At 43.2% G+C, this 576716-nt stretch overlaps 3 protein-coding genes across 4 annotated transcripts in view; 2 read left to right on the forward strand and 1 right to left on the reverse strand.

Annotated features, from left to right (window-relative positions):
- Positions 1 to 2357: 2357 nt before the first annotated feature.
- Positions 2358 to 297373, reverse strand: GLO1 (glyoxalase I). 2 transcript variants are annotated; one of them, XM_060244953.1, is made up of 7 exons: positions 297362 to 297373; positions 16726 to 16835; positions 14824 to 14906; positions 11729 to 11869; positions 6972 to 7039; positions 5134 to 5223; positions 2358 to 3930 (listed from the first exon to the last, which is right to left on the reverse strand). In XM_060244953.1, the coding sequence occupies exons 2-7, from the start codon at positions 16804 to 16806 to the stop codon at positions 3842 to 3844; spliced, it is 552 nt and encodes a 183-aa protein (XP_060100936.1). In that variant the 5' UTR covers positions 16807 to 16835; positions 297362 to 297373; the 3' UTR covers positions 2358 to 3841. The 2 variants fall into 2 exon arrangements, with proteins under 2 accessions (XP_060100936.1, XP_060100945.1); XM_060244962.1 differs by lacking the exon at positions 297362 to 297373 and adding an exon at positions 233861 to 233873 and having other exon boundaries at positions 16726 to 16830.
- Positions 33081 to 362837, forward strand: DNAH8 (dynein axonemal heavy chain 8). The gene is made up of 91 exons (XM_060243601.1): positions 33081 to 33215; positions 40788 to 40872; positions 42316 to 42464; positions 45153 to 45342; positions 47019 to 47182; positions 57275 to 57451; positions 66928 to 67041; positions 67878 to 67985; positions 69886 to 69987; positions 70728 to 70874; positions 78497 to 78694; positions 83129 to 83205; positions 87741 to 87840; positions 88768 to 88887; positions 89978 to 90113; positions 90277 to 90464; positions 91747 to 91827; positions 94624 to 94740; positions 95437 to 95553; positions 100931 to 101075; positions 110417 to 110529; positions 124459 to 124565; positions 125695 to 125800; positions 129391 to 129577; positions 130302 to 130498; positions 137756 to 137882; positions 144887 to 145122; positions 145226 to 145330; positions 146374 to 146487; positions 149591 to 149653; positions 150934 to 151034; positions 151918 to 152055; positions 152470 to 152710; positions 159449 to 159648; positions 164534 to 164687; positions 164808 to 164971; positions 172896 to 172998; positions 174711 to 174815; positions 182719 to 182880; positions 185744 to 185968; positions 186673 to 186845; positions 187054 to 187232; positions 195618 to 195805; positions 197100 to 197186; positions 197317 to 197424; positions 200288 to 200422; positions 201278 to 201439; positions 202142 to 202388; positions 219953 to 220194; positions 220282 to 220422; positions 220636 to 220873; positions 222663 to 222805; positions 223337 to 223471; positions 238267 to 238389; positions 239363 to 239576; positions 240940 to 241049; positions 241907 to 242070; positions 245883 to 246075; positions 253308 to 253430; positions 256513 to 256643; positions 258560 to 258713; positions 260779 to 260943; positions 264883 to 265109; positions 267224 to 267342; positions 270954 to 271057; positions 271700 to 271876; positions 272319 to 272486; positions 273243 to 273455; positions 274971 to 275108; positions 284169 to 284296; positions 291332 to 291503; positions 295610 to 295765; positions 309748 to 309903; positions 312792 to 312974; positions 316979 to 317084; positions 319864 to 320116; positions 320230 to 320420; positions 324978 to 325099; positions 331724 to 331842; positions 333342 to 333544; positions 336614 to 336687; positions 337977 to 338129; positions 339565 to 339720; positions 344342 to 344458; positions 346402 to 346503; positions 347390 to 347550; positions 353646 to 353802; positions 356868 to 357020; positions 359497 to 359686; positions 360968 to 361089; positions 362379 to 362837. Exons 1-91 carry the CDS (start codon positions 33114 to 33116, stop codon positions 362664 to 362666), a joined length of 13728 nt encoding a protein of 4575 aa, XP_060099584.1. The 5' UTR covers positions 33081 to 33113; the 3' UTR covers positions 362667 to 362837.
- Positions 362838 to 394065: 31228 nt separating this feature from the next.
- Positions 394066 to 576716, forward strand: part of GLP1R (glucagon like peptide 1 receptor) — a 194378-nt gene continuing 11727 nt past the window's right edge. Inside the window, exons 1-14 of the mRNA XM_060243726.1 lie at positions 394066 to 394143; positions 433021 to 433086; positions 441422 to 441481; positions 460677 to 460773; positions 466595 to 466705; positions 492150 to 492250; positions 500242 to 500348; positions 501821 to 501974; positions 506879 to 507038; positions 544168 to 544228; positions 562418 to 562487; positions 565039 to 565127; positions 573609 to 573747; positions 575070 to 575111. Of these exons, the coding sequence (XP_060099709.1) occupies positions 394066 to 394143; positions 433021 to 433086; positions 441422 to 441481; positions 460677 to 460773; positions 466595 to 466705; positions 492150 to 492250; positions 500242 to 500348; positions 501821 to 501974; positions 506879 to 507038; positions 544168 to 544228; positions 562418 to 562487; positions 565039 to 565127; positions 573609 to 573747; positions 575070 to 575111 (1335 nt within the window). The remainder of the gene's footprint in view (positions 394144 to 433020; positions 433087 to 441421; positions 441482 to 460676; positions 460774 to 466594; positions 466706 to 492149; positions 492251 to 500241; positions 500349 to 501820; positions 501975 to 506878; positions 507039 to 544167; positions 544229 to 562417; positions 562488 to 565038; positions 565128 to 573608; positions 573748 to 575069; positions 575112 to 576716) is intronic.

Below are 576716 nucleotides of genomic sequence, written 5' to 3' on the forward strand. Positions count from 1 at the left end.
TGTCACTGGGAAAGGTAACTAGTTACAGCACTGAGTGCTGGAAATGATGCACAATTACTGGAGTTTCCATAGGTATTGCTGTGTTTCCATTGTATAGTTTCACTATTGAGTAGGTTCAGGACTGAGAGCAAACATGGGATACCATCTGCCACACACTAAAGAAAAACATTTCACTGTATTCATAGGCTTGGCTGCCCAACTCCCCAAAATACTTCAGATTGTGCCATGGTTATAAAGGGTATGTTGACCATGAGGGGTGTTGAGTAAAGATTGGTAGACATTACTTAAGGGTGTAAAATAAAACAAAGGTCTTAGAAGTGCTTATCTTCCAAGTGCTAGCAGATGGAAACCTAAGTGGCGTTTGTGGCTCAGTGCCTTTTATCAACCTGGGTTGGTGAGCTAGTTACAGCCCTCCTTTGAGATATTATGCAAACCGTGGTAACATTCCAATTGGAGAACTGCAATGTGTGTTTTGGGCTGGCTATGAGAAGTGTTCAGAATTGCATAGTGACTTACAGGGGTGTGCAATTTTTTTTCTTGGGTGTTCTTCTGCTTGGGTCTATTAACCCCCCCCCCCCCCCCAAAGGAGAGAATTGGGATTACTGGAAAAATCCCAAATATTCAAATCCAGGATTTTTCAGGAATCTTTTTTAGGTTAAGTAGGCCTGAATAAAAAAAATGAGGAAAAAACAGCCTAAAAGCTGCAAAAACCCAGCTCAAACTGCAGCTCAGCTCACAAATCAGCTGATCCTGTGGTGAGAGTGCCCCCCAGCTGTTTTGTGGGCTGTCTTCTGTCTTTAAGGAAAGGAAAAGTCCCCTGTGCAAGCACCAGTCGTTTCCGACTCTGGGATGATGTTGCTTTCACGTTTTCACGGCAGACTTTTTACGGGGTGGTTTGCCATTGCCTTCCCCAGTCTTTTACACTTTTCCCCCAGCAAACTGGGTACTCATTCTACCGACCTCGGAAGGATGGAAGGCAGAGTCCACCTTGGGCCAGCTACCTGAGAATCCAGCTTCCACCAGAATCGAACTCAGGTCATGAGCAGAGAGTTCAGACCACAGTACTGCTGCTTTACCACTAAAGACCCCATTTAAAGAGACTGCAGAAGAAAGCACAAAAACTGAATAGCTGTTGTTCTAGGTTTGCTGGTAAGTCCTATATCCGGGAAGTAAGGGGGGGAATTCAGTTCTCCTGAAAAATCTGATACATTTTGGAATGCTGAAATGTTTTTTTAAAACTAACCTCACACCTGTTTGGGGTATATTTTTAGAGACTTCATTATTACTGGAACCAGCAAGCTGTGATCATATGTGGCCAATACTTTGTCAGTTACGCCTTGTTCGCCTAAACCAGGGGTTTCCAGCTTTTTTGAGCTTTTATGTTTCTGACAGAAGGTGGTGGGCAGAGAACAAGGTTATGCATAACTGATAACAGACATATTGTTTTTCATATACATATTAAGGTAGTATGTCTTTATTTTGCAGGCATCTAGCGCACTTCAGGAAAAGGAAAAAGCTTCTCCTGTCTTGCCATCTACTTTAGATAAGCCCTCCTCTCACAAGTCCAGCCATTTTTGACCTGCACTATTTCTTGTAACAATGACAGTTGGTGCTGAAGGGCTGGCGAGAGTTCATTGCATATGTGATGTGTATGCAAAGAGATTCTGGCCAGATTTTGATAGAAATAGATGATTTCTGAAAAGTTATTAACTTCTACCTGTATTCTAAACATACATTAAAATTAGAATTTGATGACCTCAGAAGTTTCTTTTATCTACTCCTCTGATCTACAAGTCTTTAGTATCAATCACTCCCCACTTGGAATAAAAGGGAGAAAGGAAGAATTCAAGCCAGAGAGGACTGGCTATACCATATTAGAGAAGATGTTCAGAAGTTCCAGTTAGGAATGCTGCCCTTTAGTGTTTAGTCAGAAGCAAGTCACATTGTGTTCTTAGAATATCACTCTATTTACACAGCTAAAGTCTTTTACATAAAGCTACAGAGAGCATTATACATCAAACACCAGAAACTCGAAATGTCCCACCCAGCTGGCCCTGTGCACTTTCTAAAAACCACTTGGTGGGCTCCACTGCACCCATAGGTATTATGCTGGAGACCTTTGACCTAAGCACATGGGAAGTAGCTCAACTGACTTGGCCCAAACCAGCCATTCCTGCTTATTAGAGCACAGCTGAAGCACTTATTCACTGCGTCTATAAGAACAGCATCTGGTCATTTGGAGAAACAGGAGGGTGGCAATTTCAACTTTTAGAGTGGGATCGCTGGCTCCCTACCCAACTCTTTGTTCTTCATTTGCACTTTTAGGTATGTTCTGGCAAAAGAATGTGATGTAGAACTTTGCTTGGAAATAAATACTTTATTTGATGCCATTGTGCATTCCAAAACAAGATCTAAAGTGTTGCTAACAGAGTATTAGCTAAGATAATTTGGTTAGGGCTTCTTGGCAAAATGTATTGCACAATCTAATAGGTCAATATAAATTGATCACCAAACATTATTAACTGGCTTACAAATCAGGTTTCCAAACCTCAGATATAACAATCCAGAAGTCAACTATCACTTTAAAGATACAGTAAGAGTTATGCCACAGTAGGTAGTCTAATATTTGAAATGATTTTATCTAGACTACATTAGATTCCTGTTTTTAATTTTATCAACATAGAACATTATATCATGTGCACATTTTTATCCAATCCTTATTACATAAGGGTTGATGTAGTGGTTAAGTATGTGGACTCTTATCTGGGAGAACCAGGTTTGATTACCCACTCCTCACTTGTAGCTGCTGGGATAGCCTTGGGTCAGCCATAGCTTTCATAGGAGTTGTCCTTGAAAGGGCAGCTGCTGTAAGAGCTCTCTCAGTCTCACCTTCCTCACAGGGTGTCTGTGGGGGGGAGGGGTGGTAAAGGAGATTGTGGCCACTCGGAGACTCAGAGATTCAGAGTATAGGGCGGGATATAAATCCAATATCTTCTACATAGTTCATAAAAGGAAAGACTGGTTGCACTTAATAAAATTTATACCACACATGTAGAAAGGGGTCATGACAATCCTTGTTCATTTTTAACTGCAGATTCTGCCACAGTACTTTCCTTATATTTTGGGTTCTTGGATGAAAGGTTCTTCACAGTCTAGATAATGGATTCTTACATTGCTAAAAATTGGGCTCAGAAGCAATACGGGCAACACTTTTTTTACTCAAACTTATCACTTCATAAGAAACAAATACTAGGAAAGTGTTGCAAGAGTACCATATCATCAAGTACTGAGATCTGAGCAAATTCCAATAAGTTCAAATTAAGCTCTGTCCCCATCAGAGCAAAAGGAACAAGACAGAGCAAAAGGAACAAGCAAAAGGAACGTTATATCCTGTCTTCACACATTTAAGTTTGCAATGTTGTCTTTTGCATATCCAACCTGTGGGCACATTTGGAATTCTGACATGGCACGGTGGGTGCAACAACAAAATGACTGCTGGAGGAGGTACATTTTTAGACTTTGAAAGACAGTATAATTTAAAATCCTCCAAATTCAGCAAATCCTGCAAAGGGAATTACGAACAAGATATTTGTAGAAGTATATAATGGCACTCCAGGATGTATTTACACTTTCCAGTTACTAACTATGCTAAACATCTTCAGGATAAGCCAAACAGAAGAGCAGGCAAAAAAAAAAAAAGGACTAGAAGACTGTACCATATGGGCTTCAATGACTATATAAACTTTCTTTTCTTAAATCCAGTGCATGCCTCACAACAGGAGCACATTTTTGTATATTTTCAGTCTTTCTTGATGAAAGATCACTGTGAAATATTTCCAACTTAGATAAGAGTCACCATGTGATTAGGATTCAGGATTTCTATCCAGTAGCCATCAGGATCCTGGATAAAAGCCAGCCCTTTCATTTTACCTATAAAAGATGGAGATATTGTTACAATTCAAGACTTAACACATTTCAAGCCTCTCAAACTACACTGAGGAGCATCTTTCACAGACATCTGTAGAAATTACAGGCAATTTTCAGTATGCATTCCTACATTTATTTACTGTTCAACTGGAAGATTCAAGATAGCTATCAATTCTAAGAAAACCAAACCCATGCAAGTGGCCTTGCAAACCTCATTGTTAAATGAGCACAATTGTATTGCCTTACTTGTCACAAGCATCAGAAACAGGAATAATTTAATTCTAAGGATCATGACACATTTAAACCATCAGTGGCCAGGCACCTTCATGTATATATTTTTTTCTACATAATAAATAGATGGGGGAAGGATTATACAAACATCTTAGGTTTTCTGATAAAGATCCCATTTCTCAATTGAATCTATAATCTTTGTTCCATGGTGTGAACACACAGCAATCCTCACATATAGTTATGTATATACAACCTGTTGCCAAGGTCCTATGGCAGGGATCCACAAGCTTTTCAAGCCTGTGGGCACATTTGGAATTCTGACATGGCATGGTGGGTGAAGCAACAAAATATTGCCGCAGGAGGTGAAGCCAGCCACAAAGTGATTGCCACACCTTAACTTCAGAAACACAGTTCAGATCCTTGCACTGTGCTGGCAGCTGCTGCCAAATCAACATTTTTTAAAAAAATCTGCACAACCAATCAAATCTCCAAAAATCAATCAGAAGCCTTGCTGGGCAAAAGCCCTACCTGGCTCAGTCCACTTCCTAAAAACACTTGACAGGTTCCAGAAAAGGTGTCAGCGAGTGCCAAGGTACCCACGGGCACCACATTGGGACCCTCTCACCTATGAGATGGGATATTTATTAAATGTGGGTTTTAGACAAACGCTACATGACCTCTCCGGCTTCTTTTAAGAAGTCACAGTTAGAACAAAGGAACAGCTCTCTAGAAATCAAGCTGCTGATAGGGCAAGAGGGGAAGCAGTTGCTCCCAGAAATCCAATTATTGTGAATACTGTGCTAGGGTAAATTAAGGCCATTATTTCTAGGTGGGTGCTAGAAAAAGGCTCTCCCTATCAGGATTTTTTTTTCCTTCAAAATTTTACACACTCTCAAGATTCCTTCAAAATTTTACACTCTCTCTCACACACACCCCTTGAGGGTTCAGAACCACTGATTTATGGCAAAGACTTACCATCATCTGGTTTTTTGACAAATTTTATTCCCAGCTCCTCAAATCTTTTACAAGCTGCATTTACATCAGGAACAGCAATTCCAATATGACCTGAGCAGCAACAAAGCAATCAAGAGCAATAGTGTTAACACTGAATACGAGACTCTAGTAATTTCTTTCATAAATCAAATATGTTTGTAGCACTGAAAAGCACATTCAACATATCCCAGAACAAACAGAAGAAAATGGTATCCAGAAAATTTAAAAGTTGCATTTTCTGTGGGATCTCAAGGTGAGAAATTAACTTTCTCACAGAGAAAAAATTTATATAGTACACAAACCTAATGAATAAATGAGCAAGCAGTATATATTCTCTTTTAAAGCAGGATCAGCCAACTTGAGCAGCTGGTTTTTCTCAACTACAACATGAAATAGAAAGTTTGCTCCAAGTTTTATTCATAAAGGCAAGAAAAGAAATTTGTCTTTTTAAACTATTTTTGTTGTTGTTCAGTCACACAGTCGAGTCCGACTCTTTGCGACCCCATGGACAAAGTCACGCCAGGCCCTCCTGTCTTCCACCATCCTCTGAAGTCTGCTCAAATTTGTGTTTGTTACATCAGTAACGCTGTCCAGCCATCTCATCTTTTGCCATCCCCTTCTTTTGCCTTCTGTCTTTCCCAGCATCAGAGTCTTCTCCAGTGAGTGCTCCCTTCTCATTTGGTGGCCATAGTATTTGAGCTTCAGCTTCAGCATCTGTCCTTTCAGGGAACAGTCTGGGTTGATTTCCCTTAGGACTGACTGATTTGATCTTCTTGCAGTCCAAGGGACTCTCGTCTTCTATTTTATCTATTACCTCAGTTGATAATGGATGGAGCTTTTGCTGGGAGATGACACAGTTTTAAATAGAACAGGACTACTTTTTTGGGGGAGTGGGTGTCACATAGCTTCCAAGCTATCTGGAAGTTGGTCATCCCTGTTTTAAAAAATCAGCTAACAGTGTGGGAACACAGTCATATCTTTGTATTCTGTAGTACTGTACTATAGCATACAATATCATAGTTCCATGCTCAGAAGAAATAAAGAGGAAAAAAGTGAGTGGAAGAAAAAATATTGTGAGTTCAATTTTTCCAATTATAATTGGAAAAAAGCAGAAAGTCATAGCTACACTAGTGAACTGTACCACTTCTGCACATCCATCTAGCCTCTGCTTAAAAACCTCCAAAGGAGAGCCCATCACCTCCTGAGAAAGCCTGTTTCACTTAGAACCACTTTAACTGTCAGGAAGCTCTTCCTAATGTTTACTCAAACATTCTTTTGATTTAATTTCAATCCATTCATTCTGGTCCAACTCTCTGGGGCAAAAGAAAACAATTTTACTCCATCCTCTAGATGACAGCCCTTCAAATACTTGAAGACAGCTTTCCTATCACCTCTCAGTCATCTCCTCTCCAGGGTAAACATACCCAGCTCCTTCCAACCTTTCCTCATAGGACTTGACCTGCAGACCCTTCACTGTCTTGGTTGCCTTCCTCTAGACACATAAAGTGATACCATCATTTCTTGTGATCTTCACACTACACTCTTGTTGATACAGCCCAAAATTGCATTTGCCATTTTAGCTACTGCATCATGCTACTGACTCATGTTTAGTGAATGGTCCACTAAGACCCCTAGATCCTTTTTGCATGTGCTACAGCCAAAATAAGTCTCCCATCTTACAACTGACTTAATTTTTTTTAGTCTATATTTTGGTAATACTGAAAATTGATTGATATTCAATTCGAAGTTTACTTGGGAGATTTACAGACAACTCTTAAAAAGAAAAATTGTGATTGACACTCTTACTTTCTTCAACATACCAAATCCTCGTGGGTCTGAATTGCCATTGTGGTAAGTCTGGTTTTCATCATTTTCTGTGCCCCAGTTGCTGAGAGAAGAAAAGGAGAGAAATGGAAGTAAAAGAAAGGGAATGTTGATTAACATAACTTAAAAACAAATCAAAGACTCTTTAGCTTCAAAAAGCACAAATCTTTTATATATATAATTCCCCTTTCATCTTGGCAAATCCAAGCTCCCTCTTTGGTTGGGACTGTGGTGCATCAATCTTTGTCCAATCAAAACATCAATCAACTGCTCTTGTGTTGCACTAGCTGACTCTGTTCTCTCCCACCCACTCCTGTCCCCAGGCCAGACAAGGATTGACCCTCTGGGGAAACCACTAGGCAGTGGCTGCTGCTAGGCAACTAATTTTGCTTCTTCCAGTAAAAAACAACCAAGCTTGGTTCTCTCAGTAGTAGCTGGTGAGGGAAGCCCTTTCAAGTTCTATTTTGGCCTTTGAGGGAGAACTCATTGGTTGAATCCGCTCCTCCCTCCCACCTGAGTGGCTGTTGCTAGCCAGCCAAACTGATTATGTCAATAAAAGGCAACCAACCTTGGTTCTAGCATTGCTGCCTCTACCTACTCTCCCATTGGCTAAGTTGCCTGTCAAACTGCTTTGCAGAGCAGAGAAAGAAAGCCTTCCTTTGATTGGCTGAGGGACAGAGGAGGAGGGAAAGAGCCAAAGAGAAAGCCTTCCCACGACTGGCTGAGGGAGAGATGAGCAGATATAAGGAAGGAGATAGGATTGCCAACTCCAGGTTGAGAAATTCCAGGTGATTTAAAGGGTGGAGCCTGGAGAGGGTGGGGTTTGAGGAGGGGTGGGACCTCAGACAGGTACAATGCCATACACTGCATTTTTCAAACCAGCCATTTCCTCTTCAGGAACTACTGTTTCCAATCTCTAGGTGAGGGCTGGAGATCACTCAGAATTACAACTGCTCTCCAGATGGAGAGATCAGCACCCCTTGAAGTGTGTGTGGGGTGGGGAAGTGAATGCCTTCACTTGGGTGTATGGGAAGACAGTAAGTCTGGGAAGGCACTCACCCAGAGCCTCGTTCTAAAGCCCATTGTATTTTTCTTCACAACTGGCCTTATCCCTACTATTAATAAGAAAAAAGAGGAAAAATAATGAGGAAAAGTAGATTGAACCCTAGAGTTCATTTCTACCAGAGCAAGCACACTTCTGCTGTGGAGGTACTCCCCCACATACTACATACCCACCGTATTACACCTAGTGCTCTTCTCACCTCACATTCACACAAACAAGACAGCATTGTCTCTGGAATATGATGGGGAATGTCTATTCCACTCTGATGACAAATCATAGGTTACAAACCACAAATACACAACCAGTTACAGGAGGACAAGAACAGGTAAACAGTTGTAGGCAATGTTATTTCTCAAAGATTTCAGGTTTTCACGGCTGGTAACATCATTAGGGTTCCACATGTTCCACCAGCAAATTCCACAAAACAATCAGCACAGTCAACAACCATCTTCCTTATCTTCAAACCCCTTCCAACCCTCCCAGCAATTAACACAGAACAATGGTCACATTCAACAGCCAGTTTCCTTATCACTACTCTTCCAGGAAGCCCCACCAAACAATGGGCACATCCACAAACCAATTGCCCTTTTATCACACCCCCTCCAGCCTAGAAATAGCAGCTCTCCAGCAGCCCTGGCCCCACTCAATGCACAGCAGCCAAGAAGGTCTGAGTGCCTGCTCCGGCTGCAACGCCACTGAGGATGTTCTCCGCAGCTGAGAACGAAACGTCTGGAAGGAAAACTTTCTCCAGTACAACACGGCACTTGATCCCGAAAGACTCTACAAACCCTAATAATGTTATTTCTCTAATTTACATGATGGACATTAATACCTTTATTTACAATAAGCATTTTAAATCAGGATGTGTTTCAAGGATAATTATAGAAAGGTAACCGTTCCCTATGGATGGTGGACACTAGCATCCTCTGGTTAATCAATGAAATCTATAACCAAACAACGTTTACATTTTATTATTCCCTTTTACATTTCCTCCTTTTATGAAAGGTACAAGATTTTTAAAAACTAAAACAAAAAGCTACCGACTAGCTGTAATGGTTTTCTGGAAGATTAAAATACCCACTTGTTCTTCATGTTTTGGTAGGCAAGGCTACAAACATCTACTCTTTCAGAACTAGAAAATATGTAGATTGGAAATAAAGTAAAAGCAGTGTGAGTTGCCATACACAGAGAACAGGAGTTGCCCGCTAACTACATATGCTGGTTAACCAAGCTTTTACCTAGTGATAAGAGGGCAGCAGTACTGCACAGGTGATACCCAGCCTAGGGATCTGCAGCCCACTCCACTGCAACATGATCAGCACTGCTGCCTCTCGCTGTCACCCCAACTGGAAAAAGAAGCTGCAGTACCAAATGGGGGCGGGTGTGACTGACTCAGGATGGACTCTTGGTATGCCAGTCAGTTGAGCTTTTATGTACTGTTTTCTGTTTGTAAACTGGAGCTCCTTTACTGAATCTACACAAAGGGAAAGCCTTTAAGACCCCTGTTATTCTGATGCCACAATAACTTTCCTCTCAGCTGATTGGGGGTAAAGCTCCTGAGGCTGGCAGCTCCTATGCCAGTTCTCTGGCATGATTGCTGTCAGTGTAGGGCGAGGGGGCAGCAGTGGGAAGGATGAGCCCCTGAAAGAGCAACTGCCGCCATCTCTTCCCCCCCTCCCTTCCCACGCGATCAAGGGAGGGAGGGGTTCATTCTTCCCACTGCTAATGCTGCCCCCTCACCTCGCACTGACAGTGATCACACCAGAGAGCCAGCATAGGAGCTGCCAGTCTCAGGAGCTAGTTTACTCCCGATCAGTTGGTCGGGGAGGGGGGGCCCTTTGCATACCCTGGGAAGCACCGGCGGCTCCACAGCCCCTTTCCCGGCATTGACATGGAGGGAACGGGAGGGAGGTGGGGACTGGGGAGCCAGAGAAGGACCCCCACAGCCCTCAAGCCACCGGGGGCCCAATTCAGCCTGAAAGGGGGGGTGTGCACTCTTTTTTTCCCTAGATAAGTTGAGCACTCGTGCACTCCAGCGCTCTGGGCAGTTTTTTTGCAAAAAAAAAAAGGCGGAAGCAGCTTGGGGCGGCTTGGCGGTTTCACACAACTGAGTTGCCTTGTGTGCACCCTTCTCCATCCAGATGGCAGGGAGGCAAATGGTAGCTGGCTCAAAAGATTTGCTACCAATTTGTAAGTGGCAGCTTTTTGAGCTGGTCTCAGGAGCCTGGAGGACAGGATGAGAACGGGAGGACGGGCAGATGTTGCCGACTGGAAAGATTTTGGGTCGATTTCAGAGGGGTCTCTAAGTCAACCCAAAGTGCCGGTCTGTAATCACCCGATGTGTACAAATCTATAGCACTGGCATAGAATCTTTCACCCTTGGGAGCTTTATTTCTTTAGCTTTACCTGCAGTCTGGTATAGCCTACTCAGAATTCTTCCACCTTATTCTGCTGAATGAGTAGACTAGACCTGCATGTTACTAGGATGGATACATGGCCTGAAACCTTACTCATTCTGTCCCTGCTGGCACTACACAGCTTGTGCACTGAAACCAAAGTTCTTATTCATCATCTCCTCCCACCCCCCCATGGTTTAAGTTTGGGGTCAGGAGGATTACTAGGGAAGGCAGAATATATAGGTTTCATTTCTATATTCCCCTGACCCCCAAAGTCAGGAAACTAAAAAACAAGTGCTAATCACTGTCCTGTATCAATCATTCACTTTAAAAACTTTCTTTTATAAAAACACATGAAGCGAGCCTCAAGTCCTGTTTCAGTGACAAAAGGTACAAAGTATTTAAGGCAAGAGCTTACGAGATAAGAGCAGATACAGGTAGAGCCTTGTTCATTCATAGTGCAGCTTTTTGCCATAACCCACAGTCATGGTTTCTCATATTCACACTATACTACACATCACTTATTTTCTTTTATAAGTATTAGATGACACTGGCAAGAATGTTTTAGATTTATTCTGAACAGTTATCAAAGACTATCACTGCAGTCAAAACATTCTGGTTAGACTTTAGCTCTCACACTAGTAACATATGGCGACACACTGATAAGAACCAAAAGGCACTTTTGTTATGATTTGAAACATATGCTGGAATCAACATTTTCTTTTTAATAGCAAGTGACAAGCATATGTGAAATTCGAAAGCATGGCCCATATAATGAGTATTATCTTTAGTGATATTCATTACTTCTTTCACATTTCTTCTTTAGTCTAATATTCTTTTGGGAAGATTTCATACCTGGGATGTACTTCTACATTTCAAGTAACAGTTTCCCACACCCCCTTCAATGTCTAACTTATGGTATCCTCCAAATGCAGAAAATTACCTGATTGGTAACAGACAACCACCACCCCAGCCCAATGAAATGGGATATTTACTGCTTCTTGTGGGAATTTTTTTAAAATAAAAATTAACAGGGCTTATGACTCATCAAAAATTGCCTTTTCCTTAAAAGTTACTGATCCATGGTGTTTCAGCAAATTGCTGTGGTTACTTAAGGTATGAGAAAGGTACTCCACTGTCAAGAGACTTGTACAATAAGGTAGCTTAAACTAACCAGAGTTATAATTAAGTCCTGGAAGGGGTGGGGAGGGGAAGGATCAAGACAGTTAACAATACACAGGTAGAATTCATTTGTTAAAGAGAAAATATGTAGATAAAGCAATTTAACACTCACTGTGTGAGTTCCAGTGTGGCCTTTCGAGAAAAAGTCCAAGCTGTTTTCTCTTTGGCATCTTTTGGAATATCATTTTTATCTTCATAAGCCAGGAAGTACAGGGAGAATTTCATAACAGGGAAGTCACACTTCTGGAGTAATCTAGAAGACAACAGATTGATTTTTTTTTTAAAAAAAAAAGTCCATGGGAAGAGGCAACATGGCACCACTGCATACATTCAAAGGTGTGAAATTTCATTCTTATGTCAAAACGCTCATAGCTGTTCTGCTGTTACTGAAAGCAAAGCTAGAAAAGCAATACTTGTACCACTTGCTTTTCAGCGAAGGGAAAATATTGTACATATTTAAAAAGTGTACAGGTATTGAAATGCTTATAAAATGTCAAAAAAGCCAAAAAGATTTATTAGGGGGCACACAGAACATTAGGAGTTCATGGATCCCAAACCCAAATCAGAACTTAGCTAAGTAAAAGGGCTGTAAAGAGTCTTGTGTATCAAAAAGGTGATTTGCTAAAGTTGCCATTAAGAATGGAACATGTTAGTTACTGAAGGATCCTCTGGTAAGCTGCTTAACACAATATGCAAAGGAAGTCTGGAGGAAGATTGAACAGGTATGGTTAGGAATTGCTAAAATCACATATAAGCCTTTGCTTCACATGTGCACATGAAAGTATATTAGTCTTGGATAAGATGCAGTCAGAACATGAATGGAAAAGATAGTTGCAAGGAGAGAGTGTAACTGAACTTTTCACCTGCTCATTTAAACTAACTGAAGCATTTTTCTTTAAAAGTGGACCATCTAACAAACATGAACCCAAAGCAATCCAGAGAGGGAGAAGCCCAGACACAAAGATAGCATCCCAAGAAATCAAGCTTTACAACCACTGCAGAAGCAAAGTTAGGCACAACCATGCATGTTAACCTCCTCCTTGCCATCCCTGAGAAGACCAGACATGCTCTGAAGTAACTAACTTGCCACCATGTAGCTTCCATTAATACTTTTAATTCCCAAGAGTGAGATGACATGACATGTCTTGCATGTTTTTACTTGACTATTTGATGTCACTAATGTAATACACTATTATACTTAGCAAACTGGTTTGATTTGTAAATCTAACTTGCTCTTACCAGAATTCTGAGAAGAACCTGCAGCACTGCAGCCTATTCAGCTGAGCTGAACAAAAACATGCTACACAAAAATATAACCTAATATTGGTTACATCCTCTGTCACTAACTGCAGCACAAAAAATATGCAACAGAGGTCTATAAAATCTACACAACTCATTTTGACAGACCAGGTATAAAGCATTTGGGGGGGTTGGGGGGTCTCAGCTGTGACATTTTGCTTTCCTAAGGGGGAAAAATATTTAATTTTCTAAATACTGAATGCATACAAAAAGTTTATCCAAAAGTGCAGCATCTTTTTCAGTTTCAACCTCACAACAAACTGAATGCCACATGTTTAATTAACAAGCTTAATTAATCTGAACCCAAGCCAGCGAGACCCAGTGTTACCTAGTGGTCAGAGTAGGATCCAGTAGTCACAGATCTGAATCCTCAATTTGCCCTGAAAGCTTGTGTCATGATCTTGGACGTACTCACGGGGTTGTTATAAGGATAACTCTCAACTCTCTGCCTTACACACATTCAGCCTTACTCACAGGTTGTTATTAGGACAAGATGAAGGAAGAACAATGCAAGTTGCTTTAGGTTCCCATTGGGGAGAGTGTATAAGTGAAGAAAACATAAATGAAGATCTTCCCAGTCTGATTCTCTGCTTACTGTACTGCACTGACTATTGTGTTTGTACACACTTAATAAAGAAACTGGGAATTTCTGAACAAGCATACACAGTCCAATTTGTTTGCTCTATACTGTACTTTTTAAAAGGACACAACTAAAGGCCAAGGCTGTTAGCCCAGTTTGAAACACAGGAAGATACATGTGCTACAGCTAGGTCATTCAGCTTGCTCCAAAAGTGATGCAATGATAAAAATAAAAAATGTAACTAAATTGGTATTCCTTTCTGCATGGATGCTCACTCAACCATTCTAGAGCACCAGCAATTCATTTTCCTCTTCCTTTTTCCAGCTTCTTTAAATTACTACTCCTGTTAAATATCATCTTTGTCTTGCACTCAAACAGCAGAATTAATCTACCAGAGGGCAAGGAAAGAACACAATAGTGTTCATAACACAGTTGCATCAAATCCATACACACCCTATTAGTCAGCCTATGACTGGGCATTTTGTTAATGTCAGGTGTGTTATGCAGAACTAGCGTTCTCAATTTACACCTATTTGTAAAGACATGATTGCTAGAGGTACTTAAGGCAATATAGCTTCCTACAGACTAATGAATAATACCTAAGATCATGAGATCATTCTCTATCAGCAGGACTTTTTTTTTGTAGCAGGAACTCCTGTGCATAGTAGGCCACACACCCCTGATGTAGCCATCCTCCAAGAGTTTACAGGGCTCTTAGCACAGGGCCTATTGTAAGCTCCAGGAGGATTGACTACATCAGGGGTGTGTGGCCTAATATTTATTTATTTAATCAAATTTATCCCTCCCCCAATGGGCTCAGGGGGACCCTCCCTCCCCCAACGGGCTCAGGGCGGCTCAGGAGTTCCTGCTACAAAAAAAGCAAAGACATTCCTGCTACAAAAAAAGCCCTGTGTCCCACACCAGGATACTGCCTTAGGTCAAAAAGCTTAGAGGCACAATAAATTTCAAGATTAGGTAGCACATCTCTTATTCACTTCTCATTATTTGAATTTTTGGAGCCCCTATGAATTGGAGAGAGTTAATTTTAATGACTCTTAACTCTCCTCTGCCATTATCTGTAGTAAGAAGAATGTAGGGTGTGATTTATTAAATCTAATACCAAAAACCTGCTAGAAATTATTCAAGTTATTCCAGGATTTCAGTGAATTTAAACTGAAGTAACTCTGTATGGGATTGCAATGTAATTCCTGCAGAAAAGTGAGTTCTGTAATTAAGTGCCTAATCTTGCACTTTTAGCGAACAAGTAGGTAGGATTTTTGGAAGAATGTGCCATTAAAAAAACCTAATCCAAAACCATTAATACTTACGTCATGCCAAGAACTCGAGTATAAAAATCCAGCGACTTCTTAGGATCTTTTATTCTTAGCATTGTCTGTTGTAACAGAAAATCCTGCCGAAAGATAACTAGTTATATTCTGGTGCATTATGAAAAAGCTAACATTAGAATATGGGGTGGGGTGAAATTTCACTGAATAACTGAAATAAAGGCCCAAATAATGTCAAGGCCATATGATATTAATGTGATCTTAACATTAAAAATTTCCATAGAAGACTTGGACTAGTTAGATATGGAACGATTATTATTTGTGTAAATCTACAGATACATATTGTTATATAATGGCAACAAGCAGGGCTTTTTTGTAGCAGGAACTCCTTTGCATATTAGGCCACACACCCCCTGATGCAGCCAATCCTCCTGGTGCTTACAGTAGGCCCTGTACTAAAAGCCCTGTAAGCTCTTGGAGGATTGGCTGCATCGGGGTGTGTGGCCTAATATGCAAAGGAGTTCCTGCTACAAAAAAAGCCCTGGCAACAAGTATATGCCATCATGTAGATGATGGTTGGAATTATAATGTTACTGTTAAGGGAGACAGAATTCCCACAATCATTTTTCCCTTGTTTACCACTTTGTCTATTCATTCAGAGTTATTAGAAAAAGACGCAAGAAAGAACAGGGAATGACAAAACGACAAATATTATACACCCCAAAAACTATTTTGCAAATCCACTCAAAAGGAAAAGTTAATAAACACGATTCTGCCCCAGCAGCAAAATGTTTTCCTTCAAATTGGGATAAGTAACAGAATGGCTTAGAACAGGGGTGGCCAAATTGCAGCTCAGGAACCACATGTGGCTCTTTCACACATACTGTGTGGCTCTCGAAGCATCCAACCCTGTTGATTGGCTTGGAGAAGGCATTTCTCTCTTTGAATCACTTCTCCAAGTCAAGCCAGCAACTTGGAGAAGGCATGTAAAGACAAAGTTACTTTCTTTCCACTTCCCTCTCCCTCATTTATTCGTTTTCCTTCCTTCCTGTTTTTCAGCTCTCAGACATCTGATGTTCATGTCTTGTAGCTCTCAAACATCTAATATTTATTGTGCGGCTCTTACATTGAGCGTGGCCACCCTTGGCTTAGAAAAAACATCGAAGGTTGTTCCATGAAAAGCTATATGGTATACAAAACTGTTTACTGAAAGATGAGTTGTGTTCCTTATTTTTTGGAATGGCAAATAAAAAGGTAAAGGTAGTCCCCTGTGCAAGCACTAGTCATTTTCGACTCTGGGGTGACGTTTCACGGCAGACTTTTTACGGGGTGGTTTGCCATTGCCTTCCCCGGTCATCTACACTTCCCTTCCCCAGCAAGCTGGGTACTCATTTTACCGACCTCGGAAGGATGAAAGGCTGAGTCAGCCTTGAGCCAATACTGGGTAGTTAAACCAGAAAACCACTACCACCGAAGGTGCTTTGGCCTGAAATGCAATGAAGTACCTTGGCATTAACATGAAAGGCTTTTATTTCGAATTAACGCTCCCGCTCTGTGCAAAGTAATGAATACATAAACTCACTCCGAAAAACCCCACCTTTGGTTAAACAGATACCCAGAGTTATTTTACATAACAGCATACGCTGTAACCTACTGAAGCATTCTGGGAGGGATCTGAACTTCCATGTGATCGGGTTAAATTCTGGCAAAGGCAAACACGCAAGTGAAAGGTGATACCCGAGGAAATCCCTCTGGTTGGTCCGGGCGGAACAGCGTTCCCACGTACTCCACACGATGACCACGGAACCCTCGACGAGACCATGCACACTCCATACAAATAAGGAGGCCGTGCCCTCAATAAACCTCGGCAATTCCTTCTGACTTCGTTTCCACCACTGCTTTTCAATTTTACCCACCGCTCGTTTTAAGGTTCCTTCGCTTTACCTTCGTGCTGGGATCGGGATCCGAGCAGGCACTAAAGGCTGTTTCATCAGTAAGGCCGTTAACCTCGGGTTGTTCAGACATATTTACGCGTTGCTACCGAACCACTTTCTCTCCCAACAGGTGTTCCTTATCCTAACACGGCATTTTATTGCGACTCCAGAAAGATTATACACGCAAAGAAATCTTCAACCAATAGCCGTAAAGAATGCAAATTTGGGTGGGCCCCTTTACTGATCTTCACCAATAGCAACATAGTCTCTTGGGTGATACCGTTCGTCTACAATTCCCATCATACACTGCTGAACGGCGGCTTTATTCCCAGACTGCACCGCTGTTTTGGGGTGGTTTTTTTTTTTTTAAGAAAAAGGAATAGTGGCAAATGTAGCAAAAAAACCCTAAGTATTTCAGCAATCAAGGTGCAATGTACTTTTAAAATACAGTGTGGGTGGTAGCATTTGATTGGCAACAGAGTACCAGCATTTTGAGAGAAGTACACGTGGAGTTTATTACGCGTGAATTAAACATAACATTCGGAGCAATGACAACTTGCAACAAAATAGTAATAAAAATATTATGCAAGTGGTTAAAGTGTACCAAACAATAGTTTTAGACACTTTTTGGCACTCATCAAACTGTATAATAAATGTGTTTGTCTTTAAGGTGCTACAGACCTATCTTTGATTTTTTTTTATGTATACAAAGTTTTATCAGCCATTGATTTTTTTAAAAAACACAAACGTGTAGGAAGCCCTACTATATAGCCTTCTCAGCTACCTCTCCCCCGTGATGGGTATCTGTTAGTTCTTCAGGAAAATAATTGCCTTAACATGGGTATAACTTAATGGGGCCACCCATCAAGATTTCCTGGCAGAGGTGCACTGCATGGGTGGCAGGGCAGCATCACCTTGTGAGTCCATTATAGTGTAGTCCTAAAGAGTGATACCCTTCTAATATCACAGAAGTCAGTAGAGTTAGAAGGAAGCAACTCTGTTTCTGATTGCACTTCCAGTATTTTAATCTGTATCTGCTTACTCCTGGTGTAATCACTAATCATTGGCTGTCTGTTTTTAACTGTTTTAATTTATTGAACTATACTTAATCTATTGTATATTATTTGATTTGCCCTGAGCCGGTTTGTGGGGAGGGCAGAATAAAATTGAAATAAATAAATAAATAAATAAATAAATAAATAAATAAATAAATAATCAGCACAACCTAGATGTGTAGGAAAGAGCTACTTCCCATAGACATAACAAAATTTCAGTACAGTGGCACCTTTAAGACAACAAAGTTTATTCAAGGTATAAGCTTTCATGTGTGAGCACACTTTTTCGGATACAGTGAGAGCCAGTTTGGTGTTGTGGTTAAGTGCATGGACTCTAATCTGGGAGAACCAGGTTTGATTCCCCATTCCTGCTGAGTGACCTTGGGTCAGTCACAGTTCTTGAAAGAGCTGTTTTCTCAAGAGCAGTTCTCAAAAGAGGTCTCTCAGCCCCACCTCACATGGTGTCTGTTGTGGGAAGAGGAAGAGGAGATTGTAAGCTGCTCTGAGACTCCAAGTGAAGGGCAGGGTATAAATCCAGTCTCTTCTTCTTGAACCAGAACTTCCTCAACAATTACATATTGAGGCGGGGGGGGGGGGGGCGGTAGTTGCCAGAAAGATGCATAAGTAATGGTAATTATAGCTGAGGCAGTTGGTAAAATCTGTGAATAGTAGATAAAAATGATAATATACTATGAGAAAATGTTAAAATAAGTTGAGTAGGTTGTTTTAGTGGTATCTTAAGCTACCATGTTATATATTTTTCACAAAAATACACAAGTTTTAATTAAGGATTGTCCTTTATGTTCACAAAATTCCCCTCTGAATTGGGTTTTGGCGATTTTACTTTTTATTTATTTTCTCCTACCCATCATCTTTATTCTGTATTCCTTCAAAAAGTTTAAAATAAAATTTATATTAACAAACAGAATAAAGTTTGAGCTTAGCTAAGCAGGGTGAGCTGTGACTCAGTGGTATAACATCTGCTTGGCATGCAGGCTTAATCCCTAGCATCTCCAGTTAAAAGGACAAGGCAGTCAGTAATGTGAAAGCTCAGCCTGAGAGCTTGGAGACCTGCTATCAGTCTGACTGTACAATACTGACCTTGAGGGACCAATGGTCTGATTCAGTATAAGGGAGCTTCCTGAGTCCAGTGGCACCTCCAAGCAGGGCTGTAGCTAGGTGGGTGTGGTGAGGGCAGCACCTCCTCCTGAATCTGCCATGCCCCCACCCTGGAAGGAAGGAGCAGTAGTGGGGCTAAGAGAGCTCTTTCAAGAACTGATTTTGAGAGAGCAGCTCTTTCAAGAACTGTGACTGACCTTAGGTCACTGAGCAGGTACAAGTGGAGGAATGGCTGGGGGTGGTGGAAGGAGAGCCAGTTTGGTGTAGTGGTTAAGTATGCTGATTAATCTGGGAGAACCAGGTTTGATTCCCCGCTCTTTCACATACACTGCTGAGTGATCTTGGGTCAGTCACAGTTCTTGAAAGAGCTGTTCTCTCAAGAGCAATTCTCAAAGGAGCTCTCTCAGGGTGTCTGTTGTAGGGAGAAGGAGGGAAGGAGATTGTAAGCCACTCTGAGACTCCAAGTGAAGGGCGGGGTATAAATCCAATCTCTTCTTCTTTCTGCAGGTGCTGCAGGCAGCAGCTGAAGTAGGCTGCCTGTTGTTTGCTGCTTCCCCAACAAGTCTCCCAGAGTCCTTTCATGCTTTCTGAGCTCCTCCAAGATTTCCTAATTCAGCAGTAGCTGTGCCACTGCCATGCCAGCCCAAAGCATGAGTGACTCACCCAGGGCTGCAACCTTGATTCACTGCAATTCACCCAGAGCTGGGAGGGGGAGGAAGCCTGGGGTGAGTGGCATGCTGCTCTCCTCCCCTGCCCTCCTCCCAGATGTCTCTGAGGGGCTACACTGGCCGGGGGTTGACTTTGCTTGGGTGTGAAGTCTATGGAGAAAAAAGTCAAGCAGCTTGGGAACTGTCCTCAGGCAGCTCCCACTCTCCATTTTGTCCAGTGGCTTTGAAGCTGCTTAACCCCCTTCCTCACACTTTTTCTTGCTTTGCCATACTGGCTCCTCAGGAGTTAAATGGAGAGACGCTTGAGTATATCTTGTTGAGGGCAGATGAGGGGGGGTTAATCCATCTCCCTCCCCTGCTTTGTTATTTAAATTTAATTTGCACCCATCTCAGTGCCCCCTCCTGAAAAAATTCCTGACTACAGGTCTGTCTCCAAAACCAACAAAGTTCAATTCTGAATATAAACAAGAACTGAGAAAGTTAGCATGTGTAGGTGCACACTCCTTCAGATACATTGAAAGAGATTTCCTCAAGCGTTACATATAGGTACGGGAGGATTAGTTGCCAGGAAGGGCTAATTGGAGACAAGATGCAGAAGAAAATACGGCTAAGATCGGAGTAACAAATTTGGTAAAATCGGTGAATAGCAGTGTGGGAGAATTTTTCTCTTTCTCTAGTTCATAAGCCCTTCCTATAACCACAATTTCCCAAACAATATGACGTTCCCATAGAAAACCAGTACCTGAGACCCAATGGCAAATTTCATAAACAAGAGATGAACTTTATTGTACTGCAGGTCTTCTCACAGAACAGCAGACTTATGCTATTAATAGGAAGGCAAGAACAGTTAGCAAACAAATTCACATTATACTTCCAGTTAAACTCTAGTGCATCTTATACAGTTAGGTATAAGTAACAGTTAGGTAAATTCTTGTACAATTAAATCCAGTTAATACAATTAAAATACTTCTCCAGTTACAATAATTAGAAATTTCAATAGTTAGACTTTCTTTAAATTTCTAAAGTTAATATACCTCTTATATTATACCTGCTATAGGCTGTTTGCTAAAAACTAAGTTCTCTTCTCTCGCAAAATCCTATCAGCTCAATTTTTGTTAAAAGTTCCTTTTGTTAAAGATCTTTAACAATGCTTGTGGCTGAACCTGCCCAGAGGAGTTTCTTAGCCCTCTGATTCATGCCAGCAAGATGGTGGTGAATTTATGAGGCTTTTATATTGAGAATTATCTCAATATTCATCTATTTCTCAGGTCATTTTAGCCTTTTCCACAAGCTGAAATCTGCAGATGGTCTGGCTGATGTCCACCATCTCTTAATCTGGATATCTCAGACCAAACTCCATATAAGTTCCTATGAGAACTTAGCCTTCCATTTGCATTTCTCAGCTTTTCTAACAAATATATGCTCAGAAGAATATTGTTCTAAAGTAGCTTCCCTTTTACTGACCTAATTCTCAGCTAAAACCTAAAAGCTTCTAAGCATTAGTACTTCTCTAAATGTTTAAACAGTATAAAAACATAAATTGTGAAATAAGTGAACCAATTTTTATTTTTTTCTGCAACAAGCAGTAAATTTCTATACAGATAATAAAGGAGTTGAAATCATGGTAAAAAGGTAAAGGTAGTCCCCTGTACAAGCACCATTCGTTTCCAACTCTGGGGTAGCATCGCATCATGACATTTTCATGGCAGACTTTTTACAGGATGGTTTGCCATTGCCTTCCCCAGTCATCTACACTTTACCCCCAGCAAGCACCAAATTTCCAGCATAGCATCTGATGACTCTCCTCAAAATGCTCTCCACGTTTCAAAAAGATTGGACCAGGGGGTTCAATTTTATGAGCCCTGAAAGAAGGTGCCCCTATCCTTCATTATTTCTAATGTAGGGAAGGCATTTAAAAGGTGTGCAGTTCCTTTAAATGTGATGGCCAGAACTCCCTTTGGAGTTCAGTTGTGCTTGTCACAACTTTGCTTATGCCTCCACCTCCAATGTTTTCTGGTTCCACCCCCAATGTCTCCTGGCTCCACCCCCAAAGTCCCCAGATATTTCTTGAATTGGACTTGGCGACCCTACATAAATTTCACTTTGTTGGGCCAGGCCATATGTGCTATAAAACATAATATCAGGTACCAGAGATATGAACTTTATAAAGCTGATTTAAGATGCCAAATGGCAATTGCAGGTGAATGACAATAGTAGGTTTATAGAATCATAGAGTTGGAAAGGACCTCCAGGATCATCTAGTCCAACCCCCTGCACAATGCAGGAAACTCACAAATACTCCCCCTAAATTCACAGGATCTTCATTCCTGTCAGATGGCCATCTAGCCTCTGTTTAAAAACCTCCAAGGAAGGAGAGCCCACCACCTCCTGAGGAATCCTGTTCCACTGAGGAACCGCTCTCATGGTCAGAAAGTTCTTCCTAATGTTGAGCCGGAAACTTTTGATTTAATTTCAACCCATTGGTTTTGGTCCTACAGAAAACAATTCCACACCATCCTCTATATGACCATCCTCTATATGATTGGATTAGGTGTGATATGCAGAGGGGTAATAGGTGTGGAGATTTGGTAATGAGATTGGTAATGAGACAGGAAACCTAAGTCTCAAGTCAGTCCAAGAGGATTCAGTTCAGGAGGATGGACAAAACGATGGACATAAGTCTGACATAAGAAACTACAACATTTTAAAAAAAAGTGGGAGAACATTTAACCTCCCAGTACGTTCAATTGCTGACCTTAGAGTAAGATTAGAGAGACTGATTAATTGCAACTGATGATGAAGCTCATCCTCCAGAACTGAATTGAGACCTAGTTTCCTGACTCATTACCAATGTCCACTATTGTCATTTCTCTCACACAAGGATAAAACATACAGAGACAGGTCACTCTAGATTGCAAATGTATGTGTGTGTTGTATTTCACCTATAAATTTGGAAGTATAGTGCATGAAATATTAGTAATTGTGGTCACTATAACCCTGTGGCTTATAGTCTTACTTTGAAATTCCTTTGTAAGAGAACTGCTACTCTAAGGTCAGCAACTGAACGTACTGGGAGGTTAAACGTTCTCCCACTTTTTTTTTAAATGTTGTAGTTTTTTATGTCAGACTTATGTTACACTATTGTCATTTGGCATCTGAAATCACTCAACTGTCCAAGTTATAAGAACCAATGGACTCACATTTTAGCAGTATCTGAAGATGTGAGCAGTGACTCATGAAAGCTCATGCCCTGCCACAAATTTTATTAGGCACTACTACTATTGGGCTACAATTTCTTTTCCCAGATTTGCCCCAGCCCCTGCTCCTTCTGGGACACTGAAAAGTCTATATCTCCTGATTGGCAATTAGTTCAGGGCAAGAAGTTGCTGGTGTGTGTGTTTCCATCCCATTATTGGGTCATCAGATTCTGTGTCCAACAGTCAGTTTTAATCTTGCATCCTTTAGAATTCCATGTATCCTTCCACACATAGTTCCACATATATACTCTGCATGTGCTTGTTATGAATCCTTCCACCAACTGCAACTAGATAGCAACCGGTTTTAGTTTTCTTCCAAGCAGAACAGGGAAACTGCTCAGTGCTTCTTTCTAGTGACTCTCCCTAGTGACTCATCTAACTTTTTGAAGAAGGTAAGTTGAGGGACCATATTGACATGGGGAGGGGGGTGGAATTGATCTTTCAAGTCCTGCTTTAAAGTAGGAAAAACGTTTGTCTTTTATATGTCTTTTATATGATGCTGATTCATTGCTCTTGGTAAAGAAGACAAAATGTAATATGTTGCTCATGTTCTAGGAGAAAAAGTGGGGGTTTGTATTCTTAAGGAATATAGTTCTAAGGAATTTGTGGGAGACAGTAAAATATCTAAGAGAAGTTGGTAGGTAATGGATTTCAAGAGCTTGGTAACAAGAAGTTTGAACAGAGATAGAGTTGCCATGTATTCAAGGTCCCCAAATCTGGGTAACATAATTTGCATATTATGCAACTAGCTAAATATACAAACAAATCACATTAATTCTAGCTAAATATACAAACAAATCACATTAATTCTTGGCTTATTTACCACTTTTTTCCTCTCCTATTAATTGCCTCAGTAAATAGAGGAGGATAATAGAAGACATATCTTTTGCTGACCTTTGCTCACACCAAGATTTGCTCAGGCTCTCTTCTGAAATACCAGCAAATAGCTTACTTGGGAAGGGGAAAAGGAGCAAGACTGTGTGTCTTATGGTCTCCAATAATGTTGTTCCATCAGTACATGGCTCTGCAGTTAATGTGCAAGTAAAAGTTACCATGTTCCTGTTTTTGTCCAAGTATTGAGCCCCTGACATAAACACTAAACATACTTACACATGCCTTAGCTTTTAAGGTTTGGTAGATTTGGGAAGCCCTCATAGTCAGTTTAAAGAAGATTTGGGTTCCTGTTCAGTACACAGCTACCTCTTATGATTTCTTTATTGGTGCTTTATTGTACTAACGTGATTTTGTAAACTGTAGGATTCAAAATGGAGGAAGTACCAGACAATAAAGAACCAGATGCAGCTGAGTCTGCTGCCCTTCAAGACAATGCCCCTGAACCTGGTGAGCCCCCAGACACAGCCCCTGCACCAGAGGATGCTCAGCAAGGCCAGGGTGCGCCAGCAGAAGCTGAACAGAGTGCTATTCCACCAGAGGTTATAGTTCCACCACATGAAGAAACTGCAGGAAGTCCTGAACGTTCTCGAGTTAGGCCCTCTCCTCGTACAGCCGTAGAAAGCGGCGGCCGCAGATCATCTAAATTCCGTCGAAGTACCAGTGGAGTTCAATCATTGCAGGAAACTCTGAAAGAAAAACAGGTTTGTAATCAAGAATTGTGGCAGTTTTTGTAGAGGTAAATCCTTAAATTTCATTGAAGTTCGAACACATTTTTATGAAAAAACTTTGTAGTATATTCCATGCTCAGTTTATTCCCCCGTCCCCCCACCTAACAATGGACAAATGATTGTGGGTACTCTCATTATGACTTTTATGGTGGTTGTAAAGAAAGCACAAAATATTAGCTGAGTACAGCTTTCAAGAGAGAAAGAAAAATTTGGGAAACCAGGAGGCCTATATATTGATGTTGTTCTGTACTGTGCTTGGAGCTGCATGTTGTGCTGTTCTAATCCAGATTCTTTATGCAGAGCATGGGATTAGCATCAACCCAGTCCTAATGGGTGGAGTGCAAAAGTGGGAAACTGGTTCTCTCCACTTGCCACTGAAGTTCCATTTTTTGTATTAAGTGCTGTCAACGATTTCTGACTTAGAATCTTAGAATTCATAAACACCTCCCCCCACACTCACAGTTACCATGCTCAGAAGATGGCAAAATCCCCACCCAATTTTGCACTGATACAACCCTTCTTGCCCTTTCCTTTCATAATCCACCTAAATTCACATAATCAGCAGAATAAAGTTGTGTAATTCCCTAGGAGTTATTACTTTTGACTTCTTGATGTTTAGCTATAATTAGATGGCCATCTAGTGTCTGTTTGAAAACCTCCAAAGAAGGAGAGCCCACACTTCCTGAGGAAGCCTGTTCCACTGAGGAACTGCTCTAACTGTCAGGAAGTTCTTCCTAATGTTTAGCCAAAAGCTCTTTTGATTTAATTTCAATCCTTTAGTTCTGGTCCTACCTTTCAGGGCAACAGAAAACAACTCTGCACCATCCTCTATATGAGACCCCTTCAAGTACTTTAAGATGGTTATAATATCACCATTCAGTTCTCCTCTCCAGGCTTATGACAATGGTATGAATTAACATTCTTCAAAATGTCCTTATTAACAGCCTTGCTCAGGTCTTGCAGACTGAAGGCCATGGCTTTCTTTATTGAGTCAATCCATCTCATGTTGAGTCCTTCTTTCATGCTGCCTTCCACTTTTCCTAACATTTTTTTTTCAGTGACTCGTCTTCTCATAATGGGAATAAAGTATGATAGCCTCAGTCACGTCATTTTAGCTTCTAGGGAGAGTTCAGAACTCTTAGTTGCCTTTTTGGTGGTCCGTGTTATCTGTCAAACTCTCCTGCGGCACCACATTTCAAATTAATAAATTTTCTTCCTGTCCATTATCCTCATTGTCCAACTTTCACACCCATACATAGTAGCGGGGAATATTATAGTCTGAATTATCTGGAGCTTCAGTCACCAATGACACATCTTTACACTTAGTAATCTTTTCTAGTTATTTCATGGCTGCCCTTCCCAGCCTCAGTGTCCTGATTTCTTGGTTGCAGCCTCCATTTTGAAAGATGATTGCACCAAGAAATAGAATTTAACAGTTTCCATTTCTTCATCATTGACCTTAATGATGTGTAATTCCCTAGGATTACTTTTGTTTTCTTGATGTTCAGCTGTAATCCTGCTTTGGCACTTTCTGTTTTAACCTTCATCAGTAGTCATTTCAGATCTTCACTATTCCATTGTGCTTGCCCAAACATCAAACAAAATGTCCCGAACTGCTTCATACTATCCTTAAGTGCCATCTTGTTTTGACACCATGGATCAATAAATAAATAAATTATACTGGCACGGTCCTCCCAGACACTTTACTATTAAAGGTCTTCGCCCAGCCTAGCATCACTCCCACAGCCTCTGCTGTGTACCTTAACCATCAACTGGCATTTATCTCCTCACATGTAAAGCAGACTTAGGGCTTTGCAGTTTGTGTAAACTTCAGACATAACATGAAATCACAGTTTAGCAGAACTAACCATAATTAATGAATCTACACCGCCACACTAACTATGGTTAGTTTGGACACCTCAGAGGAAGTTCTGAAGCCAGAATATGAAGCTAGTTTATTACCCAGTTAGTCTTAACTGTGTTACATAGGAACACAATATCCTGGTTTAAGCCTGGTTTGTTTCTCACCAACACTCCATTCCTATACTTCTTACAAAGTTGCCTAGCAAGAATAGCACAAAAACAAAACTGCTCTTGCTATCACAGTGACCAGATCCTACATTCACCTGTAAGTCTGCCTGGCAACAAACTCTTCTCTCTACCTCTGCTTCTGCTCTCTTAAAGACACAGCAAGGTGGCAAGTTTGTTCCATGCATCCCTGTGGTGGGGGGAAAGCAACAACAGTGGAGTGCTGGATATCTTAATTGGCTTGAATACAGTGGTTTACATTAGCATTCACAGCCACAATTCTTCCTGCTGGGTACTTGCTTTCTGTTATGTATGTGGACTCAAATGAGAACTGAATTGGGTGTTCCCACAGGGCTCATTGGAGCCAGACGATCAGAGCTTGGGGACTTGGGAACAATAGGCAGCAGGATCCAAATCCGTGCTGCCCTGATCCAATCATGAGCCCCCTGCTGGTTTGAATGGACCAATAGGATGCTAACGTGGGAACCCTGACATGTATATAAGGTTGGTTCCCCCAGCCTTACTATGCTGAAATCAATAAAGAGCTTATGATTCACTACCACCTCGCCTCTTCTATGTATGGAACCCACTATATTATAGTGGCGACGAAGGTGGGATCCTGGTGAGCGGCCCAGACTGGCACCGCAACACACATCGCTGCCTCAGTTCCAGCACCGCACTCCACACCGCCATGGAAGAGATTGCTGCTACACCAGGACCAATTCCGGCCTTCGACTTGGCCAGGCCTGAGAGATGGGGAACGTGGTTAGAGCAGCTGGAGAGCCACATCGAATACAATGAGGTCACGAGTGCAGGAAGAAGGCGCTGCTCCTCAGCTCCTGTGGAATGAACGTCCTGGAGCTGGCGCAAGGCCTCATGGTGTCCGTGACCCTTAAGGCGGCCACCTTCAACAAGATCACTACGGCCCTCACAACTCACTTCGCTCCGCAGCCTAAAGCCCTGGCACACCGCTTCAAATTCTCAGAGCGCAGACAGCGACCCAATGAGTCCATGGCCAAATTCAGTGCCACCCTCCACTGGTTGTCCATCCGCTGCAAGTTCCCAGACCTGGACAAAGCGGTGAGTGACCAGTTCATCTTTGGTCTGCGGGATGAGAAGCTGCAGAGGAAACTAGTCAGTAAGGATGACATCAACCTGATCAAGGCCCTCAAGGAAGCCATGGCCTATGAGAAGACAAGGAAGGAGAAAGCTTCGACTTCAGTGCATCGAGCTGCTGCTTCATCGTCTGAATCTGAGGACTCGGGGGAGAACGACACACTCAAGCTCCGGCACGCAGCTTTGAAGCAACCGCCAAAATGGCCTATGGGACATGCACCAGCCCGTGAGTGTTGCAGCTACAGGGAGGACCACAAGCATCGTTCCTGTCAATTTCGAGACGCCATCTGCCACCAGTGTGGAAAAACAGGCCACCTCGCAAGGGTCTGCCACTCTGGGACAAGGCGATCCACCCTGAGAAGCACCAGCCGGCAAAATGCAGGCAGACACCAAGACACCGCAATGGCGGAAGACCTCCACTCCATCGACTCCTCGGATGAGCAGGTATGCCAACTTCCCCTACCTTCCCTGGGGAAGTTGCAAGTGACTGTATTCTTAGAGGGTAAACCATGTTAAATGGAAGTGGACTTGGGGGCTGGACAGACTGTAATTTCGCTCCAGACCTTCCGGAAGTTATGTCCAGGGGGGGGAGCCTATTTGCAGCCATCCCCGTTCATGGTCCGGGACTACCAAAAGTGGGAGATTGCAGTAAAGGAAGTCGGGTTTCCGAGGGTGAAATACGGTGGCTTCTCAGGGAGACTGCCCCTAATAGTTGTGGAAGGGGACTTGAGCAGTTTGCTGGGCAGAACATGGTTTGGACCCCTCGGAATCCAAGTGACCGGATTAAAACAGGTTCCCAACCGGCCCAGGGACTTCCAGAGCATCTGTGGGGAGTTTACGGCAGTTTTTGACGGGACCCTGGAGATGTACCCAGGCCCCCCTGTGTCTCTGCAACTATACCCAAACGTCCAGCCCATAAGGCTGAAGGCCCAGCTAGTTCCCTTTGCTTTGAAACACAAGATAGAGGAGGAGCTGGACCTCCTGGTAGCCCAGGGAGTGCTGGAACTGATCACTAACGCCCGCTGGGAGACCCCCATCATCACCCCAGTCAAACCCGACAGCCGAGTCTGCCTCTGCATGGACTATAAGTGTACGATAAATAAGGCATTACAGAACCATGCCTGCCCAGTGCCAGTTGTGAGCCACATGTTAGCCTCCCTAGTGGGGGCCAAGATTTTTAGAAAATTGGACTTGGCCTAGGCATACCAACAGCTGCTGGTGGATGCCACCACGGCCGAGGCACAAACCATAGCGACGCAATGAGGCGTCTTCAAGGTCAAGTGCCTCGTTCGGAGTCAGTGTGGCCCCGGATATCTTCCAGAACCTAATGGAGTCTCTTTTAAAAGGTATCCCGGGGGTCCAGCCATTTTTCGACTATGTGTTAATTGCCGCCGCCATGAAGGATGAGTTCGCCTCTGGCCTCCGTGCAGTGCTCCAAAGATTCGACGCAGCGGGCCTAAAAGTGAAGAGGGAGAAATGTCTCTTGGGGGTTCCTAAGATCAACTTCCTGGGATACTCCGTGGATGTGGACGGCATCCACCCCTCGAAGGAAAAGGTGGAAGCCATCTGTGATGCCCCCGCCCCCACCAATAAAGCGGAACTACAGGCTTTCTTGGGACTCCTCAACTTCTACCACGCCTTCCTTCCCCACAAGGCAGCGGTAGCGGAACCCCTCCACCGCTTACTGGACAAATGGGCCCTGTGGGTATGGGCCCGCTGGCAGGCCACTGCTTTCAAGGCAGTGAAGGACCTCCTCACGTCCAACAGCCTGCTGGTGCATTTTGACAAGCAGCTGGTTGTGGTCTTGGCGTGTGATGCGTCTCCTTACGGGGTGGGGGCAGTATTAGCGCACGTGCTGCCGGATGGGCGGGAGGTTTCGATGGCTTATTATTTGAGAACTTTGCAAAAACCCGAGTGCAGTTACGCACAAATAGGTAAAGAAGGGTTCACCATTGCTGCTGGTGTTAAGAAATTTCATGATTATTTGTATGGCCGACCGTTCACCATTCTCACAGACCATAAACCCCTCCTTGGCTTGTTTGCCCCCAACTGCCAGACACCACAGATGCTGTCACCCTGGGTTTTAAGGTGGACCATTTTCTTAGCAGGGTACTAATATGACCTCCAATACCAGCCTGGAAAGGCTATGGGCCATGCGGATGTGTTAAGTTGGCTGCCGCTTCCCGGATCCGGTGCCGGCACACCAGATAATGTTGGAGTCGCTTCTGAACTGCCCTGTTCATGCTAAGGACATTGCTAAATTTTCTGCCAGGGATAAAATCCTCTCCCTGGTTCTCAACTGGGTGTGGAGGTGATGGCCCACGGGCCGGGTGGGCTCGGGGTTTACAGCTTTCGCATCCCACCAGGACGAGCTATCAATTCACAAGGGCTGTTTACTATGGGGAGGACGGGTGGTGGTGCCCCCTACTCTGCGGCAGAGAGTCCTAACCGCACTGCATGACTCACATCCAGGGATTGTGCAGATGAAGGCTCTTGCCCGCAGCTACATCTGGTGGCTGGGAATAGACAACACCATTGAATCCTGGATGACGAAGTGCAAGTCATGCCAGGAGACCCGGCCAGAACCACCCTGAGTACCAACCCAACAGTGGGAGTCCACATGCAATCCGTGGTCCGCCTGCATCTGGACTTTGCGGGGCCCTTCCAAGGGCAGCTATTTTTCCTCATCATGGACTCCCACTCCAAGTGGTTAGAGGTAGTCCCCGTCGCTTCCACTTCCTCCCGAGCCGCAATCACAGCACTCCACAGGCGCTTCCAGACACTCTCGTCTCAGACAATGGGACAGCCTTCATCTCAGGGGAGTTCCAGGACTTCTGCAGCCATAACCTAATCTGGCATGTTAGGTCAGCCCCTTTCCACCCGGCCAAGTGAAGAGGATGATGCAGTCCACAAAAGAGTCACTCCGCCGCATCATCCAAGGGGACTGGGAGGCCTGCCTCGCAGAGTTCCTGCTAGCCCAACACGCTATCCCCTGCACAGCCTCCGGCTGCTGCCCGGCTGAGCTCCTCATGGGCCGGCAGCTGTCGACGCTCCTAGACTGCATGTACCCCAATCAGGCCATGGACATGCAAGTGATACTCAATGCAGTCCAAGCACCTAGGGACTTTGTTACAGGGGACTTAGTGTATGCCAAGAGCTTCGGGGGGGGGGGGTGGCGGCTGGCTTGGCTTCTGGCCCGAGTCGCAGGGCCTGCAAAACTTTCCTCTTTCGACTGGCTTTCGCTGATGAAGGAAGTGATTGCTGATGAAGGAAGTGACTGCTAAGGATTACCGCCATCATATAAAGAACAAACAGCACTAGCACTTTTATTACTAATTAATTAATCAATTTTAAACTTATTAGAATTTTAACGTTAAATGTAACTTTGTTGTTTGTTGTTTTTGTATAATTGAATGATGTTGTCAGCCGCCCTGAGCCTGCTTCGGCGGGGAGGGCGGGATATAAATAAAATTACCTACCTACCTACCTACCTACCTCAAGGGTACTGGGGTCTGTAATGTACGAGGTCACCACTGGGGGGGGGCGGTCACCATGCGGCGACATATTGACCAGTTGAGGTCACATGAGGCACCTGGGGATGAGATCGAGGAAGTCGGAGGGTCACGGGACTTGCCAGCTGACCCGGTTTGGACAGCCCTCAAGCTGGCAGCCACAGCGATTCCGACCCCTGCCGTTCACCCCGAACCGTCGACAGATGTTCCAGCATTACCAACCCCTCCACTCACTGTGCCGGAAGCCACCACTGCACTGGTGCTCTCTCCCGCACCCAGGCGATCAGTACAGGAACACTGCAAGCCTGCATACTTAAGGGACTGTGTGTCAGGGCTTGTGAACTAGGAGGGGAGGGATGTTATGTATGTGGACTCAAGTGAGAACTGAATTGGATGTTCCCCCAGGGCTCATTGGAGCCAGATGACCAGAGCTTGGGGACTTGGGAACAATAGGCAGCAGGATCCAAATCCCTGCTGCCCTGATCCAATCACGAGCCCCCTGCTGGTTTGAATGGACCAAAAGAACACTAGCACAGGAACCCTGACATGTATATAAGGTTGGCCTGTTGGCCCTTTCCCCCAGTCTTATACTTAGGCCTTACTATGCTGAAATCAATAAAGAGCTTATGATTCACTACCATCTCGCCTCTTCCATGTTTGGAACCCACTATATTATACTTTCTGTGTTCAGTAAAGTAAAATACATATTCAGGATGGACAAAAGGAGATACTTCTTTACTCCGTAAGTACTTAAATTTTGAAACTTATTGCCAGTGGATATGGTGAGGACCATGTCCATATATCCCTTCAAAGGGGATTGGATAGATCCATCAATGGCTACTAAGTCATGGTGATGAAAGGAAACCTCCATATTTAGAGCCAACAAAACTCTGAAACCCAATACTAGTAGGCAACATCAGGGAAAAGTCTTTATCTGTATTCTCTTAGAAACAACGTCTATTTCAGGTAAAATGATGGAAAGCATTATTAAGTATAAAACTGTCAAGCATATAACAGAGTAAGCCCTGCTGAATAAAATCCAGCATGGCTTCTGCAAAGGTAAGTCCTGTCTCACTAACCTTTTAGACTTCTTTGAAAGTCTCAATAAGCATGTGGACAAGAATAAGCCAATAAACATTTGGATTTTCAGAAGGTTTTTGATGAAGTCCCTCACAAAAGACTCTTGAGCAAACAAAGAGTATCAGAGAGTAGGAATAAATGGTCAGTTCTCACAGTGGAGAGATGTGAACAGTGGGGTCCCTCAGGGATCCGTATTGGGTTGGGACCAGTGCTTTTCAGTGTGTTCATAAATGACATGGAATTAGCGGTGAGTAGTGAGATGGCCAAGTTTGCAGATGATACCAAATTGTTTATGGTGGTTAAGACAAAAACAGGTTGTGAAGAGCTCCAAGGAGGAACTGGAGGAAAGGCGTTAAAATGGCAAATGAGATTCAATTTGAGCAAGTGTAAAGTGATACATACTGTGGCAAATAATCCCAACTTCACATATAACTGATGTGATATGAGCTGGCATTAATAGACCAAGATAGTGTCCTTGGGATGGTAATGTGGAAAAGAGCAAATTCTGTGCTGGCCATAATTATAGAACAAAAATGTTCTATTAGTATCCATGTGAAACCACACTTGGAATATTGGGTTCTGGTCACCTCACCAAAAACAGGATACTGTAGAGCTTGAAAAGGTGCAGCAATCAAAATGATCAGGGGGCTAGCGAAGCTGGCCTATGAGGGCTGATTCAAATGCTTAGGACTGTTTAGGCTAGAAAAAAAAAGTGAGTAGGGGGAGACATTGCAGAGGTTTCTAAACTTGTTCTTCATAACAGTATGGGGCTTGGGGACAGTTCAGAGAAGGAGAATAATCAAAAGATTTCCTGATATGCAATAAAGGATGTATAGTATTGGTTTCAAGTTATGTATTTAAATGTAATTGTAGCAACTCTCTTTTAAATACAATTTTCTGCTTCACAGGCACGATATAAAGAAGCAAGGGAAGGCCGTAAAATGAGAATTAATTCTGCATATAAATATATATTTGAAATTCTGTCAGACCAACTTTCTTTAGACATTACAACTGTGGAAGAATTAATTTTAGATGGCCCGACGGTGAGTCTGTTTTATTATAATTACTTTAAAGTTAGTTGTAATAGACTTCCATGGGCAGCAGAGCAAGAGAGCCAGGGACAGGAAATGCAAGTTTAGTATCAGGTGTGGTACTGTAGTGAGAAGTTAAAAAGGAACCCTCTCCACCACTAGCGACATCACCTTACCATCCTATTGCTCCTCTTAACATACATGTAAAAAGGGGAAGAATGTGTGGCACACGTACTGTCTGTACATACTACACTAGCAGCAAGTCTTTCTAAAAACCAATAAAGACAAGATGGCTGTTCTGTGGGATTCATGATGGAGCAGGTGGGGCTCTGCATACTGCCTAACATGGTCCATGGGGTGAAGTCCTCATGCCAGGTGAGTATTCCCTTTTGGGCACAAATCATTTGGGTGGTATTGGTGAGAAGAACTGAGTACAGCCATATATCTAGATTTATGGTCAACAACAGTGTGAAGCATATCAAGAATTTAAGGAGTTACCATATGAGGGCAGGACTGCTGAAAGGGGGAAAGACTTACAGGAACAAGATTTCAGGTGGCCTAGGTCATGAAGTGACCCAATACAGCCAGGCAAGTTCTTTTATTTCTTTCATATATTTGGGTTGGATCTAAATAGTATGGCATAAGAAAAGGCCTGCATGGTTAACAAACAAAGTAATGGAAGCTGTAAAAGGTAAGAAGGACTCCTTTAAGTGGTGGAAAGCTAGTCCAAGTGAGGTTAGTAAAAGGGAACACAGGCTGTGGCAAATCAAATGCAAGACTGTGATCAGGCAGGCAAAAAGGGACTATGAGGAGCATATTGCAAAAAACATAAAGACCAACAATAAAAATTTCTTCAAATATATTAGAAGTAGGAAACCAGCCAGGGAGGTAGTGGGGCCCTTGGATGACCATGGGGTAAAAGGATTATTGAAGGAGGATAGGGAAATGGCTGAGAAGCTGAATGAATTTTTTGCCTCCGTCTTCACTGTGGAAGATGAGAACTTTTTGCCCGCCCCAGAACCACTAATTTTGGAAGGGGTGTTGAAAGACCTGAGTCAGATTGAAGTGACAAAAGAGGAGGTCCTACAACTGATGGACGAATTAAAAACTAATAAGTCACCTGGTCTGGATGGCATACATCCGAGAGTTCTGAAAGAACTCAAAGTTGAACTTGTGGATCTTCTAACAAAAATCTGTAATCTTTCATTGAAATCTGCCTCCGTTCCTGAGGACTGGAAGGTAGCAAATGTCACCCCCATCTTTAAAAAGGGTTCCAGAGGAGATCCGGGAAATTACAGGCCAGTCAGTCTGACTTCAATACCGGGAAAGTTGGTAGAAAGCATTATCAAGGACGGAATGAGTAGGCACATTGATGAACACGGGTTATTGAGGAAGACTCAGCATGGGTTCTGTAAGGGAAGATCTTGCCTCACTAACCTGTTACATTTCTTTGAGGGGGTAAACAAACATGTGGACAAAGAAGACCCAATAGATGTTGTTTACCTTGACTTCCAGAAAGCTTTTGATAAAGTTCCTCATCAAAGGCTCCTTAAAAAGCTTGAGAGTCATGGAGTAAAAGGACAGGTCATCTTGTGGATCAAAAACTGGCTGAGTAATAGGAAGCAGAGAGTGAGTATAAATGGGCAGTCTTCGCAGTGGAGGATGGTAAGCAGTGGGGTGCCGCAGGGCTCGGTACTGGGTCCCATGCTCTTTAACTTGTTCATAAATGATTTAGAGTTGGGAGTGAGCAGTGAAGTGACCAGGTTTGCGGATGACACTAAATTGTTCAGGGTGGTGAGAACCAGAGAGGATTGTGAGGAACTTTAAAGGGATCTGTTGAGGCTGGGTGAGTGGGCGTCAATGTGGCAGATGCGGTTCGATGTGGCCAAGTGCAAAGTAATGCACATTGTGGCCAAAAATCCCAGCTGCAAATACAAGTTGATGGGGTGTGAACTGGCAGAGACTGACCAAGAGAGAGATCTTGGGGTCGTGGTAGATAACTCACTGAAAATGTCAAGACAGTGTGCGTTTGCAATTAAAAAGGCCAACGCCATGCTGGGAATTATTAGGAAGGGACATGATAGAGGTTTACAAGATAATGCATGGGATGGAGAAAGTAGAGAAAGAAGTACTTTTCTCCCTTTCTCTCAATACAAGAACTCGTGGGCATTCGATGAAATTGCTGAGCAGACAGGTTAAAATGGATAAAAGGAAGTACTTCTTCACCCAAAAGGTGATTAACATGTGGAATTCACTGCCACAGGAGGTGGTGGCGGCCACAAGCATAGCTACCTTCAACAGGGGTTTAGATAAAAATATGGTGCAGAGGTCCATCAGTGGCTATTAGCCGCAGTGTGTGTATGTGTGTGTGTGTGTGTATATATATATATATATATATATATATATAAATTTTGCCACTGTGTGACACAGAGTGTTGGACTGGATGGGCCATTGGCCTGATCTAACATGGCTTCTCTTATGTTCTTCTTATGGAGATCTTAGAGAATCTTTGGTCTATGAACTCATGTTTGTAGCACTGTATAAAGTAGACTCAAGTAATGTTCTCCTTGTTACGGTATATTGTGACACAGCCATGACTATGCCCTGGAGAAGCACAGGGATAGGATTGAGAAACATCACCCCTATAGGAAAAATGTTCTTCCTCCAGACTATCAAGATATGTAGATGGGATGCATCCAGAATAGCTAACAAAACAACAGAGCTCACAATAACCAATTGGCCAAATTCCTTGGTGTGAGAGCCAGCCAGCTGTGTAGTGGTTAAGTGCAGCAAACTCTAGTATGGAGAACTGGGTTTGTTTCCCTCTCCTCCACATGCAGCCAGCTGGGTGACCTTGGATCAGTCACAGCTCTCAAACTCTCTCAGCCTCACCTACCTCACAGGGTGTCTGCTGTGGGGAGAGGGAGGGAAGGTAAACCACGCTGAGACTCCTTCAGGTAGTGAAGAGCTGGGTATAAAACCAACTCCTCCTCCTCCACTCACAACTCATTTAGACCTCCTTCACATTCAGAAGAACAGAACAAGAAATATTGCTAGGAAATTAGAGCTTAAGGGTGGAAAGGTGGCATAATATAGCCTGATCTCATTGGATCCCAGAAGTGAAACAGGGTCAGTTCTCGGAAGGGAGACCATTAAGAAGACTCTGCAGAGGAAGGCATGGCAAATCACCTCTGCTTCTCATTTGCCTTGAAAGTCTCTTGCTTTGGGGGTATCACAGCACCTCTGGGTGAACTGATCATATTTATGATTGGACATGGTTCTACATCAGCCTCTCTTTGTAACATGCACCTTCCCCCTACACACACACACTTCAGCTGCATATTTAATCAGGCCTAATACATTCTGTACATTTAAGGAGGTGAGCTTATGAGTCACTTGGAGAAAAAAGCACCCCCCCCCCCGGAAGTATTTTTGTTTCAATTTTTCCAACAACAAAAAATTGGAGCATTTGGGAGAATCACTGAAAACCAAAACTTCTATGAAATATTTTCTCTTTTAGAATGAATGACATCCTTCTTAAGGCAAAGTTATTTACAAATAAAATAGATAGAATGGGGAAAAGTTTACGTACTTGATCAATTTTTTCAATAGAAAAACTGTTTTAAGGGAGTATTGGAAAAAACTTCCTATGAAATATTTTCCCGACTGTGATGAGACACCCCTTTTCTTAAAAAGCCTTTCACTCATTCCAAATGTATAGCATGAAAAAGTCTGAGTACTTTTCTCAGTTTCCCCTAAAGTAAACCCCGCAAAATTTAGTATTGTGCTGCAAGTCAGCACAAGCAGAGGCCAGTTTTATGAGGATTTTAATGAGTTTCCAAGAAGTGGAAGCAGGAGAGGCATAATCACAGGGAGGAAATGGGTAGAGCAGGAAGAAATAAGCTTGCGCTCAGCCTGGACCCAAGGTCTCTCCAAATCTTGACACATTGTGCAGACTTGAAAAGGCAGTCACTCTGCAAGGCAGGGCCTGAAATATCCCAGTTAGTCCCAGGTGTTATGCTCTCTGGCCCCAGTCTCATAATGCCTACAATGGAGATTGCGGCCCATATAGAGCTCTGAGAGAGAGTGGGAAAGGTGTGCTGCTGAAAGGGTGAGTATTTGCCTTTTCTTAACTGCTGGGGGGAATTAGCTGGGTGCTATTCTGTGAGAGGAGAGAGCCTGAGTATGTGGTTGCTAGGGAACTGCTGTTTGTTTTGAGTGGGCTATAAGTGATTGCAGCAGGTGATTGCTGTTGTTTGGGAGTGTCTGTGTTGCTTGGGGCTGACTGCTGGCCCCACCCTCTTTGCATTTATAAGGCTGCACTTTGTCAGAGGCATGAGGCTTGCACCAAAGGTCAAGAGCTAAAGGGCTCTTGGCCTGTGGTTCTTAGCCTGGGGGCTCTGTAAGTAGCCAGAAGGACCAGGAAGCAGGGTCCCTAGTCTTCCTGTGTTCCCAATAAGGTAAGTAGACTTTCCACAAGGAGAGTCACATAAACACAAAAGGACTTAAAAGGGAGGATTGTATATTAAAAAAAGCTATTATGAAGGTAGAATGCCAGCAGTGGGGATGGGGGCTTTCCAGTGTTTTGCACTGAGTGTCACATATATAACTATCTGCCCACTGGACAGAAGTTTTGGGTGTATGCCTGGTGCAAGGAGCTTCTAGTTCTCAAGGAACAAGTTCGCATCCTTGAGGCCAAGGTGACTGATCTGGAGAAGCAGAGACAGTTAGGCACTTGGAGAAGATTCTAGGGGACATGTTAGATGTGTCTCACTCTGAACATGATAGCCTCGCTGCTGCCAGGAAGCATGAAGGTTGAGAGGGAACAGGGCACTATGCTGAGGATAAGGGGAATGCACCCTCAGAAGAGATCTCTTCTTCAGTTGGTGAACGGGTATCCTTTCATGCCAGGGAACCATCCCTGGGCAGGGAGGGAGGGGGGTCTTGGTAGTTGGTGATTCAATCCATAGACAAGTAGACAGCTGGGTGGCAAAACCACATACTGACTGTATGGTGACTTGCCTGCCTGTTGTGAAGGTAGTGGACATTACACATGTTGTAGATAGGCTGATAGAAAGTGCTGAGGAAGTGCCAGTGGTCATGGAACATGTTGGCACCAATGATGAGGGGAAACACAGTCATGAGGTCCTGGAGGAAAAATTTAGGCTGCTAGGCAGGAGACTTAAGTCCAGGACCTCCAAGGTAGCCTTCTCAGAAGTGCTACCTGTTCCATGCACAGGGACGGTGAGACAGGCACAAATATGGAGTTTCAATGCATGGATGAGACGATGGTGTAGGGAGGAAGGGTTCAAGTTTGTTAGGCACTGGGATGCTTTTTGGAACAAGCGGGAGCTGTACAAAAGAGATGGTCTCCACTTGTCCCAAGAAAGAACCAGGCTGCTGGTGCTTAAAATCAAAAAGGTGGCAGAGCAGTTTTTAAACTGAATCTTGGGGGAAAGCTGACTGGAGATGAAATGTCTCTGGTTTGGGATGACTCATCTCAAAGAGATGAAGGGTTAGCTGTTACTTTTCTACAGGGCAATAGATTAGAAGTCCACTGAGATGGTTACAAACAGTATGGACTGCCTGGCAAAGGCCTGAGGCAGCAGGAGGAAGGATGCAGACCTAACGCCTGGGAAACTATAGATGTTTATATACAAATGCTGGAAGTGTCCAAGGTAAAATTGGGGAGTTGGAATGCTTAGTGTCGGGGGAAGATATAGATATTGTGGGTATTTCTGAAACTTGGTGGAATGAGGAAAACCAGTCGGACACGGAGATTCCTGCATATAAATTACATCGGAAGGAAAGGGAGGGAAGGTTTGGAGGTGGGGTGGCTCTGTATGTCAGAGTATCCAGTAAGACTGAGAAGGTAAGAGAATTAGATTCCCTTCTAGAAATGCTTTCAGTCAAAATAGCGGGCCCAAAAGGAGGTTTAACTCTGGAAGTTTGTTATCGCCCACTGGATCAAGAGGAGAAATGGTGAAAGAATTAAAGGTAGCAGCTAGGCATAAAAACTGTGTCATAATAGGTGATTTTAACTAACTGCACATTTATTGGGTCAATATGTGTTCTGGTCGGGAGAAAGAGATTGAGTTCTAGATGCTCTCAATGACTATGCTATGGAGCAGATGGTCACAGAACCTACTACTGTGATCCCAGGTTGTTTGACTGCTGTAAAACTAGAGATGCTTTGAACACAGTGTTATCCTGTATCTAAAAGAAATTATTTAACAAACATTGGAACAAGGTATTATTATAATTTTATTTGAGCTTCTGCTCATGTATTCCTTACAGTTTAAAGGCTGTGGAGGGGCCACATCAGAAGGAAGAGAAATCTCTTCTACACATGTAGTAAAATTAGTCAGTAGATGGTAGAATGAATTGTACAATTTATTGCTGTGGGAGCCATTTTTTATAATCCCAATCAAAAAAAGAAAAAGAAAAACACCTTCCTATAGAAAGGGAGGGGTGGAAACTTGCTGACTGAAACTATTCCTGGTTCTAGTTTTTCAGGTTGCAGAGTTTTTATGTATGTACAGAAACATTTAAAACTGCAAATAATTGCATGGTCCAAAGTTCTACAGTTAATTCTGCCACCTTAGCTCTTTATTTCCTTTCTACCTTATTCTTTTGCCTGCATAGAACAGGCCAAAGAGTTGTTTGCTTACTGCCAATAGAGAGGGAACTAGAGACTCCTTCTGCTTAGACTTCTTGTCTTCCTTTCTGTAAAATCTTCTAAATTTGAGAAGCAAGTTGGGAAATGGTAATCTGCCAAGAGACTCCTCACAAATGCTTCCCATCAGGGACTTTAGTATAAGTGCATAGGCATATATACTCTCTAGCTATACTGTGTGATTTTACTGTGAACTGGGAAATAAGAGTGAAACATTTCAATATCACACAAGGTAAATATTCTCTAAAAGACTGAGTTCTTTTAAATCCTACATATGACAAAATAGTTACCACGTTTTAAAGTTCATACTTTAAAAGAAGAAGAAATGCATCTGCCTTGCAAAGGTAGTAGAAACAGGCCTTGAATTCAGCAGGAGCTCACAGGAACACAGCTCCTGAACCTTTCTGATGGCCCCCTCCCCCTACCTTGTCCATTGAATAGTAGGTGCCGCTGCGTAACAATCCCTGAATTAGGAGAGCAGCCAGCCAGCCACCAGGAGCTTTGCCACATCCCCTATCAGCCATCATTTACCCCTGGAGAAGCCCACACCACTCTTTCTCCACTTATGTGATTTTGGGTGGCAGGTGTCTTGCTGGCCTTTTGACTGGGGGGGAATGGCCAAAGAAAGTCCCCAGAGAGTGAGACCTGCTTGGGCTGGTTGGATCAAATTGCCTGGGGCTCTCCTTTCTTGCATCATGTTGCTTTTGGCTGGTGGGTGGGGGCAGCATATGCAAATGAGTTATGCTAATAAGCTCCACCACCTATTTTTCTACAAAATAACCCCTGAGTAGAAACATTTAGTAGCTATCACTAAATAATCACCAGTTAAACAAGATAGTTGTTTTACAAATAATAATGCAGTGTTTCAGAACTTTTTGACGTTGAATAATCTATTTTTATTTTATCAGTTAGAAGCATGTGAAAGTTTTTTTGCAAAAGGAGGAAGCAGAACTCTGAAGTTCTTATATCAAGAAGGTGAAGCACCTGGTATAGGTAAGTGTTAATTTTCTGTGCACTGATGTATTTCAACTTCAAAAGGGATTTAGAATATTTTATCCACTACAGAATCACTATTATAGTGGATAGTCTAATTAATATGCCTGTATTAATCATGAAAGTCAGTATGTGAGTTTAAATTCCCCCTAAAATTTAAAAAAAAAAATCCTACTGTGATTTCAGCAGCAGCAGTGAACATTGGGATTTGCTCCAGGCCTGGCCACAGGCTGAGGCAGCAGCCAATGAGAGCCACTCTGAGATGCCAAGCTGCTCTAGGCCTCGCCACAGCAGCAGTGGCAGATGCTGGAAGCCATTCTGGGTTCAGAGCAGCTCCCTGCTGCTGTAGCCAGCCTCATAAGTGGGTGGTGCGGAGAGTGGGGTCAGCAGACTTGAGGGCTGCAGATTTCAAATTGCAGAGAATTTCTCCTCTGCATATCTCATGCTCCTCCTACCTGTAATAATTATAGCTGAAGATGGGGCAGATGAAAATTTGTTTTCTGGGTGGGTGGGAAGGAGCAAGGGAAGCATGGAAAGGTGAAGATATAGGGATTGCCAGGAGAAGGAAAATTATAAATAGTGTGGGGAAGGGAATACAGGGGAAAATGAAGCCCCTTCCCACAAGTCTTTGCAGGTTCCCCACTATCCTGTTGGGTCTGACACAGCATTTTCTCAGGAAGAGGCTGCCAGAAGAAAGGAAACAGGGAAAGCTGAAGATGGGGGCAGATAAAGGTAGAAAGACAAAAGAATGCTTCCTTGGCTGGTGGGTGGGAGAGAGAAAAGGAAGCAGGATAAGAAGAAGTTATTGGATTTATATCCTGCCCTTCACTCTGAATCTCAGGGTGCATTCACACTACACTAACTAAAATGTTTAGCATTCGGATTTTTACTGTGTAAGAATAACAAAAATCCAGATGTGAAATGCATTAGTTAGTGTAGCGTGAATGCATCCTCAGAGTCTCAGAGTGGCTCACAATCTCCTTTATCTTCCTCCCCCACAACAAATACCATGAGGTAGGTGGGGCTGAGAGAGCTCTCACAGAAGCTGCCCTTTCAAGGACAAGCTCTGCGAGAGTCATGGCTGACCCGAGGCCATTCCAGAAGCTGCAAATGGAGGAGTGGGGAATCAAACCCAGTTCTCCCAGATAAGAGTCCACGCACTTAATCACCACACCAAACTGGCTCTCAGGAGAGAGGCTCTAGGGACTTTCAGGGAAGCAAAAGAGAAAATAGTGGGAGAGAGGTAGATGAAATGCTCTTTAAAAGTCCTTGTGGGTCCATTATGGACGTAATTACTATAGGAAAGATCTATGCACCCATTACTCAATGGTAATTTCTTAAAAGAACTGTAGCAGAACTGGCTTTAGCAGGTACTTAATTAACCAATGCCACCATGCATATGTTTAAGATAACAATGCTGTTTTTAAATGTGTTTATTTCCAGAATGTGGTAGAGCAATTCCAGGAATGTTAAAAGGAACTAAAATGATGAAGCTGTATATTGATGAATCACAAGACAAGTTCAAAGGATTGTGCTTATTTTTTGTACGCGCTCGGAATGATATTGCTGTGAATGTAAAAACTATGCATGAGGTATCCTCCTTCCCAACTTATTATTATGATTACACCCATCATTACAACATGAATGGGGAAGAGAGGGACCATGTATTACTTAGATTTCTGGGTGGGTGCATTGCCCTGTGGGATCCCTCTCATTGGAGGCTAGAACACATAGTATAAGGCAGTGGTCACCAGTCTTTTTGGCACCAGGGACCAGTTTTGTGGAGGACAATTTTTCCACAGACTGCAGGGGGGAGCATGGTTTTGGGATGATACAATTGTGCACTTTATTTCCATTAGGTTGCTGTAGTGGTTAAGCGTGTGGATTCTTATCTGGGAGAACCAGGTTTGATTCCCCACTCCTCCACTTGCAGCTGCTGGAATGGCCTTGAATCAGGCATAGCTCTCACAGCTGTCCTTGAAAGACAACTTCTGTGAGAGCTCTCTCAGCCCCACCTACCTCACAGAGTGTCTGTTGTGGGGGAGGAAGATAAAGGAGATTGTGAGCAGCTTTGAGACTCTGAAATTCAGAGTGGAGGGCGGGATATAAATCCAGTGTCATCATCTTATTATTATTATTACAGTGTAATATATAATGAAATAATTATACAACTCACGGCCCAGTTGCTAGCAGGCCATGGACCGGTACTGGTCCATGGCCCAGGGATTGGGGACCCCTGGTATAAGGGATAGGCTTTTTAAAGAACATAATCATTCTGCCTGGAATAAGGACTAGCCCATGGCCAGGGAGGGAGAGAAGGATGGCATAGACACACTCTGCTGGGATAATTAGGCAACAACTTTATTGATTACAGGTTCCTCATGTCTTGGTGTGGCATAGGTTGGGGGCAGTGGCATAGGCTGGGGACAGCCAGTGCAGTAACCCTCCCCAACCTGCCTGTTGGGGCAACCAAGGAAAGAGGGCTGGTATTAGGGCTGGAAGTGGCGGAAGCTGCTATTCCTACTTCTCACCAGGCTTCTGGGGGCATAGTCAATGCATCTGCCCAAGGTTGGTCATTGTCTATTCTCCAAAGCCTTTTAAGGGGTCTCTTGTTTGGGGTCATACAAAGAGCCCACCCCATGCAACCTGTGCTATGTTCCCCAGCCAATGCAACAGTAGGGTGTCAGTTTAACTTGCCTGGCTCTGTCACCAAACCACAGGAAGCTGTAATATGCCCATCAATCCAGTTCTGAAATCACTGTTAGCTGTCATTGCTCCCTGTGGATAGATGTTCTCCATCAAAAGTGCAAACCCTCTGTTTCTGAAAATACGACAAGGCAGCTGTTTTGCCATTGTCTGCACCCAGGACATATCCTTCATCCTTTTGTGATCCTCAAATGATAGTGGAGAGAGAGAATTCCAGCTGTGGACCTTTATCAAACAAAGCAGCACAAAGTTCCTCCCAAGTCACATGACTCTGTCTGATTTTGATGTTTGACTGTTAACCACCCACATAACAGCTTGATTGTCATACCAGAAGCAATCTCATTTGTTTTCAAATTCAACATTACACCAATATATTGCCACCGTGATAGGGAAAAACTCTAGAAGCTCTAGAAATGTGAGAGCCAAAGTTAACTCCTGACCAGCCCAGTGAGAAGGCCACTGCTTGTATCACTAGCTGTTGCAAAAACACACACCAAAGAGGCCATGGTTAATGTTTGTGCTTGCACTGAAGAGGTGTGGCCTCTCTGCTTGGTAGATGGAGTAGGGTATTAAGGTGTGGGGGAATCTAGTGCTGTTGTGCAGTTGTAGGCATCCTGCCTTGAAGGCCAAGCAGCTCCAGAAGTAGGGTTGCCAGGTCAGTGTTGGAAAATACCTGGAGACTTTGGGGGTGGATCCAGGAGAAGGTGGGATTTGGGGATGGGAGGGGCCTCAGGATAGTACAATTCCATAGAGTCCACCCTTCAAAGCAACCATTTTCTTATGGGAAATGATCTCTGCCAGCTGGAAATCAGTTGTAAAAGCGGCAATCTCCAGGCCCCACCTGGAGGCTGGCAATGAAGTAGGGATTAATTTTGTGATATGAGACATTCTCTGTTGAAAAGGTGGAGCATCAGATGAACGGTTAGTGGCTCTGTGATCTTCACAGGAGGCTTCCATCTGGAAGAGGCCTTTCTCTGGCAGAGGGCTCCAAATGCCTAGTACAGCTGCTACCTTTTCCTTTTAAACATGAACTGTGGACCAAATTAAAACCTGCAGCCCTCAGATCTACTGACTGCATTCTCCCCAAAGGATGTGGCTAGCCAATGGAAGTGAGGCTGCAGAAAGCTGCTTGAGAACCACCTGTCTGAGAGCCAATACTGGGTCCAATTGCCCAGATGTCATCTTGTTTCCCCCCCCTCCAAACTCTCTCTCTCTCACCCCCCTTCCCCTCTCCAGGCACAAATAGTGCTGTTTATGTTTATTTGATTTCTATCTTGCTCCATTTCCTGCAAGCAAGACATTGGGCAGTGTACAACATATAATATACATTAAATCATAATAATAACTTCATGATAATAAAATACCTACAAGACAGTTAAATAACTTAAATTAGATGGCATCATATGTCTGTCCTACAAGGTAGGTGGGATGGTTGGAGTACGGTTTAAAGCTGAGAGCTGGACTTAGATTTGTTTTTTGTTGGGTTTTTTTTGGGGGGGGGGTGTTAAGTCCAAAAGGCGTAAGCCATTTTGTGCTTTGGATTTCTAATCTGTATCCTAATATTTGGTTTTCAGGAGATCTATTTTTCAGTACTTGATGGGAGTGAAGGTCTCCTCCTTGGAATCAAGAAGATTATTGCAACTGTATTTATACCAGCTATCCTAGCAACAAGTAATTGGGGTGCTTTAAATCAAACTAAGCAAGGAGAATGTGAAAAACAGAGCTTTATGGAAACTCTTAACAGATACCTTTCATTTTTGGATGGTAAGGATCTTGGTAAATTAAGAAGAGCTCAAGCACAATATTTGATTTGGAAATGCTCCACTTTTGTATGCTTGTTACAGAGATGTGTCCTAATACAAACATCATTATGTGCCTAAGTATTTCTGCATATGTCTTCATCAAAACAAAGAGGGTGTTTCTGAAATACATGCTTGCCTCTGTGTTGCCATGGGTCTGTTTTCCCCCGCGCAGATTTTTTATTTCCTCACTACAGCCTCCTCCCCCCCCCAGGACACCCACAGAATTGTTTTCTACATTAATGTTGTCCTGGAGTAGTCCCGGTTGCTCTTCCTCCCACCCACAGTGTTCCGTCACTGAAATCTCCACCTCCTTTTTTTGTGCACATATGTCATTGCGATACACGGCAACCAATTGGCAGCAACCTTACAGGTAGTAGGCTTTTACATGCTTGCTTTAAACCAGCACACTGATAGTGACCTCTCCGACTGCTTATGAAATGTTTCCCATCTCATAGGATCCCATTTCTAAACCATATTTGTCCCTCGAACTTGCTGGCATGAATTAATTTGATGCCATTACAAAAGTGTTCTAAGATTGTCTATACATGTCTTGCTACATGCACATGTGCATGACCTGCAGGGATTGGAATGGATCACCCAATTTTTACTGCAGCAGTGCTCAAAATTGCATTCCAACGCAAATCACCCACAGTAAAAAAAAAAAAAAAAGTGTGTTTTTGTGTGTGTGCGTGGTCGTGTGTGGGTTATCACCACAGCAAAACCTTTTTTCAGTTGCATAGAATAAAATTACATTGTTACACAAATGATCAACAGTTTTTTTTTAAAGTGTGTTTGTGTCTGGGGCTCTTGCCACGTCGCAACAGTCCCTACAGAAGAGGAAGGATAGGGGGCACAATCGCCAGAACAGGGGTGGGAAAAGTAACCCCAAATGCAAGAATTCCGCTCATGCAGCCATGGTTTGAGAGCCGAATCAAAACAGGGAAACCTAAAAAAAAGAGGAGTTCAAAAAAACCATGTTCCAGATTACAAAACTGGGATTTAATCCTAGACCTGGATCGGCGTGTCGGGAATTCTTTCCAAACTCTGAATTACTTTGTCAGCCTTCTCCGGGGTAAATGACTGTGCAGAAACGCCCTGAGTGAGCACTGACAAACGTGCTGAGATAATAAAATTGGAATGAGATATTTTGTGAGACCACTTTCATCAGACAAATTTTGAGACTGTCAGAATTATTCCAGTCAGTTCTGCGCATAGCCTAGAAACTAGATGTGAAAGTTTTAGTTTGGCAGTGATCTTTTGTTCCTGTGGACCACTGTTCCAGCTAGCTGGGGCATGTGTAGGAAGCGGATACCAAGTAGACTGGAGCCATTGTGGATTTTTGTCTGCCTCTGCATTCTGAATGCAGAGGGAAGAGAATAGGTGAGATCTGAAACTCAAGAATAAGAGAAGATTATCATAATTAATATGCATAGTTCATGATTTTTTATTCCTAGGGGGCATAAAATCATCATGTGTCTGTGAGGAATAGTGGCATCAAATCTAGTTTCTGGGAGACAAGGCAGCAGATAGCACATTATTTTAAGTATGAGGGGAAAGGCTGATGAATGGTCTTGCTAAATGAAACATGTTGTAAGGATTAAATGGCAAATTCTGAATGTGTTCTCTTACTTATTTCAGGTGCTAGAGTGAGTATTGAGGGAACTGTTGAGCTGAAAAAAATAGATTACATTGACTTTTCTAAAATGCAGTCTTTTGAGGAAGTAACAGCTGCAGCTGCCAATCCTGACACTATTCATCAGTTAGAGGATGTGCTTATGATATGGTATAAGCAAATTGAACAAGTAAGTTTCTTGTCCATCTGCTGTGAGAAATCAGGAATTCACATTACATGGGGTATATTGTGCATGCAGGTTTTGTAAACATAATATGTTAGCCAGGCAGGAGTGGTGAGAAGAGGAGGAGAGAGGAAGTGGCATGGCTGGTGCTGGGAGCAAAGCAAAGCAAAGCAAAGCAAGCAAAGCAAAGCAAATTTTATTTTTATATCCCGCCCTCCCCCACCAGAAGGCGGGCTCAGGGCGGCTCACAGACATGACAAGCATGATTCGGTTAAAATAGACAGCAATGGTTTAAATAATACAATTACATGAATTAATAAAGTTTAAAAATATAAAAATAAGAGAATAGGAGATTAAAAGATATAAAAATATAAAGTAGGTAGAAATAGGTGCTATATTTCTGTCGGTCATAGTTTACATATTGTCATACATCAGTTCCAATTTCAACATAAAGTGGCTAAAATTACGATAGTTAGTCAGTTTGGTCAGGTCCTGTTCCAAATGAGAGCTGAAAAAGATGGGTTTTGCAAGCCCTGCGGAACTGATTCAGATCCCGCAGGGCTCGCACCATCTCTGGGAGTTGGTTCCACCAACGAGGGGCCATTAGTGAAAAGGCTTGCTCCCGGGTTATCTTAAGTCTGGCCTCTTTTGGCCCAGGGATTTGTAGAAGGTTTTGGGAGCTGGATCTTAGTGCTCTCTGGGGAATATATGGGGAGAGGCGGTCCCGTAGGTAGGCAGGTCCTCGGCCATATAGGGCTTTAAAGGTGATAACCAGCACCTTATAGCGAACACGGTAGACAACCGGCAGCCAATGCAGATCCCGCAGCACAGGCTGCACGTGTTCCCATCTAGGTAGTCCCGCTAGCAGCCTGGCCGCCGCATTCTGCACTACCTGGAGTCTCCGCGTTCGACACAAGGGCAGCCCCATGTAGAGGGCATTGCAGTAGTCTAATCTTGAGGTGACCGTTGCGTGGATCACAGTTGCTAGGTCGTCGCGTTCCAAGAAGGGAGCCAACTGCCTCGCCCTTTTAAGATGAAAGAAGGCGGATCTTGCGGTGGCGGCTATCTGGGCCTCCATTGATAGCGAGGATTCCAGTAGCACCCCCAAGCTCTTGACCCTGCGCACTGGTATCAGTGGCGCACCGTCAAAAGCCGGCAGAATGATCTCCCCTTCCGGTCCGTCCCGGCCCACGCAAAGGACCTCAGTCTTCGTTGGATTCAGCTTCAGCCCACTCAGCCTGAGCCAGTCAGCCACGGCCTGTAACGCCCGGTCCAAATTTATAGGGACATCGCCAGTCCGGCCTTCCATCAATAGATAGAGCTGGGTGTCATCAGCGTACTGATGACAACCGAGCCCATACCTCCGCGCAATCTGGGCAAGGGGGCGCATAAAGATGTTAAACAATATCGGGGAGAGAACTGCTCCCTGAGGCACCCCACAGTGCAGAGGGTGTCTCTGAGACAGCTTCCCTCCAACTGCCACCCTTTGTCCCCGATTTTCGAGGAAGGAGGAGAGCCACTGTAAGGCTAGCCCCCGAATTCCTGCGTCGGCGAGGCGGCAGGCCAGCAGCCGGTGGTCGACGATGTCGAACGCCGCCGACAGGTCGAGCAGCAGCAATACTGCCGAGCCACCCCGATCCAGTTGCCGCCGGAGGTCATCTATGAGGGCGACCAAGACTGTTTCCGTCCCATGGCCCGGGCGAAAGCCGGACTGGCATGGGTCCAAGGTGGAAGCGTCCTCCAGAAAGCTCTGCAGCTGCAACGCCACAGCCCTCTCAATAATTTTGCCCAGGAAGGGCAAATTTGAGACCGGCCGATAATGTGCCAATACGGACGGGTCTGATGTAACTTTTTTCAAAAGAGGGCGGACCACTGCCTCTTTCAGGGATGTTGGGAAAACACCCTCCGAAAGGGATCGATTTATGATGTCCCGTATAGGACATTTCAATTCCTCCTGGCAGGCCTTAATTAACCAGGAGGGGCAAGGGTCCAGGTCACAAGTTGTGGGTCGTGCAGTGCCAAGAATTCTGTCGACTTCCTCCAAGCTGAGTGGGTCGAAGCAGTCCAAGGTTAAATCTGAAGACACGCATTGGGCCTCAAGTTCACTTACTGCATCTAAGTTGGCGGGGCAGTCGTGGCGGAGCGATTGGACCTTCTCTGCAAAAAATTTCGCAAAAGCCTCACAGCCTATCTCCAATTCCTTAGCTTTTGGATTGCCCTGTGGCAATGAAGTAAGATATGAGGAGAGAAAGATAAGGAGGTAGGTATTTAGGGATCTGGGAGAGGCACATAGGTATGGAGGGAAAAGAGGAAGGAAGTAGGGTTGCCAAGTCCAATTCAAGAAATATCTGAGGACTTTGGGGGTGGAGCCAGGAGACTTTGGGGTGTGGAGCCAGGAGCAAGGATGTGACAAGCATCATTGAACTCCAAAGGGAGTTCTGGCCATCACATTTAAAGGGACTGCATACCTTTTAAATGCCTTCCCTCCCTTGGAAATAATGAAGGCTAGAGGCACCTTTTTTAGGATTCATAGAATTGAACTCCCTGGTCCAATCTTTTTGAATTTGAAGGATATTTTGGGAAGAGGCACTGGATACTATGCTGTAAATTTGGTGCCTCTACCTCAAAAAAACAGCCTCCTCGGAGCCCCAGATACCCACGGATCAATTCTCCATTATACCCTATGGGAATCAACCTTCATAGGGAATAATGATGTGCCCAGCAGACATTTCCCTTCCCCTCCCCCCTGCTTTCTGATGACCCTGAAGTGGGGGGAGGGCATCAAAACCGGGGGATCTCCTGCCCCCACCTGGGGATTATACAACACACAGAGAGTAACACGGCAAAAGGACAAAAAAATCAAAGGTACATAACCCACCGTGAAAACCAGCTTCTATTATTAAATTATACAAGGTCAACAAAAATAAACACAAATTCCACCATCATAAATTACAAAACAACCATAACTTTTAGTCCTTAATAGAAAAGAAAGCAATAGCACCAAGAGTCTTTCTTTTCATCCTATGGTAAAACTTCCCATCTCATTCCATGAAATCCTGGTGTAGTACTCCAGATGTTTAATGTCTGTCCAAAGATGCAGATAACTTATTGGCTGCATCTTTGGACAGACATTAAACATCTGGAGTACTACACCAGGATTTCATGGAATGAGATGGGAAGTTTTACCATAGGATGAAAAGAAAGACTCTTGGTGCTATTGCTTCCTTTTCTATTATGGACTAAAAGTTATGGTTGTTTTGTCATTTATGATGGTGGAATTTGTATTTATTTTTGTTGACCTTGTATAATTTAATAATAGAAGCTGGTTTTCACGGTGGGTTATGTACCTTTGATTTTTTTGTCCTTTTGCCATGTTACTCTCTGTGTGGCATTTTGTTGCGCTTAATTTGTATCATGATTTCCTGGTCGGATCCAAGATCCAGCCTACACCTTTGATTTCATAGGCCACAGGATTGTGGGCATGGGTGTCAAACATCCAGCCAGCCCAGGGCTTTGATCAGGCCCATGGGGCTCTTTTCTCCCCCTTCCCCCACTTGTTCTTACCCTTTGAAGCTCCCAGGCTGAGTCTCTTACAGTTCTTTCAGTTTCAGCCTCAGAGCTTCAAAGGCTCTTTGAAGCACCCTTTGAAGCACCCAGGCTGAGTCTCAGTTCCCTGGCTTTTCCTGTCTTTCTTTGTTAGCTGATGCAAGGAAAACATTGGGTGGAGTTTAAGATCCATTCCACGTTTTTCTTGCAGTTTTGTCTGTGCTCTGCAATGGTTTCAAATGGAGTGGAGATGGTTACATTTTCAACATTCCTATAGCCAGCTGAAATTTATGCTTCCTGGAGTTGTGTCCTTGCAGATAAGGGGTTCATGCTTTCAGACAGCTTATCTCTGCTGAATGGGGAATAATCTGAGTAGACTGGAGGGTGGTGGCGGGGGGAGATGTTTACAATGCCATTTCATTGTTTCCGCAGAGTCAGAGCCTTGTGCTTTTTCTTGATGTTTTATTTTTAAAATCGCACTGTCAAATTCCACTATTCCCCCACCTTTCCAACTTAAAGCAACTGTTGGAAGAATTTTAAGCATGTTTGTATTTTAAGTTAAAATAATATGTTTAATTGTGCTTTGTGTCCATTATTACATTTATATCTCCACTACCGGGCATTATATTTGACACTCATGGCCTGGCCCCACAAAGCCCAATTTATGTTAGATCTGGCCCTCCTAACAAATGAGTTTGACACTCCTCTTGTAGGGGTCCTGTGAGTAGTATTAAACATAACTTTTTCCCGGTGATCATATCTGCAAACTTGAAGTTTCTTTAATTTTTGTTGCTGCTCTTGGAGCAGCTCCCACTTCCAGAGAAACAAGCTGCTGTTCAGTTTTAAAACATTAATTTGCCTCTTTGGCTTTTGGAACAACTGTGGGGCAAACTTCAAATAAACTGCCTCCTATGAGCATGGTTCCTCTCTGCATGCCTAAGCATTTCTTTGGAAAGCAGCCTATACCTTTTGTAATTGAAACAAGTTATATCAATGACCCCATCAAACAATAGAATAGAGGGATCAGAAATCAATTATTTGTAGATTAAACTGGTATGGTTGGATTTTAGACAGTTTACTGCACTTCTTTCGCCCCTTTCTTGTCGAGAATCAGATCTTGCCATTAATGTTTTCATGCCAAGATTAGTATATTGATGCTGTAACTCTTGCTCTGTTTTGACTGTGTAACGCAGTGTCCCCAACCTTTTTGGTTCCAGGGACTGGTTTTTGGAAAACAATTTTTACATGGACTGGGGGGGGGGGGATGGTTTCGGGATGATACAATTGTGCACTATTTTGGTGTAGTGGTTAAGTGGTGTAGTGGGCCGAAGGAGGCCAAACTGAAGAGTACGCGAGAAAGGGCCTTTTTGATCGCAGCTCCACACTGGTGGAACCAACTACCGGATGAAGTGCAGGCCCTGCGGAGTCTTGATCAATTCCGTAGGGCCTGCAAGACTACCCTTTTCCAACTGGCCTTCGCTTAATGTGGATTTTAGTCTACTATATACGGCCATCATAAACTACCGAGAACAACTAGAACATAGCACTGTAAATGTTAGTTTTAATTTTAATTTTGATGGTTTTAATTATAATGGTTTTAATTAGCAAATTATATATATTGTACTGAGATAATGTTTTATATTGTAATTTGTATTTGTTATATGTTGTGAGCCGCCCTGAGCCTGCTTTGGTGGGGAGGGTGGGATATCTGTTATCTGTTGTACCAGCATCTCCCAAGTTTCATTTTTAGAATGCCTGGGGGAGGAGGCTTTGTTCTTCTCCTGGGAAAATACTTTGAACCTTGATTCCTGCTTTGCAAACCCACCAAAACTTGCTTACATAATAATGGTTAAGATGATAGTATAATTGTATGGGCTGAGCCTCCAGGGTTAGTTCTTCCAGTAAGTATCTTGGCTGTAACATGCCTCAATAAAGGACATTATGGCTGGTAACAGACGCTCCAAACAAAGCCAGTCTGAAGAAGAGCGTCTTGGAGCTTCCAGACGGCACTGCAGGAAGTGGTGGGCCTTGGGTGGCCGGGGAGCATCTGGAGTGCTCCCACATCCTGCTCACAGCTCCCTGGGTGCTCTCCAGGCGCCTCCCGGCTTTCCAGATGCCTGGGAGGCGCCTCAGAGGCGCTGCAGCCTTTGAAAGTGGTACCTTTTTGAGCCGGCTCCCAGCCAGCTTGGGACGGGACCGGGGCTGTCGGTGTAGAAGTTAGCAGATTTGTGACTGCCTGTGTCTGCCTCTGCCAGTTCACTCAATGAGGAATAGTTTAACACAGCCAATACCACACTGTGCTCTTAAAGTATATACAAGATTTATTATATACATATATACAGCTCTCCATCATAATGCTTTGCCGGACAATCAAATAATAGGTGGTACAGCATAGTTCTAGTTTTATACATTTGCTGTTAATTGCTGCACCAATGAGGAAACAGTGCTGAATCATTCTGAGTCATTCTGCACTCCTCACCTGGTTACATCATCTATCTGGTCAGAACCAGTTCATCTGCCAGATCATCTTTAGTCCATCTATTTGACAGCAGCTGTCAGATGTTGCATTGCCTCATGCCTTACTAGGCATTATTTCCTATGCCAATACTCCCCCTAAGACATTAGGCAAGATTCCCAAATTACATTTCAATCTGTTATACTGTTCCACAGTTATGGTCTTAGTAAACATATCTGCAATATTTGTTTTAGATGTGCACTCCTGCAACGTTATCAAACCTCTGTTTATAGCATCCTTTACATTTTGGTATCTGATATTGATATGTCTACTTTTTGGCCTTATCTCCTGTGCATCAGTCAATTGCATAGCCACAGTGTTATCACATTATATACACACGGGTAGTCATTTCAAGATCCAATAACAGTTGATATAACCATTCAACTTGTATTGTACAATCCTTTCTCTCAGTTAATGAGTCACATTCTTTCTGCATGGCTTGCTGCCAAGCAACTCTTTCAGTCTTAGGTAGAGATAAGATTGCCTCATAGCTCTGTGGCTCTTTAATGAAAACATGATTTACACAGTTATTTTGATACCCATATCTCTCTGGTGGTATCCCTTTAGTACTCTGAGCTGACCGCCTCGGTTCAGCACTCTGCACATTCTAAGACACACTTTCAGACACACTTGGAGATCTCATCTCCTGTTTTATGGTAGTGCTTTCACCTCCCTCTGTCATAGGTAAAGCTTTCCATTCAGGCACATCATTAGCGTGTATCTGGTTCCAACCCACATTCTCACAAAAATTGGCAGATCTACTGAAGTTTATTTTCTGGTTCTCATTTGCAAATCTGTAGGCTTTCATGCCTGCCTGATAACCAAGAAACACAAGCTTCTTTGATCTATTGTCCCCCTTCCTTCTCTGATTCAAGGGAATATTCACCCATGCCTTTGTACCAAAAACTCTCAGGTGGGCCAGAGAAGGGGTTTTGTTATACAACATTCTATACGGAATATTGTCTATAGGCTTTGTCCAAAGTCTATTCTTAATGTAACAGGCAGCCTTCAAGGCTTCTGCCCAGTAACTCATTGGTAAATCAGCATCTTTAAGCATTGCATGCATCATGTTTTGCAGTACTCCTCCCCTGCGTTCAGCAAGACCATTTTCTTGGGGTGTTGCTGTATTGGCTACCCTATGTTTAATGCCTTGACTCTGTAGCCAGTATTTGAATGTTGTAGACATGAACTCACCACCCATGTCAGTCTGTATAGCATACAGACTTCCCAGCTGATTTTTCACTCTCCTGTGCCAATACTTGATAGTGTTGCATACCTCAGATTTATGTTTCAATACAAAAACCCATGAAAATCTGGAATAGTCATCTGTCAGCAACAATGCAAATCTATTATTTGAGTGACTATTAGCAAATGGCCCTATTATATCCGCATGGACTAATTCCAGGGGTTTATTTGTTACTCTGTCACTCCTCTGTGCAACTGGGAATGCATTTGATTTGGCATGCTTACACACATCGCAGTCTAAATACTGTTTGCATTCCTTCACACAATTCCTCCCCACAATTTGCAGTATTTTATCAATTGCATGAAAGTTAGCATGCCCTAACTGTCTATTCAATAGGTGCACACAGTTATCATGTGGTGGTACATTAAATACAGTTTTAGCTGTCATAGCATTTGTGTCTCACACATACACATTATTCAGCCATTTAGCCATTCCAAGCTCTGCACCCCCTCTGCTTATTTTACAAGCCTTATCAGTGAAGGTCACCGTAAATCCTGCTTTGTCCAGCACAGATACACTCAACAAGTTGTTCTCCAGTGCTGGCACACATAAAACATCAGTGAATGTGTGATGCAAAGTGGGAAAAGTCACACACCCCTGCCAGAGTACCTCTGAACTGCTGCCATCAGCCAAGCTGACAGTTTGCTGTCGGGGAGATTGTTTATTTTGCAGCAACTGTTCATCCTTACAAAAAATCTGCGATGCCCCAGAGGCAATAATCCACACACCAGATGACTCAGCATTGTCAGTCACCACAAGTGATGCATTGGAATAGCCCTCAGCTCCTGCAGACCGGCCTCCACACTTCCGTCTGACTCTCCCCTCAGGACACTCATGTCTCAGATGTTTTGCAGAGCCACAACAAAAACATTTCTTTACATTTAGGGCAACCTCCAACTCTGCTCCAAGTCGCTTCCCGGCTGACGCATCCCTGCTAGCCTCCTGCTTCGCCGACTCCCCCAGTCTGGTATGCTGCCAAGTTGATAAACCAGACAGTTGCAAATGATGCTCCTCATCCAGTAAACATCCGGTAACATATTCCAAAGTTAGTTTGCTGGCCTCCACTGTCTCTAAAACAGTTACCAGCATATTGAACTCTGCTGACAGCGAGCTCAGGATAAGATAAACCTTATCTTCCTCCGACACAGTTTGTCCTCTCTCAGCCAATTCATTGCTGCACAGAGCTAGAGTATTCAGATGTGCTCTTACGGACTCCCCCGGCTTCATCACAGTTCTATAAAGCCTCCTGGTAATAGCAATAAGTGAACTGGCTGTGGCACATAAACTGCTCGTCTCCACTCCCGCACACCAACCACGGTAGCAGACATCCGCTCCGGCTCGGCACTCCACAGCAGGCCATCTCACCGAACACTGCAGACGGTTCCAAACTGGTCAGACTGGGCAAACTGGACAGACTGGGCCCATAACCCTATCGGTGTAGAAGTTAGCAGATTTGTGACTGCCTATGTCTGCTTCTGCCAGTTCACTCGATGAGGAATAGTTTAACACAGCCAACACCACACTGTGCTCTTAAACTATATACTGAGTTTATTATATACATATATACAGCTCTTCATCATAATGCTCTGCCAGACAATCAAATAATAGTGAGAGGATAGGTGGTATAGCATAGTTCTAGTTTTATACATTTGCTGTTAATTGCTGCACCAATGAGGAAACAGTGCTGAGTCATTCTGAGTCATTCTGCACTCCTCACCTGGTTACATCATGCATCTGGTCAGAACCAGTACATCTGCCAGATCATCTTTAGTCCATCTACTTGACAGCTATATGACAGCAGCTGTCAGATTAGTTGCATTGCCTCATGCCTTACTAGGCATTATTTCCTATGCCAACAGGGGCAGGACGGGGACGGCAGGCAGATGTGTGCGTGTGGACGCACTTTTTTGGTCTGCCTGCCTCCTGTCCCACAGGTGGCTTTAAATGCCCATCTGTTCTCACCCTATTTGATTTATTTATTTTATTCAATTTTTAGCCCATCCTTCTTGTAGGACAGGCTCAGGATGGGTTACATCATAAAAACAATCAACAGTAAAAACAATAGAAGATCAATTTAAAATATATAAAATCTAAAACTACAGAGTGACAATAGAGACTAAAGTGGCAGGTTCTGCCTCACAGACATGGCCTATTGTCCAAGTCCAGCAGATCTTATAGCACTGGGATGGAATGAAGGGGGGAGGTCGGTAACATCCACTGCCTCAGCTGAAAGCCTGGTGAAAGAACTCTGTTTTACAGGCCCTGAGGAATTGGAGCAGATTCCGCAGGGCCCAGATCTCCAAGGGAAGCTCATTCCACCAGGCAGGGACCAGGGCTGAAAGCTGAGGCCAGATAGACATCTCTGGGGCCAGGTATTACCAAAAGTTGTTGGGTCGCTGATCGTAAAGACCTATGGGGCTCATACAGGGAGAGGCGGTCCCGAAGGTATGCTGGCCGTATAGGGCTTAAAGGTAAGTACCAACACCTTGAACAGGATCCAGTACTCAGTAGGTAGCCAGTGCATAGGATGGATTGGTGTCCATACAGGTGACGATGTCAACATCCGTGCAGCAGCATTCTGTACCATCTGGAGTTTCCAAAGGAGGGTCAATCATAAAGGTGTGCTTACTGAGAACTGTGCAGAACTTAGCAATTAACATCTATGATCAGTACTTACATTCCTCCCACAGGAAAGAAGAAATTGATAGAACTAGTAAAGACTGTATATAGCATTATCTAGCTATCACCAAGTGAAAAGCTGTAATAACACACAACTTCTGTTGATTATAAGGTTTTGATCGAAAGTGAGCAAATAAGAAAAGAAGCTGATGATTCAGGTCCTCTGACTGAACTAGAGCACTGGAAGCGTATGTCTGCTAAATTTAATTTTATAATTGAACAGATCAAAGGACCAAATTGCAAGAGTGTCATAAATACTCTAAATGTTTCACATTCCAAAATGATAAAGGTAAGACCAATAAAGTCTATAAAAACATTTAATTGATTTCAAATGTATCTATGATTTGCATAGCCCAGGCTACCCCAGTCTCATTAAATCTTGGAAGCTAAGCTGGGTCAGCCCGAGTCAGTATTCAGACGGGATACCACCAAGGAATACCAGGGTCCCCACACAGGGGCAGACAATGCCAAACCGCCTCTGAACGTCTCTTGTCTTGAAAACCCTGTGAGGTTGACATAAGTTGGCTGTGACTTAACAGCAAAAGAAATTAATTTAATTTGTTAGTTTAAAATATATACCTGCCTTTCTTCTGAGCATCTCAGGACCTAAGGTGGATATTCAGTATTGTGAAAATAATATTGTGATAATAGACAGGCAGTTTGGGGCAGATGGCTCAAAAAGAGCCACCCTGAATCCTCCACATGCTCCCTGGTGAGGCAGCCCCATCCCGTCTGCAAGGCAACTTGGCACGTTCAGACAGGGAGGTGCCTCGGATTGTTCTTTTTCTCCCCCAAAGAGTCACGCTCTGGTGCACTCAAGCGCTCTGGCAACATTCTTTTTGTTTTTTGGGTTTTTTTAAAGCTGGAAACAGCTTGGGGCAGCTTGGTGGTTTCACACCATTAAGATGCCTCACTTGTGCCCTTTCGTTTCCAGACGCCGAGCAAGTGACTGGCATACAGCTCAAATATTTGCTACCGCTTTAACAGTGGTAGCTTTTTGAGCCACTGTGAGGCCATGGGAGGATGGGGTGAGTACGGGATGGGGATGGGTGGCAGATGTTTGTGCGTGGAAGGATTTTTTGGATTGATTTCAGAGCAGTCTCTGAGTCAGCCCAAAGTGCTGGTCTGTAATCATCCTATGGTACCGTTCTCTTTCAGGCCTGTAAAGTAAAATAATATATCTGTTAATTCTGTTTATTTAATCTAGAATAGGTATGGTCAAACTTTCTTAACGTAAGAGAGACACAGAATAAATGTCAGATGTTTGAGAGCCTCAAGTCATGGACAAATATTATACATGTCTTTTAAAAAAACTCTTAATACTTTCTTTGCACAGAAAAATAAAACACATATGCAGGTCTTTTTTTTTGAGCAGAAACGCAGTTCTGGCTGGCTTGACACCAGGGGGTGTGGCCTAATATGCAAATGAGTTCCTGCCGGGCTCTTTCTACCAAAAAAGCCCTGTACACATGTATGCACTGTACAACATGACCATGCTAGAAGGAAACTTTACAAAAAAAAGCTGGGAATAGTAGTCCCCATAAGACCAGCATTGGGAACAGCTAGGGATTTTTTTTTTGCACATGTGGAAGAAGGAAACACACATGTACCATATAAATCACTGACCACCACTTGCATTATTATGCATCTCTCTTTACCTTGACACCAAGGTTAGTAAATACAACTCCTACAAGAGCTATGAAACTAAGGGGAAACTCTGCACAGCCCTCTTTAATTCTGTCCCTCCTCCCAGTGGCTACCTCAGCTCTTGCACTCTCTTTTCCCATTCTAAGTCTCTTTGTGACCTCTGTGGTAGAGGAGAAGAGTTTACAAACCTGCCTATTTTCCCCTCCTTCTCTGCTTCACACACAGCAGAAACAGCTGCTTACCAATGGGTCAGTGCCCAGAGGCTGACTGAGGTCCTGATGCTAGGCACACTTACTTCAGAGTAAGCCTGCATTAAGTTCCTCTTCAGCTTCTGGGAGCTACACATTGTGTGAAAGAGCTGTATGTGGCTCCCAAACCAAAGTTTTTCCACCCCTGATCTAGAATAACTATTATTACTCAGCAATCACTAAAAGATTAAAATTCTGACTCTTTTCATAACAATGCATAGAAAAACTTGAAAATATCCCTTTGTCACTAATTACTCACTCTCTTAATAAAATAGAGAGTAAGAATTAACTTGTACAGTGGAGTTATTCCTGCTGGAATAAGAAGTTACTATTGATTTACAAACCCCACGTGGCCCTTAAATACTTATACTTTATTCAGGTTTAATAGCCACAGGCCGTATACCTAAATAACATTTAGGAATTGGCAATAACAACAAAACTGAAATTATTATTGTTGTTAAATTTATAAACTGTCCTTCCCTGAAGGGCTCATCTTTGTTAAACACATACAATAGAATTTGTTGCGTCATTGTTAAATACATACAATAGAATAAATAATCAATTAAAGGATAAAACCAATAAAATAAATTTAGCTACGTCAATTGCACAAGTTTTGCTGTAAGTACTTAAAAATCTTAATTTATGAACATCTGAAGTAGCTGAAAACCACTTTACAAGGCATTTCTCCCTAGCTGCAGCATATTTTGGTTAAACACAATTTTATTGATAACATATGGTAACCATATCCATTAATACCTTCTTTTTATCTATCCCATATGCTATTTTCTAATCCCCCTCCCCCCGTTACCTGACTCCCGCCAAATTATATACTTAAAATACTAACATTTAAAGGTACCCTTAAACCATAAGAACCTATATTCATAGTCTACTTTTTTCTAGTACTTGATCATTATTAAAAAATTGTCCAATATCCTTTTATATTCCATTCTTCTACATAACATCTAAACTTTTCCCACTCCTTTTCATACACTTCCAAATCATAGTCTCTTAAGATTCTTGTTAGTTTGTCCATCTCCATGTTATAACTTTTACAATCCAATCCCATTTTTCTGGTATTTTTTCTTGCTTCCATAACTGCGCATACAATATCCTAGCCGCTGAAAGCAAGTACCAGATCAAAGTTCTATCTTCTTTTGGAAATTTTTCCATTTGTAATCCCAATAAAAAAGTCTCTGCTACTTTCTTGAATTCATATCCCCAGATCCTTGAAATTTCTTGTTGAATCATCTGCCAATACTTTTTCGCTCTTTCACAAGTCCACCACATATGGTAAAAAGAACCTTCATGTCTTCTACATTTCCAACATCTGTCTGGCATCTTTTTATTCATATTTGCCAATTTTTTAGGAGTCATATACCACCTATACATCATCTTAAAACAATTTTCTTTTATACTCTGACATGTTGATAATTTTATAGAGTTCTTCCAAAGATACTCCCATGTATCCATCTGTATTTCTTTATTTACATTGATTGCCCACTTAATCATTTGAGATTTTACTATCTCATCTTCCGTAGACCATTTTAACAGTAACTTATATATTTTTGAAATTAATTTTTCATTATCTTCAAGCAGAACTTTTTCCATTTCTGTTTGCTCACGTCTTATTCCTTCAGTTTTGATATCATTCTCCACCAGGCTTTTTATTTGTTGCATTTGAAACCAATCATATTTTTTATTCAACTCCTCAGCAGTTTTCAATTCTATTTTGCCACTTTGTATTTTTAGCAATTGATTGTATGACAACCCTCTCTCTTCACTGGTTTCAGCTGTTATTTTTATTACTTCTGCTGGCACTATCCATAATGGCTTTCTCTCATCACCATATTTCTTGTACTTCAACCACGTATTTATCAAATTATTTCTGATATAATGGTGAGAAAAAAAAACCATCCATCTTTTTCTTCCCATAGTACATATAAGCATGCCAGCTGAATTTATTTCCATGAGCTTCCAACATTAAAAGTTTTTTATTCAACGGCGTCATCCAGTCTTTTATCCATACTAAGCAAACTGCATCATGATACAGTCTTAAATCTAGTAGCTGGAATCCTCCTCTCTCTTTAGCATCTGTTAAAATTTTAATTTTAATCCTTGGTTTCTTCCCAGCCCATTCAAATTCTGAAATCTTCCTTTGCCATTTATTAAATTGTTTGCGATCTTTCACAATCGGAATGGTTTGAAACAAATACATTATTCTCGGCAGAATATTCATTTTAATTGCAGCTATTCTGCCCAGCAATGACAGATTAAGTTTATTCCATTTCACCATATCTTCATCCATCTTATGCCAAAGCTTTTCATAGTTATTTTTGAACAAATCAATATTCCTCATTGTTATCTCCAAGCCCAAATACTTTACTTTAGAAGTAACTTCACATCCCGTCAGTCTCTGCAATTCCTTTTATTTACTTGCATGTTTTTACATAAAAATTTCGATTTTTCTTTATTAACATAAAGTCCCACCAGCTCTCCATATTCTTGTATCTTGGCTAACAGCAAAGGTATTACTTGTATAGGATTTTCAGCTATAAACATTATATCATCAGCAAACGCTCTATATTTATAAGTAAATCCTCTAATTTTCAGCCCTTCTATTTTTTTATCATTTAATATTTGCATCAGCAAAATTTCAAGAGTCATTATAAACAACAATGGTGAAAGCCGACAACCTTGTCTTGTACCTTTACTGATCATTATATCCTCTGTGAGGTCTGCATTTATACACAACTTTACTCGCTGTTCCATATATATTGCTTTTATCATTCTTATGAAGTGTTCTCCAAGTTCTATCTTTTCCATTACTGCAAACATAAAGTCCCAGTTCAAATTATCAAAGGCTTTCTCTGCATCCGCAAAAAATAATGCGACTTCCTTTTCTGGATGTTTTTCATAGTATTCTACAATATTTACAACTGTTCTTATATTGTCTCTTATTTGCCTTTTAGGGAGAAATCCTGCTTGATCTTCCTTTATGAAGTTAATCAAATATTGTTTAAGTCGTTCTGCCAAGATTCTTGTGTATATCTTATAATCATTATTTAATAATGAAATTAATCTGTAGTTCTGTAAATTCGTAACATCTCTATCTTCCTTGGGGATCAATGAAATTACAGCTTCTTTCCAAGTGTTTGGTATTTTTCCTTTTATTCTTATCATATTCATCAATTTTTGCAGTTTTGTCTAGCTGCAGCATATTTTGGATGGTAGAAAAAGACATGTGATAATGACTCAACTTCTGTTGTAAAAGCACTCTTCTGGAGGTGTCCTAAGGAAATTACCCTTCATCTGAGCTGTGGACAATGCATTGCCAACTATCATATAGCTACGTCAGTTTGGAAACTGTCAGAGTGTGGAGATATTGCAGGATTTCAAATTGAACTGGGTATTTGATTCCCACATAATTTGGAGAACATTTCCTTCCATCATCTTTAAATAAAAGTTTCCAGTCCAGTTTAAGAAGTTTCTCAGAAAGCTCTTAACAGAGAGAGAAGTGTAGGGAGGAAGGGTTTAAGTTTGTTAGGCACTGGGATGCTTTCTGGAACAAGCGGGAGCTATACAAAAGAGACGGTATCCACTTGTCCCCAGATGGAACCAGGCTGCTGGTGCTTAAAATCAAAAAGGTGGCAGAGCAGTTTTTAAACTAAATCTTGGGGGAAAGTCCACAGGAGATGAAATGTCTCTGGTTCGGGTGGACTCATCTCAAAGAGATGAAGGGTTAGCTGTTAATTTTCTACCAGGTAATGGATCAGAGTTGTCCACTGAGATGGTGACAAACGGTATGGAGTGTCTGCCAAAGTCTCGAGGCAGCAGGAGGAAGGTTGCGGGCCTAGCTTGCCTGGGAAATTATAGATGTATACAAATGCTAGAAGTGTTTGAAGTAAAATTGGTGAGTTGGAATGTTTAGTGTTGGGAGAAAACACAGACATTGTGGGAATTTCAGAAACTTGGTGGAATGAGGGGAATCAGTGGGACGCGGTGATTCCTGGATATAAGTTATATCGGAAGGATAGGGAGGGAAGGGTTGGAGGTGGGGTGGCTCTGTATGTCAGAGAGGGTATACAGTCCAGTAAGACTGAGGTCAGAGAATTAGATTCCCTTCTAGAAATGCTTTGGGTCGAAATAGAGGGCCCAAAAGAAAATTTAACGATGGGAGCCTGTTATCGCCCACCAAATCAAAAGATAGAGGACGATTATAATATGATGGAAGGATTAAAGATAGTGGCTAAATGTAAAAAAAATGTGTCATAATAGGTGATTTTAACTACCCGCAGATTGATTGGGTCAATATGTGTTCAGGTCGAGAGAAAGAGATTGAGTTTCTAGATGCTCTCAACATCTGTGCTATGGAGCAGATGGTCTCAGAACCTACCAGGGGCGAGGCATTTGGTCCTAAGTAATGCCCAAGACTTGGTGAGAGATGTAAAAGTGATCGCACCGCTTGGGAGCAGTGACCATAACGTTATTGATTTCACCATTTGTATAAATAGAGAGTTGCCTCAAAAGACCAGCACAACCACGTTTAACTTTAAAAGGGGTAAATTCTCTGAGATGAGGAGGCATGTGAAGAGGGAACTGAAAGGAAAGGTAAATTCTGTCAAAACCCTTGGGGAAGCTTGGAGGGTATTTAAAGCTACAATCCTAGAAGCTCAGATAAAATATATACCACAAATTAGGAAAGGCACAAACAGGTATAAGAAAAGGCCTGCATGGTTAACAAACAAAGTAATGGAAGCTGTAAAAGGTAAGAAGGACTCCTTTAAGCGGTGGAAAGCTAGTCCAAGTGAGATTAAAAGGGAACACAGGCAGTTGCAAATCAAATGCAAGACTGTGATCAGGCAGACAAAAAGGGACTATAAGGATCATATTGCAAAAAACATAAAGACCAACAATAAAAATTTCTTCACGTATATTAGAAGCAGGAAACCAGCCAGGGAGGCAGTGGGGCCCTTGGATGACAAAGGGGTAAAAGGATTACTGAAGGAGGATAGGGAAATGGCTGAGAAGCTGAATGCATTTTTTGCCTCCGTCTTCATTGTGGAAGATGAGAATTATTTTGCCTGCTCCAGAACCACTTATTTTGGAAGGGGTGTTGAAAGACCTGAGTCAGATTGAGGTGACAAGAGAGGAGGTCCTACAACTGATAGATGAATTAAAAACTAATAAGTCACCAGGTCTGGATGGCATACATCCAAGAGTTCTGAAACAACTCAAAGTTGAACTTGTGGATCTCCTGACAAAAATATGTAATCTTACATTGAAATCTGCCTCCATTCCTGAAGACTGGAAGGTAGCAAATGTCACCCGATCTTTAAAAAGTGTTCCAGAGGAGATCCAGGAAATTACAGGCCAGTCAGTCTGACTTCAATACCGGGAAAGTTGGTAGAAACCATTATCAAGAACAGAATGAGTAGGCACATTGATGAACACAAGTTACTGAGGAAGACTCACCATGGGTTCTGTAAGGGAAGATCTTGCCTCACTAACCTGTTACATTTCTTTGAGGGGGTGTACAAACATGTAGACAAAGGAGATCCAATAGATGTTGTTTACCTCGACTTCCAGGAAGCTTTTGATAAAGTTCCTCATCAAAGGCTCCTCAGTAAGCTCGAGAGTCATGGAGTAAAAGGACAGGTCCTCTTGTGGATCAAAAACTGGCTAATTAATAGGAAGCAGAGAGTGAGTATAAATGGGCAGTCTTAGCAGTGGAGGACGGTAAGCAGTTGAGTGCCGCAGGGCTCAGTACTGGGTCCCATGCTCTTTAAGTTGTTCATAAATGATTTGGAGTTGGGAGTAAGCAATGAAGTGGCCAAGTTTGCAGATGATACTAAATTGTTCAGGGTGGTGAGAACCAGAGAGGATCATGAGGCAGTCCAAAGGGATCTGTTGAGGCTGGGTGAGTTGACGTCAATGTGGCAGATGAGGTTCAATGTGGCCAAGTGCAAAGTAATGCACATTGGGGCCAAAAATCCCAGCTGCAAATACAAGTTGATGGGGTGTGAACTGGCAGAGACTGACCAAGAGAGAGATCTTAAGTCGTGGTAGATAACTCACTGAAAATGTCAAGACAGTGTGCGTTTGCAATAAAAAAGGCCAACGCCATGCTGGGAATTATTAGGAAGGGAACTGAAAACAAATCAGCCAGTATCATAATGCCCCTGTATAAATCGATGGTGTGGTCTCATTTGGAATACCGTGTACAATTCTGGTCACCGCACCTCAAAAAGGATATTATAGCATTGGAAAAAGTGCAGAAAAGGGCAACTAGAATGATTAAAGGGTTGGAACACTTTCCCTATTAAGAAAGGTTAAAACGTTTGGGGCTCTTTAGCTTGGAGAAACGTCGACTGCGGGGTGACATGATAGAGGTTTACAAGATTATGCATGGGATGGAGGAATCAGAGAAAGAAGTACTTTTCTCCCTTTCTCACAATACAAGAACTCGTGGGCATTCAATGAAATTGCTGAGTAGTCAGGTTAAAACTGATAGAAGAAAGTACTTCTTCACCCAAAGGGTGATTAACATGTGGAATTCACTGCTACAGGAGGTGGTGGCGGCTGCAAGCATAGCCAGCTTCAAGAGGGGGTTAGATAAAAATATGGAGCAGAGGTCCATCAGTGGCTATTAGCCACAGTGTGTGTGTGTGTTTGTATGTGTATATATTTGGCCACTGTGTGACACAGAGTGTTGAACTGAATGGGCCATTGGCGTGATCCAACATGGCTTCTCTTATGTTCTTAAGAGGTTAACAGGCCTCCATGGGCTCAACTGAGTGATTTTGTAATCCACAGTTGTTTTCCAGCAGCACATATGGGCTGCTAAATGACTGAAAAACTTGGACCCTATATGCAGTTGTTGCTGGTATGGAATGGGGTTCAGACTATGCAGAAGCTTCATGCTTCAGTACATATGAATTTGACCTAAATCATGTCATCATAAGTGATCTTGAGAAGATGCCCCACTAAATAATTTTTAAAGCATGCAATTAAGTTTCAGGCAGACATTTTGACAATGTCCATGACCAGGGCTTTTTTGTAGAAAAAGCCCAGCAGGAACTCATTTGCATATTACGCCACACCCCCTGACATCACCATGGTCTCAGGGCTCTTTTTTAAAAAGCCCGGCTAGAAGTCATTTGCATATTAGGCCACACCCCCTGACAGTAAGCCAGCAGAAACTGTGTTCCTATGCATTCCTGCTCAAAAAAACCCCTGCCTGTGACTAATAAAGACATCACTTTGGCTCTAATACCCTTCTTTTGGTCTTTTCACTAGTAATTCAAGATACTGATGGATAATGCATGTGGGAAAGAAGGCAGAACACCTTAATACTTGGTTATTCAATATGCATGGATTTTTGTTGCTCATTGACAGAATAAGATAGAAACTCAGTATCCTAGTATTTATATACCACTGTTTCTATGTCCTTAGAGTGATACACCCTGCAGGCTTGGCTGGGGCTTTGCTGGGCAGCCCGGTTTTGCTGATAATTCTAAACTATATTCAGGATTCTTTTGGTTCTTCCCAAAAACCTGTATATATTTGGGAAGACCCAAATGCACACTCCTAGTAAACAGCATAAAATAACTCTTCTCCACTGTTATTCAAAAACCACTGAAAGTGGGGAGAAGAAACTTCCTAAAATCCCAAGTGTCTTCCACTTTTCCCACAAGTTTTGAACGCCCCAAAGATTTACACATTGAATTATGAATTAGTTCTTTACAGAAAATATTTATAAGAGAAGGTGGAATGACTGTGTGGTTTTAATAGAATTTTATTCCTGTTCTGTGTATATTCTGCAAATTTCAGTTATGTTGTCACCAGTATGATCTCTATTTTTTTACGTTAGCTGTGGCGAGAATTGGATGCAAGGATAACAGATACAGCAAATGAATCAAAAGATAATGTGAGATATTTATACACACTTGAAAAAGTTTGCCAGCCACTCTATAACTATGATTTAGTAAGTACAGTTTTTCAAAATTCTTAAAACATTTATATTTATGTCATACTACAAAACACAAACCTCTGCAGAATGTAAAATAAATAGATCCTAAAATGGAGAATATATTTTTACATGTTTTCTTTGTAAAACCAAAAGGTGTCTACCATGTCAAAAGCCTTTTGAAAGACCACATATATACTGGTCACTGTTTACATGCTTGTTCACTTTCTCAGAGAACTCCAAAAAGTTGGCGAGGCAGGACTTCCCTTTGTAGAAGCCATGCTGATTTTCCCTCAGCTGGCTTTGTCCCTCTATGTGCCTGACAATTCTGTCTTTGATTACAGTTTCTACTAATTTGCCAAGCAGTTTTATTATCTCTCCTTGGCCACCCCCAAGGATCAAAGAAGCTTTTTCCAGGAAGTTACTTTCTAGTACCAAATTTGCATTCTCTGCTAGATGTCACCTTCTAGTCAAAGGTGTGATTGGCCATCTCATTATATCCAGTCAGAGAGCAATTAGAATTTCCAGGGCTTTTTTTGGGGGGGGGGGTCCAGCAGGAACTCATTTGCATATTAAGCCATACCCCCTGGCACTAAGCCAGGTGGAACTGCGTTCCTGTACATTCCTGCTAAAAAAAAAAGCCTTGAGCATTTCTAGAGCATGGCTGGCCAAAAAAACAGGGGAATTGACTTCCCCTCCTATCCTGTTTTCTGCTGAGAGAAAAACCTTTTAAAACTCAAGGTGAAGGTTTCATACTGTCTAAACCTCAAAGTAAAACATATTTCTCCACAAATACACTGCCCCCTCATTTATTAGTCATCAATTCATCTAATCTTACAAAATGTTTATTTTAGGTTTCCATGGCCCATGGAATACAAAACTTGATTAATGCTATACGAATGATACACAGTGTCTCAAGATACTACAATACATCTGAGAGAATGACATCACTGTTTGTAAAGGTAGGCCCCTTGATAATAAGAATTTGTTTATGGAATATGGGTGACAGAAAAATCATGTGGGTGGGGTCAGATTAACCCTCTGTCCACTGTTAGGAAAGTGTGTGCACAGTAAAACTGCCACTACAAGTATTTATTTATTTATTTACTTACTTTGAGTGTTATCCAAATGGTTTGCTTCCATGTATACATGGGATTTTTCAAGTTTCCTCTTCCTACTGCCATCCCTCATGCTCTACCCCTCCTTTTAAAGATCAGGAAGCTCTGCAAAATAAGATCCAATTTCACTCAAGGGAATTCAGTTAGAAATGGCTAACTTTTTCAATATGATTTAATTATTGGTAAAATTCCCTAAGTACTCACTGGTGGGAGCAGTATGTTAGATTTTGTGATTTGCATAAACATCCCAGCAGTCCACTCTGACATCACTCCAAATGCATACAGTATTTGTGAAATAAAGGACTTCTGCTTGCATTTGTGCAGGTTTTATATTAACCTGGTGAATGGGAGAAAGCACATGCTTACTCTTACAATTTTAGCAGCTGCATGCCAGGGCATGGCAATGGCAAATATGTTTTCTTCCTTAAGCATTAAATTAGATTTGCAGAAAGTAAGAAGCACTTTGCACAGACAAAATAACAAATTTCTGGGTAGTCTGAATTAATGCTGACAACCCTCGTGTCATGACTTTTCTTTTAATGTGTGTATAATGCTGCCACCAGGAATTTAATTCCAAACACTATTTAATGTTCCCTACTGTGCTGATGATATGAACATATGAAGCTGCCTTATACTGAATCAGACCCTCAGTCCACCAAAGTCAGTATTGTCTACTCAGACTGGCAGCGGCTCTCCAGAGTCTCAAGCTGAGGTTTTTCACACCTATTTGCCTGGACCCTTTTTTGTTGGACCTGGTACCTTCTGCTTACCACGCAGATGCTCTACCACTGAGCCATTGTCCCTCCCTAGTTTGTTCCCAAGCTCTAAGACTTCATCATTGGGCTATGTAGCCCTGAGGATGAGACTCTTACGTTATTAAAATCATAGGACTCCAGATTAATATAAAACAAAATAAAACTTTATTTGTACAATAAATGCATTAGTTTCAAGATGTTTATAGCTTAATTCTTCAGTGAATAATAATATCTTCTGACTGAAATGTTGCTCTTTCACTTTACACACTCCTCCCTTCTCAAATCTTCCTTTCTTTTCTTAACTCAACTTTTCGACAGCTTCTGTCTCTTGCACTTCTATAATATTGTGACAATATTAGGTTTTGTCTCTCTCTCTCTCAAGCCCTAATATGCCCTCTAATTATTTTTACTTTTCTTCTGTAGAATCTTAATGCTTTTCACAGCAGTAGTAAGGGATTCTAATCAGAAGACTGCTTCTCATACTCTGCTGACTGATCACAACTGACTGTTGACTGCTGCCACTCTACTGAGAGCTCTCGCTCTCTCCCCACACATCCTTCTTAGTTTCACCCACACTCTCAGTCACCAACTAATCACCTCACTCACTCATTTCCCCTCTTTCACTCCCGTTTCTCTACTGCAAGTTACCAACAATTAAAGGAACATACACATATAAATTCAAATCATTACACCATGGTTTGGCATGGGGATTAGCTCTGCATGAATTAGCAGCATGGCTTGTGGAAATATGCTGACTTTTAGCAAAAATCATTGCAAAAGTGTTTTTTGCTAAAATCATAATATTTAAGGATCTAGAGATGAAGCAGTGATGTTCCCATATACATTTGCAGGAAGCTGCAATTTGGCCCTGAAATCACTGTTCAGCTAAAATGATTTTACATAATAGACTCATTTCATGTGCATGTTTCTCTTGATTTTAACAGTGTTTTAACAGATTTGGGTTCTTTGTCTTTATTTACATGCATTAGGTTACAAATCAGATGGTAACAGCATGTAAAGCATATATTACTGATGGAGGCTTTAGTCGTGTATGGGAACAGGATACCCCAACAGTAATTAAGAAAATCCAGGTTTGTATGCTGTACTGATGTTATATCTTGTGATACAGGGGCTTCCTCAAAGAGCAAAATGCATTACTGTCATAAAATAAGACTTTAGTTTTCATGCTAAATACATCATTATTGTGAATTCTCATTATATCTATTAGCAAAATATGTATACTGCCATAATTTACATGCCCAGTTACATATTTGAAAATGTCTGGTTCTTCGTAGTAGGATTTGCTGCCTAATTAGGCCTCAAGGGGTTTGCACAGGCACAGTTCATTGTGGATTGATTTTTTTACAATGCAAAATTAAAATAGATAAATTTTCAATGGTTACAAAATAAGCAAGCATTTTGTCAGCATTTCCCCTTAATTAATAAGAAATATTCAGCGTAATCAGGAAGGAGAAGGTGCTTGTCATACAGGCTACAAAAGTTTTCTCTTCAGGATTTCTACTGCTTGCTTATGGAAATAATAATAGTAATGCAATAAATTTGTTTGAACTTTTTTACATTTTACCAGATTACAGCCATTAAAGTAGGTGAAATAATAATTCTGAACACAAAAATTCAAGGTACTAATTGCAGAAGCTACAGGGCAGTAAACGAAATTGTAAATGGTTAGACTCTTCTACAATAATTGTAGTATCATTTGGATTTATATCTTTCTTACACAAAAGGCATGAAGCACAACTTGGAACTCCATACTAGCTCTTTCCTACCTCACCCAACTCGTTTGAGCTTACATTTATTATTTACATTTTAGGACTGCATTTTTCTGTTTAAAGAATATCAGAAAAGTTTTCACAAAACAAGGAAACAAATTTTGGAGACTTTAGGGGAGAAGACATTTGAAGTATCTGAGATGTATATTTTTGGCAAATTTGAAGCTTTTTGTAAAAGGCTGGAGAAAGTAAGTGTGGATCTATACCTCTTTAAGAATTATTTAAGAACGAAAACAATGCATGTTCTGTTTCAGCCTATTCACTTATGTTCACTTGATATAGGGCAAAATGGTTATTGTCAAACTTTTTATTTCCATGAGCAGCTAATAGAATTTTTTCTTTTAGGGTGTTATGAACTGCCTGCACCAAATACTATGATCTCAAGATAAAACCTTCTAAGCATTTTGTGCTATGATTCCCACTATTGCGATGTGGGCTTAGTTCCCACTGATGTAGTAAATCTGTTTGCGCTGTACCACTTCAAGCTGCTTTACATGATTGAGGTCCCCCCCCCCTTACAATAAAACCCCCAGCAATATAAAATCTTGATGTCAAAGGAAAGGGTTGAAGCACAGACTTATTTGACATGCTAATTTGCTCTGTGCAGGGAAGTAGCTGTAAACATAGGTGTAAACTATGGGGGCGGGGCTCAGGGGCTCGAGTGCCCCCAGATTTCCTAAGGGGGCTGAGCCCCCTTTGGGCAATGAACACAGGACTTGGGGGCTCAGGAGCTCAGACCTCCTCCAGGCAACCAGTGCCAGGCATAGTGACAAACTCCTTTGAGTGTATGAAATTTGTTTCCAATTTAAATTTTCAAGAAGGAGAGATAATGATCTTCAAAGGCATGAATGAGGTGGTGGATCCTGAAAGAAATGCATTTTTCTCCTGGAACAATGTGAGGCAGGAAAACTTCCCACTGTGTGTGTTTGTTCCCTTTGAGCAGGAAAGAAGGAAGTCAGTGGTGTAATGATCTTACAACCTCAGCTTCTTAGAAATGTTAATTGAGCTAGCACAGACACACAATGGATAGATAGATGGATGGAGAAACTTCTCCTTTCTTCTTGTGGGTTTTGGCAACTTCACTTCCTGAAGTCATGAGATAATTGTTTGTTTATGCATGCTGTTGTTTTAGCTTAGCTAGTTAGAGCCAATGGGCTACTCTACACATATTTCTCGCCAGAGGCTAGGTGTCAATATGCATATTAACCAGAGTTGGTAAGCTCTAATTAGGTAATCAATGTACTGGCAGACCTGGGTCAAGGGAAAAGAGATTTGGTAACCTTCCTGGCAATAGGAGCACATATATCAGGAGATACAGACCTCTCAACTGAGATCTAGGAAAGGTGACTATTTTTTTCATCCATCCAGCCGATCTAGAGTGTTGCAGGATGTTTGATATTGTAAGGTAATGGTGATCTGCAAAAGTTTTCAGTTGTATCTTTGGACTCACTAGATTAATGACTAAAGTTTTGATATCCAGCACATATCAATCCTTATATGTTTGGTGTCTGTTGGAAAAGAAAGTATAGCCCTCAACCCTGGCTGGCTACACCTGCTTTTCAGACTGCAGGCTCTTTGGTGGATTCAACATACTTGTTTGGTTCCAATTTACATTTGGGGGGGAAGTGAGATTGAGTGTGTGGGGACATGAAGATCAGAGGCCTAATGGATTCATGTTGGTCTGAAACAGCAGAACAAAATTTGAGAGCAGTGGCACCTTTAAGAACCAACCAAGTTGTCAAATCCCGCCCTGGTCTCCCATCAATAAAAAGTCTTTTATTCTTTACAAAGTTCCCTTTATTGTAAGATCCAGGGTTATAGGTACAGACATCCTGTCTGAGTCAGATCCGAGGTGTTCCCAGATCTGACCCAGTAATATAGGGTAAACTACTCCAGTAATATAGGGTAAACTACTAAGCAATGCCCCCCCCCCTTTCCCAGCATAGTAAGATACATAAGTTCATTTTCCCAAGCATTCTTTGAGTAGAGTACAAACCACTCAAGGCTACCACGTTAGATATATAGTTTGTTACTTTTGAGATAGAAGACTAAACAACAGGTGTGTTATCATGGAAGCTAAAGGTTAGGGAGTGGAGGGAAAGGAGTCATAGGAAAAGAGAAAGAGAGATAAGAAAGTCTGAGACCAACTTTATGAGTTTTCAGAACAATGAGATCTTTTAACCCTTCATGGCAACTTTATTTGACATAAGTTTTATTCTAGGCATCAGCTTTTGTGTGCATGTATAGTGTTTCATTTAGATTACACACACACTTACTTTATCTGACATGAACCATTTTTATGCTATTAATCATTGATCCTGTTTATTGTTTTGTGGTTGTTGGTTTTATAATGTAAGCCACCCTGAGCCCATTTTGTAGGTAGGGCAGGGTATAAGTTGAATAAATGAAATGAAAGTTTGATTTCTGAGTATAAGTGAAAACTGAATGATTTAGGTATCAAAAGATTCCCTGAAATCCTGTTAAACTGTAGCATATGCTGAACCCAAGATGTTGTAGCTCAGATATGCTATTGCCTTCTCATCTCAATTTATACCCCATCCCACCCCGCAAATGGGCTCAAGATGGCTTACATCATGAAACCAACAAGATAAAAGTAAAACAATAAATAGGATCAATGATTAATAGCAAAAAAACCCCTCATGCCTCATGTTAGATAAATATTTGTGTGTATGTGTATGTGTAACCCCAGAAACTCTAGTGTCTGAAAAATATCAAAATGTAGGAAGGCACTGGGAACGGACTATAGACATCACTTTGTTGGTGTTAAAGGAGCCGCTGGACTCAAGCTCAGTTCTCACATCTGTTAACTGCTTTATTATATCTGTATACCAATTTAATGTGATTTACACATCTTACCCAATGTGTTATTCCAATCTTAGCTGGATTTATTGCTCAGTTACTTACTCCTCCCTCCTAACCTATATATAATACTTGAGGAAATTTGTTTCAGTGAGTCTTAAGGAGTGGCCATACTAATCTTCTCAGTTCTCACTTGTACCCATAATGGAATGGTATTTGACTTGTAGGTGCCACTGAACTCAAACCTCATTCCCATATAGGGTGGCCAGATCATCCCGGGAGCCCGGGAATGTCCCGGTTCTGGCCCCCTATTCCCGCCTCCCGGGCTGGCTATACCGGGACCATTTAGAGGTCCTGGTTTAGCCAGCCCCGGAGGCGGTGGGCCGCGGGCGCCGGCGGGGAAGGCGGCGAGTGAGGGAGGGAGCGTCCCTGCGCCTGCGCAGGGCCCCTGCGCACGCGCAGGGACGCTCCCTCCCTTACTCGCCGCCTTCCCCGCCCGCGCGCGGGGCCGGCAGCGGTGGCGGAGGCCTCTCCCCGGCCTCAGCTGGTCACTGGAAGCCCTCCAGAGTCTCTGGAGGGCCTCCAGGGACCAGCGGAGGCCACAGAGAGGCCGCGGAGCAGCCGGCGCTGGTCCCGGAAGGCCTTCCAGAGCCTCTGGAAGGCCTTCCGGGACCACCGCCGACCAGCGAAGGCCTCTCCGTGGCCTCCGCTGGTCCCTGGAGGCCCTCCAGAGACTCTGGAGGGCCTCCAGCGACCAGCGGAGGCCGCGGAGAGGCCGCGGAGCAGCCGGCGCTGGTCCCGGAAGGCCTTCCAGAGCCTCTGGAAGGCCTTCCGGGACCACCGCCGACCAGCGAAGGCCTCTCCGCGGCCTCCGCTGGTCCCGGAAGGCCTTCCAGAGACTCTGGAGGGCCTTCCGGGACCAGCGCCGACCAGCGAAGGCCTCTCCGCGGCCTCCGCTGGTCCCTGGGGGCCCTCCAGAGACCAGCGGAGGCCGCGGAGCAGCCGGCGCTGGTCCCGGAAGGCCTTCCAGAGCCTCTGGAAGGCCTTCTGGGACCACCGCCGACCAGCGAAGGCCTTCTGGGACCACCGCCGACCAGCGAAGGCCTCTCCGCGGCCTCCGCTGGTCCCTGGAGGCCCTCCAGAGTCTCTGGAGGGCCTCCAGGGACCAGCGGAGGCCGCGGAGAGGCCGCGGAGCAGCCGGCGCTGGTCCCGGAAGGCCTTCCAGAGACTCTGGAGGGCCTTCCGGGACCAGCGCCGACCAGCGAAGGCCTCTCCGCGGCCTCCGCTGGTCCCTGGAGGCCCTCCAGAGACTCTGGAGGGCCTCCAGCGACCAGCGGATGCCGCGGAGAGGCCGCGGAGCAGCCGGCGCTGGTCCCGGAAGGCCTTCCAGAGACTCTGGAGGGCCTTCCGGGACCAGCGCCGACCAGCGAAGGCCTCGGCGCAGCGGCACGCTGAAGCAGCCTGTCGGTCACTTCCGGGTTCCTGTCCTGCATCTCGACCTGTGTTATTAGTGACAGGCTGCTTCGGCGTGCCGCTGCACCGGCCCCCTGGGTCCCACAATGATGGGACCGATGCCACAGGGACGGGCTCGAAACACTCTATAACCCCTCAAAAGAACAGCAGTCTAGCTCGCTTCCCCCGAGCCCTGTCGCCATAAGCCTCAAGGGGGCTCATTTTGCGGCATCTCCCGGCGGGAGGGTGGCACCCGCACGGGACACATATCAAATGAAAGAGGGGGCGCAGGGCTATCAGAAACAGCCGGCGGAGGGAGTCGGGAGCCCACCCCACTGGGGGATCCACACCCCGAAAGTGATGAAGGTGGCGCAGATAGAGCCAACAGAGCAAACAGGACAAAATAAATAGGCTGCATTATGCAGCACAGTTGAGAAAGTGCCTTATCCCATATACTGATGAAGTATATACAGGATTTCAGAACAAAATTGTTTCCGGCGGTGATATTTGGGGGATTTTTGGGGATGTCACAGGAAGTGCTGTGAAGTCACTTCCTGTTTCCGTCAGTGGCATATGGGGGAAATGATGTCATTTGGGGGAAATGATGTCACAGGAAGTGATGTCACTTCCCATTTCCGGCAGGTGACGCGGGGGAAATGATGTCACAGAAAGTGATGTCACTTCCTGTTTCCTGTGGTGGCATGACATCACCGGAAGTGACGCCACTTCCTGTTTCCGGCAGCGCGCGCGCACCCCTACCTTCCCCCCCTCCCAACGTGTCCCTGGCTGGCCTTCAGACATTATGGTCACCCTATTCCCATATCTGTTTGTTAACACTTGTTTTTGCATGCTAATTTTATGCCATTCATTGATCTTTCTCACATCCAGTCTCAGCTATAATCACCCAGTATTATGCATCTTGGCTTTCCTGTCAACCACCCAACCCCTGTAAGTAGGGGTTGAGGAAATTGTTTTCAAAGTATCTGACGAAATATGCTTGCACAGGATAGCTTATACCCAGAATAAAATTGTGTGTCTGTTAGCAACTCTTGGGGCGGGGAGGTGGAATATGGCAGGAGAGGATGCTTCTGGAGCAGAAGGGGTAACGGGATTGGGAGAATATTTGATTGTACTGTAATTTCTAAAGAAACAGTTTGCATTGTTAATTAAAAGTTAAAGTTGTATTTCAGTTGTCTGAAGATCATTTGTTGAAGACAAATGTGTTGTGCAAGCTGAACCTAAGGAGCAGAAATTTGCCATGCGCAGGAATGCAGTCATTTCCCATAAATTGAATCATGTGATTTTCATTAATTATTTGTTCTGAATGTCTGTATTTTTAAGGTGGAATTTCTAAGCAGTGTTCTAAGAGGGCAAGGTATCTAAAATCCTAGGTGGTATAAGTTCAGGCCCGTAGCTACGAGGGGGCCTGTGGGGGAACAGCCCCCTGACTGCTAGGCAGGGCCCCCTGACTTGGGGCCCCTAACCAGCCTCCAGTGCCTCAGCTGCATCCTTCTCCATTCTGCCGTGGTCATACACTGTTGCTTCTGCTTGCTTAGGGACGTGATCATACACAGTTGCTTCTGCTTGCTTAGGGGCCGGAAGAATTCTCTGACCCCTCAGCAAGCAGAAGCAACAAGGCACTTTCAGCCCCAGGACTGAAAGTTAAGCTCCACCTTGCTTCTGCTTGCTTAGGGGCTGGAAGAATTCTCTGACCGCTCAGCAAGCAGAAACAACAGGAGCCCAGGACTGAAACTTAAGCTCCACCTTGCTTCTGCTTGCTTAGGGGCTGGAAGAAATCTCCCCCAGCAAGCAGAAACATCGAGGCACTTTCAGTGCTCAGGACTGAAAGTTAAGCTCCACATTGGGCTGACGTTGGGCTAGAGGGCGCCTGCAAGAAGAGGCCATTCTGGCCCTCAAGTGGGGTGGCGGGGGTAGGGGGCAGATGTCTCCATTGCAGACAGGGCAGGATAGGGTAGGCTGGCACACACAAGTGGAAGTCCCGGCTGCAATCCTGCGCTGGGGATCAGTGGAGAGGTGATGTTTGCCTGCAGGGATTTTCTGGCCTGGTCTTGCTGGCCACCCGAGCAAGGGTGAGAGCTGCACTTGGGCAGCCTCGGCTCACCCTCCGACAGGAAGAAATCCAAATTGGAGGTCTTGTAGCCCCAGAAGTTAGTTGCGACTTGATGGCGCCTTCCACCGCCCCCCCCCCCTTTATCTTGCCGGGCTTGCCTAGCTGGATCATGCTACAGGTAAGGGCAGGAGACCGTGCGGCACGTATCTAAACCTCTGAGTGGCTCCCCACCAGTGCTGCTGGAAGAGGGATGGAAAGGGATCGCCTTGGGGCAGCTGTGGGGAGGGGGGAGGCTGTATGGCAGCGAGCTGGCAGCTTTCCTCCTCAGGGGTGGTAGGAGAGAAGGCCATGGAGGTTGGGGCCACTATGTGCCTCCTGAAAAAAATCTGGGCCCCCAATTCTTCAAATCCTGGCTACGGGGCTGTATAAGTGCGAGTTTTCTTTGGGGTCATTGCTATGGGCACTGTTCTGAATTGCCTCAAAATGTACTTGTACTCACTTGTAGGATATGAGTTTGAAGTGAGAAGAACATTGCTACTACTCTGAACTTTGTACATTGCTCAGAAATTGAGGGCCCAGAAACTGTTTTGTATTCTGCCCTGGGTCAGAGACCCATGAATTTATCAAACAAAGGTATCTGCGATGCCATAGTTTTGTAAATTTCAGTACAGTGTTACCCTTATTAATGAGGCAGAAAGAAGACATCTGTAAGTGAATGTCCAGGGAAACTTATAAAATGTTCTCCTAAAGTTTTTTTGTATTGCCTTTTACTGTCAAATTTGTGACCATTGGTTTGTCCTATGCATATTATATGTATATTTGCAGATCTTAAAGTGACTATTCTAAAAGTGAATTTCAAAACAGGACATAGCAGGACCTCTGAGATACCACTATAACCACTGGCCAGCTCCCACCTTTTTCTGGGTTTGGCCCTGTCCATGGGCATTGTTGGGAGAGAGGTGCTCCCTAAATTTATGAATCCATAAATCCATATGTAGTGATAATGGAGGTCCCTCCCTGTGATGTCACTGGATCCTTCCTATAATATCACTGGATCCCAATGCCTCTGACCAAGCCCCAGCCTCCCCCCCCCCCCCCAGAAATTGATAAGTCTGCGCCCCTAGCTGTAAAGATACACAACTGTTCTACTGCAGAGTCACCAGTTTACCATTTTATGAAAAATATGTCTTAGGCTCCTAAAGGTAGGTTTCTGTTTTTGGGAAAGATAAACTAGGTTTCCAAGGTAAGCCAGCTATTATTGTTATAGAATTTTGCAAAAAGTGCCCTCAGGGTAACTGCCAATCAGATCAGCTGTCTGTATTGTCAAATGAGGCTAGCCACAATCCTAGCTAATATTAGCAGAAGAACCACAATTTTATTAAAGACACTGCCGGCCGCGGCGTGTCTGCTGCCTCCTCCAAGCCCGCCATTATGACTTTTACAGTGGATTTTTTTTTTAAATTTCAGATTACAGAAATGATAACCATAGTTCAAACTTTTTCTGCACTGAGTATGTCTACCATTGAAGGAATTGATATTATGGCAATTAAGTTCAGAAATATTTACCAAAGTGTTCAAAAGAAAAAATATGATATTCTAGATCCAAGGAAAACTGAGTTTGATGTAGATTTTGCTGATTTCATGTCAAAAATAGAAGGTTTAGAGGTAAGTAATGTAACTGTTCTAATTTGGAATCAAGTCTTGGAAATTTGCTACTGTAGTTAAGATCATAAAAGAAGCCAGGTAATTAGGTGAATGGCTCATCCAGTCCAACACTCTGTGTCACACACTGGCCAAAAATTCAGGTGCCATGAGGAGGTCCACCCTGTTACCTAAATAGTCTGGATTCCTAATTAATTTGGGAAATTAGCTTTAAGGAGATGAAGGAGTAACTGGGATTCTTCACCTATGTATACAGGAATTGTTTTCCTTAAGAGAACACTTGAAATAAACCAGGCAGATGTTCAGTCAGAAAGGTTTTTAAAATTTATTTATTGATTTATTACTTCAGTCTTATATCCCACCCTCTCCGCAAGTGGACTCAGGGCAGCTGACAGTCAATTAAAAAAAACATTTACAATTGTAATTTAAAACGATAAAATAACAATTTAAAATATGTTTTAAAATATGTTTTATTCACAGCCTATACTGTTCAACCTCAGTATAGGCTGAGAATAAAAGAACAAAAATGTACACAATAAATGCACATGCAAGAGCTAGCTAAGAGAGACACAGGGGTGATAATTACCAGTCTCAAAGAAAGAGATCAGTGAAAGCAGCAAAATGACCATCACAGGGATGTCAAACATGTGGCCTAAGGGCCAAATCAGGCCCTCAGCGGACTTCTATCAGGCCCATGTACAAATCACTGTTGTCTTTTTCCTTCTCCCTCTTGCTTCCTTCTACATCACAACTTGCTTTGCCTGGCTTGCTCAATTGCACAGAAACTACACAGCAAAGCTCCTCCCTTGGGGAGGATGTGGGGGAAGGAGAGCCAGGTTCTCTCAATTGCACAGCAGAGCTACTGAGCCAAGTCTCTTTTCCTTATGTTGGCTGAGGCTCAACAAGCCAGTGAGGTGGATTAGGCGGAGTGTGTGTGTTTGTCTGTGTTCTGTATAAAGTTTATATCTTCCCTACCTGGCATTGCATTCTATGACACACATGGCCTGGTTCAACAAGGTGAAGATCCGTCCTCATAGCAAATGAGTTTGATGCCCCCAGACCAGTGTTTCATGAAGAGACCCAACAAAGTGGGGGGATATGTGGAGGATCCAAGGCACACACACTTCTGGGAAGCAGAGTGCGTTTTGATACAGGGCAACATGTGTCCTCTGACAGGTATGATGTGTTTGTGAGAGAGAAAAAAAAATAACTTAATAGGCTTTCTGGAGGTGGACAAAAAAAAAAGACAGGAGAAGCTTGATTGGTTTTTCTGAGGTGGGTTATAGATGTGAAAGGGGCTTGATGACCCTGCAAGTACTGGATGGGAAAAGCTAATGGGTTTGGTGAATAGAATTAAGAGTTGAGTAAGTGGTGCTTTAATTATGGTACATGGGTGCAGAGGAAGTAAGGTTGGACTTGGTGAGTTTAGCCCAGAGGTGAGTCAATAGGTTTTGGGAGACCCATTGTCCTACAGTTATGTATCTCTCTGGGGCATGGAATCAGCCTCTCTTACTCATCTTCTAAAACGGGTCCCCAACCCCTGGGCCGGGGACTGGTACTGGGCCGCAGCCTGTTTTCAGTGGGCTGCACAGCCTTGCTGGCCCCCCCAACAGTGCCTCTTCCTCCCACCATTTCCTCCTCCCTTCTTTGCCCCCATGCAGCCTCCCCACCTCCTCCCCCCCCCACCAATCAGCTGATCGACCGGGAAAACCACTGCAGCAGCGTTGCTCGCTGCTGCTGCCGCCTGCCCTTCCTTTCCCTTCCCGTCCCTTCGTCTCCCACCCCCCTCGCCTGGACTCTGCAGTCCTCCACTTCCTTCTCTTCCCTTCCTGTCACCTCCCCCCCGGGCCCTGCTGGCTGCGGTGTGTCTGCTTCCTCAATCAAGCCCGCTGCCACCACCCGCCCCCTCCTTCCCTTTCTGTCCTGTCACCTCCCTTCCGGGCCCTGGCAGCGCCGCACTGTGATTGTGCGTGGGGGGAGAGGCAACAGAATGGGACAGAAAGGGAAGGGAAGGAGGGGTGAGCACTGTGGGCCTGGGGGGATTGAAGTGCTTTGGGGGGCACCTGCTTGGGGCGCCATGTGCCCTCAGCTGCTGCTGGCTGCAGTGGTTTTTCTTCCTGCAGCTGTTTGGTGGGGGGGGGCGGCCTGGGAGTTCTTCACCACCCCTTCCCCGGCCTTAAAATGGTGAAAACGGGATGAGGGGGTGACGAGGCTGCACGGGGGGGGGGGGCGGGCAAAGGAAGAAAATGGGGGGGGGAGGAAGATAGATCCAGGAGAGCAGCCGTGTTGGTCTGAAGCAGTAGAACAAAGTATGAGTCAAGTTGCACCTTTAAGAGGTGGCAAGGCTGCATGGTGGGAAAGGAGAGAAAAGGAAAATGGGGGAGGAGGAAGCAGCGAGGCTGCACGGGGGGGGGGGCGAAGGAGGGAGGAGGAAAATGGGGGAGGAAAACAGGAGGGAAGAGGCGCCATGGGGGAGCAGGCTGAATTGGGTCCCCGCACCCTTTTGGTTCTGGAGCTGTGGTCAGTGGGCTAGTCCTGGAGCCAGTCCCTGGGGCCAAAAACGTTGGGGACCACTGTTCTAAAATACTTTCCCAGGCTTGTTTCTGACTGGCATTCATTTTTTTTTTCATTTTGGGCCAGGCAGTGTCTTGTACTTACGAATTTTGAGATAAGTCTGCCTTGATGGGATGGGTGGTATATAAATCCCATCAGTAAGTCCCATCAATAAAATAAATAAATTTTACAAAGGGTGTTTCTCCCTCTCTAAGCTATAAACTGCCCCTCTGAGAGAGGAGGGTTCTGACTGCTAACAACCGTTGGGGCCATAACTCCAGAAGCCCTCCCACTGTTGCCTCCCAAGCACCAAGAATACAGAGCATCACTGCCCCAGACATAGTGTTCCATCTATATTTGTCGCTAATGATCACTGATGGACTTCTGCTCCATATGTTTATCCAATCCCTTCTTGAAGCTACCTCTGCTTGTAGCCTCTGCCACTTACTGCGTCAGTTTATTCCACATGTTAATTACTAGTTCAAGGATGGTTGACATTTTCAGACGTAATAAAGCTTCCATTTTGCAGATTTAATTTTGAATCTGCTATTTATCTGACATTGATTGGTTTAAAAATGTAAGACCAAATTCTGAGTATTTTTGGAATGGCTTTCCTGATGAAGTTAGGAAGGGTCCCACTCTCCTGGCTGTCTCTAAACTATACAAAATGGAATTATTCAAGAGGGCTTTTCTGTACATGTAATTAGAACTGTACTGTAATAATTAGGACTGTACTGTAAGTCATTGCTTCTAGGTTTGCCAACTCTGAGTGGGAAATTCCTGAAGATTTGGGGTGAAACCTGGAGAGGGCAGGGTTTGGGAAGGAGGGAATTTAACAGGGAATAATGCCATAGAGCAGGGGTGTCAAACTCATTTGTTATGAGGGCTGGATCTGACATAAGTGAGAACTTGTTGGGCCGGGCCATGTTGGGCCAGGCCACATGTGTACCTATTTAAGATTAGATAGCAGAGATATAAACTTTATAAAGCACAATTCAAACATGCTTAAAACATTAGCACTCATTGGTCTTAAAGGTGCTTTCTTTGTATTTCTGCCATGGGATCCAGGGAACTAGGCAAAGGAAACTCTGACTTTTTCTTGCCTTCCCCAGGGACCAGGATGACAAGGAGCCTCAGCCAATAGAAGACTTGGCTCAGTAGCTCTGCTGTGCAATTGTGATAGCCTGGCAAAGCAAGCTCTTCCTTCGCCCCCTTCCTCACCAAAAGAGGAGCCTCAGCCAATGAAGAAAATAGGGGTTTTGCTCTGAAGCTCCTGTGTGATTGAGGAAGCCTTGCAAAACAAGCTGTTACACAGAAGGAAGCAAGAAAGAGGGAGAAGGAAGCAGATGACAGCCAGTTGCTTGGGGCCCTGATAGGAGCCCTCTGGGGGCCTGATTCGGCCCCTGGGCCAGATGTTTGACACCTCTGCCATAGAGTGCCTTCCAGGGGACTGATTTCTGTTGTCTAGATATCAGTTGTAATACTGGCAGATCTCCAGGCTCCCCCTGGAGGCTGGCATCCCTATAATCACTTCCCTTTAGCCAAGTCCTCTTTCCCTGACCTGCTGAGGGTCATACTGCTCTTGTTGCTAGTGCTTCCAGACAGCATGGCCACATGCATCTGAGAACCAACAAAGAAGGCAGATATTTTGGTAAGGCAGTTTTTCCTTCAATGCATATTTAGTGGCTTTCCTTGGGTATACAAATCTTGTATCCCCCTTCCCCTCCTATTTGCATCCTATTGCCATGTGAAGCAACCATTTCGCTAATATAGGGAGTGATAAAATCTTAATTATAAAATGCTTCCAGTACTCTGATAAATTAGTTCACAATTAATTATCAAATATACAAGTTATCACTATAAAATGTATACTTTTTGTTTTAGGTTCAGATACAATCATTTATGAGATCTTGTTTTGGAAGAATTTTATCTTCACAACATGCTGTTCAACTTCTTCAAAGGTAGGTAAAACAGGCTTAAAATGATTGGTTTAAACTGGACAGTGTTTTAAATTTAAACACACTTTGAAACGCTGCAAGAAGGTGATCCCTTTCTTGTACATGTTATGTGTCATCAGGTTACTTCCAATTTATGGTGACCCTATGAATTAATGTCCTCCAAAACATCCTATTGTTAACAGTCTTGCTCAGGTCTTGCAAACTGAAAACTGTGGCTTCCTTTATTGAAAGTATTCACCTTGTGTTAGGTCTTCCTCTTGTCATACAGCCCTTAACTGTATCATTATTATTATGTATTGTATGTATTATTGTCTTTTCCAGTGAATTTCATGATGTGATCAAAATGCATCAATAGCCTCAGTTTAGACATTTAGCTTCTAGGAAGATTTCAGACTTGATTTGGTTTCTTTCTTACAAACAATTGATTTCCTTTTTCCCTCTATAATATAATTGGCAGAGAAGCTATTAATTCCAGACTGTTTCTTATTTTCTTAATTAACATTTCAAAAGCTGAAACAAATTAAATTATGCTATTACAAATTCTGTTTCTTAGAAGAGACATGGAGACAATTATAAAAACAGGCTTTCTATATAATAATAAAATTGCAGTGGGAACATCTTTTAACATGAAGAAAGGCTATCTACTGAATGAGCATCTATTTGAGAGAACTTGGTAGAAAGGTCTGCTTCAAACTGAGAGTCATGCTGTTACACTTGTGTTTGCTTCAAATGCCTGAGGCCATGTATAGGAGAATCACAACCAGCTACAGGTCCTGACTCCTCAGCAGCTTTATGAAGAACATAGGATGCTAATTTATACAAGTTGGGTCAGGGTTCCCAAAGCAGTCATTATTAATGTCTGTGAGGGTCCAGTTCAGCTCAGGATCATAGCATGGGGGGGAGGAGAGGCTCCTGCCTTCCCTTGCACCATTTTTCTTGAACTGAAACAGCCCCAGGGGGAGTTGTTTGCTCCATTTTGGAGCTGCTCATTCATAGAATATTCCACATACAGCCCCAAAGTTATGGAAATAACTCTATCTGGCCCATTTTGGCATGGGGATGGGAGGAAAGATCCCTGTTCCTCTCACACCATAGCCTTGAGCTGAAATGGGGCCCCACTCCCTTCAGCTGCTATATGGCTACGGTGAAAGCAAATTGGGTCCAGCAGTTTGGACCTGAGTCATACCCTGGAGCTTTCAAAGTCAGTATTGTCTAATCTGACTGGCAGTAGCTCTACAGCAGGGGTGTCAGAGATGTGGCCCATGGGGCGGATCAGGCCCCCGGAGGGCTCCTATTAGGCCCGCGAGCGACTCACTGTTGTTTCCTTCCTTCTCTCTCTTGCTTCCTTCTGCATCACAGCTTGCTTTGCCAGGCTTGCTCAATCAAGTAACAGAACAAAGCCACTATTTCCTCCATTGGCTGACCAGCACATGAAGCAACTTATGTACAAAAGCTTGCTATGCCCGACTATTTTGTATTTTCCTCTGGATCTTAGACTGAAAGCATTGACCATGAGATTTCTGTAATGAATGTCAGTAAATCAAAAGTAGGTTTGCAACTTACAGACACACACCTGAACAGCATACTCAAGATTGCTACAGCGCAGACACTGTCTCCAGATTTTGATGCAATCATTCAGAGCAAGAGGTGTCAAGTTATCAAAATATTGCAAGAGTGCTGATCTTTTAAGCATGTTTTACGTTTTTTAAAAAATCTTTAATTGTGTTTGTGTCCTTTATAAAGTTTATATCTGCTACCAGGCATTACATTTTATGACACACATGGCCCAGCCCAACAAGGTCTCATTTATGTCAGATCCAGCCCTAATGAGTTTGACACCCCTGTTCTACAGGGTCTTGAGTAGAGGTCTTTCATATCACTGGAGCCTTTGAATTAGATATATCAGGCGCTTAACCTGGGACCTTATGAATGCAAATCAGATACTCTGGCACTTCGTCACTTGTGTGTCCCCTAAATTCATCCTTTCTAAATGTTGAGAGGAACATCTTCTTTCATACTTTATGCATTTAGTGCAGCAAATATTAATTTACCTATAGCAGACAAAATTGATCAATAGGCAAAAATATTCAATTACACATTAATATGCCTGTTATTACATATATAATATCTAGCAGTTTAATACTCATATTTTGAAGGACAAAATATATGCTTTTGAAGGATGTGTCTTGTTTATTGCTGATCACAAGATTATTTAGTTATTTAATGTAAATCATGCTTTTACCCAATTAGGGGCCCTTATGATGGCAATTTTTAAAAATTACTGTGAAGTAAATCCATAACTTATAATATCTAAATCATATAGTGATAACAAAACAAAAGACAGAATTCAAAAAGGTCTACTTCCATGCAAAAAATTGCTGAGGGCCAAAAAATTCATAGAATATAACCAAAGTCTATAAAGTGTGATTTCAAGGTATCCAAATCCAGAATGAAGTTTAAAGAGTCGAATATTGAAGCCTGCGTTCAGAACATGGTGTCTAAATTCACTCAGGATCATTTCAAATAATATTGCTCTTCCTTAGCTGCAGCCACTAAAGAAACAGCTTCAGAAGCCTGGTAATACCCTGTTATGAACTATCTATAGGGGTATATATGCCAATCATAAGAACATAAGAGAAGCCATGTTGGATCAGGCCAGTGGCCCATCCAGTCCAACACTCTGTATCATACAGTGGCCAAAAATTTATATATATATATATATATATATATATACACACACATACACACACACACACACACTGTGGCTAATAGCCACTGATGGACCTCTGCTCGATATTTTTATCTAACCCCCTCTTGAAGCTGGCTATGCTTGTGGCCGCCACCACCTCCTGTGGCAGTGAATTCCACATGTTAATCACCCTTTGGGTGAAGAAGTACCTCCTTTTATCCGTTCTAACCCGACTGCTCAGCAATTTCATTGAATGCCCACGAGTTCTTATATTGTGAGAAGGGAGAAAAGTACTTCTTTCTCTACCTTCTCCATCCCATGCATAATCTTGTAAACCTCTATCATGTCACCCCTCAGTCAACGTTTCTCCAAGCTAAAGAGCCCCAAGTGTTTTAACCTTTCTTCATAGGGAAAGTGTTCCAAACTTGTAATCATTCTAGTTGCCCTTTTTTGCACTTTTTCCAATGCTATAATATCCTTTTTGAGGTGCGGTGACCAGAATTGCACACAGTATTCCAAATGAGACCGCACCATCGATTTCTCTCTTGGTCAGTCTTTGCCAGTTCACACCCCATCAACTTGTATTTGTAGCTAGGATTTTTGGCCCCAATGTGCATTATTTTGCACTTGGCCACATTGAACCTCATCTGCCACGTTGACGCCCACTCACCCAGCCTCAACAGATCCCTTTGGAGTGCCTCACAATCCTCTCTGGTTCTCACCACCCTGAACAATTTAGTGTCATCCGCAAACTTGGCCACTTCACTACTTACTCTCAACTCCAAATCATTTATGAACAAGTTAAAGAGCATGGAACCCAGTACTGAGCCCTGCGGCACTCCACTTCTTATCATCCTCCACTGCGAAGACTCCCCATTTATGCTCACTCTCTGCTTCCTATTAATTAGCCAGTTTTTGATCCACAAGAGGACCTGTCCTTTTACTCCATGACTCTCGAGCTTAATCATAACACAACCATCCCTGCCTACATTAAAAAATCGAGATTACAAAAAAGCATGAAATAATACCAAAAATATTTCAATAACATTTCTTAATATCCAAGGGTAATTTTTCTGAGAACTTCAATTGAACAGTAAATGTGGTAATGTTTTCTGTAGTCATTCTGTAGTCAAAATGTGAAAGTATAATACACATAGTTACAAATTGAGTTCAGCTGGTCTAGTGCAATTCCTTCTATGGGCTGGCCCCTCCTGGAAGTGGGCTCCAAAGGCCTATAAAAGGCTTCAGAGCCTCACTCTGGGAGCTTAGTTGGACCAGCTTGACCCAGAGGTGGGTTCTGAAGGCATTTAAATGCCTTTGGAGCTCACTTCTAGTTGGGCAGCCTGACCCAGAAGTAAGCTCTGACACAGCTCCAATAGTATTTAAATGCCTTTGGAGCTCATTTCTGGTTGGGTTGCCTATATAGGCCTTCAGAGCTCAGTCTCAGAGCTCAATTGGGCCAACCCAATCCATAGATGGGCTGGCCCCACAAACTTCCCTGGAGCATGAAGTGGTTTGTTCAGTGGTGAAGTTCATGGAAGTTTGCAGTTTGGAGGTTCATGAAACCTCAATGAACCTTCAGTTTTTTGGTTCATGCCCACCTCTGCTTCTTATGATTTATTCTGAATGTGCATTGAACAGAAAGGGAGATAAAATACATCCTAGTTTCACACATTTACCAGGTGGAAACCATTCTGTTTCTCCACGTTCTAGCCTCTTGTCCACAGTATAAGTTACACGTCAAAACAATCAGATGTTGTGCCACCCAGTTCTTTTAAAACCAATCATAGCTTTTTGTGATCCTGGTTGACAGGACACATTCGGAGTCTAAATATGATCTTCTGTTTAGGTTTCAGAAGCTGAACATGCCATGTCTTCAACATGAAATAGAGCGTACTATTGGATGTATTCTTCAGCATTATGTTGCAGAACTTGAAGCCACTAAAAAGGTATTTGATGTATTTAAAATAAGGAGAGGCAGCCTGCTTTAATTGCTTTAGACTACTCAATGGAAGCCTTAGATGATTTATTAGGACAGTCTAATTTTAGTCAGCAAGGGTAAATTTAATAGATGAGACCAGACTTAAAAATATATTTATTTTAAAAAAAATCAGCCAATTTTAATTTTGGTATTTTCCTGTAGTGGTGGAGGGTCTTTATGGTGGAAGAGTGTCATATAGCTTTGAATGTATTAAAAAGAAAATATCAGTGGTAGCCTTTTGTTCTAAGAATGTGGTCATTTTTGTTGAAATTATAATTTATTTTACACTCTTTTGACTGTTTCAAAAATCATCTATATTTTTGTTTGGGAATATGCACATTTATCTGTTATTAATTCATTTACTGACAAATTGGTTAAAAGACAAACAGTTGATCAAGAAAAAATTATTTGATTGGTTGACAACCTAATAATGAGTGATTTAAAATAGTTAATACAATTGGAAAGTCAGAGACATTTTATGTTTATATTGATAGTCTGCGTTGTAAACCGTAATTTTACTGTTTCTGACAATACTGGATTGATAAGCATAGAAAAGATAGTAAAACAAGAACAACAGACCCAGGGGAGAGGGGAACAAATTGATTCTATGCATTTCTAATCTATCTCCAATTTGGAAACAGAAAGTTGCAAAGGTGTGGTAACTGATATTGCACATAATTATTAGTATTTCAGCTAGCTCTAATTCAGTGCTTCATATTTCCCTTTCTCTTAATTATGTTATGGAAAATTGTGTACCTTACAAAATTGCAATTAATAAGTTTGTTGTCAGAACATCATCTGCAGTTTAATTCCATACATCCTTGTTCAGTTCCAAAGTACAATATTTAGCTACAGTGTTACTAGAATGTATGTTTTAAACTTGTGTTTGCCATAGCTTTATCAGGCTCAAAAAGATGATCCTCCTCTGGCTCGAAATATGCCTCCAGTAGCTGGGAAGATACTATGGGTGAGGCAACTCTTCAGGCGCATAAATGAGCCAATCGACTATTTTTATGTAAGTTTGTCATCACCTACCTGCAGGAGACAAATTTGGTAAAACATTAAAATACTATGCTTCTAAAAACTGTGGTCAAGTGACAAGAATACTGATGTTTATCATGTGTTCCCAATTATCCTAAAGATTACAGTGGGAGTAAAGCAATATGAGACAGTCTGTAGGTGGTGCTGTTTGACTGTCATGTAAGCTAAAATCCAACTTTAGTACTGTCAAGTGTATATTGAGATGTAGAAGATTTTGATAATTTAGCAGTAGCCCTTATTAGGTGTATATCAGACTTACTTGGTCCCCTGAAAATCCTAAGAAGCTAGAAACTGTCTTTCCTGAAGAAACCCTTTTTTAACTGAATGATCTCTAAGGGTTTTACTGCACTTTGATCAAGTGATATGAATGAACACTTTAAGCCACCCACAATTTTAAGTAAAACGTGATAAAGGGCTTTTTGGAAATTGCTGGAAAGTGATGCATTGTGCATTAATATTCCAGCTGAAGATATTTCCTTTTCTAAATAGCGGATTCTTTGGATTTTTGAAAGTTTGAGAAAGAGGCAAACTTATTGGTAGGGAAAGATATGTCTTGCTTCTGTGATTATAGCACATTGCCCTTTTTTGTTGGTCAATCATTAAATTTATCATATGGTAGCTTCTTTCAAGCCTTTGGCCAGGATCCAAAGAAATATGATGTGAGTACAAGGTTGAACCACATATGCTGTTACAATTTTGTTAGGTTCCATGTAACATTTCAACATTCAAACAACTCTTCCCTTTGAAAATGTCTTGCCTGTTCAGCTGTGGGATTGCTGGAGAGTAAACAACAAACAAAGCTGGGGCTGTTTATGTGTTTTCCCACTATATCATAGAACTTTTGAGTATGGACTCCGCCTAGAAAAACTGAAATATGGTACTGTCTGTAATTAAAGAAGCAATGATGTGCATTATCAAAAACTGTGAAATATTGATAGGCTTGTAAAAATAAATCACGTTGTGTAATCTCCTAGACTAGTGAGAGGAAGAGAGAAACAAGAAGCAGTATTCTAGTCATTTATATATTTTAATATGTATATCATTGATTCCAAATATTTTAACAGAAAAATTCTGATATCTTGGCAAGTCCAGAAGGTAAATCAGTTGTTCGATTGTACAATAGAATTTCCTATGTGCTGGTGGAATTTGAGGTACTCTATCACACAGCTTGGATGAAGGAAATTTCACAACTACAATATGGTGAGTCTTTTGATCCACCACAGGTATTGCAGAATAGTATCTTTGTCTTACCACTTTGACTTTGGACAAGTTAGCAGATTTGTACAACAGGAAAAAATTATCTTTTACACTTAGATTGGATTTTATACTTGGATTCTATAATATTTTTGCATTTGAATTGTAGCATTACAAGTAACACTTTTGGTACGGCATCCTGAAACTGGAAAGCTGCTGGTTAATTTTGATCCCAAAATCTTAGAGATTGTCCGAGAAACAAAATGTATGATAAAGATGGGGCTTGATGTACCAGAGCAGGCAAAGAGGATAGTTAAAATTGAGAGTGAAGTTAAGACAAACAAATTACGTTTGGAGGTACGTAAAGAATTGCCATTATTGATTCTTTAAAAATATATAATGAATTATCATATTAACATATTTCTTTGTATGACAATTTAAACTTTTTCCCACTAGTCTTGCTAAGAGATTGTTCAATGACTGTTACTTGTTATCCTGAACAGACAAAAAGTTTATTTACATGAATAGATATTTCCAGATGTTTAGCTATACGTGTCTGCTTTCACAACTTCCATCTAATGAAGTAACTTCATTGGCTTTTTTATTGTATAGAGCTTATTGTGTACTTGTTGGGAACTTCAGCAGTTCTGGCATTTATTATGTGCTCAGGCAGCTTATAATGAAATAGGTGTGAAGTATCCTAATTTAACCAGGGATCTTCATTCTTATTTCTTTCTTTGGTCAGCTTCCATTTGAAATACATGAAGTGATAGAACCATTTTATTGTGCCATGACACTCGTAGTCTTTTTTCTGCAACAGACTGTGGCTGCTTTGCAGAAATTATTTCTTAATCTGTTTCTTTATGACTGCTACTAGTAAACATAGTTTGCATTCTGCAAGCATAGATCTATTCCTTGATGCAGCCACAAATCCCTTTCTCCCAAGTAAATCCAGACTTTTGCACCAGTGCAACACTGAATCACATGTGCGAAAGGGTGACAGAATTCATATAGCTGAACATTTCCCCTTATGTGTCACTTGCTACGAAGAGTGTTCGTCTCAGTTATGAGAATTTTAGTTTCATGTCACAAATTTTAAGTGACAAAAAGGTTTTAAAAATTCAGACTGTTTAGTAAGCATGGTGTCTTGAACTGTGCAAGTTCCAAATTTCAGTCTTCTGTTGGAAAATATCTTCAATTTTGATACTCTGAAAATGAAAATAAACGGTCATAGTTTGTGTGTGAGTCTTACGTGTATGCATGCACACATGCAGGTTAGCATGTTGGACTAGGATTGGGAAAATCCAGGTTCAGATTCACATTGTGCCATAGAAGCTTGCTGGGTGAACTTGAGCCAGTCACACACTTTCAGTCTAACCTATTTCACAGTGTTGTTGTAAGGATAAAATGGAGAAGGAGAGAATGCTGTAGTCAATTTTGGTTCCCATTGGAAAGAAGAGTGAGATATCATATTAATGAAGTAAATAAATAAAAGTTGAATTACATTTTATATTAAAATTTCACTGAGTAATTTATGTGTAGCCCAATGCTCCATTTTCTCCAAATGACATTTTGCACAAGCATATTTTAGTGTCTTTTAACATTCTTTAACACATGGAACATTAATTTTAATTCACAGAGTATTCTTACATGTTATGAAAATTTGTGCCAGGAAGTGCCAACTGTGTTTGTAAATTTGATGGCGCCAAAAATGAAGAAGGTGAGTCACAGTAATTTAATTCAGCAGAACACAGTCGCTGTGTGTATAAGTACATATGTGCTTATAGACATATGTGGAGGGGTGCGTATATATTTATCTAATATGATGTAGCTCAGGATGGCATGGTCTCCATATCAGCTGTATGACAGTTATCTTAGTTCTCACACACATAGTAGGATATATGCTTGATTTGATTTTTGTTTGTAGTTAAGCTGGACTTTGGTATAAATAGACATGGGCCCCTGTCCATTAGCTCAGGAGAGTCCCTCAAAAGTGTGCTGTAGATTTGAATTTGAAGTATACATTACTATCTCAAGAAGACTGACTAAAGCCACCTCACTGTACTACTGTACGTTGTACTACTGGTCCAGTTCAAAGTGGCTTGGGTGTGGAGGATATCTCAGAGATTCTTTTACTGTGGATGAACCATCACATAATAAAGTTTAAATTCACAAAGACTTGGAATCCCTGCAAGAGTGGGCAATTTATTTTGTGTGTGATAGTGGTGAAGCTGCTCCACAAAATGCCTGTAAAAAGCTGTTCCAAGTGAGGGAGCTTTTGAGGTTGGCCTCTGATAATATCAGCATGCCCTGCACAAAACAGTACTGTGACTTACATACTGAACTCCTCTTACATTCATGATGATCTGTGTCATGGGTGCTGGGGGCCCTGCAGAAGAAGCCGAGCCTGCAGAAGAAACTGTGTCCCTGCCACCTGCACCAGTGCCCCTGCCTCCTGCTGGAGAAGATCCAAGCCCCCCTGCCTTGCCCTCTCGGGTGGCTCGTGTGTGTGACCGTCAGGACCTCAGGGATCGGAGGAGGGCAGCACACTCACGAGCAAGACGCTCCCTGAGCCCTGAGTTTTGAAAGGATTCTGGCCCTTCTAGGAGTGAGGGTGCTTGAGTCTCAGCAGGATCCTGGCTGTCTTCTGAGTCAGCAATTAGCCCAAATGGGCCACAGACAGCAGAGGGCTATATAGCTGTGGGCTTTGAGAGAAGGCTTTGTGGAAGCAACTAGTCACTTACCTGACGTTCTAGCATCCACTTCGGCTTCTGACCCCCCTGACTCTGGCATTGACTTCTGGACCCCCTGACTTCAGCTTCTGAACCTCTGACCTACGATACCTGGACTGTGATTTGGTTTTGGCGCTTTGGACCCTCCTTGCTACCCAGCTACAAACCTTGGACTGCCCCTGGACTTCGCCTGGCCTGGCCCCAGCCCGTGACAATCTGAGTGCCATTGCTGTAGCAGATCAGAGCAGTCTCAGAATGTACACTCATGCATTTCCCAAGTGGGACAAATAGCATTTCCCCCCTCAACTGTTTGAGGTGAAGGAAATGGTGTCAATGTGTGCTTGAAGGTTGGCTGAAGGTTCTTCTTCACATGTTGCAGTCTTGTGATCCAAACAGGAGCTGAGGAGGACTCATAACTCACATCTAAGAATTACATGGAACAAAGGGTAGAGATACAGCACACAATGTATTTAATCTGTAATTTATAAATCGTAGCCACTGAGAGAAGCTTAATTGGTAGTTTGGACTAAGTGGTCATCAACATGCTTACAATTCCCAGCTCAGTTTATTTAGTTGAGTCAGATGAGATGGTGGATGCTGTTGACTTACTAATGTTTGCAATCTAGGGTTCCCAATCCCCAGTTGGGGGCAGGGGATCCCCTGGTTTGGATGCCCTTCCCCCACTTCAGGGTCATCAGAAAGCAGACAAGGGGAGGGAAATGTCTGCTGGGCACTCCATTATGCCCTATGGAGACCGATTCCCATAGGGTATAATGGAGAATTGATCTGTGGGTATCTGGGGCTCTGGAGGGGCTGTTTTCGAGATAGAGGTACCAAATATGCAGCATAGCATCTGGATGTCTCTCCTCAAAACACCCTCCAAGTTTCAAAAAGATTGGACCAGGGGGTCCAATTCTATGAGTCCCAAAACAAGGTGCCCCTATCCTTCATTATTTCCAGCGGAGGGAAGGCATTTAAAAAGTGTGGGATCCCTTTAAATGTGATGGCCAGAACTCCCTTTGAAGTTCAATTATGCTTGTTGCAGCCTTGCTTTTGGCTCCACTCCCAATGTCTCCTGGCTCCACCCCCAAAGTCTCCTGGGTCCACCCTCAAAGTCCCTAGATATTTCTTGAATTGGACCTGGCAACCATATTGCAATCAAAGTGTGCAAAATCAATCTTTTTTAAATGGGATTGCCTTTTCTCTTAAGGAGCATGTGAGCAGTTTGGTAGTGATTTTGATTCAGGGTTGCAGGTGGTGGTTCGGATCTCCTCTGTGATATGTAGGGTATTTCACCAATGTTGGTTGTTGCAGCTTGTGTCCTATCTTGATAAACAGGATTATCCAAGCTCTGGTTATATCCAAACTGGACTACTCCAGAACATTCTACATGGGCCTACCTTTGAAGACAGTTTGCAAACCTCAACTTGTTGAAAATGTGGTTGTTAGGCTGCTAGCAGGTGTCATGCTTGGGAAACACATCTTGCCATTTTAAAAATCTTTACATTGATTGCTGTTTGCTTATAAGTACAATTCAGAATGCTGCTGTTGACCTCTAATGCCCTATATGGTGTGGACCTGTTTCCCCAGTCAAGCTCATGACATTCTGAATGCATCAATTTTAAAAACCTTGTCTGATACATAATTTAATGCTACAGAGAGATTCTAAGATAATATTAAACTTAAATTAAAAGGGGTATGTTAGTTATTTGATATTCATGATTGCTTATGTACTACAGTCCCACTAAATGTTTATTGTTCTTGGATCCGTCTGTTTTCTTTAGGTGGAATCTGTGTTAAGACAAGGACTTACGATTTTAACATGGTCATCTTTGACTTTAGACAGCTTCTTTCAAGAAGTTGATGAAGTCATGAAAATGTTTAATCAGCTTTTGAAAAAGGTAAACATATTTTCCCATGTCAAATACATTAGTTTAAATATGCTTTTCATTTTATTTCATTTAGAGAGTAGTTTATAATTAACCTTCGGTAACTATAATTTCTGTAATTCCCAATGCTTACAGGATATGTGGAACTGTAAAATAATCAAGTCACTTGTATTTGAAATTTTTAAGATTGATAATATGCCTTTTTTTAAGTGGAATAATACTGTTGCCACATATCAGATGTGTACCTCAGCACTCGTTTGAATAGATCTAGTTTGGTGTAGTGGTTAAGTCCGAGGACTCTTACCTGGGACAACCAGTTTGATTCTCCACTTCTCCATGTGCATCTGCTGATGTGACCTTGAGTCAGTCACAAGGTCTCACAGAGCTGTTCTGCTCAAGAGCAGTTTCTGATAGAGCTCTCTCAGCTCTACCTAACTCACAGGGTGCCTGTTGTGAGGAGGGGAAGGGAAAGAAGATCAGATAGTAAGGGGTGGGATATAAATCCAATCTCTTCTTCTTTTTCTTCTTAATGTAAGATCATATCTCAGCTCTGCAACTGAGCTATAGCCCCTCTTCTAATTGACAAAGTACAATTTCATTTTTTTGTTAGTTCTCTTTTCTAAGATCAAAATCTTATCAGACTGCTTAACTAATGCAGCTATACAAAAATAAATGGTATGCCATTAATTATTATTTTATTTATTGTAGATTAATGACTTGTGTGAAATGCAAATTGATTTATCAATGAAAGACATATCAAATACTCTTTTGCTTGTACTACCAGACATTGCTACAAAAGTGGAGGATTTATTGGCACGCAATGAGGTGACCAACTTACTTTGTCTAGTTTCTTTAACATAAATGTTTTAACACATATTTTATTTGAAATTTTTGTTAAGATTGATAATATGATATTTTTAAGTGGAATAATACTGTTAATTGATAAATGTAAATCCACACCAACTTTCTTTCTCTAGTTTCTTTAACATAAATGTTTTAACACATATATTATTTACTGCATTGCCCCAAATGTATATGTTTTGTTATCACAAATACTAATTTGAGTGTAGCAAAATGTTTGTAAAAGAAACAATGTATATTGTATAAAGAATTCTGAATATATTTTAATTGTTTGCCACTAGGTGGCATCTTTAAACTTCAGGTTTTAGTATTTTTGTTTTGTCACTGAGGTATCCTTGTTACAAAGTGGACTGTTATAGTCCTGGTGAACTCCAAAGTCATCACAGAAACCCTGGGTTCTCAAAGTTTCCGAGTCTCAGGATTCTGATTTCGACTTTGAATGAATAAAGAGGCTAGGCAACTGAAATAATTTGATTGAAGAACTCATCACTAGACATTTCTTTGGGGCTTTTTTTTTGTATTTGTGCCTGTGCATGTGTGTGCGTGTGTACCTATGCCTGGAAGTCATGGTAACCTCTAGCAACTCTTACTGTGGCATGGAGAACATTCAGAGAAGTGGCTTGATAGCCTGCCTCTGCCTCCTGATCTTGGTATTTTTGGAGGTCTCCCATCCAAATACTTACCAGGGTCAGCGCTGCTTAGCTTCTGAGATCTGATGAGATTGGGCTACTAGACATTTTTTGGCAAAGAACATTAACTTGTGTCATTTTGGGATATCTGTTGTAAGTGAGGTTCCCAGGAGAAGCAACATAGAACATTTCTAATAAATAATAGCCACAGCAACATCCCCCTTCACTCTTCAGTTGAGCTAGTCACTAGCTTTGAAGCATGACCCTATAATTTGGGAAATGCAGGACTGAGAAAGGAAATGTTGCACAGACTTGGATGAGATTTTGGTGGATCCTGCTTCAGATCTCTTTCATGAAGTGGTGTTTTTCACACCACTTCATATAATATGAAATGTGTGCTCCTTCTTGTTCCAGTAGTCCAGATTAACACAAGAGTTAGTTCAACATTAAAGTCCCTTATTGAACAGTCTGTCTGAGGCTATTAGGAAAGGCCCCACACTTGTTGTATGAGAAAACTGCTGGGAGGGGAAGGCAAGAGCGTTTCTTCTCCCTGTGGCACTATTCCAAGCCCATTTGGAATTTTTAAATGAAGACGTTCCTGTAGCCAGCCTGCCCTTGTCCCACTCCCAGTTGGCCAGGCACCATTTCCCTCATCTTGGGTGGGCTTAGCACTTTGTTTCACATGGGACTTGGGTGGGCCAAATTCCTTGCCTCTTGCAGGGCTTGGGCGCTACCTCATCCACCCTGTGGGGAGCTCAGGTGAGACAAAGAGCTCTTCTGCCGGACTGCTGGCCCAGCCTGGAAGGAGGGAGGCCACTGGTGCACCAGAAGGTGCCCTGATGCCCATAATTGTTAGTCCACCCTGGGAGAAGGAATTATGGCCAGGCCTGGCAGCAGCTACCATAATAATAATAATAATAATAAATTTTATTTATATCCCGCCCTCCCCGCCTAGGCAGGCTCAGGGCGGCTAACAGCAGTTCAATAAAATTATACAATACAAGATATACAATATAAGATGATTAAAACAACATTTAAATTATACATTAATTTAAAACAACAACCTAAAACCAGTTCCAAATGTCTGGGTCAATCCATAGTTTAAACGGCGGTGATCTTCCTGATGTTATTCTGTACACTTATGTTCTGGCAGGGATCACTAGGTAAATCGTTGGTGAATTAAACAGCCATCCAGGCAACTTGCTGCCACATGACTGCTGGCTGTTTGCTACTGCTCAACAGCAGCCACCCCATGAAAGCTAGTGCAATGCAGTGATTAGAGTTTTGGAGTAGAATCCCAGATATGAATCCTCACTCTGCCATAGAAGCTTACTGGGTGACCTTGGGCCAGTCACTGTCTCCCAGCTTAATCTGTCTCACAGGGTTGTGAGATAAAATGGAACAGAAGACAATGGTGTAAGTTGGTCATCTTGCTAGTAGGTGGATTCTTGAGCGCTCCCGCTTGCGACTCCCCCTGATCGGGCAGGAGGAGGGGTGTCACTGATGTGACACCCCCATAGAGACCCTGGAGGGGTCTCTTAGGCATGGGGCTTTCACAGGGGAAAGGGGGTGCAACGGCTGTTGCTCCTGTTTCTTTTGTGTGCTCTGAAGCTCTTCCCGTCTTGATCGCTAATACAGCAACAAAAGACGAACACTCGACTGTTTGTTTTTCTTTTCTCTAACAAGCTTATCATCTATCACCCCTCTATCTCAAGCATGACAAATCTGCAATGCAAGTAGGTTTTGTTTTCAGCTGCCAAGAGTAATGGGTCTTTTTCAGATTCTAATGATTTAACCATTCAAAAGAAGGGGATGAGATCATTATCTCTAATTTCCCTGTGAATGAGGCCGTGAAAAGTCAAAGAACATCTTTAAACACTGGAAGCAATTTGAATCAATCGGAATATGGACAGTTAAATCAACCCTGATCACAACTGGATATTTGTCAAAGAGACTATTATTTGGCTTCAATACGGTCTGAACAAAATGAGATATCTTTTAGAAGGATTTTTTCTTTGTTGTCTGATTTAAACTCATATGTTAACATTTAGAACTACAGTTGGAGGAGACTAAGAAGGATGGGCTGTCTGGGACTTTGAGTTCCTTTGTAAGCAGGATTAATGGACTGAGTTTGCTGACAGAGAAAAATGTCTTTGCTAAGTGAAATTTCTTATAAAAAGACATTTTAAGCAATTTGAAATCTCTGAGGCAAGATCTTGGTTTATTGGTTGATTTGATCCAGAAGCAAGTGGCAGCTTTTTGTTGAAAGCTTGCGAAACCTCAAATCTACATGAGCAAAGTGCTAATGAGAACCTGGTGATGTCTGTGGAATCGAAATGGGAGATTCAGCTGTTGGGAAATCAACAAAAGAAAATTAAAATGGAACCTTATGGTATATTTAAAAAAGAGGACTGGAAATGGAGGCTGATTCAAGCTAGGATGAGAGGAACAAAGGCTGTGGAATTCTTATCTTATTCGAGAAGGATGACTGCATTAGGAAGTGAGAAGATGCATTCCAACCAGAAAATCATGATGTGGAAATCTTTCAGAAAGAAGACTCTCCTGAAGTTGACTTTCCTCAGTGGGTAGCTGGACATGGACTTTGTAAGAAAGTTGGATATGTGAAATCAGAAGGCTAAGTGAAATGTCCCTTTTATTTTTTTTCTTTGTTTTTGTTTGTTTCTGGACTATAATAAGCTGCCTTGCTTAAAATAATATGGATTTAAAAGTTAAAGGGCTAAAAAGTTTTTGAAAATAATTTAATGTAAAATGATTTGTTTTAGATTAATTTTTAAGAAGGCAGATTATGTAATTTCCTGACAAATTGCTGAACTTGTTTTTAATAGATAACGATGTTAGTTTCTATGTTTGTTAATCTTATAAATTAAACTATAACTCAGGAGGAAAAAAAAATTCTCAGTAAGAAGGATTTCCTGAAATGTTTTTATTTTGGAAAGTTGGGTAGGTAAAGCTCAATAAGAACCGGTTTGAGATTTTTATCTTTGGGTCTTAAAAGGTGTTTTTCCTAGTCTAATAGGGAAGCAAGAGATGGATTAATTGTTAAAAAGGTAGACAATACAGATGTTATGTAAACTGCTAGACTTGTTTCTTTAATAATAATGCTCCTCAGGAGAAACTGTTGATATTAAAATAGATGTAATACCAGGTTGTATTTTTTTCCTTTTAGGTTTTTTTTTTAAGGATAAAGATATACATTTTTCATGTCTCTGTTAATGAGGATAGTGATAACCTGTTAAATTACTTTGGGTTTTTTTTTTAACAAGATTAAACCAAAGTAGTAAGTTTTGTGTTGAGATTGCTCTGACTTGTGCAGATTTATATGTGTGGAAGAAGAAATGTTTAGACTTGTATTGCAAATAATAGTTCGGTAAAAATATTTTATAATGGAAGATAAAGATGGCAAAACATATGGAGAATTTTATACTTGCAGGTAGAATGAATTGGATATCTTATTTGGAGATAGACTTAAAATTGATATGTTTGTATTTTTCTTCCCCCCACCCCCATCTTTCCCATTCTGTGTATGCTCTCCCCCCTTCTTTTTTATTCTTTTTTTCTCTAGTTAAAACTAATACAATTATATAAATTAGACAATGGTGTAAGCTGCTACAGGTCTCCATGGGGGAGAAAGGTGGGGTATAAATTAAATAAATAATAAATAAAGCTGAAGATTTTCCAAAAGAAAGATGAAAAGAAAGGTGCATGGGAAGAAGAGAAGGAAGCAGGGAAAGGGAGGGGAGGATATGAAGCTGTCAAGATGAGAGACAAAAATAGTGTGGGGAAGGAGATAAAGAGTAAAATGAAGAGATGTCTGCAGATTCCTTCCTAGTAATAATAATGGCAGCAATAACATCTGAAAAGGTCACTGTGGCTGGATCCAGACTGGCATTTTGAGCCATCACACAGACGGAGCAAAAAAGCATGACTAAATGTGTGCGCCTCAAGTTCTGCTCCTGCTCCCAACTTGTCCGAAGGCCATCCCAGTTGTGCTGCAAAAAGCTGCCACTTCCGAAGTGGTAGCTTTTTGTGGCCTGACTGGGATGCCTTTGGACAGGTTGAGGGCGGAAACAGGAGACAGCTGCGCACATTTGGTGGTCACACTTTTTTGCTCTGCTCGCATCCCGTCTGTGTGCTGGCTCAAAATGCCGTTCTGGACCCAGCCTGTAAGGTGCTTGACCTCCAGAATTACTATACGAACTGATCTTGCAAGTATCTTTTTTGAGGCATATCACTAATATTTAAAGGATGGTTTTCCACAGAAGAGCTAGAATGCCTCAAATCAGTGAGCCTACTGGTTTGCTAGTAAATGTTTCAACTTTTAAACAACACTGGCACTAGTAATATGACTATTTGTGTTGCTGCTAGAACACAAAGGCACCGTAAAGAATAAATCTGCTGTTCTAAGGTAAATTTTTGTGCATTAGACCCCAGTGCTGCTCCAAAGCCCAAGGAGATGTAGATAAATCACAATTCAGTACTTCCATCTCCAAAGCCACTGATCTAGATACTTATAAATATCAAATACATTTTAAAACAAGTTTTTAATTATAATAAAATACATTCTAAAACAAGTTTTTATTGGTAATATTTAATAGCAATAAAATGCACAATTTTGCTCAAATGCTTCTATTTTCCCCTTATACATGTGTATACTAAACATCCTAAAGTGCCTTATTGTATATCACTGACAGACATATACCAAAGAGTGGGCTGAAATATTAAACAACAGAAGCAGACACATAGAAGGTGCTGTACATGAACTGATATCTATATTTGAACAAATTTATGAAGTCAAGCGTGTTAAAAAGCCACCTCTCAAAAGATTTCCAACACAAGGTATATGTGTGTAAGCAAAATGATCTTACTATATTTATAGAAATGTTTTATCGTCTCTATTACTTTTCTGTTCTGCTGATGTAATTAGTCTGTAGGTCTACAAGAACTCAAATGGATCAAATTAATGATCCATTTATTTAAATCTGTATGTAGTTAATGCAAAATTAGAGAACTGTTCAAAGTCCATGCAAAAATTAATACCAGGACGTGGGTGTTTTGTTTTTCACTTCACCAAAATCAAAAATATAACAATTCTGTTTCTCACTCCATAGAAGAATTTCTTTTGATTTACCTTGTTTTATCTACAATGCCACTCCCCACATTTCATTTCTAATTTTTTCTTTTTGTTTACAATGATTTTAATATTTAGGATGAGAGGAAGATATTATAACAAGCATTATTATACATAGATTTTTTTCTTTCAGTGACTTACTCAAACTTGACAATTCTATAAAAATTAAAAGCCTATATTTTCTTCAGCAACTGAACTGCTGCTGCTTCTTCCAACAGTCACGTCCCAATTTCTTATTGACCACACAATTCAAACTGTTCTGTTGCCAATTGTAGCTTGAAGTTCTGTTGGACTGGTCTCAAGATATAGCTTATCCAAAACCACTACAGCATTAGCTAACATTGTTTTGTATTACATTTCAAAAATTTATCTCCTTCAGCTATTGTTTTATTTTCCATTTTTCCTTTAGATTATCCCATGTAGTTAAAAAGATGTTTTTGACTCCTACCAACATACAGTGATTCAATAAATGCATCACTCTGGGTCTTGTTGATGAATCCTGAGGGACTGATATTGTGGGGCAAAGTGAAGCAGACTATTCCAGCTGCCTTCCTTTTCCTGGGGTGCGGTCACATGTCACATTAAAAGTGGGTGTGTAGTGCTCAGATCTGAACCGCTGAATATTGATTGGATGCAGGGCTGTTCAGATGAGCATCCAAGAATGCTCATCTGAATGCTGTAGCAGTCCTCAGATTCAATGGGAGCTCACAGGAGCACAGCTCCTGAACCTTTCTGAGAGTTCCACCTCCTCCTTCTGAGAGTTCCACCTTCTTGTCCATTGAATAGTATGTACAGCTGCATAACAATCCGTGGATGAGCTTTGCCACCTATTTTTCTACAAAATGACCTCTGTGCTATAGTATTACTACATTTAGGGACAATCTTCTGGTTCTGTGGCCTTCTTGCTGTAGCCTCTTCTCTCTGTTCTTCCCTCTCTGTACTTTTCCCATGATCCACCTCTTTTGCTGAGCAATGTCAGAATGTTAGTTATTCCTGCTGTTATTGCTACTGATCTGACATAATTGACAGGGGCATGATTATTTTTCACTACACAGTATCATACAATCATAGAGTTGGAAGGGACCTCTAGGGTCATGTAGTCTAACCCCCTGCACAATACAGGATATTCACAAATACCTCTCCCCCATGCCCAGTGACCCCCACTCAAAGCCCAGAAGATGGCAAAAAAGAAGTAGAAGAAGAAACTTTCCAGGATCCCTGGCCAAACTGGCATGCAGAAAAATTGCTTCCTGACAAACAGCATTTCCCAGAGTGTGTAAGAAAGAACCACAAGAATTAAGCACAGATCCAACCCTTCCTGCCCTCCCTCTCATGATCTGCCTAAGTTCAAATAAACAGCATTGCTGTCAGATGCCATCTAGCCTCTGTTTTAAAACCTCCAGAGAAGGGGAGCTCACCACCTCCTGAGGAAGTCTGTTCCACTGAGAAACCACTCTGTCAGGAAGTTCTTCCTAACGTTTAGCCAAAAGCTCTTTTGATTTAATTTCAACCTATTGGCATGACCGGCCCTGCCACTAGGCAAACTAAGCAACTCTCAAGGGCCCTGGCTTTCTGGGGATGCACCTCCCATGTGACTCAGTGATGTTATCAGTGCAGGGAGGGAGGTTCCAGAACTTAGTCTTGCCTAGGGTGCCATGCAGTCTAGGACCGGCCCTTCCTGTTGGCTATGGTCTGGCCTTCTTGGATAACAGAAAACAACTCCACACCATCCTCTGTATGACAGCCCTTCAACTACTTGAAGATGGTGATCATAACACCTCTCAGTCATCTCCTCTCCAGGCTAAACTTACCCAGCTCCTTCAACCTTTCCTCATAGGACTTGCAGACCCCTCACCAAATTTGTTGCCCTCCTCTGCCTATATCCTTAATTTTGGTATAACCAGGAGCTGTTTAGTTTTTTTTTTCTGAACAGCTCTCACACACACCCTGCCTGCCACATCACACACTGCTTTTTAAATTCTCACTGTCATAAGCAGTGTGTCATGTGGTGAGGGTTAATACTTGATTAAAAGCAAACAAACATAAGATATATACTTAAACTCCCTGCCAAACTGTTCTCTAACTGTTGTGGGCAGGAAGTTGGTAAACCTGGAACCCTTGGAGCTGGCTATACTGGAATACCAACAAACTCAGAAATAGAACTGATATGGCACAATCTTTAATTGTCTTAAACATCTTAAATTGCCATCTGCATTGGGTTTTTTTTGTTTAGATTGGATGTTTTTAATGTTTTAATAGAACTACTGTTATAATTTTTATGCTGTAACCTGCCCAGTTAGCAAGGAGGGTGGGATAGAAATTAAATTAATAAAATAAAATAATACTTACATTGGGTTTGAAGAACCAAAGCTGATGAATGGAAGGACTAGAGGCTCTGGTCACTTTGCTGGGGGAAGAACAGACTAATTCTAATCAAGTAGGTATAGAATCATATATTCATAGAGTTGAAAGGGGCCATACAGACCATCTAGTCCAACCCCCTGCTCCATGCAGGATCAGCCTAAAGCATCTCTGACAAATAATCATCCAGCTGCATTTTGACGACTGCCGATGAAGGGGAGCTCACCACCTTCCTAGGCAGCTGGTTCCACCTCTGAACTACTCTGACTGTAAAAATTTTTTTCCTAATATCCAGTCAGTACCTTTCTGCTTGTAATTTGAGCCAATTGCTTTGGGTCCTATTTATTTATTATATACTTCTGAAAACAAGTAGAATCCAAATATAGTATGGGAGTACTTGGGGGAGTCTCTGTCTAGGGCTCCATAGTGGGTTTTGGCAGTCTTTTGCAGAATGAATCAGAGGCGGCCCATCCACTAGGCAGTCCTAGGTGGCTGCTTAGGGCACAACCTGGGGACCCTTCCACCCACTGTCACCTCTGTGGCAAGGGAACTAGCTGGTCACAGCCATGGCACAGGCGGATGCCTGTGTTTCAGAGCATGCCACCAGGCTGCCATCACTCTGCTTCATGTAGGGTGGCCAGATCGTACCAGTCACCCGGGAAAGTCCCGATTCTGGCCCCCAATTCCCACCTCCCGGGTTGGCTATACCGGGACCATTAGAGATCCCTGTTTAGCCAGCGAGGAGCCGGCGGGCCGCGCGCGCGGTCGGGGAAGGCGGCGAGTGAGGGACCGAGCGTCCCTGCGCGTGCGCACGGCGGTGTGGCGGGCTCTGCTAGGGTGGTCATAATGTCTGAAGGTCAGCCAGGGACACCTTTTGGGGGGGGAAGGTAGGGGTGCGCGCGCCGCCGGAAACAGGAAGTGACGTCACTTCCGGTGACGTCACTTCCGGTGACGTCGTGCCGCCGGCGGAAACGAAGTGATATCACTTCCTGTGACATCATCCCCCCCCCACGCCACCTGCCAGAAACAGGAAGTGATGTCCCCCCGCGCCACCTGCTGGAAGCAGGAAGTGACATCACTTCCTGTGACATCACTTCCTGTGACATCACTTCCTGTGACATCACTTTCTGTGACATCACTTCCTGTGACATCCTGTGACATTAGTGACAGCAGCCTGTCACTAATAACACATGTCGAGATGCAGGACAGGAACCCGGAAGTGACCGACAGGCTGCTTCAGCGTGCCGCTGCGCCGGCCCCCTGGGCCCCACAACGATGGGACCGATGCCACAGGGACGGGCTCGAAACACTCTATAACCCCTCAGAAGAACAGTAGTCTAGCTCGCTTCCCCCGAGCCCTGCCGCCATAAGCCTCAAGGGGGCTCATTTTGCGGCATCTCCCGGCGGGAGGGTGGCACCCGCATGGGACACATATCAAATGAAAGAGGGGGGGCAGGGCTATCAGAAACAGCAGGTGGAGGGAGTCGGGAGACCACCCCACTGGGGGATCCACACCCCGAAAGTGATGAAGGTGGCGCAGATAGAGCCAACAGAGCAAACAGGACAAAATAAATAGGCTGCATTATGCAGCACAGTTGAGAAAGTGCCTTATCCCATATACTGATGAAGTAAATACAGGATCTGAGAACAAAACTGCACCAGAAGACACAAACACAAAGCTCCCTTACACTGAATCAGTGCTTGGGTCCACGAAAGTCAGTATTGTCTAGTCCAGTCACAAACACAAAGCTCCCTTACACTGAATCAGTGCTTGGGTCCACGAAAGTCAGTATTGTCTAGTCCAGTCACAAACACAAAGCTCCCTTACACTGAATCAGTGCTTGGGTCCACCAAAGTCAGTATTGTCTACTCCAGGGGTGGCCAGAGGGAGGGAGGGAGGAAGGAGGGAGGGAAGGAAGGAAGGGAGGAGGGAGGGAAGGAAGGAAGGAAGAAAGGAGGGAGGGAGGGAAGGAAGAAAGGGAGGAGGGAGGGAAGGAAGGAAGAAAGGAAGGGAGGGAGGAGGGAAGGAAGAAAGGAGGGAGGGAAGGAAGGAAGGGAGGAGGGAGGGAAGGAAGAAAGGAAGGAGGGAGGGAGGAAGGAGGGAGGAGGGAGGGAAGGAAGGAGGGAGGGAGGTTAGGAAGGAGGGAAGGAAGGGAGGGAAGGAAGGAGGGAAGGAAGGAGGGAAGGAGGGAGGGAAGGAAGGAGGGAAGGGAGGAGGGAGGGAAGGAAGAAAGGAAGGAAGGGAAGAGGGAAGAAAGGAAGGAGGGAAGGAAGGAAGGAAGGCCTGCCGCCCCCTCCCGCCAGCCGCCCCCCCCGCTTTCGGCCCCCCCTGCTTACCTTGTACCAGGGCGGGTGGCGGCCTCTCCTCCGGGCAGCTGGTGCTGCTGGCGGGGCTGGCGGTGGCTGCAGAGGCCGGGGAAGCGGCGGAGAGGCTGCCGCTGGTCTCTGGAGGGCCTCCAGGGACCAGCGCCGGCCTCTCCACGGCCTCCGCTGGTCTCTGGAGGCCCTCCAGGGACTAGCGCCGGCCTCTCCGCGGCCTCCGCTGGCCTCTGGAGGGCCTCCAGGGACCAGCAGCGGCCTCTCCGCGGCCTTCGCGAGCCTCTGGAGGCCCTCCAGGGACCAGCGCCGGCCTCTCCGCGGCCTCCGCGGGCCTCTGGAGGGCCTCCAGGGACCAGCGACGGCCTCTCCGCCATCTCCGCGGGCCTCTGGAGGGCCTCCAGGGACCAGCGGCGGCGGCATCTCCGCCGCCTCCGCGGGCCTCTGGAAGGCCTCCAGGGACCAGCGGCGGCCTCTCCGCGGCCTCCGCGGGCCTCTGGAGGCCCTCCAGGGACCAGCGGCGGCCTTTCCGTGGCCTCCGCGGGCCTCTGGAGGGCCTCCAGGGACCAGCGGTGGCCTCTCCGCGGCCTCCGCGGGCCTCTGGAGGCCCTCCAGGGACCAGCGGCGGCCTCCCCGGCCTCCACCACCGCTGCCGGGCCCCGCACGCGGGCGGGGAAGGCGGCGAGTGAGGGAGCCAGCGTCCCTGCGCGTGCGCAAAGCGGTGTGCGCATGCACAGGGACGCTGGCTCCCTCACTCGCCACCTTCCCCGCCCGCACGTGCGGCCCGCCAGCTCCCCGCTGGCTATACCGGGACTTCTAATGGTCCCGGTATAGCCTGCCTGGGAGCCGGGAATTGGGGGCCGGAACCGGGAAAGTCCCGGGAGACCAGGACGGTCTGGCAACCCTAGGCTCTGTGCATGCGCGGGGCCAGGAGAGTGGGCGGTGTAGGGCCCGCCACACCGCCGTGCGCACGCGCAGGGACGCTCGGTCCCTCACTCGCCGCCTTCCCCGACCGCGCGCGCGGCCCGCCGGCTCCTCTCGCTGGCGTAGGGCCCCGGCGGCGGCAGAGGGGGAGGCGGAGGCCGTGGCCGGAGCGGGAGGCGGGCCGGCGGCGCCTGCGGCGGTGGCGTGGTAGCGGGAGGCCCCGGGTCGGTGGGCTCGGCCGCCTCCTCCTCAGCCGCCGCCAGCCCCCCCAGAGTGGGGCTGAGGAGGAGTGTTTCGAGCCCGTCCCTGTGGCATCGGTCCCATTGTTGTGGGACCCAGGGGGCCGGCGCAGCGGCCCGCTGAAGCAGTCTGTCAGTCACTTCCGGGTTCCTGTCCTGCATCTCGACCTGTGTTATTAGTGACAGGCTGCTTCGGCGGGCCGCTGCGCCGGCCCCCTGGGTCCCACAACGATGGGACCGATGCCACAGGGACGGGCTCGGAACACTCTATAACCCCTCAAAAGAACAGCAGTCTAGCTCGCTTCCCCCGAGCCCTGCTGCCATAAGCCTCAAGGGGGCTCATTTTGCGGCATCTCCCGGCGGGAGGGTGGCACCCGCATGGGACACATATCAAATGAAAGAGGGGGCGCAGGGCTATCAGAAACAGCCGGCGGAGGGAGTCGGGAGCCCACCCCACTGGGGGATTCCCCCCCCCCTAAGTGATGAAGGTGGCGCAGATAGAGCCAACAGAGCAAACAGGACAAAATAAATAGGCTGCATTATGCAGCACAGTCTCACTGGAATCTCACTGGAATCTGACTGGCTTCTCAGCGTGGAACCCATTCTCTCTAGTCTTCTCACTTTGAAAAAAGTAAAAAAAGAGTTTTATTTAACTTTATTTCCCCCTTTCCCTCTCTATAAATAATCTTGGTGTTTCCGGCGGTGATATTTGGGGGATTTTTGGGGACGTCACAGGAAGTGCTGTGAAGTCACTTCCTGTTTCCAACAGTGGCATTTTGGGGAAATGATGTCATTTGGGGGAAATGATGTCACAGGAAGTGATGTCACTTCCTGCTTCCGGCAGGTGGGGCGGGGGAAATGATGTCACAGGAAGTGATGTCACTTCCTGTTTCTGGCAGGTGGCGCGGGAAATGATGTCACTTCCTGTTTCCACCGGTGGCATGACGTCACCGGAAGTGACGTCACTTCCTGTTTCCGGCGGCGCGCGCACACATTCCTTCCCCCCTCAAGGTGTCCCTGGCTGGCCTGCAGATATTATGGCCACCCTAGCATGTGTCAGGTGTGGGAGGTGGAGCGAAAGCAGCCTGCTGGTGCGCACTCTAAAGTTCAGTCATTGTGCGGCACAGCTGCTGCACTCACCCTCGCCCTCTAGTGGCAGTGGGAGGGGTGTGGCATGGACAGGGCGCCTTGCCTAGGGCACTGCCATACATCAGAACTCTGGAGCCACTCTAGAAAGAATTATTTAGTTATTTGATGATATGTTATATAAGAATGTGAAATTATAAATAATATAATTAGAAATGACAGAATATAGTATTGGTTATATGACAATGTTGTCTTTAACTGCTCCAGTGGTAAGCATCAGACAAACATGTGTCTGATAATTAGCTCGATGTTGTATTTGCATTGATTAGTTAACAAATTGAGCTGGACAGCTTTTCATCTGCAGAAACTGCAGATCATTAAATATTATTTAGGAAAAGGAAAACATTTGTTCATATCATTGGAGGCTACAGTCCAGTGCAGGTTTAGGCACACAATCCCGTATGTTCTCAAAGTTTCAGCACACTACCTCTATAATGGATTGTAGCCATCCAGTCTTGTTCCTCCATACTAGGCTCATCAATTCCTATTCTGGAAATGTTTTGCCCAATCTATTAATTGTGCTGTTCTCAGTAAGCCAGTTGACTTAATATATGTATTACAATTCAAATCAGGGGTTCGGTTCAGTTCCTTTCAATGAATTCAGAGAAGAAGATTGATTTAGGCATTGTTAGCATTCAGAAATGTAAGATGACTAGAGCTAAAAGGGCATGTTTTATTAAAGAACTAATAAAATTCCAGTGCAAATGTTGTGTTTATACACAGAGAACCTGCCTCTTGTGGTGTTCCCATTTGGTTCCTGCCTATTTGTGTTTGATGCAACATTGCATAGGAGCTTACATAGGATTACCATATTTTGAAAGCAAAAAAGAGGACATATTTCCTGACTGACTACTTCAAACAAGTGATCACTAATAAATCTAATTTAAAACCCCCCTACTATTTAAGCTGTGATAATTGCTACTAACTAGCAATATTCCTAACCTTCCAATCCCAAAAGAGGAAATTTTCATCAGTTTTTTTCAAAGAACTCAAAAGAGGATGGACAACCAGAAAAAGAGGACACATCCTCTAAAAAAGAGAATATCTAGTAACCCTAGCTTAAATGCATGCTGTCTTAATTCACATGATTTCCACACTTCATTTGGGTGGTGTAGGGTTGCCAGGTCCAACTCAGGAAATGCCTGCAGACTTTCCCATTCCCTAAAATAAATAAAAATACAGCAGTGCAGTTCCCCTGAATACAGTCTTCATTTCCTTATCCTCTTTTTTTTGCCTTCAGAGGGCTCCCCAGTAGATACACTTCCACTCAATGAAAGTGTAATTTGTCATACCGCCACAAGTCCCTTGTCAGGCTTTGGTAACATTTCCAAGCATAGCTTTATCAAGGGACACACACACAGAGAGCAGCCAAAACAAACACAAACAGTTTGCAAGCCCCCACTTTCGTGATCTCACTGGGACAATGGTATAAATCACTCTACTCACTGTAGTTTCTGAGTGTAACAATCTACTTTATTTCAACCAACTTCTTAAGATTAATACAGGAAAATGAAAGTAAGGAAGAGAGCAGCCTAAGGGGTGGAGTTTTTCTTCATCCTATTATCAGGTTCTAGTTAACTCTTTACTATCCATTCTACGATACACACAACTTCTGAAACAAATGCAAACCAAATAGAGGAACTGTGCTCTCGCCCTTTCTCACACTCACCAGGAAGAGCCCCATGGCTCTCCCTGCTCTCTCCCACATGCAGTTTTTGTCCTGCTGAGATTTAAGGGCACACACACATTCCCAAACACAAGCAGTTACTTTGCAGGTTTCTTCTAAAATGTCCTGATGAGATTTAAAGGCATGTTAGGGCTGTTGGGGTGAGGCAGCAAGGAGGATGCTGCAAAAATGGGGATCCCCCATCCAGACCTGGGGGCTGGCAGGCCTAGAGTGTTATTTGGCCTCTACTGGAGCAGGATCCAGCTTTAAATCAAGTGTGTGAATGGCAAGCAGAGGCAAGGGAGCAGCAGTCCCTGTGCCCCATATTTGTAGGTTCAGCTTTTGCCTTCTTCAAAATACTATAAATGAAATCAGTTAAATTTTTATTTTACTTCAGAAGGGAAGCATGTAGCATTTGGAGGTGGAGGAATAGAGAAGAGTTCTTCTGGAATTTCCATTGTTTCTAGTGAGGAAGCCGAAGACAGTGAGAAGGAAGATGAGTTTAAAAAGGTACTTCATTGCAAAACAGTTAAAAAAAACCCATACATTTTAAAAGAGATTACTGAAAGTGAACAAAATATACTTTTTAAATATACAGTAAAAACTGTCTTATCTGGCATGCTGGGGTGCAGCCCATTCCATTGCTTCCTGCTCTCAAGCTACAGCAGACAGTGGAGAAATAGGGTTGCCAACCTCCTGATGACAGAGATCACTTTCTCTAGAGAAAATGGCTGCTTTGGAGGATGAATATGGCATTATACCCTGCTGAGATCCCTCTCCTCCCCAAATTCTGCCTTCCCCGGCTCCTCCCCCCCACAACTCCTGGCACTTCCCAACCCAGAGCTGACAATCCTATGAAGTAGCAAGCTCAAGGTCCTGTCCATGGTACCAGGGCTTGCATGGTTGCTGAGAGAAGGTGAAGGAGGAACAGGAAATAATTCTACACTATGGGCATCCCCCACCCCTTGGCAGCAGGAGGAGCAGGAAGCACCTGTGGTTGAGAGCTGACCAAGAAGTACTTCTAGCTGCTCTGCTGCTTGCTACTGCACATAAGCAGGCTAAGGAAGAGCAGGGAGTGCACTCAGCCATGGGAGCTGCCTGCTGGGGCTGCTGCCAAGTAAGCAGTGATCATGGCTGAGAACCAGCTGAGGAGCACTCCCTGCTCCTCTGCCACCCACTTCCACATGAGAGCAGAAAGAGGTGTAGCAGGCAGCTACTGGACAAGTACTGAACAGCTGCATGTTTCAGCTGGGTTTCATCATGGCTGCTGAACACTAAGCATTACTGGGTAGCTAAAGCTTTGGTAACCACCATATTGGGTCAATCTGCAACTCCACTTTTCCCTGGTTACTGGTTAACAAAGCTTCTACTGTAACTTGATGCCAATGATCAGGAGAAAAATATCCTATTTCTTTAATAAAGCTTAATGCAGGGATGTCAAATGTCCAGCCTGCAGGCCAGAACCAGCCTACCCAGGGCTTTAATCAGGCCCCCAGGGCTCTTTTCTCCCCGCTCCTACCATTCCTGTCCTCACCGTTTGAAGTTCTGAGGCTGACAAAGTTTCCTGATCTTTCAGTTCCCTTTGTCTGTGCTCCAATGTATTTAGATCATTTCACTTTCAGTGTTCCTATACAGACAGCTGAAGCTCAGGTTTCCTGGAGTTATGTCCTTGCAAATAAAGGTTTGATGCTTTGAACAAGCTTGTCTCTGCTCAATGAACCTGTCCTAGTGAGTACTCTAACCTAGGAACCCGTACCCAATAGGGGATATTACACTGCATTGCCAATCTGAGTAGACCTGGGGGTGGGGGATGGAGAAGCTTGCAATATCATTTCATTGTTTTCCCAGGCTCAGAGCATTTTATATTTTTAGTTTCTGCTGTGAACCTTGTGCTTTTTCTTGATGTTTTTCCATTGTAAACAAAATATTGCAGAAGTTTTAAGCATGTTTGTATTTTAAGTTAAAACATAATATATTTAATTGTGTTTGTCTGTATCCTTTAGAAAGTTTATATCTCTGCTACATCACATTACATTTTATGACACACATGGCTTGGCCCCACAAAATCTGATTTGTGTCAGATCCAGCCCTTCTAATAAGAAGAAGACCGCAGATTTATACCCTGCCCTTCTCTCTGAATCAGAGTCTCAGAGCGGCTTACAATCTCCTTTATCTCCTTCCTCACAACAGACACCCAGTGAGGTGAGTGGGGCTGAGAGAGCTCTCACAGCAGCTGCCCTTTCAAGTGTTAGGGAAATGTGTTTGAAATTCTATTTCTTTATCTCAAACTGTGCGATGGATCACTGGATCAAATAATCATTGAGAGGCATTTAACATGAAAAAGCAGAAACATATTTATTTCTACAGGGAAAGGGTTCTGGGAGATAAAATAACAAACACTATAGAACTACATCCTCACACTAGAAGATCATGTGCTTAATGGAAGACCACTTCCTCCTCCTTCTTGAACTCTCTGCCTGAACAAAGGAAGTCACCTGATTAACTGACCAAACAGACAAAACAGGTTTTCCCACTCCTAGACCTTGATTTACAGCAGCCAGTATCTTCTTCCCAGGTCATGCAGACAATAAGGAATCAGGCACAGTGTTAACCCTATAATGACTGAAACTTTAGAACATTGCAAAGGACATACAAAACATACATATTTCCAACACCCCTTCTCAATGCCTACATTCAATAGTCATTACTCATTATTCACTGTAACATTCGCATCAACTAGATTCATCATTTCATGTAAACGTTCAAATCTAGCACAAGGTAATGGCTTAGTAAGTATATCAGCTACCATAGCTTCTGTACAACAATATCCTATCTTAATCAGCCCCTTCTGGTGCAGATCTTTCACTAGCTCACATTTAATACCAATAGATCTACTTCTGGCTGTTCTACTTTCTCTTTTACATATAGCAATACAAGCTTGATTATCTTCAAACAGTACAATAGGTACAGGTTCTTTTATCTTGAAGTCTTTCAGCAGATGAAAAATCCATTCAAGTTCACTGCAGGCACTGGCTGCTGACACACTCAGCTTCTGCTGTAGATTGTGCCACTATAGTCTGTTTTCTGCTAGTCCATTCTACAAGTCCATTTCCATAGAAGAACAAGTATCCACTGGTTGATCTGTAATTGTACAATTCTTCTGCATAGTTGGCATCCATGTATCCAACTAGTCTGGGATTCTCAGAAGGTTCAATGATCAGCCTTAAGTCCATATTCCTTTTAAGTATCTGGCAAGTTTCTTTACTGCATTCCAATCATGGTGATTTGGCGAACTTACTTTTCTGCTCAGTATTCCGACAGCAGCTGTGATGTCAGGTCTGGTAGTTTTACTCAGGTACAGGAGTTTTCCTATAGCTTCTCTGTATTCTCCAATGTCTTTGAGTGGTTGACCACCCTGAGCTCTCAGATATGCAGGTTCAAGAGGTATCTTAGATTCTTTACAGTCTCTCATGCCAAGAGATTCTATAAAGTCCATAATCTTTCGTCTTTGGCACAGTTGAAAGGTTCCCTCCTCGAGTCTCTCAGTCTGTATTCAACAATGTCTTTAATGTCCTCTTTGTTCTTGCAGCTCACAACCAAATTGTCAACATAAACCAGAATGTATTGATATTCTCCATCTTTAAGTCTAGTGAACATGCAGGGTTCAACTTTCCCTTGCTCAAATCCTTGTTGCTGTAATAGTCCAATTATTTTGTCATACCAACCTTTTGCAGCTTGTTTCAAACCATGCAGTCCTTTGTTGAGTTTGAAAACACAGTTCTCTTTGCCAGGGTCTTTAAAACCTTCAGGTATTTCCATATAGATTTCCTCTGATAACTCACCATTAAGAAATGCTGTCTTAATGTCTAGGTGCTCTATGAGCATATCTCTAGATGATGCCACACGCAGTAGTGTTTTAAGTGTAGCACTATTGATAACTGGTGCAAAAGTCTCTGAATAATCAGTTCCAAATTCTTGTGCATAGCCTTTGGCTACTAGCCTTGCTTTGTACAAGTCTATAGTTCCATCATCTTTGTACTTTATTTTGTAGACCCACTTGCATCCAACAGGCTTTCTTCCTGCAGGTAGCTTTGTAAGAGTCAATACATCTTTTTCATAAATGGATAGTATCTCTTGTTCCATTGCTTGAATCCATTTCTCCTTTTCTTCATTAGGTAGATCACACACTTGTTTCCAGCTCTTGGTTTCTCTTTAGGTTTCACAGTCTCTATAGAACTCACAGTGTCACAGTATCCATATTTCTGTGGTGGTTGCCCTTTTGTGCTCCTTTCTGATAATCTTAAAATGAGTGGAGGTTCTGTTGCTCCCTGCGGTGCGGTCCCCATTTTCCCTTCTGGTTCAGTAGTCTTCAGAAGGTAGACCTGCCGGTTCAGCAGTGGTCACTACAGGTAACCAACTATACCAATCTTTAAAAGCATCATCAGTAACCTCAGGATCAGATTCAAGTACACAGGGTGCTCTAGACAAATCACTGTCATCCACCATCACAACATTACAATGTTTGGTCTTATTCAGCTTTGGATCATAGACTCTGTAGCCTTTTCCCACTGAGGGATATCCTACTATGAATCCAGTCTCAGTCCTTGCATCAAGCTTCCCTCTATTTTCTCTAGGAACATATGCATAGGCTTTTGCTCCAAAAGTTTTGATATGCTTAAGTCCTGGCTTCTTCCCAAACCAAGCCTGCAATGGAGTAATTCCTGTTACTTTTGAAGGTATTCTATTGTCGATATGCACTGCTATATTTACAGCTTCAGCCCACAGGCCTTTAGGTAATCCAGAATGCATGAGCATTGCTCTGGTTATTTCTTGTAACACACAATTAAGTCTTTCTGCACTCCCATTCTGCTGTGGAGTGTATGGGACAGTCACTTTGTGTTTAATCCTTTCTGCTTTCAGAAATTTCTTATGTTTAAAACAATTTATTATACTGTAATATATTGTAATAGCACATTATCATTTGTTATTAAAAGTTAATACATATACATTACATTTTCTCCATCCCTCCCCCCTTTTGGTGAACCCCGGCAGTGTATTTTATTTAAATTGTTAAAAAGGTAAAACTTTATCTATTAAAGAATCTTACTTCATAGAAAAACAATCAGAAAGAAAAGAAAAAACCATAGGTTATAATTATAATCCATCTTCATAGTAGTCCTTCAGTCATTAACAAAAAAACCACAAAAAAGATATATTCCAATCTCGCTTTTTTACTATAATCCATATAAAGTTTCTTTAGAGATTAACCATTGTCAAAAATTGCCAAATATCCTTTAACATTCCATTGTTTTTCAACATACTTTTTGAACTTTGCCCATTCATTTTTAAACTTCTCTAAGTCTTGTTCTTTTAAGATTATTGTAAGCTTATCCATTTCACTCCAATGCATAACTTTCAATATCCACTCCCACATTTCTAGTATTTTGTCTTGTTTCCACATCTGCACATATAATGTCCGTGCAGCTGAAAGCATATACCAAATTATTGTTCTATCTTGTTTTAAAAATGTTTCCATTTGTAATCCCAACAAAAAAATGTCTGGTGCCTTCTTAATATTATATCCCAAAATTTTCGAAATCTCTTGCTGAATCATTTGCCAAAATTGTTTTGCCTTTTCGCAAGTCCACCACATATGGTAGAAAGATCCTTCTTGTTTTTTACATTTCCAACATCTATCCGACACCTGATTGTTCATTCTTGCCAATTTCTTAGGTGTTATATACCACCTATATAATATTTTAAAGCAATTTTCCTTAATTTTATAACATGTAGATATTTTCATAGAGTTCTTCCATAAATGTTCCCATGACTCCATCTGTATTTCTTTATTTATATTTATCGCCCATTATATCATTTGTGATTTAACTACTTCATCTTCCGTAGACCATTTCACTAATAGTTTATATGTCTTTGAAATCAACTTTTCATTCTCCCCAAACAACATTCTCTCCAGTTCTGTTTGTTCTTGTCTTATTCCATATTTCTTAATGTCCTGTTCAAGCAAACTCTTTATTTGTTGTAATTGAAACCAATTATATATATATACTGTATTTCCTCGGCCGATTTTAATTCCACCTTTCCTCCTTGAATTTTTAAAAGCTGTTTATATGATAATCACTTTTCTTTAATATCTGAATACAATTTTATTACTTCTGTTGGCACAATCCAAAGCGGTCTCCTCTCCTCTCCATATCTTTTATATTTTGACCAAGTATTTAACAAATTATTTCTTATATAATGATGTGAGAAGAAGCCGTCCATCTTATTTTTCTGATAGTACATGTAAGCATGCCATCCAAAAACGTTTCCATGACCTTCTAATGCTAGTAATTTTCTATTTAATAATGTCATCCATTCCTTAATCCTCAGCAGGCATACTGCATCATGATACAGCTTTAAATTAGGTAGTTGAAATCCGCCTCTTTCTTTCGCAACTGTCAGGATTTTCATTTTGATTCTTGTTTTTTTTGCAGCCCATACAATTTCTGAAAGTTTTCTTTGCTGTTTATTAAATTGTTTGTTCTGTTTCACTATTGGAATTGTTTGAAACAGGAACATAATTCTTGGTAAGACATTCATCTTAATTGCAGAAATTCTGCCCAGCATAGACAAATTTAATTTATTCCATTTTATCAAATCTCCATCAATCTTACGCCAGAGTTTCTCATAATTATTTTTGTACAAGTCAATATTTTTGTTATTTCCACACCTAAATATTTTACTTTAGATGTAACTTCACACTTTGTTAACCTCTGTAGTTCTTCCTGTTTACTCTAACATATTTTTGCACAACATTTTCAATTTTTCTTTGTTTATATAAAAGCCTGCCAATTCTCCATATTCTTGTATCTTACGAAGCAATAATGGTGTTACATGAGTGGGATTTTTATTAATAAACATTACATCATCTGAAAATGCTCCGTACTTATAACAAAAACCTTTCACTTTCAGTCCCTGTATCTCTTTATCTTCTTGAATTTGCATTAGCAAAACCTCTAAAGTCATTATAAATATCAGTGAAGATAGAGGGCAACTTTCAGAGCAAAGACATGAGGCACGCCGATGCTTCAGATCTCTCAGCCCTGAGTTCTTGCAGAGTCACTGCCTCGCAGGGAGCAGATTGATTGAGACTCCCATATAGCTCCCATCCAGGACCTGGTAAGCTTGTGGAGGCAACAAGTCTATTCTCTGGCTTGCATCCACGCCCCTTCCTAATTCCTGATCCTGACCTGCTTGATTTCCTTGGCAACCTGACCTTTTGGCGTTTGGACATTGACTTCTGATTCGGGTTTGTGATTCTGCATTGGTGACTTGGCTCCTGCTTGACTTCCTGGACTTTGTCCTTGGACTGGCTTTGGACTCCTGCCTGCCTGCACCCTGATAACGTGACATCAGGTCTCTGACTTTCATCCAACCCTTTTATCGACAAATATGCATAGAAGAACCACTATCAATCAAAAATCTTCCTCTTTCACCAATAAAATTCACATTATTAACATGCATGATACTTTCTCAGTTCCTTTCTTTGTTCCCACCTGGGCCATGTGGCTTGGAAAATTTCTGCTTTAAAATTTTTTGGCTGCTATTATTTCTATGGCCACAAGATGGTGCCCGTGTTCCCTCATTTGGAACATGTGCTTTAAAATTTGTATTCCTTTGTTCAGTCGCAGCATCACAATTATTACAGTATCTCGCAATATGGCCTTTCAAGCCACATCTATGGCAAATTACATCTCTTCTTGACTTACTCCTATACTGTGGTTTCAGGCTTAAAGCAGACATAATATCAGACAGTTCAGTGTCCTTGTCCCCAGATCTGGAGGCTGCTTCCTCCTTGATAACATTTAACAGGCCTTCCAGACTCAAATCTGTTTGCAATCTTAAAATCATCTTAATTGGCTTGTAAGTACTGGGTAGAGCTTTCATTATAGTTGAGATTAAGTCTCGTTCTGCAATAGCCTCACCAAGCTCCTGTAGTTTGGATTGCATGCACATAAGTTCCTTCAGACATTTAGTCACATTCTCCCCTTCTTGCACTTGAAGAGCAAATATTTTGTCCTTTAAATCATGAATATGGGAGTTTTGTTACATTTATCTTTAAGGCATTCAAGCATTTCTTTTACAGTTTTTAGGTGGTGCAGTCCACCAATTTCATATGCCTCAATAGATTCTAAAATGAGAGTTTTTGCAAAAACCATCTAGCCATTTAAAATTTGATTTTTCTTTCTCATTATCAGGGGGATTTTCAAACAAAACTCTTTCAGCTCCATAAATCTCAAGTCTTTGCTTTAGGAGTGAGAGCCAGAATGAGAAATTATTCTTAGTTAACTTCAGGGTACTAAATTCTATCACTGGTAGGTTACTCACAGTACCAAAACCAAGATTTGCAGTGGCTGTTCCTGAAGACATAGAAACAGAAGATCCAGTGGTTCCTCTCTCTGGGTTCGACATTTTTCACAGCAATCAGGCAGATCAGGGTTCAAGATTCTTTCTTCCTCACTGGAGAGAAAAGGCGGCTGAATGTGCGCACATGGTTGCAGCAGGGCTCTTCCAAGGTCTCCAATGTAATCCACAGAAAAAGGGTTAAAAACCTCCAAAAATTCTCTTTCTAGCACATCTGAGACTTTTAGACAAAAGTAGCAGCGTTTCCAGATCGAGACAATGTGAATTCAAAGCTCATTTAAATCAGAATGCTCTCAGTAATGGCAAGAGAAAAAAAAAGACGTCGTTTTAAAATTGAGGCTTGTCTGCACAGCATAGCAGCTTTTTGCCTATTGCTTTCTAAATGCTCTCAAAGGCGATCCAGATTAAAAAAATAATAATAATTTAGAGTACAAAAAAAAATCCATGCTATAAACTACCAGCTTGATGGCAAAAACCAAGAACCATCTGTTCTGCTATCAATTTTGTTAGGGAAGTCTGTTTGAAATTCTATTTCCTTATCTCAAACAGTGTGATGGATCACTGGATCATATAATCATTGAGAGGCATTTAACATAAAAAAGCAAAAACATATTTATTTCTACAGGGAAAGGGTACTGGGAGATAAAATAAACACTATAGAACTACGTCCTCACACTAGAAGATCATGTACTTAATGGAAGACAACTTCCTCCTCCTTCTTGAACTCTCTGCCTGAACAAACAAAGTCACCTGACTAACTGACCAAACAGACAAAACAGGTTTTCCCGCATCTAGACCTTGATTAACAGCAGTCAGTATCTTCTTCCCAGGTCATGCAGACAATAGGGAATCAGGCACAGTGTTAACCCTATAATAACTGGAAATTTAGAACATTGCAAAGGACATACAAAACAGATACATATTTCCAACATCAAGGACAACTTCTATGAGAGCTATGGCTAACCCAAGGCCATTCCAGCAGCTGCAACTGGAGGAGTGGGGAATTAAACCCAGTTCTCCCAGATAAGAGACTGCGCACTTAACATAAGAGAAGCCATGTTGGATCAGGCCAATGGCCCATCCAGTCCAACACTCTGTGTCACACAGTGGCCAATATATGTATGTGTGTGTGTGTGTGTGTGTGTGTATATATATAACACTTTTCCTATGAAGAAAGGTTAAAACGCTTGGGGCTCTTTAGCTTGGAGAAACGCTGACTGCGGGGTGACAATAGAGGTTTACAAGATGATGCATGGGATGGAGAAAGCAGAGAAAGAAGTACTTTTCTCCCTTTCTAACAATACAAGAACTCATGGGCATTCAATGAAATTGCTGAGCAGCCAGGTTAAAACGGATTTTAAAAAGTACTTCTTCACTTAAAGGGTGATTAACATGTGGAATTCACTGCCACAGGAGGTGGTGGCGGCTACAAGCATAGCCAGCTTCAAGAGGGGATTGGATAAAAATATGGAGCAGAGGTCCATCAGTGGCTATTAGCCATGGTATGTGTATATATATATATATATATATGTGTGTGTGTGTGTGTGTGTGTGTGCGTGTGTATGTATGTAAGTGTGTATGTATATAAGAGGACCTGTCCTTTTACTCCATTACTCTCAAGCTTACTAAGGAGCCTGTGATGAGGAATTTTGTCCAAAGCTTTCTGGAAGTCGAGGTAAACAACATCTATTGGGTCCCCTTTGTCCACATGTTTGTACACCCCCTCAAAGAACTGTAACAGGATAGTGAGGCAAGATCTTCCCTTACAGAACCCATGCTGAGTATTCCTCAATAACTTGTGTTCATCAATGTTCCTACTCGTTCTGTCCTCGATAATGGTTTCTACCAACTTTCCCGGTATTGAAGTCAGACTAACTGGCTTGTAATTTCCCGGATCTCCTCTGGAACCCTTTTTAAAGATGGGGGTGACATTTGCTACCTTCCAGTCCTCAGGAACGGAGGCAGATTTCAATGAAAGATTACATATTTTTGTCAGGAGATCCACAAGTTCAACTTTGAGTTTTTTCAGAACTCTTGGATGTATGCCATGCAGACCTGGTGACTTATTAGTTTTATCAGTTGTAGGACTTCCTCTCTTGTCACCTCAATTTGACCCAGGTCTGTCAACACCCCTTCCAATATAAGTGGTTCTGGAGTGGGCAAACACTTATCATCTTCCACAGTGAAGTCTGAGGCAAAAAAATGCATTCAGCTTCTCAGCCATTTACCTATCCTCCTTCAGTGATCCTTTTACGCTTTGGTCATCCAAGGGCCCCACTGCCTCCCTGGCTGGTTTCCTGCTTCTAATATACTTGAAGACATTTTTATTGTTGGTCTTTATGTTTTTTGCAATATGCTCCTCATAGTCCCTTTTTGCCTGCCTGATCACAGTCTTGCATTTGATTTGCCACTGCCTGTGTTCCCTTTTATTAATCTCACTTGGACTAGCTTTTCACCACTTAAAGGAATCCTTCTTACTTTTTACAGCTTTCATTACTTTGTTTGTTAACCATGCAGGCCTTTTCTTATACCTGTTTGTGCCTTTCCTAACTTGTGGTATATATTTTATCTGAGCTTCTAGGACTGTAGTTTTAAATAGCCTCCAAGCTTCCCCAAGGGTTTTGACTGCATTTACCATTCCTTTCACCTTCCTCTTCACATGCCTCCTCATCTCAGAGAATTTACCCCTTTTAAAGTTAAACGTGGTTGTGCTGGTCTTTTGGGGCAACTCTATTTATACAAATGGTGAAATCAATAACGTTATGGTCACTGCTCCCAAGTGATGCGATCACTTTTACATCTCTAACCAAATCTTGGGCATTACTTAGGACCAAATCCAGGATCGCCCCACCCCTGGTTGGATCTGTGACCATCTGCTCCATAGCACAGTCATTGAGAACGTCTAGAAACTCATTCTCTTTCTCTCGACCTGAACACATATTGACCCAATCAATCTGCAGATAGTTAAAATCACCTATTACTACACAGTTTTTAAGTTTTGCTGCTATCTTTAATCCTTCCATCATATTATAACCATCTTCTATCTTTTGATTTGGTGGGCGATAACAAACTTCCATCGTTAAATTTCCTTTTGGGCCCTCTATTTCGACCCAAAGCATTTCTAGAAGGGAATCTAATTCTTTGACCTCGGTCTTACTGGACTGTATACCTTCCCTGACATACAGAGCCACCCCACCTCCAACCCTTCCCTCCCTATCCTTCCGATATAACTTATATCCAGGAATCACCATGTCCCACTGATTCTCCTCATTCCACCAAGTTTCTGAAATTCCCACAATGTCTATGTTTTCTCCCAACACTAAACATTTGAACTCACCAATTTTACTTCGAACACTTTTAGCATTTGTATACATCTATAAAGTTAAATTATGTCCTATCCCTATCCCTACACTAAACTTTCCTGACACCCCTGCCTATACTTTATGTCCTTCCTTCCCTACCTGAGCATAAATGGGGTTTTTGGTCTAAAAGAGAAGCCATTTTGAAGCTCTGCAGCCCCTATCTGTGTTCCTCCCTCCAGCTGCTTTGTAGGGGTAAATGTGTTAGATTCACTGATATGGTATAGTCAGGAATCTCTATTAGGTCACAGTGCATGAGGCTTACAGGCAGCACCATCTCAGTTCTCTGTGTGTATTAGCAAAGAAACAGTTATACTGAGTTACACTGAGCCAACTGTCAGTTTCACACAGAGTTCTTTATTAGGGAATTCCAGTCTAGATAATATAGATGAGAGATAGGGATAGGACATCATCTAACTAGCTAGATGGATGCAGAGGCAGATTGCATGTCCTGTGACCTGCACCCATGGTGCCAAAGATGAAGAACGTTCTCATTCTTTGTGTGTGGGAGAGAGAGAGATGAAACCAGAAGGAAGTCTCATCTGTAAGAATACCATTCTACTTCAAAGGGATAGTAACTGATAGCAGGAAGGAAAGGATGCTGAGTGTGTCCTGACCTCTCTGTCTATAAATCTATGGTGTTTTCCTCTGAAGTCTGAGGAATGAGACAGTGTACAGTTCTCCACTTTCAATAAAAGGACGCTATGGCCAGTTCAAGTCGTGTGTGTGCCCCATGCAATGAACACCCTTCCCTTGGCTTATGAAAAAACAAAGCCTCCTTGGCATTGCAAGCAAACAAAAAAGAAGCATACAACAAAATTCCACTGGCCTCTTCTTTTTTTCTTCTTAGGGACCATCTATTCTGTTATGCTCTACGCTCCATGAATAACAGTCTTCTGGTGGTCCCTGGCCACAAAAGTGTTCATCTTGCTTCTGGGCTAGAGCCTTCTTGGCTGTGGCCCCAGCCTGGTGGAACACTGCCGGATGAGATCCAGGCTCTTCGGAGAGCCAGCTTGATATAGTAGTTAAGTGTGCAGACTCTTATCTGGGAGAACCGGGTTGATTCACCACTTCTCCATATGCACCTGCTGATGTGACCTTGAGTCAGTCACAAGTTCTCACAGAGCTGTTCTCTCAAGAGCAGTTTCTGTCAGAATTCTCTCAGCTCCATCTACCTCACAGGGTGTCTGTTGTGGGGAGGAGAAGGGAAAGAAGACTGTAAGCCACTCTCTTTTGGGTAGTGAAGGGCGAGGGAAGAAAGAAGAAGAAGAAGATGATGATTGGATTTATACCCCACCCTACACTCCGAATCTCAGAGCTGTTTACAATCTCCTTTACCTCCCCCCTCCCACAACAGACACCCTGTGAGGTGGGTGGGGCTGACAGAGCTGCCCTTTCAAGTACAGCTCTGCAATAAGCTGTGACTGACCCAAGGCAATTCCAGCAGCTGCAAGTAGAGGACTGGGGAATCAAACCTGGTTCTCCCAGATAAGAGTCTGCACACTTAACCACTACACTGAACACTTCGTCTTCTCTTTGGGATCTGATCTAGTTCCACAGGGCCTGCAAAACAGAGATGTTTTGCCAGGCATACAGTTGAGGCAGTGAAGTCTCCACCCACAGTACAGCCTCCTCCCAGCTCCCTTTCCATCATCTATTATGTCATTGTACCAGCTTCCACTAACACACATGGCACAACCTCACCTGGTCAAATTATGCTATTTATGCCTTTACTGCCATCTGATTTAATTTTATTGTGATAGAAATCTGTTTGAATAATTAATTTATGATATTGATTTTAATCTGTTGTTAACTGCTCTGAGCCTTGGCTGTGCAGGGGAGTGCAAGCTAAAAGTCTAACAAAATAATTTAAATAAAAATTGCCTTATCAAGGTCAGTCTGGCAGTGGCTGTCCAGGGTCTCAGACAGAGTCTTTCATTACTTCCTACCTGAATCTTTTCCACTAGAGATGCCAGGGATTGGTTCTTCCGCAGATACCACAGGCCCGCAGATACCACAGGCCCTGGATGCAGCTGGCAGTGATGCAGGCCCAAGAGGGAATGCTAGCTTTCTTCTGGACAGCACATACCTTTGGTGAAGTAGAAGTGAACCCTCCTCACTGTGTAGGATTGCCAACCCCCAGGTGGAGCCCAGACCTCTTCTGGTATTACAGTTGATCTCTGAAAAAAATGGCTGTTTCTAATGGATGGTCAACTGACATCCTACCTTTCTGAGGTCCCTTCCCAAACCCCACATTCCCCAGGCTCCACCCCGCAAATCTCCAAGTATTTCCCAATGCAGAACTAGCAGCTGTTACTTGACAGCAAAAGTAAAATAGAGGAGGGGGTGTTAAAAAATTATCTGCCCTGGGCACCAAATTGGCTAGGTATGCCACCGAGTACCTCTAATTTAGAAGGTGAATGGGATTGCAGTCTTAACTCCTAGTCTGAAAGCTGAGATTCCTCCCTGTGACTTGATTAGTTTTAAGTAGAAAACCAGCTCTTTGGTTTGAAGAATTGAAGGAAATTCAGAGGCACTATTGGTTTGGCTTATGTGTTGTATTAGATATTTGAGCTGTGACATTCACTTCACTAGTTTGTTATACTGAATGGCTTGGGACAACTATATATCTGATTGGTCTTTTTGTTAATTGCAGGAATGCAAAGAAGTTGTTGCATATTTTAGTCATCAGCTGTTGGATAGCTTGCAGAAAACCACTCGATTGTCTTTGGATGCTCTTAAAAGAAGAATATTTGTTGCAAGGTATATTTGTTTGCTAGTTTTATACCCACCCTTCATGAAACACAAGGCAAGTTTTACAGGACCTTTCAGACCCAGACCAGCTCAGCTTTGACAGAATTCGTGTATCTTTTAGACATGTTCTCCATTAGCCAACATGCTGTTTCCCTTCACTGGTGGTGGAAAGTGCCATCAAGTCACAGCTGACGTATAGCAACTCCATAGGGTTTCCAAGACAAGAGACATTCAGAGGTGGTTTGCCATTGCATGCCTCCATGGCAACACCCTGGTATTCATTGGAGGTCTCCCATCCAGGGCTTTTTTTTAACAGGAACACACAGGAATGCAGTTCTGGCTGGCTTGGCATCAGGGGATGTGGCCTGATACGCAAATGAATTCCTGCTGGGCCTTTTCTACAAAAAAAGCCCTACTCCCATCTGAATAGAAGCCAGGACTGGCCCTGCTTAGGTTCTGAGATCTGATGAGATCAGACTTGCCTGGGCTATCCAGGTCAGGGCATTCCCCTTCACTAGAAGACATACGTGGTCTCTTTTCCCCAGTTCCTTGTGACAGTGACCATGAATGGAATGAAAACCTTCATTTCCCTTCACTAGAAGACTTTTATTCAATTCATGGTCATTTTCACAAGGTGCTGGGGAAAAGAGACCAAGTATGTCTTTCAGACAGCGCTTGTTCTGGCCTGGCTGAACCCCAAAAAAGACTTCTTTGCAACAAAGGCTCTGGGCCCTACTCCTATTATTCTCTGAATCTGGATGATGAAGAAGAGATTGGATTTATACCCTGCCCTTTGCTAGCCAAAGGAGTCTCAGAGTGTCTTACAAATCTCCTTTCCCTTCCCCTCCCCACACCCTGTGAGGTAAGTGGGACTGAGAGAGTTCTCCCAGAATTGCTCTTGAGCAGAGCAGCCTTGAGAGAACTTGTGGCTGACCCAAGGTCATATCAGCAGGTGTATGTGGATGAGTGGGAAATCAAACCCAGTTCTCCCAGATAAGAATCTGCACACTTAACTACTACACCAAACTGGCTCTGGATGCACAAAGGAATTAAAATGCCAAATCAAGTCACATTTTAATTTTAGCTTAATACATTTTGCAGTGGCATATTGTTATTGTAATTTCTATTTACATTGCAGCTCTAGTACATTTGGGCGGCCATCTTATTTGCCTCAGGCAGCTATTAAACAGGAAGATGTTGTTTCATTTCTAAAAGCTGAAGTGCATTTAGCTATTCCAAATGTGGTAAGTAATTTAAGCAATTAAGAAGGTAAAAGCCATTATTTGATAATTTCTTCTGAAGTCTTCAGAATAGAGAACTAAATGCAAGAATATAAAATGAAAATATCCATAAGGACATAAGAAGAGCCCTGCTGGATCAGACCAGTAGTCCATCTCGTCCAGCATGTGGCCAACCAGTTCCTCTGGACAGCCAACAACAAGGCATAGAGGCTGAGGCCTTCCCCTTATGTTGGCTCTGGAATTCAGAGGCTTAGTGCCTCTGAATGTGGAGGTTCTCCTCCGTTAACATGGCTGGTAGCCATTGATAGACATATCCTACATGAATCTATCTAATCCCCCTTTTAATCTGTTTATTCCTGTGGCCATAATGACAGCTTCTGGCAATGTATTCCACATTTTAATCACTCTCTGTGTAAGTATTTCCTTTTGTCCGTCCTGAACCTACAGCCCATGAGCTTCATTCAGTGCCCTCAAGTTTTAGGAGGGGGAAATTTTTCTCTTTGTCAGCTCTGTCTACCCCATCCCTAATTTTATAAACTTCTGTCATGTCCTCCTTAGTTGTCTCTTTTCTAAACTGAAAAGCCCCAGGCTCTTCATCCTTTCCTCACAAGGAAGGTACCCCAACCACCTAACCATCTTCATTGTCCTCCTCTGTACATTTTCCAGCTCTTCAATGTCCTTTTGGAGATATGATGACCAGAACTGTACACAGTATTCCAAATGAGACTGTACCATCGATCTATACAGGGACATTACAATATTGACCATTTTATTCTCAATTGCTTTACTAATAATCCCTCACATAGTTTGCCTTCTCACTGCCACAACACACGGGACTGACACTTTCATTGAGCTATCTACTATGACCCCTGGGGCTTGATCCCAAGATCTTTTTCCCTCTCAGTCTTACCACAATTATCACAATAAATTCTTGCCTTTGACTGCTGTTCATGCTGCAATGACTTGGCTTGTCTCTAAGGTGCTTCAGGTCTCTTTGTCATTTCTGCCACAGTAAGTTTACTGAAACATAGACCTGACAAAAACTAAAACTAAGAAGATTGATCTGTTAGCCATATGATGTAGCAGTTAGAATAACAGACTAAAATCTGTGAAACCAGAAGCAAAGCTCCATTCTATCATGAAGCTTGCTGTGCAGGGCTTTTTTTTCTGGAAAAGGAAGTACCAGAACTCTCAAAAAGGGAAAAGAAGAAGAAACACATAGGTGCCCCTCATGAACTTTTAAATATATATATTGAAGTCCTCAAGAGGGCGGAGGTTACAAGCATCGAGGCACTGCTGTTGAAGACGCAGCTGCGCTGGGCAGGGCATATTCTAGGATGGAAAACCACCGCCTTCCCAAGATTGCCCTGTATGGCGAACTCTCCACCGGCCATCGAAATAGAGGGGCACCAAAGAAGAGGTACAAGGACTCCTTGAAGAAATCCCTTGGCACCTGTCGCATCAACCATCACCAGTGGTCTGACCTAGCCTCAGATCGCAAAGCATGGAGGCACACCATCCACCAGGCTGTCTCTTCCTTTGAGAACGCACGCATAGCTGGTCTTGAGGACAAAAGGAGACTGAGGAAGAATCGCACTGCTACAGCACCAACCCTAAATCAGACTTTTCCCTGCAGCCACTGTGGCCGGACCTGCCTGTCCCGCATTGGTCTTGTCAGCCACCAGCGAGCCTGCAGCAGACGTGGACTACTGCACCCTTCTTAAATCTTCGTTCGCTAAGTCAAGCCGAGATACATACATATATATATATATATATATATATATATATATATATATATATATATATATATATATATATATATATATATGTTCCCTCCCCCACCCCCGTTCTACTATCTTCCCCCAGAAAAAAACACCCTGTTGCTAAGCAATCTTGGGCCAGTCATACTCTCTCAGACTAGCCTATTTAACAGGCTGGTGAAGAGAAATAGATTTACCCAGTTAAACACCCAACTGTGCCATGGGACAAGCTGTGCTGCCCTTGAAGATGGTCTTTCAGAGTATTGTAAGATTTTGTACTGATTTTGTGCCTGTCTGACATGCATTCTACAAAGTGTTCAAAGAACAAGCACACCTTCTTTGTTTGCTGAAATTGACTTGAATTTGTAAAAATTGGTATGTAATTGGCAGAACTATCCTGGCTCCCATGGATCATAACTTTAGCAATCAAAATGGCTGGAAATGTCATGTATATTCTTAAAGTAGGGCATATTTTATGTAAATGAACAAAACCAAATTTGGATCCCAGGGGTTTTGGCAATGACGTGATAAAGTACAAGGCAATTGGAAAGATAGTGAGTCTTGGATGGCGGCTTGCATGATATGCTTACTCCCCCACTGCTGCATGACAGTTTCTAACCAGCAATGCAAGGACAACAAAAACAGACAGATTGATTTCACACTCAGCTTACCCTGCTGTCACATTCCTTTTCTCTGTGCAGCGTCCTTCGAATGTCCCACTATCTGCTCCGGAACTGCAGCAAACATTGCAGTTTTTCGTGGCAAATGGAAACCGCTAAAAATCATTTTCCATTTGCCACGTGAAAACCGTGATGTTTACTGCAGCTCCGGAGCAGATAGTGGGACATTCGAAGGACACTGCTTGGAGAAGAGGAATGTGACAGCGGGGTAAGCTGCGTGCGAAATCAGTCATAGTTTAGCATTCATGATAAAAAGTGAGTTTCTTATCAAATGTTTATAAATGCCATATGCAATTGGATGGATTATTCTGCTGTGTGATTACTTTTGGTGGGTGGTTTGAGTATAATATTTTGATGAATTTTGTTTGAGACCATTGTCATCTTAAGTGGTATTAGCTGGTATTTGGACCTGTTGGCTGAGGGGTTAATGGAATTTCTTGTAACATCTACCTTCAGAGTTCACCTAAAGTGACCCCTGGTTGCATAGATCACATCCAGACTTCTGGTAGATATTTATTTCTGTAAAAATTAAAAAGTGGGTCCATGAATAGACTATATACTTCCTTCAGTAATGGGGCAATCCCACAGATACCCTTCCATGAATTAAACAGAATTGTTGTCACTGTGAAGTGAAACATCTTTCTCATGGGATGAAATTGTAAGCCTCCTCCTAATGCTATCTTTGTAATGTAGGAGCCACTTGGCAACTTTAGAAGTCTAGGACATCATGAGAGGATCCCAAGTAGCACTTCCTCCATCCCAGTATTGTCCTTGAAATATAGTGCTGGTGTGGGGAGAAGCAGCAGCAGAGATTCTCTCATGTTGTCACATAAGGAAGAGATAGAATATCAGTTGCTTTAACAGTTAGCAGCCAGCCTACATGCAAAACCTATCTAATGTGAGCAGTGTAATGGAAATGTATAGGAAATTGTTTCTCATCTTTCACAGATTAGAAAACTGCAAGTTTATGTTCCAGTACTTAAATGGAGAATCCAGTCTTCTGTGTCGGATATTATTCTGTTCTCAGAAATAGGCCACTCATGTGTAATATTTTGAGCAAATTAGCTGGTAGCTAAATGTCTGAATAAGTTCCAGTTCAGGTTTAAGAAACTTTTATTGCATTGCCTGAAACACAGCTTTGTGTTTTGTATAGATAATGGTGCCAAGTTTAGATGATATCCAGCAGACCATCAATCGTATGATACAATTGACCCTGGACGTAAGCCGTGGTGTGGCACACTGGGGACAGCAACACCTGCAGAAATCTAGTACAACACTGGAGGGCAACGCACAATTATCACCTAGCCAGATAGGAGGAAAAGCAGCTAAAAAAGATGAAAGTGAGCTTGCTTTACCTTTTTTAACTTTATGAAATGTAATTGCTTCTAAATTTTAGCCCTTTGCTTTAAAACTATACATAACCTGAAATAATGCTTTCTTGGGATAAGCCCTGTTGAATAGTCTTGAGTAGGACTGAGAAGACCTGATTGCTCTCTAGGTTATGAGAGACTGTAATTTTTAAAGTTGTATGTCATGTTAATAAAATTTAATATTACTATTTTAATGTATTTCAATCCATTTAGACTAGCAAAAACATTGCTAATACTGAGGAATTTTTGGTAAGGTGAAATGCCATTTTATCTTATTGTCATTGTTGAATGTTTTCTATTACTCTGTGCTATTCAGTCAGCAATCTCTAAAGAGGAAATCTAGACCCACAGTCATCAGCTAACTGCTCATAATACATCTGGGGTTGTAGTTTCTGGTTCTGAAACCATATAATTATGTGAAATAGAGACATTCTGGGGACATAATTCTAAAAATTTAAATTGTAATTCACTCCCATTAAAATCCGGTTCTCTAGATTGCGGCCTAGGAAAACAAAGATTCAGGTTTGTTTGTAGTGCAGATTTTTGTAGATGCGTTTGCTCTTCCCTCATATATTGCAGATTGGGATGTGGGGAGAGACTGAAGCATTTATGGAAGACAATACTGACTTTGATGGACCAAGGGTCTGATTCAGTATAAGGCAGCTTCATATGGTGAAAATTCTTTCTTTTTCAGAAACAGCGGAAGAGACTTTTCCAGTAAGAAAGCTGAGAAATTTTTATCCAGGTGTTGCAGAACATAAAGATATTTCCAAATTAGTTGTGCTTCTCTCCTCATCAGTAAACTCTGTACGGAAAGCAGCTAGTGAAGCCCTATTTGACTTCCAGAAATATAAAGCTTTGTGGACAGAAGACAGAGATGCTAAAGTTCAGGTTAGTTGAACTATGAGGTTTTGTAACCATTTTTACAAGGTGTCTGTTATCCAAGGTAGTTCATGTTTTAAAAGTTAGCACGCAAGATCTTTGAGGAACAAACTCAGTGCTGAGATTTGTGTGTTTCAGCCTCCCAAACTTTTTTTGTTGTAAATAGCAGTTACGCAGAGTCTCAATAGCATAGGAGGGATTAACATTTTCTCCTTGCACTGTTTTGTTTTTTAAACCTGAAAGAGCCCTTTGGATCTAGACAAAGCAGGAGTCAAGCAGCACCTTTAGGACCAACAAAGTTTTATTCAGAATGTAAGCTTTCGTGTGCTAAAAGCACACTTCTTCAGACTAGGGGATAAAGATCTGTAATTTGCCCCATTGGTATAGTTATACCAGTACTCTGTGTCCTCTGGGTAAAAGAAAACTTTATTATACATAACTTGTTAGCAGCAAAATTGTATTGTGCTGCTTTTCTGGAATACATTTGGGTGAATTTATATGCCAAAGTACTGGGAAACATAAAACTAGGTGTTTTCTATATCAGAGATTTTAGTACACTCATAATGTTGCTATAATTGGACCAGATATCACACAACTGTCCCTGTTCAGCCCTGTTTGTGCCCTTTTACCTGTTTAGAGAAAGGGACATTGTTAAATACTGGGTTTGGTGGAAAGAACACAGATTCCCAGAGTCATGATCAGCATCTTTTACTTTATGATTTCAGAACTATATACAGCATGCAAACCCCAGACCATGGCCTGGTTAAATACAGTAAGACTCCACCCTGCTGCAGACCCTTAGGTGTATTCAAACTGGCCGTCTGGCCCTCTATAGGTAGTCTCTTGCAGCCCATCCAACCAAACTGCGGCTGCTACAATCCTACTACGCTATTGTCTACAGGGTTGAAGCTTACAGTGTTCCAATGTAACTCAGCCTGGACATAACAGACGTGGTTCAGTGGTGGAATATCTGTTTCTGATACAAATGGTCTCAGGTCCTTAGCAAACCCCACAGTTACTGATATGCCGGTCTGGCATCCAGTAACTCTAGAGGAAATCAGTGATTTATTGAAGGATTTAAAAGCGGGTAAAGCACCAGGCCTTGATGGCCTTCCCGCTGAGGTATTCACAAAGTTTGCCGATTGGTGGCTCTTGCCCCTTGCAAAATTGTTCTCTTTCATTGATCTGCATGGCTCCATCCCAGACTCTTCGCTTGATTCTATAATTATCCCAATATACAAAAGGGGGGGGGGGCTTGGAGTTACTAGAAAATTTCCGCCACATTAGTTTATTATCTATAGTGGGCAAATTGTATGCCAAACATTTAGAACTCCGATTAACTGACTGGATGCGCCTAGGCAACATCATAGGTCCTGAACAGACTGGCTTCTCCAAAGGCAAATCTGCTATGGACCATTGCTGCACTCTGGTCTTCTTTGCTGAAAAATATATGCATACCGGGACAAAAAAATTATATGCCGCCTTCATCGATTTGAAGGACGCTTTTGATTCAATAGATAGAGCCCAACTACAGATTAAGCTAAATTACCTGGGAATGGACCCTCGTCTGCTGTTTCTCTTGAGGAAACCTCATTCTAATACTTTTTGCCAAGTGAATTTTCTTCTAGGGGTGACTTGACTAGCAAAATCCCAGTGTTAAAGGGGGTTAAACAAGGTTGCATGCTGGCCTCGCATCTTTTAAATTTATTTTTAACTGACCTGGCACAATTTTTGAACCCTATTAATGGTCATCTGCCTAAACTAGCAGGCTGAGCAGTCCCCTTATTACTTTATGCCGATGATACTACCATCCTCTCTTGCACAATTGTGGGCCTGCAAAGGTATTTTAATGCCTTCTATGACTACTGTAATTGTAATTCACCCTCTATCAATTATGCCAAATCTAAAGTAGTTGTCTTTTCAAATTGCTGGCGCCCACAGAGATGGTTTATTGGCAACTCAACAATTGAGCAAACAAAAATGTTTAAATACTTGGGGGTCACTTTTAATCACAAGTAAGAACATAAGAACATAAGAGAAGCCATGTTGGATCAGGCCAACGGCCCATCAAGTCCAACACTCTGTGTCACACAGTGGCAAAAAATTTTATATACACACATACACTGTGACTAATAGCCACTGATGGACCTCTGCTCCATATTTTTATCTAAACCCCTCTTGAAGGTGGCTATACTTGTGGCCGCCACCACCTCCTGTGGCAGTGAATTCCACATGTTAATCACCCTTTGGGTGAAGAAGTACTTCCTTTTATCCGTTTTAACCTGTCTGCTCAGCAATTTCATCGAATGCCCACGAGTTCTTGTATTGTGAGAAAGGGAGAAAAGTACTTCTTTCTCTACTTTCTCCATCCCATGCATTATCTTGTAAACCTCTATCATGTCACCCTGCAGTCGACGTTTCTCCAAGCTAAAGAGCCCCAAGCATTTCAACCTTTCTTCATAGGGAAAGTGCTCCAGCCCTTTAATCATTCTAGTTGCCCTTCTCTGGACTTTCTCCAATGCTATAATATCCTTTTTGAGGTGCGGCGACCAGAACTGCACACAGTACTCCAAATGAGACCGCACCATCGATTTATACAGGGGCATTATGATACTGGCTGATTTATTTTCAATTCCCTTCCTAATAATTCCCAGCATGGCGTTGGCCTTTTTTATTGCAGACGCACACTGTCTTGACATTTTCAGTGAGTTATCTACCACGACCCCAAGATCTCTCTCTTGGTCAGTCTCTGCCAGTTCACACCCCATCAACTTGTATTTGTAGCTGGGATTCTTGGCCCCAATGTGCATTACTTTGCACTTGGCCACATTGAACATCTGCCACGTTGACGCCCACTCACCCAGCCTCAACAGATCCCTTTGGAGTTCCTCACAATCCTCTCTGGTTCTCACCACCCTGAACAATTTAGTGTCATCCGCAAACTTGGCCACTTCACTGCTCACTCCCAACTCTAAATCATTTATGAACAAGTTAAAGAGCATGGGACCCAGTACCGAGCCCTGCGGCACCCCACTGCTTACCGTCCTCCAAGTTAAGCTGGGTTTCACATCGTAACAACACCGTCAACTTGGCTAAATGTTCGGCTGCTCAAATTAAACAGTTTTTCTTTGCAAGGGGCAACCAATTAGTTCCAGCAGCAATTAAGGCGTTCAAAGCCAAAACACTAGCCCAAATTCTCTATGGTATCCCTATATGGATCTCAGCATTTACCAGGAAAGTGGAGGGCATTCAAGCCTCATTCTTTAGACAAATTCTTGGCATGCCAAAATGTGTGTCCTACTTTGCTCTCTGCTCTGAAGTGGGTCAGTCTTTGGTGGAGGCAAAAGCCTGGATTGCAGTGTTTAAATTCTGGCTCAAAATTCACTTTAGAACAGATCCTAACAGCCTTCTTGATTGTATGAAAAGAGACCCATATATTTCATCCTGGACAGCAGTGCTTATGTCCAAACAACCAGTTGGGGATAGAGGTTGATGATTTTTTTACTTCTGATGAGTCATATATCTTCAGATGTATTAAACTGAGACTGTGGGAGTTGGAGGAAACGAAACTACGGTCAACAGACCCTTATATTTGCTCCCCAGCTTCCTTAGGTCTTTATGCTTTCTGCGGCAAAATACCCCATTATCTATCAGACTTAACCATTCCAAGTCCTTGCAGGGCATTTATATTGGCTAGACTAAACGCGTTTCCCTCCAAAGTTTTACAAGGGAGATATCATCGAGTCCCTTTAGACGACAGACTCTGTTCCTGTGGAGCGAATATTCCCGACTCAATTCAGCATATATTGCTTGATTGTTCCTTTTATCATAATCTCCGTAAAGATTTATTTTGTAAGCTTTCTTTCTCTCCAGATTTGTCTATTCTGCCACCCTGTTATTATTTATTGAATGATACTGAGGGGGAGGTTAGCGAGGCTGTGGTAAAAATTTTGTCTGACATCCTTAAATTTAAATCTGACCATGTATGAATGTATCTGTAAGCTTGGTTTCATTTTGATTTTATCTCCAATGTTTAAATTTTTATATTCTGTGTGTTTTTATTTGCAACTGTTATGCCATTAAAGGTTTGGTATGGTATGGTATGGTCTTAGGTTCAATCCCTGGCATCTCCAGCTTGTCAAATAAATGTTAAGAGTTAAATCATTGCTTGCACTGAATACTTAAAAGCGTTGCTTACCCTGAAAGCTTAGGATGGTAGTTTCTTATCTTCTCCTTTTTTCCTGTATCCTCCTTTTCTCCTCAATTCCCACCCTTTCACCTCTATGACAATGCACCTATTGTTTAGTCTATTGCCATGGAAGTAACTATGTATCTAATATGCTAGCCTTGAGTGGTTTTATTCTCTTCTCAAAGAATTCTTGGGAAAATATGCTCATGTATCTTTCTTTGCTGGAGAAAGGGGGGCAGTTGTTTAGAATGTCATTCTATATACTGGAGGAAGATTTGGGACACCCCAAAAATGACTTGGACAAAATGTCTGTACCTATTACTCTGGATCTTTCAATAAAAGGAACGTTATAAAGAACAAAAGACTTTTTATTCTGAAGAGCCGGGGGGGGGTGGAATTTGACACAGCTAAAAGGATCAGGTAGTAGGTGTTGTGAAAAACCTCATTCTGAGATCCTGGAGACCCTACCAAACAGAGTAGACAGTATTTACTTTGTTAGACCAATGCTCTGACTTAGTATAAGACAACTTCATGTGTTTATTTGCACTCAAGTTCCTATACTTGCCTTAAGCTTGAAGGAAATACACAGGCACAGCTGTATTTGAAGACTGGAAATGATTAAAGAATGATTAAAGGGCTGGAGCACTTTCCCTATGAAGAAAGGTTGAAACGCTTGCGACTCTTTAGCTTGGAGAAACGTCGACTGCGGGGTGACATGATAGAGGTTTACAAGATAATGCATGGGATGGAGAAAGTAGAGAAAGAAGTACTTTTCTCCCTTTCTCACAATACAAGAACTCGTGGGCATTCGATGAAATTGCTGAGCAGACAGGTTAAAACGGATAAAAGGAAGTACTTCTTCACCCAAAGGGTGATTAACATGTGGAATTCACTGCCACAGGAGGTGGTGGCGGCCACAAGTATAGCCACCTTCAAGAGGGGTTTAGATAAAAATATGGAGCACAGGTCCATCAGTGGCTATTAGCCACAGTGTATGTGTGTATATAAAATTTTTTGGCACTGTGTGACACAGAGTGTTGGACTTGATGGGCCGTTGGCCTGATCCAACATGGCTTCTCTTATGTTCTTATTAAATGGATATGCAGAGCTATTCACAATGTGAGTCTTGGCATTCAACAACTATTTTTTTTTTTTACCATTTGGAATGCTTTATTGAGTTAAGAAGTGCGATACAGATATAACAAACGAAAACCATGAGTATGCATCAAATATCAAAACATGACACCATGAAACATTACAGAGTGCAGTTACGAAAGTAATTGACAGGACATCAATATAGTGTGGTATGAGGCATTGGGGATTCTATTATCAGCATAAACTTTATCAATGAAGGGTCGCCATTTTTCTATAAAATTCGAGGAAGCAGTTTGTTGGGAACGATGAAGGCCTAAGTCATAAGTGAGCTTATCCAGTGCAAAATAATCCCACAATTTTAACCACCAAGTTTGTCGTGAGGGGGGAGAGTGTTGTTTCCAAACTAGAGCTATTGCAAATTTAGCAGCCACAAACATGAGCGAGATCAATTCCTCTGCAGATTCGGGGATATTTGAGTTATCTAGAAGATTTAAAAGGGCAAATTCGGGCGTAAATGGAGGAGAGTATGATGTGAGTTCTTGTACTTGATAGATTTATCTCCAAAAGCTATTTATGATTGGGCAATGCCACCAGGAGTGGAGAAAAGTACCCCTCTGTCCACAGTTCTTGAAACAGAGGGGTGAGATGGAAGACGAGTGCGCTAGCTGCACTGGGGTCCGGTACCATCGTGTGAGGACTTTAAGAGCTTGAAGTTGGACATTCATTGCTTTCGTTTTATATATGGAAGAACCCCAGATGGCTCGCCATTGCTCCTCAGTTAGTTCTATCTGCAAATCTCGAGCCCAGGCACCTTGATAGGAGTGCGGCTTTGCATTAAGGGGGCTGAGTAGCAATTGATATATTTTTGATATCAGTCCTTTGATCGGGATTGAATCACCGAATAGGATCTTTTCAAAGCCAGCAAGGTGGACGTGCAGAGGGGGACTGAAGGAATGTGTATCTAATAAATGTTTAAGTTGAAGGTATTTGAACCAGGGTAGTCGGAGGTCAGAGTCAGCCTCCAGAGTCACTTTATCTTTCAGTACCCCCTTAAGAAGAACATCAGCAAATCGGGTCAGTCCTAGACGTTTCCATTGCATAAACGAGTCTTTACTCAGCGCCGGAGCGAACCAGGGCTGTCTAACAAAAGTGGTTAAAGAGGAGGTCTGGGGAGCTAACTTATTACGGTGTTTACGCCAAACCTGCAGCATGGAGGCCAAAAAAGGGTTCGGAGAAGAAGAAGTTTTGACGCGCTTAGACACACACCAGAGTTCCTCCTGGAAAGAGGGGGCCCTGAGATTTTTTATTTATTTATTTATTCAGGATTTATATCCCGCCCTTCCCACGAATGGCTCAGGGCGGCTTCCAACAGTTAATCAAACATAAAATTTAAACAATTTCAAGTATAAAACAATTAAATATTTAAACAGTTAAAACCTTAAAAACAGAGTAATAAAAATCCTCGATCGACTTCCAGTCCGCCACGTAGGAGGACCTATAATATTTCACCAAATTAGTGAGGATAATAGCATCATGGTAGTTTGAAATATCTGGGACAGCTAATCCACCCAGTGAAATAGGCCGTCTACTTGAGGCAAAAATTCAACAACTATGACAGGTTCCTGGGATAGCAAAGTTGTGGGTAGATGGGACCAGTCAAGGAGAAGGTGCTTGTGGAGCAAACAGTAAGAAGGCTTCTGGAGTTCTGGCCCTGCTGGTGGACTTCCTTGATGTCTCCTGGGTTTTGGCCACTGTGCATTGGCCTGATCCAGGATGGCTTCCCTTATGTTCTTAAGACTACAGGGGAGGACCTGCATGGGCTAATGGAGTAGGGGAAGAGTGTGTTATTTTCAGGCCTCCTATATCTATTATATGCATGGGACAAAATCCATGCGTATTGTTTTAAGTAATAATATTAAATTGAAGATCATTTTAACACAGCAAAATAATATCTATTAATGGTTTCTTTTATCTATGCATAGCAATTTCTGGCCAGTAATCCCTCTCTGACTGAGATCAGAGCAGAAATTCTTCATTATGCTACCTTTGAACAAGAGATAGAAGATTTAAAACCTACAGTTTCCGTTGGCCCCATCGAACTGAATACAAGTAAGTGATGATTTTCATTGTATGCAACACTGTAAGATGCACCAATTCAGATTTATATTTAAAAGTATATAATTTGTTTTGCTGCTAAGAGTCCATAATTCCATATTTGCAATTATATTCAGTAATCAGTGGATACAAATGTCTAAATAGATATGATCAGACAAAAATATAATTGTGTGTAGTCTTCCTCCCCTCCCAATTTTACAGTATGTGTTTTTGAAGCAGGGTTTGGAATAGCTGCACCTATCAAAGGTCACTTGTCATGTGACCTTTATTTTAAATTTTCAATTGTTTGTACATCTTCAGATTTTGCTCTGTCTTAATTTGGGATTGGGGGGAGATGTGAGGAGAACAAAAGTACAGACTCTCTGGAAATGCCAGGCTATCACTGAATTTAAATATTGGCATTAGTGGAAATTTATTTTAAAATACATTTAAAATGACAGTGGCCAACAATAACCACATTTATTGTGTATCCATAATATTTAAGTTGAGTTTCCTTTCTTTCAAGGAAGACAATGTCAGATTTAAATAAATTCCGTATTTTGAGCTTCATATTACATATAGCTCTTTCGAGGAGGCATACACCACCAGGAATCAGTGCCCAATGCAGAAGAAGTGGAGTTATCTTTGTTAAATCTAGTAAATTTCTTAACCAGATATGACCATATTATGAATTCTCTTCCAAACAGGAATGTTTAAATTACTTAGTCATGGCGGGGAGGTTTATAGTAAAAGAAAGAATAGTACTATAAAACCAAGGTCCTCAGTTAGGGCAAGTCAACCAAGTTCTATGAAGCCACCCTAGTTTATACCATTTAAGAATTACCTAGGATAGTGTTCATTGTGTAAGGGGAGAAAGGAAATGGGATGATATTGTTTCAAATTTGAAAAAGGAAAGGAACTGCAGAGCCCCAGAGGTTCTAAAACCTTTATAGGGCACATGTAGGAATACAAGCCATGCAGATAATTTGAACATTAGAATGTATTAATGACTGGTCAAAAATATATGATATACATTATTAGTACGAGTAATAAACAAAAACAACACAATCAAGCAGAAGCCTGATGCATAACGTATACTGTATATTTTTGACATGTACCAGATCTGTTTCAAGGTGGTGGTGAAGCTTATCTTTAAAACCCTATACAGCCAAGGGCCAGCATACTTTTGGGACCACATCTCCCCATATGAGCCTCTTAGGACTCTACAGGGATGTCTGACTTGCCTCAACTAGAGCCAGGACTTTTTTGGCCCTGCCCCCCCCCCCCCCCCCAATGAAATAAGCTTCCATTTGAGATCCAGGTCCTGTGGGAACTATTGCAGTTCCACAGGGTCTGTAAAATGGAGCTCTTCTGCTAGGCCTTTAGTTGAGGCAGCAGGCATCGCCTTCTAGAAGAAGAAGACAACATTGGATTTATATTCTGCCCTCTACTCAGAGTCTCAGAGCAGTTCACAACCTTCTTTATCTTCCTCCCCCACAACAGACACCTTGTGAGGTAGGTGGGGCTGAGAGGATCTCTCAGAAGCTGCCCTCTGTGGTAGCTATGGCTGACCCAAGGCCATTCCAGCAGCTGCAAGTAGAGGAGTGGGGAATCAAACCCGGTTCTCCCAGATAAGAGTTCGCACACTTAACCAACCACACCAAACTGGCTCTTTTATTAAGTCTCCCCCACACAGTGACCTCAAGGATCTGACTGATTAACTGGACCAGATTTGGTCATAATTGTTGAGGCATTGACTTGCTAACTTTGGTTGGAGGCCAAATCATGAACTAAACTGTAAATTTTAATGTTGTTTTAATGTTGAAATAGAGATGGAACCCTCCAATGAAATAAAATAAATTCTAATGTTCACATTATGTGTTTGACTTGTATTCCTATTGTTTCAATTAGACCAGATGCAGTTTAGCCTAGGGTGCATTTGCTCTGCTCTGTATAGCAAAGCTGAGTCATTTTAAGTCAGATGAGAAGAAGTAATATAGTTCTGTGTGACACAGAGTGTTGGACTGGATGGGCCACTGGCCTGATCCAACATGGCTTCTCTTATGTTCTTATGTTCTGAAAAGGGTTGGAAAGTAACAAAGTGCTTAAAATTAGTGAAAGTCTGTTAGTGGCAGAATACATTTAAACATTTAGGAATCTATTGAAACCCTATTATTTTGTTCAGCCAAGATTCACAAAACTGATTAGGCATGCACAAGAGTTTGTGCACATCTAGTGTGTGTATGGGGGAGGGTTTTACGCACTTTCTTGAATTACACACACAGAGATAATCACAAACTGCACTAGAAAAGTTATTATAAGTCCTGTGTCAGGCTTTTCCTTTTCCTGTCCAACTCAAGGTACCTGGCTAGGGATGGGCACAAACCGGGAAAATGCAGTTTGGTTGGAGGTGAAATCATGAACTAAACCAGAAGGTTTGTTCATGAACCATACCAGTTTGTGGTTCATGGCCCCACAAACCCCATTGAAAGGGATCTCAGATCCTTTAAATGGGGTTTTCAGAAATCCTGAAAAACACCTGAGTGCTGTGGAGCAGCTTGCTTCCCACCACTCAACTGTTTCAGGCTGTCTTGTGCAATCCTTTTAAATTTTAAAGGGACTGCAGTAGACAGCCTGAAAAACAGTTGTGTGGTGGGGAGCTGCTCTCTGCCACTAAACTGTTGTGGGCTATCTTCCCTTTAAACTTTAAAGTGACTGCAGGAGACAGTCCAAAAAACAGCTGTGCAGCCTGGAGTTGCTCTGTGTCTCTCAGCTGTTTTGGGCTATCTTGTGCAGTTCCTTAAACAGGACTGTACAAGCTCCCTGCCACACAGCTGTTTTTTGGGGCATCTTTTGCAGTCCCTTTAAAGTTTAAACAGCTGACACAGCTGAGCAGTGGGAAGTGCCTCTTTGCTGCTCAGCTGTTTTTACAGCTTTTGCCAGGAACAGAAAGCAGAGGTTTAAAGGGACAAAGAGTCCCTTTAAACCTCTGTTTTCTGTTCCCCATGCCTCCCAACTGTTCAGCTGTTTTTGCTCCTTCTATGGGGAACATAAAGTAGGGACACAAAATCCCTTTAAACCTCTGTTTTCTGCTCTATTTGTGAACCTTCATGAACTGCTTCAAAAGATCGCGGAAGTTCGTCACAGTAGACCTGTCACAAACCTCTGTTTGCAAACCATGAACAGGGCAAAGTTTGTGACAAATTTTGTTTCATGGTTTGGTTCATACTCATTCCTTAAGAACATAAGAGAAGCCATGTTGGATCAGGCCAATGGCCCATCCAGTCCAAAACTCTGTGTAACACAGTGGCCAAAAAATTATATATCTGGCTATGCCTGGCAGATGGTCACTGCAATGGCCTCTCCTGCATTACTGCATCCGTAGCAACACCTTCTCGCTGGTCCCCCCCCGTTTTTCACAGAGTTTGCTACGTCATGGTGCGACCGAATTGTCCGGCGGTATAACCGAATGGGCAGGCTGGGCCCACCAACCTTGCCAGCCTAAGAGAAGGAAAACTCTAACATCAAACCCGGGCAGATAGAGCTCGTTAATGTAACACCTACCACCTGGAGGACTCGCTGCCGGCGTCCCGGCTTACTGGGCCATGGCAGATGACCCCCAGGTGAAAGGGTGGAGCCAGTACCGCGCACACTGGGCTTCACCTAAAAAATTCCTCTGCGCAGGCCTGAAGGGCATATCCACATACACAACCCACAACGCATCAAGTCCTGCAGCGATGGGCAAGGGGCGAAACGGCAGGTGGAAGGTGCCACTGGAAGCCGCAGTCCCGATCCTGCATGTAGGCGGTTCAGGGTATTGGTCGCCTGATGCTAACCTGGAGACGAAAGCATTTTTCGGCAGCACCCTGAACGAAGAATCGCACTGCTACAGCACCAACCCTAAATCAGACTTTTCCCTGCAGCCACTGTGGCCGGACCTGCCTGTCCCGCATTGGTCTTGTCAGCCACCAGCAAGCCTGCAGCAGACGTGGACTATTGCACCCTTCTTAAATCTTCGTTCGCGAAGCCAAGCCGAGAGAGAGAGATACACACACACACACACACACACACACACTGTGGCTAATAGCCACTGATGGACCTCTGCTCCATATTTTTATCTAACCCCCTCTTGAAGCTCGCTATGCTTGTAGCCACCACCACCTCCTGTGGCAGTGAATTCCACATGTTAATCACCCTTTTGGGTGAAGAAGTACCTCCTTTTATACGCTCTAACCCGACTGCTCAGCAATTTCATTGAATGCCCCTGAGTTCTTGTATTGTGAGAAAGGGAGAAAAGTACTTCTTTCTCTACTTTCTCCATCCCATGCATAATCTTGTAAACCTCTATCATGTCACCCCGCAGTCGACGTTTCTCCAAGCTAAAGAGCCTCAAGCGTTTTAACCTTTCTTCATAGGGAAAGTGTTCCAACCCTTTTATCATTCTAGTTGCCCTTTTCTGCACTTTTTCCAGTGCTATAATATCCTTTTTGTGGTGCGGTGACCAGAATTGCACACAGTATTTGAAATGAGACTGCACCATCAATTTATACAGGGGCATTATGATACTGGCTGATTTGTTTTCAATTCCCTTCCTAATAATTCCCAGCATGGCGTTGGCCTTTTTTATTGCAATCGCACACTGTCTTGACATTTTCAGTGAGTTATCTACCACGACCCCAAGATCTCTCTCTTGGTCAGTCTCTGCCAGTTCACACCCCATCAACTTGTATTTGTAGCTGGGATTCTTGGCCCCAATGTGCATTACTTTGCACTTGGCCACATTGAACCTCATCTGCCACGTTGATGCCCACTCACCCAGCCTCAACAGATCCCTTTGGAGTGCCTCACAATCCTCTCTGGTTCTCACCACCCTGAACAATTTAGTGTAATCTGCAAACTTGGCCACTTCACTGCTTACTCCCAATTACAGATCATTTATGAACAAGTTAAAGAGCATGGGACCCAGTACTGAGCCCTGCGGCACTCCACTGCTTACCATCCTCCACTGCGAAGACTGCCCATTTATACTCACTCTCTGCTTCCTATTAATTAGCCAGTTTTTGATCCACAAGAGGACCTGTCCTTTTACTCCATGACTCTCGAGCTTACTAAGGAGCCTTTGATGAGGAACTTTATCAAAAGCTTTCTGGAAGTCAAGGTAAACAATATCTATCGGGTCTCCTTTGTCCACATGTTTGTTCACCCCCTCAAAGAAATGTAATAGGTTAGTGAGGCAAGATCTTCCCTTACAGAACCCATGCTGAGTCTTCCTCAATAACTCATGTTCATCAATGTGCCTATTCATTCTGTCCTTGATAATGGTTTCTACCAACTTTCCCGGTATTGAAGTCAGACTGACTGGCCTGCAGTTTCCCGAATCTCCTCTGGAACCCTTTTTAAAGATGGGGGTGACATTTGCTACCTTCCAGTCCTCAGGAACGGAGGCAGATTTCAATGAAAGATTACATATTTTTGTCAGGAGATCCACAAGTTCAACTTTGAGTTGTTTCAGAACTCTTGGATGTATGCCATCCGGACCTGGCGGCTTATTCATTTTTTATTCGTCTATCAGTTGTAGGACCTCCTCTCTTGTCACCTCAATCTGACTCAGGTCTTTCAACACCCCTTCCAATATAAGTGGTTCTGGAGCAGGCAAAATAATTCTCATCTTCCAAAGTGAAGACGGAGGCAAAAAATGCATTCAGCTTCTCAGCCATTTCCCTATCCTCCTTCAGTAATCCTTTGACCCCTTGGTCATCCAAGGGCCCCACTGGCTCCCTGGCTGGTTTCCTGCTTCTAAGCTATTTGAAGAAATTTTTATTGTTGGTCTTTATGTTTTTTGCAATATGCTCCTCATAGTCCCTTTTTGCCTGCCTGATCACAGTCTTGCATTTGATTTGCCACTGCCTGTGTTCCCTTTTATTAATCTCACTTGGACTAGCTTTCCACCACTTAAAGGAGTCCTTCTTACCTTTTACAGCTGCCTTTAATTTGTTTGTTAACCATGCAGGCCTTCTCTTATACCTGTTTGTGCCTTTCCTAACTTGTGGTATATAATTTATCTGAATTTCTAGGATTGTAGTTTTAAATAGGCACCAAGCTTCCCCAAGGGTTTTGACTGTATTTACTTTTCCTTTCATTTTCCTCTTCACATGCCTCCTCATCTCAGAGAATTTACCCCTTTTAAAGTTAAACGTGGTTGTGCTGGTCTTTTGTGCAACTCTCTATACAAACAGTGAAATCAATAACGTTATGGTCACTGCTCCCAAGCGGTGCGATTACTTTTACAGCTCTCACCAAGTCTTGGGCATTACTTAGGACCAAATCCAGGATCGCCCCACCTCTGGTAGGTTCAGAGACCATCTGCTCCATAGCACAGTCATTGAGAGCATCTAGAAACTCAATCTCTTTCTCTCGACCGGAACAGATATTGACCCAATCAATCTGCAGGTAGTTAAAATCACCTATGATGACAGTTTTTATGTCTAGCCACTATCTTTAATCCTTCCATCATATTATAGTTGTCGTCTATCTTTTGATTTGGTGGGCGATAACAAACTCCCATAGTTAAATTTCCTTTTGGGCCCTCTATTTCAACCCAAAGCATTTCTAGAAGGGAATTTAATTCTCTGACCTCAGGCTTACTGGACCGTATGCCCTCTCTGACATATAGAGCCACCACACCTCCAACCCTTCCCTCCCTAACTTTCTGATATAACTTATATCCAGGAATATAAGTTATATCCTTCTTCTAGCCTCACAGATACAGGATGCTTAGCCCCACCTTTAGAAAGTAAGATAATTTCCATGAGAGCTGTAGTATGAGATAAACAAACAGAACAAAAGCCTTCTTGGTATGCAAAACTATTTGCAGTTTTTAGATCCCAGTCTAACTGTGATCATTTTTTGACTTAGATTGTTCTATCTTAAAGGATTTTGTGTAATTCCCTTGAATTAATGGTATATAAAGGTCAATTGCTTTGTATATATAAATAACCTAGAGACTATAATTTTAATAGGACCAATGAAACTAGCTCTCTCAATTGAAGCCAAGGCATGGAAAATGTTACTCTGTCGTTATTTAAATGAAGAATACAAGAAGAAAATGCAAGACATGATAACCTTTATAACAGAATATTTGAAAAAGCTATCTCGGCCTATTCGAGATTTGGATGATGTCAGATTTGCAATGGAAGCTCTATCTAACATACGTGACAAGGAAATAGAGATGGATATGACCTTGGGACCCATTGAGGTAAGGTTCTTCCCCCCTCACCAGCATTGGGTCCTAGTTATAGATATTGATCTTTTATGAAAATATGAATTATGTGGCATTCCTGTTTTTTTTCCCCTCCTAGGAAGCCTATACAATTTTGAATAGATTTGAAGTTGAAGTGACAAAGGAGGAATCAGAAGGAGTTGACACACTGCGGTATTCTTTTAATAAGTTACAAAGCAAAGCAGTAAGTATATGAAAGTAGGCTTTTTGATACTATTTGTGGCAATATAAATAATGAATACCAGCTGAGACTGAGCTTTAGAAACTAATCTATCCTGCAAGATAAAATGATATTTCCAGATCTCCAGTTATTATTTGTGTTAAAAACCCTGCTCTCTGTACCTCTGCCTTCAGAGGTACAGTTATGTGGCAACCAGAATCAGAGCTTTTTTAGTAGTGGCACCACTACTAATGGAATGCCCTTCCCCTTCAGGTTTGCCTGGTGGCTACATTGCTTTCTTTTAGGCACTAGGCCAAAATGTTTATGTTGACCCATGCTATTAGTTAAAGGGTTGGTTTTTAATTTTATTTTAAGCTGTCAGAGATCTGTTTTTAAGGTCTTATGATTTTATTGTCTTATGTTTTTATGTAGGGCTGTGTTTTTTAATGCTATATTTTACTTAATACATTATAATGTTTTGTTTTTAATCATCTTTTTATTTTGTAAGCCACTCCAGGTATATTCCTGGAGAGGCAGTATAATTTTTTTCTAAATAAATATATTGATTCATAATTTCATTTTGTAAATCATTATGAATTATGAAATATCAATATTTTTTTAAAAGAATAAGACCTGGAGAAATGAACTATAATCATTTACTGAGCTTTTCAACCATAATGGCTTTTAAAGAGTGCCGTGTGACAGATTATTGAACAGTCCTATTTTATATTCTGACATATCCTGTTAATACCAGGTTACCAGTCAAAATGTATGGCCCTTTCTTTTATGTGCTAGGGTCCGCCAGCTGGACTTCTCCTTCAAATGCTTTGTCAATTGCACCAGATTTCCTCAGAATGTTGCCTGATAGATACAGATTTTCTCCTCCTTGATCAAATGCTCTGTAATACTTCTGTTCTAGAATGTTTCTGAAAGGGCAGCTTTTGAAAATAAATATCCTAGATAATTATCAATGAGTCTGTAGATATTTGGATCAACATTTCAATAGATAAAATAGGTGATATTAATCTTTTATTCATATGATTGATGAATATTTACTTCTGTTTCAGTCTAGTGTTCAAGATGAGTTGATTCAAGTGCAGCCCAAGTTTAAGGCTCAACTATTGGAAGCTGTTGAGATTTTCCGTGAGGATGTGTCAAACTATGAACTAGCATATGAGACGGTAATTTATTTGCATGGCTTGTGGAAAATGCTTTTGTAAATTGTCTCATCTGAATTTTCTCACACTAAATACAGCACAAAGGTTCAGAAAAAGCAACTGAGTTTGAAATGTTAAATTGCAGTCATTTGTGGTTTTGACAGACCTATATAGGTCTGGTCAGAAACAGATGTACAGCTATCCCATATGAAGAAGAAAAATTATAAGAAAACAAACAAACTTTCCCCAAACCTTAGTGACATTTTAATTTGGGAAAAATGTTTAATAACATTGGAACATTTTTAATCGGACCCGCAGTTTTGCACAGCACTCCACGAGGCATGAGTAACTGCTGTAAAAAGGAAAAATCAGCTACCTGCCTCCAGCTGCAGTCTTAAGAACACTTTCCTGGTCAGTAATGCCCATAGAATAAAATGGGATTTATTTAGGATTGCTCCCTCTGTGTGCTTAACAAATGTCAGGTACTCACACACAGCTGTCTGCGGATCATGGGTCCAAAGTTTCATCCAGACACCTCAGGCTTTATATATTAACTTCTTCAATAAAACAATATTATCAGTACATGAAACATGCCTCTTCTAAATATACCTGAAAGACCAACACCAATTTAAGTAATCATTATGAATTACGGCATATAAATACTTACTGGAGAAATATGTTCTTGTAAATGTTGCAAAGGAATTATTAATTGTTATAGTATTTATAGATAACTTCAATAGATTTTCCATTGTTTAAAATCAATTCATCATTAGGAACTCAGTTTAAGCATAATTACTTTTAGGTAAACCCACTGGTTCCAAAGGAACTGTTTATATGAAAAGTGCTTTTCACATGTCATTTTACTGACTCTATTGCAAGTGGGATCATACATGTTCCTGTTTGCTCCTCCCTTAGGCTCAAGGATAAGGTGGAGAGGCAAAACAACTGCTACTCATGAATGAATTTGCATCATAACATATGGCATGTCCAATATATCTTCAAAAATTATCTTCTTCAGATGCAAAATAATATATCTTTCTGATAGTTCTTATATATTCTAACATGCATACATTCCAACGTATTTATATATGGGGTGTGCGTTTGGCAGAAACCAAGCCAAATAAATACCAAAAAAACCCTTATCAATATTTTTAGGTATTATATAAGCTGAATATCAATCAGAGGTCTATATTCGGCTACAGATATAGCTGAGCCTGAAGAAAAGCTGATTTTAGTCAGCTTTTATTCAGGTGTTTTTCAGCTATACCGAACCCCCTGGCCATTTAAACCTAACAGGTGAGGAGAGGAGCTACCCCTCAGCTGTTGGATTTAAATGTCTGGCAGCCATTTCATGGTTCCGTTTCTCCCCCACTCCAGAAGCAGGAGAAAGCAAAGCAGAGGGGTTTAAAGAAGGCTAGGCTTCCCCCCAAGGAAAGCTGATCAGCCCAGTGGGTCATCAGTCCACTGATCAGCTTCCCTGGAAGGAAGCCTTGAAACCCCTCTGCTTTGCTTCCCCCTGCTCTGAAGTGCAGGGGAGGGGGGCAACACAGAGGGGTTTAGAGAAGGCTAGGCTTCCTTACAGGGAAGCCGATCAGTCCAGAGGGTTGTTGGTCTTCTGGTCAGCTTTCTTCAGAGGAAGCCTCTGAAGCAGCAGAAAACAATGTAGAGTAGTTTAAAGAAGACTAGGCTTCCTCCCAAGAAAAGCTGGTCAGTCTGGCAGGTTGCTGGTCCAGTGATCAGCTTCCCTGGGAGGTAGCTTGTAAACCTACCTTTCTTTCTGTTCCTGTTGCATGCCACCACAGGGAGAGAACAGAGGGAGCTTTAAATAACTCTCCTTTCCTCTCTGAGTCATGTCTCGGGGCAGCATGCATCAGGGAGTAAAGGGAAAGTATTTAAAGGGACTACTATCTTCCCTTCACTCTCGGAGACGTGCTGCGCCCACAGTGCAAATCAGGGAAGGAAGGGAAGGTATGCTAAAAAATACCAATGATATCCTGAATCCCAATATAATACCAATATTGGGATTTGGGAATATTGGTATTGGATTAAGTCGAGTGGGCTGAAATTGAATCCAGCGAAGACCGAGGTCCTTTGCCTAGGTCACGGCGGTCCGGAAGGAGGGATCTCCCTTCCAGCTTTTGACGGGCGCCACTGGTATCAGTGCACAGGGTCAGGAGCTTGGGAGTGCTACTGGAGTCTTCCCTGACAATGGAGGCCCAGATAGCAGCCACTGCCAAATCCGCCTTTTTTCATCTTAGGCGGGCGAGGCAGTTGGCCCCCTTTTTGGAGCGCGGCGACCTGGCAACAGTGATCCATGCAACGGTCACCTCGAGGTTAGACTACTGTAATGCCCTCTACATGGGGCTGCCCCTGTGCCGAACTCGGAAACTGCAGCTAGTGCAAAATGCAGCAGCCAGACAGTTAATGGGACTACCTCGGTGGGAACATGTATGGCCTAGGCTGCGGGAACTGCACTGGCTGCCAGTTGTATACCGAATTCGTTACAAGGTGCTGGTTATTACCTTTAAAGCCCTATATGGCCAAGGACCTGCCTACCTTAGGGACCGCCTCTCTCCATATGCTCCCCAGAGAGCACTGCGATCTAGTTCACAAAACCTTCTGGAAATCCTTGGGCCAAAGGAAGCCAAATTAAAAACAACTAGAGAGCAGGACTTTTCTCTAAAGGCACCCCAATGGTGGAACCAGCTGCCAGATCTCAATCAGTTCCGTAGGGCTTGCAAAACCGCCCTCTTCAAACTAGCCTTCTAAGATAGAACCTAGTAGTAACATCAAGCCATATTGTACAAACTGAAATTGTAGCACCATTAAGTTACACTGTTCTTAGATTATTTATTTAATGCTTAATTTATGAATTGTATTTAACTATACTATCTTGTTTTATTGTTATAACATGTTATTGAATTGTATTATCTTGTTTTTATTGTTATAAAATGGTCTATAACATGTCTTGTAAGCCGCCCTGAGCCTGCCTCGGCGGGGAGGGTGGGGTATAAATAAAAATTTATTATTATTATGCATTTGATTAATTCATTGAAGTTACGTGGGAATAGGGTATAAGTCAATTGCAAAGAACTACTATTAATCATTAGCCTTACTTCTGTTTTAGGAAGGACCTATGGTTCCAAATACACCACCTCAAGAAGCTAGCAATAGATTACAGATATTCCAGGTAAACTGAGTGATTGGCTAGGTTTTAATCACTAAGTTTTAATCAGAATAGTTTCAGCAACCTTTTTGATGTTTAATTCTTCAGAAAATAATTTCTGTCATTAGAATTACAGTATTTACTCAGATGTAAGCCTAGGGTGGTTTTTTGGGGGGGTTTTAGGTATGCCTTCAAAAAAAAGTCTTAAATTTGCATACGAATTATAGTCACTTCCAATAATGTAAAAAACCTACCTTTTGTGTATAACGTTTTAGAGGTGGTTCATCAGTTTTAGGATTGTCTTCCTGTCACGTAAATACTCAGTGCCTTGTTCTGTACTAGATGTCACACTAATATATTTTGCCTCCAAAAATTCATATTTATCTCTGAAATGACAAAGATCATAAATACACTTTTAAATTAAGAGGTAGAATAATTTTGTGGGATTCTTCCTTCTAAAGCCTGTTGTACAGGTAGTTTAAAGAGATGCTTTTTGATTGGATTTACTTCATTTGATCTACTTTTCTAGTTGCTTTATTTTCTAAGTAAACGGACTTTGAGTTATTGTCCCCTGATAACCACTAGACATTTTCTGATGTCTACTTTCCACTGTCTGTATATTAGAATTTCTTGCCAGTATATGAGAAACACAGGACTAACATTTTATACAACATTAAGGTAGACGTTCTGAATTGCATACACATGAATACATGAGTCTGCCTACCGTTGATCTATGATGGTCAGTATTGTCTATTATGACAGGCAATAGATCTCTAGGTTTTGAATAGAGGTCTTTCACATTGCCTACTACTTGATTCTTTTAACTGGAAATGGTGAGGATTGAATCAGAGACCTTCAGCCTGCAAAACAGATGCCCTCCCATAGCCCCATTCTTTATATAGTTATTTAAATTTGTGAAAGGTAAGAGCTTCTCAGGATTTGCAAAAATAACTAAAATGTTCATGCTAGCCTCCCACAAGAATTAGTTTTATGTGGTTTCATCCCCTGACAATAATGCAATGACACATTTTCCATGTATATAGAAATTTCTGTGGAATTTGTCAGAGCCCCAGATTAAAAAGGTTCATTAGTCTTTTCTTCCATATATGTGCAGTTCTTATTAGTAATCTTTATTTTCTCAAATGAGAATTAAAGGCAAAAGATTTGTCTCAATCACCAATACAGTTGATGTTGTGTTAATTAAAAATGCAGTTGTTTATGCTGAACAGCCATGTAGTAAAACCTCATGCTTTTTGTATTGCATAATCTATATCCTTTATTAATTTTATACTTATATTTATAAGGCCAATTTTGATGAACTCTGGAGGAAATTTGTTACTTATTCATCTGGCGAGCAGCTCTTTGGATTGCCTGTCACAGATTATGAGATTTTACATAAAATCAGGTAACTGTGGAAAATTGCTCTACTTTCCAGAATAAATTGAGCATTCTAAAAAAGCTTCAATGATAGAGAAAGGTGGAAAAAATATTTTTTTATAAACTGTACCCACTTATGTAACTTCACACTGGAAAAGAATTATATAATCTTCAAAACTAAATTCCTTCAAAAATTGTTTGGATGAAAACCATCCCAGAAAGAATGAAAAAGGAGGACAGTTTTGTGGTATGCTTTGAAAGTGCAGAATCAAAGGACTGCTGAAAAAAATTAGTGGTGGGATCTATGAGAGAGAAAAGGGTTATTAAGACATGCAAATTTAACGTACTGTTAAATCTGGGAACTGGAATTGTTACATATGAAAAATAATAAGATAATGAAGTTAAGCACAAATGATCATTTGAAGAGGCCTGTTTGGAGACAATTTTAAGAACTATGGAATTGGGTTTCCTGTGGAAATTATGATCTCTTGCTTTTCATATCCACATGTTTTTATTTCATAATAAGCACATTAATCAGGTTTTTACACAGCAATGGACTTTGATTCTACTATATTAAACTGTTTCAGAACATAATAAAATCCATCTCCATGTTCAAATCCAAAATAGATCATTCAGATAATTTAATTTGTCCATTCTTTATCATTTAACATTTTCTGCTTGTCCACATGTAGTTTGTAGATAAAAGTCTATTTTCAGAATTTAGGGAACTGAAATTAATTTTTCACATTGATTAAATTATAATTTGAATGTGTTTGTGCTTTCAAAGCTTCTAGAGAACACTAAGATCAAATTCAGTTGTATGGCCCATGGGTTTACATTTCAGAATGCATTAGCTATACTTTTATAATCATGTTATATGCCTAATGAAAACTGCCACTTTTGTCTCATAGAAAGGAGCTAAGTTTACTTCAAAAATTGTATGGATTGTACGATACTGTGATGAATAATATTAGTGGGTATTATGAAATTCTTTGGGGAGATGTAGACATTGAAAAAATTAATGCTGAACTTCTGGAGTTTCAGAACAGGTGAGCTTTTGTTCTTAACTAAGGGGTGATCTGCTATACCTGTATGTTACTGTATAGATTATGCTGTATAATTCACATTTTGACACTGTGTACACTTTACGTCATAGCATATAGTCTAGGTAAATGGCCCCTCGTGACCTTTGATATCCCTTAAGATAGCAGAAGTGGCCCTGCTCAACATTCCTATCAACTGGGAGAAAACATTAGCACGACCTTCATAGTTGTTGTGACCCCAGTTGTGTGGACTTTCTTACTTAAATCTGGTTGATCCTGGGTATCAGTCCTTTAGAGTGCAATGCAGCACTTTCCTTTTTAAGAAAATGTTTAGAGATTTTTTTAAAAAAAATTATATTGTTGCTCTTACAACTTTTGCAGTGGGATGCTTTTTAATTTTTAGGTTTTTTTTAACTGAAGGTGCCGCAAACTACCCAAGGGGCTTAAAGATTGGCAAGCATTTTTAGATCTTAAAAAAAGAATAGATGATTTCAGTGAATCATGCCCACTGTTAGAAATGATGACCAATAAAGCAATGAAACTGAGACACTGGAATCGTATTTCTGAAACAACTGGGCATCCATTTGATGTAGAATCTGATTCCTTTTGCCTGCGAAATATCATGGAAGCACCACTTCTTAAGCACAAGGATGATATTGAGGTAGGAACCATTCTATAATTTGACACTTAGACTTCCATGTTATTGTCTTTTATGTTTAGACAGCATACAGTGCACACCAGCACTAGTCATAGGCCAGGAAAAAAAGGCTAAATTTTTGTAAGAGATAAGCATTACATGTATGAAAGTGTACAAAAGATATTCATTTAGAAAATAGATGCAAGAAAGGGATGGTTTTTAAAAAAAATAATATCACATATTTTTGATGAGTATAAGCACATCAAAGCCTGCTTTGGTGGGGTAGGGCGGGATATAAATCGAACAAAATAAATAAATAAATAAATCAAGTGGTGTCTCATAACTTTTAGGGAAATATATATATTGTGTTTCCTTGATGGAATTGCTTTCAGGTGCAAGTCTGAGACAGTATGCCCCTTGCTAACATTATCAGTTCTGAAAAGACCATTTGAAAGAAATAACATACCATATTTAGATAATTAAATGATGAACCTGTTAGGAGAGAAAGTCACAGAATTTACAACAGTCCAGAAGGTTGATCACCTATATATTAGGCTCATCTAGACACATTTGAGAGGTATGCATGTGTTTATTTTCCTTGTTGAGTGAGCAAGTAAATCCGTGAACTCTTCAGGTCTAGGGGAAATCTTGAAAGATGATAAATGTGTCTTGAACTTATTTGGATACCCTTCCATTCTTCTATCAGCCTCATTTTATTAATGTGATATAATTCCTCAAGCTAATAATGGATATGCTTAGAATTCAGGCATCTCTAGTGTGTAAGTCAGTAGAATCTATAGATTAATGATACAAGATGTGGTGGAGAGTCAGCTTCTGAGTACATACAGAGTAAATTTCATCAGCAGATTATGGTATTCCCTGGTGGGCTATTCTGAGTCCTATATAAAGGGTCCAAAATTTTTAAAAACCCATATGCCACGAGCATTTAAAAATTTTATATACAAGGCTGAAGACCCTTAGGAAACTTTTGGTGTTTAAAGGCAACAAAAGACACCTGTTCAGTGCTTTTTTTAAAAAGCATTTAAAAATCAGTATTAAGGCAAAAAAACCTTATAGTTGTAACTTAAGTGACAGCACAGTAGACCGATCATGAAGTGTCATGAAGAGGAGGCCACATTCAAAAAAACCCCCGAAACACTGGACTTACCTGAAGGTTTCTTCTGTTCAGTGGGGTGAAGGCATCCTAACTGGTTAGGTCACACCTCCCGTCGCTCCAGGCAGGGCTATGCAAATTTGTATATGCCTTCCAGGACGTAGAGAGGGAGTCCTTCCAGACATAAAATAGCCAAGCCGATCAAAAACTTCAAACCACACATAAATTGCAAATAAATTCAAATAATTTTAATGTAGAGTTTATCGAACTCATCCTTACATACAACGGTAAGGAAAAAACTTGCAAAGCTAAGAGCATGACAACTACAGCTGTCCCTCATTCTCCAGCTATTATAATCCTTGTGACATTAAACTACAACAGAGGTGGGCAGAAAATATTTGGATGCCTTCGCCCCACTGAAGAGAAGAAATCTTCAGGTAAGTCCAGTGTTTCGTTCTCCTTCAGTGGGGCGAAGACATCCAAACTGGTTATGTAACAAAGCTTAATAGGGAGGGAAAATCAGGGTCACTCATTTAGAACCTGTTGGAGGACCCTTCTCCCAAATGCAGCCTCAGTAGAGAACTGCTGGTCAATTCTGTAGTGTTTGACAAAGGTCTTAAAGGAAGACCAAGTAGCTGCCTGGCAAATATCCTCAATTGGTACCCTCATGGAAAAAGCAGCTGAAGTGGCAGCTGCCCTAGTAGAATGTGCAGTCACTCCTAAAGGAGGAGTAAGACCTTGTACCTCTTGTGCAGCAGCTATACACTTTTTTATCCAGAAGGCTATTGAGACCTTGGAAACAGTTTTTCCTAGATTCTGAGTTCCGTATGAAACAAACAACTGATCTGATAGCCTAAACGGGGCTGTCCTCTCCGTATAGAATAGGAGTGCCCTTCTAACATCTAGCTTGTGCCACCTTTTTTCCTTAGGGTGAACCATTGCGGACAAAAGGATGGTAGTGTCACCTGCTGGTTTAAGTGAAAATTCGAATTTACTTTTGGAATAAAGGAAGGGTCTGTTCGGAGAACCACAGAGTCCTCATAAACAGTACACAATTCCTGTCTTACTGACAATGCCCCCAACTCAGATACCCTCCTAGCTGATGTGATAGCCACTAGGAAGGCAACTTTCTAAGATCGATATTTTAGCTCAATAGAAAGAATCGGCTCAAATGGGGGGGGCTAGTCAAAGCCTGAAGTACTGTAGACAGGCTCCAAACCAGAAAACGATGTTGCAACAGTGGAGCTAGTTGCATGGTACCTTTTAAGTGCCGCTTAACATGTTTATGTATAGCAATGTTTCCCAGCTCCCTATTATTGAGCCCTGCAACAATAACTGCAACCTGTCTCTTTAAAGTATTGGGACGTAGTCCTTTTTTCCAGCCTTCATGAAGGAATGCAATGATATCATGATGAGATGGTGTCATAGGATCTCTGTCCTGGCTCACTGCCCATTTGTAAAAGGCCGACCAGGTGTAATTGTAAATGCACCTCATGGCAGGCCAACGGGCTTGTAGCATAATGTCTGTGATGTCTCTTGGAATGCCTGATTGTTCTAGGTCTAGCAGTTTCCATGCCACAAACTGCAGCCATCCTGGGTCTGGATGGAGTACCGGGCCCTGCTGAAGTAAGTCTCTTTGGACTGGCAGATGCCATGGTTCTGTCACTAACAGTTGTACAAGTTCCGAAAACCAAGGTCTTCTTGGCCAGTAAGGAACTATTAGTAGCACTTCCGTTCTCTCCTCCTTGATCTTTCGAAGAACTCTGCTGATGATTGGCAGTGATGAGAAGGCATACAAGAGGCCCATTGGCCAAGCTGTTTGTAGGGCACCCTTCTGCATCGGGGTCCAGAAACCTGGAGAAGAACCTGGGAACTTTGTGATTTTTCTTGGATGCAAAAAGGTCCACCACAGGAACTCCGAACCTCAAGGTCAATTTTTGAAAGGTCTGACTGTTCAAAGACCACTCTGCTGAATCCACGTCCTTCCGGCTCAGGCAGTCCGCCTGGACATTCAACACCCCCTGAATGTGTTGGGCTTTCAAACCTGTCAGGTGTTTTTCAGCCCATAAGAATATCTCTACTGCCTCCTGATGTAGGAGCAAGGCTTTTGTCCCTCCTTGGCGATTGATATGCGTCTTGACTGTGATATTGTCCGTGCGTATTAACACCGATCTTCCTATCACAAGGTGCTTGAATGCAAGTAGTGCCAGTCACACTGCTCTCAGTTCCAACAGATTTATGCTGTTCTCCTGCTCTGCTGATGACCATCTGCCTTGGACTGACTGATTTTGGCAATGAGCACCCCAGCCCCTCAGGCTGGCATCTGTAGTCACTGTGATGTTGGGGGTCTGAAAGAAGGGTAGGCCTTGGCCCAGGTTGTCGAATAAGGTCCACCATCTCAGGGAGGCATTTACTTCGGGCGAGAGCGGAATGAATTTGTATCTGCGTTGCCTGATGTCGTGTTGGTATGGGAGTAGAGCCTACTGGAAAGATCTTGTGTGAAATCTCGCCCAGGGTACTAAGTCTATTGAAGACACCATGAGCCCCAGAAGCCTGGTAGGACGTAAAACTGTTTTGATATAGTCTAGAGAGCAGAACCACCCCCCCCCCCCCAGGTATCAACCATTCTGATTTAAGAACTTCCTCAAAATTATCAGGAAATGGGCACCCCTTCATCCTCTTGCTAGGTTTTTTGAAACCTCTGGAATCTAGTTTAGCAGTTGCTTTGGAAGTTTTTTCTTCCTCTCCTGTGTCCATCTCATAATTTAGAGCTGATACCACCTTCTTGAGTAACCTTTGATAATGCTCTGGTTGAAAAAGTCTAGTGAAGCTCTCTTTTGAGTCTGAATCTTCCCCAGACCATTCTCCCTCTTTGTCTGAGGTAATGGCTGCTGAGGATATAATGGATTCGTTGCCCTCTATGTCTGAGGTGGGCTCTTCCTCTGAAGTCTTCCTCTGACCCCTGGGCCTCTTAAGTGGAAGGTCCCTCCCTCACAGGAATACTTTTTTCTGATGCTCTCCTTCTCTTTCTACCCTTTGTGCTCTTGGGATCTTCTCGTTCAGAAGATGGTTCTGAGTCTATAGATCCCGATGAGGGGGATGGGCTGTTCCATCTGGGGTGCCTGGAGCCACTAGAATCTGCACTGGGAGAACGCCTCCTCCCTTCTGCTCTGCAACGATCTGGCTCTCTTTCTTGCCCTGGGTGGTCGATCTGCTGTTGTGCGGGAGCCATTGGGGCAACTTAAAGGAATGGGGGAAATCAGGCCATTCTCCAAGCATTGGATGCCCAGTCGCCCGGGGGCTGTCCAGAGGAGGCAGGAAAAACTTGTAGCATCGCCATATTTGATCCTGCAGGGGCGGTATACGCTGCTAATGACTGCTGCGACTGAAGGATAGGGGCACCTCCTGAGGGGCAGCTGAGGAATTTAGGGTCATGACCCACAAGGGAAAGAAAGGTGCCTGTGGCTGCAGAGGAACTGGCCGACTCACCTCCAGAAAAACACTAGAGAACCATTAGGAGCAGCAGGGACTGGACGGAAAACACAGTCTGCCTCAGAGCAGTGGCTCTCACCCCCTTCATATTGTGGCCACCTGGAGACCTCCGGACCTGCCTGTGATATTGTCCATGCCCCAGAACTGGCACCTGCTTGGTAGAAACGTGCCATTTCTGAAGCTCCCGCCTGTCTGAGTGGAACTTCCAAAACGGCGGGTGCTCTTGGCACTTCTCCTGTGTCCGAGGCCTCGGACGGGTAGGGCCTACCTTCAGAGGACCCTGGGCCCAGGGTCCCTTTTGAAGTGCTCGCCTCCATTGCAAAATACTGGCAGGCTTTAAAATTATATTTTCTTCTGGCGTCTGTCTCTTTCGTCTTTTTTTTTATAAACTTGTGTGGAGTGGAGCTAGGCTCTAATGACCTCCTGGAGCGGCAAGGCTATTGAAACTGGAAGAACTCCCTCTCTAGTTCTTGGAAGGCATATACAAATTTGCATAGCCCTGCCTGGCATGACCTAACCAGTTTGGATGCCTTCCCCCACTGGAGAACAAGCAGTTAACTTTATTGTGACATAAAGGTACACCAGGAAGAACCTTAAAACATGGGTGTCAAATATATGGCCCTAGAGATGGAGCTGGCCCATCCAGGACTCAGCCAGACCACAACAACTGGAGAAAGGAAGGGATGGCAGGAGGAGAGGGCTGACTCATGGACAAAGAAGCAACTGAGCTGTCTTGTGTGTAATGCTCTGAGGGGAAAGAAGAGTCTCAGAAGAGAGTGGAGGTGAGTGGGGAGCAACAACCTCTCTTCTCCCCCCACCTGTTCTCAGCCCATAAGATAAAAGGGACTCACGGGAGGACAAGAAGCACACCATATAGGAGTTGTTGTTGTTGGAGATGGAGTGGTGGAGGGGGGGAGTCTGGTTTGTGAGGAAACAAAGAGCAAGAGATGGATTGTAGCTCTGCTCAGCTGCTGAGGCTGGGTGAATTGGTGTGTGCTGAAAAACTACCTTATTTACTTGCAAGGACAATTACTTATCTCCTTAAAGTATTATATATGCAAAAAGTAATTAACTTGTACAGAAATGTAAGGACCTCCCCCTTTTATGGTATCCCTTGGAAAAAAACTGAGTGGTATATGATTAAATGCATTTATTGAGGCTTTTGAGGGTTCCACTGTAAATCAATTGTTTTAGCTTGTGTTCTGAGTAAAAAACAGTATCGTTAATTGGGGTTGCCTTTGTCCTTATAAGCAGAGCCCCGTGGCACAGAGTGGTAAAGCTGCAGTACTGCAGTCAGAGCCCTCTGCTCATGTCCTGAGTTCGATTCCAGCAGAAGCTGGTTCAGGTAGCTGGCTCGAGGTTGACTCAGCCTTCCATCCTTCCGAGGTCAGTAAAATGAGTACCCAGCTTGCTGGGAGGGAAAGTGTAATGACCAGGGAAGGCAATGGCAAACCACCCCGTAAAAAGATCTGCTGTGAAAACATTGTGAAAGCAGTGTCATCCCAGAGTTGGAAACGACTGGTGCTTGCACAGGGGACCTTTCTTTTTCTTTCCTTGTTTTTATAAAGTTTGTAAATCCAGTGCCTGACATTACATTTTATGGCACACATGCCCCTGCCCAACAATGTGACATTTATATCAGATCTGGCCCTGGTAACAAATTAGTTTAACACCTCTGCCTTAAGCTAAACTGCTGATTGTAAGGGCCAAACTAGACTGAAACGGAAAAGCAAAACTGTTCTTGCTAAGAGGCTGAATTCCAGTACTTCCTAGAATGGCAAGACATGAAGCCCAAAACGCTGCAGTAAAGGCACAAGTTTTTATTCAAAAATTAAAGGATATATTGAAGGTCTCTTCAGCACAGTTTTAATAAGTTTAGTTCCAAATTCCCAAGTGCCTGGCAGAAAATGCATGAATATACCGAGGAAAATTCTGGATAGTGTGCATATTATTTAAATACATTTAACCTTTTTCCATTTTTTGTATTTGCAACTCAAATGGCCACATAAAACCTTTGCCTTAGAAAAATATGTTCACAATTTCTGTACTGGTATTTGGATGTTTTAACATCCCACCCAAACATGTAGACATTAGAATGATTTAAAATGACAGTTTTTTGTATTTAAATATCATATCAATATGTTTTGCTTTACTAGGACATTTGCATATCTGCTATAAAAGAAAAGGATATTGAAGCTAAACTGGGTCAGGTGGTTGACAGTTGGGCAAATCAGACCCTGAGTTTTTCATCATTCAAGGGAAGAGGAGAGCTGCTCCTCAAAGGAACCGAATCTGCTGAAATTATTACACTGATGGAAGACAGCTTAATGATCCTGGGCTCTTTACTTAGTAACAGGTAGGTTAAAATAATTTATAATGAATCTAATGCATTCTTATTAATATGGTTTCTATTCTGAGTGCCCCAGCCTCACTGCTGTTCCATCTAGGATGTTTGAGGATATCCCAGCACAACAGATAGGTGCCATCGACTTTGAACACCATGTTAGGGTTGCTATTCTCCTAGTGGGTTAGAGCAATGAAGAGTAACATGGAAAATCAAGATACTATACAAAGTAACAAACCCTGTACTATTAACTAACGTGTAAGTGGCATTACCAATAATGTACTGGAAAATCAATATAGTCATAAGACAGTAATGTCATTTACAAGTTTGTTAATTGTACAGGTGTAATGTACTGAGTGACAAGACATGTTGAAGGCAACATGCTTTATTAGCGAGTACATCACAAGGCAAGGCAATGCGGGCTGGGTCCCGATTATATACATACCCCGGAACAACCCTCCGTCTGGCCAGGTCCAATCCTGGCCAGTTAAACTTCCCATCACAGATCTTGATTGGCGGAGCGTATTTGCGGAGCTACATCCGGGGACCAGTGGACTTCCACTGGTCACCTCCGTAGCATCCACTGTGTTGTAATTTCGGGACTGAATGCAAGACACAACAACAGGGTAACTTACAAACCATATACAATTAGTAGTAATACTACAATAATGTCATTTACACATTAGTTAATTGTACAGGGTAATTTACAAACCGTATACAACTAGTAGTAATATTGCAAGAACTCCAGACCCCACTTGAAGGATACAACCATGGAGAAGGAGGAGGAGGAGGATGATTTACTGAATCACCCCACCCTGGCTGAAGCCAGACTCTGGGCGACGCACATCAGATAAAAATACATACAGTATGTCACAGAAGTGAGTACACCCCCTCTCATGTTTTGTAAATATTTAAGTATATCTTTTCATGTGACAACACTGAAGAAATGACACTTGGCTACAATGTAAAGTAGTGAGTCTACAACTTGTATAACAGTGTAAATGTGCTGTCCCCATAAAATTACGCAACACACAGTCATTAATGTCTAAACTGCTAGCAACAAAAGTGAGTCTACCCCTAAGTGATAATGTCCAAATGGAGCCCAAAGTGTCAATATTTTGTGTGGCCACCATTATTTTCCAGCACTGCCTTAACCTGCTTGGGCATAGAGTTCACCAGAGCTTCACAGGTTGCCACTGGAGTCCTCTTCCACTCCTCCATGATGATGTCATGTAGCTGGTGAATGTTAGAGACCTTGCACACTTCCACCTTCCATTTCATGATGCCCCACAGATGCTCAATAGGGTTTAGGTCTGGAGACATGCTTGGCCAGTCCATCACCTTTACCCTCAGCTTCTTTAGCAAGGCAGTGGTTGTTTTGGAGGTGTGTTTGGGGTCGTTATCATGTTGAAATACTGCCCTGTGGCCCAGTCTCCGAAGGGAGGGGATCATGCTCTGCATCAGTATGTCACAGTACATGTTGGCATTCATGGTTCCCTCAATGAACTGTAGCTCCCCAGTGCCGGCAGCACTCATGCAGCCCCAGACCATGACATTCCCACCAACATGCTTGATTGTAGGCAAGACACACTTGTCTTTGTACTCCTCACCTGGTTGCCTCCACACATGCTTGACATCATCTGAACCAAATAAGTTTATCTTGGTCTCATTGAACCACAGGACATGGTTCCAGAAATCCATGTCCTTCGTCTGCTTGTCTGCAGCAAACAGTTTGCAGGCTTTCTTGTGCATCATCTTTAGAAGAGGCTTCCTTCTGGGAAGACAGCCCTGCAGACCAATTTGATGCAGCGTGTGGCATATGGTCTGAGCACTGACAGGCTGACCCCCCACTCCTTCAAGCTCTGTAGCAATGCTGGCAGGACTCATATGTCTATTTCCCAAAGCCAACCTCTGGATATGATGCTGAGCACAGGCACTCAACTTCTTTGGTCAACCATGGCAAGGCTTGTTCTGAGTGGAACCTGTCCTGTTAAACCGCTATATGGTCTTGACCACCATGCTGCAGCTTAGTTTCAGGGTCTTGGCAATCTTCCTATAGCCTAGGCCATCTTTATGTAGAGCAGCAATTTGTTTTTTCAGATCCTCAGAGAGTTCATTTTCATGAGGCGCCATGTGCAACTTCCAGTGATCAGTATGAGGAAGTGTGAGCGATAATCCGCTCCCACAGGGCCCAGATGTCATCAGGCAGAGAGTTCCATCAGGTTGGAGACAGGACTGAAAAAGCCCTGGCCCTTGTCAAGAACAGCTGAACCTCTTTAGGGCTGGAGATCACCAGCAGATTACTACCAGTGAAGAGCAATAGTCTACCAGGGATATAATGGAGGCAAGGCTGTAGCCAGGATTTAAAGTTTGGTGGAGCCCAGATACAGTTTTTGATTGTTGGTGCTCCCAATAACCCCTTTCCAAAAAAACACTTCTGTATAGCCCTGTACTTGGTAGGTTGCTAGAGATCCAGTTCCAAGCAAACAATTAAAGAATGTGGTAGAAGGACAGATTGGCTATTTTTTTCTTAACCCCCCCCCCCCCCCCCAGCCACCAGTTGTGTTTGGCTAGAAGCATGGGCCATTGGGGGAGCCAGGCTGCAGCTCCAGGAATGGCTGGTTGGCACTGGGCGACTGGGGCAAGCTGGGCAGGTTCTGGCAAGGCAAGCCCTGGAGAAGAGAAGCAACACGTATTTGGAGTGATGGTGCTGAGCAGTGGTGAGCATGGGGGGACAGATTGGAGGGAACAGATGGAACAGGGGGTTGTTGGGAGGGGCCTGGACTCCCTCCCGGCCCCTCTGTAGCTACAGTTCTTGCAGATACATTGATCCTAGACCACTCAAAGCCTTAAAGGTCAAAACCAATATCTTGAATCTGACTTGGTACTCAATCAAAAGCCAGTGTAGCCGGCACAGCACCAGTTGTATGTATGCAATCCATGGCGTTCCCAGCAGGACTCAAACTTGCATGCTGGACACATTGGAGTTTGTTGCTTTGGGTTGTATCCTCCAAGTGGAGCCTGGAGCCTTGCAGTATTACTACTAGGTGCCAGGGAGTGCCTAACAACTGGCAAGAGGGTTGTGAGAGGTGGCATCCCAGGAAGAAAAAATAAAAATAAGGCCATGTCTACTTACAGGAAATTCTGATCATAGAGTTCCTGCTGAATAGTGATTTCTAGACCTGCCCTGAAGTGACAAAGATAGCTCTAGGGATCACCAAAACCCTATTGTAATGTTTGGACTGAAGCTAGCAATACTGGCTCAGTGCAGAAGTCATGATGCCCATTTATGTGATTTAAAGTTCCTCGGGTGCGGTCACACTCACCATTAAATCCATCTGCAACGCGCCTGTATTATAATCTGCACAACCAATTTTCCCATCAGACAACAGCCAGGCTCCCGTTCTATCCCATGTGGGTCCCGTCGCTGGTCGATCAGATTGCTCTACCGGACCTCGTTTCATGAGACGTCAATCTGCATTAGCGCAGGCGCAGTGATGCCCGCTATCTGCAGCGTGTCGCTTTTAAATGGGTCAGATCACTAAAGTTTTGCTAGTCCGTTGGCACTACTTTTCCAGCACTATGCGTGCAGAAAAGAACCCAGGAATTCAAATCAGTTCACATCTAGTTCACATCTACCTTCAAAAGTGATTATTGTTTCCGGACATAAGGGCGGGTAAACGATTTATCGAGCCAACATTCGCTCGCTCATTCACTGGCGCAGTGATATCACTTGCAGGGGCTTTGGGAGGGAAGCGGTGGTGCGCTTCCGATGAGTCGCCAACAATGGAGCGTTCAAACAGAGAAACTCCGCTCAGGAACTGTCAGAAGGATTTTGTTCCTGATTTAAAGCAGTATCAAATTAGTCCGCGCCCCAGTCGTCTCAATGCGGGACTCGAACGAGCTAACCACCATTCGCAGATGCTGACGTTTGGACAACCTCTTAAAATCCGACATGCTTCCGGACTCCACTCATGCTCGTAGCGGGATTTTATGAACGTCTGACCTCACCCCTTGTCTATCTAATTATGGAGTTAACTATGATTAACAGTACATGTTAGTCATAGTCCAAACAACACTATGCAGTAGGGCTGACAACTGTAACTTGGGAAATTCTTGGCGATTGACAGGCACTGCCTGAGGAGAGTGGAGTTTGGGAAGGGGAGGGAAGAAGTGGAATTTGTGAATGGGAGAGTGAGCTCTGCAGGAATGTGATGCCACAAAGTCTACCCTCTATAGTTTATTTATTTATTTTATTTTTATTTGCCATTAGTTGCCATTTTCTCCAGGTGAACTGATCTCTGCAGTCTGGAGACAAGTTATAAGAGAACTCTAAGCATCAGCTGGATGTTAGCAACCCTGTTTCCAAATCCAATTCCAGACATGGGTGCTGGTTTTGTACTCACTGAGGTGATCACTAACATCCATGTTAATGCAAAGCGAACCTTGATTTGTTGCAGAACTGAAAGGGCAGTGGAAGTGCATACAAGAGAGGAAGATAGTATTTATGTATTTCATTAGATTTTTAGACCGCCCTCCCCCTACCAGAGCAGGCTCAGTGCAGTGTACAACACAGTGAACTAATAACATATATAGTAAAAAGTTTAAAACAATAAAAACACACGAATTAGCCTAAAAGATGGCACTAAAAGGTACCTGTAGTACCATTGCCTCATGGGGGTGGGGAGGAAATGGGAATGCCAGAAGGATGAAACCGTTGCTGTTCTCATCTAAACGCCTGGTGGAACATGCCACAGGTAGCATTCTGCCTGTGCCAGACCATGGACTGTAGACATATTTTAATGAATAAAGTCAAAATAATCAGTTAACTATAATTCAACAAGTAGCATTAAAAATGTAACTGAACTTCATGATCTAATTTTTGTCATTATTTTAGATACAATGCACCATTTAAAAAAGATATTCAGAGCTGGGTGTATAAACTCAGCACCTCCAGTGACATAATTGAAGAATGGTTGGTTGTACAAAACCTTTGGGTTTACCTTGAAGCTGTTTTTGTTGGAGGAGATATTGCCAAGCAGTTACCCCAGGTAAATCTTTAATTGCTCCATTATCTAAATATTATTCTTTAAACATACCTTACTACTAGTTTGAACTTGGGAGTGTTTTATGATACAAATTCACATATTCATTAATTTTTTTCTATTTAGGAAGCAAAACGTTTTCAAAACATAGATAAATCATGGATAAAAATAATGCAACGGGCTCATGAAAACCCAAATGTAGTTAGCTGTTGTGTTGGAGATGAGACCATGGGCCAGCTTTTACCGCATTTGCATGAGCAGCTGGAGGTGTGCCAGAAGTCACTTACAGGGTACAAACAATGTTTTAAAATATATGTGTTTTAGGAATAACGATCAGAATAAAGTAATGATTTATTGTCTTAGGTAACATAATATATTAATGCAGGTTGTAAAAAAAAATCTGCTTCTTAGAAAATTATTTTTATTTATTTATTAATGTTATTTATAGTCTGTGTTTGTCATTGAGACTCAAAGAGGATGTGACGCACCCTTTTCAGTCATGCAGAGTGCCCACCACCCTCCACAACCTCTCTTTCTGAGGCTCAGGGTTACGAGTAGGTCAGACTGTCACACGTCATCACCTTTCTTGCATCTTTTAAAATATAGAAAGAACCATGATCATTTCAGGTCCTTTCTCTCACAGGAACATCAGCTATAGGGTAGCCCAGCCTCCTTTAATAATTGCCTCTCACTCAAACACTGCACAGAGTTATAGGGTTGAGAGACTTGAACACTTCCCTTCACACACTGCTACCATTTATTCATGCCCCCAAATAAATATAGACTGAAGGTAACTTTTATTTATGGTTGAACATAACACTAAAGAAAGACAATGTTTCTTTTCCATTGAACTTCTGTTCATCTTCCATCTTCCTGTGCAGCCACAGCTGCTGACAGTGTTTTTTCCCTAGCTCCCAAGAAGGGGTGCTCTGGCATTTCTGGAGCTGGTGCCTGTGTGGAATTCCCACCCCATGTGTTGTGTGCTCCAAAAGGCAGAAAGGGAAGACCTACTGTATAACAACAAAAGCAAACTGCAGAATGAGAGAATAATAGTTTACTGCATGTATTAAAACATTGCATCATTCTACACTGTAAAATAATTTAATTGCTGTGGACAGTTCCAGCACTAGGTGAATGTTCCTGTTAGTATTTACTTCATATGTTATATTATAATATAGTGGGTTCTATGCATCGATGAGGCGAGGTGGTAGTGAAATATCAACTCTTTATTGATTTCAGCATAATAAAGGCTAAGCATAAGACTGACGAACTGGGCCAACGTGGTCAACTTTATACAACTCAGAGTTCCTGTACAAGCATGTTATTGGATTGTTCAAACCAACAGGGGGCTTGTGATTGGTGCAGGGCAGCAGGTATTTGGATCCTGCTGCGCATTGTTCCCTAGTCCCCAAGCTCTGGTTGTCTGGTTCCAATGAGCCAGGCAGGAACACCCAATTCAGTTCTCACTTGAGTCCACATACATAACATCCCTCCCCTCCTAGTTCACAAGCCTTGACACACATAGTCCCTTAAGTAACCAAGCTTGCAGTGCTCCCATGTTGACTGTCTAGGTGCTGGAGAGGGCGGCAGTACGGCCGCAGCTTTGGGTGTGGTGAGTGAAGGGGCTGGTGATGCTGGAGCTTCGGCTGGCAGTTCAGTGTTCCCAGATGCCTCTGTCTCTGGCGGAAGGCTGGGGTTCAGAATTGCAGCTGTTGCCAGCTTGGGGGCTATCTAAGCTGAGGCGGCCGGCGGGTTGCATGGGCCATCATCTTCCTTGATCTCGTCCCCTGGCATCTCATGTGACCTCAACTGGTCGATGTGCTGCCGCGTTGTGAACCTGCTCTCAGTGGTGACCTCGTACATGACCGACCCTAGAACCCTGGAGACTTGGGCCAGAATTTATGCTTTGCCATCCCCAAAGTTCTTAGCACACACCAAGTCCCCCATATCAAACCCCCTGGGTGCTCAGACCGCATCTGGCACCTCTTGTGGGTCTGGGGCCATGTTGGGGTGCATGCGGTCTCGGCACGTCGACAGCTGCTGGCCCATGAGGAGTTCGGCCAGGCAGCAGCCGGTGACTATGCAAGGAATACTGTGCTGGGCCAGCAAGAACACTGCAAAATGGGCCTCCCAATCCCCTGGATGATGTGGCGGAGTGACTCCTTGGTGGACCACACCATCCTTTCTGCTTGGCCATTGGTGACCGGATAGAGGGGGCTGACCTGATGTACTGAATCAGGTTCCAGCCACAGAAGTCCTGGAATTCCCCTGACATGAAGGCCATCCCATTGTCTGAGTGTCCAGCAGTCTGTGGGTGGCAAAAACCCTGTGGAGGGCCGCAATGGCAGCCCGGGAAGAGGTTGATGCTATGGGGAGTACCTCGGGCCACTTCAAGTAGGAGTCCACTATGAGAAAAAATAACTGTCCCTGGAAGGGCCCCGCAAAGTCCAGGTGAAGGCAGGACCAAGGGTTACGTGTGGACTCCCACTGTTGGGCTAGTGCTCTGGGCGGTGCCGGCTGGGTCTCCTGGCATGATTGGCACCTTGCCACCAAAGACTCAATGGCGTCGTTGATCCCAGGCCACCAAACATAGCTGCGGGCAAGGGCCTTCATCTGCACGATCCTTGGTGGGTGTCATGCAGTGAGGTGAGGTCTCTCTGCCACAGGGCCGGGGGCACCACCACCCTATTTCCCCACAACAAGCAGCTCTTATGAAGTGACAGTTCATCCTGGCGAGATGCAAATGCAGCAAACTCTGAGCCCACCCTGCCCATGGACCATCCCCTCCGGAGAGCGATTTTATCCCTGGCTGAACAGTCTTACATTTTAGGGTGAAGGGTACAAGCCAGGCCTTCAGCCTTATGGGCTGGACATTTGGGTTCAGTTGTAAAGACACGGAGTTCAAAACTCCGGAGAGGATTTTATCCCTGGCTGAACAGCGAGCTATGTCCTTTGCATGTACCAGGCAGTCTGGCAGGGATTCTAACATGATCTGGTGTGCAGGGGCCAGATTCGGGTCCCCAGAGGGCAGCAGCAGCTGACTCAAAGCATCTGCATGGCCCATTGCTTACCCTGGGCTGTACTGAAGGTCATACTGATACCCCGCAAGAAAAATGGACTACCTTAAGACCTGAGCCAAGCATCTGGGGCGTCTGGCAGTCAGGGGTGAACAGGCCTAAGAGGGGCTTATGGGGACCGTGTGTATGTTGAAGGGCCAGCCATACAGATAATCATGGAATTTCTTCACCCCCGCTAAAATGGCCAGGCCCTCCTTGGCTATTTGCACATAGTTGCACTCCGGCTTTTGTAAAGTCTGAGAGTAATATGGCACCAGGATCTCGCAGCTGTCTGGCAGCACGTGTGCTAGAACTGCCCCCACCCCATATGGAGATGCATCGCAGGCCAGGATGACAGGCAGTCGCTTATTAAAGTGTGCCAGTAAACTGTTGGAAGTGAGGAGGTCCTTTACCGCTTGGAAGGCAAGGGCCTGCCTGCGGCCCCAAACCCACAGGGCCCTTTTGTCCAATTAATGGTAGAGGGGTTCCGCTACCACCGCCTTGTGAGGCAAGAAGGCACAGTAAAAGTTGAGGAGGCCCAAGAAAGCCTGTAGCTCTGCCTTATTTTGGGGGGGACCCCAGGAGACATTTTTCCCTTTTCACCTTCAGCCCCGATGCAAGCACATGGCTTACCACTGTCACTGGATAGGCGTGGCCCTGCAGTGCTTTATTTATAGTACACTTGTAGTCCGCACAGAGGCAGACATGGTTGTCGGGCTTGACTGGGGTGACAATGGGTGTCTCCCAGCGGGCATTAGCGACCGGCTCCAACACACTCTGGGCCACCAGGAGGTATAGTTCCTCCTCAGTCTTACATTTTAGGGTGAAGGGTACAAGCCAGGCCTTCAGCCTTATGGGCTGGACATTTGGGTTCAGTTGTAAAGACACGGGGGGCCCAGTGTACATACCCAGGGTGTCATCAAAAACCCGCGGGAACTCCACACAGATGCTCTGGAAATCCCTTGGCCATGTGGGGATCTGGTTTATACTGGTCACCTGAATTCCCACGTTCGACCCAGCAAGCTACACAAATCCCCCTCTACTACTAACAGGAGCAGCTTCCCTGAGAATTTGCCATACTTCACCCGCAGAAACCCCACTCCCTTGACTGCGATCTCCCGTTTTTGGTAATCCCGAACAACGAACGGGGAAGGCTATAGCTGGGGCTCACCCTTGGGCACAGCTGACAGAGGGTCCAGGCTGAGATTATAGTCTGCCCAGCCCCAGAGTCCACCTCCATTTTGCAGGGCTTGCCCTCAATAAGTACAGTTATTTGCAGTTTTCCTGGGGATGGCAGGGAAAGTTGGCATACTTGTTGCTCTGCTGTCACAATGAAGTAAATATCTTCTGCGAAAGTGGCCTCTTGGTGTTGGTCTGGTTCCCGCCGGGAGGCACTTCCCGGGGTTGATCGCTTAGGCTTGGAGCAGCAGATGACCCGTCTTCCTGCATTGATTGCAGACGGTGTCTCTAAACCGGCAGGAACGTCGCTCGTGGGGCTCTCCACGGCTGGCACACTCATGGGCAGGTGCAGTCTCGGTCGGTCGTCTTGGCAGTTGTTTCTGAGCTGCGTGCCAGAGCTTGCATGCATTGTCTTCCCCTGAGTCCTCCGATTCGGACGAGGAGGCGACAGCTCGATGTGTGGAGGCTGTAGCTTGCTCCTTCCTCGATTTTTCATATGCCATTGCATCTTTGATGGCCTTAGCAAGGTCAGTGTTGTCCTTGCTGAGCAACTTCTGCCGCAGCTTCTCGTCCTGCAGGCCAAAGATGAATCGGTCTCTCAGCGCTTCATCCAGGATCAGAATATCACAGTGGAGCGACAACTGGTGGAGGGCAGCGATGAAGTTGGCCGCGGACTTGTTGGGTTGCTGGCAACACTCAGAGAATTCGAAGTGGCAGGCCAGGACTGTTGGCTGTGGCACGAAATGGGCCATGAGGGCTGTGATGATGTCATCATAGATGGCTGCCTTGAGAGTCATGGGCATCATGAGGCCTTGCACCAGCTCCAGGGTGTTCATTCTGCAGGAGCTGAGTAGGAGTGCCTTCTTCTTGTGACCAGTGACATCGTTGCATTCGATGCGGTTCTCCAACTGTTCCAACCAGGTCTCCCATCTCTCTGGACTGGCCACATCGAAGACTTGAATCATTCCTGGCATAGCAGCCATCTCGTCAGTGGTGGCAGTGCAGGACGTGGTGCTGGATGCAGAGGCAGCAGTGCGTGATGCGATGCCGGCTGTGGGGCCACTTACAAGGATCCCACCTTTGTCACCACTATAATATAGTGGGTTCTATGCATTGATGAGGTTAGGTGGTAGTGAAATATCAACTCTTTATTGATTTCAGCATAATAAAGGCTAAGCATAAGGCTGACGAGCTGGGCCAACGGGGTCAACTTTATACAGCTCAGAGTTCCCGTGCAAGCATGCTATCGGATTGTTCAAACCAGCAGGGGGCTTGTGATTGGTGCAGGGCAGCAAATATTTGGATCCTGCTGCCCATTGTTCCCTAGTCCCCATGCTCTGGTCGTCTGGCTCCAATGAGCCAGGCAAGAACACCCAATTCAGTTCTCACTTGAGTCCACATAAATAACATATATTTTCAATGTACAGTTTATCCTGTATTGGTGTAGTGGTTAAGTGTGCGGACTCTTATTTGGAAGAACCAGGTTTGGATTAGCTATAGCTATCGCAGGAGTTGTCCTTGAAAAGGTAGCTGCTGTGAGAGCCCTCTCAGCCCCACCCACCTCACAGGGTGAGGTGTCTGTTGTGGGGGGAAACTATATAGGAGATTGTAAACCGCTCTGAGTCTCTGATTCAGAGAGAAGGGCGGGGTATAAATTTGCAGTTGTCGTCGTATTGTATATTGACCAGTATGTATCTATTTTTGAAATTAATTTTGATCCTCTCTTTTTAATAGTATTTTAAAGAACTTTGGAATAACTTTTTTCTATTATTTGTATTAAATATTTTCTGTTATTTGTATTAAATATACAATTATGTTTGTGAAGATTTCCTCTGAGGAAGCTTGCATGATGAAATGCTTGGGTACTTTGTATAATAAATCAATCATCTATCACCTAGCATTTTTCCTGTTTGTTCTATTGATTCCTAGAACTACTCTTTGTCACTTCCTATATCAGGTTCATGAACATATGAAGCTACCTTATACTGAATCAGACCCTCGGTCCATCAAAGTCAGTATTGTCTTCTCAGACTGGCAGCGGTTCTCCAGGGTCTCAGGCTGAGGTTTTTCACACCTATTTGCCTGGACCCTTTTTTGGAGATCCCGGGGATTGAACCTGGGACCTTCTGCTTCCCAAGCAGATGCTCTACCACTGAGCCACCGTCCCTCCCTCAGGTTCCACTGAGTACATGAAGCTGTATTTTTTTAAAAACTCCCTCAGTCTGCCACTGAAAAGGCCCTCTCTTATGTACCCACTGGACTATTTTATTTGGTTGATGAGGTGATCAAGAGGGCCTCTCCTTAGTTTCTAGGCAGGACTGTATAGGAGAATATGGTCCTTCAGATACCACAGTACCAACCATATAGGGCTTTAAAGGTCAGAATCAGCCACTTGAATTGGGCTTGAAGGCAGTTCACAAGCCAATATCATTGCTTTAGTATTGGGGTCACATGATTCTGGTAGCTGACCCCCAACCAGCAGTCTAGCTGACCCCAACCAGCAGTCTAGCCACAGAACACTCTTTAAGGGTGAAGTGCATTGCAGTAATGCAGACTAGATGTAACTAAGACATGGGTCACTATGACTAGATCAGACTGAGCCAGCAACAGGCACAACTGGTGCACCTACTGAAGCTGGGCAAAGGCACTCCAAAACACAAAACCCACCTGATTTTCAAAGGTGACATGACCACTGTGTCCAACAGCACTCCCAAACTACAAACCTGGCTTTTCAAGGGGAGTCTAACCTCATCAAAGAAAAGCCTTTTTGGAGCCATTTGCTCTGCTTTGCACAAATCTGGGCAATCAATAGCTTATGTTTACATGAAACAATCTGGTTAAGCAGGTTTAGCAGTGGTATTCTGTGGATTGTGGAGAGCCACATTTACAGTTACCATTAACCAAATGAACCACATTTACTTCTATCCTTTGCATGAGGTAGGCACCTTAGGGAGTGTGGTGGAGACTTCCTTACTGCCCAATAAATGTGAGGGTACTATGTCCTCAGCCTTCCCTTGCCAGCTCACAGTCCAGTCTAGAAGCTGGGGCAAAAAGTCATTAATTGCCCCTCCTTTTACACCCTGGGTAAAAATCAGCCCCTCTCTGTCATGGTGTCATCCGGGGTCAACAGCACAGGGTGTAATTTTTTAGCATGCTGGGTGGCAAAGCAAATATATAAGGAAGTGTGCAGATTTTTTAGTTAGACAAGTGTATTTCTACAAAGAACAAGGTCAGGGTAGCTACAAGACAGGCTCCAGGTACATCTAGCAAAATAAAAGTTACTAACTAGATGCTTAAAATCCATGGCATATCTAGTCTTTATAAGCTGCATGATGCCCCACCCCTCATGCTCCTGTAAGTATCCTCTAGCATCATTCACCTCTATCATCTGTTGTTGCAACAAATACATGCACCAGCAAGTGCCAGTCCCAAGCAAAGGAACAGCTCTCCATTTCAGGCCCCCTCTCACATGGACTCTGAGGGACTTAGCCAATCTGGATGCCAGGTCCCAGAGCTCAAGCCTGCCAGAATATTGACCTTCCAATCAAGTCCTAGCACATCAAAGAGTTGGCATGTTTTCCCCTTAGGTTGTAAATTGAGCTGTCTATCCAGCTATCCTTTTCCATACAGTGCTTGTCACAGGGACACCAGTATACTCTTCCATCACTGTAAGTGTCACAGCATGTCTTGTCCATCTGCCCTTCATCTCACAACAGGGAGGCTATGGTAAAAGGGAGGTTCCTCTGGTAGCAGTTGTATCATGGTGAGAACTAATGCCAACCACAGTCCCTACCCATTAAGAGTCTTATCTGCTTTCCTGAAACATAGGATGAGTGCCACACTGAGGAATGGTGCTTAGAAATGTCACATCTGGCTCCCAAGCCACAGTAAGGCATTGGTGCAGCCTTAGTGTGGTGAAATACATACATTTTAAAATGGGGAGATACATGTTTTTCTTAAATCTTTCTTTTTATTAAAGGTATTTGGAAAAGAAAAGATTACTGTTTCCCAGATTCTTTTTTATATCTGACCCTGCTCTTCTAGAAATACTTGGACAAGCTAGTGATTCACACACTATTCAGGTATGTTCCAAGTGGTATTACCTGCAAAATTACATGTACAAAATGAAGAACAGAAATGTAATCAGTAGGATTAAAAGTATGAAAGACACAAATAATCACTTCTAATTTCTACCATTTGAGTGCATTAGTAAATGTCATTGCAAGATGTAAGACTAACATAAGAGAAGCCATGTTGGATCAGGCCAATGGCCCATTCAGTCCAACACTCTGTGTCAAACAGTGGCCAATATGTGTGTGTGTGTGTATACACACACACACACATATGCATACATATACACACATTTGTACACACACACATATATATATATATACCGTGGCTAATAGCCACTGATGGACCTCTGCTCCATATTTTTATCCAATCCCCTCTTAAAGCTGGCAATGCTTGTAGCCGCCACCACCTCCTGTGGCAGTGAATTCCACATGTTAATCATCCTTTGGGTGAAGAAGTACTTCCTTTTATCTGTTTCAACCTGACTACTCAGCAATTTAATTGAGTGCCCACGAGTTCTTTCTCTACTTTTTCCATCCCATGCATAATCTTGTAAACTTCTATCATGTCACCCCGCAGTCGATGTTTCTCCAAGCTAAAGAGCCCCAAGCGTTTTAACCTTTCTTCACAGGGAAAGTGTTCCAAACCTTTATTCATTCTTGTTGCCCTTTTCTGCACTATTTCCAGATTTTGTTTACTCAGATAAAATCACTGTTTTAAAATAAAAAGATTTTAGGTGTTTTGATTTGTTTTCTTTTTAATCTGTAATGGGGAATTAAAATCTTTTGGGAAAACCCCAGCATGTGTTTTTGGATGCCATAAACACTTTTAAAAGGCACTGTAGAAAACAGTTTAGATGGAAAGGGGGTCAGAGTTAGTTATATTAACTGAAGGGCAAGGGTTAAATCTCCTTTGAAGATAGATACATAATTTCATTAGAACTATATTTAAAAGGAATTCAAGGAAAACTTCTGAATTAACTTCTGCGTTATTCTAGGTCCTCGCTGGATTCCCTTTTCATTCAGACAAAATTTGGTTGAGGCTTCACCTGAAATGTATACTGATGATTTTACAAATCTGGTGACTTCCCATGATGGCAATGCAGCTATTCTGAGATCAGATCATCCATATGATCTGCACAGTTTAGTTTCTTAAATTCTGATTTTTAAAAAGAATTTGAGCTTGTCCATGAAAATGTTCTGTCTAGACAGGCCTTGAATTCAGCCTTGAAATGTTCTGTCTAGACAGGCCTTGAATTCAGCAGAAGCTTGTGCTGACGCTGCCCCAACTACCTTGTCCATTGAATAGTAGATGCAGCTGCATAACAATCTCTGGATTAGGAGAATGGGCAGCTAGCCAGCCACCAGGGGCTTTTCCACACCCCCAGCAGGGGCTTTTCCACACCCCTGGAGAAGCTCACACCATCCTTTCTCCACTTCTCATGTGATTCTGGGCAGTGGGTGGCTTGCTGGCCTTTTGACTCGGGCGGGGGGGGGGGGGTGGCCAAGGAGAGCCCCAGGTGAGTGAGGCTTGCTTGGGCTGCCTGGATCTCTAGCCAGCCCAAGCAGCCCTTGCTCACCCGGGGCTCTCCTTTCTTGTGTTGGGTTGCTTTTGGCTGAGGTGGTGGTGGCATATGCTAATGAGTTATGCTAATGAGCTCCATTACTTATTTTTCTACAAAATGACCCCTGTGTCTAGATATTTCTATTTTTTTTTCTTTCAGCCACATCTGCCTGGTTTGTCAGACAACATAAATGAAGTAGAATTTCATCCTAAGGATTATGATCGCATAACTGCAGTCATATCAAGGGAAGGAGAAAAGATTCCAGTAATATTTTAAATTTGTTATCTAATTTTTATGCAATTTTAACATTAGTCCTCGTCCCCCCCAGAAAGATTGTGTCCTGGCCACGGCCCACCGGGACTGCCACTGGCACCAACCATGCCCCCTCAAATCACCACGGGACCCCCAGGCCTCCAACCGACCCCCCCAGACCCACCCGGCAACCCCGACATGAAACGGAGGCTGCCCTGCCCCTCCCCACTCACCCAGGAGGCCAGCACCCGCTGGCAAAAACAATGGAACCGCTAGGGCCAGTGAAGCGGTTGTCCAGAGGAGTGGGGAAGATGTGGGGGCCGCGGGCCACCTTGCAGGGGTCGAGCTCGGGCCCGTATCAGAGGAAACACCACCTGGCCCCCTGGCCCTGATGAGCAGGAAGGGAGGGGCCAGGCCAGCAAAGGCACGTTGCTCTGAACCGTGGCAGGCCACCCCATCAGCCAGCCAGAGCCAGTCCAGTGGGCCCTGGGAGAGGGAGGAGGCTGCTCGGCATCTGCCCTTAAAAGAGGGGGCGGAGCCTGGAGGATCCCTCTCTGGGGAGGAGGCACAGGGGCTGGGGAGGGAATAAAAGGGAGGGAAACAGACTACAGGTCGGTGAGTTCGTTGGCCAGGACGAAGACCTTTTGTGTGCCTTCCTCACATTAATGGGAAGTGTAGATTGCAACTTTTGAAGGAAATATTGAACAATACAAGCTGGTCAAACATATCCCCCACCCCCCCAAAAATGGCCACCATCTCTGGCCTGGGAGCAGGACTATACCTGCCTCTGTGTCTTGCAAGCTCCAACCAATCTACCAACTGGCTTCCCACTCCAAAACTTGATTATATAGCAGTTCCCGCCCAGGAACTGGCTCTCCCTCCTTCAGCATTCTGGGGTAAATCTTCTTATAACCTTGATGGATTTCCTGTCCTCTCTAGGGAGTTGCCCTCAGATTATTGGTTGGTAACAGGAAGGGAGGGGGGATGAGGAGGAGATTAGGCCTACCTAAAGTTTGATAGTCTTCTCTCATCCAGCCACAGAAAGTTAAGTCCACACATAAGACGGCGTTTCTCTACAGAGGTTATAGTAGAACAAATAGTCTCAGTACTTGGACATGTTAACAAAAAGCAGTAATAAATTTTTGAAAGGTGTTGACCTATTCACCACCCTCTACAGCACTTCATGGTATATTATTCTCATCCATCTTTTTTTTTTTAATTATATGTCTGTGTGCATGTGAATGAGTATGCATCTGTAATCTGGTGACTGATCCCAGTGGAGGCTTGAACTATATTCAGAGAGGTGGCTGAATAAAGCCTGCCCCTGCCTCCCATTTGCATTATATTTATTTATTTATTTATTTATTATTTATTTATTAATTTCATTTATATCCCGCCCTCCCCCACCTTGGCAGGCTCAGGGCGGCTAACAGCAATCCATAAAAACACACCATAATAAATAAAACATTAGAATTACATTATAGAACAATAAAACATTAAAACATTAAATTAAAAACCAGTCTAGTAGATACAATTATACTGCGGTATAGATCTTTGGACCGCATTGGCGGATCTTTAATTACCATTTTTCTTAGCAGTCCGAATATGCTGATTTAAAAAGGATGGTCTTGCAGGCCCTGCGGAACTGTTCAAGGCTCCGCAGGGCCCGCACCTCCTCGGGGAGTCGGTTCCATAGGGTAGGGGCCGCGATCGAAAAGGCCCGTATTCTGGTGCTCTGATATTTAACTTCCTTCGGCCCAGGGATAGTCATTAAGTTTTTCCCCGTTGACCTCAGTGCTCTCTGGGGTTCATATGGGGAAAGACGGTCCCTCAGGTAGGCAGGTCCTCGGCCATATAAGGCTTTAAAGGTAACGACCAACACTTTGTACTGGACCCGGTATATAATCGGCAGCCAGTGCAGTTCACGTAGTCCCGGCCATATATGCTCCCGTTTCGGGAGTCCCAACAACAGCCTGGCCGCCGCGTTCTGCACTAGCTGCAATTTCCGGGTCCGGCACAGAGGTAGCCCCAAGTAGAGGGCGTTACAGTAGTCTAGTCTTGAGGTGACCGTTGCGTGGATCACTGTTGCGAGGTCCCGGCGCTCAAGGAAAGGGGCCAACTGCCTTGCCCGCCTCAGATGGAAGAATGCTGACTTGGCAGTGGCTGCTATCTGGGCCTCCATCGATAATGAAGGCTCCAGTAAAACACCCAGACTCTTTACCTGGCGCGCTGCTTTCAATGGCGCACCATCGAAGGCCGGGAGAGCTATTTCCCTTCCCAGAGCGCCGCGACCCACGCATAGGACCTCTGTCTTCGCTGGGTTCAACTTCAGCCCACTCAGCCTGAGCCATGTCGCTACAGCCTGTAATGCCCGGTCGAGATTCCCTGGAGCGGGGTCGGGCCAGCCATCCATTAGTAGATAGAGCTGGGTGTCATCTGCATATTGATGACAACCCAGCCCAAACCGCCGGGCAATCTGGGCAAGGGGGCGCATATAGATGTTAAACAGCATCGGGGAGAGAACTGCTCCCTGGGGCACCCCACAATCCAGTGTGCGCCTCCGGGACCGCTCGCTCCCGATAGCCACCCTCTGTCCCCGACCTAGGAGAAAGGAGGAAAGCCATTGCAAGGCCAACCCCTCGACCCCAATGTCGGCGAGGCGGCGCGTCAGTAGCCGATGGTCGACTGTATCAAATGCAGCCGACAGATCTAACAGCATCAGTACCGCAACGCCGCCCCGATCCAGTTGCCGTTGGAGGTCATCTACTAAGGCGACCAGCACCGTCTCCGTCCCATGGCCCGGCCGGAAACCAGACTGACATGGGTCTAAGACAGAAGCGTCATCCAGAAACCCCTGTAGCTGCAACGCCACGGCCCTCTCAATAATTTTACCTAAGAACGGTAAATTGGACACCGGCCGGTAGTTCGCCAATTCGGCCGGGTCTGCTGTAGCTTTTTTCAGGAGAGGGCGGACCAAAGCCTCTTTCAGAGGTGTTGGAAAATGCCCCTCTAAAAGGGATCTATTTATGATGTCCCGTAAAGGGCATCTAAGCTCCCCTTGGCAAGATTTAATCAGCCAGGAGGGGCAAGGGTCCAGATCACATGTTGTCGGGCGAGCAGCAGAGAGGATTCTGTCGACTTCCTCCAGGCTGAGTGGGTCGAAGTGGTCCAGCACTAAACCTGAAGACAGGCACGGAGCCTCAATTTCACTCACTGTATCTAATGTGGTAGGCAGGTCTTGGCGGAGCAGCGAGATTTTATCTGCAAAGTATTTCGCAAATGCCTCACAGCCTATTCCTAATTCTCTAACATTTGGTTTGCCTTGTGGCAACGTTGTAAGATCCCCAATTATTCTAAATAATTGTGCTGGGCGCGAGTTTGCAGATGCAATCTTGGTTGCAAAGTAATCTTTCTTTGCAGCCTTGACTGCCACCTCATAAGACTTCATAAACGTTCTATAGGATGTTCTCGTTGCTTCGTCCCGAGTATGCCTCCACTGCCTCTCTAGTCGTCTGAGCCCTTGTTTCAGCTGGCGTAACTCCAAGGTATACCATGGAGCCAGCTTCGTGCGAGGGCGCAGAGGGCGCCGGGGTGCAATTTCGTCGATAGCCCTGGACAGCTGGCCCTGCCAGATTTCCACCAGGTCATCGAGGGAATTGCCAGTGGGCCAGGGATCCCTTAGGGCCGTTTGGAACCGTTCCGGGTCCATCAAGCCCCGAGGGCGAGCCAAAATAGGCTCTCCGCCCATACAGGGTTGGGGCGGCATCCCCACACGGGCCTTAAGGGCTAGGTGATCCGACCATGGTACCGCTTCTCCGGCGATATCGTTCACCAAAATCCCGGCTGCAAAGATCAGGTCTAATGTATGCCCGGCCTGATGCGTGGGAGTCGTGACAAATTGAGAGAGTCCCAGTGTCGCCATATCAAGGAGGTCTCCCATCCAAGCACTTGCCAGAGTTGACTCTGCTTAGCTTCTGAGTTCTGATGAGATCAGGCATGCCTGGGCTATCTAGGCCAGGGCAATTGTTCTTATAAGATCTTGGGGACTGCTAAATATCTTTCTTCTCTAATTTCTTATATGGTGTTCTCAAGAAGCTGCTTCAGTTTGGAAGTAGTACATGAAACCTGTAGAAGAGTTAGGACAGTTGTGTCCACCCTTTAGTGTTGAGGCGCCAGTCCAATTTCTTGACTTTACCCCCTGATCAGGGGCATAGACTTTCCAATTTCCTGCACGGGGCGGGGGGGGGGGGGGATGCTGGGGCTCAGCCAGAGGTGTTGCTATGATAGATCCCTAAAAGAGCTGGGATCCAATGACATCATAGGGAGGAGCCACTGACATCACAGGGAGGGGCCTCCATTATCACTACCTATGGAGATGGGGCCATGGGGGATTTAGGGAGAAGCTCTCCAGAAATTTAGTGGGAACCCCCCTAATAATGCCCCTGAACTGGGCCAAACCCAAGAAAAGGTAGGAGTTGGCTAGTGGTTATAGTGGTATCTCAGCAATCTCCTTCTATGTCCTGGTTTTGAAACTCACTTTAAGATCTGCAAACATGCACATCATGTTCATAGGATAAACTAATGGTCACAAATTTGACAGTAAAGGGCAACACAGAAAAGCCTTTAGGGGAACTTTTTAAAAAGTTTCCCTGGATGTTCATTTACAGGTGCCTTGTTTCTGCCTTATTCATAAGGGTAACACTGTACAGAAATTTAGAAAATTATGGCATCACAGATACCTTTGTTTAGTAAATATATGGATGGAGTCTTTGAGCTAGGGCAGAATAGAAAACAGTTGCTGTGCACTCAAAGCAACTGTGCAATAAAACAGCTATTCTGAGGTCCCCATTGAGTGTCCTGCAAGGTTCAAGTGTTCTGCAAGTTTCTCAGTCTTGTGATTCTTGATGTCATATTTGTGTCCATTGTGTCTGGGGATTTGAAAGACTTTTTCTACCATCTATGCCTGAAGGAATACTTCCAACATATGCAAGAACAGAACACCACTTCAGCCTTCCAGGACACTCAATGGGGGAACTCAAAGCAGCTGCTTTATTGCAAAGAAACTTCAGAAACGGATGGGAGTAGGAGATTGCTGAATTACAAGTTATTACTACACTCAGAACAATGGAACCCCCAGGACTTAACAGAGATATTGGCTTCTCTCACTACACATGCTAAGTCACTCAGTTCTCACTTATACACAGAAATCAAACTATGTTGTTCTAAATGGTGCCACTGGACTCAAACTTAGTTCTCACACCCATTGTTAATTGCTTTTTTATCTGTATATCAATTTACTGCAATTTTCACATCTTACCTAAAGTGTTATTCCAATCTTAGCTGAATGTATTGCTCAGTTACTTAGACATTTTAAGTCCAATTAGCTCTTCCAGGCAATTTAATACCCCCTTACCTATATGTAATATTTGAAAAAATCTGTTTTGATTGATCTTAGGGAGTGAAGTCTCTCAGTTCTTGCTTATACCCATAGCGGAACTTTACTTGACTCATAGATACTACTGGACTCAAACCTTGTTCCCACACCTGCTTGTTAACTCTTGTATTTGCTTGCTAATTTACTGCCATTAACAGATCTCTTTTATGAACATATGAAGCTGCCTTATTCTGAATCAGACACTTGGTCCATCAAAGTCAGTATTGTCTTCTCAGACTGGCAGCGGCTCTCCAGGGTCTCAAGCTGAGGTTTTTCACACCTATCTGCCTGGACCCTTTTTTGGAGATGCTGGGGATTGAACCTGGGACCTTCTGCTTCCCAAGCAGATGCTCTACCACTGAGTCACCGTCCCTGATACATCCTATCTCAGCTATAATCACCTAGTACTTATGACTCTAAATTCTGTTTCACCTGTATCTGATGAAGTGTATGGCCTAATCTGCAAAGGAGCTCCTGTTCAAATTCCACCCCTGCCTGGATCTAAATAAAACAGTGTGCATGCACACAAAAACTTATACCTAGAATTAAACTTGGTTGGTCATAAAGGTGCCACTGGACTCTAATTTTGTTCTTCTGCTTCAGACCAACACAGCTACGCCACCTGAATCCATTAGCTAGCTGGTTGCCCCTTTGAACCTGTACCACACAATGTTAGGTAACAGCAAAATGAAAAGCATGAACATGTACAGAATGCACATTCTTTGGCAATGTTGTCTCTGGACTGCGCACTGGACAAAAGAAAATTTTAAAAGGCCTTTGGTCTTCATGTCCCCTCCATTCAATCTCACTTTCCCCAAAATGTAAATCGGAGCCAAACAAGTATTTTTTTAATTAAACAATTTTATTTGGTAATATATGGTAATTATATCCAATACTAATAAAATATTAATAAACACTACCTTCCCCATACATTACGCTTTCCCCTCCTCCCCTCCCCCCAAGTATTGACTTTCGCTGGTGCCAATTGCCTAAAATTCTAATATCAAAAGGTATCTTTAACTTTAAAAGAATCATAATAAAAAAGAAAATATATATCTATCATTTTGCAAAGAAATAAAAAACCCCACATTTCTTATACTTTATAAAGTCCCACCCAGTTATTATAGTTCATCTTCTTTCTTCTTCTAAAAACCTAAGTGGTATTCTCAAAAATCACCCAATGTCCTTTTACTTTCCATTCTTTTTCTATATATCTGCTGAATTTATCCCAATCCATTTTAAATCCCTCTAAATCATAGTCTTTCAAGATTCTTGTAAGTTTATCCATTTCACTCCATGACATAACTTTTACAATCCAGTCCCATTTTTCTGTTATTTTATCTTGCTTTTTAGGAGTCATATACCACTTGTGCATCATTTTATAACAGTTTTCTTTGATACTATAACATGTTGGAATTATCATAGAGTTCTTCCACAAGTATTCCCATGTTTCCATCTGTATTTCTTTATTAACATTAATTGCCCATTTTATCATTTGAGATTTTACTACTTCATCTTCAGTAGACCATTTCAGTAATAGTTTATATAGTTTTGAAATCAACTTTTCATTATCTCCAAGCAGAACTTTTTCCAATTCGATTTGCTCTTTTCTTATTCCTTCACTTTTAATGTCGCTTTCCACCAGGTTCTTAATTTGTTGAATTTGAAAACAATCATATTTGTTACTTAATTTTTCCATCTTTAGTTCGATTTTACCACCTTGAATTGCCTTCTCTACCCCCACACAGAGGTTCCAGCTGCCTCCTTTATGAGAAGCAGTTCAGATCTCCATTTTCCAGCCCCCGGAAGTCCTGAGCCAAACAAGTATGTTGACCTCAACAAAGGCCTTGCAGTCTGACTGTTGCTACACTGAAAGTGAATGCAGCCTGGCAGGGTTAAGGACTCTATTTTCTTTTCCAACAGACACCAAACATATTTAAGTATTAATGTGTTCTTGATATCAAAACCTTAGTAATTAATCTAGAGAGTCCAAAGTTTCAACCCAAAACTTTTGGAGATCATAGTTACCTTTTACAATATCAAGTGTCCTTCAGCCCTCTAGGCTGGATGGATGGATGGATGGACAAAATAGCCACCTTTCCTAGATCTCATGTGATCATTATTGCTCCTTGAAAATCTAAAATGGTTTGGAAAACCTTGTGTTTGGAAAACATTTTCATACACTAAAAGGAGTTTGTCACTATGCCTGACACTGGTTGCCCAGGGTAGGCCTGAGCTCCTGAGCCCCCAACTCCTGTATTGGTTGCCCAGGGGGACTCAGACCCCCCCTGGAAAAATTGAGAGGGGGCTCAAGCCCCTGAGCCCCCCAGTAGTTTACACCTATGTCCTTATGTACACTACTGGAATTCAACAGTAAACACCAGTTATTCCTTCTACAACAATTATATAGTTGTATTAAACATACTGTTTTGTAAAATCTATAATCTCATTTTGTGTGATTAATACAAATTTAATTTTTAGCTGGACACCCCAGTGAATGCAAAGGGACCTGTAGAACTCTGGCTGATGGATCTGTTGAAAATGCAACAGTCTTCATTACACTGTGTAATTCGAGCAGCATTCTATCAAATTAGTGATCCAGGGTACCAGCTGCTGAACTTCCTTTACCATTTTCCAGCACAGGTGAGGAATTTAAAAGCAGTCTGTAGTATAATCATAATGACATGGCAGAGATTGGCCTGCAGGCTGAAAAATGAACAAAAAAACCTTGATGAAGTGGTCACACTTTTCTGCACTGATCCCTATACATTTATCTCCAATCACTTTTAAATTCTCTTGATTACCAGTTAAATCAGTTGCTTAATAATAGCTGGGCTGTGTTCAAGATAATTGTTTTCAGTTTAAGATTAGCATATGCTTGGTGACCAATATACCTTTCTGTGATATAATTGCTAAGGATAAGAGAAAGAAATAAGGGAAAAACCAATTAAATAATTTGTGTTAGAATATATATCAGAACAACCAAGTGGAACAATTTTGAATGTATGTATGTACTAAAATCTATAGGCCTTTTCAGCCCTGGCCCCAACCTGGTGGAATTCCAAATACCATCAGGGCCCTGCAGTATCTTATACAATTCTGCAGGGCCTGTAAGGCAGGAATGTTCCACCGGGCTGGGCCAGCGCCAGAGTTCTCAGTGCCCTAGTCCCCCACCACCACCACCCTGAACAGAAGGTGAGGGCAGGGTGGGATGGTAGCCTGTGCACTCCTCAGAGCCCGCTTTCAGTAGGCTCTGAGGAATGTACATGCTGCTGTCCTGCCCTGCTCTCGGCTTCCTGGGTCTGTACAGACTTGGGAAGCTGAGAGTGGGGTGGGGGGTGTCAGCCTGTGTGCTCCTTAGAGCCTGCTGAAGGTGAGCTCAGAGGAGTGCACATGCTGCTGTGTTGCCCGGTCACTCTTAGCTTCCCGAGTGTGTGCAGACCTGGGAAGCTGAGAGCGGTGGGGTGAGGTGTGCTCTCCTCCAAGCCTGCCTTCCCTCATAAGGGAAGGTGGGCTTGGAGGAGAGCACACACCAATGCAACACCCTACCACTCTTGGCTTCCCAGTGGCTGAGGGGGAGAGGAGGTGTCCAGTGGCACCCGTGTAGGCCAGGTAGTGCCCTAGGCGACCGCCTACCTGGCCCACTCCCACATTCCAGCCCTGCTGCCAGGCTTTTGGTTGAAGAAAGCATTGGTTTCCACTCTGGCTGACACTCCCTTCTCTTCTCCATGATACTTTGTTCCTCTCCCCCCCACACACATGAATTGGCTATGATTTGGAATAGAAAACTGAAAATTTACCATCTGATTTTCTTAGATTGGTGCTGCTTTGCATTTTTATTTATGGGTTTTGATGTTTTTATTAAATGATGCACCTTGCCCAGAGCCCTGTAATAGCAGGGACTGGGTTGTTGTTAATAATAATAAATTATTTTAGTCAAGGAAGACAGAATGAAATTGATGACAGTGTGCTCAACAGAAGCAACAGTTTCTCCTTGTGCTATTTAATGCTGTAACAATTGCTGACTGAACTTTCCTAGATGACAAAAGAAATGCCTTCTATTTAAAAAAAAATCACAGCCATGGAAGTAGAGTTGCCAATGTCCAGGTGGAACCTGATGATCTCCTAGAATTACAACTGATCTCCAGACTACAGAGATCAGTTCCCCTGGAGAAGATGGATGCTTTGGAGGGTGTGCTGTATCATTTTACACCCTGCTGAGGTCCTTCCCCTCCCCAAATTCCACCCTCCCTAGACTTACCCCCAAATCTCCTGGAATTTCCCACCCTCAAGTTAGTAACCCCATATTAGTGTTGTGCCGAATGCAGCCCCAGTGATTTCATGCATTTTGACACCTGAAGTCTTGGTAAGAGAGCCTATAGTGATGAGCCATCCATTTATTTGTGAAAGTACAGCCCACTTGAAGTGAAAGAGGGGACTTTGGACCAGATGGGGCTTGATAAACATCTGTTGACTTTGTGCCTGTCAAATTTTATCTAGTTTTTACAAGTTATTTTAGACCAGTGTCAAACATGCGGCCCGTGGGCCAAACTGGCCCATCCAGGGCTTCAATCAGCCCTGTGGGGCTCTCTTCTCCCCCAGGACTGGATCTACCTGGTTTTTGAGGGGGGGGGGCAAAATTAAAAAAAGACGCCCCCTTATGGGCCCATTCTATCTTATGGGCCCATAGAATAGAATAGACTCTATACCCAATTTGATGCCCTGCCCTCTGGCAGTGCCCAGGGCAAGTGCCCTCTCTGCTCCCCCCTAGATCTGGCCCTGTTCTCCCCCCTCTCCCCTCCTGTCCTCTCCCTTTGAAGCACCAAGGCGGCTGACAACGATCCGAGCTCCTTCTGCCTTCTCTTTGCAAACCAAAGTATTGCAAGAGTTTTAAGCATGTTTGTATTTTAAGTTAAAAAATGATATCTTTAATTGTGTTGGCCTGTGTCCTCTATAAAGTCTATATCTCTGCTATCCAGCATTACATTATAGGGCACGCATGGCTCGGCCCCACAAAGTCTCATTTATGTCAGATCTGACCCTCCTAACAAATGAATTTGACACCCCTGTTTTAGTATTTTAAAAGGTTGAGAGCTGCTTATCGGAAGCTTTCTGGCAAACTTTTAAAATTGCTTCCTTGTATTTTTGAGGGATGTATGTGATGGAGGGGGCTAGGATCATATTTTTGCCATAATGGATTTGCAGAAGAGTGGTATTTTTATATTATTAATGATGTCTGTACTTCATTGTCAGAATGCAGTAATAGGACAGCCAGATTTGTTTATGAATGTATTTGAGTATGATACAGAAGATTACCTTTGAAACTCTGTGATTTATTTTCTACATTCAAAAGAAAATCATAGCAAAAACTTAGTTGTTAATCACTCCAGTTAATCACTCTAAATTATAGTTTTAAATATGAACTGTTGGACCATTCATTATCTAAAGTGGAGAGTGCTATAAATGTTCATATGCATTTCTGATTAGTTGTTTGTTAAATTTATAGGTAGGGTTGCTGGGAATTCAGATGCTATGGACCCATGATTCAGAAGAAGCCTTAACCAATGCAAAAGATGACAGGAAAGTCATGTCAGTAACCAATCAGAAATTTCTGGATATTCTAAATACTCTTATTGGCCAGACTACTCATGATCTTTCCAAGTTTGACAGAGTGAAGTTTGAAACCCTTATTACCATCCATGTGCATCAGCGTGATATATTTGATGACTTGGTAAAGTACCAGTGTTAACTTTGAAACTTTAATATATGTCATATTTGACCAATGGAATTGTCACAAGTTCCAATCAGTTAGTTAATCAGAGGGGAAATACACCCCTACCTGTCATTCTTTGATAGGTAGATCATTGCAAACCCCTAAGGCTGTAATAATAATGTAATAATCTCTGTCATTTTAACCCCACTCCCCACAACTGCATTTTAAAGCTATAGTTTCTTGGCTTCAGAAAAATCTTTAGAAAGTCTGTTCTCTCTCAAATTGCATGGTAGTAGTTGCTTCTCCTAGATATTGCAGGCAGTGTGAAACGTATGATGGAATATATCTCATGATACCACCCCCCCAGCAGTTTTGTTCTGTTCTAGATATATAACATGTATTAGCACCCTCCCCCCATGAAGCTTTCAGCTAAGTTACACAGAGAAAAAGCTTATGACAAACACTTTTTATCAAAAACCTAGAGCAGATATTTTTGTGAGCTTTTCCTGGTCTTCTAGGGGAGCACAAGCTACTCTCTAGTAACCAGTGAGCTACCAAGCGAAGACCCTCTGTTTTAAAGTAATACTGACTTTGATGGGCTGAGGGTCTGATTCAGTATAAGGCAGCTTCATATGTTCATATATATGTTCAGATCATACATAATATATAGTATCTATACATTTTTGGAATTATTCATGTGGTATCTCCCCCCTCCTTTTAAGGTTAAAATGCATATCAGATCAGTGACTGATTTTGAATGGCTAAAGCAGAGCAGATTTTATTTTAAGGAAGATCTGGATCAAACATTGGTATCTATTACTGATGTTGATTTTGTTTACCAAAATGAATTTCTGGGATGTACAGATCGTCTGGTCATAACACCTTTAACAGACAGGTGAGAAGCAAAGAATTTGTTAACTAATACAGCCATACAAATACTTCCCAACAGTTAAGTTTAAGGTTTACATGGTGGTATCCTCTGCGTTTGATGGAAGTTTGAACATTATTGGAATACCAAATGTAAAGTAGGATTAATACTATGTAAACATATAATTTCACTTTTAAATGTTTTATATTATAATGATCTGAATTATCATTTACAGATGCTACATTACATTGGCTCAGGCTCTAGGAATGAACATGGGAGGAGCACCAGCAGGGCCTGCTGGAACTGGTAAAACAGAGACCACAAAAGACATGGGAAAAGCTTTGGGAAAATATGTGGTAGTGTTTAACTGTTCCGATCAAATGGATTTCAGAGGATTGGGTCGGATTTTCAAAGGTAAGACTTGGCTTGTCATTCACATTTTAAAAAACAGGAATTTTGAATTGAACAGATTCAGTACAGGATACTGCCACCAATGTGCATTAGTAACTGTAGTTAATAGCAAGGTCAGAGCAAGCACAGACAATTTACCAGGGTTGAACCTTAGTTCTAATGAATGAATGAGTTATCAAATTAAAGCAAAGACGAAGTCAAACTATAAACCAAACTGTAGACAACAAAAAAAGAAAGGGGGGGGGGGAGAGAACAACAAAAGGAGGTAAATACAGTCTTCAAAACTGCTTTATCCATTTTCTGATTACCTGGGATATCAGGAGCCTGGAGGTCAGAAAAATCAGCCCTCTTTTTAGCTTAACTATTGTGTTGTCATGGGATGCTCATGCACATTCCTTCTATTTAGAGTGAACTGCCAGCATAAAGGCCAAGGAACAGGAAGAAATACCTGGTTGGTGAGAGGGGCACAGACTTGTGGAGAAGTAGAGCATTATCACAATCTGCTAAGTGTGCAGATGTGTGTATATAAATGAAGTGTGGATATGAATGTAGTATGCATAAATAGAGTAGGTACACAGGGCATTATAAGTCAAAAAACATACTGGACTTTACATAATTATTTACTTCCCAAACTGTGTTTGTGTTTTTCTTTTACAATGTTTCTCAAATGAATAACCTGAAATATAACCTGAAAGAAACTTGTTTTTAAAACATAATTAAGTTCCTGTCCATCAGTACTGAGAAATGTGACATTTTAGTTCTAAAAATATAAAGTTTTACTCTAGAACATTCATTGTTTTGTGACTGGCTTGCCAGAGTTGAAATTACCTAATAATGTTAAGGATGTCAGCTTGTGACAAGGAGCTTTTGGGAAATCAGTTTAGTGGGACAAAGCTAGCAAGAATTTTATGTATTGATAGCTTCTGTCAACTCATCACGTTAACTGAAAAGAAACGGTTACCCTACAACCCAACTGGGCTTTCTGTGTATTTGAAAACACACTCATTATTCCTTGCTGTAAATTGCTGTCACTTCTCTAACTTCCCAAACTGGGCATTACAATAGCTCTACCATATAAAGATTGCTTAAAGACGCAATTCTATGCATGTTCACCTGGGATCAATTTCCATTAAATGGGATTAATTCTGAGTAAATTTGGCATAGGATTGGTCTGCCTGTATCATATAAGAGGAAAATCAATAAGATAAAAAGATGAAAATGTTGATGGTAAAGTTAGATGAGAAATATAATAATAATTTAGAACGTTAACACTACGTAAAATGCAGATGAGTGCAACATTATATTAAAATATATTGGAAGTGATGCTGCACTTCACTAAACTTTAATGGTACATAAATAATACTTGTTTTGTAATTGAAAATGTAATGACTTGGTTATTATCATGACTGTTGGGGAGTACATTGCTTAAAAAGGTCATAACTTTGGTGCTTCTGCTTATAAGATGAAAGAGAGGATATTGTAGTATAGTACAATATCTTTATAAAGATATTGGGGGGACTTTTCATTGCTGCAACATATATAGCAAGGCACTTCAGTCCAGATAAAAAATTGGAGGTTTATTTATTTATTTAATATAATTACTTGGCATAATTCCACCTTTCTTCCTGGAAAGACCCAAAATGGTTAACAATATATGGAGAAAAACAACAACAACAATCCAAACAAGGAAGGGAGAGGGAAGGCTTTCAGTGATCAAGCAGATAATCTCTCTCCACTGGCTGATCTTCTGCCCATCTTTAAGCCCAAGATGGAGGCCTAAGAGCCAACAACGAGAGCCATTTAGCTCTTTCCCTTCGGCTTGCACCTCTGGGTACACTCAGGCCTCATACATGTACCATTAAAATTTAGTGAAGTGCAGTTCAAGCCGTAGCATCTTGGCTCAGGCTGAGTTGGATGAAGCTGAATCCGAAGAAGACGGAGGTTCTCTATCTGAGCCGAGGTGGTCCAGAGGGGGAGATCCCTCTGCCGGCTCTTGATGGGGTGCCACTGATATTGGTCCCTAAGGTCAACAGCTTGGGAGTGCTCCTGGAGCCCTCTCTTATAATGGAGGCCCAGGTAGCAGCCACTACTGGATCTGCCTTTTTTCATCTTCGGCGGGTGCGGCAGTTGGCCCCTTTCCTGCTACGGTGATTCATGCTATGGTCACCTCAAGAATAGATCACTGTAATGCTCTCTACATGGGGCTACCCTTGACGCTGACTCAGAAACTACAGCTAGCACAAAACGCTGCGCCACGGCTGTTAATGGGGCTCCCTCAATGGGAGCACATTCAGCCAGTGCTGAAAGAGCTGCACTGGCTGCCTATTGTGTTCCGAGTCCATTTCAAGGTGTTGGTATTGACCTTTAAAGCCCTCTATGGTCAGGGGCCTGTCTATCTGTGGAACCGCCTTTCTCCACATGTTCCCCAGAGAGCACTGCGTTCAGGGACAAAAAATCTACTGTCCATCCCTGGACCAAAGGAGGCTCGGTTGCATTTGACACAGGCTAGGGCCTTCTCGGTGATAGCACCAGAACTGTGGAGAGCCAGTTTGGTGTAGTGGTTAAGTGCGTGGACTCTTATCTGGAAGAACCGGGTTTGATTCCCCACTCCTCCACTTGCACCTACTGGAATGGCCTGGGTTAGCCATAGCCCTGGCAGAGGTTGTCCTTGAAAGGGCAGCTGCTGTAAGAGCTCTCTTAGCCCCACCCACCTCACAGGGTGTCTGTTGTGGGGGAGGAAGGTAAAGGAGATTGTGAGCCACTCTGAGATTCTTCGGAGTGGAGGGCAGAATATAAATCCAATATCTTCTTCTCCCGGAGGCCATAAGGGCCCTGCGGAATCTTTCTACTTTTCGCAGGGCCTGTAAGACCGAATTGTTCCAACAGGCCTTTGATATCTAGCCGGGAGAACTGCCACCCCACATCATTATAGAGTTACTATGTGATCACCATCAGAAAAAGAAGAACTCGCTTATATTGCAGTGGTACAGCACCACAAAATGGTTTTAAATTGTAACTATGTTTTATTAGTTTTAACTTGTAAATATGAATGTTGTTAGCCGCCCTGAGTCCCCTTGCGGAGAGGGCAAGATAGAAATTTAAGGTAAGTAAGTAAATAAATAAATAAAAATATATATGTTTGTGCAGAGGAAAACAATCTCAGCAAGATACTTAGCCTGCTGTGTAGCAGGCTCTTCTCCAGTTCTTCTCCTTCCATTGACTGCATGACCTAGTGCTATAGCTTCAGAACAGTAGAGCTTCAAATTTCATGTGCTTGCATAGTTGCATACAAGTGGCATCTTATCCTCTGCCTTCATCGACCACTATGTAAGCACAGTGGGTCTCTGCAAAGATGTTGGTCAGATTATGGTCCCTAAGTGGAACAACTAGAATGTTTTTACATGGTAGTATTTGCTGTATTAAGAGCCCCATGGTGCAGAGTGGTAAAGCTGCAGTACTGCAGTCAGAGCCCTCTGCTCACGACCTGAGTTCGATCCCAGCAGAAGCTGGTTCAGGTAGCCGGCTCCAGGTCGACTCAGCCTTCCATCCTTCCGAGGTCGGTATAATGAGTACCCAGCTTGCTGGGGGGAAAGTGTAGATGACTGGGGAAGGCAATGGCAAACCACCCCGTAAAAAGTCTGCTGTGAAAACGTTGTGAAAGCAACATCACTCCAGAGTCGAAAATGACTGGTGCTTGCACAGGGGACTACCTTTACCTTTTTATCTGCTGTATAGACCATAAATGGAAGCAGTTTTGGAATGGATGAGGGCTAATAAACTGAAACTTAATCCTGACAAAATGAAGGTGTTAATGATGGGGGAAAGTCTGACCCTGGAACTGGGATTAGGGATGTGCAAAAAAAAAAAAAATTCGGTTTTACACGGATTCGGAAGTATACGGGGGGGGGGGGGGATTTGGAATCCCCATATACTCCTGAATACCGCATTTGGAATAGCCGCATATAGGGTAGATGCACGGCTATTACCGAATATACGGCCCTATTATACCCTATGGGCCATTGAAATCAATGGCAAATAGGGTATATTTGAAGCCTCATGGAGGGGAGGGGGTTTGAGGGAGAGCCCCCAAATTTGCAGGAGACCTGCAGGGGACTCTCCCCTCCAACCCCCCCAAGTCCCAAAAAGATTGGGCCAGGGGATCCCATTCCAGGGGCACCCAAAGAGGGTGCCCCTATTCCATCATTATACCCTATGGGCCATTGAAATCAATGGCAACATAGGGCAAAATTAGAGGCTACTGGGGGGCAGGGGGTTTGAGGGAGAGCCCCCAAATTTGCAGGGGACCTGCAGGGGACTCTCCCCTCCAACCCCCCCAAGTCCCAAAAAGATTGGGCCAGGGGGTCCCTGCCTTTGGGCTCCCCAAAAAGCCCATTGCCAACAATGATGGGGAAAGCCCAATTAGCCACTTCCTCACTGTAATTGTCACGGGAAAAGTGGCTCTGGGGAGCAGAGGGTTTTGTGGAGAGCCCCCCAAACTGCTGTGCAGCTTCAGGGCACTGTCCCACACAAAACCCACAAGGCCAAAAAAAATTGGACCAGGGGGTCCAATTCTTGGGGCACCCAAAGCCAAACCTAACCACATCAGAGAATCTCTATAGGACCCAAATGCACTACATCCCTCTATCTACTCTATGAACCCTGCAGGCCTGGAAGCAATATAAACCCAGTTGCCAACGTCACTGCCACACAAAACACAATCTGCTCAAGGTCTGCTCTGCAGACCTGGCTGCAGCAAACCCAGATGCCAGCTCTCCAGCCCTGCCCCAAACAACACGGGGAGAGCTGGCCAACCACAACAAGCCTGCTGGTTCTGGGTCTCTCACCCAGGTGCCAGCTTCCCTGCCACAGAACACACAATCTACAGATGCCAGCTCTCCAGCCCTGCCCCAAGCAACACGGGGAGAGCTGGCCAACCACAACAAGCCTGCTGGTTCTGGGTCTCTCACCCAGGTGCCAGCTTCCCTGCCACAGAACACACAATCTACAGATGCCAGCTCTCCAGCCCTGCCCCAAACAACACGGAGAGAGCTGGCCAACCACAACAAGCCTGCTGGTTCTGGGTCTCTCACCCAGGTGCCAGCTTCCCTGCCACAGAACACACAATTTACTCTATAAAAACAAGAAAGTGACCCAGCCCACACACACCCTCGCCAACCCCCACACCAACCAGAGGCAATTTAAAAAAAACCAAAACAAAACCAGCAGAATCACAAAAGGCCAAGTAAACAAACCCATACCTTGAATAGTGATCTTCTATGCTTAATACATACTTGGCCCCGCCTACTGACTCCTTAAAGGGCCCTATCAGATCTAGGAACACTAGGTCAAGAGGTTTTTTACTAGTAAATTTGCTTGGAATATGCACAGGAGCTTTTGTAGACTTCACAAGCTTGCAGATTTCACAGTCAAGAAATTCCTTGCAAGGTTTAAGATTAATACCCTCTGCCTGTTCCACAGTCTTCTTTAGAGCAGGAAAACCAGCATGGCCTAATTTCCTGTGTAAAAGATGACAGCAATTATCATGCACTGGTTTATTTACAGAGACGTTATTACACGTTTGTACCTTGGTATGCAAGAAGTATAAATCTTCCTTCAGCATTGCCTTTACACACACACCGTCTCTGGTCCTCAGCTCACAGCATGAGGTGTCAAATTGCAGTTTGAAACCTTCCCTGCACAGAGCAGACACAGACAGCAGATTCATCTTAAGTGAAGGAACAAAACCCATAAGCAGCTCTTTCCTTAGGCTTGGCAGGAACACTTTCCCTCTGCCAAAAACAGTTGCTTTAACTCCATCTGCCAAAACAACAGACTGATTATCAACAGGTGTGTAAGTAGTAAACAAACTCCTCTCTCTACAGAGGTTCTCCGACGCTCCGCTGTCAATTAGGAAAGATTGAGTGTGATTAGTTGACTTACCAGTAGTAACGAGATGCACATTACCACTCTTATCAGCAGACCTCATTTCAGACCGTCTCTCTTTTCCTTTCTGGCCTTGACAATTCCTAAACAAATGTTTAGAAGAGCCACACGGAAGCATTTCTTCCTTACAGCCATTACATTACCTGTTTGACAGTCAGGATCCTCCTTAACAATAAATCCACTGCTCCTCTCTGGCTTACAGACAGGCTTTTTCTCTGCACGTAGAGAGGAATTGGACTGTCTCTTGCCAAATTCATCAAGAAGCCGTCCAGTTACGATGTTCATGGTTAACCCTGTCTCAGGCAAACCCTCCAGGCTCGTTATCACAGCGTCATGTGATGCATCTAGGGAACTTAAAAGTATGCACACCTCCTGTGATTCAGAAAACATTTGGTTATGCTCTCTTAGCTCTAGAAGCATTCTACGCATAGACTCTGTATGAGATAACATATCTGCATTAGCTGCCAACCTGGTATGCAGAAGCTTTCTCACCAAACGTATCTGAGAGCTGACAGTTCCTCGGACGTAAATTTGCTTCAAGGCATTCCAGCAATCATTAGCCGTCTCCAGTCCCGCTATATGCACCAGCTGGGAGTCGTCTAGAGAAAGACCTATTAAAGACAAAGCCTTAACATCCTTTTTGCGCAAAAGGTCTACAGCTTTTCTGTCCTCAGCAGCTGCTATCAGCCCACGTAAAGGAGCAGCCACCACCTCCCACAGCTCTTGGTGCTTTAATAACAGACTGACCTTCTGGGACCACGTAGCATAGTTAGTCCCGTTCAGCTTAGTAACGCTGAGCCCAGAGAAGGAAACAACATTTGCAGCTTCCATCTCTGCTACTTATCACTGGACACCTGGGCAACTTGGCAGTCTGCCTCCGTCTCTTCCAAAACACTGTGTTGCCTCCTCTGTCTTCAGAACAGCAGCACCTCTGGAAACACTGGGAGCTCTGGGCCCATAACCAATGTTAGAGTATTTTGCACGCAGCAGAAGAGCTGAAGGAGAGGGACAGGCAAAACACAGGAATTAATAGACAAGAGAAACAGCTGTATTCAATGGTAGATATATTTACCAGAATAGTATCCAATATTCAGAGTCGTTGCCAGGCCAAGGTCATACACAGTAATCAGTACACAGTTCAGTAGATAACAGTATACAGCAGTAAGTATACACAGCACGATCCAAGCACAGTAGCCTAGGATCCAGCACCAGCAGTGTTCACTGCCACCCAGATAGTGAGCCTCACAGTACCCACAATCCTTACAGGCAGACTGACCAGGCTCACTGAGCTTCCCTAAGTACACATACCAATCATGCAAGGTTACCAGAAGGTTGCATCAGCTTTGTGAGCCAGCACAAAGCCTAATTACAGGTGAGGTCATCCCACCTTACCTCAGTAACAGGTAACGGCTGGACCATGATGCAGCATGACTCAGCATGACATTGCAGAAACAACATTACTATTACTAAGATGGAGTCAGTCAGCCATTTTAGGACTGAGTTCCAACAAACACATCATTCCAGCCCTGTTCCATCTACACTGGCTCCCAACTTTCTTCCAAGTCAAGTTCAGAATACTGGTATAGGCCTTTAATGCCCTGTATGACTTGGGGCCAGCAAAACTGAAGGACTGCCTATTTCCATAAGAACTTACCTGACCATTCCAGTGATCTCCAGAGACCCAGCGTTGGATGCTCCCACCCTCTCAGGCTAGATGGGTGGGAAACCAAGAAAAGGCTTTCTCGGTCATGGCACCAAAGCTTTCGAATTCCCTTCCCAAAGAGATCATCTGTCTTCCTCTCTCTACTACTATACTCTCTACTGCTACTATCAGACATTGAAGCCTTTTTTGTTTGGTTTGGTATGCTCTCACTAAATCTTATTTGTCCTTTTCCCAGTTAGTGTGTTTTATATGTTTATATTTTAAGTGTTTATATTTATGCTTTTTATGTTTGAAATGTTCTAATGCTTTCAGCCTTGGAATCCTGAATTGGGCGAAAAGGTGGCACAGAAATGTTTTAAATAAATAAAAATAAAATATTCCAAATGGCCATTTTTGTAGTCATAATGCAGTGTTGAACTAAGTGGTAGAATATAATAATAATAATTCATAGGTATTCTGACATGAGCCTTCTGAAACTTTGGCCCCAGGGGAAACTGATCTGGTTATGTTTTTCATTGTGAAAGGTTTGGGAGCAGGTCAGTAATGTGTCCTATAAGAGCCTGAGAATAACACAACTGCCTACTTATGCATATGATAACCATGGACAACACCAGGAGTATGCTAAATGATTATTTGCTACCATTTTCCTCCAAAGTCAAGCCAGTACTCAGTTTAGAGATTCTCCTCTTAACCTTATCCTGGGGGGATAAGATGTCCAGATATTATAAGAGGTTGAAAAAGAAAGGGTTTAACCAGAAGAAAAAATTATTTTTCCATTTTAGGTCTTGCACAGTCTGGTTCCTGGGGATGCTTTGATGAATTTAACAGAATTGAGTTACCAGTGTTGTCTGTAGCAGCTCAACAAATTTATATAATTTTGACAGCAAGGAAAGAAAGGAAGAAACAGTTCATATTTTCCGATGGAGATGTTGTAGATTTAAGCCCAGAGTTTGGAATTTTTCTGACAATGGTAAATTTATTAAGATAAGGTTATAAATGTAATATTCTTGAAGGGAGACAATCAATCATATGTCTATTACAAGGTATACTTGAAAATAAATGTCTATTACAAGGTATACTTGAAAATAAATGTGTAATTAATTATTATGTCTACTGTAGCAATATATTTGAAACCATTATATTTACATTTCATCAGCATTTACTAATAATATTTTTTTCCAAAACAATCCAGATATTTTGTTAGATGTGTGCCACTTCTTTCTGTCCTAGGAATGTTAAGAGTAGATAAGCCACTTCTGTGAGTAGTTTGTTTAGTGAAGATAGTGGCCATTCTTGCAGTATAACTACTTTTTTTAGAATCAGCAGCAAAAGGGCTTTCATTTTTAATATTATGTGTATTGCTTCAGAATATTTACAATGAAGCACTGGGCTGCTGTCCAGTTGGAATAAGTAGGCCTGTGCAGATATAACTGAGAATCTCTGTTAACATAACTTGCTTCCCCTTCCTGAAATAAATTCTTCCCTCTTTAACCAAGGTTAAGTAGGACCATTGTTAACTACAGTTAGCATTAATCAGAATTCCTTAAAGCTAGTGCTTGAAACTCAGTCCAGCCTATAATGTTAGAGCCTGGATAAACAGAAATTTGTGATTAATATTAATGCTAACAGATTGGTTAACCATGGTTAAGTGAGATGAAGGGAATTTGCTGGTTTGTCTGGTCTGAACAACAGCTTATTCTTGTATTGGGGCAATGATTTTCTTAGTTTTACTAGATAGCAGGAGGTCTATATCTGGGAACACTGCCCACTCCAACCAGGGATGGTCTTAGCCAATGAGCATCATGGGCAGCTGCTCTGAGCTTCTTGCTGGGGGAGTACACCCCCATGATCCTGCCCCGACCACTACCACTTGTGTCCATCATGTCTGCTGTTTGGGTTGCCCATACAGCAACAGAGCCTCAGATATAACCCATCCAGGCTTGGGCAGTCAGCTTCCAGCAATGGCTTCCACCCATCTCCTATGGTGCAAGGGCAACCTGGTGGAGAGGTTGGGGGATTGCAGTGATTCTGGCTCCAGAATCACTAAAGCCATCCCTGACTGCAGTCCACTGGAAGTGGAGACTCAGCAGTGAATACAGGGAGAGTGCCTGGACTACAGTTCCAGAGACTTTGAAAAATATGTGCCACTGGATTAAAAGATTAAATGAATTTCATAAATGATATTAATTCACAATACTAAAACATACAAGTTACTCAAAATACTTTGAGTAAAACTCTTTTAAGTCCTTTGTTTTTATTTGTAGAATCCTGGCTATGCTGGACGCCAGGAACTGCCAGAAAACCTGAAAATTCAATTTAGAACTGTTGCTATGATGGTTCCAGATAGACAGGTACAGTTTATCATTATGTTGTGGAAAATCCATTAAGTTTTGAATTATTATACAACATTGTTTGCTTTTTTTAAAACCTCACTTCTCAAAATGTTCACATAATTCTTAATGTTGTGCTATTCCATTTCAGATAATCATGAGAGTGAAACTTGCAAGCTGTGGCTTCATTGAAAATGTTATATTGGCTCAAAAATTCTTTGTTCTTTATAAGCTTTGTGAGGAGCAGCTTACTAAGCAGGTAACCTTGTAGCACTGTTATATCTTTGCAGCAATGGATTGCAGGTGTGTCTGTAGGTAGAAAGGAGCAGCAACAACAGAATGGCTCAGATCTGCAAGTAAGCGAAAACCTCCAAAGAAATTCTGAGGTATCTCCTGACGTGTTCTGGCCTATATGTATAAAGGTGTATTTATACACCTTTACTTGCTGGGTGCATTTGATCTCCCAGTTCCTTTGTTTAACCAAAATTGTACAGTGATATCTGACAATCCTCAGATTCCAGATCTTTGTGGGTTTGAAATTATGATACTACTACATCACCAGTGGGCAAGTCCCCCTGGGTTTGTCACTTCTTGTGAACATTCCTATCAAAGACTTGAAAAAAGTTCAAGGGATTTTTTTCAGTGCTTAACAAAGACTATAAGCAAAACACTGTTTACATAACTCTTACTGTTTCCTCCTTTTTCAAAACAACCAAGTGTTTGCAAAGGAGTGAGGAGACTATCAGTATAGAAATGCTTCTCAACCACAAGTGGGGTGGTGACCATGGAGCCCCATTTTTAGTTGCAGCACTGTACTGGTGAAGGGAAAGCTGAATGAAGAAGCTGGCCATTTGGCCAGGCAGGAAGAAGGGGGTGAGCAGCAGTGGGAGGCAATTTTAGCCCTCCTCTTTGCCTGACAAGGCAATGCTCAGCCTGAATAATAGCAGGTAGGAGGGGGAGAGGTTTGGGCATCTTGGGCTTTAAATGCCAGGAATGCTGCCTGTCTGCATATTTTGGCTGTGTGCACCAAGGCTGACCCACACTCCCTTTATTTTATTTTTTGGCTTGTTTAGTGATTTTAGGTTTTGTGTGAGCTTACTTAGGTGAAGCGCAATTAGGGCATGGGGAGTGGTATTTCTTGTGGAATACAATATGTGTTCTTTGTCACAACTTTGGCGGTTACAGCATGGGGCTGGATCCATTAAGGGGAAATTGGCCTACATGCCATTTCCAGAATATGGGGATCCGCATAAGGGGATCTTAGGGTGAGGGTGCTTGGGGAATGCCCAGCTCAGGGGCTGCTCACAGGCCACCCTCATTCTCAGGTGGCAGGGGGGATCACCCAGTGGCAGCCACCCAGGTGGAATCCCAGACACCTGTTACTCCATGGTCTTATCACACACACCCCAGCCAGCTGGCTGGAGGGCAACAGGGATGCATTGACTGGCAGGAGGGGCAGTCGATGCTGGATCCATGGACCCATGCTGTGCCAATGCTACTTACACCTCTAAACAGAAAGTATTATAATTCATTGATATATTTGATAGTTTTCAATGCTCTCAATTTCTCTAAGACCCTCTGTTTTGCTGTGTATGAGTATTATGGTTCAGCAGACATTTCTAAGCCTGTCATTATGGAAGCAGGAGCGCACAAGAACGCAGTTCCGGCTGCCTTTGTGTCAGGGGGTGTGACCTAATATGCAAATGAGTTCCTGCTGGGCTCCCCCCCCCTTTTACAAAAAGCCCTGTGTAAAATAATGGCGACATCAGGGGATGTGGCCTACTATGCAAATGAGTTCTTGCTGGGCTTTTTCTACAAAAAAAGCCCTGGCTGTAACCAATAAAATTGTGGCCATTTTATTTCACACTTCTGAATGTTATATGTTCATGTTTTATTGGAACAAGGAGGGTCCCTAGGGTAGGGTCTCCACTGCCTTCTTGCCACTGGATACATGCTGGGGCTGCAATAGAGTCCCCTTTGGGACCCATTCTCTTGCTGTGACAATCTCTGTGCTAAGGATAATGGGAATCATAGGTTCCTTTGCCAAGAACTAGAGTGAGGTGATGATGAATGTGAACTCCATTGGGAGTCCAGTCCAGTTTCCAAGGGCCTGGGCTTAATGCAAAATTGAATGAGGCTTTTTGAACTGGGGGTGCCTCTTAATTGCTCCTGCAGTTTGATGTATGCTAGATGTTATAGAGATCACATTTTGTGCTTTGTCTTTGACTAAATTTTTAATATATAATTTATGATGTTTGAATGTACTTGATAAATAAGGAGCAACACTGGCTTTTCATGCACACCACATATTTTTGGGCTGCGTGCTCAGTAGCTATAGATAAGTACCTATATAACTGTATTTATTGAGAAGGAAGTAGTTGCTTACACCCAGTTACCCCCCTGAATTTCAACTCTTGATTTCAGAAAGAAGTACAGAACTCTGGAAAGCACACCATAGTTTGGGCAGCTAGCCTATTAACATAGTTACTGGTTCCTTATTATTATTACTTTCTTTCGAGAGAGCATGAGTGATCGATAAATGACTTTCAAGATAACTTTCATTTGTACTGCAGGAATGAGAATTGATCTCTACTATAATTTTACTATGAAGAACTGATATTACAAATACATAACTTGGTGGTTTTTTTACAGTTGTGTTGTCTGTTTCCTGTGATGAGGCAACTTGTTCAGTGTCTATTTCTCAGTAATGACAATTAATTTCTTGAAGCAGTTAAGTGTAGCAAGATAGTATATCTTCAGTGTTCATCTTTATTAGTTCTCTTATACATCATGCAAGGTATTCCTCATGAGATGGAGCAAATAAAATCCAATCCATTTGGAGGATTAGATTTGTAATGTTTGTATATGATAAAATCTGCATTATTATATTATCTATTTTAAAAAAGAGAATGATATTTTAAATATTATATCTTTTTTAAAATAGAAAGTATTATAATTCATTGATATATTTGATAGTTTTCAATGCTCTCAATTTCCCTAAGACCTTCTGTTTTGCAGTGTATGAATATGATGGTTCAGCAGACATTTCTAAGCCTGTCATTATGGAAGCAACATATCTAGAGGACTCCCAGAACTGATAAACTTTTTGTTTTCCTGTTTAGGTTCATTATGACTTTGGCTTGAGGAATATCCTTTCAGTGTTGAGAACTCTTGGAGCTCAGAAGAGAGCCAGACCAGATGACAGTGAACTGAGTACAGTCATGAGAGGACTAAGGGATATGAATCTGTCTAAACTTGTAAGATTCAAATCTATGTGCTCCACATAGTGCTTGAGAGACATATGTGTTTTCATTGGGAGGCTTCCATTTTTTCTCCATTTTTTGCTTCTTTCTCTCAGAAGGCCAATGGTGGAACCTGAAACCAGCACCATTTTAAATTCTTGTATCTGTTTTCACAGAGGGCACTTACAATATTAGGACTTACGATCATGGCCTCCCATCTGGAGAGCTTTATTGCTTGCATACATGCTATTTTGGTTGGTCCTAATAAGAGGGGTTACATAGATTTTGCTTTTAGATTTTGCTTGAACCCATGGCTTTAAACTGCATGGATGTCATGACAGTTAACAAGTCTCTTCTATGCAGACCATGCAGTTTCACAATCAACAGATTTGTGTCATCAGGCATTTATTTTGTCCCTCTGTGTAGAATGCAACCTTAATGGCCTCTTGTTATAAGCCTCTGGTTCTAGATAGAGGCTATGTTGTGCAGGCTGCTAAGCATCCAGAATGAGGCTCACAATATGCACTTCTATATCTAGCTTTGGCTACTGGAACAAAAAATTGATGAGCTATAGCCTTCCACAGGGCAAAATCCCTTTTTGTAATGCTTTTGTCAATGTGATGACTTGATAGAAAGGCAAGGATATTATCAAATCCAGTAAAAAGTTAGATTCTTCCTTTGGACAAGTGCATACAAAGAAAGCTACATTCTGAAATCAATTATACTATCCTGAGTGCACTCTGCCTTGCGTGGAAGCATTGATCTACATAAATCAACATGCAGGCAGTTGTTTTATCTGCAAATGCAACTATATTAGTAGTTACACATTTCACATGTCAACATATTATAAAGCATATTTTTATTTTTTAGGTGGATGAAGATGAACCCCTATTTCTTAGTCTTATCAATGACCTCTTTCCTGGGTTAGTGCTGGACAGTAATACATACGTTGAACTTCAAGCAGCTGTTGCAAGTCAGGTTGAAGAGGCAGGACTGATTAACCATCCACCATGGAATCTTAAGCTTGTACAGGTACAGCATCATGCATTTTACAGTTAGAAGAAGGAAACAGAACAGAAAATAAGTCAGCTGGTAAACTTTTTATATGTTTTAGTTAAGTTTAACCCTAAACTTTTTCAATACTGTCTAGGCATTAGAATCCTGAGATATAACTGTTGCTAGAGGAAATGTAGTCCAGGTGTAATGTTCTGTACTTTGTAGTGTGCAAATAACTATGAATACATTAACTTCTGCTTAAGGTGGTAGCTAGATAGACAGACTATGAAGACACAATCACAGTGTAATACCTAGTATAAGAAGGCCAGAGCCAGATTAACAATTAGGCCAAGTAGGCACTGGCCTATGGGTCCCCATGTCTTTAGGGGCCCCGGGCCAGCTTCCCTCCACAGTTTCTCCCCTACTTGCAGCCCTCCCAGCCTGTACACAAAGCCAGCAACTGAGCCATTCTTTGCCCAACTTGCCTGGTGTGGCTACTGCTGGCATCACTGCCAAGTTTGCCTCTCTCTGCCTCTCCCCCACAGCTTAGAAAAAGGGGCTTTTAAGAAGGTGCCTGCAGGCTGTAGCAGGGGCCATGGGCAGTGGGGCAGGGGTAATTTGTGAGGGGGCCCCTGAGATTCTGACTGCCTAGGTGCCTCCACAGGGTTTAATCTGGCACTGAAGAAGGCTAATAAACTTAATGGTTATTGAACTGTTCAAATCCCTTCTTCCCTTTAGTTGTATGAAACTTCCAAAGTGCGCCATGGATTGATGACCCTTGGACCCAGTGGATCTGGGAAAACAGCTGTGATAACCATGCTGATGAGGGCAATGACAGAATGCGGATTTCCTCATAGAGAAATGCGAATGAACCCCAAAGCTATTACTGCCCCTCAGATGTTTGGCAAACTGGATACAGCAACTAACGATTGGACAGATGGAATCTTTTCTACACTGTGGAGAAAAACCCTAAAAGTTAAAAAAGGTATGCCATATAGAGTTTATTATAGACCGTATAAATACACAATATTGGTAGTCCACTGAAATAGATTTACTATTTGCACATTATTAACTTCTCTCTCTTGTAAAGGAGACATAACCTGAATATAGAATATTTGTAACTTTAGTTCTAAAAAAATTGTAAAGTGCTGTTGGAAAATAAGTTTTACTAGCTAGACTATAGCATACAGTTATACAGATTTGAAATTTGAGACTTGTTGATTCTAATAAAGCGATGTGTCCCATGTGTACAATCCAGAGCAATTAAATCTTAAATACACAGTGAGAATACTTCTATGATGTTGCTTTAGCTGACCTATGTTGTATAGGACAATAGATTAGTGAAGAATTTGTATTTAAAAGCTGCACTAAATAAAAATGCTCTTAGGTACAAAATGAATATGTCAGGGAGAAGGAAAGGTTAGAACCTTGTACCATATGACTCTTCTGATTGTATATTTGAAATGCTGAATTAATTGAATTCCACTGAAATAAAGCCTCGTGTCCACAAACAGAACTGTCTTCTGTTTGGAGACATTTTGTAAAAACTTCCTTCCTTCCTTTCAAAAAACCTAAGGTGAGTAACAAACAATTATTACTTACAAATTAGTGAAAGTAGGCCAATGGAAAGGGCCTTGCAGTTTCTTCCTCCCTCTTTTGTAGAATGGCCAGTTGTTGATAGTGTAGCAGATAGTCACTACACTGGGCAGACATGATTAATTGCTTTGAAATTAGCTTGTAAGTTGGCGTACATGTATCTTTTATTTGTTTAGTCGTTTCATTTACTTATTATCTTAATTGCATCTTAATATATTAAAAGTGAAGGGCTGTACTATGTTCCTTTATACAGAGTTCACCACAGCTTTAGAGGGGGGCAGTAGGGGTAGCAACACTAGATAGATCAGTTCCTGTATCCTTCCCTTTGTCTATTTCTCTGCTTTCCCTTTGTTTACCCAGAATGCTAGTCTGAGGGGTTCCTTCCTCGTGACCAGCGGTCATTTAGTAGAAAAAGAGGTTCTGAAGCTCAGCTTATTAGTACAACTCATTTGCATATGCCACATACCCCTGACATCACTGGAAGGTGTACTAAATTGTATCAGCTCAGCATCCACCTTAAAATGCTTTTTGAATTATAATGGTCATAATAAAACCTTACTCCTGTCATAATTTTAGATTTTAAAAGTGTTATTAGTTTTCTACAAATTAAGGGTAAGGGATAAGGGAGTAAGAAATTATAGTTACAAATCTGTCAATCTGCATGTAGCATACTTTCATAGAATACAAGTCTGCATCTAATATACTTTCTTAGACTACATAAGTTATCACATATTATTATCTCTTAGCTTTAGATCATCAGCATTTTGATGCATTTATATTGTAAGTCTTCTTGTTAAAGAACCTATTCAGGTTGCCATTTCCAACAAAGGCAGTCTTATAATGAAAAATACCGGAGAAAGGAGATATAAGCTCACACCAAAGAATCATAAGAGTCTTGAGTATCTAGCCAAGTATAGAATTTCAACCAGTATTTTCTTGCTTCTTCCTTAGATTTCCCACCCAGCAACTGGGATAAGTAGTCCAACTCAGCTATTTCCAAAATTTTCCCCACCAAGTCCATTCTCGTGGAAGTTTCTTTAAGCTTCCATCTATGTGCCAGAAGAATCCTGGCTGCTGTGTTAACATGCGCCAACAAATGTCTCGTCTCTTTGGAGTAGTCCTCAGGAAATATATTCAATAAAAATAGTTCTGGTTTGAATTGAATCTGTATCTTCATAATTTTCTGTGATAGTTCAGGAACCATTTTCCAATAGTCTTTCACCATCTCACATGTCCACCACATATGATAAAAAGAACCCACATGTTTAGTACATTTCCAACATTTGTTAGGCATATTAGTATATATCTTACACAATTTCTGTGGAGTTATGTACCATCTATAAAACATCTTATACAGATTTTCTTTAAAGGTTACTGACTTAATTAGTTTAATGTTGAATTTCTACAGCCTTTCCCATTCTTTTAACGTAATATTATGTCCCAAGTTTTTTGCCCATTGGACCATACAATTGTTTACTACCTCATCTTGCATCTTCATCTGTAATAAGTATGCATATAGTGTAGAGATTAGCTTTTCTTGAGGACCTAGAAGGATTTTATCAAATGGATATTGCTCTGTGTTAAAGCCTGTTATCTTGTCTTTGGCATACCTGGATTCAAATTGCATTCTCAACCACCAGCTCATTTTAATATCCATGTTTTCTAGCTCGTCTCTGGTTTTCAGTTGATTATCTTTTTCCAGCAGATCATCATATCTGTAACTCTGATTAGGTTTTAAAAGATCTGGAGGAGTGAATGCTTCCACTGGGGATACCCATCTTGGAATTTTCTGGTAAATTCTCGTTTTTAACCATGACCATGTTTGGTACAAAGATTTCCGAAGCCAATGATTCTTAAAATAAGAATGTCCTTCAGGTCTTTGATACCATAAATATGCATGCCAACCCAAATTAAGATTGTGTCCCTCTAGCAGCAATTGTCTCTTATCATTCAATAGTATCCAGTCTCTTACCCACAGGAGCACAGAAGCTTTATAATACAATTGCCAAATTTGGAAGGCCCATACCTGCTCTCAATTTAGAGCCTTGTAGTATTTTTAATTTGATACTTGGTTTTTTTGCCTTGCCAAATATATTTAGAAACCATTTTGTTCAATTCTTGAAAGAACCCACCATTTAAGAGTACTGGAATAGTTTGGAATAGAAATAACAGTCATCTTCTTGAGGCTATTCTACCCATTAAGGATAATTCAAGTCATGCCATTTTTCCAAATCTTTTTTAAATTTCTTTGAGTAGTTTATCATAATTGTCCATTTTTAAACTACTGCATTTTTTTGAGATGAGTACACCTAAATATTTGATTCTTTTCTCATACAGAAACCCTGATTTTTGTTGGAGAAGTTGGATTTGTTCTATCGTCATATTCTTCATCAGGAATTTTGTTTTATGATAGTTGATCTTCAGTCCTGCCCAGTAACCAAATTGATTGATCTTGTTTATAAGACAGTCAATTGAATCTATTGGCTGCTCTAGTATAAAGACCAGGTCATGCACAAAGGCTCTTAATTTGTATTGCTCACCTTTTTCCACCGCTCCCTTAATACTTGTATCTTCTCTTATTTGGTAATTCAATATCTCTAAGCACAAGATAAAAAGGAGTGGTGACAGTGGGCAACCTTGTCTTGTACCCTTTTGAATATCAATTGCTTCTGTTAATTCACCATTCATCATAACCCTTGCCCTTTGGGAGGAATATATTGATTCTATTGCTTTCAAGAAATTTTCACCACATTCCATTCCCTTCAGTTGTTGCAGCATAAATTGCCAACGAATATTATCAAAGGTCTTCTCCGCATCCAGACAGATTAATGCCAATTGTTTCTCTGGGTGATTCTCATAGTATTCCATTATATTACAAAGTGTTCTAACATTGTCTTTCAGTTATCTTCTAGGAAGAAATCCAGCCTGGTCTTGATGTATTGTGGACTGTAGAACTTTCTTCAAACGTTGTGCCAGTATTGTTGCAAAAATTTTATAGTCTACATTTAAAAGAGAGACAGTTTTTTATATCTTTCAAATCTGCACCTTCTTTTGGAATTAAAGATATTGTAGCTTCTTGCCATGAATCTGGTATTTGGGCTTCCTCTTGAATCCTTTCAAGGAGACATTTGAATGGTAACAGTAAGAACTCCTCACAAGCTTTATAGAACTCCGCAGGTAATCCATCTGGACCCAGGGCTTTACCATTTTTTTAGATGCCATTGCGTCTCCCACTTCCCTTATTGTTATTGGTTCATTTAAGATTTTTTGTTGTTGTTTATTAAGATTATTTTGGCTAATGTAGTCTTCTAAATCTGCCTTTTGAACTTGTTTGTCTTCATATAATTTTTTATAAAATTGTTTCATGATTTGGCGTATCTCCTGTCTTTGAACTTTCTCTTTGTTATTCTCTTCTTTCAAAACTGGTATTATTCTTTTGGCATTCTCTTTTCTCATTCTGTAGGCCAGCCACCTTCCAGGTTTATTAGCATGTTCAAGAAAGTTTTGTCTAGCAAATCTCAATTTTATCTCCATCTCCTCTATAAGTAGTAAATTAAGTTGATGCTGTGTTTCTTTAACCTTATTTTGGAACTCCTGTCTTGTTGTCGGTTGTACTTTTAAATTCTTTTCAGCTTTTCTTGCTTGCAACATTAATTTTTGAAAATTTTCAGTTTTTTCTTTTGTCTTCCTTGCACTATATCTGATTGTAAGGCCCCTGAAATACGCTTTAGCAGTGTCCCAAACTACTCGCATCTTTACATCTTGAGGTATGTTCTGTTTAAAAAAAGATTCCATTTCAGCCTTGGATTCTTTAAGAAAGTCTTTGTCTTTTAAAATAGAAGTATTTAACCTCCACGATCTTCTCATTCATGCGCCTTTGAGTTTTACCATTACAGGACTATGGTCTAATATGACTCTTGTTTGGATTTCTGTCTCAACTAAATTTTTAACCAAATTTATAGAGAGCCAACAAATATCAATTCTTGACCACTGCCAAGGTTCCACCCCAGCCACCGCCGGTGCCGCCACCAGCGCCACCCCCCGCTGTGCCCGGGGGGGAGACGGCGGGAGGCCACACGAGCTGCAGATCACATTTGATGGCGACGGGGACGAAGTAGAGTACTTCACCATCCAGTGCAACAGTTTCTTAACGCACTGGGGAGCCGGCTACCCAACGGAGGCCAGCCGAGTGGATCACATAGCATCCCGACTGAAAGGGGCCGCCAGAATATGGTACGTGGGGCTGTACACCGGACGGAAGCCCGAGCTGGCCACGGTGGCGGAATTCCTCCAGGCGATGCTACAACAGTACGGGGACCCCCTCCGAGAGGAGAAGGCCACCGAGGCCCTCCAACGGATCGAACAGGGGAACCGCACGACACGCGAGTACGCCACCGAGTTCATGACCCACTGCGCCGCGGTGAGGGGTTGGAGCGAGCTGATGAAGTGCGCGGCATTCAAGAACGGGCTGAACACGAACATACTCGAACGGTGCTACCATCAAGGGAGACTCGATACCCTGGTAGGATGGATCCAACTGGCGGGCGAAGTAGAGACGAACATGCAGCACGTCGGGATGCGCCGGCAACAGCAGCTGGGGAAGAGGGCGGGAAAGGCGACCCCAGCAGCACCCAAAACCGAGGCCAAAAAGCCGCTAGCGACCTCCACACCCACCGGGGGCGGCCGGAGGTGCTTCAGATGCGGGGATCCGGGGCACCTGGCCGCCAACTGCCCAGTGAGAGCGCCCGCAGCCACCCCACCGCCCAAGTCATCCACCGGCACCCCGAAGAAAGGAGGGGGCCACGCCAAGGAGCCCAGTCGGGGCGCCGTCGCCACATCCATGGCAATTGACGAGGAAACTATAACCATCGGCGAATCAAGCGAGGAGTCGTGGGAACCCGAGTCGACGGGAAACGACAGCGACCTGCTTTAATAGGTGCCGCAAAGCAGGTCCACGAAACGCCGGCACCGATGACAGTGAGAATTACTGGGGAACTTTTGTTTATGGCAGTGACCCTACTAAACCTCCACTTGAAACGCTTTATGCACACCCGCGCACTAATTGATTCGGGGTGCACAAGGGACATCATGACCCCGCGCCTAGTAGAGGCCCTGGGGCTAACCAAATCCCCCCTGCCCTGACCCATCCAATTCGAACAGATGGATGGGTCAACGATGAAAGGGGAGTCCTGCACCGAAGAAACGCAAGCGGTGCCAATGGGGACCGAGGACCACTGGGGGATAGAAGTGTTCGTAGTGGCCCCCTCATCCTCGTTCGACCTGGTGGTGGGGGCGGGATGGTTAGCGAGGCACCAACCAGACATACGATGGGAAGCCCAAATAGTACGCTTCCCGGACTGGCGGTGCGAGCACCATCACTGGCGAGCCGAGTGGGGGCCCAAGGCTCCGCCGCAAAACGAGCGGCTCTGCTTGACCATAGAGGAGGTGAGATCGATCCCCAAGGAGTATCGGGACTTGAAAGGGGCTTTTAGTGAACGGGAAGCGGACGAGCTCCCCCCCCCCACCGCCCCACCGATTGTGCTATCGAGCTGATACCGGGGCAGGAGCTGCCAAAAGCGAAACTGTACTCTATGGGCTGGGCGGAGAAGGAAGAACTTAGAAAGTTCATAGACAAAAACTTGAAGCGGGGTTTCATCTGACCCGCCACAGCCCCCCACGCAGCCCCCATGTTGTTTCGTAAGAAAAAGGATGGAAGTTTGAGACTTTGCACAGATTTTCGCGGGATAAACGGGATTTCAATGTCCAATGCCTACCCGATCCCACTGATAAAAGACTTGCTAAGTACGGTGCCCGAGGGCAGGGTATTCACCAAGCTCGACCTGCGCGATGCGTATTTCCGAGTCCGCATAAAGGAGGGGGATGAGTGGAAAACGGCATTTAACACGCCGATGGGACAGTTCAAATATCTGGTGATGCCGTTCGGACTGCAAGGGGCACCCGGGGTGTTTATGAACTTTATCAATGAAGTCCTCTGGGAGTATCTGTACAAGGGGGTGGTGGTGTACCTGGATGACATCATTATTTACTCGAAAGACCTTGAGTCGCATGTGCCCCTGGTGCGAAAAGTGCTGACTACCCTGTATCAAAATAAGTTGTATGCCAAACTGTCCAAATGCGAGTTCCATAAGACGGAACTAGACTACCTGGGATTTAGCGTGTCCGCAGAGGGATTAGCAATGGACCCTGCGAAAATCCAGGCCGTCTTAGACTGGGAGCCCCCCAGAACCCGACGGCAGCTACAATCATTCCTCGGGTTCGCAAATTTCTACCGCGGGTTCATCAAGGGGTTCGCCCAAGTCATGCTGCCCCTCACTGAACTCCTCAAGACAAAAGGGAAGGGGGAGGAGGCGAAAAACCCGGGGCGCGCTTGGCCTGGTCACCTGAATGCCAGCGCGCCTTCGATGAATTGAAGAGGCTGTTCACAAGTGAGCCGGTCCTGGCCCACCCCAACGAGCTAAAACCTTTTGTTGTGCAATGCGACGCCTCCGACGTCGCGGTGGGGGCCATATTAATGCAGAAAGACGACAAGGGGGGGGGGCTCCGGCCATGTGCGTAGATCTCCCACAAATTTTCCCATGAGCAAAGGAACTGGCTAGAGGGAGTGCGAGTCCCATTCGAAATTTGGACAGATCACAAAAACTTGGAAGCCCTAACTGGCCGGCGAAAAATGACCACGAAGCAGATCCGGTGGGCGGGGTTCTTCGCCAAATTTGACTTTGTGTTAAAGCACATCCCCGGTACCAAGAATTTCTTGGCTGACGCGCTCTCGCGCATGCCCCAACACGACAGCCAGAGGGAGGAAGTGATAGACTCACTCGTTCCCCCCTCGGCGGTGGCAGGGGGGGTCACCACCCGATCCGGGAAACAAACCGGGGTCCCAGAGCCCAAGGAAAGGGAACGATTCGTGGCCGAGACGGAAGCGGAGGGGGGGGATCGGCCCGAAGGTGTGGAGAAAGGGGAAGGGGGACTCTGGTACTATAAGAGAAAGATCTACGTGCTGAAAAGCCTCCGAAGGGACGTACTGTCGCAGTGCCACACAAGCCGCCTGGCGGGGCATTTCGGCTATGTAAAAACACTGAATTTACTGTGCAGACAATTCTGGTGGCCTCAATTAAAAAGGGACGTGTCGGAGTTCGTCGGCTTCTGCCCCACATGCATCATGGCCAAACGGAGGGGGGGGGGAAACCGCCAGGTCACCTGGTCCCCCTCCCCACAGCAAGCCGACCCTGGGCGGTAGTCTCCATGGACTTTATAGTCGAACTACCCCCCTCTCAAGGGAAAACGGTAATTCTGGTGGTCGTAGACACGTTCTCCAAACAGGCTCACTTCATCCCCTGCAAGAAATTGCCCACCGCCAAAAAGTTGGCACAGCTTTTCTTCAATCTCGTGGTCCGCCTCCACTCGTTCCCAGACAAGGTCATTAGCGACCGCGGGCCACAGTTCGTTGCCAACTTCTGGCGGGAGTTTTGCAAAATCGCTGGCATAGAGCAGGGGCTTAGCTCCACCTACCACCCCCAGACGGACGGACAGACGGAGAGGGTGAACGGTCTTTTAGAACAATACCTCCGCTGTTACATTAATTACCAACAGTCCAACTGGGTGGAGCTCCTAGCCTTTGCTGAATATGGGTACAACAACAGCTTGCACAGCTCCACCAAAACATCCCCGTTCCAGATTGTGAATGGTTATGAGGGGAGGCCCTTCCCGCACCTCCCCCTCCCAGCAGGTTCCCCAGAGCCAACTTCCTGTCAGCAGTGGTGGGAGGGGGTGCGAAAGGGCTGGAAAGTGATTCAAGACAACTTGGAGGAGGCCAAAGCAGAGTACAAGCGACAGTTTGACAGAAACACTCCCCCCAGTGGGAACTCAAGGAAGGGGAGAAAGTATTTTTGTCCACCAAGAACCTCCCTCTTCCCCAGGCCTGTCGCAAGCTCGCTTACAAGTATCTAGGGCCATTCAAAATAAAAAGAGTGATAAATAAAGTGACCGTGGAGCTGGAATTGCCCAAGCTGCTTAGTAAGATTCACCCTGTTTTTCATTGCAGCCTTCTTCGCAAAGATCCTGGAGCTACATCCTGGCACCCTCGCCCTCCAGAGCCACCTCCTACTCGAGTGAAGGGCCAGAGCCACCATGAGGTGCAGGAGATTCTAGACTCCATGGTCAGGCGAGGGGTACTGTACTACCTAATCCGATGGAAGTATTTTCCCCTGAGTTGTGACGAGTGGGTCAGAGCTAGCGATGTCTCAGCTCCACAACTGCTAAAGAAATTCCACCTACTGCACCCACACAAGCCCGGGGCGAAGCCTTAGGGGGGGGGGCAGTATGTCAGAACTTGTAACTTCACTAAGCACTGTTAGCATAACTGACTCCATGCTGTAACCAGAGACTAACCCAATGTGCTTTGCGTTAGGCCACTAACATAGATTCATGTGCATTTCAAACAAACTGTGATCACTGAAGGATGGCAGATAACCCCTGGTCAACATCTGCAGGTGGCCTTTGAAGCCAAGCCGAACAGGCCTTCACAGCGGGACGCTATCCTCCCTCCTGATAACAATCCCTGGGAAGGAGACAGTCATTTCCAAACCGTGTGAAAGATGGTTTTATTATTGCTTCTAGTATTGCTACAACAACCGCATAAAACTGTAACAAATGCCTGGCTTGGCATCAGTGTTATCTCGTACCTCTACCTCTGTAGTTCTCAATAAAGCCTATCCTTTTGTAACGTGTTTGGGCCTTGATTGAAGTTTCTCCAGTTCTGACAACCACATTTGATGACTGGCAGAATAGTATGTAAAATCTTTCGAATTTGGATATCTTGTTCTCCATACATCAACCAAGTCCAATTCTTCTACTAGCTTCCAAAAACGTGTTGGTAATTGAAGACTTTTGATTTTAGTATGTTATTTTTTTATCCAGTTGTCTGTCAGAAACTGCATTAAAATCTCCTACTATGCAGTATTCTGCATATTCCAGGTTTGACAACTTGAGATGTAAGTCTTGGAAAAATTTCTCTTGGTGATCATTCGGGGCATAAATATTTGCCAGTAGGATTTTTTTATTGTCCACCATGACTTCCACTAGAAGAATTCTTCCATTTTCAGAAGCATACTGTAATTGTGGGTTAAATTTGTCCTTAACATAAATTGCCACTCCCCTTTTCTTTTTGTTCATGTCTGTTGCTGTAAACAAACTGCCAAGTTTCTTATTTTTCAAAAGGTGTTGATCTTTAGCTAAAATATAGGTTTCTTGTAAACAAATTATATCCATTTCCAATCACTATCTTTTTTATCTTTTTAGTCTGTAATCTTGTCGGATATTTCTGTGGTTCATTTGGATCCTCTTCATCAGAGCTTTCTTCTTCCTTTTCATCTTCCTTCTTTTCCTTCCCCTCTTTTCCCTTTGCTCTATCTAGAAAATTCTGAGCTTTAAAGATAGAATTTATCCTTTATCTGTTCTCCTCATAAGTAAAAAGCAAACCTTCCAGCATTAGCAATGTGTAGAGTATTTCTCTTTCTCTCAGAAAACTTGTCAAGGTTTGATATTCTCTCCTCTTTTGTCTCACTGGCCATGGTACCTCTCAAGATTTTCACCATATTTCCTTCTATCATCACTGATTTGTCTCTTGCTTGTTCAAGATATCATCTCTGGTCTTCTTTCTTGTAAGCTTCATTTCGCTGGGCAATTTATTCTGTCTTGTAAAGCTTGATGGTACTCGCTTAACTTGATCAAACTCTTCCACCATCCTTTCAGGAGTCACCTGTAAAATTTCTGCCAAGGTCTCACTTAATATTTTCTGTAAATCTTCAGTTTTTTCTTCTGGTACATCTTGAAACTTAAGCATGTAGGCTCCTCTATCTATTTCCAGCTGTAGAAGTTTGGTATCATGTATATTCTGTAACGCCCTCTACATGGGGCTGCCTCTGTGCCGGACCCGGAAGTTACAGCTAGTGCAGAACGCGGCGGCCAGGCTGTTACTTGGTCTCCCAAGATGGGAACATGTACGGCCGGGGCTACGCGAACTGCACTGGTTACCGATTGTATACCGGGTCCAGTACAAAGTGCTGGTTATCACCTTTAAAGCCCTATATGGCCGAGGACCAGCCTACCTGAGGGACCGTCTCTCCCCGTATGAACCCCAGAGAGCACTGAGGTCAGTAGGAAAGAACAGACTGACTACCCCTGGGCCAAGACAAATTAAACTACAGAATACTCGCTCTCGGGCCTTTTCGGCCGCAGCCCCACATCTCTGGAACCAACTCCCAGAGGAGGTGCGGGCCCTGCGGAACCTTGATCAGTTCCGCAGGGCCTGCAAGACCACCCTTTTTAAATTAGCTTATGAATAACTGAAAATCCGCCATCAGCATCAACTAGAAGAGTGTCAAGGATAGCGTCATAAAATGTTTTAGTTAATTGTTTTAATTCAGGCTTTTAAGGTTAGTTTAATGTTAATTTAATGTTTCTAGTGTAACTGTTTTATTGTTGGTGCACCATTGGTCACCGTATTGTTAGCCGCCCTGAGCCTGCTTCGGCGGGGGAGGGCGGGGTACAAATAAAATTTATTATTATTATTATTATTATTCTTTTCCCAATTGTTCCATCTTTTGTGTATTGTCCGTCACCTGTGCATCCAGTGCCTTTAAAGCTTTGTTGGTCTCCGCTGTCTGTTTTCTGTTCTCTAGGAGCTCTTGTTTGATCTCTGCCATCTGCTCTCCTATATTATCTACTTTACCAGTCAACTGTGCTATGGCAGTTAGTAGAGTATTTTGCATTTCTTTCGTATCTCCCTGCATGGTCGTAAATTCCCCTGGGCCAGACGAGGAGCTAGATGAAGGGATTGGTGGTTTACCTTCTCAATTATCTTTTTTAAAAATTGTTTCTTTAAAGCCAGTCGCAGCTTTATTTTCCATCCTTATTAATATATTTGCACTCACAACCGCAAGATCCATACACTGCCTCTTGAAAATTTGTTTTGAAACTCAATGTTCCTGTTTGTATTAGATAAGCTATTATCTGCCATACATTACCAATATTATACAGTGATTTTAGAGAAAGCCTTTTAGCTTCTATCAACAGTTTACCAAACCCAAAACAATGATAAAACTTACACTAAACAAAAGCTTTTTAGAACAACATCTTTAGTGCCACCTAGCCAAAACAGTTCGACTCACTGAAACAGAAACAGTTCACTGTGACGTTTTTTCTAACGGAAATAGCTCAATAAAATCCAAGTCTTAACAAACTCATCCAACTGCTCCAGGTTATGAATTGTAATCCAGGGCTGGATGCCCCATTTGTAATTCACAGGTGAAATGAGAAGTTAAAAATTAAACACATAGCCGAAAAGAAGAAAAAGAATAAACCAGAACAAATTAATCCAGATATCCCCCCCCAAAAAATGAAAAACTCCAAATATGATATTGGAAAAAGAAAAAAATGGGGAAAATTAACATATAAAAATAAAAAGCCAAAAAATATTCAAACTATATGTAAAATAAGACCAAAATTAAAAGGTTATATCCATAATATCCACCATCAGGCCTCTCCTGCATTACTGCATCCATGGCAACACCTTCCCGCTGGTTCCCCCCATTTCTCACAGAGTTTGCCACGTCATGGTGCGACCGAATGTCCGGCGGTATAACCGGATGGGCAGGCTGGGCTCACCAACCTCGCCAACCAAGAGAAGGAAAACTCTAACATCAAACCTGGGCAGATAGAGCTCGTTAATGTAACACCTACCACCTGGAGGACTCGCTGCCGGCGTCCTGGCTTACTGGGCCATGGCAGATGACCCCAAGGTGAAAGGGTGGAGCCAGTACCGCGCACACTGTGCTTCACCTAAAAATTCCTCTGCGCAGGCCTGAAGGGCATATCCACATCCATAGAAAAACTTATCCGAGAGCTACTGTTTGCTGATGATGCTGCACTTGTCTCCCACTCAGTATCAGCTCTGCAGCATATGACGTCCTGCTTTGCAGAGGCTGCCAAGCTATTCAGCCTAGAAGTTAGTCTGAAGAAGATAGAAGTTCTCCACCAGCCTGCACCCCAGGAAGATTATCACCCTCCCTGCATCAATGTGGGTGAATCAGTTCTGAAGACAGTCCAGCAGTTCAGCTACCTGGGGTGCATCATCTCCTCAGATGCCAAGATCGACAAGGAGATTGACAACAGGCTGGCAAAGGCAAACCGTGCATTTGGCCGACTGCACAAAAGAGTGTGGAGCAACAAGCATCTGAAAAAAGGCACAAAGATCAATGTTTACAAAGCGGTTGTGATGACAACCCTCATCTACGGCTCCAAATCGTGGGTTTTATACCGTCATCACCTGCGACTCCTTAAGCGCTTTCATCAGCGCTGCCTTCGCACCATCCTTAACATCCACTGGAGTGACTTTGTGACCAACACTGAAGTCCTCAAGAGGGCGGAGGTTACAAGCATCGAGGCACTGCTGTTGAAGACGCAGCTGCGCTGGGCAGGGCATATTTCTAGGATGGAAAACCACCGCCTTCCCAAGATTGCTCTGTATGGCGAACTCTCCACCGGCCATCAAAATAGAGGGGCACCAAAGAAGAGGTACAAAGACTCCTTGAAGAAATCCCTTGGCACCTGTCGCATCAACCATCACCAGTGTTCTTACCTAGCCTCAGATCGCAAAGCATGGAGGCACACCATCCACCAGGCTGTCTCTTCCTTTGAGAACGCACGCATAGCTGGTCTTGAGGACAAAAGGAGATTGAGGAAGAATCGCACTGCTACAGCACCAACCCCAAATCAGACTTTTCCCTGCAGCCACTGTGGCCGGATCTGCCTGTCCCGCATTGGTCTTGTCAGCCACCAGCGAGCCTGCAGCAGATGTGGACTACTGCACCCTTCTTAAATCTTCGTTTGCGAAGTCAAGCCGAGAGAGAGATACAAAGCCCACAAGAATTTAAATCTCACATAAATTTGTTCAGAGCACTTCATCATAAATTTCAAATTGCTTCTTGTACCAGCTGTCCTTCTCATCCATAGATACTTGCTAACAACTTTCCCAAAGCAAAGTCTTTCTCCAGAAAGAAGTTTCTCCAGAAACAAGTCACTTCAGTTCAGCCATCAAGTCTTTTCTATATTTAGAAACTGGTGTGGTTCATAATTCTCATGCAAGGATTGTAAAAGTCACCAGGTTAGGCAGGAACTGTTGGAAACCTCGGAAGAGAAAGAGAGAGAGTGTTTTCGCACTAGCGTTTACTTCGGCGTAGCACCCCATTTACCTCCGGATCTTTTCCTGGTTTTCCCACCTGTTGCTCCGGCGCTGCGGTTTGCTCCAGCGCTTCAGGGGTTTCACGCCGGAGTATGTTTTTCAACATCCTTCCAGAGTTTTTGAAAACCTCCGGATCCACACCGGATCCACTCCTTGGAGTTTGCTGTGGGAAATCCATCCACGCCGGATCGACTGCTTTGTGGGCGTCACCCTCTCCCTTTCCGTCCTCCCACCCCATCCACCCCCTTGGCCAATCATCAGCCGTTCGCGGCGCTTCCCAAAAGTGCCCGCACGGCCATTTTTTTTTAAACTTCATATTTCTTGCGTAATAGCGATATTTCGAAATTAACAACAAAAAAAACCCCCTCCTGCGTTATTTCGCTGTTGCGTTATCTCGCAACTACATTATACATTGTTGGGGGGGGGGAGAAATCTAGTGCCGGCGTGGGCCAAAGCGTTCATGTGTGTGTGTTTTAAAAAGGCAATGCCTCCCTCAGCTGTGCCACCAGGATTTCTGGACCTGCACAAAATCGCCATGTATAAAATGGGAAGTTGGAGTCCTGAATTCTTCTGGCTACATTCCGCTCGGTTAGAAAATAGACGCGAGCTCGCTCTTCACACGCGCCACAGAAAGGGAAGGAGAGAATGGGGCGGGGGGGGGGAGCTCTGGCGGCAGGAATCAGTCAGGTCCCCGTTGCAAGCGCCAGCCAGGGAGGGGAAAGAGCGCAGAGGAAATCCCAGCTTCGCCACCCGGGAGGGAGCGAGGCTGGGAAAGGAAGAAGCTGCCACACACACACACACCCCTCGATTTCTCTGTCTTCGTTATTGCGATATTTCGCAACTTCAGAATTGGGGGGGAAGGGAATCTAGTGCTAGGATTCTCCACTGTGAATGCTTCTGTTAATACATAAAGGGCTGTGGAGGATCCTACAGCTACAGCCAATCCATGAGCAGAAGCAGCACACGTGATGCGGTTTGTCCACGAAAAGAAGGGGAAGGAACAGCTGTGACTGCTCGATGTTACGTTATTACGTCCTTACGCAACCAGACTTGCGCTTAAAAAAAAAAAATGATTGACAGGGCATCGAACTCAAGTCGATGCCAGTGGGAAAACGATTTGAGCCGGGGCTTCATGGAAAGCGACTCCGCAAATGAGTCCATGTGCGAAAACGAGGAAAATGAGCCGGACATAATTGCGCCGTGGTATAAGGGGAGCAAACGCTAAGTGCGAAAACACCCAGAGAGTCCCCCCCCCTTTCTCAGCCTTTGCCTCTGACTATGTTCCGCTTCAGTCCCAGCTCTCCACTTCCCCTTCTTGAAAGAGCAAGGCCTCAGGACTCGATATTAAGAAGAAAGAGAACTTACAGTCTTCATAACAATGATGCAGCTTGTCCAGTTCATGCAGAATCGCTAAGTGAAAAAAAGAAAAGAAGAAGTCCGGCAGTCAACCCCAATGCCATTTTAAAATGGCGATCGAGGCAGCAAGGATCACAGCGAACTAGGATCGGGGGGCAGCTGTCACCCCCGTTCCGCAGCTCAAGCCGTCTGTCTTCCAGGACCTTTCTTGAGTCCCAGGGTCGAGTCTCCCAACAGGGGAGACCCCTCCACTGCCCGATTAAGGAGCGGCTCTGGATGTGCTGGTATGAGTCGCTCCTAACAACGGGTTGCTGAAACCAGCCTTCTGTCATAATTTTAAAATTACTTTCTCCTATGTGGCCAAACTGGCATGATGAAGATTTCCACCTGTCTGCTTTATATGTTTTGGTTATTTCCCCATTTTTTGTGGGGGAAAATATTAGAACGTTTGTCCAGTCTTAGAGTTCAGCAAAATTCTCACAGGGAGTTTGAACAATGGAGCCCAGAAACAAGTATTGGGGATGTGGGGGGGAGAAAGAAAGAGCACAATGAAATTTTGAGATTCTGGAGCTCTGCTCCTGGGAGCTCCTGCCCAAAATGAGGCCTGCTTGTGACTGATTTCTTGTCTTCTTGTTTCTTTCTCTAGCTACCAGGAAAGTAAAACATGCTTCCTGTAACATAGAGGGCTTTACTCCATACTAACACAGAATACCTGTACTAACACAGATAGAATGTCTGTTTTCCCTTTCCTGTTCATGTATGTAGTTTCTTCACAATAAAGGACTTCTTTTTCTTTTCTAAAGCAACAGCTTTGTATGAACTTTATTCTATAAGTGGCTTTCCCCCTTCCACAGTGTAAACCAAACTAATGAATAGGTTTAATTTGTTTCCAATAAACCAGGGGTCCCCAGCCTTCTGGCACATGAAGGCCACATTAGAGTGCCCAATGCCTAAAGAGGGTCACATCTTAAATCAAAATGTAACAAAATTATTAACCTACCTATTTAGATCAAAACTGAACATTCAGAGGTCATTGAAGTGAAATGCAGTGAAATTGCATGGGAAGCATACAATTTAATTTTGGTATCTCTTCACTGATGCTTGCAATTACACTAGTTTTACTTCCCACCATATTTCTTGCACCATCAGTTGTGACGCTCTTTGACTCCAGTATTGAGAGTCACTAAAATAGCCTTGAAGCCGAAGAGCAAATGCGCTGTGCACTGCCTAATCCTCCTGGGTCTGTGCAGACCCAGGGGCAAAGCAAGGGGCAAGGCACCCCTCGCACCTCACCCACCCAGCCCTCCCGGATCTGTGCAGACCCAGGAGGTCTGGGGAGGGGGGGCGCAGTGTGTTTGCTCATCTCTGAGACATTCCAAATGCCTTGAAGGTGAGCAAATGCATGCCCCCTCCAAGCCCTCCCGGGTGTCTTGCCCCTTGCCTTGGGTGCTGGAAACCCCAGCGCCACCCCTGCCACTAGGAGAGTGGTCCTTCCATCTCTTCCCAAGGGGCCACTCACCAGCTCAGGCATTCACAGATGCATGAGAAGAGTCCTAGCTGGAATGAGTGGGAAAGGAGAGGCAGAAACAAGCAAGACAAGAAATCAGAGCAATCTGCTCTTGTTGAGGAAGGAAGAATGCTTTTGCCTGCAGCAGCAACCTAATCAGTAAATCTGGAGAAGCCTTGATGGATGGAGTCTCTAGAAATATTCAGTTTGCAAAACACATTGTATCCTTTTTTTGGTGAAAAAATAGCAGCCTTTTTACTGTCCTTTTCCTGCCATTTTTTCAAAAGCAAGACAGACATCTCCTTTACCCATTCACACAAATACTTTATTTTCCTTACACACATATATAGCCTTCAATATGCATGGAGAAAGGGAGTGGAAAAGCAGAGTTGTACAGGTATCTGAGCTTTGCCAGCTAACAAAGCACCCAGAATGGCCAAAATGCTAGTATGGAAGATAAGACCAGGAAGACCAGAAGAAACAATGTTGCTATTGTGTTTTTTGCAAGTTAGAAACCACAGGTTGGGAGCCCTGCATTAAACTATTTAGTTGGTCTTCTTACTGGTTAAGCATTACTCACTGGGATGATAAAGAACATAGATTAACAATGAAAAGGGTCACACCCTCCCTTGCAGTTGCTGCAATGGCTGGCTGCTAATGGAATCAAAGTGGGAAGGGGCCATGTGGCAGCTGACTGGATGAGCTTGATGGCAAGGAGTAGTCTTCTGTCTTCCTCACTTGCAGAATCACAGGAAGCCTGATAAAATCTTCTATTTGTTCATTTTGCAATGTTATACTCATTATGTAATCCCTACCTCTTCATTTCCAGGAGAGAACATTTTTCTAGTTCTAGATGGCCCTGTGGATGCCATTTGGATTGAAAATCTGAATTCAGTATTGGATGATAATAAGACTCTCACCTTAGCAAATGGTGATCGGATTCCCATGTCTCCCACTTGCAAACTGCTTTTTGAAGTTCATAACATTGAAAATGCTTCTCCTGCTACAGTTTCTAGGATGGGTATGGTGTATATCAGTTCTTCTGCCTTAAGCTGGAGGCCAATATTGCAGGTACATTTAACAGTTAGGGCTGTTCTTTTAAAATTTAACAAATTTTACCATTATTGGGTTTTTATGCTTATTTCTGCCTTTTTGTAGGGTTGGCTAAAGACACGTACTCCCCAAGAAGCTGATGTGCTGTTAGGCTTATATGATAAAGTGTTTGAAACAGCATATACGTACATGAAACTAAACCTTAACCCCAAAATGGAGCTCCTGGAATGTAATTATATTATGCAGGTATATCAGTTATTGGTGTCTTAGGTGTTAGAAACAAACATAGTAATCTTGCTTTCTTGACAGCATTAGATGCATTTAATCTAAAGCTGACATTATTTTGTAGAGGAACAATACATTATGTTCACCAGCCTTTGATTCACTGAATATCACTGAGATTTTATTAAGCAAAATAAATCTTGTGTAACTTTTTCCCTCCTTCTAAAATCTTTCCAGTCCATTAACCTTCTGGAAGGTTTGATACCTTCAAAGGAAGAAGGAGGTATTTCGTGTTTGGCACATCTTCATAAACTGTTCGTGTTTGGGCTGATGTGGAGTTTAGGCTCCCTTCTAGAACTGGATAGCAGGGATAAGTTGGAGGCCTTTTTAAGAAGTCATGGAAGCAAAATAGATTTGCCAGAAATCCCTAAAGGAACCATACAAACAATGTATGAGTTTTTTGTCAATGACTGTGGTAAGTGAAAAAGCATTGTGATTCTTCTTATTACTTAATATATTCTTAATCACTACTGCCGGGGTCATCTTTTTGTCATGTTCCTAAAGTTATTTATATTGAAATGCCTTTTGTTGATCCTATTGGAACTCCCAAAGAAATGAATTTGAGCTAAGTTTAAGTTTTCAGTATCAGAATAATGATTCATGCTCTGTAACTGTCTCTGGTAATAAGAATCTAGTCATTCAACTCATCTCTAAATAATGCACCAGGGTTTATTTGAAGGGCTTGTATAGTACTTACATTAACTTTTATTACTGGAGGAAATTGTCTTATTAAGTTGCAAACATGTAAAGTTAGCATAAGTTGTACACAGGCCATTCAGATAAACACGGCTTTTTTGCAGAAAAAGCCCAGCAGGAACTCATTTGCATATTAGGACACACTCCCTGACACCAAGCCAGCCAGAACTGCGTTCCTGTGTGTTCCTGCTCAAAAAAAGCCCTGCAGATAAATAATTGTTCATTGTGTCCTATGAATTCACTCATCTTAGTTTACCTTTGTCAGGTCAGTCAATAGGGGTGTGCAATTTTTTTTCTTGATATTTTTCAGCCTGGGTCTATTGGATCTCAGAAATTTCAGGGTTCCTGAAAAATCCTGGAGCCCAATACCAGCAAAGTATTTGGATCTGTGATTTTTTTTTCATAAATCTTGAATTTTGGAGGGTCTAATAGACCTAAGGAGGAAAAAAAAACGAGGGGGGAAAACTCCCAAGAACTGGCAAAGCTACTAAAAACAGCTGATCTGATCCTGCCTCTCAGCTATTCTTCAGACTTTCTTCTGCAATCCCATTTGAAAGGGCTGCACAAGAAAGCCCAAAACAGCTGAGCCTGTAGGGAGCAATCTCCCTATCAGCCCAACTTCAAGTTCTCTTGTGCAGTCCCACTTAAATGGGCTACACATGAGAGCACAAAACAGCTGACGAGTGGGGAGACTTCTCCCTGCCTACTCAGCTGTTTTTCAAGCTTTCTTCTGCAGTCCCTTTAAATAGGGTGGTTTTAAAGGGACTGCATAGCTGAGCCATTGGGGAGCAGTCTTCCCACCAAGTCAGCAGTTTTAGGCTTTCTTATGCAACCCTTTAAACAGGACTGCACAAGAGTCCAGAATAACTGAGCCCATGGGGATCAGTCTCCCTGCTGGCTCAGCTATTTTTTCAAGCTGTCTTCTGCAGTTCCTTAAATGTGCTCTGTTTAAAGGGACTGCAGAAGAAACCCAAAAAACAGCTGAGCGGTGGAAACAATATATCCAGGATTTTTTCCCGAGATTTTTTTCAATTTCCCCAAAAAATCCTGGATACCTTTCAGATGCCAAAATATAAACCAAAAACACCAATAAGGTATTTTCCAGGTATATTTTCAGCTCAGGCAGATCCAAATGCACAGTTAGTAATTAATGTCTGGATTTTGCTCATAAGGGATAGCTTCAACAAAAAGCAAGTCTAGGGAGCACAGTGCCTCATTTCTTCTTTTATCTCTTGCCATTCTCCTTTATAGACACACTCAGTGGAAGTGTGGCAGATAATGCATTACAATGCATTGCTCAGTGACTGCATTCTCAGTGGTTTTTCTTACTATAATTCTGACTCTAGCTAGTCTGTATTTTTGATTCCTTGGTCTGATGTCTGATTTCTTGATTTCATCAAGACCTACAACAACTTTTATGATGCTTCCTAAATACTTAGACTAGTGGACATACTTGTTGGAGAAGGATAATGATTTGGGCTCTCCTGCCATTATTTTGTTCCTTTTAGGAGACTGGGAGCACTGGAATAAAAAAGTTCAGGAATATATTTATCCAACAGACAGTGTTCCTGAGTATGCATCTATTCTGGTTCCAAATGTTGATAATGTTAGGACACAGTTTTTGATAGATACCATAGCAAAACAACACAAAGTAAGTGCATGATTTCTGAGCAAGGGGACATAAGGTGATACACCTGAGTTATCCTAGATTTAAAAAAAAACCTTTTATGTACCTCTTCAACAAACTTGACTACGACTTAGCATAACTTTTAGAAATTTGTTTCTATATTTCTAAGTTAGATAAGAAGTTTTTCTTATGACACCTTGAAAAGTGAACTTGATCAAGCAGAAGGTATACTTAAGCACCCATGATTCTTGACTAAAAAAAATCTTGAATTGAGTCCTGGATGGATAAGGATCTTGTTTGGCAATTGTCATTTAAAAAGATTGCTGCCAATTATATACAAAACTAATAGCAAAAGGGCCAGTACTGTCAGTCCTAGATGTTTTCTTTCTAAGCAGCATGAGTTTATAATTTTCCAGTAAAGACTTTGGCAGGGGCTGAAATTTTAATGCATATTTATCAGAATACACACTAGGGTAGCCACATGTAGACTAGTAAGTAATATAGCTTTGTCATACAATATGACTGCATGATAGTGATGGTCATAAAATATTGCAGGCAGTATTGCTCATTGGTGAACAAGGAACTGCAAAGACTGTAATGATTAAAGGCTATTTAAAAAAATACGATCCTGAGGAACATTTGGCAAAAAGTTTAAATTTTTCTTCAGCAACAGAACCTGGCATGTTTCAGGTAAAGTATAGTTTCCTCCCCATTAATTCTGCATGATGTTGCTTGTACTAATATTTAAAATGTTTGGAAGAATCCAGTATAAACCCTGGTTTTGTCTCAGCATTTTTTAAACATTAAGTTTCAATGATATTCATGCTCTTAAAATTTCAGGTCTATTTCAGATTTATTTTAGCCCTCTTCCACTTAAAAACCTAATTGTACTAAGCCAACTGCAGTAGAAGTATTTTCCCAGCAGTCTTAATGTTCCAGTTTTATTTTCCTTTATTACCATTTCTACCATCTTCATAGCTTCTGTGCAGTCCTGGCTGCAGAAGAGAGCTAGCTAGCTTTATAGAGAAGTTTCTAGAGCCCAAGAAAGCTCTCCCTCTCTTCAGCATAACCTTTCCCACTCAAATGGTCATGCAACGAAGGAGGGACAAGCACTACTCTTTCCTCAGGTCTCTTGCCACTGTAAGAAGAGGATGTTCCTTAGCAAGCTGTTTCAGTTCACAGAGAATTGTCTTCAAATGGAGACGGATGACAGGTAAAATGACGCTTCTCAAAAAATGCTAGGCATGTGGAGCCAAAGTGGCTCAAAATAATACATGCAAAGTGGCTCAAAATAATAAAGTGGCTCAAAGTGGCTCAAAATAATAAATGCAAATTATTATGTGAAGGGCATAATATCGCCTCATGTCCAGCCTGCCATCACCTCACACCAAAGGCTAGAAAAGGTAGAATGGTCAGACTCAAAGCTGCATTGTAGGAAAAGGTTTTGGGAGCCCCAGATCACATATCAGATAAGCAGCCTGCCTTAAAGAAAAGAAGGAGGACCCATCAGTAGGCTCGGTACCATCCCATCTACTCTTCAACAGATAAGTTCAATCAGTGTTAGAGCTGCCATCAAAAAAATACGAGAAAAAGACAAAGCATGCACACTGAGCTTCACCTTGCCATTCCCCCTTGCCTTGCCGTCAATTGCCAACTTGGTGCCAACAATCCCTATTGCTCTGATGTCAAGTGTCTCTTTCATCTCAAGATGGACAAAATTTGCCTGATCAGCATCGATCCTGCACCATCTATTGGAACCGAGCATTTTCTCCAACCCTGCACCATCATCTCAACACTGAGAGTCACCAGTTCCAGTTGAGATCAACTTCTCTCTAAAGACAAGGACACTTTTGCTTTTGAGCAGTGTTTCCACTCTCTGAGATTATCAGATGACAAGGTGTTTGAAATTCCTGACACAACACTCAATACAAGGGAAGCAACATGATGTGGGCTCCAATCAAGAGCAGCCTCAAAATCCATCCTGGTTCCCCTTTCCAATGATGTTCTCAACACAATAGGGCTCATGGTACCAGCAGCAGTTCCCTACTTTCCCATGGCATCCCACTTCACAGTCATCAAAATCTGGCTTTAAGAAACATTTGTTGGGCAAACATTGGTCAACAATAGACACAACTTCACAGTTTTCTCTGATTCCAAAAATGGCATGGATTGCTGCTCAGAACCTGGATCAGAGGACACCTCTGTGCCCTCACCAGATGGCATGGTTGGGGACCCTGCAACATGGTCAATGACAAGATTTAAAAGTGTATGCTGAACGAATTATTCAAATAGCAAAAGCCCTTAACCTGGAATATATTCCATGGAACCACAAATGTCAGACCCAATAATGAAGCTCCTCTACATCCCAGAATCTGGACTAGTGGATTTACCACTCTTTCAAGTTATACAGGATATTGCTATGAATGCTTGGTCCAAGCCAGCTTCCAATGAAACCTCCACATGGAAGCTTGAGAATTTATACAAAGTGAGAGAAGGTTGTGCCTACCTATTTCACCACCCAAAAGCAAATTCCTTAGTTTTGGAAGTCCTTCCAGCAAGACAGCATTTTGGTGCTCATTCTGTGCCAATGGACGAGGGCTATAGACTCAACTACTTAAATCAGGAGGTCTACTTATCAGGGGCAATGGGACTGCAGGTGATGAACTTTACAGCTATAATGGGCTGGCATCAAATGTTCCTATGGGATAGGATGTCACAATTTGTTGAGCTAATCCCAGATAATGAAAAGCCTAGGCTAAAGTGTTGATGTTAGAAGGCCAGAAACTAGGAAAACAGCAATTAAATGCAGCTAGACATGTAGCAGACTGCCATAGCAGGGCAATGGCTTCAGGTGTTCTTGACTGAGGCCCTCAGTCCTCCCACAAGAACTCATTAGCATATTAGGCCACACCCCTGATGTCACTGGAAGTGCAGTCATCCAGCCACACCCACCTTATACAGTTTCTGGTGATTGATTGCAGGATCTGGCTCTGCAAAGCATGGCGAGCACCACGCATTAGAATCCTGTGACTCTTCAGTAAAACAAGGATGCTAATTAGTAGTCTAGCAATTTTGCAGTGCTAACAACTCACAGATTATTTTTATTTTATTTTAGTAAATTTCTATTCTGCCCATTCCCCGTAGGGCTCAGGGCAGAGTACAACATATAATAAAACAATCAAATACAATAAAAACATTTTAAAACTGACAACTCAACAGCACTCAGATTACCATGACATCACATATTGCCCAGCCTAGCCATCTCACATCATGATATCTCATAGAGATGGCAGTTTTTATTCCATTTCCTAGCACAGATGACAGTGCTGGCCGGGGAGGCCAACCAGATCAAGAATAGATGCCCGCAGCCTCAGCTAAAAGCCTGGCGGAACAGCTTCTTTTTACAGGCCCTACGGAAGGCTAATAAGCCAGGTAGGTCCTGGATCTCAATAGGGAGCTGATTCCACCAGGTTGGGGCTAGGACTGAAAAAGCCCTGGCCCTAGTTGAGGCAAGGGGGGCATCTCTTGGGCTGGGGATGGACAACAGATGTTGGGAGGCCGAATGTAACGACCTCCTGGGCATATATGGAAAGAGACAGTCCTGCAGGTATGTTGGTCCCAAGCCATGTAAGGCTTTAAATGTTAGCACTAGAACCTTGAAGCGGATCTGGTACTCAGTGGGCAGCCAGTTCAGACTGCGGAGTGCCAGCCAAATGCCCACCCGTAAAGGTGGTGCAGTCAGCAGGCGAGCCGTCACATTCTGCACCCGCTGCAGTTTCCGGATCAGTCCCAAGGGTAAGCCAGCATAGAGCGAGTTACAGTAGTCTAGTCTGGAAGTGGCCATTGCATGGATCACTGTAGCCAGGTCCTGGGGGGATAGATATGGTGCTAGCTGCCTGATCTTCCGAAGATAACAAAAGGCAGATCTGGCAGCCATCGTGATCTGGGCCTCCATGGAAAGGGAGGCATCCAAGGTCACTCCAAAGCTCCTCACCTTTTGGGCTGACACCAATGTGGCACCGTCCAAAGCTGGGAGCTTGATGCCCATACCTGCCACGCCCTGACTCAGGTACAGGACCTCCATCTTAGCTGGATTAAGCTTCAGCCAACTCTGTTGTAACCACCCAGCCACGACTCTCAATGCCTTAGACAACTGGTCAAGGGCGGTGACTGGCCGGCCACTCATCAACAGATAGAGCTGGGTGTCATCAGCGTACTGGTGGCAACCCAGCCCAAAACCTCGGGCAATCTGGGCAAGGGGGCGCATATAGATGTTAAATAATATTGGCAAGAGAATGGCACCCTGTGACACCCCACATATAAGTGGATGCCGCAAGGAAGTCTGCTCGCCAAGCACCACCCTTTGTCCCCGTCCCTGGAGAAAGGAGGAAAACTATTGTAAGGCCACCCCCCGAACTCCGGTGACAGTGAGGTGATGGGTCATAAGGTCATAATCAACCGTGTCAAATGCTGCTGACAGATCAAGAAGTATCAGCAGCGCTGACCTGCCTTGATCCAGATGCCATCTTAAGTCATCTGTGAGAGCAACTAGGACAGTCTCTGTCCCATGGTCCAGGAGAAAGCCGGACTGGAATGGGTCCAAGGCGGATGTCTCATCCAGGAAAACCTGTAACTGCTCTGCCACCACTTTCTCATCTACCTTACCCAGAAATGGTAAATTTGAAACTGGGTGGTAGTTGCCCAAGACTCCAGGCTCTAATGATGTTTTTTTTCAAAAGCGGACAAACCACTGCCTCCAATTTCTCTGGGAAGGTCCCTGTTGAAAGACACAAGTTGACAATATCACCCAGAGAATCCCTGATACCATCCCGACTGGCTTTCACTAGGCAGGATGGACAAGGATCCAGGGGGCAAGTGGTAGGCTTCACTACAGCCAGGATCCTGTCCACATCCTCCGGTAAGAGCCAGCTGAAGCAGTCCAATATAGGATCAGAAGATGGCCAAGGGGCTTCCAGCTCGCGTACTGTATCAATTGTGGCGGGTAGGTCCTGGTGGAGAGTCAGGATTTTATCTGCAAAAGCCTCAGAGCCAATATTCAGTTCTCTACCATTTTGATTGCCTGATGGCAAGACTGTTAATGACCGAATTACTCTAAAAAGTTGGGTTGGGCGTGACTTCGCAGACTCTATGGAGGCCGCATAGAACTCTTTCTTATAACCCAATTATGAAAGCAAGACATTTTAGAATTATCTTACTCAAAGTTCTGTCCCTTCATTACTGCAATTAGTAATCCCCTCCCCCAATTTCTATTAATACGTTTTAAAATTTATTTTGGCCATCTTCACCAGGGTATCCTCAAGAATACACATTTGTTTCTCCACAATTCCATGCACTTGATGAAGCATATCTTACTTATGCTACAACAGAATATTTACAGAACGAACTTAAACAGAGTTGAATTTAGAAAGGTTTAAGTCTATTTTTTTTAATCAGATAGTTTAAACAATGATTCCCATAAACACAATAGAAGAGATATTCAAAAGGGAATACAGATGGAGCTTATAATTTTTGCAGACAAGTCAACTGCAATTCACTGGAATCTTGCCCCCTAGCCCCCAATTTGTTTTTAAAAAGCCTTTTCTTGTCCAAGAATAAAGAGAAGAGAGCACTTTTAATCTATTTTACATGGTCCTTGAGGGGTTAAGTTGTGTGACAGAAAAAACAGAAGCTCCCTCTTGAGGGTTCATGCCCAGCTCCTTCCAGCTGCTTCTCTCCCCGACCCACACTTCTCCTGTCCTCACCCCACTTGAGGAAGTTGGAGGCTCTTGTTGTAGTGAGGCCTGTCCAGCAGCAGCTGCTCCAGCTTCTTCAGCCACACCTTAGCAGACATGGTAGTGGTGGCACAGTCCATCCAGGCAGCGGGAAGAAGGCTACGCTGGGAAAAAAGCTGAGGAGGGAAGGAAAAGAGGGAGGAGAGGGGAAAGGAAGGAGGGAGGGGAGGAGTCAGCGCAGCTGCTGCCCAGCCACCACCTCAGGCTCAGGGCAGTGGCATCTGCCTGGCCGGTCACTCCTCTCCTCCCTCAGTGACTTCCAGCAAGTGGTGACAACAGACCCCAGCAGCTTGGCTAAACCACTACATCCACATTTCAGCCAGCTTCCCCAAGTGGTGGCATCTCCTCCTCCTCCTTGGGCTTCTTCAGGCTCAGCTCCAGGTCCTGCTGGTCCATGGGTCACCCCCTCCCTTCAGACCCATCCCTCTCACTTTGCCTGGCAACCACCGAGGAGGAAATGGCACTGCTTGCATGCCGGATGCTGCCTGGATGGCTTGCCCAGGGCAAGGACAGGGCTGGACTGGAAATGGTGAGGCAGGAGAGTCCCTTTTTTGAGCTGGAACCCTGGCCAAGCCAGCCAGAACAGCATTCTGATGTGTTCTGGCTCAAAAAAAGCCCTGCACAGATATAAAATCATGACAGAGTCTTTGGGAATCATTCCCACTGCCACTCAACTGTATAAGCAAAGGTATTGACTCAAATTCTCAAAGGTTTCATTATGCTAAACCCTTCATGCACTCAGATTACAGGTACCAGCATCCCAGCAGTTTTTCAGGCCACCTTATTCCCAACAATCCCAGGGCAGGAGGCAGAATAAGCACAGAAATAAGCAATTCTTCCATTCCCCCAGAGATCAGCGACTTCAGGGTTCAGAGATGTCATGAGTAGGAGGGAACAAATTTTTTGGGGAGAAGTTGTTTACGTTCTCTAATGTTTGGTTGAAAGTTACTAATGACACCTTGGTATTATCTATAATCAGGGCTTTTTTTTGTAGAAAAAGCCCAGCAGGAATTCAGTTGCATATTAGGCCATACTCCCTGACATCACCATGATTTCACATCGGCTTTTTGGGTAGAAAAAGCCCAACAGTAATTCATTTGCATATTAGGCAATATCCCCTGACACCAAGCGAGCTGGAACTGCATTCCTGTGCGTTCCTGCTCAAGAAAAGCCCTGTCTATAATAAAAACAGGTTATTTTCTAGAGTTCCAAGTTCTGTCTCCTTATCAACCACCTCTTAGGTGCTCCTCATACTCTTTTCTGTTTAAACAATTTATTGGTAGCATATGGTTACAAAACTTAACTATTTCTTAATATTTTTTTTCCCATTAACCCATATGACATTTCCATCCCCCCTCCCTCCAATGTTGACTTCCCCGAGGTTATAAGTTCAGACCAATACTAAAGGCACTTCTAACTGCTCAAAGTTCAATATATATATTCTTACAACTAAAAAATTGTCCTATGTTTCTTTACTTTCCAAGTTTTCTCCATATATCCTTTAAATTTTCTCCACTCCCTTTTGAATATCTCTAAATCATAGTCTCTTAGTGTTCTGGTTAATTTGTCCATTTCACACCACGATAAGACTTTCATGGTCCATTCCCATTTCTCTGGTATTTTTTCTTGCTTCCAAAGCTGCGCGTATAAAGTCCTAGCAGCTGATAACAGGTACCAAATTAGAGTCCTATCTTCTTTTGGAAATTTTTCTAATTGTAATCCAAGTAAAAACGTCTCTGCAATTTTCTTAAAATCATAGCCCAAAATTTTGGAGATTTCTTGTTGTATCATCTTCCAGAATTCTTTCGCTTTTTCACATGTCCACCACATATGGAAGAAAGAACCTTCATGTTTTTTACATTTCCAACATCTATCCGACATTTTCTTACTTATCTTAGCCAATTTTTTCGGAGTCATATACCACCTATACATCATCTTAAAACAGTTCTCTTTGATACTTTGACAAGTTGATATCTTCATTGAGTTCTTCCAAAGGTGCTCCCATGCTTCCATTTGTATTTCTCTGTTCACATTGATACAATATGTCTTTCTCCAAATATCTTTGAAGGCAATTATTTTTGCAGCATTTAATTTTCACAGGCTGAATTCTTTTCCTACTATGCCCCCACTCAGCTCAGTTCATTCAAAGTTCCGCAGTTTATGGGCATATATACACGGCAACTCTCTTTTCTTTCTTCTGCGTCACCAGCCTCGGACTGCCAACCTTCATTCTTATCTTAAAGTTCTTTTGCTGTTGTTCACTTCCAAAGCCACAGAGCTCAGCTTAACAAGGTAAAAGTTTTTTTTTTCATTCAATTATGCTTTGCCTTCGTCTGTTGATAATCCACTCAGTGTTTAAACTATATTCAAAGTCTCTCAGAGTGAAGATAAGAATGATGAATGTACCTTTTAGATGTTCTCAACTCCCCCGGCTCATATTTTCTTGCAATTAAAGTCAGTCCCTCTAGAGTGCTTGGAATCCGACAGCCTTGAGTGACTTTAGAGTCACTTTAGAGTCACTGCAGACGATGGTTGACAAATCCCATTGCCGGACATCAAGAACTGAAGGAGTCAGTTCCCTGACCCCCCCAGATCGATATCGACAGCTTTAAGGGAAAATAAGTCGTCTTGGATTAACCCTTGCCTAGGGTTAATGAGCATAGACCTTATCAGGGGTCTTTTATACCCTGAACAGTGACAATAAAATCCCCCTCTGTTAGGGAGCTGCAGTCTGTCTTCCAGCCAAACAGGAAGTCCAGGTGCTCCTCATACTCTTAACACTTTCTGGGACAAGAAGTTTTCTTGCTTTTGCAAAAGCATGCTATCATAACAGTTGCCCCAAATTCAGCCAACGCAGGTTTTTTCTCAAAGTATTTTGCAATGAACAAGGAAGGAGGGGGGAAAGACCAATTTTGGACCTTAGAACTCTTTTTTTTTTATTAACAGACAACACAAACAACACATACAACAATTAACAACTTCTCACAAACATCACAAACCAAACATCTAAAGGAGCATATGGATAAAATCTAATATATATATATCTTATTCTATCCAATCAATTTTCCACTGCTTTGCCCAGTCGTACATAGGTTTCCAAGTTTTCTTATATTCTACAATATTTCCATCTCTCAATCTAGTAGTTAGTAAGTCCATTTCTGTCGCCTCCATTAATTTTAAAATAAATTCCTTTCTATTTGGTATTTCACAAGTTTTCCAGTATTTGGCATACAATATTCTGGCTACTATTATCATATGGAGTAAAAGCTTTTTTCCTACTTTGGTTATCTCAATTTTACAAACATTTAATAGGAATAACTCCGGGACATGGGGGATTTGCATTTTTTAAAATCTTTTAAATCCATATAGATACCTGTATCCAGTACTTCTTAGGCACCTCACATTGCCACCACATATGGAACAATGAACCTTTAATTTTTTTGCACTTCCAGCATTTATTCGAGACCTTGGGATAAGCTCTGGATAACCTTTCCTGAGTATAGTACCAACGATAAATTAATTTATACAAATTTTCTTTGAAAAGAGCAGATTTTGTCAATTTCAGATTTTCCTTCCAAATTTTTTCCCGTTCTATTACTTCAATGTTGTATCCAAAATCTTGCATCCATCTCACCCAGACTTCTTTTACCATCTCTTCTTGCATTTTGTATTCTAATAACCAGTTATAAATTCTGGATACAAGTTTTCGATCTGACTCTAGAATTATAGAGTCGAATTCATTTAAGTTATTTGAGAAACCTTCTTCTTTATCAATTTTGTATCTAGACTTTATTTGTATTTTAAGCCACCAATCCAATTTAGGGTGCTCCTCTAGATTTAAATTTCCCTTAGTATCTAATAGACATTCATAAGTGTAGTTTTCTTCCCATGAATAAAGATTTGGGTGCAAAGATGCCTCTACTGGAGAGAGCCATTTAGGTGTGCATCTATATATCAAAGTTTTTATTTCCATCCATATTTTAAATAGCGCTCTCCTTATATCATGTCTGAAAAAATTATTATCTTTTGCTGGAGCTCTATACCAAATATAAGAATGCCATCCTCTTGTTAAATCAGCACCTTCCAATGTTAGCAACCTCTTATTTTTTAGTAATAGCCAATCTTTCACCCAGGTCAATGCACAAGCTTTGTAATACAGCTGCCAATCCGGTAGTGCGAATCCTCCCCTTAGTTTAGTGTCTTGCATGATCTTTAACTTAATCCTGGGTTTTTTATTCTGGCAAATAAACTTGGTCACTATTTCATTTAGTTGTTGGGAAAAGTTTTGGGGGAGTATGATCGGGATCATTTGGAACAAAAATAAAACCCTTGGTACAATATTCATTTTAACCGAAGCAACCCTTCCTAATAAAGAGATTTGCATATCGCACCACCTTTCCAACTCTGATTTTATTTCTTTTAAGATTTTATCATAATTATCTCTTTGGAGGGTTTTTAATTCCGCAGTTAACTAAATACCTAGATATCTAACTTTCTTTTCATGAGAGAATCCTGATTTAGCTTCCAATTCTAAAATTTGATCTTTTGTCATATTTTTTGTTAAGAACTTAGTTTTCTGATAATTTACTTTAAATCCCGCCACTTCCCTGTATTGCTTTAATCTTCCTTTCAAATTTTCCATCGAGCTATTAGGATCTTCAAGAGCAAACAACACATCGTCAGCAAACGCTTGTATTTTGAAAACTTCCTTTTTCACTTTAACTCCTTTAATCCCTTGATCCTCTCTTATCACATTCAAAAAGGGTTCTAAAGTCATCACAAAAAGTAGAGGAGAAAGTGGGCATCCTGGTCTAGTGCCTTGCTCAATACTTATCGGATCCGACAAAGATCCATTTATATTACTCTTAGCTTTTTGGCTTGTATATATAGTCTTGATTAATCTCACAAAACCTCTGCATCCAATTGCTGCTAGAGTCTTTAAAATAAAAGCCCAATTTACATTATCAAATGCTTTTTCAGCATCTAAAGTGATAGCAGCAAATTGTCTTTTAGGATGCTCTTTATAATATTCCAAAATACTCAGGATGACTCTCAGATTCTGTCTTATTACTCTTCTAGGTATAAAACCTGTCTAATCTTCTTGTATGATATCTGGCAAAATTTTCTTTAGTCTATTTGATAAGATGGTTGCAAAGATTTTATAGGCTATATTTAGTAAAGAGATTGGTCTGTAATTCCTGATGCCAACTGGATCGGATCCTTCCCTTGTAAATTAAAGATATTAATGCCTCTTGCCATGACTCCGGCATCTTGGATTTGTTCGTTATTTCTTCCAAAACTCTTTTATATGGAACTATCAATAATTCCTCGAAGCATTTATAAAATTCGATTGGTAGTCCATCCAGACCAGGTGCTTTGTTATTCTTTTTCTTAATTGCTTCTACTATTTCTTGCATTGTTATTGAATTTTCTAATAATTTCTTCTGATCTTCTGATATATGCTTCAATTTACTTTGTTCTAAATATTTTTCTTGCATAAATTCCGGCACTTCTTGTCCTCTATAGAGTCTCTGAAAAAACTTTTTGACAACTTCTTCTATTTGTGCTTTTTGTGTCACTTCCACCTGATTTTCATCTTTTAAAGATCCAATATTTTTTTTTCTCTCTTTCCTTTCTCAATTTGTAAGCTAACCATCTGCTGGTCTTATTTGCATTTTCAAAGTAGTTTTGCTTATTCCATTTTAACTTCTCCAGTTCCTCCGATAACAATAAGTTGATTTGGTGTTGTATTGCTTGGATCTTCATTCTAATTTCTTCTGTACTTCTTTTCTTTTGTAATTTTTCTTGTTTACTTAAATTTCCGAGTAGTTCATTATACTTTTGCATTCTTTCCTTTTTTCTTTTAGCCGAATAACTAATTGCTATTCCTCTAAAGAAGGCTTTAAAAGCATCCCATATTGTCTGTATCAATGTGTCTTTTTCTTGGTTACAGCCAAAAAAAATCTTAATCTTTTCTTTAGCTTCTTTCACAAATTCTTGATCTTTTAATATTTGGATGTTTAATGTCCAGCGTGGCCTAATTGCTAACTTTTGCAAAACAATCTGAACTGGGCTATGATCTGCATACGTTCTTGGGAGGATGTTAGCTTGCTCTATTATTGTGGCTAGGGGGGTAGACATCCAACACATGTCTATCCTAGACCAGGAATTGTGCACATGAGAATAATAAGTAAAGTCCACCATCAAAGGATTCTTCATTCTCCATGCCTCCACCAAGCTCAACTCATCCCCCATCTTGAAAAACGTTTTTGTTAATGATCCCCGTAGCTTTTTGGCCTTCTTCTTCCCAGATTTCTTATCCTTATGCACATCATACACTGCATTAAAATCACCAAAAATGCAATAACTCGAAGTTTCAAATTCAATCAATTTCTTATGTAGAGTAGCAAAAAATTTTCTTGACTGTTGTTAGCATATACATTACCTACTATTATTCTTTTCCCATCTAGTTCTATTTCTACTAATACAATCCTTCCAAAGTCTTCACTATAGAGTAATTTTGATTTTATATGCTCCTTAATATATATGGCTACACCTCTTTTCCTCTTCTGATCTGCGGATAAATATAGATTGCCCAATTTTTTTATTTTGTAAATATATCAAATCCTCTTTTTTAATGTGGGTTTCTTGTAGGCATATTATGTCAGATTGTGTTTTTCTGAGTTGGAGAAAAGTATTTTTCCTTTTTTTCAGCTCATTTAATCCATTGATATTTACCGATGTGATTTTTAATCCTGGTTTACTCATTTTCTATCACATTATCACTATCCAATATCCTTTTCCCCCTCTTTTAATGTCTGTATCCTTGTCTTTATTCTGTCTTCTTTCCTTCTTGTGATTTTACTCTCTTCAGTTCTGTTCGTATCTTCCTCATCCTAGTCATCCCTGGAGAGCCGCTGCCTGTCTGAGTAGACAACATTGACTTTGATGGACTGAGGGTCTGATTCAGTATAAGGCAGCTTCATATGTTCATATGTTAATTTTTCGACATCCTCCACTGTAAAGTTCTTATGGATCAAGGTTGCCACCCCCCTGGCCTTGGAAGTCCCTCTAGCTTCTGCTAAGACCTGCCATTTCAGATCTTTTATTAATGGTTTTCTATCTCTTTTTGTGTGTGTGTGTGTGTGTCTTGTAGACACATCAAATCTATCCTTTGTTCTCTGGCTATTTTAGTTAACCTGCATCTCTTGAGGTTTGATGTTAAACCATTTACATTCAGTGAAAATAGTCTTATTGTCTTATCCATTTTCTTTGTTTTTTTATCTTTGGCCTCCCTGACTGTGGGTGGTTTTCTTTATTTATTAGGAAGTACCCTCCCTTCCCCCCCTTCCCTGTGGTTGTGACAATAGTGTGAATGAAATCATCACCCCGTCTCCCCACCTTCCAGAGTGTATGTACCCCAATCCTCCCCTTACAGCTTATTCCATAAAGTTAGCTCATTGAACCTTTGTATACTTCCCTTCATGAGGTTTCCTCGTGAGTATCCGTCCTTCGTCTTTTATCATGCCTATTTGATGCTCCTTCTCCTGGGTCGTCTGCTGCCTCCATGCCTTCCGCCGCTCTTTGTTCTCTCAAGTCATCTGTGGAGATTCCCAGTAGTCTTAAGAGTTCCTTTGCCTCCTTAGGGTTTCAGGCTATCAACCTCTTCCCATCTTTATCTTAATTAATAGTGTCAACTATTAGAGTGGTGTACACTCAAGCAAGCTTTAGCTGTCCAATTGTTTCTGCACACCCTACAAGGGCTTATACTTTGTCAGAACCAGTTTTATTCAGACTGCCTTTTCAATGAGGTCTGCAAGGCACCTACCTAGTCAACGCCTTCAATGTTTGTATGACATTATTCCATCGATATTGACTCAGAGCAAGGCAGCTGTGGGAAAAGTGGTCTTAAAGTCAGTTTTCTGCTAAGCCAGCTCACACCCACCTCCCTTGTAAGTAAACTTGCTAATCTCATGTGGGACTGCACAGAAGCTACAAAGATGAAAACAGAATTGTGCTTACCTGTAACCATTGTTCTTCAAGCAGGCACACATCCTTCCCTCCATTCCCCACTGTGGGCTTCTCTAATCAGGCTCCTTACAGTGGTGAAGGAATAACTAAGGAAGAGTGCTTTCCCCTCCTCCAGCACATGATCACTTGGGTGGAAAAGACTATGCTGAAAACGGAGGTGAGGGGGAGCACTTGTGGGCTCTAGAAAGCTTGCTAGCACCTTTCCATGGCCAGCCTGCAAAAGCACAGTCCCCATGTTGGACAGCACAGAAGATCACTTGATGAACAATGATTACAGGTAAGAGCAACCCCATTTTCCCTGCTCAAAAAAAAGTGCTGAAAAACCAGGACAGCAAGAAATTGCTAAATGCCTGACTTTATGGAAAATGCTGTATATTATGGAGAGGGAACAATATGCACTCATTAAGTGAAAGTTGGTGGGGGGGGTTGATTTTAAAAATACCTCAGTTAAACATAAACCATCAATCTTTTCTCTATTGAATCTTATGGGAAAGTTCAAGGAAAGAGTTGATGGTGTAGATTTTACTTGCCTTTACTCCCATCAGCCCCCCTGACCCTGACATCCTGAAAATTCTCTGCAAAGAACCAGGGGTTTCCACCCCCTACAATGCAGTACAGTGCAATACTGAGGAGTGAGAGTTGCGCAAAATCATCTTCTTTACTTATTTCAGCTATATACAGCATGTTCTACCACTGGCAGAAAGGGGGGTGCAGTATTGTCTGATTTCCCCTTTTCACTGCAGGCCCTGTGCTGGGATGTTTTGTTTACAGGCATCCCCCAGATCTCTGCAGAAGATTTTCAAGGTGTGCAGAGAGCAATGTTCCCTCTAAGTTGAGTTAGTGTGAGCTAGCTCACAGTTTTTTAGCCTGCGGCTCACACATTTTTGTCTTAACTCAGGAAAAATGGCCCCTGAGCAAGCTAAATTATGCAGTAGCTCACAAAGTAGAATTTTTGCTCACAAGGCTCCACAGCTTAGAGGTAGTATTGTCAGAGAGTAGCTGGGGATGGGGGAGGAAATGTTAAAAAGATCTCATCCAGCTCCTTCTTAAAAATTTGCATAGGATCCAACCTGCTGCCTTTTTGTGTATTGAAATATAATTTTTTGTATTGAAATATAAATTTTACATGAAAACAAGAGGCTCTTTAAATGCCTTCAGTCCACTCCCCAAGTTGTATCACCACAGCTGTACAACTTGGTGAGTGAAATTCATTATACGCTATGGGGACAATCCCCATAGGGTATAATGAAGCAGCAGAAATTTGGGTTTCTCAAATATTTACCTAAATCCCAGTACAATACTGATATTGGGATTTGGGAATGCCAATATTTTCCAGGTCCAATGGACCTGATTTAAAAAAAAAAAAAACCCTAATGAGGGTGTAAAGTTTTGCCCAGATTCATGCAGAAAACGTTTTATTGGAAAGATCAGTAGCAAACATTTAGAGAGGTGATCCTTGCCAGAACTTGCTTAATGTGCCATAGGTTAGCTCTCTCTCTCTCTCTCTCTCTCTCTCTCTCTCTCTCTCTCTCTCTCTCTCTCTTTTACACCTCTGGCGTAGTATGCAACTGCATGTTGGAAGATTAAAACTAAAATATTTAACAGGGATTAGTAATTTACATATATTTTCTTTTCCCATTTTTGTGTTGTTTAATTGTTTAGAGGACAATAGAAAGTTATGTGGACAAACGGATGGGTAGTACATATGGACCTCCTGGTGGCAGAAAGATGACTATATTCGTTGATGATATTAACATGCCAGTTATTAATGAATGGGGAGATCAGGTAAAGTTATTACTTCTGTAGTTTTCAGTAGAAATATTTAAGTCATTAACTATCATGGAGACTTCATCCTCTTGTTCTTGAAAACAGTATTGTTGATGAACTTTTCAGTTATTAGCAGCTTGATCTTATGGTCTGCTTTGCAAGACAAAAAAAAGTATATAGGACAGAATGCAAGTACTAATGCAACAACAATGTTGCAGATTATGATATTGTATCACAGCAGCAAAATGCTTAAAGAATTGCACTTGTAGAGCAAGTCCAGAATGCTTCACACAAATAGTAGTAGTAAAAGGTAAATTGCAAATTATAACATGAAACTGTAATATGAGATGTACCTCACAGGTTCAGCTACACTGTGCAAAGGTTTTGAACATGGGTCACATTGTTCTTTTGGAACTTAGCACATATGACTGCGATAAAGGTGTTCTGGCCCCAGTGCAGTCCAGTATCTTAACCACATGGTTTCTATAGTCCATTATAGAACATAAAAGTTATCTGCATTAATCTCATATTTTGTTATGAAAAACCATATTATTATACACAAATATCAAGTAGGCTTTATGATCCTTCATCGCATCTTGTTACATGACGTGACCTGATCTAAATTTTGCACACATAAGTCCTGTAGATTTCAATAAGACATAAGTGCACATATGAACATATGAAGCTGCCTTATACTGAATCAGACCTTTGGTCCATCAAAGTCAGTATTGTCTTCTCAGACTGGCAGCGGCTCTCCAGGGTCTCAAGCTGAGGTTTTCACACCTATTTGCCTGGACCCTTTTTTGGAGATGCCAGGGATTGAACCTGGGACCTTCTGCTTCCCAAGCAGATGCTCTACCAATGAGCCACCGTCCCTCCCCTATATATATTAATCTGTGATATGCCTTATTTGTATGTTCTTGGTTAAACCAGCAGGGTTTTATCTTTGCTACTTTTTTTGTGATAAACGATTCCATTGTAAATTGCACAGGTGACGAATGAAATAGTGCGTCAAATGATGGAAATGGAAGGAATGTACAGCTTGGATAAACCTGGAGACTTTACTACGATTGTTGATGTGCAGTTAATAGCAGCAATGATTCACCCAGGAGGAGGCCGAAATGATATCCCACAGCGCTTAAAGAGGCAATTTACTGTGTTTAACTGCACACTGCCATCAAATGCATCCATAGACAAAATATTTGGTACCGAAACCTATTTTGTGATATTAAATTCAGTGTATTGTACAAAGTTAATCTGTGAAGCATTAAAGTACTTTCCCTCTCCCTACTGTTAGTATTATACTATAGGTAATTCATTTCATTTTATTTAGTTTATATCCCGCCCTTTCCACCAAAGTGGCTCAGGGGTCAGCTTATACACTTGTAAGACTACCATAAGGAATCAAACTGTTTCTTGCAAAACTTTGAAGTGGGCTACATGCCTTTCTGTGTTAATTACCAAAATGGAATATCAGTTTAATTGCTACTGAGAATATTACTGACAATACTAAAGATTTTCCCACCACATAATGCATTTTATTTTTATTTACTTCATCTATAGTCCATGTTTCTCCCTGACACTGAAGACACATTACATAATTAAAAACAGTGCATCAAGAGCATTATAATACATACAACAAGCATAACAGTAAAACTGAATTCCAGAATTAGAGAACAATGCACTATATTGCACCCAATAAATCAGGATTACAAGACAGCAAAACCATGCAGTAAAACAGTATATTACATACAACAAACAATGCGATAAACTTGATTTACAAGATTAAATGCAATAAAACACTACAATAAATGAACAATGCAATGGAAACTGCCTAAAAATTCAGACCCCATTCCCTTTATAAAACACATACAGCTCTATTCCTTGTATAGAAATCCTTTCTAAACAAGTCTGTTTTATATGTTCCACAAACTGCTAGAAGAGTGGGAGCCTACCTGTCTGGCAGGCCATTTCACTGGGTGGAAGCTACAAATGGAGAATGCTCCAGATTCGGCAACTGTTAATCTTATCTGTTGGCCTGGTGGCACCTTCAAAAGGCTTTGCTCCTATGAGCAAAGTTGTCATAGTGGAGCATATTGGGAAAAGCAGTCTTACATATATGCAGATTATAGTCCATGAAAGACTTTGAAGGTAATGATGGCCAGTATAATGAACTGAACCCAGGAACTAACTAGTCACCAAAGGGGCATTTAAGAACATTTTCAGTTTACTGCTATCAAATCTGTATTGATTTTAAAACTTTTATTCAGGTCATTAAAACTAGGCATCAATTTGATCAGGACAATAGTCTCTGGAAATGGTTTTTAAAAATGCTTTATACAGAGACAACCAAAAAATTTCCAGTAATCATTTTCTGTGCAGGGTCCCATCACATTTTCAAGCCTCTTATTGCTTGTGCTGGCCTTATCATGTTGGAAGTCCTGCTGTCAGTGCCCTTGCTTCACTGTCTGCGTGGAGTCTCTGTACAATGGAGCTGGAGTGATAAAAGGCATCTTTCAAAGATGATTGAAATGTTAAGATTATTAACAGTATTCTGTTCCTTTTCAGGTATAATTGGCTGTGGATACTTCCATTCATGCAGATCTTTTAAACCAGAAATATGTGATATGATCATAAAATTAGTATCAGTGGGAAGAATATTGTGGCAATGGACTAAGGTACAAACTACAGAATGCACAGAAGAATAGATCATATATTCTCTGCTTGAAATATTTATAACACAGAAATATGCCATTAGGTGCATGCCGAAAAGATTTGTGTTTTCAGTTTATTTTAATTTTTTTTAAATGTTAATTTTCCTTTTTTCAGGGTTTTTTTTTACAACTATTCATTTTTCATTATTTGTTTGTTTTTTTATCGTTTATTGTTTTCCCTTCTCCTGATTCCCCCCCCCCACTTCCTGTGGAGACAGGACTGATACTGGGCCAGAAGACATTGTTGCTGCTGGTGGGCAGGCCAAGCACAAAGCTCCTGTGTCCTGACAATGCCCCAAAGAATATCCATTCATTTTTAATTCTCTAAGATATGCCAAGCCTGTGACTGATTCCTCACTAGTCTTTGCCTTGATTCCGTGCTTCTTTTTCCCATGGCTCTTCCATCTGATTCTGCACACGGTGTCATGGGGCCGCAACTTCCCCTGTCTTTCCCACATTCCCTCCATGGCTTCAGGATTATCTGAAAGCCAGGATCCTGAAGTGGCGGAGGGAATTTGGGAAAGAGGTGGGGCAAATCGCAGCCCCATGGCAGCATGTGCAAAATTGGGCAGAAGAGCTGTGGGAAAAAGGAGCATAAGACCGGGACAAAGTGAGGTTTGTGTGTGGGTGTGTGTATTGCACAGTTACATATTTCACAGTTTTCTTCTTGATGCCATAACATTTTTGCACTGATTTTGCCAAAATAAAGATGCTTGGGTACAAAAAATGGGAAAGCAACAGTATTTATTGTTTGGCAAGTTGGAGTACCTTTTTGTTTTGCAGCTACCATGGAAACATTCAACATATTGTTTTTGCTTTAGGTGAAGATGCTTCCCACACCATCCAAATTCCACTACATTTTCAATCTTCGAGACCTTTCCAGAATTTGGCAAGGAATGTTAACTGTAAAAGCAGATGAATGTGTTAATGCTGAGACACTTCTGGCGCTATTTAAACATGAATGCACTAGAGTAATTGCTGACAGGTATGTTCATTATATTATTTACAGAAGTTACGTAGGGCAAGAGAGAAAGCCCATCACCTTTGTCACACAGCAGGGGAACAGGGAGGGCCCAGAGCACCCACCCAACCCCTGTATGTTTCTTATTAGCAAACACCTCTTAACTGTGACTGAAGAGACATGAGGATCCAGGCAGTTTAACAATAACAATAACAATAGTTTATTTACAAGCACTGAAACAATAAGTGGGTAATAAAACATTTAGTTCACAGTGAATATAGAAAATAGCAACGGTTAATATAAAGAAATAAAAAGCCCTGACAAGTTTAACTAGACATTCCCTTCCTAATTCCAAATGGACTCACCCCTCCATGGTGAGGGAACCCTCTGGCTGCCTTCTCTCCAGACTGCAGCATCTCCAGAGAGAACAACCTCTCTCTGCCTGCAACCTTTCTAGAGGGAACAACTTCCCTCTCCAGTTAGGCCTGTTTATATTTTCCTTCCAGGTCCCACCTCTCTGGACAAGTTTTCCCTCCTAAATCTCTGCCATCCAATCAGAGGAACAGAAGGGATCCAGGGAGATGTAGGCCCATTAGCAACTCCTAAGCAGGCTCCTCTAGGGTTGCCAAGTCCAATTCAAGAAATATCTGGGGACTTTGGGGGTGGGGCCAGGAGACTTTGGGGGTGGAGCCAGGAGACATTGGAGGCGGAGCCAGGAGCAAGGGTGTGATAAGCAGAATTGAACTCCAAGGGAGTTCTGGCCATCACATTTAAAGGGACAGCACACCTTTTAAAATGCCTTCCTTCTATAGAAAATAATGAAAGATAGGGGCACCTTCTTTTGGGGCTCGTAGAATTGGACCCCCTGGTCCAATCCTTTTGAAACTTGGAGGGTATTTTGGGGAGAGGCACTAGATGCTATACTAAAAATTTGGCACCTCTACCTCAAAAAACAGCCCCCCCAGAGCCCCCGATACCCGCAGATCAATTCCCCATCATTCCCTATGGGAATTGTTCATGGAGGTGCATAATGGCTGTGGGGGAGGGGCTTCCCCCGCCGGCCAGCTGGCTGGGGGAGGGGGGAAGCCTGTAAAACCGGGGGATCCCCCGCTGGGACCTGGGGATTGGGAAGCCTAGGCTCCTCCCTGCTCTTTAGGCTGCACAAGGCCTAAGATCAAGACAATCTAGGGTTGCCAAATCCAATTCAAGAAATAGCTGGGGACTTTGGGGGCGGAGCCAGGAGACTTTGGGGGTGGAGCCAGGAACAAGGGTGTGACAAGCATAATTGAACTCCAAGGGAGTTCTTGCCATCACATTTAAAGGGACAGCACACCTTTTTAAATGCCTTTCTTCCATAGGAAATAATGAAGGATAGGGGCACCATCTTTTTGGGCTCATAGAATTGGACCCCCTGGTCCAATTGTTTTGAAACTTGGCGGGTATTTGGGGGAGAGGCACTAGATACGATACTAAAAATTTGGTGCCTCTACCTCAAAACATAGCCCCCCCAGAGCCCCCAATGCCCGTGGATCAATTCCCCATCATTCCCTATAGGAATCGTTCTCCATAGGGAATAATAAAGTGCCCAGTAGACATTTCCCTCCCCCCAAGCTTTCTAAAGCAAGGGGAGGGCCTCCAAGCCAGGGAATCCCCTGCCCCTCCCTCTCTCTCACACACAAATACTTGCTGGGTCTTGTTCCTGCAGAACTTTACTTCATCTGAAAACGAAAGCAAAACAAAGGGAGGGGCCGTTCTCCAAAGCCCTTCCTGTTTCCTGCTTCCTGCTCAGCCTTAAAGGCACATATCTTAAAAATGGACCTGCAGGAGCTCTAAAACTACATGGTGATTGTGGGGGGCGGGGCTTCCCCTGCCGGCCAGTTGGCTGGGGGCGGGGAGAAGCCTGTGAAAACGAGGGATCCCCCCAATGGGACCTGGGGATTGGGAAGCCTAAGACAATCTAGGGTTGCCAGGTCCAACTCTGGGAACTTTGGTGGTAAGTCCAGGAGACTTTGGGGGTGGAGCCAGGAGCAAGGGTGTGACAAGCATGATTGAATGACAAAGGGAATTCTGGCCATCATATTTAAAGGGTCCACCCACCTTTTATATGTCTTTCCTCCATTTGGAAATAATGGATAGAGGCACCTTTGGAGGCTCATAAAATTGGACCCCCTGGTTCAATCTTTTTGAAACATAGTGGGTGTTTTGAGGAGAGGCACTAAATGCTACGTTGAAAATTTAGTGCCTCTACCTAAAAAAGCCCTTCCAGAGCTCCAGATACCCACAGATCAATTCTCCATTATACCCCATGGGAATCAGTCTCCATAAGGTATAATGGAGTGTACAACAGACATTTCCCTCCCCTCCCCACTTTCTGATAACCCTGAAGTGGGGGAGGGCCTCCAAACCAGGGGACCTCCTACCCGAACTGGGGAACTGGCAACCCTATGACAGCCTTCCACACAGGTCTGATTATAAAGCCCATTCAACCCCAGAGGTATACTGAGGAAAACAAGAATCAGAAGAAAATTAAGCTTAAAAAACAAATCTTGTGAGTATAATTTCTCCTCCCTTGAAAAAGCTCAACAAGTCTGCAGCTGTGTCAGTGCACATGAGACTGGTCATGTTTAGGGTTACTGTCCTGCATTAGTTTCAGAAGGAAAACTCATGGAATATGACACTGTCGATGGTGCCCTCATATAAGTGCCAATTTTATGTGGTTGAGTCCTGCAAGATTCTTTTAAAATCTGCCATTCCCAGACTTTGGAATTTCCTCCCATAGGAAATTTTGGAGCAAGTGGGAGACACTTATTCTGGAAAGCCCTTGAAATATTTTGATTTAGGAATAGTGCTTGTTGGCTGTATTGCACATGATGTTTCACATATTGATTGTTTTCATTTGATGCAGGCTTTAATTTAATTTTATTGATTATGATTGTTTTGTGTGCTAAATTATGCCACCTTGGATGTCTAAAAGCCAGCAGGTGACATAAAAGCTCTGAATTAATAACAGCAAGATTCTAAAAGAAAAAGAAGGTTAAATTGTGGTTTATAGGCTGAAAAGCAAACCACAGTTTGCCATTATACCCAGTTCAAACATCACAAGTTAGTTTCAAACAAGAAGGTCTTTAGTTCCCCAGCTGCACATAGGGGAAAGAAACAGTTGTTAGGAGGAGAGAATGTAAGCCCAAGGACTTTTTGTTTCATTCTCATGACAAATAAACCAAGGTTTGTTCATAATGTCTGAACATTTGTTCTGCTAGTTTCAAGCTGTTTATAATTCATATATTCCCCTCTTTATTAGATATAGTGTATCCTGTATTAGATATTATTAATCCGCTCTTTACTAGGTATCCTGTATCCCTCTAGAGTAGCTTAGGGACAGTCAGGGGTAGAGATTACAAGGTACTCTTTGAGGAGTATCTGGGAAACCTAGGCTGAAGAGGAACTATCCTGAAAGTTTATTTTAGAGCAGTTTACTCAGTGGTAAGTTGTCCTAGAGTAGAGTCACTGCTTGCTTTTGCTTCAGAAGTATGCCTAAAGTTTCCTATAACATGAATGTCTGTGCTTCAGTTTACCATGTTTGCCCAAAATATCAAATAGCCCTAAATTTAAGACAATTCCACTAAAAATGTTATAAATGAAAGGTTGTTTTATTACTGTACATAACTGTAACTTGTATGTGAATTTAAGGTGATGGGCCTCTCTTTTTCTTTATGACACATGTTAAAAACCCTAGTCTTCCCTTCAGGTAAACAGAATAGCAGCAATAGTTATTGAACCCATGTTTGGAAAAAAGTGTGGTTTTCTATTCATTGTAACTCACCTGTGTCTTGCAGATTTGTGAATGAAGATGATGAACTTTGGTTCGACAAAAACTTTATCAAGGCAATTGATGAACATGTTGATTCAGAATTAGTACCACTTATCCAATCTGAGCCATATTTTGTAGATTTTCTGAGAGACATGCCTGAACCAACTGGCGAAGAACCTGAAGATTTTGTGTTTGAAGCACCCAAAATTTATGAATTGGTATTTAATTAATTGATTCCTTATCCCCTCATTTTCTTGATGTTTGTCTGGGTAATAAAAATAATCTAATGTTAAACACACTAAAATTACATAAAACATTTAACTGTAAAATGTATACAACTGCTAAAATAGTCTTTCCAATTCCTTATTATGACTCAAGATGCCACAGATTTCTCATCAGATCTGTTCAGCAGTTGAACTCCCCCTGTTTGACACTCATGATCAGACTGTAAACTAATAAGGAATTTGTTTGGTTTGCATTGGGTAGTTCAAACACCTTCCCAAAAAGTTTGCTGCTGCTCATTGGTCATATATCAACTCACAGTTGATCCATGGATCAGCTGGGAGTTAGGATCTGATCTCCCCCAACTGCAGACTGAAAGCTTGGACTGCAAAGAACAGGAGTGATTTCCTTCTTTTCTCTATAGCCCAGGCTGACAGCTTAGGATGGAAAAAAGAGAAGGGTAATTAGCTGGGCTATTGATCATGCATGCCCCCCACCCACAAATGTGCTGCATTTTAGCAAATCTGGGAGACAGTGAAGTTTCCAGGATGCAAGATCAAAAGAACCCAACTTCCAGCTGACTAGCTGGCAATAGGCTTCTGATTAGGGATGGGCACGGGATGCAAAAATGGTGGTTCATTTTGTTTGGTGGTTCATTGGTTTGCCTGATTTGGTAGTTCAGTTTGTTTCATAGGTTTTCTGTTGCCCCCCCCCCCCCAAGGATGGAATAACGAGACAGACACCAAGTGATTGGAATAAAATTGGGCCACTTTATTAATTAACCTCACAAACAGCAAGGGTACTCCACCAGCGGCCTGGCCAGGGCTAGGGGTCACCACAACCGCTCCCTTGCCATAACGGGTGAGAGACCCAGCCCCCCAGCCAGAGCTGAGCGCCACAGCTCTCTCCGGGCAGGCCCAGCAGGGAGGCCCACACCAGAGGGCCCAAACCTAGATGCACGTCTTGCCAGAAAGCACCCTCTAGCCGAGTCTCCCGGCAGTCTGCAATCTCCACCCAGGTCTTCAAACCCCAGGGTTGATCATGCCAGACCCCAAATTCCCCAAAAGGGGGATGCTTCACAGTCCCCCCCCCCCCGGCCACATAGTGCCCTAAACCCAAAAAACCTGCCACTACTAAGGCCAAGTCTCTACTTAGGGCTTAGCGCCCACCGGGAGGCCCAAAGCCACCCGCAACCCTTGCTGCAAATCTCTCAGGAAAAGCATATTACTCTTTTCCGAGAGATGGACCCCATCCCCTCTGTAGAGGTCAAGATATCTCACCAGAATATTCGGATGGGGCAGATAGTGGCCCAACCCTTTCTCGAGCAGCTTTTTAAGCTCCCTATTAACCTTGTACCTGGCCCTTTCTACTGCTGCGGGGTCCAAAGCACAACGCCATACCAGGCGGGGCAGCATGGCTGACCACACTATGATGGTCCCTGGCCATTGCTCCTGAATGTGCAAAAAATCATCACGGGCCTGCCAAATTAAGGCCTTGCCCTTCAGTAACCCCAGATCATTACCTCCCAGGTGAACTATTAAGACCTGAGGAGGAGGACCCACTCTATCACAAAACAGTAAAGGCAGCAAGCCCAACCACTGAAGGCCACGGCGCCCCTGCCACTCAATAACAGCGTGCTGGCTGAGTCCCAGCTGAGAGCCCACCGCAGTTCTCCGTGCTTGCAGAGCGGCACAAAACATGTGGCTATGGCTGCAGATGAGAACTCGGCTCCAGCTCTTCTGGCCAGGAACAACAGCATCTAGAAAGAAAAAAATAGTTAAACACCAACCGAACAGAACACTCCCTGAAACCCAACTCATTCATGGCCTAAGCAAAGGCCGCACATAGGCCTTATAGGCCGATGAACGCCAACGCCCCAACCTCTGAATAGAAGTGGAAGGATACCCCATTGCAGCGGCAGTTGAGGCTGCCCCGATTCTAAAGGAATGGGTCCCAAACCGCACCCCTGACAGCCCCAACTCACCCAAAGCCTGAGACGTCACAGCCCAAAATTGGTGCTTCGTCAAAGGGGCACCCTCAGAATGAATAAACAAAAACCCATCCTGACTACCCCGGACTGCCAAGTAAGCAGCCAAAGCTGACACGGGGCACAAATCAAGCTCAGAGCAACTACCCAGCTCCAACACAGTACCCTGCTGCAACTGATCCGTCTTAGAACGACGGACGATAATGAATGCCTTACCCCTGACATCCGCAAATCCCTCAACCGCAACACCCTACCAGAAACATCGTTCCTGGATTGGGCCACCAAGTCGCTCACCCTAAGCGCCCCAAAGAAAGCCAACAAGGACACGGCATGAAACAAGCATGCCTCGAATAATGAGGAACACACCCCATCCCACACCCTCTTCAAGCCACGCAGAATCAATGGCGACACCGGATTCCACGTATCAAACCTAGGCCCAGTCTCCCTAGACCAGCCCTCCAGCATCTTTCAAATACGAAAATCTGCTGTATCCTCCCTATAACCTAGCGCCTTGCTGGCAAAAGCCAGCTCCGACAGGCGCCTCCTAATAGAATGCACCGCTAACCCCTTACCTCGCAGCGACACACAGTAATGGAGCAAATGCTCCACCGGGAGCGGCCAAACCCTGCCATACCCTACCTCTGCCCAAAAGTCCTCAAACTGCCACACAGCCCGTTCATAAGACTTCTGAGTATTAGGCACAATGTCTAGACCTATCGCTCTGCCCGCCTCGGCTCTCCAATCAGCCATAGCTCCTGGGGCATTGCAACCGGCTCTCTGTCGGCCTCCAGGGCCAGCTGATGAAACCTCTCCATCTGTTTACGAGATAGAGCATCAGCCACCCCATTACTCACATCCGGAACATGCCTGGCTAAAAACAAAATGTTAAGCCGCAAACAGCGCAGAGTGAAGGCCCTCACCAACTGCATAACCCGCCCGGATTTGGATGTAAGGGAATTAATGACGTGGACAACCGCCATATTATTACACCAAAAATGCACCGTGTGATTGGCCATATCCTTCCCCCACAGCCAAACCGCGACTAAAATGGAAAAGAACTCAAGAAACGTAAGGTCTCGGTTCACACCCATCAGCACCCAGGAGTCAGGCCAACTATCCGCGCACCAGTGCCCACGAAAGTAGACCCCAAAACCTAACGATCCCGCAGCATCAGACATGACCTGGAGCTCAGCTTCAAGCCTCAAATCGTCCCGACAAAAAGAGACTCCGTTAAAGGACTCCAAAAATTCCTGCCAAACTTCCAAATCATCCCTCATGCTGCGTGTGACCCTAGCTCTGTGCTGAGGCAAGCGTAATCCTGCCATAGCATCGCACAGCCTTCTAAGAAAAGCCCTACCAGGAGCAACCACCTTGCAAGCAAAGTTGAGGTGCCCAACCAGCTGCTGCAACTCCAACAATGTAACTTTCCTCTTAAGAAGAAAGGTAGAAATCCTAGCCCTTAGCTCAACTATTTTCTGAAGGGGCACCCTCGACAACTGCTCAACAGTGTTGATCTCTTTGGAAAAGGCAAGTGGTGAATCAAATGAAATTCACCAGGCGTCTTCCTGGGTACCACCCCTAGAGGAGAAACTCTAAGAGTACTCACTGGAGGACATGAAAAGGGACCCAACACCCTCCCTTCACCTAGCTCCTTAGCAATTTTATCTCTAACTACATGCTCTAAACCCAGCACAGACTTAAGGTTACCTGAAAGAAATGGAACTCTAGGCCCATGAAACAGGATCATAAAACCAAACCTAAAACCATCCAACAAATACAAACTATCGGCCCTTCTGGGATACTCTGCCAGCCACTGTTCAAGAGGCCCCACCCTTATCAAGCTGGGGCCCTTTTTTAGCTGGAAAGGCTCCTCCACCTCACCCTGGCTTTTTCGGGTTCTTACGTCCCCTGGCTCTGGGGCAGCTGTCAAAGGAATGTGAGCCCCCGCACAAGGGGCATTTGTGCCTAAACTGGCACGCTTTCCTGTTGCAAACCCCGAGGGAACCGAACTCCCAGCAGAGCAGGCGGGGTTGAACCGCCTGCCCCACAGCGCCGTGGGAAGAGCCTGATGAAGCCGACACAGTGGAGGAGGACCTATTTACCAAATGACTGCTGTCGGAGCGGTCACCCAGGTTAGGCCTGGCAGGGGACATAACCTGCAGTCATAGCTGCTGGTGGATCCTGTCCCACGGAAGAGACGGATAAAGGTCAGCCTCATCCGAAACTCTTCATCATACTGTAGCCACCCTGGGCCTCTAAAGGCCGTATAGCCCTTATATATAATATCTAAATACTGAAAAAGGGCTGCAGCCCTCCAAGGCTGGGCCTGGGCGATCACCCCTGCATACATACAGAACCCTGGAAGCCAATTGGCCCAGGTTCTGTCCACTTTATGCTTCTTCAATTTTTCCTTCTCTTTTTCGTCTAAATCCTCCTTATCTTTTTTCTCCAATTCCCTAAAGAGCAAGGAAAATGTATCTACATACTCCCCTTTTAATATTTTCTCACGCGTTGCGGGGAGCAGGTGGTCACCCAACAGTAGAGCAACATCTCCAAAGGGCAAAGAAGCAAAAGGCACCATCCCATAAAGGGAAGGTGCCCCACTGAAGGGGCTAGCCATACCCAATTGACCAGCACCCGCACAAGCCCCTCAAGGCCCCCCTTGCCCACTAATCCCAGGCCAGGTAACAGGGAACCCAAACCCAGAGGCAGAAGGCATGCCTGAATTAGACGAGGGGCACCCTTGTCCAGCCAATAAGGTGGGGCCACAAGGACCCCATGGCCAAGCCTGACCACTACCCACCTGTAAATTTCCAGCCAACTTACCAGCCCATCCAGAAGGAACAACCGCCATCCCCAGACCAAACGCTCCTGCAGCCGCTGCCGCATCCGCCCCACTGGACCCAGCATCCATAGATGTACCAGCAGACCTGCCCTCAAGGAGAGAAAGCTTAGTTAAAATGTTGGCTTGGCGACCCCTTCTGGATGTCCCAGGACCGTCTAGCCCCCCAGGACAAGGCAGACCTGACGCTTGCTCCAGAGCCCTCAGTCTGCTCATAATACTAGCCTCCACCACCCCATCACCCTCCTCATCAGACAAAGATGCAGGAGGAGGAGGTCTCTTAGGCGATGCCCTAGGTGCCTTGGGCGCCTGCTTCTTGCCCTTAGACTTCCCAGACCCCTTACCACCAGCCATGATTACAACACAAAAACTCTTAAATAACTTTACATAAACCCTTCTGATGGATGAGCCCCAAAATGGCCGATGCCTTGTTGCCGGGCAAATTGGAGTCTAAAATGGCCAACAGCCCTGTTACCCGGCAAAACTGAAACCTAAAATGGCCACTGCCACCCCCACTGTTGAATAAGCCCAAGATGGCTGACAGACCTATTGCCGGGAAAATGGTGCCTAAAATGGCCGCCGCCGCCCCCTCAATTGACAGGACCCAAGATGGCCACCCGCCCTATCACTTGGCAGAAAATATAGGCCGCAATGTCTGCCCACCAGTCTCTAACTGAAGCACCAGGCCGCACCCTGAAGGGGCTGCTTAAAGGGCCACAAACAGTTCCCCCAACCAGCAAAAGAATGCAAGGCTGGGTCAACCTCGAGGCAGCTACCTAGAAAACCCAGCTTTCACCGGGGATCTAACTCAGGTTGTGAGCAGAGCTTAGGACTGCTGTACTGCAGCCCTAACACTCTGCACCACAGGGCTACCCCAAATGTAATAGGCACACTCCAGGCACCCAGGGAAACACCCCCAAATGCCCTCCACCAGATCCCACCCCCAGGACTCCAACACTGCACACGATCAGCCCGCCATCTACCAGCACAGCCCCCCAACACTTCAGAAGCCTGCACCTGACCACCCCCTCCAAAAAAACAGAAGGACTCAGCCAAGACGCCAGCAGAGCGATTCAGCGACGAACGCTAAACACAAGCTCCGCCGCTGCCTGAGGCAACCGCACGCCGACAATGAAAAATCCTCCAGACGCAAGCCTGTCCCGCTAGCCAACCGCGGAGCCTTCAAAGGACATCCAAACTGAAGCCTTGCCCGACGCAGACTGAGAGGAGCGCAGGTCTGGCTGTCAATCAGCCAGACCTCGCCCTCCAGCCTGCGCGCCTAAACGGGCACCCTCTGTCTCTCCCCTCCGGGGAGGCAAACTCGTGCCTCTGTAGCCCAGCCGCTGCACAGCGGGCTGCAGGCACATGAATCTTTTTAACAGATCGTGGTTAGTTGGTTCATTTGGTTCAAGAGGGCAAGAAAGTGCCAGTGTGCCACAATATGCCTGGTGTGTTGATGTCACCTGGAAGTGCAATTATCATGCCTGGCAAGTTTGCTGGGGCAATGTGCCTGGTGCTGTAACATCATCGTGCCAGGCACATTGCAGCATGTGAGGCACATCCCCCACCAATAAGAGCACAGACAGACTGCCGAAAAAACAAGCTGCTTCAGTTTGTGAGTCATGCTTAGCGTGAGTATCCAAACTGATTCAGAACGAACCACAAATCAGCTATTTTAGGCATGAATCACGATTTGTACTTCTATTTTGTGTCCATCTTTACTCCTGATTCCTCCCTCTGGGAACAGAGCAAACTGTCTCCCAGAAGGAGGTAAGTAGCCAGCTCCCAGCTGATCTGTTATTAGCTAGGAGCCAGCTTCTGATGACTACTGGTAGCCTGTTCCTATCAATAGGTACAAACAGGCTGCAAACAGCCTGTTGATTAATTGGCTATCTGATCAGTCCTGGGAAATAGGAAGTGAGATGAATTAGCAGATGTTTGAGCATCCCTAGTTGAGACATAACTGCATAATTAGAAATATCTTGCATTTGTTGTATGACATGTGGAGGGTTAGAATTTGTTCAAAATGGGGTGGGGTAGTGGCAGCCAGTAGAACAAGCAAGAAAGCAAGCATAACATTCAAAATGGCTACTGTGTATCGATGCCAAGAATATGTTGCAGTGCTAGAGAAAGAGAATAAGGTGTATGTGATCTAAATATAATGTCCTACAATTTGGTGCAGTGTTGCTAGGGAAGGAAATTTCTTTGGCTTCAGAATGATACATTTCTAAGGTAGAATCTGTGAACAGAATAACTCTGTATAAAAAATGTATGAGACATTTTCTTTTTGGTGGCATACTATGCCAAAAATGTATGATTATTTCCATTTCTATTTTTAAACTTTGGTATTTATTTATTGAATACAGTGTGTTATTTCTCCTTGTATTCTTTCCCTTTAGATCCCAAGCTTTGAATTTTTATGTGAAAAATTGCAGTTTTACCAGAAACAATACAATGAAGCTGTTAGAGGATCATTCCTTGATTTGGTGTTTTTCAAAGATGCAATAACACATCTTGTTAAGGTTTGTACTTTTATATTAATCTTCATTTCCAATTGTATACGACTGAAACTACTTTCTGTAGATGAATTTTGGAAGGAAATAATAGGTTCACGAAATAGGCATCTAAAGTCTCCATTTTCTGTTAGATATGTTTTCTAGTCTAAAGTGGATTGGAATCATATTTTAACTGCTTTATCAAAATTAGGATTTATACTGCACTTTAAGTAAAGTCAGAATTTGAGAAATTAACAGGGTTGATAGCAGTCAGTACTGGAATGGGAAACTACCAAGGAAGACTGGGATCGCTATGCAGAGGAAGGCAGTGGCAAACCACTTCGGTTCATCCCTTGCATTGAACACTGTATTATTAGGGTCAGTTGTGACTCTGCAGCAGTAACTACTGTATCACTAACTTTTTCTAGCTGAGTTTGCAAGCTAACTGTCAGTGAACTCCGCTCAAAGTTACTTTAATCTTGGACAGTTAATTGAAACTGTTACAGAAAAGTTAGATTAATTGCTTTTTAATAAAATTTTTAGAGTTGAGATTGGCCTTATCTTGCTATATCATATGTAGCTCCTATGTATTTGCTGATTAGATCATTTACATTTGTGTTGATTATCTCATATTTAGTCAAAAACCAATCACTTATCTGGATAATAATCACATTATAATGGTAGAACAGATTTAGAAAAGATAAGATAGATATTTGTCTATAATTGTTTTCTATATTTTCTATAATTTTCTATCATTATAACATAAGAACATAAGAGAAGCCATGTTGGATCAGGCCAATGGCCCATCCAGTCCAACACTCTGTGTCACACAGTGGCAAAACATTTTATATATACACACACACTGTGGCTAATAGCCACTGATGGACCTGTGCTCCATATTTTTATCTAAACCCCTCTTGAAGGTGGCTATGCTTGTGGCCGCCACCACCTCCTGGGGCAGTGAATTCCACATGTTAATCACCCTTTGGGTGAAGAAGTACTTCCTTTTATCTGTTTTAACCTGTCTGCTCAGCAATTTCATCGAATGCCCACGAGTTCTTGTATTGTGAGAAAGGGAGAAAAGTACTTCTTTCTCTACTTTCTCCATACCATGCAGTATCTTGTAAACCTCTATCATGTCACCCCGCAGTCGACGTTTCTCCAAGCAAGTCAAATCCTCAACCCACACTGCCTCCCTTCCAATTTCCTCTTCCCTTCCAATTTCCTCCAAGTGTAAAGCAATCTGTATTAATTTACCTTGCTGGTACTGAGAGGCCTTGAGGCACAAGCTCCCCAGTGCCCTGAGTCTGCCCCCCAGCATGTTCTTGGAGGTGCAGTAAAAGAGAGGAGTGGTATGCTAGGGCATGTTTGGACTATGGATAAACTACATGTGGTGCCTTTGTCTCCTTGCCATCCTATGGCTGATTCCGCACTCACCTTGGTCCAGGGTAGGCTTCCGTTTCTGTGTGGAACAAACTGGCAATTTCACACCAGTTGCTCCGTGCTGCCATTTTGTGCGGGGCAAACCCGCAATTTGCCCCACCGCAGTGAAAACCTGTTTTTTCAGATTTACACTGTATTTATTTATGATTTATATCCCGCCCTTCCCACCAAATCATGGGTTTGCCCCGCACAAAATGGCAGCGCAGAGCAACTGGTGCAAAATTGCCAGCTTGCTCCACATGGAAACGGAAGCCCACCCTGGACCAAGGTGAATTCGGAATCAGCCTATATCTGTTACCCTTCCTGATAGTCAATATGAGAAGGGCATGGGGCTCCTGTCTGCTCTTGCATAAGCTCCATCCTCCCTCGCCCAAATCTATTACAAAGAAAGCAGCATCTTACTATTGGACTCATCCTTCTCCTACTGTGGCAATTTGCACTCCTTCTCCAGCCTCTCTGAATCATGGATTCAGCAGCTGCCTTCTCTGGATGGAAGTGTCAGAGGAAGACTTGGTGAGATTCCTGGGTCTTTTTGATAAGCCCCTTGGGCTTTTTGATAATCCCCAATAGCAGTGAGAAAAAAAGAATACAACAGAAACTTGACTTGCTTTTTAAACTATTAATATGCTCTAATATGAATAAATAATATGAATAAATAATGCTAGGAACTTTGATAATTATAGCGTTTATTTTTACAGTAATTGTATGGTTAATTTTTACATGCTTACTTAATAAAGAGAGCGGTAAAGATTTCTATAGTTTTTCAGTCTGCTTTGTTGTTTATCATTCGAAGAACTGAACTCACCCTTATTTGTATTAGTAAATTTAAAGGTTGATGATCATTCTTCAGTAGACAAATCCTGGAATTCTCTGCTGCTAAATGGTTTGCATAGGCAAAGCCTTTTGAAATTGTCTAGTCCAGATTCTCTAATTGGATGTGGGAGTGGAACCTCTAGTTACAACTTGATAGCACATTGTGTTTCTTCTTGATTACACAGATTTTATGGATAGAACATAATGACTGATTAGTGTTGTTAGTAAAGGGCTTACTGGTCTGATTTGTGCTTTTGGAAACACATAGCAAAATAATCTTCTATTATATATAAATTGAAGTCAGTTTTTTAAATTACGCTTTTGAGATTATACTTGAGATTTTGTTTTGTGGTTAATAAAACTTCACTAAAGTCATATAGCAAAACTATGTGTCTTTATTACTGTGGCTTTCTAATGCTGCAGGTTAATGCTTTTCTAAAAACATTGTTTGAGCAAAAGATGACAGCCTCCTGTGCCAGAATCACATGTCATGCCATAGATATAGCAGCAGTAGTCAATGTTTTTAATATGGGAAAGAGTTACCGGCTTCAATCATACATCCTAAATAATGCAGTTTCAATCCATTTTCAATGCACTTTCAAATTGATTTTGCCAGTTCACACAGTAAAATCCAGTTGGAAAGTGCACTGAAAGTGGATCGAAACTGCATTATTTAGAATGTGTGATTGCAGCCACTGAGTAATATATATTTTAGATTGCTTTTTGTAACATCTTAAAGGTATTTATTCAAATGTGGTTTGTGGTAATTATTTAATAAACTGTTGTTTAACTAATGTTTTAACCCTATATAACTATATTGGTACACCACTGTCTTCTTTTCTTTGTAATTTAGATTTCACGAATAATTCGTACAGCATGTGGAAATGCTTTACTTGTAGGCGTTGGTGGGTCTGGAAAACAGAGTCTTTCAAGGCTGGCCTCTTTTATAGCTGGATACAAAATATTTCAGATAACTTTAACTAGGTGAGAATAATTTTCAACAAGTTTTATCATTGTTTTCTCTGCAAAGCTAAAAGCTGCTGCTATGTTCCCCAGAGCGCACTGCTATCAAGTTCTCAAAATCTTTTGGTTGTCCCTGAGCAAAAGGAGGCTAGGCGCAACTCCACCAGAGCAGGAGCCTTCTCTGTTGTGGCCTTAATACTATGGAACACCACATCTGGATCCATTGCGCTTTTATTACTAACTGCCTAAGATCTGTGTGCATGAGAAAGAAAATATTACATGATCCACCTGAAGTAGCACCATTGCCGTTTATCTGATTTTTATTGTTTTAATATTGCTTTGTTTACTGTCTATTTTATGCTGTTAGCCACCTTCAGTCTGTACAGAATGGGCAGGATATAAATATAACGTAAATAAAATAAATAAAAATAAATAAATGTATGAAGACTCAACATCATAGTTCCATCTTGCAAAACAAATTAAATACAGACCTAACCTGTTTATCAATAGGAAGATGGCACATGCCATGATACATTTAATCCTTTACTTTAAATTAGGAACATTTTTGTGTTAATTGAATTTAGCATTTAAGCACATTTGCTAGCAGTTGATTGAAGCATAGAGTTTTATTCTTCACCTGCTTAACTAATAGTGATGCCATCCTTCAGCAGAATAAAAGAGCCTCAGAGGAAGACTTCTTGCATCTGAAGAGCATGCTGCTATTAATTGAACAAAGAATTTTTACTTGTGAGAAGGGATGGCCACAAACCAGTTCATGAGCCAGAATTCAGCACAAATTTCCCAAACATTTACCAGACTTTTGTCCAGTTGGTTCAGCTGTTCAGGACCATTTAAATCTAACAGCTGTGTGGCATAGGGCCCACAGCTAAGCTAAACCTAATTTCAACCTAACAACAGAGAGGCACGCCCACCCCACTGTCATGTTTAAATGGCCGCGAGCCATTTCACTGGTTGGTTTCACGCCTCCTGCACTTCGAAGCAGGGGGAAATGAAATATATGGGTTAAATAGCTGCCAGCCATTTAACCCTTTTCAGGTGATTTCCAAATTCACTGGACTGGATTGTTTTAGGTGGGGGTGTTTTGGCTCAATTCGGTTCATGGGTGACCCCAAACCAGATTTTTTGGTTCTTGCCCATCCATACTTGTGAGCTGGTTCATGCCCATTCCTAATATCAGACTCCCTCTTTTTAGAAGGGTAAAGCTGGCATCAGTGTGGCTAAGGCAGGGGTGTCAAACATGTGGCTCATAGACCAGATCCGTCCCCTAAAGTTCTCAGATCCATCCTGTGAGCAACTGGCTGTCTCCTGCTTCCTTCCCCAAGGCTGTTGTTGCTGTTGTCACAAAGCAACTCACTTTTATTCAGCTTCCTTTCATGCTTCCTCAAGACTTGATATTTTTCTCTTACACACATACTCTCACAGTTGCTGCTTCCTGTTTGCACAGGAGAGATACAAAGTCAAGCTCGCTTCTCTCCATTGGTTGAGCTCTCCTGCTTTGGGAGGAATGGGGCAAGAAAGAGAAAGAGAAGGCAACGAGTTTTTTTGTCCTTTAAGACCAGCACGGTTTTATTTCAGCTATGAGCCTTTGTGTGCATGCACACTTCTTTTTCAGAGAGAGGGGGAAAAGATTTTTCTAGCAAGCACAATTTATATTGAGATCATTATGCTCTGCTGTTTTCTTTTGAGACTTGATCTCTGTCACATGTTAAAAAGAAGGGGTGCATTGGAATAAGGGGTGCTCATTTTAAATTACACCTACATTTCTGTTTAGTTTGCAGCTAATCAGCATGGTACAAAAGAACAGCTCATGCTGAATTAGATGCTAATTTATTTTTCCCATTGATTTCACTGGCATAGTTTATCTTAGAAGTATTATGTGGGTAATATCAAGATTATTTTTTTCCCCTTCCTCCCAGATCTTACAACGTGTCAAATCTCACAGATGATCTAAAGCTTTTATATAGAGTTGCTGGTGGTGAAGGAAAAGGAATCACCTTCATTTTCACAGATAATGAAATAAAAGATGAGGCATTTCTTGAATATCTTAACAATCTGCTTTCTTCTGGAGAGGTTAGGGTTTCATATCAATGCACTTGATATTGTATTTATTTCATTGTTGTAATTATTGGATTTTTAGCTATCTGTAACCCAAAGACCTGCAACAAGTTACAGTACGTGTACTGTGTTGTACAGTAAAAAGAAGGGAAAGGAAAGGTCCCCTGTGCAAGCACCAGTCATTTCCGACTCTGGGGTGATGTTGCTTTCACAACATTTTCACGGCAGACTTTTTACAGGGTGGTTTGCCATTGCCTTCCCCAGTCATCTACACTTCCCCCCCAGCAAGCTGGGTACTCATTTTACCGACCTCGGAAGGATGGAAGGCTGAGTCAACCTCGAGCTAGCTACCTGAAAACCCAGTTTTCACCATGGATCGAACTCAGGTCATGAGCAGAGCTTAGGACTGCAGTACTGCAGCTTTAACACTCTGCCCATGGGACAACACAATGTATAATTTGAAGATAATTTCCAATAGAAATTCTTAGGTGTTCTTCACTAATGATTTTTTATTAATATATTGGAGGGACAAATTTTGGCCACTGATGATCAGAATATTGGTATATTGTAAAGCAGTGTATTTTTGCAGGATTTGTGTGGAACATATAAAAGTATTGGTTCTGACCTTCATTGCATCAGAAATTGTGTGAAAGTTCAGCTCCCTCCCTTTGTGGCTCAGGAACTACCTTTGCCACTCTCTCTCGCTTTCTTTTTTTTTTCCTGAAAAGGAAGCTTTTGAATGGTATTTGAGAAGGCTGGGCTCCTCAACTGTTTAGGGGAAAGGAGCAAGAAAACTCTATAGGTTTGCTTCTCAGAAAATGGCACTTGTACCTTTGAGCTGCCCACTCATCCATTCCTGTATTTGGCAAGGTGGGATTAGCTGGTCACTTCAAGACCAATCAGGGAATTTTTTTTTGGACTCTTTCTGAAAAAGTGAATGGGCTCTTTTGTTGCCTGATTCACTTTGACATGTTCCATACTCATGTAAATAAACCTGGTTTATATTGGTTAAGCCCTGCCGGGTTTAGCTAGAACAGTTATGTGTTTTTGTTCAAGTTAGGAATATCTGGCAAGCAGCCTGAAACATCTTATGATGGGAAAGGCTTCCCAAACCAAACTTATAGCTTTACCAGTCTAAATTCTAGTGTTTGCCATAATGGGGAGGTGATGGAATAAGATGTCCTTTCAGCATGCCATTGTGTACAGCAAGGAAAAAATATGGTTGGATTGATGCCACTCTGTTGGCATTCCTTTGGCAGCCCAATAGATAGGTGCCTGCTGGAGTTTGGCCTGAACTTAGGCACAGATCAGTTTTTTCATAAAGCAGTCCCAGTAGAACCCATTTGCTTATGTTGACACCTTTATTTGTGCAAATATTTCAAAGGAAATCAAAGGGTAATAGGCATTGCCTTTGGGTGTTGCTCAAAGACCTCTTGGCTTAACCTCTTTGCATCTTACCACGCCACTATGCAAAGCCTGAAGCCTTCTTCAAACTTAAGTGGTTCTTTCTTCAGTAGAAGTGCCATTCCAGTCTGTGGAAGGCTCCTTAGGCTGGAGGAACTTTCTCCAACCTTAAGGTAGAATACTGCCCAATACGTTATTTTTAAGATTACTGCCTAACGTAATTTTATGAAAACATGTCCCAATTCAGTTAGGGCACTACACATGTGGAAAACTGGCTTCTGCATGTATATCCCTGACTGGCTGGATAATGAGAAACAGTAATATGCCTAGTGACTGAGTGTGCAGTTTTCCTCTCTGATCCCACTTTTCTTGGTGTGCAAATGGAACTCTTTTTTAAGAAGCTAAATTATTGAAAAATTAGCTCTAGCCTCCTCTCCACTCTGTTTTGTCTGTCGAACTCTTGATAGGCCTAATTTTAGATTTTAAAGAATGGTTCTGCATACACAACTCTGGCTGCTCCACACAGATTAAATAGAAGGTTTAATCTGGATGTGAATATCTGGTAACACAGATATACAGTTTATAAACATCCCTAACATAATATTGTAATGATATTAATACCTGTATTTTATTTCCTAATTTAATTGTTTCTGCCCATTTTAATTTTTTTCTTAAGATCTCCAATTTATTTCCTCGGGATGAACTGGATGAAATAACTCAAGCATTGATATCTGTAATGAAAAAAGAATTACCACGAGTTCCACCAACTTTTGATAATCTTTACGAATATTTTATCTCACGATCAAAGAAAAATCTTCATGTTGTTCTCTGCTTTTCTCCAGTGAGTTTCTTTTACAAATATCCTTAGGCAGATTTTCTCATGAAGAAATGTTTTCATTCAAGGTTTATGAGGAATCATAAAGGGTAAAAGGTACAAAATAGTGTTTTTATGAAAAAATACACTCTGGGGACAAGTAGTTAATATTGGTGAAGCTTACTCTAGAGGTACATCTTATGAGAGCTTTCCCACTAGCAGTTTTTTACAAGTCCGTTTGAATATGTGACTTATGAAACTGAGACATGCAGCCCAGTATTGGGCCTCTTGCATTCCGTTAGATGCTTCTTTTAAAGGGTGTATAAGATTACAGCCCTGCTCTTTAAAAAAAAAAAAAAATCCATTCCCACTTCATTTTGGCATATCACAAAACTCAGCAGAACTTTCTACAATAATTGCCAGAAGTACCTATATACAAGTGTAATTTATTTATGTATTTAACTATTTATTAGCTGCTTTTCCCCTTGCAGAACTGAAGGTAGCTTACTGTCAGGATCAGCCAGGTATCAGTCAAACTTCTTTGATTAAACCATAGATAAAGTTTATTAGTACTGAAAAACAAGAGCCGGTCAGTACATGACCAGCATTGCCAGGAATAAGAGTTAATGGATACAGTCCGGTAGATAGAGTACATTTGCGCTGATAAATTTTGGTGCCTGTCCCTCCCACCTGCAAGACATTCAAACATATTCCCACCATTCTCATCAGTTCAGTCCAAGATCATGATAGTTAGGAAGGTATCTGTGGAAGGGCCTAGATGCTAGTTGCCTTAGCAATGTGTTAGCTAAGCAAGCATGGGATATACAAGAGCTACTGTAGCTGCAAAAGTGAAAGCACAGATGTTCTCGTTTCCTCCTCCCAGCCCATCTCTTCCCACAACAGACAGCATTGATCTAACAAACAGCATTGATCATGGCAGCACTCCTGACACAATATAAGTAAAAATATTATAAAAACATAATAAAAACAATATGAATAGAAAACCATGATAAAAAGTCACAAGTTAAAAACTGTAGTTAGGACTGCCAATAAATAAAACCTAAATCAATTATATGTAGTTCTTAGTAACACACACACACAGAGAAGTAAAATAAACGAGGATGTTGTTTCTACATATAGTATTATTCTCTCTCAAAATATCTTTTAAGGTAAAGGGATGACACTATGACAGGAGGTGTACCAACACTGCTAAACTGTTGTAGCCCTTACCACTCTACACAGCCAAGCATTCTGGAATAAGTGTTAATTGCATCCTACTTTAAAACTGTTGCAACAAGGAACATTTGCTGTAGTTTCTAGTTAGTAGCTCCAAGCTGCAGCAGAATAAGTATTGGGTTCCAACTGATTGCTTCAGCCTTGATGGACGGCTCTGCAGTTGCTGGATCTTGTGTGATGTTGGATCATTGAAGGAATGTGGTAACAGATATGAGATGAGGAGCACAACTGCTTGGAAATCTTAGGCATCAGCCTGTCACTTCACTTGAACAAATGACTCAGAAAATAAAATAATTAATGCATTCCTCCTATTTATTCACATGGTGGTGAATGCATAAAATAATTTTGGAGATACATTTTCCCCAGAACGTTCAGATTAATGTTTCAGCAGGGAAAACAATTGCCTTTATTTAAAAACATAATTAAAACTGTAACCCACTAATAATACATTCGTTATATAAATATAGCTAATAAATAAATAAAATTAATACACTGCATAATTAATTTGTGGGATTTATTGCCATTAAAATACTGATGGCTGTAAGCTGAGATGAAAAGGTAGTTATATTCATGGGCTCATCAAGGTGATTAGCCATGATGGCTAATTGGAATCACAGAGATTAGAGTTAGTATATCTTTGATTTAGCCTTAGGTTGCCTGCCACAGTGGACAACATCCTGCCCCAGCTGCTGTGACCCCCATCCTCACTTGGTGGAGCAGTGGGAACAAAGTGGAAGGGAGGTGACATGATGCGACATGTGACATTACTTCTGGGTGAGAAATTCCTTGGGAGTTGCACAACACCATGATGTTGTTTTCCCCAGTTTCCACCACCCAAATGCTCCTGCTCCCCCATATGCTCCCAGATAGCAACTCTGCTCTGAATACCAGTTGTTGATGGTAGGGTGGCCATAATATCTGCAGGCCAGCCAGGGACACCTGGAGGGGGGAATGAATGTGTGTGCGCGTGCGCACGAAGCGCGTGTCGCCGCAAACAGGAAGTGACATCACTTCCGGTGATGTCATGCCACCGCCGGAAACAGGAAGTGACATCACTTCTACGCATTAAATATTATTTATTTAATACGTTGATTATACCTATATAAAGTTATAATAATATATAGTTACTATATACTGAAAAGCGAAAAAAGGAGAACATCTTTCCCGACTGACTACTACTACAAACAAGAGATGGCAAATCTCATTTCCAATTTTGGCACACTCCTTTTTTTCCATGGCAAATCTCACATTCAATATCCCGACTACCGAAGCTACTAAGCAGGACTATTCCCAACCTCCACAAGTGCATTTTCATCCCCTTTTTAAAATTATTTTAAGCGGCCCCAAAAGGACGGACACCACGAGAAGAGGACCTGTCCTCTCCAAAGGGGAACCAGCCAGCCATCTGGTGGTCCCCCTCCAAGCGACTCCTCCGATTCCCGCTTTCCCAGCAGCCGGCCCTCCATGGCTCGCTTACCCGCTGGGAGGTTTGCAATCCGTGGGGTGCAGCAGCGCCGTCGTCGCCTCCATGGGTGGCTGCAGCCGGGAGGGCAGGCGAGGCGAAGTTCCCTGCCGAATGGATCTGGATCCAATCCCGATGGGCGGCAGCCGAGGAGGAGCAGAGGCAACGGGAAAGGCAACCACCGTGCCGCGAAGGAGCCGATTTCTCCCGCGTCCTTCATTCACGCGGCTGGTGCTGCTGGAAGCTGGGAAGCCCGCGCCATCCTGGGCGTGCAGCGAGCGGCTGGCAGGCAGGCAGGCAGCAACAACGGAGAGGAGCCTCACCATTGGATCTATTTAAAAAAATTTAAAAAGCGGGATTTTGGCGAACCCGGGATTTGATTGGTCCCGGCTTAGTCAACCCGTGAGATGGGAATTTGGGGGCAGGGGCGGGGCTTTCCCGGGTGGGCGGGACGATCTGGCCACCCTAGTTGATGGTCAATAGCAGAGGGAGGCCTTGTGGTCTGTGGTGTGTTCCTTCTGGGTAATCTACAGAGCAATCCAAGGTAAATGTACTCATAATTCTGTTCAGGTCTGTTCTGTGGGGCTTACATCCAGGAAGGTTAGAGTCTAATGGCACCTTTAAGACCAACATTTTATTCTGGGTGTGAGCTTTTATGTTCCAAGCACACACAAAAGTTCACACTCTGGATAAAATGTTGTTGGTCTTAAAGGTTCCTCTGGACTCTCCCTTTGTTCTATTGCTTCAGGCCAACATGGCTACCCACCTGGATCTATCCAGGAAGGTATTCTTAAAATTACACTGCTAGTTGGCTACTGTGGGAATTAGATGAACCAAGGGTCTGGAATTCAGCTGGGCTCTTATGTTGTTACATTATGCATATTCAGTTTTTAAATCAATGTCCATAATATATTCAAATGTACCATGCTTTTTAATAAGTAAACTATATGTTCAAGGTAATTATAGATAATCCAATGAACCCGTGCAAGTATTGTTACATTTTGGGGTAGATGCAAACGTGACAGTCGCTCTTCTAAGCCTGTCAAACTAAGAGGGGTTAAGGGACTGAGATTGTCAGTTCCCTTCCCTGCAAACAAATGATTGGTGCTATCAATAACAATCTGACAAGAGCTATGCACTCATATCACTGACTTTTTTACTTGCATGCAGTTGAATTGGGGCTTGTGTGAGAAAGCTAAGCAAAAATGTTGTTCCTGTAAATATGATGGATTACTTATATTACTTCATTTTTTCCAATTCTTGTTTAGGTTGGTGAGAAATTTCGTGCACGCTCTTTGAAATTTCCTGGTCTTATATCAGGCTGTACCATGGACTGGTTCACTCGGTGGCCCAAAGAAGCTCTTGTTGCTGTATCTCAGTATTTCCTGTCAGGTTTTAACATCGTCTGTTCTGCTGAAGTTAAAGCACAAGTAGTAGAAACTATGGGTATCTTTCACGATCTAGTTTCAGAAAGCTGTGAGAATTATTTCCAAAGGTAACAATTGAAATATACGTAGTAATTTTGTGGTTACTCAATGAAAGGTGGAATTTGTGACTGGAATATATAAACACTGATATTTGCTTCGTATATAAACAATGATATTTGCTTCCTGGTAAGACATCAGCTGATACGGTCGATGGACAAATTCAAAAGAGAGTGTGAAGAGCCCTTATGTTAAAAATCCAACAGATATGTTTTTATATGAAAACACTGCATTCTATTTGCTTTCCAATTATATTGACTTCTATTCTTTCATCTATAATGTAATAAAACCCCTTTCATCTTGACAAAACTGAGCAACCTGATTGGTTGGGACTGTGGTACATCAACCTTTGGTCCATCAAACTATCAATCAAGAGTACTTGCATGCCATTGGTTGAGTCTACCAGTTTGGTGTAGTGGCTAAGTGCATGGACTCTTATCTGGAAGAACTGTGTTTAATTACCCACTGCTCCACTTGCAGCTGCTGGAATGGCCTTGGGTCAGCCATAGCTATCGCAGAACTGTCCTTGAAAGGGCACCTTCTGGGAGAGCTCTCTCAGCTCCACCTACCTCACAGGGTGTCTGTTGTGTGTATGTGAGGGGGGGGAGGTAAAGGAGATTGTGACCGCTCTGATACTGAGATTCAGAGTGTAGGGCAGGATATAAATCCAATATCTTCTTCATCATCTTCTCCCACCCAAGTGGCTGTTGCTAGCCAGCAAAGCTAATTCTGTTAGTAAAAGGCAACCTACCTTAGTTCTGGCAGTTACTGGCTCTCCCTACTCTCCCATTGGCTCCGCTGCTTGTCACACTGATTCACAGAGGAGAGAAAGAAACCCTCCTCTCAATTGACTGAGGGAGGAATAGGGAAACAGCCAGAGAAAGGCTTCCCTTGACTGGCCAAGGATGCCTCCCTACCCTCTGTTGGAAAGGGGCGGGGGGGAATGGTGTCCTGTGGAAACAGACCAGATACAGAGAGAGAGAGATGGAAGGAAAACGAGACACAGAGAGAGATTGAAGTCCTGTGCTTAAGACCAACAAGTTTACCAGAGACAGACTACTTGTCTGAATGGTGTCGCTAAAGGCCTCTGAGGCAGAACTTATTGGGGCCAGTCCTGACTACAGCTGCTAGTTCCAAGCTGGTGGGAAATTCTTGGAAATTCTGTAATAAAGTATGAAGATGGCATAGGAGTTAGGGCTTCAGAGTACTGCCTGCCAGACTTCTTGTTGTGGAAGCTGACTGGGTGATTTTGGACCAATCACAGACTTCCAGCCTAACCTCACAGGGTTGTTGTTCATATCAAAGATGGCAGAAGAGAATGATGTAAGCTGCTTTGGTTTCTCCCCCCCACACACACACTGTTGAGAAAGACTGTCCCTTTTCTATGTTGAGGACACATGGAGGGGGAAGGCAATGGAAAGCTGAAGTCAGGGGCAGATAAAGGGAAGGAGATAGGGTTGCCAACTCCAGGTTAGGAAACTTCTGGAGATTTAAGGGCTGGGGCCTGGAGAGGGTGGGGTTTGATGAGGGGGTGGGACCTCAGGCAGGTACAATGCCATTTCCTCCTGGGGAACCACTGTTGCCAATCTCCAGGTGAGGACTGGAGATCACTCAGAGTTATAGCTGCTCTCCAGATGGCAGAGATCAGCTCCCCTCAAGGTGTGTGGGAGTGTTCACTTGGGTGGGTGGGAAGACAGCAAGGGTGGGAGGTCACTCACACAGGGTCTCTTTCTAGAGCCAGTTGTGTTTTTCTCCACACCAGACCTTATTCCTAGTTAATACATATCAGACAACTATGTGATTGATGGGGTGGTATTATGTAAGCTACCTTGGGTCTCTTTGATGTTTGGAGGAGATATAAATGTTTTCAATTAATAATATGATAATTGACTTCAAGAGAATGTTTATCATTATTTCAAAAATTATTTTTAGATAACCATTTTTATAACTATATCACATTAAAATCTATTTACATTAAATCTGAGAGTGAATCTTGAGGCCTCTGCCAGTTATACTAACCAGTTGTACAAATAAAGGTGCATTTGTGTGCACCTGTTTTTGGGACTGCATGTTTATCATAATAACATCATGTTATTTAAATTTCATCTATTACTGTACATTACAGATATCGACGAAGAGCTCATGTCACACCCAAGTCATATCTCTCTTTCATTAATGGCTACAAGGAAGTTTATACTGAAAAGTTATCCAACATTAATGAGCAAGCTGAGCGTATGCAAATAGGTAAGATTAACAGGAGTGTGAAGTGCCACTGGAGGACACCTACCTGATAGGCAGCAGTGACAATGGAGGGGATGGTGTCTTAGAAGTCCTAGGAGGTTCTTCAGCAGGTAGCCTAGAGAAGCATGGCAGAGCCTGTTTCCACCTATTTATTTTGTTAAATTAGATTTCTTAGTCACTCTTTCCTGAAGGCAGGGCTCAGAGCATCTATGTTGCAGATATATTAACTATCGGCTGGCTGGCAGCAATAGACTATAAGATAAATAGGAGCAGTCAGTGTGATGCAGTGGCAAAAAAGGCTAACATGGTCTTGGGGTGTATCAACAGAGGCATAACAGCCAAATTGCAAAATGTCCTAGTCTCACTCTACACTGCACTGGTCAGGCAGTTGGTGGGGTGGGGAGGCAGAAAGAGAGTAATGAGGAGGGGAGGTAGAAAGAGAGAGAAAGAAAGTGATGGGTTAGGGAGAAGAAAGAGTGATGGTGGGACAAAAAAGAAAAAAGAGAAGAGATTGGATTGGATTGGATTTATACCCAGCCCTTCACTACACAAAAGAGTCTCAGAACAGCTTGCAATCTTCTTTTCCTCTCCTCCCGACAACAGACACCCTGGGAGGTAGTGATATCCAGAAAGACACCCCTGTACTGATTCCCAAGCCATGCACCCCTGGAATGTGATATTGAAATGTAACCGTAGAATATTAATATGACACAGCAATGCCCATTTGAATTGGAATGGTCTTTCTTGCGCATAAGGGAGAAAAAACCAGTTCCTTCTAGGCCCCAGGCAGGCTGGAATGATGTCAAGTCTGGTTCACAGGCTGGACAGTCATGGTGGCCAATGCTGAACAGCTAAGGAGCATCTATCTTTCTGCTCCTGGAAATGAAGAATTCCAGGCCCAGAGAGGGACGCGTAGTGGACAGAGCTGTAAAAGCTCGTTCACTTCTTTTGGCAACCTTTTAAGTCCTGTTATCAAAACATAAAAAAATAAGGGTTACCAGGACCCCTGCAACACAAATAAATGGCTTGTATATACGTATATGTTCTGTTATTCTTCAGGGCAAGACAGCAGAAACACAAAGGCTAAAGGTTAAGTGGCCATCTTGTTGTGAATGTGTGGAATACCTGTAAACTGGTCTCACATTTCTGTCAGGGAATCTTGACTTTTAACAAAATTTCTATTTTTCTTTAATTACGGCTAAGGCTATCAAAGTCAACCAATCTCCTGAACACTTGATGGATGACTATCCATGTTTGACATTAAGGGAGAAATCTATCACTTTTGGGGAGCTTCAAAGGAATCAGTTTGGAAAAACAGGGCCATAAAAAGTCATTTGGCCAGTGTAATTAAAATTCCTCTATTGGTGGTATGGATCTATGACACAATGATCTCTGATTGGATATTCCACATATGACACTCTGATTTTCCATTGGTGTGACACTCTGCTTCCTCATTGAGTAATTGAATTGCTTGATGTGACATAATTTACTCTAGAAAACAGGCAATCCCACCTGTCAGGATTGGAAAAAAAAGGAAATTCCTCCATCCTCTCCTCCCTCCATCCTTTCCTGCCCTCACCCCCTCCCTTCTCAAGAGAAATCTCCCTCCAGAGACCTTGTGTTTCCTCTGACTGAGCCTACTCTGCAAGATCTAGGTATTGTATCACCTCTCCCTCCATCCATACTTGTTCAGCTAACCACTGTATTCCTCTTGTTTGCTTGAAATTTGTTTGATTGGGATGTAACTATTTGAAAACCAATACCTATAATAAAATCCATTATTAACCAAAGGATTTTCAGTAGTCTATCTCCGTAAACATTGACAGAGATCCTTGCTCACCTCACCTCTCGTAGACTCACCATTTTGAGCTAAGAAATATTAATATTCTCCAATAAAAGGTTAGTTGAGGTGTAACAGTAGGTGGAGCTGAAAGAGCTCTGACAGAAACTGCTCTTGAAGAACAGCTTTGTGAGAACTTGTGACTGACTCAAGGTCACAGCAGCAGGTGAATGTGAAGAAGTGGGGAATCAAACTCTTTTCTTCCAGATAAGAGTCAGCGCACTTAACCACTACACCAGAGAGTGATGGAACAAGGGACAGAAAGAAAGACAAAGTGATAGGGTTGGGGAGGCAGAAAGAAAGAGAATGATGGGATGGGGCAGAAAGAGTGATAAGATGGAGTCAGAAAAAGAAAGAAAGATAGGGTCAGGAGGCAGAAAGTAATGGAATAGGAGACACAGAGAGAGAGTGATTGGGTGATGCAGAAAGGGAGTGATGACAGGGAACAAAAAGAAAGAAAGTGATGAAGTGTGGAGGGAGAAAGAGAGAAACAGTGATGTTATGGGGACAGAATAATGGGTGCAGAAAGACAGGCATGGGCAAGGGAGTAAGAGTAGGGCAAACAAGAAGGGGGAGAGGGGAGGAAACAGGATGGCTGCTCCTGTAGTTCCTTGTGGGTCCCCCACTTGTATATTCTAATATCCATGTCAGTCAGATCTGAGGATACTTAAATGTAGTGACTGGAGCCATGAATGGACAACAAAGATCATTCTACAAACCTGAAAAATGCCCCAGGTTTGCAGAAAAATCTGAAATCTAAAGAAAATTTGTGTACTAACACCCCCCTCCCAATTATAAATTATAAAATTATAAAATAAGTGCTTGTAGCTTTAAGAAATGGAAGCCCTTAGTAGCAACCACAGCATTCTAGGCTTGATTTCCATTGGTAAAAGGGAGGGGAGGGGACAAGACCTTTTTAGAGCTGTGTTGGCCTTTGAGGGAGGGCTCAGTGGGTCAGACTTGGCAGCAGTTACCAAACTACCTGACTTATATGACTCACCTAAGTCTGGCTGCTTGTTACTGTTCAGCAGCTATTGTATAAAAGTCAGTGTGGTATAGCAGTTGGAGCTACAGGGTAGGGTCTAGAAACCCAGGTTCAAAGCACCAGTCTGTCATGAAAGTTTATTAGGTGATGTTTTGCCCATCGCATACTTTCAGCCTAATCTACCTCTCAGGTAGTTGTTGTGAGGATAAAAAGGAGAAGATAATGATGTAGGGTGCTTTTTTATGATTTGGTCCCCACTATGGGGAAAGGTGGGGTATAAATAAAGAAAATAAACAGTAAATATAACTGAAGATGGGAGGCATCTTAGGTAGGTTTGTGAATGGCTGAGAAGGATAGAGTGAGGAAACAGGATGTGGGGTTGCCAGGAGGAGGGAAAGGGGAAATAATGTAGGGAAGGGGAAACAGATGTGCTCTCTGCGAGTCCTTGAGGACTTTTTGTACCTATAGTATGGAGTTGCTTCATATGAAGTATAAGTGGGAAAAGCCCATGAATCCTTGTGTAAATTGGCCATATTACTCATAGGTAGAGACTAGGGTTGGGGTGTGAAGATGGGGCAAATAAAGATAGGATGCCTGTTCATTGGGAGGGAGAGAAGGAAGCAGGAAAATAGGAGAGGATGTGGGGGCTGTCATGGAAGGGGAAGGAAGATATAGCCAGGGAGCCGGAATGAGATGCCCCCCCCCCCCTCAAGTCCTTGCAGATTCCCACTTGCCATTATATATTACTCAACACCCCTCAACCCTGTGGCTTTTGATCACTGTGTACAGGTCTTTCTAAGCTGATGGAAGCAAGTGAGTCTGTAGCTAAACTCTCTCAAGAACTGGCAGTGAAAGAGAAGGAATTAGCTTTGGCTTCTGTAAAAGCAGACAAAGTGAGTACCAAAACACATTACCATGGTAAACGCAAGGTTACAGTTTTCTTGAACATTGATTTCTTGTTTTGAGATTGCATTTCTGCAAGATATTCACTGTTTCATGCAAAATTATAACATCAGATTCTTCTTCCCAGATACCACATTTCACAGCACATGCCATTATCTACTGGCATGTCCTGTAGGGCTCAGTGAATCTTCCCTGAAATATGAATAAAGATCATCTGGGCCTGCAAGATATCTCCAATTGACAGCCAACCCTCCTTTCTGCCAGTTCATCAATCTTTGAAAGAATATGTTTGCTCAGAAAAGAGGACAGAACAACAGAAGGGCTAGCGGTGTAGGAGTCCATTATACAGAGCCAGCCCTAGACTGTCTGGCACCATAGGCAAGGCTAACTTCTGGTGCTCCCCCTGCACTGATAATGTCACTGAGTCACATGGGATATGTGTCCAGTTCGGCACTCCCAGAAGGGCAGTGCCCTAGGCAATTGCCTAGTTTGCCTAGTGGCAGGGCCGGCCTTGATTACGTGCTGGTTCTGAACTCCTCTGAAGTGTGTTCTTGAATTAGTGTTAATGAGCTTCCCCCTCTTTTTGCATCACAAAAGATAACCACAGTCTTGATTGTTAACATTTTAATTAGGTGTTGGCAGAAGTAACAGTAAGTGCTGAGGCTTCAGCTAAAGTGAAAAATGAAGTTCAAGGTGTAAAGGACAAAGCACAAAAGATTGTTGATGAAATTGATTCAGAGAAAGTGATAGCAGAAGCCAAGCTGGAGGCAGCTAGACCAGCATTAGAGGAAGCAGAAGCTGCTTTGAATGTGAGTGACCTTTCCCCCCCCTTCTATTCAGCTGTTCTCTTGAACTTACTGCACATTGATAGGGTTCTCTGTGTTACTTGTTAGCTAACACTCTTTTCACCATTTGTATTTCTTTCTTTGAATTAGAGCCTTGCCAGGTCAGAAGTTCCATGCCTCTCTTGATAACATTATCAAATGTAATCTCATGGAGAATACAAAACTTGTTTCAGTTTTAGGAAAATGTACTGTACATTTACTATAGTTTGATGAGACTGCCCGCCCCCGCCCCCCCATCATTGCTGTCTTTACGCTTCTGATTTTCCAGCTGGGTCTCCTTCTGGAACCTGACTGTTTCATTAATCCTAGAACAGTCTGTTGCTTAGTGAAATGCAGGCTGATGACAATTTCCATGTTTATTACATTTTACATAGGTAATAATTGGAATTAATTTTGTTCTTTGCAGACTATCAAACCAGCAGATATTGCAACAGTTCGAAAACTTGCCAAGCCACCTCATCTGATCATGAGGATCATGGACTGCTGTCTGTTGTTGTTCCAAAAGAAAATAGACCCAGTTACCATGGATCCAGAAAAGCCTTGCTTGAAACCATCGTGGAGCGAGTCCTTGAAAGTAAACTAGCATTTAAAAGTTCTAATAGATACAACATAATATTCTAAATTCTAATATAACATTCTCAACCAGTATTTGTAATATTTAAAATCTGTTCATTTGTATACATTACTGTGTACAAAATAGGTGCTAATTGATAGTTGCTCTTCGGAACCTTAGGGCTTTCCCAACATGTGCCACTTGATATCCTTTAATTAGAGTTGTCAAGTCCTCTGCATATGAAGTGTGTTCTCTAGTTACTGAACCATGTCAAGTCCCACTTCTTTTAATGTTTCACCTCCAGCATACCTTCAACCAAGGCTTACTGCCCACTGCCTGTTGCCATCTTAAACTTGACATACAGCTTGCAGCTTTGGATAAATAAGATAAAATAGGAAGATAAAACAAACAAAATAGACAAAACAAAATGCCTTTCCTGACCAATAACAAGATATACTACTCACTCACAACAGTCTCTCTTGCTAAAACAAGCCAAAAACAACAGGTGGTCAGAGAAAACTCCTTTACAGCACACTTGTTCCTACATGACAGTTCTCAGTCCCCCGAAGGGAAAATGAAAAGCTGGAGAAAGGAATTAAAACAACAGTTAAAAGCAAGAGCACAACAAACACCTAGCCCTACCAACTGGAAGTGGAAATCCCCAACCAAGGTTTACCGTCTCCAAGGTTAACTGTTCTTTTCAGAAAACCAGTGAAAGCAGAAACAGTAAAGTGCATCTAAAGCAGCTTTGTTTACATTTTTCTTGGGTTTTTTCAGCTAATGAGTGGGCCATTTCTGCAGAGTCTTCAGCAATTCGCGAAAGATTCAATCAATGAAGAGACAGTGGAATTACTGCAGCCTTATTTTCAAATGGAAGATTATACTTTTGAGAATGGTAAAAAGGTCTGTGGTAATGTGGCAGGCCTCCTTTCTTGGACACAAGCTATGGCAATATTCTATGGCATAAACAGAGATGTGTTACCTCTTAAGGTAAAGTACAACATTTAGTTTTCTATGTTTCAAATTAGTAGGAGTAATATTGTTCAATTCTGTTGCAAAGCCTTTGTGGTTAGGGGTGTTCATTTGGATCTTCCCAAGCTGAAAATACTGGTATTTTTCAAGTATGACCGTTTTCGCACACAGCTCACCTCGCAGTCACAATCCTGTTTCCTCCACAGCGTCTGGTCGGATTTCCCACCATCTGTGCCGAAGTTACAGGAAGTGCTGCGGCTTTTGTGTAGCAAACATAAACTGGGTTTTAGCGGTTTACGTTTGCTATGCAAAAGCTGTGGCACTTCCTGTAACTTTGGCGCAGATGGTGGGAAATCCGACCAGACGTTGCGGAGGGAACAGGATTATGACTGCGAGGTGAGCTGTGTGCGAAAACGGTCTATATTTCAGCATCTCAAAAGTGTCCAGGATTTTTCAGGAAAACCAAGAAAACCTAGAAAAAATCCTGGATATTTTTGGGAACTGGGAAGGTCAGGGAGAACAACAGAGAGCAGTCTCCCCACCTCGCAGCTGTTTCTTCCCACTTCTTCAGCCTGGTTTAAAGGGACTGCAGACAAAATTGGAGAAAGCAGCTGGAAGGTGGAGAAACTGCTCTCTGTCTCTCAGCTGTTCCCCCCCTCTTTTTTTGCAGTCCCTATAAACCAGGCTGGTTTAAAAGACTACAGAAGAAACTGAGGGGAGAGGCAGAAGCAATGTCCTCAGCTGCTCAGCAGTCTGTTGCATCTTTGCCACTTCTGGGTTCGTTTTATCTTGAGTCTATTGAACCTGGAAAAAAATTGGGATTTCCCAAAAAATCATGGATCTGAATAGTTTGGGGGTATTGGGAGCCAGAATTTTTCAGAAATCCTAAATTTGTGGGGGGTCCAATAGACCTGAATGGAAAGAAACTGGGGAAAAAACATTGCACACCCCTATTTGTGGTATTTTGTGTCTGTACTATTCAAGGTATAATGCCAATACGGATGTGCAAATCTGCTTTTCCCTCACCCTGATTTCACTAACCTTGGAAATTTTGGTAATTTCACCTGTGTAGGTCCCTCCAAATTTACGTTGCATTTTGCTGGAACTGAGATTTGTCTTTAAGGTGCTACTGGTCTCTTGCTCTACTTGAATAGACCTGTTTAGGATTGTTCTCTTATTTAAGGTTGCCAGTTCTGGGTTAGGAAATACCTAGAGATTTTTGGTAGGGTATAATGCCATAGAATCCACCCTCCAGAGCAGCACTTTTCTCCAGGGGAACCGATCTTGGCCATCTGGAGATCAGTCGTAATAGCAGGAGATCTCCAGGCAGAGATTGGCAATTCTACCCTTAGTTCTTCTTTTGATTGCCAGGCAGAACAAAATCAAGGTGGCATTTTCTGAGGGTAAACCCTTTGGGGAGATAATTTCCTGTTACGTAGCTGGTTTTGTTTCTCCATTTTAAAAAGTTACAAACAGCTGTAAAAGAAATAACCAAGTTCTGTAAAGCTATTATTGCCTCATTTTTCATTTCAGGCCAACTTGGCAAAACAAGAAGGACGTTTGAGAGTAGCGAATACAGAATTAGCAAAGGCTCAGGCATTATTAGATGAGAAACAAGCAGAACTGGATAAAGTGCAAGCAAAATTTGATGCAGCTATGAAGGAGAAGATGGTAAAATGAGAGGACATTTTGTAAAGCATAACTTTGTTTTTACTATATGTACTTAATTTCTTCAAAATAGCATTAAGTATAATGTTTCTTCCTCATTAAGACAATAATGAACCATGATTATCTAGGTAGTTACTATGCTATGTAGAACTTTACCTTTTGGGGCAAAGTTGCAGAAAGCTGAAACAGAATCCAGATAAGACAGAGGTAATACTGTTCATGTAGGCTGATATACTAGAGGGAAAATCCACTTGATGGAGTGATGTTGGCTTTTTCAGAGCAGGTTAAAAACCTTGGAATGCTCATGGAACCTGCCTTACTGTTTGAAAACTAGTTAGCATGGTGGCCAGAAACACTTTCTGTCAGTTGCATCTATTCACCTACTGTCTCCTTACCTAGTCTCAGCCAATCTGGCTATGGTGATCCATGCTTCTGTAACCTCAAAGGTGGATTACTGCAACATGCTCTATGTTGCCAATTTTGAGTTAGCTGCATTGGCTGTTAGTCTGCTTCCAAGCAATTCAAGGTGCTGGTTACCTTTAAAACCCTTCATGACCTGGGAGCTACATATATGAAGGACTGTCTCCTTCCAGTTTGGTATAATGGTTAACTGCCAGTTTGGTGTAGTGGTTAAGTCTGTGGACTCTTATCTGGGAGAACCGGGTTTGATTCCCCACTTCTCCGTGTGTAGCTGCTGTTAGTCAAATTGCCTTAGATCAAATTGGGGAATTAAATTATTAGGCAAATGACTAGGGCAGGATCAACAACCTATGTTTACGGGCATTAGAATTCCCCAGAGGCCCAAAAGGAGATGAGGAAACTAATCCAAAGTTCAATATGCTTTTATTGGAAAAGACAGATTATGCAATCATACAGGTTCACTAACACACAATTATTAAAGAACTAGGAATATACAGAGGTGAAATTCGATAGGTACATTTGCATTAGCAGGTTTGAAGTGATGATCATGGGTTATACAGTTACCTGTCTGGAGAGTAGAGAAGATCTCGACAGCAACAGTCAGGAGGGTAGCAAGAAACAGCCAGAGAATCTTACGATAATGGGCTCACACCTAATCAGGGTATGAGGGCTATCACTGTTGGCAATAGTAGGGGGAAATACCACCAGGAGAGCAATGAACACTCCCTTACCTGACCTTAAATAGTCGCATTTATGACCTGGGGCAAGGGGGCAGTGACCAGTTGGGCAGTAACCCTGATGGGAGTGGACACTGACTCCTGCCCTATTGATTGGTTCCCAAGGAGGGTCAATGAGGGCCAGGATCGTGTTGACATAGAAAGGACTTCAGTTCTTTCAAAGTGGATGACGTGGTCTTCTTCTTGAAGTAAGGACCACTTCAAGAAGGAGACCACGTCATCCACTTTGAAAGAACTGAAGTCCTTTGTACGGTCTCACATTATCATACCCGCCTGAACAGAGAAGCTATTGAGATTTACAAACACCAGCACAATTTTAACAGAAAGGAAGAACGCATTTTCATCCACCAGTCTTGGTACCCAGCTCTGCAAAACACCCTACAGACTAGGAATTGCAGAAAGTCACAGAACAACCAGCATATTCCACAGTACAATCAGCACAGTCAACAACCATCTTCCTTATCTTCACACCCCTTCCAACCCTCCCAGCAATTAACACAGAATTCACATTCAACAGCCAGTTTCCTTATCACTACCCTTCCAGGAAGCCCCACCAAACAATGGGCACATCCACAAACCAATTGCCCTTTCATCACACCCCCTCCAGCCTAGAAATAGCAGCTCTCCAGCAGCCCTGGCCCCACTCAATGCACAGCAGCCAAGAAGGTCAGAGCGCCTGCTCCGGCTGCAACGCCACTGAGGATGTTCTCCGTAGCTGAGAACGAAACGTCTGGAAGGAAAACTTTCTCCAGTAGAACACGGCACTTGAGCCTGAAAGATTCTACAAACCCTAATGATGTTACCAGCTGTGAAAAACCTGAAATCTTTGAGAACAGCCATAATTTAGTCCACCATCATCAGAAGGAACCTCAAAGAAATCTCCTATGTTATTATGTGGAAACAAGGCTCTTGAGGTCCTACCTACATGGCTAGTCTCAAGTAACATGGGCTTAATTTCTCCCTTGTGATTCCTAAATTTTAATGAAATACAAACAATGGGGGGGGGGGGGAGGAAAGGGATACAGTTGAAAGTGAAAGTTACTTCACACATTGGCTCATATCACTTTCTTCATTCTTTGTCTTTCCTCTTGAGGCTGAACGGGGTTGGTTTGGTGCTCTGACAAGTTTATATGCCATTCCTTCTCACTTCTGACTATTTTCACAGTCTGTTGACACTTCTGCTAGTGTGCTCAGATGTTCTTGCCTTGAAACAGGAGGGAAGCATCTGTCAGTTCTAGCTGGGAGTCTCTTCTTGACCACCCACGCCTCCTCTGCTTTTGTAGTTGGCTTCATTCTTGCATCTTTCTGAATATTTGGGGTAGGTTCACTGGAGGTCTACTGCTCTGGCTTTCCTCCAAGAGGTGTCAGGGGTATGGGTTCAATGTGGTGATTTCTGCCATATTAACTGGTACATTTTTGGTTGTTTTGTCCTCAAGACTATCTCCCAAGGGAGTCTTACATGCTACTATCTTACATTTCCTCTTAATTATATATATCTGTGAAACTTCTGGCCATGATTCTGTACCACTGCATGGCAATAGTAATGAATGATGATAACCATCTTTGGGGGGGCGTGGCTTCGGCACGAATGGCGGCGGACGCGTGAGGCTTCAGCTCCTGACCCGATCTTCCCGCCCTCCCTCACAGACACAGGCAAACACATCATTTTTCACCCTGGATTATGGGAAAATCGTCACACAAGAAGAGTAAGCCCATTTCCAATAGCGCTCGGCTCCTTGAATCTTTCTTTGAGTCAAGCTCCCGATTAAGCTGTTCTCTGTCAAGGCTGACTGACTCACCCAATATGGCGGACGAAGCTGTCAGCCAGCCTTCTTCCTCAGATCTTCTCACTATTAAAGAGTTTCGCAGCACCCTGAACTCTTTCAAATCGGACATGCTTGATAACATAACTACCATTCTTAGGCCAATCACAGAGCAACTTAGCGCTATGCAGCTCACCCTGCAAGAAGCCACAGCAACGGCTAATTCAGCATTGGAGACAGGCCTCGGTAACCAAGACGACATCCGCCATCTTCAGGCCCATGAACGCTGGGCCACAGATAAAATCCTAACCTTGGATAACAAAGCACGGGAACGGCACATCAAACTTAGAGGTTTTGATGAGCATGAGGAGGGATCTTCAGACCTTGCCGCCTTCTTAGCATCCTGGCTAACAACTGCCCTTCGTTTAGAAGACGGCATTGCCCCTCACATTTTGCGCGCTTATCGGTTGGGCTCAGCATATTCCCCCCGCTCCCGTGGCTCCCGGGATGTTATTATAGAATTAGCCGACCTCCGCATCAAAAAGAAGATCTTAGATACTGCCAGAAATCAAAGCGGTCTTGCATTTAAAGACAAGCGGATTTTAGCGTTTCCAGACCTTTCTGCAGAAACTCTGCAAAATAGATACATACTTAAACCAATAGCTCAAAAACTGGCTGCAGCAAACATCCGCTACAAGTGGTCGCCATCTGGCAAGCTCATTGTACACCATCAAGGAAAAACCTGGACTATTGAAGACCCAGACGCAGGCTTGTATCTGCTGCAAACACTTAACCTAGATGTCCCAATGGAGCTGGATCGCAAAACACAGAAGCGTAAATGGACCTTTGCATCGCCACCAAAGGATCGCAAAATCTCAGTCCGCACTCCTGAGTTAGCTCGTGATCCAGACTCTGTGCAAGTTTTACAACCCATGACTTCTCCATAAACCCGTGTCGTTTCATCGCCCTTTCTTAAAGAAAGGGTTTTAAATGCTTTACAATATCGTAGGGAGGGAGGGGGAGGGAGGGCAACAAGGGGCCGCACTCTCCAGCTCCTGAACATGGTGGGGATGTGTAGTGGGAGGGTAAGAGGTTCCCTGTCCTGGGTGGTTTCCTGGGACCCACGGGTTCTCCCTGTTCGTTTATTTCTAGTAATATTGTTGAATTTATCAGGGAATGAGAATGTTCCTCCACGCCTACTTTTGCGAACTACACAATATAGTAATCTGATTGTGGGGGAAACAGTAAAGGGGGGTGGGGGGAAGGGGGGGGAAACGGTTTACATGCGCTGGCATTTTCCTTGTTTTGTTACTAGATACTCTGGTTACTGTTGGATCAGTTATGCAGGTATGCCATCTACTGGACAGCAAGTGAATTTGCAGGATTTTTTACTGACATGTGTTATATTCATTCGTTCTTCTGTTAGTTTTTTAAGGTAAGACATGACTCTCCCACCAGTGGACTATCTTAGAGATAATCTTTCCTTGTCTCTCTGCCTTGTAGATTTGTCACTTGAGATATGGGTCCCTTCTCTTTCAGGTCTATTCCCATTCTGTTGGCTGGGTTTGATAAATTGGCATAAGACACCAAAGCAATTGGGCCCGACTCCTGTAGCTTCTTACTTCCTAGTACTCCACCATGCGATTGCTATAAACATGCTACTCAGTATCACCTCACACTTGCTCTTATGCCTAACGCCCTACTATACTAGTACAGGGATTTATATTATGCTCCTTTACCATGACCGCAGTTTTTCGCCTCCTCACCATATCTCTTTTGCTTTTTATCTCCACTTTATCTGCACATACAAATTTCAATGGCTACGGATCTGAAAATTCTTTCGCTTAACTGCCGGGGGCTTAATAACAAAATCAAATCAAGACATATTTTCTCAACTCTAAAAAAGGGGGCTCTAGACATCGTATTTTTGCAAGAGACCCACTTGAGAAATGATACTAACCTCATGTTTCATTCTTCTTACTTTCCCATGACCTTTACTGCTCCAGGCTCATCTCATGCCCGGGGAGTGGCTATATTACTTTCACGCTCTCTCCAATTCTCTTGTCAGGCTTCAGAAGGAGATGATCGTGGTAGATATCTCTTTGTTAAGGGCAAACTCAATGAGGAACTTATAACCCTAGCAGCCATATATGCACCCAATTCGGGGCAATTAGGCTTTATTCGCAAGGTTATGTCCAAACTAAACGTTTTTCAGGAAGGCCCTATAATTATTGGTGCTGATCTTAACTTCCTCATGGACACCCGACTGGATAGAAAAACAAACTGCACATCTCCTCACCCCCCTCTTAAACGGTTTTCTTCACCTACGGGCCTACAAAAAATCATGCTAGACATGGGACTTACAGATGCCTGGAGATTCCTGCATCAGAAAGAAAGGGATTTTACTTATTTTTCAGCACAGCATCAAACCCACACACGCATTGATTATATCTTTCTTTCTAACTCTCTTTGCAACACCCTCATAGACTCGTCTATTGAGCCAAAACTTTGGTCCGATCATGCCCCAGTTCTTTGTTCTCTTAGGTTAACGGAACAATACGATCGTAGCTTCTCTTGGAGACTAGATAACTACCTCCTATTGGATAAAGAATTCTCTGGACAAATTGAATGTGAGATTAAAGAATTCTTTAGGCATAATCTTTCTGAAGATCTCCCTCCGCAAATGATTTGGGACGCGTGTAAAGCTGTCCTACGAGGCAAGATCATTGCGCTAACTGCTGCTCGAAAGAAAAAAAGGCAGGGTCTTATTAACAGCCTGACTGCCACAATTCGAGATCTTGAGCTTCAACATAAGCGAACGTGTAGCAAAAAAAATCTACTTTCATTTACAAGAAGAAAGGAAACGGTTAGAAGCCTTAGAAACACAGGGAATCAAGCGTAATCTACTATTCACTAAACAGGCTTACTGTTTCAGAGGCCCCAAATTCCAAAGGCTCTTGGCATGGAAAGCCAAGCACCAAGCCACTAACCTAAATGTAAAGGGTCTCAGAGACCGTAACGACACTTTATGCACTTCATCAAGATCCATTTTAAAAGTCTTTAAACAATTTTATTCCTCCTTATATCAATCCAAAAACCCATCCTTAGAATCGATCTCGGCCTTTTTTCAATCTATCAACTCTCTGCCCAAGATACTAGAATCTCACAGAAGTTACCTCGACCATCCCATAGATGAACTGGAACTCGCTGAAGCTATTAAATCCTTGCGTACAAATAAATCCCCGGGCCTTGATGGCTTCATCTCCGAATTCTATAAAGCACACGGCTCTTCTCTCTCTCCATATCTGTTATCCCTTTTCAACAATATCTTGGACACTGGCTCTACTCCTCAGTCATGGAGCCTTGCTAAGATCATCGTTTTGCACAAGAAGGGAAGAAATGAACAGGACCCTAGATCCTATCGACCGATATCCCTCCTAAACACTGACTACAAACTCTTTGCTAGTATTCTAACTAAACGGTTAAATAGCTTCATAGCAAGTTATATTGCCCCAGATCAGTCAGGCTTCATTCCTGGTCGCGACTTAACAGATGTCACCCAAAAAACGCTGAACTTAATATACCATTGCAAATCTAAGGCCATTCGTGATGCTTGCATCCTATCTATAGATATAGAGAAGGCCTTTGATTCGGTTGAGCCACTGTACCTCCACTCTTTACTCGAAAGAATGAATTTTGGTCCCAAATTTCGCAACCTTATAGATTCCTTATACCTCTCCCCTTCAGCTCTGTTACGAATCAATAACCTTAACTCAGATATCTTTACATTGTCTAGGGGTACTCGCCAAGGGTGCCCTCTTTCGCCTCTCTTATTTGCTCTTGCAATTGAGCCTCTTGCCATCAAAATCAGAGAAGATTCACGAATCCATGGCGTCCCAGTAATGACAAGAACTTTTAAGATAAGCCTTTTCGCAGATGATATAACCCTATATCTCACCAACCCTTTCTCATCGCTCCCGGCAATCCATTCCCACCTGTCTGACTTTGCTGCAGCTTCTGGCCTCACTATAAATTTTGACAAATCCCTTCTACATCCCATCTCCCTATCCTCTGCTTCCAGTGCCTTCATCAAAAAACACTATAGGTACAAATGGGTCACAAAATCTTGGAAACATCTTGGAGTTCACATTCCTCTAAATTTCGATACCCTCTCTTCCATCAACCGGATGGAGATCTCTGATTCTATCAACTCCCTTTCAACTCTCTCTGGCGAAAAATTTCTCACTCTGTTGGAACGCATCTACCTAGTCAAATCTCTGGTCTTGCCTAAGATAGTGTTTTATCTACGCGCTGTCCCTTTGTGTATCCCAGCCCCCTTGCTAAGTAAATGGCAGACTCAAGTGAATGAATTTGTATGGCAACATCGAAAGCCAAGGCTTAATTTCGCGTCCTGCAGGCGACCTACTTCGACGGGAGGGCTGGCGGTCCCTGACATCTCCAGGTACCATGATGCTATCATTCTTACTACCTTAATAAAATATTACAGGCCGTCATATGTGGCGGATTGGAAGTTCATTGAAAATTCTTATCTTAAGACTTCTTCCTTCCAGGAAGAGCTTTGGGGTTTCTCTAGGCGTGTCAAACCTTCCCTTTCCTCAAATCCCTTTTTAGCTTCTCTTCTACAAATTTGGCACAAACACTGCAACCTATTAGCCCCTCCAACTTCCCCCTTAGCCACATTTCTCAGCCACCCCTGGTTTACCCCAGGTCGGTATAAAAACTCTTTCACAAAATGGAGACGGCTGAGGCTGACTCGCTTTGTTGATGTCCTGTCTAAAGGGGTATTAAAAGATAAAGTGACCTTAGAGGCAAACTCTGATATCCGACTTCCATGGTTTGAATACCTGCAACTCAAGCATTTACTGGATACTCACCTCTTTAGTCCTCCCTTGCGAATCCTTCTTGGTGATTTTGAAAAACTTCTATCGAGCGATTCAACCCCAATTAAAGGCTTGATATCGAGAATTTACAAATTATTACTCCACTCCATTGACATAAAACCACACTCCTATCAAGGGGCCTGGCACCGAGATCTGGGTATTGTACTAGCCAAAGAGCAGTGGCAGGCCATCTGGAACTCCACCATATATAAAACAAAAGCAATGAATGTACAACTTCAAGCCATTAAAGTTCTCACACGTTGGTATAAGACCCCGGTACAGTTATCACACTCCTGCTCAATTTCTCCCCTTTGTTTTAAGAACTGCGGTCAGAGAGGCACATTTTTTCACTCCTGGTGGCTATGCCCCATCATAAAAAAATTCTGGAGACTAATCTATCAAGAAGTACCTCACCTCATTTTCTCCTCCATTCACGCCGGAATATGCTCTCCTGAATCATACAGGCACTTTGCGTATTCCTGCACAAACAGAGGATTTAATTTCACATATGTTTGTGGCGGCCAAATTTGCAATCGCCTCGGTTTGGAAACAGCAAAATCCTCCATCAAGGCAGGCATGGTGGCTAAAGCTGTGGGACTACTTTGTCTTAGATAAGCTCACTCATGACTTCGATCCTCGTAACACCTCCCAATCTGCTTCTCTGGACTTTGTGTATATATGGCGTCCCTTTATTGACAAGGTCTCAAAGGACAGCAAAAGTCCTAATGACCCATATCATGCTATATTGATGTCATGTCAACTGTTGTTGTAACCTGGATTTTAATAACTAACTTTGTTTATATCCATCTTCCTGTTGTATATGGGTACATGTTACACATCTGCCGATGCATTTTCATACTTGTACCTTGAACTTTATATTAATAAAGCTTTTTATTAATCCAAAAAAAAAAATAACCATCTTTGCTTCTTTTCACCTGCCATTGTTCTTGTATTGCTCCGTCATGATTGCTGTATTTTGACCTAGAAGGAAAGGAGAGACCCACCATTTGACAAGAGTGTGACTCTGCTTAGGATGGCTATGTAAGGCTCCTAGACTTATTGTTGTCTTTGGAAAGGAAGGAAAACTGAAGAAAACCAGTAGCTAAGAATGTTTGCTCTCAACCATGTGTTGAAAATGTAATAATATTAAATTTCAGCTCCAAACTAGCAACTATAATTTGTGCTATACAGGCCTTAAAATATTTGAAAACTGTAATGTTACATGTGATTTCTTCATTTCAGGACCTTTTGAATGATGCAGATATGTGCAGAACAAAGATGCAGGCAGCCTCTGCACTTATAGATGGCTTGAGTGGAGAGAAAATTAGATGGACACAACAAAGTAAAGAGTTCAGAGCCCAGACAAACAGGTACAACATTATTTAAGCCAAGTGACAGGGCAGCATTCATTTTAAAGCTTAGTGTCTTTCTAAAAGACATTTTGGCTCCAGTGGTACTTAAAATGCTTTACTTGCTGAAATGGCACTTAAAATGTTTCACTTTTATACTGACACTCTCTGCTTGATCTTGTGCAACACCCAATACTTTCCTTCCTAAACATTATACTGCCCATAAATTGATTGCACAGTATGTTGTGCAATCAGAAATGCAAATGGGGATTAAGTATGATTTAGTGCAAGTGGCTACCGCTCTGAATCTAGCTGCTTAATTTAAAAGGTTTAATGTTAATCTTTTGGGGAGCCCGTTTGGGTTGGGCAGAATACCAGTGCAATAAAATAAATAAATAAATAAATAAATAAATAAATTTTAATACACTCAATTTATTAAATTCTAGATCGATTTACATTAATTTACATTAATATGGATTCAGGTGGATAACTGTGTTGGTCTGAAGCAGAAGAACAAAGTTTGAGTCTAGTGGCACCTTTAAGGCCATTCCAATTTACTTGAAGAAGTTTGTGTTTGCAAAACTTTATACCTTGAATAAAATTTTGCTAGGCTTAAAATTACCACTGGACTCCAACTGTGTTCTTTTTCTTACACTAATATAGACATTCATTTCTTCTTTTAGAGTCCCTTCTTCCTTTTGGTAGCTAGAAGCTTGAGCATTACTTCCTTAATTGTTTCAGGCTCTAATTACATGAGTCACCTCATATGAATCAGGCCAGGTTTCCTTGACCTGACTCACAGTCAGCTGTTCCAGAAGAATCTCATCTTAAAAGTATTTGGAAGGAGGCCATTTTACTCTGAGTTGGGGAGTTGTCAAGTCTGCTATGAGTTACTCAATATCTGTATTAAGTTTGGTTCTGAAGTAAAGGAGTCTGGGTACTTTACAGTGTACACCGGGGGCTGCTAGCCCACTTTCCTGCCCCCTCACTAGAAAGGCCTTTGTTGTGTAACCTGCTTTGAAATGCTAACATGTGAACAAGATAGTGGCGCCTTCCCAGCCTTGTTCTCTGTGGGGAGTATGGAGTGTCAAGGCTTCGGCCTGGGAACGAAAGAAGTAGCATCCTAGTGTGAAGATGTGTTGCATAGATTGCCCCCCCCCCCGTAGGAATCCTTTAGATTCATACCTTAAATACTGGATTAGTGCATATGTATTTCAGTCCTTCAATCTCTGCCATGGTCTCTCGTTCTGATTACAATAAACTTGTTACTCTATCAAGAGACTCGTTATTGAATTCAGCCGACTTGACATTTTGAAGGACTCCTCTATCTTGGAGTTCAACCTTTCCGGCAACTGAAAAGGCGATGTCCGAACAGTCTCCGGAGAATGGAGGATTCCCAACCAGAGTGGAGGGGGCCGAGACACCCTGGCACATCCATACTGCCAGAAGGACCGCGGCCTCCCCTCCACAGTTTCAGCTGGTGGTGACCCCACGGCAATACCAGCCAAGGACCTCCACTACGCTGATGGATCAAGCCCCGGTCCGACGGGAGGCGATCATGACCCGCCACACCAAGCGGGTCCAACTGGCTGAGGCCGCCGCCGCCCACCCGGGCGAGGCGAGCGAAGGCGCCGGAGCCGCGGGGGCACAAGCCCCCGGGAGTGGAAGCGAAGGGGCCGAGTGCGGAGCGGATGACGGAGGGGCGAGCCCCAAGGACCAGACCGATGAGGAGTACGAGGCGTTTCGCGCGATGGTCCGCAGGGAGATCGACGGGGCGGTGAGAGACCTCAAGGACCAGATGCAGACCCTGACCGCGCAGCTGGGCAGAGCGCTGGGGGTGACCGGGGCTCGCCAGCAACAGCCAGCCCCGACGGGTCCGCGGGGACCCCCGGTTCAACAGGGCCCCGCCGCCCCTCCACCCGGAGCGGCCCCGCAAGCCCCAGCGGTGCCCCCTCCTGCCCCGGTCAGACAAAGAGACCTGGGGGGAGGCCGGGAGCTGGACGCCACGTTCGACGGGGACCCGGAGGAAGTGAACTACTTCGCGATCCAGGCGAACAGCTACATGCACTACTGGGGGGACTCATTCCCCGATGAGATGAGCCGCGTGGACTACCTCGGGTCGAAGCTACGGGGCGCAGCGAAGAAGTGGTATGTGAGCCTATGCGAAACCAACAGCCCGGTCCTCCACTTCGTAAACACTTTCGTGCAAGCCCTGCTGACCCAGTACGAGGACCCCCTGCAAGAAACCCGAGCGCTGGCGGCGCTGCGGAACATGAAGCAAGGGGCCCGATCCATCCGAGAGTACGCGGCCGACTTCCAGGCCAACGCCGCCCGGGCTCGGAACTGGAACGAGGTGATGAAGATCGAGCACTTCACCAATGGGCTGAACCCGAGCATCCTGGATAGAGCGCTCACGCAAGCCCGCCCCGATACCCTGGTGGGGTGGATTCAGCTGACGGGGGAGGTGGAGACCAACCTGAAACGAGTGGCGATGCTGCGCCAAGCACTGGCCGCCGGCAGGGGAACGCCGAAAGCAAGCCCCGGGAAGGCTGAGCCACCTAAAGTCAAGAAGCAGGCGGTGGCTGCCCCGGGGGGGCCCCGACGTTTCCGGTGTGGGGACCCCAACCATCTGGCCTCCGGCTGCCCCCAATCAGCCACCGGGGCCGCCCCACCGCAGGGAGCCACCCGCCCGGGCACCCCCGGCCCCAAGAAAACCACCGGCCGCCCTAAGGACACGGCGAAGAGCAGCGCGCTCCTGGTGCAAGACGACCTACAAGAGGAGGAGGTGCGTCTGTCAGAGGAGCTGGCCGAGCTGGCGTGGGAAGAGGAGCCGGCGGGAAACGACGCCGACCTGCTTTGAACGGTGCCAACCAGCAGGTCGACCGAGAGGAGGCACCGCTAACGGTGAGACCCACGGGAAGGTTGTACTTTATAGTGGTCAAATTGTTGAACCCAAAGCTAAAAAGGTTCCTACAGATCCGGGCCCTCATAGACTCGGGCTGTAATAGAGAGCTGATTTCCCCCAAGGTGGTGGAGGCTCGGGTTGAAACGCTTACAACTGCCCAACCCCATGCACTTTGAACAGATGGATGAGTCAGTAATGGGGGGGGAACCCTGCACGCAAGAGACTGAGCCGTGCCCCCTGGGGATTGAGGACCACTGGGACTCAGAGACCTTTGTGATCGCGCCCGCCTGTGGCTACCCCGTGGTCCTGGGAGTGGGGTGGTTGGAGAAGCACGAGCCCCTCATCCGCTGGAGAGCCCAGACCATCAGATTTCCCGACCCAAGTTGCAACCAGCACCTTTGGCAGGCAGCATGGGGGCCACGAGCGCCAGCCGCTCGGGAGAGGGCGTGCGTCCTGGTGGAAGAGGTGCACCATGTCCCGGACGCCTACCGCGACCTGATGGAAGTATTTAGTGAGCGGGAGGCCAACCAGCTACCCCCCCACAGGAGCACAGACTGCGCGATAGAACTAATCCCCGGGGGAAGCCTTCCCAGGGCCAAGCTCTACCAAATGGGGTGGGCTGAGAAGAAGGAGCTGCGAAAATTCCTAGACTTGAACTTGAAAAGGGGGTTCATCAGACCCGCGACGGCCCCCCACGCGGCCCCCGTGTTGTTTAGAAAGAAAAAGGACCACAGTCTTAGGCTTTGCACTGATTTTCGTGGGATTAACGCGATTTCCATGTCAAACGCCTACCCCATCTCCCTCATCAAAGATTTGCTAAGCACGGTGGCGGGGGGGAAGATTTTCACAAAGCTTGACCTGCGGGATGCGTACTTCCGAGTGCGCATCAAGGAGGGGGATGAGTGGAAAACGGCGTTCAACACCCCGATGGGGCAATTTGAATATTTAGTCATGCCGTTTGGATTGCAAGGGGCACCTGGGGTGTTCATGAATTTCATAAATGATGTATTGCGGAAATTTCTGTACAAGGGGGTGGTGGTGTACCTTGATGACATCATTATTTATTCTCAAGACGAACAATCCCATGTGAAACTAGTGAGGGAAGTGTTGGCCACCCTGCTGAAGCACCAGCTCTACGCCAAGCTGTCTAAATGCGAGTTCCACCGCACGGAACTAGACTATTTGGGCTTCCGGGTGTCTGGGGACGGGCTGGCCATGGATCCAGCTAAAGTTCAGGCAGTTCTAGAGTGGGCCCCCCCGAGGACACGTAGACAGCTCCAAAGTTTCATCGGATTCTCCAATTTCTATAGGACATTCATTGAAGGGTTCGCCCAGATCGCTCTGCCCCTAACAGACCTCCTGAAGACGAAGGGGAGGGGGGAGGAGGCAAAGCGACCAGGGGCCAGGCTGAATTGGACACCGACTTGTCAGGCGGCTTTCGACCGGCTTAAACAACTGTTCACAAGCGAGCCGGTCTTAAGCCACCCAGATGAGCGGAAGGGGTTTGTGGTCCAATGCGACGCCTCCGATGTCGCCGTAGGAGCCATTCTCATGCAGAGGGATGAGGAGGGGAAGCTGAGACCCTGCGCTTACATTTCGCGAAAGTTCTCAGAGGAGCAGAGGAACTGGTCAGTGTGGGACAAAGAGGCTTTCGCTGTCATGTTTGCACTGAAAACTTGGAGGTCCTGGTTGGAGGGAGCCAGGGTGCCCTTTGAGATATGGACGGACCACAAAAATCTAGAGGCACTAACAGGGAAAAGAAAATTGAGTGAAAAGCAAATCAGGTGGGCGGGCTTCTTCTCCAGATTCGACTTCACCCTGAAGCACATCCCGGGGACCCGCAATTTTCTAGCAGACGCCCTGTCCAGGCTCCCACAGCATGAGAGCCAGAGAGAGGAAGTGGTAGATTCCCTGATCCCCCACACACAAGTGGCGGCTATGGTCACTACCCGCTCGCAGAGGAAAAAGGAATTGAGTGGGCTAAGCAAAGAACGAATCACCCTAGAGGCCGAACGGGAGGGAGGTGGGCGGCCGGAGGGGTTGCAGAAAAGAAAAGACGCTCTTTGGTACAAGGGGGAGAAACTGTACATCCCGGAAACATTAAGGAAAGAAATTCTCCAACTATGTCACTGCTCCAAATTAGCTGGGCACTTCGGCTATGTAAAAACCTTGCACTTAGTGCACCGGCAGTTCTGGTGGCCGTCCCTAAAGAAGGATGTGTCGGACTTTGTAGCTGGTTGCCCGGTGTGTGTGATGGCAAAAAAGAGGGGGGGGAACCCCCGGGACTCCTACAGCCTCTGGAAACAGCAAAACGGCCATGGGCCATAGTGTCCATGGACTTCATAGTCGAGCTACCATCCTCCCGGGGGAAAACAGTCATACTGGTGGTAGTGGACACGTTTTCAAAACAAGCCCACTTCATCCCCTGCAGCCAATTACCCACGGCCAAGAAGCTAGCGACTTTATTTTTCGACCACGTGGCCAAGCATCACTCCATCCCTGACAAGGTCATAAGTGACAGGGGGCCTCAGTTCGTTGCCACCTTCTGGCGGGAGTTTTGTAAATTATTAGGGATGGAACAGGGGCTAAGCTCTGCCTATCACCCCCAGACGGACGGACAGACTGAGAGAGTGAACGGGGTGCTAGAGCAGTACCTACGGTGCTTTGTGAGCCTACGCCAGTCAGACTGGGTGGACCTCCTCCCCTTCGCTGAATACGCTTACAACAACAGCGCTCACAGTTCCACAAAAGCATCTCCCTTTGCGACAGTGTTTGGGTATGAGGGAAAGCCGATCCCCATGCCGCCAGGGGGGGAGGGATTGACGGGCTCAAGTTTCGAGCAATGGTGGCAAGGTCCCAGCCAATGTTGGCCAGCCATTCAAGAAAACCTGAAGCTGGCTAAGGAGGCGTATAAAAAACAGTACGATAAAAGCCATGTGCCAGTCTGGGACTTGAAGGTGGGGGATTCCGTATTTCTGTCAACAAAAAACCTGCCTCTGGCACAACCGTCTAGGAAATTGGCTTTTAAGTTCTTAGGGCCATTCAAAATCAAGCGGGTGATCAACCCGGTGACAGTAGAGTTAGACCTCCCCCCTGCCCTTGGTAAAGTCCACCCTGTTTTTCATTGCAGCCTACTGCGCAGATCTCCGGGGCCGTCCAAATGGCATTTGCAAGATTCACCAACCCTCCCCTCGAAGGGGGAGTGCCGGAGCCTCTCGGGGCCCGAGTTCCGGAGCCATAAATGTGAATCGCCCTCCTTGCAAGGCCGCCCGGCAGGGGGGGGGCCCTAGGGGGGCAGTATGTCAAGTCTGCTATGAGTTACTCAATATCTGTATTAAGTTTGGTTCTGAAGTAAAGGAGTCTGGGTACTTTACAGTGTACACCGGGGGCTGCTAGCCCACTTTCCTGCCCCCTCACTAGAAAGGCCTTTGTTGTGTAACCTGCTTTGAAATGCTAACATGTGAACAAGATAGTGGCGCCTTCCCAGCCTTGTTCTCTGTGGGGAGTATGGGGTGTCAAGGCTTCGGCCTGGGAACGAAAGAAGTAGCATCCTAGTGTGAAGATGTGTTGCATAGATTGCTCCCCCCCCCCGTAGGAATCCTTTAGATTCATACCTTAAATACTGGATTAGTGCATATGTATTTCAGTCCTTCAATCTCTGCCATGGTCTCTCGTTCTGATTACAATAAACTTGTTACTCTATCAAGAGACTCGTTATTGAATTCAGCCGACTTGACAGGAGTACCATGAGAAGAGCCTCCCCACTTCCCAGTGCACTCCTGTAGGTCTTAAGGTGAGACCCCTACTGAACGTCTGACTACGAGTCAGTTCAGAGAATCACATTAGGTGTCTCATGTAATGGCACTTCCATTCCAGTGGTTGTTGTTTGTTTCCTGTCTGCAGTATAAATTAATGATGCTGATGATGAAAGTACTTGAGTATCCTGACTTGTGGACTCAGTGAACTCACTGAAACAAGGGTTAGTGCTAGCATATATTTCATCCACTTAAACAGTCATATGATTTTAATATATATATTCAGTTTTAAAAAATATAAGTAAAAGCAGATGTAATGCTAAAGATATGACTGTATCACATGAACCTTTTTGAGAACTGTAAACTAAAAACACATAAAAACATTATTTTTTCTAGACTTGTTGGAGATGTTTTACTGTGCACAGGTTTCCTGTCATACTGTGGCCCTTTTAATCAGATATTCAGAAATCTTTTGCTTAAAGATTTATGGGAGGCAGAAATGAGAGGCCGGAAGATTCCTTTTACTGAAAATTTGAACCTAATTTCAATGTTGGTGGATCCACCTACGGTAGGTCTTAATTTTTGTTAATTTTTTGTAGCTCTAATTTTTATTGATGTTTCATGCACTACTTTAAATCAATTTCCAAACATTAGACATGTCACCAGCTTCCTTAGGTCCTTTTTGGTTCTTGCTTTTGGTTAACATATACTTTTGGTACCTAATGCTGAATGATGACCTTGAAACAACCATATTTAACATATTTTGTTGGATCAAAGACTGTCATGGTCCCCTGGTGCCCCTCATGAACTTTTGGACATTTTTTGAGTATTTTGTTTCCACAAAGAGGTTCCAAAACTCCGTTCCATTATGTTTGCCCAGAAATAAAGCCTCAAGTTTATATAAAGGCTTGCTAAACTTGATTGCTATTTGTGTAATGAAAATAGAACTCTGAGTGTTCTGTGAGTGGGTGCAAGGAGGGAAACTGTGAGGTGAAACCAGTGAGACCTGAACCCTGGAGCAGCAAGCCTTTTAAATGCCATTGTTGCAAGAGTTGCACAGCATTCACTAAAGTTTCACCAAATACATCTTAAAAGTATTTGGAAGGAGGCCATTTTACTCTGAGTGGGGGAGTACCATGAGAAGAGCCTCCCCACTTCCCAGTGCACTCCTGTAGGTCTTAAGGTGAGACCCCTACTGAACGTCTGACTACGAGTCAGTTCAGAGAATCACACACTTCAGGTTAGAAGCTTCAGGTTGTTTATTCAGGTTGTTTATTCCACACTTCAGGTTAGAAGCAGTAAATATTACAATTACTAATGATTGCTATCTATAGTTAGTTATTATAACACTGCAGTATGCATGGTACCTACAGAGGACAAGAAGACAGAACTGAGAACCATTGTTGCATAGTGATTAGAGTGTTGGACTAAGACTGTGGAGACTTGGGTTCAAGCTGCTAGCAAAGACAGACAGGCAGTATATAAAACTTTTCATGAATAAATAAATCCCCACCCTACTATGGGTCAGTCAAGGCAGAGACTACTGAGGGCCAGTCACTTTTTACCCACCTCACAGGATTTATTGTAAGGATAGAATGGAGGACAAAAGAACCATTTTTATCACCCTGAGTTCCTTGGAGGCAGGAGAATAGAACTGTAATAGAAACAGCCCTGCCTGAAGACTTCTGGGGCAAATTATAGGATTACACTGGAGTCATATTTTTGCAATGCGCTGTTGTGGGACTTTTTCTGAAGATGGTTAGGAAACTTCAGTTGGAAAAGAATGCTGCTGCAAGATTGCTGAGCGATGTCAGATTCTCTGTAACTGTTTCAGTTTTTGAAAGAATTACACAGGCTGATAATGTTTTTCTAGTCCCACTTCAAAGTGCTTATTATTACCTTCAAAGTTCTATACTATTTGTTATGAAAGTACCTATAGGCACCCAGTAGAATGGAATCATGGTATCATAGCTCATAGCTACTTCATAATTTCAGTCTGTGTGGGCATGCATTCAGCAGTCAGCACCAACTGCAGTAGCTAGCAATTGAGTACCAGATCCGTTTCAAGGTTATGATGCTGACTTTTAAAGCCCTATGCAGCCTGGGACCAACGTACTTTCAGGACAGTCTCTCCCCCATACAAGCCACAGAGAGCCTTGTGCTCTGTAGACCAACATCTACAGGTAGTCCGTGGTCCAAATGACATCTGCTTAGCCTTGACCAGGGTCAGGGCCTTTTCTGCCTTGGCCCCACCCAGGTAAAGCAGTAGCTAGCAATTGAGTACCAGATCCGTTTCAAGGTTATGGTGCTGACTTTTAAAGCCCTATGCAGCCTGGGACCAACGTACCTTCAGGATAGTCTCTCCCCATACAAGCCACAGAGAGCCTTGTGCTCTGTAGACCAACATCTACAGGTAGTCCGTGGTCCAAATGACATCTGCTTAGCCTTGACCAGGGTCAGGGCCTTTTCTGCCTTGGCCCCACCCAGGTAAAGCATGCTCCCAATTGAAATCAGGACCCTGTGGGACTTGTTACAGTTCTGCAGGGCCTGTAAAATGGAGTTTTACAGGCCTTCAATAGAGGTGGCCAATGTCTCTACCATCTTGGCCTCCCCTGCCCATAGCAAGCTTAGAGATGCTTGCTGCCCTGTTAATGTCCAACAGGAGATGTATTGGACTGCTCCGAGCAATGTATGTTTTTGCTGCCATCTTGTTTCATTTAAATGGTTTCAATTATATATTTATTGTAATTTGTTTATGTTAGCCACCCTGAATCTACCATGGGATAGGGTGGGATATAAGTGCAATAAATAAATAATAAATAAATATATTTAAATGTAGAAGGAAGATTTACATGAAATGCGTGTGTGATCGTTATAGTTTCTTATATCTGTATAAGAGAAAGCTGTTCAGTATGTAGCATGCAGCATGTAGAAAGTTCTTGCTTATTCTTATTGTGCTGGACCCTGCCAAAAATGTCTATTGTGCAAGGGCGAGGGCAATGTTTGCATATCCTCTCCTCCCTTGGCAGATTGTGAACTCCCCCAAACCTATTCCAAGTCTCCTTTCCCCAAAGAGCAGCACTGAGGGGGGGGGGGAATGTGGGGCTGCAGTGGGAGGAGGAAGGGAAGGAAATCACACTTCTTTGGACAGAATTTAGGCAAGATCCAAACCATTAAGTTCACCCCTGACTTAAGGATAGTTCATACAGGGAAACCTGTGGGTGATTTCAAACTAATTGTATATATGCATACAAGACTATGTGTAAATTAATGTAAATTGCAAGGACTAGGACACACACAGAGTATTTCTATGATCGCAGGAGTAATGTTGATAATGGCTGTTATAATGGACATGGCTATAGCTGTCTTCTTAGAATAAAACACTTCTGACCTTGTAGCAAATAATTTTGCAGTGCATTTTTGTTTATGATTTGCTATAAATTTAACCTTATGAAAAATAATTGAACAAAGTAATTCTTAAATCTATGTGTATATAAAAGAGCCCCAAACTCTGTGGTATTTTAAAGATGAACAATATCATTTGGCATAAATTGATGTGATTTGGGGGGGGGGGAGGGGGGTTGTTTTTATAGCAAGAATGACACTGTTTATAATCAAACATGTTTTCTCAGCTGTACACCAAGATTAAGTCAATAAGTGACAATTCTTTAGTAATCTTTTATTCAGCTGCAAAGTGTCCACCTATTACATCACAATTTAATTTTGAAACTCACTGGTTTTCAAAGGTGACCTGTTGTAAGGTGCAGGGCACTATAATAAATACCATAATCTATGAAGATGGGACTCTTGTTTAAGTATGGAGGAGAGAAAGGAAAATGAGGGTAGAAGAGTGTTTTTATAGCTGTACATAGAGGGAGAGTACTTAGAATAAATTGGTATATAGACCATAGTTATACATTATGCATATATGTGTGCATGAGAGATATGAATATGAGTAGAGAGTAGGGTTATGGATCTCTACAGTGGTCTTACAATGGTGTTTTATTCTGGTTTAAGAATATGGTAGCTCATCAATCAGCTTTCAAGAACTTGAGATATTCAGGTGTTAACCCTACAGGGCACTACTGTTTTAAGCTGGGGTCCTCAACATGACGCTCACTGATACCTTTTCTGGTTCCCACCAAGTGTTTTAGGAAATGGGTGGGGTCAGGTAGAGCTTTTGCACAGCAGGGTTTCTGACTGACTGCTGGAGATCTGATTGGCTGTGCAATTTTTTAAAAATATCTTGCTTTGGCAATAGCTGCCAACACAGCACAAGGACCTACCGTGTGTTACTGAAGTCAAGCTGGGGCAATTGTTTTGTGGCTGGCTCTGCCTCCTGTGGCAGCCATTTTGTTGCTGCACCCACCATGCTATGTCAGAATTATAAATATGCTTTAAGCATAATTTAGGATGACATTTTCATTTCATTTATTGGATTTATATCCTGTCCTCCCCGCAAGTGGGCTCAAAGTAGTTGTTATATTTAAAGACCTTAAAAGTAGCAGAGTTTATAAAAAGAAGAACTATTTCTCCTTTGTGTTTTAATCCAAATGGCTGTTCATTTTCACTGCATATTACTGTCATTGTGTTCATTACATCTTTAAATATACACCTGAAAAACAAGGATTTCAGTATTAGTTACTCAGGCAATGATTTTTTCTCAATATCCAGATTAGTGAGTGGAATTTACAAGGGCTTCCAGGAGATGAACTCTCAGTTCAAAATGGCATTATTGTCACTAAGGCAACAAGATACCCTCTTTTGATAGATCCACAGACCCAAGGGAAAACTTGGGTTAAACAAAAAGAAAAGAACAATGAACTACAAGTAAGTATTGCAAGCTTTAAAGGAATAAAAATGTGTGTTTCTTCTACCTGTAAATATCTGAGGGTGTTTCCCCACTGGAAACACCTTTAAAGTAAATATGAGAAAACTTTATTACTATTGCAATATTTACAGTAAAACGTCCATGTCCTGAAATCTTCTTGATCAGTCAGATGTTCACTCCAAGGTACCTTTGATTTCCTCTGATAGCTTCACTTCCAGGTGTGCGTTTGATGTCTTACCAGACATTTCCTGTGTCACCATTCAGATAAGCAAAAAAGGCAGCATACCAAAGGGGTTTGAGTATAACTGAGCAGTTATACTCAAACCCCTTCGGTATGTTACCTTTTTGTGTTTCTGTGTAATATCTGAAGGGCTTGTAGTACCCTAGGATTGCCAGGTCCAACTAAAGAAATATCTGGGGAATTTGAGGGTGGAGCCAGGAGCAAGGGTATGACAAGCATGACTGAACTTCAAAGGGAGTTCTGGCAATCACATTTAAAGGGACTGCATACCTTTTGAATACCTCTATTAGAAAATAATGAAGGATAGGGGTACCTTCTTTTGGGGCTCATAGAATTGGACCTCTGGTCCAATCTTTTTGAAACCTGGGGAGTGTTTTCAAGAGAGGCATTGGGTACCATGCTGAAAATTTGGTGCCTCTACCTCAAAAAACAGCCCCCACAGAGCCCCAGATACCCACAGATTAATTCTCCATTATACTCTATGGAAACTGGTTTTCATAGGGTAGAATGGAGTGCCCAGCGAACATTTCCCTCCCCTGCCCTGCTTTCTCATAATCCTGAAGAGGAGGGAGGGTCTCCAAACTGGGAGATCCCCTGCCCCCAACTGGGGATTAGAAATACAGCAGAGAGAATCACGGAGAGAATGAGAACCCAAAGAAAAACCATTACAAAATAACAAAAACAATTATTCATTTACAAGTTATTTAAGTATGAAACTTCAGAGCATTGATTATCATTATCCAATTCAACAATTAATATATTAAGGTAAGTACATATAATTCATTTACAAAACGCATCTAAGCACAAACTTCATTAGAACAAATTGCTTAAAGTACTTAGTGCTGCAAAGCACTTGTAGGTCAAAGTGCCTGTGCAGATTTTTCTCCAAGAAGGAATATATCTGAAGATTCCTCGACGTCCCTCTGATGGAGCCTGGAGCCGGCAGGACGCTTGTCACACCATTTCCACTGTCTTTACCAAAGAGGGATATCCAAATTGTTGTATTTCACAATGGCTACATAAAGCAAGCATATGCATCTTCAATAACATTTCTTAAAAATAACACAGAACTCATATTAACAATTAGTGCAAACAACTCACCACTACGGGCAAAGACTGAAGCTAATACAAGCACACAGTATCATTCCAAAGGCGTATTACCGCAATGTACATCAGATCCCAAGCAATATTTAAAGGTACATTACCCAAAAATTCCAACACACCTGTTTGAGATTTACAAAAGCCAGGAAAACAACGCAAACACTACAAAAATTACAAGCATATTATTATAAATAGCATGAAAAGTCTGTACAATTATTTAACCCCTTCGGGGCCAGTGATTGCAACCGGAAGATCCAAAACGTTTCTTCCCGCTGCAAACACTTCTTGGCAACATCATCTACACGGTCTGAATATTTGAACAATACAATAAATCTCATATCAATGTTATGATTCGTCTCTAGATAGTGATTCATTAACGGAACTTCAAGATTTTTCATTTTTACCCGAGAACGATGTTCCGCCACACATGTTCTAATGGGGCGGGTAGTATTACCCACGTAAATACGATTGCAACTACACAGAATTGCATATACCATGTGGGAGGAATTGTAATTACTGAAATGTGGCAATTTATATTGTAAATCACTACCAGGTGGTGAGAAAATTTTAGTCTGGATTGCCATCGGACACAGTACAGTTTCCGCATTGGTAATGCCCCAAAGGGCCACCTGATGGCGCCAGAGGCTTAGTTAAATCAGAATTAATCAGAATGTCTTTAAAGGATCACATTTTTTGGAAGCCCACAAAGGGCAACTCCTCGCAGTCCGGCACCTCCAATAAGAGATGCCAATGTTTATTATTTTAATACTGAATGCATGAGGCATATAATCAATAGCACAGGAAATACCCTGATGTTGTTTTTTATTAGTTCTCTGTAATAAAGTAGATCTCTGAACACCCTGCGCTCTACAGGATGCCTTAGCAATGACTTCCGCAGGAAACCCGCTTTGTAAAAAAAACTCTCACTTATAAGATCCTTATGCTGTTTATACTCTGTTTCAGTTGCTGAATTTCTTTTTAATCTTAAAGACTGTGAAAATTGCAAATTAGCCCTCAAATGATACGGGTGAAAAGAAGAAAAATGTAAATAAGACCACCGGTCTGTGTCTTTAGAAAAAGGTTTTATGGCTATTCTATGCTCAAAATCTTGATAGACAGTAAGGTCTAGAAAAGACTCGCTCTTAGAATGTGCTTTGCCTGAAAATTTAATAGTCAAATGAATATTGTTCAACCACTCCACAAACGATTCAAAATTAGACTTATCTCTTAAAACAAAAAAAGGTCATCAATATAACGGTAGTAGATTAAGATATCAGCAAAAAATAAATTAACTTGGGGATGGCTAATAAATTCTTCCTCCAGCTTTGCCACAAACAAATTGGCAACACTGGGAACCATGCTGCTTTCCATAGAAACTCCCCTAATTTGGTAATAAAAATCCTTTTGAAAACGAAAATAATTTTTTTCAAATACAATGTCCAACAATTGTAACAAAAAAGAAGTGAGAGGATCACAAAATGACCTATTATTAAACACTGACTCTACTACAACCCGAGCCTCCTCTAAGGGAATATTGGTACACAGAGAAGTTATATCCAGCATACAAAAAACAGCATCAACTGGTACAATTTTCCCTTCCACCTTGTTGATAAAGTGTCCACTGTCCTTTATGTATGAAGGTATATTTAATACAAAAGTTTGCAAAAAGAAATCAATAAATTTGGAAAGTGGTTCCAGCAATGAGTTGGATCCAGATACTATAGGTCTACCCGGGGGAGAGAAACTGGGATTATGGATCTTAGGTGAAGAATATAGCACCGGAACTTGGGGATTCTTGTTTAATAAAAAAAGCCTTAGTTTTAGCATCTATCCAACAAAAAACTTCTGCCTCCGTAGGGGTCACATCTATAATCCTAGTAATGTGATCAGTAGGGTCCTGCTGAATATGTTCATAGGTGTCAGAATCCGCTGACTGACGTCTAATTTCAACCTCATAGTCTTTTAAATCCTGTATAACTATTGTGCCCCCTTTATCAGCGGGCTTGATGATGATGCTAATGTCTGCAGCTAGCTCTTTAAGAGCAGAGCGTTCCTCAAAAGTAATATTCTGCCAAGTACGTTTGTTTGTCTCTTCCAATTTCATGATGTCTCTGAATACAGCTTTTTCAAAAATAAGGACCATAGGGTCATTAATATTTGTAACGAAACTGGAGGCGGGTTTAAAATGCCAGCCCTCCTGATCTGATGAAGTGGTCCCAAAAAAATTCTTCAGTTTAATTTGTCGAACCAATTTGAAAATATCTATATGGGTCTTAAAGGAATTATATTTGGATGTAAGTACAAAACCTAGCCCATAATTAAGAACTCACCTCTCCGTTCTAGTGGGGGGACGGGTCGATAAGTTAATGACTACGTCTTCCACTGGTTTTTCTTTGGGTCCCCAACTGGGGATTGGCAACCCTACCCACATTAATTTTATCATTTAAGTTATTTCTATCCCATTTTAGCATATCTATTAATTTCCTTGCAAAAACTCAGTTTACAAGTGACTAAAATAAGGAACATAAGAACATAAGAGAACCCATGTTGGATCAGTCCAATTGCCCATCCAGTCCAACACTCTGTCCCACAGTGGCCAAAAAACCCAGGTGCCATCAAGAGGCTCACCAGTAGGGCTACGACACTAAAAGCCTTCCCACTGTTGCCCCCCCACGCACACAAGCACCAAGAATACAGAGCATCACTTGCCAGACAAAGAGTTCCATCTATACCTTGTGGCTAATAGCCAGTGATGGACCTCTTCTTCATATGTTTATCCAATCCCCTCTTGAAGCCATCTTTAAATTAGGGACGGTGGCTCAGTGGTAGAGCATCTGCTTGGTAAGCAGAAGGTCCTAGGTTCAATCCCTGGCATCTTCAACTAAAAAGGGTCCAGGCAAATAGGCGCGAAATACTTCAGCTTGAGACCCTGGAGAGCCGCTGCCAGTCTGAGTAGATAATACTGATTTTGATGGCCCGAGGGTCTGATTCAGTATAAGGCAGCTTCATTTGTTCATATGTAGCTGCCACCACTTCTTGTGTGTGGGCCCTATGGGATATTAGCCAATTCTTGTGTGCGGGCCCTAAGGGATATTAGCCAATTCCGTAGGGCATGCAAAACCGCCCTCTTCCGGCTAGCCTTCTAACATGGAACTTGAAATAAACATCACGCCATCATTATTATAACTGAGATAGTAGCACTATAAGATTATATTTTTAGATTGTTTTTAGATTATTTAAATATTTAATTGTTAATTGTATTGAACTGTATTATCTTGTTTTAACATGGCTTTTGCCATGTCCTGTAAGCCGCCCTGAGCCTGCCTCGGCGGGGAGAGCAGGGTATAAATAAAATTTATTATTATTATTATTAATCACCCTTTAGGTGCGAATTCCATGTGTTAATCACCCTTTAGGTGAAGAAGTACTTCCTTTTATTTGTTCTAAACCGACTGCTCAGCAATTTCATTGAGTGTTCACAAGTTCTTGTATTGTGAGAAAGTGAGAAAAGTACTTCTTTCTCTGCCTTCTCTATCCCATGCATAATCTTGTAGACCTCTATCATGTAACTCCTCAGTCATCGTTTCTCCAAGCTAAAGAGCCCCAAGCACTTTAACCTTTCTTCATAGGGAAAGTGTTCCAATCCTTTAATCATTCTAGTTGCCCTTTTCTGCACTTTTCCCAATGCTATAATACCTTTTTTGAGGTGTGATGACCAGAATTGTACACAGTATTCCAAATGAGGCCACACCATCAATTTATACAGGTGTATTATGATACTGGCTGATTTGTTTTCAGTTCCCTTCCTAATAATTTCCAGTATAACATTGGCCCTTTTTAAAATTGCAGTGGCACACTGTCTTGACCCCAGGATCTCTCTCTTGGTCAGTCTCCGCCAGTTCAGACCCCATCAATTTGTATTTATAGTTAAGATTTTTGGCCCCAATGTGCGTTACTTTGCACTTGGCCACGTTGAACCTCACTTGCCACATTGACACCCACTTGCCTAGTCTTGATAGATCCCTTTGGAGTGCCTTACAGTCTTCCCTGTTCTCACCACCCTGAGCAATGTAATGTCATCTGCAAACTTAGCCACTTCACTGCTTACTCCCAACTGCAAATCATTAATGAACAAGTTAAAAAACATTAGACCCAGTACTGAGCCCTGTGGTACCCCACTGCTTACCACCCTTCACTGTGAAAACTGCCCATTTATACTCACTCTCTGTTTCCTATTAATTAGCCAGTGTTTGATCCACAAGAGGAGTTGTCCTTTTACCCCATGACTATTGAGCTTAGGAGCCTTTCATGAGGAACTTTATCAAAAGCTTTCTGGAAATCAAGGTAAAAACATCTATTGGGTCTCCCTTGTCCACATGTTTGTTCACTCCCTCAAAGAACACTGACAAGTTAGTGAGACAAGATCTTCCCTTGCTTAGTCTTCCTTAATAGCTTTTGTTCATCGATGTGCCTACTAATTCTCTCTTTAATAATGTTTCCACCAACTTACCCGGTATTGACATCTGACTGGCTAGCCTGTAATTTCCTGGATCTCCTCTGGAACCCTTTTTAAAGATGGGGATGACATTAGCTACCTTCCAGTCCTCAGGAATGGAGGCAGATTTTAATGAAAGATTACATATTTTTGTTAGGAGTCCACAAGTTCACCTTTGAGTTCTTTCAGAACTGCTGGATATATGTCATTTGGGCCTGGTGATTTATCAGTTTTTAAATTGTCTATCAGTCATAGGATCTCCTCACTTGTCACTTCAATCAGACCCAGGTCTTTCAACACCCCTCCCAAAATCAGCGGTTCTGGAGTGGGCAGCAAGCACTTCTCATTTTCCACAATGAAGATGGAGACAAAAAATGCATTCAGCTTATCAGCCGTTTCCCTATCATCCTTCAGTAATCCTTTTACCTCTTGGTCATCCAAGGGCCCCACTGTCTCCCTGGCTGGTTTTGTGCTTCTAATATATTTGAAGAAATTTTTATTGTTGGTCTTTATGTTTTTTGCAATATGCTCCCCATATTCCCTTTTTGCCTGCCTGATCACAGACTTGCATTTTATTTGTCACAGCCTGTGTTCCCTTCTATTAACCTCATTGAGACTAGCTTTCCATCACTTAAAGCAATCCTTCTTACCTTTTAAAGGTAAAGGTAGTCTCCTGTGCAAGCACTAGTCATTTTCGACTCTGGGGTGATGTTGCTTTCACAACATTTTCACGGCAGACATTTTATGAGGTGGTTTGCCATTGCCTTCCCCAGTCATCTACACTTTCCCCCCAGCAATCTGGGTACTCATTTTACTGTCCTCGGAAGGATAGAAGGCTGAGTCAGCCTGGAGCCGGCTACCTGAACCAGCTTCCGCTGGGATCGAACTCAGGTTGTGAGCAGAGGGCTCCGACTGCAATACTGCAGCTTTACCACTCTATGCCATGGGGCGTAGAGCTTTTACAGCTTCCTTTACTTCATGTGTAACCATGCAGGCCTTTTTCTATACCTATTTGTGCCTTCCCTAACCTGTGGAATATATTTTGTCTGAGCTTCTAGGATCGTAGCTTTAAATAGTCTCCAGGCTTCCCCAATGGTTTTGACCCTTTTAACCTTTCCTTTCAGTTTCCTCTTCACATGCCCCCTCATCTCAGAGAAGTTAAAAGTGGACAGCAAGCACTTACAGTTAAAAGTGGTTGTGTTGGTCTTTTTGGGCAACTCCCTATTTATACAAATGTTGAAATCAACAACATTATGGTCACTGTTTCCAAGCAGTTCAATCACTTTTACATCTCTCACCAGGGCTTGAACATTAGTTAGGACCAAGTCCATGATCACCTCTCCCCTGGTAGGTTCTGTGACCATCTGCTCCATAGTACAGTCATTGAGAGTGTCTAGAAACTCAACATAATTTTTATGTCTAGCCGCTATCTTTAATTCTTTCATCATGTTATAATCATCCTCTATCTTTTGATCACACTCCCAGAGTAAAGCTTCCTTTTGGGCCTACTATTTCAACCCACAGCACTTCCAGAAGCAAATATAATTCTTACCATCTCAATCGTACTGGACTGTATATACTGACATACAGAGCCACTCCACCTCCAACATTTTCCTCCCCATCCTGATATAATTTATATCCAGGAATCACCATGTCCTACTGATTTTCCTCAAGTGGACAGCAAGCACTTACAGTTAAAAGTGGTTGTGTTGGTCTTTTTGGGCAACTCCCTATTTATACAAATGTTGAAATCAACAACATTATGGTCACTGTTTCCAAGCAGTTCAATCACTTTTACATCTCTCACCAGGGCTTGAACATTAGTTAGGACCAAGTCCATGATCACCTCTCCCCTGGTAGGTTCTGTGACCATCTGCTCCATAGTACAGTCATTGAGAGTGTCTAGAAACTCAACATAATTTTTATGTCTAGCCGCTATCTTTAATTCTTTCATCATGTTATAATCATCCTCTATCTTTTGATCACACTCCCAGAGTAAAGCTTCCTTTTGGGCCTACTATTTCAACCCACAGCACTTCCAGAAGCAAATATAATTCTTACCATCTCAATCGTACTGGACTGTATATACTGACATACAGAGCCACTCCACCTCCAACATTTTCCTCCCCATCCTGATATAATTTATATCCAGGAATCACCATGTCCTACTGATTTTCCTCATCCCACCAAGTATCTGAAATGCCCACAATGTCCGTATTTCCCCCCAACAGTAAGCATTCCAACTCCCTGATTTTACCTCAGACACTTCTAGCATTTGTATATAAACGTCTATAATTTCTCAGGCATGTTAGGCCTGCAGCCTTCCTCCAGCTGCCTCAAGACCTTGTCAGGCAGCCCATATTGTTTGTCACCATCTCAGTGGACAACTCTAATCCATTGCCCTGTAGAAAAGTAGCAGCTAACCCTTCATCTCTTTGAGATGAGCCATCCTGAACCAAAGACATTTAATCTCCTGTAGGCTTTCCCCCAAGATTCAGTTTTAAAACTGCTCTGCCACCTTTTTGATTTTAAGCACCAGCAGCTTGGTTCCTTCTTGGGACAAGTGGAGACCGGCTCTTTTGTACAGCTCCCACTTGTTCCAAAAAGCATCCCAATGCCTAACAAACTTGAACCCTACATCATCGTCTCATCCATGCATTGAGACTCCTAATTTGTGCCTGTCTCTCCAGCCCTGTACATAGAACAGGTAGCACTTCTGAGAAGGCTACCATGGAGGTCCTGATCTTGTTTCCTGCCTAGCAACCTAAATCTTTCCTCCAGGACCTCATGACTGCATTTCCCCACATTGTTGTTGCCAACATGTACCACGACCACTGGTTCCTCCCCAGCATTGTCTACCAGCCTATCTAGAACATGCATAATGTCCACTACCTTTGCACCAGGCAGGTAAGTCACCATACGGTTAGTATGTGAGCGTGCCACTCAGCTAAGGATTGAATCACTAACTACCAAGAGTCCCCCTCCCTCCGTGGACAGGGATGGTTCCTTGGGGTGAAAGGATACCTGATCACCAACTGAAGAAGAGGACACATTCCCCTTATTATCAGCACGGTGTCCTGTTTCCTCTCAACCCTCATGCCCCCTGACAGCGGTGGGGCTGCCATTTTCAGAGTGGGACACATCTAAGTCCCTGAGAGTCTTCGTCATGTGCCTGACTGTCTCTGCTTCTTCCAATCAACCACCTTAGCCTCAAGGCACATGGGGTGGTGGCTGTGACAATAACTATCACCACTAACGGGGGATGACTGGCCTAGGGATTTCAGTGCTCCTGGGGAGGGGGAGGTATGGCAGTGGGAACAGACAACGATATAAGGGAAGGGGACTGAGACCACTTAGGGCTCGATCATCTTCCAGTCTGCATCCCATCCCAAGGGTGACAGGTAGTAGGGTCAGGTCAAATGGCCCGCCTCCATCATTGGTGTTATGCAATGCCAGGTCCATTAATAATAAGACCTCTGTCTTTCGAGAGTTTTTACTCGAGCAGGACATGGACCTGGCTTGCGTGACCGAGACCTGGGTACGAGAGGGAGATTCGGTGGCCCTCTCTCAAACAGCTCCCCCAGGTTACTCGGTCTTTCACCAATTGCGGACCAGCGGGCGGGGGGGGAGGAGTGGCATTGTTCATACTTGAGGCTTACTCCTTCAGGGCGCTCCTGGCTCCAAAGATTGAGGGCATTGAATGTGCAGGTCTGGCGTGGGAGGTTGGAGAGGGGTTGGCGATTTGGCTGGTGTACCGTTCGCCTAGCGCACCAGCCAACACCTTACCATCCCTGCTCGAGGCCGTGGCAGGCTGGGCATTAGAGCACCCAAGGCTGGTGATCCTGGGTGACTTCAACGTCCATGCTGATGACCTGGCCTCTAATCGGGCGACGGACCTAGTGTCATCCATGGTGACACTGGGACTCTGTCAATTTGTTAAAACCCCCACTCACCAAGCTGGGCACATGTTAGACTTGATCTTCGCGGCCGGAGTTATGGTGGACAATGTAACCACAGAAGCGGTGCCATGGTCGGACCACCTCGCTCTTAGGGCTCGTATGAATGTTCCACTCCAAACCTGCTTAGGTGACGAGCGTATTATGGCTCGCCTGCGGAGCCAAATGGACCTGGAACAGTTCCAGATGGCTCTACGGGATCCCTGGCCCTTTGGCGATTCTCTTGATGGCCTGACTGAGACCTGGAATAGCCGGCTCTCTAGGGCTATCGATGAGATCACACCTCGACGCCCTTGCGGCCTCGGATTAGACTGGCTCCGTGGTATAACCCGGAATTATGCCAGCTGAAATGGCCTCAGATGGCTAGAGAGGCAATGGCAGCGTACTCGCGATGAAGCAACTAGAGCATCTTAAAGGGAATTTATGAGGTCCTATGAGGTGGCAGTCAAGGCCGCGAAGAAAATGTACTTTGCGGCTAAGATTGCGTCTGCAAATTCGGGCCTGACACAATTGTTTAGAATAATTCGGAATCTCACTACATTGCCACAAGGCAAACCAAACGTTAAGGAATTAGAGATAGGCTGTGAGGCTTTTGTGAAATTTTTTGCAGACAAAGTCCAATCGCTCTGCCGCGACTGCCCTGCCATGTTGGATACAGTATGTAAACTCGAGGCTCCATGCCTGTCTTCTGGTTTGATCCTGGATCGTTTTGACCCCCTCAGTTTGGAGGAAGTTGACAGAATCCTCTCTGCTGCACGCCCAACAACTTGTGATCTGGACCCATGCCCCTCCTGGCTAATTAAAGCTTGTCAGGAGGAGCTAAGATGTCCTATACGGGACATCATAAATAGATCTCTTTCGGAGGGTCGTTTTCCAACCCCTCTGAAAGAGGCAGTGGTCCGCCCCCTCCTGAAAAAGGCTACATCAGATCCAGCCGAATTGGCGCATTACCGGCCGGTCTCAAACTTGCCCTTTTTGGGCAAAGTTATTGAGAGGGCTGTGGCGTTGCAGTTGCAGAGGTTTCTGGATGATGCTTTCACCTTAGATCCTTTTCAGTCCGGCTTCCGCCCGGGCCACGGGATGGAGACAGTGTTGGTCGCCCTCATGGATGATCTCCGGCGACATCTGGATCGAGGCGGTGTGGCGATATTGCTGCTGTTAGATCTATTGGCAGCGTTCGATATGGTCGATCACCGGCTGCTGACCCGCCACCTCGCTGACACAGGGCTTTCCTCTTTCTTTGAAGGTCGGGGACAAAGGGTGGCAATTGGGGGTGAGCTGTCCCAGAGGCACATACTTAATTGTGGGGTGCCCCAAGGGAAAGTTCTCTCCCCGATGTTATTTAACATCTATATGCGCCCCCTTGCCCAGATTGCTCAGAGGTATGGGCTGGGTTGTCACCCAGCTCTATCTACTGATGGGCGGCTGAACTGGTGACGTCCCTGTAAATCTGGACCAGGCGTTGCAAGTCATGGCTGATTCGATTAAGCTGAGCGGGCTGAAATTGAATCCAGCGAAGACAGAGGTCCTTGGTCTAGGTCGCGGCGGTCCGGAAGGAGGGATCTCCCTTCCAGCTTTTGACGGGGTGCCATTGGTACTAGTGCGCAAGGTCAGGAGCTTGGGAGTGCTGCTGGAGTCTTCCTTGACAATGGAGACCCAGATAGCAGCCACTGCCAAATCCGCCTTCTTCCATCTTAGGCAGGTGAGGCAGCTGGCCCCCTTCCTGGAATGCCGCGATCTGGCAACAGTGATCCATGCGATGGTCACCTTGAGGCTAGACTACTATAATGCCCTCTACATGGGGCTGCCCCTGTACCGAACTCAGAAAGTGCAGCTAGTGCAGAATGCAGCGGCCAGACTGCTAGTGGGACTACCTCGGTGGGAACATATGCGGCCTAGGCTGCAGGAACTGCACTGGCTGCCAATTGTTTACCGAGTTCGTTACAAGGTGCTGGTTATCACCTTTAAAGCCCTATATGGCCGAGGACCTGCCTACCTTAGGGACCGCCTCTCTCCATATGTTCCCCAGAGAGCACTGTGTTCCAGCTCACAAAATCTCTTGGAAATCCCTGGGCCCAAGGAGGCCAAATTAAAAACAACCAGGGAGCAGGCCTTCTGTATAAAGGCACCCCAATGGTGGAATCAGCTACCAGAAGAGGTGCGGGCCCTACGGGATCTTAACCAGTTCCATAGGGCTTGCAAATCCGCCCTCTTCCAACTAGCCTTTTAAGATAAACCTGGAATTATCATCAAGCCATCTTGTATATACTGCGACGGTAGCACATTTATACTGTTTTTAGATTAATTATTTTAATGTTAACTTATATATTGTATAATTCATATTGTTCTGTTTATTGACTGTATTATTTTGTTTTATTGTTATACCATGATAATTTATATCATGCCTTATAAGCCGCCCTGAGCCTGCTTCGGCAGGGAGGGTGGGGTATAAATAAAAACTTATTATTATTATTATTATTAAGAGTGCAAACTCATTCTCTGAGAACCAGGAGCTCCTTCCATGGAACACACGCCCAAGACTTCTGTCCAGTGGGGAAATAGTCATACATGTGACACTCAGTGCAAAACACTGAATAGCCCCCAACCCCCTGCTGGCATTCTGACTTCATAATTAGCCTTTTTAATTCAAAAAAATAAAAATACATAGTCCTCCTTTTAATACCCTTTGTATTTATGTGGCTCTCCTTGAGGAAAGTCTACTCATCTTATTGGGAACACAAGAAGGCTAGTACCCCGGCTTTCTGGGCTTCTTTCAGAGCCCCTAGGCTAAGAGTCACAGGCCAAGAGCCTTTCGGCTCATGCCCTTCGACTCACGCCTCTGGCGAGGTGCAGACTTACAAATTCAAGAGGCTGGAGCCATCAGTCAGCCCCAGGCAACACAGACACTTCCAATCAGCAACAATCACCTGATGTAACTAGCAACAGTCAGCTGCAGCCCAGTCAAAACAAACAGAAACAGTAGTTCCTCACTCCCCAGCAAGCACACACACCCTCAGACGCTCTCCTTCCACATAGTAGCCTTAGCTAATTTCCCCCAGCAATTAAGAAAAGGCAAACACTCACCCCTTCAGCAGCTCCTTTTTCTACTCTCTCTCACAGCCCAACTGACTGAAATGTCAGAAGCATATATTTTTCTTAATGAAATAGTCACAACACTGATAGTAAAAATGTCCAAATGTCGCATATTATTTTGAGAAACAGAACTTGAGACAGCAGCTTTTTGAAATAAGGGTAAATATAACCAGCCCTTGAGGAAGTCATATTTGTTTAACTGCACCGGGCATTGTACTTTGATAAATTCTTCTAACTCTCAGCAGTTTGAGGTTCAGTTCTCTTTTTGCTTCTTTGGAGATGTTTCTGTTGTCTCAAGAATACCTGGTTTCCATATGCTTACACATCAAAATTGATCCACAAACTACAAAGATGATCAGTAAAGTTTTGTGACATACGAAAATATTCATGTGATTTGATTTCAGATCAGAAATGAAATTTTACTTACGCATTTTCATGTAGGTCTATGTAGGGAATGAGGATTGGTCAATGTACAGAGTTATTGGGGTTGTTCTAGAAGAAGATAAGAAGAAGATGACTCCTGAATTTGAGCCCTTAAATCCTGTAGCTGTGGACTCATCAAGTGTCTTATATAAATAATTTTCAGTTTAATTTCACCATCCTTAGAATAATGGCCTCACTGAGTTATTAGGAGGCTAAACATGGAAAGAACAGCACACACTAAGAGTATTTTAGAAATAAATAACACCATGTGAAAGTTAGAGTCCAGTGGCACCTTTAAACCAACAAAGTTTTAGTCAAGGTATGAGCTTTTGTGTACATGTACACTTCCTCAGATACATTAAAATGGAAATTACCAGTCTATTCATACAGACAGATGCCTCTGCATTGGTGAACAGCATGAAGATATTTTGACATATACAAAGGCCAAACAGCAATAGCAAGTTAAGTGTATATGTTCACCAGGTCAATGTATCCGAGGAAGTGTGCCTGCACATAAAAGCTCACACCTTGAATAAAACTTTGTTGGTCTTAAAGGTGCCACTGGACTCCCACTGTGTTTTGCTGCTTCAGACCAACATGGCTGCCCAACTGGATCTACTAAGTAGAAGTATCTCTTGTCTTCTAAGAAAATGTCCCATTTCTTTTTCTAAGGTGACAACACTGAATCATAAATATTTCCGCACACACCTAGAGGACAGCCTTTCACTGGGAAGACCACTTTTGATTGAGGATATAAGTGAAGAATTAGATCCTGCCCTTGATAATATCTTAGAAAAGAACTTCATTAAATCAGGAACTGCTTTCAAGGTTAGTTACCTTACAAAAGTAAATTTTACTTATTGTTTAAATGTGTGCTTGATGCTTGCCCCATCTTAGTTGGTAAATGATAGAAATTCTGTGTTCAGAAGTTAGAACTAAATTCCACATATCAGCAGTTCTCTTCCCTATCCAGCTGATGACCATTAGAACAGTTCAGCCAGCGCAGTTAATGTTTGTTTGGTTAACAAAGTAATGGAAGCTGTAAAAGGTAAGAAGGACTCCTTTAAGTGGTGGAAAGCTAGTCCAAGTGAAATTAATAAAAGGGAACACAGGCTGTGGCAAATCAAATGCAAGACTGTGATCAGGCAGCCAAAAAGGGATTATGAGGAGCATATTGCAAAAAACATAGGGCGTTTTCGCACTCACCTTCAGCCGGCACAACCCCCCGGCGCTTTTGCGGCGCAAATGGAAACCACCAAAAAGCAGTTTCCGTTTGCGCCGCTTTTGCGCCGGGAGTTTCCGGCTCTTCCGGCTGCTCCGCGGCGTTTAGTGCGAAATCCGCGCAGATCCTGCGCGGTGAAGAGGGGGGTCGCGCTGGCTGAAGGTGAGTGCGAAAACGCCCATAAAGCCCAACAATAAAAATTTCTTAAAATATATTAGAAGTAGGAAACCAGCCAGGTAGGTAGTGGGGCCCTTGGATGACCAAGGGGCAAAAGGATTACTGAAGGTGGATAGGGAAATGGTTGAGAAGCTGAATGAATTTTTTGCCTCAGTCTTCACTGTGGAAGATGAGAAGTGTTTGCCCACTCCAGAACCACTAATTTTGGAAGGGGTGTTGAAAGACCTGAGTCAAATTGAGGTGACAAGAGAGGAGGTCCTACAACTGATAGACAAATTAAAAACTAATAAGTCACCAGGTCTGGATGGCATACATCCAAGAGTTCTGAAAGAACTCAAAGTTGAACTTGTGGATCTCCTGACAAAAATATGTAATCTTTCATTGAAATCTGCCTCCGTTCTTGAGGACTGAAAGGTAGCAAATGTCACCCCCATCTTTAAAAAGGGTTCCAGAGGAGATCCAGGAAATTACAGGCCAGTCAGTCTGACTTCAATACAGGAAAAGTTGGTAGAAAGTATTATCAAGGACAGAATGAATAGGCACATTGATGAACACAAATTATTGAGGAATACTCAGCATGGGTTCTGTAAGGGAAGATCTTGTCTCACTAACCTGTTTCAGTTCTTTAAGGGGGTGAACAAACATGTGGACAAAGGGGACCCAATAGTTTACCTTGACTTCCAGAAAGCTTTTGATAAAGTTCCTCATCAAAGGCTCCTTAGTAAGCTCAAGAGTCACGGAGTAAAAGGACAGATCCTCTTGTGGATCAAAAACTGGCTAATAAATAGGAAGCAGTGAGTATAAATGGGCAGTCTTCACAGTGGAGGATGGTAAGCAGTGGGGTGCCGCAGGGCTCAGTACTGGGTCCCATGCTCTTTAACTTGTTCATTAATGATCTGGAGTTGGGAGTAAGCAGTGAAGTGGCCAAGTTTGCAGATGACACTGAATTGTTCAGGGTGGTGAGAATCAGAGAGGATTGTGAGGCACTGCAAAGGGATTTGTTGAGGCTGGGTGAGTGGGCGTCAACGTGGCAGATGAGGTTCAGTGTGGCCAAGTGCAAAGTAATGCACATTGGGGCCAAGAATCCCAGCTACAAATACAAGTTGATGGGTTGTGAACTGGCAGAGACTGACCAAGAGAGAGATCTTGGGGTCATGGTAGATAACTCACTGAAAATGTCAAGACAGTGTGCGATTGCAATAAAAAAGGCCAACGCTATGCTGGGAATTATTAGGAAGAGAATTGAAAACAAATCAGCCAGTATCATAATGCCCCTGTATAAATCGATGGTGCGGTCTCATTTGGAATACTGTGTACAATTCTGGTCACTGCACCTCAAAATAGATATTATAGCATTGGAAAAAGTGCAGAAAAAGGCAACTAGAATGATTAAAGGTTTGGAACACTTCCCCTATGAAGAAAGGTTAAAACGCGTGGGGCTCTCTAGCTTGGAGAAACGTCGACTGCGGGGTGACATGATAGAGGTTTACAAGATTATGTATGGGATGGAGAAAGTAGAGAAAGAAGTTCTTTTCTCCCGTTCTCACAATACAAGAACTCATGGGCATTCAATGAAATTGCTGAGCAGTCAGCTTAAAATGGATAAAAGGAAGTACTTCTTCACCCAAAGGGTGATTAACATGTGGAATTCACTGCCACAGGAGGTGGTGGCGGCTACGAGCATAGCCAGCTTTAAGAGGGGATTGGATAAAAATATGGAGTAGAGGTCCATCAGTGGCTGTTAGCCACAGTGTGTATATATATATACACACACACATATTGGCCACTGTGTGACACAGAGTGTTGGACTGGATGGGCCATTGGCCTGATCCAACATGACTTCTGTTATGTTCTTATGTTCTTTCCCGCCATGATTTACCTTACCAGTTGAAGCAGTACCAGACAGTTCTCATTCCTCTCACTCTTTTTCCATAGTTGAGAGGGACTGGAAAGAGTTAACTTTCTTTCTTTTTACAATTGCTCTTTTCCATTTCCTGCATGGTAGTTTCGACTGATTACTGTGTGCCTTCCTTACAGCTGCAGTATTTGCACAGGAAGGGTAGATAGCCTGGGGTCTGTCAAAGGCCTCAGGGGAGTGTAGAGGAAGAAATCCCTGAGTTGCAGTATGGTGACAAGAACATTAAGAATTATTTGTTGTACCTAGTAGATTAAGTGCATTTAATTGTGCATAAATAATGGGGATATTAAATGTATCCTGAGTTATTTCAAGTGAATAATTATCTGTCTCAGTAATTAATAGCACTGAGCAACAGTACTGATTACAATGCAATAAAATGTTGTTTGAATTGTTTTCTAGGTGAAAGTTGGGGATAAGGAAGTAGATATCATGACTACATTTAGACTTTATATTACTACAAAACTGCCCAATCCTGCCTTTACACCCGAGATCAATGCTAAAACATCAGTAATTGATTTTACTGTTACTATGAAAGGCCTTGAAAATCAGTTATTGAAGAGAGTAATTCTTACAGAGAAACAGGTAAGGTGACCAGTGACAATAAACTTCTATGGACAGCATAATGAAACAATAATGCTTTGTGGATAACATTGATTCTGAAGTGATGGTCTGGATTTCATCAAGAGTAGACCATGGTGGTTTAAGATAGTGTGTAGGAAGGGGTTTTGAATAGATTTTAGGAAGGATAAGTTATTGGCCAAGGTCGTGGTAGATAACTCACTGAAAATGTCAAGTGTGTGTTTGCAATAAAAAAGGCCAACGCCATGCTGGGAATTATTAGGAAGGGAATTGAAAACAAATCAGCCAGTATCATAATGCCCCCGTATAAATCGATGGTGCGGTCTCATTTGGATTACTGTGTGCAGTTCTGGTTGCCGCACCTCAAAAAGGATATTATAGCATTGGAGAAAGTCCAGAAAAGGGCAACTAGAATGATTAAAGGGCTGGAACACTTTCCCTATGAAGAAAGGTTGAAACGCTTAGGGCTCTCTAGCATGGAGAAACATTGACTGCGGGGTGACATGATAGAGGTTTACAAGATAATGCATGGGATGGAGAAAGTAGAGAAAGAAGTACTTTTCTCCCTTTCTCACAATACAAGAACTCGTGGGCATTGGATGAAATTGCTGAGCAGACAGTTTAAAACAGATAAAAGGAAGTACTTCTTCACCCAAAGGGTGATTAACATGTGGAATTCACTGCCACAGGAGTTGGTGGCGGCCACAAGCATAGCCACCTTCAAGAGGGGGTTAGATAAAAATATGGAGCAGAGGTCCATCAGTGGCTATTAGCTACAGTGTGTATATGTGTGTGTGTGTGTATATATATATAATTTTGGGGGGCCACTGTGTGACTCAGAGTGTTGGACTGGATGGGCCATTGGCCCGATCTAACATGGCTTCTCTTATGTTCTTATGTTCATTATTGTTGTATTGAGGAAAATCATTTCAAAAGTATCCAGGCATGAAAAAAACCACTATCAGTTAATGAAAGGCATTAAGGCATCTTGCTTAAGTTACTAGTCCTCTTGATTAGATTGGGAGGGTGGGAAAGTCTAGTCTTTGTATTTTACCCTAAGTATTTTATTGTAGTAGGGAAAATGTAAGCGGCAAACAAACCATGTTAGCATAGTTTTGGAAACTCTGTAATTGCAGCAGAATGTATAATTGAAACTGCTTTATACCAAATTAGACCATTAGTCCACCAAACTCTATATTGTCTGCTTGAGAGCCAATTTGATGTAGTGGTTAAGGGCACAGACTCTAATCTGGGAGAACCATTTCTCCACATACAGCTGCTGGGTGACCTTGGGCAAGCCACAGTTCTTGCAAGTGCCGTTCTCTCTAGAGTAGTTCTTAAAGAGCTCTCTCAGCCTCACCTACTTCACAGAGTGTCTGTTGTGAGGAGAGGAAGGGAAGAAGATTGTAAGCTACTCTGAGACCTCCTCCTCCTCCAGCAGCTCTCTGGGTTTTCAGATGAAGCTCTTTCATATTACCTACTTTGTGTAAAGTTAAAGCCAACTTATGTCAGTCCCAGCAAGGGGCTTTCAAGGCAAATGAGAAGTAGAGATGCTTGGTCATTCTCTTCCTCTGCAGTCTTCCTTGGTGGTTTCCCTTACAAGTACTGACCCTGCTTAGCTCCTAAGATCTAATGAGATCAGGCTATACCATTCTACCTTCCCCACCCCACCCCATTACTTACTACCTGATCATTAACTGAAGATGCCAGAGATTAAACCTAGGACCTTATGCATGCCAAGCAGATGCCCTAACACTCAGCCACATCTTCTCCCCCAAACAACTTCCACCAATAGAGGCTAAAGTCTATATTAGAGGAACTTCCGGGCTCCGTCATCTTGCCGGCAGAGGTGTCTGCAGATCGTTCTCCTGTGATGCCTCTGATCCTGGCTGATGGAGGGGGGTCACTGGAGTGACACCCCCCATAGGGAACCCTGTTGGGGTTTTCCTTCGGCATGGGACTTTTGCAACAGGACTATGTTCTTTGCACATCCCGAGGCTCCACGGCCATGGAAAGCTGGCAACACACTAGCAGGAAAAGATGAATGCCCGATTGCTTCTTCACTTTTGCTTCTCTCAGTACCTCTTTGAAGTAGCGTCTTTCTACTCCTAATGTGGTAATTCTGTCTGATAAGTAAGTGATTCTTCACATTGCTGGCAATGGGCCATGTTTACATAAGAATGAGAGGCTGGCTCAAGAAGAGAGAGTTTTTGAGCAATCTTAAATGCTGATAATCATCGAAATTGGACTGAATACAAAGAATGAAAATGACCCGGATTATAATTGAACATTTGTTAAAAAAGACCGTGATTAGGCTGCAATATGATCTGAACGTAAATGGGATGTATTTTGGAGAGATCTGTCTCTGTCACCTATCTGCATTTGAAAGGAATTTATTTGAAATCACAGCTGGAGCTGTTGTGGAATGTGGATTTAACAGAATCTTGAAGTTATTTTTCAACTGGGATTAAGAGACTGACTGTTTTCAGAGAAAATGGCACAGCCTAGTGAAATATTTTACAAAGAAGATATCTTTAATCAGATCTTTGAAACAGGATTTAGTCTCACTAACGCAACTCATTAGAGAACAAATGGGTTCTCTTATACTGGAAGAAGGTGCAATTACAAGTCCACAGGAGGTGAGTGCTAAAGAGACTTTGTTGATGTCAGTGGAACAGGAATGTAAAAGTGATATACTCCAAAACAAGCAAAAGAAAACCAAGATGGATCCTGGTGTCACACTAGAAATTCAAGGCCGGAAATTAAGAGCCAGTGAAGCCGGGTTGAGTAACAAAAATGGCATTGAAGTCTTCATCACGATGTTGGGGGGGGCACATCACATTGAGAAGAGAAAAGGCACATCCTGACCAACTAATTATGATCTGGAAAGCGTTTAAGAAGAAGGATTTCAAATTTTCCTTTTTTGTGGAAGGTTGGCTATGGAATTCGGTTTAAGAAATGACATTTGACTTTAAAAAGCAAAGTGTAAGGTCTGGACTACATCAAGTGACTTGTCCCCAATGTAATATGTGCATAGAAAATGAATCTAGAAGTGCTTTTAAATTTTGACAAGAAGGATTGATAAGTTTTGATTTTTCTTTTGTTCAACTTGTGAGTAATTAAATATGTAATTACTAATAATGAATAGGTATGTGATTTAAAAAGAACAGGGGTGATTTTAAAGAAGGGGCTGGACTATTTGTTGAAAAGGTGGACACTATAATTGTTTGGTAATTTGGTAGATTTATTTATTTTTTAAAAAAAATGTTATTTTGGAGAAACTGTTTAGGACGAGATAGATAAATCACTAAGTGGTATTCTTGGTAATTTGTTAAAAACAAAAGTATAAATTTTATGTGTTTATTCCTGTGCCTTAAATAGGGTTAAGATAAATTAGATAAAAATGGCGTTGAGATGGTTTTGAAATTTCATTTTTTAACTCTATATACTTATGGGTATTGAATAAAATGTTTAGATTCATATTGCTGGTATTAGTTTACTAAAAAAAACCCTTAGTAATGATAGAAAGGTTGGTGAAATATATGGAGATTTAATATTTGCAGGTTGAAGGATTTGGATTTTTTCTTAATAGGAGGTAGAACTATAATTGATATATATGTACTGTTTGCTGCTTTTTTTTTCTTTCTTCTTCCCCACTCTGTAATTGCCCCTCCCCTCTTTATGTATTTTTGGCATTACTTTTCTCTTTGTAGTTAAAACCAATAAAAATTATAAAAACTTAAGACTATATTAGAGATACTTTGAAGGTGTCAGCAATATGTTTGAAATTTGTGCTGTATGGTAAACATTCAACAAATTCCCCTTGTTTGGTATAAAATGTAGAAAAGATAGAACAGTTTCTATAAATTTATAAAATATAAATTAATTTTTTTTTTAAAAGTATAAAACACAAAAGTAGATTTTAATGTGGGCAAATGTATAGTCATAAAACAATGGTAAAATGTTTTTTATGGTTCATCTCTCTATATTAAATGTATTAAATATAGGAGCTGGAAGCAGAGCGAGTAAAACTCATGGAAGATGTAACTTACAATAAGCGGAAAATGAAAGAACTGGAAGACAATCTCCTTTATAAATTAACTGCAACTAAGGGTATTATAATAATTTTTATTTATTTATGAACTGACCTGTGCCCCCTTTCATAAGATCATGGAAATGAAATATAAACATGAATTTACAATAACAACAAACAATCTCTGGTTTACTGCCCAGTGCAGTTGTTTTAAGGTATTCTAAGGTATTGACTCCAAAGACCAAGTCTCTCAAGTCCCAGGAACCAATAGTTAAAGGTGTTGCTTTTGGAAAGTGTTTTTTTTTTTCTGCAGATAAAATATCTTAAATACATTCTGATTTGAATGCTGGCTGTAATATAGCTGAGACACTAGAAATCCCTGTACACCACTAGGTTCATTTATGGAATTATGGTTATCATAATTCCAGATAGAATTCTGGGGTCTGTGAAGGCCATTACCTGTACTGTGAATTAGGGGTGTGAATTTGGTTCAACTAAACCAAATACAAACCCCCAAAACAGCTGATTTGGCTATGTTCTGGCTGTATGGAACTGAATCAGATTCTCTGATCTGATTTGGCTGCTGAATACAGCAGCCACGAATAGCCACCAAAATTCAGCAGCTATTCTGCTCCATTATATCCTATGGGCCATTGAAGTCAATGGCAAAATAGGGTATAATGAATTGCAGTTGAGAAGGGAGGGGGTTTGAGGTAGAGGCTCCAAATTTGCAAAGCAGCTGCAGGAGCCTCTCCCACACAGAATCCCCAAGCTTCAGAATGATTGGACCAGGGGGCCTAATTCTAGGGGCACCCAAAGAAGGTGCCCCATTCCCCATAATTTCCTATGGTAGGGGGGAAATATGTCAATTTCCCCATGGTGGGAAAACTGACATTGGGGAGGGGGGGTTGAGAGAGGGGCACCAAATTTGCAGTGTAGCTGCAGGAACCTCTCCCCCAAGGAACTCCCAAGTTCCAAAAAGATTGAACCAGGGGTTCTCATTCTCTGGGACCCCAAAGTGGTTGCTCCCCTTTCCTATTCAACTGTGTTAACTGTGGTGAGGATGCTTGTCTACAAGGAGCATAACAGTACTGTGTGCCCAGCAGAACAAGTGCCACTATGGCAGTGCCAGGGCCATACACAGGACCTGTGCCAACCTAATAGTGACCATCCCAGTGGCACAACCATACCAACTACTGCCCAGCTGCTGAACCGAGTGCTCTTGTCACCTGGTTATACCAAGGGATGAATGGACAGAAACCTAAAATCAAGATTCACAAAGCTGATCAACCTGTTTTACTGCAACATCATTTCAGAAACAGGCTGGAATCTCCCTTCTATGAATCTCTCCTCTTCTGTTCTACCAAAAAGACAAATAAGTGACACCAAATCAAGCCTGAACTCTCCCTAGAAGCTAAAATGACTAAACTGAAGCTATCGTACTTTGATCCCATTATGAGTACACAAGAGTCAGTAGAAAAGATAGTAATTCTAGAGAAAGCAGAAGATAGCAGGAAAAGAGGAAGATCCAACATGAAATGGATTGGCTCAATAAACCATGGCCCTCAGTCTGCAAGACCTGAGTAAAACTGTCAAGGATAGGACGATTTAGTGGTCATTACTTCATAAGCCAGTTTGGTGTAGTGGTTAAGTGTGCGGACTCTTATCTGGGAGAACCGGGTTTGATTCCCCACTCCTCCACTTGCACCTGCTGAGATGGCCTTGGGTCAGCCATAGCTCTGGCAGAGGTTGTCCTTGAAAGGGCAGCTGCTGTGAGAGCCCTCTCCAGCCCCACCCACCTCACAGGGTGTCTGTTGTGGGGGAGGAAGGTAAAGGAGATTGTGAGCTGCTCTGAGACTCTTCGGAGTGGAGGGCGGGATAGAAATCCAATATCTTCTATCTTCTTCTATAAGATTGCCATAAATCAGAAATGACCTGACAGCACAAAACACAGCCTTGCTGTGTTGTTTGTTAGAAGTCCTTACTGTTTGAGCCATTTTTAAAATGTTATAATCTGCACTGAGTTTCAGTGAGAAAAGTGAACTATAAATGAAGTAAATCAAAGAGATGCTCACAAACAACATATAGTAGCTTGTTCCTAGACTGAACCATTTTCAGTTGCAGGGGATGGCTGCATGATCTGCCATAGGGAGAAAAAACAACAACCCTGCACATAGAAAACTGGATACTACAGACAATTATTCTAGCCTGGCCTGCACCCTGATATCTTCTTCATGTATAATCTGAAAGTGGTGTGCAATTTTGCATTCCACTTGTTATGGCTATGTTTGCCCCACTAGACAAATATGTCAAAAATGGTCCATATTTTTATGTATACCTGACTGTCCACATGGATGTGAAGTACTGCATATCCATGACTATGAAGAAGTAACTATGGTGTGTGGGGCGTGTGGGCATGTGTCTGTTTGAAATAGTAGATTTCTCCCCTGGCTCTGATGAAACAGGCTAGATTTAAAGCTCCTGGAGGATAGATCACCAGGCACTATCCTTCTACACAAGCATTTGTGAACATGAACTGACAAACATAAGAAGCTTATTCCACATCAGACTGTTAGTCCGTCTAACCCAGCAATATCTGGTAGTGGCTTCCCAGGGTTCCAGGCATAAAACCTTTCGCAGCCCTGGTGCCTGGATTGGACTCAGGTACCTTCTATTTTATTGCTGGGCTGCATATTGCTCAAAATGTGTTCCTTTTTATAATTACTACTTCACTTTAAATTGCTTGGCTATGCTGTTTAAACTAATTCAATTAAATGACATTTGTTTGATAGAGAAAAAAGGGTTTCTTCATGCTTAGATCTGAATAAATATTGAAAATTTATTATTACATTTCTGTAGGCTCTTTGGTAGATGATGAATCTCTGATTGGTGTTTTGCGAACAACTAAACAAACTGCTACAGAGGTATCAGAAAAGCTGGAAGTTGCAGGAGAGACAGAGAAAAAAATTAATACAGCGCAAGAAGAGTATCGTCCCGCTGCTACACGAGGAAGCATTCTTTATTTTCTTATCACAGAAATGAGCATGGTCAATAATATGTACCAAACTTCACTGGCTCAGTTCCTAAAACTATTTGATCAGTCAATGGCAAAGTAAGAACACAGTTCAATTGCTGCTCTTCGCAGGTCCATTATTTATTTGCCTTTCCCCATTTCATCCAATATTAATAATAATCAGTTTGCTTGCTTTTGTTTTCATGCTGTAGATCTGAAAAGTCCCCTATCCCACAGAAAAGAATATCAAATATTATAGAGTTTTTGACATATGAAACATTTTCATATTCTGTTAGAGGATTTTATGAAAACCACAAATTTCTCTTTACGCTACTTCTGACACTAAAAATTGACCTTCAAAGGGGCCAAGTGAAACCAAAGGAATTCCAAGCACTCATTAAAGGTAATAATTTAATCATGAATTTTTTGTACCCTATTTTAGAAGCTTGTGATGGATTATACCTTGTTGTGCTTCCACATAATGGATTACAGATCTCAATCTCATGAGAGGTCTGGGGATAGAGATCTGAGAACTTGCTAAAAGCTCTCCAATGAGCTTCATTAGATAAATAGTGATTTGGCTGTGGGTCCCCTACATGTGAATCACTCATGCAGCACTACTCACTGATATTACTAACATAAAGGTCATAAACATTACCTTTTATAAAACATTGTTCATGACTTTGTTTGAAACCTTATTAAAACTGTAAACCTGTCCACATATGCACTCATTAATTCTCCTGAAATTAATCAGCCTCACGTCTGTACGCTAAGACTGCAGCATGAAATCGTAAAAATACCATGAATTGGATCCAGCAATCCATGTGCACATGGACTTTTCCTGCATTCCACTCACTCCTGGCAGTCTTTTCCAGTATTGCTGTTTTATGACTGACACTGTTATACGCTTATTTGGTTTTTGGGGTTTTGTTTCTTTAATTTTACATGTAAGCCTCTTTGAGTGCTATAGTAGTAGGATAAATACTACTTTGCAAAGCATTCAGTTGTATTGTTACATGGTTTTCTAGAAGGAATTACACTGTTTACAATTATTTAGAGTTTAAGTACTCTCTAGAAGTACATTCTTTATATATTATACGTTTGTAAAAAAGCGGTAAAACAGCAACAAAACAAATCTACAAGTTTTCCTGTCGTTGGAATAATCCTCTTCTGCATGTGCCAGTACTCAGGATATCTAGGGACCCAAACAGGCTCTGAGGAGACAAGTTACACTGAGTTTAACGCTCTCTTACTCAGAACTGTCCACCTGTCTTTTCTGTTCTTTTCAGCACCCAGAGCCAATCAGACACCCATGTCTTCTCTATATAAGTAGCCTTCTTAGTGTTTCCATTGATCATGTTTCAACTTTAAAGATCCCCAAAATCAGCTGAAATACAGTACAGCTGAAATACAGCTGAAATACAATAAAACAAATCCAAATAATACAATGGACAGCGTAAGGAAAATTCAGACCAGCAATGCAGTCTGATGGAGAATTGTACCTTTCTAAGTCCATTGACTTAAAGTTAAAAGGGTATAACTCTGCTTAAGGCTACAGTGTAAGTCAAGCAGGAGCAGAATTATAAAATGACAATAGCAGTAGATAAATCAGTTACCAGAATAAAAGCAGGTAAAAAAAAAGCCACACATTTCCATTCCCGTTAAGAAAATGTCAGGGCAAATAAACAGGACTTAACCTGGTGCCTAAAGATCAGTAGACTCAGCACCAAGGGATTACAGAAAGGGGTAACAGGAATAACTGGAATGTCACAACAAAGGAGACTTCCTTAATGGTTTCCCGAGTCAGCTCAGAAGATGAGGAACAGGAGATTCTGACAGCATCTCCAGAAAGCAGTATGTGTGTATCATATTATTGATGCAGAACATCATTTGTGAGAGTAGTATGCAGTGGTCATAATGGGGTGCCGTTGTGCTTTGAATGATTATTGGGAAGGTACTCAGCTTTTGACTGCTATTGGAGACATTAAGAAGGACCTCCAGCACCTCTGTGATAGATTTCTCAGTTAATGCACCCACGTTTTTTAACAACTAAAAGCTTTATATGAGTTTAAAATATTAAAGAAGGCAATGCTGTTGATGAACTATTGTGTATGACATTATTGGAGTTACTCTTGGCTCTTGTTTTGTATTAGTCATAGAAAAATATTCTGTAAAAAGAAGTTTTTCATAAAGGAAAATGTGTATGTGTCATACAGAAATGTAGAACTGCCCATAATACATTATCAAAAAGGATGAATTAATGCAATAATCATGTATAGTGCTATGAAACTAGGCCAATTAAAAGTTTGTAGCAGATAAGATGAATTGAAGTCAGAAAACTGATTCTGTTATTGCTATGGAGGATAATGGCAGGAATCTAAGCATTCATCTTACAAGTATTCAGCTAATTCCTGTTAAGAATATGAAAATATAATGCAAAAGGACAGCAGTTTCCCTAGCTATTCATATTACCCCACATTAGTTTTAGTGAATTATGGATTTATTATGATGATGATACTTTACTGGCTAGGTATTTTGAAAAAAAATGCCAAGCAGAACAAACTCCTAGTATGCTGAGTGGATACTATGCTAGGGCTAATGCTGGTGAAGTAAAGTTGTTTGCTTATGGTCAGTCAGTGACACAACAATAACACAGCAGTCACTGTACAAACCAAACCCAGTTCACCAGCTAGCGCAGACAAACATCTCATTAGCATCCCTGGAAAATTACAATGCTATGCCTTCCTGATACGCCTCCTCCCTAGGCATGGGAGGTACCAGTCAATGCACAGCAAAGCCTGAATGAGTACACCTAACCTAGTACATGTCCTCCTTCCACACACAACAGACAACCAGGCAGCTAGAAAAAGAACAAGTATTTTTTCAGGAAAGATGGATGGGGACCATGCATAAGGAAGAATAGAAGCTACAACAGTACTTGTTTTCTTTGTAAATAGCAGCTGCACAGGGCCCCAGTTTGGATCTGGATTTGAGAGGGGCTTTTAAGTTTTTCACCTTCCCAACATGAAATGGCCTCACAGAGGTGCTGTTTGAGTCCTGTGTATATTACCTGTATCATTGCCCCAATGGAGCAATTAGCAGCTCCAAGGAAATTTTGAGGACAGGAAAATGGCATGGAGATGAAAAAGTTATCCCAGTTGGGTGTGTGAATTTTTTTTTTTTACCAATTCGAGTCCATTGGACAAAAAAAAAAAAAGTATTTCCAAATATTCCTGATCACTTTTGTATTGGTGTTTGGGCAAACATTTGGGAAATCTAGATTTATTTGGTTCCATTATACCCTACGGGGACCACTCCCATAGAGCATAACGGAGAAGGAATTTAAATTTTAAATCCTTGTTCTCATGCCGTGACAGTGGTGCAACTCTGTGACTCAACTCAGCAAGCATTTACACTGGGATTTAAAGTTTAAATGCTTGCTAAATTCACTTGCCGGCATGACTGGCTAAGTGAATCCACGCCTGAATAAAAGTTTTTATTTGGGTGGGGCTATTTTGGATGGGGCTGTACTCAGCTGGATAAATACCCCCAAAAATATTGATAAGAGTTTTTTTAGTATTTATTCAACTTGGTATATACCAAGCACAGCCCCCTAATCCTAATGCATCCCTGATCCTAATTAGGTCTCCATATGGTTACTATTTACAAAATGTTTGGGGCCTCCAAATATGGAACTCCTCCCAGTGTCTCCTCCAATTTGATCTTAAGAGTAAGTGAAGGAGGATGTATAAGGAGCATAAAAGCAGGTGTACCATGAAACTTCATGTGTTCAAGTAATATATGAAAAATTGATTTGTTTGCTTAATTATGGGAAGAGACTGGATTTTTGCTAATACCCTGGCTATTTTATGGTACTATTTTATGGTACACTGCCTTGAGGACAGTTGATGCAGATAAATGACTTGTTACTTATACCCTTTCCAGAACTCTATTGTTCACTGAGTCAAACCCATTTATTCTGGATCTGTGGCCAGCAATCTTTCCATTACTGTATGCTATTGTTAAGTTCTGGCTTCCACACACATTGCAAAAAAGCCCCTAAAAAAAAGTCTACTAGCAATGTCTGTGCTTGCACTAACATTGAAAAATATTAAGCCAGAATTCAGGACTATCATGTGTTGCTGTATCAACAACTATGTGTGCCGAGACACACTCCTCATAATTTGATGCAGGCCCCAAGAGTTAGTTGCCAGGACAAAGGAGTGTAGGGTGTGGCAGTGATGGTAAGCAGAAGGCAGATGAGAAGCAACAATGACCAAGAGGAGGAGGGAGGAAAGAGAGAAAGGGTGGAAATGGGGTTCCTCCCACTGTTCCTTTTAGGATGAGATAAATATACTCTTTCCACATAGCTGCTAAACCTACCATAGGCAAAACAGATGCCTAGAGTAAGAAGTTCCATATATGAACATGAATATATGAAGCTGCCTTATACTGAATCAGACCCTTGGTCCATCAAAGTCAGTATTGTCTTCTCAGACTGGCAGCGGCTCTCCAGGGTCTCAAGCTGAGGTTTTTCACACCTATTTGCCTGGACTCTTTTTTGGAGATGCCAGGGATTGAACCTGGGACCTTCTGCTTCCCAAGCAGATGCTCTACCACTGAGCCACCATCCCTCCCTATAGCATGAGCTAAACCATGTTTATTCAGATGCAAGTTTCACTGGGTTCAGTGGAACATACTCCCTAGTGAGTGGGCTTATTTTTACTGTCCAGGGGAAACAAAAATGACTCAAGGAGCTCCAGGACACAAGATTTCTGTAAATTGTTTCAAGCACAAGTTTGTCTTCACTTTCCAGTACAGCCTACCTTTGAGCTATGTCAGTGAGATTTCTTTGATAATTTAAAATTCAGATAATCTAAAAGTAGATGATGACGACGATGATGATTTGATGATGATGATGATGATGATGATGATGATGATGATGATGATTTTTGTTTAGGGGGTGCAGCACTGGATCTAAAAGCTTGTCCTCCCAAACCATTCCGGTGGATTCTTGATATGACATGGTTGAATCTGGTGGAACTGAGCAAACTGCCACAGTTTTCTGAAATCATGAACCAGGTGTTGATATTATTGTAATTATTTATATTCCATATATTTTCAGCATTGGATCCTGCTGGTTTGGATTAGGGACTCCCAACCTTTTTGAGCCTTCAGGCACTTTTGGACATTAACACACCATTAATACAAGGTTACCCTAAACATCTTGGATTCAGAGGGATTTATTATGCATCCACAGGGGGGGAGGGAGAGAAGGGGGGAAGAGAAGAAAGGTATGGATAAAACCAACACTTAGAAATAGCATGCTTGGCATACTGCCCCTCCTAAGGTCTTCTTTGGGGTTTAGAAGGGTGAGCATTATAAAACTTTTTTAAGTCCAGTGCTTTGACATGTGAGCCCTCTACCCACTCATCGTGGGCCGGTGAGAAATGCTTCCATCAGATCAGAAAATACAAAACCCCCCGTTTGAACTTAGCATCTAATATTTCTTTAACTTCATGGTGACTCTGATCCCCAATCAGCATAGGTTGTGGAGCTTGAGGTCGAGGGTGCCAAGACGTAGCTCCAGGATCTCATCGGAGTAGACTGCAATGAAAGATAGGGTAAACATTTTGGGTAATTCAAGTTCCACTGTCACTTTATTGATCACTCTTTTGATACAAAAAGGTCCCAGGAATTTGTATGCAAGTTTCTTACAGGTTGGAGTAACGGTAAGTTCTTGGTAGACAAAAAGACTGTCTCTCCCACTTTAAAATCCCAAACCGGGGTATGGCTTTTGTCATAGTGTCTTTTGTAGGTTTCTTTGGCTAAGTCCAGATTTTCTTGGATTACCTTCCAAACTTTCCCTAGCTTTCCTCACCAATGTTCAAAGGAGGAAGGTACTTCTGGTGTTACTACCCCTGGCAATAGTGGGAATGGTTTTCCTTAGTACCCATTCACTACTAAGAATCGAGAAGTTTTTGTGGAGCTATGCACACTGTTATTGTACCCATATTCTGCGAACGGCAGGAGCTCCATCCAATTGGACTGCTGATAATTCACAAAACATCTTAACTATTGTTCTAATAGCATCCTCTCCGTCTGTCCGTCTGTTTGAGGGTGGTAAGCTGAGCTTAACTCTGTTCAATTCCTGTCAATTTACAAAACTCCCACCAGAAGCTGGCAACGAATTGCGGGCCTCGGTCGCTAATTACTTTATCTGGGAATGAGTGTAGTTTAACCACGTGTTGAAAAAACAATTGTGCTAACTTTTTAAATGTGGGAACTTGAGTGCAAGGGATAAAATGGGCTTGTTTGGAGAACATGTCTACGATTACTAGAATTACAGTTTTCCCTTGTGACATGGGTAGTTCCACAATAAAATCCATTGAGACTACTGACCACGGTCTGGTAGCTGTCTCCAAAAGTTGCAATAATCCAGGGGGTTTCCCTCCCCTTTTCTTTGCCATTATGCATATTGGGCAAGAGGCCACATAGTTGGAAATGTCTTTCTTCATGAATGGCCACCAGAACTGTCGGTTCACTAAGTGTAGTGTTTTCACATATCCAAAGTGTCCTGAAAGTTTATTATTGTGACAGAATTGCAGGACTTCTTTTTGGAGGCTCTCCGGTATATAAAGTTTACCCTCTTTGTACCAGAAGCATCCTTCTCCCTTCATGAATCCCTCTGGTTTGTTGTCTCCCTCTTTTTCCACTTCGCTGATTAATCTTTCTTCTCCCCACTTTTCTTCTAGGTTTTTGCATTTTGCCTTGGAGCAGGTGGTGACGGCCCCTTCTATCTGGCTTGGTGGGATGAGGGAGTCAATCACTTCTTCCCTCTGGCTATTATGTTGAGGGAGTCTAGACAATGCATCAGCTAGAAAGTTTTTGGAACCCGGGATGTTTTTTAAAGTAAAGTCAAATTTAGCAAAGAAGCCCGCCCATCGGATTTGTTTTTCGGTTAGCTTTCTTCATCCTGTGAGGGCTTCCAAATTCTTATGGTCTGTCCAGATTTCGAATGGAACCCTCGCTCCCTCTAACCATGATCTCCATGTTTTTAAAGCGAAAGTAACTGTGAAAGCTTCTTTGTCCCAAACCGACCAATTTCTCTATTCATGAGTGAATTTTTTGGATATATAGGCACAAGGCTTTAACGCCCCCTCTTCATCAAGTTGCATCAGAATTGCCCCCACGGTGACGTCACTAGCGTCACATTGCACCACAAAGGGTTTTAATTCATTCGGGTGAATTAGAATTGGTTCACTAGTAAATAGTCTTTTCAGTTTATTGAATGCCTCCTGGCATTTAGCCGTCCATTCTAGTTTAGCTCCTGGCTGTTTGGCTTCCGGACCATTCCCTTTTGTTTTCAGGAGATCTGTTAAGGGTAGCATTGTGTGCACAAACCCTTGTATAAAATTTCGATAAAAATTCGCTAATCTGAGGAAAGATTGGAGCTGTCTACGTGTCCTCGGGGGTTCCCAATCTAACACTGCTTGGATCTTAGCTGGATCCATGGCTAGCCCTTTCCCAGACAGTTGGTATCCTAAATAGTCCAGTTCTGTCTTGTGAAATTCACATTTGGATAGTTTAGCATAGAGTTGATTCTTATAGAGGGTTTTCAACACCTCCCGGACTAATTTCACATGGGTTGCAAGTCTTTGGAATAGATAATTATATCATCGAGATACACCACTACCCCTTTGTACAAGTACTGGCGTAGGACTTCATTTATAAAGTTCATGAAAAACCCCGGGGTTCCTTGTAATCCAAAAGGCATGACCAAATATTCAAATTGTCCCATGGGTGTATTAAACGCGGTCTTCCATTCATCTCCCTCTTTTATGCGCACCCGGGAGTAAGCATCCCGTAAGTCTAATTTGGTGAAAATCTTCCCCTCGGACACCGTACTGAGTAGGTCTTTTATCAGAGGTATGGGGTACGCATTAGAGGTGGAAATCCCATTAATCCCCCTAAAATCTGTGCAAAGCCGAAGCCCCCCATCTTTCTTTTTCCAGAAAAGCACCGGGGCTGCATGGGGTGCGGTGGCGGGTCTTATAAAACCTCTCTTTAAATTTTTGTCCAAAAACTTTCGTAACTTGGCTTTTTTGGCCCACCCCATTGAATACAGTTAAGCTTTTTGGAGCTCCTGTCCTGGGATCAGTTCAATTGCATGGTCAGTATTCCTGTGTGTGGGGGAGTTCATTTGCTTCCTCTTCACTGAACACTCATTTTAAGTCTCTGTACTCCTTAGGGATTGACTGTACTTCCTCAATGGTTAAGCACAGCTTCTCGTTCCTAGGGGGTGGTTCTGGGCCCCAATCTCCGTTCCAGTGATGGTGTTCACTCCTTTTATCGGTAAAGTCTATGGTTTGTTCCCCCTACTTTATATTGGGTTCGTGTTTTGTGAGCCACCGTACCCCTAGCACAATGTCAAAAGAGGAAGATGGGGCTATCACAAATATTTCTGTATCCCAATGTTCTCTCTTCCCACTGGTACTTTTTGGATTTGCTTGGTGCAAGGTTCCCCTCTCATTATAGTTCCATCCATTTGTTCAAACTGTATCAGGTGAGGTAATGGGCTCTTATGGAGTCCCAAGGCTTCCATCAATTTGGGCGTAATTATGTCCCTAGTACACCCTGAGTCGAGCAGCGCTCGAGCATGAATAAATCTCTTTAGTTTGGGGTTTAACAGAGTCAAAGGATGAAAAATAAAGTTCCGGTTATTCCCACCCTTAATGGTGCCGTTAGTTCCACGACCTGCTGCTTGGCACCTCTCAGTGCAGGTCGTCCCCATTTCCCGCCAGCTCATCATCCCAGGATGTTTCACTCAGCTCATTGATGATGATGGTTTCTTTTCCCAGAGAGGTTGCGGTGCTCTCATTCACCGACTCCTTCGATCGGCTTTTGGTCTTCTTCGTTCCAGGCTTCGGAGTAAGGGGGGGCCTCGAGGTTGCTCCGGGCAATTGGAGGCCAAGTGGTTTAGGTCTCCATACTGAATACAATGTCGGGGAGTGGTTGGCTTAGTCACTCCCCCAGCTGTACTAGCCTTTTTCCCATCTGGTTTTGCCCCCAACCGAGACTCCTGTCCCCCCTTACCCCCTTGCTGCTGTTGCCATTGTAAGGCCACTTGTTTCATGTTGGTTTCAACTTCGCCTGCTAGTTGCACCCTCCCCTACAGCATGGTGGGGCGTGTTTGCTGTAGAGCCCAATCCAGCACGCTCGCTTTCAGGCCCCTCTGGAACTGCTCTATCTTCATTTGCTTGTTCCAATCATGGATTTTGGCCGTGTTAGCTCGGAACTCTGCGGCGTACTCACACACGGACTTAGATCCTTGCTGTAGGTCTCGCAGCGTGGTGAGGGCCCTAGTTTCTTGCAGGGGGTCCTCATACTGGGTTAACAGTGCCCAAAGGAATGTGGCCACCGTGTCCAGCTCGGGACTTCTGGTCTCGTATAGGCTTACGTACCATCGTTTCGCAGCCCCTTTCAGCTTCGACCCAAGGCTGCTGAATTCGTCAGGGAAGGTGTTTCCCCAGTAATGCATGAAGCTATTTGCTTGAATTGAGAAATATTCCACCTCTTCTGGATCTCCGTTGAAGGTGGCGTCTAGCTCTCTTCCTCTCCCATAATCACGTGGAATGAGAGGCAGTGGAGGTGGCAGCAATGGCGGTTGTCTCCCCGGAGGAGGTATTTGCCCTCCTCTTGGGTCTGGCGGCTGCATCACTCTCTCTAGTTGCCTTCTCATCTCTTGAGCCATGAAAGTAGCATTGGCTTGCATCTCATCTCTCAGACATTTAGCCATTTCAGCCATCTCATCTCTCACCATCTGGAAGAGCCCTCTGTCATCAGGATCGGGTTCTTCTTCCTCCTCGTCCGGGCACGGCTGATCTCTGTCACCCCCGTCCTCATCCTCCTCATCCGGTCTCGGCATGGCTGTGTGAATCTGGGGGAGAGGCATTTTACATTGTTAATATAAGGTTACCCTAAACATCTTGGATTCAGAGGGATTTATTATGCATCCATGGGGGAAGGGAGAGAAGGGGGAAAGAGAAGAAAGGTATGGATAAAACCAACACTTAAAAATAGCATGCTTGACAGCTTGGTGTATTGGTTAAGTATGTTACTCTTATCTCAGAACTGGGTTTGATTCCCCACTCCTCCAGATGCACCTTCTGATGTGACCTTGAGTCATTCACAAGTTCTTGCAGAGCTGTTCCTCTCAACAGCAGTTTCCGTCAGAGCTCTCTCAGCTGTACATTCCTCACAGGATGTCTGTTGTGAGGAGGGAAAGAGAAAGGAGATTGTAAGCCACTCTCAGGCTTCTTTGGGTAGTAAAGGGCTGGATATAATTCCAATCTCCTCCTCCTCCTCCTCCTCCTCCTGTTCTTTGTCCAATGGGCAAGCCCCCAAGCCCCACCCCACTTCAAAAACATTGAGTCTGGCTGCTGCATTGGTTCCCCCCACCACTGACTCCAGAGACCTCAATGGTCCCCTGCCCCCATAGTGTCACCATTAGAGATGTCTTCCCCAAGGGTGACAGAAGGCCCCCTCTATCTGGACCAGACAGACAGCAATGAATCTCATTTGTGCACTTGGGTCTTACATCATTCTCCTCTCCTCTGTTTCACACTTACAATAACAACAACAACCCTGTGAGGTTGGTTTGGCTGAGAGTGTGCATCTAGACCAAGGCCACCCACCTAGCTTCCATGGAACTAGTGGGGAACAGAATCTGGGTCTCCCAGATCTAGTCTCATGCTCTAACCACTGCACCAAACTGGCTGTAGCCCTCAGTAGGAGTGACAGTTGGGTGTGGGAGGTAGTGTGGCAGGAAGGGGTTTGTCATGTAGTCTAAACCAAACAGACAGAGACACAGTTGGAGGAGGAGGAAGAGATTGGATTTATACCCTGCTCTTCACTTGGAGTCTCAGAGAGGTTTACAATCTCCTTTCCCTTCTTCTCCCCACAACTGATACTCTGTGAATTCAGTGGGGCTGAGAGAGCTGTTTCAAGGACTACTTTCGAGTGAACAGCTCTGCAAGAACTTGTGACTGACCCAAGGTCACTCAACAGGTGCATGTGGAGGAGTGGGGAATCCATGCACTTAACCAGTACACCAAACTGTTGTGTTGTGCCTCAACAGTGACTTTATTGAACTGCAAGTTGCCATGGTAAGGTGTGAGCACTCCTGTTGCTTCTTCCCTGGGACCACATGGGAAAGGACTAATGCTCTCCATGGCATGCATCTATGAGGGATGGTACTGCAGGTGGAACTTGAAAGGGCTACTCAAGATGAGGGTTGGAGCCACAGACTGAGCAGGGTGCGGGAGATGAGGTGGGTCTTGCCAGACCCACATGTCTTCCTGTTGAATCTTCACCTGCAGGAAAGTAGAACAGATGTACCATGGTGGGCTCAGCCATGGATGTGTTGTCCTGATAGGATCTGCAAATGCAGCAAGGGGATGTGTCATGAACCCCCACTAGCAGCCAGGCCCGTAGCCAGAAAATTTTGGGTGGAGGAGCCCAGGAGCAGAAAAATTTGGTGGGGGAGCCATGGGTGTTGCTCTCTTGCTCTCCTGCTTTAGGATTGGTCTGTCCATATACTACGGCAGTAGGTGAAATATAACTGAGGTGGTAGTACCCAGAATTTATCAGATACATTCTTTAAAATGGGAAATGTGTCAAACTCCTATTTGGTCCATATTTTAGATATGTCGTAATGAGAAGGGATGGAAAGGTTGGTTCGATAAGGATGCTCCAGAGGAAGAAGTTATTCCCGATGGATATAATGATTCTCTAGATACTTGTCGTAAGCTTTTGCTTATCAGGTAAGAAATATTGCTTCTATATTTCCATTTTGTATTAAAACTCACTGAATGAGAAATATCAGGGATTCACTGAATGAGAAATATTGTCCCCCTTTAAGAAGAAGAAGATATTGGATTTATATCCCGCCCTCCACTCCGAAGAGTCTCAGAGCGGCTCACAATCTCCTTTACCTTCCTCCCCCACAACAGACACCCTGTGAGGTGGGTGGGGCTGTAGAGGGCTCTCACAGCAGCTGCCCTTTCAAGGACAACCTCTGCCAGAGCTATGGCTGACCCAAGGCCATGCCAGCAGGTGCAAGTGGAGGAGTGGGGAATCAAACCCGGTTCTCCCAGATAAGAGTCCGCACACTTAACCACTACTCCAAACTGGCTCTTAAGAGTATTGTGTTGTAATACTTATGCATGCTGCATATTTTCCCCATATAAATCTGCATCTAATACTGAATCTGGCACCCATATGGATCATTAGACACCCAGAATGGGGGGCATATTCAGATAGGGGGGGTGTTCTTCTAAAGACCCATGGGGCTCCCCTGGTTTGCAGGAAAATTAGGAAAAAAGAAGGTGGGGTTTAAAGAGAAGTATGTTTTCTGTAATTATGCAGACAATATACAGGAGCATTCTTCATGGGGTGAGAGGGGTCAGATGAGGGAGCGGAAGCAAGACCTGCCAGCATCCAAGCCAGGCAGGCAAGCAGGGAGGAGGAGAGGGAAGCCAAAACCACCACCACTGATGTATGAACCTGGTAGGCAAAGAAAAGCAAGAACTGCCATTTTGAAGCCAACCAGCAGGCGAGGCAACCAGCCCAGCCCAAAGGAATGAGAATCCCCATTGCTGGTGCTACAAGTGGATGGGTGAAGGAGGAGGAGCAGCCTCCACCTCCTCATGAGCCAGGCAGGCAGAGGCATCAGCATTGCAAGTGGAACAGGGTTGGAGGGAAAAGTGGAAGCCACTGCCGCCACCCCCCCCCCCGCACTGCAATAGCAGCAGCCATTATCATGTGAGTCAAGCAGGCAGAGGAGATGGCACTGCAGGATGGTTGGCAAATGGTCAGCTGAGTAAGCAGGGGTGGGGATTATGACATTTCCTTCTTCCTGTGATATTTCTATAAACCTGAGAAAATCTCCAGCTTTGCAGAAAAAATTGAACTCAAAAAAGCAAAACAAAAACTGGGCTATAAACCCCCACAAAATAATCAAAGTAATACTTGTGGCTTTAAGAAATGAATGTCCCTTGAAATTTGACTAAAGTTGTGGGTGATGAGTGGAAAGGAGATACATGCCAATAAAGGCTTGTGTTTGTTTGTTTAATTTGGGGGTTGCCAGGAGGAGGGAAAGAAATATTATGGGGAGCAGGATATGGGGAAAATGAGGTGCCCCTGCAAATACTTGTGGGTTCCCCTCTTGGAGACTGTAATGTTGTTTCCAAAGCTTTGAAATTATTCAAGTTAAAGGAAAGTGGCCCTCAATATGAAGTTAATTATATATGTTTCTTTTTAGGTCTTGGTGTCCAGATCGCACACTTTCTCAAGCCAGGAAGTATATTGCGGATTCACTGAATGAGAAATATACAGAGCCAGTCATTTTAAATTTAGAAAAAACTTGGGAGGAAAGTGATAGACGAACACCGCTCATCTGCTTTTTATCGATGGGATCTGACCCAACTATCCAGATTGATGCCTTGGCCAGGAAACTTAAACTAGGTACAATTAATCACAGAAAACTGCTTTGCTAAATCTTCCTTGTTATAATACAGTTGCTTCAGAAGTCTTCTCAAAGGGCTCATGTGTAATTAGCATTTTCTTGACCTTTACATGACCTTCAAAAGTATATTTGTATTACTTTATTAGTTTTCAGTCTGTGATGGAGTTAAATTATATGATTATCAGCTAAGGTTCTTCTTACATTGTATATGAAATGTGATTTGCATTGAGGACCTGACTTGTGTTACATGTCTGACACAGGATTCAGCTTAAAACCATGTGTGTGAAGGGGTAGGAATGGTTTAACAGCTGAGAGGATTCCAGCTTCCCTTCCCTTCCTTCCATCCTGCACTTCCTTTGCCAGAAAAAAAAAATGGCTGGGGTAGTAGTTTGTCTAGCTACCAGTTCCACATCTGCTCAGGACAATCAGGTGGGACTTGCAGCAGAATGAACCACCACCCACATTGGCAATTTTTTTCTGAGAAAGATGGTGCAGGAGGGAAGGCTGAAGCTGTTCATACCAATATGCCATGCTTTGGGGCTCATTTTCACCCCTCCCCAACTATATTTAAGGTGAATCCTGGGTCAGACATAAAATGTAAGTTGAGCTGGGAGAACCCACATCCCAATTCACATTTCATATGTGTTGTAAGAAGATCCTAAGGATGTATTAAAAAAACTAATCACAATATCAGTTCAGCAGTGATACATATTAGGGAGAGTGTGGAATCTGTTTCTTTGGAGGTATTGTGAAAAAAGACCAGATATATCAGGATTATTTAGGAATATTCTACTCAGCACTAAGGCAGTGAGCTTTCTGCAAGTAGTAATGTTCAGTTCTAAATTCCATTAAAAGCCAAAGAACATAATTTAAACCATGTCTGAATGTGACTGAGACACTCATGCCTATGATTCAGACAGTCTAGAATTCTTCATCTGTGATACTTCTTGAATACAAACATCTAAAAATTGTTATGCAAAAAGCACAGCTATTTGGCTGCTATCTGCCAAGGATGCCGTCTCTGAGCCAGTTACTTTCAGTTTCCAGGCAACTGTTAAATTGTATGGCTTCTCTGTGACTTAAAAGGACCACAGGATGCTACATAAACTGAATTCAGTCATATCTTCCCCCTTATATCTCAACACAGCTCAAGTAACTCTGTGAAGCACTGCTGTCTTCTGTCAGGGATGGGGCAAGATGGGGGAGGTTGTTGCTGCTGAAGCAATACATACAGCTACTACTATGACACATCTTGATTTGTCTATAAAATGTAAATTGCAGGGTTGTTGTTCAGCCTCAGTTTGCCTCAACATACTGTGGGAAAGAAGGAGAAGGCTTGATTCTTCAACCTCCTCTTGTTTCAGTGTTTGAAAACAGCTTTCTCACTCTACTGTTAGCATTTTAAAGAGAAGTGTCTTTTGTTTAAAAGTGTATTTTCTTTTCCTTTAAAATTCTTACAGCAAGACATGATAGCTGATTTTAAATACTGAAACCAAGTGGAGGCTGAAGGATTAAACCTCCTCTCCTTCTCCTGGAAAGCTAATGAAAAGTCCTTTCATTGATCAGCAGTATTATGAATAAGCAGGGCCAGCTCGCCCACTAGGCAAACTAGGCGGTTGCCTAGGGCACCAGGAAGAGGGGCAACGAATTGGTCTCCCCCCCTCCATGTACCCAAGACAACCGCCTACATTTGCCTCTCTCCCCCCATCGCTGCCGCCACCACCACTCCCCTCCCTTCTGTCATGCTCCATCTGCCTCCCCCCCCCACCGAGAAGCTTGCCACAATGAGGCTGACCCTACCGGCATCGAGGCAGCTGGCATCTGCACATTTTTCAAAGAGAGCGCTGGAGAAGGCTTCGCTCCCCCCTTACTTCCAGTTCAGGAAAGGAGGGGGGAGAAGCTTCCTCCAGCTGTTGCACTTCTCTGAGGGAGGGGGGGCTGCGGAGGGAGAGCGGGAGGCAGCAGGGACAGCGGGGGGGGGGGGGGCTGGCAGGGAGGCTGTCTGGGGTGGCAGGCACCCTAAGGCCAGCACTGTGAATAAGAGAACAAAAGAACATAAAAGAAGCCATATTGGATCAGGTCAATGGCCCATCCAGTCCAACACTCTGTCACACAGGTGCCATCAGGAGATTCACCAGGACACCAGAAACCCTTCCACTGTTGCCCCCTCCCAGCACCAAGAATACAGAGAAGAGCATCACTTGCCCCAGACAGAGAGAATATATCATATTGGATAATTTTCAAGGGGCAGATATTACCTCTAGTCTTTTGTTTAACTAAGCTGTTGGCATCAATGTTCCCTCTAAGCTGCAGAGTCTTGTGAGCAAAAATTCTACTTTGTGAGCTACTAGTATTAAAATTGTGAACTACTGGCATTAAATTTATGAGCTGCTGCATAAATTAGTTTGCTCTGGGGCCATTTTTCCTGAGCTAAGACCAAAATGTGTGAGCTGAAGGCTAAAAATCTGTGAGCTAACTCAGCTTAGCGGGAACACTGGTTGGCAACCCAAGAAATTCATGCTGACATCATCATCATCCTCTGGGTAGGATCCAGAGTACTGCCAGCTCAGGGAAGCTGGTGGAAGGAGATCTCCTCCCCATCTTCCCCACTTCTACTGCAGCCCAGTGAGCCCCACAAATCCTGCTCCTGGGGTTCAGGGAAACTTCAGGCACAATGTGGGGGGGGGGAGGAGTAGTAGGGAGGGGTAGTCTGTGAAAATCACCCTCCACTACCAATAGAAGTGCCATGATGTTATCATAATGGTGCCTTTAGATCCAACCTATTAAGAGTAAAATGCAGGTACATTTAATTACTGAGCAGAAAACAACACAACAACTGAGAACAAAATGAATTCAATGGATAAATTCAGTGAAATGTAACAAAGATATAACCCTGAAAATCTGATAATAAAAAGACACAAAGTCCTTTTTGTCAATGGTTAATCAAATCACAGAACTGAAAAACTGAATTAACAAAGAAAAATCTCCATCCTTTTAAAAATTTACTTGCAACTGAGGAAGCTGATGCTCCTGTTCTTATTAACATTACATAATTTCATTTATTACAGAAAACAGAGCTATCTCTATGGGTCAGGGGCAAGAAGTTCATGCACGCAAACTAATACAGATGTCAATGGTACAGGTATGTGTACGATCTTGGAGAAATTTTTAAAAATGATTTGTCATTCTTATCCTTGTAGTTTCAGATGTTTTCCCTATTTACTGGTTTTGCATTATTTATGGATTTACTAAAATATTTGTACCCAGCCTTTCTTCATGGTTCAAGGCCACATGAAAATGTTCTGAATTTAAACAAATTAAAGATGTATAACATTATAACTAGTTTGGGTGGCCCACTCCAGGCTGTGTAATTCCTGGAGACTGGGTGTGGTGACTGGGGAGAGGAGGGTTTGAGGAGGAGGGAAAACTAAGACGTGCGTAATGCCATAGAATCCACCCTCCAAAGCAGCCACGGGGTTTCTTTGGGGAAACTGATCTCTGTGATGTGGAGATGAGTTGCAATCCTGGGAGATCTCCAGGTCTGACCTTGAAGCTGGCAATCATATCTTTAAATGATAACTCTCTCTCAAGCATCTTATTTGGGGCTTTTTTTTTTTTGTAGAAAAAGCCCAGCAGGAACGTATTTGCATATTAGGCCATATCCCCTGATGTCACCATTGTTTCACACAGGGCTTTTTTTGTATAAAAGACCCAGCAGGAACTCATTTGCATATTAGGCCACACCACCTGACACGAAGTCTACCGGAACTGCGTTCCTGTGCATTCCTGCTAAAAAAAAAAGCTCTGGTCTTATTGAAGAATAGCTGTAACTTTCATACTAAAATCATGACAACAAAGACATCCATTTGAAAGTCTCATGATTTTAATAGATCTTATAAACACCTATAACTGCTACCCCAAGCATTGGTGTTTGAAAGAGAAAGTAAGGTTCACTTATTATAGTCAGTCCAACTTATTTCCAAGTGAAGTTTATAAGATGAAAAGGATAATACAATTTTGCTTCACAGCATAACTGCTTTCTACATTTCATCCTTCAACATGCAGATATAAAAGAGAAGATACATTTGCTAACTCTTGAGCAACAACATTTTCTGATGGTTTCTTTAGAAATTATGCATTATTTCAGGGAATTAAAAATTGTTGAAACTGCCCTTCTATCATTTTTGTAACAACCACTAGATGGCAGTACTACTTTACTTACTCAGTGGAAGAAGACTTGCTGTTGTATTTCTATGCATATCCATATTTATTCCTGACCAATTAAAAAGAGTTAAGAAGGTATAAGAGAGGACTAGTTCATTAAATTAGTGTATCCTGCTCCAAATGGAATTTTCATATACATCTGTGGTCATTAAATTGCACTTTCCTGGAAGGTATATATGTTGCTTAATTAATTATTGTTGGATACAGGGTGGCTGGGTGCTGCTTCAGAACTGCCATCTCGGTCTAGAGTTCATGGAAGAGCTTTTGGAAACATTGCTGACCGCCGATATTCCTGATGAAAGCTTCCGCGTTTGGATAACCACTGAACCACACGATAAGTTTCCAATTACTTTGCTGCAGGTTAGATCTAGTATTTTCACGGGATTTTAGATAAACTAAATGGGATAACATAGAAGTAAAAATACTGCCTGCACTGAAATGGAAGCAACTGAAAAATCTCTGAATGCTTTCATCATTTGAGAAACAATAAAGTATGGTTTGTCTTCTGAATGAGAGGGGATATATAGCTATTTCAGAGGAAAACAGACTTCCTATAGCAAGATTCTTCTGCTAAGCTTCCTGTTTTCTCCGCTTGATTTTGATCTGCCCCATAACTCCCTTGATTCTTGATCAGTAGCAGCTGATCAGTATCAACTTTTGGATAGCAGGTCAAGAAATTGCTGTCTTGGAATGGTGTACTTGGTGTTAGGTTTGTTGGGGTGAATTCAGCTGGGCAGTGTCACTTTAGATACATAGGGAGCATGGAATTAATATCTCCCAAGAAAGAGGTGCTGTTTTGCAATGCTTCTTAATTCTAAGTGTGTAGGATCAAGCTGTGCAATTTGGGGATTAGGGAAAGGCATGTGCTAAGAGACATCACAAATCTAAGGATCAGGCTTACATCTGAAATGGGATTTCAAGGTTGAGCTCTAGTGTATCCAGATGCAGACTAAATCCTGGAATGGAGCATTAAGGAAGAGGAGAGTTGCCATCAAGTTAAGCTAACTTCTGGTGGCCCCTAGTGGGGCTTGAAGGCAAGGAACATTCAGAGGCAGCTTGCCATCACTTGTCTTTGTGTCACAACCCTGGTATTCCTTGGAGGTCTCCCATCCAAATACTAGCTAAGGCTGACCCTGCTTAGTTTATGAGATCTGGTGAGATTGGGCTTACCTGGCCTATCCAGGTCAGAACATTAAGGAAGAGTTTTGATGTTGGGAAAGGGGATACACATACATTAGAAGGGAGTAGTTGTGGCTCAATGGAAGAGGCTCTACTTGGCATGCAGAGGTTCCCAGGTTCAATCCCCTGCATTCCAGTTTAAAACGATCAGCAGCTAGATGTTGGTCATGTTAGTCTTAAACAAGAGTAAGTAGAAAGGCACATTGTTTAATCAATTATTGTTGGATACAGGGTGGCTGAGTGCTGCTTCAGAACTGCCATATAGGTCTGAAAGATATTTTTCATTCATAACTTCCTTTGGCTTGGGGTAGCAAAACTGAGATGATGGGGGCGAAGAATTTATTTTTTTCCAAACATACCCTATGAGAAAATGCTGGGCATATGTTTAAATAAATGTGTATCTTCTTATGAAATCATGGCATCGATGATGATGTTCAGTTGCATGCTCAGAAAATTAAACACTGCATATCAGAACAAATATACTGACCTCTGATAATTGATATAATAGCATTTCATATAAAGAGAGGCAATGAACTTTGTCTTTAGAAACAGCATGCATTTTAGGCATGCTTCTTTTAGAGTCAAATCTAATAAATGTATTTTCTTTATATGACAGACTTCAATAAAATTCACAAATGAACCACCACAGGGTGTCCGTGCAGGTCTGAAAAGGACATTTTCTAGTATTAACCAAGATTTGCTTGATATCAGCAATATGCCTATGTGGAAGCCCCTTCTTTATACTGTAGCTTTCCTGCACTCCACTGTTCAGGTAGTACAGATATATTGTGCATTTCACTGTATGTAAAATAGAATATGTCCACTGAGATATATGAAGAATAACCTTGGTTACTTATACTGTGGTACTCAAGCTTTGTATTTCCAGGGATTACACTGAAGATAAGTTGTGTTTCAAAAATTCATATATTTGGTTTTACAAGATTAGTAGTAGCCTTTTGCTATGACTGCTGCTAGCAGTGCTGATCAATGTTCTCTCTAAGCACCAGAGTGTTTTGAGCAGAAATTCTACCCCGTGAGTAAAAAAAGCTAGTAGCATTAAAGTTGTGAGCAAGTCTACATTTGACTATCACTTAAATTAGTTTTTTTTAAGTTACTTCTATAACCTTACAAAAATCTCAGAATAAATTATTTTAAGTTATATTAAAACTGTATTTTAAGAATAATTTAAACATTATAAGAGAAAACAGAATCAAGTCAAATTTTGCCCACCTCTTTCCATTATATTGGAAGACCTGTCCACCAGAAAACAGGTCTACCTGCCCTTTGGAGAACAGGTCTACCCAGCCTTTCCTACTATATTGTCAGACCTGGGCTCCAGAGAAAAGGTCTAACCCATCCCAATCCACTGTATTGGTAAATCTGGCCTTGGACCATTGCCCTATGCTGAGCCTTAGAAAACATACCAGCACTTGGGGGGGGGGAGACTCTTGCAGTCTACTTGGTTGGGGGTTTTTTAGTGAAATATGACAACCAGCGTTACAGGTCAAGTATAGCACCCTGCCTGATCTAACAAACAGGAGGTTGCTTAAATGTTATCAACCTGCCCAAAGCAGAATACCTAATCTGGCATGAGGTGGTCATATATAATCTGGTAAATGTATTTTATTGCTTCTTGGTTTTAATATATTATGTTTAGTTTTAATTATAGGTTTTAATTGTTATTTGTTTTATGTTATAATCCGCCCTAAGCCCATTCACAGGAAAGGGCAGAATATAAGTCCACAAAATAAATAAATAATAATAATTAAGAAGAGTAACCTTTTACTCTTGGAGAGCCAGTTTGGTGTAGTGGTTAAGTGAGTGGACTCTTATCTGGGAGAACCAGGTTTGATTCCCCACTCCTCCACTTGCAGCTGCTGGAATGGCCTTGGGTCAGCCATAGCTCTGGGAGAGGTTGTCCTTGAAAGGGCAGCTGCTGTGAGAGCCCTCTCAGCCCCACCCACCTCACAGGGTGATTGTTGTGGGGGGAGAAGATAAAGGAGATTGTAAGCCGCTCTGAGTCTCTGATTCAGAGAGAAGGGCGGGGTATAAATCTGCAATTCTTCTTCTTCTTCTTCTTCTTCTTCTTCTTCTTTTATCCAGGGATGTGTCAGCCATTTTTTCCCATAGTAGTTTTCTGGATATAGAGTCGAAAGCCCCTTTAAGGTCCAGGAATGTCACGTATAACTTAGATCTTCTGCAGTCTGTGTACTTATTAACTAAATGGGAAAAGACTAAACAATGGTCAAGGGTCAATTTCCCCTGCCTAAAACCTATTTGCTGTGGACCAATAATTTTCTGGGTTGTTAACCAGTTATTACATTTGATTTGTAGTAATTTAGCATATAATTTGACAATAATAGATAAAAGACTAATGGGCCTGAAGTTTGAGGGGTTTGAGTGATTGCCCGTCTTAAAAATCAGGACTATAATTGCATTTGTCCATGCTGTAGGTATGTGTCCAGTAGAATTTCCAATGGAAAAAAGGTGGCCAGAGGGAATGCCCACCATTCAACCTGTCCAAACTACTTATTTATTCAAATATTTACATTCCAGTTTCCTCTGTGACTCAAGGAAGCTTGCAAATCACACTGAAAAGCATCATAGGGGTGTGCAAAAAATATTATCACTTTTTCTGGTTCTGTTGTAGTCTATGGGGACCATTATAGTTGTAGCCTATGGAGACCATTATAGTCAATTGGCCCCATAGGTTATAATGGAGAATCAACCTGGGGGTATCTGGGGCTCAGGGGGACTGTTTTTGAGGTAGAGGCACCACATTTGCAGCATAGGTAGAGGCACCATATTTTCCCAAGTTTCAAAAAGATGGGGTCAAAGGGTCCAATTCTTTGAGCCCCAGAAGGAGGTGCCCACATCCTCCATTGTATCCAATAGACAGGAAAATGACTTGTGGGCTGAAGCAGAAATACTTGAACTGCCTGTTAAAATTTTGTGTGTCAGCACCCCCTAATGCAGCTTAGCAGGAACTGCTGATCAGTTTTTTGTTTTATTTTTCCCTTCTTATTGTTGAGAAACCATAGCAATTTTTCAAACGGTAAAAAAAATAATACTGGCAAAATAATAGTTTTTGTCTTGCACTATGCTTACATAAAGTTTGATCCAAAGGGCTTTTTGTATGCATTAGAGGCATTTCCAGTGCCGGCTCTAAGGTGCGTGGTGCCCCAGGCAGGCTCCCTGCCCGCCCCCCCCCACTGCTGCCCCGTTCCTCCACAGTGCTGCAATGCAGCACCATGCTCCCCCATCAGAGCGTGCTCCCCCATCAGAGCGTGCTGTGCTGAGGCTGGGCCCTACCAGCTTTGATGTAGGCAGTGTGCCATCTAATCCTTTGAAATGTGTGCAGGAGAATGCTTCTCCCCCCTCCTTCCTGGAACCAGAAGTGAGGGGGAGCAAAGCCTTCTCCCATGTGTGCTTCAAAAGATTAGATGCCATGCCGGCTGCATCAAAGCTGGTAGGGTCCAGCCTTGGTGTGCTCCTCTGATCATGCCGGGGGGGGGGGCGAGCAGAGCAGACGCAGGCGAACACAAAGGAAGGGAGGGGGTGGGTGGCGGTGGGGGGGAGGCAGGCAGGCAAGCAAACTAGGCAGTTGTCATGGGCACCAGGGTGGAGCCCAATTTGGTGCACCCTCCTCCCAGTGCCCTAGGCAACCACCTAGTTTGCCTGGTGGGCGAGCCAGCCCTGGGCATTTCTGCTCATTTAATGGAGTAGGTCCTAATTTCTACAGTTTACACCTCAACCATAGATCCCCCCCCCATACCACATCCCACTGTTTTCTGTAGGGGTCCCCCAATCCCCAGAAACAACTTTTAGGTTGCAACTTGTTATAGGAAGGAGGAATGGGGAAGCCATGTTCTGAGGGCAGAAATCCAATTATAGATCTTGCATATAGTTTGGGCAGATGTTGTAAACTAGAAAATTATAAAAGAAAATAATATAGCTTCCCTGCATCTCCGTTCTCAGTGGATGTTACCAGTTAAAATGAATGTCCCTTCACGTAGCCTACACTCTACGAATAAGTAAGACAATAATTACAATGACGGTTGCCTTATTTTCAGATGTACTGTTTATTTAGAATTTTATTTATTTAGAAATGGTATATGCTTCCTCTCCAGAGCCAACTTAGCTGTTGAGATATTGGTTTTGGAAGGAAGTTTGCTATCCTGTGAAACACTGTGCAGAAGGCATTCCTGTTTGGATTTTTCTGTGCATTAAGTAGATAGTATAGCTTTGGACAAATGCATCAAGCCTTTGGAGAGGAAGCATATACCATTTCTAAATAAATAGTTGAGTGTTAAATGTCAGATGTTGTTACAAAGTGTACAGACACTCAACATTTTACATAGAGGTAGTTTTATTAGAGGAAATGTTGCCATTTATTAGCTGTACTCAGAACTGGTGTGTGCAGTGGAGGAGAGGGATGTTATTAGCTCATGCCTTGCCACTACACATTAAACATGACCAGTCATAATACATTCCTTTTTAACTGAAGGTATACTGAGGAACATAAAAGAAAACTAATGAACAGACCCTAGAAAAGGAGGACATACAGATTGTTTCCCATTAAATTTGTTGGTATGCAATAATGTTTCTCCTAGTAGTATTGCCTTTATGTTCCAGTTAACACATGATTTAGCATTAAAAATAGTAAAAATGCCAGTTGTTGCTCTAAAGGAGAGGTCTCAAGCTTTTGCTGTAACTCAGATGCACTTTTTGCTTTAACATCAGTTTTTTGCTCATGATCAACTAATCCATGGACTCAGTATTTCACTATGGATCACCAGTACATCAAAGTCAGAGTACAAACCAGTACAGTTGCTGGTGTCTGAATGGGATTTTGAATGGCCACACCATACTATTTCTTGTTCTCAAGATATGGTGTCTCCTAGCCCTTACCCTGGGATCCTTCCATTTACTTCCAGTTCTGTTAGAGCTTCACAGGGTACAGCCACAGAGCTGTATATAATTAATTCATGCCAAGAAACACTTGTCCCTCTTCCATCAGTGGCACTGGCAAATGTATAAAGTATTTGGATTGACAATTAGGGTTATCACCTTCCAGGTGAAGCCTGGAGATCTCTTGGAATTACAGCTGATCTGCAGACAACAGACAGCAGCCCCCCTAGGGAAAATGACTGCTTTGGAGGGTGGGTTGTATGGCATGATAGCCTGCTGAGGTCCCACTTCTTCTCAAACTCTCCCTTCCCCTCCTCAGATCTCCAGGAATTTCCCAAACTAGAGTTGGCAACCCTAAGTTTTAATCAGAAATATTTGAAATAGAAAGTGCTCAACAATATACCACAATTAGGTAAAACATACTTTAATAAACAAATACATGAAGAAAATCATACCACTTGTTTTGCATTATCTTTTTGAAGGAAAGGCGCAAATTTGGTCCTTTGGGCTGGAATATTCCGTATGAATTCAATTCAGCAGACTTCACAGCAAGCGTTCAGTTTATACAGAATCACTTGGATGAATGTGACATTAAGAAAGTTAGTAACTCTATTCTGTATTGTTCCCTAAGTGCATTACAATGATGGTTAATTCATTTCTAACATTTGAAGCGTATATCTAGTAAAGAAATAATTCAGTTAAACAGTTTCTGCCTGTCAGCTAGCTGTTTGATTTCCAACATTAACCATCATTAATCAATTGTGCATTTAGATTATCCCAGGCACAATTATGTGAAGTTTAAGATATAGGTCGTTTTCGCACTCACCTTAATCAGCAGCGACGACCCTCTTCACCACGCAGGATCTGCGCGGATTTCGCACTAATTGCCGCGGAGCACCCAGAAGAGCCGGAAAGTCCGGGCACTTTTGCGGCGCAAACGGAAACCGCCAAAACCCAGTTTCCGTTTGCGCCGCAAAAGCGCCGGGACTTTCCGGCTCTTCTGGGTGCTCCGCGGCAATTAGTGCGAAATCCGCGCAGATCCTGCACGGTGAAGATGGTCGTCGCTGCTGATTAAGATGAGTGCGAAAACGACCATAGAGAATGACCCACTCCCTAGTGGTGCAGCTATAGGTATAGGCAGGCCTTGAATTCAGCAGGAGCTCACAGGAGTGCAGCTCCTGAACCTTTCTGAGGGTTCCCTCTCCCCACCTACCTTGTCCTGAATAGTAGGTGCAGCTGCATAACAGTCCCTGGATTAGGAGAGCGGGCAGCCAGCCACCAGGAGCTTTGCCACACCCCCAACAGCCCTCATTAACCCCCGAAGAAGCCTGCACCACCCTTTCTCCACTTCTTATGTGATTTTGGGTGGTTGGGTGGCTTGCTGGCCTTTTGACTGCAGGGTGGGGCCAAGGAGAGTCCAAGGTGAGCGAGGCCTGCTTGGGCTGGCTGGATCTCTAGCCAGCCCAAGCAGGCCTTGCTTGCCTGGGGCTCTCCTTTCTTGTGTCAGGTTGCTTTTGGCTGGATGGTGGTGGTGGCATATGCTAATGAGCTCCACCACCTGTTTTTCTACAAAATGACCCTTGGGTATAGGAGAGAATCAGCATAGAATTCAATGGAGATACTTATTCCCTTTCCCTCCCTCTCTGGATCTTGACTGGATGTGCAGTGCATTACTTTCAGCAGGAAGCCTGGTGTAGCTTCCATATGCGCACTCTGCTGTCCCTCTTTTCCACAGATCTTGCACTCAAAATTACTCATAGCATGAGCTGCTAGCAAGCCAGGACTTGAGGTGAAGAGGGATGGTTAGATGTACATATCGGAAGCTTACATGGTCCTCATGTTGAAAATAACAGTCCTCACTCTGTAATATGCACATGACGTCATAGATATACAGCACAGTGGAAGCTGGGAAGGGGAAAAAAGAACTGCATTGAATCCTATGTCAGGAACCTTTCTTGTGTTATAGCTGCACCCTCACAAGGTAAGGGATTGCGCCAATAGCCATTCTTTATAGAAGAAGGAAACAGTAGTTTGTATGTATGTATGCCAACATGTTCAATTTTGGATACATTGCACTTGACTCATAAACAATTAATAGTTTATAATAATAACGACAAAAATTCTGCAATTCATTTTTGGCCCAAAGACATATGACAAATTATGCCTTCATTATTCATTTTCAGTTGCCTAGGATGATGAAAAGCTATTAACAATTGATTTTCACAATCTTGGTTCCATTTCTCTAAATCACAACATGGCATTCATTGTTTTTTACCTTCCAATTTGAGGAATTTATTAGAACAACATTTCTTAGTTTAACCTGGTTATATCTCTTGTTTACCATTTACATCTCTGGGGCCATAGTATAATGAGATCCACAAATGATTGCTCAAACAGAGCATGGGCATCTCTGCATAAATATAAGGCAGTGGAATCCTTTCCTTGAGAGTAAGATCTATTCCATAGGCCTCAGTAGGATTCTGAGTAGACATGTTTCTGACAGTCCCTGATAATTTTTAATTTACCATTTTTCCTCCACTAGGGCATATCTTGGAGTACAGTCCGATACATGATTGGAGAGGTGCAGTATGGAGGCAGGGTCACAGATGACTATGATAAGCGTCTTCTTAATTGCTTTGCAAGAGTAAGAAAATTTGACAGAACTATTTTTTTTTAAGTAAGAAAACACATTTCAGATGGAAAATGATAAAATTTCAGTTGGATTAATCTTCAGAATTCTGTCAAAATTGGATCTCATGGAGCATTTCTGCTCACACAAGAGATTTTTTGCAAGCAGGAACAAAAAAAGTCACAAGTAGTTCTTGTGCTAAGTCAACTTGACTGTATCCAGCCTTGCATTCCCACTTGCACAAAACACATTATGAAGTAGTCGGCAATCCCCAACCCCCAATAATGACTTTCTTCAATCAAATAATATGTTGCTTACAAACTGGACTACAATGACTGCATCAAAGTCTTGTCTTCTTGTTTTGTTTTCTTTGTACACAGCAACATCAATTGACAATCAGTGCTGATATTTTGTTTTTAGTTTGTTTTATTTTAGTTTGGTGCAAAATGCTGCACAAAGAAACATTAAATAAACCTACTCTTCAGCTATCTTATGGCAAGATCCAACTGATACACTTCATTACATGCAAAGCAAGAAGCAGATCATTTCTGAAATAAGCTCTCTCACTCTCTGTTTTATTTACAGGTTTAACTATTTCCTAAAATCAATAAATACAAGCTTTAGCTTATGTGTAGGTTGCATTTGGTCAATATGACCCTTTTCTTGTCTAAGTAGTAAGCTTTCAGCTCCTTGAATGATGAGGAAAGGATTATTGATTTTTGTTATGTTGTTAAACATTGTAGAAAAGGCTTGTTCTCTTTCCACAAGTTATGGCAGCTTCCTACCATCATCTGCATGAACATCCCCCTCTCAAGAATCGAGCTCCTTGACACTTTACCAGCTTTAAGTAATCTGGAGATTATTAGCAAAAGTGTTATTACTTTGTCCTTACTTTGTACAGGTCTGGTTCAGTGAAAAGATGTTTGAGAACACATTCTGTTTTTATACTGCATACAAAATTCCAGTGTGTAAAACTCTGGATCAGTATCATGAATATATTTCGACTCTTCCTGCCATGGATAGTCCAGAAGTCTTTGGTCTTCATCCAAATGCAGATATAACGTGAGTGAGTCTAATTCTGTAACAATTTCAGAGAGTAATTCAGGGAAATTATAAATGTTTGTATACAAATGCTAGAAGTGTTTGAAGTAAAATTGGTGAGTTGGACTGTTTAGTGTTGGGAGAAAACATAGACATTGTGGGAATTTCAGAAACTTGGTGGAATGAGGAAAATCAGTGGGACACAGTGATTCCTGGATATATCAGAAGGATAGGGAGGGAAGGGTTGGAGGTGGGGTGGCTCTGTATGTCAGAGAGGGTATACAGTCCAGTAAGACTGAGGTCAGAGAATTAGATTCCCTTCCAGAAATACTTTGGGTTGAAATAGAGGGCTCAAAAGGAAATTTAACTATGGGAGTTTGTTATCGCCCACCAAATCAAAAGATAGAGGATGATTGTAATAAGATGGAAGGATTAAAGATAGTGGCTAAACGTAAAAACTGTGTCATAATAGGTGATTTTAACCACCCACATATTGATTGGGTCAATATGTGTTCTGGTCGAGAGAAAGAGATTGAGTTTCTAGATGCTCTCAATGACTGTGCTATGGAGCAGATGGTCTCAGAACCTACCAGGGGTGGGGCTATCCTGGATTTGGTCCTAAGTAATGCCCAAGACTTGGTGAGAGATGTAAAAGTGATCGCACCGCTTGGGAGCAGTGACCATAACATTATTGATTTCACCATTTGTATAAATAGAGAGTTGCCCCAAAAGACCAGCACAACCACGTTTAACTTTAAAAAGGGTAAATTCACTGAGATGAGGAGGCATGTGAAGAGGAAACTGAAAGGAAAGGTAAATACAATCAAAACCCTTGGGGAAGCTTGGAGGCTATTTAAAGCTACAATCCTAGAAGCTCAGATAAAATATATACCACAAGTTAGGAAAGGCACAAACAGGTATAAGAAAAGGCCTGCATGGTTAACAAACAAAGAAATGGAAACTGTAAAAGGTAAGAAGGACTCCTTTAAGCGGTGAAAAGCTAGTCCAAGTGAGATTAATAAAAGGGAACACAGGTAAATCAAATGCAAGACTGTGATCAGGCAGGAAAAAAGGGACTATGAGGAGCATACTGCAAAAAACTGAAATGTATAATTCACAATGGTTTAACTGTCTATTTAATTTTAACTTAACTTATGAATGTAATTTTATCTGTTTTAATTGCTAACTGTTGTTGTAATATCGTATTTTACTATCATGGTATATACCGTGTCGTGTTAGCCGCCCTGAGCCTGCCTTCGGCGGGGGAGGGCGGGATACAAAAATAAATTTATTATTATTATAAAGACCAACAATAAAAATTTCTTCAAGTATATTAGAAGCAGGAAACCAGCCAGAGAGGCAGTGGGGCCCTTGGATGACCAAGGGGTAAAAGGATTACTGAAGGAGGATAGGGAAATGGCTAAGAAGCTGAATGCATTTTTTGCCTCCGTCTTCATTGTGGAAGATGAGAAGTGTTTGCCTGCTCCAGAACCACTTATTTTGGAAGGGGTGTTGAAAGACCTGAGTCAGATTGAGGTGACAAGAGAGGAGGTCCTACAACTGATAGACAAATTAAAAACTAATAAGTCACCAGGTCTGCATGGCATACATCCAAGAGTTCTGAAAAAACTCAAAGTTGAACTTGTGGATCTCCTGACAAAAATATGTAATCTTTCATTGAAATCTGCCTCCGTTCCTGAGGACTGGAAGTTAGCAAATGTCACCCCCATCTTTAAAAGGGGTTCCAAAGGAGATCTGGGAAATTACAGGCCAGTCAATCTGACTTCAATACTGGGAAAGTTGGTAGAAAGCATTATCAAGCATTATCAAGGACAGAATGAGTAGGCACATTGATGAACACAAGTTATTGAGGAAGACTCAACATGGGTTCTGTAAGGGAAGATCTTCCCTCATCAAAGGCTCCTTAGTAAGCTCGAGAGTCATGAAGTAAAAGGACAGATCCTCTTGTGGATCAAAAACTGGCTAATAAATAGGAAGCAGTGAGTATAAATGGGCAGTCTTCGCAGTGGAGGACAGTAAGCAGTAGGGTGCTGCAGGGCTCAGTACTGGGTGCCATGCTCTTTAACTTGTTCATAAATGATTTGGAGTTGTGAGTAAGCAGTGAAGTGGCCATGTTTGCAGATGACACTAAATTGTTCAGGGTGGTGAGAACCAGAGAGGATTGTGAGGCACTCCAAAGGGATCTGTTGAGGCTGGAGGAGTGGGCGTCAACGTGGCAGATGAGGTTCAATGTTGCCAAGTGCAAAGTAATGCACATTGGGGCCAAAGAGCCCAGCTACAAATACAAGTTGATGGGGTGTGAACTGGCAGAGACTGACCAAGAGAGAGATCTTGGGGTCATGGTAGATAACTCACTGAAAATGTCAAGACAGTGTGCGATTGCAATAAAAAAGGCCAACACCATGCTGGGAATTATTAGGAAGGGAATTGAAAACAAATCAGCCAGTATCATAATGCCCCTGTATAAATCAATGGTGTGGTCTCATTTGGAATACTGTGTGCAATTCTGGTCACCGCACCTCAAAAAGGATATTATAGCGTTGGAAAAAGTGCAGAAAAGAGCAACTAGAATGATTAAAGGGTTGGAACACCTTCCCTATGAAGAAAAGTTAAAACGCTTGGGGCTCTTTAGCTTGGAGAAACGTCGACTGCGGGATGACATGATTATGCATGGGATGCAGAAAGTAGAGAAAGAGGTACTTTTCTCCCTTTCTCACAATACAAGAACTCAGGGGCATTCGATGAAATTGCTGAGCAGTCGGGTTAAAACGGAGAAAAGGAAGTACTTCTTCACCCAAAGGGTGATTAACATGAATTCACTGCCACAGGTGGCGGCGGCAGCTACAAGCATAGCCAGCTTCAAGAGGGGTTTAGATAAAAATATGGAGCAGAGGTTCATCATTGGCTATTAGCCACAGTGTGTGTGTGTGTATATATTGGGCCACTGTGAAACACAGAGTGTTGGACTGGATGGGACATTGGCCTGATCCAACATGGCTTCTCTTATGTTCTTAAGATGAAATTATTCAATTTTTTGAAGTTACACAATATATGCTTCAAATAACAATGTACATATTATGGGAAATGTCCAATATTTATACAAATCCAAACATTTAAGAAAGCCTTTTGAAAAAGTAAAACTTATAGCAAGAAATATAATATTCACATGACAATATTATAAACAAGCTTTCTCAAATAATCTGACTTTGTTTCTGAAGCACATTTTGGTCTTGCCTTTTACATGGTGAACTTTAATCAAACAGATTACAAATATGTTATTTGTCAGGTAGCTTTTTATGTTTAATGATGGAATTTCAATCTTACCTAATAACCTGTTCCATTTTAAGTGTTACTTTACACTGAATCACTTTACCCTTAAGTAAATAGCAAGTTGTTTATTATTTTCTGTTTCAAAGATCATATAATCTGTTGCAGAATATAATCAGTCATAAAATTTTATTTGTTTTCCTGTAGTTCCTGTAATTCCATTATGCATTATAATTTGCAAGATGTTCATGCTAAATTCTTCCAGGATTGTAAAAACTGATCAAATGATTTGTTTAACAAGTTTTACACACTTGATTCTCAAATGTGCTATTGATATAATGGCCCAAGGGATTCAAAAATTTTAATGTGTGAACAGGAGTTTGATATATTTCTTCATATTCCAACTTGATGGGCACAGTAAGGACTATTTCTTGCATTACTTTTGAAAGACATAAGTTCAGTCTCAGTTTCCATGACTGAAGATCCTCTCCTAAACAGATATTTATATTACAGCTTTGACATTTTGTATTATATGGTAACATGTATTATGGTTTTGACATTTCATCATTATTCAGGCATGCATGTGTTCTACAATTATGCCCATGTCTTTCAGAAGTAATGTGAAGAGAAGCCCTAAGATGTAAAAGTGTTAAGGAAAGTAGAATTTCCTAGTGTCATTTTTTTCATGAATTCCTGGTTTGCAGTATTTGTGCAAAAGTAGTGGTATCAAGGTTATGCTCACATATGATGCCTAGCATTAAATCACTTAGTGTTAGGAAATTCTCTGTGCATCAGAATTATGTATGTGTTGCTAATGGTATGGAATTATTGCCCACAATGCTAATTTTACTTAGGCTACCCACTGAACAGCTCTGAGAATGTACAGTAGCATTGTTTTTTCCTACACCTTTTTCTTTATCTGATCCAAGATTTTTTAGATTTTGACATTTAAATTCAAAAACTAAGTGGGTATCCCTTAAAAATTCATTTGGAGCATTTACATGCCTCTGATCTTTCAAAGTGAGTCTTAGTTTATACAAAGTGCACAACGCGAACCATTAACCTGCAGACATTGTACATGGGAATAATTGTCTGCTCTCCAGAACTAGGTAAAAAGAGTAAGAGCTCAGGCACTCAGAAATATGGAACTTATGTTTTAAATAGGGATGACCAACTTCTGCATTGTCTGAGGGTGCTTTATTCTCCCAGAGCCAATCCACGTACCACAATTATCTCTCTCTTCATGAATGTTCTGGCTGTTTCATAAATTTTGCCTCACCTAGTAACAAAAGGCCCTCACAGATATGGTGAATCTCCATTGGGCAGCACAAGTCAACAGTCAAATGAAAAGCTGAAGAATTAGTGTGTTTCCTGAAAGATCTCCTCAACAGCATCTTTGGCATTCCAGGATACACCTCATCAACACAATAACATGAACTCAAACTGTACATCTTTGGGGTATAAGCTTTTGAGAGTCAAAGCTGCCTTCATCAGATACAAGCAGGAATGGAAGATCCTTGAGTTCTTATATCCCAGTCAGAAGATGGGAGAGATGTTGCAAAGGAAGAAGACAGGATGAAACAGTCAATTCTGTTGTGACTTGGAGGCCTTTTATCACTGTCTGTACCTAACAGAGTAATCTGAGCAAGCCTCAGAACAGTAATGAATAGTAATGGGTTCATTCCATCTTGCAGGGATTGCTAATTGTGTCTCTGCCTACAAAGCCTTTATCATCTTCAAAGCCAGAGCTGGAAATGTGGTAACTAAGTTCTCATAAAGACCTGTGGCCCACAGGACAGGGATAGGGGAAATCCAGATTGATGAGTTAACTTTCTAGAGGGTTCCAGCAAGAACATGTCCTGATTGGGTGTTGTCATCACCTAATGCAGCTTGGCCAAAAAACTATAGTTGAGCTATGAGCCTGGAGAAAGGAGGCTAGCTTGGATTCTGAAGGCCTGGACTATGATATGTTCATATTGCAATAGACAGCAATGCAGAGAACTCATAAGCTATGGCCTTTGACTCTTGAACTTAAGGTTTGTGCCAACTGATGGAGGTCATGGAAATGTGTTAGGTAGTTAAGCTAGTTTTTCTTGCTGCATGATTTTAGAGTGTTGTGTTGCCTGCAGATTAAACATTTTGTTCTGAAATATATATATCTTTGTTCTGAAATGCATATGTATAAAAGTTTGGCTATTTGTGTACATCAGCCCTGGGAACCTATGGATTCAGCCTGGGACTCCTTGACAATAGGGTTACCATAACTCAGGAGCGACTTGACTGCACTTCATATGCACACAAAATCTGTGCTTTCTTTGACTATCATAGGAGGAATTTCCAAATGTTATAGTTATATACATTGGCTTGGATCCAAACTTTTATACAAGTGCAAGAGTTCATGCAAGCATGTCTTCCCTGATTTTCCTTTCCCAAAGTGCCTCCCTCCAAGTTCTATGCTGAGGGTTAAAAAACTCTCATAAACAAAAATGTTCCATGGCTTGGGGGCTGCAGTCGGGAAGGGGAATTGGGTGAAATAACTTTGTTACTTTCAGGAAACTGTTGTGGATAAGAGAAGTGAGAGAATATCAGCTGGCCATGAGAAATGTTCCCTTTCTGGAAATGGAGGATCATTTAAATGTGATGAGTCAAAAACAAGAAAGCTACACTGAATCAACAGTAAAGATAACAATGAAGCATCCAAAGATGTTGTAGAAAACTGGTTCTATTTCCCATTTTGCAACTTCTTCTGAAACAAATTAGATCTTTTGCTAAGTCATCTACTGGGCTTGGACATTCTAGTTATTTATATTATTTAAAATTACCCTCAGGTATCAAAGTAATACAGCAGCTGATGTTCTGAACACCATAACAAATATTCAGCCAAAAGAAAGTGGAGGAGGAGTAGGAGAAACTCGAGAAGCCATTGTCTATCGATTAGCTGAAGATATGCTTGAGAAACTACCTCCTGATTATGTACCCCATGAGGTGATTGTTTTAAATTTCTTATGATAGCTTTCCTAAAATCACAGCCATGGAAATATCAATTCATTGTAGCAGATCGATGGAGCAGTTGTGGCTTCTGGTTGGTCTGGAAGTTGCACTGTGAAAAAGATTGAATTGCTAGAAAAGGCATTCATGTATGTATGTTATGCAATAAAATACTTAATGGCTAGTTTAAAGGGGAAGCTGTGAGCAGGAGGCCTTAGTGGAGGAAAACATCTCAGAGTTATAGAAAAGCAAAACTCTCATATTTCATGTTGAAATAAAGTCTGTTGAATAAGAACAGGCAGGTGCTAAGTTAATACAAATCCATTCTAGGAAAATCTAACAAAGTGAGTCACATTTTTGTTACCTATTCACAGCTCCTTTCTTTCATGATCTGCAGTTTTGGTTTTGTTTTCCTTTAAAAACAGGCAGTATTCTAGAGAGAACCAATCAATCAGAAAACACATAGGCAGCATCACAATGTCATGACATTTCACAGCCAGGCATATTTAGCTATCTGATGACATCATGAAGCCAAATTAAAGAGGGTGGTGTTTCTTGCATACACTCTGAATTGGAAAGTATCTTTGCCCTTTTTCATAGTGTCATTCTTATCAGTTGCTGAAATTAGGGGATCCTTTACCAAGTGGTGAAGTTTTTGCAAATATAGCCCCATTTCAGCTCATGTCTAAATGTTCTGCTACAAGGAATCCTCTGGTGTTGCATAAAAGGAATATCACATCTCCTTTATTATGTTAGAACAGGAATTTGGCTGGATGTATATCTAATGGCTGTACCTTGAGGAAAAATTATTAGCTAATCAATTTCCAATGAGAATGGTTCCCCTGATGCCATATATCACATCAAAGGTCATGTGTTTCCCCAGATTATAGGAGCTTCAGACAACTGTACTTATTAGTGAATAATTCTGTTTTTTATAGTCAAGATGCTGCAAACATTTGGCATGTGTACTGCCAATGAAAAACTCAGTGGCCTCTTCAAGGGCAATGAAAAACAATGAAAAAAGCAAATGATAAGATTCTTCCAGAAGCAATATGGAAGAATAAAAGTAGTAACAAAGTTATATTTTGTTTATCCTGGAAAAAAAAACTGTTAAGGATTTATTAAATGCTGCATATAGCTGAACTTTCTTCTTAAAATTTAATAGGTTCATGCATTGACCACAATGAACAGATTACAAATCTTTAAGTAAAATGCGAGAACACAGTAATTGCATTTTCTTCCCACTAACTAGCTAGTCATTCTCTTATATATCTGGTTATAGATGATCCTAAAATCTACTAATGGAAGATTCAGTCCATGGAGTGCTCTTCTCAGGGACTCTCCACTGAAATATAAGGAGGTAGTGCAGCAGAAGAGCTTTGTGGACTGCAAGGCCTTTTTGCCTGAAATCAGTCATTTCATTCTCAGATTGTGTTAAAAATTCAAATTATTGTAGTTACTAGTTTCTGGATTCATTTGCTATCTATCCTTACTCTCATGGTTTCCCACCCTGCGCATGTAGCTTAGCTTGACATAACCTTTTAGATAAACATGTATATAGAATTTACAACTTGCCTTTTGAAGTGGTTCTCTGTCTTAGTGCACATTTACTTGGAAATCTTGTTCTGTTAACCTGTTCTTGATCAAGTATGATTGGACTGTTCTCAGTTTCATTTTTGGTGAATTTTCTGAGTTGGCTGAGTCCTGTTCTGTGGATACTTTTAATCTTTGCACTAGACCAGCTCCCTTGCCCTAACTTCCCACAAAGACTTATATTACCTTGGGTTCACCTCTCCTCAATATTCTGCTTCCAGATTCCCTCTATCACTGCTTGACTTTTCACCCTTAATGAATAATGTTGATGTTTCTCCTGTTGTTAGCATCTAATTGCTTGGTGCTGTCTATGATACTAGACTTCAGGATAAGGGACCTTGTTTTTGTAGTGAACAGTCTGGCTATGATTGGCAGGATATTTTTATTTATCTAGATTGGGATCCATGAGTTGTACTGTATTTGAATCACATGCAGTAGATTGGCAAGAGACAGTTATTACTTCAATGATAGAAAACACGCACAAGTTCCCAGATCTAGACTCAGGAATCTATAGTTAAAGAAGTAGAAGGGTTTTGAAAGATCCCAAACGGAGGCTTTGGGCACCTGCTGCCAAGTCAAATATTGGGCTACATGGACCAGTGGCCTGATTCCATATAGTGCAGCTGAGTTTGCATGCATTTCCCTTGCAGACATTAATTTGCAAGTATAAAAAGCAGAAATGCAATTACCTCATGCTTGTTATAGTGTCTAACTGGGATTTATTTATTCATATGCTTCATTTATATCTTGCCTATTTTCTCCAATGGGGACCCAAAACCACTTACAACTTTCTCGATTTTATTCTCACAACAGCTCTGTGAAGTTAGATTAGGCTGAGAGTGAGTGACTGGGCCAAGAACACCCAGCAAGCTTACATGGTAGAGTGGAGATTAGAACCAGGGTCTCCCAGATCCTAGGCCAGTACCTTAAAGACTAAATCACACTGGCAGTGGTATTGGTTCAGCTGGAGCTAGTGGCTTCAATCCAGACTAAATGTTTTTAGGGAGCACAAGCAGTGTAATTTTCCTGCCCCCCCCCCCCCAACAGCCTGAAATGCTCAACTCCCCAATCTTGTCATTGGGGGAGAAGTGAGTGCTGATAAACAAAAGGTCATGCTTAGTCTGTAAAGTGCTACTGGGCTTCTGTTTGATTTTGGTCATATTAGAGCCATGTACTCCCAATAGCACTTTCTATTTATGATTAAGGGAAAAAAAAACTTAGCAATTCAAGCAACTATCGAAGTATTTTATTGCTAGTGAGTTACCTTTACTCTCAACTGAATCCAACACGATTGTGTTGGATTCAGTTGAGAGTAAAGGTAACTCACTAGCAATAAAATACTTCGATAGTTGCTTGAATTGCTAAGGGTTTTTTTTTTCCTTAATCATAAATAGAAAGTCTGTTATTTTCTCAAGAATAAAATGTAATTATTTTGTCTTATTGACCAACTTTTCATTTTCTGTATTTAGGTTAAAGCTCGCTTAATTAAAATGGGACATCTCAATTCTATGAATATTTTTCTTCGCCAAGAAATTGATCGGATGCAAAAAGTTATCACAATAGTTCGGAACAGTCTGAGTGATCTTAAATTAGCCATTGAAGGAACTATTATTATGAGTGAGGTAACCAAGCATTTCGTCATTATGTACAATTACTTAGATGCAGAGAAAGAAGTACTTTTTTCCCTTTCTCACAATACAAGAATTCGTGGGCACTCAATGAACTTGCTGAGCAGTTGGGTTAGAACAGATAAAAGGAAGTACTTCTTCACCCAAAGGGTGATTAACATGTGGAATTCACTGCCACAGGAGGTGGTGGTGGCTACAAGCATAGACAGCTTCAAGAAGGGAATGGATAAACATGGAGCAGAGGTCCATCAGTGGCTATTAGCCATAGCATATTGTTGGAACTCTCTGTCTGCGGCAGTGATGCCCTGTATTCTTGGAGCTTGGGAGGGGCAACAGTGGGAGGGCTTCTAGTGTCCTGGCCCCACTGATGGACCTCCTGATGGCACCTGGGTACTTTGGCCACTGTGTGACACAGAGTGTTGAACTGGATGGGCTATTGTCCTGATCCAACATGGCTTCTCTTATGTTCTTATCAGGGTTAATAGTAGCTTAAGGAGAAGGTGAGAGCAGTGCATGAGTAACAGTGTGGTAGAAAGTGCCATAAAGTTTCAGCTGACTTATGGCAACCTCTGATGCAATTTTCAAGGCAAGAGATGTTCAGAGGAGGTTTGCCATCAGCAGCCTCTGCAAGGGTAATAGTAGTGCAGGAAAAATAGTTAACCCTCCCTGCTGCAACGCCATGACCCTGATCCAAATAATTTTCCTATGGCTGCTTTCTAGGAAAATTAAAGACATCAAGAGCTCTCTCATATTTTATCTGGTCTGACTTAATCTGTCTTAGGTGTGCGTGCACATGAAAGCTTATACCCAGAATTAAACTTTGTTGGTTTTAAAGGTGCCACTAGACTGTAACTTTGTTCTGTTGCTTCAGACAAACATGGCTTCCCACCTAACTCTGTCTTTCTGCTTGTCACTGATTGCAGTGCAGTTGCACTTATTCTTGAGAAGATTGTTTCTGCCTCGAGTGTGTGTGCAAGTACAATATTTGCCTCTTTGGCTGCCCCAACGTGCAGAGATACACTATACTGCCAGAAAAGAGGAAGTATAGGAATGACAATCCCCAGGTGGGGCCAGTAGATCCCCCAGTTTGGAGGCCCTCCTCCCACTTCAGGGTCATCAGAAAGTGGGGAAATAGGGAAATATCTGCTGAGCACTCCATTATTCCCATAGGGTATAATGGAGAATTGATCTGTGGGTATCTGGGGCTCTAGGGGGGCTGTTTTTTGAGATAAAGGCACCAAACTTGCAGCATAGCACCTGATGCCTCTCCTCAAAATATCCTCCAAGTTTCAAAAAGATTGGACCAGGGGGTCCAATTCTATGAGCCTTGAAAGAAGGTGCCCCTATCCTTCATTATTTCCAGTGGAGGGAAGGCATTTAAAAAGTGTGTGGTCCTTTTAAATGTGATAGCCAGAACTCCCTTTAGAGTTCCAATTATGCTTGTCTCAACTTTGCTCCCAAATATTTATTTAATTGGACTTGGCAACCCTAAGCAAGTATAGCATTAGTCTGTGACCTCCCTGAATCTTCAGTGTTGCCTGGCATTCCCAGGATGCAACTCAAATGTTTGTCTCTGTCTTTTCACCCCAGTGGCAATACTGCCTGTTGCTGGAGATTATAACATTTAGTTGTATCTACCTCTCCCAGTCTATAGCACTTAGGGTTGCCAATCCCCAGTTGGGGGCAGGGGATCTCCTGGTTTGGAAGTTCTCCCCCCACCCCCCGCTTCAGGGTTATCTGAAAGGGGGGGAAGGAAATGTCTGCTGGGCATCTGGGGGTATCTGGGGCTCTGTGGGGGCTGTTTTTTTGAGGTAGAGGCACCAAATTTTCAGCATGGCATCCAGGGCCTCTCCTCAAAACACTCTCCGAGTTTCAAAAAGGTTGGACCAGGGGTCCAATTTTGTGAGCTTCCAAAGAAGGTGCCCCAATCCTTCATTATTTCCAAATAGAGGGAAGGCATTTAAAAGGCATGCAGACCCTTTTCCACCCTTGCTCCCAGGTCCACCCCCGAAGTCTCCTGGCTCCATCCCCAAAGTCTTCAGATATTTCTTGAGTTGGGCCTGGCAGCCCTAGTAGCACTTCCTGTATGCTAAGGTGTGCATGCATATCTGATATTAGAATAAAACCAAATTAAAATATCAGAGAACAGAATCTTCCCAGGAAAAAAGGAGTCACTGATTATATTGAGCAAAGCCTGCCTCCCCAGTCACTGAACTATTAGTGTGATTGGATAGATCTGAATGCTTACAAATATTGCTAACTGTTGCTTGTTTTTCAGTTTGGATTAAGTTTAATATTGTGGGGAGGACAGGAGATAAATCCAATTAAAAATGTGTATATATATAATGGGAGCTTTTCAGTTCACTTCTTGATTAGTTAGTGTTTCAATGCACATCTCTAATAACTACTCATTTTTTAAATGAACACATCTCAAGTCATCAGCTACATATTTTGATTTTCATTTCTTCAGAATTTAAGAGATGCACTTGATAACATGTATGATGCTCGCATTCCTCAACTTTGGAAGCGTGTGTCGTGGGATTCTTCCACACTTGGATTCTGGTTTACTGAACTATTAGAGAGAAACAACCAATTTCGTTTCTGGATTTTTGAAGGGAGACCACATGTATTTTGGATGACTGGATTTTTTAATCCTCAAGGTCAGTGTTAGGAAAATCATATGTATTATACATGGTCCTATGTTTAACTACATTTTGATTTACTCAACACCTACATTTATTGTACCTGATTTTGTAGTGAATGGTACAATGGGATCATACAGAGGGGCAATTCAAAAAGTTTAGAGGCTCCCCCTCCCCCAAATTCTATAATGGGATAATTTACACTTGTCATATAATATAAAAAGTGATAATAACCGGTCATATTTTTCTTCATGCAAAAAGGCATTTCCTTTTATTTAAATAGGTATGTTTGCCTTAAGATATGTAAATAAAAGAAGGGTATGTTGTCCTTTCTAAATTACAAGTGACAAAGATTAGCTATGTGACTTTCACTGTAGTATTTAATTTTTTTATTAAAAAAAGAAAATGCTGTGCACTGTGGCAGGTATAGTGATCTGTCTGTTAGATGGATGAAAGTCTTGTCAAGAAACATTTCCATTTTTTGGTGTTCTAAGCAACATTGCTTTTTATCAGGGTCTTTAACCATTGCATTACAGTGCAAGTGGCCCATTCTGGACAAAAATTCTAGAACAGAGTCTTATAGATGGGTTAAATGTGAACTCATACTCTGGACATCTTTATAGAATTGTTCATCCTTTTCCAGCAGCCAGCCTCTACCCACCAGTGGAGCTCTGCATGTGTAAGGATAAGCAAAGAATGGTATTTACTATCAGAAAAACTTAAGAAGAAAAGACCATGAGACATAATAAATCATGTGCCACTTTGAGTGGCTGAATGACCACTTTGTAGTGTGGTGAATTTATGAGTGCTACCACCTAACTTCTGAGAAAATGAATTTGCTTCAAGTAAAGTGAAAATAAAAGCTTTTGCTGAAGTATACTTCCTTCCATAAAGAATTGTTTGTCATCTGTGAGCTTAAGATGGGAAGCACTAGGAATGTCCAGATATAAAATACAATCCAGACCAATAACAACCATAACTCTTTATCCCAACTATGCCTTTCCTCATAACTTGGCCAGCACTGTGTTTTGTTGATTACACTTCCTAGTTGATCAAATCCTTAATATTCTGGATAGGGCTAGTATTAACTAATAAATAAATAGCAACAGCTAAGTCTGCAGCACTGCTTTCCCTGTTTGTGTTATTTCCCATTATTTATTCCATTAGCTTCTGTCATTAATGTGTTCCTGTAAACATATCATACCTTGAATGCTTTAGTCACCAACTGCTGCAGTTTAGAAGGAGACAATAGATGGAGCTGTATTATTTACTTGCTTCATTTTTTCACTTATTTTGCAGGTTTTCTCACAGCTATGAGGCAAGAAGTGACTCGAGCACACAAAGGGTGGGCTTTGGATACAGTCACAATTCATAATGAAGTGCTGAAACAAGTTAGAGAAGAAATCACAGCGGCCCCCGCTGTATGTGTAAATCATATATCTTTATGGATACATATATGTGTATATATAGGCATTGATTTGACAACAAATTAAACTTTATGGTCATTCCAGATTTCAGTGCTAAAGAATAGACATTGTATTTGTTTTACATATAAGAAATGACAGTTGCTTGAATTCAGCAGAAGAGTTCACAGAAGAAGCTGGAAGACCAGATCTTTCCCTGCTATCTCCTTTCCCTACCACCTTGCTGTTTGTCCTGAAATGTTTCTCTCAATGTCAAGGGAACCTCATAAACAAACTCATACTGTCAGTTGGTCTCCCATCTCTTTGAGAGGATTTTCAGGTCAAACAGGCTCCTGGAAGGTGAAGGCAGGAAGAGACCTGCTCTGTGAATGTCTGCAATTTTTATGGTGTGTCCAATGCAACAGTTTTCTACCTATCATTATAGTAAGGTTCAAATCTAAGGATTTAAAAACAATAAAATAACTGGAGAGCGGAGAAGTGATTGAGGACCAACACCCCTATCATTATAGTAATGACAAAGTGTGAAATAGTGGAGATGACAGTATTGTGCTTTAATGCCAACTGGCCCTCATGTATATTCACAGAGCTCTATGCTCATACATAAACAAAGGACAAGGGCAGGACCTGTGGGCACAGTCCTGCTCCCCTCTGCACATGTTCAGTGTACATGTGATCAGATATTTGAAAAGGACTATTGTATCCATTTCTTGTAGAGAACTGAATTTGAGTAACTGACATTAATCATATTACAGAATCTTTGGGGTGGCAATTGACTAAAAGTTGTAGAACTCCAAATGCATTTTCTTTGTGCATACCATGACTTTGGTATAATGTATATCTATGTATGTATAGTGCATAGTGCATATCTATACTGAAGGAGAGAGAATATGGATTATTTTGTCTCATTTTGAAGAACTCAATATCTGAACATTTTTCACTCCAACTTACTGCAATTTCACAAACTTTAAAGATCAAATTTCCTTAAGAATTTCAAACTTTGCTAATTTACGCCATGTTGTATATTGAAAAGCCTAAGCTAATCCTAAAAAGTCTGCCAAGAAAATGTGATGTGATGTCACCCCATGGGTCAGTAACGACTCGGTGCTTGCAGAGGGGACTTTTTAATCCTAAACAGAGTTATATCCTTCTTGGCCCATTGCAGTCAATGAGGCTGGAAGATTGCAACCTTGCTTAGGGTTGCCCTGCAGATTACTCAGTCATGTAATAATTTTAAAGAACAGATTTTTTCCTCCTATGCTTTAATAAACATGCATTTTTCTTTACAGGAAGGTGTATATATTTATGGATTATACTTGGATGGAGCTGGGTGGGATAGACGAAACAATAAATTGACGGAATCTACAGCAAAGATTCTTTTTACGGTACTGCCGGTTGTGCATATATTTGCAATTAATACAACTGGGCCAAGAGATCCCAAACTCTATGTTTGCCCTATTTACAAGAAGCCAAGGAGAACTGATCTAACCTACATCACTGTAATCTACCTAAGGACAACTGTGTCTCCGGATCACTGGATACTGAGAGGAGTGGCCCTCCTGTGTGATGTCAAATAAATCCTCATCCTTAGACAACTATAAAAACTCTTTAAAATATCAGATATTGATCAAAAATATAAATTTGACTTGTTTCCTTCTATTTGTTAGCTGTTCTCTTCCTCCTTAGGCTACAGTGGTATTATTGCTCTAATAATTCTGCCATGTCACATTAATGCTTTGATAGCCTGTCTTTTGTCAGCTCTATTAAATCCTTCTGTTTAAATGTAAAATCAAGTCTTGATTTCTTCCTCCCTTTTCACTTGGGATGAAAATCACCCATTCCAGTTAGGACCTGTCAGTCCAAGTCACTAACCAGCTGAGCTGGAGTACTTAGATTTTATGGCCCAGCCATTGGGGCTAAATTGGCTTAAGTCCAGGTACTCTGTTTTAACTGGTTTCTGAATCAAGCTACCTGTCAAAAACTGCAGGATAGATATAAATCCTGAAAGCAGTTCAAAACTGAATTGCAAATCAACATTTTTCTTCTTGATGGACAGTGCAAGCTATAATACCATATTTCCTGAGGCAGTTCAGCCATTTCAAGCCAATGCTCAAAGTTTCATGCTCAAAAGCTCTTTCAGGGGAAAGTTTTTTCAGATGAATTTACAGATCAAAACCAGAAGTCATACCAGTAAAAGATATCTACAGGTGTTTGATAGCCAACGAAAAACATCTCTACCTGATAAAGGACTCTGTTGAATTCCTGCTCATGCACTGAGTATTTCATAACTGAAGCCAGACAGCACAGGAAAGTGTTTAAAGAATATTATGAATACTTGTAGGGATAATCCATTCATATGTGTTTTGGAGACTTTAACTATGCTTTATAGTTTCTGTGCTGATGCGTATTGTAAAAAAGGGTCTGTGACATTTAGAACAGAAAATGTATCAGTACTGCTATAAGGCAAGGTTTCTGCTATCACCTTCACAGCTTAAGTGATTCTCAGAGTCACAGACTCTAGTTCTTATGATACCATTGTTCTAATTGATGCATCAGTCAGTGCAATTGATACTGAAAAATAACCTAACCAAGATATGATACCCAGTAAACCAAAACAATTAGTGTAAGGCAAACTGATATGATATAATCAATAGGACAGTTGAAGAAGAATTGCAGATTTCAAGTAAATCAGAGACTCAGAGTGGCTCACAATCTCCCATATCTTCTCCCCCCACAACAGACACTCTGTGAGGTGGGTGGGGCTGAGAGGGCTCTCACAGCAGCTGCCATTTCAAGGACAACCCCTGCCATAGCTATGGCCATCCCAAGGCCATTCCAGCAGGTGCAAGTGGAGGAGTGAGGAATCAAACCTGGTTCTCTCAGATCAGAGTCCACGCACTTAAGCACTACACCAAACTGGCTTTCCTACCACAGGAAATAGAGTTATTCTCCTACCACAGGAAATAGAACCTTAACTGCCCATATGTATTCATCCTCAAATCTGCAGGGTTTCCCCCCCCCCCCTCTATTCTTGTTAGTAGAGGGGGAGGGAGTCATTTCAGTGCCTGCACTGCTGCACTAGGCAACAGTTGTGTAGAAATCAGTCATCTAAGACCAGAGTAACTTCATATAGGATTGCTCTTTCACACACCTGCACACCCATAATTTTTCTTCAAGGTAAAGACCCTTTCCTACCTGGCCCCCAAGCAGCTGCAGTTTCACTATACACTTTATTAATATATGGAAAAAGCGTTGCCATGTTGCACTCTGGAGAATCAATCTCTCTAACTGCCTCGCAGCTACAAAACAAGATGTAGTTGAGGCAGCTGATCTTCCACTAATACCAGTCTCCCTGCCAGTGTCCTACTTAACACAATGGACTCCAGTCCATATGGAAGCCATATTCCAACTATTACCTCCATGGGGAAAATGAGCAATGAGTCACAAAGATACCTATTCCCACCCTCATGTCTAGAGGCTTTAACATAACTATACTTCAACCTGTGGTGCCTGTATCTCTTGTCCCCTTGACCCTGCTGGTTTTTATTTTATTTTATTTGCAAACCTCCTACATAAAACCCTGCAGAATGAGGATCCACTTATTGCATCTTTAGAATGTGGGCTCTATCTTCACAAGCTTGTGTGGAATAAATTTTGTTAGTCCTTAATGTGCCTCAAAGGTTAGAAAAGATGCGAATGATGAGTAAGTATCCTATATGAAGTCGGCAAGGGAATGAGTGGATTCTGGCAGCACAGATCCCTGCAAATGGCCCTTATCATTGGACAGTTGTTGCTCATAAATAACAGGCAAGGCATTCACATGCTGAGATGACCCTTGCCAAACCTGTTTATCCCTTATCAAGAAGATTAAGGGATAAACAGTAATTTTGCATTTTGGTACAGCAGCCAATCATAGTTCACCTCCTTCTTTGGAGGTTTTTAAACAGAAGCTAGATAGCCATCTGACAGCAATGCTGATTCCATTAACTTAGGCAGATAATGAGAAGGAGGGCAGGAAGGGTTGCATCAGTGTTTAGTTCTTGTTGCCTTTCTTACATGCCCAAGGAAATGCTGTTTGGGGTCAGGCAGCAATATATGAACATATGAAGCTGCCTTATACTGAATCAGACCTTCGGTCCATCAAAGTCAGTATTGTCTTCTCAGACTGGCAGCAGCTCTCCAGGGTCTCAAGCTGAGGTTTTCACACCTACTTGCCTGGACTCTTTTTTGGAGACGCCAGGGATTGAACCTGGGACCTTCTGCTTCCCAAGCAGATGCTCTACCACTGAGCCACCGTCCCTCCCCTAATATAACAGGGATAAATGTAAAGTTTTGTACTTAGGTAGGAAAAATCAAATGCATAATTATGGGATGGGGGATACTTGCCTTGGCATTAGTGTGGACCATACACTAAACATGAGTCAGCAGTGTGGTGCAGCAGCTAAAGAGGGAAATGTGATTTTGAGCTGTATAAACAAAGATATAACATTCAGATCAAGCAAACTGATCAAGCACTCTGCTCTGGTTATACCTCACCTAGGGTGATTACGGACCAGTACTTTGGGCCGACTCAGAGACGGCTCTGAAATCGACCCAAAAATCCTTCCACACACAAACATCTGCCACCCGTCCCACACACCCCACCCCATCTTCCGGCTTCTGCAAGCCAGCTCAAAAAGTGGTAGCAAATTTCTGAGCCGACAGCCAGTTGCCCCATCTACATCTAGAAGCATCAGGGTGGATGCGCAGTGACTTGACTGTGTGAAAGCACCAAGCCACCCCAAGTCCCTCCCTGAAAAACTGTTGGGGGTGCTTGAGTGCATGAGCGCTTAACTTGTTGGGGGAAGAAAGAGCTGTCCAGCTTCTGAGGCGCCTCTGTGTCTGGAGGTGGCCAGCCACTTGGCAGATTGGATGCAGGTGCTTCACTGGGGAGCGCATGGAGACTTCGGGACAGCTCTTTTTGAGCTGGCCCAATTCAGGATACCTCCCAACTGCCCCAAACTGCCCATCCGTTATCACCCCTAGAATATTGTGTTCAGTTTTGGGCACCACAATTTAAGAAGGATATAGACAAGCTGGAACGTGTCCAGAGGAGGGCAACAAAAATGGTGAGAGGTCTGGAGACCAAGTCCTATAAGCAAAAGCTGAAGGAGCTGGGTATGTTTAACCTGGAAAGGAGATGACTGAAAGGATACAATCACCATCTTCAAGTACTTGAAGGGCTGTCATAATATAGGGGGTGGTGTAGTTGTTTTTGACTTTAATTGGACCAGAACCAATGGGTTGAAATTAGAAGAGTTTTCAGCTAAACATTAGGAAGACGTTTCTGACAGAGCAGTTCTTTAATGGAACAGGCTTCCTCAGGAGGTGGTGGGCTCTCCTTCTTTGGAGGTTTTAAAATAGAGGCTAGATGGCCATCTGACAGTAATGAGGATTCTGTGAATTTAGGGAGAGGTATTTGTGAGTCTCCTGATTTGTGCAGGGGGTTGGACTAGATTACCCTGGAGGTCCCTTCCAACTCTATGATTCATTTTCACATTTCAAAGGAAGCCTTTCTAAATTGTAGGAACACAGAAGAAAAAAGAAAAAGAGATAGGTAATATAACTGAACAGATAGAGGAGTTCTGTTAATTTTTCACTGCATCTTTCCCAAGACATATTGAAAACAGAAGAGAAATTTTGTTAGACAATGGAGAAAAAGGAAGGAGGACTGTTTTAGTAATCTTATAGTCTACTATTTAATGATTTCTCTTTAGAACAGAAAATCATCTTGGTGACGTTAACTTGAAGTCCTACACTTCTTCTTCTATATCCAATAGTACAGCTCTTAAACTATTTGATTTACTGTTGTTATATACTCCACACTTTCCTGAGGAACATCCTGTTTCAAATTTGAAAGTACCTTATTCAGAAGCCTGGTATACTGACAGTTGACATGAAAGGTTTTCTGGACCCTGTTCCATATCTCTCTGTCCCATGACCATGATTACTACAGACATTGCAACAAAGGATACTTATCTATGTGCTATGCTCATATGGCTGCCTCAGCTTTGGTTTCTTGCATTCAGAACTGGGAAGAGTATTGATCTCTACTTCACAGCCATCTGTATAATATGCCTGGTAATTTTGTCAGCATGTGACATTGTGGTGAGGTTTAGGGTACTCTGTCATACAGCAACCATGATTGTTTGTTTTATTTATCTAAAACATTTTTATGCCACCTTTCTATGCAATCGGAGTCCCCAGCGGCACACATTCCTCCCAAATAATTGTGCCTTCCTGGATGTAAAATTGGTGCTGTGTTACTGGGTGATGAGAACCTTTGCACTCATGAAGGATGTTTCGTTGCTGTTTTATCCCTCTCATTCACTCCTTAAGCACAAAATTCAGCTTTCCACCCAAACCCTTCAGTGTGGACAGCTGAATATAAACTGACTCTGCTAGCTACTGGCGCTAAGAACAAGAGACAGCATTAAATCTCTTACTAAAGGTTTAGCATATGTATTGTAGCAGGCATCATAATCTGAGTACAACAAGAAAGTTGCACTATTTCATTCCTAAATACAGATTCCAGTTCCCTAAAAGATTTGTTACAATAGCTTGCAGTAATGTGCCCCATGGTTCGTAAGTCTTGGCTCCCAAACAAGGTGTAATAACATTTAGCGAGCTCAGGGGGCCCTCTGTTTCTGTTTCCAATTGTCTGTGTAGGAAATGAACTGAAACACATTTATCTGCTGCTGCTGCTACAAACACCAGTTCCAGAGCTCTAAAATGACTTTTTTTTTAACAATATCAACAAGACATGTTCTCTTGAGAACCCCAAAGAGCTATCATTTGTCAAGATACTTAATGCTGTCTTTTTTGTCATTGCCCTGAGCAGCGCCTTTCCCACATCAATTTGTTTGGAACTATACTGAAAACTTCACCATAGTACAAAATAATCTGGAATAATAGTACCTTTTGAGGTGTTTGCGGGTTCTGTGGGTGATGTGGCTGAGAGATCCCTGTGGTGTTTTCTTCCTCATTAAGTAAAGATAAGCATACAATGTAGTAATTAGGACTAGCCCAGGAACTGAGTGTCATTGTCAAATGTTTTAACTGCAGTATTTTACACTCTGCTTCATCCTGAAACGTGGATGACCAATTAACTGAGCTCACATACACATAAAAGAAAAAAAGAAGAAAGAATGTGAGTCACTGCAATTTTTTTTTTTGTCTCCAGCTATTGCTGAAATATGTGAAACGAAACCAGTGGATCTCATACATGGTGAAGATTAAGCCCAGAGATGCGGGTTGCCAGATCTGTGTTGGAAAATACCTGGAGATTTTGGGGGTGGATCCGGGAGAGGGATGTGGTTTGGGGAGGGGAGGGATTTCAGCAGAGTAAAATGCCTTCAAAGCAGCCATTTTCTCCAGGGGAGTTGATCTCTACCAGCTGGAGATCAGTTGTAAAAGCGGAGATCTTCAGGCCCTACTTGGAGGCTGGGAACCCTACCAGAGATTTTAGGCTTCTTGAAACTCATCCATAGGCTCCAAATGACTTCTTGTAACCCATCTTGACATCTTTGTAACCTACCAGGCACACTTCACACAAAAAAGTACAAATCTATTTGTGTGTTCCTTTCTCTTTGCTAGGGAACTGGTCCGGAAAGATAATTATGGGTATTTTAAGGCATTATGTCCCAGAGAAAGAGAGGCCAAACCACTTTGATTTTAAAATAACCCAGTAACAAGGATCCTATAAATATAATGGCATACTCAAAGTAATCAGACTTTAAAGTGGAGCTAATTTTTATACCACTTTCCCCTTGAAATTAACAATCCTGTTTGAACTTGCATGTTACTGGCTTTGCTTCATCTGCTTCTTTTAGCCGCTTCATCTGCTTCTTTTAGCCGCCCTGTTAGCCGCCCTGAGTCCGCCTGGCGGGGAGGGCGGGATATAAAAATAAAATATTATTATTATTATTATTTTCAGAAAATGCTGTGTCAGTAGTTTCCTCACAAAAGAAAGTAACTTCTCCCATCAGTTCAGAGACAGAGCAATGTACCTTCTCATTGTAAATCATTAGAATTCTGCACTAGCCCAATAATCTGTTCAAGGGGAAAATTTGCTGTTACACACACCCTTCCAAGACTCACCTTATTGGATAATATTTCTTAAATTAACTTTGGATGGAACTCCCCTCCCCCAATTTATTAAGCAACATTTAGCAAACTTAAACTCCTTTATAGGGTTGTCAGATCTGACTCGAAAAATACCTGGAGACTTTGGGAGTGGAGCTGGGAGCAAGAGTGTGACAAGCACAATTGAACTCCAAAGGGAGTTTTGGCAATCACATTTAAAGGGACCACGCTCCTTTTAAATGCCTTCTTTCCATTTGGAATAATGAAGAATGGGGCACCTTCTTTTGGGGCTCATAGTATTGGACCTCCTGATCCAATCTTTTTGAAACATGGGAGGGGGGGAGTTGGAATTAGATGCTATGCTGAAAATTTGGTGCCTCTACCTCAAAAAGTAGCCCCCCCAGAGCCCCAGATATCCAAGATCAATTCTCCATTATACCCTTTGGAAATCGGTCTCCATAGCCTGGAGTGCCCAGCAGACATTTCCCTCCCCCGCCCCACGCACTTCCAGATAACCCTGAAGTTAGGGGAGGGCCTCCAAGCTGGGGGATCCCCTGTCCCCAACTGGGAACTGACAACCCTACTCATTTAAGTGCCATTGATTTCGCTAGCAGTCAATTAAGCAGATGCTACTTGTCATGTATATATGTCTATGCCTTTAAATGAACCTTCACAAACTAGTTTCTGTTTTCCCCTTCAAGATCTGTATGGGAGAGGTCTCACTTAGTGAGTGTAGGTTGTAGTTCCAGGTGTGTGTGAAACAATATTGCCTGACAAAGTCTAGAGGCCACAAGAGGAAGGTTGCAGATCTAACATGTCTGGGAAATTATAGATGTTTATATACAGATGCTAGAAGTGTCCAAGGTAAAATGGAGGATCTGGAATACTTAGTGTCAGAGGAGAACATAGACATTGTGGGCATTTCAGAAACTTGGTGGGATAATCAGTGGGATACAATGATTCCTGGATATAAATTATCCATGATAATCAGTGGGATGCAGTGATTCCTGGATATAATATCAGAAGGATAGGGAGGGAAGGATCAGAGATGGAGTAGCTCTGTATGTCAAGAGAGGGTATACAGTCCAATAAGACTGAATGTAAGAGAAATAGATTCATTTACAGCAACACTATGGGTGGAAACAGTGAACCCAAAGGAAGCTTAACTCTGTGGATTTGTTATTTTCCACCAGCTCAAATCTTAGAAGATGATTTAAAAACAGGAAAAGAATTAAGAAAAACAGCTAGATAAAATAACTGTGTCATAATAAGTGATTTTAACTACCCACACATTAACTGGGTCAATATGTGTTTAATCAGGAGAAAGAGATTGGGTTTCTAGATACTCTCAATGGACATACCATGGAGCAGATGGTCACTGAATTTACCAGGGTGAGGCAGTCCTGGACTTAGGCAGGGCTTTTTTGTAGCAGGAACTCCTTTGCATATTGAGCCACACACCCCAATCCTCCAAGAGCTTACAGGGCTCTTCTTGCAGGGCCTACTGTAAATTCTTGGAGGATTGGCTACATCAGGGGGTTGTGGCTTAATATGCAAGAGTTCCTGCTACAAAAAAAGCCCTGGTCCTAAGTAATGCCCAAGACCAGGTGAGAGATGTAAATGTGATACCACTGGTTGGAAACAGTGACCATAATGCTATTAAGTTTAACATTTATGTAAATAGGGAGTGGCCCAAAGAGACCAACATAACCACATTTAATTTTAGAACAGGTAACTTCTTTCAAATAAGGTGGCTCATGAAGAAGAAACTGAAAAGAAAAGTGTCATGATCCTAGGCCTAGTGAAGCCTACTGGCTCCAAGGAAGCCTGTGTTAGTGTAAGCCAAAATGCCCTCAAAACGACATTGGGGAATTGTCAGGTGGGCACCTGGCTTAATCAGGATCTTTTACCTGTTTATACAGGATTCCACGTCCAGAAATTAATGCTTTAAAATGTTAGGGACTCTAATTAAATAAAACAATTAAAATTTATTCCAGCAAAATATAGGCTTCCATACAAGATAAAATACTCATAAAATCATACATATAGTCCTAAGAAAAATAGAGAGAGAGATAGGGAAACACATGGGTAGACGAACAGGGTGATATTTACCGATCGTAGTCTTCAAGCAAGGCTCCAATGGCGATGAGCGAGGAAGTGGGAGAGGGGACCCAAACCTGATCAGGAATCGGGGATGGATCTAGACAGCGGAATTGGGATACTGCTAGAAGCACACCTGTGGGTAGCTAGTCCACAGATTATAAGGACTCTCTTGAGCCCTTAGGGGATGGGAGGTACGAGGGAGGAGGAAGGTGGTCAGCTGGTGCATGACCTCATGAAAAGGGGAGGTTTCGCAGTGACCATAAGGGCTGGACTACTGTGACAACCAATAGAAAGTTCATTGGTGGCACCTAATTGGGTGCTTGCTCTTGACCAATGGACTTGCTTGGATCCTGGATACCTGAGTGAACTTTCAGGTTGAAATGGACCAAGGGGAGGCTCCAAAATGACAGTTGGGAAGAAGAATAGAGGAGATTACTGGGTGGGGAGATACTTAGGACTATTAGACTTGTCTGAAAGGGTGACAATAGAGAGTCAAATCATGGCCTAGGTAACACCCAGTTTGTACAAAAGAACTTGGCTCTGGCTGAAGATGGTCTTCCTCTTCTTCTTTCTCCTTGGCACTAGTCTTTGTCTTGAGTTCCATTAGACAAAGAAAGTGGCGGTTGGACGATTAACCACTCCTGGGGTGGGTAGGTTGCTTGCAGGCACAGGTGACATCTGGTGTGTACGTGAGCCGTCCGCTTCACTGGAATGGAGTCAAGCCTGGTAGGAAGATAGCTGCGTGTGGTGTTAGCCCTCCACGGTCAATTCCATGGTCAGCACTTCAAAACCGTTCGCCTGGATAGCTCCTGGTGGCGCAGTTTCCTCCGCTTTATGGCTGGGATGGACGTCATACGGAGCGATGGGAAGTCTTCCGTTCTCCTGGTGGGCATTCTTGTACCGGTCTAGAGTGCCTTTGTAGCGTTATGGCTGCTAGCACTGCATAAGTCCCTTTTGCCCCTGGATAGGTTTACCCACACTCTCTGGCCAGACGTGTGCGAGTCACTTCTCCAGGTGCTCTGGCAACCAAGCTGGTAATTACGATGTTCTGTAAGGGGGTTTTTCCTCACAGTTAGAGTAGCTACAAGGTCTACATTTCCCAGGATTCCTTCTGTCCCTCAAATTAGGTGGGCAGAAGTTTTGGAGGGGAAACTTGCCCAGTAAAGGTTAGAGGGGGTGGGACCTGGGAGGAAAGCATAAAAGGCTAGCTACAGAAAGGGAACTGTTTTCTCTGAAAAGGTTGGGCTGAAGAGAGGTTGCAGCTGGAGGAGGTTTCCCTCAACCAAAGGGAGTGGTGAGTCTTTGGCATTAGAGGGAGGGAAAGTATAGCTAGTCGCATTAGGGCTGTTGTTTTACTTTATATCACCTTTACTGTTTCTAACTTTCTCTGTTGCACTAATAATTAAAACCCCTCAGAGAAAGGAAGTGTTTTGAGCACTTATAATAAACTTGTTATTGTTATACTGCCTGGGTCCTCATATCTCTTTGGTCACAGTTAAAAGGTACTTGCTAAGAAGGAAGACATTAGGGTCAACTGGATGCTCTGGGTTTTTCCAGACAGACCCTTACCAGAGTGGTGGCAGCCAGTAGAAGGCCCTTCCTGGTCCCCTACTTGCTGTGTGACAAACGGTAAGGAGGGTCAAATCCCTTCAGGAAGCTTGGAGACTATTTAAAACTGCAAATGATGGACAAATTATTTAAAACTGCAATCCTAGATAAAATGTATACCACAGGTTAGAAAAGGTACAAATATGTCTTAAAAGCCTGCATGGTTAACAAACAGAGTGAGGGAAGCAGTAAAAGGTTAAAAAAAAAAGATTCCTTTAAGTGTGGAAGACTAGTCTGAGTGAGGTAACTAAAAGAGAGCACAGACTTTGGCAAATAAAATGCAAGACAGTGATCAGACAGACAGAAAGGGACTATGAGGAACATATTGCAAAAAACAAAGACCAATAATAAACATTTCTTCAAATACATTAGTAGTTGGAAATCAGCCAGGGAAACAATGGATGTCAAAGGGGTAAAAGGATTACTGAAGGATTAAAGAGAAATGACAAAGGTGAATGCTCTTTTTGCCTCTGTCTTCACTGTTGAAGATGAGAGTGCCTATTCCAGAACCATGGATTTCAGGAGTGGTATTGAAAGACCTGAGTTGGATTGAAGTGACAAGAGAGGAGGACCCACAAATGATGGACAAATTAAAAACTGACAAATCACCAGACCTAGATTGCATACCTCCAAAAGATCTGAAAGAACTCAAATGGGAGTTTGAGAATCTCCTGACTAAAATCTGCCTCCATTCCTGAGGACTGGAAGGTAGCTAATGTAACCTCCATCTTTTAAAAAGGTTCCAGAAGAGATCTGGGAAACTCTAATGGTGGGTAAATTGGTGGAATCTATTATTAAAGGTAGAATTTGTAGGCACATGGATGGACAAAAACAATTGAGAACAAAAAAACAGAGAGTGAGTATAAGTGAGCAGTTTTCAAAGTGGAGGGTGGTAACCATAGGGCTATGTACCAGGTCCAGTGTTTTAACTTGTTCATTGGAGTTGGGAGTAAGCAGTGAAGTGGCTAAGTTTGCAGAAGACTCTAAGTTGTTCAGGGCAGTGAGAACTAGGGAGGTCTGTGAGGCACTCTAGAGAAGGGGTGTTGAACTCATTTGTTATGAAGGACGGATCTAACATAAATGAGACCTTGTTGCGACAGACCATGTTGGGCCGGGCCATGTGTGTACCTATTTAAGATTAGGTAGCAGAGATATAAACTTTACAAAGGACACAGACAAATACAATTTAATTTTTAAAAACCCCTTAAAATAAAACATGCTTAAAACATTAGCACTTGTTGGTCTTAAAAGTGCTTTCTTTGTATTTCTCCCATGGGATCCAGGGAACTGATCTAAAAAAGCTCTGGCTCTTTCCTTCCTTCCCCAGGGGACCCGGAGGGGGAGGAGCCTCAGCAAATAGAAGAGAGGCTTCATTCAATCTGCTGTGCAATTGTGAGAGCCTAGCAAAACCAGCTCTCCCTTTCCCCCCTTCCTCCCCGAGGGAGGAGCCTCAACCAATGGATAAAATAGAGGCTTTGCTCTGTAGCTACTGTGCAATTGAACAAGCCTGGCAAAGCAAGCTGTGATGCAGAAGGAAGCAAGAGAGAGGGAGATGGAAGCAGGTGAAAGCACAGAGACCTGGTAGGAGCCCTCTGGGGGCCTGATTCAGCCCCCAGGCCACATGTTTGACACCCCTGCTCTAGAGGGATCTGTCAAGGCTACACAAGTGGGGATCAACATGGCAAATGATGTTCAATGTGGGCAAGTGCAAAGTAATGCACATTGGAGCCAAAAATACCAACTATAAATACAAGTTGATGAAATCCAAAATGGCAGTAACTGAGCAGGATTGAGATCTTGGGAGTTATGGTAGATAACTCCCTGAAAATGTTTTCTCAGTGTGCTACTGCAATCAAAAAGGCAAATGCTTTGCTGAGGATAATTAGGAAGGGAATTGAAAATAATCAGCCAGTATCATATTGTCCCTATATAAATCTATGCTGCAGCCTCATTTGAAATATAATTCTGGTCACCACACTTCAAAAAAGATATTATAGCAATGGAAAAGGTGCAGAAAGGGCAACTAAAATGATTAAGGGGATGGAACACTTTCCCTATGAAGAAAGGTTAAAGAGGTTAGGGCTCTTTAGCTTGGAGAAATGACATCTGAGGAATGACATGACAGAGGTTTACAAAATTATGCATAGGCTAGAGAAAAACAGGTTGCTTTCCTGTAACTGATGATCTTCGAGTGGTCATCTATGCAGTCACACTGATGGGATTAAGCGCCAGCGCCGATCTCGATCGGTAAACTTGAAAGCTGCGGATTTCCGCGCCGACGTACCAGTGCGCATGCCCAGAAGCCCCACTGCACATGCTCACTGGGACGGGAGCAGACATCCCGCCAGTTCCTTCTGACCGCTGCATGATCCCAAAGATGGACCGGCAGCAGAGGGGAAGGAGGGCGGGTAGTGTGACTGCACAGATGACCACTCGAAGATCATCAGTTACAGGTAAGCAACCTGTTTATCTTCTTCGTGGTCTCTGTGCATCACCTTGATGGGAGATTAATAAGCCAAAATCCTACCTGGAGGAGGGTGCAACGGTCCATCAGCAGGAAATAGACTGCAGAACAGCACAGCCCAAAGAAGAATCCTGGCGTAAGTGCAAGTCCAGCGCATAGTGATTCACGAAGGTATGTGCCGAGGACCAGGTGGCAGCCTTACAAATGTCCTGGAGCGGAATACCTTTCATGAACGCTGCCGAGGTCGCCATTGCTCGGGTAGAGTGGGCTCGTATGGGCCCTGGAAGAGGCTTCTTACTCAGTAGATAACAAAGTTTAATGGTTTCCGTTATCCATTTAGAGAGTCTTTGAGACAATATCTTTGATAAGTGATGAGTTGGGGATGACACAGGGTCTGCAGATGCGACCTTTGCTTTCTCTGAAGAGGTTGGCTGGACGGTTTCTCTTCAGTTTTTAACAAAGAAGCCTTGTGTTGAAGCTACCAGAGTCTCCTGTGCCCTATCTGGAGAGGTAAACATAATCCTACACACCAGACCCCAGAGGATCCCACATGGTGTCAGAAGTTGGAGTTTGCAGAAGGGAATCCTGCATTGAATAGAAATAATGGAACAATTTAACCCCCCCCCCCATGAGCTAAGCTTCATTGGGAATTTAGGAATAAACTGGAGAAAATAAGAGCAGCAGAAATTAAAATTGCATCTCCAAGTTACAAAAACTGAGGATGAGTCAGAGGGTAATAAAATAGCAATAATGTTGCTCTGCACAGAAGACAAGGCTTTTGGAAATATATAACAATCTGCCTGATATCTATGCAGACCTGGCAAACAATACAGTAGCAGAAAGCCTTGCAGCATTCAAAAACACTTGCAAATCTGGGGGGGGGGGGGGGCTGGTTTTGAATGGTTTGTTCTGGCCAACTTCCTTATGATGAGATAGCAGGTATAGACTCCTTTGTTACAATGCTCAGGCAGAAATCTCAGCACTGAATGTGGGGCCTCAACAGTCTTGATGTAAGGAGCAAGATTGTCCTCAGCATTTCAGGTAGTAAGGTCAAGGAACAGCTTTTGGAAAATCCAAATTTAACACTGGCTCAAGCAATTAATATTTGTAGAGTAAAAGCCCTTATCAGGGCTCAAGCATCTGCAATGACTGTGGGACTCAGAATTCTAGCAGTTCAGAACAGAAAGAAAAACACAGATACCTCCTCAGAGAAAGCAAGCCACTCAGGCACTTGTCTCCAGCAGAGGCCTTTGCAACCACAAAAGGCAGTTCTTCAAAGAAATGTAGACATGTCTACAAGCTATGGCAATGTCCAACTTTTGGAGAAACTTGCTATAAGTGGGAAGGGAGAAATCATTTTGCAAAAATGTGCAATGCACAACATGCACCCTCTCATCTTGCCAGACAATAGCAGCAATAACAACACCAGCAAGCTAAGCATGTAGGGAGCTCAGATGATGCTGTTGCTGGTTTACTCACTGTTTAGGTCACTGTTGCTGGTTTACTCATTCTATGTTACAGAGAAGAGGGATTATTGGGCAAGTCAATCTGTACAGCCCTTGACTTGATCCAGCATATTCATGATCTAGCACTGTATTACCCATCAAGGACATTTTCAGATATTATCCTGACTTTTTAAAAGGTCTTCTTGGGTTCTTTCCAGCTGTGGATCACATTTATGTGGATCCCAGTGCAACCAGTGGAGCATGGGTGCAGAAAGATCCCATATGCTGTTCTTGCTCCCCTGAAATCATTCTGGAAGATACTGAGGTAAAAGGAGTCATCACAAGGGTGACCATGCCAACAGCATGGGTCAACAGCCTGGTGATAAGAATGGATTACTTGGATTATGCCTAGATCTCAGGGATCTCAACAAAGTAGTCAAGTGACAACAGTTCTCAGATCCTTCATTAAATGATGTGCAGAGGAACCTGCCCAGCAAAAAGTTATTCTCTGTGCTGGATGAACAAGATGAGAACAGACAAGTGCCCTAGACATAGAGTCTGCAGAGTTGTGTACCTTCAGCTTCTCATGGGGTAGATACTTTTTCAACCAGAGAACTCCAGCCAGTTAATCACAGGGAACCATGACTCTGCATGAGACTTGGGACACCCCCACCCCGCATGCCTGAAGATAGCCACTGACATATTTGAGGTACAAGAGCAGTCTCAGCAGACTACTCTTCTAAGTTCCTAGAAGTTCTTCACCTGGCTGACAAGATGGCCCTGATTGTAGTAGCACAGCTGAAGGCAACATTTGCATGCCATGCTATACCAAAAAGAGATAATGTGCGACCATGTGTCATTCACCAGTCAGGTGATGAAGGAATTTACTACAAACTGGGATATTGCCTTGATGCATTCTAGTCTGGAATACCCCTAGTCAAATGGGCAGGCAGAGTGTACAGTTCAAACTATCAAGTGCATGATTTGAAAAGCACTATAAGATGGTATATTTGTGCTGCTAAATCTAAGGAGTACTCCCATAGCTGGGTTGGATATTGCTCCAGTTCAGTTGCTAATAGGAAGGCTGATCCAGGTGGGTAGCTGTATTGTTCTGAAGCAATAGAACAAAGTGAGAGTCTAATGGCACCTTTAAGACCAACTAGGTTATATTCAGGGTGTAAGTTTTCATGTATACACACACTTTGTCGGACAACAAAATGGAATACAGTGAACAGTGCAACATATATACAGTGAGCAATGAGTTCACATGCAAAATAGTTAACATGTTTTTAACAGATTAAAAGAATGACAAATTTGGTCTGGTTATTATCTGCATGAATTCAATGGGGGACAGCAAAAGCAATAAACATGTCAGAATTTGAGAATGATGGTAATAGTCTATCATAAGGTTACTTAATTGCAAAGAGTAATACATTTAGAGTCTGTTATCATACTCCATCTCCTCTTTTTTTTTAAAAAAGGTAAAGGTAGTCCCCTGTGCAAGCACCAGTTGTTTCCGACTCTAGGGTGATGTCGCATCATGACGTTTTCATGGCAGACTTTTTACACGGTGGTTTGCCGTTGCCTTCCTCAGTCATCTACACTTTCCCCCCAGCAACTTGGGTACTCATTTTACCAACTTCGGAAGGATGGAAAGCTGAGTCAACCTTGAGCTGGCTACCTGAACCCAACTTCCACCGGGATCGAACTCAGAGAGCTCGGACTGCGGAACTGCAGCTTTACCACTCTGCGCCACGGCGCTCTCCTCTTAAGCATGGGTTAAACTAACAACATCTTTCTCTTAGAGGTGTTTTTGTCCACCTAATTTCATTCTAACATGTAGCTAGCATTATAAACATTACTCCAGTACACTAATAAAAAAAGAAATTCATCAGAAAACAGTGGATGTATAACTCTATTTGGTGAAAATAGGATCACCATATGTAATGAGATTTTTAAAAACAAACAGACATCAGTATCCCCGTTGAGTCCTGGAGAGGAGTTTGTTTCAAATGTTGTAATAACTTGTAGTTCAGCAATTTTCCTTTCCATTCTGAAGTTTCTTTGCAATAAAACAGCTACTTTGAGGTCACCCATTGAATATTCTGGAAGACTGAAGTGGACTAGTTTCTCAATTTTGTGATTCCAGATGTTAGATTTGTGTCCATTTATCTTTTGACGTAGGGTTTGACCTATTGGTCCTATATACAGAACTGAAGGGCATTGTTGGCACTTAATGGCATATACAATGTTAGAAGATGAGCAAGTGAATGAGCCCGAGATGGTGTAGTTGAAGTTGTTAGGTCTACTGATTGTATTGTCTGGGTGTATGTTGCAGCAAAGTTGGCATCTGGGTTTATTGCAGCCTCTAGTACCAGTGTCTGTGTTCAACAGAAATGTTGCATTATTGTGGATAAGGAGTTAGGTTGTCTATTAGGCTTGCCAATCCCCAGGTCCCAGCGGGGGTTCTTTCGCTTTCCCAGGCTACTTCCCGCCCCCAGTCAGCTGGCCGGCGGGGGTAAGCCCCGCCCCCAGGGAACTATGTGCCTTTGGAGGCTTCAGTCTCTGATTGAAAGGCTTCCTCTTGGGATGATGTGTCTGTGTTACTTTGAAGAAGTTGGCAGCAACTCATGAGTAGAGATGCCAATCTGTCACTTCAGTTGCCAGAAACGGGGTGGGGGGGAGGGAAACGTCTGCTGAGCACTTCATTATTCCCTATATGGAGATCGATTCTCATAGGGTATAATGGGGAATTGATCTGGAGGTTAAGGGGGCTCTGGGGGAGCTGTTTTTTGAGGTAGAGGCACCAAATTTTCAGTATAGTATCTAGTGCCTCTCCCCAAAATACCTCCCAAGTTTCAAAATGATTGGACCAGGGAGTCCAATTCTATGAGCCCCAAAAGAAGGTGCCCCTATCCTTTATTATTTCCTATGGAAGGAAGACATTTTAAACGGTGTGCTGTCCCTTTAAATGTGATGACCAGAACTCCCTTGGAGTTCAATTATGCTTGTCACACCCTTGTTCCTGGCTCCACCCCCAATATCTCCTGGCTCCACCCCCAAAGTCCTCAGATATTTCTTGAATTGGACTTGGCAATCCTATTGTCTGCGTGCAATAAAAGGTCCCCCCCCCTGTACTTGTGGAAGAGAGCTGTCATTGTCCAATACAGGTTGAATTGTTTTGAGTTGAGACTTGTGTGTTACCACTAATGGTGTTCTATTATTGTCTTTTTGGGGCCTGTCTTGTAAGAGGTTTTCTCTGGGTACCATTCTAGCTTTGATAATCTATTTCCTGACTTCATCAGGTGGATACTTTGGTTCCAAAAAGGTCTGTTGTAGATTGCTCAGGTGAGAATCTCTGTCAATACAGATGCAGCTGTGTCCTTAGGCTCAAGACTACCACTAGGGTGCATTCCAGACTGCAAGAGCAGCAACAAGGTTAGAAGGATCAGTAGGACAGGAACACAGCACCTATGCCTTCTTTTCAAGAAAGGGATAGGATAAAGAAACAAACAGCCACAGGATGGATGCCAGCATCAATAACTGAAAAAAGAAGTGAGCCATGCTCATATGTGTTCACAACTCCTCAAAGCCACATTAGTTGAAGGAACAGAAGGCACTTTTGGAGAGACTGTTTTTCCCCAGAGAGGCATTCAGTAATAAAAATTCAAGATTCAGTAAGCAAAGTCCCCCTTACTGAGGGACCACTCCCATCTGATCCAGAGAGGGATGCTCCCCCTGCCATGGCAGAAGCAACTTACATAATTAGGCAAATGGAATGGGTGTGAGGTAAGGTTGCCCGCAGATTTCAAGTACTATGTTATGGGATAGTGGTAAGGAGGCCAGGCTCATGACAACTAGAGCCAGGGCCTTCTCTGTAGTGGCCCCACACTGGTGGAATGAGTTGCTGGAAGAAGTTAGAGCCCTGAGAGAGCTCATACAGTTCTGTAGGGTCTGTAAAACGGCACTCGTTCACCAGGCATTTGCAAACTAGACTGTTGGCCACTACAGTTCTCAGGGAACATCTGGACCACCTCTTGCAAGCTGCTCTATAGCAGCAGCGGAAGGGACCATCTAAGACTCACCTATAGAGAACATAAATCTGAATGTAAGATCATAGCATCTAAATGTTAATTTTCTATGTTTTTAAATTGTTTTTATGGTGTTTATGTCTTATTATATGTTTATGCCCATGCATACGAATGAGCATGTAAACTGACCTGAGCCCGCTCTGGCGGGAAGGGCTGGATATAAATGGAATAATAAATGAATAAATAAAGACTAATCCTTAATGGTGAGTCAGATACTAGTGTCCTCTGAATCCCAGTGGTTTTAATCATTTGACAATTGATAAGAAAACAGTATTAGCCTGAAGAAGAGGCAAATGCAATTCTTGGCTGTATCAAAAGAAATGTAGTGTCCAGATCACGTGACATGATGGTATCACTTTGCTCTGGTAAGTCCTCACCTGGAATATTATGTTCAGTTTTGGGCACCACATTTTAAGGATATAGACAAGCTGGAATGGATCCAGAGGAGGGCAACAAAGATGGTGAGGGATCTGGAGACCAAGTCCTATGAGGAAAGGTTGAAGGAGTTGGGCATGTTTAGCCTGGAGAGGAGGTATCTGAGAGGTGATGTAATGTAATGTAAAAAAATGTAAAATTTTATTTGTATCCCACCCTCCCCCGCCGAAGCAGGCTCAGTGCGGCTAACAACATTTAAGGTGAACAACACAATAATAAAACAATAAATTCATATTAAATTCACATTGATATGATCACCATCTTCAAGTACTTGAAGGGCTATCATATAGAGGATGGTGTGGAATTGTTTTCTGTGGCCCCAAAAGGTAGGACCAGAACCAATGGGTTGAAATTAAAACAAAAGTTTCCAGCTCAACATTAGGAAGAACTTCCTGACCGTTAGAGCGGTTCCTTAGTGGAACAGGCTTCCTTGTGAGGTGGTGGGCTCTCCTTCCTTAGAGGTTTTTAAACAGAGGCTAGATGGCAATCTGACAGTAATGAAAATCCTGTGAATTTAGGGGGAGGTGTTTGTGAGTTTCCTGCACTGTGCAGGGGGTTGAACTAGATGACCCTGGAGGTCCCGTCCAACTCTATGATTCTAAGAGGGAAGTGATGTGTATATGTGTATGCCTGTAAATGAGTCCTCACAAACTAGTTTCTGTTCCCCTAGCAAGACCTGTGTGTATTCTGTGTATATAGGTTGTAGCTCCAAGTGTGTGTGAAGCAATAAAGAAGCCTTGTGTTGAAGCTGCTAGTCTCTTGTGTGCTATCTGGAGAGGTACGCTTTATGCTTACACACCAGATCTCAGAATATGCTACACTACTTTTCCTGTTGAAATCACTTAACTTTGGCTAGATTTTGTTCACTTTAGGACTTATTTCTCATAAACTATAGAATCTACCCTCTGAAGCTGCCATTTCTTCCAGAAAGCTTATAGAGAGTAACTGATTTCTGCCATCTGTAATTCAATTGTAACTTCAGGAAAACTCCAGGCCCCACCTTGAAGTTGGTAACTCCATGACTCTCCAGTGCAGGAAATAGGCACAAGAAGCACAACTGTAATCTGAGGTAATTGCCAGCTACTCCACATTAATCTATGCTGCAGTTACCAAATACTTTTGATGCCTGGTGCCTTGAAAAATCAGAGTCCCAAGGAGCAGCCCTGGCAGACTGTGCAGGTACAAGTCTTCTGCAGCGTCTAACAATGGATGAAATACATGTTTGCACAGTGGTTACAGCCAGTGTTCCCTCTAAACTGAGTTAGTGTGAGCTAGCTCACAATTATTTAGTCTCTGGCTCACACAATTTTTGTCTTAGCTTAGGAAAAATGGCCCCAGAGCAAACTAATGTATGCAGTAGCTCACAACTTCAATGCCAGTAGCTCACAAAGCAGAGTTTTTGCTCACAAGGCTCCACAGCTTAGAGGGAGTATTGGTTACAGCATATCGCTCTAGAGCAGGGGTGTCGAACTCATTTATTATGAGGGCCGGATCTGACATAAATGAGACCTTGTTGGGTCGGGCCATGTGTGTCATAAAATGTAATACCAGGTAGCAGAGAGATAAACTTTATAAAGGACACAAACACAAAGATTTTTTAAAAGCATAACATGCTTAAAACATTGGCACTCATTGGTCTTAAAGGTGCTTTTTTTGTATCTTTCCCGTGCGATCCAGGGAACTGGGTAAAGGAAGCTCTGGCTCTTTCCTTCGTTTCCCAGGGGTCTAGGAGGGGGAGGAGCCTCAGCCAATAGAAGGAAGAGAATCTTGGCTCAATAGTTCTCCTGGGCGATTTTAGTCATTCTAAGTGCTGGCTCAGGCCGTGAATAAACTGAAGAGAGGCACTTCAGCCAATGGAGAAAATAGAGGCTTTGCTCTGTGCGATTGAGCAAGCCTGGCAAAACAAACTGTTATGCAGAAGGAAGAGAGAGAGAGAGAAGGAAACATGTGATAGCCAGTTGCTTAGGGGCCTGATAGGATCCCTCCCGGGGGGCGGGGCGGGCCTCATGTTTGACATCCCTGCCCTACAGCCTGCAATGTGAGAGCTCTTAAGGCAAAGACCACATGGAAAACTCTGGAGGTCACGCTGCCTTTTCTGTTCATGTAGAGACATTATTCAGCACTGCCCTTGTGTCTCTTTGGTCTCTGTGCAAGCAGCAATTCAGCAGGACATGGACCCAGAAATGACCACATTCCCAGTATTGGCAAGCCTGTAGCATGAACAATTCCAATGGCCAGTGTGCATCTTGCTGCTGTGCTGTGGCATCACCAACTTTCTCATTCTACACCTTTGCCAGCTGGTTGACAAACATCTGTTTGATTTGCACTATTGTCCTTCTCATGGGCATGCAGCCACTGGGACAGCACTACCTGTGGCTCTGTGGTCTGTAAATACAGTTTGCAAAATCCCAGGTAGAGATGGCCATGAACCAGCTCGTGATGAATTTTAACCTGATTGTGCTTCATGAACTGTACTGACTTGCAGGCTCTAAGTATCCGGTGCCAGAGGTCAGGCAAAGCAGAATCATTCAGTCTAAGATCAGGAGTCCAGAAGAAGTCAGACAAAACAGAGATGTTCAGTCCAAGATCAGAAGTCAGGCAATGCAGAGTTGGTGGCTTAGCATCTACTGTACACATTGCATCCATGCCTAACAACCTCTCTTGGCTGGTTTTATAGCCCTGCACTTAAGGGTATGCTTGCAACTTGTTACTCAGAAGCATTCCTGCAACTACTCATCTTCGTTATCATCAAACAGCAGGCATCGGCTAGGAGGCATGCATTTTGCCATCTTGTCAGCAGCTCTGTTCTCAGCCTCCACCAGCAGTGCTGTAAAGGTGATACCGGTGGGCTGGGCAACCACAAACTGAACCACGTTTTCCCAGCTTGTGCCTATCCCTAGTCTTGGGTGTCTTACTGTGACAATCCCATTCATCTGATTTGGTTCCAGTGGTCTGATGCTGATCAGTAAATGTGGAGTTTGCACTACCTGTGTCTTTGTTTGACAAGTCCAGCACATAAGCCCCTGGTCCTACCCTGGCTATTTCCTAACCTCAGCCATTTTCAGCTGTCTTCAGCATGCATGAAGTGTCCTGAGTGGGGTACAGGTATGTTCTTGCAGGGAGAGGGGAAGAGTTCTCAGGTCACACACTTCCTCACGTAGTTGTAGGCATCTGATAAGTCATGCAGCTCCAGGGGTGAATGGTCACTGGGTTGAATAGGACTGAACTATGATAATGAGCCCTTTGAGTACAAGAGACAGATGGTCTATGATATCATGAATGTGTGGGCAGCCACTCAGTATACATGAGGGATCTGCTTTGATGATGTTTGTTAGAACAAGATCTCATCTCTGTGTGAAGTGGGGCCTGAACTGGACAGCCTCAGGGCTATTCCCAACCTAGGAATCAAATCCATGCCTCCCATTTGCCACATGGCTAATTTTTCCTAGTGTCTAGAAAGAGAGGTTCTCTGAGTATGTGGTCTCCAGAAATCCTGCCAAGTACATCATGGCATTTCTTCCGGTGAGGAAAAGCTGTGTTGTTTGTTTCCACCCTTGAGATATTCTGCATAGGGCTGGCCATGCCACTGTCTAATGTCAGGGTGCCATGGCCACATCACCTGCTACCAGTTTGCTGCATCCATTTATATTACACTGGGGATGCCAGATGGATATTATTTTTTCACTGGTGGACATTAGAAGGGTTGCTATGGACTATGATCACTATGCAGTCTAAGCCTTGGCAATGAGTGTTTGAGTCACTAATTTGCCCTCTGCAGAATGGCCACAGGGTGCCAACTAGTGGCTCCAGTGTCATGTTCATGTTGGAGTATTAGGAGGAGACTGTAAGCTCTCTAGTAGTAATAAGTCAAGCAACTGACAAAACTAAGAATTTCCATAAATGGAATACTGAGATGCCTTTAATCAACATCTCCCACAAGTTGTTAATTACTGGACATTCCCCTAGCATCTACAGGAAAGTGCCCTCTATTATATCCTGCTCATTAAGGATAACTGACTTGCAGCTGTTTTAGATAATGGCTGTTTGATAGCCATAATTAAAATGTAGCATTTTTATTTAATCTTTCAAGATGCGTTTTTGATTAGCTTAAAGCATATTACCCCAGAGAATGGCCTATGGGTTCACTGCACTGTTATGCCATTCAACTTAAGGTCTCTGACTGTTTGATGACAGTGTGTGGGAGACTTACATAAGCAGTTCTGAGACTCTTCATGTAAGTATAATAAATAAAAATAATGCACTTTTGTATCATAGACCCAGTTCAACTACTAATGCTCACAGAAAGAAATAGCAATGCACATGATATTCATTCCAAACAGCCTCACTAAATCTGGCTAAATGGTCTGTATAGCACAATGCCCAGGGACTTGCAGCTGTTGTACAAATTACACTGAATGATACACAGTAGTAGACTGAGATGATAGAATTCTGGATTGTGTTGCTTCAGGCTGTGGGTAGGCTGCCATCGCCTAGAAGCTCCCTGCAGGTAGTAAGTTAACATATCAGAAAGTGGACTACTTGCTGGAGTTATTTGGATGCCTCATTGTTATGTGGCATCTTCTTTTGGTCCCCTTTAGTTCTGGTATTGTGTGAAAGGACACGCACATCTCTCTCTCTCTCTCATACCCACCCACACATAACAAGTCAGATGTTCCATCTAGCTTAGAATCATCCCCTCTGGCTGCATCTCTCCATGGTTTTAGGCAGACATAGGAACTGAGATCCTTTCAACTAGAGATGCTCCTGGAATGAACCTGAATCTTCAGAGCCTTTGCTTTATCACTGAGCCACAGTTCCTTCTGAAACTATTCACTTTTCAACTCATGCTTTTCCTCATAATTTCCCTTTCCAAAGTCTTTCTCACCTGTCTATTAATTATGTTAAATGGGGCTAAAATTATGTATTTTCATTAAGCCTAGCAGAGATCCAGTTTAAGTGAAGACAATATGAGACCTCATTACTGCAAATACTGTTGCCAAATGTGCTAGGAAATCCTCCTTGGTAAGCCTCTCTAAATTAATGGAAGCTGCATTGTAGCCTTCCTTACACGGCTCCCATTCATTTCAGTGCTGCTTACTCAGGAGGAAGCCTGGTTTGCGCCCAAGGTTAAATGAATACATGAAGAGTGTGTCATTATTTTCAGTGGTAACTATTGTACATAGTTGGTGTAAAATCCAGAGTTCACAAAATATGCCTTGACTTCACAAAGTAAGATCCTTTTTCTTTTTTGTTTTGGTATGGACAAATGTTTTATGGTATTAATTGGTGCTATACACTTTGAAATGTTTTATTTGTTCAGTTTTGCACTTTTCAGTAATACCCACTATCTTCTTTCTGTCTTGAAAGGGATAGTGTTATTTCTGACTGTACATAGCCCTGTTGATTTTTCAAGCCCACAGATGCATCACAAGGTATCAAAGGATAATAATTAGATTGGCAGTGTGTTAGTATAATAGACTTGTTCAACTCACTTTGTTTCTAATTGTGTTTATCTCTAAGTCAATAAGTATTTAATACCAAAACAAACACAAAAGGTTTTTCTCTTATTCCTCCCTCCATTTTCTAAGAGAAACCATGGCTATGCATGGGGGAATATAGTTGTCTGTGCATTCACAGATTGCTATTACCAAAAAAACAAACATAGCATGGACAATCTTAAAGACAGATTGCTATTACCAACAAACCAAACATAGCATGAACAGCTTCTGCTTCATATCTTTATATGGATAAACATATGAAGCAGAGGTCCATCAGTTGCTATTAGACACAGCGTATTGTTGGAACTCTGTCTGGGCCAAGTGATGCTCTGTATTCTTGGTGCTTGGGGGGGGGGGGGGCAACAGTGGAAGGGCTTCTAATGTCCTGGCTCCACTGATGGACCTCCTGATGGCACCTGGGTTTTTTGGCCACTGTGTAACACAAAGTGTTGGACTGGATGGGCCGTTGGCCTGATCCAACATGGCTTCTCTTATGTTCTTAAGACCACCTCATAGGCAAGAGAGAATGAAACATATATGTACTGGAGATAGGTGCAATGACAGGTAATGAAGGGCAAACTGACCCAAAAGAGCTTGAGCATTTAACTAGCACAAAGAGTTGCAGCCACAGAATGCCAAGCATCTGGATGTCTCATGGAGAGCAGTGGGTGGGTGGTTATCAGCATGGGAGAGAACTGTAGCATAAAAACTTATGTTAGCAGGTCCTTTTTCTGGAGCTCATATGCTCCCACTTTTGTTGTGGTCACTTGAGTTACCTTTGCATCACAAAAATGCAAACAGGAACTCTGCAACTTTCAGATAATAGCAATTGTGAGCACTGTAGTTTTGGCACCTGCAGTCTGCATGGGACTGTGTTGATTACATGGCAGGAGGATGGAACCAATGTGATGTAGTGGTTAGAGTGTTAGTTTAGGGTCTGGAAGATCTGGGTTCAAATCCCCACTCTGTCATGAAGCTTTATTTGGTGACTTTGGATTGTTATTCACACTCAGGCTAATTTATCTCACAGGGATGTTGTGAGGATAAAATTGAGGGAGAACCATGTGAGCCAGTCTAGGTTCTTGGGAGGAAGGATGGGATAAAAGTACATTAAAAATATTGTTGCTAACCAAAATGACTAACAGTATTATCAACTGTATCTCCATGCTGACTGTTCAAAATGACTACCATAAACACCATCACCACTGATATTACGAAGTACCTCTTCTTTTGCATTATGCATACTTTCTGTGACATTTGCTGTGGTGGTTGAAGAAACTGAAGTACCCACTGCCCACCAAGGTGTCACTGAACATTTATCATTCTGCAGCTTTCCATGTTCATAGATCTAGAGGAGTTAGCCGTGTTAGTCTGTTGCTGCAAAATTGTAAAGAGTTCAGCAGCACCTTTATGACTAACAAAATTTTATTGTAGCATAAGCTTTCAAGAAACACAGCTCTCTTCGTCAGATGCATGGAGGGCAGAAACTGGCTATATCCAGAAACCAGTAGCAGAACACTTCAGTCTGCTAGGACATTCCATCAAGGACTTAAAGGTCACCATAAAGGTAAAGGTAGTCCCCTGTGAAAGCACCAGTCGTTTCCGACTCCGGGGTGACGTTGCTTTCACAACATTTTCATGGTAGACTTTTTACGGGTTGGTTTGCCATTGCCTTCCCCAGTCATCTACACTTTCCCCGCAGCAAGTTGGGTACTCATATTACTGACCTCGGAAGAATAGAAGGCTGAGTCAACCTGAGCAGGCTACCTGAACCAGCTTCTGCTAGGATCAAACTCAGGTTGTGAGCAGAGGGTTCCGACTGCAGTACTGCAGCTTTACCACTCTGCGCCACGGGGTCACCATAGTTCAACAGAAACATTTCAAAAACAAAATCCAAGGGGAAGCTGCTGAATTGGAATTCATATATAAATCCAACACAGTAAAACTTGGATTGAATGGGGACTTTGGAAGGTTATCTCATTACCAGAAGTAACTGCCTTTCCCTTTCAGGTATTTCATTCAAATTAATCTATAGAAGGAAGTGGTCTCACCCAGCCTGGATTGTGTATTCTACCTTTCTCACGACTTTTGCAACTGCTTTGCATTTACATGGCACTCACTTCCTGCATCCACTCCCCCTCCCCTTGCCACCTGTACATCTCTGGCCAGTTTCTACATATCATCCATGCATCTGACAGAGCTGTGTTTCTTGAAAGCTTGTGCTACAATAAAATGTGTTAGTCTTAAAGATGTCACTGCACTCTTTACTATTCTGTAGCTGGCATAGTTGTTGTAAAAATAAAATTATCAATTATTGCTATGTTACAAAGGTCCCCAAGGTGATGCCCTTCTTGGTGCCTGCCTTTTAGAAAGTGGGGAGGGTTAGGCTAGGCAGGTCTTTTGCCCAGCAGGGCTTCTGATTGCCTGTGTGGATTAAAAGGCATCCTGTTAAACAGAGTTTCTGCATGAAATATTGAAGTTACTATTGAATTTATATATAACCTCAACTTATATATATAACCTCAATTTATATATAACCATTGGCATTTTGTGGTCACTTGTGTTTTGTGATTGGCTGCACTACTATGGCAGCCATTTTAGTAGTGCTCAAAATGGTTCTGGAGTATTTGAAGAGTTTATTTGTAGGACTGTCACTTAGAGGAGGGCAGCAGCTGTTCCTGCTGGCAGCCGAGGAGAGGATAATGGGTTTAAATTAAGGGTGGGAAGGTATTGACTGGATATTACAAAACCTTTTTTACAGTAAGCATTGTTCAACTGTGGAATCAGCTACTGAAGGAGGTGGTGAGCTCTCCCTCACTGGCAATCTTTAAGCAGAGTCTGGACAAACACTTGTCAGGGATGCTGTAGGCTAATCCAGCATTGAGCAGGGGGTTGGACTAGATGGCCTGTATGGCCACTTCCAACTCTATGATTCTATTAACACCCTTCATCAGAATTCCAAAGGTGCCTGCAGGCTCAGAAAGGTTGGGGACTGCTGATCTGATATTATTTCAATTTGGTTTAAAGTAAAATTATACCTACAGGGCTGCACCAAAAAATCTGCACCTTGTCATGCTTCTGCACTCTGTGTTTTAGATTTGTCCTTTGTGTATTTCATAGAAAATGGCGTAAGGTTTTAAACTAATTTGTTGTGGAGAGTCAAATGTTGTGGAGAGTGTGCATGCACACGAAAGCTTACGTTCTGAATAAAACTAAGTTGGTCTTAAAGGTGCAATTGACTCCTATTTTTGTTCTACTACTTCAGACTAACACGGCTGTCTATTTGGATCAATCAAATAAGCTGTAAACCTATCCTTCTGCATTAGCATTAGATTGTTCCTTCCCTTTTAGATACACATCTCACCAAAGTATATAATTGTCTCTTCCCACTTTTCACTCAATGCAAGCGAGATACTCCCTGTGATTTAACAAATAATATCCTCGGCAAACGTTGATATGCCCTTTTATTGCAACAGTCCTGGGAGATAACTCAGAAACTTTGGGGAAAGTTACTGTCTCTGAGGAGGGCTGCTTCATGCATTATGTTGAAACAAATGTGTTTTTGGTCACAGGGTGCATGGGGGCAAATGGGGCTGAGAGGGAAGAGGGAAGTCAGTCCTGGCTACTTTACTGGAGCATTTGCCTATATAATACATCCACACATGTAAACATTTTTACCTTATACCCATGGCACAAAAGATAACTGTAGCCTCAGGGTGCTGTGTTTACTGCTTATCTAAAGCTTTACAATAGACACAATTAGGGATGCCAGCCTTTAAGTGGAAACTGGGGATCTTCTAGAATTACAGCTAATCTCCAGTCTATAGAGATCAGTTCTTTTGGAGAAAATGGCTGCTTTAGAGGCTGAACTCGATGGCGTTGTACCCCACTAAGGTCCCTATTCTTTCAAGGCTCCATCCAAAATCTCCTGCAGTTTCCCAGCCTGTATCTTGCAGTTCTACCCCATCATCCCCCACTGGTGTCCAGGGGTACTTGGCAGTCCAATCACACTCTCTTAAGTTACATCATTGAGGTGTGCTGGTACAGCCTCATTTGGCTCCTCACCTCTCTTCAACCTTATGGCCATTATGCTTTTTATTTTACCCCATCTTGGGCACCCAGGAGCTTTCCTCTCTGTTCCCTCCACTGAACTCTTTTTGCTCTTCCCTCCAGGCCATCTCCCTGCCCCTTGCCCATGATTGGCTGTCTCCAAGATGCCAACAACTGGAGCGAAGTCTTTTAAAAAGTGTGGGTGGGAGTTGGTGTATCTCCCTTGGGGTCATAATCAGTGGCTACCACATTGACAGCCAGACAATGCCTGTGCCCTACTCTGATGCTGCTCACAGAAGGGTTGGCACTTTGCTGAGCTGGATAGCTCTGCCCCTGCCCCCAGCTGGCAACTGTATCCCCCCTTACTGGAACATGTCCTCCTCCCAGGCCTGTGACAGAGTGTCACAGCGTAACAGAAATGTGATGCTGCTTTCAGGTTGTTTAGTGGACAGTATGAAGATTACAGCCTATAGAACAGCAAATCCTGCAATGAATCACAGTGAAATCCTTCAAGAGTTGAAACTGAAGCCTGATCAAAATACAACAATGCACACACACAGTGTCTCATTTAAACTGATCTCTCAGTTGCTACACATGTATTGTTAGCACAACAGAAAATCAGGGCGGGTAGAGCACTGACATGTTAATGCTATGTGCCTAGCATTCTAATGCTACATGCCTTAAACATACATTGGGTAAGTTCTTATTGTCCACAAGCATCATGTTTAAATCAGGCCTGCTGGTAGATCTCTTGGATCTAAATTTTTCAAAATAAAGGACTTGCCAAGAGCTGTAATGTCTTTCCTCTGAAGCCCAGTGATTGGAAGTAAGGAATGTCCTAAATGGCACCATGGTGCTCTATTTGTCCTGGTGGGAAATGCCTGCACATGTGGCCCATTAGTGTGCTTGCAGCCTCTCTCAGCAATGCAGACAACAACTCCCAAGTGCTGTTTTCCATCAGGATAACAGTGCAAGTGGAAGACTGAAGCCCCTTCTCTTCCTTATGCTATGATCCTGATCCGAAAGGATCTTGCATTCTTGGGAAATATGCCACTTTAGGCCAAGTACACAGGGAAGTACAATTCGCTGTAAATCCCATACTCCTAGCACTTTGCTACACGAACATGGCAAACCACATTAATTATGTAGCACTTTCACTATAGAAGCTGGTATAGGGTGAGTATAAACAGTTATGCCCTTCTAAGTCCATTGACTTCAATGGATTTGGAAGGTTGGCACGGTAAAGCAGTTATAGTGTGTTGAGGAAAAGCAGCTAAACAGAGCCACCTGTACCTAGCCTCCCTGAACTTTGCAACAAGTCTCAGTACTAAAGAACTTGAAGAAAAACACTCCCTCTCACAGCCTTCCCAGCCAATTTTTGTATATTTGTTCTGATCTGTTCTCTGTGGGAAATCCAAATATGGCTATCTCCCACCTGCAGGACTGCATTATGTTAAATTGTACATGATGCAGTGTGGGTATAGTGCTAATGGGAAAGAACTGAATTTTAAAAATGGCCTAGAAAGGCCCCCAGAATTTGTAGTCCCATAAATTGCTTGATCATTACATTAAATCAAACTTTCCCCTGTGACAGTGTATAAATAACCTACCTTTTTTTGCTATACTGGTGATGCTGGGTAATTAGTGGTCCTGATCTGATACTGTAGTCTCTGCTGAAGAAAAATATAGCTGAGAGATGACTTTAATCAGTTACAGACTTTAAAACAATTACTGAAGCATTATTTCTCTGGACCTGGTACAAATTTGTAACATGGCCCTTCCCCCACAATTCCATTCTCTAATCTCATGCGTTAGGTAGGAACATTCTCTAATTTTGTCCCCTGAAATGAAAATAGATTACAGAAACTGCTGGGCCTAGTTCTGTGTTTTGCCTTTAGTAGCAACACCAGGGAGGAAGTACCAGCACCTATGTGCAGCCAGTTCTGCCCCATCCAGGATTTTGATCCTGATTTATGCACTATTGGGGCAGGCCAAGTTTTGTTGAGTGCACCAATGCTACAGAAGTCAGGTACTAGATCTTGGAAAGTAATTCTAGGATGGGATTAAAAAAAAAAATCCTTCTGTTACATATGGTTGCCAACCTCCAGGTGGTGGCTGGAGACCTTTTGGGGTTACAATTCATCTCTGTGCAACAGAGACAATTCACTTGGAGAAAATTACTGCCTTGGAAGGTGGATACTATGGCATTACACCCCACTAAAATCCTGTACCTCCCCAAACTCTCTCCTCCTGAGGCTCCGCCCCCGAAATCGCTAAGTATTTCCCATTACGGATATGGTAATTCTAGGAGACTGGATTGAACTGATTTTTGAAATGATAAGAGTAATTTCACATAATTAAAGAAACTGGGGTAGTCATTTACTTCTTATACACTGTATAAGAAGAAGTAAATGACTACCGGATATGTATAAGTTATACATATTTTTAGTATGAACGGATCCGGTGTTGTTCCCTAAAGTTCTGCCACGCCAATCACGACGGTCAAAGATTTTGCGTTTCCTCATCCTTCCCATGCAGGTTTAGGAGTGAAAGTGAAGCGGAATTCCGAATAAAGACGGCCACTTTGAAAACCAAACCAAACTGGAGTCCGGCTGTTCTACCCATAATCAACAGGTGAAGTTTCCCCATAGAATGGAAATGCAGAGATGCCGGGACCCAGGCTTCTTAGGCATCTTCTCTCAGGGGACGGAGGCGGCGATGCTAACCCTACGCGTTACTCATCCCAAGCACAGCACCGGGGAACATCGAACGCACGAAAGTCTCTGACCCAGGCGGGGGGAGGGGGGAGGAGGGCGGTGCGCGCGTGGCGACTGGAGACGCGCGGTTGCGCCGCGATTCCTGCCAGCCGAGCAGTGGGCGCGTGCGGCGTCGGGATTGGGAAGCGATTGGTCGCCGAGGCGCGCGCGGGCTGAGCCAGACCTCGGGACTCCCCCGCGCCGCACTTACAAAAGCCGCCGCGTCCGCACGCCAAACTTCAGCCAAACTCCGCAGCGCCTTGGTGGGCGTCTCTCTCCGACCCGGCTGCTGGACGCAGGGAGCCCAGGCTGCGGTGGCTGCTCGGGACAGCACGGCAGAGGCTCGCACGTGGGGCAGTTTCGGGGTGCCGCTTGCGGGCGCCGCAGCCGCTAGCTGCCGCCATGCCCGCGGTTCCCTGGGAGAGCTTCGCGTTGGCAGTGCTTTTGGCGGTGGGAGAAGCGGCTCCCACGAGGCAGCAGGTGAGTCCGGGGCACGAGGGCGACCTTCCTTCTCAGGGCCCGGAAAGGAGAGAGGGCTCAGGCCTGGGAGGGAAGGAGGGCGGGGGGAGTTGCCAGGCTGCAGCTTCCCGGAGCTTTCGCTAGCTGCAGAGTTTGGCCTTTTCTCCAGCCGCTGTCTGCGTGCTCCAGCCCGCACGAGGGGAAGGGGCATTGGCACCCCTTACAAAAGATCTCTCTCGGCGCTGCTGGTAGTGGAGATCTTTGCAGTTCTTCAACCCCGGTGGCAAAAACAAAATCTAGCACACACACACAAAACCCTCCACCACCCAGCCCTGGAACTAAACCCGGTACTGCTCGCTTCCAGTTTGCGTTGTACGGCCTCGTTATGTTCGGGCCATTCTTCTTTCCTTCTGCAGTTAGGCGAGACGTTCGACGTCCCTAGCTCGTTCTTCCACTTAACTCTCGATCTGTGCTCTGACCCTCGTGAGTAGGCAGTTGTCGATCCTGGCCCTGGGGGATGCTGAGCAGGGCCATTTTAACAGCATTATGGACCCCGGTTAAAGCAGTGTACTGGGCCCCTAGGACAACTGCTCACAGGAATAAAATGTAAATGGTTATTAGTACTGCATCATACACAGATTAGTATAGGGCCCCTATGCTTGTGGGGCCCAGGGGCAAGTGCCCATCAGGTCCGTGGCTTAAGACAGCCCTAATGCTGAGGAAGGCCATGTGACTGTAGATGCCTTCAGAAGTTCATGTAATCTGTAAGACATTCTCAATTTGAGTCTTTACAAAAAGCTTCAAAAGGAGCATGCAGTGTGTATGAATAGAATGCCAAATACTGACCAAAGGCCTGTCTTTAGAAATATACTGTATGCATGTGTGTGTGTAGAGGAGAATTAATTCTTGACAGATGTGGTATTGGAGAGAGAGTGAATAGGCTAGAGAAGTGGGGTTTTTTTCTTGTATAGGTTGTTTGAAAGTTGTGTTTTTGGGAGGGGATGGTGTACCCATTGTTCTCAGAGTCGCTGCATGGCCTGACAAAGGGGGTGTCTCTGAGCGACAGCTGCTTCGTCCCAGCCCAAAACACTTCTGCAGTGTCTGCTGAGGATTGCTGGAATGCACATGATGTAGCTGAGGGAGGAGAGAACTTCAGTTTGCACCCAACTGCCATTAGTGTTAGAGTATACCGGCCTATATTACTTGTGGCTGGGGGCTATGCTGAGGAAAGCCAAAGGACTTAAAAACTTTATACACCCTCATTGAGTTATGCTTAACTGTGTTCTATAAGCTTAGAAGCAAAAACTGAAAGGGAACCTGCTGAAAAAAGCTAAGCTAAATGCTGTCAGGCTGCCTACTTATGTTATTGCAAGTACCTAAGTTGTACTGGTTTCATTGGGAATTTCTTTCAAGCAAAGATTGCAGCTTAAAAAATGTCTTGTGGCCTTTGTATGGTTCCACTTCTGCATTAGAAGTACTGGAGTTTGTCTAAATCTTGCAGCGAGTAAGGGGTTCTGATACAAATCATATATCTTAAACTTTTTACATTTGTAAATGACTGTTGTATGATCCACTCTGTATGGGGCATATTTCTAACCAGGGCTTTTTTTTGAGCAGGAATGCACAGGAACACAGTTCTGGCTGGCTTGGTGTCAGGGGATGTGGCCTAAAATGCAAATAAGTTCCTGCTAGTTTTTTTCTACAAAAAAGCCCTGCATGAAACAATGGTGATGTCAGGGGTGTGTGGCTTAATATGCAAATGAGTTCCTGCTGGGCTTTTTCTACACCCCCCCCCATTTCTATCTATTATTGTTTTGAACAAATGGAAGACTAATCATATATCTTAGACTTTTTACATTTGTAAATGACTGTTGTATGATCCACTCTGTATGGGGCATATTTCTAAACAGGGTGCGTGGTTACCGCGGTTACCGTGTATGGTTAAGATGGACACCTGTCGGTGTGCATGCAGCCCACTTTCCAAACCAACCCCAGATTCACACTGAATAATCAAAGCTTGAGGAAGAAGAGCTGCCTCCTGCTGCTTCTTGCTCCTGTGCAGGCTGTGTACTCCACTGAATGGGACACCCCCCAGTCTGGGCACATGCTCACTCTATGGGATCTTTGTCAAAGTGGCAAGGTGCTTCCATGAGTTTGTAAGAAACACCAAAAATCTGGGTAGACCAAAACCAGAAACAACATTTAAGGAGAGTAATACCAATATCTGGAAGTTGGTTTTATACTGTCTCTCTCAACTAAAAGTCCCCAAGGCAGTTTCCAGCATAGTAGGTAGGTAGGTAGGTAATTTTATTTATATCCCGCCCTCCCCGCCGAAGCAGGCTCAGGGCGGCTGACAACATCATTCAATTATACAAAAACAACAAACAACAAAGTTACATTTAACGTTAAAATTCTAATAAGTTTAAAATTGATTAATTAATTAGTAATAAAAGTGCTAGTGCTGTTTGTTCTTTATATGATGGCGGTAATCCTTAGCAGTCACTTCCTTCATCAGCGAAAGCCAGTCGAAAGAGGAAAGTTTTGCAGGCCCTGCGGAATTGTTCAAGGTTCCGCAGGGCCCGCATTTCCTCTGGAAGTTGGTTCCATAGGTTCGGGGCTACAGAGGAGAAGGCCCGATTACGGGTGCATTGCAGCTTCACCTCTCTTGGTCCGGGGGTGGTCAGCAAGTTTTTTCCAGCTGACCTCAGTGCTCTCTGGGGTTCGTATGGGGAAAGACGGTCCCTAAGGTAGACAGGTCCTCGACCATATAGGGCTTTAAAGGTGATGACCAGCACTTTGTAACGAACCCGGTATGTAACTGGCAGCCAGTGCAGCTCGCGCAGCCCAGGCTGTATATGCTCCCATTTAGGGAGCCCCAGTAACAGTCTGGCCGCTGCGTTCTGCACCAGCTGCAGCTTCCGGGTTCGGTACAGAGGCAGCCCCATGTAGAGGGCATTACAGTAATCCAGTCTCGAGGTGACCGTTGCGTGAAGTACCGTTGCCAGATCTTGGCGCTCTAGGAAGGGAGCCAACTGCCTTGCCCGCCTCAAGTGGAAAAAGGCTGACTTGGCAGTGGCTACAATCTGGGCCTCCATTGATAATGAAGGCTCCAGTAAGACTCCCAGACTCCTAACCCGGTGCGCCGCTTTCAGCGGCGCCCCGTCGAAGACCGGAAGAGGTATTTCCCCTTCCCGGGCGCCCCGACCCAGACAAAGGACTTCTGTCTTCGCTGGATTCAGTTTCAGCCCACTCTCCCTCAACCATGTTGCCATATCCTGCAGGGCCCGGTCTAAATTCTCAGGGACGCAGTCAGGCCGGCCGTCCATCAGCAGATAGAGTTGGGTGTCATCTGCATATTGATGGCACCCAAGTCCATATCTCCTGGCAATCTGGGCAAGAGGGCGCATATAGATATTGAATAACATTGGTGAGAGAACTGCCCCCTGAGGCACTCCACAATCCAGTGTGCGCCTCCGGGACCGCTCACCACCAATTGCCACCCTTTGTCCCCGATCCTCGAGGAAGGAGGAGAGCCATTGTAAGGCAGACCCCCTCACCCCTATATCGGCGAGGCGGCGGGTCAGTAGCCGATGGTCGACCGTGTCGAACGCGGCCGACAGATCTAACAACATCAGCACCGCCACACCGCCCCGATCCAGATGCCGTTGGAGATCATCTACCAGGGCGACCAGTACTGTCTCCGTCCCATAACCCGGGCGAAAGCCGGACTGGCAAGGGTCTAGGATGGAAGCTTCATCCAGAAAGCTCTGCAACTGCGACGCCACTGCCCTCTCTATTATTTTACCTAAAAACGGTAAATTAGAGACCGGTCGGTAGTTTGCCAATTCGGCCAGGTCTGCTGTACTTTTTTTCAAGAGGGGTCGGACCAAAGCCTCTTTCAGGGATGATGGAAAGCGCCCCTCCGAGAGGGATCTGTTTATGATGTCCCGTAAAGGACATTCAAGCTCCCTCTGGCAGGATTTAATTAGCCAGGAGGGGCATGGGTCCAGATCGCAAGTTGTAGGGCGCGCAGAGGAGAGAATTCCGTCGACTTCCTCCAGGTTGAGCGGGTCGAAAAGGACAGTAAAGAAAGACAGTAAAAGGACAGTAAAGAAAGAAACAGTAACAATTTAGTTTAAAGCAATAAAAATTCCATTAAATTAGTGATCTTAAAGAGTCAAATGAGAGCTGTGCAGAGGGAAACCAAAGGATTTTTAAATGCTTTATACCCTCATTGTAGTTACCTGTCTTCTGCTATAATGCCTGATATTGTACGCGCTCACACACACTGCTGCATGCTACACTTGACAGAAGGTAAAAGGTCAAAGGTAGAGAGAGGGGATATTGCTGGCTGTCCAAGCTGAGGTTCGGATCTCATGGAAGGAGTCAAATGTCCCTGGAGGCAATTATAAAAAAACTGCATGGTTATTACGGTATTTATTTTTTGTATGGCAGAGTTTCACACAGGACACATATAATAATTAAAAATATGTAACCAAATTGATACAATGGATATACAGGCAGACTGAACAATCCCACTAAGTGCTGCTATATAAATTTTCAGTCCATTCAATCCAGCTGTGAAAAGTTCAAAGAACTCTATCATGTTCCCCTGGAAATCAGGCTGCACCACATTTGCAGTAGGGCCTATTTTGCCCCATTTAAACAACAAGTCTGTGTATCTGCCTGTTCATATTCTGTTTGCTGTCCTCCATGCTTTACATGATAAGCCAAATCCTGTGGGCCTCTGGTTGATATTGATCAGGTTATGGATACTGGGTGTAACTGATCATGTTTTCAACTATTTGGTCCTTAGGTTGAAATTTTCTGATTGCAGGATTGAATGGACTGAAAATTTAGATAGCAGTACTTAGTGGGATTGTTTAGCCTGCCTGTATATCCATTGTATCAATTTGGTTATATGTTTTTTATTATATGTGTCCTGTGTGAAACTTCTTATGTAAAACACTTTTATTTTAGCAACATATGATATTCAAATTCAATAAAACATTAATAAACTCATTATCTATCTCATACATTGCTATTTTCCACCCTTACTTTCCCCCTATATCTTTACTTCCACCGGTGTCATTTGATTAAAATACTTATAAAAAGAAGGTAACCTTATCTCTTAAGAATCTTATAACATAAAAATAGAAAAGAAAGATATAAAATTGTTATTCTTCAAGAAAATACATATTTCTAATATTACTAATACATAACCCTATCTTCATTGTTATAGTGCGCCTTCGTTCTTCATTTTAATATTTTTAACACTTAATTGTTATCAAAAATTGCCCAATGTCCTTTTATTTTCCATTCTTTTTCTATATATCTTCTGTATTTTCTCCAGTCCATTTTAAAGCTATCCAAATCATAGTCTTTTAAGATTCTTGTAAGTTTATCCATTTCACTCCATGACATAACTTTAACAACCCAGTCCCATTTTTCTGGTATTTTATCTTGCTTCCATAACTGTGCATACAATGTCCTTGCAAATTAAAGTTCAAGGTGTTCAAATATTTTCCAAATCATTTCTAAAAAATATGTATGGTATCAGATTATTCTAATTTCGGTGCACTGAGGACAAACAAGTCTTAGGTCATGCCCATTCACTGAAACTTAGTTCTACACTTCCTTCTATACACTTCCCCTCTCTTCAGTTCTTTTTATGAGAATGAGTTTTTTATTTAATACTGTGGAGAGGAAATATAAATAATTGTTACTTCTGGATTTTTAAAAACAGTTTTGTGGATCTTTTTTTGTCTGTTCCACATAAACTAGTAAACAGTTCAGGAGATTGTTGCTCCATTTGTTACAACTGCAAATAAATATTATTTTAAAAGTACATTCTGTTTGTAATAATTGTTTGGATACACTATATTTTTAATATGCTAGTTGTGATAATTTAATGCCAAGTAAAATTGCCCATAGTCATATTTTATGTTCCTAAAGTAAGAATGACTTTCAATCCGGAAAAGAAAAAAGAAGTGCTGATGTAGCATTTTTTCCAAAAATTCAGTTTTTTTTTTTTAAAGGAAAAAAACCGGGTTTTTTCTGAGCTTCAAAATTTTTGAAAATGTTACATCTCTACTACTTCAGATCAACACGCCTGCCCACTTGGATCTACCCCCCAGAATGGTTGAATAACTAGTTCAGAAGGAGGGGGTTGAGGGCAGAGGAGGCCAAAATAATAGGTCATCCATTGCCTCAAACAAAGGCCTGGTGGAACATCTCTGTTTTGCAGGCCCTGCAGAACAGAAGCAGGTCCTGCAGGGCCCTGATCTCACTTGGGAGAGTGTTCCACCAGGCTGGAGCCAGAACGAAAAAGGCTCTGGTGAAGGCTAAGTGTATGCAGGGCTTTTTTTGTAGAAAAAGCCCAGCAGGAACTCATTTGCATATTAGGCCACACACCTCTGATATCAACATTGTTTCACACAGGGTTTTTTTTGTAGAAAAAGCCCACCAGGAACTCATTTTTGTATTAGGCCACACCCTCTGACACCAAGCCAGCCGGAACTGCATTCCTGTGCATTCTGACTGTAACGCTTTTTGAGGGACATAGCGAGAGAGGTGATCCTGTAGATATGTAGGTCACAGACCACTTAAGCATTTAAGTACTTCTGTACTTAGCATTAAGGTCAGAAAACCTGAGTTGATTTTTTTTAAACTTAATTTGTTGTAGTAGCAGCAGATTGATAATGGACTTCGTCCATCTGCAATAAGGGCATGCAGAATAAAGCAAAGGGAATGTTCAGATATGTTCCGTTTCATTCCACTTGTTGGACTATCTTCTGTCCTGGCAAGTTTTGCCATTGCTTTACTCTGATGAAGACTCTGTGCCTTATTGGGGATCAAGCATAAGAACTGGGCACTGCCTACAAGTAGGATTTGCTTTATGAAGAAAGGCTAGAGCTCTGAACTTAAAACTGAATGAGGTTGGAGGTAATTATATCAGGCCAGTGGAAATAGGGAGGTGCAAACTTCAAGGGGCCTTTTAGTGGTATGCACTGTACAATCTGTGGTTATACTGAATAGTGCAGAACATTGGGCTGAGAGGACAGAGGAGAGGAGGAGGTCACTGTCGTCTCAGTGACAGAATGAGGGCATTTCAGCAGTAGATATGGAGCAGAATGAGGCTATGAAGATAAAGAACAAAAAGCAAAAACTCAGATCATCTCATTCGATTTGGAGAGCAATCTAGGTTGCAGGCTTCCCTGACAAGACAAACTTGAGAATGCAGTAGATGAGAGAAGATAGAATTAGGCAGAGACAGTGGTAGCTGTAGGCAACCCATATAGTTACTTAAAATGATGGACTTGGAAGGGGCTTGCTGGCTGCTTTAGAATTACATCAAGCTTTGGAGCAGTTTTATAATCAAGCCTCTGTGACTCTTCTCTTGATTAGATGGCATCTCATGAAATTAAGACTTACATTTGTGTGAAATGTGTATTAATGTGTTTTCATTCTGTCACCTTGACCACTAAGGGAAGGGTGTGTGAAGAATAGAAGGTTGCACCAACTAAACTGGGGGGGGGAGGGGAAGGATTCAGTTCAGTGGTACAGTAAAAAGTCTTACATTCATTACTCTATAAAATTAGAAGTAACCAACAAGGGGATTCTTCAGAATAAACTGTACAGTAATAAAGAAACTTTTGTTTTAAAAAGATCCCACTGAGTAGGTATAGGAATACTTATATATTTTTAAAAAAGTATAGTAATTCTTATAGTAATCATTATGGGTATCTTTCAAATGGCACACATTTGACCTTTGCTGTGTGAGCTACACTGGCTCCCGGTGGTGTACCAGATCAGGTTCATGGTGTTGGTTTTGACTTTTAAGTCCTGAGCAGTCAGAGACCTACATACCTTCACGACTACCTCTCCCAGTACGCCCCAAGAAGAGTTCTGTGTTCTGAAAACAAGAACACTGGTGGTCCCCGGCCTGAGAGAGATCTAGTGGCCCTCAGGGACAGGACCTTTTCATTCTTGGCCCTTACTCAGTGGAACTGTCTGCCAGATGACATCCATGCCCTGCAGGGCTTTCTTTCTGCAAGGTGGAGATGTTCCTCCAGGTATCTGGTTGATGCATCAAGTAGTCTGGCACTTTCACATACCCCCATTCCTCGTTAGCCTTCCCAACAAGGCACTGAAGAAATTATGCTCACCATCCATAGCATAAGGATATTTTTACTGTTTGGAACAAGATACTGTATGTTTACTATGTTGTTAGCCACCCTGAGCCCTGCTTTCAGGGAAGAGTGGCCTATAAATAGAATACAATAAATAAATAAATTGGTAGGAAGGTGTGCAGTGTCCACCATGGAGTAAAAAGATGTTTTGTTCTTATTTTTTAATACATCATGTGCATAATTCACCAAAAGCTAAGCACTTCTTTGCATGTATTTAAACTTTCTTATTCAAATTTGTAGGACAGTTTTTGATATATATAAGAATTACATACTAAGAATTTAATATTTTCTAAAAATATTTAATGGAAGAAAAAATGCAGTTAAGTTTTTTTAATTAAATAAAGGTCACATTTATTTATCCCTGTAACAACTTTTTAAAGCATGTGTATTAACTGACCTTTTGGGTCCATAGAGAACAGTGTAGTTTTGGTACCTTTCCTTTTAACCAAATAAACTTAAACTATTGTTTTCTTAGGATTCCTCTCTAAACAGATGCTGCTGCCTTATGCCGTCAAACTTTTCTTCATCTGTGGCTCTCCATGGGCAGAGAAAGCTCTTCGAACAAAATGCTACTTCAGTCTTTTAACTGAAGATGCCAAGTGCTGAACCTGTAATCTGGCGTATTCAAAATAGGCACTTTACCACTGTGCTACAGCCCTGCCATCTCTCTACACTTTTGCTTCTCTTCTGAAACCTTCTTAAATACCTTCTTAAACCTTCTGAAACCTTCTTAAATACCTAGTATAATAAAATAATATACTTCAAACCTTGGTCATCATATATGACAGTCAGTGTAGGAATACAGGGTATTTTCCCATCCAGAAGGATCTCTTGAGAACATTTTTCTCAAGATCTGTTTGCTGTTTCTCTGAGAATGTAGACTATTCCTCCAGTCCAAGAGCTAACCCACCCCAAATTGAACTTTATTATCTTGGAAGTGCCACTGGACTCAAACTTTGTTCTCACATCTGTTTGTTTAGTCTTGTATTTGTATGCTAATTTACTTGTATTTGTATGCTAATTTACTGCCATTTATAGATTTTACCAATCACCTTAATCCAATCTCAGCTATAATCGCCCAGTCACCTTGCCCCACATATTCCCCAGAAAGCACTGCAATCAAGCTCTCAAAATCTTTTGGCTGTCCTTAGGCCAAAATAGGCTAGGCTTAATTCCACCAGAGCAAGAGCCTTCTCGGTTGTGCCCCCAATACTTTGGAAAACCCTCCCAGAAGCCATCAGGGCCCTGTGGGACTTATCATAGTTCCGCAGGGCCTGCAAGACTGAACTGTTTTGGATGGCATATAACACCTAATAGGAAAGGGCTGCCACTACATCTGGATCTATCGCACTTTAGTACTAACTGCCTAGGATCTGTACATGCTGAGAAAAGAAAATATTATATGATCCACCTGAAGTAGCATCATTGCAATTGTTGGATTGTTTTATTGTTTTAATATTGTTTATTGTGTATTTTATGCTGTTAGCCGCCTTGAATCTGCATAGAATGGGTGGGATATAAATATAACTTAAATAAATAAAAATATCTTGATGCCAACTAGCCCTTCCTGGCAACTAACCTCCCCCTTCTATTGACCTATATATAATGGTTGAGGAAATTCTGTTTCACTGTATCTAAAGAAGTGTGCTTGCATACAAAAGCTTATACCTTGAATAAAATTTTATTGGTCTTTCTTAACAATTAGCATGAGATTCAGTTCTGTCCACAGATATTTTACTTAAACAGGTATATGTTCCTATTTGTGAACAGGATTGTAGGTTATATATTTATATACAGATTTGCATTTAGAATGGACAGTATTGAAAAGGTAGTCCACCTGCACCCGTACAATTAAGAGAGAGGGTAATGATATGAAAAAATTGAAAAGCTTGTACTGATCCAGGCTGTGCATAGTTTTCTGTTCATTTAAACTTTTGGCAATTGTCTTTAATAAGCTGAACAATCAGCAAATTCAGTTGCTTATAGTGGAAAAGTAAGTACTGCTCTATGTTCTTGACTACCCTTCAGGATGACATTGTTAGACCTTTTGATAGCCAATTTTTAAAAGTTCAAAAATGACATGAAACCCTGTTAATACCCATCTAGCTTATTTCTAGACAAAAGGAGATTTATGGCATTTGAGTAATTTTTTTTCTCCTGAACATCACAAATCGCTTTAGCAGAATTTTCTTCAGATCATGTTTTTCAGAACTCTCGTTATGTTTGTAATTGTGTCATATTTTTTTACACTCTCTTCTACCTAACACTTGAAAAATAACTTGATAATCCATCTTGAAAATGTCTGGCTGAGTGACCATTCACTGGTCATGTACTCACCTCCTGCAAAATAGATCTGCACTGTGGACTGTTGCTTTGATGTGTGGATTTTCCAAGATTCCCGCCTGACTTGTAGGAGCTGAACTTTTGATACGAGATTCACAAAGTTTAAGAGGTTTTCTTCCAAAAAGGGTATGTGGTAAAGTGAATTTAATGTATTAATCCAGAGTGAGAGTGTTTGTTGAACCCGATTCAGATAATAAAATTCAATTAAACATTGTGAAGGTACTAAATAGGGCTGTGCTTCTTTCCACTGGGCTTCAGCTTGCCATATCTGGCAGCTGTATTTGTAATGTTTAAAAATGAAGCTGTGAATTTTGACAAAGAGATGCATACATGCCTACTGTAGCTGGCTTTGAAAGGTTATAGAACTTGTTCTCTTCTCTTGCTTTTGATCCTAAGATTCCTCATGCACCTACAGACATTTAGTATCTGTCAGCCCTGACCTGGATTTCCCAGGCTAACCTGATCTTGTCAGATCTTGGAAACTAATCAGAGTCAGCCTAGTCAGTGTTTGGTTGGCCTGAGAAACACCAGGGTGACTACACAGAGGCAGGCAATAGCAAACCACCTCTGAACTTCTCTTGCCTTGAAAACCCTACAGGGTCACTATAAGTTGGTTGTGACTTGACAGTAAAAAAACAAAAACCTGTCATCCTGTCTCTGCCTGAATACTGACAAATGACTGCTCTGTGCTTTTCCTTAGATCTTTGCCGGAAAGATATGAAGGATGTTGATGATATGATGCATCTGTCTTCTGCATCTTTATTTTTTTCTAAACCAACAGGTTTTTGAACAGATTGAAAGAATTTTAGCAGCAAAGAACAATGACCCTGCAAAATGTTGCTGCCATGAATTTCCATCTGTTTATGGGGCTAAGGAACAACAAATAAATGCTACCTCTAAGCAATGGATGCTAATAAATAATAGAGATGTATGTGTAAAGTGCTGTCAAGTTGCAGCTGACTTACAGTAACCTGATAGGGTTTTCAAGGCAAGTGATTAAGCAGCATTGGTTTGTTATTGCCTTCCTCTGCAAAATCTTCCTTGGTGGTCTCCCATCCAAGTACCAATCCACTTAGCTGCTGAGATATGACAAGATTGGACTCTACTATACCATTGTACATTCTTTGTTTATAATACTGTTCCTCCTTTCTTTTTCAGAGGAGAGTTTGTGTATGCAGTCACATTATCTTAATGAGTCAATAAAGAGCTTTGGATTTCTCAGCATTGCAGCATCACCAGTTCCTATTGTCACCAGGCAATGTGACCCTGTGACCAGTTAAGCTCATTAAACCCTATTGATGGTATTTAAGCTGTCTGACTGAGTGCAAGATTGCAGCCTGATTCTCTCTGTGCAGTGACAACAGATTCACCAATAGGAAGGGATATAAACTTTACATCTGGTTGAAGTGGCATAGGAATGAAAAGGTTCAAGATCAGTCTGCCTCTCATCTGTCTGTCACTCTGGGGCAGGGCCATAGCCAGGATTTTAAAAGTGTGTTGGGGGGGGGTTAAAAAGTCAGAGGGCATCCTTTCCTGTCCACTCTGGGGCTTGCTGCCTCTCAGAAGTTTTTTGTGGTTGGGGCAAAATCTGGAGGCTCTGAATGTGGTCAAGTTGAGGCAGCCAACTCTAAAAATTTGGAGTCAAGAAGGGACCACACCTTGCATCCTTTTCCCCCACCCCAGCACTTGGTAGCCAGCAGCGCTATCCATCCTCCCTCCCCAGCCCATTCCACACAGCTTCCTCTAAGTCCCTCCTGTTTTTGCTGCTGCAGTGCACTGTGCCCTGCTCCTGGCTCTGGCTGCTACTGATGACACTTCACCAGCTCAGCCATGGCAAAAAGAAAAAAAAAAGGGGGGGGGAAGCAGGCTGCACCCTGGAGGCCTCCTGGAAGTCAGGGAGCCCTGCCTGGAAATCAGGGGCAGTGCCCCCACAGGCCCCCCTTTGTCTACAGGTCTGCTCTGGGGTGATGAGACCTTTTAAAAAGTTATCATGAATTTCTATAGTGGTTAATCTTACCTAACACGATTTCTACAAGATAGATACAGATGGGAAGCTGTATTAGTCTATAGCAGTAGAAAAGAGCAAAAGTCCAGTAGCACCTTAAAGACTAACAAAATTTGTGGCAGGGCAGGAGCTTTCCTGAGTTACTGCTCACTTCTTCAGAAAGACCATACTTTCTTAGGAAAGACCAATTTTCTAAGTCTTTAAGGTGCTACTGGGCTCTTGCTCTTTTCTACTGTTTGCACAAACGTGTTTTATTTATTGAGCAGTTCTCTTGGGCTTTTATGCTGGGACACCATTGTCTACCTCCAGCTTCAAAATTAAAATGGAAGTAAAACACAGACATTAAGAACAAAACATGCCTTTTAAAAGCTAAGTGGTAGCAAGCCAGTTATACTTGTTTAGATATGACTGTAGTTGTAGCAGGCTACCAATAGAGGAAATCTATTGACTTAGAGTAAAATGACACTAATGAAACAGAATGGCGAGTTGCTACTCAGTAGTTTATACATTGTTTTGCATTACCTTTCTTTGAGACTTGACTGAAGTATTGTATGGCTTCTTTGTTTAGATCAGGGGTGTTGAACTCATTTGTTATGAGGGTCAGATTTGACTTAAATGAGACCTTGTTGGGCCGAGCTATGTGTATCATAAAATGTAATGCCAGGTAGCGGACATATAAACTTTATAAAGGGCACAGACACACAAGTAAAGATTTTTTTTTTGCTTAAAATAAAACATGCTTAAAATATTAGCCCACTTGCAATATTTTGTTTTACAGTCTCTGATAAATGTCACCTCTTGCTGTGAATTATTGCATCAAAAACTGCAGACAATGTCTGTGCGGTATCAATTTTGAATATGTGTTGTTCAGGTGTGCACATCTGTAAGTTGCAAACCTACTTTTGATTCATTGACATTCATTACAGACCTCTCATAGTCAATGCTTTGAGCCTAAGACCCAGAGGAACATGAAGCAGCTGGGCATTGTGAGCTTTTGTACAGAAGTTGCTTCAGGTACTAGTCAAGAACATGTGAAGGCACCATGGCACAGACTGAAGGCTACGTGGTTGTCTACAAAACTATAATTTTCCCCAGAAAAATGACTACAACTAAAAAAAAATACAATTTCACCCCCCAAAACAACTACAATAATAGGGAGACAGCCATGTACAGTGGTCAGTGTAATGTAATGTAATGTAAAATTTTATTTGTATCCCGCCCTCCCCCGCCGGGGCAGGCTCAGGGCAGCTAACAACATTTAAAAGTGAAACAGTACAATAATAAAACATTAAGTTCACATTAAAACCAGTCAATCAATAATCAAAACATTCCTAAAACTAACATTGGCGGTAAACATTATTAATTTAGCAGTAAACATTAGCTCAGTCATTGGTGAACGCCTGTTTGAAGAGGGCGGTCTTGCAGTGTCAGTGTCAGCCTACTATCTGGGAAGTCTAAATTCAAGACCCCAAATCAAAGGAAAATGTGAAAGAAAAAATAAGGAAAATTTACTGGGTAAACTTGGGGTAGAGCACACTCTCAGGCTAATGCTGATATTTCTCTTCTAAATAGTTCACATGCTTTCCTATTGAGAAAGACTGGAGGGCATGAGTACAGTGAAAAAAAAGAAGGGGAACCCAGTTTCAAGCCCAACAGAATTCTCGCTCTCTCTCTGTAGCAAGGCAAAAAGCTCATACCTTCACTAAAACGTTGCTAGTCTTAAAAGCATTCTTTGTAGCTCTCCTGATGGTGGGCAAAGGAAGCTCTGGCTCTTCTTTCCTTCCCCAGGTCAGGAGGAGGGGGAGAAGCCTCAGCCATTCATTAGAAGGAAGAGAGGCTTGTCTCAGTAGCTCTGCAGAGTGATTAATTGAGCCTGGCAAACTTAATCAACCAGCAGAGCTATAGAGGTAAGCTCCCTCATTGGCTGAGGCTGCTCCTCCCTTTCGGAAAAGGGAGGAGAGGGAAAGGCTGCTTTGCTGCTCTGGCTTATCTGGGGAGAAACCCAAAATGGCGACTGAAAAAAGCAGGCAAGGAAAAATGAAGCAGATGACAGCCAGTTGCTGGAGGGCCTGATTGGAGCTCTCTGCAGACCTGATCCGGCCCACAGGCCGTATGTTGACACCCCTGGTTTAGATCTTCTTGTGGACCAATGTGGCTACCTGCTACCTCCACCTACACTGGCATTCCTGTCTTTATGGAATATTTAACATCATGTTTGACAACTGTTATGTTGAGAGTAACAGACTGGTATCCTAACTCTGCTTTTAATGAGGTGCTGTATTCTTTCTAGAACACAATCTGGAATTGTATCCCTTGTTAGTGGCTACATTAGACTTTTAAAAAACATCTAGTGCTGATGCACCCTTGCATTGGTAGACTGAGAGGTGATCCATTGGTGACTTAGGCTTAGCCATGAAAATGTAGGCAAAAGAGATGGAAAAACTGGGTTGGCATATCTTTTCAGGCTTCCTTAGCCTTTGATGAAACAAAGACATGAAGTATATAATGGTATCAGTGGCATCTGCAGGTAGAAAACTTGATAGTTGTATTCATCTGAAGGGAGGGGGGAGCAGGAGATGATAATTTTAAAGAATGTTTTTGAGATTATATCTAAGAGGCACAATACTATTTGCTAGGCTACTGCAACCATTACTGTGGATTTGTGAATAGCTTGTGAGCTGTATATTACTCAAGTTGTCTTTTGTGTGTTTGTAAACATGGAAAAAGGTAAAACCATTTGTCAGATTGCTTGACATGTACCTTTTGATAACATTAGGCGTAAAAGTGTAGCAAACACCATGGCAGTGTAGTTCTCAAAACATGATGCTAAAGCCTTGTTTCATGGACATTACTATTGATACGGGAAGCTTAAATCCCATACCAACTGAACTTTTAAGCAAGGCATTAGCCTTAAGTTCTGGACCACCAGTATTAAAGAGGCTTGGGGATGGAAGCAGTGAACAGCATTTTCAGGTAAAAGAAAGATACTCTGAGAAAGAGGAGATGCTTGAGTAAAGAACATATTAAATGCCTCCCCATTGATAACTGCCGTCATGTTGTAAGTCATTTTTTGCCTATGTACTATATGGAGAAGCCTTTGTACAACTGTATACACCTCCTAAAATGGTTTGTTCATGGCATTTAGCATGTGTTTCCCTTCCAGAAGAAAGCTTTTTTTGTTAAATACCAAATTTGTTACTGATAGAGTTCCCAAGTCCAACCCCAGAAATATCTGGGGACTTTGGGGGTGGAGCCAGGAGACACTGGGGTGGAGCTAGGGTGAGGGGGGGAAACAGCGCCGGGGAGCGTGGCGAGCCGCCCCGTCTCGGAGCGGGCGAGGTCGCCGCTCCGCTGCCGCCTCTGGGGTGGAATCGGAAGGGGGGTGGAGGCGGGCCGGGGGCGTGGCGAGCCACGAGTCCGGGTCCTAGAAGGGCCCGGATTCGCGGCTCGCCATGCTTCTGGCCTGCCTTGCCTTTCCCTGCACTGCTGCCGCCTCTTGGCTGCTCCTCCGAGATGGGCTCAGCCTGGGCTCATCTCGGAGGAGCAGCTGCGGTGGGCGGGGAGGGGGCGGCAGCAGCGCGGCGGCCTCACCGGCTCCGGGATGCGGCTGCTCGCCATGCTCCCCGGCACCGTTTCTCCCCCTCCCCCCACTTCCATTTTTTTGGGGAGCGGGGGAAGAGGGTGGAAATCCTGGGGTCCCCCGCCAGGGCGGGAGGGTTGGGAAGCCTAGTTACTGATGAGACAGGAAGTAAGCAGCAATGATGTACAGTTTTGATGCAGCACCTTTTAAAATCTCCTTTCTGTACTTCAATTTCAAGTGGAAGCAAGCATATGATGTACTTTACACTTCCTTGAGCAGTGAGAAGGAGTTTGGTTCTGTTTGGATAGGGGGAAGGCACTGGAGGGTTATGGTACCTTTATTTACAGATCTATAAGGCAGAGTGCTTTGGGATCAAGCAAACTCCTAAGGACATGATTCTGTACCAGGCTGACATCTAATGTTAAGGAGGAAATCACATCCTCATGTCATTTACTGATTATGCTGTCCTTACTATTTATTATTAATTATTTTCAGCAGATTACTGCTTTAATGCTTTTAATACGTTTTATTGATGTTTGTTTCATTTTCATACTTGTTTGATCTCTCTCTCACTTCTTGTTGCTTCCAAGTTTTTCATTTTCTCTCTATAGGTTTTCTTTTTACTATTTAAGGTCCCATGTGCTCTTGGCCTTGATCATCGCTCTCGTCTCAGTTTTCATTTTTTCTAGGAAATTATGTTGTACTGCTTGGCAAATACTTGTGCATTCTTGGCTTTTGCTTCCTCCATGATAATAGGAACTGCTGGCAATCCAGAATGTTACTTTGTACAGTTAATAGTTTTCCATTTTATTCCTCCATTCTAAATAGAAGTGTTCTTTCCCTAGTCTAGTTGATTTCTCCTAAAGGTCTGGGCTTTTCTCTTTTTATTCTCAGTATTGTTTTTAGAAGAACAGTGTTCCAAGTGCTGCTCTCCTTGTACTTAAAGAAGTAGTGACTACTGGTGGCCGAAGAGTTTTTCTCCTGCTTCTAGGAAATGATTCAGTGGGGCACAACCATTCTCAGAACCGAGAGCTTCTCAGCATATGATGTTCAGATTCATTTCCACTTCTAATTGCGCTCTGAATTCTGATGAGGGAGCTTGAATAGCCTGATTAAAACTGGGCATATTTTTGCTGATACCTCCACTGAGGGTAAAAAACCAACAACCCAAGTTTGTTTTGAAGCATAGCCTAGGATCAAAACTGATTGAATACATTGATGGGTCCTTCCAGTGCTTTTTAAAGCTTGATTTTTTTATTTGTGACATTGCACCCCAATTTGGTTTAAGCATGATATAGAGCCAGCACAGTGTAGTGGTTAAGAATGGCAGACTCTAGTCTGGAGAACCAGGTCTGATTCCCCCCTCCTCCACATGAAGCCAGCTGGGTGACCTTGAGTCAGTCATAGAGCTCTCTCAGCCTCACCAACTCACAGGGTGTCTGTTCTGGGGAGAGGAAGAGAAGGTGATTGTAAGCTGCCCTGAGACTCCTTCAGGTAGCGAACAGCGGATATGAAAACCAACTCTCGTCCTCTGGAAGCTTGCTCCTTCCACTCCTATATGATCAAAAAGTTAACTGCTGCCCCAGTGTTTAGATAAGCCTCAAATATAAGAAAATAAGAGCATGTTATCATAGCTAGAGTTTCAGAGGGTAGCTGTGCTGGTCTGCAGTAGAGCAGCTACATTCAAATCTAGTAGCACCTTAGAGACGAACAGGATTTTTCTTTACTCTCAAAAGCTAGGGTTGTCAGATTTGGGGGGCATTATGGGGGTGGGTGCAGTATCCTTGATGTATTGACATTACCCAGAAGTGTAACCATCATGCTGGTGGTGTTGCACAGTGATGCTCTAGTTTTTGGGTAAACTCCATTGTGTTGGTTGAGCAAAGCAGGAGTCAATTTGCACCTTTAAGACCAACCAAGTTTTATTTAGAACATAAGCTTTCTCAGCTTTCATTTTTTCTAGAAAATCATGGTGTATTGCTTGTGCTACATTCTGCTACATTGTGTTGGTGATGTCCCTGTTTGGGGATGCAGTTTTCCCCGCCAGCCAGCTGGCCAGTGGCAGATCAAAGCCCCAAAAGCAGGGGAATCCCCACTAGGATCTGGGGGCTGGCAACCCTATCAAAAGCTCATATTCCCAAAATCTTGTTTGTCTCTAAGGTGCTACTGGACTTGAAATCCAGCAGTTGCTAGTGTGTTGAGTTAGCATTGGATCCTTACTGGATCATGAGAGTCAGTATGGTGTAGTGGTAGGCTTCACAAGCTGCCATGGAAGCTTGCTGGATGATCTTAGGCTAGTCACATGTTCTCATCTTGACCTAACTCACAGGGTTGTGAGGATAAAAAGGAGGAGGGAACTGTGTAAACTGCTTCAGGTTTCCATTGTGGAGAAAAACAGGGTATAAATACCCCATAGCATGGTTGGTGTGGATAAAATGGAGAAGGGGAGAAAATGTATGCCTCTGCAGCATCTGCCAAATAAAGACATTGTCACTTTCACACACAGTAAATAAGGCACTTTCAATCCACTTGCAGCTGAATTTTACTGTGTGAAATGGCAAAATCCATTTGTAAATAGTAGCTGAAGTAGATTGAAACTGCATTATTTAGCATGTGTGAAAGTGCCTGTGTCTCAAAACCTAGAAATTCCATTCAGCTAACATGTCTAACAGCCAGCAATAGAACTCAATTACACAATGAAAAGGGATTGGACAATATGAGCTGTTAGTGTGACTAAAATGGCACTAGTGAATACCTGTTTTGTTAATCTGCTTGGATTTTATGTATACTTTAAGTACAAATGATGAAACTTCAGTTCCCACAATGTCAGTGGGTAAAATCCCATTTACTTAAGTGGAGTGAGTTTTACTCAGTACATGATTCTGCAAAATTGAATTAGATGTTGGTATATATTTAATTAAAATCTTCCTGCTGTTGACAACACTGTCTAAAAGAGCAGGTCTCTTGCTACAGCCAGCCTCGTTATGAGGATGGTCTGAAACCAGACATTAAGTGCTCTCAGCAATAAGAAATATTGGGATTAGCTTCAGCCAAGCTTTAGTGATAGGAGCCTGATAGATTTGCAGCTGTTCCTTATACAGTTTTCTTAACTGAGAAACAAGCCAATTGATGAAATAATGTTTTGAAATACATCACTGTAATAAAAGAAATGTGTACATGGCGCTATGTGATGTACATGCAGAAGATTTTTATCAGACTGTTTTTTGTTTGGTTTTTGAAAAGACAAAACTCAAATATTCTCAGTGACGCAGAGAAATTTTATTATAAACAGCATCCATGATAATAGCCTGCTTATTTGTTTTAGGTCCTGTATTGATGTTTTGTTTCAGTGGGCAGGGTTTTTTTGATGAAAGTATTTATATGCCTGTCGGATGCTGCAGAATTTTTCAAAAGCAGACAGTTATTCCAGAGTTTCATTTTTACGCTAGATCGTTCAGCTTGTTTTAAACAGTATGTTTCAACTAGTTTTTGTTTGTTTAATACAATTCAATAATTGTGGCTACTCTGCGGTGTCAAGTTATTCAACCATGGCTATACTCTTTTATAACCATGTTCTAACCAATAAGTATTTTAGAATTAAACTTTTGACTTTGCCTTTAGTTAATGTAAATAAAGGCTGCATTCAGACATCGCGAACAAACTCTGCTTTGTTTATGGCAAAAACATACTAGGTTTATTCTTAAGGTCTTCTACTCCTTCTGTCTTCCATATAGAACTGGGACTCCCTCACTTGAAAGAGACAGCAGTTTATGGTGAAGTCCAGATTCAGAAGCCTGGGGGGGGGGGGGAATGGTGGTTTGCCTACATTGGCAACCAGGATTAAACTGTGGCTTAAAAACCTGGTTTGTAGCCAGACTTGTTAACATGGCAAACTGAAATTTCTTTTTGACATCTAAATATATTCAGAATGCTTGACTTTGTTCAACTGCTTTGCTGTTGGTGTTTCTTTTTGATTAGAAGTGCATTCTCCAAGCTCACATCATTTTGAAAATGTTTCAGAAGTAATAGGTGACATACTTACATATTGAAGACTCCTTCATGCTCTACTCATCTCATGTATTAGATGCCAATAACAAGTGGAGTGAAAAATCCATTCAACTTGTAGATCTTAATCTCTGTAGGCTTTGTGTGGGCCATATATATATTGAAAATATATACTTCTGTACAGGGTGGTATGTAAAGATGTTTTTTCCACCTATATGGTCCTCACTTCCATGAGTGGTAAGAAGGGATAGCACTACTAGGTTTAGTATCATGTAGGTAAGACACCGGTAGCAGTCATCCTGCTTCTCTTCCAGGGCTCTGAACCAATCTAAGTGATCATCTGCCAATCAGAGCCCATGGAAGGAGTGAGCCCAGCCTTAGCTTAAGAAGGGTTGAGGAAAACTTCTAATTTTTGGATAGGGATTTTGTGGCTTTGGAAAGGAGTGTCAGCCTAGCCAGGCTTGTATTTGGCTTTTGAGTTAGGGCTTGGTGGTTGTCTTAGGGAAGAAAGCTTATTTTAATGGTTAAGGCCCCATCATTCCTAACTGTTGTGTGTAGGTTATATAATAAGGTGCTCTGTGAAAGAAAAGAGCAACTTTGAACCTCCTGAGGTTCTCCGCCCCTACCTCATAGCTGCCACAATAGACAGCACTGGAGAATTATAATCTATAATATTTTATATTCCTGCAAAGTTATAAGCAAAACAGAAAAAAGCTTGCAAAATTTCTCTAGAGACCAGCAAACTGTAGGTCCTGCTGCAACTGCACCTCCAGTGCTAGTTAACTCCAGCTAGGTATTCTTGATTTTGTCTTGGTCCATTCCAACTAGAAATGCCTTTTTTAAAAATAAAAAATCTCCCCCCCCCCCCCCACAATATAGAGAGGTGTCCTCTTTTCCCTCCTCAACCTCTGGATATCATTCCAGTTACCTGAAAGATTCCCCATTACTGGGAAACAATTTCTTGTTGATGAAGCACCAACCATGTGTAACTCTCTTACAAAGTGCTGCAGGTTGGACAGCAACAATAACACTGTCTGCACGTAATGAATATGCGTGTAGTGCATGTTGTGCTTTTGTTTTCCCCCAGTCTCTGCTTTTATGTATAAAATGCAATAATAATATTAGGAGCTGCTGTCTACATTGAGGGGCTGAGCTTTGGAAAGCAGCATCTTAGAGGGCTTTGAGTGATCCCATCTAGGATTGCTGAAATGTCTGGTCTGTTGAACTGATGCTGAAATCTGTTTTGACAGGAGTTTCTTAAACCTTGGACATTAGAGAAGAGGTGCTGTTTGAGAACAGAATACTGTGGAAGGGAAGAAGTGAGTGTGTGTAGGAGATTGAAATCTGCTTGCCAAACCTGTAGTAGCTAAGCCCCTCTCAACTGTTCTGTGAGCGTGGGAAAAACAAAGAGATCCGATGAGTCACTGGTGTTCTGTGACCCCTGCATTACCTGAGCAAAGCCGGGAAGAGTACTTCAGCGACTGCTGGGTTTTTTTCTTATTGGAAGACTTGAGTCATTCTTAATTATATTACTTCAAGTATTTGTGCTATCTCCTACTGCCCCCCAGTGATATTGGAGTAAGTGTGAGATTTGTTATTTGATTTACTTGTTTCCTCCCTTCTGTCCCTTTAAGTAGGGAGTACAACAGAACAACAAACTTAAGTACAGGCAAGTAGGGAGTATGAGAACATATTACAGTAGGTTTTATTCAACAATTCAACAATTTGAATGTGAAGCTGATAAAAAGGTAAAGGTAGTCCCACGTGCAAGCACCAGTCATTTTCGACTCTGGGGTGACGTTGCTTTCACAACATTTTCATGGCAGACTTTTTACATGAAGCTGATAAGGTGCATGAAACCCACAATTACTAAAGACAGAAATATGGTTGACCCTTCTCAAGTGGACTAGTACAGATATTTCTCCACACTTACTTTGTGGCACTCCTCCCACTTGCAAAATAAATCAGCTGCTGGTAATGCAGTACACAGAACATCTTAATTGAGCAACTCTAAACACCTATTATTGGACAATCATGATGGATTATATTTCACCAGAATAGTGGTCAATGATGCATATTTAAAACCCCATGCGTACACAGCTGCAAATGCTGTTCTTGGCTGCTGCAGTACAGATATGTGGAAATGTGAAAGTGTGCAAATAAAGCCCTCTGCTGCTTCAGGACTTATAATTATTCCTTTCTCCCTGATTTTTCTTCTGTGATAGTTACTGATGGCCTTGACTGCATTTTACCTTATGTGGTTTTATTCAATAGTAATCATGATCATTGCTGTCCTGTATTTGCTGGAAAAACAGCATTGCCTCATGTACTTCTGCACTGTATCTGTTTTGTGCCTTACTCTCAGCCTCGATGGACCTTACACTTCACACACTTGGAGAATTCTCCAGATGTGCTACCTTTACAGAGATTGCATCTCAGCATTTCTTTGTTCTTCAGAGTTCCCCAGCAAGCTTGCCCCATCCCCTAGGTTTTTTTTCACGTGTGTTAATGCATTAATGTTACTCAGTTATATTGCAGTGTTAAAGAAACAAGTACAGAGTGATAGGAAAATGATCCACACTGTGTCATGCCAAAAGAGGTGGGGTACAAAGTAAAGGTAAAGGGGGAGGTGATGTCTTGAAACAAAACTGTGTGGGATAGGTGCTAAAATTTCCTTCTAATCACTTCTCAGAGTACTGAGTTTCTAAAGAAACTGAATTTGACATTGGGCACATCTGTGAGCAGTTTGCACCATGTTGTTATATAGGGGAGTACTAGGGGGATTCTAATTTCTGTTGGCATCTTCAGGTTTTATTTTGGAGAGAGTGTGAAGACAAATTTTAGTAAATCATCACAATTGGAGATGGGGCTGAATAGGATTGCCAGCAGTTGGGATTCCAGAGCTTTGCACAGAACATTTTGCCCCTCTACAAGATTTCCAAATGAACAGTTTTGTTTGTATAATATGCATAATTATGTAAATTAAAGAATTCAGTGTCCTTGATACTGAACTTGAATTACATTGGTGTGTTTTTAAAGTGCAGGATATATATAACTACACATTAGAAATATCATGGGATAGAGATTTCCACTAGCTAACATGTCATGCTTTCTGCCTGAAAAGGACCCTTGTTGCTATGTAAATAAAAGCAGAACCTGTTCCTTCCATTGTGTAAGATTGCTAGCTAGCTCTGGGTGAGGGCTGAAGCTTCTGGAAACCTATGTTGTGATTTAAAAAAAAGGGGGGGGGAATACATTTATATTATTTGTCTCAGAAGAAAATACTTTAATATTTCACAAGCAAAAATTGGAGCATGCGTATATCACAGTTCTTTGTGAGCTCTTCTTTGGTTATGTGGTGTTGAAGTTTCTTCCCTGATTGGCCAAGAGGGCAATGATTAAAGGAACTAAAATTGTGTTTTGCAATATGATAAACGGTTCAAAATATATAGTGTAGACCCCAGGCAGGCTCCCAGCCCTCGCCGCTCTCCTTCCCTTCGCTCCCCCCTGCCAAGGCTGGTCCTTCCTTGCTGCCTTCCTGTCTTTCCCTTCACTCCCACCTCCAGGCTGGTCCTTACCCTGCCACCCTCCTTCAGTGCTCCTTCACCCCCCCCCCTCAGTCCTTCCCTGCAGCCGCAGTTGCCCTCCTTCCTTTCGCCCCCCCCATCCGCCGAGGCTGGTCCCCATGCCCTCTTTCCTTTCCCTTCTCCTTCATCCCCCCCCCACTGGTTCTTACCCTGCTGCCACCCTCCTTCCCTTCAGCGTCATGTTCCTCCCCCCACCCCCGTCCTTCCCTGCACTCTGTTTTCCATTTTACACTTGTTCCTTATTGTCCCCTTCTCCCTCTACGTTCATATCCTCAAACGTTGTTCTATTTCATGTGGCCTTCTTGCATCTCTAGTAGCTGGTTATGCTACAGTGATTATTTACTATGTAATTGTCCTATAAAGTTTACAGGATGGTGATCACTCAAATATAATTAAATGCGTAGCAGCAATAAAAAGCCTTTAATTTTAGAAACCCCTCATAAAATTTTGAATGAATACATATTTCTTGCCAAAATATATTTCATATACATCAATAAACTCTAAAGGATGTGCTAATAGCATTGTACTGGCTTTTCCATGAACTTGGGAGAGTAGGTAAGTGTCAGGATTAATGTGTGAAGCATACCACCAATTCACTTAAGTGCTCTGGCAGTTGGTTAGTCTACTGTAACTTTAGCTATTGTATTCTGCAGTTTTTGATGTTCTGTCAATCTATAAAAATTTACTGTTTTTATCTTGCCTGCTCAGGTAATGGGGGGGGGGGGGGAACAAACCAGAGCCGGGAAAACTTTTTTTTGACAATTCAGTATTTACAATAAAGAAATTGGGGTGGGGCAGGGTACTGAAGAAACCTTGTGTGAAAAATATCTTTCTTTGAAAGGAGTGAAGTGAGATGTTTTTCAAGATTACATTTTTCTCATTCAAAATATATAGTATGAAAAAAATTATGTAAGATCTACAACACTGGATAGCAATTCCTGTGTAATATTGTAGATAAACCTAACATTTCCAATCATGTGCTACTTAAATGTGAATAATTTTGGTATCAATTAAGATGAAATTATTAAAGAATCCAGCGTTTTCAGTATTATGGCTTCTACAAGTGCTGGTGTTGGGGAAAATAGACATTTTGAAGAGCAAGAAGGCTCAATTTTGGTAGTCATTCAGATAATTTTTTTTATGTACCAGCTGGCAAGCAAGAGGTAGTGTCATATGCTACCAAACTCCCTAACTTGAGAACTTCCCCACCCACCTCTTATACTTCAGTTTTTATCTCAGTGTACAAATTGTGTAAGTTTCAGTTTAGAGCTTCACGGTTTAAGCATTCATTTTAAAACTGCTCTATTTCAGACTAATCATAATTGTTATGCCTTTTAAACAAGCATATTACATACAAAATGTTCTGCTGGAAAAATCTCTATAGTTTTAATGATTTTTTTTTTCTTTAGGTGTGGGGAAATTTCCTGTCAGGAAAATAGGAAATAACTTTCAACCAGATGGAAAGTTCAGTTGCTTGTTGTAGCCAAAATTCTGGGGTGCAACAGAACGTGAGAAGTATTGAAAGGAGGAAAAACAGCATCAAATAGCTTATGGAAAGTTGGAAGACTGGGGAGAAGAGTTAGATGTGGTTGATGATGCAGGGAAACAGTTTGAGGCTTGACTTTGTTCTTGTCCGGAAGCATTGCTGCATGCTCCTAGTTCCCTAAATTATGAGAACATCTCAAGGCAACACTTTTTGGGTTCAGTTACCTTGAGGAGAGAGCTCACTAGAAACTTGTGCCTTTGATTTGCTTTCTATACAGGTGGAAGAAAAGAGGCACCCCTTTGCATTAGAAGATTACAGCTCCACAGTAGGTTTCTCAGACCAAGGCTGTACTCCAGAGTGTTTAACTTTCAGTCAAAGTGTGGCTTTCTACCTCCCCCAAGCCTGTGCCGCTCTCTCTCTCATGCACATTAACACACTTCTCTTTCCCCTCAGCTTGGAGGGGGTCATCTTCTCTTATTCAAGAAAAGAACTGTCTCCTAACTGCTAGTGCCCATCGAGAAAACATCTACTGTCATTAAGGAACATTAGCAGCCTTCTGTCAGAGGCCCTGACTCCTGCAATAGATTGATTCATGGTACTTGAAGAGCCATCTCTCAACAGTACTTTTTTCCCAGAAGGAGATGGGTTGTATCTAGGCCAGTTAAGGCTCCTGGATAAGAGACTGAATTAATAGGCAAACAGGAAATATGAAGCATGTAAGATGGTTAATCAGTAAGTAGGTACATATTACCAAGTCATTTCCTCATCTTTTCCCACTTTTGAGTAAGAATTTGACAGTTTTGATCCAAACCATTACCAGTTAACACCACAGAGACCTACTTTAAAATAAAAAAGCTCGCTTGCTATTTTTCTGCCCACCGCTGAACTTTTTCAGTAGCTCTTGCAGAAACTTTCAAATAGTTTTTTCTTAAAACCAGATACTCTCCCACACAACAAAATAATTGACACACAGTCGCATCTTCTTTGTGTAAATTACAGAGGGAGTCCCTTATTAGTATCCAAGAGTACTAAAAGAGCTTGCAGATATAATTTCTGAGCCTCTGACCATTATTTTTGAGAATTCTTGGAGAACAGGTGAGGCGTCAGAAGATTGGAGGCAGGCAAATGTTGTCCCATCTTCAAGAAGGGGAAAAAGGAGGATCCGAGTAACTACTGGCCCGTCAGCTTGACGTCTATACCTGGAAAAGTTTTAGAACAAATTATCAGTTGGTCAGTCCTGGAACATTTAGAAAGGATGGCTGTGATTACTGTCAAGTCGGCTGAATTCAATAACGAGTCTCTTGGTGAAACAGAGTAACAAGTTTATTGTAAACAGAACTAGAGACCATGGCAGAGATTGAAGGACTAAAATACATAGGCTCTAAACCAGCATTTAAGGTATAGATGAAAGGAATTCCTACGGTGGGGGTAATCTATGCAACACATTTTCGCACTAGGATGCTACTCCCTTCGTTCCCAGGCCGAAGCCTCTCCCACAGAGAGCAAGGCTGGGAAGGCGCCCTTATCTTATTCACATGTTAGCATTTCAAAGCAGACTACACAACAAAGGCCTCTCTAGTGAGGGGGCAGGAAAGTGAGCTAGCAGCAATCGGTGTACACTGTAAAGTACCCAGACTCCTTCACTTCAGAACCAAACTTAATACAGGTATTGAGTAATTCATAGCAGACTTGACATACTGCCCCCCCCTAGGCCCCCTCCCCTGCCGGGCGGCCTTGCGAGGAGGGCGGTTCACATTTATGGCTCAGCAACTCGGGCCCCGAGAGGCTCCGGCACTCCCCCTTCGAGGGGAGGGTTGGTGAATCTTGTGAGTGCCACTTGGACGGCCCCGGAGATCGGCGCAGTAGGCTGCAATGAAAAACAGGATGGACTTTACCAAGAGCAGGGGGAAGGTCTAGCTTTACTGTCACCGGGTTGATTACCCGCTTGATCTTAAATGGCCCTAGGAACTTAAAAGCCAACTTCCTAGACGGTTGTGCCAGAGGCAGGTTTTTTGTTGACAGAAATACAGAGTCCCCCACCTTCAAGTCCCAGACTGGCACATGGCTTTTATCGTACTGTCTTTTATACGCCTCTTTGGCCAGCTTCAGGTTTTCTTGTATGGCTGGCCAACATTGGCTGGGACCTTGCCACCATTGCTCGAAACTTGAGCCCGTCAATCCCTCCCCCCCTGGCAACATGGGGATCGGCTTCCCCTCATACCCAAACACTGTTGCAAAGGGAGATGCTTTGGTGGAACTGTGAGCGCTGTTGTTGTAAGCGTATTCTGCGAAGGGGAGGAGGTCCACCCAGTCTGATTGGCGTAGGCTTACAAAGCACCGTAGGTACTGCTCTAGCACCCCGTTCACTCTCTCTGTCTGTCCGTCCGTCTGGGGGTGATAGGCAGAGCTTAGCCCCTGTTCCATCCCTAATAATTTACAAAACTCCCGCCAGAAGGTGGCAACGAACTGAGGGCCCCTGTCACTTATGACCTTGTCAGGGATGGAGTGATGTTTGGCCACGTGGTCGAAAAATAAAGCTGCTAGTTTCTTGGCTGTGGGTAACTGGCTGCAGGGGATGAAGTGGGCTTGTTTTGAAAACGTGTCCACTACCACCAGTATGACTGTTTTCCCCCGGGAGGGTGGCAGCTCGACTATGAAGTCCATGGACACCACGGCCCATGGCCGTTTCGCTGTTTCTAACGGCTGTAGGAGCCCTGGGGTTTTCCCCCCCCTCTTTTTTGCCATCACACACACCGGGCAACCAGCCACAAAGTCCGACACATCTTTCTTTAGAGACGGCCACCAGAACTGCCGGTGCACTAAGTGCAAGGTTTTGACATAGCCGAAGTGCCCAGCTAGCTTGGAGCAGTGACACAGTTGGAGAATTTCTTTCCTTAAGGTTTCCGGGACGTACAGTTTCTCTCCCTTGTACCAAAGACCATCTTTTCTTTTCTGCAACCCCTCTGGCCGCCCACCTCCCTCCCGTTCGGCCTCTAGGGCGATTCGTTCTTTGCTTAGCCCACTCAATTCCTTTTTTCTCTGTGAGCGGGTGGTAACCATAGCCGCCACTTGCGTGGGGGGGATCAGGGAGTCTATCACCTCCTCCCTCTGGCTCTCATGCTGTGGGAGCCTGGACAGGGCGTCCGCTAGAAAATTGCGGGTCCCCGGGATGTGCTTCAGGGTGAAATCGAATTTGGAGAAGAAGCCCGCCCACCTGATTTGTTTTTCACTCAATTTTCTTTTCCCTGTTAGGGCCTCTAAATTTTTGTGGTCCGTCCATATCTCAAAGGGCACCCTGGCTCCCTCCAACCAGGACCTCCAAGTTTTTAGTGCAAACATGACAGCGAAGGCCTCTTTGTCCCACACCGACCAGTTCCTCTGCTCCTCCGAGAACTTTCGCGAAATGTAAGCACAGGGTCTGAGCTTCCCCTCCTCATCCCTTTGCATGAGAATGGCTCCTACGGCGACATCGGAGACGTCACATTGGACCACGAACCCCTTCCGCTCATCTGGGTGGCTTAAGACCGGCTCGCTTGTGAACAGTTGTTTAAGCCGGTCGAAAGCCGCCTGACAAGTCGGTGTCCAATTCAGCCTGGCCCCTGGTCGCTTTGCCTCTTCCCCCCTCCCCTTCGTCTTCAGGAGGTCTGTTAGGGGCAGAGCGATTTGGGCAAACCCCTCAATGAATCCCCTATAGAAATTGGAGAAACCGAGGAAACTTTGGAGCTGTCTACGTGTCCTCGGGGGGGCCCACTCTAAAACTGCCTGAACTTTGGCTGGATCCATGGCCAGCCCGTCCCCAGACACCCGGAAGCCCAAATAATCTAGTTCCGTGCGGTGAAACTCGCATTTGGACAACTTGGCGTAGAGCTGGTGCTTCAGCAGGGTGGCCAACACCTCCCTCACTAGTTTCACATGGGACTGTTCATCTTGAGAATAAATAATGATGTCATCAAGGTACACCACCACCCCCTTGTACAGAAATTTCCGCAATACATCATTTATGAAATTCATGAACACCCCCGGTGCCCCTTGCAATCCAAACGGCATGACCAAGTATTCAAATTGTCCCATCGGTGTGTTGAACGCCGTTTTCCACTCATCCCCCTCTTTGATGCGCACTCGGAAGTACGCGTCCCACAGGTCAAGCTTTGTGAAAATTTCCCCCCCCCGCCACCGTGCTTAGCAGGTCTTTGATGAGGGGGATGGGGTAGGCGTTTGACATGGAAATCGCGTTAATCCCGCGAAAGTCAGTGCAAAGCCTAAGGCTGTTGTCCTTTTTCTTTCTAAACAACACGGGGGCCGCGTGGGGGGCCGTCGCGGGTCTGATGAACCCCCTTTTCAAGTTCAGGTCTAGAAATTTACGCAACTCCTTCTTCTCAGCCCACCCCATTTGGTAGAGTTTGGCCCTGGGAAGGCTTTCCCCGGGGATCAGTTCTATCGCACAGTCTGTGCTCCTGTGGGGGGGTAGCTGGTTGGCCTCCCGTTCACTAAACACTTCCATTAGGTCGCGGTAGGCGTCCGGGACACGGTGCACCTCTTCCACCAGGACGCACGCCCTCTCCCGAGCGGTTGGCGCTCGTGGCCCCCATGCCGCTTGCCAAAGGTGCTGGCTGCAACTTGGGTCGGGAAATCTGATGGTCTGGGCTCTCCAGCGGATGAGAGGCTCGTGCTTCTCCAACCACCCCACTCCCAGGACCACGGGGTAGCCGCAGGCGGGCGCGATCACAAACGTCTCTGAGTCCCAGTGGTCCTCAATCCCCAGGGGGCACGGCTCAGTCTCTTGCGTGCAGGGTTCCCCCCCCATTACTGACTCATCCATCTGTTCAAAGTGCATGGGGTGGGGCAGTTGAAAGCGTTCCAACCCCAGAGCCTCCACCACCTTGGGGGAAATCAGCTCTCTATTACAGCCCGAGTCTATGAGGGCCCGGATCTGTAGGAACCTTTTTAGCTTTGGGTTCAACAATTTGACCACTATAAAGTACAACCTTCCCATGGGTCTCACCGTTAGTGGTGCCTCCTCCCGGTCGACCTGCTGGCTGGCACCGTTCAAAACAGGTCGGCGTCGTTTCCCGCCGGCTCCTCTTCCCACGCCAGCTCGGCCAGCTCCTCGGACAGACGCACCTCCTCCTCCTGCAGGTCCTCTTGCACTAGGAGCGCGCTGCCCTTCGCCGCATCCTTAGGGCGGCCGGTGGTCTTTTTAGGGCCGGGGGTGCCCGGGCGGGTGGCTCCCTGCGGTGGGGCAGCCCCGGTGGCTGGTTGGGGGCAGCCGGAGGCCAGATGGTTGGGGTCCCCACACCGGAAACAACGTCGGGGCCCCCCCGGAGCAGCCGCCGCCGGCTTCTTGACTTTAGGTGGCTCAGCCTTCCCGGGGGCTGCTTTCGGCGTTCCCCTGCCGGCGGCTAGTGCTTGGCGCAGCATTGCCACTCGTTTCAGGTTGGTCTCCACCTCCCCCGCCAGCTGAATCCACCCCACCAGGGTATCGGGGCTGGCTTGCGTGAGCGCCCTATCCAGGATGCTCGGGTTCAGCCCATTGGTGAAGTGCTCGATCTTCATCACCTCGTTCCAATTCCGAGCCCGGGCGGCGTTGGCCTGGAAGTCGGCCGCGTACTCTCGGATGGATCGGGCCCCTTGCTTCATGTTCCGCAGCGCCGCCAGCGCTCGGGCTTCTTGCAGGGGGTCCTCGTATTGGGTCAGTAGGGCTTGCACGAAGGTGTTTACGAAGTGGAGGACCGGGCTGTTAGTTTCGCATAGGCTCACATACCACTTCTTTGCTGCGCCCCGCAGCTTCGACCCGAGGTAGTCCACGCGGCTCATCTCATCGGGGAATAGGTCCCCCCAGTAGTACATGTAGCTGTTCGCCTGGATCGCGAAGTAGTTCACTTCCTCCGGGTCTCCATCAAACGTGGCGTCCAGCTCCCGGCCTCCCCCCAGGTCTCTTTGTCTGACCGGGGCAGGAGGGGGCGCCGCTGGGGCTTGCGGGGCCGCTCCGGGTGGAGGGGCGGCAGGGCCCGGTTGAGCCGGGGGTCCCCGCGGACCCGCCGGGGCTGGCTGCTGCTGGCGAGCCCCGGTCACCCCCAGCGCTCTGCCCAGCTGCGCGGTCAGGGTCTGCATCTGGTCCTTGAGGTCTCTCACCGCCCCGTCAATCTCCCTGCGGACCATCGCCCGAAACGTTTCGTAATCCTCATCGGTCTGGTCCTTGGGTCTCGCCCCTCCGTCATCCGCTCCGCACTCGGCCCCTTCGCCTCCACTCCCGGGGTCTTGAGTCCCCGCAGCTCCGGCGCCTTCGCTCGTCTCGCCCGGGTTGGCGGCGGCGGCCTCGGCCAGTTGGACCCGCTTGGTGTGGCGGGTCATGATCGCCTCCCGTCGGATCGGGGCTTGATCCATCAGCGTGGTGGAGGTCCTTGGCTGGTATTGCCGTGGGGTCACCACCAGCTGAAACTGGGGAGGGGAGGCCGCGGTCCTTCTGGCCGTATGGATGTGCCAGGGTGTCTCGGCCCCCTCCACTCTGGTTGGGAGTTCTCCGTTCTCCGGAGACTGTTCGGACATCGCCTTTTCAGTTGCCGGAAAGGTTGAACTCCAAGATAGGGGAGTCCTTCAAAATGTCAAGTCGGCTGAATTCAATAACGAGTCTCTTGGTGAAACAGAGTAACAAGTTTATTGTAAACAGAACTAGAGACCATGGCAGAGATTGAAGGACTAAAATACATAGGCTCTAAACCAGCATTTAAGGTATAGATGAAAGGAATTCCTACGGTGGGGGTAATCTATGCAACACATTTTCGCACTAGGATGCTACTCCCTTCGTTCCCAGGCCGAAGCCTCTCCCACAGAGAGCAAGGCTGGGAAGGCGCCCTTATCTTATTCACATGTTAGCATTTCAAAGCAGACTACACAACAAAGGCCTCTCTAGTGAGGGGGCAGGAAAGTGAGCTAGCAGCAATCGGTGTACACTGTAAAGTACCCAGACTCCTTCACTTCAGAACCAAACTTAATACAGGTATTGAGTAATTCATAGCAGACTTGACAATTACTAAGAGCCAGCATGGGTTTTTCAAGAACAAGTCATGTCAGACTAACCTGATCTCTTTTTTTGAGACAGTGACTGCCTTGCTGGATCAGGGGAATGCTGTAGACATAGTTTATCTTGATTTCAGTAAGGCTTTTGATAAGGTTCCACAAACTGTCCTTGTTGACAAGTTGGTAAAATGTGGTTTAGAACCTGTTACCATTAGGTGAATCTGTAACTGGTTGACAGATGGCACCCAAAGAGTGCTTGTGAATGGTTCCTCATCCTCTTGGAGAGGAGTGACAAGTGGAGTGCCTCAAGGATATGTCCTGGGGCCTGTTTTGTTCAACATCTTTATAAATGATTTGGATAAAGGAATAAAGGGAATGCTTATTAAATTTGCAGATGATACTAAATTGGAAGGGGTTGCAAATACAGTAGAAGACAGGAATAGGATCCAGGATGATCTTGACAGGCTGGAAAACTGGGCTGAAACCAATAAAATGAATTTTAACAGGGATAAATGTAAAGTTCTTCATTTAGGTAGGAACAATCCAATGCATGGTTATAGGATAGGGGAGACTTGTCTTAGCAGTAGTATGTGCAAAAAAGATCTAGGGGTCTTGGGTTAGTCATAGCTATCGCAGGAGTTGTCCTTGAAAGGGCAGCTGCTGTGAGAACCCTCTCAGCCCCACCCACCTCATAGGGTGTCTGTTGTGGGGGAAGAAGATATAGGAGATTGTAAGCCACTCTGAGTCTCTGAGTTAGAGAGAAGGACGGGCTATAGATCTGCAGTCATCGTCATCTTAGTGAACCATATGCTGCACATGCGTCAGCTGTGTGGTGTGGTGGCTAAAAATGCAAATACAATATTGGGCTGTATTAACAGAAGTATAGTGTCCAGATCACGTGAAGTGATGGTATCATTTTACTCTGCTCTGGTAAGACCTCACCTGGAGTATTGTGTTCAGTTTTGGGTACCACATTTTAAGGAGGATATAGACAAGCTGGAACGGGTCCAGAGGAGGGCAACAAAGATGGTGAGGGATCTGGAGACCCAAGTCTTATGAACATATGAACATATGAAGCTGCCTTATACCGAATCAGACCCTTGGTCCATCAAAGTCAGTATTGTCTTCTCAGACTGGCAGCGGCTCTCCAGGGTCTCAAGCTGAGGTTTTTCACACCTATTTGCCTGGACCCTTTTTTGGAGATGCCAGGGATTGAACCTGGGACCTTCTGCTTACCAAGCAGATGCTCTACCACTGAGCCACCGTCCCTCCCCAAAATTATTTGTTAGAAGCAGTGAGTTACGAACAAGTGAATTTTACACAGAGGCTGGTTAGCCAAGATTAATTTGTAGACCCAGCTATGGTTTGTATCCTGTGAACATATGAACATATGAAGCTGCCTTATACTGAATCAGACCTTTGGTCCATCAAAGTCAGTATTGTCTTCTCAGACTGGCAGCGGCTCTCCAGGGTCTCAAGCTGAGGTTTTTCACACCTATTTGCCTGGACACTTTTTAGTTGGAGATGCCAGGGATTGAACCTGGGACCTTCTGCTTCCCAAGCAGATGCTCTACCACTGAGCCACCGTCCCTCCCCGAAGGAAGGGTGAAAGAACTGAGCATGTTTAGCCTGAAGAGGAGGTGGCTGAGAGGTGATATGATCAGCATCTTCAAGTACTTGAAGGGGTGTCATATAGAGGATGGTGTGGAATTGTTTTCTGTGGTCCCAGAAGGTAGGACCAGAACCAACAGGTTGAAATTAAAAGTGTTTCCTGTTCAACATTAGGAAGAACTTCGTGAAAGTTAGCGTGGTTCCTCAGTGGAACAGGCTTCCTCAGGAAGTGGTGGGCTCTCCTTCTTTGGAGGTTTTTAGATAGAGGCTGGATGGCCATTTGACAGCAACGCGGATCCTGTGAATTTTTTTTTGAGGGGGGGAAGCGGTATTTGTGAATTTCGTGCATTGTGCAGGGAGTTGGAGTAGATGACTCTGGAGGTCTCTTCCAACTCTATGATTCTAGTATGTTGTAGCAACATAAATACAAGTTTATTGGCGCTTTAAATACTAACATTTTATTCCAGCATAAACTTTTGTGGACTAGAGCTCACTTTGTCAGGTACATGCATTGGTTCTCCCTAGGCAGACATTCTATAAGGAGTTATGAAGAAAAAAACTACAAACAATAGGGCCACTAGGAAATTACATTTAGAAAGCGCTAGATGAGATGCACTCGTAAAATTTAAATTTGGTCAAGAAAAGTACAGAGACCACTCACAATAGCAATTATTTTAATATCTTCCTAAATCCTCCCGGTGATCCTGTCCCAAAATCTCCATCTTTCTTTACTTATAGGGAAGCTTTCAAGGTACCTAAATCCCAAATGCATCCCCGTGCAGTTGCTTTGATAAGTTATGCTTGTCTTTTGTCCTGGAGGCTGATTAGAATTCTGTGTCTGAGGTGATTCCTGCTGCTTGCAAAAGAATGCTTAGGTACATTTCCATAAAGATCAAGCAAAAGTGCCAATCAAAATGCCTCTTGGCTGAAAATTGTGGTTCTTTTACCAGCCCAGCTGCAAGTTAGGTCCAGACTACTTATCCAAGTCTTACCACATGACTTTATCAAGAAGTATATTCTATGGAACAATGAGGCTGGTCTATAAGCTTGCTTTTTGCCCATATGGGTCATGAATCCAGGGCAGAGTATAAAGATGATATAGTAGATTCCCTGGTTTATTGTGCTTCCACAACTAATCTGCATCCTTGTGGATTACTCCCATTGTAGGGGCATGCCTCTAGGATACACAAGTTATGTAGGGGTCTGACCCCACTCACTGGTTTTCCTGGGGTTATGGATAGGATAAATAGCCTATGAAAATCTTGTCACCCATAATTCCAGGCTATGACTGATCTTTTGGTTTGCTTATTCCCAGGATGTGTTCCTGCACATAATTTATTAATTAAACATTTATATCCCACTTTTCCTTATGATTCAAAATAGCTGTTGTGTTCTGTTCGTGAAGTCTATGTATGAAATTCCTCTTCTATAGCTGTGGTTCATCTCCCTTGAAATGTCTCGCTTCTCACATGTGAATTTTCTGGTTTCAGTATCCAGTGAATTTTCCTCATGTCTTTTCCCAATCATTCAACTGTTTCTCCCAGCTTTTTATCCTTATCACATGTGGTAGGATCCTAGATGGACAAAGCCTATTTTTAGCTACTTAACACTAGTCCAATTCTGTCAGCAGCTAATGGGCCTCGGCCTCCTGACTGGGAGCTCTACTATCAGAGTTCCTTTCCTTACAGTGGCAGAACAAGCATAGGTCTCGCTTCCATAGCATAGGCACTGCAGCATTGTTCCAGCTCTATGTGGCAGGTCTTAATATATTCTGTCTGCTGCTGAAAGTTTAAATGTTGAACGGCTTCCATCTGGTGCTGGGACTTGTCCTCCATGCTTGCTTTCATTTCATCCACTTGTGCTGGTGTTCTTTCAGGACTGGAATAACTTTCTCTGTTCTGGCACAAGCACACCAGTTTACTGTTGTATTGCAAGGAAACACAGTTACATTTTTGGGTATAACTAGGGTTGCCAATCCCCAGTTGGGTAAATAAAAAAACTGCTAAGAGACACCATAAATTTTAAACAACAAGACAGTGTAATGTAGAGGTCAGTGATATTCTGACAAAGCTTGCACATGGAACTTCAAATAGACAAGAGCATGCAGCAAAAAGACATGCAGCAAAAAGGTCAAAAACAGTCTTTCCAATCACAAAGGAGTAACAATATTCCAGTATTTAGTTCATAGAACTAAAAGAAGCCCTTCCAAAGACGTCTGTTCTAGATATCAAGATGTTTCAGCTGTCTTTCTTCAGTTTGGAGGCTTATTTATCACTGGAACTCTACAATGCAGTCACAGAAGACCAACAAGGTTCAGAACATGTCTGTTAGATTTCCAGGTTTAAAATTTATGGTGTCTCTTAGCAGTTTTTTTAATTTACACAGCTGTACGCTAAGATCCTATAGTTCCGCTAATCCCCAGTTGGGGGCAGGGGATCCCCTGGTTTAGAGGCTGTCCTCCACTTCAGTGTTATCAGAAACTAGGGGGAGGGGGTGTAGTGGTTAAGTGCGTGGACTTTTATCTGGGAGAACTGGGTTTGATTCCCCACTCCTCCACTTGCACCTGCTGGAATGGCCTTGGGTTAGCCATTAGCTCTGGCAGAGGTTGTCCTTGAAAGGGAAGCTGCTGTGAGAGCCGTCAGCCCCACCCATCTCACAGGGTGTCTGTTGTGGGGGGAGAAGATATAGGGGATTGTAGGCCGCTCTGATTCATAGAGAAGGGCAGGGTATAAATCTTCAATTCTTCTTCTTCTTTATAAAGGACACAGACAAGGATTTTTTTTAAAACCATAAAAAATTAGCACTTGGTTTTAAAGGTGGTTTTTTTGTATTTCTTCCATTGGGCCCAGGGAATGGGCAAAGGAAGCTCCGGCTCTTTCCTTCCTTCCCTAGGGAACCAGGAGAGGGAGGAACCTCAGCCAATAGAAGGAAGAGAAGCTTGGCTCTGTAGCTGCTGTGCCTGGCAAAGCAAGCTCTCTCTTGCCCCCTTCCTCCCCAAGTGAGGAGCCTCAGCCAATGGAGAAAATACAGGTTTTGCTCTGTAGCTCTTGTGCTGTTGAGCAAGCCTGGCAAAGGAAACTGTGAAGCAAGAGAGAGAGAGAAGGAAGCAGATGACAGCCAGTTGCTTGGGAGCTTGATAGGAGTCTTCCGGGGGCCTGATTCATCCCCCGAGCCGCATGTTTGACACCCCTGACTTAAATGATTAGCCACTTTATGGCTGCTTTGTTCCTGGTTATGAGGATCCAAATATGAGCAAATGCTTGTGGAATAAATAAGTTGGAAGTGTGTGTGGGGAGGAGGAGGAGAACACTACTACCTCAAGAAAATGGTCTTTATTTGTAATTGTATATTTTCTTCTTTTTGCAGTATTTGAAGCTGGGTGCTTCTTATGTGAAGACTACCTATAGCTTAAGGGTACTTATTAGGCAGGGGAGATGTAAAGCTACCAATGAAGATTATTCTATTCTGTTAAATGGCAGTACCAGTTTTCAGAATACTGAGGAGATTATTGCAATGTCCTTTCTTTCAATAGTGCTCTGAAAATGGTGATAAAATGACATTACTTGTTAACTCAGCTAGCCATAAGCAAACCTCAGAGTATTCAGCTGAAGCTCAAAGAGAACTCTTGTTGAATTTGAACTTTCAAAGACCTCCCTCTGTCATCTTTCCGCTATATATTGTACTTGAAACTCTTTCTTCTTGGTATGAGAAGGGTCACTTTGGAGATTAGTTTTGGGCAAGAAAAAATATAAAAGAATGGTCAGAATAACTGACAATACATGGAACTGGGGACTTGATCTCTGCAACAACACAGAATGCTGAACTTTTGCAGGAAATGTACTTCCACTTCGTAGCTATGGAGAATAGAAATGTAATTTCAAATCAAGCTTTTGATTGTTACAGTGTGGTGATGAAACATTATATACTAGGCTGTTATACTCCATTCCATGGAACTGCTGTCATAGAGGACTAGTCTATAATGATCCCTGATATGCATCCTCCACTAGAGGCTAGGGGCACACTACACAATACATTTCTGAACTTGTTTACACTAGTTTGTGTGTGTTCTGTGCAGCCACATAGCAGCTGAGAGGAACTACTTCCCCCCCAAAAAGGAAGGGGGTCTTGGAATAGCACTGCAGGGGGAGAAAACTGCGTGGGGGGCGGGAGGCAGGAGCCTTCCTTCCTCCAAGGCACCGTACCAGACCCTCAGCTGCTGTGGGGAATATGGGGTAACTAGCGTAAACAAGTGAAGAAACGTATCATGTAGTGTATCTCTGGCTAACTTACAGAATGAAAACGTGTGCTTAAATTCTAGGGAATACATTCACTTCTAAAATGCATTCAAGGGGAAAAGCTATTAGACAAGGTTGTAAATTGGTCCTCCTTTACCCAGCCCCTAGCCACCTCCCACAGAAGCTACTTAATTGAAGTTTAACCTTGTACATTTCCTTGATAGCTTAATATTTTCTATGTTGACAAGACTCCTTGTATTGGAGTTTCTCAGTTATGACTTTGAAAGGAAAGCAGTGACTGGTGACTAGTCTAACTCCTACAAGAAGGCCTGGACTGCAGTGTGTCTAGTCTTCAAATTATTCTAGGTGATTCTGTGAACTTTAGTAAGTCTTGAGTTTTAAATTACATTCTGGAATTGATTCCAATTCTAAAACCCCAAAATACTGGTCATTCTTGCCTACTGACATATAACCAACTCCAGAACTAGAAGACAGTTATGTTGCTTTGTTAAGAATTTAAGAAGGGGGCATTGTTCTGCTGAGAGCCAAAAGGTATTTTCCAGTATACTTTGAACCCTCATCTGATGGGAAGTTTTCCCACTGCCCTGTGTTCCTTGGATAAATTTGTAGTGACCTGGATTATCTGAAAGTAGTTGAAAATTTTGATCTATTTTCATTCATTAATATTTGGAATCTATTCTGCAGTAATGCAAAAGAAAGGAGATATATAACTTCCCTTGTTCCAGTACTGTCTGAATAGAGAACAGGCAGTTGGATGTGGAGTGCTTCAGTGTTAGCGTAGTGTATTCCTATTAACGCTTTCTTTTCTTTCATTAGGTGCATAAACATCAACATTTGGATTACATAGTTGAAAAGCTGGAACAGATTAGAAGTAATGTTTCGGTAAGGCTTCAGTATTATTCCCCTTTTCCTTCTTACATTACTCTTTTACTTTGTATCTTTCCACCACCTTTTAGTCTGTACATTCTTGCTATAGCAAGGAAAATATTGCAACCTAATTTATGTTTTCAGCATTGTCAACAGCAGTCATTCAACTGGAATGGTGTCTGTGTTTTTTATGTGTCTAAGCCAGGGATGGCCAACGGTAGCTTTCTAGTTGTTTTTTTGCCTACAACTCCCACCAGCCCCAGCCATTGGCCATGCTGGCTGAAGCTGATGGGAGTTGTAGGCAAAACATATCTGGAGAGCTACCGTTGGCCACCCCTGGTTAAGCTATGCATTCTTGGGGTATTCATGATATGTAAAACATCTAAAAATGTCCCTTATTTTAAGTCTTTTGTGTATATAGGCATAGTTTTGGTCGTTTTAACCATAGCGTAAAACACATCAAAACACACATATTAAATACAATATTGGTAAGTGATAGGTAGGTTACCCCTTGCATCTGGCAGCACCCACCGATCTTGTGAACATTTGGGATGCCTTCTTTAGCCCAATGAGCAGGTGATCAGTTAGTTTTATAATGGATATTGTGATTAATTATACTGACCTAATCAAGCTGAACAAATAACTTTTAATTTAGCTTTTCACTGGGTTAAACTATATGCAAAGTCTGCATTCTAGTTTCATGTTGGTATTTTGGTACTGTAGTATTTAAGCCCTTGAAAGCGTTGTATACCAAGCTGCCTCTGGAGCTGATTCCACCAGGTTGGGGCCAGAGCTGAAAAGGCCCTGGCCCTGGTCGAGGCAGACCAGGCCTTGGTTTCCTATCCAAGCCGCACCTTCGTTTCCTATCCAAGTACTCTTTCTGTTTGTTTTAAATTTATCTCTGCTTCTATTGAGAACCTGGTAATTACAGTTGTCAGCTCTGGCATGGGAAATACCTGCTTAGCTTCCTAGATGTGGTGAGACTGGGCCATCCAGGTCAGGGCAGAGTGATATATATAGCTGCTTCAAAAAGCTAGGAGTTGAAAGGAGGTTAGATTGCCCCTCCTCACCTTGCAAAGCAAGGCAAGTGGTCACCTACAGAATTGGCTTCTTCATCCTGTGATTTTACTAGTTGCAGGTAGATCTAAAACAAACCAAGGGGTAATACATCAAAGCACTTTTCTAGTTTTGTGCCATTACATTCCTTTAGGCATACTCAGGGGTCATTTTGTAGGAAAACAGGTGGTGGAGCTCATCCAGGGATTGTTATGCAGCTGCACATACTATTCAATGAACAAGGAGATGGAACTCTCAGAAAGGTTCAGGAGCTGCGCTCCAGTGAGCTCCCCCTGAATCTGAGGCCTGGGCATACTTCAAAACCTTAAGCAGCTGTTCCAAGGTTTTTGAGTACTTGTAGCACCACTTAAATTTAACTGTGGGAGGGATGGCTAATGGAGGTGGGGGTGTGGTGGGGAAAACAATCAATATAGTGGATAAATGGGTAGTGAACCTTGAGTGCTGTGACAATGAGTTTTAAAGGGAGTTACCCTGAGCATAGTTAATTAAAAGCAAAATAAGCAGCTTCCTTCAACTGGAACTGTAGCTTTTGGGACATAATCGTATTCTTCACTTGCTATCACTTATCATTAGGAGATGCAAAAGCCATAAAATTATATGAAATAGATTATGTTTAATAGCATTGTGTTGACTCTTACTGCCTTGTGTCCTTTGTTTAACTTAGACTTAGCAGTGTAATGTTGGAGATGCTGAAATAAATTAGCAGCAGCAGAAGTGAGAGGTTCTGATGCTACTGGATAATGGAGGATTGTTGTCTCAGCTCCAAAAATAGAACTTTTAGTGTATTTTAAAATGCTTTTTCTATTTATTTTAAAATTCTCTCTGCTTTTGTTACTAGTGGGGCTGCCAGCCTCCAGGGGGCACCCAGATATCTCCTGCTATTGTGACTGATCTCTAGATGATCAAGATCAGTTTCCCTGGAGAAAATGGCTGCTTTGGCAGGTGGACACTATGGCATTATACCCTGCTGGGGTCCCTCCACACCCCAAACCCCACCCATTTCAGGCTCCCCCCCCCAAAAAAAAAGAAACTCCAGATATTTCCCAATCCAGAGGTGGCAACTGTAGTTAGACGATTCTCAATAGAAGCAGAGATAAATTTAAAACAAAGAGAGTACTTTAAATTTTTATTAGACATCAGCACTGAGTGGTTCACTTCTGCATTCTCCTAAATGGGGAGCATTCCTTGAACTTATACTTAGTGATAATGAGAGAATATGATGAACTAATATGAGATTTGTGGGAAAGGTTCATAGTAGAGTGAGGGAGATGCTCCATCTTTGAAGTAGAGGTACCAGATTTTCTGCTTAGCATCCAGTGCTTCTTCCCGGAATAGCATTCAAGTTTCAAAAGCATTGGACCAGCGGGTCCAATTCTATGAGCCCCAAAAGAAGGTGCCCCTATCCTTCATTATTCCCAATGGAGGGAAGGCATTTAAAAGGTGTGCAGTCCCTTTTAATGTGATGGCCAGAACTCCCTTTAGAGTTCAAGTATGCTTGTCACAACCTTGTTCCTGGCTCCACTCCCAATGTCTCCTGGCTCCACCCCCAAAGTCCCCAGATATTTCTTGAATTGGACTTGGCAACCTTACCAGTAAAGGTTTTGTTAGAAGGGTCCACTGGATGACCTTTGATCCCAGGCAGGTTCACATGACTACACATACATGGACCCCTATAATGTAGAGCTTTAATGGTCAATTCAAGGTCTTTGAATTAGGGCAGGAAACACTGAAAGCCAACAGCATTCACAGAGCACTGCATTTTGCACAGCTGGGAGTTTGTGGAGTGCATTCAGAGCATAGCCCCATGTAGAGTAGAGTATATTACAGTAATTCAGCCAGGGCCAGCTCGCCCACTAGGCAAATTAGGCATTTGCCTAGAGCGCTAGGTGGGGGGCACTAAATTCGGCTCTCCCCCCCCTCCTGGCACTCAAGACAAATGCCTAATTGCCCTGGGGCAGTTAGGCGGTGGCAGCGAGCAAGCCACCTCCCGCCTGGCATGGGCAGGCCACCTCTGCCCCCCCCCCCTCCTGGCGACCCCCTCCCGTCACACTCAGATGCCAGCCTCGCTCTTATCGGCTTTGGGGAGGGGCATCAGAATAGCGCTCTCTTAACAGAGAGCAGAATAAGGCTTTGCTCCCCCCTCCCTACTTGCCTACCCACTGCCCCTCCCCCCGCCGCGCTCATAGTAGTGATGCCAGCCTCATGCTTACCCACTTCAGCCGGCATTGCAATAGACCCTTCTCTCAGGAAGAGGCTTCACTCTCACCCCTCCCTTCCAGAACATGAAGGGAGGGGGAGCGAAGCCTCATTCTGCTCTCTATTAAGAGAGCACTATTCTGATGCCCCCCCCAAAGCCGGTAAGCGTGAGGCTTGCCTCTGAGCATGCCGGGGTGGTGGTGGAGTGGAGTGAAGTGTGGCGCCGCATTGCAGTGCCACAGTAAAAACAGGAGGGTTCAGCCTGGGGGCGCACAGGCAGTAAGTCTGCCTGGGGCACTGCACGCTTTCAGGCCAGCCCTGAATTCAGTCTTGACATGAACCAGACATGGGTGACAGTGGCCAGGTCTGCTTTCCTATAGAGTATTGTAGTATTGTATGCTGAATTGGAAGAAGGCGCCCCTACGTATCCTCCAATGTCTATTGTTCCAGGAAAAGTGCCTGGGTTTTCCTGGACTTCTCTGCTCATTCTTGTAAAGGAAATGCAGACATCTACAGATGAAATTCTCTGATATTTCAAGTATTTTGTACTTCAAGCCACAGTATTTTGTCTGGATTACATTTCAGGTTGTTCTCTCACATCCAACCATTCATTGACTCCAAATTCCCATTCAGGGTTTCTAGAATTTGATAGAAGTGTGTATGGTGGAGTTGGTAGGGAGAATAGGGTGAGTCTTCAGATCTTTGAATGCCCTTTCTTGGTGGCTTCATATAGATTCTGTAACACTTAGTTGACAAGTGTCCTTTAGAATATGCCTACATTGAACAGATGGGCAGAGCTGGGGATTAAAGTGAAGGCAAAGTAGACAGTCTCTTCCCTCTGTCCCTCCACCACTGTCAATACTAATGCAGAAACATGCATCTACACACTGATGCAGGTACATCCCTTCTGGCCTACACAGGGGACTTTTTCACATATGTACATTTTTGCATATGATTGCACGTACTCAGTAACACGTGCAAGCTTGGGTAGAACTAATTAATGTGCAGCACGAACCAAGTTACTTCATAGCTACCTGCGCACTAGGAATTTCTTCCTTGTCCTCTGCACCACACATTGACAGTCAGAAAAGAAATGTCAGTTCAGTAGTAGAAATCTAAGAATTTTACAAGATTTCTTTAACATGGTAAGATTTCCTAGATTTCGTACCTTTATTAAGCAAACTTATCTTTAGTATATGAAGCACAACTTCATTCTTAATGTCCATAATTTTAGATCTTGTTTCTTTAACAGTTAGAATCCAGTAACATTTACTCCAGCCTTTTTCACTTAGATGCCTGTAGCTCACTAAAATCAAAATAACTTGAAGAGGGCCTAAGCCTCTATTTGTCATAGAGAACAGGGCCAAAAGAGAAATTAAATTTTGTATTCCTCTTGTATTCTCTGGTCACTTTTCAGATCATGCTGAAGGTTTTAACTTCAGGTGGCTCCACTGTAGTTTGACATCCTTGCCTTCCTTTGTCAACATGGATAGCAGGGATGCCAAAGACATACCGTAATAAGCGATACTTTTATATGTTAATTTACAATATAGTGCAGAACATAAGATCATTTGTTGCTTTGATCAAGTATGCAAAGTTTGGATGTGAGGGTGACCTGGCTGCAACATCTGTCACCCTATCCACTCGGGTTCATTCAGCTGATCTGATTGGCTAGGCAGGTGTCCTCTACCTCCCTCACCATTTCATGTGCATCCCTCCCAAAACTGCATGCTTGGTGGAACAGAATGATCATCACGGATTAGGAATGTACCATTCTTTGGTCAAGGGTATGCGATAACTGCGCTCCCCTGCTAGAACCTTCAAACAGGTATGCAAAATTTACAAGAGCTTTACAAGATTATGCATCGGATGGAGAAAGTAGAGAAAGTAGAGAAAGAAGTACTTTTCTCCCTTTCTCACAATACAAGAACTCTTGGGCAGTCAATGAAATTGCTGAGCAGTCGGGTTAGAATGGATAAAAGGAAGTACTTCACCCAAAGGGTGATTAACATGTGGAATTTACTGCCACAGGAGGTGGTGGTGGCTACAAACATAGCCAGCTTCAAGAATGTAATGTACTCAGTGACGAGACGTGTTGAAGGCAACATACTTTATTAGCTGGTACATCATAAGAGGGCGAAACGCCGGGTCCCGCTTTATATACAAAGCCCAGAACAATCCTCGGACTGGCCAGGTTCAATCCTGGCCAGTTAAACTTCCCGCCACAGCTCTTAATTGGCGGAGTAGTTTCGCGCGCTACATCCGGTGACCAGGGACTTCCTCTGGTCACCTCTGTAGTGTTCGCTGTGCAGTACTTCCGGATTGCATAGCAAGACGCAACAAAAAGGGGATTCGATAAATATATGGAGCGGAGGTCCATCAGCGACTATTAGCCACAGCATTTTATTGGAACTGTATGGGGCAGTGATGCTCTGTATTCTTGGTGCTTGGGGGGGTGGGCAAAGTGGAAGGGCTTCTAGCCCCACGTGAACCTCCTGATGGCACTTGGGGGTTTTTTGGCCACTGTGTGACAGAGTGTTGGACTGGATGGGCCATTGGCCTGATCCAACATGGCTTCTCTTATGTTCTTATGTTCTCTGTTAAGTTATTCACAAAAGTAGACTTTTTTGGCATTGTACCAAAACAATGACATTCCCTTTAGTACATAAAAATGCATTAACTTCTGCTGACTAAAAAGGACCATATATAAAGTGTGTAGGTGGAACAACGGTATGTGGTACTGCAATATCTATTTGTTTGCCCATCAATAAGAGCAGAAATCTGAAATGACAAGGCAAAATTAAACACTTGGGAGATTGGCAGAGTTCTTCTGGCTACTAATAATTAAAAAGTTTTTGCAGGCATTTCTTAGAAGGAGTAAGACTTCAGCTTCTGTCATTTAAGTTCATATATCACTATTTTAAGAAGCAAAAGACTTCTGAGTCATCTAGATACTAATTTCACATCTTCTAAAAGAGCTTGGGAGGTATAGTTAATGCAATTTCAGCTGATACATGTAAAGGCATTTCACTGTCAAGTCTATAATAAATTTCCATCAGTCGGACTACATGCTTGACTTATAACAAAGGTGCTGCGGCGGGGTGGTGGTGGGATATTTTAGAGCCATCATGCAAGAAAACATTTGGAGAGGCTATTTTATTCTCTTGACTTTTTATTTGCATGGCTGCTTTGGGCAAGAGTGCCTGTCAGTCATCTCCCCTTAAAACCTGCCCCCTTATTTTAATTACTCCTGCAGAGAGTAATTCCAGATTCTAGGTTGCAAAGGTGAACATAGGCTGAGAATACTGATGGGGATAAAAGATATCTGTGTCTCAGCATCACTGTTTCTCAGACTTCTTGAAATTGTTCTCTTCTCCAAAAATTCATTGAGATGTATCATCTTGTGTAGTGGGAGGAATGAATAGCGATCCTGTCCTAAACATGAAGATTTGTGGATTAGTGTAAAATAATACTAAATATTCTTTTAGCAGGGCTTTTTTTTTTGCTTCACCCAGGACAAAGATTTCTTGTTCTGATAATAAGAATTTTAAGATGGAGAGAAGAGAAAGGGAATTCAAAAGTTGCCTGCTTTACAGGTATCTGTTAGGTAAGCATGGACTTGGATATTCCTTTGAATTACTACAATGTGAAACCGGAGAACTCAAAAAACACCTTAAAGGAGCAGGTAATAAAATAATCCAGTTCCGAGAAGGATTTGGGGGGGGGGCCCTACCACGAGTTAATGCCGGGAGGCAGATGTTGCTGTCTGATCAGCCACTTTAAATCCGGAAGGAAACAGCAGTGACATCTGATTATACTGTGCGTCTGAACAGGGCCTTTATATGGTTTTGTTTGTTAGCCATTGCAGGATCACTGACAATAAAAGATTTAGGAATCATAGAAATAAAATTGTCTTAGTCTGGTACTGCTTCCAGGGAAGGGGCTAACATTACTCACCTCCTTTGAAAAACCTGGCAAAGTAAAGAATGAAAGCACACACCTTCCAAGCAAGCAAGCTCCCAGGGGTAGGAAAGAAGGGAGGGATGATGTAGTAGTGGGACTTGCCTGGCTTCTCTAAGTGCTCTCCAAACAGACAAGTGCTGAGTATCTGCTTCTCCAGTTGCTGCATGTGAAGGGATCCTTCTCTAAGTCAAATGAGTAATTCCCTAAGGTTGCTTCAGCCCTGCCAGTTAAAAGGACTAGGCAGTAGGTGATGTGAAAGACCTCTCCCTGAGACCCTGAAGAGCCACTACCAGTCTGAATAGACCTTGATGGACCAAGGGCCTGATTCAGTATAAGGCAATTTCATGTGTTCATCTACTGGCATTTTTTTTAAAGCGTATGAGCTACTGTGGTTGGAAGATTATGTCTGGAAAGGATGAAGTTCCATATGTATCAAGTTTTCAGTATTTATTTTGGGTAACAGAAATATTAAATTACTATGAAATACCAGAATAAACTGTACTTTTTCCCCTTCAGAATTATGTCTAACTACTTCACTAATAGTTGTATGTAAATGTGACTTATCTGTCTAGTGTTTTTTTCAGCTGCATTCCTAAGTAGGTAAACTTGAATGAGAGAATCTTAATAAAGAATAATTTTAATTAAAATGATTATTCTGCTGATTCCCTAGTTTAACCTCCAAATATAATATGAAGTGTTCTTGGAAATTTATATAAAGCTCTGAAATTCAGTAGTAGTGTGCCTATGGTGACCGATTCTGTCTTGAGTCAGACTGTTGCATTCGCAATTGGATGCAACTTTCAGATAAGAACTTCCATGTATGTGTGTTTTCCTGGAAGTTATCCTTAAAGTTATTGCATGAGTGTTCCTGGGTCTCAGAACTTGCCCTTTTGAAAGCTGAAATGTGTTTCTCACAGCTCTTGAAGTCTGTACCAGCAGGTGCGTTGGTGGATCCATGCAACTAGTAATTTTCCCTTAATGGCTTCTTTTATATGATAAATGAAAAGGAAAATTTAAAGTTTTTCAGCTGGTGTAAATTCATAGCATGGAACTTTGCTTGCTCTGAGTTTCTGTTTGTTACCCTAGCTTCTTCAAACCTTTCTTTTCTCCCTAGGTCACCAGTCAAGTAGAGACACCAAAATGGCCTGCTCTGCAGCTTGTGCCTGCATCCTTGGTAGGTGTCTTGCTTTACTGATCTCTTTAAAATTGTATTCCCACTTTTCTTCTTTCTGTTGTATGTGAATGGGGCATAGACCCATTAGATACAAGTATTTGTTTGCTGCCACTCTTGTCCCAATAGGATGTAAACATGGCTAGGCTGAAAGTGGTGTGCTGCCATCATCAGTGGGATGGGGACCAGAGCTGTCAGGAGTGGAAGAATCTAGAGCCACCCCAGGCTAGGAGCACTACTTGGACACATTTTTCTCCTTTGCTAGAAGAGTCAGCCATGTAGTGGCACAGATGGAGGCTCTGGAGTCAGCTGAACAAGACTGTGTTGGTTTCCACTCTATGGGTAACCTTAAGAAATAAATAATGATTTAAAGAGAGAGCCTCTGAGGAACAAATCAGCTCACTTGAAGGTACCCAGAGAGAGAAAAAGTAGAGGGGTGCATTCTGAGTCTCAGAGGAACCTAGAGGTGACACCATTCTTTCTGTAAAAAGGTAAAGGTAGTCCCCCGTGCAAGCACCAGTTGTTTCCGACTCTGGGGTGACGTTGCTTTCACAACGTTTTCATGACAGACTTTTTATGGGGTGGTTTGCCATTGCCTTCCTCAGTCATCTACACTTTCCCCGCAGCAAGCTGGGTACTCATTTTACCAACCTCGGAAGGATGGAAGGCTGAGTCAACCTCGAGCCGGCTACCTGAACCAGCTTTCGCTGGGATCGAACTCAGGTCATGAGCAGAGGGCTCTGACTGCAGTACTGCAGCTTTACTACTCTGCGCCACGGGGCTCTTATATTCTTATTTTCTCTTATATTCTTTCTGTAACTGAGTTCATATCTCTATTAGAGTACTGTTTGTAATTTAGCATTCTAGTTGTGTGTGGTCTTGCAATGTTGTATAGTCTGTTGAAGGGACAAAACACTATATAGGTGTGCTCATGAGCTTGTTCCTCAACAATCCTTGGGTTTCTCAGTGATGGTAACTTCTGTCTTTCCCTAGGCATCGTGACAGCTACAGTAGAGTTTCAATGGCAGATTGCTGGAGTGCTTCATTAATCCCTCAGGCTATGATAAGAAGATAATCATAATTTGGCTTGTGCTATGAATAGACTCAAATTGTATTGGTTAAAATTGTTCTGGGTAGAGCTGATGTTTGCCTAATGCAAACAATTAGAAGACTCATTATTTGAGAGAGCCTTTGTGAGCCATCATGCTCATTCTTCTCTCCATCCCTCTTGGATACATGTAACTAATAGTAGGCAAATCTCTCTCTAAAAGGCTTTGCCATTTCACTCAGATAAATTGGGACTGGGGATCTAATGTAGAGTAGCTAAGAAACCAGGAGATTGCCATTGTCAAGCATTCAGTCTGCTTCCAACCCTTTTCCATGTTGTAAAGTCTTGTGCCCTTATGGACTAAACTAGAGTTTAAGTATATAATTGGCCTGGATATTGGGCAGGTTAGGCAGTCAGGCACAGAAAAAGCAACTGCTGCTGTATCTGAAGTTTAAAATAGTTTTGTTTGCTCTTATCCACAAACACCTTTTCTTTTTCTTTCTTCCTTGTGCCAGAGATAGCAGAGAGTGAGGCTGGGTGGGCGTCTAGAACCTCTGCTGCCAATGGGTGCACCTCCGAGAGTGCTGGCGCTACCACTGAGAAACTTTTGCTGTTTGTCCCACTGCTTTTTTAGCTCTATTTGGAAGAGCAAGCCAAAGAGTTTGTCCTCTCTTCACCAATGACATGAACGGGAATTACTTCTGAGTAAATTTTCCATGAAGAAATGATGTTATGAGGAGCTGCTCAGGGACCAATTCGCCTTATTCAAGAGGGGAAGAATTGATGGTTACTAAAGGGGAGTGTGAGTATACTCCCCTGGTGTCTTTTCTCCCCCTTCAAAACAGAGAGGGAAAGCATCAGTGCATCACATATTAGCTGATTGTGTATAACCTTCCAAAGGGAGACAAAAAAGCAAAGGAAAGCGAACTTCCATCCCCAGGGTTTCATATTTCCAGACCTAGAGCATCTGAATAAGTAATGATAAAACAAGTCCATTAAAGTGGGGAAAGTTGTGCATGCTCTGGGATGCTACTTCACAATCTTTTGCAAAAGGTTTACTGTATGGCTAATATCCCCAGTGTAGTCTTCCTACTGCCCAAGCTGATTACCTATTCTAATAGTTAAATTTTAATTAAATTATTTTTCCATTCTGCTGCCGTCTTTGCATCTTAAATGAAAACAACAAGAAAAGTAGGACTGGGACATGTTTAAACTGCAAAAGTCATCTGCTTGGCAGGCATTCAGTTTCTGCTTTTTGATTTGTGATGCTGCGTTTAAGAATATTTGGTGAGAAGTTGATTGCACTTTCAGCCCCATAACTCTACTACTCTTCCTATTTGTGTCTGATAAATGATCTCTCTCTTGGGTTAGAGGGGGTAGGCCTTATCTCCACCAGCCAAATAACAGTTTGAACTCCTGTTTATTAAATCGCTTGTGGGGAGGGGTCTGGCTAACAGGTGTTGTTGTTGGGAGAGGCGTATTTGGTTGGAAGGCAGATCATAAGTTGTTTCTGCCCTTGCTTGCTGCAAGAACTTTTCTGAAGGCTTTCTTTCTTTCTTTTTTTGGCTTGGGTTTAGCTTGAACTCCCCTTCAGAGTAAAGTGTTTTTAATTCATTATGTAATATTATCTGGATAACTTTTGGAGGTACTAAAAGAATTGTTTTATGTTGCCACTACCTCAAGCTGCAAGATGATTACTAAAGAAATGTTGTATATTTGAAGCTTGCTCCAGACCATTGTTGGATTGGATAATTCATCATCCTGAGATTAATTACGCTTAATTATATTGTCAGCATGAATAAGAAGTTCCCTGTGCTATGTACAATTTGTACTAATTTGTACCTGTCTCATCTATTCTAAACCATCCCATAGCTACTTGTGATGTGTCTCTCATGCTTTTTGCTTTCATGGTTTCTTTTCACTGTATTTGATCGTCTCCATGGAGAATGCATTCAGGACGTATGCTTTGACAACTGCGTCAGTAGTTCCTGTTGTGCAAACATAGACAGATTCAAGCCGTTTAGGCATGCTTTGGTTACTTTGCCATGCCTCTCTCTCTCATGCTAATCTGAACAAACCACTTGGAGTCCATCAAATTTATTTACCAGACATAAGGAAAAGGTCTTACATTGGTATGATGTAAAGCGTTATACAGAAATAAACACAAATCAGCATTTTTAAACATATAAATACATGCTCATTGCTCCCCAAGGACGGAATAAAGAGTCATACACAGAGTATTGGTATAAAATTGGGCCACTTTATTCAATATTCTAATAAACAACAAGGGTACCCCACCAGCGGCCTGGCCAGGGCTAGGGGTCACCGCGACCATTCCCCTGCCATTAATGGGCGAGAGACCCAGCCCCCCAGCCGGAGCTGAGTGTTACTCAGCTCCCTCCAGGCAGGCCCAGCAGGGAGCCACGCACCAGAGGGCCCAAACCCAGACGCACGTCTCGCCAGAAAGGCACCCTCTAGCCGAGCCTCCCAGACAGTCTGCATTCTCCAAACCTGGGTCTTCAAACCTGAAGGCTGATCATTCCAGACCCCAAATTCCCCAAAAGGGGGATGCTTCACAGTCCTCCCCTAGCCACATAGTGCCCTAAATCCCCCAAACCTGCCACTACTAAGGCCAAGTCTCTACTTAGGGCTTAGCACCCACCGGAAGGCCCCAAGCCACCTGCAACCCTTGCTGCAAATCTCTCGGGAAAAGCATATTACCCTTTTCCGAGAGATGGACCTCATCCCCTCTGTAGAGGTCAGGAAATTTCAACAAAATGTCTGGATGGGGCAAATAGTGGCCCAACCCCTTTTCCAGCACCTTCCTGATCTCCTTATTAGCCTTATACCGGGCCCTTTCTATAGCTGCAGGGTCCCAAGCACAACACCACACCAGGCGGGGCAGCATGGCTGACCAAATTATGGTGGTCCCAGGCCATCGCTCCCGAATGTGCTGGAAATCATCCCGGGCCTGCCAAACTAAGGCCTTGCCCTTTAAGAGTCCCAGATCATTACCTCCCAGGTGAACAATTAAAACCTGAGGAGGAGGACCCACACAATCTTTAAACAACAAAGGCAGCAGGCCTGGCCACTGAAGGCCCCGGCGCCCTCGCCATTCGATACACACATGCTGGCTGAGTCCCAGCTGAGAGCCAACCGCAGTTCTCTGAGCCTGATGAGTGGCCCAAAACACGTGGCTATGTCCGCATACGAGAACTCGGCTCCTCTGGCCAGGAACAACAGCATCTAAAGAGAAAAAAACAGTTAAACAAGAACATAACCAACAATAAACAGACACCAAGTCACTCATGGCCTAATAAAGGTCGCACGTAAGCCTTATAGGCCGAGGAACGCCACCTGCCCAATCTCTGAATGGAAGTGGAAGGATACCCCATGACAGCCGCTGTTGAGGCTGCCCCAATTCTAAAGGAGTGGGTCCCAAACCGCACCCCAGACAACCCCAACTCACCCAAAGCCCGTGCTGTTACTCCCAATACTGATGCTTCGTCAACGGGCAACCATTCGAATGTATAACCCCCCCCCCTCCATGGGCCCCCTATCTGCAAAATAAGCAGCCAATGCAGTAACTGGACACAGCTCAAGCTCTGAACCACTACCCAACTCGAGCACCGTACCCTTCTGTAACTGATCTGTCTTAGAGCGACGGACAGGGATGACTGCCTTACCTGCAAATAGCTGCAGGTCCCTTAACAACAGAGCCTTACCAGAAACATCATTTCTAGACTGTGCCACCAGCTCATTTACTCTAAGAGCCCCCCAAAAGGCTAACAAAGATGCAGTGTGAAACAAACATGCTTCAAATGACGAAGCACACACCATGTCCCAAACCCTCTTCAAACCCCGCAGAATCAAAGGAGAAACAGGATTCCGCATATCAACCTCTCTGGCCCACCCCTCCAGCATCTTTCGAATACGAAAGTCAGCTGTTTCTTCCCTATAACCCAGTGCCTTACTGACAAAAGCCAATGCAGACAGGCGCCCCCTAATGGATTGCATGGCCAACCCCTTACCTCGCAGCGAAATACAGTAATGGAGCAAATGCTCCACTGGGAGGCGCCAAACCCTGCAATACCCTACCTCAGCCCTAAAGTCTTCAAACTGCCGCACAGCCCGTTCGTAAGACTTCCTGGTGCTGGGCGCAATGGCTAGACCTAGCATAGGTCTTGGGGCATTGGACCCGGCTTTCTATTGTGTAACCAAACTTTTATTTTGCAATATATTGAGATACATTCATCTATTCAAATTCAAATATACTTCTCCAATACATTACATATTTTCCTCCCCTCCCACTCTTATTCATGACCTCCGCCGGTACTTAAAACAAATTAAAAGCATATTAGAGGTAAATTCATAATTATAAAATCTTTAGAGAAAAAAAATATATATCATTCACTAACCTTTTTCCTAATAATCACTTAGCACTTATTAAACACAACGCTCATAATTATTAATTCAGTTCCAGAGTTCCCTCTATCTTAGTCTTGTCTTAACTCTCATATATTTATATTTACCAAGTAGCTATGTTGTACTAATACTTTTATCACACTAGCACAATACCTCTTTATCATTAAAAGTTCCATTAATATTGTCATACACTACTAAATGTTTTTTCACCATTATAAAATTTTTACACAAAGAGTTATCTTTCCCTAACCCTTTCTCTATAATTCACTTAGTGCTTATTAAACACAAAACCCAAAGTTATAAAATCAACTCCGGAATTCCAACTGTCTTAATTTTATCTTAACTCATATATACATAATTACCATGTAACTATATTCTACTAATTGAATAATCACAATTCTTCTTTATCATTTAAAGTTCTGTTAATGTTGTCATAAACCACTAAGTGACTCTTCACCCTCCATTGTATTTCCACGTAACTTTGAAATTTACTCCAGTCTTCTTTAAACTTCTCCAAATTGTTGTCTTTTAAGATTCTAGTAAGTTTGTCCATTTCACTCCAGTTAAGAACCTTTAAGACCCAGTCCCATTTTTCAGGTATTCTGTCTTGCTTCCACATTTGCGCATACAATGTTCTTGCAGCTGAAAGCAAATACCACAACAATGTTCTGTCTTGCTTCAGAAAGCTTTCCATTTGTAATCCCACCAGAAAGACATCTGGTGCTCTCTTAATATTATAACCCAAGATTTTCGAGATCTCCTGTTGAATCATTGTCCAAAATTGTTTCGCCTTTTCACAAGTCCACCACATGTGGTAAAAAGAACCTTCATGTTTTTTACATTTCCAACACCTATCAGAGGCTTGATTACTCATTTTTGTTAACTTTTTAGGTTTCATGTACCATCTGTACAGCATTTTGAAACAGTTCTCTTTTATGTTATAGCACGTTGATATTTTCATTTCTGTCGGAATCTGGGGCCAGCTGACGAAACCTCTCCATCTGTTTACAAGATAGAGCATCAACTCACCTCAGGAACATGCTTTGGCTAAAAACAAAATGTTACGCTGCAAACAGCGCAGAGTGAAGGCCCTCACCAATCTCATAACCCGGCCAAATTTGGATGAAAGGGAATTAATGACGTGGACCACCGCCACATTATCACACCAAAAATGGACAGTGTGATTGGCCATATCCTACCCCCACAGCCAAACCGCGACTAAAATAGGAAAGAACTCGAGAAACGTAAGATCACGGTTCACACCAACCTTTACCCAGGAGTCAGGCCAACTATCCGCACACCAATGTCCATGGAAATAGACTCCAAAACCAAGGAACCAGCAGCATCAGACATGACCTGAAGCTCAGCTTCGAGCCTCATGTCGTCCCTCCAAAAAGAGACTCCATTAAAGGACTCCAAAAATTCCTGCCAAACCCTCAAATCATCCCTCATGCTGCAGGTGACCCTAGTTCTATGCTGAGGCAAGCATAACCCTGCCATAGCATCTCACAGCCTTCTAAGAAAAGCCCTCCCAGGAGCAACCACTTTGCAAGCAAAGTTGAGGTGCCCAACTAGCTGCTGCAACTCCAACAAAGTATCCTTCCTTTTAAGAAGAAAGGTAGAAATCCTAGCCCTCAGCTCCACTATTTTCTGAAGAGGCACCCTAGACAACTGCGCAATAGTGTCAATCTCAATCCCCAAAAAGGTCAACCTCTGGGTCGGACCTTCAGTTTTCTCCACCCTTATCAGGCTGGGCCCCTTTCTTAGCTGGAAAAGCTCCTCCGCTTCCGCCAGGCTTCTTTGTATTTTTACGCCCACGGGCTCTAGGGCAGTTGTCAAATGAGTGGGAACCACCACACATGGGGCACTCGTGCTTGAACTGGCATGCCTTTCTATTACATACCCCAAGGGATCCAAATTCCCAGCAGAGCATGTGGGGTTGAACCTCCTGTCCCACTGCACTGCGGGGAGAGCCTGATGAACCAGCAGCGGATGTGGATGACCTTCTCACCAAGTGACCACTATCAGAGCAATCACCCAGATTAGGCCTAGCCGGGGACATAACCTGCAGCCAAAGCTGCTGATGGATCCCAAGGGGAGCTGATCTCTGCCATCTTGCTAGCAGTTGTAATTCTGAGTGATCCCCAGCCCTCACTTAGAGATTACACAACAAAAAATGCAAGCTAGTGACCAATTTTCTAAGAAGTATATAGAAATCAGTCCAAATATCCAAAACATGTATATTCAAGTTCCAAAGTCGTGTGACAAGCCAATCGATTAAGTACTTGTTTCTTTCCAGTCTTCATCAGACCTGGGACCACTAACAAAAGAAAATATTATACAAAAATATCAGAAGGACATTCAGACACCACCAACCCTCTTCCAGTGAAAAAATATATCATATTTACATATTGATTCAATTATATAGATTCTTTACACAATTTTCAAGAAAGGGGGACGCAAAGCGTCTCCAGCAGCAATTTCATATCGGCTACAGCTCAGTATGTGGCTTCTTGTGCACCCTAATGGTGCAACTAACATGTTTAAAAAGGCAAACATCTCATTTACAGCTGCCATTACACAAACCTCTTAAAGGTAAAGTAACATATTTCTAATGCAACATGCTAAAAGACAAACAGCACAGACTATATCACTGCAGATACAACATACAAAATATTCCATGCAAAGAATGTCAAATCCCATAATTTATGCAAAAATATGTTATCACACAGGCAATTATGCACAGCACTCATAATATTATAAAGAAAACCATTCATAAAAAACATATCAAATCATTGGTCATATTCAGTCCATATGGAGAAATGCAATTCAACTGCTGTATCCAGTATGCCTCTTTTTGCAGCAGGATCTTGTGCACGTCTTCATTTCTATCTGTTTGTTCATATTTGTATAAGGTGAAAAAACAAAAATCTTCACAGTCATGATTCTTTTGCATAAAATCGCTGACTATAGGAGCTTCAATCACATGGTTCCTAAGTCTGCTGCTGTGTTCCAGAATACATACTCTAAGGGCTCAAGTAGTGCTGCCAACATACCATAGGCCACACCCACAGATGATCAAATACACAACACAGTGGTTAGCACATGTAGAGTAATGATTTAGAACAAATGGTCTAGTCTTTTCAGCAAAATAATACTCTTTGACGTTCATAGATAAATGACAAATTGCGTACCTTTTACAAGCAAAGTGTCCTTTAAGAGTATGATTGACCGATTGGTATTCTCTAGATCTTACCAATTTATCCCTAATGGAATAAGTGTGACGCAATCCTATTTGTGGTGGCATTTCACAACCTCCAATATCACTTACAATGTGCCAATGTGCCATTACAAATTCTGCTAGACATTCTGCTAAATTCTAGTCCCCATTGTAATATAGTATTTCTCATCCTGGGATTCTGTTTTAGTAACTGTGTTCTATCAAGATCAACAGCCCTTTTTCTAGCCATCCTAACATCTTTTTCTGGATAGCCTCTACCAACAAAATGAGATGCCAATATCACTATCCTCAAGATAATCAGACATTAGGGTACTATTTCTTCTCAACTTTACAAGTAAATTGGTCACTAGCTTGCATTTTTTGTTGTGTTATCCATTACAGTGACGTCTCTCGGATTGTATTCTATTTCACCTAGAGATTGGCAACAGTGGCTCCCCAGGAGGAAAGGCCTCTTCCTCAGAAGCTTGTAGTGATACCTTAGGAATTTCCCACCAACCTGGAAAGGTACCACCAATGGCCTCTGGGTGAGTGGCTGAACTCATTGCGGCCACTCCCAACTACGGCTGCCAGTTCCAGCTAGGTGGGAAATTCCTTGAGATTCTGTGGTAGAGTTTGAGGACAACATTGGAGTTAGAGCTTCAGAGTGGGGCCTGCCAGACCCAGGTTCTTGCTGTGGAAGCTGACTGGGTGATTTCAGACCAGTCACAGACAATGTTCCCTCTAAGCTGCAGTCTTGTGAGCAAATTTTTTACTTGTGAGCTACTGGTATTAAAGTTTTGAGCTACTGGAATTAAAGTTGTGAGCTGTTGCATAAATTATTGTGCTCTGGGGTCATCCTTCCTGAGTTAAGACAAAAATGTGTGAGCTGGAGGCTAAAAATCTGTGAGCTAGCTCTCGCTAACTCAGCTTAGAGGGAACACTGGTCGCAGACTTCCAGCCTAACCTGCTTCACCGGGTCATTGTTCAGATCATAAGGGGGGGGGGGGGGGAGAATTATGTAAACTTCTTTGGCTCCCCCCCCCCCCAACATGGTGAAGAAATACTGTCATTTTCCTATGGAGAGACTGCAGGGAGGGGGAAGGCAATGGAAACCTGAAGTCAGAGGGGCAGATAAAGGGAAGGAGATAGGGTTGCCAATTCCAAGTTAGGAAATTCCAGGAGATTTAAGGGACAGGGCCTGGAGAGGGTGGGTTTTGAGGAGATGTGCGACCTCAGAGAAGTACAATGCCATAGACTCGAAACCAACAATTTCCTCCTGAACCATTGTTGTCAATCTCCAGGTGAGGACTGGAGATTGCTCAGAATTACAACTAAGCTCCAGATGACAGAGATAACTTTCCCAAGGACAATGGCTGCTTTACAAGGTGAACAGTTATGCAGGGTGCTTAAGACCAACACCGTTACCAGAGATAGACTGTTGGTCTGAAAGGTATCACTAAAGGCCTCAGAGGCAGAACTCATTGGGGTCACTCCTGACTATGGCTGCCAGTTCCAGATTGGTGGGAAATTCCTGGAGATTCTGTGGTGGAGTTTGAGGAGGGCATATGAGTTAGGGTTTCAGCGTGGGGCCTGCCGGACCCAGGTCCTTGCTGAGGAAGCTGACTGGGTGATTTCAGACCAAACACAGATTTCCAGCCTAACCTACCTCACATGGTTGTGAGAGGAGAATGGTGCAAGCTGCTTTGGTTCCCCCCCCCCCCCATGGAGAAAGATAGACTATGTAGAGGCTGCAGGGAGGGAGAAAGCAATGGAAAGCTGAAGTCAGAGGAACAGATAAAGGGAAGGAGATAGGCTTGCCAACTCCAGGTTAGGAAATTCCTGGAGATTTAAGGGGTGGGGCCTAGAGAGGGGGGTTGGTTTGAGGAGGGATAGGACCTCAGACAGGTACAATGCCATTTCCTCCTGGGGAACCACTGGAGATCACTCAGATTTACAACTGCTCTCTTGATGGCAGAGATCAGCTCCCCTTGAGGTGGTGGTGGAAATTCAGTGCCTTTACTTGGGTGGAAGGACAGCAAGGGTGGCAGGCATTCACCCACAGCCTCCTTCTAGAGCCCGTTGTATTTTTCTTCACAATGGGCCTTCCTCCTAGTGCTAAAATAATTTTTTTACATTGTTTAGAATGCCACAAAACTTTTTGTGGGAAAGGTGTGCTAAAGAAACAGTTTATCCAGATGCCCTCGTTTCTCTCCCTATGTCTTACTCCTACCAAAAATAAGACATGTAAGTTTTACTCCCCTGAAGAACAAAACTGAGTTTAGGCAGGTAGGATGAAACTCTAAGGGCTGTTAATCCTACAGCTTGAGGATGTAGACTTGTATCAACAGCCATGGTTGGAGACATTTTAACAGCATAGTAGAAGATTCTGCAGAATTATGTTCCTGCTGATGGTTTTATGACTCTTGTCTTAAACATCTTGTCTAGACTGCTCTGTGTGCAAGGAAGATGGCTTAAATGGGCTATTAGGTATTTAAAGGATGGTAAATTCTTATACTCATAATTTTGTTTCTGGAAAGTTTATAAAAGTAGACAAAGTTTTTTAAACCTGCTCTGAGAATCCCCTTCAAATATGGTGGTGAATAAGACTTTTAAGTGATCTAATGTACTGTAGCAATTACCAAAAGTCTTGCCTCTCCTCCTGGGCTCTGAACCTCAGGCAAATCCAAGTGACTGTCAGCCAAACAGAGCCTATGGAACTCCCCCAGATGGGAGTTGGTGAACACATTTCAGCTAAAAAGGGGGAGAAGTTTTATTTTGTGTTCTTGTTCTCTCTCTCTCTTTTTCTCTCTCTCTTTCTGTCTTCTTGCCCTTCGATATGTTGTACTGCCCTCAGACTTTTATACTGTATGCTCTTATGAAGTTTTTATATTTTAATCTGTAGGTGTGTTAAATTTTTGTTGTAAGACACCCCAAGCTCACTTGTGGGAAAGGGTGGGATATAAATCTAAAATTTAAATTTAATTTATAAATGGCAAAAGTTATAAGTGCTGGGTCACAGTTGAGAGTTATTTTACCAATTTAAGATGAAACATTCCACACAGCACTTGCTCTATTGAATACCTTTTCTTTGTGTTGAGTAAAATGTGTTTTGCCTTCGCTTATCTGTCCACTTGAATGTTTAGTGAAAATTTTATGTCATAAGTCCATCCAATATTGTTATTTGGGGGGGTGGGTTGTATTTTTATGTGGATGTGTGTGCACACCTTGAAATCATAGTGACATCTGATAGCTGACCCCTACTGACCCAGTTTGGTGTAGTGCCAGTTTGGTGTAGTGGTTCAGTGTGCGGACTCTTATCTGGCAGAACCGGGTTTGATTCCCCACTCCTCCACTTGCACCTGCTGGCATGGCCTTGGGTCAGCCATAGCTCTGGCAGAGGTTGTCCTTGAAAGGGCAGCTGCTGTGAGAGCCCTCTCAGCTCCACCCACCTCACAGGGTGTCTGTTGTGGGGGAGGGAGATAAAGGAGATTGTGAGCCGCTCTGAGATTCGGAGTGGAGGGCGGGATATAAATCCAATATCTTCTTCTATCTTCTTCTACTGAGGACTTAAAGGATATTCAGAGAGGCAGCTGAATAAAACCTGCTCCCGCCTCCTGGCTCTGTATTCCAAGGAACTCTCCCATCCAAATACTTGCCAGAGTCAACTCTGTTTACCTTCCGAGCTCTGACAAGACGGGCCTTGCCTGGGCTACCCAGGTTAGGATGTTAACAGATAAAATATACAGGGGATCTTTATTCAAATACTCTGGAAAGAATATCCTTCAGGAAAAAGGAGGACACCAGACTTCAAGCTCTGAAATATATGAAGAATTTATTTAAGTCTTAGTCAATACGTGCATTTAAAAGATTAGGGACAATACATGATCCCAAAGTTACATGGTTACATGGTTGCATGGCTATAGCCTTTCCTATACTCAGGTTCCCTAGACTATTACATTTGGTAAAAGCAAAGCCATTGTATAGATAGCAAAGAGCATTTCATCCTCACCTCTCCTATGGCTTCAGGTGGTTGTCTATGAAGAAATGGAGGGGTCAGGCTTCTCAGGAGGCTTGGTATTGCTGCCGCTGCCAAATTAGATCCTCCTCCCAATTTATATTCTTCCCTAAGATGTCTGCCCCTTCCCTTTGACCAGTCAGAGACAAGAAAGCTAGGTTTGGTCTTCTTTTGGCTGGAAAGCACCAAAACCCCCTGTTACATAAGGAAAACCACCTATTGTTGCCAAATATCAGCTCTGATAATTGGTACCAGAGAGGTCAATGAACTCTAAAAGAAAATCTCCATCTGATGCCCTGGATCCCAGTTCTCCTAATCTGGGACCACAGATTCTCCATGGGTGCTTGAGAACCAATCTAACCCATTCTGATCATATTCGTCAATATATTTATGCATATAGGAGTTCAGAGATATATCTTCCCTCCCCTATGTGTAAATGTAAAAAGGAAAAGGTTATGTGTGTATACAGGGAGTCCTATATAATCCCACAAAGATTCTATGTAAGTAACTATGCTTGCTTTTCATTTCAATCTTATGATTTACTAACCATCAGATGTTACTAACCTTCCAGATGTATAGTTCCCTAACCCCATCTATAATTTCCTAAAGCATCATGCTATTATATCTATAAAGAAAATCTAACAAGCTCTATACAAATCCATTTAATAAAAATCCCTTCTCTGTGTCTATGCTTAGATTCTGATAGGCTTTCCCCACTTGACGATCTCTCTCTCTCTTTCATTCCCCCTCCTTTCCTCTTATATCATTGTGGCATTGAATAATTCCCTATAAAAACTCTTTAACTTAGAAGAAATCATTTCTTCTGGCCCTTTATCCTTCTCAACTTTCCTCCAACAGGGTATACGCAAACATCCATACATTATTCCATAAGATTCAGGCTGTTTGGCAATATTTCTCCATGCCGGACCCATTTTCCATACAAGGGCATTGTCAAAGTTCTCTTCCTCGATAAGATTAATAGACTTGTTTACCAGATCTTCCCTATTTCACAACAAATCACTTCCAGATGTATTGAAGACACATTGTCAAAGTTCTCTATTTTATCACTTCCAGATGTTTTAAGAACAAGTTGTTTTCGCCAATATCTCATGGTTATACAACACGGAATGACCTCCAAATGTGCTTTGTCAATAGGTTACCTTTGATCAACCTTCGGTCAAAATGTATTCTCAGACCCAGATATTCTTTGCTGAGGAAATCCAGGCCCTTTCACATAAACAGTCATATAGAAACACCATATATATAAATCCAACAAGGATTTATCCAATATTGTTATGAAGGTGTCTGAAGAGGAGATTAGTGGAAACACACAGTTTACATGGTACCCACACTTCATCATAAACTCATGTCACCTGTTTTCATGAATGAGGGTGGCTGGTGATTCCAAGCTAAAGAGAAGCTAGTGTGAGGAAGGTCCTGATTTGGCTCCAAGCAAATTGAGATGGTGCTGAAGTGTTTCAGTATAACATAATCCGAAACATAATAAAAACAGATACCATCCTAAAGAGTGCCAACGCTATTCTATCTGTTCTGCTGATTAGATTGTACAAATTAGAATCAGGAAACATGCAGAAAAGTGAAGAAATGTTGTTTCTTCTATAGGTCCCTTGAGAAGTTGTTTAGTTCCGTACTTTTATTAGCAGAGGTTATAGAAGCATAAACAGCAAAAAAAAAATGCAGTTTGTAACATACATACAGAAAAAGGAATCACCTGTCAAAAGATATGGCCTTATGTTCCTTAATCCTCATAACAATTAGATACCTTGCTACTTAATGGATATTATAATGATGCTGCCCTGACAAAAAAGGAAAACAAGCCTCTCATCAGAATAGTCATGGAAATTATGCAAGTGGGGACTAATTTTAAAAGTTCTGTATTTAACAGAGAAATCACAATAATGCAAAATATGCGATACCAATTCCAGCTTTCTACCATTACATGAGAAGTTATTTTTATTATTTGCTTAACATACCATAATAGACTGTGCAGTCTGTTTTTAACATTTCCAGCACCTATATTGGTGCTACATTAATTTTTAGGAGAAAATTAAATGGGAATAAACTTTTATTTGAGGAAAGGGGCTTCCATGAAATTAGTGAGACAAGCTTGCACCACTTGAAAACTAAAACATAATGGTAGCAAAAGCAAAATTGTTCTCTCCGTGCTCCTCTTCCTAAGCAGGGTATTTAGTCTTTTTAAAAAATCTATTATGTAAAACAGGTAAAATAGGTCTCCCATTCTTGTTCCTGTAACTTTCAGTCTAAGAATATCACTCCCCTCTGTGTGCTACAAATCTAACGTAATATAAAAATAGTACTGTACTCGTTCAGTGATTTGAAGGGGCAGGCTGTGCCAGTGGGGACAGGCTGGGTGAGGCAGATATTAGAACTTGAGGATGGGAGGAAAGTCAGGTCTTATTAATGGATACAGCAACTGGGCACAGGTTGCTATCCAATGGAAGCTGTTGTGGCAGGTATTGCAAAATTCTGGTGCAGAAGAAGAATATTGCTTCAGTGTAATTGTATCCGGGTTAAACTTTTCTTTGTGTAGCTACAATCAGCCTCCCTTCCTCCTCTTCCTGAAATGCAATGTTGGCTTGGTTCACAGGTCTCTCCTTTATAGGAATCAGGCTTGCATGTTTCTGAGCAACTATACATGTGCAGCATTTTCTGAGCATTGCTAAGGCTAGAGGCCACTGACTTCAGTGTTGAGAAGTGAACATGAGCCTTAGACTCTATAGCAGGAGTGGCCAAACTGTGGTTCTGGAGCCACATGCAGCTCTTTCACATATATTACGCAGCTCCCAAAGCTCAAGGAGGAACTAAAGGCAGGCTTACTTGCTTAGCTTCGGGGACCTGAGGCAGCCTCTGAGTGCTGACCCACAGGTAGGTGCCTATTTCTGCCATGTGTGAAGTGGGGAAGGAGGGGAAAATAGATAGGTTTGCAAGCTCTTCTCCTCCACCACAGAGGTTGCCAAGAGACCTAAAATGGGAAAAGAGAGCACAAGAGCCGAGGGAGCCACTGGAAGAAGGGGCAGAATTAAAGAGGGTGATGAAGGGTTCCTCCTTAATTCCATAGCTCTTGTAGGGGCTGTATTTAGTAACCTTGGCATCAAAGCTAAGACAGATGCAAACTGGTCAGTGATTTATATGGTACATGTGTATTTTCTTCTCCCATTGGTGCCAAAAATAATTCCCTAATCTTTCCCCCTGCAGGTATTACAGGGACTGTTATTTCAAACTTTTGTTTTTAAAAGTCTCCTTCTAGCATGGTCGTGTTATAAAATGTGCACATATGTATTTTATCTTGCTGTGCAAAGAAAGTATTAAGAGTATTTATAAAGACATGTGTGTAATATTTGTTCATGTCTCATGGCTCTCAAACATCTGGCATTTATTCTATGTGGCTCTTATGCAGGGCCAGTGTTAGAGTCTCTGATGCCCTAGGCTAGCACCTGCCCCCCTGTCCGCTGAGAGGGCAGGTGCGGCATGGCAGGGGAGGCCTGGGCGAGTGCGTGTGTGCTCTCAAAAGTGTTCCCAGATTGCCTTAAGAAAGGCAGTCTTGGAAGTGCCTCTGAGAGCTCATTTGTGGCTTGCTCATAGCCCTTGCTCATTCTTCCGGGTCTCTCTGAGAAGGCTGAGTGGGGGCTGTGGGTGAGCCTTGCGTGCACAGTGCACTCTCGGAGACACCTCAAGACTGCCTTTAGAAGCATTCCGTGGCAAGGGAGAGCAGCCTACAAGTGCACCTATGGCCAGGTGGCACCCTAGGTGGACACCTATCCAGTATACTCGGATATGCCAGCCCTGTTCTTACTTTAAGCAAGTTTAGCCACCCCTGGTCTATATATAATATCCTGGCAATAGAAACAGGGATGCACTACAACTAGATGTGTCTGTCAAACCCCAAACGCTATCTGAAAAGATTGCAAGACCACTGATTATTATCACTAGGTCCTGATCTTATTGGTAGTTGGTGATACTGAATGATGGCCCTGGTATCTTGTCAGAGTTGGAGTTTGACAAACATACTCATTTTTTGAAGGAACTGCCCTTTTTATCTCAGCAAGAGAGTTCTAGTATATTGATAACAATGTATGTCTCATGAATTTATGCCTGAATATATACACACACACACACACACACACACACACACATCCCCTATGGAATTGGCCCAGTACAGCTCCCCCATTGGCTGTAGTGTGCATTGCATCAGTAATTGGCCTGTCAAACATCACTCAAGTGCACTTGCATGTCATTGGCTGACTCTGGTCCTCTCCTCCATCCACTATTGGGGCAGATGGGGATTGGGCCACTGGGGAACTGCTAGGCAATGACTGTTGCTAGGCTTGGTTCTGTCAGTAAAAAGTGCAAGGGAGGCCTTTTCCAGGCTTATTTCGGCCTTTGAGGAAGAACTTTCTGGAAATTTTGTGGGGAAGTTTGTGAAGGGCAGCGTTTGGGGGAAGGGAGAGGCCACAGCTGAATATAATGCCATAGAGTCTACCCACTTATGTTCTCCAGGAGGAGAGATATCTGTTGTCTGGTGTTCAGCTGTGATACCAGATCTTCAGGCTCCACCTGGAAGTTTACCTCAAATACTAAAGCAACATCTATACAGTAGATATTCTCTCTATTTTGACATATATATTAATACATAACACTCATTACTGAATAAAGTATTTTTTGTTCTATGTCACAACAATAAATCCTTTACAGACATGACCAAGAGTTCAAAGCATCCAGTTTCTTTTTTCTTCTTCAGGTGTTGGAATGTGAAATCAAACATTTGAATTAATATAAATTTTGAGGATTTCTACTGTGGCAACCAACTATAGCTTATCAGAATTAGAGGGAATCACCATTCTAAACCTATACCATGGCATCAGCCTACAAGAGTGTCCACATCTGACTTTTAGCCTTACATCACAGGGCTGATGTGCAGATCAAAAGGGGGAGAGGAGCATGATGTAAATTGCTTTGGTCCCCACTGTGGAAAAAGACTGCACTTTTCCTAGGTAGAGGCTGCAGGGAGGGAAAAGGAAATGGAAAGCTGAACTCAGAGGGGCCGATAAAGGTAAGTTGATGATTGACTGGGAAGGAGATAGGGTTGCCAGCTCCAGGTTGAGAAATTCCTGGAGATTTGAGGGGTGCATCCTGAAGAGGGTGGGGCTTGAGGAGTGGTGGGACCTCTGATTGGTGCAATGGCATAGATCACCTCCCTCCTGTTTCGGTCTACATTGTGATTTCAGACCAGTCACAAACTTTCAACCTAACCTACTTCACAGGGTTGTTGTGCAGATCAAAGGGGGGAATATGAAGTCAAACATTTGAATGAATATCAATTTTGAGAACTTCTACTGTGGCAACCAACTGTTGCTTGATCAGAATTAGAGGGAATCACCATTTTAAACATATACATGGCATCAGCTTACAAGTTTCTACATCTAACTTTCAGCCTAACCTACCTCATGTCAGGCTCTGTAACTCTATCATATTAAAATTATAGAATACTAACCAAATGGACTCTCCACACTAACCCAAAGCCTTTTGTTGTACTGTAGCTAGCATGCATATCAAAGGGAGGACGTTTGAAGTGTTAACTTTGTTTAGGTTGTAAAAGGAGCAAAGGAATGCGACCGTTAGTAGATAACACGGTCGACCAGCATCTTCCCAGAGGCAAAGAGATAAGTGGAAGCTCTCGTGTGAAAGTTTGCACCTTCACTCTTTGTTGTTTTGAGAATAGTGGATGTAGATTCCATAAGACTAAGAGACACCCATTCCCAGGTATTAGTCTCAACTTTTGTATCCAGCTATGAGTTTCCAATAAAGTATACATTGTTTCAATGAATACTGCCTTGAGTCTCCATTGCCTGACACCTCATAGGGCTGTTTTGTAGATCAAAAAGGGGAGAGAAGAATGATGTAAACTGCTTTGGTTCCCACTGTGGTGAAAGGCTGCATTTTTCCTAGGTAGAGGCTGCAGGAAGGGGGAGGAGAAGGAAAGCTGAAGTCAGATCAGTTTCCCTACACTCTGGGGTGGGTGGGAAAACAGCTGTGGGGGGGGCACTTGCCAAGAGTCTCTTTCTAGAGCTCATTGTATTTTTCTTCACAACAGACCTTATTCCTAGTAATTTATATAAAATATTTAACAAGTGTAATGGAGGACACAGGTTCAAAATGGTTGCTAGAGCTATTTTAAGAGCGTGGAAAGGGTAGTGAAATAGATAAATTAAGTAAATTGGATTTCAAATACAAAATAATTCAGCAAATATTCATGCCCTGGTGAATCATGTATTTGTTTCAGAGCATTAGTATGTGCCTACATTATGTACTAATTTATAATACTGGGAAGTTGTAGTTATTGTTTGCCAAGGCTGCCTCTGATATTCAGTTTTCATTGGAAAATTTCTTTGGAAAATTTAATTCGCATCATATTAAAGATTATGTGATTCCCCCCCCCCCCCCCTTTCAGAACTCTGACAGGTCCTTTTCCAAGGTGAAGGAGAATTGGGAACAATATCAGCTTCAGTGCTTGAAATATTTCCAGGAAACACCCCCTCTTCTGTCAGGTAAGACTACTGAACCCCTATGAGGTATGCACTTCTGTGTAAACAATGATTGCAGGGTCTAGAATATACTATTGTTCCCTCTCTTCTTTTTACTTTGTTAACTTGAAGGAACAACGTTTATCTTTTGTTCTAGGTAGGTAATGATGGTAAGTAATGTGACTGCAGCTTGCATTTAGTGTTACCCAAGCGCAGTAGTTAGGAGTTAAATTGATGAATGTTCTGCAGGGAGAATTGATAGAGAAAAAGTAGATATTATCTTCAGCTTCCTCTATAGTATGGCAAACAAAATGTGGCATGTTCACATGGTCTTGCACTATAATTTTCATTGCTTAGTGCCACAGCTGTTCTGAGTATGTTGACCCATACACAAAAGACAGAGATCCTTGGGTACTTCATCTTGCAACATCAAGAACTCTCTTTCTCGTCCACTAGGTAAAGAATCATGCAATACAAAGTGATTTTATTTATTTATTATTGAATTTCTATCCTGCCGTTCCCTGCGTAGCAAGTCTCAGGATGGGTTACATCAAAAGTTATACAACACAATTAAGCATTAATTTAACAGTTAAAACGTAATTACAAATACAAAAACCTGCAATAGGCCATATGTCGATCAAGTTTTATAAGTTTATATGCCCATCAGCAGTATTCAGTATGAGTTACAATGAAACAGATTAGAACATAAAACATAAACCTAAAATGTTAAAGACAGACAGACAGTAACAGGGATATAGTAACCAGTCAAAGAGTTGGCAGTAAGGAAAATCTTAGCATTTCTCAGGAAGCTGAGGGATTGGATCTGGCAGTCATTATTCAAAGGGAATTCACAGTTGTAGCTTCACTTTGAAGGCATCACTCAGTCAAATGTACATGAAAAGAGGCATACAAAATAAGGGCTTATTAGGTTCTTAATTGTGTGCCTCTCACATGAAAGAAGGCACTCTGCCTAGGAAATGCTGGGCCAAGACAGTTCAGAGTTATAAAGGCTAAATCTAGCTTTCTGATTTGTACCCAGAAACTATGTGAAGTCTCAACAATACATACGTAATATGTAGGGTTCCAGGTCCCCTTACCCATCCTGTGGGGGGATTTGAGGGACATTCCAGGGGTGGGCAGGGACACTGCATGATGTACCTGATGTGATGACATCAGCATATTGGGGACATCATACAGGGATGCTCTGGGTGAAACTCTGTGTGGGTTTTGTCCTCATAACCATAGAGTTTGCCCAAATACCAGAGCATCCCCATATGATGCCCCAATGCAATGATGCCACATCTTGGGAGGAGTCACCCCTGAAACTGGGAGATTCCACCACTAGGACCTGGCAGCCCTAGTGATATGCTCTAGCTGTGCCCATGGTTTAGACAGCATGCTTCACCAGTCTCGGGGTCAATCCAAGAAGTAAATGATGCATAATTGAACAAAAATAACTTTAAATGTATATCGTTTGGGTTTGGTCTAACAGTGACTAACCAGGAAACAGATCTTGGTGGATATCTTATAGGACAGGGATGGCCAGTGGTAGCTCTCCAGATGTTTTTGCCTACAACTCCCATCAGCCCCAGCCAGCATGGCCAATGGCTGGGGCTGATGGGAGTTATAGGCAAAAAACATCTGGAGAGCTACTGTTGGCCACCCCTGTTGTAGGAGATATCAAGCCTGTGTATGTCAGTGTGTGAAGAAGAGAAATTGTGTGCATGATTATTGGGAAAGAAATTGAAAATGAAACAGCCAGTACTATAATGCTATAAAGTATAGATCTGCAGAGCAGCCATATTTGGAATACTCTGTAGTTCTCGTAGCTGGGCCTCAAAAGGGAGCTGTTCCAGCAGGCTTTTGGGTAAGGTCCCTGCTGTTATAGCCTGTGATAATAATTTGTTACATTGTTGGTTCTCTGGACTTGATCCATCTGAGAGCAATTAACTGTATCAACTGAAAATGTTATAGGACTGGTCTCCTTTGCTATTCTGCTATTCATGATATTCTGGCACTCCATAAATGATTGCTTCAGAATGTCATCTTGTTTTAAGAGTTAATAGTTTTAGAGTGTGGAATTTATTTTATTGTTATACCCAAATGTGTTTTTACATGTTGTAACTGCCCTAAGCCTGCATGTGGGAAGGGCAGGATAGAAATTCAATAAATCCAGTCAGTAATGTATCACTGGAAAAATGGTAGAAAAGAACAACAAAATGTTTAAGGCTTGGAGCACCTTCCCTATGATAAACATTTAAGAAGTCAGGTGCTTTTGAGTTTAGAGAGAAGACTTATAAAGGAGGTGCATGTCTGAGGTTTATAAAATCATGCATAAAGTGGAGAAAGTGGGTTAAGGTTTTCTGTCCCAATAATAGCTGAACTCATCAGCACCCAGACAAAGTGGTGGACGCAGGTTTAACAGACAAAATGGGAAAATACTTCTACAACTTAACTTCTCTGAGTGTAAAATCATTTTTATATGTGGTGATGGCTGCTAGTTTAGTTGACTTTAAAAGGGTGTTATACAAGTTAATTAATGATAGACCCATAAAAGGCAATTAGCCATGATGACTAAACAGAATTTCCATGTTTGGAGGCTGTAAGTACCTGAACAGTATAAGGTGGAGGTGGGGGGAAATGACATGAAGAGGCTTTGGCCATACTTGTCTCGTCTCAGGGCGCAGGCAGGAGGGAGTCTAAAGCCAGTCCGAAGTCAAAGTTCAAGGAGTCAGTCAGAAGCCAAGTCACCACAGCAAAATCACAAACCAGAAGGAGAAGTCAGTGTCCAAAGCCAAAGGGTCACGGTGCTAAGGAATTCAAACCGGTCAGGAACTGGAATCAGGAAGGAGCGTGGATGCAAGCCAAAGAATTGACTTGTTGCTTCCACGAGGTTGCCAAGTCCCAGGCGTGAGTTATATGGGCACATCAATTAGCCTGCTTCCTGGGTGGCCATAGTTCCCCTAGTAATCAGGGCTAAGAGATCTGAAGCATTGGTGTGTGGCGCGTCTGTTTTCTGTCAGTGTCTGTCCAAGACGTGCACGTATTCTTGAGATGGGAAGGGGAGAGCTTGGAGGAGACTGATTGTCAACAGCCTGCGTGGGTGCCTGGAATGTGGAGGGTGTGATTGACGGCCCAGCTGTTGGTTCTTCCTGGTCTGTTAACCATTCCAGCTCCCCCACCTCAGGGCTCATGACAATACTGTAAAGCAGAATGCTGGCCTAGATGAACAACTGGTCTGATTCAGCATGGTTGCTCTCATAGTCTTAAGTTTTTTGCTCGTCATTTAGCTTCTAGTAACTTTAATAGGAGAGTCTATGACATCATAAAACTTAGTGGAATGTTCTTTCCATACTCACTGGAATAAGACATAACTCAAACTGTTTACAGAACAGCTTTTTAGAAAAAACAAACAAACCCTAGAATCTCCATTGCTGTTTTTCAATTGCACTGTCTGTGTGGAGAATGATTCTTGCTGATAGCAGTAATGACCAAGAAGTATTAATCTCTCTTTGTGCAGCTTGCACTGGGCTCAGAGACCAGTGGTTTAATAAGTCTAAACTTGAGACCTGAATAAACTATAATGCTGCTTAGTGGCTTTTTTGGGGGGGCGGGGTGGTATGGTTAGTTCAGCATCAGTGTGTGTAGTTTAGTTTAGAATATGAAACAGCATGATCACAGATTGTTTATTTATTTGGGAAAATATGTAGTTTTCTGAATAACTGATGCAACTAGCAAGCCTGATGCCAGAGACTTGGGTATGGCAAACCAAATAAAGTTGAAGATTGAAGCAAGATGGAAGCCTGAAGTGCCGCTGCATCATGAACTGCCTTGACTTCAATGGATATGTGAAATCAATGGTTAAGAGACATGCAACCATAACAGTAGTGAAATAAAACCAACTTTTATCAGGAATTCAGTGCAAGAACATGAAATGAATAGAGCATGACTTGACTTACTGATTTGAAGCAACCTGTAAAGTTACAACAGTTGTGGTAAAAGCAGCAGCTCTGCCCTGGTATTTGACTGATTGAGTTGAGCTGCCAGGGGAGAAAGTTTCTTGATCAGCAAAGTAATTCTAAAAACTAATAAGTCACCGGGTCCGGAAGGCATACATCTGAGAGTTCTGAAAGAACTCAAAGTTGAACTTGTGGATCTTTTGACAAAAATCTGTAATCTTTCATTGAAATCTGCCTCCGTTCCTGAGGACTGGAAGGTAGCAAATGTCACCCCCATCTTTAAAAAGGGTTCCAGAGGAGATCCGGGAAATTACAGGCCAGTCAGTCTGACTTCAATACCGGGAAAGTTGGTAGAAAGCATTATCAAGGACAGAATGAGTAGGCACATTGATGAACACGGATTATTGAGGAAGACTCAGCATGGGTTCTGTAAGGGAAGATCTTGCCTCACTAACCTGCTACATTTCTTTGAGGGGGTGAACAAACATGTGGACAAAGGAGACCCGATAGATGTTGTTTACCTTGACTTCCAGAAAGCTTTTGATAAAGTTCCTCATCAAAGGCTCCTTAGAAAGCTTGAGAGTCATGGAGTAAAAGGACAGGTCCTCTTGTGGATCAAAAACTGGCTGAGTAATAGGAAGCAGAGAGTGAGTATAAATGGGCAGTCTTCGCAGTGGAGGACGGTAAGCAGTGGGGTGCCGCAGGGCTCGGTACTGGGTCCCATGCGCTTTAACTTGTTCATAAATGATTTAGAGTTGGGAGTGAACAGTGAAGTGGCCAAGTTTGCGGATGACACTAAATTGTTCAGGGTGGTGAGAACCAGAGAGGATTGTGAGGAACTCCAAAGGGATCTGTTGAGGCTGGGTGAGTGGGCGTCAACGTGGCAGATGCAGTTCAGTGTGGCCAAGTGCAAAGTAATGCACATTGGGGCCAAGAATCCCAGCTACAAATACAAGTTGATGGGGTGTGAACTGGCAGAGACTGACCAAGAGAGAGATCTTGGGGTCGCGGTAGATAACTCACTGAAAATGTCAAGACAGTGTGCATTTGCAATAAAATAGGCCAACGCCATGCTGGGAATTATTAGGAAGGGAATTGAAAACAAATCAGCCAGTATCATAATGCCCCTGTATAAATCGATGGTGCGGTCTCATTTGGAGTACTGTGTGCAGTTCTGGTCACCGCACCTCAAAAAAGATATTATAGCATTGGAGAAAGTCCAGAAAAGGCAACTAGAATGATTAAAGGGCTGGAGCACTTTCCCTATGAAGAAAGGTTGAAAGCTTGGGACTCTTTAGCTTGGAGAAACGTTGACTGCGGGGTGACATGATAGAGGTTTACAAGATAATGCATGGGATGGAGAAAGTAGAGAAAGAGGTACTTTTCTCCCTTTCTCACAATACAAGAACTTGTGGGCATTGGATGAAATTGCTGAGCAGACAGGTTAAAACGGATAAAAGGAAGTACTTCTTCACCCAAAGGGTGATTAACATGTGGAATTCACTGCCACAGGAGGTGGTGGCGGCCACAAGCATGGTCACCTTCAAGAGGGGTTTAGATAAAAATATGGAGCAGAGGTCCATCAGTGGCTATTAGCCACAGTGTGTGTATATGTGTATATGTGTGTGTGTGTGTGTATATATATATATATAAATTTTGGCCACTGTGTGACACATAGTGTTGGACTGGATGGGCCATTGGCCTGATCCAACATGGCTTCTCTTATGTTCTTATGTTCTAATGTGCCTGTTGTATAGGGATCTAGGCTTACTTTTTGTGACAGTATATGAGACAAATAGGGTGAGATTTTTTCTTTATTAATTTTGTTCAAACTAAAATGGATTTTTTTCCTGGTTACCTTTCAAATTATCCCCCTCTATCTATAGAAGGCAAGTTCTGCAACAGAACATTTGATGATTATATATGTTGGCCAGATGGCTTGCCTGGCACCTATGTGAATATGAGCTGCCCTTGGTATCTTCCAACAGTCAACACAGGTAAGTACTCTCAATGTTTATCTGTCCTCAAATAACATCAAATGTCTGCCACTTCCTATCCATCAAGGTTTTTTTCAGCTTGCAAAATTCTCATTCTTGCTGAGGTAGTAAGTAGGGGGGTGTGGCAAGAAAAATTCTGTAATAATTTCAAATCTGCTTTGAGGGGTGGGATTTACTACATCTGTTTAGTTTCTGATAGGATATTACTGGTTTGGGATTTAAATCCTTGTGACTGTTTTTGGTTCCAGAGGCTGAGGACCATTATTTTTGATGGGGAATCTATTTGATAGTCTATCTATTTGATATTCCAGGGCAGCTATTTATAAAGATAATAGTACCAAATTTACACAGACCATAGTCCTCCCTCTAATGTCAAGAAGGCTGGACAAAGAGGCCCAATTTTACAGGCTTCTGAACAAGTTGCCCCACCCATTCTTCTTGTAGAGGAAAAAAGTTTTGATGTGATCTCCCCGAAGTTGGTGGTTTTCAGCGTAGGAGCATTTCTCTCCACTGATTCCTATCAGTTTATTTAAAAGGGATAGACAAATAAGAAAAAGCGGAGGTGTAGCATTATATGTGAAGGAGGTATATACTTGTGAGGAAATATGTGATTCTGAGCATGGGGTACTTTTTTTATGTTCAGAGTAAGAAAAGATCAAGGACATGGCAGGCCCATTGCGAGGACAGGGAAGTGAAATTGTAACAGGTGATGAAGAGAGGGCAGAATTGCTCAATTCCTACTTTTCCTCTGTCTTCTCTTCTGAGGGAAACAGTGCTCAACATGGCAAAAACAGAACATATAATGAGGGTATAGAGTTCCAACCTAGGATCAGCATGGGGCGGGGTAGTACCTAAACACATAGTTTCTTTAAATGAAACCAAGATGAACTGCATCCAAGATTACTAAAAGAGCTTGCGGACATAATTTCTGAGCCTCTGGCTAATATTTTTGAGAATTCTTGGAGAAGTGAGGTGCCAGAAGACTGGAGGCAGGCAAATGTTGCTCCCATCTTCAAGAAGGGGAAAAAGGAGGATCTGAGTAACTACTGACCCATCAGCTTGACGTCTATACCTGGAAAAGTTTTAGAACAAATAATCAGTCTTGGAATATTTAGTTGTCTCTGGGTTTACCACTTTGATCAGAGTCTCTTAAAGACTTAATTCAGCCTTGTAGGTCCCTGGTTCATAACAGGACAACAGGGAGGGGAATGAAGGATTTACCTCCCTCCTCATGGTTTCACTTACTGAAAATTGCTCTTTTATATCATTGAAAGGAGGGGGGATTTACCTCCATCTTCATTGTTTCACCAACTGAAAATTGTTCATTTGTATCATTAAAAGAAGAAATATGATGCCTATGTTTTGTCTTTAAAGGGGAAACAACAGTATGTGCATGTGGAAGGGAGCAAACTGAAAGTCAACCTGGAGCTGGCTACCTGAACCCAGCTTCCGCTGGGATTGAACTCAGGTCATGAGCAGAGCTTAGGACTGCAGTACTGCAGCTTTACCACTCTGCACCATGGGCTCTTCGGCAAATATACTATAGTGCCAGTATTTCAATCCTATCAATATGATTAATAGATGTTAAGAAATCTGTTTGGTATGCTATTCTGCAACAAAGAAATTTTGTTGTAGAAGCTTTCCTCCTTTCCTTTTTTGTTGATGAGGGCTTGGCATTATAAAACAGGAGTGTGGACTATAACTGAAGAATGAATAACAAATAAGTCCTGAACCAAATAAATAAGTCTGCTTTGACTCCTAAACAGTGGAATGAACAAGAAGTAACATATAGGGCATTCTTTGCCCCACCCGCTTTGGTGAAAGATAATCATGTTAAACAGTAATTTTCTGACACATCTAGGATTAATTCTTTACCACCACTGGTATTCCTAAAATTCCCAGATTCTTTTTGCATTGTTTGATGACAATAACTGCCATTTTAGGATGATCTGAAAATTAAGCTATCACCTTCCATATCATTAAATACAAAACAATATTTAAAGCTACAATTTTTTTTGTAATGTGAAAATTAATTTTTACTTCCTAATGCCTATCAGCCATTCCAGTATTTATTTTGATAATTCTAAATGGCTCTAATCCAATAATTTGCTTGCTGGATTAAATGTATTCCTTCCAGCAACCCTATTTGTTTTCTCTTTTTAGGGCTCTGTGGCACTAGTTTGGCTGCTAACTGCGCCAATAACCATCACTGCAAGAGAGAACCAAGATTTAACATCATCATGCACCTTAAATTATCTGATTGTGCTGTATCTTTTAGGTTCTTTTTACAAAAAAAGTAAAAGCTGAATTGTCTTGGGGGTAATGTGATTTGTTTTTAAGTGAAAATTATAATGGTAAGGTTTCCAAAGAGGTGATCTCTGAGGTTTCCAAAGAGATGATCACTGAGGCATTACAACTCACTTTAGAAACCAATTAAGCCAATTAAGCCATCTATCCTCTTTTCCCTATTGGTTAACCTCTTTGTTGTGATGAACTGTGGCTACTCTTGAATTATTCATTATAAATAGGAGTAGGTAGTTGATTGGCTGCTGTTCCACCCACACCCATTCCACCACACACACTGCTGGATTCCTTGGCGTGCCATTCCCCTGCTATGGTCCTTTTCTGCCTCAGTCCTACACAACACAAGAAAGCCCATGCAGTTTCATTTCAAGACACAGTACCTTATCTGGAGATAAGTAGTGGTGAAACCACTTTTGTTCACAACACCGTGTATTGGAATTAATGCTGTGATACTCTAGAATTCTGCATTATAGTTACTTGGAAAACTTAATAAAATTATGTTTACCAAAAAAAAAGATAATGACTGTGCAAAGCAATACAATATACAAATGTCTGACATATCTATTGCTTTGCCTTTGGTGTCTTCTCCTAGGTTGGGGTTGTACATGCCTATTACATTTCATAGGTGCATTGGCATTCAGTTTGCATACAGTTTGTATGCAAGATAGTTTATTGTTGTTTCTAGTGACATGTAGAAATACCATGCTGTAAAAAGCAACCTTTGCAATTTCTTTCTGTGAAGAAATTTGTTATGTGGGAAGTGGGACACACAGTGTGAGTCTTGGTTGGAAACTGAGGTTCAGTGGCCCATAAGGGGAAGCTGTACGCGTGTGAAAGCACTCAGACCAATACTATACAATATTGACAACTACTATTCAGGATTCTTTCATTATAATAGTTCCCACCAGAGATAGGGGCACTTTGGATGCCTGAAAACATGCAAACAAGGAGGGAAAAACAATTGCTAATTTGCTTTCAAGAAAGCAAGTGGGCAAAGCAAATCTAGCAAGCTTTTTAATAGAAAATGTGTGTAAAATTGGTACTCATTTAAACATAGTTCTTACAAAACTTTATTATATGGAAGAAGACCCGATAGAAGAACACTTAAGTTGCCTTACAGTAGCTTGCCTCCTTTCTCTGTGGTCGGGGACAAAAGGTGGCCCTTACAATGGTTTTTCTCCTTTCCCTTGCCTTACAGTAGTTTTCCTCCTTTCTCCGTAGTTGAGGACATAGGGTGGCCCTTGGCGAGCAGATCTCCTTGTGACACTCACTTGAGTGTGGTGTACTGCAGGGAGCTATTCTCTCGCCAATGATGTTTAACATCTATATGTGCCCCCTTGCCCAGGTTGCTCAAGGTTTTGGGCTGGGTTGTCACCAATATGTGGATGACACCCAGCTCTACCTGTTGATGGATGGCCATTCAGACACTACTCTGGAACATTTGACTGGGGCTTTAGAAGCTGTGGCTCGATGGTTGCAACAAAGCCGACTGAAGCTCAACCCAACTAAGACGGAGGTCCTGTACCTGAACCATGGGGGACTAGAGTCAGGCCTCTGACTCCCAACCCTGGATGGTTCATCTCTTGTGCCAGCTCAGAAGATGAAGAGTCTGGGAGTGATACTGGATGCCTCACTTACTATGGAGGCCCACGCCACAGCAGTTGCTTGATCTGCCTTCTACCATCTTCGGCAGGCCAGGTAGCTGATGCCCTACCTATCGCCCCAGGATTTAGCTACAGTGATCCATGCAATAGTCGCTTCCAGGTTGGATTATTGTAACTCACTCTACGCAGGCTTATCCTTGTGGCTGATCCAGAAACTCCAGCTAGTGCAGAATGCAGAATGCGGCAGCACAGCTGTTAACTGCATTGCCTTTATGGGCAAGCATTCAACCAGTGCCAGCTGCACTGGCTATCTATTGAGTACCGGATCCACTTCAAGGTTTTGGTACTAACATTTAAAGCCTTATGCGATCTGGGACCAACATACCTGAGGGACTGCCTTTCCCCATATACACTCCAGAGGGATCGGCTATGCAACACCTCTTGACCACCCCTGGCCCTAAGGATGTCCGACTTTTCAGCCCTGACCCCTGCCTGGTGGAATCAGCTCCCTGTGGAGATCCAGGCCCTACCTGAGCTATTGCCATTTCGTAGGGCCTGCAAGAAGCTGTTCCACCAGGCTTATGGCTGAGGCAGCAGGCGTCCCACCATTCCATCAGTTGGCCTCCCTTATGGGGGCCTTGTGGTGACATTGTGCTCTACTGCAGTGCTTTCTTACTACTACTACCATCATTTAATATGGGCCTATAACTATTTATCTGTATGATGTGCCTTTTCCGCCGGTGGTTCACTTTATTTTCTGTTTTACTTGTTTAATTTTAATGTAGTGTTTTAACTCGGCTCTGTAAGTTTTTATTGCTATTATTGTATGTTGTGATCGGCCCTGAGCCCATTTATGGTAAAGGGCAGAATATAAGCCTACTAAATAAATAAATAAATAAAATTAAGTGTATGCTTCTCTTCACTGATAGTAGAACTAAACTGGGCTGAAAAGCCTTTTATTCAGGCCATTTTATAGTGAGTATATACATTCTAGGACTGGGGTGTCAAACATGCAGCCTGGGGGTCAAAATAGGCCCCCGGAGGGCTCCTATCAGAACCCCAAGCAATTGGCTGTCATATGCTTCCTTCTTCCTATCTCTTGCTTCCTTCTGCATAACAGCTTGCTTTGCAAGGCTTTCTCAATCACACAGGAGGTACAGAGCAATACCTCTATTTTCTCCATTGGCTGAGGCTCCTCTGTTGGGGAGGAAGGCAGAGCTTGTTTTTCCAGGCTCTCTCAATTGCAGAGCTACTGAACCAAATCTCTCTCTGTTTTATTGGCTGAGGCTCGTCCCCCTCCAGTTGCCTGTGGAAGGAAGTAAAGAGCCACAGCTTCCTTTGCCCAGTTCCTTGGTTCCCATGGGAGAAATACAAAGAAAGCACCTTTAAGAGCAATGAGTGCTAATGTTTTAAGCATGAAGGGTTTTTTTTTAAAAAAATATTTAATTGTGTTTGTGTTCTTTATAAAGTTTATATCTCTGCTACCTAATCTTAAATAGGTGTACACATGGCTTGGTCTGCCATGGCCTGGCCCAACCTGACATAGCCTGGCCCAAGGTCTCATTTATGTCAGATCCAGGCCTCATAACAAATGAGTTTGACATCCCTGTTCTAGGGGTTTTCCATTCCATGAATTAGAACAACAATACTGCTTTCCCTACTTCTTCTGAAAACTCTGTCTTCATAGCAGGACTGTACTGTCAATTAGTGCTGGATAAAGCAGAAATTACATTCTGTACCAGAGCTGGAATAACCACATTTCCAAAAGCTTTATCAGCATTATGGATGTACAGGCACATCCTTTGTTTAATTTTGTTTTCATACGTTGTCATTGTGAGCTCAGTTCTCTCACTTGAATTTTTGAAAATGGCATGAATATAACAAAGAAAAATCCTGGTCAAAATAAGCTGAGTTCATCAAAAAGCATTATTTCAGCTACTGGAGATGTTTGATAGCTATCGCTGAGCACAAAGTTTTAACATGTACCTGTGATTAGTGCATAGCATATGTATAGGCACTGATGATTATGGAATGTAGTTGCTTTTTAATTTTTTAAAAATAACAAATATCCATGTAGTTGCTACTGATGGTTAATTTAATCAGCCAAGATATCTGGCAGCTGGAGGAGCACATGCCTTATGTAGCCACTAGCAAGTGTTTGTCCTGAGAGGTTTTTATGATACGGGGATTTGCTCTGTTTGTGCTGCACATACTCATGCTGGTTGTGAATTAGAACATACATGCTGTCCTTCTGAATCAGAAACCCTGTTGTTCCTCAATCCATTTCACACTCAGGGAAGCTACAGACACCCCCATAGCTTTGTTGGCTCATGACATATCCTGTTTGGCAGTGTGACTGAAAGAGAATGGTGAGCTGCAAATGAATTTTCAGCCTTGTAGTCAGTATGCTTCCTTGCTTCTCTCACTGCATCCTGTTCTTATCGTAATCTACCCAGACTGTTCCCTTTCCCCATCCTTTTCTCTCAGACAATTGTCTTGTCTCCCTTCTCTCACGTGGAATATATGGAACACCATTTTCTGACAAGTGTGTCAGAAAATGGGCATAAAGATCAATCTCATGATCACTGAAGAAGACTTGCATTTCTTGCCTTTAGTCCTGTAGAAGGACCAAGCTGAAATTTTGGCCAGGAAGGTTCTTTTTCATGCCTTTTCAAAGATCATATTTGGTGAAGCTCCTTGTTTTAGTGGGCAACACCCCTTTCTTTAGAAATTGGCTAGCCGGTAAATTATGCAGAGTATAATCTGGTTTATTAAATCTTGCCGGAGGGAGCTTAGATATCCTGTACGGGATATCATAAATAGATCCCTGATGGAAGGGCATTTTCCAACGCCGCTCAAAGAGGCAGTGGTCCGCCCCCTCTTGAAAAAACCAACCTTAGACCTGGCCCAATTGGCGCATTACCGGCCGGTCTCAAACTTGCCCTTTTTGGGCAAGCTTATCAAGAGGGCAGTGGCAATGCAGTTACAGACTTTCCTGGAGGACGCTTCTGTCCTCGACCCACTCCAGTCTGGCTTTCGCCCGGGTCATGGGACGGAGACGGTGTTGGTCGCCCTGGTGGATGACCTTCAACGGCATCTAGATTGGGGCGGCTCGGAGGTGCTGATGTTGTTGGACCTGTCGGCTGCGTTTGACACGGTCGACCATCGGTTACTGACCTGCCGCCTCGCCGATGCGGGGATTCAGGGGTTGGCTTTACAGTGGCTTTCCTCTTTCCTCGAAGGTCGGGGAAAGGTTGGTATTAATCTTTAAAGCCCTCTATGGTCAGGGACCTGCCTATCTACGGGACCGCCTTTCCCCATATATCCCCCAGAGAGCACTGCAATCAGGGACAAAAAATCTGTTGTCCGGCCCTGGCCCAAGAGAAGCCAGGCTATGTGTAACGAGATCCAGGGCTTTTTCGGTGGCAGCGCCAGAACTTTGGAACACCCTCCCAGAAGCTATAAGGGCCCTGCGGGATTTATCTGCGTTCTGCAGGGCCTGTAAGACCGAACTGTTTAAACAGGCTTTTGTGATCTAACTGAAAAAGGGCTGCCACCGGACACCGGTGGGTCTGATCATAGTTAAGAAGTCAATACCGCCTATACTGGATTGAAATAGCGCTATAGAATGGTTTTAAAGTTGATGTAAATTATGGCTTTATATGTTTTATTGGATTAATTGTTTTATAATGTTGTAAGCCGCCCTGAGTCCGCTTGCGGAGAGGGCGGGTATCGCAGCGCCCACCTCACGGCCTCACTGGATCTCTATATTTTCGTCTCTTCGGGGTATTTTTACTCGTTCTGTCGATGGATGGGACCACTGCAGCTTTGTGGTTTTTCTCACACAATATAGGCTCACGAGAACTTGAACTTAAGACCACAGATTTATTGTTACAAACAGTCTTAAACTGGGGATATGGGAGATATTTACACAGGTTACTATTTTGTTTCAGGCTTCACGATTACTTTTTCTTTTGTTTTGAGTCTTTCACCGTTACACAGTTCACCTTCAACTCCCTCTCCACCTTTTGTCGAGGTCTGGCCTCTTGGGATAGATGTGTCTAGTCACACCCCTCGACTGAAGACTCTTCTCTCAGCCCTTCTTGGTGTCTCTGACCCACATCTACTCCCTCAACCTCCTCACTAGGTCTTTAGAGTAGTTTCCCGGTGTCTGCGACCGTTCAGGTCTTTAACTGACTCACACACACACACACAGCCCTCTCGGCTGGTTAGGTCAAGCTGGCAGTCTCTGGAAGACTTCCCCGTCTCCTCATCCAGCTTCTTCTCAGGATCAGCTTCTTCTCAGCCTCTCTCAGGCCCGAACTGACCCTCTCAGTCTTTCTGTCAGGCTCCAACTCTGACAGACTCCTGACAGAACTCCTGCCTCAGCAGTTTCCTGTCACCAACCAACTTTTTTTTTCCTCCCTGAGAGCTCAGAGCACTTTGCCCCCACCCTCAGGTCACCTGACTCAGCCCTGTGCGTCTTCAGCGTATGCTTAACCCATTGCTTTCCGTCACATGTCCCTCCCCCTTTTGAGACATTGCGCAAGGCGAAAGGTCTCAGCCTTTTGCTGAGCAATGGGACATGGGCACACTTGCTTGGGTTACACTACGTTATAACACTTTTGTCATAATACCAACTTCAAAATTATATACATTCTTCCTCAGTTATACAGTCTAATACTCTTTAACATTATCATACAAACAGACTTTTCAAACTTTACATTCTTCTTGATAGTGCATCTGCTATCACATTTTGCTTCCCAGGGATATGCTGAATGTCAAAGTTGTAATCTTGGAGCTGTAAACTCCACCTTATGAGTTTGCTGTTCGTATCTTTAACCTGGTTCAACCATTTCAGGGGAGAATGATCTGTACACAGTGTAAACTTCCTTCCCCATAGGTATGGTTTCAATTTACCTATTGCCCACACAATCGCTAAACACTCTTTTTCAATTACTGAGAGGTGTTGCTCTCGGTCCAATAACTTTCTACTAAGATACAGAACTGGATGATACAGTCCTTCCTCTCCTTGCTGACTTAATGTTGCACCTACCCCCACATTAGATGCATCAGTAAAGAGGGTAAACTCCTTTGAAAACTCTGGAGTTCTCAACACTGGTTCAGTGGTCAGAACCACTTTCAGATGTTCATACGCTTTTTGACACTCTGCATTCCAGTTTACTGGATCAGGGTTCTTCTTCTTCGTGCACTCACATAGCGGTGCTGCTATCGTGCTAAACTCAGGTATAAACCTCCTGTAGTATCCTACTACACCCAAAAACGCTCGAATTTGTTTCTTGGTTTGGGGTCTAGGCCACTCATGTATGGCTTGCACCTTTCCCCAATCTGCTTTGATCTTACCTCCTCCTAGCACATGCCCTAAATACTTAACCTCGGCCATGGCTAGTTGACACTTAGATGCTTTGATGGTGAGACCCGCATCTTTCACTCGCTGTAACACAATGGCCACATGCTGCAAGTGTTCCTTCCATGTAGCACTGAAAATAGCAATATCATCAATATAGGCAAGTGCAAATTCTTTCAGTCCCACTAGCATCTTGTCAATTACTCTTTGGAATGTGGAGGGAGCATTCCTTAATCCGAATGGTAACACAGTAAACTCAAAGAGTCCCTCCTTGGTTATAAACGCTGTTTTCTGTTGATCTTTTGGATCCATAGCTACCTGCCAATAACCTTTTGTCAAATCTAAGGTGGAAATAAAATTGGCAGCTCCAATTGTCTCGACTAACTCGTCTATGCGAGGCATTGGATACACATCCGGTACTGTTATTTTATTCAATCTCCTGTAGTCCACACAAAACCTCATAGTTTTGTCTGGTTTGGGTACTAGGACTACAGGTGAGGCCCACGGACTTTCTGAAGGTACAATTAAACCCAGTTGTAACATCTCTTCTACCTCCTGCTGTACATACTTGGCATTCGGGCCAGTCACTCTGTATGGTTGGAGTGCTACAGGCCTCGAATCCCCTGTGTCAATCTTATGACACACTAAGTTCGTCTTCCCTGGTACATCTGAAAAGATTGTTTTGTACCCTCCCAATATCGTTTGTAATTGGGCTCTCTGTTCTCCATTAAGAGAAGGGGCGAACTGAACCTCCTTAATGGTTTCTTCCTGGGATATTTTCCCCCAACCCGACAATTCAGTTCCCTCCCTGACTCCCTTCTTTGCAACTAAAACCAAATTACCCCTGTCAAAATAAGGTTTTAGCATATTCACATGGAACACTTTACATTGTTCCCCATCTTCACTTAAGTTCACTACATAGTTCACGTTGGAGACCTTATGGGCGATGGTATAAGGTCCCTCCCAGGCCACATCTAACTTGTTCTTCTTCCTGGGCTTCAAAACCAGTACTCTGTCTCCTGGCTTGAACTCTCTGTCTCTGGACTTGGAGTCGTACCACTGCTTCTGCCGTCGTTGCGACCTTCTCATGTTGTCTGCAGCAGCCGTCCTCACCTCCTGCAGATGCTGTTGTAGTTCTTGTAGGTAAGAGATGACATCTGTCTCCTGGATGTCCTCGTTTCCGGACCACGCCTCTTTCAGAACATCAAGGGGTCCTCTGGCTTGTCTTCCATACAACAGTTCAAATGGACTGAACCCGGAACTTTCTTGGGGTACCTCCCTGTACCCGAAGAGCAGATGTTGCAACCTCTGGTCCCAATCGTTGGGATGCTTGCATGCGTAAGTCTTTAGCATATGGTTCAGGGTGCCATTAAACCTTTCATTGAGTCCATTTGCTTGTGGGTGGTATGCTGTTGTGGTCACATGCCGGATTCCACAAGCTCTTAACAATTCTTGCATCACATTTGACATAAATGTGGTGCCTAAATCAGTCACCATCTCTTTTGGGAAACCCAATCTTGAAAACACAGTCAATAAGGCTTCCGCCACTGTCTTTGCCTCAATGTCCTTAAGTGGAACCGCTTCTGGAAACTTGGTGGCATAATCTACGATGGTCAGGATGTACTTGTTTCCCCTTCTGGTCACTCTGGAGATAGGACCAACAATATCTACTCCTATCTTCCCAAAGGCTTCTGTGACTATAGGGACTGGTTGTAATAGACCCTTAGTTTTGTCTAGAGCTTTCCCCACCATTTGGCAGGCCTGACACGATTTGCAAAAAGCCCTTATGTCCTTGCCCATATTTGGCCAAAAGAACCGTTCTTGCACTCGGTCCCTTGTCTTATTGATGCCAAGGTGAGAGGCCATGGGTGATGCATGAGCCAAATCCAACACTTGCATCCTATACTTTCTTGGCAGGACTAATTGCTTCTTTCTTTCCCACACTATGTTATGTTTTCTTTTTAAAGCCACCCGGTATAGTTTCTGGTCTATCACTTTAAATTGGCATGGGTGTTCAATTGTGATCTCAGTATCACTCACCCCAGTTCTCTGCCATAGTTCCCTCAGGCTGTCATCTTGTTGCTGCTCTCTGAGGAATTCTGCAGCAGGGATGGTCTGCAACATTGTTTCCTCTTCTTCTGCTGGTTGCTGTACACACACCTCAGTCGTTGCTGCTTCTGGCCTGCTTCTTGTAACAATGTTGACAGGATTAGCTTGCTGTCTCTTTAACTCATCAGCTAAATCATTGCCCAATAGAAGCGATGTTCCTATGTCACTCAGGACTCCCACAATCCAATCACCTTGGAACTCTCTATACTTGATAGGAACTTCTGCTAGGGCCACTTCAAATGTAGGTCCTTTAATGCCTTTTATGGTGTAAGATTTTCCAGGCAAATACTGATGACTTTTTACTAATTCTGGCTGTACTAGGGAAACCTGCGCCCCTGTGTCCCTATAAGCCTTGACTTCCTCGTCATTTACCATCACAGTCTCAGTATATTCCTCACTCAAGCTTTCCTGCACTTTCCACACCTTCAGAACACTATTGGGTCTTTCCGGTGGTGTGTTCTCTGGAAGTGAGGGGTTTGTTTCTACTTCTTTCTGTTGACTTTGCACTATTTTAACTGTCTTAGCTGGTGGGGTCTTTTTCCCTTTTTCTGGGCAAAATTTGGCATAGTGCCCAATTCCTCCACATTGGAAGCAAGCAGCTTGGGTCTTCCTGTATGGAGGTGGACTGTACCGCTTTGCAGGGTTGTTGTTACCCGCCCCAGACTTCTCTGGAGAGTTCCAGACTCGGGGTTTTTTAGTTGGAGCAGTCCACATTGATCTCCCTAGATCTGATTCAATCTCATCTAGAATCATAGCTGCTTCTTCTACTGTCTTCAACTTCTTGTCTCTCAGAACCCACCTATACTGAGAGGGGACTTGGTTATAAAACTGTTCCAAGCCCACTAAGTTTTTCAGGTCCTCTAAAGTGGAAACTTTACTCCCTTCAACCCATCTGTTCAGGGCCCTGTCTAACCGACAACCTAGTTGAGAGTATGTTTCTCCAGGCTTTCTTCTGATTTCTCTAAATTTTTTCCTGCTTTGCTCTGCTGTTAAGCCAAAGCGGACTCTGACCCTTTCCTTATACAATTGATAATCAGAAGTCTCCTCATCCCTCAGTTCAGAGTAGATTTCACTCAACTCTCCACAGATCTGAGGTCTCAAATAAATCATTCTGTCCTCATCAGCAACTCTTAAATCTTTACATGTTCTTTCAAAATTAAACAAAAAAGCTTCTACATCATCCCCTTTTTGATACTTGGGGAATTTCTTTTGTTCTACTGTGAGGCGCCTCTCATTTCTAGTATCACGTTGAAACTCAGGCCTTCCCTGAATCTCCTGGAGTTTCAAACTGTACATTTTTTCCTCATGTTCTCTCTCTCTTTCCGCTTCCCTCTCTCTTTGTTCTCTCTCTGCTTCCCTTTCTCTGCGTTCTCTCTCCTCTCTTTCTGATTCCAGCCTAGCCATTTCCATTCCTTTCTCTCTTTCGGCTTCCCTTTCTCTGTGTTCTCTCTCCTCTCTTTCTGATTCCCTTTCTGCTTGAATCTTGGCCATCTGAATTTGTTTTTCTGCTTCTATTCTGGCCAATTCCAACTGTATTTTCATAGCCTCAATGCTCTGACCAGGATTCACCTCAGGAATCTCTTCTTGCGTCTGCCCATCCCCCGTGGCTGTGGTAGTTCTCTTAGGAGGAGCCATTTCTGACAGGAATTTTTCACAAAACTGTCTTAATTCCTTCACTGCAGTGTCCCTCTACTTTCTGTGTCTCTTAGTGACACTTATTTTGGGGTTTTTCTTCGAAATCCCGACGCTGGCAACCAATTATCGCGGCGCCAGCTTCACGGCCTCACTGGATCTCTATATTTTCGTCTCTTCGGGGTATTTTTACTCGTTCTGTCGATGGATGGGACCACTGCAGCTTTGTGGTTTTTCTCACACAATATAGGCTCACGAGAACTTGAACTTAAGACCACAGATTTATTGTTACAAACAGTCTTAAACTGGGGATATGGGAGATATTTACACAGGTTACTATTTTGTTTCAGGCTTCACGATTACTTTTTCTTTTGTTTTGAGTCTTTCACCGTTACACAGTTCACCTTCAACTCCCTCTCCACCTTTTGTCGAGGTCTGGCCTCTTGGGATAGATGTGTCTAGTCACACCCCTTGACTGAAGACTCTTCTCTCAGCCCTTCTTGGTGTCTCTGACCCACATCTACTCCCTCAACCTCCTCACTAGGTCTTTAGAGTAGTTTCCCGGTGTCTGCGACCGTTCAGGTCTTTAACTGACTCACACACACACACACAGCCCTCTCGGCTGGTTAGGTCAAGCTGGCAGTCTCTGGAAGACTTCCCCGTCTCCTCATCCAGCTTCTTCTCAGGATCAGCTTCTTCTCAGCCTCTCTCAGGCCCGAACTGACCCTCTCAGTCTTTCTGTCAGGCTCCAACTCTGACAGACTCCTGACAGAACTCCTGCCTCAGCAGTTTCCTGTCACCAACCAACTTTTTTTTTCCTCCCTGAGAGCTCAGAGCACTTTGCCCCCACCCTCAGGTCACCTGACGCAGCCCTGTGCGTCTTCAGCGTATGCTTAACCCATTGCTTTCCGTCACAGCGGGATATAAATGAAAAGTAATAAATAATAAATAAATTATAAATAAATAAAGGGTCGCAATTGGGGGTGAGCTATCCCGAAGGCGCACGCTTGATTGCGGAGTGCCTCAGGGGGCGGTTCTCTCCCTGATGTTATTTAGCATCTATATGCGTCCCCTTGCCCAGATTGCCCGAAGGTATGGGCTGGGTTGTCACCAGTATGCTGATGACACCCAGCTCTATCTACTTATGGACGGCCGACCGGTCTCCACCCCAGAAAATCTAGACCGGGCATTACAGGAAGTGGCTGGGTGGCTCAGACTGAGCGGGCTGAAGCTAAATCCGGCAAAGACAGAGGTCCTTTGCTTGGGTCATCGGGGTCCGGGGAGGGAAATCCCCCTACCAGCTTCTGAGGGTGCACCGCTGATAGCGGCGGACAAGGTGAAAAGCCTGGGGGTACTATTGGAGTCCTCCTTAACGATGGAGGCTCAGATAGCAGCCACTGCCAAGTCCGCATTTTTTCATCTTAGGCGGGCAAGGCAGTTGGCCCCCTTCCTGGAGCGCGACGATCTAGCAACAGTGATCCATAGCATGGTCACCTCGAGGTTGGACTACTGCAATGCTCTCTACATGGGGCTGCCTTTGTGCCGAACTCGAAAGCTGCAGCTAGTGCAGAATGCCGCGGCCCGGCTGCTGTTAGGACTCCCAAGAAGGGAGCACATCCGGCCAGGGCTCCGGGATCTGTACTGGCTGCCAATAGCTTACCGAGTCCGGTACAAGGTGCTGGTTATTACCTTTAAAGCCCTATATGGCCTAGGACCTGCCTACCTGAAGGACCGTCTCTCCCCACATGTTCCCCAGAGAGTACTGAGATCGGGAACTCAAAATCTCGTAGTTATCCCCGGGCCAAAAGAAGCCCACTTAAAATCTACAAGGGACTGGGCCTTTTCTGTTACGGCCCCCTCCTGGTGGAACCAGCTGCCGGAAGAGGTGAGGGCCCTGCGGGACCTTGCCCAGTTCCGCAGGGCCTGTAAGACAACCCTCTTCCGGCTGGCCTATGACTAGCTGGTACAAGAAACTGAGTGTAGTTACACTAGATGTCTGCTGTCCCTAATGTTTTAAATGTTTTAAATGTCTTAAAATTTTAAATGTATTAATTATTTTAACTGTTTTTATGCTTAAATTCTATTTATGTCAAATTCTTATGTTGTGAGCCGCCCTGAGCCACTTGTTGGGAAGGGCGGGATATAAATCATAAAATAAATAAATAAGTAAATAAATACAAGCTGTGCCTTTTCTTTTCCAAATGTGTAACCCAAATGATGCAATTCCTCCAAGGAAGTTGCAAAGAAGGAGAATTGATAGAATTGGGCCAAGAATATAGTCTTTAAAGAAAAAAATGGAGCTTTCCTTTTTAAGGAAGTCCCTGGGTTTTTTTTCCCTACAATTTTATTTATTTATATTCAACGCTTTTGCACAGGAAATGTCAAAGATACAGTAGAGGGAAAATAGGGTACACTCTCTACATCCACTACTTAAATATTCACTACACACACACACACACTCAACAAAAAATAAGTAAATTAAAAAAATTTTTGAGACGGGAACAATTATAAAAGGATAATTCTTTTATGAATTACCGGCTGGTTAAGTGAAGAGGAAAGGGTGATGTCAACATCTATCTTATCCAGAATTGGATACCACTTTGCATAAAATTTTTTTGCTGCCTTTACAGGGTCTAAAATGCCAATATCAGCAGTGATTTTCTCCATTGTAATGAAATCCCAAATTTTAAGGATCCAACTATCGATAGACAAGTGAAGATTTCCAATTCTGGGCTATTATGGTTTTGGCTGCTGTTATAAGCGAAATAATAAGAGATAATTTGGAAACCGAAGCCTTAACAGATTGCCAGTTATTTAGAATAATGATATCCACTTGATGTGGAATGATAATGCCAGATATGATTTCCACTTGAGTTATAACCTTTTGCCAAAAAGAATTAACGATCGGGCATTCCCACCAACAATGAACTGGAGAGGCCTTCCTGCCACAGTTACGCCAACAAAGTGGGGAATTACTAGGCAAAGTGGATAGGGGTGCGATACCATCTTGACATTGTTTTGTAATTTTGTTGAAACACGGCTATTGATTTGGTTCTACAAGCTTCAGATTCCCATATGGCCTCCCATTGTGCAGTTGTGAATGTGACCTTGCTAATCTCGGTGCCATTTATCACAGTAAGAGGGTAAAGAGTTACAGACCTGTTGTAAGAGGATACCATAGATTTTAGAAATGAGACTTTTGCGTTTTAAAGAAGAATGGGAAATCAAGTATTCAAAATCAGTTTTAGGTCTCGAGGCTGTCATACTAAAAAGAGAACTATTAAGAAAATGGCAGATTTGTAAATACTCAAACCATGGGATCTTGATGGATGCTGAACTTTCCAGCTGAGCTTTGGTCTTAATTTTATTATTGCTGAAGAGTTGAAAGAGAAAGACCAATGAAGCAGACTCCCATGAGTAAAATGAAGGAAACCGAAGAGCTGGGGGGAACCAAGGCTGTTTTAGAAAAGAGGAAAGAATAGATAGATCAGGGGCCAAGACCCTCCGGACTTGGTCCCAAATAGTGATTAGAGCTTGACTGAATGGGTTGATTATAGCCCAGGAGGGACGATCTTTTTTCTTTAACCATAGAAACTCATGATATTTGTAAGGGGTTATGTGGGTCTCCTCAATGTGAATCCATAACAGGCACGGTCAGGTGTACAATACAGTGACCATGGAGGAAAGAACAGAAGCTTTATAATAAAGTCCCTGGTTACTGATAATGTATTCTTTTTAAATGTTTTATAAATTAAGTCCACTGCCAATAACTCTGTGTAGACCAAGAAAGCTTAGAGTTGCTAAGATAATCCATTTTATATTTTATGACTCATCCAGGGTCTAATATTTATTGTCTAATGGCACTAAATCCTCTTAAACAGAAAATCTTCTAGGGACACAAGTTCTGAACAAGACACATAGATACAGTAACGGCACTGATTATGTTTTATACCCTTTGGAGCATGTGGGGTTTAGCTGCAGATTGGTGCAGCATAGCTATGCATCAGAAGCACTCTGATATATTATCTGGTATCCTTAAGGTTTGTATTTGATCATAAGTGCCCGGGAGCAAGACAGAGTTGCTTCAAACTGTTGCCTATGGTACTTAGGACAAGTAACAATCTGCCAAAGTAGGCTTACTGTCATGTTACAATTTTACATTTATTGTTCCTATTTGTGCAATTTTACCCTCATTTGTGAAGGATAACAGTTATTGTTGGAGGATTTGGCTGTATGTGTAACGTCATACAGGCTGCTCTGCATAGTGATTTTAGATGTGTAGTGACCTGCTGGTTTCTTCTATCAGATGGTATATTCATTGCATTATTGCATCACACTGTTCAAAAAGTGAACTTGCTGCATAGGCTAATCCAGGCTCAATGGGGTGGAAGTTGTGTTGGTCTCCTTCATGTAGGCTTGGGAGATGTCATTAATCTATCTTGAATAGAGGAGGAGGGAGCTGAGCCATAAATGATACATGTTGATACCATGTGATTACCTGTATCAGTGTTGTTGATATGAGGAGACAAGCTCTTCCCAAATCACTCCATAGAGGATAGTCCTTGGGTCCATGAAATACTGAGGCTCTGTGTTCAGTTCAGTCACTTCCAATGGGAGCAGGTGTTACCTTCTATAACTAAACAATATCTTCTTGTTTTGGTAAAAAACATTGAAGTTGCAGGAACCAGAAGCTATTTTTTTAAAGCTGTGGTTCTCTTGTTTGGTGAAGTGTTATGTATGTGGACTCTTATCTGGGAGAACCAGGTTTGATTCCCCACTCCTCCACTTGCAGCTGCTGGAATGGTCTTGGGTTAGCCATAGCTATTGCAAGAGTTGTCCTTGAAAGGGCAGCTGCTGTGAGAGCCCTCTCAGCCCCACCCACCTCAAAGGGTGTCTGTTGTGGGGGGAGAAAATAAAGGAGATTGTAAGCTGCTTCAGAGAGAAGGTCGGGGTATAAATCTGCAATCTTCTTCTTCTTCTTGTCACTAATGCCCAGCCACTGCATTCTGTATAAAAAGCTGGCGGGCAGTATGTGATCACCCTAAATTTGGTGGAAGCCTCCCCCCAGTTTACTTAGATGTGTCTAAGCCCAAGGATCCCATGTTTAAAAAGGAGCCCAAAGAAACCTTCTTTATCTTCTGAGAGGGAAGATAAAGATGATAAAGCACTTTTATGAGTTAAATTCTGTATAAATTTTTAATATAATTTCCACATTTGCAAAGTGCTAAGATCTATGAAATACAGTCATTTACCTCTCAACAGCCACACAAGCTTTTTAATTTTTGCACAATGACTTGCTGATAAATACATTGCTGCCCTTTCACATTCCTGTAATTTATTAATAACTTTCCTCTTGGGGACTCCTTTGTTATAGGCCACATATTTCTCAAGGGAGACGGATCCCTGCTACTTAGTTTGCAAGTGCTGCAGATAAAAGGTTCATCCTCAAACACGCTCCTGATGTTGACTTTTAGAATTTCTATTCATCACCTTAACTTTTTATTTGAGGAAGAACAAAACCCTTACCAGAGTCATGTTTATGAGGGAACCTACTTTTTATGGTTCTTCCTTGGAGATGACAGCCACTTCTGGCTTTCTGCCACCTTAATTTTGTACTTCTGGGGCTAATTTACTTTGCTTTCTGACAACTGGAAAAACGTGAAGTGAGTTAGGGAAGAGCAGGAGCAAGTGCTCAATCAGCATAATTGCTTTTGTGGAAAAAAAATTGGCCTTTCATATGTGAAAGCAGCTTGATGATGATCATCTCTGAGGACCAATTAAGCAAGGGAAAAATCTGTGTTGAATGAATACAAATGCAGAGCCTCCTGTGAACTTGTCTTCTCTTTGAGAGTGATTCCTCACTGGCATTTGCTCCGCCCCGGCTCTTCTCCCTGCACCGGCTCAAGCGATGGTTCCTATTACTGTTGCAGCAACAGGATGCTGTTTTTTTGGAGTTTCAGTTGCCATGATGAGAATTGGAAGTAGCCCCAAAGCAAGAGGCGCTGTGGAGCAACTGGTGGGGAATTGATGGCTTGCGCCGATGCAGGGAGAAGTGCAGGGGTGGAGCAAATGCTGGTGAGGAATCACTCTCAGTGAGTGAGGATGAATGAGAGTTACTAGGACTTCCAGGATTTAAATACATGAAAAGACCTTCCATCTATAGATTTTGAATTTTTTTGCCTCTGATAGCAAATAATCACCAGCACTAATTTGGGTAATTATCTCCAGGGTAGTGATGACCCAGCTTCCATGCATGCATCTTGGCATCATAAAAGGTGGATGCTGAAGATGGATGCCACAAGCTCTGAAGCCTCCTAAGAAAGCTAGCTTTATGGGATAAGTACAAGAGGATACTATTGCACAACTGAACACCAAACTCTTTGAGAGGTGGATAGCAATGGGGGAAAGATTTCCACTCCAGAGGCCCAGGTATTGGTGTGCTTTGGCAATATTTTGTATGATAAACTTTAGTACTAATCATTAAGGTCGAATTTTTGTGAGTCTAGGTAACTGCAAAAAAAAAAGTGTGTGTTTCTCAAGGACAGAATTGTGGTATTGAGTTAAATGTTGAGGATGGCCATCATATTGCTGATGCCTGGTTCAGAAGTGATTGTCCAGTTTAATACTTTCTCACTTTGCAGTACTGCATTAAATCTTTATAATCACCTAGAGAAGAAATTTGGAAGCAGTACAAATGTGTTTAATTTTTAGCCATGGAAAGCTTCTTATATTTACTAGTGGCTCAGGAGTATTCTAAAGTGCTTTTATTGCTTATTGAAATAATTTTCAGAAAACTTGCTGTGATCACAAATGTTTCTGCTTCCATTGTGCTTACACATTGTGATACTGAAGAATAGTGGTGTAGTTTGCTTTGGATATTTTCAGTAGAGACACCCTCTAGAAGCTTAATAAATAAATGCTTGCACAGCCTGTGAAATGGAGGTAATTAATTTCCAATGTGTTGTCTTTGTGACTGATAAATTTGAGTCTTTGCACGTTGAATGGAGTTTATCAGGAGAAGAAATTAGTTTGTTCAGATATGTGTTGGGGGGGTTTTTTGGCATTAAAGGGCATGCTACTCTGTTTAGGAGCAGAAAGTCAGTCTACCACTACAAATAATTTTGCTATTACTCATAAATGGCAAATTCACTGAGGAAAACTGCTACCTTTTCCAGAACATTTCCCCTGTCGAGAATTAAGAAGAGTTATTAAATCTGGGAAAGCTTATGATGCTCAACACGTGCAGTGCACTGAGAGAAAACTCAAGTCTTTGCATCCTCTCTCTCAACTTGCCTTTCCCTGTCTGGATAAAATGTGATAGGCTAGGACATGCTGTAATTTGTTTCAAAGATAAATTATGTGGCAATTTATTTCAGAGGACAATTGGGTGACTAATCTCCCACCATTCCTGACACACAGCTGTAGTAAAATGCAGATCAGGTTGGTTGTTTTAACGGGGAAAGCATTTAATTTGGTTTTTTATTTCCAGCATAAGGGAGCTAGCTAATGAAATATTTGTGAGCCTCCTGGCATGTGATAACATATTTTTCTGTATATAAAAGTGTTTAGCCAGATGTACTATTTGATTTGATTTACAAGCTCATCCAAGACCAAGATAAATGATGACATTAACTCCAGTTCTAACTATTGGCTTCTCCCCTCTGTCTTTTATCAGCATTCAGGGACTGCTTTGATTCTAGGCACCAATCCAAATCTTTAAACATTTAATACTAATAAGGTGTAATTGACATGGAATTCATGCAAACAGGCTCCATTAAGTCCACTGCTTCTAAGAAAGTAACTTTTTTGGTGAAAGCACTTTACATGCAAAGCTTAATAAATCAGCAGTCCAATCCAAATGTACATCTTTACTGTATAACTTCTAAAATATTGGTCTCCTTTGTGTACATTTTAAATGCTTATTGATTTCCCAGTTCTAGACAACTTCATTGCAAAAATAAGTTTCCCCCAAACAATCAAGATAATGGCAAATTGCTTTGATCAAAGCATGGTAATACATATTGCAAGTTAGACTTAGAATTTCTTAGACATTGATGAAAACTCATCAGATCTCCATAGTAGATGTTGGTTCACACCAATGTTCCCTCTAAGCTGTGAGCAAAAATTCTACTTTGTGAGGTACTGGCATTAAAGTTTTGAGCTACTGCATAAATTATTGTGCTCTGGAATCATCGTTCCTGAGCTAAGACAAAATGTGTGAGCTGGAGACTAAAAATCTGTGAGCTAGCTCACATTAACTCAGCTTAGAATCATAGAGTTGGAAGGGACTTCTAGGGTCATCTAGTCCAACCCGCTGCACAATGCAGAAAACTCACAAACACTTCCCCCTAAATTCACAGGATCTTCATTGCTGTCAGATGGCCATCTAGCCTCTGTTTAAAAACCTCCACGGAAGGAGAGCCCACCACCTCCCGAGGAAGCCTGTTCCACTGAGGAATCATTGGGGACACTGGTTCAAACTGAGTCCTGGAATATGCAAAAAAATAAAAGTGAAGGAGATGGTCATGTTCCTTTGAATATGCACAGAGCTTTCTTTCTTGTTTGTGGCTAGTTGCCTTCTGCCACCATCCGTTCTGGATTAAGCAGTAAGGCTTCCAGGGCAGGTGGCATGAATTCTAGCAGCTCCTATTTTAAAAACTAAAGACCTTTCTTAAATGATCTGTTTGAGATCTATTTTTAAAATTTCATAGAACAGGGAACTCTAACTGTTCATAGAACTCTAACTGTTCATAGATCTTGAAGACGGTTATACATTGACAGTCTATAGGCATTAGAGCACTCATTTTGTAGCTTTTTTCTCAATACTGACACCAGTCAAATTCAAATGTCTGTCCAGTAGGGGAAAATGCTCTGTAGTAAAACTATTATAGAGTTCAGAGAATGGTTGCCTGTTGGTTCCAGAGTTAAATCTGATAGGCAAAAGAGCTTTAATGAGCAAACTTTCTAACCAACATATTCTCATGTTTCTTTACCAGGTAGGAAAGCATCTGTGTTCAGATCCTTTTTCAAAAAACCAAAAGAACCAGTCATATATGTATCTCTTCAATCCAGGTCTGGCCCATCCATTAGGCAGCTGCCTAGGGTGCAGCCCGGGGGGCACCAATTTGGGCTTCCCCCCTTGCCTCCTTGGTGAGGGAAATAGCTGAGCGTGGTGACACAGCATGACTCCTGCTCCTCAGAACACATGCGCTGCCTGGCCACCATCACTCAGCCTCCCACGTCTGTGCTTCTAGAAGCTATTGGAAGTGCAGACCTGGGAGGCTGAGCAATGGTGGCTGGGCAATGCTCGTGTTTTGAGGCACAGGAGCTGTGCTGCCGCAGTGGCGCTTGTCCTCACCGGGGGCGAGGGTGGGTGGATGAAGGGTTTGGGGGGGGGCCTCACTTCAGGTGCCAGACATCTTGAAGCTGGCCTTGCTTCAATCCCATGGCAAAGTGTAACCATTAGAAGCAGGAAACCAGCCAGGAAGGCAGTGGAGCCATTGGATGACCCAGGGGTAAAAGGATTACTGAAGGAGGATAGGGAAATGCCTGAGAAGCTGAATGCATTTTTGCCTCTGTCTTCATTGTGGAAGATGATAAGTGTTTGCCCACTCCAGAACCGCTAATTTTGGGAGGGGTCTTGAAAGACCTGAGTCAGATTGTGGTGATGAGAGAGGAGGTCCTACAACTGACAGACAAATTAAAAACTAATAAGTCACCAGGCCTGGATGGCATACATCCAAGAGTTCTGAAAAAACTCAAAGGTGAACTTGTGGATCTCCTGACAAAAATATGTAATCTTTAATTGAAATCTGCCTCTGTTCCTGAGGACTGGAAGGTAACAAATGTCACCCCCATCTTCAAAAAGGGTTCCAGAGGAGATCCAGGAAATTACAGGCCAGTCAGTCTAACTTCAATACTGGGAAATGGTGGAAACAATTATCAAAGAGAGAATTAGTAGGCACATTGATGTACAAAAGTTATTGAGGAAGACTCAGCATGGTTTCTGTAAGGAAAGATCTTGCCTCACTAACCTGTTACAGTTCTTTGAGGCGGTGAACAAACATGTGGACAAAGGGGACCCAATAGATGTTGTTTACTTTGACTTCCAGAAAGCTTTTGATAAAGTTCCTCATCAGAGGCTCCTTAGTAAGCTCGAGAGTCATGGAATAAAAGGACAAGTTCTCTTGTGGATTAAAAACCGGCTAATTAATAGGAAACGATAGTGAATATAAATGGGCAATTTTCATAATAGAGGAATGTAAGCAGTGGAGTGCTGCAGGGCTCAGTACTGGGTCCCATGCTTTTTAACTTGTTCATAAATGATTTGGGAGTAAGCAGTGAAGTGGCTAAGTTTGTGAATGACACTAAATTGTTCAGGGTGGTGAGAACCAGAGAGGACTGTGAGGCACTCCAAAGGGATCTGTTGAGGCTGGGTGAGTGGGTGTCAATGTGTTAGATGAGGTTCAGATCCTTCAATGTGACCAAGCCTGAGCCAGTCTGAGAGCTTCAATGAGAGCCAGTCTGGTGTAGTGGTTAAGTGTGTGGACTCTTATCCGGGAGAACCGGATTTGATTCCCCACACCTCCACTTGCACCTTGGGTCAGCCATAGCTCTGACAGAGGTTGTCCTTGAAAGGGCAGTTTTTGTGAAAAAGCCACCCACCTCACAGGATATCTGTTGTATGGGAGGAAGATAAAGGAGATTATAAACCGCTCTGAGTCTGATTCAGAAAGAAGGGTCGGGTATAAATCTGCAATTCTTCTTCTTCTTCTTCTTCTTCTTCTTCTTCTTCTTCTTCTTCTTCTTCTTCTTCAAGGGCAAAGTAATACCCATTGGGGCCAAAAATCCTAACTATAAATACAAGTTGATGGGGTGTGAACTGGTGGAGACCAACCAAGACAGAGATCTTGGGGTTGTGGTAGATAACTCACTGAAAACGTCGAGATAGTGTGCGATTGCAATTAAAAAGGCCAGCGCCAGGCTGGGAATTATTAGGAAGGGAAATGAAAACAAATCAGCCAATATCATAATGCCCCTGTATAAATCAATGATGCGGCCTCATTTGGAGTTCTGTGTACAATTCTGGTCACCACACCTCAAAAAAGATATAGCATTGGAAAAAGTGTAGAAAAGGGCAACTGGAATAATTAAAAGGTTGGAACACTTTCCCTATGAAGAAAGGTTAAAACACTTGGGGCTTTTTAGCTTGGAGAAACGTCAACTGTGGGGTGACATGATAGAGATTTACAAGATTATGCGTGGGATAGAGAAGGTAGAGAAAGAAGTACTTTTCTCTCTCACAATATGAGAACTCATGGGCATTTAATGAAATTGCTGAGCAGTCGGGTTAGAACTGATAAAAGGAAGTACTTAACATGTGGAATTCAATGCCACAGGAGATGGTGGCAGCTACAAGCATAGACAGCTTCAAGAGGGGATTGGATAAGCATATGGAGTAGGGTTGCCAAGTCCAATTCAAGAAATATCTGGGGACTTTGGGGGTGGACCCAGGAGACTTTGGGGGTCTACCCAGGAGACATTAGGGGTGGAGCCAAGATCAAGGATGTGACAAGCATAATTGAACTCCAAAGGGAATTCTGGCCATCACATTGAAAGGGAAGGCACACCTTTTCAATGCCTTCCTTCCATAGGAAATAATGTAGGATAGGGGCACCTTCTTTTGGGGTTCATAGAATTGGACCCCCTGGTCTAATCTTTTTGAAACTTGGGAGATATTTTGGGGAGAGGTGCTATATTCTATACTGAAAATTTGGTGCCTCTACCCCAAAAAACAGCCCCCCCCCAGAGTCCCAGATACCCGCAGATCAATTCTCCATGATTTTCTATGGGAATAATCTCCCTAGGGAATAATATAGTTCCCAGCAGACATTTCCCTCCCCCCCCCTGCTTTCTGACGACCCTGAAGCGGGGGAAGGGTCTCCAAACCGGGGGATCCCCTGCCCCCACCTGGGGATTGGCAACCCTAATATGGAGCAGAGGTCCATCAGTGGCTGTTAGCCACAGCGTATTGTTGGAACTGTCTATCTGGGGCAGTGATGTTCTGTATTCTTGGTGCTTGGGGGAGCACAGTGGGAAAGCTTCTAGCCCCACTGGTGGACCTCCTGATGGCACTTGGGTTTTTTCACCACTATGTGACACAGAGTGTTCGAGTGGATGGGCCATTGGCCTGATCCAACATGACTTCTCTTATGTTCTTATGTAAGAAACAGTTTGAATTCTTGTGTCATTGCATAGGCAAGTGTCTATTAGTATAATACAGATGCATATATCTTCACACAAAGTCCTGTGTGAAACGTGTAACTAGAAGTTGCAGTTGTGCTTGCTAATAACACTAATAATTGATTTGCTTTTACTTTTCTAACTAACCCTGTCATTCATGTGCTTTCTGGTCATGTGCTTTCAGGGCAAGTTTATCGCTTTTGTACACTTGAGGGCACATGGCTGCTGGAGGAGAATTCCACCAAACCTTGGAGAAACACATCTGAGTGTGTCATTGCTAGCAAAGTAAGTGGGCAGAATTGGCTTGTTAAATTGGGGCAATCCCTGAGAACATTGCTCGGGTGTTGGCTTTTAAAGAAAGGATTTCCCTGTGGGGCTGGGTATGTAATCCTGACTAGTTGCTCTGGAGTTGTTCCACTTGTTTCTTAAGATCAGTGGAACTAAAACAAATGGCTTGAGCATTGTGTTCTTTCCCTAACACATAACTGCTTTTAGAGACTAATATAGCATAACTAAGATGAAAATTATAATGGAGGTGGGGGTGGGGAATCAGGGTTTGTTTTTGGGTTTTTTTGGTCTAACTTTGCTTTAAATGGGAATGGGGAAAATGGTTGGAGAAGACGACACAGGAGAAATTCTGTTGTTGGATCAATTGAAATGCAGAAAATCTCCAAGATAGTCCCTTTTTGATACTTTCATTTTTTTAAATGTTTGTGAAATCACAGAAGACTGTATTCAGAGAAGCAGAATTATCATAATACATGTTGCTTGCAGAACTGTTATATGTCTCCATTCACTGTTTAAAATATCATTTCACCATTATATAGAAACCTGCCAGGAAGACAAATGCTTAATGATAGTGCTTGGTTGCTTGTCACCTATCTCATTTCCATAAAATAGAGTGCTTTGAGGAGTAATGACTTAGACCCTGAATCACCCTCTGAAATGTAAATATATTATTTCCATATTATCCTGTTATATGTCCTTATACTTGCATAGTATGTGAGCAAAGCAGGAGTCAAGTTGCACCTTTAAGACCAACCAATTTTTATTTAGAATGTAAGCTTTCGTGTGCTCTTAAGCACACTTCATCAGACGAGGAATCCAGCACAGTGAGCAAAGCATAGCTGAGGAAAGCATAGCTGAGCAAAGCATAGCTGAGCAGAGCCATACATAGCTGGTAGGCAGTGGCCCAGAATGCAACATGGTACAAATTTAAGAACCAATGACAGTGAACTAAAATTATCTGCTAGGCAGTGGTTTAGAATGCAAAATTGTACAATGACAGAATAGTAAAATTAACAAATTGAGCAAACCTTTGATCTGAGTAGCATGAGGATGTAGCCTGCAAACGGTTTGCTGCAGACAAGCAGACTAAGGACATGGATTTCTGGAACCATGTCCTGTGGTTCGATGAGACCAAGATAAACTTATTTGGTTCAGATGGTGTCAAGCATGTGTGGCAGCAACCAGGTGAGAAGTACAAAGACAAGTGTGTCTTGCCTACAGTCAAGCATGGTGGTGGGAAAGTCATGGTCTGGGGCTGCATGAGTGCTGCTGGCACTGGGGAGCTACAATTCATTGAGGAAACCATGCATGCCAACATGTACTGTGACATACTGAAGCAGAGCATGATCCCCTCCCTTCGGAGACTGGGCCTCAGGGTAGTATTCCAACATGATAACGACCCCAAACACACTTCCAAAATGACCACTGCCTTGCTAAAGAAGCTGAAGGTAAAGGTGATGGATTGGCCAAGCATGTCTCCAGACCTAAACCCTATTGAGCATCTGTGGGGCATCCTGAAACAGAAGGTGGAGGTGCGCAAGGGCTCTAACATCCACCAGCTATGTGACGTCATTGTGGAGGAGTGGAAGAGGACTCCAGTGGCAACCTGTGAAGCTCTGATGAACTCTATGCCCAAGAGGGTTAAGACAGTGCTGGAAAATAATGGTGGCCACACAAAATATTGATACTTTGGGGCCCATTTGGACATTATCACTTAGGGGTGGACTCACTTTTGTTGCCAGCAGTTTAGACATTAATGGCTGTGTGTTGCGTAATTTTGAGGGGACAGCACATTTACACTATTATACAAGCTGTAGACTCACTACTTTACATTGTAGCCAAGTGTTATTTCTTCAGTGTTGTCACATGAAAAGATACACTTAAATATTTACAAAATGTGAGGGGGTGTACTCACTTCTGTGACATACTGTATATACATATATAATATATCCTACTATAATAGAAAGTCAAAAGTCTGAGGTTCTTTGGCTGTAGATTCGAAGTGTTGAACCTGGGAGCTTCTGGATACTGACCAGTTGCTTCAGCACTGAGACACAGTCTTAAATACTAGATACTAGTCTTAAATACTGTGTCTCAGTGCTGAAGCAACTGGTCAGTATCCAGAAGCTTGTTTGTTTGTTTATGGGATTTCTATCCCACCCTCCCCCGCAAGTGGCCTCGGGGCAGGTTGCAACAGGTAGATATAGGGTGACCATAATGTCTGAAGGCCAGCCAGGGACACCTCTGGGGGGGGAAGGTAGGGGTGCGCGCGCGCGCCGCCGGAAACAGGAAGTGACGTCACTTCCGGTGACGTCATGCCACCGCCGGAAACAGGAAGTGACACCACTTCCTGTGACATCATTTCCCCGCGTCACCTGCCGGAAGCGGGAAGTGACATCACTTCCTGTGACATTACTTCCCCCAAATGACATCATTTCCCCCAAATGCCACTGCCGGAAACAGGAAGTGACTTCACAGCACTTCCTGTGACGTCCCCAAAAATCCCCCAAATATCACCGCCGGAAACAATTTTGTTCTCAAATCCTGTATATACTTCATCAGTATATGGGATAAGGCACTTTCTCAACTGTGCTGCATAATGCAGCCTATTTATTTTGTCCTGTTTGCTCTGTTGGCTCTATCTGCGCCACCTTCATCACTTTCGGGGTGTGGATCCCCCAGTGGGGTGGTCTCGCGACTCCCTCCGCCGGCTGTTTCTGATAGCCGTGCGCCCCCTCTTTCATTTGATATGTGTCCCGTGCGGATGCCACCCTCCCGCCGGGAGATGCCGCAAAATGAGCCCCCTCGAGGCTTATGGCGGCAGGGCTCGGGGGAAGCGAGCTAGACTGCTGTTCTTTTGAGGGGTCATAGAGTGTTTCGAGCCCGTCCCTGTGGCATCGGTCCCATCGTTGTGGGGCCCAGGGGGCCGGCGCAGCGGCACGCTGAAGCAGCCTGTCGGTCACTTCCGGGTTCCTGTCCTGCATCTCGACCTGTGTTATTAGTGACAGGCTGCTTCGGCGTGCCGCTGCGCCGGCCCCCTGGGCCCCACAATGATGGGACCGATGCCACAGGGACGGGCTCGAAACACTCTATAACCCCTCAAAAGAACAGCAGTCTAGGTCGCTTCCCCCGAGCCCTGCCGCCATAAGCCTCAAGGGGGCTCATTTTGCGGCATCTCCCGGCGGGAGGGTGGCACCCGCACGGGACACATATCAAATGAAAGAGGGGGCGCACGGCTATCAGAAACAGCCGGCGGAGGGAGTCGGGAGACCACTCCACTGGGGGATCCACACCCCGAAAGTGATGAAGGTGGCGCAGATAGAGCCAACAGAGCCAACAGGACAAAATAAATAGGCTGCATTATGCAGCACAGTTGAGAAAGTGCCTTATCCCATATACTGATGAAGTAAATACAGGATCTGAGAACAAAATTGCACTAGAAGACACAAACACAAAGCTCCCTTACACTGAATCAGTGCTTGGGTCCACCAAAGTCAGTATTGTCACATAAGAGAAGCCCTGTTGGATCAGGCCAGTGGCCCATCCAGTCCAACACTCTGTGTCACATAACAACATAAGAGAAGCCCTGTTGGATCAGGCCAGTGGCCCATCCAGTCCAACACTCTGCGTCACATAAGAACATAAGAGAAGCCCTGTTGGATCAGGCCAGTGGCCCATCCAGTCCAACACTCTGCGTCACATAAGAACATAAGAGAAGCCCTGTTGGATCAGGCCAGTGGCCCATCCAGTCCAACACTCTGCGTCACATAAGAACATAAGAGAAGCCCTGTTGGATCAGGCCAGTGGCCCATCCAGTCCAACACTCTGCGTCACATAAGAACATAAGAGAAGCCCTGTTGGATCAGGCCAGTGGCCCATCCAGTCCAACACTCTGCGTCACATAACAACATAAGAGAAGCCCTGTTGGATCAGGCCAGTGGCCCATCCAGTCCAACACTCTGCGTCACATAACAACATAAGAGAAGCCCTGTTGGATCAGGCCAGTGGCCCATCCAGTCCAACACTCTGTGTCACATAAGAACATAAGGAGGGAGGGAGGGAAGGAAGGAAGGGAGAAAGGGAGGGAGGGAAGGGAGGAAGGAAGGAGGGAAGGAAGGAAGGAAGAAAGGAGGGAGGGAAGGAAGGAAGAAAGGAAGGAGGGAAGGAAGGGAGGGAAGGGAGGAAGGAAGGAGGGAAGGAAGAAAGGAGGGAGGGAAGGAAGGAAGAAAGGAAGGAGGGAAGGAAGGAAGAAAGGAGGGAGGGAAGGAAGGAAGGCCACCCCCTCCCGCCAGCCCCCCCCCCATTTTCGGCCCCCTTACCTGCGGCGAGTCCGGCGGCGACGAGTCCGGCGGCGGCGGCGGAGAGGCCTTTCCGACGCCCTCCCGGGCGGAGGAGCACGGGGGGGGTGGTAGAGGCCCGGGAAGCGTCGGAAAGGCCCAGGGTGGTCGCTGGAGGGCCTCCAGCGGCCACCGCGGGCCTTTCCGACACCCTCCCGGGCGGAGGACAAAGGGGGGTGGGGGTTTAGAGGCCGGGAGGGCGTCGGAAAGGCCCGCGGTGGCCGCTGGAGGCCCTCCAGCGGCCACCGCGGGCCTTTCCGAAGCCCTCCCGGGCGGAGGACAACGGGGGGTGGGGGTTTAGAGGCCGGGAGGGCGTCGGAAAGGCCCGCGGTGGCCGCTGGAGGGCCTCCAGCGGCCACCGCGGGCCTTTCCGAAGCCCTCCCGGGCGGAGGACAAAGGGGGGTGGGGGTTTAGAGGCCGGGAGGGCGTCGGAAAGGCCCGCGGTGGCCGCTGGAGGGCCTCCAGCGGCCACCGCGGGCCTTTCCGAAGCCCTCCCGGGCGGAGGACAAAGGGGGGTGGGGGTTTAGAGGCCGGGAGGGCTTCGGAAAGGCCCGCGGTGGCCGCTGGAGGGCCTCCAGCGGCCACCGCGGGCCTTTCCGAAGCCCTCCCGGGCGGAGGACAAAGGGGGCTGGGGGTTTAGAGGCCGGGAGGGCGTCGGAAAGGCCCGCGGTGGCCGCTGGAGGGCCTCCAGCGGCCACCGCGGGCCTTTCCGAAGCCCTCCCGGGCGGAGGACAAAGGGGGGTGGGGGTTTAGAGGCCGGGAGGGCTTCGGAAAGGCCCGCGGTGGCCGCTGGAGGGCCTCCAGCGGCCACCGCGGGCCTTTCCGAAGCCCTCCCGGGCGGAGGACAAAGGGGGGTGGGGGTTTAGAGGCCGGGAGGGCTTCGGAAAGGCCCGCGGTGGCCGCTGGAGGGCCTCCAGCGGCCACCGCGGGCCTTTCCGAAGCCCTCCCGGGCGGAGGACAAAGGGGGGTGGGGGTTTAGAGGCCGGGAGGGCGTCGGAAAGGCCCGCGGTGGCCGCTGGAGGGCCTCCAGCGGCCACCGCGGGCCTTTCCGAAGCCCTCCCGGGCGGAGGACAAAGGGGGGTGGGGGTTTAGAGGCCGGGAGGGCGTCGGAAAGGCCCGCGGTGGCCGCTGGAGGGCCTCCAGCGGCCACCGCGGGCCTTTCCGAAGCCCTCCCGGGCGGAGGACAAAGGGGGGTGGGGGTTTAGAGGCCGGGAGGGCGTCGGAAAGGCCCGCGGTGGCCGCTGGAGGGCCTCCAGCGGCCACCGCGGGCCTTTCCGTCGCCCTCCCGGGCCTCCGCCGCCACCGCCAGGCCCCGTGCGCGGGCGGGGAAGGCAGCGAGTGAGGGAGGGAGCGTCCCTGCGCGTGCGCAGGGCGATCTGCGCACGCGCAGGGTTGCTCCCTCCCTCACTCGCTGCCTTCTCTGCCCGCGGGCGCGGCCCCCGGCTCTCTGGCTGGCTAAACCGGGACCTCTAATGGTCCCGGTATACCCAGCCCGGGAGCCGGGAATTGGGGGCCAGATTCGGGAAAGTCCCGGGAGACCGGGACGGTCTGGCCACCCTAGGTAGATAAAACAATTAAAAACAATTTCCACAATAATTACAATTTAAAAACCTATAAAATCTGGAATAACATCAGGACTTTTTCTGTAGAAAAAAACCAGCAGTAACTCATTTGCATATTAGGCTACACCCCTGATATCACCATTGTTCTGCACAGGGCTTATTTGTAGAAAAATCCCAGCAAGAACTCATTTGCATATTAGGGAGCACCCTCTGACACCAAGCCAGCCAGAATTGCATTCCTGTGCATTCCTGCTCAAAAAAAGCCCTGAGTAACATTAACACATGATGGCAAATTAGTAATGTAACAAAGCTCCCAGGTGTATGTGCACATGTGCCTAAAAGACCATCATATTGGATAAGTGGGCGAGGACATCCACCAACAGCACAAGTTGACAAAGTGCAGAACATAGGAGTGGATTAGGGCAGGGGAGGCCAATGTTATTAAACACCCACTGCCTCAACAGAAGGCCTGGTGGAACAACTCCATTTTACAGGCCCTGCAAAACTAATAAGTTCTGCAGAGCCCTGATCTCACTTGGGTGAGTGTTCCACCAGGCCTTTGGTTGAGGCGGTGTCTAATAACATTGACCTCCTGGGTAGTTCAAGGACAAGCTCCCATCCAAGTACTGACGGCATTCAACTCTCAGCTTCTGAGATCTGATGAGATTGGGCTTGCCTAGGCTATTCGGGTCAGGACATGTTTCAGTTATTTGACATCTGTCTAGTTTTCAGTATGATTTAGTGGGTGTAGGGTGAATAAAAGCAATTAGGTTTTTTTAAAAAAACCCAATTGATTCCTATCATAAAGAGCTTTTTTAAAAACAAAACTATATTGAACTTTTTGTAAAAAAAAGAAGGGTTAAAATGAGCTCTTAATACTGAATTCAGGATCTTTATTAAAAGCACCAGCATGATTCTGTCATCTCAGCCATGATTTGCTAAATGAACACCTTTTTTAAGGAGCCCTGGGCTCACCATACTCTCTTTTCTTCCACCTCTGCACCACTAACTAATTGTGTCCACACATTGGGCAAACATAGGGTGAACATAGTGAAGATTCTAAGAAACACATATGATCTTCATGGGGCTTTAATGAGCAAATTGTGGCTTCAGTTATGATCATGGCCATGATTGGAATAGTGTGTACATCCCATCCCTATGCAGTCTCACCTCTTGTCCCCCACATGCACATACTCATACACCATTAGCCATGGAAGGTAAAAGATCATCTTGTCAACTAAGTCCGAACTGGGAACAATCATTGCTGGCAATCTTGGCTTAGTTGGTCCATTTAGATAAAAATCCTTAAATATCTGAACATAAGAACATAAGAGAGAGAAGTCATGTTGGATCAGGCCAGTGGCCCATCCAGTCCAACATTCTGTCACACAGTGGCCAAAAAAACCAGATGCCATCAGGAGGTCCACCGGTGGGGTCAGGACACTAGAACCCAGGACATCTGACTGTCTTGCAGTGGGTGAAAGGCATAGAGGATGCACAATCAAGACTCATCTCTTTAGTGCTAACCCATAGTTGGACCTTTCATCTGAATTCAAGACTGCTTGGGGTACAAATGTAAAAAGTTGTGAAAAAATCTCATTTGGTGAGTCTTGAGTCTTAGAACTTGTATGTAGCCTAAGAACACTTACTCCTGGCACTCAAGTTGAATACATTTGGACAAGTGGGGTTTGATTCCCCGCTCCTCAAACTTGCAGCTGCTGGAATGGTCTTGGGTCAGCCATAGCTCTTGCAGAGCTGTCCTTGAAAGGGCAGCTTCTGTGAGAGCTCTCTCAGCCCCACCTACTTTGCAGGGTGTCTGTTGTGGGGGAGGTAAGTAAAGGAAATTGTAAGCCACTCAGAGATTCTGAGTTTCAGAGTGAAGAGCGGGGTATAAATCTGATCTTTTTCTTCTTCTGAATTTTCACCTGGCTGTGTGGAAATCGATGTATTTTTCCTTGTTTGTGTCTGAGTGAGATGTTTGACTTAGCAGTTTTGTCTGCTGTGCTAAACCTTATGTACTGAGAGAGAGAGATGAAATGTGTAGTCCAGTAATTGTGTCTTCCACTTTTCCCTGTTAATTCTCTTTTAGGACCCACCAAATGAACGACTCCTATTCCTGTCTGTCATTTACACCACTGGATATGCTCTTTCCTTCTCTGCCCTTGTTATAGCAACTGGCATCCTCCTTGGATTCAGGTAATCACAGATATTTGCAATAATCTCAAGACTCCATGACATTACAAGAGTCTGAACAGAAATTTAGTAACTCCATCATCTCTTTACACTCTTGTCTCCATCATATATTTTCTGCTGCTGTGGAAAAAATTTTTAAACACTTAGTCCCTCAGTTATATCACTTGGATGTTACTTCATTTAAGCAACAATAAATCATTTACGTTATATATCTGTTGAAGGCTACTTGATACATACCTTTTTGCAGTGATGATTGCCATTGCATAATTTTAGATTCAGCCTTTTAAATGCAATATCTTGATTTTTTATACACAATATAACTGTTAAGTATCACATAAACATTGAGGGAGCTTTTTAAGGCTTGGGCTTTAACCGATTATGGTAATTTGTTGTTGTTCAGTTGCACAGTTGAGTCCGACTCTTTGCGACCCCATGGAGAAAGTCACACCAGGCCCTCCTGTCTTCCACCATCCTCCAAAACCTGCTCAAATTCATGTTAGTTGCATCAGTAATGCTGCCCAGCCATCTCATCTTTTGCCATCCCCTTCTTCTTTTGCCTTCTGCCAGCATCAGGATCTTCTCCAGTGAGTGCTCCCCTCTCATTTGGTGGCCAAAGTATTTTTCTAAAAAACGACCCCTGCTGACATCTATACTTATCTATTCTTTTTGAAGAAATCTGTTCTAGTGCTGCTTTGAGTTTGAACTAGTAGCACATAGAGCTGGCACTTAAAGTAAACTTTGAAAATTGCTCTTGATTCGAGTTGAAAACTTTGTGACTTCGAAAGAGCATTTTAAATTAGATAGAGATATGAGTAGTTGTCTTGTTGGATCATTGCATGTTTGCTCTCAGATGAGGGGAAATAATTGTTTCACCAAAAAGCAGTAAATAGAATATTGCTATTGCATTGGTTGCCAGGTCCTGATCTTTTTGTTCTGTAGCTGATGGCTGATATTCATATTGTTACTTATTGTGTGCCCTTACATGGGCAATTCATACAGTTATCTTAGATACTGTATCAATGTATTGTCTCTTCTTGCTGCTCAGACAAGCAGCAGTTAGCATGATTTTTTAAAGATGTAAATTGCTTTTGCTGCTAACCTCCTACTGAACCTCCCAGTACAGTGCAAACTGAGGCATGCTTCACTCCTTGTATTCCAGGATCCTTGCTTAGAAGCTTGAGCTTGCTATTAAAAGTTCCTACCTACTCTGTTTCCTGTAGTAAAATTTCAAGTTCCAACTTCTTCTGTGATCTTTTTATGATATCACCTGTGTCCTGGTTTGCCTGCCTCTTAGGAAACAAGAACAAACCTTATAGATAACTTTTTATATTAGGCTGCAAACAACTCGTTTATATATAACAGTTATACTCTGGTTTCTCTTCAGATTGCATATATAACAGTTTTAAGCAGAGCCCCCTTATTACTTCCCTTGACAGTTATTTTGATGACTCAAAGCATCATGTTTATGTTTCTAGGCATCTGCATTGCACCAGGAACTACATTCACTTGAACCTTTTCAGCTCCTTTATTCTACGTGCTGTATCTGTCTTCATTAAAGACTCTGTGCTAACATGGATGTACAGTACTGCCACTCATGAATATCAGTGGGAGAAAATTTTATCCTATCAGGTAGGGTATGACTCAAAAAATACATGTGATACTAGTGACCTATGATTAGTGTATCTGTATAAAACCCTTATGTATCTAGTGCTGATTTTTTTTTTGAAGACTTAGTCTCCAAATGAAATTATGATAAATCTGCCCAAGGGTGGAACTGCATGTTCCATAAGTTGTGCCTGAAATCTTTTGAGTGTTTCCACTGCTGTAGAGTTGGGGGTGGGGAATCACTTGAAATAATGACTCCTGGACAGAAGATAAGCAGAACTTCATGGAATAGAACAGGGCCAGATTTACATATTTTTGAGGGGGGGGGGTAAAACCAAAAAATGGCGACCCCATTCAAAAAAATGAAGGGACCCATGGGCAATCTGACACACATATTCCATTTAAACACCCCATCGGATGTTTGTATGGGGAGGGGAAGCCTCAGCAGGGCTGGCCCTAGAGCATTTTGAGCCCTAGTCAAAACTAACTTTGTGCGCCCCTCTGCAGTGCCACACCAGAGAAGGGGTTTAAAGTTTAAATTCCCTTCTCTAGAGTTGTGCAGCAGTGGCGAAAGGATAGGAACCTAGAATCATAGGGTCATCTAGTCCAACTTCCTGCACAATGCAGGAAACTCACAAATATCTCCCCCTAAATTCACAGGATCTTCACAGTAAGAGAAAAAACCAGGTTGGTTTTCCCTTCTCAATATGGCATGCATGTCTTTCCAGGGATCTGACGGCTGTTTGCATTTCTTTAAGTGCATAAACTGTTTGGGATCTACAGCAACGAAGGCCACAGTCCCAAGCATACATACTTGATACTAAATGCCGAGCTATGTGGAACTTACTTCTGAGTAAAGGTTCAGGACTCTCAGCTGCAATTTTAGGTCCCTTCTCCTCTAGTCTCATTAAATTCAGTGGGACTTTCTTACAAGCCAGTATAAAATTTAGAGAGCTTCTCACCTTGAAAAAGGAGAACTGGTAATAATATTCATAGTTTTGTTCCTGTACAGGGTGCTGTACAGACTAACATAAGGCAAGTCTCTGCCCCAACCGAGGAAGTTACAGCTTGCATTTTGGCAAAGAGGGAGAAAGGGAAGAGCTAAGGATTGCAAGGGACAAGTAAGCGAAAATGCAAAGTGTTTGCAACTGGATACTCTAATAACTGGGTCTGGGTAAAAGTCGGATCTACACAGAAATGAAATTAAACCACTATTATTCTGTAGATCCTGTCTTAGACTATAGGCAGGACCAGAAAAATCATGCCTCCACGGATTCATGGCGCCTCACCAGTGCAAAAACAGGGTTCCAAAGCACGGATCCTCATGAAATCTTGATTTTCATGGTGAAATGAAACCACCATCATACTGTAGATCCTGTCTTAGACTATAGGCAGTACCAGAAAAATCATGTCTCCACGAATCTGTGGTGCCACAATAGTGGAAAAACATGTTTCCAAACCACAGATCCTCATGATTTTTTGCTTTGGATTCCCCTCACCCTCACCATCAGTTCTTATATAATGTCCATAAGCAGAGTTTGCACCACAGAAATCGTGGAGCCACGGTTTCATGACTGCACCATGGACCAAAAACTTGATTTTGAACCACAGATCCTCATGGATCCTCATGATTTTTGCTTTGGATCCCACCAAGCTCACCATCCAATCACATATCATGTCCATGGGCAGAGTTTGCACCACAGAAATCATGGATCCTCGACTTCGTGGCAGCACCATGGACAAATAAATGTGATTTTGAACCACGGATCCTCATGGATCCTCATGATTTTTGCTTTGGATCCCCCTAAGCTCACCATCCAATCACATATCATGTCCATGGGCAGAGTTTGCACCACAGAAATCATGGATCCTCGACTTCGTGGCAGCACCATGGACAAATAAACGTGATTTTGAACCACGGATCCTCATGGATTCTCATGATTTTTGCTTTGGATCCCCCCAAGCTCACCATCCAATCACATATTATGTCCATGGGCAGAGTTTGCACCACAGAAATCATGGATCCACGGCTTCTTGGCAGCACCCTAGAGCAAAAACTTGGTTTTGAACCAAAGATCCTCATGGATCCCCATGATTTTTGCTTTGGATCCCCCGAAGCTTACCATCAATTCTTATGTCCATGGGCATTGTTTGCACCACAAAAATCGTGGATCCATGGTTTCTGGGGTGCAAACTCTGCCCATGGAGATGATATGTGATTGGATAGTGAGTTTGGGGAGATCCAAAGCAAAAATCATGAGGATTCATGAGGATCTGTGGTTCAAAACCAAGTTTTTGGTCCATGGTGCTGCCATGAAGCCGTGGATATATCATTTCTGTGATGCAACCTCTGCCCATGGACACGATATGTGATTGGATGGTTAACTTGCGGTGGGCCAAAGCAAAAATCATTTGGATCCGTGGTTCAAAACCAAGTTTTTGGTCCATGGTGCTGCCATGAAGCCGTGGATCCACGATTTCTGTGGTGCAAACTCTGCCCTTGGACAGGATATGTGATTGGATAGTGAGCTTGGGGGGATCAAAAGCAAAGATCATGAGGATCCATGATTCAAAATTAAGTTTTTGGTCCATGGTGCTGCCAAGAAGTCATGGATCCATGATTTCTGTGGTGCAAACCCTGCCCATGGACATGATATGTGATTGGATGGTGAGCTTGGGGTGGCCCAAAGCAAAAATCATGAGGATCCATGAGGAGCCGTGGTTCAAAACCAAGTTTTTGGTCCATGGTGCTGCCACGAAGCTGTGGATCTACAATTTCTGGGGTGCAAACTCTGCCCATGGACATGATATAAGAATTGATGGTGAGCTTGGGGGGATCCAAAGCAAAAATCATGAGGATCCATGTGAATCTGTGGTTTGGAAACATGTTTTTCCACTGTTGTGGCGCCATATATTCATGGAGGCATGATTTTTCTGGTGCTGCCTATAGTCTAAGACAGGATCTACAGCATGATGGTTGTTTGATTTCATTCCACCATAAAAATCATATGAATTCTTGAGGATCCGTGCTTTGGAACACTGTTTTTGCACTGGTGAGGCGTCATGAATCCCTGGAAGCATGATTTTGTGGTCTTGCCTATAGTCTAAGACAGGATCTACAAAATAACAGTGGTTTAATTTCATTTCAATGTAAAAATCATATGAATTCACGAGGATCCTTGTAGATCCGACTTTTACCTTTTCCCCTAAAAACTTACTCCAATGCAAGTCAATCATTGACTTCTTTGAGACTCTCCTACCAGCATGTCCATGATCTTCCCTTCGGGCTTGTTGGCTCTAAGTCTGGAAAGGTTGGAGGGACAGGGGGTGGGGGTCTTGGAGAGAGCGAGTGGGTCTTGTTTACGGAAGAATCCCAGAAGTGGAATAGAGAAAGCGACTCTTCTTTTTATTCTGTTTCGGTAGCAGCAAATGGTCAGCCTGGATTTTTTTCTCATCTGCTTTACTTTGATGAGCTGCAGGAATGAAATGCAATTGTCAAACTGCTGGCAAAGGGCTTTTTCATGCAGAGCAGAGGTTGGGTTTTTTTGGGGGGGGCAAGATGAAAGCACTTCTGAAGGGTGGGGAGAGAGCCCATGAGATTCTTCCCTCCGTCCCTCCCACCCCAACACATACAACCGGTTACACTGTCGGGGAGGTGTGTATGACCAGGAGCCAATGGGAAGGTGCTGGGGTGGCAAGGGGGGGGGAGAGAAGAAAAGCAGCCGGGAGGGAGTGATTATTGCATTCCTGTATCGCTGCGGGTGAGACAAGGATTCCAGCAGGCCAGGTGGCGGTGCAAAAGAAGCCAATCTTTCTCCCCCCCTTCCTGGTGCCCCCCCGGCAAAACACCCCCTCTGCCCCCCCCCCCCCCCCCCCCAGATCCGGCCCTGGTATAGAAGGGAGTAGCGTAGGAAAAGTAGTTCAGAGTGCGTGTTTAATATGAAAGTTCTACTTTTAGACCAATTAACTACTAGGTATATTAATGTAATACTATTCTGGTATCCTGAACTCTGGCTTGACAACCCCCGGGATACTTGGTGCATGAATGTGTGTGCACGCACGCATGAGCAAATAATTTGATCACCATCAAAATATCAGTATAAAGTCAAGGTTGGCTTTAACAATTGCTGATAACAAGGTTGGCCTAAACAATTATTATTATTCCTTGTCTCATGACTGATGTAGTATTAATTGCAGTTACAATATCCACTATAGAACATCTCCAAGAAAGTTCCAGATCTTCCAGTATGGTAGATCAATATATTGGGTTGGATCCTAAAGCACAAATACTAGTATTAGAGCCAGGAGAGCCTCATGGACAAAATGTCACAGGCTGCATTCAATGTGAAGGAATTTGATGAAATCTCATCCCATTCTGCATGCAGATATTTGCTATTTCACTTGAACCTCTTCTTCACTGCAACATTTGTGCCCTAAAGCATTTTATCCACAAAGCTCTCCTGACCCTCATCTCCCCCCCGCCCCCAACAAAAATGATCTTCTGCATTGTGTGCTCTGGCTGACCTGAGACCTAACTTGCTCATTGCAGAGGTGAAATGAAATTATGTGACAGGAATCAGTATATTTCCTAATGAGCCAAATGAAGATTTTTCCTTGTCCTCCCTCTTCCTCTCTTCTCTGTTTTGTGAAGGATGACCACTCCTGCTCTTATGCCAATTCATAATTACATACAATATGACAATATGTACAAGGATGTCTAAGTGAGCCAGAGTACAAAAATATCTGCTGTAGCATTTGCTTTTTCTTGTTTAAAACTCAATGGACTGCATCCAGAAGTTTTCCTATTGTCTTGTTCAGCCAAATATTTGCTGGGGAAAGATGGTATTTAATGTCACACTCTTGTATTTTCTTCTTTTTGTCCTTTGTGACACATGCCATATTTTCTGAACTCTGTTCTGTTCTCTCAGCAGTCACTTAGTTGTCGTCTGGTCTTTGTGATGATGCATTATTGTGTGACTGCAAACTACTACTGGCTATTGGTGGAAGGAATGTACCTGTATACACTTCTTGTGCTTTCAGTGTTTTCTGAGCAGAGAATCTTTCGACTTTACCTTTGCATTGGCTGGGGTAAGTCAATTTCTTTTTCCTCTGTTTCCTCTCTCTTACTGAGAGTGGCTTTCTGTACTTCAATGCCCTAGGCAAAATGGAATGGAAAGAGCTTTATTGCCTTTGAATTGTAACTTTTATATGTATTTTCAGCTGTTAAAAAGTGGTCCAATCCTTTAAGCAGATAATCAACCACGGGGTTCACTTTTTTATGCAGTTGTGATGTGGTCATGCTGTCAGTGGTCCTCTCTGAGTATTTCTCAAACTCCACAGAAGCATATTAGGACACTAGATTGCTTGCCAGCAAGCTGCAGTATAAATGGCTTTTTCTATGATAACACAGTTTGACTAGTCCTTCTCAGACTTAGGTAATAGTGCATGAAACTTGCAATAATAACATTTTTAACCCCAAAATTTACTGCATATATCAAAAACTTACTTAAATTTCTCTGCCTGTCAACAGAAGATGCTGTGGGTTCTTTGTTGTTATTTTTGGGTGGGCAACGAGTTGTTTGCACAAGTCCACATGAGAAGTCTGTGAGTGTCCATTTGGCATTGTTGGTGGGAAATTTAAAGTATGCTTGTTTTAATCATCTTGCTTCCTAGCATAAAATGATGGTGACTTTAGCTTGTATTCTTTTCCTCGAGTTTCTAGTGCTTATAAACTTGTGCATGGGCACTTTTTTGGTAAGAGATCAAACACGGGATCTCTTTTATGTACATTGTTGCCTCCTTAACCTTCTTTTCACTATTCTGATCTGGGCCAAATTTTTCTGATTTTATATAGTCTCAGAGTTTTGCAGTTGGAATACATTGGGGAAATTAATGACAGTGCTAATATTCTTTACTTGTATCATTCTTATTTATAAAATGTGGATTTTCTCTGTGGAGACCTTAGACATTTAATTATAGAAAACTAGAATATATCAGCAATCCATGAATCAGAAGCTTCAACTGAACTAGAATTTGGCTATCTATCTTTTAGGTCAGTATGCAGGGATTATATTCTGTTTTATGATAGTTGCCCTGATTATCAATCTATTTCTGTTCAAGGTACTGAACTTTAAAGCTGTTGTAATATAGGTCCCATATATCTGAAGGAGTTGATATCTGCTCGTCCACTTAGGAAAATCTCTGTAATGTGAATTATTTGTAATGTCATCTCATGATTTAATTAAATCTGCAATTATGTGGAACAGCTTGTCTAGGAGATGAGGAAGGCAACCTTGTTGGGGTTCATAGGGATTTCAAAACCTATTATTAGAAATGGGGTTTTAATCTCTGGAATGAGTGAATGATTTCTGTGAATAGTATGTTTGTGTAAAAACTCCTACTATTAACTATTGTTATAGTTTTATTTACATGGTTCTCCGATTTTGTATCTTTGTATGTTGTAAGCTATTTCACATTCTGGATGAGCAGAACAGCAGTCACTGAATTAAATACTCTTACAAATATTAGTAGACTTCCTTTATCATATAGGAGAAGCAGCTGTATAATATAGCTGACATTAAGGATTTAGAGGATCTTCTTTGTAAAATTTAATACTTTATGCTTTGGTCACCTCTTTGCTGCAACCATATTAATGTGGAAATGAGAAGTTTGGAGTTCCTTGATGCATATTTGTCCTAGTTGTAGACAAATGAAAGAGGTATGGCATTTGCTTCTTTTCTTTTTTTTAAAAAAAAATATGGAATTGCCTTGGCTAGTTTTTCCTCTTTTTGTAGCTTCATCTTGCATGAACATTCTTGTTAATGAGTTTACTGGTAAAATTCATATGGATAATCAATTGCAAATTATTCTCTTGCTCTGCTGAATGCACAGTGATCTACTGATAATATAAAAATTGTGGTCTGTTGATAGCAATAAATACACAAAAGAATCCAGATAGGAAAAAAATATGTTAAGTAATTTTGTTGGGTTTTTGTAGGACTACACCTTTATATTGTACAGTTGTTTAAAAAGCACACAAAGCAGAATGCTTAAGTTGTTCTGCTTTTCATAAAAATTGCCTGACTCAAGACATTTACCTGAACAAATGGGAGTTGAGAGAATTAATATTTTGTCCAAAGCCATACAGGCCAAAATCCATTATAAGAAATATAGCAGAAATACATCTTTTTACCTGAAATATTTGATTGCAAGTTCAGCTTACCAGTACTTGGTAAACAGTGGTTGTAATCCAGCAGAAGATCCTATGTGCATACTGAGCAGTTCTCTTCCATGAGTTGAAAAGCACCAGTAGGCTTCAAAGTTCTCTTGAAGGAAAAGCTCTGTCTTTTGATTTCATTAATAATATAGTTAATTATCAAGTGAATGATGAGTTTGGTGTGGTTTGGGTTTTCCAGTAGTTCCACTTGCCTGGGATCAAAGTTTGAGTCTCTTGGAACCTTTAAGACCAACAAAGTTTCATTCAAGTGGAACTAGCAGTAAGACAAACAACTCCCCACCTCAGTTGCCTCTTTCTGCTATCTTAAGCATATGGTGGAAGGGGGGGAATGAAGACTTCATTGCTGCAGTGTGCATGCTCAGGATCCAGTTTGCCCCCACATGCACTGCTTTTAAGGTGAGTGCTATATCATACATTAAATGTGAGTTCAGTTGGGGTTTGCCCCCTCCAAGTCATGTTTATTGTCTAATCAGACCCTATGTATTCTGGGAAACAATATTTGCAAAGGTCTGGGCTGCTCCCATTGCAGTAGGGTTGCCAGTCTGTGTTGGAAAATACTGGGGACTTTGGGAGTGGATCCAGGAGAGGGTGGGGTTTGGGGAGGGGCCTCAGCATGGTACTGTGCCCTAGAATCCACCCTTCAAAGTAGTCATTTTCTCCAGGGGAGCTGATCTCTGCCAGCTGGAGATCAGTTGTAAGAGCAGAAGATCTCCAGGCCCCACCTGAAGGCTAAAGACAAACACTGACCTAAAGGGCTACTGTGACTCAAATTACTAAGAATTACAATTTAACATAGAAAATAATACACTTTTAATAACACTAAATCAAACAGGTATATAACTGGAAATCCATATCATTCAATATTTGATATCAATGAAGACGCAAGTTCACTTAAACTCCCGTGGGACTAAGTGTCTCCACAATTTTTTATATCAGGCTAGCACTCAGACGGCTCAAGACTTTTGGTCTCATGGGAGTTTTAAGTGAACTTGTGTCTTCATTGATTTTTGGATTTTTAAAATAATTTTTAAAAATAATTTTTAAATAAAAATACATTTTTAAAATAATCCTGTACCTGAGGAAATTATTGAAACAGGAAGTCAAAGTTGCAAGTCCTATCGCATATTATGATTTCATGGGATTAAAAGAAGTGAACTGTACTGTGAGTTTCGATTTTGGACATTGTTGTTGAAGTTCTACGCCAAATATTGTGATATGGATTTCCAGTTATATACCTGTTTGATTTAGTGTTATTAAAAGTGTGTTATTTTTTGTATTGAATTGTCATTCTTATAATTTGAATCACAGTAGACGTTTTAGGTCAGTGTTTGTCTTTAACCCCTTGTGACTTCTCTCATTTTATTGTATGGTATTGTATTCTCACTTGGAGGCTGGAAACCCTACAGCCTTAAAGACAATTGTGTGTATGTGTGAGGGGGTGATGTGTAAAAAGAAGAAAATGTTCTTCTTCTGAAGATTTTCTGAATCAGAAAATTCATGCTCTGATCCAGTTAGTTTTTAAAAATTTCTTTAGGGCCTTCTTCAGTCCTTAATGAGGGATGATAGGCACAGGGCCGGTGCTAGGGGTTCTGCTGCTTGAGGCAGACCCTTGACCACATCGCTCCCCCCACAAGCTCTCTTTATAAAGTTCATTGCGTTCATGCAGCACAATGACCTCACCAGAAGTGATGTCATTGTGCAAGGTGGTGAGTGGGGGGCGAGAGAGCGATGGGCAGCACACGATGGGCTGCCACACCACTGCTTTCCCCCTGCACTATGCTCTTTGGAGGCTTCCAAGGAAGCCTCCAAAGAGTGCACTGTTTTAGCAGCACCCAGCCACTTTCAGGTTGAAAGTGGCCAAGCATTACCTTCCAAAGGTGCTGCTCGGCTGCTTTAAACCTGAAAGTGGCCATGCGCCACTAAAACAGTGTGCTTCCTTAGAAGCCCCCGAAGAGCGTAGTGCACTGTGCAGCACTTCTCTGAGCCTGGCTCCACCGAGTCTGCCTTGCATGGGCAAGGGGGAGTAAGGGGGCACCTGGTGGCATCCCCAGGCAGGGTAGCGCCACAGGCAGCTTCCTACTCCACCGACTCCCACACGCCGTCCCTGGACTGGCAGGCAGATGTTTCACAGAATGAGTGATTATTAGTGTTTTTTCTCTTTATTTTGTGAAGTGTTGTTGTATATAAGCTCCCCTCATATATATATGTGTACCAGCTTGATTCTTCCATGTGAAGTCTCCTTCATAATGCCTACCAGACTAGCAATATAGCAGCACTGCAGTGTTGATGAATCTCAAGCCATACCTTTCTGCTTTGGCATAAACATGTAGATGTACTAATCAGAACTGGCTGATTAATTATGTCCTAGGAGGTATTTTTTACCCTTATCTCTCAGATTATGTTAACTAATGCAAATGACTTTCTGAATGAATTCCTTGGTTGAAATAAACTGCAGTCTATATGTCAGTTATAAAGTCTTTATAACCATTGCTTAATCATTATGGCTTATAGCACAAATGTCCTACTTAATTTGCATGCTTTGTTCTTTCTCTTTGAATAGTATATGGCATGTCAAGAGGAATGCTATCCAGTTACATTTGAAGGGAGGGTGAATGGTAGATGGTACATGCATTACGTGATGGATATTAAATAAGTAGTTTGTAGAACAATTTCTGCATGCCGTAGTTTTATCATTCTTGCACATTACTGATGCTTTATTTTAGCTGGATTGTTGTGGATAGCCTTCTACATGGTTGAGACTGCACAGCAAAAAGTCCACTGCATTTCTGTATCTCAAATGTGAGATAGGAAGAGGGAAATGGTGCTCTAATTGTAAGGGAAGGAAACAGAGAACTGCTTAATCTAAAGTGGTGTGGGGAAAAGACTTGTTCTGTGCTCCATTTGTGTAACCTTGTTCCAGTTCCTGGAATGGGTGAATATGGTTATATGGTTATGTGGATATAACCCCAGTGTTCTGCCAAGTACTAGTCGGTGTACACGAACACATGAAATTGTCTTATATTGAATTAGAGTATTATATTGAATTAGAGTATTATATTGAATTAGAGTTCATCTAGGTCAGTACAGTATTATTTTTTAGCCTGGTGCTTAAAAGAAAGTAAAATAGGTACCAGATGAGCACCAAGGGAGGGGGTTTCCAAAGATGAGGTGCCATCACAGAAAATGCCTTGTTACCTGTTCACTGCCTGCCTCACCTCTGGAGGCCAGTGCACAAAGAGCAGATTTTAACTGGCAGGCTGAATAGTATGAGAGGAGGCAGTCTTTCAGGTACCCATGTCCTGAGCCATTTTAGGCCTTAAATGTAAAGAACGAGCAATTTATATTATGCCCAGAAACAAATAAGCAACGAGTAGAGATCTTTCAGCACAGGGGCAATACAGTCTCTGTAACCAACCGCTGACAGTAGCCTGGCTACTGCATGTTGGACCAGTTGAAGGTTCAGAACCATTTTCAAAGACAGCCCCACATATACAGTGTGTTACAATAATCTAACTTGGATGTGATCAGCACATGGAACATGTTTCCAGATCACACTTTCTGAGGAATGGCCATAGCTGTTGAAGCAGCCAGAGCTGATAAAAGATACTATGTGACATGTAGGAGACCTGATCCTCCAGCCACAGGCCAAGACTAGTATCACCCTTAAGCTATAAATCTGCTCTTTCAGGGGCAAGTCCAACCTTCTCTAGGAAAGGCTGGTTCCACAGCAGCTTCTTTGTTGACCAACAGCACCACATTCTTGCTTGTATTGAGCTTCATCTTGTTGGTCCTTGTCCGTCCCATTACCTTTTTCATGCACATATTACTTTTTTTAGGCATGTGGCTTAGCTGTTAAGGAGAAAGAGAGCTGGATGACATCTGCATATTGGTGGCATCTCACTCCAAATCTCTGAATGACCTACTTGTTCTATATTTTTCTTCTCACGTTCCCCTTCTCCCCCATATTCCATTATTTCTGTATTCTGCTGTGTTTATGGCTTGGACTGATTCCTAACTGAGGCCTCAAAAAAAATGAGGGAAGTCCAAGATAAGGATGTGGAAGTGAAAGTGGGGATGAGGTATTAAACCATTTTCATTTCTATAGGGTGTCATTTCTATTAAACCGTTTTCATTTCTATAGGGTTGCCCCCAATCCAAATGGTTCCTACTTACTGTAATGGGATCATGAGATACACACACACACACACACACACAGAGTTCCTGCAACCAGGGTAAATGACAGTTTTAAGGACTCAACCTAGCTTAGCAAAAGGCAAAATAGAACTTTCAGGGAGGCACAGTTTGCCATAAGAGCTTCATTTAAAAGGGAGGCTCAGCTGTCTGGACTATTCCCATAAATCTTCCTAGCAGAAAGGGAAAGTGTTCCTGACTGAACATTTTTTTAACGTAAAAGGATTGGGATCAACAGAAACATGTTTGAAATGTTTATTTACCAGAATACAGAAGCATGTACAGAGAATACAGCACAACAGCCAAAGTTCTCTTCTCTATTCATTTTCTTCCAACAGATCATGCCTTTTCTCGTATACAGTCCTCACTTTAGAAATAGGGTTGCCAGGTCCATGGCTGGCATGTCCCAGTAGGCCAGGTAAGCGGCCACTTAGTGCAGTCAGTGGGCACCCCCTCCCTGCGCATGCCCCACTGCCCCCGGTGCCCTTTCCCCCACATTGCCATGCTCGCCTTTGCCACCTGCCTCTCCACTGCCCTCTTCCATCTCGCTGCCTATCAGGAGTGCTGTGGGCAGGTGGCAGGGAAGGGCCACAGGGGGCAGTGCAACGGGAAGTGTCCTTGGAGGTGCTCAGAGCCTGCCCTCCCTTGGAAGGCAGGCTCCGAGCACACACACTGCCCCACCACCACCACTCAGCCTTCCCGGTTCTGTGCTTCTAGCAGAAGTACAGACCCAGGAAGGCTGAGTGGGGGTTGCATGGTGTGCTTGGAAGTGCTCAGAGCCTGCCCTCCCATGCCCTGCTTCCCTGCCACCATTCCCCTCGCCACCACAAAAATGGGGGGGGGGGGCAGGGGCCTAGGGTGCTAGAAATCCTAGTGCCAGCCCTGGCCAGGTCTATGTTAGAAAATTCCTGGAAACTTTGGGGGTGGATCTGGGAGAAGGCAGGGTTTGGGGAGGGGCCTTAGCATGGTATAATGCCATAGAGTCCACCCTGCAAAACAGTCATTTTCTTCAGGGGAGATGATGTCTGCCAGCTGGAGATCAGTTGTAAGAGCAGATCTCCAGGCCCCACCTGGATCTGGCAACCCTACTTAAGAACATAATCTCAGTTCCTTTAACTACATTCTGAAACAAATAGACACATATATATCCTTGGCTTTTAATGTAGGCTCCACAGTGAAAACAAAAAGTCTTCATGATGTTATCAAGGAATGAAAATAAAATGAGTCATTTTGTTCTTCATAAGGGTAGAACAATCAAAACCAATAATCACAGTCAAAGTTTGGCAGATTAGTTTGTATTTGCCACATCCCAGTACCACTTCAATGATCAAATTAGGAGTCTTATATAATTGACTTGAAATTTTAAGAATTATGGGCATCCTGCTCAAGGATTTGTTGTCTATGTTTAGTTTTATTTGTGGTTTTCCTAGAATTACTGCATGAAAAAGATGAAAAAGAAACAAGAGGATCCCTGGAAAAACATAATCCCTTTCTTATATAATGTACACATGCCCTGAAGCTTGTCTTTCACTCAGTCTTTGTGGTAAAGAAATGTTTTGTGAAATGATCCGTAGTTTCAAACTTCTGACATTTCAGCTCATGCTAGCTGAAGGTCTCTTTGTTGATCACATTTGATTTTCATTTGGTCAGATTAAATTGTATAATTATACTTGTAATTAACATTAGTGTTTTGATTTCTTAAGATGCCAAATGTGGTTTTGTACTTAGTGAAGAAAAATACAGAATTGTGAATCTCAGACTTTTATGGGGCTGCCTATAAAACATCTTCATTAATATTTTGCTAACATCCACACATTTCATACTTTCCAAGCTTTGCAGATATAGTCCCAGTGTTCTGCTGCCAGATACTGGTCGTGACTGTTCAGTAGCTAATGAAATGTCAAGACAACTAGATTAAAATATGTGTTCTCAACAAAAACTCAACCTAAACACATTTTCCATTCAAAACACATTTGAAGTGGTTGCTCACAAGGGAGAAGAAAAGGCAAACTTTGTGGGCTTCTTTGTTCTGTTTCTCTAAAAACTTTAACAGAGCAAAAGGCTAAATGACAAACTTTTTTTAAAAAAAAAACAATACTTCAGCTAAACATTAGCGTATGAAGGATGGGTTTAGTTTAGTATGAAGGAGTAGTTTAGTATGTGCTCCCTGAAGGCTCGTATACACAACTTTGTGACTTTTAAACTAAATAAAGATTCTGCACATTGCTTGTATATTGTACTTCTAAAAATCCATTTCTATTTGCTCCAAGGATTAGTTCCCCAAAACGAACCCAGAGATGTAACCGGGCTACTAGCTAACAAAAAAGTGTGTAATGAGTCCTTAAGGGGAATGGATATCGTGGAAAAACCATATGTCCCTTTTCTTGGCACAGGGAGACTTGTATGTGATTTGTTTTTGGATTTTATTTACTTAACAAGTTGTATATATTATCATTCTGCCAATACACTCAAGGCAGTTTACAATATAAAACAATGGGCTGAAATGTAAAAGGCAGTAAAATGATGGGAAGAAAGTGGAAAATGAGCAAATTCACAATACTCTTAAGCTTTTGACATGATTTACATTCCTTTAAGAAACAGGCCATCATTTATCTTGAATGGAATAAAAACTTCCTTAGGCATAAGAAATATATCTGAATGGTGTGAGCCATGGGACTCAAAGGATTAACCTACTGGATTAACTAGTACCAAGATTCAGGTGGGTCTCAAGTAGCAGAACAAAGTTTGAGTCCGATGGCACCTTAAGTTTTATTCAAGGTATAAGCTTTCATGTGATGCAGACTTCTTCAGGTACAGTGAAACATAGGCCGTTTTCGCACTAGCGTTTACTCCGGCGTAGCACCCCATTTACCTCCGGATCTTTCCCTGGTTTTCCCACCTGTTGCTCCGGCGCTGCGGTTTGCTCCGGCGCTGCAGGGTTTTCACGCCGGAGTATCTAGATCCACCTCCTTCCGGAGTTTTTGAAAACCTCCGGATCCACTCCGCGGAGTTTTCTGTGGGAAATCCATCCACGCCGGATCGACTGCTGTGTGGGCGGCACCCTCTCCCTTTCCGTCCTCCCACCCCATCCACCCCCTTGGCCAATCATCAGCCTTTCGCGGCGCTTCCCCAAAGTGCCGGCGCGGCCATTTTTTAAAAAAAAACTTCACAGTTTTGCGTAATAGCGATATTTCGAAATTAACAAAGAAAAAAAAAACCCTCCCGGAATAGCCTCAATTGCCACTTCAATTGGTTTCGTTAGAATTTTTTATTATTATTATTATTGACTTTAGTTGCATTATTTCGTCTGCTTGGTGCGGAGAGGTCGACTTGTTTGGGTTTCCTGCGCAGAAGGAGACCAAACAAGGCGTGGGAGAGAAGGGTGCGTGGGGTGGGGTGGGGGCATACAGTAAACAAAGAGGAGCTGGATGCCCCACCGACGTCCCCGGGGAGTCGCGCTGTGCCTTCGTTCTTTGCCCGGCACCATCCCAAACTCGGTCTGCCGGTGCGCCTTCTGGGTTTGAGGTGCCCCCCCCCCCGCCGCAGCCCCGCCAAAAGTAAAGTTTGTTTCCAAGCAGGAAAAGGAGCTGCGTCTCCCTCGGGGCCGGCTGCGCTCTGGAGCCCCCTTTTCTTTCCAGCCAGTCCGGGGGGGGCTGTCCTGAAGCGCTGCAGGGCCCCGAAGCTGCGTCTGCCTAGAGGCGCGCCGAGCGCTTCTCCTGCAGGCTGGGCGCCCTCGGGGAACCGCGGAAGGGAGCCAGGCGGGCGGGCTGTGCAGGCGCTGCTTTCCCCGAGAGCTGCGAGAGGCGGCCGCCCGTCGAGCTGCCGTTCAGGCCATCGGAATAGCCTCAATTGCCACTTCAATTGGTTTCGTTAGAATTTTTTTATTATTATTATTGACTTTAGTTGCGTTATTTCGCTGTTGCGTTATCTTGCAACTACATTATACATTGTTGGGGGGGGGGAATCTAGTGCCGGCGCGGGCCAAAGCGTTCATGTGTGTGTGTGTTTTAAAAAGGCAATGCCTCCCTCAGCTGTGCCACCAGGATTTCTGGACCTGCACAAAATCGCCATGTATAAAATGGGAAGTAGAGCACGAAGGAAATCCCAGCGTCGCCACCCGGGAGGGAGCGAGGCTGGGAAAGGAAGAAGCTGCCACACACACACACACACACAAACCCCTCGATTTCTCTCTCTTCGGGCTGTGGAGGATACTACAGCTGCAGCCAATCCATAAGCAGCAGCAGCACACATGATGCGGTTTGTCCACGAGAAGAAGGGGAGGGAACAGCTCGATGTTACGTTAGTACGTTAGTACGTCATAACGCAACCAGACTTGCGCTTAAAAAAAAAATGATTGACAGGGCATCGAACTCAAGTCGATGCCAGTGGGAAAACGATTTGAGCCGGGGCTTCAGGGAAGGCGACTCCGCAAAGAGTCACTAGTGGGAAAACGAGAAAAATGATCCGGACATAATTGCGCCGCGGAATAAGGGGAGCAAACGCTAAGTGCGAAAACGACCATATAGAAAGTGAGTGGAGTTAAGTTGTCAGGAAGGGCCAATTACAGTTAAGACAGAGACAGAAACAAAATTGGAAATTACCAGTAATGTAATGAATAGTAGAAATTGGAATGTATTTCTCTGGTCTGGGCACAGCCAACCACTCCACTTCAAAGAAGAAGATTCTGTGAAGACACCTCTGTACATCAATCTCTAATTTTGACATTTATTTCCTTCACTGCTTTTGCCCCAGAATTGAATCCAAACAAATGATTGCTATATAAACTTAGCTTATTACTCCTGTTTTGTCCTTGAATTTATTAAACATCTTCATTGTGTTGCATGATAATTTACTGCTCACTCTCTACCTGTATGTATGAACTGGTAATTTCCAATTTTTGTTTCCTAACTCTAATTGGTTCTTCCTGGCAACTAAGCCCCCTCCCTCTCTCTTTCTATATGTAATAGTTGAGGAAATTCAACAACATATTGAAGAAAGACTGTTTCCATGCATCTGAAAGAAGTGTGCTAGCACACAAAAACTTATACCTTGAATAAAGGTTTGTTGGTCTTAAAGGTGCCACTGGACTCAGATTTCGTTTAACTAGTACCAAGTTATTGAAAGTACATTCACCTGTTTGCTTTGCAAGAATTTAAATGTAAAATTATAGAACTATTAAATTTCCTTGCCAAAAACACTGATTCTCATTTTTGCTTGCTTTACAGAAACAAACAACTTACATGCAGGGTGCCTTCATGGCTAATTGTAAGAAGCATGTTATAAATATCTTCTGGCCCTTTAGAATCATAGATTTGGAAGAGACTTCCAGGGTCATCTAGTCCAATCCCCTGCACAATGCTGGAACTTCACAAATACCTCCCCCCTAAGTTCAGAAATACCTTCACAAACACCTCCCCCTAAGTTGTCAGCCCTATAATCCTCTGATACATTGGATAATCTGCTTTGTCCATTCCAAAGGTCCTGTCCAAGCTGGTTGACTGGACAACAGAATAGCAGATGAGACTTGCCATTAATAAGTTCAGTGAATACACGTTAGAGCAAATACTCCTAGCTCCACACTGATGCCTGTAAACTATTCCGGACAGAGATCTTGGCCATTACAGAAAGCTCACTGAAAACATTAAGTCAGTGTTCGTCAGCAGTTAAATAGCCAAATGCAATGCTCATAAAAGATCTGAAAATAAAAACAGTATTCTAAAACCATTATGTAAATTGGTGTGCTACTAAAGCTGGAATGCACAGCTTGTATCATTCTGAAGGCCACTTTATGTTTACTAATTCACGAGGCCTGAATAGTGACATTAACTATAGAAAAGCATTTTTGTTTATAATTTTCACATTAAAAAAACAATTCTTGGTTACTTCTACTCAGGGGTTTTTTTTGTAGAAGAAGCCCAGCAGGAACTTATTTGCATATTAGGCCAGACCCCCTGATGTCACCATTGTTTCATGCAGGGCATTTTTTTGTAGGAAAAGCCCAGCAGGAACTCATTCATATTAGGTCCCACACCCTGAAGCAAGCCAGCTGGAACTGCATTCCTGTGTGTTCCTGCCAGGGCTTTTTTTGAGCAGAAACACAGTTCTGGCCGACTTGGTGTCAGGAGGTGTGGCCTAATATGCAAAGGAGTTTGGAAAAAGCCTTGGCCTTTAGCCTGTGGGGTCCTGCAAGGCTCCATCTTGTCCTCTGTGTCTTTCAACATCTACACCAAACTTCAGGATTAGGTCACCTGGAGATTTGGGCCAGATTGTTACCAATATGTAGGTAAACATTCTATCTTGTGCTTCTGGTTGATACTAGGCTGACTGTAGAAATGTAGAACTGATGCCTGGAGGCAGTTTTGGGGTGGGTGGGGACTAATAAACTGAAACAGAACTGTTACTGGTGAGTAGAAGATTTGGCCAGAGGTTTAACGATTCAGTTGTTCTGGATGGGGTTGCAACTCCCCCTTAAAGGAATAGGTCTGTAGCCTGGTGGTCTTGGACCCAGGCCTGCTGCTAGATATGCAGGTGGTAGCTGTGGCCAGGAGTGGCTTTTACCAGAGTCTACTGGTTAACAAACTCCAGGATTTCCTGGGCAGAATAAAGATCTGGCCACTGTGGTGCATGCCCTAGTTACATCTAGATTAGATTGCTGAAATGTGCTGTATGTGGGACTGCCCTTGAAAAGTGTTTGGAAGCTTCCATTAGTACAGAATTCTGCAGCCAGGATATTGATTGCTGTGAGTTGTATGAGCCATGTCACTACAGTCTTACTCCATCTACACTGGCTCCCAGTTTGTTTCTGGGCAGGGCCAGCCCTTGCACTAGGCAAATTAGGCATTTGCCTAGGGCAATGGGCCAGGGGTTGCCAAATTAGGCACCACCCATTTTTAAAAAAAATTCTAAGCCTCCCTCGCAGCGAGTGGTACAGCGCCATCTTGAGTGGGACCAGCCAGCCCCAGCAGGCAGCAGTGGAAGTGCCCAAACTTGTGCCACACCTGCGCAGCTGTGGCAGCCTCCAAAAGACTCATTCTAAGCAAGACTGGCTCCAGCTTTCATCCTCTGTGTCTGACTCTGACCCTAGCTGTTCAGTCTGCATGACTCGCAAGGAGGCATCAGGGCCATGTGAGTGTGTGTGGAATGTGAGAGGCACAGCACTTTCTCCCCCTCCCCCCATCTGCCGCCCTCTGCTGGGGGGTGGTGCCAGAAATAACCCGGGGAAGCTAGCTCCATGCATAGTTACTTCAAAGTAAGTCCTATTCAGTTCAATAGCATCTACTCTCAAGTAAGCAAGCCCAGGATTCCACCTGTATAAGTCTCTTAAGCATGTTTACTCAGGGCATCTGTATTACACTCACTGTGCAGCAGCTTCCCAGAGCCCAGCTCGCTGGTTGGGCTCGGGGACAGGGGTGGAGCTGTGCTGCCTACAGCATCAGAAGGGCTAGTGCTGGCCCTATTTCTGGGCCCAACTCAGTGTTAGTGTTGACCTTGAAAACCCTATATGGGTTGGGACCACCATACCTGAAGAACTATCTACTCCCATACAACTAGGGTCGTCTTTCAAGGCCCTGCATTTATGATGTGCTACCTTGTTGGCCTTGATGAGGGCAGAAGGGCAGGGTATAGATTTTGTAAATGAATAAAACTGGAGAATATTATAAAGGCACAAAACTCATTGTTGAGCCCTGCCAATGCTGTTTGTCTCTTAGAATGGTAGATTACTTAAGGACACATGGATGGTTTAGTTGCAATGAATCTAAGAAAGACCATTTACATTAATATTTAGAAATGGTGGTGTTGGAGTAGTGTTAACATTCTATGGTGGTAATATTTCAACAGACATTGTGACAAGACAATCTGCAATTGTAAGGACTCATATTTTTAAAGAAGTTATGAAAATCTTACTGCTTTCTCCCACAGTATTTTTACATCACGCTGTGCTAGCAGCAAGTAAACTGCCAAGTATCAAACTGCCAAGTATCAAAATTCCCTGTTGTGCTTAAAATAATTTTACTTCCTTCTGCTTTCATTTATTTGTGTCGAGGGCCTAGTATAGCTTGTTGGATGCTATAGGATACGTACTTGGAAAAGATCCAAGAGAGACCTCAATAATAAAAAAAGACCTTTTTTCTTTTTTCCCTTATCCATTTGCCAGTGGCCTCTTGACTCTTTTCTTCTTATTTATGTGAAAGACTCATAAGAGTATGTAATACAAACTACAGTGTTAGCTTTTTAATAGGGAATACAGCATTTTAGATGAATTGTTGAACCACTTTTAAACCATTAATTGTTTGTGTAACAGATAATATCCCAAGACATCCCATCTTCTGGAGAAAAAAAAGATATCAGCTGTCTGACAAAACCAGAAATGCTATGGGTAGTCTCCCAGTTGAGGCTACACAGTAGGATTTTAGCAAGTATATTGTTCTTCAGAAGGGAGTACAATGTACTTGCAAGTGTTCTGCTGAAAATTGCCCATTCCTCGACTATGAGAACGAATTTCAGTCTTAGGTTGTTGCCTGGGCATAAAAGAAGGAGCAGGTGTTAAGAAAATCTCCTGTACACATTAATTAGATCTATCAAAGTAAGATGGAGAAACATTAACAAATGCAGATGTGTATTTAAGATTATGCTTGTTTTTATTTGACTCTCAGAAGCTCAATCTTGTCTTTTGTAGACCATTTTTATGAAGCTCTATCTTTCTGAAGCTCTGTATTTTTTTCAGGGTGTTACATTTAGTGCCTAACATGCTTGACAAGAGCTCCTTTCCAGAAATATATCATTGAGAGTTGAGCTAGTTAATTAGTCTGTACACAACAACTCAGCCCCTTATCATCACAGTTCTAGGGTTTAAAAGTCTGAAATGAAACTGTCCTGGCCTGGTGCTGACCCGACCCCCCCTCTGGGGCCCCAACAGAAGAGCCAAGCACCCCACTCCCACCTTGGGGCTCCCTGACTTGCTCTAAGTCCCAAGAGGCCTGCCGGGAACCAGGCAAGCCTGGAGCTGACTGGAGCCTGGAGGAAGAAACCTCGCTGCAGCCAGCACTCGGCTCCAAGAGCTCCTGCAGAGCCCAGCCACAAGACGGGGGAATGGCGAGGAGCTCCCCGCAGCAGCAGAAGACGGCAGGGCCCCAACAGAACGGGGAACATCAGTAGAGCCACTGCAGCTTGCACCCCCACACACAAGCAAGAAGATTCACCCCTACCCCATGTGCCCATGACGCAGCTTGAGCATCCTGGATTAAAAATGGGGGCACGGTCTGATTGGAAGGGTGCCCAAGGGGAGGGTGGAGTCAGGGAGAGGGAATAAAAAGAAGCCAGCAGAGAGGTTGAGGAGGAGTGAAGGCGAGTGCTGCTGGGAAGTCAGAGAGAATGGCAGAGCAGCAAGGTAGCCTGGGAGGAGGATTAAGAGGGTGAAGTAACCCATTCTGAGACCTCTGGCCTGACACTCAAGAGGGACAAGGCCACCCAGGGAGATGGCCATAAGAGGGCAACCCCACCAGGGGGCATCACAAAAACAGAACAATTAAACTCAGAAATACTGAAATGTGAGCTCTAAAAGCTGATTCCACCACCATTCTGATGTTACTGTTATCTTCTCTCATCCCCTCTCCCAGTCATGATTCCCTGGAGCTCCCTATAATCCAAATGTCCTGTGTAGCCAGAGGTACGGAGGTGCTCCATCTTGTATCAACGGGATCATGATCAGGCCTATATGTTATTAAGGTGTATCTCCAGATGAAAGAACCCAGCTACCTATGGAAAAGTTATCGCATGCCCTTACCAGGATTTTGTTCTGGATTTTCTGGGGTCTTCATGTACCCTAGGTAAGATGAACGACCCAATTGTGCAGGACAACAACAGTCTGCTCCACCTTACATCCTTCATAAAGTAGATCTGCCTTACAATCTGATCAATCCATTCTTCAGACTGATAAACCTCATCACTCATTCCATTCAGGCCTCATGTAGCTAATGGAGCTGGTGAATCTTTCAGCTGCCTTCCTTACATTTCTCTTTCCCCCCAGCAACGAATAAACAGTAATGGAAAAAACCAGTTTCATAACTAGTGTTCTAATTAAGGTTTGTTGGTATGTTATGAGAACATGGTAGCCATGGTGTCATCAGATGTTCTTGATAACCACCTCCATATGTTTTGACTGGCTTTCTGTTACTGGAAAAGTCTTCTCATGGTATAAAATTGTGACCAATTTCGCACTCACCCTTACGCCGCTCTTACACCCGTCTTCTCAGCACAGCATCCTCCAGATTTCCCACTATTTGCATCGGGGCTGCAGCAAACATCGCGGTTTTCGTGCTGCAAATGGAAACTGGTTTTTAGCGGTTTCTGTTTGCTGCGTGAAAACTGCTATGTTTGCTGCAGCCCCAGCACAAATCTCCAGACCCCTCACCATCGCCCTCCTCTGGACCCATTCCAGCTTGTCTATATCTTTCTTAAAATGTGGTGCTCAAAACTGAACACAGTACTCCAGATGAGGTCTTACCAGAGCAGAGTAAAGTGATACCATCACATCATGTGATTTGGACACTATACTTCTGTTGATACAGCCCAAAATTGCATTCGCCTTTTTAGCCACCACATCACACTGTTGACTCATGTTCAGTGTATGATCCACTAAGACCCCTAGATCCTTTTCGCACATACTACTGCTAAGACAAGTCTCCCCCTCCCCCAATTCTATAACCATGCATTGGATTTTTCCTACCTAAATGCAGAACTTAACATTTATCCCTGTTAAAATTCATTTTATTGGTTTTTAGCCCAGTTTTCCAGCCTGTCAAGGTCATCCTGTATCCTGTTTCTGTCGTCTTCTGTTTGCAACCCCTCCCAATTTAGTATCATCTGCAGATTTAATAAGCATTCCCTCTATTCCTTCATCCAAATCATTGATAAAGATGTTGAACAAAACAGGTTCCAGGACAGATCCTTGAGGCACTCCACTTGTCACTCCTCTCCAAGAGGAGTGGGAGTAGCTCATGAAGTAGCTTCTTTCATAAGATGGCTACAGCCTGGTTCAGGCCTTTTGGCCAGCAGGTTGTTTGTGTGGTAATAAATGGTGTACTCAATATGATTAAACTTCTAGAGGTCAGCCAAGGGGTTGGAATAAGACCAAACCACATTATAATGGAAGACTAATACAAGGCAACTAGACTGCAAAATCTATTTTCATGAAACCCTACGGGAGTTGTGAAATCAAATTACATAGAAGATGTGAGAGACAATGTTTTGACTTTGCTGTAAATCACGAGAAGTGTCAATAGAAATTGCACTGAACATATTGTATATAATTAGGTTTAGTGGAATTAAGTAATGACCTAAGGCAATCTTCTTTAAATTGCTAAACAAGACTTTGAAATAGTAAGTCATACCTGTTCCCATGCAGAGAGTTGATGCAAGACTTTAATAATACTATGACCACTTGCCCTGGAAGAAGCTTGTAGCCACATTGGAAGTAAGAAACTTCTGCCTGTAGTACGGGAAAAGTAATTTTATGCACTTCCTACTTCTGAACAGTGAGTTTAGAAATGGCACTATAGTGTTAAGCTTTCTTTTTAAAGATTGGAGGCTTTGTGGATTTTTTAAAATAAATATACAAGCAGAAAATAAGAACATAAGAACAGCCCTGCTGGATTAGACTAGAGGTTCAACTAGTCCAGCATCATGTCTAACACAGTGACCAAAACAAACACAAAAACTGGGGGAAATTGTATACTATAGATCAGATATATAATATCACCAAGAAACAATATCAAATTGCATACTCATAATTCACAGCACTGAAGAGCCCCGTGGCGCAGAGTGGTAAAGCTGCAGTACTGCAGTTGGAGCCCTCTGTTCACGACCTGAGTTCAATCCCAGCGGAGGCTGGGTTCAGGTAGCCAGCTCCAGGTCGACTCAGCCTTCCATCCTTCCGAGGTTGGTAAAATGAGTACCCAGCTTGCTGGGGGGAAAGTGTAGATGACTGGGGAAGGCAATGGCAAACCACCCCGTAAAAAGTCTGCCGTGAAAACGTTGTGAAAGCAACATCACCCCAGAGTTGGAAATGACTGATGCTTGCACAGGGGACTACCTTTGCCTTTTACCTTTAATTCACAGCACATACAAAAATAAGAAACATGCATTTCTAACTCCAGGTCAGAGACAAAAGGCCTTTTGCATAGAGTCCATAGGTGTACAAAATCTGAATCCAAATGTGATGATATCCAAGAACATTAGACCCAAGAAGACCAGGAAATGAATGCAGAAAATGCCAAGGTTCCCTCGCCCAACCATCATTTTGAAGTGTGAGTAAGGATCTTTTTCAATGTCTGGGAATATTTTCCTCAATAAATTTATCACTTGAAACAGTCAAGCCTTTTCCATTACAAATTAATTGAACTCCAAACCTTATAAAATCATAATCCAGCTCTTCATTCCATATTTTAATCATTCATTGAGTAAAGAAGTATTTCCTTTGTCCAAAGTGAATCTACTGTCTGTCAAATTCACTGAATGCCCTTGAGTTCTAGTTGGGATAGGGGTTGCCAGACCGCCCCCCCTCCAGTGGAGGCAGGGCCCCCCCGCTGCCAGACTCACCTTCCCACTGTCAATCAGCTGGCTAGCAATGGGATTTATCCTGAAAAAGAGGAAGAAAGTTTTTTTAAAAAACAAATACAACTTTATTGAAGGATTATTGTCATACAAGTACCAATAACAGGCAGTAATAATGGAAAAATAAACAATGACAAGCTTGTCTATTCATACTGTTATACAGAGGCAAAAAGTTAAGAAGAAAAAGATTTTTAAAAGGTACATACTTAATCATTAGAATATCATTCAGTATATTGCCCCCACAGACGGAAGGAAGAGATGGACACAAGGGTTTGGGTAACTAAGGGCCACTTTCTTTATTTTAAATTAACAACAAGGGCTATAAACATAACAGGCAGCATGGCAGGACAATGGGATGAAATACACCTCCCCTGCCTCATGACAGGCGATCCACCTTGCCCCTAGGTATAGCCAAAATGCATGGCTCGTACCCATCCGGCCTAGCAAACGTTATGCCCTGGAGTTCCAGCCCTCATCCACACGGCTGAAGGGCGGATCAATCCATGCAAACCCGAGGCAGTCCATCACTCAACTAGTCCGCACGGGCCAGGAATGATTTAGCTAGACACTGTGTGTGCCCCAAAACTGGTGTGCTATTGGTGCTCACCGAGCTGCATAACGGAAGTTAGGCAAAAAACCCAGCCAACCTGAAAGTGACCAGCCTACTTAAACCAGCCACACCCTAGCTGCCAAGCATCGATATTTCGCAATAATCAAGCTTTTGTTATTTAATCAAAGACTTGTTTTATTGAAAACTCTGACTTGCTCCAAGGATGGATTCCTTGGAAGTAATGGCTTACATAGCATTGAATTGTATCTTATAGACAGACTTCAAAAGGAAGGGTTACAGATAACTTTAAAAGAATAACATAAAGATGCAAATTGAGTTGAAAGTTCAAAGGCTTCTCTCTAGTATCTCTTTTATGGCTAAGGAATGTTAACATCTCCATTTTTCACACATTCCCTGCTAGCTGATAAGGCATGGCTGTGTGACTGGGGGGAGAGGCATTCTACACCGTTAATACAAGAACATAAGAGAAGCCATGTTGGATCAGGCCAATGGCACATCCAGTTCAACACTCTGTGTCACACAGTGGCCAAAAAAAATTTATATACACACACATATATATACACACTGTGGCTAATAGCCACTGATGGACCTCTGCTCCATATTTTTATCTAACCCCCTCTTGAAGCTGTCTATGCTTGTAGCCGCCACCACCTCCTGTGGCAGTGAATTCCACATGTTAATCACCCTTTGGGTGAAGAAGTACTTCCTTTTATCCGTTTTAACCTGTCTGCTCAGCAATTTCATCGAATGCCCACGAGTTCTTGTATTGTGAGAAAGGGAGAAAAGTACTTCTTTCTCTACTTTCTCCATCCCATGCATTATCTTGTAAACCTCTGTCATGTTTCTCCAAGCTAAAGAGCCCCAAGCGTTTTAACCTTTCTTCATAGGGAAAGTATTCCAACCCTTTAATCATTCTAGTTGCCCTTTTCTGCACTTTTTCCAATGCTATAATATTCTTTTTGAGGTGCGGTAACCAGAATTGTACACAGTATTCCAAATGAGACCTCACCATCGATTTATACAGGGGTATTATGATACTGGCTGATTTGTTTTCAATTCCCTTCCTAATAATTCCCAGCATGGCGTTGGCCTTTTTTATTGCAATCGCACACTGTCTTGACATTTTCAGTGAGTTATCTACCACGACTTAAGATCTCTCTCTTGGTCAGTCTCTGCCAGTTCACATCCCATCAACTTGTATTTGTAGCTGGGATTCTTGGCCCCAATGTGCATTACTTTGCACTTGGCCACATTGAACCTCATCTGCCACGTTGACACCCACTCACCCAGCCTCAACAGATCCCTTTGGAGTTCCTAACAATCCTCTCTGGTTCTCACCACCCTGAACAATTTAGTGTCATCCGCAAACTTGGCCACTTCACTGCTCACTCCCAACTCCAAATCATTTATGAACAAGTTAAAGAGCATGGGACCCAGTACCGAGCCCTGTGGCACCCCACTGCTTACCGTCCTCCACTGTTCCAATCATGGATTTTGGCCGTGTTAGCTCGGAACTCGGTGGCGTACTCACGCACGGACTTGGACCCTTGCTGTAGGTCTCCCAGAGTGATAAGGGCCCTAGTTTCTTGTAGGGGGGTCCTCATACTGGGTTAACAGTGCCCAAAGGAATGCGGCCACCGTGTCCAGCTTGGGGCTTCTGGTTTCGTATAGGCTTATGTACCATCGCTTTTCAGCCCCTTTCAGCTTCAACCCCAGGTAGTCCACTCTGCTGAATTCGTCAGGGAAGGTGTTTCCCCAGTAATGCATGAAGCTATTTGCTTGAATTGAGAAGTATTCCACCTCTTCTGGATCTCCGTCAAAGGTAGTGTCTAACTCTCTTTTTCTCCCATAATCACGTGGAGTGAGGGCCAGTGGAGGTGGCGACAATGGCAGTTGTCTCACCGGAGGAGGTATTTGCCCTCCTCTTGAGTCTGGCGGCTGCAGCACTCTCTCTAGTTGCCTCCTCATCTCTTGAGCTATGAAAGTAACATTGGCTTGCATCTTATCTCTCAGGCATTTGGCCATTTCTGCCATCTCGTCTCTTACCATCTGGAAGAGCCCCGTCATCAGGTTCGGGTTCTTCTTCCTCCTCATCCGGGCACGGCTGTTCTCTGTCTCCCCCGTCCTCATCCTCCAGTCTCGATTGCTTTCAGTCATCTCGACCACCTCCTCCATTCGTTCTCGAACCATCCTGGTTGCTCTCTTCTCCCGCTCATAGGGATGGTAGTGCCAGGATCGCTTCTCTCTGAGCTGGCGCCTGGTCCATCAGGGTGGTGGATGTTCGGGGGACCCACACTTTAAGGATGATGAACAGTTGTTGGATATGCAAGAGGGATCCTCTTCTCATGACTCTTTGAGCGTCGAGGATGTGCCAAGGGGTGTTCGCACCCCAGCACCATCTCCTCTACTTATTGCTCTGCTGGCCTCGACCCGCCAATTGTCCAAATCTCCAGGGGCATCCTTGTAGGAAGAAGATCTGCGTCTGGGGGCGAGCTTACAAAACCTCTACATCTGTTTGTGAGAGAGAGCATCAACCACCCCATTATCCACCCCAGGCACATGCCTGGCAAAAAATAAAATATTCCGCTGCAGGCATTGCAGTGTGAAAGCCCGGACTAACCTCATAAACCTGGGTGATTTAGACATGAGGGAATTGATGACATGCACCACAGCTAAATTGTCACACCAAAAGTGGACTGTGTGGTCTGCCAACTCATTTCCCCACAACCAAATGGCCACCAAGATCGGGAAGAGTTCTAAGAAGTTCAAGTCCTTGGTCCACCTGGCATCTACCCATTCCATAGGCCAGTCCTCCTCACACCAGCGTCCATGAAAATAGACGCCAAATCCCAAGGACCCGGCAGCATCGGATGTAATTTGAAGCTCGGCTTCCAACCTCAAATCCTCCCTCCAAAAGGAGACACCATTAAATGAGGTCAAAAACTCCTGCCACAAGAAGAGGTCCTCCCGTATCCATCCGGAAATCCTAATTCTTTGATGCGGCTGGCGTAGACCAGCCATTGCAACACACAGCCTCCTCAAGAAAGGACGACCAGGAGCAGCCACCTTACAAACAAAGTTTAGGTGTCCCACTAACTGCTGCAACTCCTTCAAGGTTGCCTTCTGCTGCAACAAAAACTGGGCAACCAGCCCCTGGAGCCTCAATTTTTTTCCCCTGGGAGGCGAGAGGTTTGCTGCAAGGAATCTAGTTCAACACCTAAGATTGTCAATTGCTGGCACAACATGACCGCTGTCTGACCTATCTCCAAGATTAGGTCTCGCTGGAGACATAACCTGCAGCCACAACTGTGGCTGAATTTGATCCCATTGAAGGGATGGGTTCAAGGCGGCCCTCATCCTGAATTCCTTGTCGTACTGAAGTCAGGCAGGGCCACTAAAGCTGGTGTAGCTCTTGTATATGATATCAAAATGCTGGAATAGGGAAGTGGCCCTCCATGGATGAGACCTGGAAATTATTCTGGTGTAAATAATGAAACTGGGCACCCAATTTGCCCAGGTCCTATCAACTTTATGCTATTTGATTTTCTCCTTTTCCCTTTCATCAAGGTCCTCCTTATCCTTTTTCTCAAGCTCCCTGTGGAGCAGAGAAAAAAGGTCCACAAATTCACCCTTTAATATTTTATCCTTGGTGGCTGGCAACAAGTGATCCCCTAAGGGAAGAGCCAGATCACCAAAAAGGTAAGGCCTTAGCAGGCACTGAAGAATAAGATGGGCCCCAGGGATAAGGGAAACCCCAGCCACCGCAAGGGGCCGAGAATACTCCAAGAAACTGGCCAGGCAGGCCACCCCAAGATGCTAGAGGGTTAGCCGAATGAAAACCCCAAGCCCAAGGTTGAGGATTAGTAAACACTGCAGACTGGCAACTGACCACAGGCCCAAATGTATCTGACTGCCCCCACGGCCCCTAGGGCCAAGCTACATTAGTGTGTTGTACATACTCATCTCTACCAAACTGCACACCTTGCTGGGCATCCACATCAGGAACTTCCACTGGGAGAGGTGACACTCCATCCGTCTCAACAAGGTCGGACCTGCTCTCAAGAGAAGACAAGCGGTTAAGAATCTCTTCTTGCAACCATTTCCTATCAGCAGCCTTGACAGCTTTGGATGAAATGCCCTTCTTACCCCCAACCTCTGTGATATGGGGCTTGACACAAGAACCCTCCAAAGCAGCCAACCTAGCTAATACAGACTGCTCAAAGGAGTCATCCTCGTTCTCAGACGATGCTTATAAGAAACTGGATGGCGAGGCTGGGATTTTGGTGCAGGGCTCTTGCCCTTTGATTTTCCTTGCCCCTTAGGCATGGCTAGCGAGCCGAATATCTAGCCTGCAAAAAACGGGGGGGGGGGGGGGAGGGGGGGAGGGGGCGGGGTGACTCTAAGCAGAGACTAACAAAAAATGGCCACCGCCCTGCCCAGCAACAGGGAAGTAATAAGCAGCAAAAATGACCGCCTCCTCGCTCAGCAACAGGGGAGTAATAAGCAGGGAAAATAGCCACTGCCCCACCCATCAACAGTGCAGACCACCCCAGCAATAGGATGGGGGGATTGAAGAGGGCCCCAAAGCTAGACCCCCTAAATGGCCCACCCAGCAACAGTGCAGACGATCCGAACAATCAAGATGGGGGGACTGAAGAGGGCCCCAAAACTAGGCCCGATATTCCCAGCTACAGAGGGGGAACAACCCCTGGGAAAAGGCAGAGAAAAAACGCTGGCTGACCTAAAGAACCCAGTCAGCAGCAAACCGCTGCGCCAAAAAGTGCTCCTGCCACCTGCACGCAGCCAAAAACCGGGTGCTCTCCATCCCTCGATGTCCAAAAGCGGCTGTGGCCACCAGGAAACCGCCACCATTGAGCTACAGACCCCTCCTCTGGAGCTCAGCCGAGGGATCGCCGCCATGGCTTGCTGCGGCATGAAAACCAATGCGCCGAAAGGCCCCGTGCCGGGCAGGACAGGAGGAGCTTGTCCAAGCTCTCCACTCTCTGAGCACAAGGCGAAGACTGGGAGGCAGAAGCGGAGACAGCCGTTAAGGCATGCCTGCTCCGCCCTCACCTCCCATAATACCCTGCCTGCTCCTCCTCCTTACAAAGGGGCAAAACGGCACCCAGAGACAAGGCTGTGCAGCCTGCCTCCGGTTGGGAGCCGCATAGCCGCATAGCATTAATTGCCTCTAAAATACTGCAGTACTCATCCTGAACCACTTGGTTGGAAGGGCGGGATATAAATCATAAAATAAATAAATAATAAATTAACTGCTAAATATTCAAGAAAAGAAAACCAGACAGCCAAAAATTTTGAATCATAAGAGGGAGAACCACTTAATGTGCAGCGATGTGTCTATGTCACTGTCCTTGTGACCCAGAAATGACATCATCATATCCTGGATGTTGGGGCAATGCTCTTGTATTTGGACAAAAATTCTATAGTAGAAGCCAAATTTACCATAGAATTTTTGGCCAAATACCAGAGCATCACTTCAGCATCCCAGACATGATGATACAACTACTGAGTCATGTGTGCAGTAATGTAGACATATCACTGTATGTTGGCTGGACATCCTTGCTGCTCCCAGAAAGTACTCTTCTGTCCCTTCTGGTTCCCAGGATGGACTTGGGAACTCTAATTTGGAAAAAGTAGAAAATGTTCTCTGTACACTGTCTCTACCCCATATATATTTTATATATAATTTCTCTTTTATCTTGACAAATCCAAGCTCCCTTATTGGTTGGAACTGGGTGGAACTTTGGGGCATCAACTTTTGGCCTGTCAAAACATCTTGTGTCACATCGGCTGACTCTGCTCTCCCCCACCCACTGCTGGCCCCAGGACTGAAGAGGATTGGCCCTCTGAGGAAACTGCTAGGCAGTGGCTGCTGCTAGGCAACTAATCTTGCTTTTCTCAGTAAAGAGCAACCAAGCTTGGTTCTCTCAGTAGAAGCCAGTGGGGGAGGCCCTTTTAGGTCCTATTTAGGGCTTTGAAGGAGAACTCATTGGTTGACTCTGCTCCTCTCTCCCACCGGAGTGGCTGTTGCTAGCCAGCTAAGCTGATTCTGTCAATAAAAGGTGACCAGCCTTGGTACTGGCAGTTGCTGCCTCTCCCTACTTTCCCATTTGCTAAGCTGCCTGTTGCACTACTTTACAGAGGAGAGAAAGAAAGCCTTCCCTTGACTGGCTGAGGGATGGAGGAAGAAGGAAACATCCATAGAGAAAGCCTTCCCATGATTGGCTGAGGGAGGGGTGAGGAGAGAAGGCTTTCTCTCAATTGGCTGAGAACTCCTCCCGATCCTCCTATAGGAAGGAAACACCCAGTGATGGGTGAAAATGGTGTCATGTTGCAGTGTGCCAGATACAGTGAGACAGACAGGGAGGGAAAGTGAGGAACAGACAGATTGAAGTTGACGTTATCAGAGAAAGAGTGTTGCTCTGGAAGGTATCACTAAAGTCCTCTGAGGCAGAACTCATTGGGGCCAGTCCTGACTATGGCTGCCAGTTCCAGGTTGGTGGGAAATCCCTGGAGATTCTTTGGAGTTTGAGGAAGGCATAGGAGTTCAGAGCAGGGTCTGCCAAGATCCATGTTCTTGCTGTGGAAACTGACTGGGTGATTTCAGACCAGTCACACACTTCCAGCCTCACGTACTTTGCAGGGTTGTGGTGCAGATCAAAGGAGAGTGACATTTGTGTAAGCTTCTTTGTCCCCCCCCCCCCCGTGCTGAAAGACTGTCCTTTTCCTATGTAGAGGCTGCAGAGAGGGAGAAGGCGATGGAAAACTGAAGTCAGAGGGGGAGATAAAGGGAAGGAGATAGGATTGCCAACTCCAGGTTAGGAAATTCCTGAAGATTTAAGGGGTGGGACCTAGAGAGGGTGGGGTTTGAGGAGCGGTGGGACCTCAGGCAGGTACAGTGCCATTTCCTCCTGAGGAGCCAGTGTTGCTAGTCTCCATGTGAGGGCTGGAGATCACTCAGAATTACAGCTGCTCTCGACTTCCGGAGTTGAATCATGAAGAATTGAGCCGCTTCTCAAAAGGGGAGCGGACCTGAGCCTTTGTTCTGGGTAGAGAAGGCGATTCCTGTCACGAGCTGGGGCTGAGTCAGGCAAAGTCCAGGGGCAGTCCAAGGTCAGCAACTCGTGAGCAAGGAGGGTCCAAGGCGCCAAAACAGAATCGTAATCCAGGTATCACAGGTCAGAGGTTCAGAAGCCGAAGTCAGGGGGTCCAGAGGTCCAAGCCAAAGTCAGGAATCCAAAAGCCAAAGTCAAGAGCCGGAGTGGATGCTAGGATGTCAGGTATGTGACTAGTTACTTCCACAAAGCCTCCTCCCAAAGCCCACAGCTATATAGCCCTCTGCTGCCTGTTGCTCATTTGGGCTAATTGCTGTCTCAGAGCAGCAGCCAGGATCCTGCCGAAACTTAAGCATCCTCACACTTAGAAGGGCCAGAATCCTTTCACCACTCAGGGCTCAGGGAGCGTCTTGTTTGTGAGCGTGCCGCCCTCCTCCGATCCCTGAGGTCCTGACGAAGGCGGTCACGCACACGAGCCACCCGAGAGGGCGAGGCAGGGGGGCTTGGATCTTCTTCAGCAGGAGGCAGGGGCACTGGTGCAGGTGGCAGGGGCACAGTTCCTTCTGCAGGCTCTGCAGGCTCGGTTTCTTCTGCAGGGTCCCCAGCACCCATGACACTATCCCCCCCCAGGGCCCCCCTCCGTCGAGGGGCCTGGGAGGTCGGGGTGGTCGCTGTGGAATCGTTGCACCAAGTCCGGGGCATGAAGATTGTTCACAGGTTCCCAGGACCGGTCTTCTGGGCCGTATCCCTCCCAGTCCACAAGGTACTGGAGGCCTCCACGATGGTACCGGGAGTCCAGAATCTGGCGCACCTCATATTCTTCCTCGTCATCCACCAACACCGGTGGTGGCGGCGGTGGGGAAGGAGGCCGAGCTGGGTCAGGGGGTGCAGCTGGAACAAGGAGGGAGCGATGGAACACAGGGTGAATGCAGAGGTGGGGTGGCAACTGGAGCCTGAAGGCGATGGGGTTTATTTGTTCTACGACGGGGTAGGGTCCAATGAACCGTGCATCCAGCTTGTGAGACCGACCAGGCCGGCGCAGGTAGCGAGTTGAGAGCCACACCTGATCCCCCGGCTGCACTGGAGGGCCTTCTTGCCTCTTTCGGTCCGCAGCCCGTTTATATGCCTCCTTGGCCTGCTGTAGCTGCTCTCGGAGCAAGTCTTGGCTGGCGCGGAGTTCTTGCAGGTAGGCATCGACGGCGGGGACATTCGTGGGTGGTAGGATTGCCGGGAAGAACCGAGGGTGGTACCCGTAGGTTGCAGCAAACGGGGTCATTTGGGTGGATGAATGGACCGCATTGTTGTATGCAAACTCCGCTAGGGGCAATAGAGTGGTCCAGTCATCCTGCTGGTAACAGGTGTAACAGCGGAGATATTGCTCTAGCGTGGCATTGGTGCGCTCTGTCTGGCCAAATAGGTCGACGACCACCCAGATACAAGTCTGACCCTTGGAGCGCGGAAGTTCCGTGATGAAGTCCATCGAGATGGTCTCCCAGGGTCCTGAAGATGTGGGCAAGGGCTGTAGCAACCCTGAGGGTTTGGCTGGGATGTCTTTGGCCCGTTGGCAGACGTCACAGGAGCTGACATAACGGGCAACATCAGCGCGAACTCGTGGCCACCAGAATTCCCTTGTCAGCAAGTGGGTGGTCTTATGCTGTCCAAAGTGCCCGGCGGGTAACGAGTCGTGGGTCAGGCGTAGCACTTCTGCTCGCAAGGGCCCGGGCGGCACATAGAGGCGTTCGCGGTGTAGCAAGAGGCCGCCTCGAGTCGTGAACTCGCCTGTTGGGTCATCTTGGAGAGCCTGGAGGTGTTGCTGGACCCAGGGATCATTGGCCTGGCTAGCCCGAATGTCCTCCACGAGTGCTGGTGAAGTGGAGGTGGCTGCAAATACTGAGGGTGGCAGGATTGGAGCAGCGGGCACGGTCTCAGTTGAGGCAGGGGCGTATTCCGGTTTCCGGGAGAGCGCGTCTGCTTTCCGGTTCTGGGTATGGGGGATGTAGGAGATCCGGAAGTCGAAGCGAGAGAAGAATAGGGACCACCGGATCTGGCGCTGGTTGAGACGGCGGGTGGTCTGGAGGTGTTCCAAGTTCCGGTGATCGGTGAGCACTTGAACAGGGTGGCGAGCCCCTTCGAGGTAATGTCGCCAAACCTCAAACGCCGCCTTGATCGCGAGCAACTCCCTCTCCCAGATGGTATAGTTCCTCTCTGCAGCAGTGAGCTGGCGCGAGTAATAGGCGCTGGGCTGGAGTGGCTGGGACGGCTCCTCGCGCTGGGACAGCACTGCTCCCAGGGCCACGTTGGAGGCATCAGCTTCCACCATAAAGGGAAGCTGGGAGTCAGGGTATCTCAGGAGTGGCCCGGTGGCAAAGCGAGTCTTCAGGGTGGAGAAGGCGTTATCGGCCTCTGGGGACCAGCGGAAGGGTTTTTTGGGGCGGAGTAGTTGAGTCAGGGGTGTGGTCAGGGATGCGTAGGCCGGGATGAATTGCCGATAGTAGTTGGCAAAACCAAGGAACCGCTGCAGGTCTTTGCGATTCTGAGGAGCCTGCCAGGTCAGGACCGCTTCTACTTTTTTCGGGTCCATGAGGATCCCCTGCGGTGACACAATGTGCCCAAGGAACTCGACGGAGCGCAGGTCGAAGTCGCACTTCTCCAGCTTGGCGTAGAGGCCATGGGCTCGTAGGCGCTGCAGGACCTGTCGGACGTGCTCGGCGTGCTGGGCAGGATTGCGGGAGTAAATTAGGATGTCATCCAGGTATATGATCGCGAAGCGGTCGAGCAGGTCCCGGAATATGTCGTTCATGAACCTCTGGAAGACAGCGGGGGCATTGGTCAATCCGAAGGGCATCACCAGGTGCTCGTACTGCCCGTATCGGGTCCCAAACGCGGTCTTCCACTCGTCTCCGGGCCGTATGCGCACCAAATTGTACGCTCCACGGAGGTCCAGCTTGGTGTAAATCTGGGCCCCCTTTAAGCGATCCAAGAGTTCAGGGATCAGTGGTAGAGGGTACCGGTCGCGGATGGTGATCTTGTTCAGGGCCCGGTAGTCATTGCACAGCCGCAGCTCCCCACTTTTCTTCTTCACGAAGAGGACTGGAGCAGACAGGGGAGAGGTTGAGGGTCGGATGAATCCGCGTTTCAGGTTCTTGTCCAGGTAGTCTTGCAGAGCTGCCAACTCAGGCTCCGACATCGGGTACAGACGCCCCACCGGGAGTGGTGCCCCAGGTACTAGGTCAATGGCACAGTCATAGGGCCGGTGAGGGGGAAGCTGATCCGCTCCTGTCTCTTCGAAGACATCGGCGAAGTCCGCATACTTCTGAGGGAGCTGAGGACCACCACTCGGGATGCCGGCTGCTAGAGTGGTGGGAGGAGTCAGATGGGGGCATGGATCTCGGAAACGTAGTTCCTGCTGGGCCCAGTCCATGATGGGGTTGTGCAGCTTCAGCCAGGAAAGGCCCAGAATCAGCGGGAAGCGAGGCATGCGGGCGACATTAAACTGCAGCTGTTCTTGGTGCTGCTGGACGTGGAAGGTGATGGGGCAGGTCTCCTGGGTGACGGGGCCAGAACGGAGGAGGCGCCCGTCGATAGCCTCCACCAGCGTTGGAGTCTCTTTTGTCTGCACTGGTATCTGGTGCTGCTTTACAAAGGCAGCATCTACAAAACAGTGGGCCGCTCCCGAGTCCAGCATGGCATATACAAACAGCCAGCGTTCATCAGGCAGACGGAGTTTGACTGGTAGCAGGAATGGGCCTGGGGTATCAGTCTGCTGTTCGGAGGACCCAGCTAGTCGCCCCAGGCTGGAGGGCCCACTTACGCCTGGGGCTGCTCTTTTGGCGGCGGTGGCAACGAGGGTCCGGGTATCCGACGCTTAGCAGGGCAGCCAGAGGCATAGTGGCCTGCCGTACCGCAGTAAAGGCACAGATTCTGCGTGCGGCATCTGGCCTTTTCTTCTGGAGTCAGGCGGGGTCGAGCAGCTCCAAGCTGCATAGGCTCCTCCTCGGCTCTGGTACTAACTGGGGATGGGCGAGGAGCCAAGTGGCACGGCGCAGGGAGCTGGCGCCCTCTGGTCTTGGCTTGGCGGCGACTTTCCAGGCGGCCATCAATGCGGAGGCAGAGGGTGATAAGTCCTTGGAGCGTGGGTGGCGACTCCACCCTGGCCAGTTCATCCAGGACTTCCTCTGCCAGCCCCTCGGTAAACTGGTCCATCTGGGCAGCCTCATTCCACGCCAAGTCTTGGGCCAGGAGCTTGAATTCGGTGGCATACTGAGCCACTGAGGATTTGCCTTGTTTCAGCGCCCTGATCTTCCGGTTGGCTGTGGCTGCTTGGACTGGGTTTGAGAAGGCAGCAGACAGGTGGGCCTCAAACCCCTGGTAATCAGTCAGCAGGGGAGAGGACGCAACCAGCAAGGGTGTGGCCCATTTGGCCGCCTGCCCCTTTAACAGGCTGATGATGAAACACACCTTTGTTTTGTCGTTGGGGAAGTCCCGAGCTCTTAGTTCGAAGTACAGCCGGCACTGCGCTAGGAAAGCAGGAAATTCTTCCACGGCACCCCCAAATCTGTCAGGTGGGGGAACTGGGCACTTGGCTGGAGCACTGGCCACAGGTTGTTGCTGCAAGTGTACTACTGCCTGTGTCAGCTGCTGTACCTGGGCTTGGAGCGCAGCCAGTAGTCCTGTGGTTCCACTTGCTTCAGCATCCATCCTGTGGAATGGGTGTTGGTTGTGGGTGGAAGCAATCTGTCACGAGCTGGGGCTGAGTCAGGCAAAGTCCAGGGGCAGTCCAAGGTCAGCAACTCGTGAGCAAGGAGGGTCCAAGGCGCCAAAACAGAATCGTAATCCAGGTATCACAGGTCAGAGGTTCAGAAGCCGAAGTCAGGGGGTCCAGAGGTCCAAGCCAAAGTCAGGAATCCAAAAGCCAAAGTCAAGAGCCGGAGTGGATGCTAGGATGTCGGGTATGTGACTAGTTGCTTCCACAAAGCCTTCTCCCAAAGCCCACAGCTATATAGCCCTCTGCTGCCTGTTGCTCATTTGGGCTAATTGCTGTCTCAGAGCAGCAGCCAGGATCCTGCCGAAACTTAAGCATCCTCACACTTAGAAGGGCCAGAATCCTTTCACCACTCAGGGCTCAGGGAGCGTCTTGCTTGTGAGCGTGCCGCCCTCCTCCGATCCCTGAGGTCCTGACGAAGGCGGTCACGCACACGAGCCACCCGAGAGGGCGAGGCAGGGGGGCTTGGATCTTCTTCAGCAGGAGGCAGGGGCACTGGTGCAGGTGGCAGGGGCACAGTTCCTTCTGCAGGCTCTGCAGGCTCGGTTTCTTCTGCAGGGTCCCCAGCACCCATGACAATTCCAACGCCTGCTGCCCACTTTTCTCAGTGAGGGAAAAGGCCAAGACATGCATGGGATATTCTGAGGGGATTTACTTTGGCTTAAGAGAAGTCCCAGCGGGGGTTCCCTTTAGGCTTTGAAAAGTCCCCATCGAGGAATTGTATTCCAGCGTCTACAGAGGGTCTCCGTGGTCATTAAATTGACTTAAATTCATCAAGATTCAAGCTTTCTTTGGACTATCTAAATCTCTAAATATTAATATTGGAAGAGGAAGGTGTTGAGAAGGTTAAATTTGGCTGCAAGGTAAGAAGATCTTTATCTTTCATTCCGGGACTAAAACCAACTTTATTTGAGATAAAGATTGGAATTTGGACTTAGCTACAATATTCTAAAGTTATAAACAAGAGAAGGGGGCAATTTTGAGACTCTTGGGAGACTTAGAAGCAAAGTTAAAAGCAAAAAACCAACATGTTTGGAATACTTGCAGTTTCTGTAAAAAACCTCCATCCTTCAGACTGGGAAAAAAGAAGGGAAATCACAATATTGGGAAATCACAATACTGCAGAATCAATTGAGACATTTGTTAAATAAAAAGGTAGAATGGAACCTTAGGAGATTACAGCAGAAATCCTTTGAAGGAGCAAATAAACCTGGAAAATACCTGGCTTGGCAAATGAAAAAAAAAAGGGAAAGTAAATTTGTTACTAAAATTGTATCGGCAGGTAAAGAAATAGTTGACCATGCAGGAATTAAAAGGGAATTTTCTAAATACCATGCTAAGCTATTTCAAGGTCAAAAGGTGGATAAAAATAAAATAGATGCATATTTACAGAAAATTCAGGTGAGCCCCTTAACAGAAAATATGGAAAAAGTCCTAAATGAACCCATTGAAAAAACTGAAGTTGAAGGAGCAATAAATTCAATGAAATTGGGAAAGGCACCAGGTCCAGACGGTTTCACAGCAAAATTTTATAAAGTCCTCGCAGAAATGTTAGTACCAAAATTCCAAAAATTGATAAATATTATAAGGATTGATGGGAAAATACCAAACACATGGAAGGAAGCAATAATTTCGTTGATACCAAAAGAAGATAGAGATACCACAAATGTTAAAAACTATAGACCAACTTCATTACTTAACAACGCTTATAAAATATATGCTAGGATACTTGCAGAACGACTCAAACAGCATTTGAATAATTTTGTTAAAGAGGAACAAGCAGGATTTCTCCGCAGGAGACAAATTAGGGATAATATCAGAACTGTCATAGACATTGTTGAATATTATGAGAAGCATCCTGAAAAAGAAGTGGCATTATTCTTTGCAGATGCAGAGAAGGCCTTGGACAATTCCAGTTGAGAAGGACAATAAACAATTCAGTAAATGGCAACGAAAAGTTTCAGAATTTGTATGGGCCGGCAAGAAACCAAGAATTAAAATGAAAATTTTAACTGATGCAAAAGAAAGAAGAGGTTTCCAACTGCTGGATTTAAAATTGTATCATGATGCAGTATGTTTGGTATGGATTAAAGATTGGATGACGTTATTAAACAAGAAGCTGCTGGCGCTAGAAGGTCATGGAAATATTTTTGGTTGGCATGCATATATGTTTTATGGGGAAAATAAGATGGATGGCTTTTTCTTGCATCATTATATTCGAAAAAACTTGCTAAGTACTTGGGTAAAATATAAAAAATATGGTGATGAGAGAAAGCCGCTATGGATTGTGCCAACAGAAGTATTAAAATTATCTTCAGAAATTGATGCAGGGATGTGATTAACGTACAATCAACTATTAAAAATACATGGAGGAAAGGTGGAACTAAAATCATCTGAAGAATTACAATATAAATATAATTGGTTTCAACTACAACAAATTAAGAGCTTGGTGGAACAGGACATTAAAAATGAAGGTATAAGACAAGAGCAAACAGAATTGGAAAAAATGCTGTGGGTGATAATGAAAAGTTGATTTCAAGGATTTATAAATTATTATTGAAGTGGTCAACAGAAGAGGAAATAGTTAAATCTCAAATGATAAAATGGGCAATTAATTTTAACAAAGAAATTCAAATGGAATCCTGGGAGTATCTATGGAAGAACTCTATGAAGATTTCGACATGTTATAACATTAAAGAAAACTTTTAAAATGCTGTATAGATGGTACATGACACCTAAGAAACTGGCAAAAATGAATAATCAGGTGTCAGACAGATGTTGGAAATGTGAAAAAACATGAAGGATCTTTCTACAATATGTGGTGGACTTGTGAAAAAGCAACACAATTTTGGCAAATGATTCAGAAAGAAATGTCAAGAATTTTAGGTTATGACATTAAGAGGTCTCTAGAATCTTTTTTGTTGGGATTACAAATGGAAAGTTTTCCAAAACAAAATAGAACGATGGTATGGTATCTGCTTTCATTTGCAAGGACATTGTATGCACAGTTATGGAAGCAAGACAAAATACCAGAAAAATGGGACTGGATTTTAAAAGTTTTGTCATGGAGTGAAATGGATAAACTTACAAGAATCTTAAAATACTATGATTTGGAGAAGTTTAGGAAGGAATGGGAGAAATTTCAAAACTATGTTGAAAAACATTAGAAAGTAAGGGGACACTTAGTGATTTCTAATAAAAGCTGAAGGAGATGAAATAATGGACTAGAATTTATAATGGGGAATTTTTTTTAACTGAAAAATGAAGATGAACTTATAGCGTTAACCTTTCTTATTTTATGTTTTTATTTCTTCCGTATTGATATAAGGTTCTAAAATGGAGATTCTTGATTTGTTAAGTTGCCTTGTTTCTTTTTTTGTTTTTTAATTTTAAATCACCAGCAGGGGTCAAGAAAAAGGGATGGAGGAGGGGGGGGGAGTGATGTGTTGTTTTTATTTTGTATTTTAAAAATTTGTATAGATTTCTATAACAATGTATTGCTAATTAATAAAAAATTGTTTAAACTAGAATTACAACTGCTTTCCAGATGGCAAAGATCAGCTCCCCTTGAGGTGTGTGTGGGAGAGTGAATGCCTTCACTTGGGTGGGTGGGAAGATAGTGAGAGGGGGCACTCACCCAGAATCTCTTTCTAGAGCCCATTGTATTTTTCTTCACAACAGGCCTTATCCCTAGTAATTTTTATAAATCTCTCTGGTATCCCTCCCCCCTTAGTAGTCTCTTTTCTAAAATGAAAAGTCCCAGTCTCTTCAGCCTTTCCTCATAGGAAAGGTGTTCCAATCCCTTAATTATCCAACTCCACAAATCTCCAAGAATTTCTTATCCCAGAGATGGCAACCCTATTTGGATCCCATTTAATTTAAATATCAAATAATACAATTAAATACAGGGATCTTCCAGTGTAGCCAGGTGACATAAATGTCATAAATTCTAATGGTTATCACTGCACATCTGTTTGTGCTGTAGAAATATAGCCGTTTCTCTGTGAGCCTTGGTGGCTCATTTAACAAAATTTTATGGTCAGCTTTTTTTTTATTAAAACAGCTTTAATTACTTATGAAGTCAAGAAATAAAAGTCAAATAATTTAAAAATGTTTCCTTGGATTAAAGACACATCTGTGTTCCAAAGTGATCTATGGTGGGACATCTAATGCATTTTGTTACCATCACAGATGGACAGAGTTGCTCATTATGAATCATTGCACTTTTTAAGTAGGCATGAAGTCTCTCTGGGACATTACCAGAGAAGGTTAACCTGGAATGTCTTACAAGCCATCTTCTTTGCCCAATTTACTTTTCATCTAATTTTTAAAAAAATCTTCATTTTGTTGGAGCCCCTTAACTTCTCTTTTCTCCCTAGGTAAAATGTGGCATATCTTGCTTTGTTTTTATAACAGCTAACTTCTCAGGTGTCTGGAAAACACACCATAGCAGAATGTTAAAATGGTATTGTTTGGGCTTTCAGATTGCTTTCTGAAGTTTCCCAGTACCTAGAGACATAGCTATATTGAGTACTGCTCCTCGCTTCATCCCAACCCCACATTTTCCTATGCTGTGTACTGAAACAACAACAGAGCTTTTACTTACTGCATTTGTTACTGTGAAATTCCCTGCACAGGCAGACATTTTCAGCTGTAGTGCTTGCAGAGAGCTGTGATGAAGCTATAGAAATTCAGAACAGTAAAAGTTCTGATCAACTGGAGAACTGAACAGACTCCTAGGTGAAATTCACACTTGTCACTAAACCACCACTTATTTCAGACTTCCATTACTTTGGAGTAAATAGCTACGGTAGTTCTGCCTCCTTATGGTTCTCTTATGGGGTAATTAATCCATGGGTTTTCTTATGTAAAGGTGAGGACCTTGTACTTGTGTACACTCTGTAGTTGAGCTTCCAAAGTAATCTTAAATTAACCATTGTGCACTGACTGTGTGGGAACACAAGTTATTTGAAATACTGCTGTCTGTTATAATAGTATCTTAGGCAGCTGTTGTGAGGTGTAATATTGCCTTTCCATCAGAGATGCCCTTCCAAGCTCCCTAGTTTCAACAACTATAAAATTTAGCTCATCCAAGTAAGTTATTGCCTAGGTAGTTTTGCATTCTTTTTTATTTTATACAGCCTCTTTTAAATTCCTTAAATTGTCAGTATCATTTTAGCTCTCAATATAGTATTAAGGAGGGTGCTTCTCATAACTAGAGAACATTGATAACACATTGCTAAATCGGAAATTAGGTGTCTATTATTGCACAAGTTGGGTTTTTTCCTCCATGGAAAACTCTTTCTAATTTTGACTAATTTGTTTTACATGGCACCTGGTTTATCAGAAAAATTATTGGAATGTGACACTTAGACTGACATCTCTAATTAAACTACCAGCATGAATACATAAGCAGGGGTGGCCAACGGTAGCTCTCCAGATGTTTTTTGCCTACAACTCCCATCAGCCCCAGACTTTGGCCATGCTGACTGGGGCTGATGGAAGTTGTAGGCAAAAAACATCTGGAGAGCTACCGTTGGCCACCCCTGAATTATATAGGACTGGATTTAATACTTCAAGCTCCTTTTGAAAATTTAGTTCTAAAGGTAATTAAACAAGTTTGGAATGTTCTTCAAGCAAAATGGCTGGTGGTTTGTCCAATGTCCAATCTTCTGTTGACTAAAGAAGTTCTACACTGTGTGAATCTTGGATCATCTTTTCTTTTTTGGTCTCATTGTCTCTGCATATCTTGTTTCCTCTTTTCCTAGGTGTACCAATGCTGTTTGTTGTCCTCTGGGGAATTGTCAAGTACCTTTATGAAGATGAGGGGTTGGTTCTGTTCCGATTCTTAGCTTGTCTCTTGATAGTCATGTTATTTGTGGGAGGGTGCCCATTTTTCTTCGTCTTGATGGCTTTGGCAGTGGCTCTTACATTGGCATCCTGTGCATTAGCTTGTGTTGCATCCCAACCTTGAAGTAGGTTTGTGTCTCATATTTTAAAGCCTCACATTATACATTTCAGCATAAGTATGCACAAGCTTTTGCCGGGCAGCTTCTTTTTGCATGTTTACATGTATGTTTCTTTTAAAACAATATACCTTTTGAATCTCCTCCCTGACTCTGTTTAAGTGATATATTTGTATAAGTGATCACAATCAGATCAGATCATCACCGAATTTACTATGTATGTCAATCTTTACACACACTTTTATGACCTCTGATGCTGAGATTAAGCTGTGTGTTGGGACAAGTGTGTACCCTGTGCTGTGTGAATAAGAATATGGGCAAGATTGTGTCTGCATTCCAAATTTATAAACTGGAGAACAGATGATTGCACCAGCAGCCAATCCATGTACAAAGTGGAGGGGGGTGAATCTAGGCTGATTTCCCACTCACCTTACGCCGCTCTGACGTTCCTCTTTTCAGTACAGCATCCTTCCGATTTCCCACTATCTGCCTCGGGACTTCAGCTTGCTTCGGGGGTTTTGCACAGTAAACAGAAACCACTAAAACCCAGTTTCTTGTTGCTTCCTTCCCCTCACCAAGTCTGAATATTGTGGAAAGTTGCCTGGAGTGGCCCTGTTGAGGAGGTCACCACCTTGGAGATACAGGGGCTAGTCTGTCTGATAGTGTGAGAACCTGGATGCCAGGTGTCAGCAATGAAAAGAAGAATTGCAGATTTACACCCCACTTTTCTCTCTGAATCAGAGACTCAGAGCAGCTTACAATCTCCCATATCTTCTCCCCCCACAACAGACACCCTGTGAGGTGGGTGGGGCTGAGAGGGTTCTCACAGCAGCTGCCCTTTCAAGGACAACCTATGCCAGAGCTATGGCTGACCCAAGGCCATTCCAGCAGCTGCAAGTGGAGGAGTGGGGAATCAAACCCGGTTCTCCCAGATAAGAGTCCGCACACTTAACCACTACACCAAACTGGCTCTCTAGAGTGAAGTGGCCCTGTTGAGAAGAGCCTTTTATTTATTATTTTATTTCTATCCCATCCTCCCTCACAAGTAGTCTGTTATTTATTTGTTTTTAACAGTTGTGCCTGGAGAGTTGGTGGGGAAGAAGGTATTCATGTCCTACTGTTAGTTGTATTTTGGGCAGCGGAAGATGTAGTTAGAACCACACATGCGGAGACAGTTTGGGGATGGGAGGGAGATGTTAATTGTTGTCTGTAATAATGGTTTTTCTGTCAGTAATCATGGTAGTCTTATCAAGAAGTTATAAATACACCAAGTATCAGGCTGTTCCAAGCAAAAATGGATCTTACCCAGGATTTGATCCTGCATGAAAAGGCCAGCAGTCAGCGCATGTCACTGACTTTAGATGCCAGACGTTCGATGTCTCAATGGTTGTGAGTGCACTTCCCAATGCTTTTCATATTCTCTGTGCTGATTTTATTATTTTGTCTGTTGCAAAAATCTGGCCTATTTCATCTGCTGCAAGACTTCAATAGCAAATAATATAGTCATACCTTTTATTTATCTTACTGTATTGCATTGTCTTTTTTATTGCTGCTGCTTCTATTGTGCTACTACTTGATTGTAATTTATGCTTTTTAATCTTGTAGGCTTTTAAAAATTGTGCTTTTAATGTATATTGTACATCTCCTTCACTATGATGCAAGAATAATTATTTTCTCCTTATACTCAGCTATCCATGACTCATGAAAGTGCATACCCTACCACAAATTTTGTTAGTCTTTAAGGTGCTACTGGACTTTTACTCTTTTCTACTTATTTATCCAGTTATCCATTCTTTAAGAAGCCTGTTGATTAAAATACTTTTTAATTTGGCACAGGACTGCAGTATGGCAGCCTGATCCTAGTTTGGTGTAGTGGTTAAGTGTGCGGACTCTTATCTGGGAGAACCAGGTTTGATTCCCCACTCCTCCACTTGCAGTTGCTAGAATGGCCTTGGGTCAGCCATAGCTCTCACAAGAGTTGTCTTTGAAAGGGGAGCTACTGTGAGAGCTCTCTTTCTCACCTACCTTACAGGGTGTCTGTTGTGGTGGTAGAAGATAAAGGAGATTGTAAGCCGCTCTGAGACTCTGATTCAGAGAGAAGGGTGGGATATAAATCTATGGTCTTCTTCATGCACAATGACTGTTGTTTGTTGTGTCCTCACACAATGTACTGACTGTTCTAGACAAATAAATGCAACTGCTCCTTTCTTCTGTTTAGTATTGTGTGCCTATTTATCATCCATCATCCATCTTGACCCTCCATCTTGTGAAGTCATGGTCCATGAGTGTAGGTATGAAGTTGTGTCCCTCTGTCTTGAAGTATAAGCAGTGAAGTATGAGGGATAGTATGGTATTGGTGGCTGAGCTAGTCACAATCCTCTCCTGACATCTGCCTTCTCATGAGGCCAGGGTTATTGCTTTCTAAGGATTAGAGATGTGTCCCTTTATTGCTCATGCTTTCAGTATGAGGAACCCTGCTGATTTGGATAGCCATAAGCTTACAGTGCATTATGAATGTAAAGGGAAGTAAAGGTAAAGGGAAGTATCTGTTTAGCTTTATCACAGCACTGCAGGGAAGCTGAAATTCAGTCCTTTAAGTTTTACACCATCTTTAGTCAATCAATATTAAGTGCATTTGATTCTCAGGGCATATGAACCTTCTGCTGTTTCTGCAGTTCACTGAATCAAAATGGCGGGGTTAATCTTTATCATTTAAACAAATTGATGGGAACAGTTAACTTTGAAAAAGGAGAAATGGTGCTGAGTCACAGTAACTGACCAAGGATTTTTATTATTCTGGGCAAAAGGACAACTTTTGATATCATGGAACGTATTTTGAGCTCATGAGCATAACAAATAGAGGCTTAAGGTTCCAGTTTCTCCCAGTTTTCTAATCTAGTTATCTTATTTCTTTGGAGTGCTTAAAAATGCAGGTTTGCACTACTATTGAATGTCAGCAGCAATTAACATTTTGCCATGTGTACACCAGCACTTGCTGTCTAAAACCTCTTATTCATGAGGGATGAATTAAGTATTTGAACTCTTGGATACACAGGGAACTGCACCAAAGAGTGATAGACTAATCATGACTCCCTAGAATATTTGCAGACTAATAGCTCCCCTTCACAATGATTGGTTCTGCAGGGTATGCAAAATTCAGCACATCAAACCTGAGTCTGCTCCAGTTCACATCTACCGGATGAAATCAGAAGTGTTTTTAATATATATGAAAATGCCCTGTCAGAAGGATCCTGCAAGCCCACTCCTGTTTTTCTTGTTAAATCCAGTGCCTGTGGTTACTGCTTAATTGAGTGAATGGTAAACTATACAAGTGTGTATATTGATATTACTCTTTGTGTTTTATATAAATTCTTAGGGTGTTTTTTGTTTGTTTGTTTGTTTGTTTTGGTAACTCCCCTGCTTAAAGCCAGTTCACAGTGGCTTTGGCTGCTATGACTGAAGCCATACTGATCCCTGGAACAGAAATCTCTAGTTTTGCTGTGGACCAGCTCTCATGCTACAGGCATATCTGGGTTTTTGGCCTTTGAAAAAATGTTTTTGAAATGTTCATGCTGAACTGCTTGCCTTTTGAATTACTTGAAGCTGTCATGTTTTTTATTAAACAAAACCCACAGTCCACTGCTCTCAGCAGATCATCACAGGCAGTTTTGGACATCTAAATCTTGAATAAATATTTGTAAAATCATACAATAAAAAACATTATGATTTTTCTTTTTCACAGTAGGAAAGCTTGTTACTTAGGCCTCTGTCACGGCCATTTTTACTTACATCCTACCAATTCTGGTACCATTTCTCTCTCTGATAATACATTAGATATGTAGCAGATTACAAACTGCAATGTGACTGCAATATCTCTTTATATGAGGGATACTGGGAATTAAAATATAGGTCATAGTGATTCAAAGCAGCTGACAGACTGGAGTATGGAAGATGGTAGCAAACAAGAAATTCAGCAGCAAAAACAGAGGACTCCATTGTAAATAGGTTATTGAGTTACTTTGCTTAATTTGTGCAATGTGTCCCTTATTAAATACAGGATATTTGGCAGAGTGGTCTTATATTCTTTATTTTTCCCCTTAGGGCTGAAGTTCAGTGGACATCTTCTCACTCATGCAGAGCTGATATAGACACAAAAATGTCATTCAACCTTTAATATTTAGGCCTAGCTCTCAGTAAGACGATAAACTTATACCTTCTTCACTGCTCACCTCAAATAGAGGCTCTCAGGATTGAATGCTCTTGGGAGGGGGATTTTCTACATAGAAAACTAACATACTTAGGAGAAGGGTTTTAGCCTAGTCCCACCCCCCAAATGCTATGCTTCCATATGGAAAGAATTCTTATGTGGAGGAATATTCAGTCATCTGGTGTCACTAAGGTTGCCAGGCCCTTGCCCAGGGAATTTGCAGTTGGAGGCGTTTGCAGAACCCACAAATTCCCCCAAACATTATGTAATGATGTCACCTGGAAGTGACATCATCACATCACAAACATTGGTTAAGAGCCAGTTTGGTGTAGTGGTTAAGTGTGCGGACTCTTATCTGGGAGAACCGGGTTTGATTCCCCACTCCTCCACTTGCACCTGCTAGCATGGCCTTGGGTCAGCCATAGCTCTGGCAGAGGTTGTCCTTGAAAGGGCAGCTGCTGTGAGAGCCCTCTCAGCCTCACCCACCTCACAGGGTGTCTGTTGTGGGGGAGGAAGGTAAAGGAGATTGTGAGCCACTCTGAGACTCTTTGGAGTGGAAGGCAGGATATAAATCCAATATCATCATCATCATCTTCTTCTTTGGGTTTTTTTTTTAATAACTCTGTGGTGAAATTGGGTTCATACCATAGAATTTTGCCCAAAAACTAGAGCATCACCCCCCCTCTTCAGAAACATGATGTCATTTTGGAGTGATGTCATTGCATCACACACGCTTTGTATGTGTGCTGGGAGATCCTGGAACACATATCTAAATACCTTCCAAGGTCGGTAAAATGAGTACCCAGCTTGCTGGGGGTAAAGTGTAGATGACTGGGGAAGGCAATGACAAACCACCCTGTAAAAAGTCTGCCATGAAAACAACGTCACCTCAGAGTCGGAAATGACTGGTGCTTGCACAGGGGACTACCTTTGCCTTTTAAAGAGGGAGAGAGTTATCTATACCTGTAATTAGACAAAGAATATTGAAGTAGATTTAATGCTGATGACTATCAAACTTTGAATTTTGATAGCACAAATTTCAAAAAGTACAAAGTAAAATTTGCCTTGTACATAGCTCAGTTATTTATGTTTTTCTTTTTCTGACACTTTTAATTTTACAGTAGTGATTTTTTGATTGCACATTTGTATGAATTTAAAAGCAGTTAAAGTTGCAATATTCTATAAGAAGCCAATTAATGCACTAAGAAGTGTAACAGAGTTAATCTAAAGCACCATCACTTTACCTGTCATTATACCAAGAACCCTCTAAAATTGCTGCAGCATTATGATTCAAGGGAAGTGTCTGTTCAGAGAAAATAAGCCTTTTTCCCAGCACACTTGTTACACAGCAGGAGATCTTTGCTATGAACAAATAATAGGACTTGTTAAAGATGTTTCTCAGTCACATGTATCCTTGAAGTGCATTTCCTGTTACCAGGTGCTATTTCCTCAGCCATTGACAGTAATGCATGTTTCCCATGCGTCATTGGTTGAATATCTTTGATAATTGTCTGAAACAAACTAACATGTCATGCACAGCACTGAATAGCAAGAAAGCCACCCCAAAATTGAACAGCTCATTGGAAAGCTACTATTTAGAACTAAGTAGGACACTTAGTTATGGGTTCAAGATGCTTGGCTTTTTAGCTACAGGCATTTTGTATCTTGATCTGTCAGTTGGGTTAATCAAGCATGTAACAAACTAGATAAAATGAGTGCATGATGGGTCTATTACATAACTTCCTGGCTTTGTATAGTCGCTCTAAAGTGCAAACAGTGCACCTGTGTGCATGTAAGTACTTTTTAAGTGTCTGGGCCTGATGATGACTACATGCAGATACAATAGAAGCTGTAACTAAATTCCACTCAGGCACAGTCTGTTGCTGTGCTCTAGCTCTTCTGCCTCCCTCCTCTTCTAAGTTCTAGTACAGGGGTGGCTAGGGTTGCCAAGTTCAATTCAAGAAATATCTGGGGACTTTGGGGGTGGAGCCAGGAGACTTTGGGGGTGGGTCCAGGAGACATGGGGGCAGAGCCAGGAGCAAGGGTGTGACAAGCATAATTGAACTCCAAGGGAGTTCTGGCCATCATATTTAAAGGGACAGCACACCTTTTAAAATGCCTTCCTTCCATAGAAAATAATAGATAGGGGCACCTTCTTTTGGGGCTCATAGAATTGGACCCCCTGGTCCAATCCTTTTGAAACTTGGGAGGTATTTTGGGGAGAGGCACTAGATGCTATACTGAAAATTTGGCACCTCTACCTCAAAAAACAGCCTCCCCAGAGCCCCCAATACCCGCAGATCAATTCCCCATCATTCCCTATGGGAATTGTTCATGGAGGTGCATAATGGCTGTGGGGGTGGGGCTTCCCCCGCCGGCCAGCTGGCTGGGGGAGGGGTGAAGCCTGTAAAACCGGGGGATCTCCCGCTGGGACCTGGGGATTGGGAAGCCTAGGGGTGGCCAAACTTGCTTAACGTAAGAGCCACAAGGCATGAATGTCAGATGTTTGAGAGCAGGAAGGAAGGAAGGCAAATCGAGAGGAAGAGGTGGAAAGAAAGCAATGTTAACTTTAAATGAATTTTCCAAGCCACCAGCTGGCTTGGCTTGGCAAAGTGATTTAAAGAGACAAATGCGTTCTCCAAGCCAGCTGATGGGGTGCTGGGGGCTTTGAGAGCCACACAAGACATGTGAAAGAGCCACATGTGGCTCCTGAGCCACAGTTTGGCTACCCCTGTTCTAGCACACGGGGCTTGATGGAACACTTATCAGTTTAAGGTCCCATTTGCTGCAACATCGATTCCAAACACAGATGCCTTGTCAAATGTATTTATGTATTGGATTTTTAATCCACCCTCCCCTGCATAACAGGGCTCAGGGTGGGTAACAACAATGGTAAAAATAAAAAAAAACAGTGATTATTTATTTATTTACATTATATTTATATCACGCCCATTCCATACAGACTCAAGGCAGCTAACAGCATAAAATAGACAGTAAACAAAAACAATATTAAAACAATTAAACAATCAGATAAATAACAATGGTGCTACTTCAGGCAGATCATACAATATTTTCTTTCTCACGCGCACAGATCCTGGGCAGTTAGTAATAAAGCACTATGGATCCAGAAATGGTGGCAGCCCTCTCCCATTAGATTTTATAGGCCATCTGAAACAGTTCAGTACTGCAGGCCCTGCGGAACTGCAATAAATCCTGCAGGGCCCTGATGGCTTCTGGAAGGGTGTTCCAAAGTATTGGGGCTGCAACCGAGAAGGCTCTTGCTCTGGTGGAGTTGAGCCTAGCTTCCTTTAGCCCAGGGACAGCCAATAGATTTTGAGAACTTGATTGCAGTGCTCTCTGGGGAACATATGGGTGAAGGCGGTCCCGCAGTTAGGTAGTTCCTAGACCATATAGGGCTTTGAAGGTTAATAACAGGACCTTGAAACGGATTCAGTACGCAACAGGCAGCCAGTGCAGCGCTCTCAGCACAGGCTGAATGTGCTCCTGACGAGGAAGCCCCATTAGTAGCCTGGCTGCAGCATTCTGAAGCTGAAGTTGAATCCAACGAAGACAGAGGTCCTTTGCTTGGGTCGCGGTGCCCTGGGAAGGGAAATCCCCTTGCTGACTTTTGATGGTGTGCTGCTGAAAGCAGCCCATAAAGTCAAGAGCTTGGGGGTTCTTCTGGAGCCTTCACTATCAATGGAGGCACAGATAGCGGCCGCTGCCAAGTCCGCGTTCTTTCATCTTCGACAGGCGAAGCAGTTGGCCCCCTTCCTGGAACGCCGTGACCTAGCAACGGTGATCCATGCTACGGTCACCTCGAGATTAGATTACTGCAACGCCTTCTACATGGGGCTGCCCTTGTACCGAACTCGGTGGCTGCAGCTGGTGCAGAACGCGGCGGCTAGGCTACTGTTGGGGCTCCCAAGGTGGGAGCACATACAGCTGGGGCTACGCGGACTGCACTGGCTGCCAGTGGTATACCGAGTTCGTTACAAGGTGCTGGTTATCACCTTTAAAGCCTTATATGGCCGAGGACCTGCCTACCTGAGGGACCGTCTCTCCCCATATGAGCCCCAGAGAGTGCTGAGGTCAGCTGGAAAAAACCAGCTGAATATCCCTGGGCCAAGGGAGGCCAGATTGAAGGCCACCCGAGACCGGGCCTTCTCTATTGCTGCTCCACTGCTGTGGAATCAACTCCCGGAGGAGGTGCGGGCCCTACGATGCTTAGATCAATTCTGTAGGGCCTGTAAGACCCACCTCTTCAAAATAGCCTTCAACCAATGATAAACCGGGAAGTGCCATTGAAAATGCTTTTAATTACTGAATTCTGCTGAAGATCTGATGCTTAGCACCATGTTGATATTGTTATTGTTAATTTTAATAATTTGTAAATTGTTTTAACTGTGATTTTATAAGTAAATTGATGTATAATGTATTTTATGTTGTGAGCCGCCCTGAGCCTGCCCTGGCGGGGAGGGTGGGATAGAAATAAAAAGTTGTTGTTGTTGTTGTTGTTGTTGTTGTTGTTATTATTATTATTATTCTGCACCAGCTGCAGCTTCTGAATCTGAGTCAAGGGCAGCCCCATGTAGAGAGCGATACAGTAATCGATTATAGCAATGTTTATAAATTAGGTATTCAAAACAATTTCCAGCATATTATTAACACTGAGCAGGTAACACCTATAGAATCATAGAGTTGGGAGGGACCTCCAGGGTCATCTAGTCCAACCCCTTGCACAATGCAGGAAACTCACAAATACCTCCCCCTGAATTCACAGGATCTTCATTGCTGTCAGATGGCCATCTAGCCTCTGTTTAAAAACCTCCAAGGAAGGAGAGCCCACCGCCTTCTGAAGAAGCCTATTCCACTGAGGAACTGCTCTAACGGTCAGGAAGTTCTTCCTAATGTTGAGCCGGAAACTCTTTTGATTTAATTTCAACTCATTGGTTCTGGTCCTACCTTCTGGGGCCACAGAAAACAATTCCACACTATCCTCTATATGACAGCCCTTCAAGTACTTGAAGATGGTGATCATATCACCTCTCAGCTGCCTCCTCTCCAGGCTAAACATGCCCAGCTCCTTCAACCTTTCTTCGTAGGACTTGGTCTCCAGACCCCTCACCATCTTCGTCACCCTCCTCTGGACCTGTTCCAGCTTGTCTATATCCTTCTTAAAATGTGGTGCTCAAAATTGAACACAATACTCCAGGTGAGATTTTACCAGAGCAGAGCAAAGTGATACCATCACTTCACATGAACTGGACACTATACTTCTGTTGATACAACCCAAAATTGCATTTGCCTTTTTAGCCACCACATCACAATGTTGACTGATGTTCAGCATGCTGGGAATTATTAGGAAGGGGATTGAAAACAAATCAGCCAGTATCATAATGCCCCTGTATAAATCGATGGTGCGGTCTCATTTGGAGTACTGTGTGCAGTTCTGGTCGCCGCACCTCAAAAAGGATATTATAGCATTGGAGAAAGTCCAGAAAAGGGCAACTAGAATGATTAAAGGGCTGGAACACTTTCCCTATGAAGAAAGGTTGAAACGCTTAGGGCTCTTTAGCTTGGAGAAACGTCGACTGCGGGGTGACATGATAGAGGTTTACAAGATAATGCATGGGATGAAGAAAGGAGAGAAAGAAATACTTTTCTCCCTTTCTCACAATACAAGAACTCGTGGGCATTCCATGAAATTGCTGAGCAGAAAGGTTAAAACGGATAAAAGGAAGTACTTCTTCACCCAAAGGGTGATTAACATGTGGAATTCACTGCCACAGGAGGTGGTAGCAGCCACAAGCATAGCCACCTTCAAGAGGAGGTTAGATAAAAATATGGAGGACTGGAAGGTAGCAAATGTCACCGTTCCTGAGGACTGGAAGGTAGCAAATGTCACCCCCATCTTTAAAAAAGGTTCCAGAGGAGATCCGGGAAACTACAGGCCAGTCAGTCTGACTTCAATACCGGGAAAGTTGGTAGAAACCATTATCAAGGACAGAATGAGTAGGCACATTGATGAACACGGGTTATTGAGGAAGACTCAGCATGGGTTCTGCAAGGGAAGATCTTGCCTCACTAACCTGTTGCATTTCTTTGAGGGGGTGAACAAACATGTGGACAAAGGAGACCCGATAGATGTTGTTTACCTTGACTTCCAGAAAGCTTTTGATAAAGTTCCTCATCAAAGGCTCCTTAGAAAGCTTGAGAATCATGGAGTAAAAGGACAGGTCCTCTTGTGGATCAAAAACTGGCTGAGTAATAGGAAGCAGAGAGTGAGTATAAATGGGCAGTCTTCGCAGTGGAGGACGGTAAGCAGTGGGGTGCCGCAGGGCTCGGTACTGGGTCCCATGCTTTTTAACTTGTTCATAAATGATTTAGAGTTCGGAGTGAGCAGTGAAGTGGCCAAGTTTGCGGATGACACTAAATTGTTCAGGGTGGTGAGAACCAGAGAGGATTGTGAGGAACTCCAAAGGGATCTGTTGAGGCTGGGTGAGTGGGCGTCAACGTGGCAGATGCGCTTCAATGTGGCCAAGTGCAAAGTAATGCACATTGGGGCTAAGAATCCCAGCTACAAATACAAGTTGATGGGGTGTGAACTGGCAGAGACTGATCAAGAGAGAGATCTTGGGGTCATGATAGATAACTCACTGAAAGTGTCAAGACAGTGTGCATTTGCAATAAAAAAGGCCAATGCCATGCTGGGAATTATTAGGAAGGGAATTGAAAACAAATCAGCCAGTATCATAATGCCCCTGTATAAATCGATGGTGCGGTCTCATTTGGAGTACTGTGTGCAGTTCTGGTCGCCGCACCTCAAAAAGGATATTATAGCTTTAGAGAAGGTGCAGAGAAGGGCAACTAGAATGATTAAAGGGCTGGAGCACTTTCCCTATGAAGAAAGGTTGAAACGCTTGGGACTCTTTAGCTTGGAGAAACGTCGACTGCGGGGTGACATGATAGAGGTTTACAAGATAATGCATGGAATGGAGAAAGTAGAGAAAGAAGTACTTTTCTCCCTTTCTCACAATACAAGAACTCGTGGGCATTCGATGAAATTGCTGAGCAGACAGGTTAAGACGGATAAAAGGAAGTACTTCTTCACCCAAAGGGTGATTAACATGTGGAATTCACTGCCACAGGAGGTGGTGGCAGCCACAAGTATAGCCACCTTCAAGAGGGGTTTAGATAAAAATATGGAGCACAGGTCCATCAGTGGCTATTAGCCACAGTGTATGGAGCACAGGTCCATCAGTGGCTATTAGCCACAGTGTATGGAGCACAGGTCCATCAGTGGCTATTAGCCACAGTGTATGTGTGTATATAACATTTTTTGCCACTGTGTGACACAGAGTGTTGGACTTGATGGGCCGTTGGCCTGATCCAACATGGCTTCTCTTATGTTCTTATGTTCTTATGGAGCAGAGGTCCATCAGTGGCTATTAGCCACAGTGTGTGTGTGTGTGTGTGTGTATGTATATATATATATCTAACATGGCTTCTCTTATGTTCTTATATGGTCCACTAAGAGCCTGAGATCCTTTTCACACACACTACTGCTAAGACAAGTCTCTCCCATCCTATAAGCATGCATTGGATTTTTCCTCTTGGATTTTTCCAAGAGGTATCAACTATAGCACAGTTGATACCTCTTGTCCAAGGGGCAACTATCGCCTGTGTGTGACAGCAGATGATAAACTGATGTTAAAGACAGAGTAGGTGGCCAAGGCAGGAGGAGGCTAGATATAACTGTCATAGCCTCAGTTATAGACCTGGAAAAACATTTCAGATCTTCTTTGTGGTCTCTGTGCTTCACACTCATGGGATAGAGCGCCTGTGTCGATCCCCGAAAAAACCCGGGATTTTTTCGCGCTCGGCACCAACAGGCATGCGCAGGCGTCCCAGTGTGCATGCTCGCCGGCACCAGCGCGAGGATCCCACCAGTTCCTTTCTGACCGCTGCGCTGAGAGGATCTCCTTTCGTGTCCCCGGTCGGTAAAGTAATCTTGGATTGCTTTTTTTGCCTGTTGTATATAGCCCGTTGGTTATTTTCTTAGCCTAGTTAGTTAGTTAGTTGTTAGATAGTGTTTTTTTAAAAAAAGTTTGTTGGACTTGCCCTTCGGGGCTCGGTTTTCCCCCCGTTTCCCCCCCTCAGAGACTTTCCTTGGTGGGGTTTTTTCCTGGGCGTCTATGGAAAGACGTTGGGTTTTTTTAAAGAGGTGCCGCTCCTGTGGGAAGAAGATTGCACCCCCTGACGGCCATTCCCTCTGTCTCCTCTGTCTGGGCGAGGGACATCACGTCAATTCTTGCACCCACTGTCTGAGTTTCTCGAAACAAACTCGTAAGAACAGCGGCGATGCTTTCGGTGGCTTTGGTCGAGTCGGCACTTCATCCTCAAAGGATGGCATCATGCCCGTCGGTACCGATGGTTGAGGCTGCGGCCCCGACGGTCATATCAGCTGAGACTTCGCCAATCAGGACCGAGATGCCGGTTGAGCGCGGGTGTTCCACGAAACAGCCTTCTGAAGGGTCAGTGGACACCCCAGCTAAGAGGCGTCGGGATGATTCGGGGACCTTCAGGCATCCACACTGAAGAAGGGGAAATCGAAGGAGAAGCGGAAGAAGAGACCATCCCGCACCCCTTTGCCTTCGCATGACGCTTCGACATTGGCAGCTCCACCGAGGAAGATCTTGGCGTCCCTGCGTCATAGCCCTTTGGTGTCGAGAGACAATGCTTCGCAGCTGCGCCTGTTGGCATCGGAGCACAAGATCGACCTGACTCAACGCTCCCACTCTTCAGGGTCCAGGCGTCGCAGTGAGAGCGACTTGGTCTTGGAAGTGGAGGTGTCGGCGCCAATGGAGCTTTCGGCACCGATGGATCAGGCGAGAGGCCGGAGAGAACTGGAACCGACTACAGTAGCTCGTTGCTTCCCACCGCTTCCACCATGGAAGCAGCGCCAATGGCCTCCTTACCCACCGTACCAATGGTACCCTCCTCGTGAGTTCACAGACTGGGAGCAGCAGTCCGAGGCATCCCACATGTCCAGGCTGACTCAACATTCTAGACGGCGTCCTTCAGCATCGATCGCTGTCCCACCTGACAGACATGGCGTGGTGGTGGAGGAAGTCCAACCTCGGCCGTCGGTGTCAATCCGGTCGCCCGTCAGAGAGTCTACTCCGGTGCTCTCAGAAAGACCTCTACACAGAGAGTCTTCATCGTCGGACTCTGAGGTCGGTACCGACGATCCAGACCGGGCTTTGGAACCTTCCCTGTTGTCTCATACGGCTGAGGATCTTCCCATCTCACCATCAGAGGATCTGAAGTCGTACGGGGACCTGGTGAAGAGGATGGCACTCCCCCTCTCGCTTCCAGTGTCACAGCCGCAACCCGTTGTAGACGATAATGTATTCGACATTATGCAACGGGATACGTCTACAGCAGTTGCCCTGCTGGTGACGAAGGTCATCCGACAGGCGGTGAAGGAGCCCTGGGCGAAGCCTGCTTCTACACCCATGTCTTCGAGGAGGTTGGATCATATGTACCGTGTCCAAGAGTCCGGGGCTGAGTTCCTCTTCACACACCCAAAGCCGAATTCTGTGGTCGTTTCCTCCTCGTTGAAGGCCCGCAAGACGCACTCCTCTCCACCAGACAAGGAGGGAAAGAAGCTGTACAACATCGGGAGGAAGTTCTACTCTGCTGGGGCACTGGGAGTAAAGGTATCTAACTATGCCGCGTGCATGGCTAGATACCAATACTCAGTGTGGGAACAACTAACCCCCCTCCTGTCTTCCCTGAGTGAGGAGAAGAGGTTGGCTGCAAAGAAGTTACAGAAGGAAGGCTTTGCTGTAGCCAAACAACTGGCTGCAGCAAAGCACATGGTCGACATCTCAGTGAGGACCATCACTTCTGCTGTCTGCCTCTGCCGCCACTCCCAGCTCAGATATACGGTTCTCCAGCAGGACACCAGGGCTTTTGTTGAAGATCTGCCCTTTGAGGGCGAAGGCCTGTTCAGCTCTACCACCGACAAAGCGCTCCAGGAAATGGATAAAAGTATAAAAACTTCCAGGAACCTGGGCGTGTGGGCATCCTCCAGAGCTGTGAGACAGAAACAGTGGCATAAGCCTTGGGCAAAGAAGCCGTACCAAAAGTTCTCCCGGAACAGCAGTGGAGACCTTGCTCTGCTCAACCTGAGAGTAGGTTCCCCATACAGGGGTAACAATAGGAATCGTTATGCTTCACAGAGCAAGTCCAAGGGCACTCGCCCTCAAAAGCAGGGCCTTTGACTTTCCGGCAGCAAGCATCACCGTCCCCTCTTCCACTTTGTCTATCCACCTCCACCCATTCCTGTCGGCCTGGGAGTCCATCACTACGGACAGGTGGGCACTTTCCATCGTTGCTGAAGGCTACAAAATAGATTTTGCTCAGATTCTGAACCAATCTGTGGTAATTACCCCTCCCTTTCCCCACCTCTGCTGGCGGAGGTGAGCAACCTCTTACAGAAACAAGCCAAAGAAAGGGTCCCGATGGAGGCGAGGACGGGAGGCTTCTACTCTCGTTACTTCCTGGTTCCCAAGCGGGACGGGGGTCTAAGACCAATCATGGACATTCGGAATCTGAACAAATTCATTTTGTACCAGAAGTTCAGAATGTCCACTCTGCAAACAATTTTGCCCCTCATCAACCAAGGGGATTGGATGGCAACGCTGGACCTCAAGGATGCATACTTCCACGTCAGCATCCATCCTGCGTTCAGATGTTTCCTTTGGTTTGCAGTAGGTTCTCAGCACTTGCAGTTCAAGGCCCTTCCGTTCAGTCTGTCCACTGCAACCAGTGTCATAATGCCCCTGTATACAGTGATGGTGCGGCCTCATTTGGAGTACTGTGTACAATTCTGGTCACCACACCTCAAAAAAGATATTATAGCCTTGGAAAAAGTGCAGAAAAGGGCAACAAGAATGATTACAGAGTTGGAATACTTTCCCTATAAAAAAGGTTAAAGCACTTGGGATTCTTTAGCATGGAGAAATGTTGACTGAGGGGTGACATGATAGAGGTTTACATGATTATGCATGGGATAGAAAAAGTAGAGAAAGAAGTACTTTTCTCCCTTTCTCACAATACAAGAACTCGTGGACATTCAATGAAATTGCTGGGCAGTCAGGTTAGAATGGATAAAAGGAAGTACTTCTTCACTCAAAGGGTGATTAACACATGGAATTCACTGCCACAGGAGGTGGTGTCAGATACAAGCATAGATGGCTTCAAGAGGGGATTGGGTAAACATATGGCCCAGAAGTCCACCAGTGGTTATTAGCCACAAGGTATAGCTGGAACTCTCTGTCTGGGGCATGTGATGCTCTTTTTCTTTATTATTATTATTATTATTATTATTATTATTATTATTATTATTATTATTATTATTATTATTATTATTATTATTATTATTTTTACCATCAAGCCATAGCTGTCTAACCCTAACCCTGTAAGTTTTTCAAGGCATGACATTTTAGAGATGCTTTGAAATACTCATTTGCAGTTGCCTGATTCTGCATTGCACCCCTGGTATTCCTTGGTGGTCTCCCATCCAAATACTAACCAGAGACAACCAGGGCTGGCCCTAGGGTGCAAAGCGTCCTAGGCAGGCCTGCTGCCTGTTGTTCTCCTTGATGCCGCCCTGTGGCACTGCGCCCTACTGCCTGCACAGCAAGGGATGAGTGAGATGGAGGCAGGGAAGGTGTCAGGAAAGCAAGAGCAGTGGGGCGAGCAGGAGAAAGGTGGCAGGAAAGCAAGAGAGCTGGGGCGAGCAACAGAAAGGTGAGAGGAAAGCGAGGAAGCCGTGGTGCACAGGAGAATGGTGGCGGGAAAGTGAGAGAGCCGGCGCAGGCATGAGAAGGGTGGCAGGAAAGCGAGAGAGCTGGGGCAAGCACGAGAAAGGTGGCGGGAAAGTGGGGAAGGCCTCTGAGAGTGAGGGATGCCCAATTCAGTGCCCCCAGGGCCAGTGCCCCAGGCAAAGCCTAATTTGCCTAGTGGAAAGGCTGGACCTGGAGACAACCCTGCTTGGCTTCCACAATCTGTTGAGTTTGGGCTAGCTGGGGCCATTCAAGTCAGGAGACCTCAAAAAGTGAAGATCAACAAGAAAGTTGAGACAAATAAAGAAATAAACAGTGCCTGAAGAAGAACCTGGAAATATTAAGAGGATTCTGGCTACCTCTTATTCTTTCTCTGTATTTATTCTCATGATAGAGGGGGTTGTGTTTAAATGATAATTTTAATTTCCCTTGCTCGTGTGTTGTTATACTTGTGTTTTTTGTTCCCAGTGACTGCTTATTCATGTTTTCACCTTGATATTGGTGGTGGTTGATCTCTGTACCCATATGTAAAGTTTCTTGACTTATACTAAGCTACAAAGGGAAGGCAGGGAGAAGCCTGCTTAGTTCTGAATAACTCTAAAAGGAAGATGTCCAAGATATTTATATATATATATTTGTGATGGATTTGAGTAGGACAGTGTTTCTGAGTTTGAACAAAAGTTTCCCAAGAAGAGAGGGTCTGGTTGCAGGTCATCAGAAAAAAAATATCTCTTGTTCAGATTTGCTGTTGCCAGAGAAAAGGAAACTTAGATGTTCTTGGGTAGGAAGTGTAATAGAGTTGGAGAGGTAAACTCATTGAAGTCTAGCAGCTTGACATATGGGCCTGCAGAATAAATTCTGCATCCTGTATGGTAGAAGCAGGGGCCTGCAGAGCACATTTTACCAGTGTCAATAGCAGAGGTCATCAAGAATATATAGTTGCTATTCCAGTTAGGTCCCTAAATACATCCTGTTCCTTTCTTACATTTAAATGGATGGTTGCTGTTCTCTTATGGGGGAAAAGTAAGGCACTGCCACTGGGGACACCCTTGCAGGAAGAGCAAACCCTGCTGCCCACTGGGCGTCAAAGATCTTGTACAGAGCACAAAGAGTAGAGGAGAGTGAAGTATATGTGCTTTGTACCATCTAATTAGTTCTTAGTTAAACCTCTTTGCATACATAACCCACCCACTACAATCATGGGCATATTGCTAGCTTTTGAATAATGTTAGATAGCTTAATGTGAGAACTAATCCACTTAAATGCCATTCTGAAGACAGTGGAATGCTCCACTTTGAAGTACACATATAAGGTAACTATGAAGTATTTTTAGCTTTCTATTTTTTTAAAAAAGGTTTTCTTTGAGGACAAAATTTACAAAAAGAAGCAGCTGGATATGAATGTCTTGTGTTTTGGTCTTCACTTCATAAAATCCAGGTTGGCATGAGCAGGTGTTTACAATCTTAAGCACTTATTGCTGAGAATAGGAAAACAGATGCAAATCTGGAAATTTGACTAAAACATCACTTTTCATTTTAAGACTCTAATGTCAGTGGGAAAATAGTTGCTGAGAAATTTAATGAAAGGGGTTTTTTTAAAAAAAAAAAAAAGAAAGAAACTACTGACACAGCGCATAGAACTTCTGCTATACAGAAAGGGATTTGCCTAACAAATCCCCTCTCAGTCTTTTAGCTTTTAATGAAGTAATTCTTCAGAATTGTATACTGATAATTTATAACAAATTGTGGAATTGGCCATCATAAAGCAAAAACAGAGGCATCAAAGGATTCATTTCAGCATAATAGTTGCAGATGTGTCTAAAGTTTTTTGTGTGGTTCAGACACAAGCAACTACTTTAGTCTCCATGCCAGTACTGCGTACCTTGCAGATAAAATCTTGTTGCTACATTACATTTATACTTCTGAGATGTGTGAAGACGCAGGAGAGATCTCATATACACACTTTTTTTTTCTTATTGGTTCTTCAGCTGCTGGAGCAGAAACCATAACATGAACTACTGGCTGATCATCAGACTCCCCATCCTTATTGCTATAGGGGTGAGTGATCAAGAATATTTGCCAAGAAGGTACAGAGGCCAAGGGCCAAAACACATGTGAGAAGTATTCTGGATCTCTGTCAGTTAAAAAAAAGGGGGGGGAGCATGAGCAGACCTGATTTGTACTTGGGCCTGAGGATTTACCCTTCAACCCATGCTCAGTTTTGTTGTCAGGAACTTTCGGAATATTTGTGGTTGACATGTGCATATGCACTTCTCATGCATGCCTGCACAGAAGAACACTCCATGAACATAATTAAGAGGCAAGTGCAACCATGTTTTCTTTTGACGGCTCGGAGGAACTAAGTTAATAGGGTGCTGTCCTTCCTCATGTTACTCCTAAGGAGTAGGGCAGAGATGCTCAGGAATCTTCTGCAGATGGCCTGTACATGCACCAGTCTCATCTCTGACTGCAGTTGATCACTTGAACATCAGTCAAAGGTATATTGAACCTTGTTTTTCTCACTATTACATTTTTAAAGAAATGCTAAGCATGTATGCCAAATGGTGAGGCTTTGTGATTACTTCCAAAATGCATACTTAAGACCTTCCAATTTCCTTACATTTGCTGATTTTTATCCACATCTCTGTGACAAAAGCTGTAGTTTGTTGCAGCCAATTACCTGATGTATATAATTCAAGATGGAGAGTAAATACATTAAACTGTTGTTTGTGAACCAAGTGACTTGCAAGGTGAGTGCCAGGTATGGGTCCTTGGCTTCTCCAGGGCATAGAGCATAAGGCCATAATGTGCCCATCTGTCCTTTCTTTTAAGGGTAGATAGGGTTAGCAGATAACAGTTTCATGAATTATACATTGGGGTAGCATAGACAATCGGCTGGTGCAGATTCCACTTTTGGTGACATCTCGGGTGGGGCCTTAATTAGATGAGGATGGAACCCTATGTTTACAGATTCTTTTAATCACTTCCTTACATATTGGCATTTCAAATTCTCCAAAGCCTTTCTCCATTTATATTTGGAAAAGGCATTTCCATGTTTTCTAAAACTGTGAAACTCAGAAATCTAAATTATGTATTTGTTTTAATGCTCTCTCAGAAGGTGATGTAAACTTCTGTGGAGGAATAAACTACCTAGCAGAACTGTAGAATGTACTCTGCTTATCTTTGGCATGGAGAGAAGGGGAAAACATGTAGGGGAGGGAGTACTAGCTACCCCACATTGGTATAGTAGTTTTTAAAAAGAACTGATAACCAAAAGGGTTAAGTAAACAGACCTCAAAATTATGTGCAAATGGAAAACAAAACTAAAATGAGTTTTTATTATCTACTAATTACATTAAAATAATATCCAATAGACCCCACAAACCATAAAAAGTTTTACTGTACATAAATCCCCTTACCAATATGGCAAATAAACTGTTAAATTGATTCATACGAAACAATAACTATGCAGTTGGTCAAAGATTAAAATAAACAGAAAACAAAACGTGTTTTAGCTACTGCCTTCTTCAGTGGTATGGTAAGTATCCAGCTAAAAGCTTCTAATGAATATAGTGCAGTTAGGAGAAAACTGTACTATATTCTGTAGAGCAGAATATTTCCAGTTGATCTTGAAGACTGGTTGATGTCTATATAAATGTTATCCTGTCTAGTTTGACCTGGTTTTGTGCTTTGCATCTCATATATAGTGGTAGGATTGTTATAAATGTAGACTTTAAGAATTCTCCAAACTACCAGCTCAGTTACAAGTCTACAAATATCTATTGCATATGAAATTTTCCTATATATGAGATATTTGTGAATAAATTTGTGTACAGATATTATCTGACATTTATTTCCCCCTTTTTTGACCCTATTTATTAAAAAGAACCCCCATGAAACTTAATTTTATTTGACAATACATACATACCACCAGATATGTAAGTGTAAATGCACACACAGAGAACTGATTCTTGGATGTATGTACCCCATATGTATGCCCAGTAACTAATGACAATTCTGCTTATTGTATTAAAAATAATAGCTTTATTGAAAACAAAACAATTTTATCTGAGTTGCTAATGATCTGTGATTTAAATTGGTACGATCATAGATCATACAAAAACGTTCCAACAGATATTGGGCACATTCCTGTTTTTAGCACCTAAACATAGTTATTGGTAAAGACCATAGAGATGCAGATCTGAGGTTGAATTCTTGCAAGGCAGGACATAGTTGCAGCCCTTTGAAATACAGGCAAATTATGCCATTTGCATGTGTGTTGGGAATAATTTGAGGTCAAGATTCAAAGTTATCCCAGTGGGAAAATTCAGTTGTAAATTTGAACCCAAGTACTTCTTTTCTCATCAGAGGGAAACAATAAATGATGATTAATTTCTTTTTTGAGGATTGCATGCACCAGACTGACAGTGACAGTATTCTAAAAGGGCAAAATAATAGTAATTCAGTTTTGAGTTTTTGCAAGAAAGGTGCACTTTAGGTAGCAAATCACTCTGCAAATCCAGATCAAAGCTACATAGAAAGGGTGTTTATTTCTGTACTACACATTGTAAATCCTTTGCTATTCTGTTTGTGTTCCCTTTCTCCCCAGGTGAATTTCCTGATCTTTATCAGAATTATATGCATTATCATTTCCAAGCTGCAAGCTAATTTGATGTGCAAAACTGACATAAAGTGCCGGTGAGTCATCTTGTCAGAAAATGTATTCGATGTTTTCTCAAAGGTGGAAAAGCTTGCAGGAACTGATTAGCAGATATTTTCAGATCATGGCTAGTGAGAGTTATCAAGGAGAAGCTTTAATGCAGTGTGATCCACAGTTGCTTAGTCTCAGTGGTAGTGCATTTAGCATGAGAAGCCTGTGTTTAAATCTTCAGTTTCTTTTTTCAGTGCAGATTCAAAAATAAAGGATTGAACGTGTGAAAGAGGACTAATGGGTTGAGAACACTCCCCAAGTAAATAAATAAATATATATATATATATATATATATATATATATATATATATATATATATATATATATATATATATATATATATATATATAGCATTACCTGTCTTCTAAACCATTTTCTGTTTGTCTTACTTTGCACTCATACGTTTTCTTGTGGAGAAGTTCAGTATATATCTGATTTCTTTATATATTTGCCTTGGTATGTTCCTATTAGAAACCAGAGTTACAGATAACTATGATCATAGATCCAGAGGAGTTAGCTGTGTTAGTTTGTTGCTGCAAAATAGTAGAGAGTTCAGTAGCACCTTTAAGACTAACAATTTTTATTGTAGCATAAGAGAGCTGTGTTTCTCAAAGGCTTATGCTACAATAAAGTGTGTTAGTCTTAAAGGTAATACTGGACTCTCTACTAGATACTATGATGTAACATTAGTTCACATAGCTTGATTTTCAGTTTGAACAGGGAAAGCTAAGTATGGAGAAACCTGTTGTCTGGTTCTCATAAAGTGCTGAAACACTTGCCCTGAACAAATGGTTTTTTGACAAAATTAAAAGGGAAGCCAATTCACCTGAAACTAAAGAAGTACAGAAAGTTCAGGAACTGATGCAACTTCCAGTGTGGTGATCATGTATTTCTGTAATGCAGATTGTGATCTTGGCTCATAACATGAGCTTGCAACCTTGGACTGTTCTTTAAAAATCTTCCTTTTGTCTTCTCCTGTTACACTAGAATATGCTCTTCCAAGAATTCAGTGCAGTGACACCTAATCTCTTCTCATATCTCCATTCTACCTTTTTATAAGAACTACTAGGTGTCTAGGTGCATTTTGAGATCTTTGCAAGATAATGTTTCCTTTTTTTGATAGATTGCAAAGCATTACTGTTTGCTTGGCTGTCACAAATGTGGGAGTTGATGAAGCTTCTACACATGCTGTAGCAATCTCCCAGCTTATGTTGTAAAACTGCCCAAAGGCCATCTCCTTCAGATCCTTCCTTTTGTCATTTCTCTTACCATATATAGAACATGATAGCAAAATCTCAGTTAATAGGAAAAACTGTCGCTGGGCAAAAATTCCATCTTTACTGTGTAATTAAATGGTCTGCCAAGACTGCCCTAAAAACTCTCTTGAGTAATTCTACTTTTACAGCCTCATCAGAAAGTCTGGAGGATAGACGCCCCACTGGCCTCCTCCAGGAAACATGAGGAAGCCTCCAAATAAGTGGAAGGTGCCATGGCTCTGTGGTAGAGCACATGCTTGGCATGCAGAAGGTCCCAGGTTCATTCACCAGCCTCTCCAGCTAAAAGGATAAGTTAGTAGATGATATAAAAGAGCTCTACCTGAAACCCTGGAGAGCTACTGTCAGTCTGAACAGATATTACCAACTTTGATGGACCAGTGGTCTGAATCCATATAAGGCAGCTTTATGTGTGTTCATGTTTGATCTTCAGCTGTTGCAGAACACAACTTAGACAAAGGGGCACTTACAATAGAATTTACTGGGAAGAGCTACACTGCTGCACAAGAGAAGCAGTCCTTCAAGTGTAGCTGAGAATGATTAGCATATTAATAGCATCCCACTCCAGAGCTTCAGGTGATCTCATGAAGGAGCCTTACTTAGATATTGAACAATATGAGAGATAACTCAGAACTTTATGGTACCCACCCCACCCCCCATGTTGGCATCAAAGGGGGTGATTTAGCATCTGCCACTGCAACCCTTTGAGATCACTCTGATAAAAAGGACCCAAACAACCTTGGCAGTGTTCTGTGTAGAGTCAATTCACCTTCTAAGTACCTCAGCGATATGACATGGTTTACTGTATCAAAGCAGTAGCTGACAGATACAACAACCATTTAACCATCTAAAGACTGAGATCATCTACCAGCACCACCAACGCCATCTCTGTCCCAAACCCAGCCCTGAAGCCAGAATGAAAATGGTTTAGGGCAGGGGTGGCCAACGGTAGCTCTTCAGATGTTTTTTGCCTACAACTCCCATCAGCCCCAGCCAGCATGGCCAATGGCTGGGGCTGATGGGAATTGTAGGCAAAAAACATCTGTAGAGCTACCATTGGCCACCCCTGGTTTAGGGCAAATGATCCAGCCAAGTATTTCTGAAGTTATCCTGCCACTGCCCATTCAGTAACCTATCTCAAAAAGATAGGGTTTGAAACAGGTCTATAATTAGCAAAGACTTGCTTATCCAAAGATGCGTTTCAGTACTGGAGCTACTAGGGGGTGGAAACCTTACACCAGAGAAGCATTAACAGACCTCCGGATTAAAAGACAGAATCCCCCACACCCAGAGGATTTTACAAGCCATGAATCTAAACTGCAAATAGAGCACACTCCCCTTGTCAGTAGTGGTCAAAGAAACCAAAATGAACTTCTGCTTCCTCTGAACTGATTAAATCAGCATTTGTGATTTTATCAGCAAATAATTGTAAAAACCCATTACAGATCTTATTAATAGGTGGTAGTAAACATGTATAGTGCTATGCGGTGTGATTCTAATTGGAAGTAGCAATGTACGCTTAGAGCTTTACTCCAAGGTGATCATACATAGAATGCCTTAGAGAGATCTCAAAGCAGTTCACTTGCATTATGCTAATGGAAGAGGTATTGGCAGTACATTGTGATGAATCTGTTGAAGTGAAGCAACAAAAGTAGAATGAAACTCATGTTTTTGCCATAATCAGAATTTCAGGAGAAGGAATATCTTGCACAGTCACTCATTCACTTCCCTAAGGGAAACTAAGGTGCTTCTTCCCTACATGTAAAATAAGCTTCAGCAGTAATTTTATAGGGAAGGTGGAAAAGCTACTCTAAGAACAGGCTGGCTGTTTGTATCACATTCATAAAATTTAAGATTAGGAACCTGAGAATTATTTCTGTATCCATTCTTTTGCATTTTTTTCCCCGACTCATAATAATCTAAGCTGCTTTGAACATAAGAGAAGACATGTTGAATCAGGCTAATGGCCCATCCAGTCCAAAACTTTGTGTCACACAGTGGCCATAAAAAAAACCCCAGGTGACTTAGGAGGTCCACTAGTGGGGCCAGGACAAAAGAAGCCCTCCCACTGTTGCCCCCCCCCCCCCAAAGCATACAGTGCATCACTGCCCCAGACAGACAGTCCCATCTGGACTCTGGCTAATAGCCACTGATTCATATGGTTATCCAATCCCCTCTTGAAGCCATCTATGCTTGTAACTGCCACCACCTCCTATGGCAGTGAATTCCATGTGTTAATCACCTTTTAGGTGAAGAAGTACTTCCTTTTATCCATTCTAACCCAACTTCTTAGCAATTTCATTGAATGTTCATGAGTTCTTGTATTGTGAGAAAGGGAGAAAAATACTTCTCTATCCCATACATACTCTTGAAAACCTCTATCATCACCTTTCAGTCAACGTTTCTCCAAGCTAAAGAGCCCCAAGTGTTTTAACCTTTCTTTATAGGGAAAGTATTCCAACCCTTTAATAATTCTCATTGCCCTTTTCTGCATTTTTGCCAATGCTATATCTTTTTTGAGGTATGGTGACCAGAATTGAACACAGTACTCCAAATCAGGCCACACCATCAATTTATACAGGGGCATTATGATACTAGAGCAATCCCGTGGTGCACAGTGGTAAAGCTGCAGTACTGCAGTCTGAGCTCTCTGCTCATGACCTGGGTTCGATCCTGGTGGAAGCTGGGTTTCAGGTATCTGGCTCAAGGTTGACTCAGCCTTCCATCCTTCCGAGGTCAGTAAAATGAGTACCCAGCTTGTTGGGGGAAAAGTGTAGATGACTGGGAAAGGCAATGGCAAACCACCCCGTAAAAAGTCTACCATGAAAACATCATGATGCGACATCACCCCAGAGTTGGAAACGACTGGTGCTTGCACAAGGGACTACCTTTTTACCTTTTATTATGATACTGGCTGATTCATTTTCAATTCCCTTCTTAATAATCCCCAGCATAGTGTTGGCCTTTTTTTTATTGCAGTCACACACTGTCTCGACATTTTCTGTGAGTTATCTACCACAGCTCCAAGATCTCTCTCTTGGTCAGTCCCTGACAGTTTGGACCCCATCAACATCTATTTATAGTTAGGATTTTTTGCCCCAATGTTCATTACTTTGCATTTGGCCACATTGAACCTCATTTGCCACGTTGACACCCACTCACCCAGCCTCAACAGATCCCTTTGGAGTGCCTTACTATCCTCCCTGGTTCTCAGCACCCTGAAAAATTTAGTGTCATCTGAAAACTTAGCCACTTCACTGCTTACTCCCAACTCCAAATAATTAATGAACAAGTTTAAAAGCATTGGACCAGTACTGAGCCCTATGGTACCCCACTGCTTACCACCCTTCACTGGGAAAATTGCCCATTTATACTCACTCTCTGTTTCCTATTTATTAGCCACTTTTTGATCCACAAGAGGACTTGTCCTTTTACCCCATGACTATTGAGCTTACTTAGGAGCCTTTCATAAGGAACTTTATCAAAAGCTTTCTGGAAGTCAAGGTAAACAACATCTATTTGGTCGCCTTGTCCACGCTTGTTCACCCCCTCGAAGAACTCTAACAAGTTAGTGAGACAAGATCTTCCCTTGCAGAACCCATGCTGAGTCTTCTTCAATAGCTTTAGTTCATCATTGTGCCTACTAATTCTCTCTTTAATAACAGTTTCCACCAACTCACCTGCCCTGCGCCGGCTGTTTCCCCCGCCCAAGATTCAGGCGGGGGAAAGAGGTGGCTCAGCTTCACTCTTGGGCTGGCTCTTCTGCAGGAAAGGCAGCCCAAGAGCGAAGAGGACGCCCCCCCCCAGCTGTTTCCCCCACCCAAGATTCAGGTGGAGGAAAGAGGCAGCTCAGCTTTGCTCTTCAGTTGGCTCTTCTGCAGGAAAGGCAGCCTGAGAGCGAAGAGGACACCCTGCGCCGGGTGTCCCCCCCCCCGAGACTCGGGCAGAGGAAAGAGGTGCAGAAAGGTTGGGGGGCGTTTGCAAATGGCGTTGGGGGCCCTCCCCCACTGGAGGGGGGGCAGAGCCCACTGCCCTTCCAGACTTTGCCAGGGTCTCCCGAGGCTCAGGAGTCCTCAGCAAAGTTGGGGGGGTTGACAGTGACGTCATTGCTACGTCATCGGTGCCTGCGCACTTTGTGCACGCTAAAATGACCGGGGGGGGGGCAGATGATTACAGTCTGGCCTAGGGGCGCAGGAACCCCTAGCACCAGATCTGTGGGCAAGCACTTCTTATCTTCCACAGTGAAGACAGACAAAAATGCATTCAGCTTCTCAGGGATTTCCCTATCGTCCTTCAGTAATCCATTTACCCCTTGGTCATCCAAGGGCCCCACTGCCTCCATGGCTGGTTTCCTACTTCTAATGTATTTGAAGAAATTTTTATTGTTGTTGTTGTTGTTTTTTTTGCAATATGCTCCTCATAGTCCCTTTTGGCCTCTCTGATCACAGACTTGCATTTTATTTGCCACAGCCGGTGTTTCCTTTTATTAACCTCACTGAGACTAGCTTTCCACCTCTTAAAGCAATCCTTCTTACCTTTTACAGCTTCCTTTACTTGGTTCATTAACCATGCATTCCTTTTTCTATACCTATTTGTGCCTTTCCTAACCTATGGTATATATTTTATCTGAGCTTCTAAGATTGTAGTTTTAAATAATCTCCAAGCTTCCCCAAGGGTTTTGACCCTTTTTACCTTTCCTTTCAGTTTCCTCTTCACATGCCCCCACATTTCAGAGAAATTAAAAGTGGGCAGAAAGCACTTACAGTTAAAAGTGGTTGTGTTGGTCTTTTTGGGCAACTCCCTATTTTTGCAAATGGTGAAATCAACAACATTATGGTTACTGTTCCCAAGTGGTGCAATCACTTTTGCATCTCTCGCCCAGTCTTGGGCATTACATAGGACCAAGTCCAGGATCACCTCTCCCCTGGAAGGTTCTGTGACCACCTGCTCCATAGCATAGTCATTGAGAGTGTCTAGAAACTCAATCTCTTTCTCCCGACTTGAACACATATTGACCCAATCAATGTGTGGATAGTTAAAATCACCTATTACAACATAGTTTTTACGTCTAGCCGCTATCTTTAATTCTTTCATCATTTTATAATCATCCTCTGTCTTTTGATCTGGTGGGTGATAACAAACTCCCAAATCTAAGCTGCCTTTTGGGTCCACTGTTTCAACCCATAGCATTTCCAGAAGCGAATCTAATTCTCTAACCTTCTCAGTCTTACTGGACTGTATACCCTCTCTGTCATACAGAGCCACCCCACCTCCAACCCTTCCCAGCCTGTCCTTTTGATATAATTTATATCCAGGAATCACTGTGTCCCATTAATTCTCCTCATCCCACCAAGTTTCTGAAATATCCACAATGTCTATATTTCCCCCCAACATTAAGCATTCCAACTCCCTGATTTTACCTCGGACACTTCTAGCATTTGTATATAAACATCTAGAATTTCCCAAGCACGTTAGGCCCACAACCTTCCTCCTGCTGCCTCAAGACCTTGCCAGGCAGTCCATATTGTTTGTCACCATCTCAGTGGACAACTTTAATCCATTGTCCTGTAGAAAAGTAGCAGCTAACCTTCATCTCTTTGAGGTGAGTCATTCTGAACCAGAAACATTTCATATCCTGTTGGCTTTCCCCAAGATTTGGTTTAAAAATTGCTCTGCCATCTTTTTTATTTTAAGCACCAGTAGCCTAGTTTCTTCTTGGGACAAGTGGAGACTATCTCTTTTGTACAGCTGCCGCTTCTTCCAAAAAGCATCCCAGTGCCTAAAAAACTTTAACCCTTCCTTCCTACACCATCATCTCATTCACGCATTGAGACTCCTAATTTGTGCCTGTCTCTCCAGTCCTGCATGTGGAATAGGTAGCACTTCTGAGAAGGAGACTTCTTTCTGCATGAGCAGTAGGAAGTTCTCATAGCATCTGGGAGCATCCAGATGACATCATGCCCAATCCAAGCGTGACTCATCTGACTCCCATTTTTGCCCCCCTTTCAGGCAGAACAAAACCAAATTTCCTTTGCTCTGTCTCACAGGGAAGCATCCATTTAGCTGGCAGCAACTATGCACAGGAGAACTGCCCTAAACGCTGCCTTTAGAATGGCAGAGCTAAGCTCAATGTGTCCCTGCCCCAACCTGCTTTCAGCCTTTTAAAGGGCTTCCTTCCTCCACCCCCCTCCCGCTGAGCTGCATTACAGCATAGCTTAGGAAGGAGAAGAAAATGGAGGGGAAATGGAGAGTTCTGGGCTGTGAGAACAAGCTGAAATTGCAGGTACATCTGTGGTTTTTTTACACAAAGGAGGAATGAGGTAGCAAGTGAATCCAACAAAGAACCCCTGGTTCAGGCCATATATATTTGAAACAGAACCATTTTTTCCCCAAAATGCCATCTTCATATTGTTTAACATAGTTTTAACTGATGTTTTTAAATTGTGAAGCGGTTATTGTAATAATCTTTTATGTTGTAACCAGCCTTGAGCCCACTTGCAGGGAGGGCGGAAAATAAATAAATAAAGATGGGTGAGGAGACACCTTTTTTTGCTGCATGGTGATCTATTAAGTTGTTGATGCTATTTGAAGGTGTAGCACATTATGAAATGCCAATAAAACTTTTATCAGTAACAGTCCCTAATGACTGCCAAGACTGTTGAGTTCATCTGTGTGGAAAGTCTTCATTTTATTGGAGCACAGTTCATCCCCCTAGAGGAGACAGCTATGGACTGGTAAAAATATTGCAGTCTTTTGCTCCCTACAGTTGACTTTGGTACAGACTAAAGTCAAACTTTAGCGCATTATAGTTAAGTAAGTACGTACTCATTGTTTTACTAATGAGGAGACTAAAATCCAAGAAACCAACATTTGGGGAACAGGAAGTGTAACTTTATTAGAGATTAAATTGGAGGCTTAGATGAAGAAGAAATTACAGTACACAGGAGATAGAAAATGACATCTGGAAAATAAAAGTGTACAAACAAGCACAATAGTAAATCTAAGAAATGTCACTGCTTTGCATTTTATGCATGAGAAAATTGTGGCATTGAAACAAGATGTGACTTGCTGAAGATAATGAGACAAGTAATCATTTCATCTGCAACCAGTTCACAAGGGCTCTGATATGAATAATACATTTGATACTGTCTCTTACATTGGAACTGTATTTTTGTTCTTGGTTTAATTGTCTAGACTGGCCAAATCAACACTGACTCTGATCCCACTGTTGGGGACACATGAGATTGTCTTTGCTTTTGTTACGGATGAGCATGCCAAAGGAATGCTGCGTTTCATGAAGCTCTTCTTCGAACTCTCCTCCTCCTCCTTTCAGGTAGCACCCAACCATCATGTGTTCAATGGCAGTATTTATAGTGAATGTCAGCAGCGAGGCAAGGCTTTATTATCTCATCCCAAGAGATCCTCCCATTATGGTACATAGGAGATTGTGTACCAGTCTATTCCAATATTAATAACTTAGAAAAGAAGACGATATGACTGGCTCCATTTTACATGTTCATTGATACTTTATTTGTGGATGCATGTTTTTCCCAGCTGCTGCACAGATGAGCCAGCAGGTCCTGTGCAAAGCCTGAGCCCCTGTACTCGTCAAGTAGCTGGGGGTTAGTGATAATAGATGAAGGGCCAATTGAAACCAAATTTAGTAATATTTACTGTTGGTTGGAGGGGAAGCCAGTCTGCATCTTAGAGCCATTTAGTTTATTTAATTTGAAAACAGGCAATCTCATGAATAATAGGATTCTCTGCTTCCTAGAAGATCAAAAAGTACATGACTGCTTGGACCATATTTCTGGCAGATCTTTAAAAAAAATTTGCTACTTCCAAACAAGTGAAAATTAAAATATCACAGAAATGGGAAAAGACTGCTGAGTTTGATCTTTCACCATGGTGGCACAGCACTAATCTTATGCAGACTTTCACTGTGACCACGACTGTATAAAATATAATAAATGTGGAACTTCTCACAAAAGTGTGCAGTGCTATTCCTTTTGATGACATTGTGTGAATTATACCTTTCAAAAAAGATACTAGCTATTACTGATATTTTGCACTAATGTTGTACTAGCTTTGTATGATAGGAGCCGTGCTACTGACACTGAGCCAAATCATCACAGTTATTTGGATCAGAAGTGTTGGTAGTCATCACAATGCTGCATTGGCAAAAGGCAAGATAGTGGATGTTCATCTGTTTTTGTTTGCTGGTGCTGTTATTTATGATGACACTGCTTCTGTTTTTTTAGAAGTTGTATTACTTTTGCCATTTTTATGCAAAAGGCAGCTAAATGAATTTCTAATACAATGAATTAAATTACCATTTCATAGTCCTGAGCCAGCAAGGCAGTTATTGAGAGAGTAGGAATACAGTCTTCACAGTTCTTTTCCTGCCTCAGGCTACAGTGGATCTTGAGTATCCCATGGTAAATTTCTGCTAAAGGGCCGATTCATTTAAAGAGCATTACGGTCTGCACTGGAAGGAAGGAGGCAATTCCAATCTGCTGTCAGAAGTGCATTCCATTAGCAGAGATTTACCATGGGATCCAAGGTATACTATCTTTCCCTTCCTATCTGGCTGGTAAAGTTTATTAATCATAGCACTTCTAACCATACTTTGCTTTTTTGATTTCTTTCTCCCAGGGTCTTCTGGTTGCAGTCCTCTACTGTTTTGTTAACAATGAGGTAAGAGGCATGAAAAGTGTTTTTTTTTCTAGTTTAGAAGCAAGTTTTTAAATTCTGTTCTTCCTTAGTACAGGCACCATATATTCTTGATAGTGCACAGCTGCTTACTTGGGACGTGTCCAAATAAACAGGCATAGAATCAGGCTGAAATGCAAAGCGCTATTATATCTAGGTAAATATGCGTAAGTTGTAGCTATAACTGTGGAAGCTTACTCATTCACTTATTTGTGAACTAGGAATAAGGCCTGTTTTGGAGAAAAATACAACAGGCTCTAGAAAGAGGTTCTGGGTGAATGCCCTCCCACCCTTGCTGTCCTCCCACCCAGCCAAGTGAAGGCATTCACAAGGGGAGTAGATGTCTGCTATCTGGACAGCAGTTGTAATTTTGAGTGATTTCCAGCCCTCACCTGAAGATTGAGCAACACACGGAATCACAGGACATTCAAATAGGTCTATTTTGAAAATTGAGAATGTCCTGAAGTAGAAGAGTTGGAATCTTGCCTGTGCTCTGATGAAATTGTAAAAAGCTAGACAAAGCCTTTGGTGAAACAGGGAAAACAAAGTGGAAGAAGAAGAAGATATTGGATTTATATCCAGCCCTCCACTCCGAAGCGTCTCAGAGCGGCTCACAATCTCCTTTACCTTCCTCCCCCACAACAGACACCCTGCAAGGTGGGTGGGGCTGGAGAGGGCTCTCACAGCAACTGCCCTTTCAAGGACAACCTCTGCCAAACTATGGCTGACCCAAGGCAATGCTATTACAACTTTGTAGCTGTGTTGGGCTGTGTACACCTCAAGCTGAATCTTCAAGAGACATTGTGGGGTCTCCTCAGGAGCAAGCAGACCAAGGATTCAGTTTGGTGTAGTGGTTAAGTGTGTGGACTCTTATCTGGGAGAACTGGATTTGATTCCCCACTCCTCCACTTCCACCTGCTGGAATGGCCTTGGGTTAGCCATAGCTCTTGCAGGAGTTGTCCTTGAAAAGGCAGCTGCTGTGAGAGCCCTCTCAGTCCCACCCACCGCACAGGGTGTCTGTTGTGGGGGGAGAAGATATAGGAGATTGTAAGCCGCTCTGAGTCTCTGATTCAGAGAAAAGGGTGGGGTATAAGTCTTCAATTCTTCTTCTTCTAATATACGGAAGGACGGAACTCTGTTCTTATGAGACAGTTTACTCTGAACTTTCAAAGACTGTGTTCTTCCTTTTTGTTCACCTAGGGTGTTCTATTCATCAGTGTGTGGTTTGAAATAATGTTTTGTGAAAATGTTTCAAAGAACATAAAAGAGGTTTATAAGAATAAAAAAACTTGTATAAGTGATATAGAAGCTGGTCATCACCGAACCTCAGGGTTTGCTCTTCTCACCTGGAGATTGGCAGCAGTGGCTCCAGAGGAGGAAATGGCATTGTACCTGTCTGAGGTTCCACCCCTCCTCAAACTGCACCCTCTCCAAGCCCCACCCCTTAAATCTCCAGAAATTTTCCAACCTGGAGTTGGCAACCCTATCTCCTTCCTTTTATCTGCCCCTCTGACTGCAGCTTTCTATCACCTTCCCATCCCCTGCACCCTATACGTAGGAAATGCACAGTCTTTCTCCACGGGGCAGGGG

This window comes from Heteronotia binoei, chromosome 1, assembly GCF_032191835.1.
Source record: "Heteronotia binoei isolate CCM8104 ecotype False Entrance Well chromosome 1, APGP_CSIRO_Hbin_v1, whole genome shotgun sequence".
NCBI classification, from domain to species: domain Eukaryota; kingdom Metazoa; phylum Chordata; class Lepidosauria; order Squamata; family Gekkonidae; genus Heteronotia; species Heteronotia binoei.

Excerpts from the sequence above, each read along its gene's own strand:
- GLO1 (XM_060244953.1), bottom strand. The coding sequence starts at position 16,806 with ATGTCTGAACAACCCGAGGTTAACGGCCTTACTGATGAAACAGCCTTT. Across the intron at positions 7,040-11,728 it reads GCCACACTGGAACTCACACA|CAACTGGGGCACAGAAAATG; the intron begins GTGAGTGTTAAA and ends TTCTTCTCTCAG. Across the intron at positions 3,931-5,133 it reads TGTCAAAAAACCAGATGATG|GTAAAATGAAAGGGCTGGCT; the intron begins GTAAGTCTTTGC and ends CATCTTTTATAG.
- DNAH8 (XM_060243601.1), top strand. The coding sequence starts at position 33,114 with ATGAGAATTAATTCTGCATATAAATATATATTTGAAATTCTGTCAGAC. Across the intron at positions 45,343-47,018 it reads ATACCTTTCATTTTTGGATG|GTGCTAGAGTGAGTATTGAG; the intron begins GTAAGGATCTTG and ends TACTTATTTCAG. Across the intron at positions 338,130-339,564 it reads TTCCAATTACTTTGCTGCAG|ACTTCAATAAAATTCACAAA; the intron begins GTTAGATCTAGT and ends TTTATATGACAG.